We start from the raw sequence: 489,936 nt of genomic DNA on the forward strand, positions 1-489,936 counted from the left end.
ATACAAGTTACTATTAGGTCTTGAATTCCCATAATTTTCCTAGTCTCCATTGCTTTCTCCTTTCTTGGAGACCCCAGTAATCTTTCAGCAGGCTTTAGCCCGTGGACACATCTCAGTGTGGGACATTTCTTTGTCATTGTATTAGAGACCCTATTTTCTGTATTCTTTGTATTCTTATCTTTGGGACACCTTCCTTGTTTTCTTGGAATAATCTCACCAGTAACTTCTTGAGAAAAATTGATTAGAAGGTGAATTCAAATATATTTTTGCTTGTTTGGAAATGTTTATACCCTACCATCACACTTAAATGGTAGTTTGGCTACATATAGAATTTTAATTTGGAAATAACTTTCCCTCAGAATTTGGAAGGCACTGCTTCATAAATGCCTGGTTGCCAGTATTGCTCTAGAGAATGCATGCTGAGTTTTGAAGTGTTGCATCTGACCTATTTTTTCTCTAGTCAGCGTTCTAAACTTTTGGAATGGTGTGCCTTGGTGTGGGTCTCTTTCATTTACTGTGTTGAGAACTTGGGTGTGCTCATTCACTATTAGAAATTTTCTTGTATTATTTATTTGATAATTTCCTGTCCTTAATTTTCTGTTTTTCCCTTTTTCCTGGAACAATGTCCAAGGTTGTACTTCCTAGAATAATAATTTCCTTTTATTTTTTTCCTGATACCCATTTCCTCCTCCTCCACTATTTTCTGGGAGATCTCCTTGACTTCATCTTCCAAATATTCCATTGAATTTTTCATTTCTGCCATTATATTTTCAAGTTTTCAGAGTTCTTTTTGGTTCTCTGCCTGTTCCTTTTTTATTTTTTTGGTTACATCATCCTGTTCATGGATGTAATAATTTAACCTCTCTAATATACTTTAGGATATTAGTTATGGTTTTTTCCAAGGGTTTTTATAGATCCTGAATTGTTTATGTTTCTTCCAGGTTTTTAAAATCTGCTCGTGATCTTTTCTGTGTTTTGAGAACAACTTTTTGCAATCTTTTTTTCTTTGGTGGAACCCTTGAAATAATTTTCATGTCTCAGGGAACTTATGCATAAAATTAGTACATCTTTGGCTCAAGGTACATAACATGACCACTAAGTTTTAGATGTAAAAATTTAATAATAATTTCCAGTGCCTTTTTGAGTAGAGAATGATATTTTTCTGTAGGTCTGCTTATTTTGTGCAACACATTAGCTTACTCTCTGTGAGCAGTTCCCCTTTTCCAGAGAGGATATCAATGGTAATGTAGGTCAGTAATATAGTTTGTGGTAATTTCGATATTTTTCTTCCAACATTTCCTATTTGATTTTTATTCTTTTTTTATGTCCTATTTGATTTTTAAAACCTCATCCAAGTAGCCTGATGTTTTATAATGAATTTCTACTATATGAAATGTTAATGAGTTGATACGTGGTATAATGTGTGTACAAGAGTATTTCCCCCCTAAATGAAAAAAAGAGACTACTTATTCAACCTTTCTTTTTTTTAAATGTTTATTAATTTTTGAGACAGAGAGAGACAGAGCATGAACAGGGTAGGGTCAGAGAGAGGGGGAGACACAGAATCTGAAACAGGCTTCAGGCTCTGAGCTGTCAGCATAGAGCCCGACATGGGGCTCGAACTCATGGACCGCGAGACCATGACCTGAGCTGAAGTCAGATGTTTAACCAACTGAGCCACCTAGGCGCCCTTCCAACCCTTCTTAAAACAACCAGATAGTTAAGCTGAGCTTAGCCTTCCTGAAATCAATCTTATTGTATTTTTTATAAATTTTAAGCTCATAAAACAAACATAATAAATTTTTTTTTCGATGACTGATTTAAGCCAACCTGGGATTTGATTTTTCTAAATATGAGCTTGGTAGATTTAAGAAGAGGTTATAAATAGATTTTAATTAATGTTATTTATAACATGAAAATTTATTGACAATGTTGAATAGTAATGCTATTACAACCATAAGCAAAAGCAATATGAATAAAGTGGATTGTAAGATATAATTTTATACAAGACTTTGAAGAAATATTTTCTTACTACATTCATGCCCAAAATTAATTTTAACTTTAGCAGTTGCAAAGTATCATAAATATGTGTTGGCTTCTCTGTTGCTCTTATAGGAGTATATAGACATAAAGAGTATTATTTTTAAAAATAAAAACAAAAAATGATATATATGCCATTATTTTGAAACCTATGCTTCTTTTTTCCTGCACAGATCTGCAAGTCTAGGTCAAATTTGAGGTATGCACATGTGTATGTCATTTTCAATCAAGATGAGATGATTTCTCTTGATGATTGCTAAATAAGAAGAGTTTGCTCAGATGTGTTGAAGGTTGAACAGTGCGGTAAAATTCACTGTCCTTCTGTGAGTGATTGGACTTTTGATCATCTGTTGCACAAGTGCAGTGAATGACTCTTGAGGTTGTAATTCTTCATCCTTGACCTTATTGGAATTGTTCATTACCTTAGATTTGGAATTTTCCTTTTCTAACTCATACATTATCTTTAAAAATAACCGTTTTGGGCTATCAGACCTCTTTATAAAATATAATGCTAGCAAAATATAAAACAGAAAGACCTAATATATAACTACACAGAATATCACAAAAAAATGAAAATTTCATAATGCTATTTACTTCTAACTTCTATAGTTCACATTTGTGATGTTTAAAATAATATCAAAATGGCATGGAAGCAATTAAATTGCAGCACATAAAAATTCATTCTTTAGAATGAAAATTTCCCTGCAGTTTTTAAAATTACACCAGCAGAACTTATGTATTCACACAAGCAGCCCATAAATAGAGGTTGGATGAAGTAATTTGGGGTAGAGACTGATGTCATCAGCCTACCATAGCCTCCCTCCATGCCATGTAGCAGTCATCAATTATCAACAGCTTTCCTTATTTCATGTCAAGAACCGAGAATGGTCTTAGGCAATAAACATCATTCTACAGTGCACTGCCAAAAGATTTCTTACTAAATTGCTAGTGGGCCTGTTGGGTTACTGTCCATTTCATCACAAGGCATGTGAAATTCATGACTGATGTTTATTATTATTTTTTGAATCATGATCTTTCACAGAGCCCTTAGGGATACTCGTAAAACCATAAGATTCTTTAAGAAATAATGTGTATAGGTATTTATTGGCTCTTTGAAGTCAATTCTCCAGCAGATTTCTGTGCAGAATTGTTGCTTGGGACCTTTCTTTTGTTAGGGATCCTCATATATCAGTCTCTTGTGTTTTGACTTGGGACTGTTCAGGGCTGTACATATTTCTGCCTAGAGATTGAGGTTTATATGCTTGACTTCCAGTACTCTTGGATTTAAGCACTGCAAGGAAACTGGACAAGAACCTCACTATTAAGAATGTAGATTTTCACCTACTACCCATAGTTTTAGCCTGGCACCTCTTCTCCACCTTTCACTGTGTTTAGTGTCTTTGGGTTTGGAGAAACTCTGGTCTAATTTATTCACCGATTTAATTCCCGTTCTGACTGCTCCTATATGGACATTTAGCCAATGCTCATATTTTCAGTGCCACATTTTATATGCGACTTTCTATACCTGGTGCCACCAACTCCTAAGTTTTTATGGGGCTTATGGTATAAATTGGTTTACTTGTCTCCTCCTTATCACTCTCTATTGAAGGTTTTTGGTATTCAGCTTTCTCAGCTATGAGAAATCTCCCATTTATTTTCCATCTTCCAAAAGTTTGTTGACACCTCTCATCTGTGTTGTCTCTGTTCCTCTTATCTGTATTATTATGGTTTTCTGTACTGTTCTCTTAGTTCTGATGGAATTCTACTTCTTTATTTCTTCATTCTCATTGTTAGTGGAGTTTCAGGAAGGAATAGTAATAAGCATATGTGTTCAACATGCTGTGATTAACTAGATGTCCTTCACTGAAACTCTTAATCCCTTTCTTGTTGAGGAATAGTTCAACCTGGTGAGGGATGCTTATGAAATATTGGAACTCAAGTGAAAGATGTTCAGGTTTAGGCTCAGCCCAGAAGTAGAAAATTGGCAGTCTAGAGGTCCAAAACAGTCTTCAGATATGTTTTATTTGAATAAACAAAGTTTGTTTTTTAATTAATACTATTTTAAAAATAGGGGAGAGTTCACATTATAATCAAGATGTCCAATATCTTTAAACAAAACCCGAAGATCTGGTGGTGTTCTTGCATGGTAGCAATCGGCTGGGGCTGGATAGGGATGATTGGGTGTTTGCTCACTGGTTTTCCACAGTTATCTGCAGTTTGGCTCCATTCATAGCTCTGATTTGATTTTGCGCTGCTCCCACCTTAGAAGAGTGTTTCCTGGATTTAGGTAATTCATGACATGTTCTACATTTGTGGTGTTATCTTCTGTCTGCTGAAAAAAGTCATCCCTAACTCGTTTTAGTAAAGTATATCATTTTCTATCTCATTTATTTTATACGGATACATTTTCATTCTTTCCTTTACCTTCCCTTGAAATAATTGACTATTTTCTTGTACTAACACAGTGATAATACCATTTACAGAAGACAGAATATAAATAATAAACAAAGTCATAGAAAATGCTTAACCATGTTAATAATCAATGAAGTATCATTTTGTGCCTTATTAAATCAGACACTTCCTCCCCCTAAAAACCAAAAGAATAACAAAACAAAAAGTAAGTGTAATACTGGTAAGATTATAGTAAAACTAATACACTCACTTGTTGTCGAAGGAGATATAAAGTGATGCCTCCTTTTGAAAAAACAATTGGGTAATTTTTATTTTGTTTTATTTATTTTCTTTTCAAATTCTAATTTGAATTCTGGTTAGTTAACATACAGTGCAATATTGGTTTTAGAAGTAGAATTCAGTGATTTATTACTTACATACAGCATCCAGTGCTCATCATAACAAGTGCCCTCCTTAATACCCATCATCCATCTAGCCCATTTCCCACCAACCTCTGTCCATCAACCCTCAGTTTTTTCTCTAAGAGTCTCTTATGGTTTCTCTCTCTCTCTCTCTCTCTCTCTCTCTCTCTCTCTCTCTCTGTCTTTTCCCCCTCCCATATGTTCACCTGTTTTATTGCTTAAATTCCACATCTGAGTGAAATCAAATGGTATTTATCTTTCTCTGACTTACTGTGCTTAGTTTAATACACTGTACCTCCATCCACGTTGTTGCAAAAGGTGAGATTTCATTCTTCTTGATGGCTGAGTGATATTCCATTGTATATATATACACCACATCTTCTTTATCCATTTATCAGTCAATGGACATTTGGGCTCTTTCCATAATTTGGCTATTGTTGATAGTGCTGCTGTAAACATTGGGGGTGTGTGCCCCAGTATTTTTGTATCCTTTGGATAAATAGTAGTGCAATTGCTGGGTCATAGGGTAGTTCTATTTTTAACTTTTTGAAGAAACTCTATATTGTTTTTCAGGGTGGCTGGACCAGTTTGCATTCCCACCAACAGTGCAAGAGGGTTCCCTTCTCTCTGCATCCTTGTCAACACCTGTTGTTTCTTGTGTTATTAATTTTTGCCATTATTACAGGTGTGAGGTGGTATTTCATTGTGGTTTTGATTTGTATTTCCCTGATGATGAGTGATGTTGAGCATCTTTTCATGTGTCTGTTGACCATCTATATGTTTTCTTTGGAAGAGTGCCTATTCATATCTTCTGCCTGTTTCTTAACTGGATTATTTGTATTTTGTGTGTTGAGTTTGATAAGTTCTTTACAAATTTTGGATACTAATCGTTTATCAGATATGTTATTTGCAAATATCTTCTCCCATTCTGTAGGCTGACTTTTAGTTCTGTTGATTGTATCCTTCGCTATGCAGAAGCTTCTTATGTTGATGAAGTCCCAATAGTTCATTTTTGCTTTTGCAGTTGGGTGACATATATTTTGAAAAAACATATAAGTTTTGTGCATGAAGGTAGTTTTGAAAATTAACTATAACAGCAAGAGGGGAAAGAAAAGAAGGGGGAAAATTTAAATACCCCACGAAAGAGCATGATTAGCTAAATTGTGGTCCAGCAACACAATGAAATTACCTTGGGTTTATTAAAAATAAGAACAAAAAAGTCTGTTATATGTTAGAAAGATTATAATACAATGCTTAGTGAAAATGTCAGAATATTCAATTACATTTTTATATTTTTACAAATTAATCCAAAATTACAGACCAAAACCAGATAGTTACTATTTTTCTGATTTGAAATGTTATATAAAGTAAGAGTTACTGTTTTTTATTTTAAATGTTATATGTTTATTTATAAAAATAGTGAAATAAAATGAAGTACATAGAGTAAGATAAAAGCCAGGTTTAATTCTACCACCTCAAAATAAACCGCTTTCAACACTTTGATACATATGTGTATTATATTCTTTTGTTACAGCTTTATTGAGATATAATTAAATAAACTGTACATATTTAATTGTGTACAGTTTCATAACTTTTGATATGTATCTCCACAAATGCTATACATATCAACACAATCAAGATGATGAACATATTCTGTCCTTCCCAAAACTGTCATCTCTCCTTCTATAATTGCTTTCTCTTATCTCATCTTTTAGAGGCAATCATTGATTATTGTCACTGTAGATTGGTTTAAATTTTCTAGAATTTTATATAGATGAAATAATATATGAACCCTTATTTTGTCTGGCTTATTTCAATCAGTATAATTATTTTGGAATTCATCCTTTTTATTGCTGAATAGTATTCCATTGTGTAAATTTACCACAATTCATTTATTCATTTATCTGCTGATGGACATTTGGATTACTTACAGTCTGGATATTACAAAAAAAAAAGTTGAAAGTTTCAATTATTGGGAGATGCTGATAAGTATCCCAACTTATCAACTTACATGGCATTTTTTGGGAGGACTTTAGAATCTTCCACCAGCAGAATACCAATTCCAGGAATCTCAACCAGAAGTGTATCCTATTCCCACCCCTGTGCTACTGCTGGAGAGAGATCTATGTTCAGGGTAATTGAACAGAGTAATTCTCCCCCCAAATTTTTCAAAATGACAAAAGGTATATATGTCAGAAAAGTCATATAAGTCATGGAATAGAAGTTCAAAAATTTCAAGAGAAATTCCACTTAAACTTTGAAAATATAATAGAAGAGGAAAGAAAGAATGGAGGAGAGGAAATTTTTAAGGAAAAAAGGTAGAAAATAATTTCAAAGCTGAAGAAAGAAATGATTTTTCAGTTTTTGAGATATACTTTGTATCAAGCATAATGTGTGCAATAATTTAACTTTATGGGTGAAAATTTTAAGACATTGAGGATAATGAGAAAATTCAAAGTTTCCAGAAAGATAAAAATAGTTTTTTTTACAAATAAATAAAAGTCAATTGACATCACACTTCTTGTCATAAACAACGTATTACAAAAACTTTGGAACAAAATGTTTGCTATTCTGAAGGAAAATTATTTTGAACTTAAAATTCCATACCCAGTGACAGTGACATTCAATTTTAAAGGCCTACCAAAGACATTTTAGAATTTAAAAATGTCTCAAAAAATGTACTCTGAAAGAATGGTTAGGAAAAAGACCTCCATGAATAAATAAATACACACACACACACACACACACACACATATACACACACATACAGCAAACCCATGAGATATGCAAAGCAAACAAATAGACAAGCAAACGTTCAATCCAAAGAAACGCGTAAAACTTTTAGTTAATTTTAAATAATTATTTATGCAGAATTTTAAAAAAATAGCTATTTTTTTTTAATATCCCAAGTTTCAGATGATCTCAACACATAATGCAGTTGGGGGACTAGAAGGGTGTGATAGAGACAGAAATTTCCAAGAAGGTGGGGGAAAAAACAGAGTGGAAAATGTGAATGAAAAGATAAGACATATAAAGACCTATCCTAGAGGCCAAATGTACAAATAATAGAAATCTCAGGATAAGAGAAATGAGAAGATTTAAGGGAAAATTATTAAAGAGATAATAGAAGAGAATTTTCCAGCATCAAAGAGAGAAAAAGATCTACACCTATCCTAGAAATGTTCCATAAAAAAAATTTGCTCTCAACTTTTGTGTTAAGTCTTTGTGTGGGCATATGCTTTCATTTTCTTGGGCAAATATTTGGAAATGAAAGAGTGGATCGTATAGTCGGTGTGTGTCTAACTTTTTAAGAAATTGCCAAAATATTTTCCAAAGTGGTTCTACTATTTCACATTCCCATGAGCAGTGTATCAGAGTTCTAACTCCACCCCATCTCTATGAAAACGTCGAATGTTCAGTCTTTTAAATTGTAGTCATCCAAATAGGCATGTAGTGCTTATCTCATTAAGGAGTTTTTTTTTACAGTTAAAAAAATTTTTTTATTAAGGTGTAATAGACATTGTGGTTTTAATTTGCATTTCCCAAGTGACTACTGGTGTGCAAATCTTTTCCTGTGTTTATTTGCCATCTGTCTTTTTTGAGGATGTGTCTATTCAAATCTTTTATAAACATTATTTCTTATTGAGTTCTGAGAGTTCTTTATACATTCTGGAAACAAATCCTTTATTGGATATGTGATATGCAGATATCGTCTCTGTGGTTTGTCTTTTCATTCTCTTATCAGTATCTTTAGAAGAGCCAAAGCCTTAACTTTGATGAAGTTCAGTTTATCAGTTTATTCTTGTATGGATCATGCTTTTGATTTTATTTTCATTTAACCCAGAGAAATTCCTGTACAATTTTTTCAATGTTTGTTTATTTATTTTGAGAGAGAGAGAGAGAGAGAGAGAGAGAGAGAGAGAGAGAGAGAGAAAGCAGGGAAGGGGCAGAAAGAGGGGAGACAGAGAATCCCAAGCAGACTCTGCTAGCACGGAGCCCGATGCGGTTCTCTATCTCCTAAACCGTGAGATATGACCTGAGCCGGAATCAAGAGTTGGACGCTCAGCTGACTGAACCACCCAGGTCCCCCTTTTATACAAATTTTATAGTGTTAGGTTTTATATTTACATTTGTTCTGAGTTAATGTTTCCATGTGATGTGAGTTATGGATTGAAGCTTACCTTTTTTTTTATGGATATTGTTCTAGTGCCATTTGCTAAGTCTGTATATTTCTTTTCTGGATTGCCTTTGCATCTTTGTCAAAGGTCAACTGACCATGTATGTGTGCATTTATTATTGGGCTTTCTATTCTGTTTCATCTGCTTGTGTAATTTGCACCCATATCACACTGTTTTGATTACTATTACTTGATCGTAAGTCCTGAAGTCAGGTAATGTTAAGTCCTCTAACTTGGTTATTTTCAAAAACTTGTTCTGGCTTTTATAGGCCATTTGTATTTCCATATGAATTGTATGATTGGCTTGTCAAGTTCTACTAACAAGCCTCCTGGAATTTTGGATTGTATTGTATTGGAATTTTGGATTTGGATTGTATTACATCTATAGATCAATTTGAAGAGAATTAACATCTTAACAATATTGAGTTGTTTGGTCTATGCCTATTTACTTATGTATTTTTTAGCTTTTAGCAGTGGTTTGTAGTTTTCAGTGTTCAAGTCTTGTACATCTTCCATCCCTAAGTATTTTATATATATACACATGCAGTTGGTTTTTGTATACTGATCTTGATAAATTCACTTAGCAGTAGCTCTCACTCTCTTTTTTGTTTCTTTCTTCTTTTGTAGATACATTAGGATTTCCTACATAGGCAATCATATTGTCTTTGGATAATGACACTTCTTTGCTTAGAACCTCTAGTACAATGTTAATAGATGGGGGTAAAAACAGACATCATCATTTAATCCCTGATTTTGGAGGGAAAGTAATGATGTTTTCCTTGTCTTGAAATTTATAAAAATTGGTTATTCTTAGAGGTCAGTAATTCCTAGGGGTCACATTTTTTTTAAAATATTTTTTCTTCAACGTTTATTTATTTTGGGGACAGAGAGAGACAGAGAATGAACGGGAGAGGGGCAGAGAGAGAGGCAGACACAGAATCGGAAACAGGCTCCAGGCTCTGAGCCATCAGCCCAGAGCCTGACGCGGGGCTCGAACTCATGGACCGCGCGATCGTGACCTGGCTGAAGTCGGACGCTTAACCGACTGCGCCACCCAGGCGCCCCCCTAGGGGTCACATTTTAAGCAATAAATACATTTTGTTTAATGAAAAATTAGTTTTCAAACCAATTTACTATGATTTATATGAGTGAATGTTAGAGTTCTCTTTTAGGATGAACAGAATACATGTAAATATTTAAGATTAGAAAAGTGTCATAGTAATGACTTTCCAATAATAAACATGTCTTTCCTGTTTAAATGTAAATAATATGTGAAAGGGCTACTAGCAATATACTAATAAAGTGGTGTTTGTAGTAGCTGAGGAGCACCTAGAGTTGGGCAGGAGTACTGGTTTTTGGGAGATAAGCAGAAATATTTGCTTTTTAACGTTCTGATTCTCCTGGACAAAAGTTAGTAAGATTTTCCAAATCTATAAAGCTGCACTTTTCTAGGCTACATACTTTAAATGCTGACCATGGTAGCAGACCCTCACTTGAGCCTTGAAAAACTTAGTCAGTCATGAGCCCTGATGGGAAAAGCCTACATCATAAAATTCATCTTTGTCCTCGGGGCTTTGCTGTCAGACCCAGCAGAGTTCAAACATTTACTGAAGACCAAAACAGTATTTTCTTCATATGCCTTTCTCATCCTTGGTAACCATGCGGGTTGTCATCTAACAACTAGGATTGCTCAAGCAGTCCTTGAAAGGGGTTTTAGCCCCAGAGGATAAAGAAACTCTTAAAAACACTGTGCTCAGAATTCATCCTATCCACTCGGAACTTCTGTTAGTTCCAAAAGGATTATTTAGAGTGCTGTCAGACATCACCAAGGAGCTATAAAACACGGCATGTAACATGGTGTCTGTACCAGCTAAAACTGTTCCAGCTCCTAGAAGCTTGCCTAGTGGGTCTGAGAATGTTAATTGAATGTGTGGCTGTCTTTTATGCCAGAAATAAGTAAAATGAGATGTGCTCTTTCCTCTCTCCACCCCCACCTTATACTTTGCCTTTCAGCTTTTATTCATACTTTAGGGCACCTCCCCAATAGGGTTGGATGACCCTATGTTTTGTTACATCATCACCTTGTGCTTCCCCTAGCACACATTTACTGATGATATTGTCATTGCCTCTCAATTTGTTTGAATCTCCCACTAGACTATAAGCACTGTGAGGCCCTTACTGTATCTAATTTACTCATTTTACAGCACCAGCAACTAGTCTATAGTTGGCACTGAAGAGACGTTTGTTTGTGGGATAAATGTATGAAAGAATAAATGCACAGAGCAGACCTCAGGTGGTAGCAGGTTTTTAATTCCCAAGTAAAAGTAGTAAGACAAAGTTTTTCTTGTTCATGGATTGATGAGGGGCTGGGGTTTGAAAAGTAAGTGAAGAAATAAACCCAGAGGTTTAGGGTGAGAGGAAGACAACCATTACTATATAGGTAAGAGGAGCCCACTGGTAGTGAGGTTACCGATTTGTGACTTGGGGTCTGGAATATGATTTAGGAGTGGCTTCTGTAACCTCGAATTTAAATATAGTTGTGCTCTTATCAGTGGGTTGGTGCATGGATAGGAGACACCATGGTAAAAACTCAATTTGTTATGAAACTTTAGAATATTTTGACAAAAAGGGAAAGGAATACTGCTGGTTTCCATTTGTATGTAAGTACTTTTATTAATTCTTAAAATATTTCTCATCTTAAAAAAAAATTCTCATCTTTTCTCAACAATCCCATTGTAGTTTGGAAAGTTATAGAATAGAGAACTGGTGCTCTTTGTATCTTTACATTTCCTGAAATCTTCATGTGTCTAGTTTTACCCTCATTTTCTTTGGGTTTCTCAACATGAGTGGATTTTAATTGGGGAGAAAATGGATATAACTGACATATACAAAATTTCTCATTTTAAATATATATTTGTTATTTACATAGCCACATTAATGAACTCTCCTATTAGTTTCAGTATTTATTTCATTTGATTGTCTTAGATATTTTTCATATAGATATTATATGCAAGCAAAGATAAAATTTCCTCTCTTTCCTAATATTTATACTTCTTTTTACTTCTGTTGGTCTTACTTAATTGCCTAGAACTACCAGAAAGATATTAAAATATTAGTTTTGATAATGGTCATTTTTGTCTCACTCCTTCAGTTAGTAAAAATCTCCATAATGTTTTATATTTAAATATTATGTTGCCAATTAATTGGATCATAGATATTCCATATCAATTAATAAATAATCTTTAATTTCTTCTATTTATATTTCTAGGTCATAGATTTAAAATTTTATCAATTGCTTTTTAAAAAATATCTATTGAGGCAATCAGATAGCTTTTCTCCTTTGACCTAGTAATATGATGAATTATAGATTTCCTAATATTGGCCCATAATTGCATTCATTCCTGGAATAAATCCTACTTTGTCATGATGTATTAGTCTTTAAATATCTTGACAGACTTGATTTTTCTAATGTTTTATTAATGATATATGTATTTATAGTTATAATTGAGATTGCCTAGGAGACTGTGAATTTGACTCATAGCTACTACTCCATAGCCAACTCTTGCTTCAAACCCTGTAGCTCTGAGCTGGGGTGGGGAGGCTGTTTGTGACTTCTTCCTTGGGTTCTGGTCACTTTCTTCCCAGACAGAATATACTCTTATTCTTTCTTCATTTTGTCTTCATCTATCGTCTATGTAGCAGACTTTTCTTCAATCTTCTTTCTTGATTTCTCTTAATTCAGATTACTCCCCTTCCCCCGTCTTTTCTATTCCCTTTGTTTTTTAAAGTAAGCTTTATGCTCAGCTTGGGGCTTGAACTCATGATCCTGAGATCAAAAGTTTTACACTCTAATGATTGACCCAGCTAGATTCCCCGGTTTCCTTTTGGTTTTTATTCATCAGAAACTGAGAATGAGTGGGGTAGGCAAAACTTATTGTTTTAATTTAAAAGCTTCTGATCTTGTGCTGATTCAAATCTAGGAGCAACAAGCAAAGCAAAGTTACATAGTATTTTCATTGAATTCACATTTGAGACTATAGCATTTAAATCATAACATAAATCATATAGCATTAAAAATCAGGTATTAGCTCTCAAAACTTTCATGATGGTAAAGTCTCTGCCTTAGGGAGGAGGTAACTGAACCTCTTTTCTAGGAGTGCAGATATCTCAGTGTTTGGCCCAAGATTGCAAATGAGGAAGCTGGCATTCCAAGTGTCAAGTGCTAAGCCTTGGCCTTGAGAGTATTTTAAATTATGAAGACCTCTTTTTATGTTGGTACAATAGAACCTTTTATTAAATCTGGTAATTAGAATGACTCACACTTTTGTTTAAGACCTATAGTGTTCTACCTGTTTTTATGCTGTGAAGTATTGTGCTGTAGGAGACACATTCTGAGTCTTGCATATGCTTGTTACTAAGCCCTGAAATAGCTGGAAGAATGCGCACGTATAATCCTCATACAAACTATAGCCATACCAGTAGCCAATTGCAGACACTAAGGATGTGCAGAGCTTGTGCTAAAAAACACTTTACCATCTGTACAGTTCACTTTGGGGATGGCCCATACAGTGGATGTTCCACTTGTGGGTCCTTTCTCTGCTGGGTCTCCCTCCTTTTCCTCTTTTTTCTTTTCGCCATCCCTCGGGTCCTGCTCTCTTCAGTTGATGCACCTTGTAGTCAAGGCAAGAAATTCTAATTCTAGGTTCCATTCTGGGAGAGGATCAGGGATCCTCCTGGCTCCAGAGTTTGAGGCTCTTTGGAGTAGACTATCAATTTGACAAACCTTTCTCTGGTTAAGACTGATCCTTTTTCAATAATGCACATGTGCTGTTGAACAAAAGAGAAAGATCCCCTCTCCACCAGGAGTGAATATCTGGAAGTATGAAGGAAATAGAGGGCCTTCCTGTCACATGTTTCTCGTGGTATGGGTCATTTTGACAGGGATTTTACAAAGCATAGCATGGCTGACTAAATGGATATTTCACCCATGGGTCTCTGAGCCCAGGGCTGGTGGTTAAGCCATCTGGATAAGAGTCCCAGGGCTACCATCTCTCCAAGCCTCTGTGTCCCTCTGTGACCTTGGGCAAATGCACCAGCTTCTCCCTCTGTAAAAGGAAAGTGATTGTGTTGTCTCCTCCATTCCAGAGCTGTTGGGAAGACAAATGTGAATGTGTCTTTAAAGAGCTCTGAGCTTCCCTGAGGAGGGCGTTGTGTAATTACGAGGTGTTACTATCACCACTCCTGTTAGGAACATTGAGAATGTGATGACTGGAACTAAATCAGCTGCACCTGCCTGTCTTTTATCTTCAGCTTTAATGCTTCTTTTTGTCTCCCCCGTAGCCTAGAAGCAAATAAATATTATTTTCCAAGTCAGGCTGCCTTCTGGTGAGTCAGGGCTGACACTTGCCTAATACCCTGAGCCTAGCCTGCTTGGTTGGGTGTGTGGTGAAATAGATTCTTTTTATGCCAGATAGCCCCAGCCTCATCGGCATCCAGCAGGGTGACCTTGGACCTGTTGCTTAACCTCTCTAAGGCTCTGTCTTCACCAGTGAAATTAGGTTACTTGTAAGTATTGTATGGATTAAATGAAGTTAATTTGCAAAAACTTCTGGCAAACAACAGGTGCTTAATAAACAATAGTGTTTTGAAATTTTGTTTTCTTTTATTCTCTCACTTTTTGACCTTTGCATTAATGTGATATGTGCATTTCTATCTCAGCATCTTGTTTTGGGTAGCAATTGATATTTTGGGTGCTTTGAGATATGGCATCATTATTCTGGAATATCTCTTTTTGAAGCATGTGTCTTCATTCTCAGTGCCCTCAAAACAATTTAAACAAACAAATGCATAAAAGCATTTACTTTGTGACACTTATTTTCAATAGTCTCTGAGCCCTCACATGCTCTTAATAGAAAGAGAAAGCTACAAAACTTGCCCGGCTGTTTGGAGGTGCTATTTAAAGCCTCAGTGGGCCCAAAAATGACAATTTTGAAATTGACTGTGGAGCGTGATGATGCCAAGTACTAGCAGACGCCCAGGAAACCTGTCACATTTGCCATGTGTTACCCAAAATCTCAAGAGTCTGCAGAGGTTTTAGAAGAGTTTTTCTCTTAGGAAGCTTTTGCCGTTTCTTACTCTCTAGATTTCCCTTTTGCTGTGGATGGAACGTGCCACAAGCAAAGGAACCTCAGACTGCATGCTGGGGCTCTGTGCATGGGGAGGGCTCCTCCAAGCAGAGATATCTGTGAGGCTCCCAGCTGAGCTTAACTACATGATAGCTTTATGCCTGGGAATCAGTGCTCGCACTGAAAAGTGGTGGCTTCTCCTGTGCATGGTTGTTTTATAGTGGTTTAAAAGTCTGCTCTGCCTCTGACTAGCTAGATGACCTTGTAGAGTTACTTAACCAATAAGTCTCATTTTCACTGTTTGTCAGATGGGGATAGTGATACCCACCTTGACATATTTTTACAAATATTTGTTGGAATGGGTATAAAGTTCCTACATCAGATATTTAACATATAGAAGGTACATTGATGCATTTTGGCTATTATTTTTTGAATAAACTAATGACAATCATGGTGGTAGGTGGAATAATGGCCCTCCAGAGATATCCACATCCTAATCCATGAAACCTGGGACTGTGTTAACCTTTCATGGGAAAAGTGGCTTTGCAAATATGATTAAGGATCTTGAGATGGGGAGGTTACCTGGATCATCTGAGTGAGTATAATCTAATCATGTCTGGCTTTATTGGGGCACCTGGGTGGCTCAGTTGGCTAAGTGTCCAACTCTTGATTTCGGCTCAGGTCATGATGCCAGGGTCATGAGATTGAGCCCCATGTCAATCAACCCCATGAGTCGGGGTCTGCACTGAGCTTGGAGCCTGCTTGAGCTTCTTTCCCTCTCTCTCTATCCCTCTCTCCCACTTGTGCTCTCTGTCTCTAAAAAATAAACAAAAATAAATAAAAGGACCCTTATCCTGCTGTGGTCAGAGAAAAAGATGGGAAAACAGAAGCAGGGTCAGAGACATGCTACATCACTGGATTTGAAGACAAAGAGAGGAGCCACCAGCCAAGGAATGCAGGCAGCTTCTAGAAGCTAGAGAAGGGAAGGAAACAGATTCTCTCCTGGAGGCTCTAGAAGGAACCAGCCTTCCCAACACCTTACTTTAGCTCAGTGAGATCCATGTTAGACTTATGACCTATAGGATCGTGAAACAATAAATTTGTGTTGTTTTAAACCACTACGTTTGTGATAATTTCTTATATAGTAACAATGGAAAACCAATACATGATCAAAGACATTGTAAGGGCTGGGGCACCCGGGTAGCTCAGTCAGTTAAGCGTCTGACTCTTGATTTCAGCTCAGGTCATGATCTCACAGTTTGTGGGATCAAGCCCCTCATCGGGCTCTGCTCTGACTGCTTGGAGCCTGGTTGGGATTCTGTCTTTCCTTCTCTCTCTCTGCCCCTCCCCTGCTTGCATTCTCTCTTTCTCTTTCTCTCTCTCTCAAAATAAACAAACATTAAAAAAGACAATGTAATGGTTATGTACAATTATACAAGAGTGAGGCTCATGATGCTTTATATTTGGATAAGCTACTATGGTATGTGCTAAATTCTAGACCCCTTGAGCTTGGTAAGAATGTTTGAAATCCTACCAGTTTCTCTTTTGGGTAGGAGATGTGCTTTGCTTCATAAGAACTGAAAGAATGCCTTGTTATGCCCTAAAGGATTTGAATCTAGTCTGAAAAAGTCACATTGCTTATATTTTAAATTTTGGAATTCCCACAATTGCTCAAATCCTTGTTTCCTCTCTGAATAGATAGCAACAGGGTTTTTCTATGCCTTATCATTCTATGGATTAAAGAACTTAAAAATTAGAGTCAGAAGATTTGGGTTTGAGTCCTGTAATCCTGGGAGAGTAAATCATGTAATTTTCAAAATGTATCTCCAGAATGGAGATGATACCACCTGGTTTATCTATCCATTGGGTGGGCCAAGGAGATGATGTGAATAAAGACGCATTGATAACTGGACCATTACACAAATTTTCTGGTTTAATTATTATATTTGTTATTGTAATGTTTATGTTGTGATAGAACTGTAGAAAATTAGATCAAGAATGGACACTGAAATCATTTAATCCAGTAGCCTTGAAACTCAGGCCAAGAGAGGTCTAATAACTTAAAAATGTTCTCCTGGCTCCCTTGTGTCCAGTCTCCGATGTGGCCTGGGTAATCACTGGAAGATGAACCAGGCTGGAAACTTGATCTCACTTGAAGGGTATAGGCTGGGGGTCGGGAGCAATACAAGAAATGTAAGACATGAAGGCACAGGGATCCATTTATAAGAACTGGTGATGAACTGGGATGCATTGGCAATGGGAGAGGTTTCCCTGGGAATTTGGGGAAGTAACCAGGCAGAGTGGAAGGAAGTGGCACTGTGCTGAGCTGGTGGGTAAAGATGGCCTTACTAGTTAGTGTAAGTAGGAATTTAATTTTGAGCATCTGACTAGAGTCTTGTGTTCTTCCCACTATACTATTTTGTTTGTTTGTTTGTTTGTTTGTTTGTTTTGTGGGAGGAAGAGAGGAAACTGCCTTGTAAATGGGTCTTTTAGTGATTCCTCCCCTAACTTTTGGAAGGAACTCAAGATGGATTTATTTTGAATTCTGCTTAAAGATTAAGGTATTGCAGTCAGATTCCAATGAATGATCTCCAACAGGATGTGACAGGCTCCCATGCCCAGAATTTGAATCTGTAATCTTTGGTCCTGAAAGTTTCTTCTTTAATATCTAGACTTGCTATGGATAGTCAGGCACAACAAAGCAAAAGAAAACAAAGTAAATCTCTTTATAAGGAAATAGCAATTCTAAATTCACCTCTGGCTCCCTAGGCCTCTTCAGTGTGCACATTTGCAAACACATACCTCACACACACCATACATATGCACATATACACTCATAACCCACTCACACTCACAACTCCCATCACACATACATGCCACACATGAAAACATACTGTTAAAGACCATTATGACACCATTGGTTTCAGGACCTTTTGTTTATTTTGTTTCAAAGTAATATACTGAATTTTATGCATTTTATCCCAACATGCGTTATATAGAAATGTGACTTATATACCGTCACATTTCCCCAGATTATATGAAGTGGTCATTGCAAAAGAAGAATGGATCAGAAGGTAGAAGAATGAAGTGACTACCTGTAGATTCTAATCTAACAGTAAGAGTCCTTTATAATTTTATAAGGATGCAGAATTCAGAGGGCTTCCATATTCACCAATGTATTGTGCACCCCAACAAGCCTGTGATAGAGTCAGGGAGAGATCTTTATTTTTGTACCACAGCTGACATTCAGCAAGGTGACACGAACTGACCAAAGTCAGACTTGGGTGTAAAGAAAGGATAGTTGGGGCACCTGGGTGGTGCAGTCGGTTAAGCGTCCGACTTCAGCCAGGTCACGATCTCGCGGTCCGTGAGTTCGAGCCCCGCGTCAGGCTCTGGGCTGATGGCTCGGAGCCTGGAGCCTGTTTCCGATTCTGTGTCTCCCTCTCTCTCTGCCCCTACTCCGTTCATGCTCTGTCTCTCTCTGTCCCAAAAATAAAATAAAAACGTTAAAAAAATTTAAAAAAAAAAGAAAGGATAGTTGACTTTTCTATAACCATGAAGCTGTTTCTCTTGTATAGTTGCTGAAGAATTAACAGCCATAAACACATTTTAAATGAAGTTTAAAATTGACATTTAAATATAGATTGTGTAAAAAAATTTTACATTCTAAGTGTTAAACATATTTGCTATGTAAAATTTTAAAAACTTGGAAAAATAGGAGAAAATTATCCTTAGAGATGACTATTATTAACAGTTTTGCTGTATTTCTTTAAAATATTTTCTACGCATAGAAGTTCTTTGTTATTTTATTTGTTTCCTTAGTAGGTTAATATTAAATTATAATTTTCTTATTTCTATCAAAAACATCTTGTCATACATTTTCTTATGTTATATTATCATTAACATCATATTTAAGAGTTGCAAAATATTCTTGGGACTGTGCCATAATTTATTTAGCAGTCTCTGTTTTAGGATCTGGGTTGGTTCTAAGTTTTTGCATTTTCACATTTTTAAAAAAAATTTTATTTAAATTCCAGGTAGTTAACATACAGTGTAATACCAGTTTCAGGTATACAATATAATGATTCAACACTTACATACATCACCCAGTTCTCATCACATCAAGTACACTCCTTAATGCCCATCACCTATTTAAGCCATCCCCCTGCCTACCTCCCCTCTGGTAACCATCAGTTTTTTCTCTATAGTTAGAGAGTCTGTTTCTTGGTTTGCTTCTGTTTTTTTGCGCCCTCCCACCTTTGCTTGTTTGTTTTGTTTCTTAAATTCCACATATGAGTGAAATAATATGGTATTTGTCTTTCTCTGACTTATTTCACTTAGCATAATACTCTCTAGATCCATCCATGTCATTGCCAATGGCAAGATTTCATTCTTTTTTATGGCTGAGTAATACTCCATTATATATCTGTACCACATCTTTTTTCATTCAGCATTTTTACATTTTGATTTAATTTTTCAAGATGTATGCCAGGAATTGGGATTATAAGGCTAAAGCACATTGGATATATATTGCTAAATTGCTTTCTAAAAGTGTTATACCAATCTATCTTTTGTATTGTAGAAATGAAATCATCTTAAAATGGAATCTTGTTCTTTTTTTGTGATTTTTAAAAAATATATGAAATTTATTGTCAAATTGGTTTCCATACAACACCCAGTGTTCATCCCAAAAGATGCCCTCTTCAATACCCATCACCCACCCTCCTCTCCCTCCCACCCTCCAGCAGCCCTCAGTTTGTTCTCAGTTTTTAAGAGTCTCTTATGCTTTGGATCTCTCCCACTCTAACCTCTCTCTCTCTCTCTCTCTCTCTCTCTCTCTCTCTCTCTCTCTCTCTCTTTTTTTGTTCTTAATAGAACTTTAAGCACAGGGAATTCCTAACTGGCCACCTTTTCCTACAGGCTCCAGCATCTGGATGTGTTGTTCAGCAACTCCTCTTCCTTTTCCAGTCCCATTTCCAGCTTTTCTCTGCTTACCCCACTTCAATGTTCCCTTAATTTCTAAGGCACAACAGTTTGGTTTTGCTCTCTGCTTACCTTATAACCCTTCATCTTTCTTACCCCATATGGGTTATCAGAGTATTTTTCTAAACAAACTTAGTTCCCTTCCTAAGAAAAGCTCTGGAGCTAGCTGTAAAAAATAACATTTTCAACATGCTATAGGACTCACCAATGTCTGGAAAATATCTATTTACTTATGTGTTTGTTTATTTAGGCTAATGGATTTCAGGATTTTAATAAGGGTGAACTCTCTAGTTATATTAGTTGTCCTAAGGAGAGAGTAACAGTTCTCTGCTATTGGACATGTCTAAGCAGAGGCAGAAGGTCACTTTTCAGGACAATTGTAAATGGAATCCAAGCAACAGCCGACCATTGAGCTAGAATAGATGACGTTGATGATCTCTATAATCGTGAGAATCCCTGAATCCATGATTTCCACTTTCTCTAAATATTAGAATACTTATTTACTGATGATTTATTTTTAAGACCTCGCTTTTTAATAGCATGCAGGCATGAAGTGTTGGGCCAGTGGGCTGGACACCCATGTCATGCTGCTTCCTCACCTGTGATTCAATGTGATTAGCTCCCTCTGGCAAGGTTCCTTACAATGGAACCTCTTCAGGTAATTTTTTGCCTCTGAGACATTTCAGCCCTTTCACTATTTTAGGAACATACTTCTAAATTATACAAGGTCTTGCTGACACAAGGGCCATAACACTTTGTCAAGAGAAATTCTCCATGAATGGAGTAAATTAAGAGAGAAAGCCTGTGAAATGTGTGTCAGTGCAGCTGCTCTGACTTTCCCCAACGCAACAGTTTGAGGCTGAGGATTCCTGACACCCGGGGCTTGATGATGTTTTTCGTATCTGGAGTTAGTTGTACCGGAAGAGTGCTGATAGCTCAAATAGCCTGGGCTTGGAGATGCTGGTATGGTAGTCAGCACATGTCACCTTCATTGGACGCTCATGTCACCCAAAACTTGCATTTCAACATTATTTTGCTGTTCAGAGTGGCTAAGGAGCACACTACCCTAACTTCATTATTCCTCTGCTCAGTAACAGTCTCTGAGGCCCCTTTCATAATAAGCCAAATGTAAATTATAAGAAACTGTGGGTGATATAAATCCTGGGACCTAAAATATATCAAAAGGCTTAAAAGTGAATATGCCTTTTATCCCAGCAACTTTACTTCTGAGGAAATCATGAAAGAGATGTGCAAGCATGCCCACTCGTAACACTTTCTAATGACTAAAATCTGAAACTCTCCTAAAAATGTCTCCCAATAGGAAACTATATTAAAATAAGGTGCATCCATACTATTAAGAATCATGTTGTAGAAAATAATTTAGATGTATGGAGATGTTTATGATACATAACTCAGTAGAAGAATTAGGCTACTATATTATACACCTGAAACTAATATAACACTGTATGTTAACCAACTAGAATTAATGTAAAAAAATAAAATAGAAAACCACTTTGAAAAAAATTGACTACTTAAAAGAATGTGATATAGATATAATAATGAATTAATGTTTATTGAGTGCATATTATGTGTCAGGCCTGTTCAGTTTGCTTTGCATGTATTTTTTTTAAGTTTTTATTTAAATTCCAATTAGTTAATATACAGTATAATATTAGTTTCAGGTATACAGTATGGTGATTCAACACTTCTATGCAACACCCAGTGCTCATCAAATAAGTGTTCTTCTTAATCCCCATCACCTATTTAACCTATCCCCCCCCCCGCTGGTACCCATCAGTTTGTTCTCTTAACTATAGTTAAGAGTCTGTTTCTTGGGGCACCTGGGTGGTTCAGTCAGTTGAATGTTTGACTCTTGATACCAGCTCAGGTCATGATCTCACAGTTAGTGAATTTCAGCCCCACATCGGGCTCTACACTGACAGCGTGGAACCTGCTTGGGATTTACTCTGTGCTCTCTCTCTCTCTCTCTCTCTCTCTCTCTCTCTCTCTCCCCCATGCCCTCTCTCTCAAAATAAATGAATAAATACTTTTAAAAAGTAGTCTGTTTCTTGGTTTGTCCCTCTCTCTTTTTTCCTCCTTTGCTCATTTGTTTCTTAGATTCCACATATGAGTGAAATCATATGGTATTTGTCTTTATTATTTCACCTACTGTAATACTCTAGCTCCATCCATGTTGTTGCAAATGGCAAGATTTCATTTTTTTTAGTTTTTATTTTATTTTTTATTTTTTGAGAAAGAGTGCAAGCAGGGGAGGGACAGAGAGAGAGAGGGAGAGAGAGAATCCCAAGTAGGCTCCATGCTGTCAGTGCAGAGCCCAACGCTGGCCTCAATCTTACAAACTGTGACCTGAGCCAAAATCAAAAGTGAGATGCTTAACCGACTGAGCCATCCAGGTGCCCTAGGATTTCATTCTTTTTTATGACTGAGTAATATTCTATTGTATATGTATACCACTTCTTTTTTATCCAGTTATCAGTTGAACGCTGATAATTTGGCTATGGTAGATAATGCTGCTATAACCATTGGAGTGCATGTATCCATTTGAATTAGTATTTTTGTATTCTTTGGGTAAATACCTAGCTGTGCAATTGCTGGATCATAGGGTAGTTCTATTTTTAACTTCTTAAAAAAGTTTATTTATTTTGAGTGAGAGAGAGCAAACAGGGGAAGGGCAGAGACAGAGGGAAAGAGAATCCCAGAAGGTTCTGTACCACTAGCACATAGCCTAATGAGGGGCTCAAACTCCTGAACCACAAAATCATGACCTGAGTTGAAGTCAAAAGTCAAATGCTTAACCGAATGAACCACCTAGGTGCCCCCATTTTTAACTTTTGAGGAACCTTCAGACTGTTTTCCAGAATGACTGCACCAGTTTGCATTCCCACCAACAGTCCAAGAGTGTCCTCCTTTCTCTGCATCCTTGATAACACCAGTTGTTTCTTGTGTTTTTTATTTTAGCCATCCTGACAGGTGTGAGGTATATCTCATTGTAGTTTTGAGTTGCATTTCCCTGATGATGAGTGATGTTGAGCATCTTTTCATGTGCCTGTTGGCCATCTGGCTGTCTTCTTTGGAACAATGGCTGTTGATGTGTTCTGCCCATTTTTTAATTGGGCTATTCATTTTTGGGTGTTGAGTTTTATAAGTTCTTTATGTATTTTGGATACTAACTCTTTATTAGATATGTCATTTGTAAATATCTTCTCCGATTCCATAGGCTGACTTTCAGTTTTGTTGATGTTTCCTTTGCTGTGAAGTTGTTATTTTGATGTAGTCCCAATAGTTTATTTTTGCATTTGTTTCCCTTGCCTCAGGAGACAAATCTAGAAAGAAGTTATTATGGCCGATGTCAAAGAGGTTACTGCTTGTGTACTCCTCTAGGATTTTTTATGATTTCAGGTTTCATATTTAGGTCTTTAATCCATTTTGAATTTATTTTTGTGTATGATGTAAGAAAATGGTCCAGTCTGATTCTTTTGCATGTTGCTGTCCAGTTTTCCCAATACCGTTTTATGAAGGGACTGCTTTTTTCCCATTGAATATTCTTTACTACTTTCTCAAAGATTAATTGATCATATAGTTGTGGGTTCATTTCTGGGTTTTCTTTTCTGTTCTATTGATCTGTGTGTCTGTTTTCGTGCCAGTATCATACTGTTTTGATCACTACAGCTTTGTAGTATAACTTTAAGTGTGGAATTGTGATGCCTCCAGCTTTGCTTTTCTTTTTCAGGGTTGCTTTGACTATTTGGGATCTTTTGCAATTTTTGCAAATCAATCAATGTGTACAAACACATTAGTAAAAGAAAGTTTAAAAACTACATGATCATTTCAATAGATGCAAAAAAAAGCATTTGGCAAAGTACAACATTCACTCATGATAAAAACCCTCAACAAAGTAGGTTTAGAAGGAACATACCTCAACATAATAAAGTCTGTATATGAAAAACCTGCAGTTAACATCATCCTCAATGGGGAAAAACTGATAGCTTTTCCTCTATGGTCAAAAATAAGATAGGATGTCCACTCTCACTACTGTTATTTAACATAGTGCTGGAAATCCTAGCCATGGCAATCAGGCAAAAGAAGTAAAAGGCACCCAAATCAGTAAGGAAGAAGTAAAACTTTCACTATTTGCAGATGACATGATACTCTATATTGAAAACCTGAAAGACTGGGGCCCCTGGGTGGCTCAGTCCGTTAAGCGTCTGACTCTGGATTTCAGATCAGCTCATGATCTCATGGTTTGTGAGATTGAGCCCCATGTTGGGCTCTGTGCTGACAGTGCAGAGCCTGCTTGGGATTCTCTATCTCCCTCTCTCTATCTGCCCCTCCCCTGCTCTCTCTCTTTCTCTCTCTCAAATAAATAAGTAAATATTACAAAAAAAAAAAAAAAAAAGAAAACCTGAAATACCCCACCAAAAGCTGCTAGAAGTGATACACAAGTTCAGTAAAGTTGCAGGATATAAAATCAATGTACAGAAATCTGTTGCATTTTTACATACCAATAATGAGGTAGCAGAGAAATTAAGGAATCTGTCCCATTTACAATTGCACCAAAACCAGTAAGGTAACTAGGAATAAACCTAACCAAAGAGGTGAAAGACTTGTACTCTGAAAACTGTAAAACACATGAGAGACTTTTGAAAATGACACAAAGAAATGGAAAGACAGTCTGTGCTCATGGATTGGAAGAACAAGTATGGTTGAAATGTCTATACTGCCCAAAGCAATCTACAGTGCAATCCCTATTAAAAATGCCAACATCACTTTTCACAGAGCTAGAACAAACAATATTAAAATTTGTATGTTTTACATGTATTAATTTATTTGATCCTTACAAAATTCTGTGAGGTACTATTATTGTCCCCATTTTACAGATGAGGAAACCGAGGCACAGAAAGCATAGATAACTTGCTTAAGGTCACTGGGCAGAACAGGGATTGAGTTGGGGAAAAACTTTGCTCCAAAGTCAGAGCTTTTAACTATAACTAACATTGCTTCTGAAAGAGTGAAAAGAAAATGTCTGAAAACTAAATGTGATTACATATGGTTGTTAAGATTATGGTTTATATTTTCCTTTTGAGCATTTATGAAGGGAATAATACTTGTAAAATAGCATTGTAAAAATAATTCTGAACCATAAGTAGCAGCTCTCTGATTAATTTGTGTGCTCAACCAACATTACTTTGGCTAGAAAAAGAAATAAAACATAGTTTTGCTGTGTGAATTCATAACCAGTTGGGATTCAGTATTTAGCTTTGGGCCATAGATTTTTTTTTATTTTTTTAAAATGTTTTTCAATATATGAAATTTATTGTCAAATTGGTTTCCATACCACACCCAGTGCTCATCCCAAAAGGTGCCCTCCTCAATACCCATCACCCACCCTCCCCTCCCTCCCACCCCCCATCAACCCTCAGTTTGTTCTCAGTTTTTAAGAGTCTCTTATGCTTTGGCTCTCTCCCACTCTAACCTCTTTTTTTTTTTCCTTCCCCTCCTTCATGGGTTTCTGTTAAGTTTCTCAGGATCCACATAAGAGTGAACACATATGGTATCTGTCTTTCTCTGTATGGCTTATTTCACTTAGCATCACACTCTCCAGTTCCATCCACGTTGCTACAAAGGGCCATATTTCGTTCTTTCTCAATGCCATGTAGTACTCCATTGTGTATATAAACCACAATTTCTTTATCCATTCATCAGTTGATGGACATTTAGGCTCTTTCCATAATTTGGCTATCGTTGAGAGTGCTGCTATAAACATTGGGGTACAAGTGCCCCTATGCATCAGTACTCCTGTATCCCTTGGGTAAATTCTTAGCAGTGTTATTGCTGGGTCATAGGTTAGGTCTATTTTTAATTTTTTGAGGAACCTCCACACTGTTTTCCAGAGTGGCTGCACCAGTTTGCATTCCCACCAACAGTGCAAGAGGGTTCCCGTTTCTCCACATCCTCTCCAGCATCTATAGTCTCCTGATTGGGCCATAGATTTTGTAAGTGAAAGTTTGTACCTTTTGACCCCCTTCACACATTTCACCCCACCGCCACCCGCCCACATCTGGCAACCACCAATCTGTTTCTGCATAAATGGACTTGTTTGTTTTTTTTAATTCCACATACAAGTGAGATCATATGGTATTTGTCTTTTTCTGTCTATTTTACATTATTTTGCCTAGCATAATGCTCTCAAGATTCATCCATTGCAAATGGCAAGATTGCATTCTTTTTTATGTTTGGATAATATTCCATTAAATATTTATGCCACATTTTCTTTTCTTATTCATCTGTTTGTGTACCCTTAGGTTGTTTCCATATCTTGGCTATTGTAAATAATGCTGCAGTGAACATGGGAATACAGATATCTTTTTCAGTTAGTACTTTTCTTTTCTTTGGATATATACATAGAAGTGAAACTACCAGATCATATGGTAGTTCTATTATTTATTTCTTAAGCAATCTCCATACTGTTTTTCATAGTGGCTGCACCAATTTACATTTCAACAACAGTGTACAAGTGTTCCTTTTTCTTCACATCCTTGCCAACGCTCCTTATTTCTTGTCTTTTTTGGTAACTGCCATTCTAACAATAACAAGTGTGAGGTGATTTTGTGGTTTTGATGTGCATTTTCCTAATGATTAGTGATGTTGAGTATCCTTTTATGTACCTGCTGCCAATCTGTATGTCTTCTTTGGGAAAAATGTCTATTCAGATCTTCTGTACATTTTTAAATTAGATTGATTTTTTGCTTTGAGTTGTATGAGTTCTTTATGTATTTGGGATTTTTAACATCTTATGAGATGTATGATTTGCAAATATTTTCTTCCATTCTTCAGGCTGTTTTTCATTTTGTTGATGATTTCCTTTGCTGTGCAGAAGCTTTTTAGTTTGATATAGTACCACTTGTTCATTTGTGCTTTAGTTACCTTTGCTTTTGGTGTCAGATCCAAAAAATCATTGTCAAGACCAATGTCAAGGATCTGTGTCTTCTAAGAGTTTTATGGTTTTAGGTATTACATTCAAGTCTTTTTCATTTTGAGTTAATTTTTGTGTATAGTATAAGATAGTAGTCCTATTTTATTCTTTGCATGTGGATATCCAGTTTTCTCAGTACCAGTTATTGAAGAGACTGTCCTTTCCCCACTGTATATTCTTGGCTACTTTATCATAGGTTAATTGACCAGATGTGCATACCTGAGGATCAATTATCAGATTCATTTCTGTAGTTAAGGGGAGTAGGGCTTAAAAGCCTAAACTGAGGTTATTGAAATGGAAATGGAAATAAAAGGATGGAGTTGAGAGAAGTCTAAGAAATAAAAGCAATGGGCATTTATGAGTGAATAGAGACAGTGATGAAGGAATGATTTTTGATTTTGTGTCATTAATTTATCAAACAATATATCTACGTAAGTATTAGTCTATTTAGTGTTCACGTGGTTAAATTTTCATTCACTTAACAAGCATTTATTTAATAGCTAACTTAAAAAAACCCAATGTTTTAAGCATAGTGAGACTATGTGTATTATACATATACTATATACCTATTTGGTCTTGACCTTTAAAGAGCTTATAGTTTAGTAGAACTTATTTAAAGATCCTGGAAATATTATTTTATTCTTAACTCTTGTGTACAAACTTGGACAATTGGATGCTATCTCCTGAGTTGAAGCTTGAGCAAGTGGCACAGAACCAACAGGTGGTGGTCCCTTGTCATCTGTGCCCTAGAGTCTCTTCTATCCACAGATTGGCCAAAGTTTCTACATCTTTACCTTCTGGAACTCCCTTGGTTCCTTTCTATTTTCAAACCTGGTTTTCCAGCTTCTTCTTGATTTTGTGTACCCTTAGAGGTCCTTTGAAATCATACCCTTTTCCTTATATAAAACTTGGTTTCATTGGCCTTTCCCATGTGCTTGTATTCTCAGTTTTCATATCTTTTTTTTTTCTCCTTTCTATAATTATGCAACTTTTCAAGTTTGTTTTCAGCGTTGGTTCAGTTTTCCTGCCCTTAATTGCCTCCAAACTTGATTTTAATTTCTCAGTTGCACTGTGCTTCTTTTATATTTTTTTCCGTTGAAATCTTATTCCTATTGTTTTACTTTTAGATTGTTCTCTTCATATTGATGTCTTTTTCTCTTTCACAGGGAATTTGCCTTCTGCCATGCAATTAAGATTGCCAAAACATTTATTTCCATCAAATACCAAATATCAAAAATTTTCTGACCACAGAAATAATACCTTCTTTCTTTGAATGTAGAAAAATTATTATTTAAATCCTTAAATAAGTTACATTATTAGGGAGAAAGCCCAGGGCCCAGAAATGCTGCTTTGGCGATTGTATCACCTTGAAACTTGTACGTTCCTTCCCATTTTCCATATCAAAATGTTGTGGCTTCAGATACAAAAAAGAAAAACACATAGATACCGCTCCATCTATGGCTGTCAATTTGTGTGTTTAATCCTCCCCCCCGCCCCCATTGTATTGTGGAGTCTACTTCCCTAGGATTCACAAAGACCATTCCTTTTTTTTTCTTTTTTTTGGAATGGAAACATGAATTTATTTATTTATGCATTTATCTGTCTATCTATCTATCTATCTATCTATCTATCTAATTTACATCCAACTTAGCATATAGTGTAACAATGATTTCAGGAGTAGATTCCTTAATGCTCCTTACCCATTTAGCCCATCCCCCCCTCCCACAACCCCTTCATCAACCCTCTGTTTGTTCTCCATATTTAAGAGTCTCTTATGTTTTGTCCCCCTTCCTGTTTTTGTATTATTTTTGCTTCTCTTCCCTTATGTTCATCTGTTTTGTATCTTAACATCCTCATATGAATGAAGTCATATAATATTTCACAAAGACCATTTCTTAACAAGCAAGGCTCATCACAGCACATTTTTACCCAAGCCTGAGCGTGTTCAGACCTCATGTACATCATAATATTTTAATGGGATAGATAGACCTTTTAATATTGTTACTAGCTGAAAGACTTCTCTTTCCTGAATCATCAATTTACTAATGTGTTACTGTTTTTTTTTTTTTTTGTTTTTTTTGTTTTTTTTGTTTTTTTTTTTTTTTTGCCTTTCAAGTTGTATTCCATTCTCTGGAAATGTATGGCACATACCCAATTCCCACTTTCCTTAGCATTTCTATCCTTTTCTACAGACTAGGAAAGACTTTCCTTTGCTTCCTAAAGAATATCTTGCCCTGGTTTTTTTTTTTTTCATTCTTCTGACTATGATTTCAGAGGCTGAGAATATGCTGATATTGTATAGACTTGCTCTTTTGGATTTGTTTGAAGGAAAGTGAGAAATGGAGGCAGACAAAGCTTGTATGTAGTATTGTATTACTCCTTTCTCATGTGTTTTGTATGTCCAACTCCTGTGGCATTTCTACTTGGATAGCTCACAGGATCCTTAGCCTTAAAGTGTGCAAAACTATGCTTGCCTCCCCCACCCCCAACACCCCTCTGAACCCAGCCTGAAATTTGCTCCCTCTGCAATGGTCCTGAATTGTTTACCACTGTTTATCACCCAGAAACCTAGCAGTCATCCTTGATACCTTTCTCTTTCAAACTTCTTTTTTTTAAGTTTATTTATTTATTTTTGAGAGAGAGAGAGAGAGAGAGAGAGAGAGAGAGAGAGAGAGAGAGAGAGTAGGGGAGGGGCAGAGAGAGTGGGAGAGAGAGAATCCCATGCCAGCTCCATGCTGTTAGTACAGAGCCCGAGCTGGGCTCGATCTCACAAACCGTGATATTATGACAAGCTGAAATCAAGAGTTGGACATTTAGCCTACTGAGCCACCCAGGTGCCCCTCTCTCTCAAACGTCTTACCAGTTCTGTTAAGTATATCTCTTATATAAATCTCAAGTTTATCACGTTTATCCATGTTTACTGTTACAACTCTAGCCCTTGCTAATGGTATCTCTACCCTGGAGTACAGCTTCCTAAGAGATATCTCCATAAGGTATTTCTCTTTTTGGTACAAATAATAAAGAACATCTTAAGCAATAAAAGACATTTATTGGTTTACAGAATTGAAAAGGCCAAAGTTAGGGTCAGTTTCAGGCAAGACTTGATTGAGAATGTCACCAATGTTGCCAAAATTTTGGTTTTTTTCAGTTTCTCCTCTTTACTTTCTATGGTGTTGTCTTCCTGCTAAAACTAGATCATCTTGTCAGATAAGGGGGCTGCTGGAGCTTCTAGGTCCTCATGCTTCCTTGTTCATGATCTTCAGGAAGAGAAAACATTTCTTCCAGAAGTTCTCATAGAATGGTGACAAAGCTTATTTCCCAGTAGTCTTTTGTTTGTTTGTTTGTTTGTTTGTTTTCATTTACCCAATTTGGGCCAGTTGTCCTTTCCTGAACTAGGCACTGTAGTCAGAGGGATGAATTTTGCTGATTGGAGACTCACCCTTAAAATTGAGGGGAGATAGATCCCACTCACAATACATGACTAAGAATGTCACAGGGAAAATAACTTGAAGGCATTCTGGGGACTTGTTAACTGGGAAGGAAAGTACAAGACAGTACACGTTGAGTTATTATCCACTACACCATATTCACTTTTGCCTCTCTCCAATCTTGTCTCCAAGGCGTAGCAATAGAGTTTTTTACAAAGAGAAATTGTGTTGTGCTACTCCTTTATTTAACATCACTCTTTGGCTTCATTTTGCTCCTTGGATAAAGATAAAAGTAATCCTTAGCACTCCTCACAAGTTCCTTCTGCCCCTGCCTACCTTCCAACCTCATCTGTTGCTATAACCTGCTTTTGGTCCCTGTCCACTCACCCTGGCTGGCTCTTGTTCATTTTCTTGGATTATCAGGGCTTTTTCTTGTCTCAATGAGCCTTAAGATATGCTTTGCCATCTACCTGGAGTAGTCTTAGCTACTTTCTTCCCCTGGACACCTCCTATTCACCTATGCTTCTCTGTTATAGTCTTTTCCCCCTATTTAAAATAGGTTCTAATGAGATTGTTCACCTAATCCTTGTTTTTGTCCAACTAGACTGTAAGTACTATGAAGCTAAACACAGGACTTGTACTTTTTAAAAACCAGTGTGTCCCTGGTGCCCAGCATAGTGCTTGGGCCTTGCTTAATAAAGATACTCACCATTTTCATTCCAACCTCAAATAAAACCTCTCATCTGGTGTCTGTAGCAGTCCTGCCACCTGCCTCTATTTGTTCATTTGTTAGATGGCACTACATTTCCCACCTTGTTCTTTCCTATGAGCAAGTCCTTTCACTTTAAAAAGCCCAAGTGTCCTCATATCTAACCAGAAAAAAAGATATTTATCTCTTAGCATGTTATGAAATTAAATTAATTCAAGTATGTGTAAGTACCTAGAGCACTTGGTATACTCTGACAAATATTTGTTAACTTAAAATTGGAATCTGTATTTGGAGAACTTTCTGCTAGGTGTCTGTTCTCGCATTAGCCATGGACAATAGCTGAATGACCCTTGGAAAGTTACTTTAGCATTTATCTTCATAAATATTTGTTGAACACTCAGGATGTGTGGCATTTCCCAGGCTATTGAGGGACAAGTGAGAAAGGGAATCTAGGAGACAGAAGAGATAATACTATACAGCTGCTGGTCTTATTTGCACTTCATCCCAGCTTGACATTAATATACACATTTTGCATTGAAATCGTTTTCTATTATTAAAAACTGAATCTCATTGTATACCAACCTACAAGGTCTTTGTGAAGGATTTTAGGCCTTTGCTCTTGTTTTCATTTTCCAGGTTGTACTTATGCTTGGCTGGATTTATTCTTCAGATGTGCTTTGTTAAAGGCCCTATATCATAAGAAATAATCATTTTGACATAAATTATAATTTCAAGAAAGGCTTTCTTAACATTCCCAAATATTCACTAAGGTGAATCATAGGAAAAGAGCAACTAATATAGTTGGGCACTATAGCATTCATTATGTCATTTCATCACTTTACATCTTATCTTTTTATTATAAAAACAATGCATAGTCACTATAGGAAATTTGGAAAATATAGATAAGGAAAAAGCAAGCATCCTGTCATCTAAAGAGATGACTAATATTGACATTTTAATATTCTCATCCTTACATATATACCCACATGCGTGTGCGTGCGCACACGCACACACACACACACATGCACAGACATCATTTCACATAATTAAAGTCAAAATATTCATCCTGTTTTTAAAATGTATTCCACTCAGCAATAATTTGTGATTTTAATTAATTATTATCAGTTCCTATAGTTTTACCATTGATGATTTTCTTGCATTTGTAGACCTATAGATCTATTACATGAAATATTTTGACTTCATTTTTGAAAATATTTATACTGCTGGTCTTGTTTTCCTACCTAATTGCATTGACTTTCCAGAACAATGAAAACTGTGATAAAATATGCTTATCATGTTCTTGACTTTAGTGGGATTGTATGTAATTATGTGTATGAGTGTGTATGCGTGCGTGTGGTTTATGTGTGTCAGCATTTATGGTATTACATGAAAAGAGTCCTGAGAGCCTGTGATTGGTTAGTAGGGTGGGATAAGTAACCATCAATAAAGATTAGGGGAGGGAATAAATTCAGAACAGATGAGTTGTCCCAGTTTTGAGGAGGGAAGAGAGGATTAAAGGTGAGGGAAAACTAACGACTGACTCACCAGTACTTTTTCTTTTTTTTTTTTTTAATTTTTTTTTTTAACGTTTATTTTTGAGACAGAGAGAGACAGAGCATGAACGGGGGAGGGGCAGAGAGAGAGGGAGACACAGAATCGGAAACAGGCTCCAGGCTCTGAGCCGTCAGCCCAGAGCCCGACGCGGGGCTCGAACCCACGGACCGCGAGATCGTGACCTGAGCTGAAGTCGGACGCTTAACCGACTGCGCCACCCAGGCGCCCCTCACCAGTACTTTTTCTAAGACAGTAGCAGCTGGTAGAAATTCATTTATATGCCATTTATTGGAGAGAAAAGGTTGAGCCCAGATCTAGAAAGGAAACAAACTTCTCACTGTACTGGGGCAACAACACTTGAGAGCAGCCCCAGGATCTGTGTAGTAGCTAAACCAAGCAAAGCCTGGTAGCACAGCAGGGCTTTTACACCCTCCAGGAGGGAGGCCAGTGAGGGCCAAACCATGTGACTGGTGCAGAGGCTAGGCCAAGAATAAAGTTCTCAAGAAGAGAAAGCTGGCTTCTATCACAGCTGTGTAATCAAACACAAGGAAGAAATGATGCATGAAGTTTCCTTGCTATGGGTGTAATTGGTTCACTGAACTGTGATGTAAAGGTCTGTAAAACCGCATTCATGTTTAAGATTGAAAAAATTCTGACAGCAACCAGATGTGCAATGAGGGAAAACCTAGGCCTTAGTAGACCTCTTGCAATTCCAGTGTGGAGCAGATAAAGGAAAACCAATATGGAATTCTTCAAAAAATAGGATGGCAAAACAAAGACATGAAAAATTAAAGAGTACAAACTTTTCTTTTTTATAAATTTTTTAAAAAGTTTATTTATTTTGAGAGAGACAGCACAAGCAGGGAGTGACAGAGAGAGAGAGAGAGAGAGAGAGAGAGAGAGAGAGAAAGAGAGAGAGAGAATCCCAAGTAGGCTCCATGCTGGCCAGCTGCAGAGCCCAGTGTGGGGTTTGAACCTATGAACCGTGAGATAATGACCTGAGCCAAAACCAAGAGTCCCACGCTCAACCAAATGAGCCACCCAGGTTCCCCAGGAGTACAAACTTCTAAAGATTTGTTTTAGGATAAGATTTGGTATAGGATTAATAAAGAATTTTGATAACATCTGCTTATGGGATTAACTAAATTTGTAGCATTTTGTCAACTTTTTGATGAAAGGTCAAAATAATATAATGAGAAAGTCCACTGAGATGAACAAAAAAGCCTTTTGAAAGGCATGCAGAAATAAAGATGTGGATTAAAGTTTAATTAAATTAGAAACATAGCTTCAGACTTAAAATCAGAATTAGGAGTGCAGAAAGCAAAAGAGATTTTAGGAAATTATGTAAGATATGCAGAACACAATTTTGAAGTTCTTTCTTGGAATATAGAGAAAAAGGGCATGAAAATGTAAAGATGATAGAAAAATGATAGAAAAGAAAAAGAAGATATTAAAAATATGAATAAATACTATTTAAAGAGATCAGGAAAAATGGAAAGTAAGTTACTTACATTTTTTTTTACTCACTGGAAAACCACCTGAATTTGTAGGTAAAAGGACCACTGCGCCTAAGGTGCAAATCCTGGTAAGATGAATAAATTTCATGGATAAAGGAAGAATCAATAGAGAGGGCCATGCCACTTAGAGCTTCTTTTTATCACTATAAATCAATAATATTTGGAAGTGGTTCTGATGACGCTCAAAGAGTAATATGGTTATACAAATAGGAAGTCAGAAGGTTATCAGGCTTTTGCTTGACAAGACTTCTCACTAATAAGATGGGGTCACCACCCAGATGATGGGTAGTAATGTCAGGAAGGAGTCCTTCAGTCATACTGATTTCAAGGAGCAGAGAATCAAATACAGAAAAATGGCTATGGCTTCTCAACAAAGAATGGTTATCAAAAGACAACTGCTGAGATTTCCCACAGTTCCAGACCCTTTCTTCATGTTGCTAGATTATGAAACTTTCCTTCATTTCATGATTTCAGAGGAATTTTGTGGGAGCACCTGGGTGACTCAGTCAGTTGGGCGGCCGACTTCGGCTCAGGTCATGATCTCTCAATCTATGGGTTTGAACCCTGTGTCAGGCTCTGTGCTAACAGCTCGGAGCCTGGAGCCTGCTTCAGATTCTGTGTCTCCCTCTGTCTCTGCCCCTCCCCTGATTGCTCTCTGTGTCTCTCTCTCTCTCTCCCCAAAATAATAAACATTAAAAAAAATTTAAGAGGAATTTTGTATAGCAAAGGAAACCATCAACAAAATAAAAGGCAACCTACTGAATGGAAGAAGATATTTGTAAATGATATATCTGATAGTTAATGTTCAAAAAATATAAAGACTTACACAACTCAACACCAAAGACCTCAAAATAATCTGATTAAAAAATGAGCAGAGGACCTGGATAGACATTTTTCCGAAGAAGGCATAAAGATGGCCAACAGACACATGAAAAGATGCTTAACATCACTAGTTATCAGAGAAATGGAAGTCAAAACCACAATGAGACATGACCTTACACCTGTCAGAATGGCTAAAGTAAAAACAAAAACAAAAACAAAAAAAGCCCCTCCAAAGAAACAAGAAATAAGCGTGGTCAAGGATGTGCAGAAAAAGGAACTCTCATGCACTGTTAATGGGAATGCAAATTGGTATAGCCACTGTGGAAAACAATATGGAGTTTCCTCAAAAAGTTAAAAATGGATTTACCATATGATCCAATAATTCCACTACTGGTTATTTATGCAAAGAAAAGGGAAACACTAATTCGAAAAGGTATACCTACTCCTATGTTTAAAGCAGCAGTATTTACAGTAGTCAAGATATGAGAGCAGCCTAAATGTTAACTGATAAATGAATGGATAAAGAAGATGTGGTATGTGAGTGCATGTGTGCACATGCGCGAGTACACACACACACACACACACACACACACAGGAATACTATACAATGAAGGATGAGATCTTGCCATTTGCAACACTGTGGATGGACCTAGAGAGTACTATCCTAAGTGAAATAAGTCAGAGAAAGGCAAATACCATATGATCCCACTTATAAAACAAATGAATAAATAAAAAGGAGAATCAGACCTATAAAATCAGAGAACAGACTGGTGGTTCTCAGAGGGAAGGGTAGTAGGGGATGGGCAAAATAGGTGAAGTGGGAGATACAGGCTTCCAGTTATGGAATGAATCAGGCTTCCAGGCACAGGAATGAAAGGTACAGTATAGGGAATATAGTCAATGATATTGTAATAGTGTTGTAAATTGACAGCTCATAGCTACATTTGTTGGGAGCACTGCATAACATATAGAGTTGTTGTACATCTGAAACTAATATAACATGCTAATATAACATTGTGTGTCAACTATATGCAAATAAAAAAATTACTAAAAAAGGTAATTAAAATCATTGGGTCTGAATCCAAGTGATTTTTGCCTACATAATCTTGGCAGGGGGTGATTTCTTTGAATTATTTTGTTTTTATTCAAAATGTAAAAGCATAAACTAAATAATCTGCTTTAGAATTGAATAGCAAATGGGGAACGTGGGTGGCTCAGTTGGTTGAGTGCCCCACTCTTGATTTCAGCACAGGTCATGATCCCAGGGTTGTGGAATTGAGCCCTGCATTGGGCTCCACACTGAGCATGGAGCCTGCTTGGGATTCTCTCTCTCCCTCTCTCTCTCTCTCTCTTTCTCCCCCCTGCTCTGTCCCCCTCCCCCACTCTCTCTCTAAATAATAATAATAGAAAAGAATTGAGAAGCAAATTATTGATGGGCTGTTAGGTGACTGAATCATACAAAAATGTAGTTATCTTTCTACAATTAAATGACAGAAACTTGGATTTAAACTTGGGTTTAAATGTCTAAAGGGATTGTGAGGTCATGCTAAATGGCTTTTTAACAATTTTTTGCTTATTAAATATTTAGTGAGATGCTGGTAAGCAGGGCTATGGTATCATAAGAGCGGCTTACAGACTTTTCTCCATAGAGTTGAAGAGTTCAGGATGATCCTATATGAAAATGATCCCCCAGAGTCAAGATGGTAAATATATGTAATATGGAGGACTTGTCACTGAAGGACCATAGAAGGCATGCAGGAAATGTATGGCAGTGCCATAGTTTTGTGCATTACTAATATCATTATTTACAGGTGAATTAGTTTTTAATTTCATTATAAAATCTCATTATTAAGTATCAGCAAGTTCTAAAAGCTATTTAAGCTACTTATTCATTTGCCTAGTCTGTTTTTATACAGTATCTAATCTCTGACTTTTCTTAATGACTGTTGACATTGCTGTAAACTGGATCACTTAATCAGTGGGTAGCATAAAATGGAAAGTCATTCTTCATGCTGCATTTCATTTTGCAATTACATAACTCTACAGGCTCTTTTAGGGCAAATAAGAAAGCCAAAGGAGGAGGATTATCATGCATCTGTTATGAATATGAAAGAACTCCTTCAATTTTTTTCAACATATAGTGCCCTTCGGATTACTCTAGATAGGCTGAACTGAGCTTTCTGCTTATACCTCCAGCAACAATCTATTTTACTGTATCATCTTTGGTTTTCGTGTTATTTTGAATCCTCTTTTGTTACAGAATAGTAGTTATAGAATATACTGTTATCATGAATTATATAAATTATTTACATATACACATATAGAGACATACATTTGTAAATATCACCATCACTGCTTCATCTATCATATCTGAGCACAACTGTCTCTTATACTGTAGCATTAAGGAAAAATATGAAGTCAAAAGAACTGTGTTTTTATCCTGAATCTGCCACTTGCCAGTGATGACAGGGTACATCAACCTGCCCGTCATTTTAGATCCTGAAAGGGGATTTGATCATCACACAAATGTATCCTGAACAAAGTCAAAGAGAACCATAAAAAGCTGTCTGTTGACAAACATGATGTCTGATCAGCCTGCTCCTCATTTGATGATGAAAACAACAGCACCAACCACCTCAGCAACATCTGTCACGCAACATGAAACCAACAGAAAAATTGTGGCAGAGCCAGGGAAAGGAAGAAAAGAAATAGTCTGATTCAGAGGCAGAGGCTAAAAATTATGTGCATATGTGAGTTATGGGGCTAAAAATTATGTCTGTATATTATGTGTGTATATACATATAATATATATATATAAATACACAAATATATATATATATATAACATGAAAACCAATGAAATATATAAAATATATATATTTCAGAAAACTATTAGAGTTATAGCTCTTTTGAAAAAGAATAGCATAAGGATAGACAGAGAAACAGAAACAGAAACAATAATAGAGACATAAAAGCAGAAATGTTTCCTGAAGGGAATCTATAAAAATGAAAAAAGAGAATAAAAATATTTAAAAAAAATCACACTTGGATATATACTGGCAAAATATACTCAGATGAAGAGAAACATCTCAATGCATATAATGTTTTCCTGCAAAGGAGTAAAAATCTGTTTGGCTTAGAATTCTTAGGAATGATAAGTGCTGGAGAACAATGGGGCATTAATTTCAAATTTCTATGAGGTAACTTTTCAGACATACCTATTTAATTTAATACCTATTTAAGTTAGATTTCATATGTAAAAGCAAGAGAAACACATTCTCATATATGCAAAGTATAGAGAAACACTTAAAACTATTGGATGCTTTACTTCACTGACCCAAGAATGAGCAAAACATGGTTTAAAAGATATTTGAAACCAGTAAAATATAGGATTAATCCATATATTTATGTAGAATGAGTTTTTAAATACAAATTTCAAAACTTTTTCTTGAAAGAGAAAATATGTGGTCTTAACAATTTTATTAACAATAATTTTGAGCAAAGGTGTCATGCAAGGTGGGAGTATAGGTGACTAAAAGTGTCCCATAAGTTTTTACACACACACACACACACACACACACACACACACACACATGCACACGCACACACCACTGTTCTTATGTATTTATTCAGTTGCTGAATGGAGAGATGGTAGGTGGCCAGCATATGTGCACCAGGGGCCTCATGCCTTTATACCATTTGTTTATAGCTGGTATCTCTCCTGATTGGCCAGAGTGTACATTCTGATTGGTTGTACCATACCCATTGTTAAATATTTTGAATATCTTCTAGGTTGAATGAATGGATGAACAAATGAATTATTAGAATTGATTTCTTCTCTTGTCCTTACCCTTATATTCTTCTGGGTATTTTTACCCTCACATTTAAGAATCTCTGAGCAAGTGTAGGTCTTATTTACACTAAACAAAATTCTGCCTCTTCTTTGTTTATATAAACCACAATATTCCATTTCTGTGCAGCTGCCTACCAAGTCTGAGGACAACCATAATGTTGCCTTTGTCTTTTTAAAAAGAATATCAAGATTTCTTTGTTCTCTACCCACACTCTACATGTTGGTGTATAATCATATGGGAACTATGACTATTATTTGTGAATCTGTTGTTAATATTATCTCCTGGACACCACTGGGTACCTTGGGCATTATTGTAATTTCTTCCATGTCATGCCTGCTAGGTCTCCTTAGTTGGTGGATCCATATGTCACTTTTTAATTTTTCTCTCTCTTTTATAGATATGTTGAATATTAAGATTAGAAGGGCTTGTGGACATTGTGTTATCATTTAAAAAGTAACGTGGATGAAAGTGGCTCAATGATTTGGTTTAATGATACTTAATTGAAGCAAAGTTTCAGCCAGTGTCTAGATCTTCTCCATTTTCAGGACCTTTTACTCAGATTAGTAGTTCATTTTTGTACAAACATATGCTTCCCTGTACTATTAACATGTGCTGCATTTCTAGCCCAGAGCGTATCATTTTGGTGTTTTAGATTGCAGTCCAGAAATCTAAATTTCTTTCTTTAACACCATCTGCATAGCCAGCCTTTAACCTCCCATAGCCTCCTTTCTCTTTGAAACTCCCAACTGTTCGTTGGAAGAAGCAATGACAACACCACCTGTGCCCCCTCAGAGTCCTAATCCAGACTTTCCAGCCCCAAAAGATGTTTCCTGGAGAATACTTTTTTATCTTATTAATTAATTAATATTTATTGAACAACTATTGTGTGCCAGAAACTGCACTAGTTGGTTCCTTCCCAATTGAATAGTAACTGAACTAATAATGAACTTAAGAGGTATTTCTATTGCATTTTGCAAACAAGTAAGTTGCCTTTTTCCCCACTAAAGATATTTATGTCCTGCTTTTCCTCTAAAATTCTAGAGATACACTTAACATAACTTGGAATAAAATTTCCATTTCATTTCCTTAAAGCTTTTATTTTTTCTGTTTTAGGTAAGCTGTATATGTGTTTATTCAGACATGTTAGGAAATTCAAGTAAGCAAAAAAGAGAACAATGTTTATATGTGCATGTATTAAAAAGATCTGGATGGATCTGAATCCAGTACTCTGAATGGAACTTCTCCGTGACATGGGACTTGAGGGTGGGGAGGAGAGGAGGATGGAAAAGATACCTGGTTTGTGCACCTCTAAATGGCTTTTTATAATCATATATTATTGTTATAATTAAAGATCTAAATACACAGCATGAAAAAAGATCAAGGTCATTTAGAATTGGCAGGCACTCTTTTCATTTGAGTGACATATGGGAAGAAAACTTAAGGACTAAGCTCTACTTATTTTTAATTGTTAGAATTTTATTAGATTCAGAATGTGGCTTGTGATGTATTCTTGACATTTTGCCTTGAGGACATTAGTGAAAAACAATTCTAAAGGATGCTGGTGTGAATTGTGTCCCTCCCCAAAGATAGGTTTGAGTTCTAACTGCTGGTACCTCAGAACGTAACCTTACTTGGAAATAGGGTCTTTAGAGGGTTAATCAAGCTAAGATGAGGTAGTTAAGGTGGGCCATAATCCAATATGACTGGTGTTCTTAAAATAAGGGGAAATTTGCTCACAGAGACACACACTAGGAAAAGCACCACGTGAAGACAAGGCAGAGATTGGGGTAATAACTCACAAGCCAAGTAACAACAAAGGTTGCCAGCAAACCAGCAGAAATTAGGAGAGAGGCCAAGAGAAGATCTTTTCCTAGTGCCTTCACACTCCCATCAGAGGGAGCATGGCCCTGCCGACACCTTGATCTCAGACTTCTGTGAGACAATAAATTTCTTCTGTGTAAGTCACTCATTTTGTGGTACTTTGTTCTGACAGCCCTAGCAAACTACCACAGATGCTAAATTGTAAGGCATACTTTGAATGTTCAGTAAATTGGCCTTTAGTAGTGATATGACCTTTAAAGTTTAGTAGATTCAATTACCTGATCAGATGTTCAAAATACATAATTCTCAAAAAGGCCATTTTAGTACTTGCACATACATATTAATAAATAGAATTTCCTGCATATTGTGAAAATTTTATGGCCATAATACTCATGAAATACAACATCTCTTGTTGAGGTTTGTTTTTCCTATGGTTCAAAGGATCTGTTGGGCTCCCAATCAATTAACTTAAAGGTTAGATTTTCTGGGGTTTCAGGTCTCCAGTTCAGTAATCTGGGTGGGGGGAGTGTCTTCTGTGTTTGAAGGCTATCAATCAAATAATCATGATTTGGGGATTTAGAAAACAAGAAAGGCAAAAGAAAATGGAATGGGATGGTGCATTACTCAGAATTTAGTTTAGAAAACAGAATCCACTCCACGTATTTCAAGCAAGATAGGGATTTAATATAAGTGATTAGGTGCTTTTACAATCATTAGAGAAACTGCAAGTATAGAAGGTCAAGGAAGGCCATTGTTAGATCTCAGGTTCACCACCAGCTTTCAGGAAATCAGTAAGTTGCAGCCACTTCACAAACCTGCAGCACCAAGTTAGGAGATGCATGAGGAAATGTATAGAGGTGCTTGCAAAATCCTGCATTTGCAGGGTCCCATGTCTGCTGTAGCTGGGGAACAATGAATTGGCTTTCCTCTTTCCTACCGTCGAATCATGCATGATGCCTCTCATTGGCATTCTCTAACCCAGAACTCTGTTGTAGAGATTAGGGAAAATCTGGTTCTCAGGCTGTCATCCCCTAAAATGCAGGTGAGAGCATAAGGAGATTTGGGGGCCAAATTGCAAACAGACAGGAGTGCCTGGGTGGTTATTAAGTTAAGCGTCTGGCTCTTGGTTTCAGCTCAGGTCATGATCTTGAGGTTCGTGGGATTGAGCCCTGTGTTGGGCTCCTTGTTGACCACGTGGAGTCTGCTTGGCATTCTCTCTCCCTCTCTCTCTGCCCCACCTCCACTCACACTCTTTGTCTCTCTCAAATAAATAAATATTTAAATTGCAAACGGACAATTTGCACAGAAGCCTTAAGCAAGATTAGCTGTGAAATCTCTTTTTCTATCTTAATTTCAACTTTGAACTTTCCCAGAGTGCAGTGTCCATAGTTATTCGAAGATAATATAGTTAAATATTTTATTGTAAATCCAAAATGTAAGATCTAAATTTGCCATTGAAGCAATAAAGTTTTTCAAATAAGAAAAAAGCTTATTATTTTTAAATAAAAGCAAGGGCCTTGGTGCATTTATTAGTATGATCAGGTATTGAAACATCAGTCAAGATGGTGTGCTTCTGCCAAGTTTAGAGAAATACTCAATTTGAAACAATTTGCTCTCTATTAGAAGTGAGTTTTTATGACTCACTAGCATCCTGCTTATTGTTGTATGCTATCAGCTGTCCCTAGAATTAAATATTCAAGGCTAAACATATGTCATAGCTTCACTTTTCTGATAGCATCTGCAAAGATGTCATTGCCATAGCAGAACAGTCAGAAGAGACTAGGGGCCCCATAGTAGAGAAACAAAAGGAGGAAGACAAATAAAAAGAAGGTATGCTATGAATTTTACCCATTTATTGCTTATTTTCTTTCTCTTCCGTACATGTAAACTACAGACTATCAGAGGTATTTTGTTTGTCTTGTTTATTTCTGTATTCTCAGGCTTAGAACAGACTTGTCATGTAAAGTTATGTAATAAATGTTTGTTGAAAAACATGAGGACGGTAAATTAGCATTTTATTTTATTTTTAAATGTTTTTATTTAAATTCTAGTTAACATACAGTAATATTAGTTTCAGGTGTACAATATAGTGATTCAACGATTCCATACATCTCCTGGTGCTCATCACAGCAGGTGCACTCCTTAAACTGCATCACCTATTTAACCCATTACCCATCCCCCTGTGAGTTAGGGTTGACACTTGGGTGGCTCGGTTAGTTGGGCGGCTGACTTCAGCTCAAGTCATGATCTCATAGTCTGTGAGTTCAAGCCCCACGTCGGGCTCTGTGCTGACAACTCAGAGCCTGGAGCCTGCTTCAGATTCTGTGTCTCTCTCTCTCTGCCCCTCCCCTGCTCATGCTCTGCCTCTCTCAATCTCAAAAATGAATAAATGTTAAAAAAATTTTTTTTTAATTACTTAGGTGATTGTGATACAGGTGGTCCTATGAATCCCAAATACTGGTTAAAATTGTAGAATACTTCAAGGAAATTAAATTATATAATTTTTAAAGACAAATAGTTAAAAGATCAAAGGCATGATTTATTATCTCTTTTGCTTCAGAGGTGAGTATAATTTCTTAAAACATAAAAAGCATTAATCATGAAAGAAAAGACCAATAGGGGCGCCTGGGTGGCTCGGTCGGTTAAGCGTCTGACTTTAGCTCAGGTCATGATCTCACGGTCCGTGAGTTTGAGCCCCGTGTCGGGCTCTGTGCTGACAGCTCAGAGCCTGGAGCCTGTTTCAGATTCTGTGTCTCCCTCTCTCTCTGCCCCTCCCCCATTCATGCTCTGTCTCTCTCTGTCTCAAAAATAAATAAGCGTTAAAAAAAAATTAAAAAAAAGACCAATAAATTCAATTACATTAAGAGGAAGAACTTTGGTTCAACAAAAGTCACCATAAAGAGGATGAAAAGACAAATCACAAATCAGGAGATGTAATTTGCAACATATGTAACTGACACAGAATTACTACCTGCAAATCAGTAAGATTTTATCAATAAATAATACCTACAAATCAATAAGAAAAAGACAAACTGATGCAAAATGAACAAAAAGGCTTGGATAGACATTTACAAAGGAAATCCAAATGGCCAGGAAACATATAATAATGTACTCAATTTTATTGATGATCAAGGAAATGTGAGTTAAATTCACAAAGGTATGACATTACATATTCACTAAATTGGCAAAATTTAAAAGGCAGATGTGCCAATATCAACTGTTGGAGTGGATATGGATCAATGGGAAATTATACCTTGCTGAGGAAGGTATAAATTGGCACAGCCATTTTCGAAATGATCTTTAGCATTATATTGTAAACTTGAATGTACTCCAGCACTTTCCTAGGTATATTTTAGATAAACTCTTGAATATAAATACCATACACATGCAAGGATATTCATAGCAGTGTCAACACTGTTACTCGTAATAGAAAATTATTGGAAACAGCCGAATGTCCATCACCATGAGAATAGATTAATAAATGGAATATTGTATGGTAGTGAAGATGAACAGATCATAACTACACAGCTGTAGGATAGACGAATCTTAAAAACAGTGAACAAAAAAGAGCAGGTTACAAAAGAGTCCATACAACTTAATACAACTTGATTTTTAAAATGTTTATAAAGTAGCAAAACTTAAGTTAATGTTTAAGAATACACATATATGGAGCAGTGCTATAAGGAAAGCAAAAGAATAATAGCTACAAATTTCAGGATAGTTGTTAGTACTGGTGGGGGTGTGGTAGAGCCAGATGAGGGGATAAGAAAGGTACATGTAGGTTAATACACAGATATCAGGATGATCTAGTTCTGAGGCTAAGTCATAAAGTCATAATGTATTTATTGTTCTGTTGCACAACTTATGTATAGTGACTTTCTTACATACAAAAGTCTTAGATACTTTAAAAATCCAACCATAAGAATGATTTCTACCTAGGGAAATTCGTAGTTTGTAGTTACCAGATTGTAAATTCCTTGAGGGTAGATGTTTGGCACAAACAAAATAACAATGATTTGATGAATGAAGAACTTTGTGACATGTGTATGCAGATAGTTCTAGAATTCTTGAGAAAAATGTAGTTTAGAAGAGATTGAAGATTGATGTCATATAAAGCCCACTTCGTACTTTGTCTTCATTTGTTTAGGACAGTAATTTTTCACAGAATACAGCTAAACCTACTTCATGAGAAATATCAAATTAATGGAATCTGAATGAATATGCTTTTAGTAATCTATATAAAATTGATGACTGTATTGTGTAGAAACTCATCGTTTGGTCTATGCATATGTAATTCATGTCTTGGAAAGGGATGATGAAAGGAATTAGAAGATTTTTTAATGTTTTTATTTATTTTTGAGGGAGAGAGAGTGGGGGAGGGACAGAGAGAGATGGGGACAGAGGATCTGAAGCAGGATCCATGCTGACAGCAGAGAGCCTAATGCAGGGCTTAAACTCACGAACCGTGAGGTCGTGACCTGAGCTGAAGTTGGATGTTTAATCAACTGAGCCACCCAAGCACCCCCCAGAAGATTTAATTTATGTGAAAATATTCTTTTTAAGCCCCACTCACCTGTTCTAAATAGGAAGTTAGAATTTTACCTGGGTATACACACATGATAGACACTTTGAAAGGGGGAAAAAAGAAGAAAGTGATACAAAGAAGGATACCTCTTTAGAGAATAATCTTTCTCATTTTTTTATCCCAAAGAAATTTATTTGTACCCCCAAACAACAGAACTGAGATAAATAGCATTAATCTGCATGCTTAAGGACCTGAATATTGCCCAACAGACTTAGTTGATGCTGATAGGGAAATGCATTCATATTAATGCTACATGTGTTTCTTTGGCCAGAAATATTTAATAGTTAGCTTGCTGACTGACACTACTTGTCCTGAGACTAGACTTGTTGGTGGATTTGACACTGAAAAACGAGAGGGATCTAGGACAAATGAAGTCTTAGGTTTTGTGACCAGTGGGCAAGGATGGGCCTCTTATGGGACCTGGAGTTTGGTTAGTGAGGTCTTTTCCTGGGATGATTTTGCCAAAGGTGAGGCCACTGAGGGCCTTAGAGAGTCATGAGGTCTTTTTGGTGCTACAGTTGAGGAGAAAGCAGGTAACACATTGGAAAGAGGAGCCTTTTGGGGAGGAACGAGGAAGACCGAACTCAAGGTAGGATAGCACAGCATGCAAATGTGCAGAGGCCAGCAAAATCCACAGCCAGGGCCACTGAAGTGTCAGGATAGCAAACTTGTAGGACACAAAAAGTCTTATAGAGTGTTGTTATCCTTGGGGCAGAGTGTAAGGGGAGGGAGTCATAAAGAGTTAAAGATGTTTAGTATTGGAATGAAAATAAGAAGATAAAATATACTACTCCTCAGCAAATGCATCCTTTTGTTTTTGTGTTTGGGGTTTTTCCTTCACAAAGCAATAGAAAACAATTGATCTAATACAAAGAAAACCCTTGGCTCAGGTAGCTCTGTCTCAGAAGGGAATATGATATTTAGAAAAGGGACCCTACTCATGTTTTCTGGGTTGATGCTGAGACTTAACACCTCTGCCTCGGACAGCTCTTGATGTTGGGAACCTAATGGTAGTCAAGCTTGGTTCAAAAATGCTCATCAATATTGGATGCACCATAGCTACATCCATTCCCAGGGAGGATGCTTAGACCTAAAGAGTGTACTGCTGAGGGATTAGTGGTGATGGGTCCTTGAAGGCATTGTTCCTTTTTTTCTTTTTTTTTTTTGACTAGCGTCTTCCCATATATAGGCCGATTCTTCAAGATCTTGGATATTTTAGGTATTCAGTTCACTCATGTATGTTAATTTAAGAGGCTTGGTAAAAAAATGCTCCCTATTCTCTCTAGGTAACTCAGTAACTAGTAGAATTAGACATCGGGAGGGAACAGTCTGAAGGCCTCTGAGGCAGTTACTGACATCCCCAAATTAGTTTGGGAGTAGAAGACAAAACTAACCGAATCTATAAGGAAATTTAAGACCCTAGTTGTAAGAAATTAATCTTATTTGAACTGTTTCTTAAAACAGAAAGTTAGTGATTGAAGACTGATTCCAGATACACTATAAGATTTTATCTCCAATCTGAGGTTTGTGATTGCTAGAATGTAAGTTGTCATGTCAGGAACTTTTGATATTCCGGTCTTGTGGAAAATGATTGTCTTTTTTTCAGGGTTAATCTTTTCTAGTTGAAGATTGCAATTATGGGCACAGTTCCCAATCCTGAGGATACAATAATGGTTTCATAATCTCATCCCACTTGGTTACAGTGCCTCTGAAGTGGACCCAACAAAGCACCGAATAGACTTAAATAAAGTTCTGCTGACTGCACAGTAGAGAAATGATTAATAGCAAAACAGCCAGGTCCGCCCAAAGTGATTGCACCATAGCTCATCTTCTCAGTTTCCACATTTTTTATTAAAACAGTAGATTGATTTTTCTGCTTTCACAGCTTCTTCAGCATAAGGTGATGCATTTCTTCTTTGGCATTATCAGTAGTGTGCAGTTGTAAAGTCGATCTCCCGTCACTCTCTGTGTGTGCATGCATATGTGTATGTGTGTGTGTGTATGTGTATATACATGTGCACACTAATGCATGTGCTGCAGTGCCTAAGTTCTGGACCGAGTGCTGGAAAACCCAGGTTATATTTTGCTTCCTGCACTCATAATCCAGGCGATTTAGTGAAAATCACAGCATCTTTGAACTGTTAAATTTTGTTGCAGCAGCATTTTCTTTGTGTTCCTCAGAAGTCTGTGAGAGCATTTTGTCAGTTTGCTGAGTGAGTCTGTGAGGCATTGTGGTGTAATGGTGCTGATCCCTGGTGCTGAACCCAAACAGATCCTGTTTTGAATCCTGATCTTGCCATTTACTCTCTGTATAACTGTTGAGAAATTGCTTTGCCTCTCAGAGAATGTTTCCTCATTTGCTTGAATATGGCTGTTGTGAGCTTCAAATGAGAACATGTCTGTACCGGAAAAGCAACATCTTCCAAAGCAACAACAACTCGTTTTTTGATAATTATAAATCTTGATGCTCTTTCAACATAAGATAATACTTGGTAATGCATCTGACATTAATCTTTAAATCACTACCTTTCTGGCTCAAGAGAGAATTCAGAAGAGATCTGTTAAACATCTTTAAGGTAGGGTTTAAAGTCTATGCATGTGGTTCTGGTCCTCTTTTTTTTTTTTTATTTACAGTTTGTCTGCCCTCTCTGCCCCAAATTCTTGGGGTCCACAGTGAGTCTCAGTGACCGACATTGGAGGCTTTCAGATGGACCCTGCATTTGTTGAGCAAATAAACTCATTGCTATTGCCACCATATTAGTCAGCAATAAAGCCTTAATGACCAGTCTAATCTCTAAGCCATATTCTAAATGTTCATTTATTCAGTCTTTGTTTCAAACCAGCTGTGGAAATTTCATTTAAAAATATTCTCTGCCATTGTAACCAGTCTCAGTTTTATGGGACTCCTCTAAAAAAAAAAAGCCTCTGCATCATTGCTTTGAGGAGTTATTTATGTTCTTTCCAGTTTGCCACAAACATAAGAAAAATGTGTATCATAGCAGTCTATTGTTTTTTTCTAAAATGTACCATTTTTTTTGCACTTTGGACAAAAAGGCACTGCTAAGCTTCTTGTTCCTTGTAATCATGGAAAGCAGTAAAAACATGACAGAGAGGAAGTGTGATTTGTTTTTTCAACAGTGGCTGTTACTCAGAGTTAAGGACACTTCATCATTATCACTGCATTTGTAATATGGTGCTTGACAGTGTTCAGTTAACCAAAGAAAGTACCAGGTGTGAATAAAGTCGGAAAAAAGAAGTTCACTATGAGGAAGCTAATTACCTAATAAAAATGTGTCTCAAGTCTAGTAGGATTTCTCAGAGATCTCAATGCAAGGACCGTCTTGGAGTTTATACCAAGAAAAGAAACGACATTATGAGAGACAAAATAAGCAAATGCCATATCTGGTCATACTTTGATGTTTAGGTTATTTATATTCTGCCAGATTATTAAAATGATTTAAGGTATCTCACAAAGATTTATATATGGTAGCAAGATAAAATAAATTGAAAGTAGGAATGAAAAATGAAGCAAAGGAAAAATAAAGATAGGAAAGTACAGTGGAGCCTGGAATTAGTGCAAAAAGACAAGCTGTGAAATACTATGCACTTGCCAGGGAAAGGCTAAAGTTGGCCCAAAGCTTCCTGTTGGCCAGTGTTAAAGGGAAACATGATCCACTTTGCAATTGAGAATATTAGTAATATAGTCAGACATTTCTCCCATGGATATTTATAGGGAGGGCGTCTTGAAATCTGGTAAAGACATCCTCAACAACAAAATAAGCAAATGTAATTAAAAAATTTGTGATAAAATACACAACCATAAAATTTACCACTTTAACCATTTTGAAGTGTACAGTTCAGTGGCGTTAACCACATTCACACTGTTGTGCGACCATCACCACTATCTAATTCCAGAATTTTTCATAAAACAGAAACCTCCTATCCACTGAGTAGTCACTTCCCTGGTAACCACCATTCTCCTTTCTGTCTTAATATTCTTAAAGTAAACATGGTAAATGCTTTCATAACCCTATGCATTATAGTGCCATGGATAGAAGCAGGTGGTAGCATATAATTTTCATATTTGTGTTCAAATCTTCTGTAAATGTTGACTGTCTAGAAATACTGACTGGCATAAGGGAGGATGGATGGCCTCCCTTATCTCTGAAACCATGAGGAAGAATACCTGGGAGAATTGTTCTACCTAAGTGATTGGGTTGGAAGAATTTCTACAGAGGAACATTCACTAGGATACCATGGAGGCTATTTTGGAGAATAAGAAAGGCTTGGATCAAGTTTGTTGAGGAGTGACTTACAGCCATCTGAGTAATTATCACAGCCCTAAGGGTCACCTTAATTCCTCCTCTTGGTGAGACTAATCCAACATGAGGGAGAGAGGGAAGCCACACTGGTTTCCCTGAAGGAAAAAGAAGCAGAAGTCAAGATTTGGGAAGCTGGAGGTGAAACAAGTGTAATTCAGCCCATTGAGAGTAAATTCCAGATAAGCAATGTTTTCAGACAGGGATATGGGATAGATGAGATCAGGACTCAATTTGTAGATTTGGCTCCTAAATTTTTGCTTCTCATGTGCTACGAGAAAAGCCTGCTGGACTTTGCCTTGCTCCAATATTTAATTTGAGTTTTGAATAATAAGTAAACGTGATTGTTTAAGTATGAAGAAGCAGCATGAGTCAATAGGGAGGAATTACACTTTGAGTTACACTCAGAATCATCTTGAATTTTCTCTCCTTATTTTTTCAGCCACATATCCAGTCATTTGATGAGTTTTGCTTGCTTAATATCTTCAGTGTTTTCCTTACCTATTGACTTTCTCTTCCATTCTGAGTGTCATGGCCCTAATTCAAGCCCTTTGGTATCTTGTGTCTGAATGATGACTGCAGCTTTCCGATTGATTTTCCACCTTTCAGGCTCTTGACCAGTTAATTCTTTCTTCAAATTGTTGCCAGAATAAATGTCGTAAAAGACTGTTTAGGTCACTCCACTCATATCACTCTTCTTATCATTAGTCTTCAGAATAAGAAATAAGGATATGATAATGGTGCCATCAAAATTAGCAGGGGAAAAAATATTTTTCAAAAAGTTATACTCAGACATGAGTTATTTACTTAGGGAAAAACACCACTTAAATCTCCATCATAGGTCATAATAAACTGGATGTATTAGTGAAACAATAGAAGCGCTTGAAGAAGATACAGGTGATTATCTTTCTAATTGAAGGTTAAGGTAAAGGACTTTCTAATGGAAGAAACAACAAAGAGAAAAACTGATGGATTTGACAACATAAAAATTTAAATTCTCTGGGTGAAAAATATCACGAATGAAAAAGTGTGCATGAAGCTGGTCAAAATGCATAATGTATGTGAGAGATCCCTGTTTGTGCCTTTTTTATATTCTGGTCTTAGCCACACTTAGCCACACTTACCTGTGGCAGTTACTAGAAACAGTAAGACTCTTCCTTTGCATGTTCTGTTCCCTCTGTGTGGAATGTCCTTCCTGTACACCCTCCCATGACTGGTGTTTCCTAGTTCTTTAGGTCTCAGATCAAATATACTCTTAGAGATGTCTTCCCTGTGAACCTTCTCTGAAGTAGCCAGCCCTCACTGTCTCACCCCTTATGAACTTTACTACATCACATTACTTGTTCTATGTTCTTCATAGCTGTCATCACTAATGGAAATCATCTTATTCGTTAGTGTTCTCATGTGTTGCCTAGAAAGTAAAGTACCTGAATGTATGGACCTCATCTGTCTTGGTCAGCAGCATTTAGACTTCTTTTTGAAAATAATAACTGTTCAATAAATGTCAAATGAGTGAGTTAATGAATGACTATGTATATGTGTATATAAAAACCTTGGAAGGATACATAATAAGCAAGAAAATGTTATTTATAGTTGGAATTTTATTGATAATTAAATTTTTCTTTTTTAAAAATCTTTTCCAAATTTTCTAAAATGAGTGTCTATTACTTTGTCAGAATTATAACTAAATAGTATTTAGTAGAAGCCATGTTTTATTAAACAATAACATCTAAATGTTAGATTATTAATCTCAATTAGCTTTGACAAAAGATGATAAACTATGCAGACTATAAAGAACAAATTTCCTAGAAACAAGAGTGTCAGCTTGCATCCTCTCAAAATATTCACACATTTAACACATCCAGTTAGCTTAACTGAATAATGAAGAAATCAGGCCAAAAAACACAATCCAAATTGGATCTTCTTTTAAGATTCTAAAATAAAAGTGTTCAAATAAGGAGAAAAATAATTTTAAAAAATCAAGTAAAACTGCCTAGTTTCAAGAAATGGTTGCCAGCGGGTTAGTCTTCCTGAATCTACCAGACATTAAAAAGGGCAGTTGAGGAAAAGGACTGGCTATAAAACAGTTTGAAAAATATCACAGTAAAACTATCTGCATTGCCATTTGCAGTAGAGACATTATGGCTCTGGAAAGATCTGTTATAGTCTTGCCTATTTTGAGCCATGCTCTATCATATATTAGCCTTGTTTAAACTGATCAGTTCAACATGGGAAAAAAAAGTGTCAGTTTTTTCCTCCTGAGTGCAAATTTGTTTTTGGCTATCCTAACATTTGGTCATGTCAAAGTGATGATACTTTAAATGACCTCAGGTAGTCAAATTGTTAGGAGCCAAAGTGAAATGAGATGTAGTAGCCCTGTGTTTCATTTATTTACTACTTGTGAAATATATTTTTTTAATTTTTTTAACATTTATTCATTTTTGAGAGACAGAGAGAGAGCATGAGTGGGGAAGGGGAAGAGAGAGAAGGAGACATAGACTCTGAAGCAGGCTCCAGGCTCTGAGCTGTCAGCACAGAGCCTAATGCGGGGCTCGAACTCATGAACTGCGAGATCATGACCTGAGCCAAAGTTGGACGCTCAACTGACTGAGCCACCCAGGTGCCCCCTACTTGTGAAATCTTTATTCAGCACCTAATATGAATCAGGCACTGTTGGGTACTGGAGATGCAATGGTGAATAGGACCCATGATGCTTATCCACAAGGAGCTTACTGTCTAGTGGAGGGAACACAAAAGTGCTGGAGAGAAAATATTTCCATAAATACTAACAGGGTAAGGAGCAACAGACAAAGTGATAAGGGAAGACTTCTTCAAGGACATGACACTTAGACTGAGACCTAAAAGAGAAGAATCCAGGAGAGGAGCCAGGATTAAAGGTATCCATTCCCAGGTCAGTGATGTCTAGGAAATGTCAAATCCTGTGTGATCAAGCAATGAGCAGTGGAAATGTGAGATGAAGCAGGAAAGATACACAGAGACCAGATCACATTGTAGTATTTAATTTTAAATGGCACAGGAAGCATCTGAAATATTTTAATCAGGGGATGACAGGATCTAAAATATCAAAGCCAATAAAGTATTTTTAATAGTAAAATAGCAGAATCCAATTTTAAATGATCATTCTTGCTATTTTGAGATTGAATCTCAAGGGGAACCGAGGTAAAAGTAGGAATACTAGTCAGAAGGCAATTTTAGTCATCCAGATGAAAGACTAGGCTTGGAGCATGGTGTTAGCAGTAGAGATGGACAGAAGTGGAGAGACCCCGGATATATTTTGGAAGCATAGCCCACAGGAATGCTGTGGGACTGGATATAGGAATTTAGAAAAAAAAAATCAATTTGAGTCCCAATCGCTGGCTTGACCATCTGGGGATGAAGTATAGGATGGGTAGATTGGCAGACGAACAGAGCTTTTTGTGAGTGTGGTGGGGAATTAAGTGTTCTAATTTTGGTACTTTAAAATTGAGATGGATTTAAAAATATTTAAGTAAAGTTACCAGTTAAGCAGTTGAATGTATGAGGCTTAAGCTTGGAAGAGAGTTCTGGGATGGAGATGTAAAATGAGGAGACGGCAGTGTTAGGGTATTTAAAGTTGTGGGAATAGATGAGATGAAGGAGGAGAATGTGGACAAGAGAAAGCCCTGGAAGTCAACTCCGACATTTTAGATTGAGGAAGAAGTAGGAGGAGCCCTCAAAAGAGACTGAGCGGGAGAAACTTGGGAGAGTGTGATGTTTCAATGAGGAGAACATGGCTCAGCTAAGAGTGAGTGTGAGGTGAGGACAAAATATCTTCATTAGATGTGGTAACAAGTGACATCATTGCTGGTCTTCTTAAGATGGAATTTATTAGCCTGGTGGATATGAAATCCCATGGAACCATTTAATTCAATTCCTTGTTCAAAGGGTCAAACAAAATTTTGTAATTTTATGTAATATTTGGTCACAGATACTATTTGCCTGTGGCCACATTCTCTTGGATTCTTTACCTTCTCCAAGCACACTGGCTCCAGGTGTGCTCTTATTCCCAACAGTCTCATTCTTTACATGATGGCAACATCTCTGTCAAATTTGTCTTCCTACACTTCTCTACTGGATCCACCCCCATTTTAAACCCATACTTTTTTTTAAAGTTTATTTATTTATTTTGAGAGAGAGAGAGAGAGGGAGAGGGAGAGAGAGAGAGAGAGAGGGAGAGAGAGAGAGAGAGAGGTGGAAAGAGGGAGAGAGAGAATCCCAAGTGCTGACAGCCCAGAGCCTGACATGGGGCTCTGTCTCACAAACCATGAGATAATGACCTGAGCCAAAGTCAAGAGTGGATACTCAACTGACTGAGCCACCCAGGCACCCCTAAACCCACACTTCTTAACCAGACTTTCGTAGTAGCTTTATGACTGATTATATCTTTCATTCAGTCATTCCTCCTTCCCATCTCACCTATTCCTGAGGTGGGAGGGAGCTGAATAATTCTTCCTGAAGCGTAACTCTGTATCACTTCCCAGGTCAAAGACCTTCACAAACTCCACACTAACAGCAGAGTGAACTCAGTTCCCACAGCAGTCTAAGCCCTGGTTCAACTTATGTATTGGCTGAGAAGTTGGCCCAGATGCCCTCTAAGTTTCCTTCTGGGTTAGTTTCCATCCTTGCTGTAGCAAATTACCACAATTATCGTGGCTTAAAGCAACACAAATTTATTTTCTTATAGTTCTGAAGATGAGAATCCTGAAATTGGTCTCACTGAACTAAAATCAAGGTATTGGCAGGGCTGTGTTCTTCGGGAAGCTCCAGGAGATAATTCATTTTCTTGACTTGTCCAGCTTTTTAAGGACCACCTGTATTCCTTGGATTGTGGCCCTCTTCCTTTGTCCAAAGCCTGAAATGTCACACTGACTCCTTCTATCACCATCTTTCTATTTTTCCCTCTTCTGCCTCCCCTAGACTGATTCATATGACAACATCAAATAATCTCTCTTGGGGGCGCCTGGGTGGTGCAGTCGGTTAAGCGTCCAACTTCGGCCAGGTCACGATCTCGCGGTCTGTGAGTTCGAGCCCTGCGTCAGGCTCTGGGCTGATGGCTCAGAGCCTGGAGCCTGTTTCCGATTCTGTGTCTCCCTCTCTCTCTGCCCCTCCCCCGTTCATGCTCTGTCTCTCTCTGTCCCAAAAATGGATAAACGTTGAAAAAAAAATTTAAAAAATAATCTCTCTTGCCCTTTCCTCTTGGTTAGGTCAATGGGAGGCACCAACAGGAATTGGGAAGGCATGATGAGCATGAGCTTTGGGTCTCTATTTTTCTGGCTTCCTTCCTGCTGGGTGTCTATCAGTTGGTTGTTGCTCCCCTTCCAAATACCACAGCTCTTGTAGTCTCCCAACACCTTTCCTTTCTGGGTTCTGGTGACTACTCCTTTCTCATGCCCTAACATCCTGGTTGTGCTTGAGTCTGAGTAACTCATCCTGGGTTTGCTTGGGACTTCTGGGTTTTAACACTGGAAGTCCTGAATCCCAGGAAACCCCTAAGTCCTGGCCAAAAAGAGGCAGTTTGTAACCCCACTGTTACTCTAAATTCTGCCCACTGCTTTGAAATTAATTTTCCTTCCTTATATTCTCAATTTCCCAGTTTGAGTATGTCATGAGTTTCCTGTTGGGACCCTCACAAAGCTGTTTGTCATGTAAAGTATTTGGAGTTTATTCTTATCACTACACGTTAGAAAGACCTGGCTGTAATATGGAGAACCAAGTGAAGGGAGCCAGAGTGAATGTAGGGAGACAAAAAGTTGTCAGAGTGATCTGTAAGCCATGGTTGTGCCCAAACTAAGGCAGTAGAAATGAAGATGGAAAGAGAGGGGGAGAACTGAGAACGGTAAGTAAGGCAAGTATCACAGGATATGGTAATTAATTAGATGTAGGTGAATAGAGGTAGGGCAGAGGCAAGGATGACATGTAAGCTATTGCTGGGACACTTGGGTAGATTGTGGTGCCACTCACTGAGACAAATTCTAGAGACTTTTTATCATGAATGGAGGTTGTACTTTGTCAAATGCTTTTTCTGCATCTATTGAAATGATTATATAGTTTTTATCCTTTCTCTTATTGTTGTGATGTATCACGTTGCTTAATTTGCAAATATTGAAACACCCTTGCCTCCCAGGAATAAATCACACTTGTTCGAGGTGAACAACTTTTGAAATGTATTGTTGGATTTGGTTTGCAAATATTTTGTTGAGAAGTTTTGCATCTATGTTCATCAGAGATATTGGCCTAAAGTTCTCTTTTTTTGTAGTGTCTTTATCTGGTTTTGGTATAAGGGTAATGGTGCCCTCATAGAGTGAATTTGGAAGATTTCCTTCCTCTTTTATTTTTTGGAACAGTTTGAGAAGAATCGGTATTAACTCTTCTTTATTTTAATTTTTTTAAACGTTTGTTTATTTTTGCGAGAGAGCAAGAGACCAGGGAAGGAGCAGAGAGAGAGGGAGACAGAGGATCTGAAGCAGGCTCTGTGCTGACAGCAGAGAGCCCAACGTGGGGCTCAATCTCACGAACTGCAAGATCATGACCTGAGCCAAAGTTGGATCCTAACCGACTGAGCCACTTAGGTGCCCCAAGTATTAACTCTTCTTTAAATGTTTGGTAGAATTCACCCGAGAAGCCATCTGGTCCTGGAATTTTGTTTTTTGGGAGTTTTTTGATGACCAGTTCAACTTCATTGCTGGTAATTGGTCTGTTCAAATGTCCTATTTCCTCCTAATACAGTTTTGGGAAATTACATGTTTCTAGGAAAGATTAGGTTTAGTTGGGAAGAATGTGAGTGTAAAGAGTTTCACCCCCAGCAGCTTTTATTTTCAAATTGTTTAACAGGACTCTATATGGATTATGATCAATAAAAAGCTTGTGAGTTTGTTAATGTTCTAAGTTTGTATGTGATAGAAAGTGACCATAGTTATCATTATTAATGCTATGAAGGTCAGTAAAAACTTCTTTTGGGGGAAGCTTTCATCACCTTGTGAGTTTCTGGAGATCTGAAAAGCAGGTTAGCATGAACTCTGTGAGAGTAAAAGTGAAAAACCAAGGTGGGACTAGGCCCTCCCTTTGAGATCAGAAGGCCTTAGAATCCTTGAAGAGGGAACATTCCATGAGGGAAGTACTCTGACTGCTCTGCTGAAAGCTTCCCTTTAGCATTCTGACTAAGCAGGCAGAATAGAAACTTTTGAATTGGTGTGTGACCTATGAGCATGTGTAACAAATGACTGTGTATATCTTGGGAACATTTGCAATGCTTGAGTGTCTGTGTGTGACATTTAAATGTGAGGAACACTTGAGTAAGTCCCAGAGTTTGCTGGAGTCAATAAATGCTTTAATCAATATACCGTGGTATTTATAATTTGTATCACAGCTCCTCCTAAATCTCTAGATGATTACGACCCCCAACACACCATTTCCATGCTTTTGTTCACATGGTCTCAGCTGCTGCAAATTTTCTCATCTGGAAGAAATTTCCTTCTACACTGCATTTCCATAGTATTCAACTTGGATATTCCTTGTGGTGTACGTCGTGCCTTGCCTTTTGTGATGGGGGTGATTTCTATGCATGTCATCTCCCCTAGGAGATGTTACAACTGTCAGACACTGAGCCCACACCCGGACGAATCACTGGGAGTCTATCTCTGGGTGGCTCATAAATTCCCACTGGCTATTATTAAAGTCTTGTAGCTGCTGGCATCTGATCTCCATTGCACTATGTGGCGGTCTTGATATTCTCCTTCTTTTGCTCTAATATTAACCTAGCCAATCTTAGTAAGCCTATTTATTCTGGGGAGGGCCATTTGACTCTCTCAGCTTTTGATAGCTGCCTTTGGATGTCTGGAATGTATGGCTTGTTTTCTTGAGCCAGCACTGAGAGGTATTCCATTGGCACCATATAGTATCTTACCTCTAGTAGTTTTTGATGTGGGAAACAAAGGTAAGCTGAAGGCAAAGCCTGAACTAACAACTCCCCCTCCCCCCTCCCGTGGGAGATGTGTGACATTCCTCAGGCACTCTTGGCTGGCCAAGAACAAAGGAAAGGGAAAAATAAATGGTTAACTTAGAGAGATCACAGTCATGCAAGACATAAGTCTCCATCAGTTTGCAACTGTCTTAATGATTTACAAGTAAAAAAAGGCAATTTTAACAATAGCCAAACTTCCAGAAACCTACAGATTCAATTTCTTGGGAACCTGATGCCACTTTCTCCTCCATATATAATCAGTCACTCCTCACAATCCAAGTGCAACTCTTTCTGTCCATGGGTCCTGTCCCTATGCTTTAATGAAAACGTTTTGCACCTAAGACCTCTCAAGAATTCTTTCTTGGCCATTGGCTCTGAACCCCAACACTTCAAACCACATCAGCTCTCTCCCAAGTGTAGTGTCCTGTGTCTCACAAGTGACTTCCAGATCCTTACAATTCCGTTTTTCTCCCCATTTTTTTAATGTGGCAAAATACATATATAATATAAAATTGACCATTTTAACCAGTTTTGAACGTATGGTTCAATGATGTTAAATACATTCACATTGTTGTACACCCATCACCACTGTCCACTTCCAGAGTTCTTTTCGTCTTGTGAAACTGAAACTCTGCATCACTCAAACAATAATTTCCTATGCCCCCACCCCTCACCCTATCTCCTGGCAACCAGCATTCTACTTTCTGTCTCTATGTATTCAACTACTCTAAGTACCTCATATAAATGGAATCATACAATATTGTTTTCTCATGGCTGGCTTATTTCACTTAGTATAATGTCCTTAAGGTTCATCCATGTTGTAGCATAAATTGGAATTTCCTTCCTTCTTAAGGCTGAGTAATATTCCATTGTGTGTGTAGACCACATTTCATTTATCTATTCATCCATTGGTAGACTGTTGGGTTACTTCATGTTTCAGCTACTGTGAATAATTCTGCCATGAACATGCTGTATCTTTACACCATGTATTCTCTTTTGCTTTAGGTTTGCTTCTTTTTTATCCATAGCAGTTCCTAAGAGACTAGATTTACCGTATTTTGATCTCTGTCAGTAAGACTTGAAAAAGAGGATTTGTGTGTAAGTGACTGATTAAGGAAGTGCTCCCAGGAGAAACTAGTAGGGCATTGGCAGAAGTGGTACTGGGAATAGGACAAAGCCATCCATGTGTATAGTTTCAGGAAGTCCCACAAAAGGTATGGTCACCTTGATACTGTAGGAGAACTTTAAAATGAAGAACCCAAAGTTCTCCAAAAACTGTCTGAGAATTGCAAGCATGTATTTTCAGTTATGAGTCTCCAACCTCTAGCAGGAAGCTTTGTAAATGACAGTACACCCTGAATTCAAGTAAATTTCTGCTTTTCTGGACATAGGATCAATTATATTGAATGACACATGAAGGAAGTCCCCCAGAAAAGCATAATTAGGAAAAAAAAACTAGCCATGCATGCTTATTGGACAGAATATCAGTTTTATCAGTTGTATTTCTTGCTCTGAAACCAGACATTAAAGGAAACAACTTTCTTGAGGGCTCTAGACACATTTTGCTTCACATGTACGAGGTCTCCTTGAGCAGATGATCTGGTTGTATTTGGGACTTCTCTTGATATTCAAAACTGTGAAACCTCATGCCTGATTTTTTAAAACACTCCTTAGATGTCCATTACTATCTTTGTAAGCCTCCCTGCTACCACTGAAGTTAGTTTCGAAGGTTGTTCACAAAGTTATAAGAATGATTTTCCACAAACTGTGGAAGGAAAAGACTTTGGGAAATATAGTAGACAAGGGACATTATTAGTGTTATTTTATAAACTCATAAATATAACCTTGATTATATGAGTACACATTGATACCAGTGCTTGGGTCCTAGGGACTTTCTGTTGCTGGCAATGTTGCATGGAGGAGAAGATGTTATTAAAATCCACAAATCCATTTCTCCCACTGTGAACATAACTTTTAATTTGACAGTCGTAAAAGTCATCAACTATAACTATAACCACCATTTTAAAGATAGAAGAAGTGAAGCAGAGAAAGTTAATGGTATTTCATGGAAGTTATATTAATACAGCAATAGATCCCACCATTAACTACAACTTGTTCATTTTCAGTCAAAAATAAATTTCTTTCATGGGAAATGATTACCATCGATTAGCAATATGATTTAACTTTCTTAAAAATTTTTTCTAGCCTCCATTCTTCCTTTTTGCTTTAAATTTTAGTTAATTTAAAAGAGTTTTGAAGCTTAAGGGGTAAGATTATGCCTTATGCTATTGTAGCATAAGAATCTTTGGCATTTATAGTTAATGACATTGAGATACAACTGCACTGAGTGACGTTTAGATAAGATTCAGAGTGCATCATTAAGTGACTTCTGTGTATCTTGATCTCTGGGAGGTGGTTTCTCAAGTATTACTCAGTTTAATCTGTACAGTACTCTTTGGAGAAAAGATTATTAATCCCAATGTTACAAATGATCATGAGGATAGATAGAATATGTTATCGTTTTATCACACCAACATTATTCCCCTAAGTCCTTATGACCATCTGGAACTTCTCAGTGGAGAACCATGTAACTGGCATTCATTGATACTTTGTCAAAATGAGTAAAAGAGATTAAGAAAACTGATGACCTGATATTAACAGCAGTCCATAAATATTATGGCTATTACAAACAGTATCTATAGGGTTGGGGAATTCTCATACATTGGAGAACAAGGGAAGGTAGGAAGTAGAGATTATGGGAAAAGATAACAGACTGTGTAGGGCATCCTAGTTAGTTGTTGCCATTTGGCTGAAATTACCAATGGAATGTAAAAACAATGTAACTATGATACTGAGCAAGCACAGTGTATGGCCTATAAAAATAAATCAACTTTATTTTAGAGTCTTAGTGTATCTTTAAGTTTAATATACGAAGATAGTTTTTTTTCCCACTCATGGCCTGAAGACCCTAGCAGGGCCCATCACTTTTCTATTTACTCTTCAGTAATAATCTAATCCTAAATTCAGTTTAAGCCATAAAACACAGTTCACTAATTAAAATGTCTAGTCTCCTGTCATAGTCAAAACTTCCATTTTGATTTAAAGTTGTGACTTTTCTCCTCCCCCAACTGGGCCTATTTAGAGCAGCAGAACTGCAGTTGGGGAACAGAGAGATATTCTGTTTCTCTCTTTCTCCACCAGCACATCTACTCCTCTTTTATTTTGATGACCTTAGTTTCAGAGCATTGAAGATTGGACCACAAAGAGGGACATTAGGTAAGGGGAACGATGAAGGTTTTATTAACTGGCACTGTCGTGATGATCTATTATCAGAACTCTGTAGATGTAGTAGGTGTCTAAAGTTGCCTCTTACTCTCATGGGCACTTTCATGGGTTATTTGATGACTCATCTTCCCACTTTTAAGGAATTTCTTCCCTATGATCCCCATGAGGAAGGCAGATGCATCCCTGCTATGGCTGATAGCTTACTGTTTTGGTACTTAGGAATCTGGTGATACCTAGATCTTATATATCAGCCAGGTTTTGATGAAGGCAACCACATTAAGTATTTTGAACAGAAAGGGGTTTAATTTTAGGAATTATTGCTTTAAAAATTGTTGCAAGGGCCAAGGGAGCAGGTTCCAGGCTTGACTTTCAAGAATGACTCAGAAAAATATAGAACTATAGAATTACCATATGATCAGTAATTCCACTACCCAGTATTTACTCAAAGATCATAAAAACACAAAATCAGAAATATATATGCACCTCTATGTTTATTGCAGTATTATTTACAATAGCCAATCTATGAAAGCAGCCTAAGTGTCCATCGATAGACGAATGGATATAGAAGATGTGATATATACATATACACATACACACACATGTACGTATATATAAAGTATAATATATGAATAATGGAGGGATGCCTGGGTGGCTCAGTTGGTTAAGTGTCCAACTTCAGCTCAGGTCATGATCTTGTGGTCGAGTTCGAGCCCTGTGTTGGGCTCTGTGCTGACAGCTCAGAGCTGGAGCCTGATTTGGATTCTGTCTCCCTCTCTCTTTGTCCCTTCCCCACTCATGCTCTGTCCCTCAAAAATAAATCAGTGTAAAAAAATATAATGGAATATTACTCAGCCATGAAAAAGAATGGAATCTTGCCATTTGTAACAATGTGGATGGATCTAGAGGATATAATGCTAAGTGAAATAAGTCATTCAGAAAAAAGACAAATACCATCTGATCTCACTCACATGTGGAATTTAAGAAACAAAGCAAATCAACAAAGAAATAGACAACCCCAAAACAGACTCTTAACTAGAGAACAAACTGGTAGTTACCAGAGGGGAGGTAGGTGAGAGGATGAGTCAAATAGGTGAAGGGGATTAAGGGTACACTTATCATGACAAGCACTGAGTAATGTATAGAATTGTCAAATCACTATATTGTACACTAATGTAACATTGTATGTTAACTCTACTGGAATTAAAATGGAATTTTTTTTATGTTTATTTATTTTTGAGAGAAAGAGACAGAGGGTGAGCAGGGGAGGGACAGAGAGAGAGGGAGACCCAGAATCGAAGCAGGGTCCAAGCTCTGAGCTGTCACAGAACCCTATGTGAGGCTTGAACCCATGAACTGTGACATCATGACCTGAACTAAAGTCGGACACTTAACCGACTGAGCTACTCAGGAGCCCCTAGAATTTTTTTTTTTTTTAATGAGGAAAATACAGAACTGATCCACCAGGAGGGCTACTTCCTCTGAGACTACTACTGGAGTTAGGGCAGAATTAAGCAACCACTGCTGCCATTGATCACTGCAACTGTCTTTGGAAGCCTGGGGAGCTAGAACATGGACATCATAGCTTTGATTTGTTGATTAGTGAACCAAAGTATGACAACAGCTGCTGCCCCTTCAACTACCCTCACAACCACTCAGCAACCAGGGAAGGGAGAATAGACACTGCTGCAGGGAAAAGTCATATTCTGATGACTGCTAGCCAGCTGAATCAGCCAAATAAGGTATAGGAAAATAGATTCCGCCTTCCAAACCTCAACAAGCGTTTCTAATTGTCAGAACTGAATTTACATACAGAAATGTAGCTGTAAGCGAGTCTGGGAGGTGAGTTTTAGCTTCTTAATTTCTAACCTAACAGGCGAATTGATAAGAACAAGCTCACTGGCAGCCTAATCATGACCACAAGGGAGGATCAATTGTAGGTAAAGATGACATTGGAGCAAACAGTGGAGTAAGGAAAGGTATTTGGGTTTTTGAGCACATCATTGAGCCAATGACAAAACTTGCTTGGAGCCTGTTCTGTTTCTGAACTTGAAGTTTTATATAAAAAAAAATAGTGAATACCTCATTGTTTAAGCATATTATCTGAAACTCTATTATATCATTTGAAATCATTTGTTTACTTTTTACTGTCTCTCCCCCATCCTGCGCATGTAAGTTCCAGATGGGCAGAGGTTTTTCTGGTCTTATTCATACTACTCCCTTCTTATTACCTAGACCAATGCCTAAAATAGAAAAGATCTCAAAAATATTTGCTGAAATATTGAAGTGATAAACCAAAGATAGGGAATTAAACATGATAATTGTGGCTTAAAAGGAGTGATAACCACATGTTTCATATACCAGGAATGCAAAGTGGGTTTAACATTCAGAATCAATGCGATATACCATATCAACAGATTTAAAAAAAAAAAGAAAAAGAAAAATTATATGACCATCATAATAGATGCAGAAAATTATTTGATAAAATTAAACATCCATTCTTGATAAAAACTCTCACCAAATGGGACCTTGAAAGGAAATTCCTCATCCTGGTAAAGGGCATCAGTGGAAGATCTCCAAGGAAATATACTTTGGTTTTTTAAAGTTATGTTTTCACCCAGCTTTACTCAAGTATGATTGACAAATAAAAGTTGCATATATTTAAGATGTACAACATGATGTTTTGATATCCATATACATTGTGAAATGATTATCACAGTCAAGCTAGTTAACATTTATCACCTCACATAGTTATGTTTTACTTATTTATTTACTTTTGGTCTGATGAGAATACTTGAAATCTACTCTTTTGGCAAATTTCAAGTATATAGTACATTATCGTCAACCATAGTCACCATGTTATACAATAGATCTACAAAATTTATTTTATAACTGAATGTTATACTTTCATAAATATTCTCCCTCTCCCCCATTTTCTAGTAACCACCATTTTCTACTCACTGAAAACTATAAAACATTAATGAAGTAAATTTAAGATGACAAATAGATATACCATATTTATGGATTGGAAGAATTGATACTGTTAAAATGTTCATTTTACCCAAAGTGATCTATAGATTCACTACAATCCCTATCAAAATTCCAATGGCATTTTTCACAGAAATAGAAAAAACAGTCCTAGAATTTATATAGCACCCCAAAAAACTCCTAATATAAAGAAATCTTGAGAAAGAAGAACAAATCTGGGGTCATCACATTTCCTGATTTCAAATTGTATTGCAAAACTATAGTAATCAAAAGAGTATGGTACTGGCATAAATACAGCAAATACATTTAATGATGAAAGACTCTGTGCATTCCTCCAGAGAATGGAAACAAAGAAATGTTCATTCCTGCCACTACTAGTCAATAGTGTACTCTAGGTTCCAGTCTGTTTAATAAAGAAAAACAAAGAAATAAAAGTCATGCAGATTGGAAAGAAGAAAGTAAAAATGTCTTTATTTGACAGCGTGGATTGCCAGCATAAACAATCCCTCAAAAAAAATGCTACTAACCGCATGCATTTTAGCAAGGTTGCAAAGAGCTTATAAGAGCAATGTGTACAAAAATCAGTTGAATTTCTATAAGAAGGTAACAGTGAAAAGTTATATTCAAGTAAAAAAGTGTCATTTATAATAGCACCACAATGTATAAAATACTTAGAAATAAATCTAACTAAAAATGTGGAACATTTGAATATTAAAAACCTAGAAACAGTGATGAGAAATTAAAGACCTACACAAATGGAGGGAGATACTCTTCATGGATTGGAAGTCTCAGCATTGTAAAAATGTTAGTTCTCCTCAAATTCATCTATAAATTTAATACAATATCCACCAATGTCCCAACAGACTTTTTTGTTAAAATTGACAAGCTGATTCTAAAATATTATGGAAATATGAAGGACCTAGAGTTTTGTAATTAAAGAATAAAATTGGAGGACTACTCAAAACTTACTATAAAAATATAGTAATCAAGATAATATTGGTGAAAGGATAGTTATATAGATCAATAGACCTGAATAGAGAGACTAGAAATAGATCTACACAAATATGATCAATTACTTTTCAACAAAGGTGCCAAGGTAATTCAGTAGGATAGTCTTTTCAATAGGTAGTGCTGTAATAAGTGCATTCATATGCAAAAAATTGAAATGATCCATATCTCGTATCATACTTAAAAATGAATGCAACATGGATCACAGGCTTAAATGTACAATCTGAAGCTATAAAACTTCTAGAAGAAAACTCAGGACAACATTTTTGTGACCTTGGGTAGGCCAAGATTTCTTAACTAGGACATACAAACTGCAAAACACAAAAGACACACCCATAAAAGAGAAAATTGATACATTGGAGTTCATCAAAATAAAAACTTCTGCTCTTTGAGAGATACTTTTTTTTAAGTTTACTTATTTTTTTTAGACAGAGAGAGTTGCATGTGAGCGGGGGGAGGGGCAGAGAGAGAGAGGGAGAGAATTCTCCCTCACAGTAGGCTCCACAGTAGGCTCTGTGCTGTCAGTGTGGAGCCCAACATGGGGCTCGAACTCATGAACCCAGTGAGATCATGACCTGAGCTGAAATCAAGAGCTGGACACTTAACTGACTGGGCCACCCAGGTGCCCCGAGAGATACTATTAAAAAAAAAGAAAGCCAAGCCATACACTGAAAGAAAATACTTGCAAAACACATGTCAGGATTTGTATTCAGAATATGTAAAGAATTTTGAAACTCAATAGTAAAATAAAAGCCAATTTAAAATATTAGCAAAAAATTTAAACAGATACTTCATCACGGAAGAGATACTGATGACTGACTGTAAATAAACACATGAAAATATATATTACATTATTATGGTAATTTATGGAAATATAAATTAAAGCTATGAGATACTACTACACATTTATTAGAACAACAAAAAAGGAAAGAGAGAGAAAAAAATAACCCTGCTCCTTCACTCTTTTCTTATCCCAGCCCTAATGTGACACCTCCAAGTGTTCGTGAGTGTATGAGAATATGGAACATCTGGAGCTTTTATACACTGCTAATGGAGATGCAAAATAATACAGCCACTCTGGAAAACAGTTAGGCAGTTTCTTATAAAAATAAACATATACTTATCATAGGGCTAGCAGTCCCATTCTTGGGTATTCATCCAAGAGAAACAAAAACATATGTCCAAATAGTGACTTGTATGCAAATATTTATAGCAACCCAAATGTCCATCAGCTGGTGAATGGATAAGCAAATTTTGGCACACCTATATAACGGAAAAATACTTACTGATAAAAAGGAACAAACTACTGATACATGCAGCAACACGCCATCATGGAAAGAGTACAATTATAGAAATTATATAAATATATAAATTATATATCAATGGTTGTTGGGTGTTGGGAGTAGGAGGAGGGAATTGATTCCAAAGGGGCAAGAGGGAACATTTTGATGGAAATAATCTGTATTTTGATTGTGAAGATAGTTACAAAACTGTATATATTTGTCACAATGCACCAAAGATGCATATGTAAAAAAGATGAGTTTTACTGTATGTAAATTTTAAAAAAAGGAGTGAGGAATAAAGAAATAAACATAAAATCAAGTCTAAATGCTAGTTGCAGATTTGGTTCCAATATCATACTGAGAGTAATAAATAATTCATATAAAAAGGATAAATATCTAGATAGGTAATATTAATCATTTGAAATAAGAAGCTGGGTTCAAAATCAGAGTTTACATGTTGTATTTTTAATATCACTAAATCAGAAAAAATAAAAATAAATGTATCTAAGATTTCAGTTCAAGCAGTTGTAAAGAGAATAATAAAATAAATCAAAGGAGACCAGGAAGAAGAAATTAATAAAGATAAAAGAAGATTTTAGTGGGTTAGAAAACAGGAATGAGAAGATTTAATTAATAATTCACAAAAATAATTATTGAAAAAACTATGAAATAATTACTGCCCTGCTCCTGAAGAAATCAAGTGACACTAGGAATTAAAATAGGATATAACCACAGATAAAGAGAAGACACAAAATATAGGAGAAAAAGATGTAAATTTAATGCCATGTTAACTTTTCCATAAATGTATTTAAAACAGCATTTATTTCCCCTGATTAAGTAACAATTTGCATTGCAGAAATATGTGGAAGAGAATACTTAAAATGAAAATCACTCATGATCCTGTTAGTAATAACTATCATTAATGTGGTGTATGTTTTTGTAAGTATAATTTACTACTTATCTCCTTATTTATCTATCTGTACATAGTAGTTTTTATAAAAATAGGATAATTTTCTATGCACTGTAAGTTTTTAGAAGCAGAATGTCTGGATAAAATATGTAAAAATTGTTTAAGAATTTTGATTTTATTTTCAAATTGTCCTGCAGAAATATCATAGTCCTTTAGTCCTCGTGAGCGGAGTGAGTGCCTACTTCTCTACCCATTTGCCAATGCTGGATGTTAGATTTTTTTTTTCAATCTTTGTAATTTAGTAAATGGAAAATTGTATTTTGTTTTTGAAATAAATTTGATTATTTTTAATACCCAAACTGTTACATGTGTGTTGAAGAAAACTTAGAAAAACAGAGATGAAACAAAGAAGAAAATAAAAACCTACCCGTAATCCCATACCTAGAGAAAATTTATGGTATATATCCATATTCTAAGCTCTATTAAAAGATGATGTCTGGTCATATTTAAAATTATCTTCAGGTCTCAATGGCTCTGAGTCCTGCTCCTTATCAGCTTATATATGAAGTGGTTTCTCTCCCTAAGTGTTTCTAAGAACCCCAAGATTATTGATACTTGTAGAACAACTGTCTGCTGGGCGCTCTCATTGGTGTCACTTTCCCTCCGGGATTCCTTGACAGAAGGGAAAATATTTTCTTACAGGTAATCAGAGCTTCTGATGGGAGCTGTCTGCTTTCTTTTCACTACAGCTTCTGTAGGTGTTGTTTGTCCCTTTGCTGTACCCAGACCCTTGCTCCACTGCTCTGGGATCATTTTCCTCACTGCTTGCCTCTCACCAGGCCTCTGACCACTGACTTCCTTGCCAGCTTGGGTTGTTAGCACTGCTGCCACTTCCTCCAGACTAAGTGAATCTGGGCTTCTGGAGATTGTTGTCTTCACCCTTGGTCTTCTCTAGCCACCACCGGTCTCTACAGCTCCACCAAACCTGTTGTCCCCTGATTTCCACTGCTCACTTCTCTCACCAGCCAGGAGGGTGATGATGCCTTTATTTTCTTTCTTGTGTTCAACACTTTTCAGAGTGCCATCCCTGTAGCAGAGTTGTTTAGGTCCCCGATGATATATATCTTTTACTTCTACCACGGCCCTCGGCGTTCTAGAGGGTTTTGGGCAAGACTGGGGGAAATGAATGGGAGTGAGGCCAGGAGCAGCTAAGCTCACCCTCCTACCCTTCCTTCTTCCATTACGTCTTCTAATCCCTAGGACCTGCTGCTATTTCTGCTGTAACATGCCATATTTCTTCCATTGTGTTGATTTACTCCTGAGTCTCCACCTTCTTCCTTATGTTGAGTCTGGTCTGACTCTTCTCAGGGCTCCCCTGTTCATAGATGCTCTCTCATTTATGCTTACATGTCTGATGCCCAATTGTGGACAGGGTGGCAATTGTTTCTATGGGCCCAAACAAGAGCAGGGGACCTGCTGAGGGTATCTGAACTTTCTGTGAAGGTTAAGCAGTTCCCCAGTATCCTTCTAAAATTTTAATTCCAATATAGTTAACATACAGTATTATATTCATTTTAGCTATATAATAGAGTGATTCAGTAATTCTACACATTACTCAGTGCTCATCATGATAGGTGTACTTTTTTTTTTTTTTTTTTTAAATCCTCATCACCCATTTCACCCATCCCTTCACCCATCTCCATTCTGGTAACCATCAGTCTGTTCTCTACAGTTAAGAGTCTGTTTTTTGGTTTGTCTCTTTTTTTTCCCCTTTATTCATTTGTTTTCTTTCTTAAATTTGTATATAAATGAAGTCATATGGTATTTGTCTTTCTCTGATTAGCTTATTTTGCTTAGCATTATACTCTCTAGATCCATCCATGTTGTTGTAAATGGCAAGAGTTCATTCTTTTTATGGCTGAGTAATGTTCCATTGTATACCATGTCTTTATCCATTTGTCTATCAGTGGACACGTGGGCTGCTTCCAAAATTTGCTGATTGTAAATAATGCGGCAATAAACATAGGGGTGCATATATCTTAGCGTTTTTTATTCTTTGGGTAAATACCCAGTAGTGTGGTTACTGGATTGTAGGGTAGTTCTATTTTTAATTTTTCGAGGAAACCCCATACAGTTTTCCACAGTGGCTACTAGTTTGTATTCTTCACCAACAGTGCAAGAAGGTTCCTGTTTTTCCACATCCTCACCAACACTTGTTATTTCTTGTGTTTTTTACTTTAGCCCTCTGGCAAGTATGAGGTGGTATCTCATTGTGGTTTTGATTTAAATTTCCCTGATGATGAGTGATGTTGAATATCTTCTCATGTATCTGTTGGCCATCTAGATGTCTTCTTTTGAAAAATGTCTGTTCCTGTCTTCTGCCATTTTTAAAATTAGATTATTTGTGGTTTCGGTGTTGAGTTATATGTATAAGTTCTTTATATATTTTGGATACTAACCCTTTATTGGATATGTCATTTGCAAATATCTTCTCCCATTCAGTAGATTGCCTTTTAGTTTTGTTGATTGTTTCCTTCGCTGTACATGAACTTTTTATTTTGGGGTAGTCCCAGTTGTTTATTTTTGCTTTTATTTCCCTTGCCTCAGGAGACATACCTAGAAAGATATTGCTATGGCTGATGTCAGAGGAATTATTGCTTGTTCTCTTTTCTAGGATATTTATGGTGTCATGTTTCACATGTAGGTCTTTAGTCAGTTTGTGTTTATTTTTATGTATGTTGTAAGAAAGCATCCAGTTTTATTCTTTTGCATGTAGATGTCCAGTTTTCTCAACACCATTTGTTGAAGAGACTGTTTTTTTCCCATTGCGTATTTTTGCCTCCTTTGTTGAATATTAATTGAATATGTAATTGTGGGTTTATTTCTGGGCTTTCTATTCTGTTCTGTTGATCTATGTGTCTGTTTTTGTGCCAGCGTCATACTGTTTTGATTACTACAGCTTTGTAAATATAACTTGAAGTCTGGAATTGTGTTGTCTTCAGTTTTATTTTCCTTTTACAATATTGTTTTGGCTATTTGGGGTCTTCTGTGTTTCCATACAAATTTTACGATTCTTTGTTCTAGTTTCGTGAAAAATGTTGTTGGTATTTTGATAGGGATTGCATTAAATGTGTAATTGCTTTGGGTAGTATGAACATTTTAGCAATATTTGTTCTTTCACCCCCAATATTATTGGATAATCTTTCCCAACAAGCGGTTTGAGAAATTCTGAGAGCAAGAGAAAGTTTACCAAGGGGTTTGTGGTATCAAAAGCAATAATAGTGCCTGTTTAAATTTATATTAAAGGTCAACAAATAAAGCAATTGTTTTAAAAACTCCCTTTAAAGGAGAACATACAGTTCTTGAATATGTAACTATTGCACATTGTGGAAATTAAATGAATGTGCTTATAACTCAGTGACTTAGCCAGACACTTAATTGAACATCAATCACCGGCCATGATAGACTTTGGCCATTGTACAAATGTAAATTATTTTTATTTGTAGTCATAAGAATAAAATTATTTTTAGTGCTAGACAATTATTTAAGACCAAGACATGGGGAACACAGAAACTGATATACACCGAGTTAATGAGGATTATAAAATGTTAATAATTCTAAAATTTGCTTCATTATGAATTTCACCAAATCTGTAAGCTGCATCCATTTGATCAGAACTCTCATGTAGTACATCAGGAGATTTAAGAATTATTAAAAACCATTATTAAATGGAGGATGTCAGAATGATTTTTCATATGTGTGGCAATAAAGACTATTTTTAACCACATGGTTACTATGAGAGTGTACACCAGCAGGCAAATTAAACAAAATCTGAAAATACTATTTGTAGTATTGCCTGTAAAATATAAGAATTCCAAACATCCATAATTAAATAGTTTTTAAACTATTTTATGCTATAATTCATAATTAAATTTAAATTTTATTATACTCTTGGCTTCCAAGTATCAATATAGTATGCTTTTAAAATTATGCTTTATCAGGGGCGCCTGGGTGGCTCAGTCAGTTAAGTGTCCGACTTCGGCTCAGGTCATGATCTCGCGGTCCGTGAGTTTGAGCCCCGTGTCGGGCTCTGTGCTGACCGCTCAGAGCCTGGAGCCTGTTTCAGATTCTGTGTCTCCCTCTCTCTCTGACCCTCCCCCGTTCATGCTCTGTCTCTCTCTGTCTCAAAAATAAATAAACGTTAAAAAAAATAAAAAAAAAATAAAATTATGCTTTTTCTTGTATAATTAACTTACATTAAATAGCATATATCATTACTAACAGAAAAAAGTCAAAACTTGTTTTTGTTACATAATAAATATGTATTGTATGTAAATGTACAATTTGTTGAAGATTACATTTAAATGGAATTTACAATTTAAATTCATTTGAATTTAAAAACAGTTTCAGAAAGTTGACAGGGATTATTAGTCCCATTTTACAGTTGAGAAGGCTGAAATTCAGAGAAATGAAAGGGCTTTTATAGATGATAACAGCAATAATATTCATAGGTAATATTTATTGATCATTTGAGCAAGGCAACTTGCTCAAAAGATGGATTTGAACTCAGAAAGTTTATTATGCTTATATGTTGGCTTAGATTCATACTATGGCTTTTCCTCTGCCCTAGTTTGGGCTCATGAAATCTCAAACTAAACATGGGCCCACTTGGTAACTTGGTGGTCCCAATTCAACCATCTTGTAAGGAAAGAAAATTTAAGAGTTAACTAGCATGCGTGTCAAATAACCCAACAATATACATTATTTATTGTACATGGCCAACCTTGAAATGCTGTGCACTGATGGCATCTTGATGAGACAGATCAAAGCTGTTTATCAAAGGAACAAAAGACACGTACCTCTATAGAGTCAGCCTTGAATTTGTTTGCAGCTGAAAATAATTATGAGTTGAGCAAACTGGCAATATGCTGTCAGCCAGAGATTTAGAAATTGCACAATTAAGCCAGTCTTAACTTGGCATTAATAAGGAATAAAGCTCCAGCCAAAACCAGATGCCTGTGTAGTCATGAGTAAGGACCTTCAGGTGTTTGCATCATTTTCAGTCCAACATTTTGGAGGCTGGGTTATTCGTGTGACTCCAGCTCTGTGACAAATGTAAGTTTTCTGAGTCTCAGAGCTGGGGCAGAAATGATGCTACACAGATGGAGGGTTGGTGCACAATTTGAAGTATTGTCACGTTTGTGTCAATGGCTAAAAAAGTTTTTGCAAGCAGTCAGAACACGTTTTTGCACATCAGTCAGATAAAAAATTTCTGAGTTTCAGCAAAATTCTGCTGGCCGTGAAAGTGAAAACCATATTGTCAGAGATTTTTGTCATTATCTACAAGACAAATACTAGCTTCTGTTGCACTGTGTGTGTATGTGTGTGTGTGTGTGAGAGAGAGAGAGAGAGAGAGAGAGAGAGAGAGAGAGAGAGAGAGACATAATGGTATAAGAAAAAGAAATTTCACAAATAGAAAACAATGAAATGAGTCTTTGGGTATGTATGTATATATGTCAGTTGGAAAAGTCAGAAATTCAATTCAGGCCTGAGCCACAAATTGAAATCAACGGGCTGTTATAACAGATTTTCAAGGAGTCAAGCTATCTGTAGGCCTGGCTGGGTTGTGAAGTTAGATGGATGTCATTAAAAAGCTTTCATTTTCTCCATCTCCCAAATCTACATTTCTCTTTTGGATTCATTCTCAGGAAGGCTCTTTTCATATATCCACAAAGCTGTCCTTAACTACATCAGCTTAACTGATTCTTAGCCTCTATAATCTTAGAAGAAGCATTTCTTTCTTAATGGTTCCAGAAGTTGCATGGAGAGCTCTGATTAGTCTGACTTAGGCCATCTGACCATCTCTGAACCACTCACTGCGACTAGAAGGACGGACATTGAGCTGACCAGGCTCAGTCATGTGCTCACCTCTGGAAAGACAAGATAGAAACCACCTTGCTCAAATCATATAGTCTGAGAGTAGGGAAGGGGTGCTTCTGAAATGAGAAATGGGTTTCTGATAGCAGATAAATAAACCGATGTTCACTCTGTGTATGTGTGTGTGTGTGTTGTGTTAAGACCAAACAATAGCTAAAGTTCATCAATGACTGATGAGATCCTATTTAAATACCATTTATAATTTTGTCATAAATCTTATCTTTTGTTAGTTTAGAAAGTTTATGCTTAGCTACAGCTTATAACTTAAGAAGCTAGTGACTGGGGCACCTGGGTGGCTCAGTCTGTTGAGTGTCTGACTTTGGCTCAGGTCATGATATCACGGCTTATGAATTTGAGTCCTGTGTCAGGCTCTGTGCTGACAGCTCAGAGCCTGGAGCCTGCTTCAGATTCTGTGTCTCTCTCTCTCTCTCTCTCTGCCCCTACCCCTCTTGCGCTCTGTCTCTTTCTCTCAAAATAAATAAACATTAAATTAAAAAAAAATAAAAGAAGTTAGTGACTGACTGATCTTGGGTTGCTGTTGAGAAGTGCTAGATATGAAATTCAAATGTTTTTTATGAATTCACATACACTAGCAAATACTAAAGTAAATTACTCATTTTTGTGCACAAATTACTTAACTTTGATAATATTAGCATAAGGCCTGGATGTTCAATAGATTTCAATAAGTATTTGTTGACTATTGGATGAATATATAAGTAAAATCCTAATTAGTTTTTCTGTATCATTTCATGCTCTTAAAATAATTTGATTTATTTTGGTAAAATATTCCAGATGTTTGCTAATGAAATAAAACTAGGTCAGTGATCCTTAGCTAATAAATGTGACTTATTTTATTTGATTTCCATGGTCTTTCGGTGATTGAGCTCATGAGAACAAAGTTCGATTATTTTTCAAAATAAAAAAGTAATTCTTGATGGATGTAATTAGAATTCACTTTTAATTTTTTTTTTTAATGTTTATTATTTTTGACAGAGAGAGAGACAGAGACAGAGCAAGCAGGGAAGGGGCAGAGGGAGGGAGACACAGAATTGGAAGCAGGCTCCAGGCACAGAATCGGAAGCAGGCTCCAGGCTCTGAGTACTCAGCACAGAGCCCAGCGTGGGGCTTAAACTCAAAGACTGCGAGATCATGACCTGAGCCGAAGTCAGCTGCCCAACCGACTGAGCCACCCAGGCGCCCCTGGTTTCACTTTTAGTAATAAAATATTAGCGGGGAGTGTGGGTGGCTCAGTTGGTTAGGCATCTGACTTTGGCTCAGGTTGTGATCTTACAGTTCATGGGTTTGAGCCTTGTGACAGGCTCTGTGCTACAGCTCAGAGCCTGGAGCCTGCTTCAGATTCTGTGTCTCTCTCTCCCTGCCCCTCCCCCGCTTGTGCTCTATTTCTCTCTGTCTCTCAAAAATAAATAAACGTTACAAAAATTAAAAAAATAATAATAAAATATGAGCAAATAGCTGATGGTAATCTAAATGTCTAATTTACTTCGAGTCTCTGCAAAATAGGGAACTCTTTTACAGAATAAATAATTATTTTGTGGCATTCTTCAAACTAAATTCATAAAATGTCATGCTAATTGTGCTTGAAATGTGAATTTTGATATGATTGTAAGAGCTACTACAGCTTTATTCTGCATCATGCTTCTTTCAAATGGCAATCATAAAACCTTGAGAGATTTTCAATATAGGATCTTATTTCAGAAATCAACAGCATCCAGAACTAGGGCTCATTGGAAAAGGAATTCATATCATGCTATGATTTAGGTTATTGAATTAGAATGAAATAATGTTCACTCCTCTAAAATACACAATTTATTATTAAAGAAAATAGCTAGAGTTTCAGAGTGCACAGCCATAGAATTCTAGGTTTTTGAAAATTTCTTTATAACTATTCCTATGAAAAGATCATACCATTATGACCTTCTGCGTTCCTTTCTATTGCTTTTGAATGCTGCTCTCCACAAATTATCCTGGATTTACAGTGAGAGGAAGTTGCTAGTGTGCAAAATTTGGTATCCAAAATGGTAAGTGAGTTGATAAAGCAGGGGTGTCTTCCAGAAGGTGGGGTCGTAGTTTTCTTAGGCAGCATTCCATGGGATCGCCACATGACTATTAAGCACCTCCAAAGACTGACAACAGCATCCTTTCCACTTTGACCCTAAGCTATCATCACATATGTATATAAAAAACTTATAAAACAGTATAAAACAAAACCCCTCAGGGCCTCCATTTCCTTACATAAAGAATGTTCTGGAATGACTCCTTGGTTTCTACCTCTGCTCCTTTCCAGCTGCTCTGTTTATGAGCTAATCCAGCCACTAGCCTTTTGACCTGTGTTTCACTTTCCAACCATGGGTCTAATAGCACAACTGTCTCTCTGGTTCCATTCTTTTCATTCTTTTCAATGCCTTGTGGCATGCCACTAGCACTGTCCTTCTTGGTAGACAGCAGCCTTTGAAATTTATTAACAACCTTATGGTATTCGTTCTTTTCATCTAAAGGCTATTCTAAGGCTAATGAAAGGCAGAGAGATTAAGGGGCAAAATCTAAAGATACTAACCTCAAAATTTAGAGAAGAGGCATTGAGAACTGATAGGAAATGAAGGGACAGTGGAGGGAGAGAAAGTTTGTATCACAAACCAAGTTTTACAATCAGAGAAGTATTAGTTCAATGGATACTCTGTAGGGGCACAGGCAGAATCTGAAAGGACAGTTCAATTAGCAAGCTGTGTTGAAAGCCAAAGTCAGGGATTAGCAGAACAAATATGATAGAGGTCCTGTTGGAGATGTGCTGCAGGCCTTCAGAGCAGAGATGGACTTTCCCACAGAGCCAGCCAGGATGCTGCTGGAACTAGGACTTCATCTCAGCTGTTTTTAAAATATGCATTTCATCCACATGTGGTACAGTACAACCCCTTCTGCCCTCACTTCTCTAGAGGGTTTGTAGGTGTTCTTTGGCAGTGTGATAATTCAACCAGCAACAAATGCATCCAGTTAGCTGGAAACCATCCAAGATTTCTCTATTCTATTCTTAGGGATACTATGAGAAGCTTTATCAAATGTCCTGCCTACCTCCAGATAGACCATGGTTGACATTTTCCTCATCTACCCATTCTACTAACTGGTCAGGATTATTTTTTACCTCTAGAGAACTGGTGTTTGTCCCTAGTGATCACAATGATCAGTTTTGTATTGTGGTATTCTTAATTGAATACTTGGATTATATCTCTTCCATCTCCTGTGTCCTGGCATCCTTTTCACTTCTGTGACTCATCAAAGATTACTGAAATGAGCTGATTATGCAGTTCAGTATCCATGAATATAGTGTATCCATGCTAGGAGATGTAGGGTGATATAATGCACCTGCTGTTATCTTATGATTTATTCATTCATTTTGGTTTTATTCATGTTAATTGGGCCAAGTAGTTTTAATATTTTCAAAATGTCATTCAGCATCATTGTACTATTGGCCACAAGTAGTGAGGCTATTATTTCTTTCTTTGTACTGAAGGGGGAAAAATATGGACCAGAGAGCCAGACCTTTTGTTTAAATTATCTTCTTTTCAGGTGTCAGGTCATTGGTCTTCAGTATTCTAAGAACTAGTCTTAGGAACTGAGTTGCTGCCTTAAAGATGGGTTCCACTGCAAGGAGTGACTGAAAGAGTGAGAAAAGCCATAGAATCAAAGACATTTTGCTGAGCTATCACATGTAAGCTTTGTTTCTGGGAAAAAGAAGGTATAAGTAATTTATAAATCTAGTAAATTAAAAGCATACATGAATTAACATATCATTATTTTTTTTCTGTTTTAAACGATATATATTCCCAAGCCTCATCTCTTTCCATTATATGGTAACTGGAAAGTCAGAACCCTTGGCTGTATCACCAGCTACATTAAAATTTATTATTTTTTTGTAGAAGCACTGGGACCATGGTTGGAACTTCAAATATATTATTAATGATTTTTCATTTCTTAACCACAAATGATTACTAACCAAAAGTCAGTTAAGAGCAATTTTGTGAGCAAACCTCAAATAAGTTGGACATCTGTGTCTATAGGATGGGTTTAAAAATATTTTGGGAAAACAGATAGTTTTATATAAAGTAAGTGAGTGGGGGGTGGGAGTGTTAAAGGGTAATCTGAAGCAATTCTATACCGATTTAAAACAAATACTTGGCTGGTTTTCAAGTTCAGGGAGTCAGAGCACACTGAAAAATATGGTAAAAAAAAAACCTCATACTACTGGGGATATTAAAGTCTCTTTCTGTTTATAAGGTAAAATATTATGTAGAGAATACAATATTACATGGAAAAGAAGGTTTGTTTATTTCTTGTTTGCAGAGTACCAACTACCCACATCACCCCAGCACATGCTTCCCCAGCTACTGGAAATGTTGTGTGCTGATAGCTCACACCTGTCTCTCTACAGAAGCTCCTTTCAGTCAAAGGGAGATGTCTTTCCTAAGGTTATGCCCCTGCTGGGGCAGCCAGCATTCAGTAAAGGGTCAATATGGAGGCCTGACCCTTGTGTCAATTTCAGCCAGCTCTGAAGGGCCACCCTCTCTCCAGAGTTTCCTGTGGGATTAGCAGAAGCTTCTGCTGCAGCTGCATTTTGCATCACAGTTCAGCTTCTCCCTCTGCCCCATTGTCACAGATGGCATTCATGGAATCCCTATCTAATAAACCACCCACATGAAAATCTTCACTCTGGAGTGTGTTTCTGGGTAACCAAACCTGTGATGGTACAAAAAATGGTTTTAGGGAGCCAATTCTATAATGTAATTTTGGGGTTAGAGGACCTCATCATCTGTGGTGGGTAGAATACCTACAGCCTTGGGCATGCTGGAATTCTGTACTTGTTAAAATTTTCACTATTGGTGAAGTGAGACAGGGTAACATTGGAAGGGAATGTATTGGCTGGTACAGTATAATAGGCATTTGAGAGTTATGAGAGAAGTAGCTATTGTAAGAATTATGACACTGGATGTCTGTTGTTGAGTAATATTGATGCATTGGAGAGGATAATGAAAGGCTGAAGGTTAATTAAGGCAAAATAAGAAAATCAAAGGGCCTCCTTGGCAGTATATAAAGAGACTCTTCTCTTGCAGCTGAAAGGGCAGAAAAATCTGAAAATCAGAGGTAAGAATTATAAGAGAAGCAGAACTCTAGAGAAATTTGAATGGTCTACTCCAATAAGTTGGCTATGCTGACCGAAGTCAAGGACCTGATGGGAAAGATGTGGGACTCTGAGATTTGGAAGGAGGACATATGGGTCACTGCACTCTAGAAATTTAAAACCTCAGATCCCACTGCATCTTCTGGGCCTGCATAAGTGACCCACTCCTTTCTGTGAATGCCAGTGATTTTTTTTTTTTTTTTTTTTTTTTTTTTTTTTTTGCTTAAAGACAAGGTGGAGACCTCTTCCTGGCAGGTCAGTACATTTCCCTATAGGGACATACCCACCACTCCTCTCCTGGCCACCAGACTTGTAGTTAGGACCAGTTCTCGGCACACAACTAGGTAATGGCTGGGTCTGCTAAGGGAGAAAAAGGACCATATGCTAAATAAAGGGGATACAGACTTTAGACAAGATGTACCAGGGCATCTGTATAAACCTTATTAATTCTAAAATTCAGCTCTTCTACCTCTTTGCTTCTTTTTTTGCTTGCTTAATCTGTAGAAATCTTTTACTAGTGTCTTCTTGTATTTTTCTCAATACATTTCCAACAGTTCTCTTTAAAAATATTTTGATGGCACAAAAACAGACATATAGACCAATGGAATAGAATAGAAATCCCAGAACTAGACCCACAAACGTATGGCCAACTAATCTTTGACAAAGCAGGAAAGAACATCCAGTGGAAAAAAGACAGTCTCTTTAACAAATGGTGCTGGGAGAACTGGACAGCAACATGCAGAAGATTGAAACTAGACCACTTTCTCACACCATTCACAAAAATAAACTCAAAATGGATAAAGGACCTGAATGTGAGACAGGAAACCATCAAAACCCTAGAGGAGAAAGCAGGAAAAGACCTCTCTTGACCTCAGCCGTAGCAATTTCTTACTTGACACATCCCCAGAGGCAAGGGAATTAAGAGCAAAAATGAACTACTGGGACCTTATGAAGATAAAAAGCTTCTGCCCAGCAAAGGAAACAACCAACAAAACTAAAAGCCAACCAACGGAATGGGAAAAGATATTTGCAAATGACATATCAGACAAAGCGTTAGTATCCAAAATCTATAAAGAGCTCACCAAACTCCACACCCGAAAAACAAATAATCCAGTGAAGAAATGGGCAGAAAACATGAATAGACACCTCTCTAAAGAAGACATCCGGATGGCCAACAGGCACATGAAAAGATGCTCAACGTCGCTCCTCATCAGGGAAATACAAATCAAAACCACACTCAGATATCACCTCACTCTAGTCAGAGTGGCCAAAATGAACACATCAGGAGACTATAGATGCTGGAGAGGATGTGGAGAAACGGGAACCCTCTTGCACTGTTGGTGGGAATGCAAATTGGTGCAGCCACTCTGGAAAACAGTGTGGAGGTTCCTCAAAAAATTAAAAATAGACCTACCCTATGACCCAGCAATAGCACTGCTAGGAATTTACCCAAGGGATACGGGAGTACTGATGCATAGGGGCACTTGTACCCCAATGTTTATAGCAGCACTCTCAACAATAGCCAAATTATGGAAAGAGCCTAAATGTCCATCAACAGATGAATGGATAAAGAAATTGTGGTTTATATACACAATGGAGTACTACGTGGCAATGAGAAAGAATGAAATATGGCCCTTTGTAGCAATATGGATGGAACTGGAGAGTGTTATACTAAGTGAAATAAGCCATACAGAGAAAGACAGATACCATACGGTTTCACTCTTATGTGGATCCTGAGAAACTTAACAGAAACCCATGGGGGAGGGGAAGGAAAAAAAAAAAAGAGGTTAGAGTGGAAGAGAGCCAAAGCATAAGAGACTCTTAAAAACTGAGAACAAACTGAGGGTTGATGGGGGTGGGAGGGAGGGGAGGGTGGGTGATGGGTATTGAGGAGGGCACCTTTTGGGATGAGCACTGGGTGTTGTATGGAAACCAATTTGACAATAAACTTCAGATATTGAAAAAAAAATAAAAATATTTTGAGGCAGCGTTATTTGGCACATAAATTTTGATTATGGATATATAATTTTCTCCTTGTGTCAGCAGCTTGAAGAGGTTGTGCCTGACCAGCATAGCTCTTCCTTATTTAGGAAAGCGATAAAATCAGCTCTGTACTGTTTTCTTTCAGGTATTGCGATATGATCTCACCCTTTACCAATACTTATCTCACTGAGTTGTTGTGAAGGCTAAAGTGAAAGAAATAAACAATAAATATTTTTTCCACACTCTTGTTTTTTCCATGCTATGTTACTTAATGCATAAATGTTTATAGTTTATATCTTTTTATCAACCTAAAAAGGCCATAGTTTCCCCTTGAGGACTTTGAACTTTATTTTATCTTATGCTAGTCTTCCTTCTTTCCTTCCTTCCTTCCTTCATTTGTTCCTTCCTTCTCTTCTAAAATTGCTTGAAAAATGTTTTGAGTTTTGCCAATTTGCTTGCCTTTAACCCTTTATTTTTGTTGTTTTTGATTAGAAGAATTGTTGAGGCAGAGAGTCAATTTAATAATTAATAATTTGTTCTAATTTAATATTTTGTTACTACTAGAAAGAGCTTCTTACTGTGTTCATGTCTAATTTCAGATACTTCTAGGGAATTAATTCAATTCATATCATTATTAAAAATCTTCTAAACCTCCAGAGCCAGGGCCTTTTAGGTAAGCTAGTTAGCTAAGAGACAGGAATGGGGAGGTGAGGAGTTGGTAGTGGCTGCAGTAGAAGCAGGTGAGGGCTTGTGTAGACTCTGTAGTTATATGTCTGAATTATAATATTCTTCAGAACTGGGACCTTACAGATGAGGGCTATGTTTGGTTTAAGACCAAATGGGAGTATTTTTAGCCTGAAAGCCAAGTAGACCACTTATCCCATGGTTTTTGCTACTCTGTAAGTGGAGCTTTTTCAACTTTGAAAATAATCTACATATGAAACCAAACAGAGGTCTGAGAATTATTTGGTAAGTATACAGACTAAGAAATGAGTTGGATGTGCAAGTTAATGTCTGTCTAAGTCTATAATTATTGTCCAGTTGGATATGAACATTTCATTGAAGCTGGTATTGGCAATATACCTTCCAAGATTCTCTTTCAGTTTGAAGGTAATATTATATAGTATTAGTGGAGATAATAGTGTTTGAAAATAATCTCTTTTTTTCTGAGTGATGTCAGATGACTTCCTAGGGCCTTGTAAAAGCTCATATTTTTTTTTTCAGGCTGAGACAACATTCTTTATTTTATAATAAATATTTCATAGCCCTCTTTATGAAAAAAGAGAAGCCAGGTCAGGGTTTCTCACCCTGGCGTTGTTGACCTTTTGGGCCAGATAAGTCTTTGTTGTTGAGGTTGTGGCTCCAACACCTATATGTGATCTTAACCCTTTTTCTATAAAAAAGCATCTCCCCCAATACAGGAGAAAAGACACCATGTACCAATTATATCATACCCATGGAGTATCAGGGATGGCAGAAGACTTTGTGGTATTTTGAGTCCTTAGGAAAAGTACAAGGGTCAAAATATGGTTATCAGTCCTTGGTTTTAACTTCAGTTTTGTTGTGTGATCCTGGACAAGTGCTTAGGCTCTTGGTAGTGTCATATGATTTATCTCTAGTTACCTCTAGCAATATGAATCCTTCACTTTTATGGTCCCAGTACCTCCTATGCTGTGTGATGCATAGTAGGCACTTGATAAAATCCGTTGAATGAATGAATATCCTGAATGTTTTGTGAATCTAAAATCACATTTTCATAAATACTCAAAATTATAATATGTGCTTGTCGTATTTGTCACTATATCCCGAGAACCTACCATAACGGGAGGTACAATATGAATACTTAGTAAGTAATTATTTGATAAAAGCATGAACAGGGTGCCTAGTTGGCTCAGTTGGTTGAGCATCTGACATCAGCTCAGGTCATGATCACACGGTTCATGAGTTCAAACCCCACATTGGGCTCTGTGCTGACAGCTCAGAGCCTAGAGCTTGCTTTGGATTCTGTGTCTCCCACTCTCTCTCTGCCTCTCTCACACCCTGTCTCTCTCTCTCTCTCAAAAATAAATAAACATTAAAAAATTTTTTAAAAAGCATGAAAAATATTATGTAGGATTCTTAGATTATATGATTACTAACAACAACATGACTCCCAAAGCCTTACCATATTACTTTTATTCAAAACCTTTCTCAGTGAAGGGCATTTGCAAAAGACTTACATGTATTTCCACCCATCATTGTATTATTCCTCCATAAGTCATGGTATTATAATACATGTTTGTTAAAGAAGTGAGCAATTCTTGCATGGAATTAGAACTTGTTCAGGCAAATTGCACCCCCTACAGTGAGCCATGGTTGCTCAAAGATAGTTTCTTTGGTCTTGGAGAGAGCCTCTGTTAGAAGCTAGTCAAATTTTGGTCTCCTTTAAGTCAGTATCATACAGAAGGATATAAGAGGAAATTACCACGCTTTAACAATAGAAAGACTTAGGTTTTAGGTCCAATTCTGCTTACTAGAGATGTGTGGTTCAGAAAGTTTTGTATCCAGTGTGAGCCTCGGGTTTTTCATCTGTTAACTAGGGCTAAATAATACTTGCCCATTGACTTATCCAGGTAATGAAAGAAAACACTCAATAGTGTCAATATCCATTCCTTTTAAAAATATTCATACCATTCATTCATACCATACTTTATGGTGCATAATGGATATGTTCCAAAAATTTGTATGTGTGCACACAATCAATTTTTTGTGAATTGTACTTGTTATGAAACAGAGACTTTTTCCTTATTAAAGTAATCTTGATTTAATTCTTTTTGAAATGGGAGTAGGATGTCCCTAGTTTTGAGATTTCAGGTTTGGTTGGGTATACATGGTTTTGCAGTACAAATTCTTAGTTAATTTCCATTAGCAAACAATAATTTTAAATTAGTTTTCACTTTAAATTGAAATAAATATGGCTTCTGGTCTCCCAGTGGATTCTGTTCCCCAGACCTCTATGTTATACATATTAAAAGAAGTGAGTATATCATAATAGTTAAGATCACTGGAAGGAGGCTGCCTGTGCTCTTGGCCAGCTCTGTTCCTTACCAACTCAATGGCATTGGGAAATCCAACGTTATTGCACCTCAGTTTTCTAATGTGCAAAAATGAAGATAAAAATATTACCTACCTTGTACTTTTATTGTAAGGCTTAGAATGTCTATAGATGTCTTCCTATGATAGGTGGTAAAAACATTTAATTAATTAATTTAGTTAATTAGTTAATTAATTAATTCATGCATTTATTTATTTCCCAAAACCTATCTTGGAACTTATGGTTGTAAGTTGTAAAGGCAGAACTAGCAGAGGGCCTGCAAAAGCCTGGGTTTAGTTTTTCAACTTACTCAGAACACTGTTCATAAAGCAGTTGTTTAAAATGGGGCTCTCCATAGTGTTTTTGAGATTCTCTGGTGTATATTTAATTCCATTGCTCTTCTTAAGTGCTTCCAATACACTTAGATGGCTTCACAGTTGAAATTTTCTCTCATCTGTTGTGGAATTCACTAAAGATAGTATATAGCTATAAATAAGCCTATCCATGCAATTGTAGCCATGGCAACCACCAGCCTTCAAATGAAGAGATGGGGCTCACATGGCTGGTCTCAACTTCACAACCGCCCGACATGTCCCCTTTCAAACTAGACAGCTCAGAACTGTGCTTTGCAAACAACACAGTTATCTGTTGCTCTCCACAGAGTGTCTATCATTTACTTCAATCTAATACAATTCATTTCTGACTTTAAAACATTCTCTGAAAGCACTTTACTAAATTCTGTGGGAGATAAAAAAAAATGCATTAAGCTAAGTCCTTCAACCAACATACAGTGGGTTCTTCCTAACATTTATGTTTCTTAGGTCACTCCCTTGCTAAAAACTCCTCAGTGGCTCCCTGGTAGATATAGAATCTGGCTCTTGCCTACTTTTTAGCTGCATTTCTCATTCTCCTTCTCATGGCACCTTAAATTCTAGACTTTGAAAATTCTATGTTCTACAGTGTGTTCTGTCTTTGAAATTGTCTCCCACCTCTCTTACTTGTTTTTCAAATTTTACCTTTTTCCCCCCAGTCTCGGCTCAAGTGCTTCTTGTGAAATTTTTTCTTATGGTGTGGGTTTAACATTAATTTAATTTACACGGAATCCAGTTAGTTCTTCCTTGTTCATATGAGTGATTCGATGTAATTAAACACTTACCTTACTATGTGTTAGTCAATGACAAACAACAACAAAAATCCAGAAGTTCATTTATCAAAAAGGATGGACATGGTAAATGTTACTTAGCCTACTCTCAACATAGAAGATATTCATGATTTGAGTTTCTTCTTTGAATGAATATGGCTAGTGAGAGTTGTGAATGCAGGTATTTGGTAAAGGGTGTCAGATGGGCCTTCCTGTAATGACACACAAAAATCTATAGAATTTGAATGAATGTAAATGGAAGATAAAGAAAAAAAGTAAGGTAACTGTGAAGTCCAGGTGACTGTGATAATAATGGTGTCATTAGTTGAGATAGGAATCAGAGGAAGAATTCAGGGGTGGAGATATGCTTGACTTTTAACCCACTGCATTTGATGTATCATTAGAATATCCATGTCCAGTACAAGGTTGGAAGTTTCTGCTTAGACCACAGGAACAACTTAGAACTAGAAATGTAGATTAGAAAATCATCAAAATATAGGTGGAAATTTAAGGCATTGGCATGAATGAAACTGATCAGGGAGAGTGTAGATTGAGAGGAAACATTTAAGAAAGGAGACCTTAGAGGAGATTCAGAGGGAGTTACTAAGAGAGTGGTAATTAAAGGGTCAAGTGCCTTGGCCAGGTGTAGAGCCTGGCCTTGAGTAGCAGAAGGCATTCTCCCTTTTAGTTAGGTGTGATGGAGCAGGGTTGCTTGAAGTCAGTACAGACACTGTCCTCTCTCCTCTCTGAACAAAGTAGGAGTCAAGGCATCTGTGGAGAGTGAAGCGTTCAGGGGCAGAATTACCACCACCTCCAAGAATAGAATTCTTGGAAGTTCTACTGTGGGAGATATTTAGGGAAGGGGGAAATAATTAGGACTAGACTAAAGCAGCTGACATCGGGTAATTTATCTCGAACAGAAGTCCAACATTTATGTGACTTCTTTTATGGAATTTAATTGTTAGGAAGTGGAAATCAAAGTGAATAAGAATGAAGAGATGACATTCTCTCCTACTACATCACTTCTTGTTTGCTCCATTTCAGCCACCTTGACTTCCTCTCCTTGAACACATCTGGTATACCAGTTGTTCCTTCTGCAGGAGTGCTCTTCCTAGCTAGCCATTTGGCTTCCTTCTTTCCTGTCTTTCCTCATATCTGGCCTTCCCAATGATATCCATGCTGACCATTCTATCTAATGCAATAACTTCAGCCCTCTACATTTCTGATCTCTTATTCCCCTTACCCCTTCTTTTGGTCATAGTACTTACCTCCTAATATATTAAATAATTAACTCATTTATCATGTTTACTCTTTATTGTCTCCTTTCACTGGCTTTGAGCTCCATGAGGACATGGTTCTTTGTTCTGTTATGATGTATCCCTAAGTGACCAGAACACTGTGTGGTACATAGTAGTAATTCAATGAATATTTGTTGAATGAAATTAAAGTGCCTTAAGAAATGTGGATATCAGTGAAGGCATACCAAACCAGAAACATAAAACTGCACCTTTCATGGTTACTTTTTGGATATAATTTGTAACAAATTTCTTAGGTTGTAAAATTAAATTATCCCCTCCCTCTTCATGGAGTTCTGTCTCCCTGTCACCCACTTCTCTGTCTCCCTCTATATATAGTTATAGTTATCACCTACTCTGATAGATCACACGCTCATATGTAAGAGTAAAATCTTCTTAATATAATTATATCTCACACAGGCATTTTGCATTCTAAATGTCTTTCTCATTTATTTATTTAATTAAGGGAACTGGGTTAGTTCCAGATATCTAGAAGCCTTTGAAAGTTGGCTTAGGTGTTTTTGTGGTGTTGACGGGTGGCAAAGGACCATGCCTGTGGCATAGTGAAGAGCTGCCTGTTCTACCTCTGGTGAGATGGCCCCTGTTTCTACTGCATTTATCTGCTGATGCTTACTCTAGACAAAAGATTCTCAGTTTTTCCCAAAGAGTTTTAGGTAACAAAGTAAGTTGACTCAAGTGTAAGAATCAGTGAACTATTTTTATGTTTCATAGAGTTATCCTACATGTGTGCCTAGAAAGTAACCTTGAGACTGTTAGATGCTATCATTTCTTTTCCCTATATTTGAGGATCTGGTGAGAGTGATAAAAACTTCACATCAAACTTCTTACAACATAAAAAGAGCAGTGACCTTAAATCACATTGAAAGTTGGGGCTTCTGCTCGGATGAACACAGCAAGCTCCTTGCCTTCTCCCAGTGCATGTCTCTCCCTCATGTGGGGTCTGGGTCCTGAGCAAGGGAGGCTTGCTCTCATTCTTCTCTCCACTCTCACACTTACGCAGGCCTTGCACGTCTTTACCATGGAGGTAATCTCTTTCAGCTGTCTTCTCTTGCTACTGATCTTTTTCATAAATATTCAGTGGAGATCAGTGGAAAAGAGTTAGTGGATAGGCACAGACTTCTCTCGTGACTGGGCTCCTACGCATTCGCATCAGCTCACACTTGTCTCTTCACGTTTTATGTAAATTTCAGATGTTTTCTTTTTGTCCATTTCTGTGATGGCTACCTCCTCTCTATTGCTCTGCTAAAGACAGATCGTTGTGGGATCCGTTTCTCCTTGGGCAGCATTGCCGTCTTTTTGGATTTTAGTTCAGTAGGTTACCTTGTAACCTCAGCTCTCTGAGGGGCTCAAACATGATTTTTAAAGGCTATCTGGATTGTTCTTATTGTTAGGGTAGGAACTACTTTTTTCTTTTTTTTTTTTTTTTTTTTTTTTTTTTGCTTTCTACATCCTAGGTGGGAGATATTTTTAATATCTAGAAGGATTCTTTGGTTCTTTCCACATTCTCTTTGGCTATTTCTAAATCTGTCGGTATCCTGCTCACATTTTAAAGTTTTTATTTTATTTCTTTCAACATATTAGACATAGTTATTTTTTTATATTCTGTGTCTAGTAATAGCATTATCTAGAGTATTTGCATATCTGATCTGCTCTCTGTTGTTTTTGATGTCTCAGTGATTGTTCTTTACATTCTTGTGTATTTTGGGATTTTTGACTATGAGCTCATGTTATTTGAACTTTGTGGGAATTCTTTGAATCCAGGATTGAAGTTGAATTCCTTTAGAGAGGATATGTGTTTACTTCTGCATGGAGCATAGCCAACGATTTTATATTAAATTATCTGCCTGAGGTTTTTTAGATTACACTAGTAACATAAGTAGTCGTTTTAGGTATGAATTCTTAGGGAGGGTATCTTTTTTTCCTTTACCAAGCATTAAGGCCAAGGCAGTTTGATTTCTGCATCATTTTAGAAGGTGGATTTACTTTTATTCAGCACTGTACTTATGGTCTAGCTCTTAGAGATCCCAGCTGCCTCTCTTAGACAGCCTTATAACTTTTTCAGTCTCTTCTACAACTTGGGTAGCCATTAAAAGAGAAGATTAACTTCTTCACAGAAACTTAAGAAAAAGGCAGTTTTTGTGTTTGTTTTCCTCTTACTCCTTCACATGACCTGTGTGGATTTCTTTGTACCTGTTCTGCAAATGCATTTATAAAAAAAAATATTGTGTCAGCATTTAATTATGAGGGTCATTTGTATATCTAGTATGTCACACACCCATGAACAGAATTCTCCTTTTAAAATTTCTTCACTACCATGTTAGGTCTCAGAAGGGAGAAGAATTTGTGCTTTCAAGTCATATTGTTTAACTTCAGAAACTAAAAACTGCCTTTCAAAGAACACAATGTTATTTGAAGAACACAATGTTATTCAAATGGCTACTTAAAGGTTTATTTAAGACCAGATAATATTATTTAGACTGATTCACAAATTTCCTGCTTTTAGAACATCTTTCTCCATAGGCTGATATTTTGTTACCATGTATAAACATGGCTAATTAGCATATTTCCAGCTTTTCTCATCCAGGCTGTTTTCAGGAAACATAGGATAATAAATGAAGGAAAGTAGTCTTGATGTGTGCATGTCCCCAAATTCCAATCTCATTGTTTGTATGAATTTGGGATGGATTATCCTTAAGGTAAAAGGAGATTTGATATATTTCTCCTTCTTCTTTGAACAACCCATGATTCTTCCAGACCTCTGGTTTAACACTTGGGTTCTACCAGAAGATTTAGCCATTTAGAAAATGATTTGAGTGTCGATTTTCTCAGTTTTCCCAAGGACGGTAAATACTAGTACCATCCTAACACAGGAAATAAGTTAATTCATTATATACGATGGGTTAACTTAGGCTAACATTAAGGCTTAATTCTTTCTTGGAACCTCACAGGAGAAGGGCTGCTAAACATTTCTCTTCCACCTGTCATCCATCAGGGGAGCTGTCCGCTGACTCCAGTTCCAAAGGAAACAAGGAGCCTAGCATTTTTAGAGGGATTACAAAAAAAGGGAAGAAAAGAGAAGGCCATTTACTGTAATTCATTATGGTATTCCAGTGCCTTCTATATCCCATCTCTAAATGGTAGAGTGACCGAAAATATGCAACAGTTCAGAAGAAAGAACATGATTTTCTCAATAAGCCATGATTTAAAAAAAATTCATTTGTTTCCATGACTCAAGGACAGTTTTCTTGACTGAAGAAAAAAGAATTGAGTCTAATTTAAAAAAAAATGCGAGTTTTCACTGCTACCTTTTCCTGTCTTCACCCTTTGTGAGGCAAAATCTTGCTGACACTAAAGACTAGTGGGCCATTTCAGTTCTATTAATACCTAAATGATCATTACATTTATTTTAAATATCTCAAGGTTATGTACTTTGGGATAACAGCTGTGGTGTAAAAGTACCACAGGGAATTAACTTTGAATTAAATTATAAATACTGAACACTGTGATCTACTTTCTAGTAGAATGCCACAGAATAAACACTGACCAATGTGAATTTTCAGATTATTTTAATTAATCCTAAACCATTTACTAATGTTTATGCTATCTGTTCTCCCAGAGAGCTGTTACTCTAAAGTAGATCAGATTCTCATTCACTCCTATGTTTAAAAACATTTAAAAGCTCTCTATTGCATAATGAATAAAATAACATATTATTAGGGAATTCAAGGCCATTCAGATCTAGCTTTGGGTTTAGACACATTGAATATCCTTTATATTAACATCTCATACTTTGGCTCATGTTCCTCCTTCTTCCTGGAGTGCTTTCTGCTTTCCCACGTGACAAGTTTTAGTTAATCCCTCAACTGCCAACTCAACATCACCTTTTCTCTTCTTCAAGAATAGAAAAATGACATGGTTCTCAAAGTAGGTAACTTAGAAAGAAAGAAAGAAAAGAAAAGAAAAGAAAGAAAGAAAAGAAAGAAAGAAAGAAAGAAAGAAAGAAAGAGCAATTTCTGGGCCCCATACCCAGCGATTCTGATTTAGTTGGTCCAGAGTACAGCCTGGACATCAATATTTTTTTAAAACGTAGCCAGGTGAATGTAACATACAGTCTAGTAGACCCCCTGCTAGTATGATTCAGAGCCCAGAGGCTGTTTCAGACTGTATCAGACTTGAATCGTAACTATACCATTGTGTTACTTCTCAGTTTTTCTCACGTGTAAAATTGAGAAAATAATCATATTTAATTTTTAGGATTGTTGTGAATGGAAGGTTAGATAGATAATGCAGGCAAAGAGCTTAACCTAAAACCTGACACAAAAAATATTAGCCACTATCAATAGGCAACTTAGTTATTCCCTCTGGGTCTTGACACTTATTATTTTTTAATCTTAATTTTTTTAATGTTTATTTATTTCTGAGAGAGAGAGAGAGACAGACAGAGCACGAGTGGGGGAAGGGCAGAGAGAGAGGAAGACACAGAATCCGAAGCAGGCTCCATGCTCCAAGCTGTCAGCACAGAGCCTGTCGCGGGGCTCAAACCCATGAACTGTGAGATCGTGACCTGAGCCAAAGTAGGACACTTAACCGATTGAGCCATCAGGTGCCCCTGACATTTATTATTTATAATTATTTAAAAAAAATTATTAGTTTATTTGTTTTTTGAGAGAGAGAGAGAGAGAGAGAGTGTGAGAGGAGAGAGAGAGAGAGAGCGCGCAGAGGAGGGCCAGAGAGAGAAGGAGAGAAACAATCCCAGGTAGGCTCCATGCTGTCAGCACAGAGCCCAGTGTGGGGCTCAAGCTCATGAACTGTGAGATCCTGACCTGATCCAAAATCAAGAGTTGGTTACTCAACCAGCTGAGCCACCCAGGCACCCCAGTTATTTTTTAAATTAAAAATTAACTCAGTTTGTAAGGGTTGAATTGTAGTGTAGGGCTAACCTGTAGCCTTAAGAAATAACAGCTTTGTTTTAACACTGTAGATTAAGAGATAACAGCCTTGTCCTATCAATCAAGGGAACAAAAGTTTAAGGAAAATCAACTGGTTTAGTGTTTGACTGAATTGGGGCAAGGGCATGTCTGAACTGTTTCCACCCCCATCTGGGAACTATTTCTTTGTTCTGTCCCCAAGTGATGATAAGACGATGTGGTCGGCTATAAAAACTCTGTACCCCGGCTGTTCGAGACCGCACTCTGGTCAAGAGTGTCGGTCCCGATCGGTTGGCCTTTCCTCTCATTGCAATAAACTTTGTTGTGACTGTCGCTGGTGCCCGTAGCATTCTGTTTCAGGAGTCGTGTGGATGCAACAAGTTATAATCTTTATCACACTGTGCTGTCGTTCTGAAAGTTCTTTGTTTGGTTCTCCATCCATGGATTGCATTATCTTTGGGAGTAACCTGGTCCTAGCAGTCCTTGCCCCCAGCTCCATATCATCAAGTTAACTTCTCTTCACCTTATCTCTTGAACAAAACATAATTGAAGACCTCATTCTCTCTTTGGGAGAAAATTGCAGAAACCTTTTGACTAATCTCCCTTCATTGGGCCTTCCCTGTCAGCTCTCTGCAACAACAATTTCTCCCTTTTTACTCTGTGCTGCTTGGGACTTTGTAAAAATTGTTATGGAGCTCATAGCTATTTACAAGTTCAACTATACTTTAGACTATAAACTCTTTGAGGGCAAGGTCTGTGCCTTACTTCATTTGCACCTCTGGCTTCACAGAGGTATGTCTGGGAACACAATAGGTGCTCATTTTGTTGGAAGGAAAAAAGGAAGAAAGAAATGTGGAGAGAAGTAGATAGTATTTCTAAGCCCACTTTAAAAGTATGATTGAAAGCGGTCTCCAAAAATATCTCTGTTTCAAGAATTTAGATAGAACAGAGGCAGGTGTGAATATTGAGAAAATCTCAGACACCATAAATTCATAAATCATGGTGTAGTGTCATAGATTGAACTGGAGGAATTTTTGGAGACTGAATATTAATACATTAATAATTTCTTAAGCTCTTCAATACAATTTTGTTATTCTCTGCCCATTCCATCTCTTTCCCTACTCCTTCCATGTTTGCTACTAAAGTAACTATTATGTCATGTCTTAAGATGGGAATGCCATAATTGGGTTAATTTCTTACACACAGACTATTGGATCACAATGTTCCTTGGAAAAGAGAAAGTTGAGCAAGTAAATAGCAATGTTAAATTCCCTTTGCCAGAACGCTGATGAATAATGCTTCAGGGAATATAATAATAATGCTGTAAAGAGATATGACTATATAAAGATGCTAAAAAGAAATCAGAATTTAATCTGTGTATTCTTTATGATTAAATGGAAAATTAAAATCAGCTTAATAGTCATGTTGTTCAAGTATTTTGTGGCATTTTAACAGCATATTTCAAATTTTAGTACCAAACTCATTGTATAATATTTCAAATATCTAAATTTTACCATAACCACAAGATCATTAAAATGTACATTGTCCTTCCCCTGTGGGAATTATGTACCACTTCTTATTTATTAGCCTTGGGGTATGTTTCAAAGTACTTAGTATTGCTATTTATGATCCAAAGTAGACAAAATAAAAATGAACTACAGTCTCCATTACTTGTAAAATTTAGACAGCATTATATTTTATATTTCTATTCTTTTGTTTTCTCTTAAAAGAAAGAACATTTATCTTGTTTTTATTACAGAAGTGATGAAGGGTAATTATTTAACATTTTGAAAACAAATAGGAACAAAACAAAATAAATAAAAATCTCTTATAATCTCACGACTCAACACTTTGTTATTTTATATATTATTTTATATTTTGTTTCAGCTCTTTTTTTCTATGTGAAAGGACATTAATTTAAAGGAAGTAACCTGAAGGTATTGTTACATAACAATATGAACCTGTAAGTTCAAATATTAAAAGTATTCCTGCAGCCTAAATTTTATGTTCATTGGTTGCTTCATAGAAGCTGGGGAAAAGGGATAAAACATGTATTATCCTAGCATTTTATTCAGAAACCTTCCACAACAGTTTTTGAAAAATGAGTTGAGAATGAGAAGGAACTAGAATTCAGTTGCCACATGAAAGCTGGGAATACTGGTGGGGAGTCGGGTTGGCTAATGTAAGAATCAGGAGAGTCAGAAGCAGGAAGGAAGGGGAGACACAAAGGTGTGAGCCCCATCGGCTGGAACAGGAAGGGCCAGAAAAGCAGATCCCGGACAGATAAGGGAGTCTAACGGATCTTACATCTTTTCTTTTATCCTATCCTCTTTGACATTAGCTGCAAAGGAGAACACAAGAGACAGACTGTCACTGTGCTCTTTCACTGTACAGATTAAAGTGCAAATACTGTGTGTAATCACTCCTCATCTCTACAGTGTCTTTAGTTCCGAAGACAAAGTTTCATTATTCTGAATGGTCAAGAAAAGTCAAACTTCTAGCCAGGATTAGGTGGAGGTGGTGTGTGCACCACTGGGATGATTGGTACTCAGTGCTCTTGAAGCTCTCAGGCAAAATTGCCTATTTCTTCTTTTATATTAATATTTCATCTAATAAACTAGAAATCCCATGAGGGAGCTACTCTGAGCCCCATTTTACTTCTAAAGAAGAGGAGGTTTAGAGAGGTTAAATCATGTGTTTGAGTTTAATGTAATGAAGTTTAATATAATAGTTCGAGTTTAATATAATGAAGATGCCCAGATTTGAATTCAGGTCTATTGACCCTGAAGGATGGTATAGGATTTTTAAAAATCTTTGAAATCATTCAGATGAATTCTGGAATATTAAATGGGAATTCTGTAGGTTTTAAGGTTGTGAACAAAATCCTATGATGTGAAGAACAACTTCACAGCAGATATGTGAAACTCATTTCCTCAAGATTTGGAGTCATCTAAGAAGAAAACTTGTTCAAGAAAAATTTTCAGAAATTTGCCATATGAAAATTGTGGATGTTTGGATACATTTTAACTTTCAAGGCTTTTTATTTTTTGGGGAAAAAAGTTTTTGTATTCTCACAAAACAACCCTGTGAGGAGGTAAGGTAGACCAGAAAGTGTGGGCCTTGGAGACAAAGGGATTGAGGTCCAAATTTCAACAGCATCATTAGCTATCTGTAGGGCACATTAATATTGCTGAGTCTTTGAATTTTGACATCTGTATAAGGGGTTAATCATTCCTTTCTCATAAACTTGCAGTACTAACTAAATGAGATTATGGATTATGAAAAGTCTGTCTAGAAATGTTGACTGTTGTTAAACAACTATTACTATACAGTGAAAAAATCATTCTTCCATAAAAATGCCAGATGTTATTCTTGGTTATGTTTCAAAGAGCACTAAATGTGGTTGCATCCTAAGGGTGATTGCTTTGTAAACCAGGTGTGAAAAGGAGGCACTTCACCAGAGAGTTTCAGCAGTCATACCAGCCAGCACATGAAATTCTAGACCAATTGAAGACACCATGTGGACCTGATATCCATCTGTTGTTTGGGAAAATCATAATTTAATTCCTATTTGCAGTGAAACAAAATAGACAGTAGCATCTACAATTGCTTATTCATTGATGATTTGTCTGCTCCCTGTATAATTGTAGCATCTCAGTTGATTATCTCTACATCCTAGCTTGAAATAGTCCCAAATCAATTTCTTTAACCTTGGCAAAATATTGAAAAAAGACAGTAGAAAAAACAGATCCACTTTTACCTGGATACTTAATTAACCTTGTACTATATCTGGCTGATCTTTGCCTTCCTAAAAAGTTCTGGACCCCCGAATAAAATCTGAGCTCTTTAAAGATCTTCACAAGTTAATCCCTGGTATTTCTGCCCTCCATGCTTTCTAATTTCTAGTCACAATGGCTTCCTAGAGTCCCTAACTTTTTCTTTCTTTCTTTCTTAGTTGTTGCATCACCTGCATTTGGTCAGACTTGGATGAACATCCCATTCTAGTGTGGGATCTAGATTCTTGACTACGTCTCAGAGAGCCAGCTGACTCACCATGGGGAGAGCCTTTGTGGTTGGGAAATTTTTTTTCCCTTTCTTTAGCTTGTGGACACTCCCAGGTGTGGCCTATCTCGAAAGGCACTGAGCAAACATATCTGCTGAGTGACTGTTCTGTGTCTTCACCTGTGAAGCGGTAGCTATTACAATGTGTTATATCACTATTGCAATGTGTTATATCACCTTGTAACACATCTTCCCTTGCCTCTTTTCTTTTTCGTCACCTTTAAGGCCTTGAGCTTGAACCTACCAAATGAAGTGTTATACCTCTTTAATTCTTCAGGTTCTACTTTCTAGAAGACCCATGCCAAAACATTGTCATTCCTGAATCCACCACACTCTTCCATACTTCCATGTTACTTCCATGTTTTGTGCATATTCTGCTTGGAATGTTTATCCATTCTCCATAATTCTTAAAGGTCCAGTTCAATTGCCAACATCTCTGGGCCCTCAGGGCAACTGGCACCTCCACTACTACTAAAGCACATGGCATGCTATTTTGTATACATGTAATGGTGGGCCAGTCTCCCTTAACACTGCAGTCTCCTTGAGGACAGGAAGGTTGTCTTATTTTTCTCTATTTCTGGCATGTAGAATGGTGCCTGTATGGAGCAGTGGTGCTCCATTTAGTTGTTTAAGGAATAAATTGGACTAATTCAGCTCTGTGCTTTTTTGGTTTCTCTTGAGCATAATGGTCTAATGCTAAGATATTTTAGAATTATCACTGGAAATGTGTTATATTATTATCTTTTTTATAACACGAGTCTGGAAGCCTCTTTGACTTGGAACCAAGAGGAAAATGTAATATAAATGATTACATGGGTACTTTCTGACAAAATCTCTTACTGATGTCTGTGTGATACGTTTTTACAAGTCCTATTTTAATCTAGTTTCTTTTGGAAAAATTGGTAAAAGTGATCTGTATGCATCTAGATGGTGTTACCCCAAAACCCTTTGTGTTGTGTGCAATCTTCTGAAATGTCTGACTAATTAGGATTCCACAGCTAATCTAAAGACAAAGCATGGCATTGTTAGAACAATGGCCCATTCAAATGGGTTTATGTGATGCCTCTGGAGGTTAGAAATTTAGGAAGACTTCAGTGGGGCTGGGGAAGTATTTGTGTTATTTAGATAAGTATTAGGGGTCTTGAGTTCTAGAAGCTCTGTGATTAGGTAAAATCTACCATCTTGAATTTCCTTATCTTGCATACAGTGTTCCCCAGTGATTCTACTTGTCTACCTTTCTGTGTGTTGATGGGTAGAATCTATGCAATCTGGATATTTTCCTGCTGACCCAAAGATGCTGGATGGGAGGGACCCACAACCAACATGCTCTAGTAAATATCTTTATGAACAGATGCTAAAGACCATGAAATTTCATGAAATAACAGAAAAATATGAATACAAACCTGCTGGCATCATCCCTTTCAGATGTGGTGTGGTGAGGATTCTCCAGGAAGAAAACAGTTTTGCACTTGAGATGATTTCTTACCTTTGCCTCCATCTGTTTCCACTTTTGTTGAAATATTCACTATATATTAGACTGTTTCAGGCACAAGACCACTTCCTGAAAAGGGAGCCATTTCTCATATAACTCCTGTGGGTGGCTAAGATCAGGAAGATTTAACAGTGGTAGTTGAGACTGGCAGTTCAACAGTTAATGCCTGGTGGCATAAAGCATCCCATGGAGGTGAACAACTGAGTGAGAATTTCAGCATATTGGACTTTGGCAGGCATAGAGTGCAGAAAATGAGCCTCCTGACATATGAAGGTTTCCCATTTGATTTGACATCAATTGAAAAGCCTAAAGAATGTTCTAAACCTTCCCAATCTCTTCTCCTGCAGAGATAATATCACGTCAATTCTGAGGGAAGCAAAAAGTTTATTTTGTGCACTTTTCAAATTTAAGAACTCGGACATAAGTTCTTATAATTTGAACAGTTCAACAGAATGTTCGTATAAAAGGTTGTGAAAGCTTTTCTCCCCCTGTTGTCTCCTTTCGTTATTACTGTTGAGAAGCCACTTTTTTTCCTCTTTTCAAGATAAAGGCTCAAGCGCCAAGAATCTGCCAAAATAAATTATTTCACATAACAATTTATTCAGAAAAGAAGCACATGTGAAAATTTCTTAATCTTCCACAAAGCTCTCCTATTCCCATATAAAAGGAAGTATTAAAGTGTAATAATAAGGAGCTGGAGCCCAACAAATTGTGACTATTGGGAGAAAAATATAAAAGCTGAGGTTTACTCTGGGTGGTTCCTTTTCAGAGCTTCCTTTTTAATGGCACTGTTTTTCATGTCTTATGCTCATGTATTCACGAGAAACATTTTCTGCTCATCTTTTGTCTGGACACCAAGCCTTGTTTTCTTTTTAAGTTTAACATGACTGAAATGGAATGCATCCACCTTCTCTGAAAGCCCACTCTCACTCTTGGATCTCCACCCATTTTTAAAGGAATGGCATCCTTACCCACCGCCAAGGAGCCATCCTGAGGTCCCCTTTTCTGTCAGATCGCCTCTTCAAATAGTCCCTCTCCTCAGTAGCCACTTTTCTTGCATGCGGTCTTGCCTTCTCATTCTCCCTGCCATTGTGCTCTTTCAGGCCATTTTGGTTTCACACATAAATCAGTGCCATGGTCCCTTAATTGATTTCCGTCATCTGACCCAATTTTCATTGTTTCCCATGGCTTACAGTAGGAGATACAAAAAATTTTCATTTACCAACCCCACTGCTTATGGAACTTCATAATTCCCCATTTCTGGCTACCTGGTTCTATTCATGGCTCTCCCAAAATGTGATGCTATTCCAGGCACGATTTAAAGCACTTTTAACACACCTTTTAATTCAGTCCTCACAATGGTATAGTGAATAAGAGTGCTTCCTAGTTTCATTGGGTATTGAACTTGGGCAAGTAATATAATTCATTGTATGAACTTGGGCAGGTACTGTGTTTGTTTCCATGTGTTTGTTTCCTCATCTGTAAAATGCAGATACTACTACTAGTATCCACCCCATTGAGTTATTGCAAGGATTTAATGCAGACACGTATTAACAACACCTGACCTGGAAGGCGTGCTCAGTGCATGTGGCTGTTAGTGTCATATCATATAGAAGGAGACGCTGAGGCACAGACAGGTTAAGCAATTGTCAAGTTGCTGTAACCGGTTAATGAAGTTGGAGTTTGAACCAAATCTGACGTCAGAATGCACCCAACTGTTCTGTAATGTGGCTTCTTTTTATACCATTTATACCTGAAACCTGCCGCGCCCCCTCCAACTCAATCTCTGTCCTTTAAGGAATAGCTTAGATCTCCAGAGGGCTGTTAGTAGCTGCCCTTCTTCTGCTCTGAGATGCCATGGAGAGGGAGAAGCTGACCCTAGTTTGTGCCTCTAGTCACTCCTTCCAGGAGTCTGTGATTATCCTCTGTTGACCCCTCCTCTAAACACTTGGGTTGAACACTCCTGGTTTGGGCGGAGAGTATAAATCTCTCAGGAATAGGATTTCTGGACTAAGGCCCTCACTGAGGGAAGCAGAGATGTGCATTTTTTTTTTTTCATATCACAAAAAAGGCTTCCAAAAAGGTGCAGAGCTAGCTAAGAGTCCCAGTGCCCATGTGGGGATCACCCTCTGGTGAAAGGAGTCCATTTTCAGTACATGGATCATATTCATGGCTAGAAGATTTCTATTATACTCCTGACTAGTCAGTTCTCAAACAGGAAAAAATCTTTGGCGTTTGTAATTACTAACACAGGACCAGGGAAAATGGTTTAGGCAGAAAAAGATCCCGAGAATGCGGGAGGAAAGAAAAGAAGTTTCTTCTCTGTGCCAGACACTGTTCCACACATTGTGTTATATTAATTAATTCAGTCAATAAAAATTTGATGAGCACTTATTATGTGCCAGGGGTTCTGGGGTTCATTTCATAGACATGTTCCTTGCCTTCATGGAGCTTAGGTTTAGCAGACGGAAGGTGTAGGGCAGATATTTTGTATATTCTTTTCCTCAGTGCCTGAGAACCAGGAATGTATTTCCATTTACCAATGTGGAACTTGGGGCCCAGAGAAAAGACATATCTTGCTTCATGTCGCAGGTCCATTAAGTTAAGAAGCAGAGTTTCAGGCCCAGTTATTTCTAGACATTAATTTTCATATCCTTCTATTTGTCACAGAATCTCTTCTGCCATTAACTTGATGGTTAGCTTTGTAGCTAGCATTACTTAAACAATAAATTTCAGAGGCAAGCTTGTGAGATTTTGTCTTATATTGGATTGTTCTTTAGGAAATCTGCCAAATCCTTTCATTCAGTCTACTAAAAATTCTAAACATCAGAGTTTTGAGTATTGACTCTCTTGCTTAAGCACCAGGCATATTAGGCACAATTTGTTCTGAATAACTCAATAACAATTAAAGTTTTTTTCTATCCAATCCCTTAAAAGGTATATATTGATTTAAATAAAATTGGTTCCAGATTAAAAAGTGTCTCAAATGCTGGTATTTAATGCTCCTCCTCTCAGCCCCAGCAAATAGACTCCCAGTGAAATGCCCTAAAGGGTATAAAAATTGAGAACATTTTATATTTACCCTGGAAATTAGGAAAGGATGTGTATCAGCATAGGCTTGAGAAGGTTTCTCTCAATCTTGTCTGCATGTCTGTCACAACAAAGATTTATTCCCCACTCCTCCCTTCCTTTAAGTCTTTGCTGAAATGAGATCTTATACTCTGTATTTTGTAGCCCTTTTCCTCTGATGCTACTTTATTTTCCTTCCTTACTTAATTTTTCTCCATGGGTTTAAAAACAATCATTGCCATACTATAAACTTAGCTTTATTATTTGTTTCTTGTCTGTCTTCCTGTTTTGCACCTCTAGAACATAACCTCTGTAAAGGAAGACTTTTTTTTTCTTTCATTTTCTATTGCTATATCTCTCTTGCCTAAAATAGGTCCTGGTACTAAGTAGGCATTCAACTGACATTCCTTAAATGAACAATTGCCTATTTTACTGATGAGGAAACCGAGGTTAGAGATTATTCTCTCATTCTATTTCGTGTTCATCATTGTTTCTGAGATCTATGTTGATATACACAGACCTAATGAATTCTTCACAGAGGGCACACTGTTATGTAATTTGAATATGGCAATTATATTTTTCTGTTTCCCCATAGATGGGCATTTAGGCTATTTCCAATGCTAATATAACAGCCTGGCACTAGCCGTTGAGTTAGGTGTTTCCAGTTGGTCCAGAAATGCACAGAAATCAGCCTGAACCTAAATCTAGGGACAAAAGGCACTAAATCCTCCATATTCTATGTGGACAGAACCATCAGCCACAGGTGCCACCTGCCCCTCTGCAGGGCTTGTCTCTCCCAACTGGATATAAGAAGAGGTGTAGGGGAGAGGAGGAAGTGGCCTCTTGGGGAATACCATGTTCACAAAGAGAAGCTCTCTTCTCACCTGTGTGTGAGTGTGTGTGTGTGTGTGTGTGTGTGTGTGTGTGTGTGTTGTGGGGGTGGGGAAAGGTGTCCTTTTACTGAATCTGAGAAAAAGGGTCCATAAGGAAATGATTTGCAAAGTTCTGGCATGCCTGAACTGTCCACCCTATACAACATTTTAACTCAATAACATCTCTTATGAAACTTGCCGATACCCTGGGATGTTGGAGAGAGGGGCAGGAGGGAGAGACCAGATTCAAGAGAAGGAGCATCAGGAAAGCAACTGGAATCTCCTGTACTCAGCAGGGCAAAACTATGCTTTTGTTTCCATCTTTTAGGTGGAGACATTTCTTTGTCAGTCATTTAAAAATTTGAGTTGAAATTTGGTATGTTCTCTGTGGGTCTTTCATCTTTCATCATCAACTTGAAAGTTGTTTCCTTTCTTCTTAGTTTAACCATATTCTCCTAAATGCCCAAAGTTTCAAACAAAAGGGCGGATGTCAATGATTTCATGTGTGGTTGTGTAACTCTTACTTGAGGATACAATGCATTTAAAATATAAAATGAGGAAAATCATGCTGTATGCAAGAGCTCTAATGGGACAGAAATAATTTTGATCATTTATAGCAAAATAGTTTTACTTGGGGGCTTGAATAAATAAATTAGAGTAGACAGTAATTTTTATTTATTTATTTTTTAAAAGTAATTTTTAGATATATTGAGAACAGTGCCCAAGTGGCCTTTAAAATGTACTGAGTAGAGCTTATTTTTATAATTACGAGTATTACACTCGAGGGGCACCTGGGTGCCTCAGTCGGTTAAGCATCTGATTTTGGCTCAGGTCATGATCTTGCCGTTCATGAGCTGGAGCCCTGTATCAGGCTCTGTGCTGACAGCTCAGAGCCTGGAGTGTGCTTCAGATTCTGTCTCGCTCTCTCTCTGCCCCTCCTCTGCTCACACGGTCTCTCTCTCAAAAAATAAAATAAAACATTAAAAAAAATTTAAGAATAAAAAAAGAATATCACACTTTAATATATATTTGAAGTGATTAAAAGCATCAGATCATAATGTAATACCAAGACATCATTTTTATACTAGTTAACCAGGGACTTCCCATTAGACATTATTACTTGCCTTGCAGACATTGATAGTGCCATTTCTGATTTGATCATATCTTCTACCCAGACTTCTCCATCTAGAATGCATTATTATCATTCTGTTTTTCTCTAGAGCTGGGACAATGTTTGTGAATGTTTTTTTAAAAGACTGAGTTTTTGGGGCGCCTGGGTGGCGCAGTCGGTTAAGCGTCCGACTTCAGCCAGGTCACGATCTCACGGTCCGTGAGTTCGAGCCCCGCGTCGGGCTCTGGGCTGATGGCTCAGAGCCTGGAGCCTGTTTCCGATTCTGTGTCTCCCTCTCTCTCTGCCCCTCCCCCGTTCATGCTCTGTCTCTCTCTGTCCCAAAAATAAATAAACGTTGAAAAAAAAAAAATTAAAAAAAAAAAAAAAAAAAAGACTGAGTTTTTATTAAAGCTGTACTGAACTGAAATCATGCATTTAAAGGTTCTGACTCTTCACCCTATGATTTCTGTTTTCTAAATCTGCTTATTGCATAGTGTGTTTGAATTGGCTTTCATTGCCAAAGTTTTGATTAAGTAAATGCCATAGCTAGAAATTAAATTAGAAGCACTTATCAAATTGCAGCCAAGTGATATCGATCTTTAAATGTAACCTATATATTCAAGGCAGCGTGCAGGGTGTGGGCTTGCTATCTATGAAATGAGCTGTAGTAATAAATTGGGTATGCTACATTCCTCATCATGCTTTTATCATCCATTAACCAATTACCAAAAAAGTGAGAGGGGGTTGGGTGGAGAAAGAGAATGTGAATGCTGCAGAGTTTTGAATGTATAGTATTAGTGAAGAGGAAAGGGCATTCGTTGCATTTGTCATTTCTTTATAGTTCCTCCTTAGGAATTCTTTCCTAAAGGCATTTCTCTACTACCCATCATCAGAGTGTTGGATGTCTCTAACTTAACTGCATGCACCTCAAGTTGGATCTTCTCTGGAGAAATGCTACTGCAGGTAGAATTTCCTTTACATTACTTCTGAGTTTTTGTCCAGTCACAAGGCATTAGAGGAGCTGCAGCCGATACTTCCTCACCAGCCCCTTGCCTATTGCCTTCAATTAGGGGGAACAGGTGTCCCACCAGACAGCTGTAAATGCTGAGGAGGCATCTGCAGCTGCCAGGTTAGCGCCAAGCCTCGGCAAATGAATGGCCAGATTGCTGCCTGAGGGCGCCAGGGTTTAGAATTTCTCATGCAGGGGCAATTATCTCCAACTCAGAAGGTGAAAAAGAACTGTTGAGGCTTTCTCCCTTACTGGGAGGGACTGCCAGCACACTGTGAAGCCCTGAATTAATTGGATGTCAGCCCTGACTTTGCTGTCAGAAGGACTGTGATAACTGGGTCATTCTTATTTTAATCCCAGCTAAGGAAATTGGGGGATTAAAATAATTGCCTGGATATTTCTAGGGCAATCAAGAGTAGCAACTGAGGTTCATGGGTAAAGCTGATCTCTCAGCTAACTCTTGTCTTATTCTCACTTCATTCTCTTTCTTTCTCCTCCTCCCTCCCCTGCTCTGCTCCTTCACTCACCTGAAATATTGGATGGGAGTGAAAACAGCTTTGGCCTTAGAAAGATTTGGCTCATTCCCCCAATTTTCTGCTTATCAGCTGGTGTGACTGTGGGCAGATTGCTTTATTTGTTGATACTCCATTTTCTCATCTACCAAATGGGTTGTTGTGAGAAGGAAATAATGAGTTAAATGATATAGTTTTGCACCTGGTCCATTGTTGGCATATCATAAGCACTAATTCCTTTATCCTTCCCAGTATGATTTTTCCATTTTATTCACACTAGGACTTCAGAGCTCTAGCTTACAAGGCTTCAAAGCTTGTTTGGATGCTCTGAGAACACCCTGGGTTGTTAAAATAATCAACCGCATCAAGCACTGTTCAACTCCAGGCCAGATTAACTCTATAGCTATTATGTGATTTATTGACTAGTTGGTGGATTGATTCATTCATTGAAAAATTATCTCATAAACAGCACTATATTCTGGATGCTGGCTGTATCAGGAGATGGGGAAGAGGAAGTCTTTTCAAGGAGATAAAAGAGTTAAGTCTGGGAAGGTAGAAAATTTTCTTTAAAAGAGAAATGTGCTATACATGTATGGAAATTTATCTAAAACTAGCTTTCTGTATAACAGCAATAATAAAATCCTACCCCAGATGATTTGTTTGGTAGTTTTATATTACTATCTCTTTGTCTTTCTCAAGGTGCGTGTCTTCATGCTATAGACAGTAGGTTGTAGAAATTGTGAGCACAGACACATAGACTCTAGTCTAGAACTAGATTTACTGGTTTTATAATTCAGGCTTAGTTGCTTACTGGTTATGTGACCATGAGCAAGTAATTTAGCCTGTCTGTGCCTCAGTTTGCTCATGGGGTCTAGAACAGAAAATTGTGTGATAGGGTTGTTATGAGGATTAAATGGGCTAATATATGTAAAGCATTCAGAACAGTGCTGAGCAGACAGCCCTAGAGTATTAATATTTACTCCTAGAATATTAATAGCACTGTAAAGCAGTGTCTTTAACCCGTGATCACACAGCATCTTTTTGTATTCTCACTGGTTCAGAAGATTTTGTCCAGATTTACTTCCTTTAATTTGCATTATAAAACAAGAGTATATGGAATACTCCCTTCTAAATTATACACCTGATCTTGAGATTCCTATATACCATCCCTATTCCCCTCTCTAGCTCCTCGCTATTAAGAATTGCTGGAAAAAATAAGTGAATAGAAAATAATGTTGGATATTTGGTGGTCTGTGGAGGGTGGCTAGTGATATATCTAAAAGCTGGAATGATAGAATGAAATTGGCTGGATTATTCCTGTAAGAACTTTACCAACCCTAACGAAATGCAGTAGACCCATTTTCCTCTATAGAACACATCTGGTGCAATTTCCCCTTTGGCCATAAATTTCTGCAGCCACAGACAGCTGAGCAATAAATTCTGTGTTTAATTTTTCATAGTCCCCTGTTGGAAAGGGGCTTCCTTCACATGATTATACTTGATGTGGAAAAAAAAAGACAATGTTCCTATTAAGTTTTAATCAGTTTGTTTCTCTCAGTGATATATATAATGCTTAGGTTATTTTTATATACTTAAGCATAATGGGATAATTAAATAGAGTTTTAATGGTTTTAATTCTCCCTGTCTTTATGAAATTGTTTCTCTTAATTGTATTGAGTTTGAGAGAATGAAGGCATATATTTCATGTTGTTATGTAGCTATTTTTATGATTTATAATTATGACATAGGTAGATCTAACCCCTACAGACTCACACATACTCACTAATCGCATTTTCAGGGGCAGTATTGTTCAGGATCAGGGGAAGGATTTAACTGTTGTGTCTTAGGCTATCATGTGCTTTCCCTGGAAGATGGTCCACAGCCACAGGTTGGAGCCAATGGAATTAAATGTTAATCTTCCAGTTCTCTCTTGTTTTATGTGGAATTAAGACTGTAATCATTATTCATCAGTTTTATTTAGTTTTAATAATTTGAATCTACAAGGCCTTCATTTCCACAACTTCCAAGTTTGATTTAGAATCCCTTACAGTAAGCTGTATACAGTGGTGCACTAGTAAATGAATCTCTGGCAGGTCGGGGGGTGGGGCACGGAATGCCCTACATTGTAGCATATGCCTTCATGATATAAATGCTCTCATCAAGGGGCATGTCGGGGGCTCAGTCGGTTAAGCAACCGACTCTTGATTTGGCTCAGGTCATGATCTTGTCATTTGTGAGTTTGAGCCCTGCATCTGGCTCTATGCTAACAGCATAGAGCCTGCTTGGGATTCTCTCTCTCCTCCCCCTGTACCCACTGCTCATGCTCTCTCTCTCTCTCTCTCTCTTTCTCTCTCTTCCTCAAAAATAAATACACATTAAAAAAATGCTCCCATCATGACTGATTTCAAGATACAGATATAGTATCACTGAATGTGAAGTTGGGAAGTGAGGTGTACATTTGGTGCTGAAGAGCTAATGAGGCAGCTCCAGTACACCACTACCTCTATAATTAACAGCATATTTTACCCAAGAAGATGAATCACTATTCCTAAGTTATTCTACACTAGTTGAAAGACGTACTATATGTGTGTGTATAAATGTGTGTATATATGTGTGCATATATATATATGTATGTATCTACAGGATATATTTGATATCTATCTATGTAGATAGATAGATAGATCTGTATATCTATATCCCTTTCCTTTTGTAGCTAGAATTTTAGGCATTTTGATTTCCTTAGCAACCGAACATCATGTGATTGCAAGTGAAATCCAGTATAACAGCTTTATTCCTTTGGATAAAATCTAAATGAATGAAGAGATTAAGTATAAAAACTCTCCACAATTAGGTGCCTTCTTCTCAGGTTGCTTTTCTAAGCCAGGTGTTCTTAGATTAAAAAGAAGAAAACAGCATTGTTCCATTAACCTGGTTTTTAGTTTAACTGTATTTAAATGAATAAAAGGTCTAATCAAAGTGGCATCTCCCTTTACACTTCCTGAAAACAGACCCAGATTGCTGTAAATTGTGATTTTCTTTTCTTCTTCTGTTCCTTTTTTTTGGGGTGGGGGGCGTCATTCAAATACCACTCTCCAGGGAACTTCTCTTAGGCTGATTGGGGTTCGGCTGGACACTACAGTTTCATGGAGTGTCTTGACAATTCTGACTGTTTTTATTATTCTGAATGACAAAGAAGTTGTGCATGGTACCTAGTGGTATTCAGCTGGGTGCAGTTCTGTGTCCATGATATCCCAGTGCAATGATGTCTTTGGACTTCTCTGAAATTCAGTTTACCAGATATACAGCCATTGGTGTGATAGCAGGAGGAAATGAACTGGCTTTGCTCTGAAAAACTGGACCTAATGGAACACTGAGGCTCATTTTTATTATCAAGAGACATTACAATGTCAATAGGGCTAGCTACCTGGTTTCAGGACCCAGTGCAAAATGAAAATGTGAGGCCCCTTATTAAAAATTATTAGTAATTTCAAAGTGGTGACAGCAGAGCATTAAACCAAGTGTGGGGCCTTTCCAAGTACAGGGCTCTAAATGACTGCATGGGTTGCACGCCCATGAAATCAGTACTAGATGTCACCATGGGTCCCCTGCATCTTCTTGCCATTTCGTGGAGTTGCCATGATGATAGAGCTGGAGAGCTTCAGTAGGGACAGGATATACCTGGGTCATGGGAAGCTTCTGTCAACATGGGCAAGAAGGTTTCCAGTCCTTAAATGAAAAATGGGAGTTGGCATTTCCTTCCAGAAGATACCCTGGGCAGACAATTAAAATATACTGCAGTGGAATGATCAGTCAGAAGAAATACAATGAAAAAGAAATTGCCACAATATAAAGTCCAGAGGGTTGAACTTGGGGCTTCCCTGGCCCAAATGAGCAAGAAACCTTAAATCAAGAAGGTTCAGTCAGAACAATCTATGTAGTCCACTTGGTAAACAAGAACGACTAAGCAAACAACAACAACAAACTCACTTTCTGCCAGGTTTCCTACAAAGGCAGCACTAAAATAAAAGACTATAAAATCTGTGAAACTGGCTGCTGACTTGGTGAAAAATGCTTAATTAGCAACATCTAGATGATAAAACACAGTTTAGACTGTCTTTAAAAAACATGTCAACATCCTCTTATGACCAATGTGTTACACAGATCTATTGGGAATGATGGTTCCTACTGTGAAAGGATTCTCCGGAGCAGAATTGTGTCAAAAGTCCCACTGTTACTAAAAATGTAGAGTTGACAGTTCTTATTTTTCTACATAGATGTGAATGACAATTGAGGACAGTGCTAGAAAATGTAGAGACAGGAAGTGGTAACTGTCTGAGTGAGAGTTTGGATACCTGGGAGGATGAAAGCGGGAGGGGCTGTCATGTGGTGAAGCTTGTCTAGAGTTGAACAGGGTGTTAAGAAATAACCAGGGCTGGGGTACCTGGGTGGCTCAGTCGGTTAAGCTTCTGACTCTTGATTTTGGGTCAGGTCATGATCTCACCGTTCCTGAGTTGAGCTCTATGCTGAGTGTGGAGCCTGCTTGGGATTCTCTCTCTCCTTCTCTCTCTGCCCCTCCCCTGCTCACACTCTCTATCTCAAAATAAATAAATAAACATTTAAAAAAAAAAAGAGAACTAACAAGGTCCATCACAGATCTTGGTCCTTAGACTTGTTAAAAAATAAGCTGAGACATGTTAAAAATTTTAGGAGTTTATTTGAACAAAAATTGATTCAAATCTGGCAGCGCCAAACTGGAAGTGGTTAGGAGTATTCTATGGACAGGATGGTGTGGAGGGAAGACATAGAAAGTGTGGAAGCAAAGAAAGGAAATTATTTGATTGGCTGTAGCTTAAAGCCTGGTTGTGATCAGTTGTCCTTAGTGTTTAGATTTAATAACCTTGAGGCACTTACAGGCTTAGATGTTGGTTTCCTTGGTAGGCTGCAAAGGCGTTAGAGTCATATCAGCCTAATGGCCTCCTTGTTTACTTTAACAGACTAGATTTCTCACACTACACACCAAGATGGCACAGTTGTCTTCCACGGCTTCAGCCAGGCCCTTGAGGTGAGGAGTTGCAGGCTCTGGCTCCAGCACAGAGCTCTTTCCTGAGCGGCAGACTCAGACCCTCTCTCTCATCACACCCCCAGTCACCCTGAACTGTTTGTGGGACTTGGAACATACCCTGCTTTTCCACTTGCTCTTCTCTCTGCCTGGAATTCCATGTTGGGCACTAACCACCAACACTGCCTTCCTAACTTGCTAACTCCTTCAGATCTGTCTAGATTCCGTTCAAACGTAGTTCTTCCTAAAAGTCGCCCTCACGTCTCTTTCTGATTTTTATGCCCTTTCTCTAGCATCCCCCGCCACTTCTTCTTTCCTACAGCACAGATTGTTTGATTAATTGATTAATTAATTTGTCTCCTCGAAAGGTCAGGACCAATCAGGTCATGTTCTTATTATATTTTCAGTCCCTTAGCCCAGTGCCTGAAGCATAGTGTGTGTTCAATAATCACATGTTGGATGAATGAATATATAAATAATTAAATGGACACTAAAAATTTCATAGGGGCAAGTGAAGAAGTGGTTTCCACATGCCAGGCTGTTCCTCTAAGAAAAATAGTTTGGGAGTGGTCAGTGGGGAGGTAAGAATTTGAGCATTATTTATATGCAGCTTAACTAGTTAGCTGCTGTGGAGAACACCCTCAGGTGGAATGAACCTGAAGCTTGTTTCATCGCTGTATCTGTACGTGTGGGGTGCTGGGAGAATTGTTTCACATTCTTATGCCTGCTTACATCAATAGGCCTTTAATCATGACTGTTCTGGCTAAGAGTTCAGGGTACTCCTATCTGGAGCCTTCTCGTTCACTCACTCCCATGTTCCTTCACTGTTCTTTTTGTACCACTTTTGACTGCTTTCAGAAAATTGCTAAGATAGCTGAAGTGGCAAGAGTGGGTTCCTGGTGTGTGCTCTCACTGCCCCCAGGGCCATGACTGGGGCTCTGGGAAGTGTTGTAGTTGCTGACTGATTGGCTGCTGCCTGTTCTCTTCTCTCCTTCTCTGCTTGACACACACTTTGGCCTCTCAGGTTTCTCTGGGACAGCCAATCCCTGAGTCCTGAGTTTACTCCCTGCTAAAATCAGCCCCAGAAAATGCAGTCACCTGCCTCAACTGAGCATTTGCCCTGTTAGGGTAGATCAAGATGCCAAGTGGTAGGTAAATGAGAAAGTGATGATGTGAGTTAATTTAAATGACCCGTGAGACCCATGATGTCAGGGTCACCTCCTGCTTCTTGATTCCAGTACCCACACAGGAATCTGGGCAGTGGACATGCAGGTGATTGGACAGCCAAACATTTCTGATTTTCTTGTGTTTTTTCCACAGTGTATTAGAAAGAAATACACTTAAGAGGAAATAAGATTTGTAATCCCACAAATTCAAAAAGAGGCAGGTTATGAAAGTCCTACATTGTAGACTCACTGATAGCACCAAGGGCTGTTAGCATGAGAAGGAAATTTGAAGAAAACCCAACCCCTTGATTTCTTAGATAATCATAATAATTAGCATTGCTCAAGAATTTACCATATACCAGCATATGTATTATCTTTTTTCTCATCTCATTTAATCCTCAAAATAACTCAGAGAGGTAGGTCTTAGTATTCTCATTTTAAGGATGAGCAAATTGACGTTCAGAGAAGTGAAATAAATTACTTGATATGATAGAACTAGTGGCTGGTGGAGCCAGAGTTAAGACTGATAGGACCCTTAATTTTTACATCTCTCATATTAATTGCTATTTATTATAGAGTGTACCAGACACTGGGATTAACCCTTCACATGCATGAAATCATCAAACCTTCATGACTGAGAGATACTGTTATCTCCACTAGGCAGATTAGGAAACTGAGATTCAGAAAAGGTAAGGGGCTTATTCAAAGTCAAGCAATAAAATTGGACTAAAAAGTGTTCCTTTAACTCTTTCAGGTTATGTCAATGTCTTAAAGTCTTGGAATGTATTTTTGGCAATATTACTTCAGGTCCTAGAAGAGAAGGTAGGAGAAAGGTAATGTGCCCGATTGTCAATGGTATTTAGTACTTTTCCTGCCCACTTATGTTCTCTCCCAGGTATCACAAGTGTTGGAGCCTGGAACTACATTTCCCAGAATCCTTTGACAGAAGGGTTCAACTTCAGATTCCACAGATAAAAGGAATTTGCAGAAAATTTGAGAAAGGAGGAGACAGCAGAAGTCATTCTTCTCCATCCCATTCCCTACTACTGCCCCTTTAATTCACTCCATTCTAGCCCTATTGACCTCTTTGCTGTTTCTCAAACATTCCAAGAATACTACACTGTTAGGGATTTTGCACTTGATTATTTTTTTTATCTAGACTGTTCTTTCCTTAGATATCCCCATGGTTTTCTCCATCACCTGAATCCATCACCACTTTTAGGTCTTTGTTCAGATGTCTCCTGCTCACTGAAGTCTGCTTTGAACATTTTATTTAAAATTGCAAAATTGATCCTGTTGCAGTCCTCCCCATTCCTGGCTTCAGTTTTTTTTCACAGCACTCATCACCATCTGATATATATTTTATTTTTTAATTTCTATCAATCTACTTCCACTAGAATATAAGCTCCTCAAAGGCAATTATTTCTTTCTCTTAATTACTGGTTCTCTAGTCCAGGAACATATCTGGCACTCAATAAATATTTCTTGAATGGATGAGAATAAATATTGCCCCTGACAGGTGACCATGGGTGGTGACTATGCGTGGGGCACCAGTGTGCTCCTGAAAGTCAACCATGAGAATCTCATTTGTTTTGACCCAGAGCCTGTCATTACTTGCCTTTACTTCTGTTCTTTCTTGCCCCTCTGATCTGCGAGGGCATCTGTTTTGGGTAAGAGATCCAATTCTCCATAAAAAAAAATGCAGATGGAGTTATCAGGAAGCTTCTGCACAGCAGGGAGCTTCACTCTGCCAAGCATTTGTATGATCTTTGTTGGGGCAGTCAGTGATGCACCAAACGGGAGGCAGCAGGGGCTCTCTGCTCTGGTGGGGAGGAGTATTTAATCACTGACATTATTTAGAATTGCCAGTGCATAGTTATAATACAAAGTAGACTCACTTGTAGTTTTTTTTATTTGTAGTCTTTTATAGAAAATGCAGCCGCTTATTTTCTTCACGGGAAGTGGACCACTCCCACTGCTCTACCTTGGTATGCTACGATAGAAGCACAAAGGTGGCTGAGGATCTGTGGCTGACCTCTAGCTGGTGTGACCACAGTGATTGAGAGTTCACAGTGGTAGTACCCCCACCACTGCAAGGAAGGTTAGTGCAGGCATTGACACAGATCTTGAATTTGTTCAATTTGTGTACTGTTTCCTGATGACTCATCCTTATTTCCAAATCCTGAATTTCTAACACGGAAATTCAGGGTGGGGAGGGGAGACGTTTCTGGGTGTATTATAGGGTGTATCTCTTGCTTTGGAACAGGTAAGTCCAAAAGGTAATGGTTTTAAGGCCACATTTATTATCTCAGTTTCTGAATGCTGGGAATCCAGGCAGGTTAATGGGATCCTCTGCTTCAGGGCCTCTCAGTCTTCAGTCAAGGTGTAGGCAGGAGCTGTGGTCTTATCTCAAGGTTCAACTGGAAAAACACCCACTTCCAGGGTCACTCATCGTTGTGGGCTAGCCTCCCTTCCTCAAGAGTTGTTGGACTGAAGGCTTCAGTTTCTCACTGGCTGTTAGCCACAAGCTGCTCTCAGTTCCTTGCCATGTGGGCCTCTTTCTAGAACATCTCACGACATGATAGAGTGAGCAAGTTAGAGGACAAGAAAGAACACCAGCAAGAGAGAGAGGACTAGCAAGACAGAAGTGTCAGTTTTTGTACCTAATCTCAGAAGTGATATCCCACCAATTTACTGTATTCTGTTAGTGAGAAACAAATCACTAGGTCCAGCACATGTACACATGGGGAGGGGTTTACATAAGGGTGTGAATACCAAAAGGCAGGGATTATTGGGAGTCATTTCAGATGCTGCCTAAAACATTGGATTTCTTCTTCAGTATTTACTCAACATATTTTAAATATTCATGCGTTGGACCTTGGGAGTGGTACTTTCCTAAGCCAGATCCTATTTTTGTTATATCTTATAGAGATTCCTTGAAACTTCTTGCTGATTAATGGATTTATTTTCTGGGTTATACTGAGGATGAAATTTTTTTCTGCTTTGAAATTTCAAAGGGAATTTTGGAGGAAAGGGATTTGAATATGTAGAATCAAATATTATTTTTATATGAAATGGACTGATTTTCTCTGAAATATAGATGCATGGGCAGTACAGACTTGAGGTCTTGCATATAAAAGATGTATTATTATTGGTGTTTATCCATAAAAGAGATGTATGGATATGAAATATACATATTCATTTTTCCTCAAAACTTTGCTGACATTAATTCACTACCTCTATCATCTTTGTTACTGTTGTAGAGGGGACGTCTGAGGCTAATTAGGCTTTTGGTCATTGTTAGCAGATATTTTCAGTGCTCTCCTCATATTGCCTAAGAATTCACCATTTTAGTATGTGCTAATAGTGTCCTATTACAATCATTTGTGACTTTCTGTCTGAGGACTTCTCCCAGCATATGGGCTGAGGATGGATGGCAATTCAGGATAAATATCCCAGCTTCTTGACTCTTTGGTGGATAATACTGAGGTGTGCTCTATTTCCTAGATTTCTCCGTTAGGATTGAGTCTTGGATGTCCATACCTGCAACCAGCTCAATAAAGAGCCCTTTGATCAGTCCTTTTTCTTCCTTGTCTCATTTTCCCAAGACCCTGTAGGTGCTTCCTGGAAGCATCAAACCATTGTCTCAGTATATGCTTTTGGGGGAACCCATTGGAAGACATTTTTTATAGGTGTGTTTGTTCAGGTATAAGTAACTTTGTTCAGATGTTTAAAAGATTTTTAAAACTTTTTTTCTTTTCTTTCTTTCTTTCTTTCTTTCTTTCTTTCTTTCTTTCTTTCTTTCTTTCTTTCTTTCTTTTTGTTAGTTATAGTTAGATGTTTATTTGAAAATCTGATCCACCAAGTTAGCATTTTCCACTAACCTGGGATGCAGAAACCTTCATAGGCTTTACAATCTTTTGTATGGGTGAGCCTTAGCAACCATTACACAAAAATAAATGGATTTAATCAAAAAATGGACTAAAGACCTAAATGTGAGTCATGAAACCATAAACATCTTAGAGGAGAACACAGGAAGTAACCTCTTTGACCTTGGCCATAACAACTTCTTTCTAGAGATGTCTCCTGAGGCAAGGAAACAAAAGCAAAAATAAACTATTGGGAAAACATCAAAATAAAAACCTCCTGCAGAGCAAAGGAAACAATAAACAAAACTAAAAGGCAACCTATGGAATTGGAGAAGATATTTGCAAATGACATATCTGATAAAGGGTTAGTATACAAAATATATAAAGACCTATTAAACTCAATGTTCCCAAAATGAATAATTGAATTCAAAAATGGGCAGAAGACATGAATAGACATTTTTTCAAAGAAGATGTACAGATGGCCTACAGACACATAAAAAGATGCTCAACATCACTTATCATCAGAGAACTGCAAATCAAAACCACAATGAAATATCACCTCACACCTGTCGGAATGGCTAAAATTAACAACCCAAGAAACAAGAAGTTGTGTTTCTTTAACTCATTTTTCCTGGACTTAGAAACCCTTTAAAAAATATATGCTCAGCTTTCCTCAGCTCAATGATTTGATCAAAATATAGTTCAGTTATTTCTTCATTTTCAATTTACTCTGATTTCTTTTTCATGAAGTTTAATTTGTTCTGGTCTCTCTCTCTCTTTAATGTTTGTTGATTTTTGAGAGAGAGAGTGAGAGCAGGGGAGGGGCAGACAGATGGCAAGGCAGAGGATCCAAAGTGGGCTCTGTGCTGACAGCAGTACGCCTGATGTGAGGCTTGAACTCACAAACAGTGAGATTGTAACCTGAGCCTAAGTCAGATGCTCAACTGACTGAGCCACCCAGGTGCCCTTCTGGTCTCTCTTTTAAAATCACAAAACATCACTAAATGTCTGAATATTCTTTCTCTGTTCTCTTCTTCTGTATCAGTACCTCTCTCATTACTTACATGTATTTATCCTTATTCCCTGCATTCTAAAAAGGCTTTTCAAGTTTGTTACCCAGATTACTCCTTCAGTTTTCTGCAGCATCAGTTCTGCTCTCTACTTCGGTGTGGTCTTAAATTCTGCTATTGTGTTTTCCCACTTTGTTCTTATCTTACCCATTTTCCCCTTTCTTCTCATCTCAGCTTTTAAGATGACTTGTTTTGTTTTATGTATGACATATCTTTTATACTTTCCTGAAATTTTCTGAAGTTTTCTTCTTTTTAAGTATGTATTTATTTTTGAGAGAGAGAGAAAGGGAGGGAGGGAGAATGAGAGCAGGGCAGGGGCAGAGAGGGGGGGCGGGACAGAGGATCTGAAGTGGGTTCTGTGCTGACAGCAGAGAGGCCAATGTGGGGCTTGAACTCACGAACTCTGAGATCATGACCTGAGCCGAAGTCAGATGCTTAACTGACTGAGCCACCCAAGTGCCCCTGAAATTTTCTTGTAGATCCTATACTTAAAGATATTATAGAGCTATGCCCCTCTCTTGGTCTTCTGGATGCTACTTTTCCCTCTTGTTCTGTAGTTTTATATTTATTTTGTTTCATATTGACATTTCCTCTCTACTTGTCCTTGCTAAAGATAACATCTATGTAGACTTAGTGTTTATCAACAAATAGGGCGATTACTTTGGCCTATGTTGTTGTCTCTATTTGGGCAGAGATCAAATCTCTTCCTCAGTTCCCTTGTTGGAAGAGGGAAGATTCGTGTACCCAGGTCTTAGATAAATTTCCATTTTCTAGCAGGCATGAACCCAGTGAAAGCTTCTCTTTCATTGCCTAATATTCAGGGACATTGAAAACATCATTAAATTTCTTAGGATGCTTTATGCCATTTCTAATTGTGCCTACTCTTAATCCCCCCATCTATATTCTGCCTAGTTATTCACTAGGATTTATAGACTCTGCCTGGATATAGCACAATACCAGTGGAGGCAGAAAGTAGTTTCAGAAGTTCAGAGATTGCCACTTTCCAAGGTACTATATAGAGGGATGATTTCTCGGAGCAGGCCCTACATGTTTGTCTAAGAAACACATTATGTGGCAAGGGTTATAGTAGATTTTCCTACTTATTTCATGTGGTCCTTTTCTTATAGAGCAAAGCTGATTAATGCCACGAGCTGATGCTTGGGTCAATATGCTAAATCCATGTGCATATTTCTTATAACTTTACTAGTTTATCTCAGATTGTGGCATTAGGTTACATGACAGACAGTTTTTAGTGGCCTTGTGAATTGTCTTCTTTATCTGTTATCGTTAATATTTCTGTGAAAGATGAGGAGATACTGGGTAAGTAAATCCCAGTATCTCTTTCCAATGAGAAATCTCCTCTTCATGTATACTACAGTAAATGCATAATAGATTTTGTCTAATGAGTTGAATTCAATGTATACAATAAGGCTTTGTGGTTTCTTGTGTTTTAAACTTTACTTATAAGTGACATTATTTTCTATTACAGGATTAAAATATAGTCTATGACAAATAACTTTATACACCTGCTTTATATATGCTATAAATGTCGACTTTAAAATTATTTTTGAGGCAACTACCTCAACTTCAATCTATCTGCTGATCCTGAGGAATATTACTGTCAAAAGTTATGATGAAGTACCCCAAAATGTAGATATTCATGGCCATTGCTTCATGTCTATCCTCAGAATTCATGATTACATCCAATATAGTGACAGGAACTCAGGGGAAGAGATTCAAGAAAGCAAAACATAAGCCATGCAAAGTACTTCCCCATCTTTAACAGGTATTAAAAACATCAGCTTGGGAGTGATTGATATGCAGGAGGATATCATAAAAGTGCAGGCTTTTGAAGGCCTTTTCGGATATGCTGAAACTAAAATGGGAAGCTAGACTTCAAAATTCATGTTCTTGGTCTTCTGAAGTTTAAACTTTACCCCTGGCCACCTTTGATTAACAGTAGAGCCACCAGACTTTTCCTGGTATAAATAAATACATCTGTAGACCAGAGATCAAATATTGCTTATCATCGATGAGTAGAGAAACCACACATTTAGTTATTTTGAGGAGTGTACCAGAGCATCTTTTATGGGTTTCTGAGAACCAATTAATTGTGTGAGTCTCTTCCTGAATTCTGTGTTCCGTGACATCACAATGGTAGCTTAAAACCACCGTGTTGGGAACGTTTATGTCGTAGAAATTGGCAAATGATACATTTAGGGCTTTTCCTTACAGACATCCAGTCGTTAAACATTTATCAAGACATCACTATTTTTAGGGCTCTTTTTATACTTTTTTTCTTGATGATTTATATGGTTGTTGTTTATTTATATTAAACTCCCCAGCCTTCATCATAGTGGCTGAGTCAGCAAGTGATATTGGATTTGAATTTTTATAAATTTGCTTTTACACAAGAGGTGAATCCCATATTCAAGTAGTGGTTTGCGCCTTTCTCATAGGGAATTGTTAGTGCTAACAACTGCAAAAAGACAACAACTGTAAGCTGGATCTTTGACTTCTTTTTTGTCATTAATCTTTCCAAACTAAAAGAGGCACTTCTAGGTTTTTTAAAGCTTTAACATCAATTAGAGGCTGGATGCCTCCAGTTATAATAATAAAGGACTTAATTTCATTTGCCCTAGAGAGTGTCTTGTAAATGAGCATACCTGGCTTAGAGTCCTGCATCCAGCTCTGCTCCATCATCCTGAAGCATGGGGGCAGGTTGTCTGAGAGGAACACCCTGAGAAGAAAGGAAGCAGGGGTTCCAGGAAACTTGCTGGCTTTGACTCTGCTGCTCCCTCCATTTCTCTCAACCTCCTTGGTATTTCTTTCTTCCTCAGTCTTTCCAGTTCTCCTTTCATCATGATGTAGTTGATTGTTTATTGTATTTATTAGGTTGTATTTATATCTCAGGCTTTAATTTTAAAAATGAAACAGTTGAGGGGCATCTGGGTGGCTCAGTCAGTTAAGTGTTGGACTCAGCCCAGGTCATGATCTTGTGAGATCTGACAGCACAGAGCCTGCTTGGGATTCTCTCTCTCCCTCCCCCTCAGCCCTCCCCTACTCACATGCATGCACTCCCTCAAAATAAATAAACTTAAAAAAAAAAAGAAACAATTGATGGGAAAGCCAACTATATGGTCATGTAGGTTACCTAGGTAAGAAAGCAATTTGTCATCTCTTTAAATTGATATTTTAAAAGTGCATCTTCAATATTTATTTGAATAAGAGGGAATGTCAGCACCTGTTAAGAATCCTTTGTTGTTTCAACATGAAAGTACTATTCCTGTCTATTTTGCAGGACCAATTTACATGTGATTAGCTGTGAAAAGAACTGAGGACACAGGGCACCATATTTTCAAGTTAATTCAGAAATATTTTATTTTTTCTCAACTTTTTTTTTTTTTTTTTACTTTTGGGACAGAGAGAGACAGAGCATGAACGGGGGAGGGGCAGAGAGAGAGGGAGACACAGAATTGGAAACAGGCTCCAGGCTCGAGCCATCAGCCCAGAGCCTGACGCGGGGCTCGAACTCCCGGACCGCGAGATCGTGACCTGGCTGAAGTCGGACGCTTAACCGACTGCGCCACCCAGGCGCCCCAGAAATATTTTAATGTTCCATAAAGAAGTACTTCTCAACAAATCATATGCATATCTATCACCTGGCAATCTTGTTGAAAGCAGATTCAGAAAATTCTACTTCAGTTAGTCTGAGGCAGGGCCTGAAGTTCTGCATTCCTAACAAGTTTCCCTGTGCTGCTGGGGTGTTTCCGGTTCATGGTGCTCACTCTGGGGACGTGTCACATGCCCTTTCTTCTGGCTTGAATGGAAGTGTCAGTATTTCTGAATGAAAAGTAGGGGAACAGTAGGCTAGTTTTCTCTTTTTAAACTAATCTGTCTACCTCCCTTACTTTCCTTCCTTCTTTTTTTCCTTCTGTCCTTCCTTCTTTCTTTCTTTTAACTTATGAAGATTTAAAATACCTTTCTGGAGGTAAGTGGTTTACTGGCCACTGACATTAAAGAAATTCCCCGCTTATTTTAGATATCTTGCCAAAGATGGAAGTTTATACTCTTAGGAGAGAATTATATGATTATGTGATTTTAGAATTTCCATTTCAAAGTTGCTGCTTTGAACATGAGGTATGAAAGCCCCAATAGGCCTATATTTGTGGCTGTTTTAAACTGATAGGATTTTGGAAAAGTGTCTATTCATGTCTTCTGCCCATTTCTTCACTGGATTGTTTGTTTTTCAAGTGTTGAGTTTGGCAAATTCTTTATAGATTTTGGATACTGACTCTTTATCTGATATGTCACTTGCAAATACCTTATCCCATTCTAGTGGTTGCCTTTTGGTTTTGTTGATTGTTTCCTTTGCAGTGCAGAAGCTTTTTATCTTGAAGATTTTGATCTACTCAGTAGGAATCTTTGTAGAAAATATTCATTATAATAATAAAGGACATTGAAAGTGAAAAAAACATAAAACATAAAACTCACCCATGATGATTTAAAGTGAACAATTAGACAAGGGTATTCGTGTAAGAATTGTCATGATAATCATGTAATTTTTCATCTTCATGTGCTAGGGCATTCTGGTATATGAATATGGGGATATGAAGTTGCCATGCATTAGGTGGATCCCTCACCCCACATGAAGTTTTCAACTATACAGGTCTGAGCAAACCACAAGCTCCCTATGATGAGTCCTTGCTAGACACATATTAGATGCTCAATCCAAAGGAAATTCATATACGTAACTTGCATGCCAGTCTGCACAATTTAAACAATGCCTGTCACAAATACCTGCTTTGAGAATGATCCCTACCATACGAACCTCTTCAGACCTGGAAGATAAGCAGTGCTCTTTTGTTGGGCTCTATGATCTGATGTGCATCTCCTTTTGTAAAGCTCGCTCAAACATTTCAGTGAAAATTGAGCTCCTTTCTTATAAACACTCAACAGTGCTTATCCTACTCCATGTTTCTGCCATTTGTCTTTTGAAAAAATTGCATCTCCAAAAACACTGAAACTCTTAAAATCAGAAACAATGTCATATTATTCTCCTGGGTTCCACCGCAACTTAGCACAGAGCAGGTATGCAATAAAAAAACTTTTTAAAAATGAATTTCCTGTTTCAAGAAGTGATTGTTGATGAGTATTTATTAAATATCTCTGTCAGGTATTTTAGACGAGTCCCAGTCTTTCCAGATTCAACTAAACAAAATATGTCATTGCTTTAAGGAATTCTCTTATGACTCAGAGTTTGAAGCACCCACAAAATAAGATACCTCTCCATAAAAAAAGGCTTAGGTATGTTTCTCCAAGGCTCAGCTAGGCGTGGTTGTCAATGTATTTTCCCAAGGTACAATTGAGGATAACTTTATTAGGCTGCCTTCAGGTACTATTGGTTGATGTTTTCTCTATGTTTTCTTGAGGGTCAGTGGAGCATGATTTTGGTGTGATTACTTCAACCAATCAATACTCTGAAAAGAGCAAACCAAACTAAAAATCGAGGCAGCAACAAAGTATTTTATAATGCATATAATAGCTAACATTCCTGGAAATTTACTCTAGATCATATACTATTCTAGGTGCTTCACTTTATGAAGTTTATTTTATCTTTGGAATATCAGTATGAGGTAATATACAAACAAGTGGGTGTTGCTCTCCCAAGAGCATGATTGTTAAGTTCAGAAATTATTTTTTGGCAACAATAAAGGTGGTAATTAAAAAATAAATGCAACTTTTAATAACATTAATCCATTAATTGTTATTAATGTATACCATGCCAGTACTGCTGATATAAAACAGAAAGGTTGTGACAATATGGATGGACCATAGAAGGTATTATGCTGGGTGAAATAACTCAGACAGAGGAAGACAAATGTCATATGATTTCACTTTGTGGATCCTAAACAATAAAGCAAATGAACAAACAAAGCAGAAACAGATCCGTAAATACAGAGAGTAAACTCATGGTTGCCAGATGGGAAGGGGGTGGGAGGATGGGCAAAATGGGTGAAGGGGAGTGGGAAAAAACCCCAAAGCACAAAGGGCTAATTTTTAGAAAATTGATACAGTGTTATGAACATAAGCTGGAAAAACAAAAAGAGGTTGTGTAGCAGCCTTCTTTAGACTGGTTGAGACTGCTGAAAGCTATTACTTAATCTACTACATAAGTAACACTCTTGTCAGCAATGTGTTGAAGACCAAAGGATTTGTAAAATGATTAAACATTGAAGAATGTTCTCTGAGAGTATGGTAAATGTGTCATCAAATTCAATGCCAAACACAAATATGCCAAGTAGGGGCAACTTCCTATCTCCTAGGTGATTGGGAAACTCAGATCAACTCCAAGATGCCACACTGAGGGTTTTTGAGTTGTTTCATCAACCCAAATGTGAGGCCACAACTAAAGTGCAGTCAATTTTGGTGAAGTTTATCAGGGCTTCAGGGACAGAACAAATGCAACAAGGTCATATGTGGAGAATAGATTGCATGAGATAATAAACCAGCTTCTAGATGAGCTCAAATAGGGCTAACCCAAGAGCAAAGACAAGATATAAACTTATAGTATCATTCTAAATTATAACCTCAAACCAGGTCACTTTGGATAAATATGGGAGAATTCAGAAGGCTGAGAGAAGGCTCTGAAAACTGCATTGTTTTTACAAAACAAACACGGTCTTTTTTTTTTTTTTTTTTTTTTTTTTTTTTTTTTTTTTTTTGAGAGAGAGTGAGCAAGGGAGGGGCAGAGTAAGAAAGAGAGAGAGAGGGTGGGGAGAGAGAACTCCAAGCAGACTCCACACTGTCAGCGTGGAGTCTGACATGGGACTCAAACCCATGAACTGTGAGATCATGACCTGACCCAAAACCAAGAGCGACTGAGTCACCCAGGTGCCCCCAAAACAAACACAGTCTTAAAAAGTGGTAATGAATCATGGGTGACAGCCACACCCACAGTGCCATCCCTCAAAGGAAAGTGAAATGAGCTGAAGATGTAAAATGTTTCATTCCTGCCTTAAGCATGTGCAACTCCTAATAGGGCTGATGAGGATTATACCTTCAGAAAATTAGTCTTTAAACAAGTCTTTTGAGGGGCGCCTGGGTGGCTCAGTCGGTTAAGCAACCGACTGCGGCTCAGGTCATGATCTTTCAGTTTGTGAGTTCGAGCCCTGCGTCGGGCTCCGTGCTGACAGCTCAGAACCTGGAGCCTGCTTCGGATTCTGTGTCTCTCCCTCTCTCTACCCCTCCCCTGCTCACGCTCTGTGTCTCTCCATCTCCCAATAATAAATAAATATTAAAAAATAAATAAACATGTCTTTTGAGCTATAAGAAACCTAAATATCTTGGGGCACCTGGGTGGCTCAGTCGGTTGAGGGTCCGACTTTGGCTCAGGTCATAATCTCACAGCTCGTGAGTTCGAGCCCTGCGTCAGGCTCTGTGCTGACAGCTCAGAGCCTGGAGCCTGCTTCAGATTCTGTACCTCCCTCTCTCTCTACCTCACCCCTGCTCACACTCTGTCTCTGTTTCTCTCAAAAGTAAACATTAAAAAGTTTAAAAAAAAAAAAAGAAACCTAAATATCTTGTAGGTTGGTTGGTTTGGTGTTGATTTAATAAGAATCTGAAGAAGCTTAAAACAAGAATATAAATAAATAGTGGGAAAATTTAAATAAAGAATATAGGAAGGAAGGAAAAGGATGAATATAAGCATGCTTGGAAAGACAAGAGTGAGATTTTATGTAGGTTGGTCTGTTTGCCCCTGTCGTGTTCATATAGTGCAGGCCCACCCTCAGTAAAGCTTGTTTGAGAGTGACAAAGGGTGGCTGAAATGAGTAGGTCATGTGGATTGTAACATTTGGAAGATGGTCTTTTCAACAAATGGTGCTGGACTAAACATCCACATGCAAAAAAAAAAAAAAATAGACATGAAACTTCATCAACATTAATTCAAAATGGATCACAGAACTAAATGTAAAATGCAAACTATAAAACTCCTAAAAGATAATAGAGGAGAAAACCTAGATGGCCTTGGGTATGCTGATGACTTTTTAGATACAACACCAAAGGCTTGATGCATGAAAGAAACAATTGATAGGCTAGACCTGACTAAAAACAAAAAAATAATCTTCTGCTTTGTGGAAAACAATGTCAAGAGAATGAGAAGACAAGCCACAGACTAGGAGAAAATAGGAGTTGGGAGATTATGATGCGTCAATGTTGGTTCATCAATTGTAACAAATGTCTTATTCTGGTGCGGATGTTGACAATGGGAGAGGATATGTGTGTGAGAGGACAGGGGTCCTGTCCTTTTCTCTTAATTTTGCTGTGAACCTAAAACTGCTCCTAAAAAATAAAGTATTAAAATCAGATAAGTTGCTCTTTTACTGCCTAAATCCTGAATCAAAGTATCTTTTTTTTCCTTCAAAGAGAAATTAAAAGTCCCACAGGCAATAATCTCTTCAATCCAGGGAATCAATGATTTTTCAAATGGAGCCTGTTGAATTCAAGCTATATTTGAATAAATGAAGAAGAGGTGGAAAAATTCTTTTCTTTCTTTCTTTCTTTCTTTCTTTCTTTCTTTCTTTCTTTCTTTCTTTCTTTCTTTCTAATGCATTTATTCTACAGTTAGTACTATTCTGAAAGGAAACATAAGGAAAGGCTTCGAAAGTTAGTCTACTTATCCTTGGAATCTCATAAGGCAATCATGCCCCCGATTTCCCATCAGCAGATAAATTGGCTGATAATGTTTTCACAAGGCTACAACCTAGCCAAGTAATGATTATTATCAAGGAAGAGGGATTTTAGGGGACATAAATGAGATGAGTTGAAAATGAAATTGAAAACTGTTTATACAAAAATAAACAGTCCATTTGAGTTTTGTGAATAATTCAGCTCACGATTTGGTTTACTTTGAGGGATCTATTTACTTAGTTTTTAAGAAATGAAGGTTTCTTTATTTCCAAATTATAACTTAGAATTCAAGGGTTATTTACATTACTCAGCCTCTTAGAAAGGGGTGAATGGTTATCACCTATGATGTTTTTAAACTGGAAAAGAAAACAAAAATTAAATTCTTTCCCCTCTCCCTCATTCTGTCTTTTCCTCCCTTCTTTTCTTCCTTCCTGTTTCTTGTTCTTCCTTTGTTCCTGTTATTAAGTCTTGTTTTGGTGAATTTATAACTACTGAACCCTATTAGAAAAGCTGATTTGTGAAATATACAGTTGGTTTAATGCATTCCTTGGGAAAATGGTTTATTTTGTTGGACCACTTAATATTTTACTCATATTCTCAACTGTTGGTCTACAGTTTTATCATGTCTCTGGTGGCTGTATGGCTAGGGTACAGGTCTTAGGGGAGAGGCCAGAGTGCAGACCCTTAGACTTGGAAGATGAATGCAGCCTGGTAGGCTAAGGAGGATTGGGCTTGTCTTTCTATTCCAGGGGTTTACAGCAGTAGATTGATGGATGAGGTTGGAGTAACTCTTTGGTCTGCTCACGACTTGTTTTCTCCTATTTGTAATTTGCATTTGACTGTCCCAGGTTGGAAAATCTAATGAAAAACATGAGACATTCATGTTGCATTCTCCCCCCCCCCCCATGACTCCCATTTTTACACTTAACTTTTAACTATTCTAAATTGATAAATAGATTGGGACTGGTTTTGGCAGCATGTTTGTACTTAATCTCTTCTGGGTTAATATGTTATGGGTGAAAAGATGGATTCTTTTAGCATGTGACTTAGTGGACATCTGTTTTCATTTTAGGATCTTTGCATATCTGTCTGAAAATCTGTAATGTTGAAGGCCATTGCTTGGGCTGAAGGTGATTGGAAGGTGAGAACAGAGCAAAATTCACTTATTTATTCACTCAACACATATATATTAAGTATCCATTTTGTGCCAACCACTGCTATAGGCAAACTCTTAAAGAAAAAAGCTTGGTTAAAAGGGTTCTGTGTACAGAAGATGAATCTAATGTCAGGAATTGTTACCTTTGTGGGTTGTCCACATATTCACTTATATGCCTGGACCCGACTTCCCATCTAAGATTTGGCAACTTCTAGGGATGGTTCATCATCTTCAAGGATGCTTGAGGACTATAATTAGAGCTACCAGATTAGTAATTTTTCAAAGTTTTATATATTTTCCTTTGGTTTATCATTTATTAAACTTCTTGAATATGGTGATTTTGAATAAGGGACCCTACCTTTAAATTGCAGCCAAAACCAACATTAACACATAGATAATACAGCTTGAGCAGCATAGAACAGTGTCTAAAATGATCTGGCAAACACAGTTCTCCTATTTGCAGCACTGAAAAGCCCCATGTATCCAATTGCAGTTAGGGCCTCCACTACAAATTCTTACCACCACCCACTGGGGCTGTATTGAGAAATAGATTTGAAGGCCCAGACCAGGAGTTTAGGAAGAATATACAGCTTTCTTCATACTAATACTCAAACATAACATACTAATAACATACTCATAACATACTAATACTCAAAAGGATGGTACCATGTCTTGAGTATATGCTAAGTGCCGTACATAAATTATGATGTTGCCAGTCTTTCAAATTTGGGGAAGAAAAAGAAAAATGAGCCATTTTAGATGCTGGGAAGTTTTGCTTATTTGTCTTTCTGTGTGTAGATGTGTTTGATGGTTACACATAGATCTGCTGAAGCAGTGTTGTGTTTGGACAAACAATAGCCAAAATATCTCAAGATAAGCAACTAAATATAGTTCTGGTTCCACTGACCAGGAATTGAAAAATATGTCCTTTTTAATCTCTCAGTCATTTGCTGTTGTTACTGGTTTTCTTTTTTAACTACAAGAACAAAGGGAGAATCCCAAACAAAGGTTGTTGGGTTCAGCTATCAAATCCCAAACAGTTTATAAAAACTATAATATCTAGATTCAGCCATACTAGCTAATAGGAATCTGAACCAAGAGTTAGTGGGGCTCCCACAAGGACTCCTTGAGGAGTGTATCAAGATTTTGTGCATGCTCAAGTCCTTGTACCTGTTGGCTGGGGATTAGAAATGTCCTTTTTTATTTGTTCAACAGTATCAGCAAAGTGGTACTTAAGAGTTTATTGCTAATACTGAGACTGCTGTAAGAAAAATCACATAAAGATGAAAATGCTGATCATTACTGAAATAAGTATTATGTGTGTAGTGTATCTTGTCTCCACGGACAAATGTGTTTGACTTAAATAATTGCAAGACTTTCTAACTCCTTGACTTTAGGAAAGGAAAAATTAAATCAGGTGATCATTGTCACCAAGGAGGGATATGCTGGGGTAAGATCTAGAAACAAAGAGAATTTTCTGGCTTTGGTTCCCAAGACCTAAATTTTTGGAAATCTGTAAAGAACTCTAGACACAGATAAAATATTTGAGAGTTTGAAGAGAGAGGGGTCCCTTTCTTCATTTCCCAAACCCAGGCAAGAAAAGGTTTCCTTAGAAGGAATGTTGTGGAGGAGAAATGGAAGGGAAATGAAAGAGTAGAGATACTGAAGGTTTGCAGAGTGGTCTTGTATCCTACTCCTGGGCAGAGTCCTAAAGCTGAGCCAATCACTGGACTTTATCTCCTTGGCCAGACAAATCAGAGTGAATCTCAAGACTCCTGCTAGTAATTCTGGAACAAATGCTCAATCTCTCCCTTTGAAAAGGTGATGAACTATTTTTGTCAGCATAAGGGAAAACACAAAGCTGACTAGAAGAAGGAACCCAAAGCAAGTTTAGTGAACAGTTGGTCTTCTGATCAACATCAAGAACTGCTGTATTATACGTGGAATTTAAGAAATAAAACAAGTGAGGGACACCTGGGTGGCTCAGTCAGTTGAACATCTCACTCTTCATTTTGGCTCAGATCCTGATCCCAGGGTTGTGGTATCGAGCCCTGAGGTCCTCCATGCTGAGCTCAGAGCCTGCTTAAGACTCTCTCTCTCTCTCTCTCTCTCTCTCTCTCTCTCTCTCTCCCATTTTCTCTCTCTGTTCCCCCCTCCCCCTCTCTCCCTCTCCCTGTCTTCCCCACTCATAATCTCTCTCTCTGTCTAAAAAACACAAGAAAGACATTTTAAAGAAACAAAACAAAGAATAAAAAAAGAGGTAAACAAAAAAACAAGATTCCTAAATGTAGAGAACAAACTGGTGGTTGCCAGAGAGGAGGTGGGTGGAGGGTGGGTAAAATAGGTGAAGGAGATTAAGAGTACATTTGTCATGATGAGCACTGAGTAATGTATAGAATTATTGAATCACTATATTGTACACCTGAAACTAATATAACACTGGATGTTAACCATACTGGAATTTAAAAAATAAAATAAAATAACTGCTGTATTAAATTGCATGTGAAGTTCACTCTATCTTTGAACTTTCCATCTGCATAATATATCTCCTTTATTATTAATTAAGCCAGTTGGAATTAGGTATTCTGTTACTTGGAATGAGTGTTATCTTATGTGGTAAGACAACTACTATATTTTGTGTACCTTCTGTGGATGTCTAAGCCTTTCCACATAAACCCACTCAGTCTCCATATCACCCTGGAAAGTGAATATCATCATCTCCACTTCCCAAATCAGAAAGCCAGAGCTCAGAATTGTTGCTCAAGATGGCAGAGCAGGGATTCATATCTGGGTCTGTTAAGAGCCGAAGCCTGGATTCTTTCCTCCTTTACCCTATTATATCCCAATTGTGGAGTCCCAGGTTTCATTAAAGTTCTTTGTTCAATGTGTCGTGTGATTTTTGCTGACTTTTCTCTGTAACTGCTTCCAACCACCCATGTTTTTGAGGTATGGGCTGCACAGTGTACAAAGCACATTTTTTGCTACTGGATCTCTGATAGGATTCAGGAAATACAATTCAAAGTTATAATAAAGGATTAGAATCTATTTTGAAATAGACCCAAGTATTTAAGGAGCAGAATTGAATGCACCATATTTAAGGCCTGCCTTACATGGCGACACAGAGTAGCAGAGAGTGTGGCTGTTTGGAGTTAGACATGGCTAAAATTTCCAACTGTAGGACGTTTGGGTTTATAGAGTGGCAGATTAGATGTGCCTAATAGATATGCCACCAAAACTCCATTGAAAATCCTAAAGAATATGAAACAGTAACAAAATTGATGGCAATGACAAAGAGACTAGTTCAAAATCTGGTCTGACTTTTCATTGCATCATTGAAGACAAAGAACTGAGGAGCACTTTCTGGACAATGTACCATGTGCTGCACCTGAAATAGTCCCTCTGGAAGGTATTGAAAACTGTAATTGATCTCCTTCTTATATACCTACTTTGGGATAATGAAAAGTCAGAAAAACAGAAAAATTTGGAGGCATTATATAGTTATTCATGAAATAACCTCTAAGCTAGATGGAGCTGGAATCATCTCTTCCCCAACTGTGAAACAGTTTCCCAGTCTGTCAACCCTCAAATGGCAAATCTTTCTCTAATCCACGTGATGAACACAATTCCAAAGGCACAGCACAGCATTGCAGGAGGGAGAGAAGCCTGGAAAAACAGTGCATTATATGCTGTGCTGTGAGAGAAGTCACTTGTATGGATGTTTTGTCAGCCAAAGAACTGAAAACAGAGGTGGAGACAGGTGGAACCCTGAGTAATGAATACAGAGGGTGAGAGAAGCAACCAGATTAAAGGGAAGATCCAGGCCAGTGTACCATCACTAGATGAATATCTGTAGGAATCATAAATGAAGCTGTGCACAAACTTCCAAACACTATATTTAGATATATGAAGGGAAGTGGCAGCATCTGAATGGATTGTAAGGAGGCACAGTGATAATTCAAAAAGGCTATTTTATTAAAAACATTACACTTGGATTGAAAGATAAGTAAACATAAAAAACAATAACAAAAATGCACTAACCAAAGGAGGCAATTAAAAAAAAAATACTGACAAGGGAAGGACACTCATAAATGGTGAATGTGGTGAGATAACCTTTTGAGATGCTAACCAGTTTTTTTCTTCCTGATGCTTCCTTTTTTCCTGTACCTCTTACCATTTCCCCATTCAAGGAGCTGGGAAGTTCTTTGCTCCTGGCACAGGCAGGAATGGGACAGGATAGAAGGAATATTACTGACATTATCTTCCAAAGCCTAAATTCTAAGGTGACTGGAGAAGACTTTAGCATGGGAGAAATGTTTTAGGGTTGATGAAAAAAGAGCTTTCCCTTTATACCCCAACTGGAGAAAAGGGGATGGATTGTTTCAGGGAGATGGACCCTGTATCCTGCTTTCTGGAGGAGGCCTGGGGTTCAGATAAGAAATGGATGTGGTAAGTTTAGAAAGAATGGGTCTTGGCTAGTGCGGCAGAGATTCTGGTGTCCCAGCATGACATGGAAAGATGAGAATATATTTTGTGCCCATAAAATGATAGAAAATTAGGAGAAAGAACCATTAGACCAGAAGGGGGTAGGTAGAGAAAAGCTAGTGGTATTTTTTTTTCCACTGGTGACCTGTGCAGATAAATGACAGAGAACCAGAAGAGGAAATAGTCACCTCAGAAGAAATCTGCACGGACATGTGATATTGAAGACCTGATGAGAGTCCCAGTCCTTGCCTCAAATGCCATGGCACTGCATAAGTCACTCAGAACTTAGACTCATCTCTAAGGCAAGGGGAGGGGATCCCAAAGTACCTGAGATTAAGTTTCTGCCATTTTAGTAGAATAAGAAATAGACATTAGGTCGAGTTATTAATAATTAATATAAAGTTGTATTTATTTGTACATCTTAGATGTAAACAGGTAAATAATAATTACATTGACTATAATGATAACTTTCATATTATTACTTTCCCTTGGGTCCATTGTTTTAAAGGGTGATCTTTTAACATAAATAAAAATAAATTCTATTGATAATTTTATGCCACTTTCTGATAGAACTGGAGATTCCAACATAGATTATAATCTAAAATAAAGCCTTTGAACTTAATCTAGAGACTTAATTCAGGTGGTTCAACAGTTTGGTGACAAGGACCCAAGAATCAGTAAAAATATTTGTGCAAATATGACTTCATCCATTTCTCACTCTTATGAGTCAAGTATACTGAAGGGTGGAAAATCAGAATTCCTTTTAATGAAACACCCTTGCAGGCTAGTTCCCTGACCTTGGGCTAAATGAGACCAGTAGAAAGATCGTTTGTATGACTGAAAACCATCTTTAAAAGCAGACAGCTTTTAAGCTGCCTTTGCATCAAAGTGGGTTATTTGGAGAGAAGCTGTGTTTACAGGTCCATAGAACACTTTGATGCCGGTTGTTTTCTCCTTGAGTTCGGAGAGAGCTGACAAGCCACCGAAAGCCTACCCCAGTGTCTCTACTGTTGAACTTACAGCTAAGCTTTTCAACTAACCTTGTGAGACAAATAATTCAAATGACGACGTGTGACATTTTCTTACCGTCTTCCAAAAATAAAAGAGGAGTTTATTTGCTGTCACAATTTCCACATGAGAGAACAAAAGAAAAAAATATGTTTCTAATTTTTATTTCATTGTGCTAAAAGCTTCAGAAGAATATGTGCTGATTTTTTAAGGTGCCTATAAAAAATATCACCTTGTGAATTCTGGATAGCTGTTTCCATCCTGCTTTTTCTTTACAAACCCTCACAAACATTCACTTGGAAATATTTTATTCAGTCGCTCCTTTTTTTTTTTTAACTCTGTAATTCTAAGTGCTTCCTATATGCTCAGCACTGTGCCTTATCTTGACTTTGTAGATGACTAAGATACAGATTTTCATCAAAGAGCCCAGAAGCCCTTGGGGAAGACAAACGGGTGGGTATACAGATCGTTGCAATTCCATGATAGAAGTATTTTGACAAAGACTTGGAGTTGACACACATTGTATACTGAATGGCTAAATGGGAAAAATCTCAAACCATCACCAATGGTGAGGATGTGTAGTGGCAGGTAAGCCATGGGAAGAGCCATGCTCAGCTCGGCTTGTATCAGGGTTACCCTTCTTGCCAAAGCGTGCTGATCTTCTCACTTTCCTCATTCCCACTCGGCTGGTAAACGTGTGCAGTATTTCCATGGGCAGAATTCAGGACTCAGGGGCCTTAGTTTGGGAGAAGACAGGCAGAGTCCAAGACAGTGCCAGGCAGGAAGAGTGAGACAAGTCATTACCAGAATCAGGGAAGTTACTGAGAATGTAACATAGCAGATGGGCCTTCTAGGAGATTACCTTGTGCTTTGTTTTTTCACTGCTGTGGCCTCATCAGCAAGAATTGAAAGGCATGTAGAGTTGCCCCGTAGGAGGTTAATGAAGGCATAACATACCTAACGCCCTGACTCTCCTCACTTCTAGAAAAGGCAAAAAAAAAAAAAAAAAATTAGGTGGCTCCAGATCCTGACAGCAACACCAAGATATTTGTGGTGATAATCAGGGGCTGTTGTGGGAAGACTAGAGGTAAGGGCCAACCCCTTGTGTTTCAGACCAGTGGTACTACGTGGCCACCTGAGCAAATCAAGTAACCACAGACAGAGGCAGAGCCTGCCATCCTGACTGGAACTTCTGTGGATCTCTTTTCAGGCTTACTGTAAACCCCCAAAAGGAGGGGAAGGAGGGGGGAGAGTTCCTGGGTGACTGATACTGGACTTCCCATGGATCTTGACAGATGGTTCTCTGAGTTGGTTATCAATCAGTTTCTCAGCCTTGGCACTATTGACATTTTGGGTCAGATAATTGTTTTTTCACAGGCACTGTTCTGTGCATTGTCGAGTGTTTAGCAGTGTCTTGGACCTCTACCTGCTAGATGCCAGTACCAACTCATCCTGCCAGTATGACAATCAAAACTGCCTCCAGACGCTGCCAAATGTCTCTTGGGATTCCCCAGTTGAGAACCACCATTCTAAATAAATATGAAAAAATGGGAAAAAAGAAAGAAGACATTATTGGAACCTGATTCTTGTAGAACAGGTCTTGTAATAGCCTTGTAATTATTAACCCTTACATAACAAGTTATGTGCTGCAGGCATTTTACAGATTGATTGGCACAGGCAAACTTCTTCAGCAGTGATCGAGGATAGCATTAAGGGACCCCAGACAGAGACATCCAGTGCAGGCAAGGTTGAATTTGGGGGACACAGGCAGAAGCCTTTGGTCACATCTGCTGAAGTTTTTTACCAGGTCTCTAATGGGGAACAGCTGGACATTTATATCAACTCCCAAATGAATATTCTTTTTTAATTTTTATGTGTAAGTCACCCATAAACCATGTGTGAGTAGTTTTCATTCCAGAACACTTGCATTATCAAGCAGCCTCTTGTTTTCCTTATAGAGTCCTTGATTAAAGAATACTTTATCCAGTTTTAAATCATGGGTGAGCCCTAATTGAATATTGGAGTCTGGTGTCTGATGCATAGGATTCCCGGAGCAAAACCAGGTGAGCTGTGAACAGCCTTCTCGAGAGTGTTGCTTCTACCTTGCTTTTCTTTTTCTGGATCAAGAAGGAAGGACAAGGGGTCAGTATATTCAGATCCTTTCTCCAGACCCTGAGGCCTCCCTTTTGTGACTTATTTCTGCTTTCCAAACTGCCTGTGATATTTCTTGGAGAATTTAAATTGGGCCCAAAGGGGATGGGGATCCACAGGGCTGCTGGGGCCTCACTGTAAGGCCCTTCCTAGGCCCTGTTCTGAGCTGTGGAACCCAATTTTCTCATGATGTGCTTCCTGAGGCTCCTTCTTCTGAGTCCACATTTTTCCTGTCCAGGACATGTAGTTCTCTTCCTCTACTGTCATTTCTTCCCTCTGAATTATCATCACAGAATGTGAGGGTGGGATTAAATCTCAAAGTTTATCTAGTCCAGTATCTTTTTTCCCTCCATGAATGTGTAAACAGGATGACAGAGGAGAGGTGACCTGCCCAAGGAATCCCAGCATAAGGAGAGGATACAGGAAAGAAGACTGGGGATGAAACAGCAGGAACAGGAACAGGAACATTTAAAAGACATGAAACCAAGATAAGCTGAGAAGGAAAGTCAGGCATTTTTGAGGAAACACTTTGAGAAGTGATGGGGAAGCCGCAGAAGTGGGGAGTGTCAGAAACAAGGGAGTGGCTGAGAGTCCAATGCTGTGAGAGGGGAAAAGATGCTTTGGACAGACCTTGGGATGCTAATGTCCGGTGGGGGAAAACCGGGCTGAAGGAGTTGAAGAGAGGTTGGAAGGAAACTCCAGAGTTTGGTGAGGAGGCAGCTTTGTCTTGGAAAGGAGGGAGGATTTCATTCCCTACTTACGTGTCAATGTTCCTGAATACCTGGAGCATTTGGTGGGATTCCCAGTGATGTAAACAACAGGAAAGCTGACTGGTGAGACTGTGAACAGTCATCCTTATTGAAGAGCCTCCTTGGGAACTGTAGGATTTCAATGTGGTAGAGGAATGGACCATGGAGAGCAGAGGACAAGGTAGAGAGGCGACTTCAGTAATTCAGGGCCATTTCTAGTGGTGAAACACAACAAACTGTCAGCTCTGTTAAGGAAACATGTGGTTTTGCAACGTAATTTGAAATAGTTTTTTTTTTTTTCAAATTTCTGTAGCTCTTGAGGAGCTGATGAAAAAGACTTTCTGCTAGTTACCTGTTGCAGAGTTATTTTTCTGCCTGGGGGTGATTTTATTCGCGGGGGAAATAGGTGCTATTTCTGTGAATCTCAAGCATTACATGCATCAGAGAACTCAAGGAAAAAGCTTTTATTCTCTTGAGAAAAACACAAATAGCTCCAGTTTCTTCTACCTCTTGTTTAAAGCCACCTCATAAAGTATTATCACAAACAAGTTACAAGGATGAATTGTTTAGTGCTATAAAGTTTTCTGTGTGCACATACGTACACATACTGCATTTATATTTTAGACCACACTCTCTAAGAGCACTTTAGAAGACTCAAAATGGTTTTTATGATCTTTTTAAGTGAAAAATTATAAATAAAAATAAACCCACATGTTAAAAGGTAAATAAATGATGGATATAAAAATTTCAAGTCTTTCTACTAAAAGACTGAAATCTAGCCATTTGGTAATGGAATTCTGATTTCCTACTCATGTTGTTTTCTCTCTTTAAAAACCAGATGGTAGCTCTCAAAATTCAGAGTATAAAAGGCAAAGCACAACTTGCACTTTTTTTCCCATTTTTGTGTTAAATGGTGAACTTTACATTGGCAGAGTGGTACCTCTGATGGCCAGCTTATGGTAGAGACTTCTCAACCATTAGACATGACCGTGTGCACCACATTCCCTTGCATGAGGGAATTAGGTCACCTAACTCCATTTCCATTTCAAATATCTCTTTAAAAAAACCTTCCTTCCAAACGAGTCTCATTTTTTCCCTTTATATTTTCTACGCAGGATTCCTTTTGCAAGTCCTTCAGCTGGGAGTTAGGGTTCCATAAATATCCCCAAATTGGGCTGGAGTAGGAGTGAACTTGGGAGAGTTTGATAGGCCTACGTGACCCAAACTACTGGGCAACTTCAAAACTAAGGTGCTCTCCATTTTTGCACCTTCAGAACCGAACCTCATATGGCTACATAAAATATACTTTTAAGTCTGGGCATTGTCTTATTTTCCCTGCTGTATCTCTAGCCCCTAGCAGAAATATCTCACAGATAGAGACTTTCACCAAATACTTCTTGAATAAATAGATGGAGAATAATGCTGTTGCTTCAAATAAACATTTTCAAAGAAGCAAGCATATTCAGTGTAGTCTAGGTGATTTTGTCCATTTTGTTCACATTTCAAGACAAAGCGTTGCATTATTTGGCCAGATAAAAATGGGAGCAACACCTGAGGATTCAAAGCTAATAGCCATAATTTAGATGTGTGGATGATAGGGCAGCAATATGTGTCACTGTGTTGATGAGCAGGGCAGATATAGCTGATGTCTAGAATTCAGGGTGCCAAAGTGAGTCAACTTATTCTTCCTGAGGGTTACAAGGGTCTTATGTTGTCACAAGTTTAGTTACACGTGGTTAAATTATACCTGGGCAACATAGAATACGTAACCATGGAGAAAGATCGCTACACAAATGGGTAAATGACCTGGGTTTCGATCCTTTTTCAGTTCTTAAATTCCTGCTACACTCTCCTCTGCCATAGGAGAGAACGAAGGGAGAGTCTCATGTTTCACAGTCATAAAGCATCTTAAAGGGTACAGATTCTCCATGTTTGAAGAAGGCATCTTTTGCAAAAACAAAATCATAATCGCCTGAATTGTAGCACACGTGAGGACAAAGAATTTACATATGAGGACATATGTAGAATTTACAGCCTGGAGTACCTATCATTGGGATGGTCACTGAAATAGATAAAACCCCCAAATCAAGTCTTACATGAGCCAATGATTTAACATTATTTCAGTCACTCCCAATGCAATGAGGTAAATAATATGAAGACCTGCTTTTGTGGACTTGTTCAGTGTTCCTTATTTCAGGAGGAAAATAATCCAACAACAACAAAAGTATATAACAAAGCATTGTCCACCTGAGTTCTCAGATAAATACCGCAATTACCTACTTCATTTGACAGTGGATATTTGAAAAAGCCTTATAGATCATTGGCAGAATTCCATGCTATGAAAAAACTACCGTCCAGCATAAAATTTATGGATTAAATTTTGTTGCAACAACTACTTCAAATGCCTGGTTTAAAGTAGCCATTGTGCATTCAGGCGCACCAAGACAGATCCTATAATACTGTACTTGTTGTCGAGCTAATGTGGGTATACAACTATCTGGGGACTCCCTCTGCTTGTCATGCCCAGCTCAGGAGCTGCTCTAAGTTTGTTTGGAGATACTCAGTCTCTTGTAAACTGTAACCGAAGTAAGGTCAGTGGTGGAACTGAGGCAATAAAGCGGATTGCATTGCATCAGGGTCCCTTGGGGTATGAGGAAACTTTGTGATTTGACAAGTTTCACATGGTAATGAATGTGGATATTGAATAGGCTGTCTAGCTTATTCACCATTTTATCCTTGAATCTAACACACTGCCTAGCTTATGGCTGTTGCATATATTTGTAACATACATTTATTGAGGAAATGAATTCAGAGCTAAGTAAATTGGTGGTAAAGAATGAGCTGAAAAGAAGAAAAAGATTATCCTCTACCCAAGTAAGTTTGTTTGTTAAATATTAAACGAAGTTAGCAAGTTTCATTTTCACTCTAGAGCATCTCAAATCTTTAGTATGTTTTGTGAATCCTCAGGAGAAGGATTTAGCAGAGCTGTTTCCCAAGCTTTTTTTGAGTATAAAACCCTTTGTTCTCAGAGTACTGATTAGCATCTCTCTGCAGTACTTGGATTAATGCATTTAAAAACCAGTGTGATATAAAAAGCAAAAAAAAAAATATGCTCGACCTGATTTATTTTGCTACTTTTAGTGGTATTCTGGGGGGTGTGAATATGAGCCCATGCGTGCATGCAGGTGCTGGGCCTCGATAATTGAGTACATAAATATTTGAATGTATACATAACATCTATAAGCTATTCTGATAATAAGAATATTAAATTATTCTGTCAGTTCTAAAGTAACATAAGTCTCAATCCTTAATCTGTCCAACAGTTGCAAAACCAAATTATAGTTAAGATCATATAAACACATGGGGTGGAGTGGTTGCTCTGGTGTGCATCCCCATTCAGAACACTGGTGGAGCTTGTTAATTGTTAAATAAAGATGACCAAGCCTCTTCTCCTCTCCAGAGTTTCTGGAGACAGACATAGGGAGGCCTAGGTATCTGCATTTAAAGCTTCCCCAAATGATTGCAAAGCAAATAGGTCAATGGATGACAGTCTGAGTGATACTCCCATAAACAACATCAAAATATATCATTATAATGGTCAAATGTATATGGCTTTTCTAGTGAGAGTTTCTCTCTCTTGCCAGTTCATACCTTTTAGGCACTATATGTTTTATATCTCCTCCAGCTTGGAAACAAATTATAGCACTCCTAAATTATGATATAGAGATTTATGTCTTTACAAGGATATTGGCAACCTCTGCATAGAAAGGAGTAAGGAAAAGTCTAACTCAGACTTTGCCTGAGGACTCATTTTTACTAGTTACATTTACGGGTAAGATCTTCTTATGTCATCAAGGACTGATCTTGTATATTGAGTTGGAAGCTGCAGGAATGGTGAGGAGGGTAGGGATGCCACTGAAGCAGGGTGATTGGTTGAGTCTCTTTTGAGGTTGGATTCCCTCACATCTGTCAAGCGGACAAATGGGCAGATTGGCTGGTAGGATGAGGAAACATGATGACTAGGCTAGGCTCCCGATTTAAGGTATTTTGGCCCTACTACTTAATAGCTTTGGGACTCAGCAAGTTACTCAACTTCTCTGAGTCTTGGCTTTTTCTTTTCATTTGTAAAATGAGCATAATAGTAGTGTGTATACTATAGGGTTATTTTTGAGGTTTAAATGAGATGGTTTTGTAAAGAATATAGCCTCATACCTGGCATATAGTAAGCATTTGATATTAGCTTTGATTTATCTAGAATAGTTATTATCTTGAATGGCAGTGGCCTTGAGCACCTCTGTTATAGTATTTTCCATCTTAATTAAATCTAGCGATACTGGTGATACTGTCCTTAAAAATAAAACAACAACAAAAAAAACTATGTGATCTTACATGGAGTAGGCTTTGGAGCTCAATGAATTTGGGATTGGATGTTAGCTCCATCTCTCACATTTACAAGCTGTGTGAATTTGGGCAAGTTATTTAATCCATGCTAACTCATTTCCTTACCTGTAAATAGGGATAGAGTACCTAAGGATAAATGATGGTTGTCATCATTGCTATTAACTTTGAATTGCTCAAGTACTTGGCAATTTAATGTCCTTGTGGGATCAATTTAAGTGTTTCTGCATTTTTCTAATTTCTCACTTCATTACATTGAGTTCATTGAGAAGATTCCCTGACTCCAACAGGAATGAGAGAAAATGCCCAGAGCTCGGGCCCAGTTGGAGTTCCAAGATCCGTAACAATCAGGGAATGAGTGAGAATAGGAGGCACCCATGAGGTGTGGTGTGAAGAGAAACCAAGTTCTGAATCCTAGGCAAGGATGAGCTCAGGTAGGAAGAGAAGCTCCAAAGAGTCAAGACCAATGTGGGAATGAAGAGACAAAGCAGTGCATGAAGCAAAGTTTTGGAAACAGGGCATAGGCAACGCAGATTGAATGTGTCCTAGAGGCAATAACAAAGTATTATCCACCTGAGTTCTCAGATAAATACCACAATTACTTGAAAAACATTTCCAGACAACTCTCCAGAATGAGAGGAGCCTTTCAGGAAAGTGCTAGATGAAGCTCTTGGTTTGTAAAGAAACTGTTAAGGAAACCATGGTATTTTGGACAGTGCCAAGTAGTATAAGAGTTATCATTATTCTTACTTTACATATTATGCTGTGAGCTCCTTGAGACCAGGGCCTGTGTCTAACTCTGTTCTGAATTTCTGAATCTCTAGAAGTCAGATAGTAAATGTTTATCATGAGTTGGTTCAGAGAGATCAAGGGATCAGCCTTCTGTATTTCCTCACTGTCCATTTCTAGGTCACTTAAGGACTTCTAGGGGTCCTTAAGCTTGATTATAGTTCTTCTGAGAAAGTTTTTTATATTTTCATCAGGCCAATATTTTTTTATAGTAAGAGGAGTTCAAATTTATTTTATTTATCTAGAATAGTTATTGGACAGGATATATTTCCTACTTAGCAATAGTGTGTATATTGTACAGTAAGGAAATCTAGGAGCATTTTGGAAGCTTCAATATTTTCCATACCTTTTTTTTGTTTGTTTTACAAAAGATTATAAAAATCTATGAAAATAAAAATGCAAAAAGTAATTTTTACTTTTCCAGATAAATGCTGTACTATTAGTTTGACATGAACTTGAAAAAGCGAAAACTTAGCCCAAATGAGGAAGTACAACTTTGGATTGCAATGACCATGTATGAGGATTTCTTAGAAGTCAACTGGTGTACCACATAGAGACACGTATTTGTGACATCACTGATGGAAAATGAGAAAATTTGTGTTACTTAAAAGCAAAGGAAATTAGGAGACATTTCTTATAATCCTCATCATTGTCTTTCAATTTTCAAAGAAAGTAATAACAGGGTAATTTAGGGATATTTACATAAAATTTTAAAGAACTGTATTATATTACCATATCCTTTTCAAACATCAACATACTTCAACACCTATAGTTTTCTTAATCAGGGAAGATTTCTTTTTCATTCTCTTAGTTAGGGGCAGCATGTGGATGCAAAGGTTAACTCTTGATAAGCAGGACACCTGAAGACAGAGCCTATGCGCTGGGGCCTCTAGGTTGCAACTGTGGACTGAAAGTATATGTGGCTTTTTGGTGTGTCTTTAGAATGGACAGAACTCTTACCATGATAATTGCCACAGTAGAGATGGTCAAAGTCACTTAATATTAAATTCCAACTTAGAAAGGATCTCATGTTTCTTTTACTCCCTTTGTTTTATATTTTGTAGTTCTTCTCTATTTTATTCTTTTTTTAATTTTTTTTCAACGTTTATTTATTTTTTTGGGACAGAGAGAGACAGAGCATGAACGGGGGAGGGGCAGAGAGAGAGGGAGACACAGAATCGGAAACAGGCTCCAGGCTCTGAGCCATCAGTCCAGAGCCCGACGCGGGGCTCGAACTCACGGGACCGCGAGATCGTGACCTGGTTGAAGTCGGACGCTTAACCGACTGCGCCACCCAGGCGCCCCAGTTCTTCTCTATTTTAGAGTGACATCATCATCATCATCTGTAAACCTACTAAAAATAGAACTACTTGTTTGCTGGATTTCTACAGTAGTTTGTCCTTGACTTTAGTTCTGCTTTTCTCTGCTATTGGCTATAATAATAAATTTAAAAATAATGGCAGTTATCACTTACTGAATATTTACTCTGTTCCAGACATGGCGTTAACTAGTACATACTGTTTTTCACTGTTACGATCACCTCACCTCTGTCAGGATCATTCTATATGTAAGTGAATACTAACTACATTGCAATTACAGAGACTTAGTTCTTGATTCTGATTTGGGAGTTTTATGTTTTTCTAATGTCTTTTTTCCCCTTGTGATTACTGCATTTTAGTGATGATTGCTGAAGACTCCTAAAAATGCAACAGTTGGTTCTAAAAGCCTTTGGTGGTATTTGTCACCTTAAGTTTTCCTTCTGCTGGTTTTCTCAAGGAGCACTCTCTTTCTGGGGATTGTTCAACTTTAGCTTCTACTGGTTTTTCATCCCTGTAATATTATTGGTATAATTTGTTTCTCATTTAAAGTTACAGTTGGTGGGGAGCCTGGGGGGCTCTGTTGGTTGAGCATCCGACTCTTGATTTTAGCTCGAGTCTTGATCCCAGGGTTGTGAGATTGAGCCCCGCATTGGACTCTACACTGAGTGTGGAACCTGCTTAAGATTCTCTCTCTTCCTCTCCTTCTGCCCTTCTATCCCACTTGCGCCCTCTCTCTCTCTCTCTAAAAGAAAAATTAAAAAAAAAAGTTACAGTTGAAGGAAAAAAATCGTCACCATTTTCAAGATACTCAAACTTCTTTATTCCTGTAAATTAATTATTTTGTCTTTACATAAATGCCAGCTTTCATCTGTAGTTATTAGATAAGAATATTAATAGTTCTAGGTAAATAGAAAACTATTTGAACTTCAATGAACATGATTGGATTTACAGTTTGACTTGAATTTTGTGCACAGGGAATTCATCTTTGTGCCAGGGTTGCCACTGCTGTCAGAAGCATGGCTGAATACAGGGCTCTTGACGTTCCACTCCTTTTCTTCTACCACTCCACAAGTCTTAGCATTGAATACTTAGAAAGTGCTTTAAAGTCACAAAATCCCGTATAATAACCAAGACTTTATTAGGAGACTTGCTTTATGAGTGAAGGAGAAAGAGCTGCCTCTTTGGAGTAAGGGGCAGTGGACGTGGCACCAGGCACAGCAGTGTGTCCAGTTCACACACGGGCAGAGGGAGCAGGTGACCAGTGACCTCTGTCAGGTTGTCTTCAAACACTGAAATACAGAAGTCACAACTCCGCCTCCAGATCTCAGCTGCCTTTGGAATGCACTGTGACTCTTGACACAGCCGAGCCTGTTTCTCTTCATTGGGGCAGCACTTGTACAGCTGAGCTGCAGAAGCCTAGGAGGTGACTGGCCTTCTAATAGACTTCAATGATCGTTATTCCAATTTTAGACAGGCTCTACTGATTCCCCCCTCTCCCAAGATGGATGGAACCTTTGGTTCAATTTCAGCAGGCAGTGCTCAAAGTCCTGGAAAAGGAATCTATGTGTTATTATATATATAGGGATATATATATATATATATATATATATATATATATATATATATACACACACACACACACACATATCCTTAAATATGTAGCATATATGTAAACACATTGAAAGAGATCTGGAATTATAGCCAATAGTATCTTAAAAGTGGCAGCCTGTGTATGTATGAAACCACACTCGTATTATCTTTGAGTAATTAAACCATAAAATGCACTCTCCTTGGAATGCTCTTCAAGGGAGTTTCTGTATGGTTAACTAGCACTCCGGGAAGAATGTAAATCCTAAAAATCCTACAAATCTGTGTGGCCTCACACAGCCCCAAATGCCTGGCTCTACAGCCTTCCAACATTCTTCCATGGAAAAGGTGAAGTAAGGGTGATAGGACTTTGAGCCAAGAACAGCAGGCTTAAGGTATCCTTCTTTAAGAAATAGCCTTTGGGATTAAAAAAAAAAATCTGCGTCGGGTCACCTGGGTGGCTCAGTCGGTTAAGAGTCTGACTTCGGCTCTGGTCCATGGCTGGTGAGTTCAAGCCCCGCATTGGTCTCTGTGCTGACAGCCTGGAGCTCAGAGCCTGGAGCCTGCTTCAGATTCTGTCTCTGTCTCTCTCTACCCCTCCTCCACTGGTGTGCTCGTTTGCACGCGTGCTCTCTCTCTCTCTCTCTCAAATATAAATAAATACTAAAAAAAATTTTTTTAAAAATCTGAGTAAATGATTCATCCAGTTTGGAACTTTTCTGGCTCATTTTCTGCCCAGGCATAGGGACGGTGTAATGGTAGTGGAGTTGCTGGGGAGGTGTGTAAATGTAATGCAGGGTTGTTGGGAAAAGCCTGAGCCATGACCCCGTTACAGATTGGGCGCTATGGGCACAGCACTTAGATCTAGGGAGTATGGCATTCCAAAAGCCTGTAAATGTAGAATCACAACTACACAAAAATACCAAAGTACAAGTAATGAGATAGAAACTCTAATTATTAATGCCAAAAAAGAAAATTTTACAGATCATTTAAAGATACACAATAAATCAGTTATGTCCTCGTAATGGATCCAAATAGCTTAGGGAGAAAAGTATGGGGACTTTTCATGCAAACACTTACAGATCTTTTGAATTTTGAGTTCTGTGAATATATTATCTACTTTAAATTAGGATAAAAATAAACATTTTAAAAACTTTCCAAAATATTTTCTGGCAATTATTTTATACTCCCCTGCCAAAAAGTTAATGTGTGATGTGATATGTGGTGGGACCTTCAAAACTGAGTGGCAGTAGCAGAGCAAAAGTTTTAAAAACAGTTATGTCATTATTTCTACTGAATTTTTGAGGGAAGCCCCATACTAATTAGATTCAAGAAATATAAAAGATTAAATAACCCAATAAAAAGCAGGAAAATTGTGAAAGATGGTCTAAGAATTCTCTCCTAAAATAGCACAGGGTTTTAGCCAACCTTTTAAATGAGTTATTTCTATGCTAAACTCTTCCTGTTCATGGAAAAAGTTGCTCTTTGATCCATTTTAAAGAATAACTGACATCAAAACCTGATAAAGGCAGCATAAAAAAAGAAAAATACCTCCTAATTTCCCCTTTTCTTTGAACAGCAGCAGTTTTTCATAGTTTCATTGTCCTAATCCACACTTGCCCACTATTGGGAATGAAATTCAGAAGGGTCTGTCAGAGGTATGCTGTGTGTTCTTGTCTAAAGATTTTATAGATGAAACTTTAAATGTAGGTAGGAAGGAAGGACAAAGAGGGGAGGGAATATATTATCAGCTCAAACCGAAGATCAGACTTGCTATTAATTTACTTCTGTTACCAACTAGATCCCCATAGAAGTCTTCCCTGTAATACAGACATGCATGAACACATGTATATACGCACACAACACACACACACACGCACATCACACTACACACAACCCACTTCTCCATTGTTTTATCCATTTCTACCTGTATACATCTCTGTAGTGATCTTTGGTTGTGCCCATTGCTGCCAGCCCACAAACTATTTCAGGTGGTACATTTCCCTCAACTCCTCAACCTGCTCTTGTCCTCCAACTCTTACCTTCCAAGCTAGGAGCTTCTGTGATTTGCTTTCCAGGGAAACTGTTCTTTCTCAGTAACACATCTCATGTCAGTTTTCAATGGGTTCCATTTCATCCGGTCCAGTTAGTACTATTCTTTCAGGCACCCATTCCCAAGTTCTTAATTTTTTTTTTAAATCTTTATGTTAGAGAGAGAGAGAGAGAGAGAGAGAGACAGTGCATGAGCAGGGGAGGGGCAGAGAGAGTGAGGGAGACAGAATCTGAAGCAGGCTCCAGCCTCCAAGCCATCAGCACAGAGCCCGATGTGGGGCTCAAACCCACAAGCCATGAGATCATGACCAAAGTCAGACGCTTAACCAACTGAGTCACCCAGGTGCCCCACTCATTCCCAATTTCTTATGTGTGGGTCCCGTTTGTACATTTTGTTGGTCATTTTCTTGGGAATTTGGGAAAGGGCAGCCTTTACCATCATCTTGCCTGGAAGTATCTTTCCAGTTCTTAATTAAATAATATACCTGTACATTTTACTAAAACTGATTCTTAGATTCTTGGAAGAGTCCCTCTTACCAGGAAATGAGAAAATAAGGGCACACTTATTTGTTTTCATAGTATGTTTTCGTGTGAAAGCAATTTGTTGGATTTATTTTGAGCATAATTTCCTTCTTACAAAATTAGAAATAAGGAAAAAATATATTTCCTCTATTACTTCTTCACATGCCTCAAGTGATGCTGTTATTACTTGTATTTGTCTTCCTCTTACACTGTAGGCAGAACAATTAACTGTACAATTGTCTGTATGATTATTCTTGCTCTTGTATGAAGAATCAGCAATAGTTCCCATGCATTTTTGGAATTCCGTATCTTATCTTTTATACCACATTACTCTCTCATAACCAGTTCTAGCTGCAAATCTATTATGAATTATTTTATGGGCAATTTATTCTTCTCTTTCCAAAGTCTAAGTATGGTTTTTTTTTTTTCCTGTTACCACTACGTGACAAGTGTTTCAATTTGTAATTTTCTAGGAATTCCTTTAATGTCCGAAGCATCTGATAGAATACACATGGGATCACAAGCTTCCATTTGCTTCAGTACATTTTCAATTATAGATAGTGGAGTGCCTAGACCTCCTGAGCTCCCAGAACATATATAATCTCCCTTAACTGCCGCAGATCTCCAGATGCTTCTATCATCGCTCAAACTGGGGGTCTCAGGTGGGTCAGTGTGTGTGATAGTCCACATGGGATTTTAAACTGTGTTTGTTTAGAATTACAGATTGATGCTTGCCACCACCGCCTCTCGAAAACGTTCAAAAGGAATCATTAAAGCTCTAGCAGCCTGGTTTATTTTCCCTCCCACCCCAACATAACTATTGGAGAGGAAACATAATGGTGAAGTGGAAATATTACAAACTCTGAGTCAACGGATCTGGATGGAATACGGTTTTCCTTCTTATTACATGAATGACTTTGGACGAGGCACTTAACTTTTCTGAGTCTCAGGAAAATGGGGTTTATATTAGAAACTACCTCAGAGCCAGGACTATGGTGAACTTTGATGTGAAGGAGCCAGTAAACGAGAGTTTTTGAAATAGAGTGAAGTGTTACAATGCTTGAACACGTGTCAAAGTTTACAAGATCCATAGGCCCAGATCTTAAAGGCTGGTGGTGAGGGCTGGCCTTGCCCTCCCTTCCCCAGTCATCACTCCCATGAGTGGCTGTCACTTTCCTCCACCAGCAATTCCCTGGCTCAGTCTTGAGGACAGGTTTCTTCTGAAACAGAAAACACATCGGAGTGCCTCAGCTGAGGCCAGTGGTGGGCTTGCCCTCGGCACTGCCCTGCCTGGGGCAGGTTGATTTTCAAGTGGGAGAGTCCAGTGGGCAGTTCGATTTAGAAACAAGGAGCTCAAGTAAGCTTAAAAATCAACAGTGAGGACTTGAACCAAAGAAATAATCTCAAATAGAGAATAAACCTTTTGCATTTTTAGGCCTATTATGGCATTCTTCACAAAAAAAAAAAAAAAAAAGAAAGAAAAAGAAAAAAAATAGGCCACCCAGACATTCAGTAATAAAGGATTAGTTAAATGCACTGAAAAAAATCACTTGGTGGGATGCTATGCAATTTCAGTGGTTATCATTATTGATACTTTATAGGTAATTCAGAAAATATCTAAATTGTAATGCTTAATAAGAAAGCAAAATGAAAAAACTCAATATACAATTTGATCTCAGTTATGTAAAATAATTTTGTAAAAAAAAAAAACAGTTCAGAGGAAATACACCAACATGTTAGCGATGATTGTCTCTGGGTTCTGAGTTTGAGATGATTTCAGTTTTCTGACTAATTTTCTGTACTTTCAGATCTCCAATCTTGGCCGTATTTTGTAGGCAGAAAGGGTGGCTTTTGCCTGAAGACTGGGGTTTTATGAGGGGTTTTAAAACCTTGCATTATCTTGGAGAGTTTGCCATGGCCCAGGGTCAGCCCTCAGGCAGTCACCTTCCAGTGTTATCAGAAGGTCACTTGCCTAGCCTGTAATCAGAGCAAATGAAGGTGGTTAGTCTGGAGAGATATTTTATCAAGGCTAAGGCGAAACATAATAAATCATCCCTACCCACAGCAGAAATCACCTCTCCAATGATGGGAAAGCTTGTGCTCCTCCGTCTGAACAGTGCTGAATGAAACACAGTCAGACTATGGCTCTGCCTTTCCCTTTTCCATGCATTATGCTAACCCTCCTCTTTGCATGTAACTAATTAGGTTTCTGCTTACCAAATAGTATCACAATCCAGTCTGCTTCCCTGGTTTAATCCTAAATCACATCTGTTTCTTTCACAGACATTTCTGGTTCACTTCCATCATTGATCAGTAATATCCATTGTGTGTAAATTTTATTTCTAAATTCTTTTATTTTTTATATTTTTAATGTTTATTTTTGAGACAGAGACCATGTGAGGGGGGGGAGGGGCAGAGAGAGAGAGGGACACACAGGATCCGAAGCAGGCTCCAGGTCTGAGCTCTCAGCACAGAGACCAACGCAGGGCTTGAACTCACGAACCACAATACTGTGACCTGAGTTGAAGTCAGACACGTAACTAACTGAGCCACCCAGGCAACCCTATTTCTAAATTCTTAAGAAAACACTTTAATATCATCCTAATATACTGATAATGGCATGTGTTCATTTTCACAATGGGAACATAACTTTTGAAAAGGTGCAGAGACCAGTTTGTTTGTTTTATAAACATACCCATGAATGCACCTAGCTTTGTATGTTGTTTTTTTTTTTTTAAAGTAATCATGCTGGAGGGCAATCCTCTGGCCATTGCCAAAAACATTCTTGAGTTTGTCTTATTAGCTTGATCACCTGCCTTATTGTTCAAATTCAAAATGACTTTTGGTTGTTTCTAAATTATTGGTCGACCCTCAGAGGGCATAGAAGCTACCCTTAAAAATCTCCAACAGGCTCTTGAGTCAAGATCCATAGAGGAGATGCAGAGATTACTTATGCTGGGTCATGACAGGTTTCCTGGAACGAGTTTTCCACTGGAAGAGTAAGACAACCAGTACCCACAAACTCCAGAATGTCAACTAAAATATCAGTTGGCAACTTAGAAGCACATCTCATCGAATCCCTCAGACCTTAACATAACCACAGCTTTAGGGGACACTTCGAGTCACTGACTGCTGGCTTGACTTCTAGTATACAGCAAATAAAACTGTTTTATGGCCTGTGAGAAGGTCTTCATCACCTTTACCCCCATAGTTCCAAGAAACAAATAGGAAAAAGAAGTCTATGAATTGTTGGGTACCATTTGGTGGGTACCTACCATATTCCAGGTAAGACATAATAGATATAGATTTATCAAATACGTAATATTTATTTAATTTTCATAGCAAAAATATATTAATATCCTTACTTTACAGAAAATGAGCCTAAGGTCATAGAGATAAATAGCATTTATTTATTTTTGAGAGACAGAGCATGAGTGGGAGAGGGGCAGAGGGAGACACAGAATCCAAAGCAGGCTCCAGGCTCTGAGCTGTCAGCACAGAGCCTGACACGGGGCTCGAACTCATGAACCATGAGATCATGACCTGAGCCGAAGTCAGACACGCAACTGACTGAGCCACCCAGGTGTCCCCGATCATAGAGATAAATAATAGGTTGCCAAATATTATTTTTAGCAAATGATGCTGGAATTTGAATCCAGTTTTCCACAGCTGGAGCTTGCTGTCAGACTCCATGCAGTGTAATTCTCACAAGATTCATTCTTGACTTTTGGGAAAGGGCTTTTTGTTTTCCATTTTGGGAGTCTTAGAATTGGTGCATCACACAAAGGAAATTTTGTCAGAATAAAATACTTCCACCTGATTCTGTGTGTGTGTGTGGTGTGGGGAGGTGTTACAGACTTGTAGCACCCGGAGATAGTCCAGCGTTAAGAAGGTGAGGGTGACCTTTATGAGATGCTTGGGAAAGCATCATATTTTTCTCAAACATAGATTTCTTTAAAAAAATTTTTTTTAATGTTTATTTTTGAGAGAAAGACACAGAGCATGAGTGGGGGAGGGGCAGAGAGAGAAGGAGACACAGAGTCCGAAGCAGACTCCAGGCTCTGACATGGGGCTTGAACTCAGAAGCCGTGAGATCATTACCTGAGCTGAAGTTGGGTGCTTAACTTACTGAGCCACCCAGGAACACCCAAATGTAGATTTCTACTTGACACTTAAGAAGGGTGCAAACTGGAGCACTGAGATGGCTCAGTTAAGCATCTGTCTTTAGCTCAGGTCGTGATCCCAGGGTTCATGAGTTTGAGTCCCTCATCAGGCTCTGTGCTGACAGCTTGGAGCCTGGAGCCTGCTTCAGATTCTGTGTCTCCCTCTCTCTCTCTCTGCCCCTTCCCACCTCACACGTGCACTTGCTCTCTCTCTCTCAAAAAATAAATAAACATTAAAAAAATTTTAAAGAAGGGTGCAAGCAATAATAATAATAGCTTACATTATTGAGGCTTTCTCTGCACCAGGCCCTGTGCTTAGAACTGGCATGCAGTAGTGGCTAAATGTGGGTTTTCCTCAGCCAAAAATATGCCTTCCTAAGGGACGAATCATTAAATGTCTCTCTTGAGGGGTAGACTAAGAGGGGTATTTAATTATGGAAAATAGCACTATAGAGTAAATATTATATATATATATATATTTTTTTTACATAAATATATATATAATGGGAGACTAGGGGCATATGCATCTCTCAAGACAGCATTAACGAATCAGCAACAGCTTCTCCAGAAACGTTTGACTGTCTTTCTTAGCTATTGTGTTCAGAGAAGTGGATGAGAGCTATTGCAAAGAGTGTCAGTTATATAGATTCAGTCCACTTGTAGCAATAAACATAATGGATTTGGCAATAATATGTGCAAATTGCATGAAAATGTAAATTGTTATGATTAGAAATGGATGCAGAATTTGGCTATGAGTGTGAAAATTTCTTTTTGTTTTTGTGGGCTCTTTTCCTTTGTTTCCCCAGAGCATCCTGGCTCACATGCATTCCTCTTTTGTGTTTGCAGCATGTAGCATTGATATATACATACATGTATACGTGGACTATATAAACTAGAGGTGGCTCTCAGATAAATAATAATGGTTTTTCACATTTTTGTCATTCTCAATTTAGCAGTGAAGGATCTCCTCTAATTTTAACAAGTGAGTTCACTCCCATCTAGGCTTCCTCGTGTTTTCTGGGGTGTAATTCTTCTACATAGTCAATGACATTTTCTGTTCTCTGTGGACCTGATGCTGCATTCTTGCCTCAGGCAAGCATCTTATTGATCGTCCTCCTGGTTTGGCCAAATTAGACCTGGGGAGTATGAAATTGGTGAATTCACAGTTCTTGTGTCTCACTGTGAGTCTATTAGGTCACCTCTTTAGAGTCTGAATTTAAGTAAATCTATGATTCTGGGTAAACCATGCTACTGACAAAAACGTTCTATGCACATTATCAAGAAACAGGGCCATGTGGGTCCTTTTTTTTTATTTAAAAATTTTTAAGTTTATTTATTTATTTTGAAAGGAGAGAGAGAGAGAGGCAGAGAAAGAGAGAGAAAGAGAGAATCCCAAGCAGGCTCCGAGCTGTCAGTGCAGAGCCCAGAGTGGGGCCCGAACACACAAACCTTGAGATAATGACCTGAGATGAAATCAAGAGTCAGATGCTTAACCAACTGAGACACCCAGGAACCAACCACCCCCCCCCCCCGCCATGTTGGTTCTAATAAACATAAAGTACAATGATTTTCCAAGCTAGTTTTATAACTTCAATGACATATTTTTATATTTCCATCAATTGTACAAAATACTTAGTGTATACATTGTATCATTTAACTATATGAGTTAGATATCACTGTGCTCATTTTGCTAGTGAGAAAATTTAAACTCAGGAATTTTATAATTTATTTGTGATCACAGAACCATTAAGAGGCAGAGCCATAAGTAGACCTGGATCATATGTTCCCAAATCCTGTTCTCTTTCCTGAAGATCACATCAGTCTTTCTGCAAAAAGACTATAAATTCAAGTAGACCAGATGATTTTGTATGGGACATTTTGAATTAGGTAATAAAATAATAAATTAATAATTGCAATTATGTATTGAAAGAAAAAAGTTAGTTTGACCAATATTCTGTAAGTTTAGCCATTGTTACTTATAGGTCCCTAAAAGAACATCTACCATCAAGCTTTGGGAACAGAAAATAACTAGCCTAGGGCTTCAAGAAAACATGCAAAGGTTTAACCTCATAGACTGTTTATTAGAAACTTCTGGTTGGCTTCTTTGAATGCAGCTGATTGGGTGGCTATAGAGCCAACAAACAGGTTATTCTGAGTCCCACCCCACCCCATGTTTGTATTTATCAAAAGCCTGTGTGCCAGGTTCTATGCTGGCTGCTGGGAACATAGCCATAGAGAGGAAGGACTGTGGACTGTGTCCTCACCTGGTGGAGAGAGGAAGCTCTGAGGTCTCTTCATCTTCTTGTAAAGCCATTAATCTCATCATGGGGGTTCTATGTGCATGATCTCATCTAAACCCAATTACCTCCCAAAGGCCCCACCTCCTAATACCATCACACTGAGGGGCAGAAGTCCAACATATGAATTTTGGGGGACACAAATATTTGGTTCCTAACACAAACCATATGTGTCGTCATATTGTAATTGGCTTTATAATATCTCAGTGGATAGATCTTATTTTATTTTATTTTTTGCAGTTCAGATTTCACATACTACATCATAGATGTAGAAACAGTTCATACCACAACAGTAATTCCTTAATTTTTGTTATAATATAAACTGGTATGTACCTGAATCACATGCTTTAGATCTCTTCAGTTTTACAGTATGCAAAATTTATGTTACCTCGTACATAATCTAGATGATTGTATATCAGTACATTTAACAAAAGTTAATAGTATAGTGTGGTTTTTTTCTTTCTTTTTTAAAAAATTTTTTTATTGATTTATTTAAAAAAACTTTTTTTTTTTCAACGTTTATTTATTTTTGGGACAGAGAGAGACAGAGCATGAACGGGGGAGGGGCAGAGAGAGGGAGACACAGAATTGGAAACAGGCTCCAGGCTCTGAGCCATCAGCCCAGAGCCTGACGCGGGGCTCGAACTCACGGACCGCCAGATCGTGACCTGGCTGAAGTCGGACACTTAACCGACTGCGCCACCAAGGCGCCCCTATTGATTTATTTTTTTAATTTACATCCAAATTAGTTAGCATATAGTGCAACAATGATTTCAGGAGTAGATCCCTTAATGCCCCTTACCCATTTAGCCCATCCCCCCTTCCGCAGCCCTTTCAGTAACCCCCTGTTTGTTCTCCATATTTAAGAGTCTCTTATGTTTTGTCCCCCTCCCTGTTTTTATATTATTTTTGCTTCCCTTCCCTTATGTTCATCTGTTCTGTGTCTTAAAGTCCTCATATGAGTGAAGTCCTATGATATTTGTCTTTCTCTGACTGACTCATTTCGCTTAGCGTAATACCTTCTAGTTCCATCCATAGTATAGTATGGTTTCTAAAGGAAGCATTCCCCAAACGTGGAGGATTTCAGCTGACATCCATGTTCTTTGATAATGTGTAAGATCTTCAGCATTCAATTCAGAGTGTTAGCTGGAAATAATTTTTAAACACGATATTTTCTATCACACTCATTTTTATATTTGTATTTCCATTATCTACATGCTGTTTTCCTTGATCAAAATCCTACCCTAATGTTGACTAATGGTACCGAGGAGGCAGAAAATAGAGACATTGAAAGAGCATGTATATATTTTTAGCTATAAAATTCTCACCGAAAGAGCTGAATGCTTGAAATAGAGCACAAATATAATTGGATGCTTAAAACTGAATACAAACATAATTAGTGCTACAGTGGGTTTGGTTCCCAATAAAAATGTAAATGATTTAGTTTAAAATGTTTGGGATAAAAATATTAATTCTAGGTTGTGAATTTAAGAATGCATTTGATAACAAGGATTGAACAGATAAAAGTATAGTTCAAATAAGATGTAAGTATTCTATATGTGAATTTAAAAGTAAGTAGTTTTGGTAATGTTTAATATTTGTGTGCTAATTCAAATTAATCAAGAAATGTATTATATTCTTTTATAAAATACATTAAATCAGTGTGGTTTTAAAACTGACTAGAGGGGCACCTGGGTAGCTCAGTCAGCTAAGTGTCCAACTCTTGGTTTAGGCTCAGGTCATGGTCTCATGGTTTTGTGGGTTCGAGCCTCACATTGGGTTCTGCACGGACAGTGTGGAGCTTGCTTGTCTCTCTGTGCCCCTCCCCAACTTGCGCTGTCTCTGCCGCTCTCAAAATAAATAAATCAACTTAAAAAAAATTAAAATTAACCAGAGTTTAATGGCAAAATACCGTAACAATTGTAACTGTGACTAGGACTTAGAATATGAAAAAGAATATATTTACTAGACTTGAACCTACATAATTTTGAGAATCACCTGGCCCTTGAGCATCTTGCAGAGGTGGAGGTTCTGGTAGCTTTCAATAAGGACTTGATAAATGAATAAATCAACATGTAAATATATATTCTTTTTAGATTTTTCTTTTTTTATTTCAGCACACCTGAAATGATCTTCCTTTCAAAAGAAGTACAAACAAACCTAATTAAGGGATGTTCTTTTTTTGCATTTATATATATATTTTTTTCTGAATCACTGTTGAATTCTGTATATTACAGTAAAGAAGATTATCTGGAAAATTTTTATTTTAGAAATTAAAAACACACATGCTTCTGGCCACCAGAATGAGGAAAGTGTTTGATAAAAGGGGTAGAGTTTTGTGAACAAAATATATTCATTAAGCACAACTGGGATAGGTTGTTTTGTGCAAGAATACCCTTAGTTGTTGGAACTATACTAATATTTTTCCATGTAACCAGCAGTCTGCATTCTAATGTAATAACTTGAAAAAAGTCACTGATCAGCCTTAAACATGCATGAAACTTAAAATTTAACAAATTTCAATCATTATATTTTAAAATTACTTTATATCTTATAGTCAGGTGAAAAATATAGTTGTTCTAGGTAAATAGATCAATGAAACAGAATAGAGAGCCCAGAAATAGACACACATAAATAGAGCTGACTGATCTTTGACAAAGGAGCAAAGGAAATACAATGGAGCAGACAGTCTTTTCAACAAATGGTGCTGGAACATCCACACACGCAAAACTGAATCTAGACACAGACTTTATGCCCTTCACAGAAATTAACTCAAAATGGATCACAGAACTAAATGTAAAATGCAAAACTATAAAACCCCTAGAAGATAAAATAGCAGAAACCTAGATGACCCAAGGTTTGGTGATGACTTTTTAGATAAAACACCAAAAGCTTGATCCATGAAAGAATGAATTGATAAATAGGCTGGATTTCATTAAAATTAAAAACTTCTGTGAAAGAGTGTCAAAAGATGGAGAAGATAAGCCATACTCTGGGAGAAAATATTTGCAAAAGGTATATTTGATAAAGAACTGTTACCCAAAATATAAAAAGAACTCTTGAAACTCTGCAATAAGAGGGGCACCTGGGTGGCCTAGTCAGTTAAGCATCTGATCCTTGATTTGGGCTTAGGTCATGATCTCAACATTCGTGAGATTCAGCCCCACATTGGGCTCTGTGCTGACAGTGTGGAGCCTGCTTGTGATTCTCATTCTCTCTCTGCCCCTCCCCCCTACATGCTCTCTCAAAATAAATAAGTAATCTTTTTTTAGAGTTCTATAAATATGTAATAAAACCCTAAAGAAGTGTATTAAGAATGAAAAATCTAAATTTTTGTGAATAATTACCCCTGGATAAGGAGGTGGATAATCCAACCAGAAAAGTACTTCAAATAGGTTACAAATGTATACTTAATATTTTAGTATTTAATAGGATATATAAGAAATTTCTATCATTTTATAATTTATCTCTAAAATATTTTATAAAAACAGTGTTTCCATGGGCTTTAATTCTGATTTTTAAAATGATTCATATTAATTTACAAATTGTGGGAAAAGTAGTTAAGTCCAGAAAGAAATATATAATTAAGATGCAATCCTAACATTCATTTTTTAATTTTATTTTTTAATGTTTATTCATTGTGTTTTTGAGAGAGAGAGAGAGAGACAGAGTGCAAGTAGGGGAGGGACAGAGAGAGGGAGACACAGAATCCAAAGCAGGCTCCAGGCTTTGAGCTTCAGATTCTGTGTGTGTGTCTCTCTCTCTGCCCCTCCCCAGCAGGCACTAATCTTTTTTTTTTTTTTTTTTAGCACTCATCTATTTTTGAGAGAGAGAGACAGAGAGAGACAGAGAGAGAGACAGAGTGAGAGTGGGGAGGGGCAGAGATAGGGAGACACAGAATCCGAAGTAGGCTCCAGGTTCTGAGCTGTCAGCACAGAGCTCGGTGCAGGGCTCAAACCCATGAACCATGAGATCGTGACCTGAGCCAAAGTCAAATGCTTAACTGACTGAGCCACCCATGCACCCCAATAAATAATCTTAAAAAAAAATCCCAAAACTCCACAATAAGAAAACAACCTCCAAAATGGGCCAAAGACCTTAACAGACACCTTACCAAAGAAGATATACAGGTGGCAAATATGAAAAGATGCTCCACTTTATATGTCATCAAGGTAATGAGATTAAAACAAGATAGCACTACACACCCATTAGAATGGCCGAAATCTGGAACACTGACAACGCCAAGTGACAGAAACTCTCATTCACTGCTGGTGAGAATGAAAAATGGTACAGACACTTTGGAAGATAGTTTGGTGGTTTCTTACAAAACTAAACATATTCTTACCATACATAAAATCCAGCAATCATGTTCCTTGGTATCTATCCAAAGGAGTTGAAAATTTATGTCCATACAAAAACCTGCACATGGATGTTTGTAGCAGCTTTATTCATAATTACCAATACCTGGAAGCAGTCAAAGTTCAGTAGCAGATGAATAAATAAACTGTTACATCCAGACAATGGAATACAATTGGGTACCAAAGACAAATGAAGTATCATGCCATGAAAAGACGTGGAGGAATCTTAAATACATATTACTAAATGAAAGAAGCCAACCTAAAAGGCTATGCATTGTATTATTCCAGCGACATCACATGCTGGAAAAGGCAAAACTATGGAGACAGTAAAAAGATCCCTGGTTGTCAGTGATTGGGAGTTGGGGAGGGATGAACAGGCGGAACACAGAGGACTTTAGATTAGTGAAAACACTCCATATGATACTGTAAGGATGGATATTTGTCATTATACATTTGTCCAAACCCAAAGAATGTACAACATCAAGAGTGAACCCCAAGGTTAACTATGGACTTTGGGTGATCATGATGTGTCAGTATTGGTTCATGAGTTAATAACAAGTGTAACATTCTAGTTGGGGATATTGAGAATGGGGAAGGTGGATATAGGAAATCTCTATATATTCCTCTTAATTTTGCTGTGAACTTAAAACTGCTCTAAAAAAGTCTTTAAAAAAACACATTATAATTTTATTCCCATTCTCACCCCCATGTTCTGGTTTTATGCTCCCTATTACCTCAGTCAATATTTTTACTATGACAATAAAAGTATTGCTTTTTCTTAAAAAGAGTAATTGTTCTATGTTACTCTATATTATAGCACATCTAAAAATATATTCTTCAAGTGTCTTATGACTAGTACATATGATTTTCTTACATCAAATTTGTGGTATAAAAAGGTGAGAATGTCCTGAAATTTTTGCTTGTGATTAGATGTTTATCCCTATGAATTCTTCTAAAGTCAGAGAAGAATGCAGCACAGTCATTCTCCAATCTGATCTGATATCTCACACAAATATACTGTTTCATGTGACATACTGTGTGTTTGATCAATACTGTGTTTACCATGTGATCTATGTAAGTGGCTTACATATGCTAATACATTTAGTTCTCAGAATGACCTTATTGGGAAGACACTATTACAATTCTCTTCCTCTCTATTTTAAAGATGAAAAAAGGGAGCACAGAAAAGTTAAGTAAATGTCCCAGGATCGGAAACTACCAAGAGCAGTGCTCAGAATGTTAAACTGAGGTAGTCTAGAACCTGAGTGGGGGCCTAATCTATATAGTGACCTTCACCCTAGGACTCAGTGACAATCACTGGAGGTGGGTGGACTTCTGTATTGTTAACCAGCTCTGTAGTTGATTCTGATGTGTGTTTCTGAGTCAAATAAACTAGTGTTTGAATTCTGACTTTCTTACTGGCTGTATGTAGTTAGGGAAGTTATTTAATCTTTTTGTCTCAATTTCCTTACAAATGAAATGGGGAGATATTTACTTCGGAGTTCTGGGTGAATTAAATGAGTTATCATATGTGAAGCACTGGTACAGAGTACATTTTTAATAAGAAGAGGTATTATTATTCTGGAGAGTTTACCAGATCTGTTTATGCTCAAGTAACACTCTTTGAGAAACATTCTTTGGCGGGTATAGGGTGGTTTTTGTGGTATATAGCTTTTTGTTTGGAGCCTACTTTCAAATTATGCTTTCTCATTAATTCAAGAAGAAATACATGTATATGTTACATATATTTGTTATGACTTCCAAGGAGCACTTTGACATGTTTCAGAAAAGCTCTTAAAGCTGTATCTCACAGAAATATATTGCTTAATGTGACACATTGGGTAATAGGGGAAATGGCTCCATGCCAAAGAGTGTCCTGGCTCTCTCTGGGTCTCTTTATGAATGGGAAGTAGCTTCTTAGTCTGTGGGCAAGTCCTTGGGCATAAGAGATGAAAATCCGAACAGGATCACCTTGTTTGGGCCTGCCGCCTGTCCGGAAAGACTCCGAAGAGCACTAACTGATGTAAGGAGATAATATACCACCTTTCCCCAGTTCAGCTAAAGACACTCATTACTTTAAGAATGATTGGATTATTATAAAAGAGAAACTATTTAATTTTTGTCTTCTAAATTTAGCTCTTGTGGCCCAATTCAGAGAAACGCTTGTGAAAGGCCAGTCTTCTGATGTGCAAGATCCAGGCTGTTTGAGAAGAAAAAAAGCATTTCAGAAATCCAGACGTTAAGTCCTGAGGGAACAGTGCACAAAGTTAATCAATACACAGTAGAAATTAAGAGGAAAGTTGACCAGTCAGAAGTCCCCAACCTGGGAATGGGGAAACCCAGAGAGTAAAGAGAGAAAGGAGCCTGGGGAGGAGGCCAGTGGGCTCCATGCTTGGAGAGTCTTCACTGTAGGAGAAGGTCTGATGGAATACCCAGTCTCTGCTGAATTGAGCACCTTCTAAGGCCAGAACCATGAGTTGCGGGACATCAACTTAACCAGCAGACTGTCCATCACAAGTTGAGTGATGGCTACTGCTGAGGTTCTGTTTTAGCTCACCCATATGTCTATGAAGGCTCCCTACAGACATGGCCTTCGACCCTCCAGCAGGAGTAATGCTGTGTGTGCCTTGACACTTCACTTGGCCCATCTGAAGTAACTTGTGTGGCTGATCTTCCACTTTGACAGCACAGGACACTCATAGCCCCTTATGATGAAAAGAGTAGGGTCTTGGATTTATCACCTTGAGTGTTATGCAAAATGAAAGGCCTTCCCAACATCTAGACCTAAGCAGCTGAACAGAAAGAGCTTATTTTTCCCCATTTTGGAAAATAGCCAAACATACTGCAAGTTTTTGAATGTACAAATTATAACCATCATGCCCTGTGAAGAGCAAACATGATGTACTTTGTAAGAATAATTTATATCCTGTTTTTCACAGTCAAGTTAGTCACCTTGTTCGTTTATGAGTAAATAGTAGGAAAACCGTTGAATGGCAGAGACTATGTTTAATAAAAGGCAGCTAACTCTTAAGTGAGAGGAAAAGCAAAGGTAATAAAGAGTGCATTATTTGATTTTCCATTGCAGAAGTCAGTCTGTGCAAAATTCTGCTTGCAAAGAGATCATCCTTCCTACTTAACTTGTAGGAGATCATTTAGAAGGTTTGCTGGACTTGGCCGCATGGATCCTTCAGCTCCCAAGTACTTTCAGAGGTATTGTTCCATTTATTCCTTTTTATACCCTCATGAGGAAGAAAGCAGATATTTATAAATCCTACTTTACAAAGGCCGAAGTAGTGTTTGTATGGTGGGGAAACTGAGGAACAAAGGAACTAAATGACCTTGGCAGAAACTATTGCCACGGATCCCTTTTGACACCAGAAGGGTGGTATTTATAATCATTTGATAAATGCATGTGTGAAGAATGTAGATTGTTCTGAAATGAATGGTTTCAAAGTATCTGGGAATGTTGCCGAATCTGAATTTCTCCAGGAAATTGAATATACTATTCTCATGCAATTTAGGAACTTTGGAAGGAGAACAGCAGCTTTGATTTGATTTGATTTGATTTTTTTTAAGTTTGTTTGTTTGTTTGTTTGTTTGTTTATTGAGAGAGAATGAGAGTGTGGGCAGGGAAGGGATGCAGAGAGAGAGGTAGGGAGAGAGAAAATCCCAACTAGGTTACATGCTGCCAGTGCAGAGCCCAATGTGGGGCTCAATCCCATGAACCATGAAATCATGAGCTGAGCTGAAATCAAGAGTGGGACACTTAAGTGACTAAGCCACCTAGGTGCCCTAGCAGCTTTGATTTTATAATAAAACTATTAGTTACTCATTTTTCTTGAAGGGGACTTCAATTGGAATTTAAAGGACTTTTTTGCCCAAGTCAGAGGTATTATGGTAAATAATTCTTACCTATCACTTCCAAGCAATAGTTACTGCTTCAGTCCTTTATGTCTTTAGAACTTTTTATCATCACCTTCCTTGGCATAGACATGTAGGATTTAAGTAACTTTATAGTTTATATTTATGCTGGATAGTTGAAAGAGTCTTGGCACCAAAAAGCAATGAAAGCCAGAATCCATCTGCAGACCATTACATACTCAGTCATGTGATGAATGAAGAAGGTAGGACATTGATCAGGACAAACATCTCTGATTTGGGAAGGAACATTGCATTAGCAGATATATTCCTTCAATAATAGCCCTGAAGTTTGATGGTTGTGAGTAACTATGGTGATGTGTGTGGAGGTGAATGGCAGACTAAAAAATGTTGTAATGGCTGATGTGGCTTTCATGACACATATAAACCTAAGTAAAAAAGGTATCCTTTGAGTCTCACACAACTGTGTGAAGTAAGTAGGGAAGTTATTATCTCTATTTTATGGATGAAGAAATTGTGGGTCAGTATGACTTGCCCAATGTCATACAGCCGACTATCCATATTTCTCCCTGTTGAAGAAAGTATAACATTGGACTCAGTGTGAGGATTCTCCAAGAGAAAGTTGAAGGTTTTGGTAGTACTTTTCTGTAACTCAGTTCGTTGCATGGTTATGGGGGAGGCAATACCATTTTATTAAAGGGTTTCTTTAATTGATGAGGCAATGGGAATCTCCAGTGATATTTTGGATTATGAGTTAAGTGGGAAGGAACCTCAAACTCAAGGTTAAAGCCCAGTGGTAATCTAACATTAATAGTAAGTGGCCTGGGTAGGAGACATCAGCTGGTGTATTTTTTTTTCAATATATGAAATTTATTGTCAAATTGGTTTCCATACAACACCCAGTGCTCATCCCAAAAGGTGCCCTCCTCAATACCCATCACCCACCCTCCCCTCCCTCCCACCCCCCATCAACCCTCAGTTTGTTCTCAGTTTTTAAGAGTCTCTTATGCTTTGGCTCTCTCCCAATCTAACCTCTTTTTTTTTTCTTCCCCTCCCCCATGGGTTTCTGTTAAGTTTCTCAGGATCCACATAAGAGTGAAACCATATGGTATCTGTCTTTCTCTGTATGGCTTATTTCACTTAGCATCACACTCTCCAGTTCCATCCACGTTGCTACAAAGGGCCATATTGCGTTCTTTCTCATTGCCATGTAGTACTCCATTGTGTATATAAACCACAATTTCTTTATCCATTCATCAGTTGATGGACATTTAGGCTCTTTCCATAATTTGGCTATTGTTGAGAGTTCAGCTGGTGTATTTTAACATTGATGTAAACGCCTGGAACAGACATACTGAATCAGCTGAGGTCCAAGAGAAATGGGGCACACTGACCTCTACAATCTCTGAGAATTGGGAGAATAATGGACTCAGCAGGATTTCAGGTAAAATTAAGAAGAGGAAGTTCTCAGGTCTCAGGGCTATTTTCACATCCCTCACCTTGCCAGGCTGCCAAAATACTTCCTTTGCAAACTCCTGAAATTATTTCAGCAGCATTTGTCATTATAGTGACTCCCCTTGCTTTAAAAAATTTTTTTAATGTTTATTTATTTTTATTTAAAAAAAATTTTTTTCAACGTTTATTTATTTTTGGGACAGAGAGAGACAGAGCATGAAGGGGGGAGGGGCAGAGAGAGAGGGAGACACAGAATCGGAAACAGGCTCCAGGCTCTGAGCCATCAGCCCAGAGCCTGACGCGGGGCTCGAACTCCCGGACCGTGAGATCGTGACCCGGCTGAAGTCGGACGCTTAACCGACTGCACCACCCAGGCGCCCCTAATGTGTATTTATTTTTGAGAGAGAGACAGAACATGAGTGGGGGAGGGGCAGAGAGAGAGAGGGAGACACAGAATCCGAAGCAGGCTGTGCTGACAGCTCAGAGCCCTAGGAACTCAGGAGCCCTGAGATCATGACCTGAGTTGAAGTCTGATGCTTAACTGACTGAGCCACCCAGGCTCCCTCCCCTTGAATTTAGGAGAGGCTCTAGACCTGGAGTTGACAAACATCATGCCTGTGGGCCAAGCCCACTGCCTATTATTGTAAATGCAGTTTTATTGGAACACATCCACTCCCCTTTGTTTATATACTGTCTATGGTTGCTTTCATACTAGGAAGGCAACATTGAGTATCTGCAGTAGAGACCATATGGCAGAAAAATAAAAAAATACTTTCTGGCTCTATACAGAAAAATTTGCTGATCTTTGTCCTGTACTGTTAATGGCAAAATGCTTTAATCTCAGTGCTTGCTCTGATTACTTAGGAGTGGTTGCCTGAACTACTTTTTTGAAACTCTGAAACTGTGTCTCTGGCCAGTGAGAACGAGCGCTCCATCAGTTAGTAGTATCTGCTGTAGACACAGAAGCTAGGATTGATGGCGGTTATGCTAAGTGTTTACCATTCCTTACTGTAGGCTTTCATTTCCTCATGCTGCCGTGAGACCGCCCTAAACCAAGACATTCCCTGATGATTTGAGGGCTGTCTTTAATAAAAGGTGGAGCAGGTGACTTCTAATGTAAGGCAAATCCCACACCTTTCCAAATAAATTAACTAAGATAACTAGTCACGTCTATGATTTGAACACCACAAACTTGGCTCTGTGATTTACAAATGCTACCTTATTTGTTTCTACAAATCTGAAAGGGAGACATTTGTCTTATTTCATGGCTGAGGAAATTAACTTACAGGCAAATTCAGGTTCTTACTGCATTGAATGCAAATATGGTTCCAAAACCAGTAATTTCTTGTCTGTTGGGTTAAGTTAAATTTGAGAGGAATCACAATGTCATTATCAGTCCTTCCCACTACATAAAATTCAACAATTAGAAATTAAAACTGTATATCTAAGAGAAATATCTCTGGGGGGGCTTAACCTATTGGGCATTCATACTTCAATGTGTAATACCTTAATATGACCACTATTATCTCATAAAAAAGGAACTCTAGTTTTGAACATTGTATACATATAATAGAAAGTTGTTTAGTGGTGTTTTTTGCTTGCTTGTTTGTTTTAGCAAAGAAAGTTAGAAAAGTAATGTTAGAGCATGAGGTCTTTTTAGCGGAAACCAGGATATTCAGAGATCTAATGTTAGCAAAGGAGAATATTTGAATCATACCTGTGGTCCAATAGGTAGATATGAGATTAATTATTTCTGGCTAGTGTTTTACTCAATGTTGTTTTGATTGCAACTGGCAGAAACTTCAGAGATAATTTATGTTGAGGGATATTTTGTTCAAAAAAAAATGTATGTTTTTCTCATATAATTTAAGGGCAGAAAAGTATAGCTGTCTTCAAAAGGAACCTGACCTAACTGGAAATTGTTTTTTTTTCTTTCTCTCTGTTACACACCCCACAACTGTCTGCTTCATTCTGTTTCTCTATTTCTCTGTGTTTGTATTGGAAAAATTAAATACCCAGCTAAGCAGCATTACCTTCTAGACTTTATCACAGATCTAGCATGGGAAATTAGATGCTAGGTCAGGACCTTATTCTCAAAACATGATAAAAAATGAGGAAGGACAAAACTTATTTAAAGCAAAGTTTTAAATAGTCCTATATTCCTCTAAAGAGATTTTTGATGTTTTCCCTGACTATAGATACTCTCATGCCAAGATCTAATAAGTCCTGATGCTAATGACATTTACTGAGAATCCAATAATGTCTGCAGAGAGCTTTGAACAAGCTTTTTTTTTTTTATGTTTATTTATTTATTTTGAGAGAGAGCAAGAGAGAGAGAGAGAGAGAGGAGGAGAGCGAGCATGAGTGGGGGAGGGACAGAGAGAGCGAGAGAGAGAGCCTGATGGACTCCATCCACCATATGATCCAGCAATTCTACTTTTGGGTATTTATCCAAGAAAAGGATACTTTCCAAAGAAAAGGATAAATACCCAGAAGTAGAATTGCTGGATCATATGGTGGCTCTATTTTTAATGTTTTGAGGAAATTCCATCATACTGTTTTCCACAGTGACTGCACCAGTTTGCATTCCCACCGACAGAGCATGAGGGTTCCTTTTTCTCTATAGCCTTGCCAACACTTGCTGTTTCTTGTGCTTTTGATTTTAGCCATTCTGACAGATGTGAGGTGCATTGTAGTTTTGATTTGCATTTCCCTGATGATGAGTGATGTTGAGCATCTTTTCCTGTGTCTGTTGGCCATCTGTATGTCTTCTTTGGAGAAATGTCTGTTCATGTCTTCTGCCCATTTTTAATAGGATTATTATTAGTAGTGTTATGGTGTCGAATTATAGAAGTTCTTTATATTTTGGATACTAACTCTTTATGAGATATATCATTTGCAAATATCTTCTCCCATTCTGTAGGTTGCCTTTTAATTTTGTTTTTTATTTGTTTTGATGTTTTCCCAGTAGTTTATTTTTGCTTTTGTTTCCCTTACCTCAGAAAATGTATCTAGAAAAATATTGCTGCAGCTGTGTCAGAGAAATTACTGAGTGTACTCTCTTCTAGGATTTTTATGGTTTCAGGTCTCACATTTAGGTCCTTAATCTATTTTGAGTTTATTTTTGTGTATGATTTAAGGAAGTGGTCCAATTTTATTTTTTTGCATGTAGCTGTCCAGTTTTCCCAGCATCATTTGTTATAGAGACTGTCTTTTTCCCATTGCATATTCTTGCCTCCTTTGTCAAAGATTAATTGACCATATAATTGTGGGTTTATTTCTGGGCTCTCTGTTCTGTTCCATCAACCTGTGTTTCTGTTTTTGTGCCAGTACCATACTGTTTTGATTACTATAGTTTTATAGTGTATCTTGAAATCTGGGATTGTGATACCTCCAGGCTTTTTCTTTCTTTCTTTTTTCTTTTTTTCTTTTTCAAGATTGCTTTGGCTATTCAGTGTCCTTTATGTTTCCATACAAATTTTAGGATTGTTTGTTCTAGCTCTGTGAAAAATGCTGTTGGTATTTTGATAAGGATTGCATTAAATATGTAGATTGCTTTTGTTAGTATGGACATTTTAACAATATTGTTTCCCCCAATCCATGAACATGGAATATCTTCCCATCTGTTTGTGTCATATTCAGTTTTTTTCCGTCAGTGTTTTATAGTTTTAGAGTATAGGTCTTTCCTTTTTTTGGTTTAGTTTATTCCAAGGTATTTTATTATTTTTGGCACAATTGTAAATGGGAATCTTTTCTTAATTTCTCTGCTGATGTTTCATTATTAGTGTATAGAAATGCAACAGATTTCTGCATGTTGATTTTGTATCCTGCAACTTTACTGAATTCATTTATCAATTCTGGTAGTTTTTTCATGGAGTCTTTAGGGTTTTCTATATATAGTACATGTCATCTACAAATAGTGAAAGTGTTACTTTTTTCTTATCAATTTGGATGGCTTTTGTTTCTTTTTGTTGCATGATTGCTGTGGACTTCTAGTACTATGTTGAATAAAAGTGGTGAGAGTGGGCATCTTTGTCTTGTTCCTGATCTTAGGGATAAGATCTCAGTTTTTTCACCATTGAGTATGATGTCAACTGTGTGTTTTTCACATATGGACTTTATTATATTGGGGTATGTTCCTTTTAAAACTACTTTGTGGAGGGTTTTTATCATGGATGGATGTTGTACTTTGTCAAATATCTTTTAAGCATTTTTTTTTGCATAGCCTCCTGGCATCTACTAATTCAACCAGTGATCAACCATATCACTGTCATGTTCTCTCCTTTTTCCTTCTCATTCTTTCTATCCTTGAACATTTACATTTCTTTTTTTTAAATTTTTTTTTTTACATTTATTTATTTTTGAGAGACAGAGCACAAGTGGGGGAGGGGAAGAGAGAGAGAAGGAGACACAGAATCTGAAGCAGGCTCCAGGCTCCAAGCTGTCAGCACAGAGCCTGACATAGGGCTTGAACTCACAAACCGTGAGATCATGACCTGAGCTGAAGTTGGACGCTTAACCAACTGAGCCACCCAGCCACCTCATGAACATTTACATTCCAACAATTACATAAAATATTGAATTCTAGCGAGAATAAATACAAACTATATTTATAGATATTTTAGGTCTGAGGAGGATAAATCACAAGTGGACATAGAAGTTATTTTTAATAACTTTTATTAATGACAATATTTTATTCACAAACACATATACTCTGGTACAAACACATTGTAGTTACTAAAATACTCTATAATATCCAAACAGAGGCAGGAAAAAGCTGGAGGTGTTTCAGTGTTAGTGATGATGTAGTTGGAAGGGCCCAAGATATCCTGTTCTCAGTGACCTATCATATAAAGTACAAGAAGCTTGTTCAGTAGCTCCTGGGTGGCTCAGTTGGTTGGGCATCTGACTCTTGATTTTGGCTCAGATCATGGGTTCATGGTTTGTGAGATCGAGCCCTGCCTTAGGCCCTGTTCTGGCAGCATGGAGCCTGCTTGGGATCCTTCTCTCCCTCTCTCTCTGCCCCTTCGTACATCATGCTCTCCCTCTCAAAATAAATAAACATTAAAAAAAAAAAAAGCTTGTTCAAAGTCCTCTGCAGACATTATTGGGTTCTCAGTAAATGTCATAAGAATCAGGACTTATTAGATCTTGATATGAGAGTATCTATAGTCAGGGGAAACATCAAAAATCAACACTTCATTTAAAACATGTGATATAGAGTAAAAGGACCCTGGGCTTGTCTTGTCCTCAAACATAGCTAGATCAACATCAAACCATTTTGAACACATAGGGAATTGATCTGAGGATTAACAGAACATTCTGTATAATTTGAGGGAGGTAATGTGGCAGGTATGTGGTATGGAGATGTGAATTGGGAGAGAGAAGAGCTGTAGTGCTGCAGAGGGGAGGGAGCCCTTTTCACACAGAAGATAAAGGGGGAGAGAGAGAAGTGCATTGGGTTTGTACAAGAAAACACTCCCCCTGAAAGTAGCTAGAGATAAAGAGTGAAAACACATACAAGGGACTGTACAACAAAACTGTTCCCCAAAACTATTGATGGGGTAAAAAGGAGAGGGTTTCAATACACCAGTTTTTTATAAACAGCAGAGCAGAGTCTGAAGTTTCAGAGGTCAACCCCTGGTGCTCCAGTGAGGAAGCGGGGTGGAGCCTCAGGAGTGGGCAGTGTGGTCTGAGGATTCCTTGGGTCATACAGGAAGAAGAGGTTTCCCTGCTTGGAGTGCATTTGGTACAGGTGATATGACCTCTCCATGGGCAAAAGACCTGGCAGCTTCCATCAAGCGGCCATGTTCACCCATATAGGAACAGAGACACCAGTTGAGGGCAGCAAACCCTGGCGCTGGCTATGCATTGGGACTTATCATAAACTCTGAGCCACTGCACAGTGGAGTGACCATTTCCTGGGACAAGCTGGCCCTGGCTATAGCACAGTGAGTTCCTCTCCCAGAAGATCACTGTAAGTCCAAACCTTGGGGGTCTTCAAAGTGTAGGGTTTTGAAACATAGCTGCACCTGAGATAAAACACTGGAGAGAGGTGCCACCTGGTAGGCAGACAGCTCAGACACAGACAGGGGGAAGGTGGGGAGCTGATGGAAGTGGGGGACACAGGAGAGATGACTGATCTCGCATCTGTGATGGCCCGAACTTCCCACTCTACAGAGTATTGAGCAGGTGAAGCCATTTTCAACGTTAGCCCACCAGCACTGATTGGCCCTAGTGAGCTAAACAGCGCCACCAAGTGGAGAATGGAGCCGTTACACCAAGCCCCGCCCCTCTGTGCTTTTGAGGCTCTTTTCCACTAGGGCAAGTCAGCCTGGGAATCAGAGCAGCAGGCCCCTCCCTCCCTCGGAAGATCAGCGCAAACCCCTTCCAGGAGCTTAGTCTACTGACCATAGACTGCTGCAAGGTCTCACCTCTAGGGGGAAACTGGATCTAGCTTCATTTGGGTTTTTTGGTTTGTTTATTTGCATTTTCGTTTTTTTTTTTTTTTTTTTGTTATTGCTTCTGTTGTTGTTTTTCTTTTCTTTTGTTTTCTTTTGTTTCTTGGATACAGAAGGAGAAAAATGTTTATTTTTAAATTCTGTTTCATTAATTTTTAATTTTTCTTTTTCTCTCTTTTTTCTCTTTTCTCCTTTTTCTATCAAGCTTCTCTTGAAAAACAGAGAAACACAACTGTGATCTAGCTTCCTTTATTTGATTTAAAAATTAAAAAAAAATTTTTAATGTTTACTTATTTTTGAGAGAGGGAGAGAAAGACAGTGTGAGTGGGGAAGGGTCAGAGAGAAAGAGAGACACAGATTCTGAAGCAGGCCCCAGGCTCTGAGCTGTCAGCACAGAACCCAACGCAGGGCTCAAACCCACAAACTGTGAGATCATGACCTGAGCTGAAGCTGGACACTTAACCAACTGAGCCACCCAAGCACCCCAATATTTTTAAATTTTTGAGCTTTTATTCCATTCGATTATTATTATTGTTGTGTTTTTTCCTCCAAAATGACAAGTTGGAGGAATTCACCTCAAAAGAATAGGAAGAAATGACAGCCAGGGATTTAGTTAATGCAGATATAAGATATCTGAACTAGAATTTTAAACAACAATTGTAAGGATATTAGCTGGGCTTGAAAAAAGCATAGAAGACACCAGAGAATCTCTTTATGCAGAGATAAAAGAACTAAAATTTAGTCAAGCTGAAATAAAAAATTCTATAACTGAGATGCAAACTCAAATACAGACTATAAAAAATGAGGATGGACAAGGCAGAGGAGTGAATTAGCAGTATAGAAGATAAAATTATGGAAAATAATGAAGCTGAAAAGAAGAGGGAAACAAAGATCAAGGATAACAATGGAAGAATTAAGGAACTCAGTGATTTATTAAAACATCACATTAGTACAAAGGAATTCCAGAAGATGAAGAGAGAGAAAAAGGGGAAGTAGGTTTATGTGAGCAAATTATAGCTGAAAACTTCCCTAATCTGGGGAAGGACACAGATATCAAAATCCAAGAAGCATAAAGAAATACCATTAAATCCAACAGACGCTGGCCATTGTCAAGACATATCATAGTCAGGTTCACAAATAAACAGACAAGGATAGAATCCTGGAAGCAGCAAGGGAAAGAAGACTTTAACCTACAAGGGAAGACAAATCAGGTCCACAGCAGATCTGTCCACAGAAACTTGGCAGGCCAGAAAAGAGTGGCAAGATATATTCAACATGCTGAATGGAATATATATGCAGCCATATATGGAATGGAAAACATATGCAGCCAAGAATATTCTATCCAACAAGGCTGTCATTCAAAATGGAAGGACAGCTGAAGAGTTTCCCAGACAAACAAAAACTAAAGGAGTTTATGACTACTAAATCAGCCCTACTAGAAATTTTAAGGGGGACTCTTTAACTGGAGGAAAAAAAAAAGACCAAAAGCAACAAAGACTAGAAAGGACCAGAGAGCATCAACCAGCAACACCAACTGTGCAGGTAAAGGTAACACAATGGTACTAAATTCATACCTTTCAATAATCACTCTGAATGTAAATGGACGAAATGCTCCAATCAAAAGACATAGGGTATCATAATGTATAAAAAAACCCAAGATCTATCTATATGCTGCCTATAAGAGACTCATTTTAGACCTAAAGATACCTGCAGATTGAAAGTGAGGGGATGGAGAACCATCTACCATGCTAATAGATGTCAAAAGAAAGCTGGAATAGCCATAGTTATGTCAGACAAACTAGATTTTAAAACAAAGACCGTAACAAGAGATGAAGAAGGAATTACATCATAATTAAGGGGTCTATGCATCAAGAAAACCTAACAATTGTAATTATTTATGGCCCCAACTTGGACCATCCAAATATATAAATCAATTAATCATAAACATAAACTCATTGATAATAATACAATAATAGTAGGGGATTTCAACACCACACTTACACCAATGGACAAATCACCTAAGCAGGAAATCTACAAGGAAACAGTGGCTTTGAATGAGACACTGGACCAGATGGACTTAGCAGATATATCCAGAACATTTCATTCTAAAGCAGCAGAATTCACATCCTTCTCAAGTGCACACGGAACACTCTCCAGAACAGATCACATACTGGCTCACAAATGAGCCCTCAACAAGTACAAAAAGATTGAGATCATACCATGAATATTTTCAGATCACAACGCTATGAAACTCATCAACCACACACACAAAAAAAATTTGTCAAGTCCTCAAATATATGGAGGTTAAAGAACATGCTACTAAAGAATGAATGGGTTAACCAGGAAATGTAAAAAGACATAAAAAAAAAATACATGGAAGCCAATGAAAATGAAAACACAACAGTCCAAAACCTTTGGGAATCACAAAGGTAGTCCTAAGAGGGAAGTATATTGCAATTCAGGCCTATCTCAAGAAACAAGAAAGGTCCCAAATGCACAACCTAATCTTACACTAAAGGAGCTAGAAAAGGAACAGCAAATAAAGCCTAAATCCAGCAGAAGAAGGGAAATATTAAAGATTGGAGCAGAAATAAATTATATAGAATCTAAAAAACCAGTAGAACAGATCAACGAAATAAGAATTGGTCTTTGAAAGAGTTAACAAAATTGATAGCCCCCTAGCCAGACTTATCAAAAAGAAAAGAGAAAGGACCCAAATAGATAAAATCATGAATAAAAAAGGAGAAATCACAACCAACACTACAGAAATAGAAACAATTATAAGAGAATACTATGAAAAATTATGTGCCAACAAACTGGGCAATCTGGAAGAAATGCACAAATTCCTAGAAACTCACGCACTACCAAAACTGAAATAGGAAGAAATAAAAAATTTGGACAGACCCATAACCAGCAAAGAAATTGATTCAGTAATCAAAAACTCCCAACAAACAAGAGTTTTGGCCCAGATGGCATCCCAGTGGAATTCTACCAGACATTTAAAGAAGAATTAATACCTTTTCTTCTCAAACTGTTCCAAAAAACTAGATATAGAAGGAAAATTACCAAACTTATTCTACGAAGCCAGCATTACCTTGATTCTAAAACCAGACAAAGACCCCACTAAAAAGGAGAATTACAGGCCAATAGCCCTGATGAACATGGATGCAAAAATTCTCAACAAGATATTAGCAAATCAAATTTGACAGTACATTAAAAGAATTATTTACTATGATCAAGTGGGATTTATTCCTGGGCTTCAGGGCTGGTTCAGTATTTGCAAATTAATCAATGTGATACACTACATTAATAAAGGAAAGGATAAGAACCATATGATCCTGGGGTGCCTGGGTGGCTCAGTCTGTTAAGCATCTGACTCTTGGTTTAGGTTCAGGTTAGATTTCACAATTCATGAGATTGAGCCCCACATTAGACTCTGCACTGTCAGCAGAAAGCATGTATGGGATTCTCTCTCTCCCTCTTTCTCTGCCCCTCCACCACTTGTTTTTTCTCTCTCAAAATAAATAAACTTAAAAAAAATGAATCTCTCTCTAAAAAAAAAGAAGAACCATATGATCCTGTCAATAGATGCAGAAAAAGCATTTGACAAAATACAGCATCTATTCTTTTTTTTTTTAATGTTTATTTATTTTTGAGAGAGAGAGAGAGAGAGAGAGAGAGAGAGAGAGAGCGCACAAGCAGGGGAGGGGCAGAGAGAGAGAGGGAGACACAGAATCTGAAGCAGGCTCCAGACTCTGAGCTGTCAGCACAGAGCCCAACGCGGGGCTTGAACTCATGAGCTGTGAGATGATGACTAGAGCTGAAGTCGGACGCCTAACCAACTGAGCCACCCAGGCGCCCCCAGCATCTATTCTTGATAAAAACCCTCAACAAAGTAGGAAGAGGTATAACATACCTCAACATCATGAAGGCCATATATGAAAGGCCCACAGCTAATATCATCCTCAAGGGGGAAAAACTGAGAGCCTTTCCCCAGTCAGGAACAAGACAAGGATGTCCATTCTCACCATTACAATTAAACATAGTACTGGAAATCTTAGCCTCAGCAATCAGACAACAAAAATAAAGGCATCCAGATTGACAAGAAAGAAGTCAAACCTTCACTATTTGCAGATGACATGATACTTTATGTAGAAACCCAAAAGACTCATGAAAAAATTGCTAGAACTAGTACATGAATTCAGCAAAGTCGCAGGATATAAAATTAACATGCAGAGATCTGTTGTATTTCTATACACCAATAACGAAGCAGCAGGAAAAGAAATAAAAGAATTGATCCCATTTGCAACTGCACCAAAAACAGTAAGATACCTAGGAATAAACCTAACTAAAGAGGTAAAAGATCTGTACTCTGAAAACTATAGAACACTTATGAAAGAAATTGAAGAGGACACAAAGAAATGGAAAAGCATTCTATGCTCATGGATTGGAAGAACGAAAATTGTTAAAATGTGTATACTACCCAAAGCAATCTACACATTTAATGCAATCCCTATCAAAATACCACGAGCATTTTTTGCAGAGCTAGAACAAACAATCCCCAAATGTGTATGGAACCACAAGAGACCCCAAATAGCCAAAATAATCCTGAAAAAGAAAAATAAATCTGGAGGCATCATGATTCCGATGTTCAAGCTATATTACAAAGTCGTAGTCATCAAGATAGTATGGTACTGACCCAAAAACAGACACATAGATCACTGGAACAGAATAGAAAATCCAGAAATGAACCCACAACTATATGGTCAACTAATTTTCAACAAAGCAGGAAGAATATCCAATGGAAAAAAGATAGTCTCTTCAACAAATGTTGTTGGGAAAACAGGACAGTGACATGCAGAAGAATGAAACCAGATCACGTTCTTACACCATACACGAAAACAAATTCAAAATGTACGAAAGACCTAAATGTGAGACAGGAAACCATCAAAATTCTAGAGGAGAACACAGGCAGAAACCTCTTTGACCTGGCCAGACCCACTTCTTATTAGTCAAGTCGCCAAAGGCCAGGGAAGCAAAAGCAAACAGGAACCATTAGGACTTAATTGAGATAAAAAGCTTCTGCACAGCAAAGGAAACAATCAACAAAACTAAAAAAGCAGCCTATGGAATGGGAGAAAATAATTTGCAAATGGAACATCTGATTTTTTAGAATCCAAAATCTATAAAGAACTTACTAAGCTCAACACCCAAAACACAAATAACCCATTTAAGAAATGGGCAGAGGGTGTCTTGCTGGCTTAGTTGGTTAAGTATCCAACTCGATCTCAGCTCAGGTCATGATCTCATGGTTCGGAGTTCGAGCCCCACATATAAAGTTTCATGATAATTATTTCTAAAAGTAATTATAGACTGTTTAACTGATGAGTTCTCTAATATGTTGTTGTATAAATGGAAATTAGTACCTGTTTATCATAAATTAAATTTATTTCTGAAGAATACTTAACTATATTATTGATGTTTGCAAAATTTCAAGTAAAAAGGAGAGAATCGTTAAATAAAACCACATATACAATATGACCAAATTTTGCAAAACATACATATGGGTGGATGCATACATAAAAAAGTTAAAAATATTAATTAAACAACAATTATTTCTGGATATTAAGATTATGATTATTTTTTCTCTTGTCATAATCTTTTGTACTTTATAATTATTTAAATCTTTATCAAAATTCTTTGGTGTCCAGGAAAGTCATTCAGTAACAAGTAACAAAAAATAAAAATGGATAACAATAAGGATTTTGCAACAGTAATCACTTTATTTGTTGGCTCTAGGCTCTAGTGAGTATTCCTTGTGTACGTGGTGAAATTTAAGAGGAAATAGAGGAATCATAAGTTTTTATTGCTAATTTTCATAACTGTAACACTCCAGCTAAGCAAGTTTATAATCACAAATGCTAGTAAAAACTGAGTAAAGATTTACAAATCTCTTTCTAATTAAAGACAATTTCTCACATTTTTTTGACAGAATGGGGTTACACTACATTTTTAAAAGCATATTATAAATGAATTCATATTTTAAATAATCCATTTACTATCAATTTCACAATGTTCTGAGAAGAAATCAATGCAGTATCTTTCAGTTTTGACGCCATCAAACAGTACAACAGCAGCTGTTTCAGGATTACCCTCCCCACTTTATCAGAGTATGCAAATTATCGAAGTCTTGCTCCTGAGTCAGTGATATTTCTTTCTGAAACACATACAGAAAAATCTTTAATTCTAGTGAGCTAATCTTCCTCTGTAGTCTGTTCTTCTGCTGTTTTATGAGCAACTGTATTCTCAGAGTTGAGTCTTTTTCATTGGCACTAAGAATATATGTTTTCAATTATCCTCTAGAAAAAAGAAAAAAAAAAAAAAAAGGAAAGAAATTTCTGACATACCATGGTGCCTGGCCTGAAATTCCCTTGAATACAATTGAAAGTGAAAATCTGAAATTGATTTCTTATGGTATTGTTCTTGTTAGTTTTTTTTCTGTTTTTGTTTTTAAATTTATGTATGTATGTTTGTTTATTTATATATTGACAGAGAGAGAGACAGAGAGAGAGACAGAGCGAGAAAGAACATGATCAGGGGAGGGGCAGAGAGAGGAGAGACAGAATCCCAAGCAGGCTCCATGCTGTCAGCGCAGAGCCAGAAGCGGGGATCAATATCACAAACCTGAGCTGAAATCAAGAGTCAGTCAGATGCTCAACCAACTGAGCCACCAGGTGATCTGTGTTTTTGTTTTTAACCTTAATGCCTTGGTCTGAGCTTCCTCCAAGTTGCTTGAAAGTTCAGAGAATGGACCTAAAGTACTTGAAGCCGAGAGATGTGCTTGCTGTTATGTCAGACATGTCACAAGGGGAAGGGAGGAGGCATTTACCTTTAAAGCTTAAACTAGCTTTGGGGCGCCTGGGTGGCTCAGTCAGTTAAGCATCCAGCTTCTGCTTTGGTCAGGTCATGATCTCTGGGTTTGTGAGTTCTAGCCCCACATCGGGCTCTTTGCTGTCAGCAAGGAGCCTGCTTTGGATCCTCTGTCCCCTATTCCCCCTATCCCTCTGCCCCTCCCCTGATCTCTCTCTCCCTCTCAAAAAATAAGTAAACATAAAAACAAAACAAAACAACTTAAACTAGCTTTATCATTCCTAGGCTGTTCTGTTTACCCTGGAACACTTGTCATCATATAGAAAAGTAACATAGATTTTCTATGTCAATTTTGGAATGAAATGGCAAAGAGTAGCTCTCAGTTTTCATTCTGAAATGGTTTAAAAAATGAGAAGAAAACTTAAACAGGGCTTCAAAATGTACTAAGTTCTTCTACATCTTCTATCTGTTCATCTTCTTAATAAACAAGTGAAGTAGGTAAGGTTGTATCATTACCATCAGTCCCATTTTATGGAAGAGGAGAGGTTCAGAGATAGATGCATCGCTCAAGGTCACACATTTGAATCCTACAGGAAACAATTCAAATTCAGGTTTTCATTGTTTATTTGTTAGACACCAAAACATCCAAATGTAATTGCACAAAGTAGAAAATGTCCGGTGTGGCTTCTTTTGTAACTTGTTAGTAGCTCTTATAAAAGAAGAAGAAATCTTTGTACCAAATCCCTTAATACCAAATCACAAATCAGTAATTTTTAAGAAAAGCTTAATTTATGCCAAGTAATTATGTTGATATCAATTTGCATTTTTGTGACTCATTTTATAAGCCATTTCATCCCTTTGAATATGGAAAACCTAAGAAGAATATGAAAACATGTAACTGTGTGGAATCAAGGGAATTGCCCAATCCCTGAATAACTGTAGGATTCAGTTCTGCGGAACTACTACTGGGTAGACTCTGATCTTTAATTCACAGTTCCTAAATAGGATCCCTAAACAGGAATATAAATATAAAAAATAAGTTTCAAGGCAATACAAAAAACTAAGATTCATGGGGAATATAATGCAAGAATATAAGAGAAAGTTCCTCTAAGGCAGAGAGAGCAGATTGAGAAAGAATGTACTTAGGCTTCACCTCTTGAAACAGATCCAATCTGAGAAGTTCAGAAGGAACTTTGTACTTCTCCTTCCAGCTGTCTCCTAAACTAGAGGACCAGCAGTTATCAATCAATCACAAAAGTTACCAGTTGCTCTGATTATAGGTGCTTCTCCATGAGATGACTAAAATACTCTACCTCATTTTTGTATATTTATTCAGAAAAAGTAACTTGATAAATGTAGGAAGTGAAAGACATAAGAACTTTAATTGCAGTAAATGCTCTAAAAGGAATTTTTAAAGAATTCTTTCAGTTCAGAATAGGAAACAATGAAACAGTGAGGATAGGGTATTTCATATGAATAGAGCAAAGATACACTAGAAGATGGAAGAAACTGCTGGAAAATTTGACTTGGAGTGCAAATTATGCATCAATGTGCCATCTAGTTGAGGACAAATCTAATTAGCAGATTTGTTGTTTATCTGAGATGAAGGGTTAAGAGCAAGCAATTTACTATCAAGTCTGGATAGAATTTACCTAGTTGGAAGATAGACAAAGAGAGCAAAATAAAACTAAACAAATAAGGGCTGTAATTAATTAATACAAAACAAGGAGAAGAAATTTTATTCTGAAGGGTCAAGGATAAGTTTGTCTAAGAAAATAATTAACTATAGGATTAACAAGAATGTTTCATAAAACCTGACTTCTTTATCAGAAAGCAAGGAAGCATAATCCTTAAGAGACAGAGTACTATAAAGAAAGCTATAAAGAAATTTTAAACTATAAAGAAATCACAAGCTAACTACAAAAAGCAGAACAAAATTTAAAAGAGTATGGATAATACAACAAATATTTGGAGGCAACAAAAATTAAATAACAGTACTAAAAATACACTTCTAGTAATGGTGAACCAGATTGCTTACATCAGTCTTCTTGCTGAGAACAACTAGAAAAGCTAGACAAAAAACAAACAATATTTCTTTGAAGGCACAGGAGAGATACTAACATAGAAAGAATTTTCAGGAAACCAGTTGCAGGAAAAGAAGTAAACCTTATATTTGGCACTGCTTTTCTCTCAAAAAAGCTGCTGATCCAGTCAACCTTGAGGTTGAGAAATTGGTTAGAGTTTATGGCAGACTAACAGGGCCAGTGGTGTGAAAAATGAAGTTCAGAGTCCACCAAAGGGAGGAGGCTCTAGTCCACACACTTGGCTTTCAGTAGGGACCATGAAAGGCTATGATCTAGGAGTAAGAACAAAGCAGAGGGAGAAAGCAGCTCTCTATACTGCAGGTCAGCAAACTTCTTTTCACGGCCAGATGAAAAATATTTTAGAATTTTTCAGGCCTATTGTCTCTGTCGTAACTACTTAACTCTGCTGTTGTAGCATGAGAATAGACACAGACAATAAGTAAACTGAATGGGCATGACTGTGTGTTCCAGTAAAATGTTTTGCATTCACAAAAATAGGCCGAGACTCCTGTTCTTCATTAGCATCTCGGAATATGGAGTAGATACTGGTTATAATGCCAGGGTCAAACAGGCAGCCAGAGTGATAGTGGCTTCCTGAGTGGGAGGGGAAGACAAGGAGGGATTCAGGCAACCTCTGTTGTAGTTTTGAATTAGTCTTTGTGTGGAAGGCAGAATAATGCCTCACCCAAAGATGTCCCAGTTCTAATCCCAGGAACCTGTGAGTACGTTAGTTTACATAGCAAAGAGGAATTAAGGTTGTTAATGGAATTAAGGTTGCTAACCAGCTCACCTGAACGTAAGGAGAGTATCTTGAATGACTCAGGACTGTCCAGTGTAATCACAAGGATCTTTAAAAGAGGAAGCAGACAGGTGGGAGGGTCAGAGTCAGAAAAGGGGATGTGACTAGGGAAGCAGAAATCAGTATTATATGATGTTATATGATATAAGAAAGACTTGATGGGCCGTTTTGGCTTTGAACATGGAAGGAGGCCATGAGAGGAGGAACGCAGGCAGCCTCTAGAAGTTGGAAGATGCAACAAATTGGATTCTCCCTTAGAGCTTCCAGAAAGGAATATAACCTTGATTTTATGCATTGAGACCAATTTTGGACTTCTGACCTCCAGACTTATGAAAGATTAAATTTGTGTTGTTTTAAGCCACTAAACTTGTGGCAATTAGTAACAGCAACAATAGGAAACAAATACATTCCTCCTACCTGGGAGTGGGGCTGACAGAGCAGGTGGGGTGAAGGAACCCTGTGCACCAGGATACAGAGGTGTTCAGAGTTGAAGAATGAGGCTGAGGCCAGCCACTCCCTTCCTTTGCAGCTGAGCTTTGCAAACTAACTAGGTATCAGTTCTCTAAGCTCTATACTCTGGGAATTAAGATCAGGAACAATTACCCAGCTATTCATAATCCTTCATGATTTAATGTTTCTTTAAAATGAGCAAGTTCATAATTAACTCAGTTATTTATTTATCTAGCCCCGGTTATTTCCATCCCTGCTGTTTGTTTGATTAGAGCACAACTGATGAGATTGTGACTTACAAAATTCACAAATGAATCTCTCTGCATGACCTGAAGCTAAATAAGTCTCATTACCTATAAATTCATAAAAGGCAATAGTGGAAGGACTTTACCTTTGCAGGTATCAGATGGTGACGTGAAGGACAAGAGGCAGAAAGATGAAGGTTACCTTGTAAAATTCCTTTAATAATAATTAAAAAAAGGATATTAACATGGGATGCATTATCTTAGCTTTTGACCAAGGCATAAAGATGGAAGATAGAATGTTCTAAAGTGAGTGGTTTTATAGAGCTAAACAACTCACACATATTGTGACTAGACAAGGGTAAGGTTTTTGGAGACTAGAGAGGATTTTGTGAAAATACCTTTGTATAATAGAGCTAACTGTAATGCTTAACCCATTCAAGGAAGGTGGAGAACATGGGAGGAGTGTATCTCCTTCAGCTCAGGTCCAGTGAAGGAGAAGGTTCTCTCCTTCATTTGGCAGGCACTGTGGACTGATGCCTGACCATGCCTGAGAATACCAAAGAGGGAGATGCTGTCTGAAGCTGCTCATGGAAGCAGAGACAGGCTGCATCTGAAGAACAATGCATCTCCGTCCAACAGTAGGCCAAAGGTACCTCGATCCTGAGGAACAAGCATGGAATTCATGTCCATCATAAGAATGTTGGCCTGGGGTCATTTAAAACTATATTCTGCTCAAAAGGGTATCTGCCAGAGTGCAAGGGGAATTTCAGTGGAGAAATTGATGGTGAACCTTTGGGTACTGAAATTGAAGAATATTTGTGATGGCCTGCTGAAGGAGAATCCCTACCAGGTCAGAAGAATTGTGGCCAGGAAAATGCAACAGGAAGTCATCATAGAGCATAAAAGGACCCCAAGATCTGGAGTTATTTATTTATTTATTTATTTATTTATTATTTTTAATATGAAATGTATTGTCAAATTGGTTTCCATAGAATACCCAGTGCTCATCCCAACAGGTGCCCTCCTCAATGCCCATCACCCACTTTTCCTTCTCTCCCACCCTCCATCAACCCTCAGTTTATTCTCAGTTTTTAAGAGTCTCTTATGGTTTGCCTCACTCCCTCTAACTTTTTTCCCCCTTCCCCTCCCCCATGGTCTTCTGTTAAGTTTCTCAGTGTCTACATATGAGTGGAAACTTCAGCTCAGGTCATGATCTCACAGTTTGTGGATTCGAGCCCCGCATCGGGCTCTGTGCTGACAGCTCAGAGCCTGGAGCCTGCTTCGGATTCTGGGTCTCCCTCTCTCTCTGTTCCTACCCCGCTCATGCTCTGTCTCTCTCTCTCCTTCAAAAATAAATAAAAACATTAAAAAAAATTTTTTTTTTTTAAAGTGAGAGACTATGGCTACTGGCAGAAGAGGAGAGGTAGAGAGTAAAGGGCTGGGCTGGAATTGGAGTTACATATTTGAAGGTCATGGAACATAGCTGAATGCATGGCACTGTGCAAAATTCCCCAGGGAAACTTCTCCCTCTCCCCTCAATAGGAATAGGAATATGGAGAATGAATCTGTGGGAAAAACCACCAATTAAATAGTGGGAAGTAGAGTAGGAGTTTGTTTTAAATAGTAAAAATAGCTCTTCACCAAGCTCTTCTTTTGGTCAAAGGCCCCCATTTATGAGGTATCTTCCTAACATCAGGGCTTTAGTCTGTGATATAAGAGGTCATGAGTAAAAGGTCACCTAGGAATTAAACCCATAAGCTTGACGTTACCAGTCTGTAGAAGTAATGAAAGGAGCCATTTAGCCTGAGATGTAAAAGGGACTAGAACTACAATGGAATGAATTTAGGATTATTTATTAGTCCTTTGAATCACACTCTTATTTGCTCTTATAGTGAAGAGTAATACTGCCAGTGGTGTCTTCTAGAATGCAAGTAAATGATAATAACTTTAGTAGCAATAACTACAGTTTACTGGGCTACACTTTTCCAAGCCCTGACTTATATTGCACAATATTGTTAATCTTCCCTGGAACAAAGAAGGGAAAATGTATTGACCAAGGACGCGAATTAGGTCATGGCAGAGAATTCTTATTTCCCATGCATAGCATCAGTGAATGGTTTGTTCCAGCCTATTAATTATTTAAATAGTTATTATCTATGTTTGTCCTTCTTGCTTGAAATGAAAACTGCTGATATAAGCTTATCTGCATAAAATCTTGTAGCAATACAGAGAGTGTGTATAGCATTTTTTTTTTAGTAGAGAAAAACAAGAAGGATGAATTTTACTATGAGCCAGGCAGCATGCCAGTCATTTTTACATACATTATCTCATTTCATTATGACAAAAGACTTGTCAAATAGGTGTCTTACCTTCCCTTTAAAAATGAAAAGACCAAGGTCACTAAGTTAATAAGCAGCAGGGTTCAGGATATAATCCCTGCGTTTGATTCCAGGGCCTAGAATGTGGAATTAGGTCTATATTCTTTCCATAATACCATTCAGAAAGTGCTTTACACATCATATCTCACTTTATTTATTCAAATGCCCATGAAGTAGGAAAAAATTAAATGATACAATCCTGATTTTACAGACTGAGCATTTGTAGAACTGAGCATAAGAACCGGCCTAGGTAATCCAATGAGTCAATGTGTTTAATCTGGAAAGTGTGGTATTTTGAACTATGACTGCCCTGTTGTAGCAGGATGAAAAAAATGTCCTCCCCCTAAAAAAATAAATTCACTTTCTATTTCCCAGAACCTGTGAATATTACCTTACTGGGCGAAAGATTGAATATTACCTTAGGTGACAAAAGATATGGTTAAGTGAAGGATATCGAGAGGCAAGAGTTTATCCTGGATTACCTGGTCCTAAATGTAGTCACACACATTTTTACAAAAGAGAGGCAGAGGGAGATTTGAGACAGAATGTGGAAGTCACATACACACAGAGAGGATGATGTGAAGGTAGACCAGAGAGAAATGCTGCCACAAGCTAACGAAAGCCGATAGCCACCAGGCACCAGAAGACACAAGGAGTAGACTCTATCCTGAAGCCTCCAAATGGAGTGTGGCCCCCTGACACTTTGATTTTGGACTTCTGGTCTACAGAAATGTGAGAGAATGAATTTCTATTCTTTTAATCTACCAAATTTGTGGTATTTTTTTTTTTAAGGAAACCATACAAAGTCAGTATACCTGTTATTCACTCTTACCTGGGAGGTAATATATTCAATAGGTACTTTTCCTAAGTTCCTGGATGATGCTGGGAGGCAAAATAATATGGTGATTATATGTTTCTAAAATCATGAAAATATTGGTTTAAATTCAAACTTTATCACTTATGATCTTGGGTAATATATTTAATGCCTCTCAGTATCATTTTCCTTATTTATAAAATTGGGAGGCTGATAATAGCTACCAAGGAGAATTGTTTGAAGAATTAAATGAGATAATGCAATAATAAGGTAAAGTACTTAGCACAACACTTGGCACATGATAAATATCCAGTAAATGTTAACAATAAGAAAAAGAATATGAACCTAAGGGTCATTTTTAAAAATAGAAAAAGTAATAAAATTATCTTGATGTATTATACTTGTAAGATTTATAGGAAAAGGCGGAAAAAGAAAAATGAAAAGGAATGACTCTTTTGAAACCCTATTTAGGTAAGTTTGAATTTTCTAAATTAACATTTGCTATGAATATAGATGAAAACAATCATACAATACTAGCAAATTCAGTTTAGAAATATTTTTTAAAAGATAATACAGGGGCACCTGGGTGGCTCAGTTGGTTGAGCATCCGACTTCAGCTCAGGTCATGATCTCACGGTCCTGGGTTCTAGCCCTGCTTCGGACTCTGTGCTGACAGCTCGGAGCCTGGAACCTGCTTCTGATTCTGTCTCCCTCTCTCTGCCCCTCCCCTGCTCATGCTCTGTCTGTCTCTGTCTCTCAAAAATAAATAAATGTAAAAAAAAAAAGATAATATACCAGGAGATTGTGGTGCTTATTCTGGGAATGCAAAGTTGGTTTTATATTAAAAATTCAACCAATGTAATATACCTCATGGAAAGAATAAAAGATAAATTAAAAAAGATAAATAAAAAGGTACCTTAAAATTATCACAGTAGATATAGTAGAAAAACTATTTGACAAAATTTAACATTCTCCAGGCTAAAATTCTTAGCAAACTAGGAATAAAAGAATTCTCAAGCTGATAAAGAGTATCTTTTAACATTTTGCAGATAACACTGTACTTATTTGTGAAACATTAAGCCCTTCTTTTTTCTAAAACTGAAACAAGAAAAGGATGTTCACTCTACCCACATCTATTCAGCATTGTACAAGAGATACTAGCCAGTGCAACAAGGCAATTAAAAGAAATGAATGGCATAGATAAAAATAAATAAATAAAACTGTTGTTTGTAGAAAAAACAACTAACTAAAATTAATAAATTTAGCAAGACTAAAGAATACGATATCAATATGAAATAAGTATGTTTTTATATTTCAGGAGTGAAAAATTAGAGAACTTATATTTCTTGACTTTAAGACTTACCATTACCAGAAAGTAAGAATAATTAAAACAACATGATATTGGTATAAAGAGAGAGTCTAAAAATAACCTTACATGTGAATAGTTCATTGATTTTTTAAAATATTTGTTTATTTTTGAGAGAGCACAGGTGGGGAAGAGGCAGAGAGCAGGGGTGGGGTGGGGACAGAGGATCCAAAGTAGGCTCTATGCTGACAGGCTGACAGCAGCAAGCCTCATGTGGGGCTTGAACTCACAAACTGCAGATCATTACCTGAGCTGAAGTCGGACACTCAACCACTGAGCCACGCAGGTGCCTCAGTCATTGATGTTTGACCAAGGTGCCAAGTCAATTTAATGGAGATTATTTATTTATTTATTTATTTATTTATTTATTTATTTAAAAGTAAAACCCAAACTCCTAAATCTTCTAAAAGAAAGCACAAGAAAATATCTTTACAATTGCAAAGTAGGCAACATTTTTTGGTAAAAACACAAAAGCACTGATATAAAAAATTTTTGATGAATTTTATTTTGCCTAATCAAAAATTGCTGCTCATCAAAAGATACCATTAAGGAAATAAAGTACACCAACCACTAATTGGGAAAAAAAAACCCCACAGCATATATGTACAATGAAGGGCTTATATCATTCATATCCATTAAAATGCCTTAATAAGAAAGACTGACAACTTCAAATGTTGGTGACAATATGGAGCAACAAAAATATTTGCTAGTAAGAATCTAAAACAGTACAATTATTTTGGAGAATTGTTTGAAAGTTTATAGTAAAGTTAAACATATGTATGTCCTAGGATTCAGCAACTTCATTTGTAGGAATTTATTCAAAAGAAAGGAAAATAAATGCTCACAAAAGACTTGTACAAGATTATTCATAGAAATATATTTTTTAATAGTTCCAAACCAGACACAATCCAACTGCCCATCTAAGAGAATGGACAAACACATTACAGTATATTCATTCAATTGACTAGTATTTAGCAATTAAAAATAACAAACTATAAGACATACAACAATTTAGATAAATCCCCAAATCATCACATTAAGCAAAAGTCACATAGAAGTATATAATGAATGATTGCATTTATATGACATCCAAAAACTGGTGAAACTAATCTGTAGAAGTGTGGTGGGGGGTTGGGGTTGATTGCAGGAATGTCATGAGCATGATGGCAATATATCTGATTTGGGGTGATGGTTATGTGGGTGTATACATTTGTCATAATATATTGAACCAAACTTTTAATATCTGTGCATTTTTATTTCAATTACACCTAAATAAAAATATAAAAACCAAATATTTACTGGGTGTGGGCTTTTAAAATTTTCACAAAAATACAATGATTCCATGTTGTTATGCTTCCACAGAGAGAAGGGTGAAATATTTAAGAAATACATATTGAAACACACAGATTCTTTTTCCTTCTATAATAGAAACTTAGTGTTTAACATATTGCTATAATGTGAAGGAACCATTCAAAAACAATGTACAAAAATGAAAGCGAGTGTTTTATTTCCCTTAGATGTTGGAATTTTTATTTGCCAGTATTACATTTTCAGCTCTACTGTGAGAGTAGAACAGTTAGGATCACTAAAAGATAGGTTTTTGGAGGCACCTGGGTGGCTCAGTCGGTTAAGCGTCCAACTTCGGCTCAGGTCATGATCTCACAGTTCGTGGGTTTGAGCCCTGCATCCGGCTCTGTGCTGACAGCTCAGAGCCTGGAGCCTGCTTCGGATTCTGTACCTCCCTGTCTCTTTGCTCCTCCCCTGCTCACACACTGTCTCTCCCTCAAAAATAAATAAAGATTAAAAAAATTAAAAAAAAAAGGTTTTTGGGGACCTGCACCATGACACTGGACTAAGCTCAGTCATAGGCATGTATTCCCTACCCAAATCTATAGAATGATTGAAATGAAATATATGTATAAAAAAATAAATCCACAGAATGCTAACAAACAGGAAAATGTGTCTCTAGACTAGAGATAATTAAATAATAAGAAATATGGCCCTGAATAGATGGAGAAAACACACAAGAGAAGGAAGATTTGTGTGCCTCTGGGGGTACTTCAAACTTAGAAACAATGGGCAAAAGGAATTGGAGGAGTCCTAGGTGATCGGGGAACAGCGTTCAGAGCTACTTAGCAGGTTGGTTCTTGTTCCACTACCAATTTATGTTGAGCAAGGGAAGCAGATGTATTTGTGGGATCAATTAGGAAATGTGGTTAGCTGAGCTAGAGACACAGCATCACTCCTTTAGCTAGGGAAACCCAGAAGAAACACTATTGACACACTGTATCCTGTAGTATAGCCTTCCCCTTCAACATCTTTACAAGAAGCAGGCACTATATACCAAGAGTATCCGCAAATAAATGAATAAAGATGATAAATTATGTAGAAAGCACACAACCAAGAATCACCAAATGTTTGAGAAAAAACAGTACCATAAAAGATAAGCATTAAATTCAACTGAAAGAAGAATACCAAAGAAACAAGAACAATGGAGAAAATACTTTTATGTGTGTGTGTGTGTGTGTGTGTGTGTATTGTTTCTATATATATATAGAAACTATATATATATATATATATATATACACAGACACACACATATATATACACATATATATATTTTATAAATATATATATAAATATATCTCTATACATAATATTTTTATAGGTAGACTTATGAAGATAAGCAGTTATTAAAAGGACCCAATTAGAGATTTTAAAAATAAATGACATGGTCAAAATTTAAAAAGTAAAATCAATCAAAAGGTAGAATCACTGGACTAGGAGAATGGATTTAGCTAGAGTGAAGTATAGAACTAAAAGAATTAGCTGAGAAATTCTCCTAGAATTTATTATCAAAAGACAAAAAAAAAAAAATAGAAAGCATGAGAAAGTTAAGTTAAAAGGAATATTATATAGAATTTCTATATACCTAAATGAGACAATAGAATGGAGATCAATTATCAAAAGAAGGATAAGAGAGCATTCTATACAGCTGAACAAAAACAAAATTTTAAGTAGAAAAGTCTCTCAAAGAGACAAGTAATATTAGTATAAAAAAGAACCACACCAAGTTTCAGGACAATAATTAAAAGAAAAGTTTAATTTCATTTAATAGTAGGGAAATATATTTCCTACAGAGGAATAGCAATTGGATTTTTATCAGACTTTTCTAGATTCCAGAAGCCAGTGGAGTAAGCCTTAAAAATTCTTAGAAAATGTGATTTTGAGCTGTGAATTGAGATAGTATGGACACTTTTATGCCAATAAATTTAAAACTTCAGTGAAATGAAAATTCACTATAAAAATTCATCTTAGCTAAAATTGACACAATAAGAAGTAGAAAGTATAAATTGTCTTTTTATTGCTTTCTTTAGGGGTAATGTTTGTTTAGAAATGAATTGTCTGACATTATCTCCTTTATCTGGGCACATAGCAGCTCCAGGAGGCGAGCTATGTGTCCTGTGAAACCAAGTATGGTCCAATACAGTGGAAAATTGAAGGTCCTTTCCTTTACATTTCCTTTTAGAATACATTTAGGAAACTTCCCCATCATGCCTGTTACACATTGGACATTAACCATTCCCTGCCTGTCTCTCCTGTATCATACATGCTGATGTCAGTGTAGGTCCAGACAGAGTTATATAAGCCTTGACTGGAACAAGAGAGAGGAAACATTCATCCAAATACATACTCAAATGAAGTCTTATTCTTCCCATTTTCCACAGATTGGCGCTAAGGCAAAGTGATAATTTTTTAAACATTATCACAGAAGGAGATCATGGTGATAATTGTTTAAAAATTAATTTCTGATTTTATATGCTAACACTATGTATAAAATGTATTTTGCCTGGGGGGATGGGTAATGTAGGTGAAGGGGACTAAGAGTATACTTATTGTGATGAACACTGAGTAATGTATAGAATTGGTGAAACACTATATTGTACATCTAAAACTAAAATAACATTGTATGTTAGTTATGCTGGGATTAAAATTAAAAATAATAAAATAAAATATGTACTGTCAAAAGTAAATAAATAAAAATACATGTATTTTCCCCACATTTTAAAGGCAGTTGTATTTAAAGCATTTGTATTAATTTAATTACTAAATTAAATTAATATTGTTGAAAGTGAATAGGAACTAAGTAGGACATGGATTAATAAAAGTTTGCTGAGTGGGATACCTAGGTGGCTCAGTTGGTTAAATGTCTGGCTCTTTATCTCAGCTCAGGTCTTGATCTCATGGTTATGAGTTCAAGCCCTCCATTGGGCCCCAGGCTGGGCATGGAGCCTACTTAAAAATAAATAAATAAAAGAAATAAAAGTTTACTCAGAGTCAGTTGAGCAACCAACTCTTGGTTTTGGCTCATGATCCCACAGTTGTGAGACCAACCCTTGCGTTGAGCCTCTCCTCGAGCTCAGCTCTGGGTGTGGAGCCTGGTTAGGATGGTTAGGATTCTCTCTCTCCCTCTCCCCTCTCCCACTCTTGTGCATGCTCTCCCCCACCCACCAAAAAATTTAAATTAGAAGTTTACTGAGAAATAGCTAAGTGGGCAGAGGTCCTCAAGAGGTATATATAATCCACACTGGAATTTCTTTACTAATGAATGGCATGAGCTATGCTTCCCCTAGTAAGTAAAAACTACTGTTTGGCTTTATTTTAGAGCTCATCTAATCATTTTAGTAATACAAGTAATAGTAATAAATTACAAAATAATAAAATATCAACCAAAACTTTGTGTCTCTGAGAAACTGGTAAGTTTTCTCTCTTTTCTGTGGTATGATCCTTCCATCTTTTGCATTTTTCTCAGGCTATTAGAAAATAACTGAAAAAGTCTGAGACTCAGCTACAGAAATTTCATTAATTCTTGTAGGTAACATATGGCCTTTTCTCTATCTTCTATGATATTGGTACTCTCTTTCCATTTGTATTTTATTAACACCTTTAATAACTGTCTTTCAACATGAACATCACATATAAATGTATAACAAAATAATACAAATTATGGCATTATGGGAGAAACTTTATAGTACGACTCAAATAACTTCTTTTATCCAGATTCCCAATTATAGTCCATTGGCCAAAATCTAATTTATTGGTTTAGTGATGTGTTAGTTTGCTAAGGCTGTCATAACCAAGTACCATAAACTGAATGCCTTAGAACAACAGAAACTTATTGTTTCACAGTTCTAAATCTAGAAGTCTGAAAACAAGATGGCAGAAGGGCTATACTTCCTCTGAGAGCCACTAGGGAAGGACCTGTTTTAGACATCTCTCCTAGCTTTTGGTAGTTCCTAGGCTTGTAACAGCATAACCCCGATTTTCATATTGCATTCTTTCTGCGTGGACTTATCTGCATCTGTTTTCTCTTTGTATAAGGACATTAGTCATATTGGACTAGGGGTCCACCCTACTCTAGTATGACCTTATGGGAACTAATTACATTTGCAATGATCCTATTTCCAAATAAAGTCACATTCTGAGGGACTGGGGGCTAGAACTTCCACATAGGAACTTTTGGAGGACTCAATTCAATCTGTAACAATAGGTTTCTATCTATTTTCCAAAAGAAGCCTTCTATTAATATGTTAAATTGGAAGTTGTAGCCCCTAGAATGGAAAGCTAAATTTCAATATTTGTCAAAACATAGGTGGGAAGAAATCTATTGCTCCCCACTAAAATACCCTGTCTTCTCATTGATAACTCCTATAGTTCTTAACACAATCATCCAAATGTCTGAAGTGAGGCAGTAAGAAATGAGCACCTCATCAAACGTTGCCTGTGAGGCTAGTTTATTCCCCTTGATGAATATACATGGCTGGTGGCCAGTCTTTTGTTTTAATTTTTTACTTGCAGACATTTATATGTGTTGCCCATTTTATGATAGCTCATCTGTATACACCAGTCATTCAAATAGACCAGCCTTGAAGACTGACAGGAAGTCTGAGTAAATGCACATTGAAATTGACAGGTGGACAGGCTGACAAATTCAGAGCTGCTCCCAAGCAGCCTCCATCTACTCAACTGGAGCCAATCAGACCCCAGATATACATCAGACTCCTTTGGAGAATGTCATTAAGTGTTTGTTTCTCCATTTTTACAAAGATCTTGTTCAGGCAATGGTGAAGTGAAATATGTCAACTACAGTAAAAAATGGTGATAGCCTCATTTTTCTGCTGAATTTTTCACTATGGAAAGGACTTCATTATTGGCAAAGAGTTCTGCTACTGAGGAGGTGCCCTGCTGCTCCTCACCCCCATCCCAGTGGAGAATTATGAGAGAAGCTGCAGGAGGCAGAAGTACAACTGAATTTTCCAAACCAGTCCTCTCAGACTAATCCCAATAAACTTGTCTTTATTAGCAATGTGCAAAACCCACAGAACCAACCCACCATAGATGACATTTGTGAGGATACACTTTGGGTCTGTTAGGTGGTATGAAATGTGTATTGAAGGGAAAGTCTATGTCTTCATGGGGCTTAGCTTCAATAATAATAATAATAATAACAATAACAATAATAATAATAATAATAATAATCTGCTAGACACTATGCCAGATGCCAAACATATCTCATTGAATCCACTGAATTTCTTAGAAAGAGAGAGCATTGGGGCGCCTGGGTGGCGCAGTCGGTTAAGCGTCCGACTTCAGCCAGGTCACGATCTCGCGGTCCGTGAGTTCGAGCCCCGCGTCAGGCTCTGGGCTGATGGCTCAGAGCCTGGAGCCTGTTTCCCATTCTGTGTCTCCCTCTCTCTCTGCCCCTCCCCCGTTCATGCTCTGTCTCTCTCTGTCCTAAAAATAAATAAACGTTGAAAAAAAAAAATTTAAAAAAAAAAAAAAAAAAAAAGAAAGAGAGAGCATTATTTTCACCACCATTTTATAGACGAGAAAGCCAAGCTAGGTGAATTGCAGTTATTAAGGAGTCTGTTTCCTAGCGTGATGCTCTTTCCATTCATCTACAGTACTTCTCTATTGAATTCACTGCATATATTTTTACCTATGTAATGTCATCTAGGTCTAGTGTGTGTGTGTGTGTGTGTGTGTGTGTGTGTGTGTGTGTGTGTGTGTGTACATGCTTCTGAGAGTTTTGAGCTGCATAGGAAAGCCTTTACCCCCTCACTCACCTTACTGCCCCTGCTTCACAAGAAATCATACTCTATAATATCACTGCTCCTTTCTTTATGTCCTAATGCACCTCATATTTTCCTAGTGACTATAGCATAATCCAGTCATTACATGCTGTAGGATGTGCCCTTGTGTAGCCTGTGACCCGCATTAAAGTAAGAAATCTCTGAGGAGTAATAGAGAAGCTCTAGGTTAGAAGATGCACACTGGCTGGCCAGGGATTGAATCCTGCTCATAGATGTCATTTCTTGGTCAATGCAGGGTTTCTTTGTTTGCATTTCCAAAAAGGTTTTAACTTAAAAAAAAAAATCAAAGATTCCACATAAAACCTGATTTTCAGCTTCTCTTGAAAAACAGAGAACTGATAACACTTTACCCCTTTCCTAAATGACAGCCATCATCTGCTTCCTTTAAAAGGGCACACATTCTGGTCCACACTAGGCCCTTCCACTTTGGAGTCTATATCTGCATCTATACCCAAATTTCCCCAATTATTCTTACTGCTTACTTGACAGACTTTTTGAGTTTGCCAATTCCTGTTTTACTTGAATCATGACTACCATCATTTGAGGCACTGCTAGCAAGGCATCTGTTGAGGGCTAATTAGCCAAGACTGCCCTTTTCTGTTCATAGTGGGTCTTGAAGCTGTGTGTGGCTTTTATTTGGTAACTCTTGATGATGCTGAATGCTTCCATCACCCACAACTAGCAAAGCAATCAAGGGAGAAGCCAGCTAACCCCTTGCTGCAGCTTCTTCACCCCTCAACTTCCTCAGGGTGTATGAAGCAGAACTTTATGGGACCGTGGGAATTTCTAAGGATATCCAGGAAGTGTGATTAATGCTTCAGAAACTCGAGGGCACCTTTTTCACTGAAATGAAGACTCGGGTCCTGTATATTTTCCCACCCAGCTACAAACCATCTAGAAAATGTCACTCCTCTCCCTCAAACTGAGAATGACATGAAGTGGAGAAAGCAAGGATTTATCAATTTATCCTGGCAACATTTTAGTGCTGTGTTCAGAGCTAGAGATAGCTCTCTTGTACTTTGATTCAACAAATATTTATTGAGCACCTTCTACATATAAAGCACCATGTTGTGGAGAGCGGCTGCTGATCACACTCCACTTTTGCAGAGCGCTGATACAGATGATGCTATCTAATCCAGTAAGGGGGACTTTATCAGTTTTGTAGATGATATGACTCTCAGGCTGAGAAGGACTGTACCCAATGCCAGTGTGAGAAATAAAGAGCACAACTAAGATTTAAACTTAGGGTTTGGGACTCTATTTCAGTGCAGTCCATAGAGTTTGTAATGTTATTTTAGGCCATACCAATTTAGAGGAAATGGTCTCATTGAAAACAAACTGCATTCCTCTGGTATATCAAATGGGATCACAAGTATAGATGAAAAAATCTTCTCTACCATATAGAAACAACGATTTTCCTATTTTATTCTGGCTCCTGGCAAAGGAAAACCATTATACTGGAAGAGGGAGCCTCAGTATAGCAACTGCTGCTGATGTCCACCATTACTGGCACAGATGCTGATCTTTATGACAGAACCAATATATTCAGCCAGCATTGCAGGTGGTGCTGAAGTCCCACTGCCCTCAATACTGCTGACACTCGTTAATGCAGGCATGAGGTGGCACAGCAGACAGTGAATATGTGAGGGTATTGGCACCACTGATGTGCCAAAGCAGAGCTGTGTTCCCTGGTGCTCCGTACACATGCATGATAAACTGCTGTTTGGGGAGTGGGCACAGAGTTAAAAGTGGTTTAGTTCAGTAGAAGTGCTGATGGGGTGCTCCAGAGCCAAGAGATTTTTTTTTCTATTGGACCTAGTAACAGGTAGAGAAAAAGTAGAGAGAATCTTCCTGCTTTCTGTACATCTGGGCACACATAAGCCACATTCACTTTGAATCAGGTACTCTAATGGATGAGCAGGAGGTAGTAACATTCTTCCTGAGATGAAACACCCGTTAAGAATCAGGCATTTACCAGATTTTTGGTGGAGTCTTTTGGGTTTTCCATGTAGAGTATACTATCATCTGCAAAAAGTAAAAGTTTGACGACTTCTTCTTGGCCAATCTGGATGCCTTTTATTTCATCTTGTTGTCTGATTGCTGGGGCTAGGACTTCCAACACTACGTTAAACAACAGTGGTGAGAGTGGACATCCCTGTCGTGTTCCTGATCTCAGAGGGAAAGCTCTCAGTTTTTGCCCATTGAGGATGATATTAGCTATAGGCCTTTCATATATGGCTTTTATGATGTTAAGGTTCCTTCTAACATGACTTTCTTGAGGGTTTTTATTAAGAAAGTATGCTGTATTTTGTCAAATGTGTTTTCTGCATCTGTTGACAGTATCATATAGTTCTTATCCTTTCTTCTATTAATGTGCTATATCACATTGATTGATTTGTGAATATTGAACCAGCCCTGCAGCCCAGGAATGAATCCCACAAAAGGCCCCGCATAGCCAAAATAATGTTGGAAAAGAAAACCAAAGTGGGAGGCATCACAATCCCGGACTTCAGCCTCTACTACAAAGCTATAATCATCAAGACAGCATGGTAGTGGCACAAAAACAGACACATAGACCAATGGAATAGAATAGAGAACCCAGAATTGGACCCACAAGTGTATGGCCAACTAATCTTTGACAAAGCAGGAAAGAATATCCAACGGAAAAAAGACAGTCTCTTTAGCAATTGGTGCAGGGATAGCTGGCCAGTAACATGCAGAAGAATGAAACTGGACCACTCTCTTACACCATACACAAAAAAATAGACTCAAATGGATGAAGGACCTACATGTGAGACAGGAAATCATCAAAACCCTACAGGAGAAAACAGGCAACAGCCTCTTTGACCTCAGCCGCAGCAACTTCTTACTTGACCCATCTCCAAGTAAATAAAATAAATAAAATAAAAGCAAAATAAATAAAAGCAAAAATGAACTGTTGGGACCTCATCAAAATAAAAAGCTTCTGCACAGCAAAGGAAACAATTAACAAAACTAAAAGGCAACCAAGGGAATGGGAGAAGATATTTGCAAACGACACATCAGATAAAGGGTTAGTATCCAAAATCTATAAAGAACTTATCAAAGTCAACACCTGAAAAACAAATAATCCAGTGAAGAATGGGCAGAAGACATGAATAGACACTTTTCCAAAGAATACTTTCAGATGACCAACAGACACATGAAAAGATGCTCAACATCACTTATCATCAGGGAAATACAAATCAAAACCACACTGAGAAACCACTTCACACCGGTCAGAGTGGTTAAAATGAACAAATCAGGAAACTACAGATGCTGGCGAGGATATAGAGAAATGGGAATCCTCTTACACGGTTGGTGGGAATGCAAACTGGTGCAGCCTCTCTGGAAAAGAGTGTGGAGGTTCCTCAAAAAATTAAAAATAGAATTACCTATGACCAGCAATAGCAACACTAGGAATTTATCCAAAGGATACAGGAGTGCTGTATAGGTACATGGAGGAACATGTACCCCAATGTTTATAGCAGCACTTTCAACAATAGCCAAATTATGGAAGGAGCCCAACTTATGTCCATCAACCGATGAACAGATAAAGAAAATGTGGTTTATATATACACTGGAATACTACTCGGCAATGAGAAAGAATGAAATCTTGCCATTTGCAACGATGTGGATGGAACTGGAGGTATTATGCTAAATGAAATAAGTCAGTCAGAGAAAGATAGATATCATATGTTTTCACTCATATGTGGAATTTGAGAAACTTAACAGAGAACCATAGGGGAAGGGAGGAGGGAAATCATTTCAAACCGACAGGGAGGCAAACTGTAAGAGACTCTTAAATACAGAGAGTGAACTAAGGGTTGATGGGCAGGGGGTGGGGGGAATGGGTGATGGGCATTGAGGAGGGCATTTGTTGGGAAGAGCACTGGGTGTTGTATGTAAGCGATGAATCATGGGAATCTACTCCCAAAGCAAAGAGCACACTGTATATATTGTATGTTAGCTAACTTGACAATAAATTGTATTTAAAAAAAATAAACATTAAAAAAAAAGAATCAGGGATTTGCTACTATGTTTTATGCCCTAATTCTAGTAGAGAAGCACAGGTAGTCACATGCCATTTATTAATTCAACAAACACAAGCTAAGTACCTATTATTTACCAGGAAAAAGACATAACTCCCTCTATCTTCAGTTTGCTCCCAGGTTATAGAGGGAGTCACAAGTGTAATTACAATATAGTATGAGGAGTGCTAGTCTAGAGGTAAAGTGTGGGCACTATGAGAACACAGAGGAGGGTGCTTTACTTCCTCCCTCCCACCTTGGGGGATTCAAAGGCGGCTTTTTGGATGAGGGGGTGTCTGAGCTGACACTTGAAGGACAAATAAGAGTCAGGAAGACATGATGGGGAAAGTTAGAGTGCTATGTAAGAGGTACCAGGGCCAGAATACTTAACACTCTGGGAATGGATGGGAGTAGACAAGGTTTGGGTGGGTTGTGATAAGATGTGGGACTGATATATACGAAGTCTTTGTCAAGCTCATTGAAGGACCTTAAGTACCAGTCCACGGAAAGGCAATGAAGGCTTAAACCAGTGAGTGACATGGTCAGCTTACATTTTAGATCACTTCTAGATGCAGAGTAGAAGATGGACCTCGGGAGGGGGACAAACAAGAACATTCCATTTTCTCTGGGAAGGGGTTGCTTATGAACTGAACAACTTTGGGAGCTGTGAGGAAGGAGGGAACACCCACCAAGCCAGTCAGATCAGACTGGCAGTCAGAGGGATGACAGCTGTTCCAGGCACTTTTCCTGACTACCCTGTGGTGCAGGAGCCTCTAGGGTGGGAGGCAGCTTCATCCTGCCTTAGTGTCAGTGGACACCTATCTGACTACACAAGCTGTGACTGGCACATGTACCCACCAGACCTGGGCAGAGCAAGGAGCTTCCAACACCACTATCATCTTCAGGAACCTAGAGAAGCTGACAGTAAGGAGAACTCAGACCAGCCTTAGTTGGATATTGACAGCCGTGGTGGTTATAGAGTAGGGCTGGGCCTGAGGCCAAATGAGTTGGCAGGGTCTGCCTGGCCTCTGCCTTGCCCCCTTCAGCTCCATCTGTCTAACAGTGGATGTCAGCCTTGAAGGGTGCCAGCCTTTGAATCTGGCAATTCAGAAAAGGGGAAGAGGACATACAAGATGTATGCTCATGGGTGAAGACTGCCTAAAATGTTCAGGGCTAGAAATCAGTCATAGTGTGACCACATATATCCTTTAAACACTGTTCTATCCTTTGCTAGCTTTCCCTTTTGTCTGTCATTATTATCCTTAAAGAGATTCCAAAATTAATGTATCTATAAAGACATTTGCAATGGGGCCAGGGAATGAAAACCTAATTCAAAATGACTTAAGCAAAAATGAATTATTTGCTCAAGTAACTGAAAAGCCCTTGAAAAGTGATACTTCAAGGCATGGCTAGGTTCAGCAGTTCAAAATCATATAAAGTCCTCTCTCTTGGCATTCCTGGGATTAGAGCATTTTAAATGCTTACAATCCCAGTAAAAGGAGACATTTTCTTTCCTGTTAGAAAAAGTCCTGGATTTTAATCTAATTTTCCTTGTTTGGATCTTTTTCCATCTCTGAGACCCCACAAGTCTAGGGCAATGGGAGATTCTGATTAACAGGGTTGGATCTATGCCCGTGCTTGGAAGTGGGAGAGCTTTCATATCCCTAAAGTACAAGGATTAGTGGTTGAAGAATGGTGGTTTGTTAGAGGAAATAGGGATACCATTACTGGTAAAAGAGAGAATACTGCAAGCCAAAACAACAAGCTATGTAGACTAAAGGCAATGGATTCTGATGAAAATTATGTGCTGATGACAATGATGGTGATGTTAATTATCATTGGTATTTTATGAAAAGATAATATAGTACAGTCGTATAATTTGGTATATAGTTCAGTAATTTTTCTGAGTTTTCCTAGTCAGAAGAGTGGTTTAGGCACTTTGCTGGGTTAATGTATCATTTACCAGTTACAAGAGGGATGGGATGGATTCCAAGGCCTAAGAGACATACTCTTAAAAAGTTTCCTCAAACAACTTCATGTCATAACTCATATCAACATCAAAGTTAGATGGTTGAAATAAAATTTCCATGATTATACTGTACTATTCCATTAACACCTTAACATTGTTTCTAGCCAAGCCCTCAAGGCATTTCCTTTATACTTTTCATGGAATTATTATTTTATCAAATGCACTTAATAAATTAAAAATAACTTACATTGGGGCACCTGGGTGGCTCATTCACCCAGGTCAGTTGAGCATCCAACTCTTGATTTCGGCTCAGGTCATGACCCCAGGGTTGTGGGATTGAGCCCTGTGTCAGGCTCTGTGCTGAACATGGAGCCTGCTTGGGATTCTCTCTCTCTCTGTCTCTCTCTCCCAAATAATAAATTAAAAAAATTTTAAAATTAAAAAAAAAATAACATAAATACACAATCAGACTATAGGCATAAGTTCCTCAGAGTCCTATCTCGAATTCTGGACCTCAAATTCTCCAATTACATTGGCACCAAACACTTAACACGTATTGCTTAAATAAAATAAAGAATGAATATGTCTTACCTGATATGTTACCCATGTATATACCAAAAGTGGAATTGCTGGATAGTATGGTAATTTTATTTTTAATTTTTTGCCATACTGCTTTCTGTAGTGGCTGCACCATTTTATGTTCCCACCAGTAGTGCACAAGGGTTCTAATTTCTCCACATCCTTGTCTGTGGCCCCAGCAAACTAATACAGATAGGAATTACATTGAATTTGTAGATTTCTTTGAGGAAGTGAAATTTTTAGTTAGGCTGAATTTCATAACTTTGGGCTGAATGTGTAAAAATGCTCAGCCAGCAGCCAAATTTGTGAGTTCAACTCAGTAGAGGCATTGCTCCTATATTGGGACCTATGTAAGAATGTGTTCTTTTTTTATTGGGGTTGAGTTTATCTTTAGAGTGGCAGTTTTCTTAAGGTGCTAGTTATAATTAGAATATATTTACCTGCCCTATTTTAACAGGCAGGAATATTGTGCTCACACTATTTTTTTCTACCCATTTTCCTTTAAAATATTCCTCTCATTAAACTTCTAGGGCTACACAAGTCAGTGTTAGGCTAAAAATAGTATAGTTGCTATTGCCGCCACAGTTCCATGTGGAAAAAACGTAGCCAACTCTTTTTACAGAAAAGGAAAAAATAATTTTCTGAAAAATAATTTTCTTAATTCTTAAAATAGTGGGAAAGCCACACTGACAAGGAGTCCCTAAACTGACAATGATTAAGATTTCCTGCACCAATTTAATGGTTTTCATTATTTTCCTATGGGCAGAACAGAAGGCAGGATTCTTCAGGTTCTTTCTAACAAACACATTGGTGGTGACAGAGGTGAAGGGCAGAAAATGAAGAATTAGATTCGGGGCTGGCAAACTATAGCTAGTGGGCCAAATCCAGCACACCACCTGTTTTTGTAAAAGAGAGAAAGAAATTGGAACACAGCCATTCTCCTTTTATGCATTGTCTGTGGCTGCAGAGTTGAGTAGTTGTGACAGAGACTGCATGGCCCACAAAGCCTAAAATATATGCTCTCTGGTTCTTTATGGAATCAGCTTGTTGGTCCCAGGGCTAGACTATTAATAAGTGATGTTTGAGTAATCTAAAAGTAATTTTAAAGATTAATATTATTGAGAGTGAAGGGTTCCATGTTGGCAACATGGGACAGACTGAGGCAGAGAAATAGATGGGCTCTGGCAGACTGGCCCTTCCTGGATTGAGTAGAGTCAGCAGACAGAAGATCCCAGCAGTGGAATATTTACAACATGTGAAGTACGAGGCAGGTGGAGTCACGAGTCTAACAATTCCTGGTGATGTTTCTAAGAAGAGAACAAGTGTGGCACCAGGGGTGGAACCAAAGAGAAGGGGAATCAGTGATAGGTGTCTGGGTCTCACTTGTGGGGATGTGGAGAACTAGGCAGGATTTCCAGTCACAAATGTGCATAGATCCTTGGGGCTGGGCCATATGAGGTAGTAGCCTAGAATACATGTTACATGGGGGAACCCAGAAATCCCAGCAGATGAAGTAGCAACAAGCATTAGGTTCAGTGTGGGTAAGATGAGTCCACAATTAAGAAAAGATTCCTGAAATCTATATCAGGGTCTCAGCAAGAAATACAGGGTACCCTCAAATGAAGATCATCTGAGCAGAACACCTGGGCTGGTCTGTGTGATTGTTAGAATGTAGCACAAGTGATGGCACGGTCTTCTGAGACTAGGTTATAAAAGACTGCAGCTTCTGTCTTGGGATCTCTCCTTCTCACGGATATCATTCTCAAGAAACTCTTGTACTGGGTGCATGAATGAAACAGGAAACATAAACATGACACCAATCACCTGGCCCTTCCATTCTTCTACCTCTGGATCGGGGTAGTTGTGATTGGAACTGAGACCTTTTATAGTTTCATCTACCACCACCACCCCTGCTCCCTATCCCCAAATTCCCATCCATGAAAGCAGAGTCAACTTCTTACTGGCCCCTCTCACCCAAGACAGTAATAATAGAAGTGCTGGAGAGGGAGCCTGGGGGCAGTCCTTGTTTACTTTTTGGATGATGTCTTTTGAAGAGAAAAAGAACTCTAACCATTATTGTCTCAACTATTCATCTTACTTAGGTGAAAAGGTAAATAAATTAGAACATTATTCTGGCTAGATTAGGTTGGCCAGGACGACGCTATCCTCTGAATCAGACTGCACTTTGAGCCAAAATGCATCCTTTTTCTGAACCAGAAAAATCAGAATGGGCTTGATTTATATATTTCCAAGGAGATAAAAACTGTCTGTAGAAACCTGTTTTGCCTTTCTCATCCAACTTCCAGTTTTAGATAATCACATATACAAAACCTTAAAAAACAGTATCTATTGACTTCATCATTTATGAGAAATACCAAGTGTCATGGTACTTGGGAGTCTTTTTCAAAGTCAACCTGTCAGCAGCAGAAATTTATTTTTGGCTATGTATTTATTCACTCACTCTTTAAACATTTACTGAACATATACCACTTGCTTACTTTCATGAGTTACCAGGACCATAAAAAGAAATAAACCTCTGCCCTCGAATGGCTCACAACCAACCTAAGTGGGGGCAAGTCAGACATAAAAAGAGGACTTAACGTGTCAACAGTGACAATAAGATTATGGGGATGGTTTTATGATAGTTTTTTCTCAACCTTAAAAATAATACAATTTCTAAATTTAAATTATACCCCCAATAAAGTCAAATAAACATTGGCTTCTTCCCCCCCCCACTTTTTTTTTTTAGTATAGTTGACACACAAGGTATATTAGTTTCAGGTGTACCACATATACAGTGGAATATTACTCGGCCATGAAAAAGAATGAGATCTTGCCATTTGTGACAACCTCGATGGACCTAGAGAGCATTATGCTAAGTGAAATAAGTCAAACAGAGAAAGACAAATATCATATTATTTCACTTATATGTGGAATCTAAAAAACAAAACAAACAAAAAGCAGAAACAGGCCCATAAATATAGAGAACAAGTTGACGGTGGCCAGAGGGGTAGGGGTGGGCATATGGGCAAAATGAGTGATAAGGAGAGGGAGATACAAGGCTTCCAGTTATGGAATGAAGAAATCATGGGAATAAAAGGTACAGCATAGGCATGACATATTGTAATCGCCTTGTGTGGTGGTAAATGGTAGCTACACTTGTGAGTACAGCATAATGTATGGACTTGTTGAATCATTAAGTTTTGCCATAGTTTTTGATATTCATGCAAACATTTTGATCCTTATAATGATAAATCACTAGTTTAGCCCCTACCAAAAATGCTTGGCATTTTTACTGAACAAGAAAAGATTGCTATGTATATGAAATTTCTCCAAGAAGAAAAAATGATAAATCTATTTGTCTTATTAAGGTGGTATTTTAAAAAATTAAAATTATAGGTAGAACAATTCAAGTGGAAATGGTGTGTTTTGTAAGTATTAGAAAATATTAAGAGCAGAATTTATGCATATACTGCATCACCGCAGAGTTGTTACGTTATTTCAGCAATATATAACCTCATGGAATTAACTTTCATATAATTTTTTAAGAACTGAGACATCATAGGGGCACCTGGGTGACTCAGTTGGCTAAGTGTCTGACTTCAGCTCAGGTCATGATCTCACAGTTTGTGACTTGGAGCCCCACATCAGGCTCTGTGGTGACACATCAGAGCCTGGAACCTGCTTTGGATTCTGAGTCTCCCTCTCTCTCTGTCCCCTCCCGCACTCATACTCTGTCTCTCTCTCAAAAATAACTAAAACATTAAAGGAAGTTTTTTTTTTGTTTTTGTTTTTTTAAGAAAAAGAACCAAGACATCCCTATAGCATCTATAACTTTGGAGAGTTTTGTGCTCAAACATTGCATCTGTTACTGGTTTTTATTAATTCTAACATTTTTTGTATTGAAACCATGTTTTGAACAGCCAGTTCTATTTCATAGCTAGCTCTTTTTAAAAAATATAATTTTATACATAGTTGGGCAACAATACTGGGTTATTTTGCTGATATATGAGGTAAGGCCATTAGATGTGTTTGTTTGTTGGTGGATAGAGGTGCACAGTTTAGGGGTTGTCCACTAGGTAGGGGGATGAAAGCTACATCTAAAATCTGAATTTAAGGAACACTGAAAATACCTGTATACAGGAGCCACTGACAATCTTACCATTAATTTCTCTCAAAACCATCTGCAGATGTGTGCATATTAATTGGCTTCGGGCATTCTGTTACCTAGGAGGAGTAACACATTAGATTGCTAAAATTAGAAGGAAGGCAAAAAAAAAAAAAAGTGAAAAATGCAAAGCTTGATGAGCCAATGTAGGTGGGGTGTTGCAGCAGGAGCCCCTGACTGCTAAGTGGGAAGAGTCCTTCATCTCTGAGAGATGCGAGTGGCAAAAAGTGCTTGAGGCATATTACTGAAAAACAGTGCTGCCCCACACTTGCTGTCTAGATCTGAGTGTGGAGGGGTGAGGGTTGGGGTTAGTCACCATTCCCACTGCCACACAGTTTTACAGCACGCTTTCATTTCATGGATTTGAATACATAAGTGAGCAGGGTGATGTGTGAGGGGGTGATGGAGGAAGCCAGAAGGAAAATTGGAAGGCAGTTTGGCTTTCATCTGTTTTGTTTAAGCTTAGGGGAAAAATTTTCCTCAGCCTTAAAAAAAAAAACCATAATAATGAAAATGTTAAAACAAAAATAATAATAGCTGCAAGTTACGGAGAGCTCGCTAAGCACTAAACACTGTTAAGTGTTTTATGTACATCATGCATTCATTGTTCCCTGTGCTTCCCCTAACCTCTCCAAACAGTAAAAATCTCTTCTAGAACTGCTGGTTCACCCTCTTATATAGCAGCACCATGAATGGATTCCACTTTATTTGCAATTCCAACTTGTAAAGTCTCCTTCACTCTTGACTTTGTTGGAGCTTTGAGATTGTGACACAGTGTCCCTGAGCATCAAAGGGAGTAGTGTCCCTATCCTCCTCACCCAAGGCCAGCCTTAGATAAAGGAGAGTGTGCTTCTTGGCCAAGCAGCCCTGGACACTTTACCATTGTAGGAGGAAGTTTCTAGTACCATCTCTACTGAGAGAACGGCAAAGTTGAGACCTCCACCTGCTCCAGCCCAGCCTCTCTGTTCCAGGTCCCACCCACTTCTTGGATTCAGAGCCCTCACTCACCTGGTGCTTATATAGTGCCAGCGTAGGGAGAATAGCCTTCCTGCCTCAGGGCTTTACCAGTGCTAACACCCTGAAATTCCAGGGGACTGTGTTCAGTGCTCTGCTGGGAATGTGGTAACAAGACAGATCTGTCTTAAATGTCTTCCAAGAAGCCTGGTGCCAAGGGGGAAGGCCTGAGAAAAGCAGGCATAGAAGTAGGAGCCCCAAATATTGTGGGTGGTTCATTATAAAGACTGCTGCTTTTCAGGATAACTCGATCTCTTCCCCTACCTAGTGGATAGAGACTCAGACTCACTGGTCTTTTAGCAAAGAGATGCTGCAATTCTATTCCTTTGAAAGAGCTATTGAGAGAAGGAATCAGCCACTAACACTCAGGGCACTTTCACTTTTAAAGAACTTTCCCTTTCTCCCCTTCCTTCCTTCCTTCCTTCCTTCCTTCCTTCCTTCCTTCCTTCCTTCCTTCCTTCCTTCCTTCCTTCCTTCCTTCCTGTCTTCTCCTAAACTTTGCTTTTGTTGGTGGTATTTAGACATGCTGTTTTCTCTCCTCTGGGTGTGCTCTAGGGTTAGATCTAATTGTCCTGCTGTTCTCGTGTCACTTGGCATTATTTTTGGGAAGATGAATGAGACAGGGGTCAGAGTTCAGCAAGTAGGCATCTGCTCACTCAGGCTTCATAGAAATGCTCAGAGGTGATCTTTAATGAAAGCTTGGAAAAGACTTGCACAGAGTAGACTGTCTTCTGTCCCTCCAAAGCTGGGATGACCAAAATGTAGTCCTTTTCTGGAGAGACCAAAAATGAATAAACAGGAGGTAATAATATATTTATAAGGAGTTCCCTGCTTGGGATGTCTTTTCTTCTGTAGGAGAGAAAAGGGGGGGGGGATTAAACAGGAAGGAGGTTGAAAATGGAAGCTCTTGAATGGGTCCTAACCAACTGGCTTGTTTTGCTCTTAGAACAGTCTCACCCAAGAAGAGTTTCCACTCCACCCGAAAAGCCTCTCGCCCAGCCTCTCCCCTGGCCTCGGGTTACCATGCCATGGCCCTAGAGGGCTCAGGTTCTCTCACTGGACTCTCTTCGTGTTGACACTTCTTCCACTTTACCAAGTAGCCAGAATTCCCACTCAGGAAGAATGCTTTGGCACTGGAAGAAAGGGGGACAATGGATCTATTGTTCTTTTGGCCTTCTTGAATAGGGCAAATGTCTCCTCCTTCTAGCCTTATCACCAACGAAGGCTGAATATGGAGCCCTAGGAGACTCATCCTCCTCCTACCCGTGCTTTGTTCTTTGGAAGAGGGTTTTTGTGTACCTTCCCCACCCTGGCCCCATCAAACCTGTTTTGGGACTCGAATAGACAGTTGCCTTTTTCTGCTCTTCAGAGTGAAGTTGGGAGGGGAAGGAAGAAGCACAGACCTGGAAACTCATTTCAGTTCAGGGTGCGACCTGCTGCCTTTGGTTCCTTCTGGACCTCGGGGGAGACCACCACGGTCCCCCGCGGCACAGAGGCAGGAGACCGCTGCCAGGAACCCCGGCGCAAGCACTGCACACACTCGGAGACGAGAACCCGGCGTTAGCGGTTCCTGAAGCTGTCTCCGAGGATGGGTCGGGATCCCGCCACCGGCTTCCCTCACCGCAGGCGCAGGGAGTTCCCGCGCACGGCGCACCTTTGCGGTCGGGTTTCCCGGCTGCCTTCCGGGAACCCCGCCGAGCCCCTTGCTGCTCGGGTGGGCGCAGTCTTGCCCGCTTCAACCCGCAGCTCGCTCGCCTCCCTCTGCCTGCGCTCCGAGTGAGCGCTCGATGTCCCTCTCTGAGCATGCGCAGCCCGGTGCCCTCCCCCCCCCCCCACCACTACCCCCTCCCCGCCAGCCTTTTGCTCCTTCCTTTCATTAAACAAACAGGAGATCCTGAAACCTGGACCCTCTGCTAGCGGCAGCGCGAAGAGGAGGCGGAGGAGGAGGCAGAGCGCGGGATGTGCGCAGAGGAGGATCTGTGATCCCGCGCCCCCCCCCACGCGTGCGCGCACACACTCACACACCCGCACTCACACATACACACACACTCGCACAAACACACACTCGTACACGCCCGCGCCGCGCGCTCTCTCTCCCACGCAGGCGGAATGCAGCAGAGCCTGGGGAGCGTGTCTCCGGCCGCCAACTGAATGCACCTCGCCTCCAGCAGCGGGACTGCCCAGTAGGGCGCGCGGGAGGACGCTCCGCCACGAGAGGTGAGTGGGGCGCCCGAAGCCTCGGGCGGCTCCGGGACGCCGGGGCGGCGGGGCCAGGCTCCCGGCCGGACTCGGCGGAGCAGGTGGCCCAAACCCGGCTTGCGGGTTTCCAGGTGCAGAAGAAGGCGGCGCCCGGGACGTGCAGGGGGAGAGGGCGACCCCGGGAAGGGTCGCCTCCTGCGAGGTGTCAGATGGACCCAGCAGAAAGCTACACCCTCCCTGCTCGTAAACTTTCCTCCCCTGTCATTTGGGAAACGTGGAGACAAAGGGGGCGTGGAGGCTCCCTCCGTCCGGTTCCACCCTCCTGGCTGCCTTCGTGGCTGCGACGGGAGCCGGCGTGCGGGCGGGGGCGCCCTGCAGGTAGCTGGTGCCAAGTCCTCCAGCCCGGGCGGGGGTTGGGATTTCTCACCCCGGCTGTAAGCGTCGCCTTTGATTTCCCCTCAGGCGTGGGCACCTGTCATCCCGCCCCAACCACGCACCCTAGGCGCATCGTAGTGTATGTGTGGCGGGTGTACACCTGGAGAACTGCAGGGGTAGCCTTTGCCTTTCCCACTCAGCGCCAGTGCCAGAGGCGCCGGGGTGAGGCTCGGGTCAGTGCGGGATTGAATGATGAGTTACTGAAAGGCTCGCCATAATCACCTCCTGGAAACGCCGGGCGCCGGGATCTCTCCTCCCCCGGGAAGGTGCTGTCTTCACGCACACCAAGGCGGCGGCACTGGGAGCTGGGTTGGGGCTGCGGTGGCGGCTGCTGCAGCTGGAGGAGGCTGGGGCTTTATTTTTGCCCTGGGGTTTTATGACACACACACAGGTGGAATATGTGGAGGATTCTGGGTTATTTTTCTTTGTGGGGCTATCGTTTTCCCTTTTAACCTCTTTCGTGGGAGAGATTCTTTGCAGCCTGGTAATCTGCCTGGTGGAAAGACACCGTTCTGAGTATCTCTTAGGTCCCGGGGAAGAGGTCCTCAGAAAAAGGATTTCCTAAAAATGCCAGCCCGGTTGGGGCGGGGCCTCAGAGCGCAGAGCGCGGGCCGGCACCTGGGAATCGCCTCAAATCTAATGGCCCTTTGAAACAGCAGAGACTGAGTCAGCGTTTGAGGAGTCCAGGACTGGGACAAAGGGGACTGGAAGAGGGACAGACGATGGCTATTTAGGAGAGGAGTGACTAGAAGCTAATTAAGGCAGGAAGAGGTCCAGTGTGAGGCAAGGTACTCTGCCGGCTTCACTGAATTCATATACCCTTTCTACTTCTATGGATGGTGGCTTCCCCCCACCCCCCCCCCCCATGGATGGGACTCTAATATGGAGATTTCTGGAATGTCACATCTGGAGTAAAAAAGACTTGGTTATTCCTGCGCTGACCTTTAGCACAATCACAAAATTAGGTCTTTGAGTCTAGAGAGTGCCATGTGTGAAAGTTTCTCCATCTTGACCTTTTGTTTCTATCTGGGAGGTGGGATGTGTGGACAGGTATAGTTTTTATTCCTCTGTACTCCAAAAGCCTTGGAAGAGGAGAGTGTGGGGAACCTGGAAGCCAAGCTGATGCTGACAGAAGAAAACACTAGAAGCTCAGATCCAGAACTTGAGACTATGAGTTGTCAGAGAGTTCTGGTGGAGGCCATGTCTCCGCTGCTCTGGGGACCTTTTTAAATTTTTATTTTTAACATTTTGTAGCTTCTTTGAAGTGGAAGAGAGCATAATATACATGAAACTAATTGAGCAAATTCACAGATAAAAGAGATTTTGACTCACAAGTCAACATAGCCAAAGGTGAAGAAGTTTTTGAGAAAGCAAAAAAAAAAAAAAAAAAAAAAAAAAAAAAAAAAAAAAAAAGCGGGGATTGGGAAAGGGATGCATACATATTATTAAAACAGTTTTGCTTTGGGGCGCCTGGGTGGCTCAGTCGGTTGAGCGTCTGACTACGGCTCAGGTCACGATCTCGCGGTTTGTGGGTTCAACCCCGCGTCGGGCTCTGTGCTGACAGCTCAGAGCCTGGAGCCTGTTTCAGATTCTGTGTCTCCCTCTCTCTGACCCTCCCCCGTTCATGCTCTGTCTCTCTCTGTCTCAAAAATAAATAAACGTTAAAAAAAATTTAAAAAAAAGTTTTGCTTTTACGATTTTTTAAAAAAGTTTTTATTCACATTCCAGTCAGTTAACATACAGTGTAATATTAATTTAGGGTGTACAATATAGTGATTCAACACTTCCATACAGCTTTTATGATTTTTAAAAAGCATTTAGTGAGATAAAAATCTGAAAGCTTTTTTTTTATTTCCTAAAACAACTAGTGAAGAAAAGACCTCTCCAGAAATATTTTCAAGTTGGTATTGGCATGAAGGGGTTTAAATGTAATTATCAGCATATGTCCTTTTTATTTCACGGTGAACATTCTCATCATTTTCTTTGCAAAACTTGGCAAGGAAAGATTAAAAAAAATTTTTTTTTGCTTTTTTACTAGGGTTCTATTTTCTCTCTTTATGATATATTTCCTCTTCCTACATCTGCAATCTCAGTTCATTTTGATTATATGCAGATTCTATTTACAAGCATTTATTGACCACCTATCCCATATTTAGCATTGGAAGTCATATAAAAATATATAACATAGTTCTGGGCCTCAAAGGGTTTATGATCTAGTTGTTAAGATTAACACACATGAAATAATGAGGGAGTAGGATACCTCTATACTACTACACAGTGAGTTCTTAACATGTATGCTGTATACTCTATCCTCCCTCCTGGATTTTCTCAACATTTAGAAAATACACATCAGCATTTCTTATGTACTGGAGGCTGGGGGCAAAAAAGACTACAAGGAAGTAAAAAATAGTCCCAGCTTTCAAGGCAGGGGAAATAGGTAATTAGCTAACTATGGTGCAGTCTGTTTAACTGTTATAATTATAGGGTAAATAGAGTACCAGTAGTACAGTGTTTGTTTGTTTTTTCCCCTGGGTGACTTGAGATATTTTTGAAAATGAATGGTCTTCTACCAGGTAGGAAAGGATAGGAAGGACATTCCAGGCAGAGGAAATGTGTGAAAGTGCCTGATGAGTTAGGGTAACTGTAAACCATCCCATGTGGCTAGAGCACAGGGTGCTGGGGTATGAATGCAGAGATGAACAGCAGCTGGGTGACATTAATTGACAACTAATTCTGTGTTTGGATACAGATATGCCCAGGATGCTATGAAAGCACAAAAGGAGGGCATCCACCTAAGGAGGCTGAGAAGATCAAGAAGGTTTCTTTGGGAGGTTGAGGTGAGCCGAGTCTTGAAGGACAAGGAGAAAAGAAGGGCTTTCCAGGCCGAAAAAACTATGTGAGAACTGGAAGTAGTTCTGTGTGGCTGCAGCAAGAGAAGTGGGTTCTTGGCTCCATGGAGTGGCCAACCAGCAGGCCAGACATCAAGTGTGAATGGAAATATCCCAAGCCAAAGAGCTTCAGTTTTATCCAAAAGGCTAGGAGAGAGTTCGAAGGAAAGTTTGAGACATGATCAGATTTACATGCGAGAAAGATGCTTGTGACTACAATGTGGAGGATGGATTGGAGGCGGTGAGACTGGAGGCAGGGAGCGTATTGTGGAAATGATGAGGATGGTGGCAATGGGGGTGGAGAGGAGGAGATGCTGTCTGGGAAACAAGTGAAAAAAGTAAATCCTGCTCATCTGAGGAAGAGCCTCCGGCCGCGTGCACCCATGCTCCCCTTCACTTCCCCAGCACTCACTTGTGTGGCTCTCCTTCCTGTATTTTGAGGGAAAGGTATTCACAGCTGCATCTCCAGCATTCATCACAGTCTTGGTACAGAGTAGGGGTCATTAAATATTTGTTGAATGAAAGACTAAATCAGTGAATGAGAAAGCCGTTCATGAGGTGATTTTTTTTTTTTTTTTGCATTAGAATAGTAGAAGCTAAATCATGACTTCCATTTCCCCAAGGTGATCATCCTTTGGGAGGTCAGTGACAAAATGATCCAGGGAGACTACCTCTCTAAAGAACTTTCCTATGAAGTGCCAATAAAAAGCGGCATTGTGACATTACACTTTTTATGTTTAAGATAGTATAGCATCCGCCCATCTTGGAAGCAATGGCACTTAGCATAGTTCCTGATTCATAGTAGGCTGGCGGTGAATGTGAATTCCCCTTTCCTTCCCCCTTACTTGTCAGAATTTCCTGACATTGTGGTTTGCTCAAACTTTTCAGATAGTCTGGAGCTAGGGAGTTTGTAAGGCACAGGGTCTCATTTAAAGAGCTCATAGCATCTTGGCATCCTGGGAGGAGGGCCAGACAACCCATGTTCTAACCATGCAGCCCTAGGAAATGGGTCCCTTACTGAACCAAACCCAAGCATATTGAGCTCCAATCTTAAAATCCCAATAAGAGATATCAGAACAGATAAAAACGTGACAATTTGTTTTCAGTTGACTGTAGGAGGTGAAAGAGAAGGAGTATCAAAGATAGCATTTTTGTTTGACCTTTGGGTGGGTGGTGGCAGAAGAATGGGGAGAGAGGTTAGCTCAGAAAACTGAAAGGCGTAATGCCACGTTGTGGAAATTGATTTTGGGGTGGCACTGGAACATCCTGGAAAGCACATAGTACAGATCCCAGGGTGTAGTGATTTCACAGTAAATGCCAACTATTGTTTTTATTTGTTTTTTATTATTTTATTTTATTTTGTTGGAGAGAGAGAGAGCATGAGCGGGGGAGAGGGGCAGAGGGAGAGAGAGAGAATTTCAGGCATGCTCCATCCTCAGCGCAGAGCCCAATGCGAGGACCCATCCCACAACCCTGGGATCCTGGCCCGAGCCGAAATCAAGAGTCAGATGTGCAACCAACAGACTCACCCTGGCTTCCCAGCTATTATTTTTATTAAGGGAGGATGGAGAGAGCAGGAGATCATAGAGCCAGAGTAAGTCTCCGCATTTAGCAAAATTTAGGGATGCAAGAGAGCAACCAGTACCATAGACAGTTCTGTAGCTTGTCCAAAGTTACCAAGCTAGTAAGCGGCAGAATCAGGTCTAATTTTTTTCTTTTGAAAGAGAGAGAGGGCACAAGTGAGTGAGGGGGAGAGAGAGAGAGAGAGTGAGAGAGAGGGAGAAAGAGAGGGAAGTGGGGCTCATCTGAAGCAGGGCTCGTGTTTTACCCAAAACGGGGTTCACGTTCACCTGAAGCAGGGCTCGAGCTCACCCGATGTAGGACTCAAACTCACAAACTGTGAGATCATGACCTGAGCCAAAGTCAGATGCTTTACGACTGAGCCACCCAGGTGCCCTAAATTTTAATAATCCTACAGTGTCTCTCCTCATCAAGTATGTAAATTACCAGGATGATTTTAAGTGCAGAGACGTTGAAAAGATTGAAAGTAGGGAACTGAAAAAAGACCGTGAAAAGGGGTTCACTGTGACCATTAGGAAAGCAGTGTTCGTACAGCAGTGTGCTCAGAAGCCATATTTCTGGGCTTGAGTGGGGAACGGGAGGTAAGAAGATCCGGGCAAGGCGAACCTATCAGTCATTTATGAAGTCTGGTGGGGGAAGAATTATGGGGCCAAAGGGAGAAGGAGCAGTGAACCTCAAATGCAGTTTTTATCGAGGGGGAGCTGGCGAGGGGAGCTGGTGTCCAATGAGAACAAAAGGTGTGGGAATGAGAGCAAGAGAGGAGAGAAGGAAGGACGCCTCTTTCTAAGAACATAAGAGGATGGATTTGAGGAGGGATGTAGAGTGTGCTCTCCTTCCCCATAACTAAGTGACTGAGGTGCTTGCTACAGCCCAGAGAATCCAGATCCTTGAGTGTCGTCCTCTAAGGGTGTCACTTGGCCGCACAGGATGATGAACTTGTTTAGGTAGCAAGGTGGCTGAGAGTACAGACTCTGGAGTCAGACAGGCTGTTTTGAATTTTGGCTCAGCCCCTCAACTGTGTGACTTTGGGCACATAGTTTACTTCTTGGTGCTTCAAATTACGCTTGTCTGTAAGGTGTCTATAACCATCTTGACCCATCACATAGAATTGCGGGAATTCGTTAATCTTTGTAAAGCCAGGCATAGAGTAAGTGCTCAGCATATAGTAGGTATTGTGTGTGACTACAGTGAGGTTACAAACATAAAGCTTTGACGTTATTAGCGATGGTGTGCTTTAGCGCTCATTAAAAAAAAATTATTTGGGTTGGGTTATAAAGTAGTTGGCTCTAATCCTGTCTTCCTAAGTGCCAGAATTAAATCAGCAGACACAAATTTGGCAACAGCAGAGCAGCTCCACCTGTCATAAGCCTAGGTGGAGTAGCTGCGTGCTGGGGGTGTCTGCCCAGCACATTTGCCTACTTGCCTGGTTCTCGTGTCTGTCTGGGAAAGATGAAAGTTTGTTTGCCTCAGGCTGATCCCAGCCTTCTTCAGGCTCACAGGCATCACACAACAGCTACGTAGCTGTTTAGCAAATTGTTTGCAAGGAAGTGACTACGTATATTAATTATAGCACCTCTTTGGTACTGAGGGTGTAAACTCTAAATATCTCAGATGTGAGATTTCCAATAATCCTTGGGAATTAAAAGCCTCCCTTCTTTATGGAAAAGTTCCAGGTGTGTTCTAAAACAGCATCCCAGTGGAAATGGAAGCCCTGCCATCTAGCTAATTTGCAACAGAGCAGTGCCTGGAACCCGGGTCTGACCATAACCCAGCACTCTTTGCCTTACACCCTCCATTATATTCTTACACTCTCCTATACTGCCTTGTACTTTCATTACTGCTCTGTAATCAAAGACTGGTTTTTGTTTGTTTCATCCACCCCATTTATACTAAATACCACCCATACTACACTTATGGTTCTCCAGCCAAATTTTTCTTTGTTACCTTCAGGTCTTTGGCCATGTTGTTCTTCTTTTCTGCAACTCCATCCTTGCCTTCCCTGCCTAACTCCTTTAGTCCTTTAGGACAGAATCTCTTCCTAGGGAAGGTGGTCCTGGCCTTTTAGCACTAGGGTTGGCTTCCCTTTCCATGTGTTTCTGTAGCCCTTAACTTTGTATTTTCATCACCTAACATAGCACTTGTTACATAGTAATTGCTCAGTAAACATTTTGGATTGGATGGCTGGCGCAGTGAATGAATCTTGTCCTTGTGAGTCATTGCTGATGCTCCAATAATGAAGCTTCATGTTATAGAAAACCATAGAATTTGCAAGTTCACAGCGTTGCTGGAAGGTTTCTAATCAGACTTCCAAGTGAAACAAGATGAGGAAACTGAGAACCAGAGAGGTTCAGTGACTCATCTGAGGCCATGTAGCTAAGTAATGTGAGGACTGGGACCAGAACGCCAGTTACTGATTTCAGATACAGGGCCTACCCAGGGCCTGGATTAGGGTGAGCTGAGGGGGACAGGGTTATGCAAGTGCATGGTTTATTCCTATCTTTGTTTAAAATGTTGATGTTTTGTTCATCATGGATTTTTTTGCATATATTGCAATTAAAAACTTTTATTAGTGTTTATTTTTTAGAGAGAGACAGACTGCAAGTGTGGGGGAGGGAAGAGAGAGAGGGAGACACAGAATCCGAAGCAGGCTCCAGACTCTGAGATGTCAGCACAGATCCTGACATGGGGCTCAAACTCATGAACCATGAGATCATGACCTGAGCCAAAGTTGGACGCTCAACCGACTGAGCCACCCAGGCACCCCATATTTTTTTTTAAAAATTGCATTAAAATATTGTTTATCTTCGTTACTGAATTTTTTGGCTCCCCTCTCAATTTTGTCCTCAATGCAAGTGCCCTACTGGCCTCACCCTGGTTTCAGCTCTGCCCTTCCACAAAGTAAGAGAGAGAATATTTTATAGCCTTCCAACACTACTGTAAGAATGCAGTTACACTTTGTATGGCATGGGCCCTAATTGAAAATATCAAAGGAAACACCACTCAACATGGTGGTGGGAGCTGTTAATAAACATTTTATGACCTGGCTGATCTGCTAATTAGTAAGCATTACATTCACAGTATAAAGCTCGGCCAAAAGGAAAAAATGAAGTTTGAATAAAAGCTCTATCTACCTATCATCTGTCTATCTCAGGGCTAAGGACAATGTAAAGATTATCTTCATTTATAAGTTTATGTTGTTGTTAATATATGTCTATATTTTTGAATTTTTCAAAGACTGAAGTTGGAAAAAAGAAAATTATTCTACCCATTAGCTTGGCTGGTTTTGGCTTATGGTACTGCTGGCCTGTTTTGAAGATTTGAGGTCAGAAGGTTAAAAACAAAAAACAAAACAAAAAAAACCCTTGACCATTTCGGTCAAAAAATTAGGAAAGGAAGGAAAAGAACTATTAATAGAGATGAGAAAAAGAATTAAAGGGAGGAAATTTTGAGGAGATATCTACTAAGTACCATGCAAGGCACTACCATGGAGTATAGAAGAGGCTTTACATATATTATTTCATTAGTTTCTTCATGCAGGACTAGATACTAGTATCTCATTTGACAGCTGAGCAAAGGCCAGTTAGCTTTCCTAAGCTTTCAAAGCGATAGCTGGATCCAAACATAGGTCTGAGTTCAAGGCCTGTGCTCATTCACTTCATCCTTCTGATTCTCAAAGACTTGGGGTGAGAGATCACCCCACCCCCTTCCGCCATCATCAAGGCCTCGGGGCGCAGGCCTTCGGCAGCTTGTCTGGATTCACTGGATAGAAGTCAGCAATCAGCCCCTCCCTGCCGTTATTTCCTCCGTCTATGGTACATTTATCTTTTTCCATTCATCAATAGCAACAGAAAGCAGAGATGCATATGCACAGGAAATAAATTCCCCTCTTTGTGTGAATGTCATAAATTTTTACATGACGTGAAAACACATATTTCATATTGCCTCTATTATGTCAGAAGGGGCTTTTTCTTTGGGCATTATGGCATCAAGTGTTCTAGAAATGCTCACAGACACAGACTGAAGAAAAGGCGATCATAATTACTGGAGCAAATCCGTCACAATGAGGGGTAATGTATTTGCACAGCTGATGGTCAAGGGTTTCTGGGGTGCTCTTTTTATTGATGTTTCTGATGAATGGCATGGAGCAGTGACCCCCACTCCCAACGTTTTAAATTCAATGAAATCCATACTCAAGTGGAATCGGATATAATTAACAAGAAATGAAATCTGGTCGAGAGTAATGCTGTTCAGCTCAGAGCTCTACAAGCTGAGCATGCTTTATCGTTATTCCCATCTTCCAGCCTTTGCTGGCTATTGCTTCCAGGCAAACCCACACACTAAAATGCTCTAATAATCAGCCCACAGCCTTCTCTCCTGGGGGTCACAGGAACTGAAAGAAAAAAAAAGTAAGACCTTTTCATTCACACTTGTGTTAACTGGAAAAAAACATTCTGTGTGTGTGTGTGTGTGTGTGTGTGTGTGTGTGTGTGTGTGTGTGTGTTTTCCTGCAGTGTGAAAAGCAAGGCAGCATCTCTAGGTTTGAGAAAATCTTTTGGGTTTAGTTTTTAACATAGGCTGACATGTAAAATGTGACACAAGCAGTTCCTGGCCAGGTTAGTTTGGAACAATTAGAGTATTTTAGCAATCTAAAACGTAAACAATTATATACGTACTATAATGTTATACAAAATGCAGATGTAATGAAGTGCATGGCATGGAAAGTAAAAATCAGTCTTATTTCTACTCCAATCTCTTTTTCAGAAAAACACTGTCAATTGTTTAGTGTATGAGCCCCCAACATTTTTGGTCCATTAACATTTACATATGTTGTTCTTTTTTTCTCATTTTTTTAAAGGTGAGATTATACTCTACACACTATTTTGCCATTTAATTTTATTTATTTATTTATTTATTTATTTATTTATTTATTTTTAAAAATTTTTTTTTTCAACATTTATTTATTTTTGGGACAGAGAGAGACAGAGCATGAACGGGGGAGGGGCAGAGAGAGAGGAAGACACAGAATCGGAGACAGACTCCAGGCTCTGAGCCATCAGCCCAGAGCCCGACGTGGGGCTCGAACTCACGGACCGCGAGATCGTGACCTGGCTGAAGTCGGACGCTTAACCGACTGCGCCACCCAGGCGCCCCTGCCATTTAATTTTAGTTATGATTCTAAACAAAAGCAAATTTTAGGTTAGTAAGCATCTGGTAAATAGTACTGTTGTACGAGAAGGATGAGTGCCACTTTCCATCCTAAAATAGAGCTCCTCTGACATAGCCTAGGGTTCTTTGGCCATTTGTCTGAATGTATATTTTGTAGATACAGTCAGTGAGCAGATATTTTCTTAGCTCCTTCTAGGAGCCACCTACTCTACCATGAGCTTTCCTTCTAGCAAGAGATAAAATAATGAGGTGACTTAATTTGAACTTAATGAATGGCAACAGCTGTAAATTCTCCTTGATTCACACAATTGCTGGAAGGGATAGTCTACTCCAATTGTCTTATTTTTATTTTTAGATGAGAAAAGGGTCTGTTGAGGTTCACCGACTTCTCCAGGGTCCCACAGCGATTGGAGAGGCTGGCATGACAGGCTGGTTTCTAGCCTAGAAAGGCAGTGCTGCTTCCATTATACCTGACTGCAAAACAACCCTCACATCTGGAAGAGGGAACAAGGGAACTCACTTCATAAACACTAGCTTGAGCAATGAATCCCTAGCAAATTGTGCCTCATGCTTTATGTAAATATTCTCACCTACAAGCTGCTGCTGAGACTGTATCCCCATCCTCACTCCCCTCTGCCGATGTAACCACTGCTCAAACTCTACCTTCTCCTCCCTGGCCTGATATTCTCCCACTTTACTAACACTTTGAAGTTAGGCAACATCTGACTCTAACATTGAGGTGAGATGGTACCATGTTCCTAGGGAGGGTATTCTTCTATAAACATGTTAGCAGAGATTAATTTTTCAGTTTCATTTCTTGCCATCTTGAACCTTAACGAATGAGTTCCAAAATAAGTAAATTTTACCTGCCAACTTTAATCAAGGCAGGAACTCTTCCTTATAGTAAGTGATGATTTTTTCTTCATAATGGGAGCATCAGTAAAACTCTGATTCTTAAATACTCCAATTATTTTTCATTGCTATGGAGGCAGGCTCCTGTGGTGGGCCAATAGCTTGGGCTGTGCAGACAGAGGGAGCTGGGTTCCAGTCCCAGCTCTGCCATTCACTGGCATTGTGATGTCAGGCCCCTCCCTTTGTCCTTCAAAGACTCAGGTCTCTCCTCTGTGAGATGGAGGCAATAAAAGCACCTTGCCGCCCTGGAAGAGATTTTGTAAGGAATAAATAAATTACTTGCCACTAACATAGAGTTTAGAACATAATAAGGGCTAGGGACATTGTAGCTACTATTATTCATTATTTATTACACATACATGATTGAATAGTCCTCAGAACCACCTGGATATCAAGCTTTAAAATCCTGGGTTGTCCCATTTTCTTCCACAATACTTTAACCTCCGTTTGTTTGTTTGTTTGTTTGTTTGTTTGTTTGTTTGGAAATTAAGACTTAAACCAAGAAGCTGAAAATATACATCATTAGATAACCCCTAAACTTTGTTAGGTCTTCATCAGAATATCACCTTCAGTCACTCCTGACCCAAGAACCATGCAATTCAGAAGCATATCAAGGGGTGGGAAAATAGAAGGGTTTGATCAATACATCAAAGCTCTGCTTTAAAGGATAAATCTCAGCCCTCATTCTCTGCATCTTTCTACTTTGATAGAAATGCTTGGGAAGTGATGAAAATGTATGCCTTTCTCAAACATGAAGATAACATTATTAAACACTACTGGTTAAATACATACTATAAGTCTCATTTTCCTTCGTTTACTGCTAGGTTACCTAGATGTAGACATGTATATAGAATCCCGGTCACTCACTCGGTGCTGGGGTCTCCCCTTTCACACCACATGACAAGAAGCTACCTGGCCTTTCCCTTTCAACATTCCTTCTCCTTGAGAGTGACCATAATGGATGTACTCAAGATTAAGGCTGATTGGATCTGAGTCTGTGTTGGCCAGGATTCAGAGAGCTGGTGCAGAGAAGGTAACCTTGATGTGCATTAAAAAACTCAAACATACTTTTACCTCAGGATTTTGTACTTGCTGTTAGCTCAGTCTAGAGTGCCTGCTTTGCAAAAATCTACATCTCTCACCCTTACCACTTTATACATCATGTCTTCATCATATAGGACCTCCCTGGTCCATCTTTAAGTCTTTAGTCTGCTTTGTGATCTGCCTCCTTTTACTAAAATGTAAGCAAGATGATAGAATCTATACGTCTTTTCCCTTTTTACATCCCCAAGGCCTAGAAGAGTGCCTGTCACACTCTATAACTTTAATTGAAATTTATTGAATAAATGAGTTAATTAAAATGTAAAGAATAATTGGCATCTTGAGAGTGGATCTAGGAAACCTGTGGAAATCACTAAATCCAAAAGGCAGAAGATGAGACAAAAAAATCTAAAAATGTGAGATAGCTCCAGAGATCTGCTGGGCAGATCTGGGAATGCATGTTGGTAACAAGACCCGAGGTGGGGTGGTGGTGGTCACTGAGGATTGCTCTAAATGAGGCAGAGGTGTCTCAGTTAAGCGACTCTCAGACACATGGGGTGCTGGTGGGTAGGACACATACCAGCAAACTTACTTCTGCAGAAGAGTCCATTTTACAGTGGACAACTTGAAGCTTTAAAACATTCTTCCAGATTGAGCCACATTTGGCCTCTTCTCTAGCTATATGGGGCCAGATGGCCAGATTTAGGGGCGCAACTCATATGAAGAAGATAAAATTAAATAGTGAGCAAAGAAGCCAAATTTCATTTTATAAAGACTTATTTATATAGTGCTCCAATGAAATGAGCAAATTAGTCACAGATTCACAGATTAAGAACCCATAAGGAAAATACCTTTGGAAAACCTAAAACACTTCTTTTGTGTATCACCCACTATGGGAGAAATGTATATTTATATAGGAAATCTAGCTATCATGGGATCTTTAAATATGAGTTTACACCTGATTACTATATTTGGCTCAGGGTAAAATGTTGACAGGTGTTCTGTGTGGTTTGTTGTATTTGTGTGATCAGGGATACAGTGACCAAGGCAGCTCTGTGAAGGACTGGACTGCCCTGAAGTTGTCCCAGAGTTTCTCCTGGAGAAGCTGTTCAATGTGTGGCAGCATTGCCTGAACACATGAACCCAGGTCTTGATTCCTGTGAATTTCCTTGGAGATCCATGATTACATTTTTTTTTTTGTGGTCTTTTGCTTTAAGTGTAAGTTTTCACTCCCTTGAACACCAACTACATAGAAGCTTACCAAAACTAATCAAAGGGAAATGTAAAATTTTTGGAGTTGAGCTATGTTAAAAGAGAGTATGCTATTCTATAGCAAAAATAGTCCTTTTTATAAGAGATCAGTCTTTGTAAGAGTCATAAGGAAAAGCCAATTTGGAAGCAAAAGATGAAAAAACTAAGCTTTATCTTTATACATGGAGAAAATAGAATTTATAGGAAAAGAACTGAAAGAAGAGGAATCTAAACATTCTGAACGAGGTGAATTGATTGCCTGGTGTTACAAGATGGGTAAAGTCACTAGAGAATAAGTCAGAATTTATCAGGTCACTAGTGCCTTTTCTAGTAAGGCATCTGGCAGATAGAATGCCCCATAGTCTTTCACCAAAGGGTGACTCTTCATCAAAGAGGGACTCTTTCTCCTCTCCTCTTCCCAGCTCTCACTTTTGCTGTAAATTCTTGTTCTTCTACCTTTTCCTCAAATTCAAGATTCTTTGTTGCTAGTGGATTCAAGGGAACAATTCATGAAATTAGGGTTTCTTTTTTCTCTTGTTCCTCCAGAAAATCTGTAGGGGCCATCCCAAGGATACTTTACATCAAGATTTTTTTCTGGCTTTTTAGTAGCCAAGAGAAATCTCTACCCACCAAGACTTTCCCTCATTTTCCCCTTCCAGGTGCTAGATCCCCCCAACTTTTTCCTAAAACGAATGGTAAGTTACCTCTACGGCAGGTTCAGCTTCCAAGTAAACATGCTTTTGAACGTATAGAACCACAGAAAGAAACTTGACAACTTTTCTTTTTCTTCAAAAGTAATTTTGATTTATTTCTTGATTTGAGTTTAGGGAATGGCTATAACTTAAGTGATCGAAAGGAAATTCTATTGAATTATAATTGCCTGGGTGATATTTTATTATTTATTTATTTTTTCTGGGTGATATTTTATAAATGAACATGATTTAAATATTGTTAAAATGTGAATTAAAAAGAAAATGGTTCCATTATTATAGGAGATGAAGCACAGCATTCACCTTAACAATTGTTCCATATGGACTTCACCCAGCATAGTTTCTTGTCTGACATTTCCCAGTCTTCAGCCTCTTTTCTACAGAGCTACCTGTTCCTTGCATTTGTCTTCATCTATGCTCTTGCCCATTTTAGACAGCTCTTGCTGCTAATCTTTAATGCATGTCTCCCACCCTCTCCCCCAGACAACTTCACAGCCCATACCCATCCCAGTCCCTGAAAGAGAACATAAAGATTATTTGTAAATGGTGGAACATACTGGGAAGTATGAGTTTTCAATCAAAAGATCTGAGTTTGGGGTGCTTGGGTGGCTCAGTCAGTTGAGTATCTGACTCTTGATTTTGGCTCTTGACTTGTGTCATGATCACATGGTTGTGGGCTCTGAGCTGAGTGTGGAGCCTGCTTAAGACTCTCTCTCTCTCTCTCTCTCTCTCTCTCTCTCTCTCTCTCTCTCTCTCTCTCCCCCCTCCTTCTCCCTCTCCCTCTGCCCCTCCCTAAACATGTGCACTCATGCTCTCTCTCTCTAAAAAAAAAATCTGAGTTTGAGCCTTGATACATCTCTCACTCACTATGTGACCTGAGAGTTTTCTCAACCTCTCTAGATTTCATTGCTTCATTTATAAAATGAAGACAAGGGTAACTCATAAAGAATTGTTTGGGGATAATATATGAGAGGGTAAACTAAAATTCTGCAAAAGTGCTCATTTACTAATACACTGTTAACTAATTCAGCACCATCATTTTATAGAGAATGAAGGGAGAAAATGTAACTCTTCCAGGAATGCAGGACTCAATTTTTTACTGTTCATTTGGCATTTGAAAACCAAAGCATGTAGTGTGAATCAGATGGAAACATACATGCTGGATGAGGATATAAATCACCCTAGGCCAGATGTGTTTCTCCTTGATATGACTTGGAAGTGTTCTGTGGTAAACAGAGTATATGTTTGGCATTCATACAGGGGATCATTTATTACTTACCTAAAGCTATTAAGTTTTTTGCTTACTATGTTCCTGTTTTAATATGAAGTGTGTCTGAGATTACTTAAAAGGGGTGAGAAGATTTTCAGCCTTGTTTTTAAAACTATAAGTGACAGGTCACCTGGGTGGCTTGGTTGGTTAAGCAGCCAGCCAACTCTTGATTTCGACTCAAGTCATGATCTCACAGTTTGTGAGATGGAGCCCCGCATCAGCACAGAGCCTGCTTGGGACAGCGAGGAGCCTGCTTGGGACTCTCTCTCTCTCTCTCTCTCTCTCTCTCTCTCTCTCTCTCTGCCACTCCCCAACTCATGAACACACACACACTCTCTCTCCGTCAAATAAATAAACTTAAAAAAATAAAACTGTAGGTGAGTGGAGAAGGGGGCTGCTTGCAGAAGAGGAAAATGGAGAGGACAAAGGGAGGAGGGAAGGAAGGAGGAACCTGAGCTGATCCAGAAGGGGTCAGCTATTTCAGATGAACGTAAAATAGAAGGAGAAGTCTTCCCATATAGGGCTGTGAGGTCTGAAGGCATTAAACTCAATAACAAATAAGGGTCTCATGCCCTTTACCTCTGTAGAGTTGGAGAAACCAAAACTCTTTTGATGAAAATCACTGGGAAAATTCAACTGGATGAATAGGCAAGACCTGGACAGATGGATTGAGGTTTTAATGACAAGCTAAAGTTGAAACTGGACACATTCCTTTTCTTTGATTATTAGAATATTTGAGTATGCGGTAAATATTTGTTAAATGGATGAATAAATAGAAGAGTGGATAAGTAAGTGAACCCAAAGAGTCAAGGATGAATGGGATTACCCTGAACTTTTGATGTCTAATGGAACAACTTGGTTGGGCAATGGGTAGGGAGAGGGTGAGCTAAAAATGTTCTGGGTTAGAGATTCCAAATGATTGCTCTTAAGAAGCTTATTTTAGCAAGGGTCAGATAAGATGCTTGACCTAAAGCTGTGTACATGGTAAGCAATTATGCCACCTGAGGTTTGAAGAGTTTTATGATATCCTTGACCTGCCCCGGAGACAGTATAGAATAATGAGATAAGTGTGGGCTCTAGAGTCCAACAGATGATTTTCAGTTCTGCTTTACTGGCTTTGACATAGGCAATATATTTAACCTGTCCGGCCTTCAATTTCCTTATCTAAAAATGGACTAATAACACGTACCTCATATGATTATTGTAAGGAGTATTTAAGCTGTGTGTAAATTTCCCAGCGTGTTGCTCATTCCCAATAAATGTCAATTGATTTCTCCTTTCCTTACTCTTGTACAAAATATCAGCAACACCCTTCAGATATAGGCATGTTAAAAATAAAGAAATTTAGAAATTGATATCAACTAACCAACGCTGGTTTTCTCCTGCAGTGGAGAATATACATATACATTCTTAGGCATGTTTGTGTTTATAAGTGCCGTACAATGAGGGCCTGTTGAACACAAATTTCACTGTATCAGTTGCTCCATATGGACTTCCCCAAGATAGTTTTTGTTGTGACATTTTCCCAGGCTCCTGCCCCTTTTCTCTGAGCTACCTTTCCCTTGCATTTCTTTTTATTTTCTCTCTTGCCCATTTTAGACAGCTCTTGCTGCCAATTCCTAATGAATGACTCCCACCCCCTCCCTTAGACAGCTTTGAAATCCATACTCCCACCCAGGGCAACAGGAGAATTACCAAGTTTCACATTTTTCTTTTCCATCATCTGCCCTGATTCAACATGTCTCTTACTCTTACCAATGCCAATAAAATCCCCTTTTTCCTCTTTTAACTTTTCCTCAACCATTAGTTCCTTTAGTTTATTCTTTGTGTTACTGTTATTACAAATCTTGCAATTATCTTAATGTGTTTATCTTGGTTATGTGTCCATGTTAGCCAACAGTCTTTAAAGTGAAGCTTATTGAAATCCAGCCTTGTGTAGTCACACTGGTCTTTCTAGATAACTTACCTTTCCTTTCCCAGCAGAGTCATTGATCATTTTGTTGTTGTTGTTGTTGTTGTTGTTGTTGTTGTTGTTGTTGTTGTTTTTCAGCCATATTTTTACTCTTGAGACTCTCCTTCTCTCATATACATACATCTAATCCTTTTACCCATTTCTACAGCTTTAGATTGGGGGGTTTTGTTCCTTTATTCTCTGGAGTCCTTGAAATACTCCTGGCTGGCTATCATGAACTCTCATGTTCCTGTTTTAAGGATGTTTCCCTCATTCCACATAATTGTTGATGAAAATAGGTTACAGCATAGTAGTCTACCTAATGACCCCATCCACTCTGAGAAGTGAAATCACAAAAACAATATTAAGCGTGTATCTGAGCACTGGGTCAATCATGTTGTCTTTTAGCCAGTAGGTGAATATTTGTCTTTTATCCCTGCTCTTCCTCACCATTCCGTAGTTTGTATCAGGAACACACCATTCCTTTCCTTCATCAGCCCAAGAAATCTCCACTACATTGACTTTGGTTTCTCTTTCCTTTCATTTTTAACCCCCACTGTAGATTGTAACCAGCTTGAATTTATCTTCAGGTCTGAGCCATGTGATTTCCTCATCATTAGTATTTGTGCTTGAAAAATACATGTTTATAATGGTCATGCTGTAGGTAATTTCTTCCTCCAAGTACATCTGTGACTATGGTTTATTTTGAACAGTATCCCGTCTTTGAGCAGCCCTTCCATTTCTTTTACTTCTGGCCCATTTTGATTATTGTCATGTGTTTCTTTTGGGGGGGGGGCTGCTGATTTTGTCTAAGATATTACTAATATTTTAAGGAAGTGAATCTTTATTGCTGATAGAGGTGTTTTAGCCTAGGTAAGTCTTGTGATTTTCCTCAAATTGTACCATATTGGTAGGTGGGCACCCAGCCTGTTCCATAGAAGAGGCTCGATTAATTTTTGCCAGTTGACTGACTGAGTGAATCATCTGCTCCTTTATCCCATTTGCCATGCTCAAGAGCCATTTGGCCCCACTTCATTCCTTTTTTTTCTCTGTGTCTTGAGAACTATGTCAGGAGAAATGTGTCAGAGAAACAGGTCCATAAATAGATCATTACTTACAGGGAGAAATTCCAAATAGCCTTGTTCTGTGTCCAAGAAAACATCAGGGCTCCTGAAAAGCAAAGTGAAAAATCACAACTGAGCTTACCATTTCATTGGGAAGACAAAAGACACAGCCATAAGACGGCGTGATACTTGATCTAGTGAATGTTTGAGGTAAGATGCACTAGGCCTTCCCTGAGCTAATTGAAAACCACAGAGATCCTAGAGCCCTTAGTGTAAACTTCATACTGAGACTCATATATTCTTACAAAGTCTGAGAGAAGAACACAAGTCTTTGGGATGAAAAACTGTCCTGGAGAAATGGGGCTCACAATGAGTCAGTGAATGAACTAGACATCCCTTTTCAGAAAAAGGTTTATTTTTCTTAAGGTAAAGTATGAAGATTGATGTGATGCTGTCTCACTTGAGGGAGATTCTTAGAAGCATTGATTTTATAATAGGAAACATGCACATCTCCTAATGCATTTGCATTGAATGCTCATACTTCAATAGCCACAAATCCTCAGAGGCCAGGAAAGATTTTGGTTCAGAGCTATTGTCTAAAGAGTGGTTATTCACTAATATATGGATGATGAAGACTTGAAATATAGGAAAATACTAGCAGTATATGTGACATATAGTGGGTTAATAAAAATACTATCAAAGAACACTAAAAAATGATAAGAAATAGACAATAATAAAATGAGCAAAGAGTACAAATAAGAAACTCCTAAAAGGTAAAATGCAAATGGCCAGTAACTATATTAAGGGAAATTCAAATTCACTAATAGAGAAAAGCGAATAAAAGCTCAAAATACTATTTTGCAGCCATCGGATTGGTAAAAAAAATGTAAATATTGTTTTTATTTGGTGGCGGCAGGTGTGTGTATGTGTACATATATGTACGTATATCTGAAAATAGACACTTTGTACACTGCTGATGGCTATGTGAATTACTACAATGGTTTCATCACTTAATTGGCAAATATTTCCAAAACTGAAAATGGACATACCTTTTCATTCAGTGCTCTGCCTTTGGGTAAGATATCCTGAGGAAATAAGGGCATGAGTTTTTAAGGATATATATATATCCAATAATGCAGCATTTAGTAGTTCAAACATGGAAAAAATATCTGAATAGCTTATCGACAGGATACTGAATAAATTATGGAATACTAAATAAATTGTAATATTGTGCCACTTTGAAAAATTTGGCTTTATGTTTACTTACCTGGATGTCCATTCTTCTTTGGGAAGTAGAAAAGAAAATTAGTAATAGTAGTGAAAATATGTATATTGCTTACCATGTGTCAGGTATTATTCTAAGTTGCATATATTACTTCATTCAAATATCACAGTAGCAATTTACAATTGAGAAAATAAAGCAGAGAGAGGCCAAATGACTTCCAAGGCCACATAAATGCTTAGTGGTAGAACTAGGATTTAAACCTGTGGGTTGGCTCCAAAGTTGACATTCTTTTTTTTTTTTTTAAGTTTTTATTTAAGTAATCTCTAAACCCAATGTGGGGCTCCAACTCATGACCCCGAAATCAAGCATCATGTGCTCTTTCAACTGAGCCAGCCAGATGCTCTGATACTCTTTTTCTTTTTTTTCATGAATATGCCATTTTAATTTTATTGAGTGGAAATAGTTATTACATTTTAATGAAAAAAAACTCAGTAATAACATAGATTTGGACATTTTGTCTGCTAAATGCATTAATCAGTTTTGAATTCCCAAACAAATTATTTATTAGGTATTTATACAGACATAAAACCAAGAATACTAAACTCTTTAATCAATATTATAATAAAAATCGTTTTTAAAACTTCATAGTTAGAACTTAAGAAAATATACAATGAATTCAACTCATCTCGAATGTTTTTTGTTAGACGTAATTTACCTTTGTAAACTTACATTTGTTAGTAAAATGACTAAATGGTGTAGCAGAAACAAATAATCTAAATGCCAGAAATAAATAAGAAATTTGCATACATTTAAGATACTCTTTCTGAGGCATGTGTGTCCAGAATTGTAGAAGTGCCTCTTTATAGGTGAGATAAGAACTACAGTGCTACATAAATCCATCAATACTCTGACAAAGAAATGTGAAATGTGAAATCACAGCTGTAGGTTATAATGTAGAATGCAAATCATGAAAATAAATATGGTAGGTAGGGAAAGAGTCTTGAGTGTCACATTCCATTCTTTTTACACTTCCACTTTCTTTTTTTTTTTTTTTTCAACGTTTATTTATTTTTGGGACAGAGAGAGACAGAGCATGAACGGGGGAGGGGCAGAGAGAGAGGGAGACACAGAATCGGAAGCAGGCTCCAGGCTCTGAGCCATCAGCCCAGAGCCCGACGCGGGGCTCGAACTCACGGACCGCGAGATCGTGACCTGGCTGAAGTCGGACGCTTAACCGACTGCGCCACCCAGGCGCCCCTACACTTCCACTTTCTTAGGTCTTCTCCACTCCTCTTGGTGAGGTTTTTTTCTATTTGTTTTCTTCTAAAAACAAGTCAAAACCTAACTCATTTTTCTTTCCCTCCCACCTTCTTCCTTCCATCCTTCCCTCTCTCCCTCCCTCCTGTCTGTTGAGATGTTTCTCATTTACAATCAATCCGCTGAATAGACTGACATTTGTATCTCCACGAAAATTACAGTTTGGGGGTAAACATAATTTTATATAATAAGCAGAGTGCAATGTGTTAGTTAAATAATACATTGCCCAAACAATAGAGTGAATGTTAAATGAATGGAGTTTTTATATAATGCTAAATACTACTGTGTCATTTAATTAATGAATAGAAATAATTACTATATTTGTAGCTTTAAAATATAAATTATATGGCTCCCTATATGTTTAAATTTCCTGACCGCAGTATAGGCTTTCTTATTCTTCTTTTTCCTTTCACTCTTCATTTGTGCTCCTGACTTTATTAAAAATTCATTATTTGTGGTGATCCAGGCAAAAGTTGCCTTCCTTCACCTCACTTGTAATTTGTAGCCAATATTTGATGAAAGAACTCCCTTAGCTTGGTCTTCAATTTCTTTGGGTCTGTCTCTTCTCATTGTGGAGGCTGGAAATCCAAGATCAAGGTTCACCAACAGTTTTGGTGTATGGTGAGGACACTTCCTGGTCCATAGATGATCAGTTTCTCCCTGTGTCCTCACATTGTGGAAGGGCCAAAGTTGGCACTCTCATGACCACACTGTACTTTTTCTTAAGTGATGGGTATTATAAAATCCATTTTTGTATTAAAACCCAAAATAATTATATGTATATGTACATATGTACATATCTATGTGCATATACGATAAAAATGGATGCTTCTAATAAGAGACTTATTTAAAAAAATTTTTTTAATGTTTATATTTGAAGGAGAGAGAGAGACAGAGTGTGAGTGGGGGAGGGGCAGAGAGAGAGGGAGACACAGAATCGGAAGCAGGCTCTGGGCTCTGAGCTGTCAGCACAGAGCCCGATGCGGGACTCAAACCCACGAACTGTGAGATCATGACCTGAGCCGAAGTTGGACACTCAACCAACTGAGCCACCCAGGCGCCCCAAGAGACTTATTTTAAAAAACAAAATAGTGAGATTAGTTTTCCTTTAAGTTTATCATACCCAAACAACCAAAAACAAGAGCCTCCTTAAAAATTCCAGGAGATTCTACAATCTCTGATTCTGTGATCTCTAGATTGATTTGAATCCTCATCAATGTGTTTTTTTGGCAAAAGACCATGTACTGAGAGAATTTGCTGCCTACTCTGAGACGTGGAGGGGAGTCACAGAGCAGGTTGTGAATGTCATGAAGTTATGAATGTAAAAGACAGAAAAACAATGAAAACTAAGTGTATTTGAGCTCTCTGAGTAGGGCTTGGGTCTCATATTTTATATCCTGATATATATGAGGAAGATATCTCAAATGAATAGGTGCTTTGTTGTCTATGTTGTTACTGGAAGAACCAAGTGTGAAGGAATAGCATCTGAGATGGGGATACTGTAAGAATACTATTGTGGAGTAGGATAGAAGAAGGATCCCAGAAGAGGTAGGATCCCAGAGGATGATGAGAGAGTACTCAGTAGGTCTTGTCTCTCTATTGATAGTACCAAGTCAATAAAAAAACATAGTATTTATAAGTTACAATTAGCCCGAGTTGATGCCTATTAATGGCAGTTTTGGTTGATCTTAGACAAACTAGAACTATTCTGTTTTAGTATCTAAAGAGAAGCCATATTTAAATGGATTGGCTCCAAATGGTAGTTAAGGAATTGTGCTATGAGCATACTGCCTGTGTTCAAATCCTGCTTTACTACTTATTAGCTGGGTGAACTTGGGCACAATATTTAAACTTTTTTAACTTCAGTTTCCTAATCTGCAAAATATAGATATGAATAATACCTACTTCTGGGGTGCCTGGGTGACTTAGTTGGCTAAGCATCCAACTCTTGATTTAGGCTCAGGTCATGATCTCACAGTTTGTGAGATCAAGCCCCACGTCAGGCCCTGTGCTGGCAGTGCAGAGCCTACTTGGCATTGTCTCTCTCTGTCTCTCTGTCTCTCTCTCTCTCCCCCCCCCCAACCCCCGGCCTCTCTTTGTCTCAAACAAACAAACAAACAATTAATTAATTAATTAAACAAAATAATAGGGGCACCTGGGTGACTCAGTCAGTTGAGCATCTGACTTCAGCTCAGGGTATTATCTTATGGCTCATGGGTTTGAGCCCTGCATTGGGCTGTGTGCTGACAGCTCAGAATCTGGAGCCTGCTTTGGATTCTGGGTGTCCCTCTCTCTCTGCCCCTCCTTTGCTCATACTCTGTTCCTCTTGCTCTCTCAAAAATAAATACACATTTTAAAAAATTAAAGAAAATAAATCTATTTCTTAAGTTTACAGTGAGGATTAAATGACATAATCCATGTAAAATATGTACCATAGTGTATATGACATAATAAGCATATAATAAATAGTGCTTGCTATTATTATAAAAACTATACCTTGAATATGACAGTAAATATGGTCTTGACCAGTGCTTTTCAAATGGTGGTGATTTTGTCTTCCAGGAGACATTTGGCAAGGTCTGTAGACATTTTTGGCTAACTCAGTGTAGCAGAGAAGGGTGCTACTAGCTTCTAATGGGTAGAGGCTAAAGCTCCTGCTAAATATCTTGCAATGCAGAAGATAATCTTGCACAATGAAGAATGATCTCAGCCCAGATGTCAGTACTAGCAAGGTTGAAAAACCATGATCTAGGGTGTTCAAGGTCTCAGATGATTCAGCTGGGGTGAAGTGAGTGGGTGGCTGTGGCTTCTCTCTACATTGTCTTTCTTCCTGTAGTAAGCTACCCTGGGCCTGTTCGCATGGTGGTTACCAATGGTAAGAGAAGGCAAACTCCAATGTGTAAATAATTTCCAGTCCTTTTCAGTCATGTTTTCTAATGTCCCATTAACCAAAGCAAGTTCTATGGCCAAACGCAGATTCAAGGGGTATAAAACTGGACTCAACTTTTTGATGGGAGGAGCTACAAATCACTGTAGCTTTTTTTTTTAATCTACCATACAAAGAGGAAACATATTTAACTGATTCAGTCTGGTAAGGTGCCCTCCAGGAAGACCATACCAATTTACTCACCCAACAGTTGCCTGTGTTTCATTATCTCACAAACACTTCTAAGTCAGTGTTAAAAATACATTAGCACTTAGAGTCTTTGATCACTCAGGTGAAAATAAAAGGGCAAACAGAAATAGAACAAAATAGAAACTCTACATTAATTCTTTTTTTTATGTTTCCACTCAGAAGAGCCCAGATTCACGTGTTAAAGAGCCTAATAGCATCTCAACTTGGACGCCACATAGTACTTCAACCAGAAGACATAAAAGGATTTTTCTCCCACAAACCTGCTTTTCCTACACTTTCCATTTTAGTTAATGACACCACCATAATCTAACCACTTGATTCAGAAACCCGGGGTTCCTCTGGGAGCCTCCCTCTTCCTCACGTAATTTTTTAGTCAGTCACCTAGGCTTCCATTACTTTACCTCCTAAATGTCTCTCATAGTGACTCCATGTTTCCCCATTCACATCACCATACAATAATTAATACCTTTCTTGGATCATTACAATATCCTCTGTCCACTATCAATTCCCCCACCACCCCACACCTATCTAATATTTCCAGAATTATCTTTCCAAAATAAAAATCAGACCAAGTCAATTCCATGACAAAAAAAAAAAATCCTTTGAATCTTCATGTACTTTGTAGGATCTCCATGTCCTTGAGAGATTAAGTTCAAATGCCTTGGCAAAGCATTCACGTTCCTACTTTAGGAAAAATCATAACACTCTACCCATCTTATACAGTTGTTTAGATAAATAAATGAGATGCTCTGTGTATTTTGAATAGATGTGCATATGAATCAACAAATGAGTCAATGGATACAAAAGAAGTACAGAAGTGTGTGGTTTGGAGTAAAGGATTTGGAGTAAAGGATTTGTAGGGAGTAGATAGATATAGCTTGAAGGGTAGTCTGGCACCAGATTATAAATGGCTTTATGTATGAGGCTAAGAAGGAAGGGTTTTATTCTGTGAGAAGCCAGAAGCCTATGATAGCTTGTGCTACTTCAAATAATCTCTAGAAAGGGAAATACAAATGCTATAGGATATTTCAATGTCAACAAATTATTAGTTTGAATATTCTTGTCCATGTTGAATCACAATTTCCTGATGAAGCTCAATCCTCCTGATAGCCTAACTTCTATAACCTGACTTTCACCAAGTCATCCAATTCACAAGATAATTTCCAAGAAGCTTCTTTCATGCATTCATTTCTTTGGACACAACCTTTGACCTATATCAGAAAATAGTCCCAACAACATTTCTGAAGCGTGTTGATGACACAGTCGATTGAAACAGAATCCAAAATGGCTGTGAAGTACTGGAGTCAAGGTGTAATGTTTCCATTAGGCTTTCCCACTTGTCTTCAGCTGTGCTTTGCACAAACCTAGAAGTTCTCTTTTATTTTATTTTAAGTTATTAAATGCTTATTTATTTATTTAGAGAGAGACAGAGAGAGAGGAAGAGAGAGAATCACAAGCAGGCTCCAAACTCAGCACAGAGCCCAACACGGGTTTCAGTCTCACAACCACAAGATCATGACCCTAGCCAGCATCAAGAGTCAGACGCTCAACTGACTGAGCCACCCAGGCGCTCCTCCAGTAGCTCTCTTTTAGACAGGATTATTATCCAGTGCCTTGTGATCTCTGAGGTTATAGAAAATTGATTTCTTCTAGTGCCTTCTCCTGGTGCCAGTCACTGAAATCCTTGATCATCAATTGAGAGAACTGCAGACAAATAAACAAGCAAAAAATAAATTAATTAAAGGAGCCTTCTTTGTTTCCACTCTTTGACTTCTGCCACGCTGCAAACCTCTTCTGTGTGCATTTGCTGTGTCAGCCCAAAGTAAAGCAGACAGAATGGGAATTGAGGAAGGCCATTAGGAGCTGAACCAGCAGGAACCTGATAAGGAGGGCCCCTGGCCCTGCTGTGAGTGTGAGGGCAGGCATGGTCTGTGGCAGGAGCGGAACAGAGGCACTTTTTTCTGTGCTCCTTGGTAACAGCATGGCCATTTCATAAACAAAAGGCTCCATGTGGACTGCTTAACCTGAGCTCATCAGTTCGGTGTCTAGGACTGGGAGTCCCTTTTAGTTGGAACCAATGATTGGATAAAGAAGCTATCATTGAATGTTTTTTTTTTTTTTTCACACTTTGAATAAGATCAAGTTCTGTGTCCCTTGAAGGGTCTGTGTTCTGTACAGGATCCTCTCTAACATTAATTTGTTTTTGAATTCTTATGCTAACAATGAAAAACATCTAAATATATTAGTCCTTCCTCTCCTGTGCTAATCCAGGAAGCATCCTTTTGATACCCATCTAATAAAGACAATCTCTAAAACCGAATAATAGATTTGAAATGTGTTATAAGTTCTTATTTCATTCAATATAGGGCTTACCTTTAGTTCACCAGTGGAGACAGTTGTATTTGTCTTTCTGAAAGCAATTTGGTAAGTGTTTCAAGTAAATAAAAGATCAGCTAATTAATTCCTTATAGAATTGGGTTAGATGCTCTCATTTCAAATGGCAGCTTTATGCTTACTCATTGTCTTGAATAACCTTAAATATCGTTGCTATCTTCCTGCTCTATTATTTATGTAATCACTAGCTCTTGGTGTTCAGCTTCAGGTCATATAAAAACACTTACAGATATTTTCAACATGCACACAGAGGCCCTTTATGTCATAATCCAATTTGATGGGTTTTTTTTCCCCTGCATTACCTCATGTGGGAATTCTTGTTTAAACTTTATTGATCTGTCTGGTTTATTGTGCTGGACCATACAGTCCACATCACATGGGTATGATGGAGAGGTACAGTGAACAGACTTACACACAGTTTTGAGTCTTCTCTTGCCAGCAGACACAATTAATTTCATCTCCTTTGAGCTGTCAGTTTAAAGTCATTGTTTGCTTAGAATACATTTGCTTAGAAACATTTTTTGTTTACACGATATAAACTCCCAAAACTATCTCCTCTATCTGTAGTTCGTGCCAGTTATTAACACAAAAGCAATAATGACAACAGCTTTCATTTATTCAGTCTTTTTAAGTGTCAGATTCTATATAAGTGCTTTATATATATTATATCATGAATCCTTCAATATTCTAGAGAAGTTATTATCCATAGTCTTCAGGTGAGAAAAGAGAGGTCCAAAGAAGTTGAGTAACATGGTGAGTAGATGTTAAACATCAGGATTCAAATCCATAGTTTTCTGAGTCTCAAATCTATGCTCTTAATTATTTTATTATACAAGCTCCAAAGGTAACCTGTTCCATCTTTCAGTTGTTAAAACATTTTATATTGAATGTCTTTGAAATGTCTCTTCCTATAGCTTTTATTCATTGCCTTATTTTGACAATTTTGTCTGTAAAGTGGCTTTCACTTCTCCATATGTGTTGTTTTTTATAGGAGAAACATGGCTAATTCCTTCTGGAAGTGTGTATTGGGCACATGAACCATAGGATTATATATTCCCATGAAAGTGTCATTCATTCCTCAGAACCACGTATATAGAGACTGTTTCTTGATGTCTCTCCTTCATCCTGGTATTTCAATAACCCTGTCTTGGGTTCTTTTCTGTCCCCTGGTTCCTTTACCTGGTCACAAGTCTGTGTGATATTTGGACCAGGCTGCACCCACAAAATCCTCTCCTACTAAGACAAAGGTACCTTCAAGTTTCAGTCATTCCCAGGTCATCTGAAGATTCTGAGGTCATTTTATGGAGTCTGGACAACTCAGTGAAGGGGCACGGGATCCAGTTTTATTTGAGAAACCAGGTCCCCTCACTGCCAAGTGGAGCCAAGACATTATACCTACCTACCCATATGTGCATATATACCTGAACTGCCCAACCAAGATTAAATTAACATCAAGTCAGAATTTCAGTCCTTGGCCCTAAGGACTACTTAAGCGTAACCCATGATAAAAAAAAAAAAAAAAATCTACCTTTTGCATTCTGTGATAGATTCTTATATGTCTCTAGTCTCCTTTTGATTCTGAAGATTTCTAAGGCTGGTAAAATTTTATTTTGACAGATGCTTCAGGATCATTTAAGATCTCTTTTTTAAAAATTTTTTATGTTTTTAATTTTTGATTTTTTTTATGTTTTATTTCTTTTTGAGAGGGAGAGAGAGAAAGACAGAGTGTGAGCTGGGGAGAGGCAGAGCGAGAGGGAGACACAGAATCCGAAGCAGGCTCCATGCTCTGAGCTGTCAGCACAGAGCCTGATGCGGGGCTCAAACCCACAGACGTGAGATCATGATCTGAGCTGAAGTCAGACATTAATTGACTGAGCCACCCAGGCGCCCCTTTTATGTTTATTTTTAAGAGAGAGACAGAGAGACAGAGAGACAGAGAGAGAGAGAGAGAGACAGAGACAGAGCGTAAGCGGGGGAGGGGCAGAGAGAAAGGGAGACACAGAATCCGAAGCAGGATCCAGGCTCTGAACTGTCATCTCAGAGCCCGATACAGGGCTCAAACCCATGAGCCCTGAGATCATGGCCTAAGCCGAAGTCAGATGCTTAACTGACAGATCAACCCAGGCACCCCTAAGAAGCTGTTTCCTCTTATCTGACATAAAATCCTAGGGGTAACTGAGCCCAGAAAGTAACAGAGGTCATCACTGTCTGTGACTTCTACAGCTGGGTACTGAATCACACAACCAAGAGATGAATGATCACTCACGACTACATTAAGAGATCTTAAGTGATCCAGGGGTGCCTGGGTGGCTCAGTCAGTTAAGCATCTGACTTCGGCTCAGGTCATGATCTCAGGGCTTGTGGGTTTGAGCCCTGCATCGGGCTCTGTGCTGACAGCTCAGAGCCTGGAGCTTGCTTCGGATTCTGTGTCTCCCTCTCTCTCTGCCCCTACCGCGCTCACACTCTCTCTTGTGTGCCCTCTCTCAAAAATAAATACACATTAAAAATAAAAACGAGGAAAAAAAAGAACTATGAATATATTGTACATGATTAAATAAAGTATTAAATTAAAAAAAAACAAACGAGGAAACAGCTTCTGGTAAATGTTATTAGATCACAGGACTTTTTTGTGCTTAGTCTCTTGTGTCCAGGTTAATCCTGGACAGTTTCTTCCTTTTCCTTTCTGGTGACTTTTCAGAGTGTTTAGAAAGAAATCTGAAAGTCCCAGATCTCAGGTGCTCCTTCTTCTTTGGGCCACAACACACCCTTGCCCATTTAACTGAGGAAGTAAAGAAAGAGAAGAAACAGAATTTCCTCTCAGCTAGAATAAGAAAAAGAAGACGAAAGATTCCAGATACATTAAAAATGCTCTGTAGAGGGGCGCCTGGGTGGCTCAGTCAGTTGAGCAACTGACTCTTGATTTTGGCTCAGGGCACAATCTCACAGTTTATGAGATCAAGCGCCGCATTGGGCTCTGTGCTGAGTGAGAGTGCAGAGACTGCCTGGGATTCTCTCTCTGCCCCTCCCCTGCTCTTGTTCTCTCTCTCAAAATAAATAAACATGAAAACAATTTGTAAAAATGCTCAGTAGAGCAGTAATGAATTCCCCTATTACATTACAAAAGCCTTTACCTCTCCAAAGTTATAACCCTCTCATCCATCTAGCCAGAGTCCCCAGGCCCTGAAGGGACAGAAGGTAGAGGATACATCTTACTTTCTCAGCACCATTTTTGTTTTATATTTCACAAATGTCTTGTGATGGAGAGAGTTGGAGGGGAACCGGGAGTGCTTAACCAAGACCTTATCTTACTTCCCCAAGCAGAGACTGAGTGGAGGATGATGAAGAAAAGATAGGTTTAGAGATATAAGATCAAAGGGACTCACCTCTTGTCTTAGAACGTGGCAAAGAGCTTGATTTCAGTATTTCTCCATGGGCTCTCAAGAATTGGTTCAGGCTTTGGGTGAAACTTTTGGGAAGTTCCCCTCAGCAAGGGTGACTGTGTGTTGACATCCAGCATAAGGGTGGTCCTGGATACTTCTGGACCACTAACCCTTGCGATTTATATTGGTTTCCTCCACTCTCATCAGTTCCATCAGTCTGATTGTTACAGAAGAGCTGGGCAAGGAGAGGAAGAACCTAACCATCACCATATGATGACAAGAGCCCAAAGAGATGTTTGTGAGCACACTTGAGATACCTTGTGGGGACCCCCAGGCATACCCAAGTGAGATTCTGACAGCGTTGGAAGGTATTTAAAAAGCAATTTGCTTGCACGTCCTGCCTGATGGGGCGGGAACCAGTGAAATTTGATTTATTATACCTACGATGATCCCATCTGTTTGTGAAGCCCAGAGAAACTCAATCAGCTCAGACTGAAATGATCACATTCCTATTGCTAACAGAGGAGATGTAAGCACTTGAGAAGGTGCGTCCAATTTGAATTAGCTGGGGGGAATAAGGCATTTTATTGTTCTTTGTAATGGAGCCAGAGTAGTATTTTGTATTTCATGACATTTTCCAGCATTGCATAGCATTTAAATTATTTTCTGTCCCCTCATTTATTTCTCACTGATTAATTAGGTAACGTTCTCATTTTGTGGAAAGAAAAGTGATAACACAGAAAAAAGAGTTGTTGAACTTAATAATCCTATTAATAAGTACAACTAATTAAGTCCCAGGTACTAAGCTAAGAAAGTTACATGCACTCTTTTAGTTAATTCTTAAAATTACTTTCTGAAATGGGTATAGTTATTATTTCCATATTGTTGATGAATAAATTAAGGCTCAGAGAAGTCAAGTAACTTGCTCAAGGTCATACAACTAACAAATAGCCGAGTTAGGTTTAAATTCACATCCCACCAACCTCAAAGTCCATGCTCCCAGCCACTTGCTGTTCTGGGGGAGGCAGAACTAGAACTCAGATTTCGTGATTAACTATAAAATAACCTTTCTATCTGCTTTACCTGTAAGGGAGTTTTTCATTGCATGTAAGGTAAATACCCTCTCAAATAATTTGTGTGTGTGAGCTTTTCATTAATATGCATCAAATGGAAGCATATGATTTTCAGATGGATTCATTTCTCGTTTTGACTGCTTTTATTAATTTGAATATCAAAGCATTTGCTTGTTTATACACACTGAAGAATGAGCACTCTGAAAAGAGACAAAAGCAACTCTCTGAAAAGGTTTTGGCATGTTTTTATGAGTAAAAAATAGTTTGTATGAATCATTCAGGGTTTGTGTGTATTATGCACAATAAACCAAATGAGTGTAGCAAGTTAAATTTATGAATTAAAGATCTGGTAATTCATCAGCCACCTGTCTGCAAAAGACTTTTGAATTCAGTGTATATAAAATGCTTCCTATAATCACATGGAGGGAATACACAGTATGGCTACAAAGTAATGAGATTTAACATGTACAAGAATTTAGATAATCCTTATCACAATTTGTTTCTTTAAAACGCATTAAAAATAATATATTGAGTGTAAGCTCCCCACTCTATAGCAAGGTTGGAGGGACTTTATATATCTCAATGTATGTTTTCCTCTCTGAAGTAGTCATTTTAGAGTTTATATTTATTTCAGTAATACTGCCATTTCTTAAAACACTTCCAGAAATTCCCGGGGTGAATTTCCCCCAGAGCCAGTTTATAAGGTGCAGAAAAATAATTTTCATCAATTTATAACCACCTTCCCTTCTTTAACAAAAACTGGTGTTTCTCCATCATATAATCCATCTGATTTACCAAACCAAACTCCAAACTGCTTTTGACTATTTCCCAAAACCAAACCCAATGTCTCAGTGTCACCACTGAACAAATCCAAAAGATTGTGTAGGAAGTCCCCAAAATGCTGAGATTAATTTAGTTACTTCCCAAGGTGGATAATACCCTGACTAGGCCTGCATGCCTTTGAGTGGACAGATTCAGGTCTGCCCTTAAAAACAAAATAGCATTGCTTTGTATATACATTTGTACATTTTTACCTCTGTGATCTCATTTTGCCATTCTAAAAAATTTTTTTTTAATGTTTATTTACTTTTGAGGGAGAGACACACACACAGAGTGTGAGCAGGGGAGGAACAGAGAGGGAGATGCAGAATCCAAAGCAGGCTCCAGGCTCCGAGCTGTCAGCACAGAGCCTGATGCGGAGCTCAAACCCATGAGCTGTGAGATCATGACCTGAGCTGAAGTCGAACGCCCAACCGACTGAGTCACCCAGGTGCCCCTCATTTTGCCATTCTAATATCTTGATTCTTCAGTGAAACCAGAAGCTAATTTCCAGCCAACGTGAGACATTCTTTTGAGATCTTCCTATTCACTTTAATTTTGTGATATCATTTTTAAAATAACATGTTAATTGGTATGTAACTTGCAATGCACTTTACAATTTTTTCTGAGGGACGTTTTCAATAATTGAAGATTTTGGCTGCAGGATATACTTCTGACACCTGATTAAAAAACAGCTCAGCCAGACAGCTTGATTATGAAGCACAAGTCACTTTTTTTTTTTTGTCTCTGCTTTTGGTGCCTTATTTTTGTTTAGCGAGATAGAAATAAATACCATTGACTTTTTAAAAAAATATTTATAACTAAGCAATTACATATTTTTTTGTGTATTCCTTGTGCTGTGCCTTTTATTCCTGTGGCTTATTATTCCATAACTGGAAATCTGTATCTAAATACCATTGACTTTTAACAGTGTTCATAATTGGGGCACCTGGGTGGCTCAGTCGGTTAAGTGTCTGACTCTTGGTTTCGGCTTGAGTCATGATCTCATGGTTCGTGAGATCGAGCCACACACTGGGCTCTGCACTGATTCTCTGTCTTGGGATTCTCCCCCTCTCCCTCTCTTTGCCCCTCCACTGCTGGCTGGCACTGTCTCTGTCTCTCTCAAAAATAAATAAATAAACTTGAAAAAAGGTAAAAAATATAAAAGTATTCATAATCGTCAACATGATAAGCAACATGGAGACAAGGAGGAGGTGCTGTGTACTGTCAAGAGCGGCCATATGCCCTCATCTGAGACTCTTGGTGGAAGAGATCTCTCTGCCTGACTTAGATTTTAATATCTCATCTACCTTAGGTAAGATGGAAGTGAGTGTGAGGTTAAAAGTAATTTTAATTTGAGGTGAAACTTATGTAGAAGTAAGTCATATCATAAATATTGTTTTGAAAAATATTGAAAATTGTCCCGAACTCTTATTAAGGAAACTGATTGCAGATAATAATAGAAATAGTTTTTTCATGAAAAAGACAAATGTAGCTTATGTTCGTTATTGGTTATCTAATTTTGTTAGAATAAATCCTATCTCTATATTTCTCCTCTTAAAATCACTCTTTCAATAATTCACTCAACCTCATAAACTAATATATTTGCCATTTCTTTCTTTTTTAGAAGTATAGTTGCTTAGTTTTCTTTTTTATGGAAGTGTAATTAACCTACAATATTATATTGACATCAGGTGTACAACATATTGATTCAACGATTCTATATATTGCTGTGCTCGTGGCTAAGTATAGTCACCATCTTCACCATATAACATCATTACAATATTATTGACTATATTCCCTATGCTGTAACTTTCATCTCTTTGGCTTATTTATTTTATAACTGGAAGTTTGTACCTCTTAATCCCTTTTATCTATTTCAGCCAAGTCCTCACCTACCTCCCCTCTGGAAACCACCAGTTTGTCCTCTCTGTTTAAGAGTGTATTTATTTGTTTGTTTATTTGTTTTGTTTTTTAGATTCCACATAAAAGTGAAATTATATGATGTGTGTCTTTTTCTATCTTACTCTTTCACTTAGCATAGTATTCTCTGTGTCCATCCATGTTGTTGGCAAATGGCAAGAGGTCATCTTTTTTGTGGCTGAATAATATTCCACTTTGTGTATATATACCACATCTTCTTTATCCATTCATCTATCAATGGGTATTTCAGTTGCATCAATATCTTGGCTATTGTAAATAATGCTACAATAGATATAGGGGTATATATATCTTTTGGGATTAGTGTTTTTGTTTCCTTTGTTACCCAGTAGTGGAAATACTGGATTATATGGTAGTTTATTTTTAATTTTCTGAGAAACCTCCATACTGTTTTCCTTAGTGGCTGCACCAATTTACATTCCCAACAATAACACAACAAAGTTTCCTTTTTCTACACATCCTTGCTAAAATTTGTTATTTCTTGTGTTTTTTTATTTTAGCCATTCTGCCAGGTATGAGGTGATATCTCATTGTGGTTTTGATTTGCATTTCCCTAATGATTAGTAATGGTGAGCATTTTTTCATGTGTCTGCTGGATATGTGTATGTGTTCTTTGGAAAAATGTCTATTTTAGGTCCTCTACTCATCTTTTACTCAGATTGGTTTTTTTTTTCTTTTTTGGTGTTGAGTTGTGTGAATTCTTTTAATATTTTGGGTATTAACCCCTTATCAGAGTTGTCATTTGCAAATATCTTCTCCAATTAAGTAGGTTGTCTTTTCATTTTATTGATGGTTTCCTTCACTGTACAAAAGTTTTTTATTTTGGTTTAGTCCTAGTAGTTTATTTTTGCTTTTGTTTCCCTTGCCTGAAGAGACGTATCTAGAAAAATGTTGCTAAGTCCGATGTCAGAGCGCTTACTGACTATATTTACTAGTAGTATTTTTATGGTTTCAGGTCTCTCATTTAAGTCCATTTTGACTTTATTTTTTTATATGGTACAAGAAACTGGTCCAGTTTCATTCTTTTGCTGTCCAGTTTTCCCAGCACCATTTGTTGAAGAGACTGTCTTTTCCCCATAATATATTCTTGCCTCCTTTCTTGTAGATTAATTGACCATATACATGTACATTCATTTCTGGGCTCTCTATTCTGTTCCAGTGATCTATGTGTGCCAGTTTTCATTATGACTTTGTAGTACATATTGAAATCTGGGATTGTGTTATCTTCAGCTTTGTTTTTTTCTCAAGATTGCTTTGGCTATCTTGAAATAGCCAAAGTCACATTTTAAACAAGTCACATTTTAAGTAGTTGTGATACTTATTATTTTGGGTTTCTCTTTTGCAGTTGCAATAATTCACGCAGACTGGTTTAAAGTTTCTTTTTGCATTCTCTGAAGTTTACTTTTAAAAGGAAGGGGAGTGTATGTGTGTGTGTGTGTGTGTGTGTGTGTGTGTGTGTGTGTGTGTGTGTGTGTTTGTAGGAGACACAGTAAATTATGTAAGGGAACAGTTTGTGTTATAGATTTTAGAAAGAGGCATTACCTTTAATAAAAATAATGAAGTAGATAAATTTTATCTTTAATAATGAAGTAGGTAAATCTTATCTTACTCTTCAAACTTTCAGAAACTCTCTCCTACTTCCTGGAGGCCCAGTGTCTAATGCCCACAGGGCATTACTCTCATCTAATCTTCACAACCATATTAGAGATGATTGTCCCAGAAGCATTTGCAAATAGGTTGATAGATTTGTATTGGTGGTATTTCAGGGAACAGAGTGGCTTCCCAAGAAACCACAAATCCAAATACCTTGATTACTGTAAACCCTGGGGCCACCTAGAAAATGGAGGCTAAATTGACAACAAAACTGAATCATTAAAGGTGGGACCTTTACTTGGAAATGAAAACTACCCCACCCCCTCCTCCACTGATCTCCTTTGATCCCATTCCTCTGAATTCTCTGGAACCCCTTTTCAGTTACCAATAAATGCCATTTTCTAGCTTTTCCCCAATATACTTCTACCTTCTTGCCTGAGAAATCTTGACACTTTTTCCCAGGCTTACATTGAAATTGCTGTACTGGCCTCTCTTAGTTTGAGGCTCCCAGGCCCTCTGATTGCCTGTATCCTGGATTTTCCCCTGGGTTCCCACTGCTACTTCAGACTATTGTTCAATCATCTTATTCTACCAACTTATTTTTATTTGAAATCCACTATCTCTTCTGGACTCCAGCCCTCCTTTGATACTGATGTTCTACTAATGCCTAATGGCTGCATTCATAGCTCCTTCTTCATTCTTAGGCTATTTGACATTTCTGCATTATGTAACATCATTAGTCAGTTTCTACTTGAAATTCTATCTGTTCCAAATTCTCTTACCTCCTGGCCTTTCTCAGTCTTCCCAGTCCATCTTCTTTATCCAGTCTGTAATAACTGTTGCTACCCCATGCTTTACCCTTCCTGCCTCTATATTCTTCTCATGAATAATCAAATCAACACTTAATTCCCCAACCTCTCTTCAATATGACTCTCCTTTATTTCCACTATTGTTACCCCAGCTGGAACCTGCTCCAATGGAATAAACTCCTAAAAACATGTCTTCTGTCTTAGTTTCTCCCTAATTCCTATTCAGTTTCCATTATGTCTCCAGAGTCATCTTTCTGAAACATAGATTGAGTCTAAAGCATTACATTCTTCAGAACTTGTTAGTGAATCTTGTTACCTCCAAAAAAAAAAAAAAAAGCACAATCTGCTGCAGGATTGTGAGGGGAAAGGGAAGGAAGGAAACAATGCAGGATGATGTATTATACTCTGGCCACTGCTTCACAAAAAGCCAAGAGATAGTCAGTTGAATGGTATGTCTGTCTACTTGTCCACATGGGTCATCTTTGGAATAGCTTCTTCATAGATATTATACCTCAGAGCCAGCTTTGGAAGACAGGGAGTGGATGAAATTTATTCTCCTTTTCATCTGTTGGTTCTCCCTTGTTCAAAGCTAATCTGATGAATTTTGACTCCTCTATATGGTGACATTCACTCTGAAGAAGGATCCTGAACCTGTAGTATGACGTTTCGTCTCCCTTCAAGTGTGAGGAGAATCAGAATGGTGGTTGGCCTGACTACATGTTAATGGCCAAGATGGAGTCCTATATTCCTGAGAAAGTAACTACTTGGATCCAGGCAGTAGAATCACAGGTATGTGTGAGGCCCCTCAGTTGCTGCTACAACAGAAGCAAAGTAAGCAACTGAGAGCCTGGGAAGCAAATGTAAACCAAGAGATATAGGGAGACAGATAAGATGTGTCCAGTTATAATGCTCAACCTCACTACTCCTCAGGGGATAAATATGAGATTCCATTTTTCACCTATCAGATTAGTAGAAGCTAAAGTGATAATATCTAGCATTGAGAAGATTTGTGGGAAAACTGGTACTCTCACAGAGAGCAGCTGGACACCCACTTTGGAGAGTAGTTTACTCATATAGTGGAATGCAAAGGCTAGCACATGGCTTAGTACTTATATGTTAATACACTACGTTAAAAAATACCAGTAATGGGAAAAAACAACTTGCAGAAGAATATATATGATATCATTTGGATACAAATAAAACATAAGGAAATGGATAGAATGTAATAGCAATGGGTGACAGTTCTGGTCCCCACTGCTAAGTGTGAGCCCTATGGAGCAAGAGATTTGGGGCAGAGGCTTATAGCTGCCCAGATGACAAGAAAGCAAAATATGGTACTAATTATGAGACAGGAAGCCTACTCCACTCAATATTATACCAACAGTGAACTGTCCTTACCTATTTATTGGTGACAGAATATAAAGGCGACTGTGATGACTTACGGACATAGAGGCCTGGTGGGAAAATGGAAAGATTATTTGAGATGCTGCCTAGAGCCTCTTTGAAATATTAAAGGAAAGCTTTCCTTTCCTCAAGACTGAGGTCTTGAAGGGAATCTACTGAACAAGCAACACATATGAATTTATGTTAAGATGAACTCATTGACTACCGAGGCTGGGGGCATTTGGGTAGAGTTCATTGTCCCTTGTCTATGGTCCCCAAACGTATCACACGACATTAGAGATTATTCTGTTCTGTTCTCAAGGGTAAGGGTGATGTCATATTTATGTAGGGCCTTCAATGTAGTGTTATATCTGTCACCTAGTAAAGGCTTATTACTGTTTGTGGAATGCATGAATAGATGACTGGCCAGGGTCTTTAGAATCAGTTTGAACTACTTTAGAGTGATAACTCAAATCTGAACAAAATCTTCAGGTGAGAAAATCAAGAAATACTATCTGGCTGGCTTGAGTTTAGAATCTTCAGAAGAGACAAGAAGTATCATGCCATTTGGGAATCATTTTGAATCTTTGTGAATAGCTACATTTTTGTCTTTCAGGTCATGCAATTGCATGGGTCAAAACTAAAGAGTGGATAAAAGCTAAAAAATGTTAATGTATACAGTTTCCAGCTTTCAATCATTTTTTGCCTTCTGCAAGTATTTCTGGGGCATTCACAGTTATGACAGGTTTTGATGTGTGTTGTATGTGATTTCCTTCATAAAACCTGAGGATTTCATGCAGATGTCAAAGACCATACTAAAACAGCATTAACCATCACAATATAACAACAAAAACTTGAAACTGATAGATGTTCTCTGAAAGAAGATAATTAAATATATATATATATATATATATATATATATATATATATATATATATTTCTTTTTTTCCCACAGAATAAATGTGTAAATGGGGCTTGTGGACAGGTAGATGTTTTTCAGTTCAGCATTCCTGAGGCCACTTACAGGCTTATATTCTTTTTATATTGGTAGCCCTGAGTTTTGTAGAATAAGAAGCCTTTTGATAGACTTTATATAAACATAAAAAACAACAAACACCCATATAATACTAGATTATATATTTTACATTATATATATATTATATTTTACATATTATAAATATGCATTATATATTAATGCATATTAATATATATTAATTGCATTATATATTTTACATATTTTAGACCCTATTCTTTCAGATTCTGATTTAACCCATTACATTTTGGGGAACATATTTAGAACATCCTTTAACAAATTGTAACAGTGCATTGAAAATACTAACTTATGAAAGATAACTAAAATCACCTGAACTTTGTGTTTAGCTAAAGATTCTTCCTCAGTAAAAGACTCTCTAATGAAAGTTAAATTAGTAATAGCAATTGTAAAATAAAGCAAAGAAGCAATAGACCCTATATTATCACATGACATAATGCTTCTTTCCTCGGATAAACTTGTGCTCAAAAATTTCATCCTCTGACTCTTCCTATCCCACCCCTGGCCCCATTACACATCCTTCTGGCCCAGTGAAGTGTTCTGTCCCCTGTGTTCCCCCTGGGCTTGTGTTTGGAAGTATGGTTTACTTTGGAGTATTTATTCATCATTTGTGTCCACCAGATTATTTCAATCCTCATAGTGATGGTATCTTAATTTGCTAGGGTTTTAAGTCATGTTCAGAACTTGGTTTTTGAAGCAAGAAGATGGTGCTTGGCTTGATACAGATAATACTGTCTTTATAGGGTCTCAGTCCACTGTTCTATATATATCTCAAGTGGTGAGGAGCTTGACAGAAACCTTCCTTGACATAGCCAGGGTGAATTGATGTATAAATGGATTATGTTTTCCAAAATATATGAAGTGTTTATTAAGAGTTTCAGAAAATCTAAAAACTTAAGGATAATATACAAATCACTCTCTTGAACCAGGTGATTATTCCTTTTCATTTCAAAGAAATTCTGAATTCTATGAACTTTGCTCTTCTGGACCAATCTGAAAGTTCCCAGATGATGGAATGCGGGACTTCCATTTCTTTTTTTTTTTTTTTTTCAACGTTTATTTATTTTTGGGACAGAGAGAGACAGAGCATGAACGGGGGAGGGGCAGAGAGAGAGGGAGACACAGAGTCGGAAACAGGCTCCAGGCTCTGAGCCATCAGCCCAGAGCCTGACGCGGGGCTCGAACTCACAGACCGCGAGATCGTGACCTGGCTGAAGTCGGACGCTTAACCGACTGCGCCACCCAGGCGCCCCGGGACTTCCATTTCTTTACTTCATGTTGACCTTTTGTAATAATCCAACCCAATACTTCGCTCTTTTGACTTCCAATCCAGTCTCTACAGAGACTGGAGTGATTTTGAAATGTCAATCAGATCATCTTACTTCCCTGCACGCAATAGTGGGTTCTCCGTGCTCTTAGAGTAAAATCAAATTCCTCACCATTTGATCCAGTGCCTCATTACAAATTCTAGCTGAATATTGTATCACTCTCCCTTGTTTCAATTAAGGTGATACTAACTGACGTCACAGCAAAACCCTGAAATCCCAGGAACCCTTAACACCAGTAGAGGTTTATTTCTTAATTGTGTTGGTAGAAAGATGGAGAGAGAATGGGCCTTTGCTCCATGCAGTCATTCATGGGCTCAGGTTGTGCCAGTCTGGTGTGCCGCTTCCACAGACATTCTTTTGATGGGGATTCAGTCACATGACTGTGCTTGTATGCAAGGGGGTAGTTTGAGAAATAAAATCTTTTCTTGGAAAGGCATCCCCCCCCCAAACAACACTACAACACAGAAGAGACATCCTTTGATGGAACACTGTCTATTCCACACTACTCTGACGCATTAAGCTTCAGCCACACTGACTTTGCTCTGGCATATTTCTACCTCCAGGTTAGAGGAGGTACCATGTTATTACTCTTCTGGGAACATTTATGCTGCTCTTAACATGACTGGTTATTTCTTTACTTTTTGGTCCTGTCTTAAATGTCATCTCTTCAAGGAAGCCTGCCTTCCTTCCTTTCTTCCTTCCTTCCTTCCTTCCTTCCTTCCTTCCTTCCTTCCTTCCTTCCTTCCTTCCTTCCTTCCTTCTTTCCTTCCTCAAAATGTTTTCTATAATTTTTAAATTTATTTTAATTGACATTTAGCTGACAATGTTATATTAGTTTTAGGTATATAACATAGTAATTTGACAATTCTATACATTATGCTCACTATAGTAAGTATAGTTACTATCTGTCACCATACAACCTTTTTTTTCAATATATGAAATTTATTGTCAAATTGGTTTCCATACAACACCCAGTGCTCATCCCAAAAGATGCCCTCTTCAATACCCATCACCCACCCTCCCCTCCCTCCCACTGCCCATCAACCCTCAGTTTGTTCTCAGTTTTTAAGAGTCTCTTATGCTTTGGCTCTCTCCCATTCTAACCTCCTTTTTTTTTTTTCCTTCCCCTCCCCCATGGGTTTCTGTTAAGTTTCTCAGCATCCACATAAGAGTGAAAACATATGGTATCTGTCTTTCTCTGTATGGCTTATTTCACTTAGCATCACACTCTCCAATTCCATCCACGTTGCTACAAAGGGCCATATTTCATTATTTCTCATTGCCGCGTAGTACTCCATTGTACCATACAAGCTTTTTTAACCATCTGTCAAAAGTAGAATTTTCCTGGGGCACCTGCGTGGCTCAGTTGATTAAGCATCTGACTCTTGATTTCAGCTCAGGTAATGATCTCAGGGTCATAAGACTGAGCCCCACATGGGGCTCTGTGCTGAGTGTGGAGCCTGCTAAAGATTCTCTCTCTCCCTCTGCCCCTCTCCCCCACTCATGCTCTCTCTCAAAATAAATAAATAATTTTTTTAAAAGTAAGATTTTCCCAAGAAACTTGTTGGTTTCCTTTATGGCACTTATCATAATTAGTAATCATTTGAATTGTTTATTTGTTTTTGTCTGTTTCTCCCACTAGAGTGTAAGCTCCCCTGAACTGGATATATATTTGTCTTTTACACCATTGAATTCCTGATGCCTGTCTGAGTGCCTGCCTGACACATAGTAGATTATTAATAATGCCTGTTTTCTAAATTAAGGTAGAGGCTATGGGTAGAGAGTAAATAATTATGGTATAAAACTAAAGTACTATTACTTACCATGATATAAATTCCTCTGTGACCAAATTTAAAACAGTACAGCCAATGAATCATGATTACTCTGTACTGATACTTCATAATAACCCAATGCTTTTTTGAACCATTATAAACAGGCTATTCCAGTTAGCTATTGTTGCACAATACCTTGCCTCAAAGTTTAGTGAATTAAAACAGCAACAATATACACCTAAAACTGATGTAACATTGTGTGTCAACTATATGTCGATAAACAAAACAAAAACAAACTTAATAAAATCAATTTCTCATCAAAATAGATGACTAATGCAATAAATTGAATAAGAAAATAAATAAGAATTATTTTCTTTAAAAAGAAGAATTATTTTCTTTAAAACGAAAAGAAAAAGAATTATTTTTTTTTAAAAAAGAAAATAAATTGAATAATTGAAACAGAATTTGTACATACACACAGCAATGAATAGAGAGGAAACTGTTTTTAAAAACAACAACAATAATTTTATCATCTTTCATAGATTTTGTGGGCCAATAATTCAATAAGTATTTGACTAACTTATCCTGTCTCAGAGTTTTTCACATGGTATGGTCAAACAGTGGCTAGTGCTCGGCCAACAATGGGGCCAGAGCAGACGCAGACTCTGTAGGTTTCCAGAGCAAGTATTCCTGTGAGCAAAAGAGAAGCACATTGATTTTTATGACCTATCTTTGGAAGCATTGTGTCACTTCTGCTGTATGCTATTGTTTGAAACACACAGTTTCAAGCATAGATGACATAGATGTGGATAGGAAGAGTGTCAGAGAATTTGTGGACATATCTTTAAACTATCACATTGACCAGAAGGGAATGAATCCTTGAATTTTGCAGAGTATTTGAAGGAATTGTGATTACCAGGCTCTCTCTCCCCTACTTTTTACACAGGCCACCAAGGAATTCCATGACATTTAATTTTCTCCCTGCACAGACCTCTCTAAGTAGCCCAGATATGTATGTATTCAGGACTTCCTATTTGAAAGGTGCCTCCTTGACAGGGTATTGTAGATATCATATTATGAACTCACTGACATTGAATTGAGCACTCACTCCTTTTCATACCATTGGAATTAGGCTGCATTGATCCTTAACATTGCTTTGGCACATTTGTAGAAAAGAGCTTTTTGCAGAATAATTGGTTTTGGATTTTCAGCCTTAACATTCTGCATAACACTTTCTCTGTTTTCATTAAAGTAGGTGTTTTTTTTTTTTTTTTAACAATGGCTCAAATATTCTTTAGTCAGAATTTCAGAGGAAGAGATTACCACAAATTCTAGGATCCTGCTGTATCATTATTTTACTAAATTTATTTAATGGGGCATTTTAGAATGTGGATAGTTTGGATTAAAAAACTCTCACAAATGGCCATATTGTTCCAAGCTCCAAACGCACATTAATCAATGCAGTCCTCTATTTTTTTTTACTATGTGATGTTATAGTTGGAAATATACTATTCCATGTATGACCTTGAGTGAGGACTCATTGACTTTTAAAAAGGAAACTATTTAGAAGAATTTTATATTTACAGAAAAATTGTGAGAATATGGCAGAGTTCTTGTATAACTTGCACTCAATTTCTCATATTGTTAACATTACTATGGTACTGTTATTTGTCAAAATTGGTGAACCAATACTGATACCTGATTATTAACTAAACTCCATATTTTATTAGATTTCTTTAGTTTTAACCTACTGTCTGTTTTCTGTTCCAGGATACCATATTACATTTAGTTGTCATGTTTCCTTAGATCTTCTAGACTATTACAAACTTTACTTGTTTCAGATGACCTTAATAATTTTGAGTTGAAAACGGCAAAGATGGACAGGGAGGACCAAATATTCTGTTAGGAAGTTGAATGTCACGACTAAGATAACAACTTAAGGACAGAATAGCCGTGTATTTGAATCCTAGTGCTGGCACTTACTAGATGTATGACTTTGACTAAGTTCCTTAACCTACCTGAGCTTCAGTTTCTTTAGTGTTTAAGCGAGGAATAATAGTATGATCTTCATAGAGCTGTTGTGGATTAACTGAGGTAAGACATATACTGCCCTTAACATAATACTTAATGCTTAGGAGACACTTGTACTGATAACATTACTAAATCCAACCAGTCTTTATATTATTTATAGGGAAAATACTTCTCAAATTTTAGATGTAGAAGAAAGAGAACATTCCAGTGTGAGTAAATTCATGGGAGTAGAGTAAAAATATAATTCAGCATATTAATTGAAACTGAGGGAAATGAACACAGTCTGGGTGTAGGGTTTTTGGTTTTTTTAAGAGAGAGAGAGAGAGGAGAGAGAGAGATGCGTGCATGTACCAACGGGAGGGGCAGAAGGAGAGGGAGAGAGAATCTCAAGCAGGCTCCATGCCGGGCACAGGACTTGTTCCTGCGACCTTGAAGTCATGACCTGAGCTTAAATCCAGAGTCAGACGCTTAACTGAATGAGCCATCCAGGCGCCCCTGGGTGTGGGTTTTAAATAGAGGTATCTTAGAGCAGGATTTTCAACCATCACTGAATTCATGATAAAATTTTTGTATATCTTCTCTCTCAAGACTTGCTACCCAGACCTGGAGAGTGGCAGAGGCATGATTTGAGGACTGCTCTAATGCTCAAAATTTTGGTGTGGGTAAAAATTCATCAACAAAGAGTATGGAAAATTCTCTTGCTTCTCAGGGTGCCAGTGGCTGAGAGGAAATGGAAACTGGTCTCATTGGCTCCATGATCCCTTCCGCAAATACCAAGAGAAAAATGTGCTTGTGACTTACTAATTAGGTGGAACCACCCTAATGATTTTATTGCTGTTGCAGCTTCTACCAAGAGAGTGTTTGATTCATGTAAGGCAATCCAAAGGATAATCCAGTACTAGCAAATGAAGACAGACAAGAGTGTTAGTCCTAGTTGAGTACATCAACTTTGCTTACTATGTACAAGGGTGGTGGAGATAGGAAAAAGGGTCTGTTGGCCAAAAGACTACTTAGAATTACTGTCTGTTATCACAGGCAAATGTTTCATAAAGTAAAACAGTGGCTTCCTCCCAGGATAGCTTTGGGAGCTGAGGACAGAGGAGGAAATTAACTATTGGAAAGAGTTCCCCTGATGGTGCTTAAGCTGATCCAGGCTTCCCAAGTGGCTGTTGTTATTTTCCATGTGGATGCTCTTCAGGAGGAAAGCAAGAGAACAGACTAGTATCTTTGTTTAAAAAAAAAAAAACTGCAGTGCTGGAAAAATCTCATAATATCAACAGCAGCCTCAAACTACTGGTTATCTGCAAAGTGCTGGGCATAATTACCCTTATAAATTCTTAAATAGACCAAAATGTTAGATATAATGATTTTCGTTTTAGAGATGAAGAAATTGAGGCCGAGAGAGGTAAATCTGCCCAACACAGTAGGATGTGAACCCACATCTGTCATTTCTAGAGTCCATGATCAGAGCCCATGTGCTGCAGATCTGTGTTCTGAATGGCAGTGTCCATGTCATGCACAAGCAGTGTCACTGACGTCCTGTCTGGAAAGTCCTAGCCATCCCAGTGATAATTTTCTGAGTTAGAAGAGATTTTAGAGACACCACAGGTTCTCAACCTGTCTGCACATTGGAATCACCTGAAGACTTGAAAACGTACTCGAGGGGCACCTAGTCGGTGACCTTGTCGGTTAAGAGTCCAACTCTTGATTTTGGCTCAGGTCATGATCTCGCAGTTCGTGAGTTCCAGCCCTATGTTGAGCTCTGCACTGACAGTGTGGAGCCTGCTTGGGAGTCTCTTTCTCTCTCTCTCTGCCCCTTCCCTGCTTGTGTGCTTTCTCTCCCTCAAAATAAATAAATTTTACAAAAAAGAAAATATGCTTGATACCTGAACCCCACTCTCATAACCTCTGAGTTGATTGGTCTGATGTGTCATTGTTGTGGTGTGGGGAGGTATTTGTAAGTTCCCCAGGTGGTTCCAGTATGATCCAATGATGAGAACCACTGACTTAGACCAACTCTCCCTGATTGGCTACTCCTGTGGACCATGGACTGTCCAGTATCAGCATCACCTGGGAGTTTGTTAGAACGACAGACTGTTAGGTCCACCTCCTATGATTTGTATGCATGCTGCAGTTTGAAATAGCGGCAGTGTCCAGCTAACCCCTAAAGGATATGGAAGAGTTACCCTGCAAAAGAAGGAAGGGATGGGCATTCTAGATAGATGGGTTAATACACAAATGCTCAGAAGAGAAGGAATTATTCAGGAACTAGAAATAGGTCTTTGTGACTGAAGCAAAGTTTACTAAAGGATTATAAGATCCAACTTTTCGTACCAGCTAGACATGCTTCTGCCCCAGGACTTAGCACTGGCTACTTCCTCTATCTGCAAAGTTTATACTCTTTCATTTCAAATGATACCTTCTCAGTAAGGGCCTACCCTAATGACTTCCTTTAAAATGTAATCTTTCCTCCAAATCTGCACTTGCAGACTCCATTATTTGCTCTATTTTTTTCCCCACAAAGCTTGTTGCCTTCTAACATGCTATATGATGTACTTCCTTTTTGTCTTTTTTTTTTTTTTCTGCATGCCTCCACACTAGAGTGCAAGCTCAGGGCATTCCCAGATTTGGTTTGTAATCTATCCATGCATCTTCCAGCACTGAGAACAGTATCTGGCACTTAGAAAGGATGCTTCCTATGTATTTGTTGAGCTGTTGAATTAATCAAGTCATAACGAGCTGAGTAAGTCATGGTTGCTTTACTTAGAACTGTGAAGTCCATCAAGAGCCTTTTCAGGACTTTAAGATGAGATTTGCATTTATTTTAGAAAGACCATCTAGCTTCTGTTTAGCTAGTGGACTTTGGGTGTGGGCAGGTTAGGAGGTAGACAAAAAAAAAAAAAAAAAAAAGAGGTAAAAGACAGGAAAGCCAGTTGGGTGACAATGGCAGCCTGCACTAAGGGAATAGGGGCTGGAAAAGATGGGATGGATTAAAGGCCCACTTAGGAAGCAGCATCAGCAGGGATTAGTTGAGGGGGTGAGGAAGAGAAAAGAGTCATTCTGGTTTAGGCAACTAGAAGGATGGAAAGTCATCACTGAGATAAAGAGCACTGAGGAAGAACAGATATTTGGAAGGAAAGAGTGAAGCTGCTCTGATGTATTAAACTCTGAACTGAGGGACACCTGGGTGGCTCAGCCGGTTTAGTGGTGACTTCAGCTCAGGTCATGATCTCACAGTTTGCAAGTTCCAGACCTGCGTCAGGCTCTGTGCTGACAGCTGACCTGCTTCAGATTCTGTGTCTCCCTCTCTTTCTGCCCCTCCCCTGCTCACACTCTGTCTCTCTCTCTCAAAAATAAATAAATATTAAAAAAAAATTTAAAAAGCAACTCTGAACTGACATAACCTAGAGGGAATTTGAATTTCACATTCATTAAACAACGATATAGGGGTGCCTGGGTGGCCCAGTCAGTTAAGCATCTGACTTCAGCTCAGGTCATGATCTCCCAGTTCGTGGGTTCGAGCCCTACATCGGGTTCTGTGCTGACAGCTCAGAGCCTGGAGCCTGTTGCAGATTCTGTGTCTCCGTCTCTCTGCCCCTCCCCCACTCACACTATGTCTCTCAAAAATAATTAATGTAAAAAAACCCAGCGATATATATTTAAATGCTGGCACTATGCTAAGTCCCAATGCGTAATATTCATTCCAAAAAGTACCTACTGTGTGCCACGTATGTGCTAGAGATACAATGAACAGGCAGATATGGAAACATCTGTCAGATGGTTGCAGAATTTATAAAGAAACAAAACTCTGTGGGAATTAGAGGAAGAGTGAATGAGACACCAAAGAGATTTCTTTCAGCTGGGAATTCAAGGCACTGAAACTTTCTGGTAATGGTAGCATTTACACTACAGCTTAAAGGAAACATAAGGTTTAGAAACCTTGAGAGGACAAAGGAATCAAAGGAAGCAAAAAAAAAAAATCTAAATCCTATGTCAGGAATATCAAGTAATCTAGATTGTCGGGAATTTGGAGACATGGGGCAGGAGTGTGTAATAAGAGGCAAATGTAGAAATCCCTGCAGGTGAAAAAATTTTAACTATAAGATTCTGTAAGAAATTAGCCCAAAACGAGAGTGCCTGCATGGCTCAGTTGGTTAAGCGTCCAACTCTTGATTTCAGCTCAGGTCATGATTTCATGGCTCATGGGATTGAGCCCCATGTCAGGCTCTGCACTGCTTGGGATTCTCTCTCTCCCTCTCTCTCTACCCCTCCCCTGCCCACACTCTATGTCTCTCAAATACATAAGGAAACTTAAAAAAAAAAAAAGAAATTAGCCCAAAACATAATAGGTGCCCAGTATGTGTCCATTTAATACATCTGGGAGTATGTACTAAATTTTTTAATGTGGGTGATCGTTACAAAGTGCTGTTTGGGGAAGATAAACATGATTTCAGTAGAGATGATGGATTATTGAGGGGAGAATCTGGGAAACAAGGCTATTTTAGTTGCATATTAGTCAGAGAGGCTATCTCCTGTCAAATAATCCCTATTTTAGGGTCAGCACTGTAAAAGTATGCATCTAGCTTTTGCAATAGTCCACTGCAGGAGTTCTGGTTAGGTGGCTCATCTAGACGAATAGCTCTCCTCCAGATTGTAACTCAAGCCCCAGCCTCCTTCTATATCTGGCTTAGCCATCCTCAATGGAGTCTCTATTCAGCTCACACATTGCAGAAGAGAAAGAGAAGGTACTATCGAGAGGGTTCTATGGGCCATTCAGAAGGAGTGCTTTCCCACCCATTTCATTAGCCAGAATGCAATCACATGGCTTTAGCTAACTGTAAGGGAGGCTGGGAAATGTAGTCTAGCTGTGTGCCCAGAGAAAAAGGGAACTGGTGGTGTGTAACTAGTTAGGTTCTGCTACAGGAATGGAGGTGAGAGATAATAAAGATGAACTGAGGGAATAGAGAGTAAGATATGCATTTGATAAATATTGGGAATATAGAATGGACAGTAAATGGGCATGAGGTGGGAGTGTGGGCAAAGGATACATTTTCCAAATGTAATTGCCATCAAAAAAAGATGTTTACATCACAGGCCATTGAAATTATGTGTTAATGTTTCCCAGACACTTTCTATTTGAGAAAGAGACAGAGTATTGTAGCAACTCATGAGAAGATTCGCAGAGAAGTTCCGAAGCTCTTGCATCGATATAAAAGCCTTTTAATCTATGTTTTATTAAAGAAAATAACTTCACCATTCATGTATTCTCTTAGTTAAAAGTTTAAGAAAGCATGCATCTAAATCTGTGAGGCTTAGGAATACTTATTGGTTTTCTAAGGGATCAAGAATGCATGAACACAATGGGAAAACCTAGTCTTTGCTTATATGTATTTAGCTTCACAGATTGTTCTGAGGATTGTGCAGAAAATATAGCTAACGTACCCAGCACAATGTTTAGCTCCTAGAAAATAAAAAGTAGCTACTATTATTATGTGAATATAACGAAGACAATTATGGAGGAATGTGTCTAGGTCAGGTGAGCTAGGCACAAAGTAATAAATCATGGCATGTTTGTATAGCATGGTGATACTTTAAAAGTCTAATTTTGCTGGGTTATTTCTCAAAGGAATCTCCAATTCAATAGCAGCTCACCAATACAGGATTCTCAGCTAAATTTGTTTTGCAGCAGATCTATTGCACAAATTGAGGCAGCTGTGCACAGCATGTGTTTCATTTCAATGACTATATCTTGAAGGGTGTTATGCAAAAGGCCACTAATCAGGGAAAAGGCTCTCTTCAATTGGCAACTTCTCAGGGCCACATGCAAAGGAAAATTTGCATGTTTCATTAAGAATGAAGCAACCTATTGGTTTGTGTACAACCTAGATCATTTACATTTTCTTTCTTTCTTTCTTTCTTTCTTTCTTTCTTTCTTTCTTTCTTTCTTTCTTTCTTTCTTTCTTTCTTTAATGCTCAGATGGTTATTTCCAATTCCATGTCTTCCCTCAGTTCATTAGCCTGAATAAACTAAGTTCCCTTGGCGGAGAAATTGATTGTAGAGCCGTGGGTTTCTTGGGGCTGGTTGTTGCTGCGTACCCAGATAACCTTAATAAGATTAGCCTTGTCTTTTCCTATGGGCTTTGATGATGGCAATCTACCATATTCTCCAATTAAAATCCTTGTCACACTTGACTTTTGTTTTGCTTAATTTTTACAATGTGTTCAGCTTGAAGAATAAAAGTAGACTGATCTGTTTTACTGCCTCTCAGTTAAGTTGTTCCTTACACAGATTTCCATACCCAGCTCATGTTTGTGAATCTGCACTGAAACAGACGGTGCTAATCTATGTGAATCTATTTTATGGAGAAAGAAAATGAAACCATGAATATTAATATCCTATTATCGTGTGATGATATTCTAAACACATACACCGTAAAAATCTCAAAATTTGAAAGGAAAGGATCACAGGGTCACCTGTATAATTTCTGTCCCAAAGAAATGAAGCTAGAACAGAGCATGAAAGCAAAATATGATTCCAGGCCTTTCCATAGTGACATGTTCTGAGGCTTCAAGTCTTAGTTAAATTGTGAAGTCCTAAGTGGTATCAGAAAAGCAAACATGGCATCCTATGTGTTTTTAGGTCAGTAAAATGCAAGATATTAGCTTGATGGTTTGTGAATGCTCACTTATAATTTCTTTTAGGTGATTAGGTATTATAGAAACCATACTAAGTATGATCTTGGGATGTAGCATTTTTTTTCTTTTTCCTATAAAGAGTTATTTGAAATGGATCCAGTATTTGAGCATGGAATTTTGGATCCCATTAATCGTCTTAACTTCCTAATTTTCCCCCAAAAGCGAGGTCCAGAGAGATGAAGCAGCTTGCCTAAGTAGCACAGCCAGTTAATGACTGTTTTGCCATGTATCATATGATAGACCATTTGCAATAACAGGTCCATAAATGCTCCTTTCTTTGAATAAACATCAAGGCTCTGCCTATTTCTAAAGAAAATATTTTCTCAGAGGTCATGGGGCAGTACAGACCATGGTAAAAACAGGTTTCCTTTCTTTAAATATGACTTTTGTTCCTGATCTCTTTGTTTCCCATGCTGATCGTTCATTCACTGCTGAACATCACCATGAGGTGGGTTTTCTGAAAGGTTAACAGGACAGCAAGAAAAGGGTGAGAGAGGCCTACTGTGTGGGGACAAGCATCGAGCTACTGATCAAGTGATTTTTTACAGAAAACAGTCCTTATAATAGAAATGCATTCAGTACAATGACGATGGGGGTGGAGAATTACAGATACAAGTTTATGAAGTGCCATTAAATCCCCCCCCACCAGCAGTGATCTGATTCTGAAGTGCAGTGTTTACTTCCCTTCCCAACCCAAAGAAATTAAGGAGATCACTTACTGTGAGCCACAGAATATGAACCAAATGTTAAGCCTTTCCTGAAAATAAACTTTCATGGCCAACAATTGTGAGAAACCGCTCAAATGAATAGTATAAAAATTAAGATTTTTGTAAGAGCTAGAGAACAGACAGTTGTTAAATAACCCATTATCTAAGAGAAGTGATTTTTAAATGTTTATGTTTGGTTTCAAATCTGAGTTATTCAAAGGACTCTAACAACGTTCTTAAAAAATCTTGAAATTCAGCATTTTCTTTTACACATTTGCAATTTTGGTGGTTTGTCAAGGGCATATGCCTGAGATCATAGATGGGATCACAGCTTTTCATCCAAATAAATTTTAATTCTGCTTCATTTTAAAATATAATTTGCTTACAGCATCATTCCCCTTTTTGTAAAATAGCTTGATTTTCTTTGTTAGAATAAGGCTAATATTACTATATCCCTGCTTAGCAGAACTGACAGTCCACCAAGTTTGTGGTAAATTATACCTCCTGGTCTAATTTTTTAATTACAAATGACATGTGGAATAAATTTTCCAATTGCAGATGACATGGGGAACAAAAGGTTCTTGGATGAGAGTCATGGAAAGAGAACATTGATGTAGGGCTGTTAGGTGCCTGTCTGCCTAGTGATGTAAGTTCTCTCGTGACTAGAAAAACTCAAACCACAGACCTGGTCTCCTCCAAAGATTTGTTTGTTCATCCAAAAATTATTTACCCTTGGCCCCCAAGTACTACGAATGAACCAGAGAGGCAGAAGGCATCCCTGCCCACATGGAAGTTGCTCTCTGTAGGGGAGACAGATAATGAGCAAATCATTACAGCATACCTTCAGATCTCTAAGTGCCGGTGATAAGAAAATGAAATAGGACAATGGTATAGACTGGACGTGGTACAGAGTTCTTTCAGCTAGGTTGGTTAAGAAGGCCTTGGGGCGCCTGGGTGGCGCAGTCGGTTAAGCGTCCGACTTCAGCCAGGTCACCATCTCGCGGTCCGTGAGTTCGAGCCCCGCATCAGGCTCTGGGCTGATGGCTCGGAGCCTGGAGCCTGTTTCCGATTCTGTGTCTCCCTCTCCCTCTCTCTCTGCCCCTCCCCCATTCATGCTCTGTCTCTCTCTGTCCCAAAAATAAATAAAAAACGTTGAAAAAAAAATTAAAAAAAAAGAAGGCCCTTTTGAGAAGATGAAGATCAGGGGGAGAACAGATTTAGGCAGCGGGAACAATAAATGCAGACTTTGACCTGGAACAAAAGAAGGCAGTGTGGTGAAGTATACTAGGTAAGAAGGTATTAGGAGATGAAGCTAGAGATTTGACCGGGACCTGAGCACATACAGCAGTCATTCTCAAAGTGGGGTCCCCAGACCAGCAGCAGCAGCAGCACCATTAAGGAATCTGTGAGTGATGCAGATTCTCAGATCCCCATCCCAGACCTACTGAATCAGAGTCTCAGGGGTGCAGCCTGGCAGTCTGAGTTTCAACCAGCACTCCCAGTGATGTGTGCTTAAGTTTGAGACCCACTGAACTACAGTGGGTCCCACTTGCTCAGTGAGACCCACTGAGCAAACAGCCTTGTTTGCCATGATAGGAGTTTTGAGTTTTATTCTTCGCCAGAGAGTCTGAAGCAGAAAAGTGAAACAAGGTGATTTAGGCTTTGAGAAGCAAAGTTTGGCCTTGGTGAGGAGGCCAGACAGATTGGTACTTACTCTTTTATGTATGTATTCTGACTAAAAATTGTAGCTCAGTGGGAAGGAACAATTAGTAGATTCATGCTGAGCTCTGTTTACTTTTATTATGAGGGATAATTGTGTTCAATCTCATGCCTGAATTCCAGATGTCAGTACCTGAAAATACAAATAGTAATTCCCTACTGTGCTATGTCAGATAACTGAAATTCAAACACACTTGTGGAAATACAAACCCATTATCAATCGGTTTTGGGTACTAATGTCTTAAGTAGGGCAGATTTTTTAGTTGAAAGAAACAATTGGCTTTAGGAATGAAATATAATTAAGACATTTATAAATTAATGTTACTTGTCTGTTTTAGTCTGAATATCAGCCCAAATTTGGAAGGGAGTGTGTGTGTGTGTGTGTGTGTGTGTGTGTGTATAAAACATACTACCTAGAGGGAGAACTTAACTTATCTACCATAAAATCCCATCTGGATATTTATGGAGTCTACAAAGATGATCCAAGAGTGTTCTAGAACAGATCTTCTCAGCCACCCCTTATATCTGCCATTTTCCCTTTGCTACTTCTTTCTCTTCCTGTAATATGCCTAGTAAAGTTATATGAGAGTGTGTTATTTGTGCCCTAACTACCATAGGTATACCTATATCACCTCCCATTTCTAGAAGTATTGCCTTTTGTTATATGCCCTCTGGCTCTCTGCAACATCCCAGCAGGCTAGTGCTAAGGCTGCTCTGTTGAAGAGGCACAGTTGGTGCCACAGTCAGATAGACTAAGCCCAAGAAAGTGCTGCTTCTGCTTCTCCAGATCTTACAGATATTGTGAGACAGACCAACTCCATCCCTGCTTATGCACCTTCTCTTCTTGGGACTCCGAGTGCCTGCCACTTCTGCTTCCCCAAAGGCATCCCCTTAACATGCTTTGAAGTAAATTTCCTCTCCACACTTTCTTTTCCATTAGGAAAGCTTTACATCTTATGTTCTTGTAGAACTCTCTTCTAGAGTCTTCTCACCCATTGCAGTCTGGTCTGGCTGTATTCATTTTATCTTATCGGCACTCTTCACTGTCATCCTGAGGATTCTCTTCTCTCCTGTGTAAGATCTTCTGTTGCCTGAATTTTAGGAAACTTGAAGTTTGGCCACTTCTTGCTTTTTTGGGGTCCTAAATTTGGAAGGACAGCACTGATACAGTGCTTACAGTGCTTTTTTTGGCCAGGACTTTCTAATCCAATGTTTCTAGAGGCAGTGTTGCATGGGAATAAAGAGTATGAGTGAGACAGACCTGTGTGAGTGACTTTGATCAAGTTGTCCCTCTTTGTTGCTTTACTCCTTTGTTTTGCTGGAGCACATCCCTCACCTCCCAAGGAAGGGTGCATGAGAGGTAAGGTATTTTTGGTATTATTTTTTAGAATTTTTATGTCTGAAATTGTCTCTCTTTTATCCTCACATTAAATAATGAGAGTTGGAAAGGTAAAGCCTTCCAGATTAAAAATCACTTTTTCCTTAAGATTCTAAGGCATTGCTCCATTGTCATCTCATTTTCAATGCCATTCATTCTTTGTGTGAAAGCATTTTTTTCCGTCCGGAAGTCTCTAGCATCTTTCCTTTCTTCCTGGAATTCTGAGATTTCACTGTGAAATGCCTTGGTGTTGGTTTATTTTCACCCATTTTGCCAAACCATTATGCTGGGCAGAGCTTAAAATCTGAGGTTCACGTCTCATGTGTAGGGAATTTTATTGAACTCTTTTACTGATGATTCCTTCTCCTTCATTTTCTCTATTCTGTGTGGTTGTTCAAAAAACTTTTTTTAATGTGACACAACTTGGAATCTCTGGGTACTAGAGGTTTGTTGACTCTTTGCTGTAGGGTTATTGGATGGACTCATTTCTTGGGAAATTTGTGATATCAATATATTTAGACTTTTCTTTTGGGGCACCTGGGTGGCTCAGTTGGTTAAGTGCCTGACTTCAGCTCAGGTCATGATCTTGTAGTTTGTGGGTTTAAGCCCTGCGTCAGGCTCTGTGCTGACAGCTCAGAGCCTGGAGCCTGCTTCGTATTCTGTCTCTCTCTGGCCTTCTCCTGCTCACATTCTATCTGTCTCTCTCTCAAAAATAAACAAACATTAAAAAAAAAAGAATTTTCTTTTTTGTTTTTTGTTTTTTGGTTACAATCCCTGGATAAGACTCTTCTCATTCTCTCCCAACCTCTGCAAGCTGAGAGGATGTGAAAAAGGGCTGAGGTCTGAACATTCAGTATATAAATGCTCTTAATTGCATTGTTTGCAGTGTGGGGCCCAACTCTCAACTGTGCCTGGTGTCCTTCAGTTCAGAGATCTTCCTTTTCCTTTCCCCCAGAATAAAGCTCCAAGCTTCTGCCAAGATGGAGGAGGACCAAGGGGGAAAGACTTTAGGGGAGCCAACTGCTTCTTAAACATTCCTTTTACAGATCTTGCTGTTGTTAGCTTCATCTTCTCTACCCCTTCTAGAAGTATTTGGTGCCATTGATATCCGAGCCTGCTGAGAGTTCTGCAACCTAAGGCAGATTGCTTCTTGCCTTTCCCTGCTGCTGATTTAGAATTTTGCGTTTTCAAGTCTACTAAGTCGCTCACCACCCATCCATACACTTTCTAGCCCTCAACCTTTTGGTTTATTGTCTGCTCTCCCATTTTGCTCTGTAAGTTCACCCATTAAAAAATAATTCCTTACTTGAGATTTAGTGGGGTTTGAGAGAGAGCAGAACTAAATTCACCGTTTGAAATCAGAAGTGCTTTTGAACTTATTTCCTCCCCTCTGGTCTCTGAATTGGGTTGGAAGGAATGGAGAGTTTTATGAATTATGGCATCTCTATCCTTATACTTCCCCATTAGAAAGCAGAAATAGCTACAGTAAGTTCTGGTTTAATTTTTTCCCCTCTGTGTTACATATGGACATGGTCCAATTCTGTTTCTGTGTAAGATAAGATGAGCAGGGATGTTTTTAAATTTAAGAAAGAGGAATGGAGATTAGGTAATGGCAGAAATCTCCTGACTGCGTGGGATGTTGAAGTGCGTTATCAGGGGAATCCGCTGAAGCTTGTGAGTAGCTGAACTGACAAAGAGCTAGGAGCCTCAGCATGGGTTTTAACTTGGCTGGCATTGCCTTTGTAAGGCACAGCGATTAGTGCAGGAGCAGGGACACTCTCCTCTTTGTCTGGCTTAAGAAATATCTGCAGTTTTAAGCAAATGCAATGCTCCCATTGATGCTTGTTTGCATATTGCAGAATTGTCCCCAAGATCAAGTCACTTAGATCCAATTAGTGCCTGGGCATCATTTATGACGGTGGCGTGAGTGGCTGCTGCCAGACGGGCAGTGACTCCGTAAAGACTGTGGAGGGGAGGAGGGGGCTCCAGCAGCTGCTAGGAAAAACACTTAGCACGTAGCAACCTACCCATTAATAATGTATCTTCCAATTTCTTGTCGGAAAAGTGGTGGCTGATCACTCCTCTACTTTCACAGAGTCCTTAGGTTTACCTGCTCTACCTTCCATTTTTTCTTCTCTGTTACTTTTCATGTTTAGTTACAACATAATTTCATCTGGAGATTTTTTTTTTCTTTTTTATGTTGAGGGCTGGAGTGTTGGAATGAGTAGGAAAGCTTTTGTTTTTTCAAGGAGGAGACTACAATTTTTTTAGTGGGGTTTGCCCATGCGACTTCCCCTGTGTGTGTGTGTGTGTGTGTGTGTGTGTGTGTGTGTTACTGTGTGTTGTGAGGCCATGCTGCAGGGAGAAAGCTGTCCTTGCCATGCTGGGAAACGGGTGGATTCCTGTTCAACTGCAAAATCAAACTCAAGGAAATAAAATTGTCATTTACTCCTTTGCACTGGAAGCTTGGCCACTCCTGGCCTTCTCTGGGTTTTGATTTGGAAAGACAGTGCTTTTATTTCTTCTTCATCCTCATCAAGAACAAACATGCAGTGTCTTCCTCCTGTGTGCATGGCATTGTAAAGTGGGTGCTACACTCTACCTGTGGTACAAAGTTTATAAGCACAGTAAATCACTACAAACTTGGAGCCATTAAAAAGAGCCTAATAACCACTACCAGGAGGTCATTAAATCTGAAGTATCAATGGAACCTATGAAGAGATTTAGAAATAACACATAAATTCAAACATTAGTCAATGTTTTACTTGTAAGGGCAAAAGGGGAACTTTTTATGTGCTACTAAAGGGTTTTCTAAGTTGCTTCAAGTTTACTTTCTTTCTGCTATTATCTTTAAATATTGCAAGATATTGTGATAGATAGATCTCACATACATACAGATAAGATAAAATGCTTATTTATTTGGCCAGGGTGTTCTGACCCCGCTAGAGGCGGTGTTGCACAGGAGTACAGGATATGGGTTTTGGAGTGAGACAGACCCGGGGCCAAATGTGTGCGAGTGATTTTGATCCAACGGTTAACCTCTCTAAATCTCAGCCTCCTTATTTATAAAATGAGAATGATGCTAGCACTCCTTTAAGGACTGCTGTGAAGATAAATGAGCAAATATAAGAAAATGGTCCAGGACAGATCAATGAGGGGCAGCTACCGTCAACACCATGATTATTAGCACAGCTATTACTATTCAAAGAAAGAGCAGGATTGTCAGAATGGAGAAAAGGATGGAAGAGGCATTTTAGAAGTGGCTTGGGAGTGAGCAAAGATGAGTGAGCCCAGCCTGCTCACCCAGCAGAATCCACTGGAAGACCTGCATGAACTTGGTTTGACAGCACAGACTAGAAAACGAATCCTGCTTTATGGGATGTGCACTGGGTCTCTCTAGAATTTCTCTTATTACACACGAGACATCCCTGATAGGTGTAGGTGTTAGTTTCATTCACAAGAACACTTCTTCCTTACCTGTGTCCATCTCAGTCGTCAATGAACGTCAATACTATTGAGAGAATTCCAACAGAACAATAAAACACATGAAATATATCTTTTTATTTTCTCTTCAAGTTTTTAGTTAAATTCTAGTTAGTTGATGTGTAGTGTAACGTTGGTTTCAGGAGTAGAATTTAGTGATTCATCACTTACATGTAACACCCAGTGCTCATCCCAACAAATGTCCTTCTTAATCCCCATCACCTATCTAGCACATCCCCCACCCTTCCCTCCATCAACCCTCAGTTTGGTCTCTATAGTTACAAGTCTCTGATGGTTTTCTTCCCTCTCTTTTTTTTCCCCTTCCCCTATGTTCACCGGTTTTGTTTCTTAAATTCCTCATATGACTGAAATCATGTGGTATTTGTCTTTCTCTGATTGGCTTATAAAATATGTCATTTTTAACTAAAATATTTTAAAATGTCAAACTATTCACAAGAATAGTTGGACAAAGTAATAAACATAAGGAACATTATCAGAATTTTCAAACCTTCTACCTGATACATTTTTCAGGTCTAAAGTGAGTATTAAAAAAAATTGAGCTAGGAAAATAAACAGGATTTAAAGGACCTATGATTCACAACTGGGTTTCTGGCATTTAAAAAGAAAAAAAAAGGGTAATGCAAAATTGTGAAAAGAATGAACACTTAGTGAATGAAACCTTTTCTTTTTCCTGTGTATCAAATCAAATGCATTTCATAAAGGAGCAGGAACCTCTTCAAATAAATGTGATGAAGCCTCCTTTAAATGTGTACTCCAGGGACTAACAAAAATCAATTGCCTATTCAGGGTGGATCTTTAATAAAAGATTGAATCAAAATGGTATTGAAAACTGCGTCTGCACTATAAAGAAGTGGCCCCGTAAGACAGGCGATTGCCCACCACACAGCCTCTTCAGTACAGGTTCCGTTATCTATTTTAAAGGAGAAAGTTTGAAGAACGCCATGTTGAATACAAAGGTCTATTCCTTCATCTGTTTACTTATTAATGATCAGATACAGTATCTTAAATAACAAGGAAAGGACATTTCCAAGCCTTGTAATAAGAGTGAGAATATTTATGTGTATATCTCAAGAGAATTCCACTTGGCTGATAATGCCTAATTAATCTTTATAGTTTGTTCATAAGGAGGATGCAGTTTGAATGTCCCCCAATCTGTAGATCTAGTAACTGAGGAACATAGAAGATAAATTGTGTTTGCCTTAACTAGCTAGCTGGCTTTAAAGGGGTTTTCTACAGTCAAAATAATGGAGCCTATTCTACACTTTGTACACAAGGAGACTTTGATGCAGAGCCTCCTGTATGGAGTGCCCGGAGGCTGTTTAAACAGGGAAGATCTGTTAGAAATGTTCAGGTGGTCCCAGTCCCAGGAGCAGCACAGTCTGTGGTATGTCTTTGGGACCCACTAGGGTCTATTCTCTTTTCTAAATTCTAGGATCTAGATGGGTTGGAATGCTGTGCCGAGCAAGGTACATGGTGACAGTTCCTACCAATGGAAGAGAAGGACTAAAACTTTGTTGTACATCACTTGATACATGTGGATAGGGCATATAAGAGTGAAAGTGGAGTGGCAATGATGACAGTGACAATGATTATTTTATTGAACATCACTCTGTGCCAATCAATGCAAGACCCCATGAGGTTGGTATCATTACTGTACTCAGTTTACAGGGGAGAAAGTAAAGTATCTGACTTTTGTTAGTAAAGAAAAAAGTGGAGAATCAGAGCTTCAGAGAGTCATTTTTTTTTCTAATGCAGGATATGGTGATTCACTCTGCAATGCTCCATTGGCCTTAATACAATTCAATTCAATTTTTGATTCAAGGATTTCTTTAAAACACTGTGCAGGTATTGGACTAGGCACTGAGTATAGGGAAATGTAAATGGCCAAGTGCCTATCGTTAAGAAATTCAGTCTGGATTGGGCTACAAACTCAAACACCTTCAGGGACAGCCATGCAGCACAAAATCAGTGAGCAAGAGATGGCCTAGGATGGAATGGAGAATGCATACCCTATTTAGGGATGGTCTGATTGAACATCAGTAACAGCTAGAATCCTGCCATATACGCAGAACTCACAGGGCTAGATTAGGTCTGGCATTACTTTGCAATTCATGCAAATTAGATATTCTAATTTCTTGGTCAATAAGATGTTTCTGTGAGGTTTTTCACGTTAAAATTAAGATGTAGGATCTTTGTTTCTTTCTTTCAATAATGTTTTATTTATGGACAATAAAACTTGAATTTCATGTAATTTTCACATGTCAAGAGATATTATTATTCTTCGAGTTTTTCCCCCACCATTTATTTAAAAATGTAAAAACGCTTCTTGGGGTAGACTGGACAAAAACAGGAGGCGGCCAGATTCGGTCTGTGGACCATGATTGCCAACCTCTGCTCGGAGTCCTCCAGGTTACCCGTCATTGTTCTCAGCGTGGGGACTGTCCCACTGTCCCACGTGTAGAGATGGTGGAGGAAAGGAGCTGTGGGGTGTGTGGGGTGCAGCTCACCACCCAGGCTGTGTAGCACGCTGGCAATGCAGCCACACAGTTTCACGGACACCGGAACTCAGGTCACTATTGGAAACTCCCCACTCGACGGCATATAGTGACCTGGTAAATCTCACAGAAAGTCATGTTTTTCTACTCATCAACAGAGTTACTAGTTAGTCTCCTAGGGAGAAAAACTGAAAGGTTTGCAAATAGCGTTGCTATTTATTTATTTATTTATTTATTTATTTATTTATTTATTTATTATATGAAATTTATTGTCAAATTAGTTTCCATACAACACCCAGTGCTCATCCCAAAAGATGCCCTCTTCAATGCTCACCATCTACCCTCCCCTCCCTCCCACCCCCCATCAACCCTCAGTTTGTTCTCAGTTTTTAAGAGTCTCTTATGCTTTGGCTCTCTCTCCCACTCTAACCTCTTTTTTTTTTTCTTTCCTTCCCCTCCCCCATGGGTTTCTGTTAAGTTTCTCAGGATCCACATAAGAGTGAAAACATATGGTATCTGTCTTTCTCTGTATGGCTTATTTCACTTAGCATAACACTGTCCAGTTCCATCCACGTTGCTACAAAGGGCCATATTTCATTCTTTCTCATTGCCATGTAGTACTCCATTGTGTATACAAACCACAATTTCTTTATCCATTCATCAGTTGATGGACATTTAGGCTTTTTCCACAACTTGGCTATTGTTGAGAGTGCTGCTATAAACATTGGGGTACAAGTGCCCCTATGCAAGATGTAGGATCTTTACCTCTGTGATATGGAAGCCTTTGATACGGAGGCTTAGGAACTCCTGATGGCCATCATCACCTGCTTTGAAGAATGCCACTGTGAGAATAGAATAGGCTCATGGAAAGAAGCAGAGATAAGAGATGGGGTGAGTGAAAGTCCAGATGATATTCATATCCAATTGTCTTTAAGGCCCAACAGTACCTTTCCTGCAATTTGGTTGCTCAACTATTTCTTCAGTTATAGAAAATGATACTCTAGCATATCCTTCTAAGATATTTCTCTTTATCTTTTAGCCAGAACTAGTTTAAATTGTTTTTCTGCCACTTGCAGCTAAAAGTGACTTGATTAATTCACAGGGCTGCCTAGGAGGCCAGTAAAGGGGATGAAGGAGATAGAGGAGAGGATGGGATCCACCCACAAAGGACAGGGCCATATGGAGCCATCTATATCCATAAACCTAAATATAGACATGAGTACTAAAAACCAAATAGTTGGGGTCAATATTAGAAGACAAAAGGAGACTATGGAGATGGGGGGGGGGCGGGAATTGGGTAAAAAAATTCAGTTCCTGTTGGAAATAAAACCAAAGTCAAAATTAATGAACTTTTCCCAGAAAGCTACTAGAAACTGGATTCTGGTGGTCTGCAGTAGGTCAAAGACAGGACCCTTAAAGGAGGGGGTGCTGGGACTAGTTTCCAGAAGGAGGAGATGGTGCTAGAGACAATGAGGCAATCTACAAGGTGGACTCAGTTCTTCAGATTGCCCCCAGAACTTACTCTGGCTTCATAGGAGTCCTCTTCTGTCACTGGAGGTGGACCAGGACGGCTCTACTGATCCGTCTTTATCTGAATATGAACTCTAAAAGTATTACTACCTAGTGTCAGGGAACATATAATGTCCTGAACATATTTTGTGAACATTTTCTATGCTTTATTGTACCCGTGCTGTTAAAAAAAAAAAAAAAGCTATATTGAGATATAATTCACATGCCAAACAGTTCACTCATTTAAAGTAATATAATTCAATGACTTTTAGTGTATTCATTAACAGAGTTGTGCAGCTTTCGCCACAATGCATTGTAGAACATCATCACTAACCCCAAAAGAAACCCTGTCCCCATTAGCAGTTACTTCTCATTCCCACCCACCCTCCCCAACCAGATGTCCCACTCCTCAGCCCCAGAAACCACTAGTCTGATTCTCTCTCAATTTACCTATTCTGGTCATCTCACATAAATGACATCATATAATATGTGTCTTTTGTGACTTTTTTTCACCTAGGGTAATGTTTTCAAGGACCATTTATGTTGCAGATATATGAATACTTCATTTCTTTTTATTGCCAAATAATAGCCCATTAAATGGATATACCACATTTTATTTTTCCATTCATTGAGTGATGGACGTTTGGATTGTTTTTACTTTTGGGGCTATTATGAGTAATGGTGCTAAGCACATTCACGTATAAGTTTTTGTATAGATACATGTTTTCATTTCTTTTGCATATATACCTAGGAATAGGATTGCTGGGTCATATGGGAACTTCATATTTAACCTTTTGAGGAACTGCCAAAGTGTTTTCCAAAGAAGCCATCCCTCTTTACATTCCCAGTAACAAAGTAGGAAGGTTCCAATTTCTCCATATCCCCACCAATACTTATTTTATTAAATGGTTTGTGACTGTAGGCTTCCTAATGGTTATGAAGATGTATCTTATTTTGTTTTTGATTTGCATTTCCCTAATGACTAATAATGTTTTGTATCTTTTAATGTGCTTATTGGCTATTTATACATCTTCTTTGTGGTGATATCTATTCAGATCATTTGTCCATTTTTAAATTGCGTGGTATTTTTATTAAGTGTTCTTTATACATTCTAAATACAAGTCCCTAATCAGTTATAATGATTTGCAAATATTTTCTCCCATTCTGTGCATTGTCTTTGAATTTTCTCATTCTTTTTTTTTTAATGTTTATTTATTTTTGAAGGAGAGAGAGAGAGTGTGAGTGGGGGAGGGGCAGAGAGAGAGGGAGACACAGAATCCGAAGCAAGCTCCAGGCTCTGAGCTGTCAGCACAGAGACTGACATGGGGCTCAAACCCACGGATAGTGAGATCATGACCTGAGGCGAAGTCAGATGCTTAACTGACTAAGCCGCCCAGGCACCCCTAATTTTCTCATTCTTTAAAGCACAAACTTTAGATTTTGGTAATGCCCTATTTAATTTAAATAATTAATTATTTATTTTTGTTGTTGCTTGTGTTTTGGGTATTGTATCAAAGAAAACATTGCCAAGACCAAGGTGATAAAGATTTACTCCATATTTTCTTCTAAGAGTTTTATAAATTTAGCTCCTGCATTTAGATCTAAGTTTTTTGGTATTGTGTGAGGAAGCAGTCCAGTTTCAGTCTTTGTGTGTGGATATTGAGCTGTCCCAGCAGCATTTGTTGAAAATACTAGTCTTTTTTCATTAAATAGTCTTGGTATCCTTGGTCAAAATCAACTGACCATAAATGTAAGGGTTTATAACTGGACTCTTCATTTTATTCTATTGATCTATGTGTTCATCCTCATGCCAGTATCATGCTATCTTTGTAGTAAGTTTAAAAATCAGGAAGTGTGTGTGTCCTCCAACTTTTTTTGTTTTCAAGATTGTTTTGGATATTCCACGCCCCTTAAATTTCCATTTGAATTTAGGATCAGCTTGTACATTTCTGTGAAGAAGCCACCTAGGATTTTGGTAGTGATTGCATTGAGTTATTTTGCTTAGTGATTGAATTTTGATAGTATTTGATAGTGATTGCATTGAATCAGTTTGGGGACTATTGCCATCTTAACAATATTAAGTTGTCTGATGATAAATATGGGAATATCTTTCCATTCATTTAGATCTTCTTTAATTTCTTTCAACAGTGCCTTTTTTTTTTAATTTCTAGAGTGTAGGTTTCTCACTTATTTTGTTAAATTTATTACTAAATATATTTTTGATGCTATGGAAAATTGAATTATTTTCATAATTGTAATTTTGGATAGTTCATTTCTAGTATATAGAAACAATTTATTTTTGTATATTGATCTTGTATTCTGCAACCTTGCTGAATTTATTGATCAGTTATGGTATTTTTGTTGATCTCTTAGGATATTCTGTGTACAAGACTATGCCATCTGCAAATAGAGATGGTTTTACTTCTTTCTTTCTAATCTCAGTGCCATTTATTTAATTTTCTTTTCTAATTGTCCTGGCTAGAACCTCCAATACAATATTAAATAAAAGTAGTGGGACTGGACATCTTTGTTGTGTTCCTGATCTTAGGGAGAAAACTTTGTCACCATTGGGTATGATGTCACTCAATAATTGAGTTGAAGAAATTTGCTTCTATTTCCTTTTTGTTGAGTATCTTTGTTATGAAATGGTGTTAGATTTTTTGAAACTCTGATTATGTGGCTTTTGTATTTTAATCAATTGGTATATTATTTAATATATTTAAAATATTTAATATATGTTAAATAATATATATTTATAAATATATATTAGTTATGTATTAATAATTATATATTAATAATATATATTATTTATATTTATATATATATTATACATTAAGATAGATTTGGAGCCACCAATTTGTTCTCTGTAGTTATAATTCCATTTTTATGTTATGGTTTCTGATGGTTGCCAGAGAGGAGTGAGGGTAGGCCAATTGGTGAAATAGGTGAAGGAGATTATGAGGTACAAACTTCTAGTTATAAAATAAGTAAGTCATGGGGATGAAAAGTACAGCATAGGAAATATAGTCAATAATATTATAATAACTTCTTATGGTGATGGGTAGTAATTCTACTTATTATGAGCATTTCATAATGTATATAATTGTTGGATCACTATGTTACACACCTAGAACTAATGTAATATAGTATGTCAACTATACTTCAATTTAAAAAGATAGGATTTGGGGTACAAGACATTTATTAGGGATCAACACCTGTGAAAGAGTTGAGAGAAAGCAAGATTGAGCAGAGGAAGAAGTTGAACTGCCATAAATATTTGACACAGTCTTAGCCAATCCTAAGGAAGCTCTTGGACAGATATTTCCCATCAAGTTGTCCTGTGGTAGGTCAAAATGCCCAGGCCTTTTTGCCCCATCTTTCTCAGTATCCAGATGTTGGTTACTTCATGAAGGGTATGCCTCAGAGCCAAGGAACTCTCTATAGCTTAAGAAACAGAGCTGAAGATGCTTACCTCTGGAGATTGCCTGCAGGTCACTTGGGCAATAAATCCTACCCTGAAGGGTGATCTGGGCCATACATCAGCTTGTCAGCCATATCATCACTCATAGAAATCTTAGACTCTGACCTAAGTTTTGTCGCTGTTATCCAAAGATTGAGTTATAGAGTAGAACAGAAGTGTGTGGGTAGCGCTCACACACTTTGGTCAGAATCATGCACACTAGGCCAATAGCCACAAAGCTACAAGCAGAGTACCAAACTCTTTCTTGAATTACTTAGCAGCACACAAAAGTCTATACTCACAGTGTTCAGGAGCTTTGATGACTAATCTAAATATTATCTCATGAGCTTCCCCAAATCAAAAAACATTCAAGAATAGGTTCTTATTATTTATGATGCCAAATAATACTTATGAAATCTAGGAAGTGAGTTTTCCCTTCATTTGGGAAAAGGAAGTTATAATTGCAAAGGTACTTTGATATGCCTGTTTTATATTTATTCATTCTGCCAGTCTTTTCTCATCCGTGTCTTTACTTTCCTACTGAAAATATCCATACATGTGAGTCAGGTGGCCCAATAACCACAGAAACCCTGAGAAAAGGGTTAGAAAGAAAGAAAAAGAGATTAAAAAGTCACATCTATTTGTATCAAAAGAAGTGCTGCTTGTATCTAGGGTAAATATTTGTTTTAATCCAGGTTTCATTTTTTTATTGACTCTGGCTTTGTTACTTTTGTCTCACTTCAGTGGCCCTCTAAAGTCAACTTATACTGGGTTGAATATAGTTGTTTTTTGTTTTCAGAAAATGTGGTATAATGAACAGGAAACCACATTTACAGTAATGTGGAGTGTCAATAAATATTATGTAAATAATTATCTAAGGTCTTACATACTAGATTACATGGGAAATGGGAAGGGGAAAATTAATCCATTCAATGTTCCAAAACATTGACTGTAATCTTTTCTGAAAGAGTAACCATTTGGTACTATTTTCTTCAGAATTTTCTACTTATTGTTCTTTGAGGCAAATGGTTCTTCCATAAATTAAATAACTTGTCACTCTTTTAATCTGAAATTTGAGTCATCAGTAACAGGTGTCTGATTCATCTCTGCCTCTCTGAAATGCCGGCATGAAGCAGAGAGAACAGCACATGTCAGAGGTTCTGTCAACACTGAATGAATAAAATGCTTAGGCATTTTCAAGTAAAAATTAGAAGAGGGTCCTTCGTGGTAAAGTTTGGAATGTGAACAGAAGCATACAAGTTTCCTCTGCCTTCAATCCTACCGTCCCCACGGGAAAGTCCCTGTGGAAAGGACTAATAGAATTCAGAGATGGCAAGGAACTTCAAGAACTTTGTGCGAGAATACTGCAGGTGCAGCCAGTTAAAGCAGGTGACTTTGAGAACCAGTAAAGGTTTATTTGCTTGTGAAATTACTGTTCTGCTCCCTACTTGCAGGAATCAGATAGGCCATATGTTAGACAAATGAAATGACCAGAAAGATAGAGTAAAACTGAAAATAATCCAGATACCTACTTACTGTGTTTCATTGCCTCCCCTGCCACCCCCATTTTTATAAAACACAGCATTTCGGTCTAAAACATTGAACAACTGCTACTTTTCACAATGATTGTATCAGACCATCTTAAATAATCAGCAGAACAATTTACCATTGTTGAGCTCTATATGAGCAAAAAGACATTTTGCATTGCTCTCACCCTGTAAAATGCTTTGAGGAAATTACAGCAAGGGTTACAACGGGAAATTGTCGCAGTGATATTTCTGCTTTTATCTTGTGGTAACCAAACATTTTTAACCTCTTTAGCCTTTTATTCCTTCTCTAGAAATTTCTTTATACTTCAATTATAACCTTTATAGGAAAGTCATAGTATGAACATAAAAGAGCTGCTCTTTGCTGTGCTGGATCACTGATCCCTGAATGTTAGTACTCAGATAATTAAATAAATATTTTGACACCTTACAGTGATTCCAAATGGTGAACATGTAAAACCCACAGGGATCTGCTTTTCCTTGCAAGCTGGCATGGATCTCTAATTCTTAATACATTAATCCGAAGAGACAGGCATGTAACTTTTATTGACTACTTAGTATTTGCCAAGCATTGTGATAATATGCATGATATCCATTATCTCTTCAATCCTCACAACAACAAATGAGAAAGTTACTATTCCTCTTTTACAGATGGTTAAACTGAGTCTTAAAACATCAAGGGACTTATCCAAGAACACATAGTAAGTGGTGGAGCTGAAAGATAGATAGGTAGAATATTATTAATCATTACCCAAATTATTATTAACTAAATTAGCTTAATTATGTGTATTTTGAAAGATAGTAATAGTATTTTCATGATTATGTTTACTGTAGAATGATCCAAAAACAGAAAAGTATTAAAATGAAAATCACCAATGCTCCTGTAGGGGAGGAACAATAATTTTCCCTCTACCTTTCTAGGTTCTTCGCTGAAACTCCCTATGCCCTGCCCCTGATAAAAGACAGATTAACAGTAGAAAAAACAAACAGAAGTTGAATAACATGAATACCTCCTGTCTACATGGGAGATACTCAGAAAAACTGAGTAACTCCCTGAAAAATCCCAAGCCATCACCTTAAATATCATCTTCAGCTAATGGTGAAAGAAAACTGTTGGGGTGGAGGAAGGCCTGCCAATAGGAGGTTAACAGGAAAAGCACACTAGACAAGCGTAAGGTTACTATGCAGATCAAAGTCATTGTCTTCTCCATTGGGAAGAGTTTCCCGAGACTTAAGTCTTCCTTCTCTTCCTGGAAAAGAGAGGGATACACCCTTACAAATGGAGATTTTCCTTATAAATGTAAGAGTATCTTACAGAAGGGTAACTTCTCAGTTTTCTTAACTTTCTTAAAAATGTTTCTTAAAAATAATCAGTCTAAAATAGTCCTTATATGGAAGAGGCATATTTTGGGGTGAAAAGTCTTTTCCCCTTCACTGTTCTCTGATCCTCACCATTATCATTCAGACATATGAAATACCAAGTTGAAATAGGATTGGGCAGAATGCAACCTGCTTTTTCACATTAAAATGTAGTGCGGACATTATCTCCATGTCATTAGTTTACTTCTAAAAAAGCATTTTAGGGGCGCCTGGGTAGCTCAGTCGGTTAGGCATCCGACTTCAGCTCAGGTCATGATCTCATGGTCCGTGGGTTCGAGCCCCACATCAGGCTCTGTGCTGACAGCTCAGAGCCTGGAGCCTGTTTCAGATTCTGTGTCTCCCTCTCTCTCTGACCCTCCCCCCATTCATGCTGTCTCTCCCTGTCTCAAAAGTAAATAAACGTTAAAAAAAAATTAAAAAAAAAAAAGCATTTTAATAGTGCTTATTCCATGACACCCTATTCCAGGTTATGAACCTATGATTTAGTCAGCCAATTTCTTATTTTTTGATTTAATTTGTTACTAATTTTCCATTATTATGAGTTTATGGCAATGAACCTTCCTGCTTAAACAGTCTTTTGCTATTTTATTAGTAAAATTACTAGAAATTGAGTCAAAAATCAATATATTAAAAGTACTTGATACGTATTTCTAAAATGCCCTTGGAAAATGTTGTTACAAGATGTATTAGTTTGCTAGAGATCCTGTAACAAAGTGCCACAAACTGGTTGGTTTAGAACAGGAGAAATTTATGGTCTCATAGTTCTGAAGGCTAAATCAAGGTGTTGGCAGGGCCATGTTCCCTCTGAAACCTGTAGAAAGATCCCTTCCTTGACTCTTTTGGCTTCTGATAACCCCAGACATTCCTTGGTTTGTAGCTGCATAATTCCAATCTTTACATGGCATTGTCCCTGTTACCTAGTCTTCCTTCTGTATATGTCTGTGTGCAACTCTCTTCTTTTTATAAGGACACCAGTCATTGGATTAGAGCCCACCCTAATAACTTACTTCTTGCCGAAATCTGCAAAGACCCTCTTTCCAAGTAAGGTGACATTCTGAGGAACTAGGGGTTAGGACCTCAACTTATCTTTTTTGTGGAGGACACAATTCAACCCCTAACAGAGGGTTACAATCTTCCAAGCCACTTCCAAACTTCTTTCATCTTCCTCTAACACAAAGTACTCTCTCTTACCTCTGGGCCTACATACCTTCTCCTTAAAACTATAATACATTTTGTTTCAATCTTTGTTTTTCTAAAGTTTATTTCTCTTTCAGGTCTCACTTAAAGATCACTTTCTTTAGGAAGACTTTGCTGATCCCCATCTCTAGAATATGTTAGATGTCCTGATGTCCCTACGTTAGCGCTTACTACTTTTGCATGATGATGTGTTTAAGTGTTTTTCTAGTCATCTTGACCCTAAATTCCATGACACAAGGACTCCTATCTGTCTTGCTTACCATATACTGGCTGGTAATTGACACATGGTAAATTATTAGCATGAATTTGTGGAGTAAGAGAAAAGATCATTATAGTTGAAACCCTTTATCAAATAAAGTGGCCCAGCTTGGTGAAACCCTACTTACTCTTGAGCTTCACCCTAACTCTCTCTCACTTTTGTTCTCTGTACTCTATACACACTGGACTCTCAGTGCTGCCAAGAACCTCTGTTCCCTCATGCCCCAGGAGCATTGTTCATGCTTCACCCTCTCTCTGGAATGAATTCCCATGCTCATACCTATCCTCTAGATCCCAGCCCAGGGGTTCCCCTTTTCAGGGAAATTTTCCTTGGCTCTCCTCCTGTTATGGAATGGGAGTTTGTCTCCCCACCCACCCAGCTAAACTCCAGTGTGATGATACATGGAGATTGGGCCTTTGGGAGGTAATTACATTTGAATGAAGTAATGAGGATAGGGCCCCCCTGATGGGATTATGGTCCTTAGAGGAAGAGGAAGAGATAAGATCTCTCAGTCTCTCTCTCTCTCTCTCTCTCTCTCTCTCTCTCCTTCATGTGAAGACACGTCGACTCATTACTTTTTTCAGTAGTTCCATTTGTTTGAAAACTCAGCATTTACCAAAACAACAATCATCTTCTTAAATGCGTTCCATTTATTTTGGTTCCTTTAAACTAGCACCTCCTGGCCCTGTAGCAAATCAAGATAGAAGTATTTTCTCTTCTACATGACCTCCTTAAAGTATTTAAAGCCATTATTAGAGACATTTCTTCCTTGAGCAAGACTCTTTCCTCAGTTCCATTCATTTCAGTGTCACTATCCTGTTTGTTTTGTCTTTCTTTTCTTGATCTCCTACTTATCTCCTTCCCACTCACCCTCCTTCCTCCCGGCTCTCACTTTCTATCTTCTTTCCTTTCTTTCTTTCTCCTGCTTCCTGTTCCCTTGACCTTTTATTTCCCTCTGCCCTGCCCTTCCCTTATCCCCATCCCTTTCCCTGCTTAGTTTCCCAAAGAGTATAAAGCAAGCTCTTATTTTCTTCTAGCTCTTATTTCCTTCTTAAAGATCAGACCTTCCCTGATCATCACAGAAGGCAGGGAAGGAAGGAGTGAAGGATTTCACCAGCTTTGAGTCATTTTGATTTAAGAGTGACAGTTGCACTTTCATCCAAACCATAGACAAAAATGTTGAACAGAATTGAGCTATTTACAGAAACCTGGGAATGCTACTAAAACTTCCCTTCAGTTAATACTGATCCATTAATCAACACTCTCAGTTATTAATATGCCATCACCAAGCTCATGTGGGAAATGTGAACGATAATATAATCACCAGGGAATCATGAAAGCTAGATTTAATATTTCACAGAAATCCATTCACTCATTTATTCACTTCAATTGAGTGCCCACTTAATATGTAGCCCTGACATTTTTAACTGAATATTTTGGTTGAGGCAGCTGTACCAGAGCTCTGAAATTTCAGACTGTCAAACTTCTGTCCACTCAGAAGTCATATAATTAGTTTCCTGTCTGTTTTGATGCATCCAGCAAATATACCATAGTCACTGACCAATTTCACATTCAATCAGTCCTTCTGTTTTAACTTTAGAATCCCCATTCATTGGCTCAACTGACACGTAAGTGCATCAGTATGGCAGCTGCTTCTGTCTTCTTTACTAAATGAAATGGAGATTGTGACTATCTCTTTTCATGAGATCAGCTACACTGCTTTATCATTCCAGTCAAGGCCCCAGAATGCGTGACTGACCAGGTATCTGTGAATCACTGCCATTGTTCCAGGATCCTTCACAAAGGGGGTGGCCCTGTATGAGTGCCAGATAGCAGAGCAGATCATCATTCCCAATCACACTGGGATACTTGACTTAAAACTTGCAGTTTTTCTGAAGGTGGGCCAGAACATATTCCTCTCTCTTGTTCAGGTGATCACCAAATCCTGTTATTTCTACTTCTCAACTCTCTCTGGAATTTTTCCTCCCATCTTCATCCTTCCTGCTACTACTTCATCCAGACCATCATCATCTTCCAATTGAATTGCAGCCACAATGCAGTTCTAGCATGGCTCCGTTTTTTTCTGCCTTGCCTTTCTCCAGATACTGTCCACACTGTAGCCAGAGTGATGCTCCTACATGATTAATCAGCTCAAGTCATTCTCTTGCTTGGAAACCTTCAGTGACTCCCTATTGCCTATATATTTAGGCCTAATCTCCTGTGAAGACATTTAAGGCCATTTGTGTTTTTTTTCTAACCTTCCTCTGTAGACTGACCCTTCCCCATTCCCTGTGTAGTACCTTTGGTTCCCTCCATTTCCTTAAACATATAACCATATTGTGCCTTTGTCATTACTAGTGTTCTGTCTGAATACTGACCCCCCCTCCCCCCGCCCACCCTTCTCTGTCTTCTTGCCAAATACCCGAGTCCACTTAAACACATCAGAGAAGCTCTCTGGAACACCTTTGCCTCACCAAACCCAGGTAGAATTGGACATTCTTTCTCTTACATTTTTAGGATTGTTTAAATTAGATTTTACCAATAGACTATTGATCCCTTGAGATTAGGGATTATGGTTTTACTTTTCCTTATTCCTAACTACTAAAACACAGCAGGTGCACATTATATAGTTGCTGAATTAATTCATGAATATCATCACACTAGGAAACATTTGATCCTTATTCTATGTCAGGGGCACTATTCTAAGCACTCCATGTATGTTACCTATTTAAGGAGTAAATATACACAGCCAGGTGACACTTGTGGTCAGTCGGCACTGCCTTGTGACTTAAGTGTCACAGAAATGTGAAGCCCACTCTAACAGCCACTTTGTCACCAACCCATATGCCTATTTCCTTGCTTCTACCTTTTTCAGTTCACTGATGACCTCCCAGCAGGCTTCAGTCTATCTCAGTTCTACAAACAATATTTTCTTAAGGCAAGAAGTTTCAAGAAGCCCCTGCCCCTATGTAGTGAGTGGTAGTGTCAAACCTAAGTGCTGACCACGGGTTCCAGTTCCTATTGTTAGTGGCCTTGCAGCCTGGTGGACATGGAGTGTGGTATCTGAGCATTGACCCTGTAATCTGTGTTTAGCTAGCTCTCCATCCCTTTCTTAGACCTTGAATTGCCCATTCTTGAATTGTTTACTTGTGCCCTGTTTTCTAAAATCAGTATTCCTTCTTCCTCTCTCCTCATGTGCCTCAGTCAATAGGACTGGACTTCTGATATAACCCCATCCCAAGATTTTATTTCAGTAACACTTGAGATAACTGGGACTCTTGCATTTCTCACTGCTCCTATGGTCCATCTGAGGGCTGCCTAATATCTATGGATGGATTCATAGCTGATGGTTTGCTTGGATGCTGGACCTCCAACCATTGTCCTGACTTCTGCCCTGGGGGCCCTCAGTCTGGATGTTTCCTGAGATTGTGATGGGTTTGCCTATATAAGTGGAGCTTGCTTATCAATTCCAAACTTACTTCCATGTGTTATGGTAGCTCCAAGTGTGGGAAAAAAATAATTCTTGCCTTTATTTGGCTTGTGACACAACCTTTTAAAAATTTTTTTAAACATTTATCCATTTTTTGAGAGACAGAGAGAGACAATGTGAGTGGGGGAAGGACAGAGAGCGAGGGAGCTGTCAGCACAGAGCCCTACGTGGGGCCCGAACTCACGAACTGCAAGATCATGACCTGAGCCGAACTTGGCTGCTTAACTGACTGAACCACCCAGGAGCCCCATTAACACAGTATTTTCATTTGTTCATTTATGTATTTATTTTTTAAGCATTTTTTATTTATTTTTGAGAGAGAGAGACAGAGTGTGAGTGGGGGAGGGTCAGAGAGAGAGGGAGACACAGAATCTGAAGCAGGCTCCAGGCTCTGAGCTGTCAGCACACGAAGCTCGATGCAGGGCTCGTACCCATGAACCATGAGATCATGACCTGAGCTGAAGTTGGACGCTTAACCAACGGAGCCACCCAGGTGCCCCAACACAATCTTTTTAAAAGCTAGCTTACCTTGATCACATGCTGTGTGCCAGACATAAAACTTTCACATAAAGCTGCAGGATGAACATCATCATCTTCTTTATACAGATGAGGAAACAATGCCTGTGAAATATTAAATGATTTTTTCAAGGTCACATGACCAAGATTCAAATTAGTATCAGTCTGACTCCAAAAACCAAGCTCTTCCTCTGCAAATTAGGGGAGGAAACAAGGAAAACAATAGGGACAAGGAGAGAAGTATTTCTGACCACTGAAGGAGGTTGAGTTCATAATAAGTTCTCAATCAATACTTCTTGCCTTGGATGTTGACCCAGTATCACTGTACAGGCCTCTCTTATTGATTGTGGCCAAGGCAATTGTAAAATTATGAAGTAAAACCAATCAAAAGTGTCCCTGAAATGAATGAGTATGGAGTGCCTTGTAGGTATATAACTGTGGGTTTCTAGAGACAACAGAAGATGTGGTTAAAAGCATATTCAAACCCAGTGAAAGACTTATAGTTACTGGAACAACTTTCCCCAAATAGATGGGGGTATTTTAATTTGGCAAACTGATATAAATTCTGTGTAAACAATGGGATTCTTGGGCTACCCTGAAGATCACAAAAAGCATTGAGGCCGCTCATGGGCCAGCACATTCTGCAAAGGGAGTGACACACCCAACAGCATCAGGGGATCAGATAGAAGATCAGATAAAGAGGAATCTTTCCAAAGAAGAACACCATAATCAAGATGGGAAGGAGAACAGTGGATGCCCCTTCATCTGTAGCATGGGTTGGTTAGCAGTGCATACAGGGCATGGAAGGCTGAATCTGAATGAGTGAGTGTGCAGCTGACGAATCCCATAGACATCTAATTCAGCATGTGTGATCTGAGTAAGCACATGTAACATCAGAATGAGTTTATGAAACACCTTCGTGTGCTGTGAAACACAGATAAGCATGTGTAAGATCCCAGTGAGCATGTGTATTTTCTGAAAAAGGGCACGTCACATCTAAAGAAACATGGCTGTGGAAGATCAAAGTGCAGAGTTAACACATATAAGATATAAGTGAACATTTTTAATAAGACAGGGAGTATGTGTATCATCTCAGCACGCATGTGTATTGTCTGAGGGTTTGTACTGTCTCAAGTATGACTTTTGAATAAGCGCAAGCATATCTAAATATCAGTGTGTAATGTTTGAGCTGTTTGCTAAGTGAAGGTATTTTTTAAAAAAGGTAATAGGTGTCGCATTTTAGTGAACATGTGTATCACCTGCATTAGCTGGGATATGATCTGAGCTGAAACGTAGAACAGCTGAATGAGGATGTGTACATTTAAGTCAGTGGATCTCAAACTTGAGTGTGTATCAGAATCACCTGAGGGACTTGCTAAAACACAGATTGTTAGGAACTTATCCCCGGTGTTTCTGAATTAGAAGATCTGGGGTTGGGCTCAAGAATATGAATTCAGGTGATCCTGACGTTACTGGTCTAGGAGCCACATTTTGAGAACCACTGTTTTAAGTATGAGTAACACCCATGTGTAACATTTAAGTGCACTTGTTAACATCTACATGAATACATGTTTGATCTAAGTGAACATGAAACATTTAAGGAACATATATATCACCTGAACAAGTACTATGACATCTACACAAGTATATATAACATTTGAATGATGTGTGTAGAATGTAAGTGCACCTCAGATCCTCTTTGTGAAAACAACTGAACACGCACGTGTAAAATCTGAGGCTATGTGAAATAGCTGAATGAGTGTGAGCACCACCTGAATAGATACAACGTCTAGAAGGTGTGTACGTGTAGTTTATCTGAAGGCACTCATTGTCTTTAGGACTACACAGACATCTTTACAAGTAATTACCATACATCGTGGGAAGTGCGGAAATGGATGTCCAGGGAACAAAGGTGCACAAGAAACAACAGCTACATCGGGAGCAGATGCTCCCAGAGGAGGGTGTATGGGTGGAAGAGACGACATGTGAGGTCTGTTTTAAAAGCTGATGAGGAACTCTCTAAGATGACAGGAAGAGGTAGATGGAAGATGTGTTTCTGTAAGAGGGCCCAGCATAGGCAAAGGCATAAAACATAAAATAGCTTGGCATGTTTGGAGGAACACAAATAGTTTGGGATTTCTAGGATAAAATATGAAGTGGGAGCAGAGGGCTGAGACTGGAGTGTTCCCAGAGATCAAGATCATAGAGATCCTTTTGGGCCACGATACAGAATATGGTGGGGTTTTTTCCCCCTCCCAGTCAGAATAGAGAATCAATACATGGTTTAAAGCAGGAAAGTAATGTGATCAGTTCATTTTTAGAAATATCACTCTGGGGCCTGAGTGGAAGATAGATCGGAAATGGAGCAGGAAGTCTACTGCAACGGCGATTTATGACAGATAATGAGGTCTTCAACTCTAACCAATGCAGTAGAAAGTAAGGGACAAATTTAGGAGCTATTGTAGGGGATGAAAATCAACAGCACTTATGGGCCTGTGCACTGGTAGGTCATGAGCACCAGGCGGGATGACTGGGAGAGACAGAGAAGGAGGAAATAATGGATTAGAAGAGAAGAGGGGCGCCTGGGTGGCTCAGTCGGTTGGGCATCCCACTTCAGCTCAGGTCATGATCTCACAGTTCATGAGCACGAGCCCCATATCGGGCTCTGTGCTGACAGCTCAGAGCCTGGAGTCTGCTTCGGATTCTGGGTTTCCCTCTCTCTGTGTAACTCCCCCACTCACACTCTGTCTCTCTCTCTCTCTCTCTCTCTCAAAAATAAAGATTAAAAAAGTGTTTTTTTTTTAAAGCAGGGAAGAGGTACCTGGTATCAGACACCATCAATGCAGGCACTTCTGCAACATTCACAGGGGGATGTGGTATACTTGTGTCTGGAGCTCTAGGGACCGTTCAGGCCAAAGGTAGAAATTTGGAGATGGTTTGTCAATGATAACTAGACTCATGGTAATGGGGCAGACTTTGCTGAGAAGAGGAAAGGCAAAAAGGATGAGGATAAAGAACCCCAGGAATCAATATTTGAGGGATGGGCAGAAGAAGAGACTCAAACAAAGGGCAATTAGTTGGGACCATCAGTAGGGTAGGGGGGATACAGAAGAATGTGATCTCTCGAAACAGTGAGTCCCTTCTAAAAGAGAAGGAAATCCATTTAATTTACAATAAATTTCATATTAAAAAATCAATAAACTTTAAAAATAAAAAAAAAATAAATGACTTACAGATGGTCCTGTGGTTCGAGAGGGAGACCTGCACTCAATCTTGGCTGTGCCAGGTTCTTCTACAAGGGCAGAACCTGACATTGCTCAGTCATGGGTTAAAATCCCAAAGGCATAATTCACTAGTTCTTTGATCCTGGGCAAGTTACCTAATCTCTCCATGCCTCAGTTTCCTCTAAAATAAGCCTAACAGTAGTCTTGTGGGTTTTCTGTGAGTATTTAAAGAGACAAACCATATAAAATGATTAGCACAATGCCTGGAACAGAGCAGGTATTCAAACACACAAAAAAACCATCGACGGCAACAACAAAACCCTGTGAAATTTATGACGAGGTGGAAGTTCAATTAGATCATCTAAAGTCCCTTCTAGGCTAACACCCTTTACATTCATTTCTCTTCTTGTCTGTGACCCTGTGATGGGCTGCTCAGTAGACATTTCTGGCCTAAATATTGACTAGGAAGAAGGATTTGGTTTCTAATTTCTGACATATATTACACAGTCAAGAGAAAGTAATTCTGATGGGAGAAAATGAAACAGGATTAAATGCAAATACACTAAAAAATATGGCTCGCCAGAAAGCGACCCCCTCCTCTTCCTTGACGCAGTTGAGGAGTCTGGCTGCACAGAATACAGAGCATCTTCCACTAATGAACCATAGTAAATTATTTCCTTGACTCAGTGATGGGACTGGTGATTATTTGTTTCTCATTACATTGCAGTAAAATAAAAAGTTATGGATTTGGGGAAAATGTGGATGGTGATTCCTCTCCCTTCCTCTCCTCTGACCTCCCACACATGGTCAGAGGGTCTCATTACTTCCTCATTACATTGTAGGTATTTTTTCATATGTGCAATATCTAGAAACATTAGATTTATAAAAAGTGGTGTATTAAATTGGTCCCTAACTGCATTTAGGACCCAGCAATGCGGAGAGGTAAAGAAGTCTGACTTAAATCATGATGTACACGGAAAGTGAAAAGATGACATCCCACCTTCATGGTGACAGTGACAGTTTTGCAATGCAAAACCGTTCTCACCTCCATGCCACAGCAGGCTAATGAGACCAAGTAGATAAAAGGCTGGACCTGAGAAAGAAATAAGAATTAGGTTTTACCTTGTAGTCACTTATTTTTTTGTTGTTTGTGAAAAACACCTAGGATCGCATTTTCTAGGGATTATTGCGCTGCTCACCCCGTGTAAATCTTCCACCCTGAACTCTTCACACTTTACTCAGCTCGTCTGCTTGAAATACACACCATCACTCTCACCCACTGGAAATACAACCACTGTTATGGAAATGCATATTGGAGCACACATTTTTATGTGCTAGCATTAAGAAATTTTAAGGAATTGTACTCTGATAATATATAAGATAAATGCAAAGACAGCTTGTTAGAAATAATTTACTCTCTGTTCCGTGTGTGTGTGTGTGTGTGTGTGTGTGTGTGTGTGCAGTTGTGATGGTAGCTCACGTTTATTGAGCACTTTGAATAGCCAGGTGCTTTTCTAAGTTTTTTATCATTTAATTCTCACAGTTAGGACCACACCATTAGGACTGCAAGGGTTAGAGCCCACAGTGAAGACTATTACTGCCCCCATTCTATAGCTGAGAGAATTGTGATGAGTGATGCCGAGTGATTCACTCAGAGTCACATAGCTAAATACTGGTGGAGTAGGATCTCAGCACAGGTTTGCCTGATCCCCAAACCCATGTTTTGAGCCACTTGGCAATAGTTGTAAGTACAAAAAAAGTATATGTAAGTAAATGAAACCTTAAGAAATGCACTTAAATGAAACCTTAAGAAATCCATTGCCACTTTTGTTTCACTTAGCTTGTTGTTGGAACTTTGTTCATTCCTTCATTGTAATAGTTACTGATTTGTCTTATAGGGTTTTTTTTTATTCTTTACCAGTGGTTCATGACTTTTTAGTGTAGTGCAGGATGGTGGAGGCAGTCATGAACTCCTTTGAGGATTTATCAAAGTTAGGACCTCTCTCAAGAAAATTGTGCATGCATTTAAATTGGATTAATGCTCCAGTAATTACTTACATAATGTCATACATTTCCCCCAATCAAAATATAATTTGAGTGTCCTTAGATTTTCCAGACCTGTGAGATCACTCCTTTTTTTTAATGTTTTTATTTTTTGAGAGAGAGTGAGAGAGAGACAGAGTGTGAGTGGGGAGGGGCAGAGAGAGAGAGGGAGACACAGAATCCGAAGTAGGCTCCAGGCTCTGAGCTGTCAGCACAGAGCCTGATGCGGGGCTTGAGCTCACAAACCTGAGCTCAATCAACTGGCAGAGACAGCATGAGTGGGGGAGGGGCAGAGAGAGATGGAGAGAGACAATCTCAAGTAAGCTCTGTGCTGCCAGTGCAGGGCCCAACCTAAGGCTTGAACTCAAAAAACTGTGAGATCATAACCTGAGCTGAAACCAAGTGGACATTTAGCCGACTGAGCCACCCTGGTGCCCTAGATCACTCCTTTATGTAGTATCTTAATACTAAATACTTCCTAAAGGAAGCTCAGTCTCCTTCTGAAAATATCTGACTGCTATAAATGCTTCTGAGTCTTTGTTGCCATATGTGTCCTCTTAGTCCAGGTGCACATCCTAAACCAGTTCTGGGAAGTGATTGACACACTTAGGATCTAAGGATAACTTGAGGTAACTCAAGAGGGAAAAAAGAAAAAGCTAACAATTGGGCATCAGATGTAACTCTCCCTAAAATTTCATATCAGACACTTTACCCAGTATGTGGCTGTTTTGTTGAATAAATGGATGAATGAAAGAATAAATCTGTAGACCCTTTTAGATATCAGTGAACCAGGTAGCTTAAACCCTATATAAGACTGTAAACTCATTACAGGCAAAGACTTCTTTTTTGCATTCTTCACCATTCTATACCTAGAAGCTGATGCTCAAACACTATTTGTTTGAATGTATTTAAAGAATAAATCCATGGCTCCAAGAAAGCCCTCGGATATAGGTGCACTACAGAGAAGAGTAGCTCCTTTTTTTAAAAACTTCCCTTAAAAGACTAGAAGCCCTTTAAAAAGTATTTCCAAATGCAAGAGCAATATTCCCCTAAAAGAGAATTCTACCATCACCTCTTCCAGTCTGTTTATAGAGTATACCCTTTCCCACTTACCACATTTCTAGCTAATTTTATGTAATTGTCTATCTTTTCCATTAGTCTGTAAGCTTATAAACTCCATGATGACAGGAAACATTTTTAATCTGCATAGCATTGTATTCCCAGGTTTTAAGTGGAGATAATAAACTTTGTTAAAGGAGACCAATGCATCAATGAATGAATGATTAAATCAGTTGATCTGTCTATGGATTGTGGGTTATTTTAGATTATGAATATTTTACAAAGGCTTTTCCCCCTTGTAGTCTTGACCTACAACATAAATTCTGGCATGTAGTAGGTGTTCAGTAGATGTTTATTGAAGGAAATAAATACACACTTAAATGATTATCTTGGGTAAGTAGTGTGATTAGATAATCTATTGTCCAATTTGGGCCTCTTTGTGAAGTAGGCACCATTAGTAATTATGCCAGGATAGCAAGAATAGACCAGAACTTCCCAGGACACATTGGGAAATTTGATCACCCTTTGGATAAAGATGATCCCAAAAGTAGATTTTTGTTTAGGGAACATAAAAGTCAACTTCATTGTAATGTAGTTCCCCCTAACATTTTTTTTTTAATTCCACCATGCCATAAATTAACTCTAAACAATTAAGTTACACCTATTGTTTACTTTGGAAGTCCCAAGATCCTTCCTGTGTCTGAGAGGTCCTGAAGACTGGGAGGCAGGCTCAAAATATCCCAGAGGGCAATTGCCCATCTGTCTGGTGGCCTGAGAAATAAATTGTAATGATTTCCATTTCTGTTTCTCTGACATAGGGAGAGGAAATAAACATCCCCCTGGGAACACTGCCCCCATACTCTTGCTTACTTAAAATGTTCCCAGCCTGCTTTGGTCTAAAGATTCTTCTTAGAGCTTCTCTGGATCAGAGCATAGCCTTCATCTCTGTCCACCACAGGGCTAGATCCACTCACTTAGCTCAGATGAGAACTAGCTGGTCTCCAGAGCCAGTGGTGTTGGGAGAGAACAGAGACTCCCGTTGCATTCCAGTTTAAGGGCCTCATCTCCTATTTGTGGATTTTAAAATCCTTTGGTCAAACTAACATTCAGGCAGCATAGAGGAGTGGACTTCAGAGTTAGAAGAGAGACTCTATCACTCAGATGGCTGTGTGAACCTTAGATTCATGTAACCTTTCTGGTCTCCTGTTATCCTTCTGTAAAGAGGTAAGATGCCTAGTAACATGGGTCTTGTGAAGATCACTTAATGTGAAGGTACTTCATAAACTATAAGGGACAATACAGAAAATCTATAAAGGACTAAACAGACAAGCATCTTGTAGCTGCTCTGGACATCACTAATGATGGATAACATTAGGATGCTACCAGGGTTAAGCTACTGTTTGTCCTTCTCTTTGGAAAAGGGTTCAGGGGTACCAGGGTGGCTCAGTTGGTTGAGTGTCTGACTCTTGGTTTTGGCTCAGGTCATGATCTCATGGTGTGAGTTCAAGCCCCATGTTGGGCTCTGTGCTGACAGCATGGAGCCCACTTGGGATTCTCTCTCTCCCTTTCTCTCCGTCCCTCCCTTGCTCGCATGCACTCTTTCTCTTTCAAAATAAATAAATAAATAAACTTAAAAAAAAAAGAGTTCATAATGTCAGTGAAGTCCAATAACCGTAAGTTAATTTTGTTTGTTTTTGAACTTGATGTAAGTGGAATTATATTGTACATATTCTTAGATTTTATTTCTTCTGACTATAGTGTTCCTGCAATTTTAGTATGTTCCATATTGCTGTGTGTAGCCAAAAATTCACCCTTCTTCAGTGCTATTTAGTACTCCGTTGCTTTGTTTTCATTTCTTTGTTACTGCAAACAACATTTCTGTGAACACTTTTGTACATGTGTCCTTATGTAAAAGCACAAGAGTTTCAGGGAAGGTTTTGAGTTACAAATAATTCACAACCTCAGTTTTACTAATTTACGTCTATTTTCTTCAATGGGTACAATGAATTTATATATTCACTAGTAGCATATGAGTCCTTCCTGCCCATCCTGGCCAACATTTGATATTGTTAAAGTTTTTAATATTTGCCAATCTGGTGGTTGTATTGCATTATAGTTTAAATTTGTGTTTTCCTATATGTTACAAAAGAGGCTAATTATTATTTAATAAGTTTTCCCACTATTTGGAGTGCCTAGTCTGAAGTGCCTAGTCCTGTCTTTTGCCTATTTTCGACTTGTTTTTTTTTCTTATCGATTTGTTGATACTGTTTATAGTTTTTGGATACTAATGAATTATGTCATACGTGTGGCAGATATCCTCTCCCAAGGTACTATTTGAGTTTCCATTGTTTATTTGTTTATGTTGGAAGAAGTTTTTATTTTACTGTGCTCAAATGTAACGATTTCTTTTAATGGTTAACTCTTTTGTGTCTTGTTCAAGAAGTAGTTTGGGGTGCCTGGGTGGCTCAGTCTGTTAAGTGTCCAACTTCAGCTCAATCATGATCTCAAGGCTTGTGAGTTCAAGCCCCATGTCGGGCTATGTGCTGACAGCTCAGAGCCTGGAGGCTACTTCTAATTCTATGTCTCTCTCTCTCTCTCTCTCTCTCTCTCTCTCTCTCTCTCTCTCCCTCTCTCAAAAATAAATAAACATTTAAAAAAATCACAGAAAAGAAGGAGTTTACTACCCTGAGTTTACAAAATATTCTCCTATATTGTCTTCTAAAAGCTGTGGAATGTTGCCTTTTGTATTTTAGTCTTTCATCTACTTGAAATTAATTTTGATGTGTGATATGAGATGCGGCAAATTTTGTTTTATTTTATTTTTTCTATAAATGACCAGTTGTCCCAGTGCCACTTTGGGGGAAGGCCATCCTTTGCTGTTGATTTGTAGTGTCAGCTCAGTCATACATCAGGTTTCCCAGTATGTGTGGGTCTGTATTCCAAGCAACGTTTTAAAAAGAGAAGCAGCAGCATCCTTGCAGCTGTCATTTATAGAGGGCTTAATCTGGGCTAGGATCTAAGCTAAACAATTTGTATGCATTGTTTTGTTTAACCCTCAGATAATCCTGTTGAAATTGGTGGATATTATTCATTTTCTCTCCATTTTACTGGTGAGTAAGCTGAATCAAATGTATGAATTAGGTAAAGTAAGTATTCAATTTTTTTCTTAATGAGCGGTGGAGATGAGCAATGAACTCTGTGTTAAAGATATGCTTATTGGGGCGCCTGGGTGGCGCAGTCGGTTAAGCGTCCGACTTCAGCCAGGTCACGATCTCACGGTCCGTGAGTTCCAGCCCCGCGTCGGGCTCTGGGCTGATGGCTCGGAGCCTGGAGCCTGTTTCCGATTCTGTGTCTCCCTCTCTCTCTGCCCCTCCCCCGTTCATGCTCTGTCTCTCTCTGTCCCAAAAATAAATAAACGTTGAAAAAAATAAAAAAAAAAAAAGATATGCTTATTTTACAAGACATCATTTTGGCTTGAGAAATCAGAATGTATCCTTAAAACCATGAGCTTTTTAAATGCTTTTTAAAAGCTTTAAAGTTTATTTCGAATACATTTTCAGTTGGGAAAATGGATGTAAGCAAACTTCCTGCCCTCCCCCCCTCTTACCATGTCACATACAAAAGCGTTTTATAGAGTGTTTTGTCAGAATCTCCTTATTTAATAAGGATTAAAGAGTTCACCCCACTGTGTAAACAGAGACAGTTCTCTGATGTAAATTCATTTAAGGAATGAAGTAAAACTATTATTTAAAAAAAATTTTTATCATTTATTTATTTTTGAGACAGAGAGAGACAGAGCATGAACGGGGGAGGGTCAGAGAAGGGAGACACAGAATCTGAAACAGGCTCCAGGCTCTGAGCTGTCAGCACAGAGCCCGACGCGGGGCTCGAACTCACGGACCGCGAGATCATGACCTGAGCCCAAGTCGGCCGCCCAACCGACTGAGCCACCCAGGCGCCCCAAAACTATTGTTAATCACAGACACATTAGATGAATGTGTTTCTTAATGCCTGCGTTTGGGTCAGCTTTATAGGGCCTTCCTATTATTTTTAACCTAGGCAAAGATTAAAAAGTATTTAATGTATTCATTTCAGCCTATGGCTAATATATTCAATTTCGCCTACATCTAAAAACCCCACTGGATACCAGAATTCCTTTATTATAGAAATTCCAGCTATAGAGGAAGTGCCAGAACACTAAGATTATTTTCTAGTCTACAGAGAGATCTCACCTCTTTATGAAATGACTGTGCCTTATAATTAAAATCTGAATATTCATACTTCCATACACACACATACACACATGTGCACACACACAATTCCTGTCTCTGGTTCAATTATTAGGACTAATTAAAATTTTCTTGTACCTTTTATACACCCTAACCCACCCATAAAAATATGTAGAATAAAACTAAATCTTAAGTTGGAGATTTGCAACATATGCAAAAATAAAATAATATCTGGCTGATAAATTGAAAATAAGAATTCTCTGAGAAAATCTTCAGTTCTTAAAACTTCCAAAGTAATGTTTTCTATGCAATCTAATTACAAAAATTAACTTCTGCTAACAAATTCTTTTAAATTCTTTTTTTATGCTTATTTATTTTGAGAGAGAGAGAGTGGGGGTGGGACAGAAAGAGGGGGGAGAGAGAATCCCAAGCAAGCTCCATGCTGTCAGCACAGACCCCAATGCAGGGCTCCATCCCACCAACCATGAGATCATGACCTGAGCCAAAATCAAGAGTCAGACGCTTAACTGACTGAGCCATCCAGGTGCCCCAGAAATTCTTTTAAATTCTTAAAATTTTTGTTTAAATTTTCTTTTTTTCCTAGAAGGCCAGCCTGACCTTTGTGAGCAAGCAAATTCCAGCAGAACAAAGCTTAGAGAAACTTTTCCTTTTTTGCTACATTTTCCCTGTTAGACATTAGTTTGCTGTGTTCTTTTGTATTTTCCATTCTGGCATTTTCTTTTTTTTTTAATGGGGAGAATCAGACATTCATAACACGTCAGAACTGAATGAGACCTTAGACAGTTGAGAGATGCTCAAAGTGTAGTTCAGGGATCTGCAAGACTATTGCAAGAGGTCCACAAGGTCAAAATTATCTTCATAATAATAATCAGATGCTACCTTTCTCTTACTTTCTCACTAGTGTGCAGTGAGCTTCCCAGAGGCTACACGACATGTGTTATCACAACAGATGAACGTAGACATAGACAGGAGAATCCAGCTGTCTTCTATTTCCTAGACATGATAACGACATGCAAAATTTAAGAGTGCTACTCTTCTTCTAATTGCTGTTTTGGAAAATATTGTTATTTTTCATAAACACGTTTTTTATCTTAACCGGCAATGGGTTTATTAATGGTATCCATGAATTAATAAATATTTTTCAATTTTCACAGTTTTAATTACTAATACAGTGAAGATTGATTGATAAAACCCATATAAAGAAATACTCTTTTGGTCCTCAGTAACTCAGTGTAATGGGTTCCCAAGACAAAAAAGTTTGAGAGCTTCTCATCTACTTGAGTTTAACTGCATCATTCTGCAGTAAAGAAATTGAGACTTAGACTTCCCAAGGGGATAGTTGATGCATTAACTCACATTTCTCTTCTTTCTCTCTTTTGGCCTTGCCAATCATTTCTTTAAAAATTTTTTTAATGTTTTTATTTATTTTTGAGACGGAGAGAGACAGAGCATGATCAGGGGAGAGGCAGAGAGAGAAGGAGACACAGAATCTGAAACAGGCTCCAGGGTCTGAGCTGTCAGCAAAGAGCCTGATGCAGGGCTTGAACTCACAGACTGTGAGATCATGACCTGAGCTGAAGTCCGACGCTTAACCTACTGAGCCACCCAGGCTCTCCTGCCAATCATTTCTTGCGTACATCCAGTTCTGTGGGATCCTAGAGAGCTAGGACAGTGTGCTATACTTCTGTCCTGAGCACACTCATAGCTACCCAGAAAGTATTCAAATATACTCATTACGTGAATTGGTATTATTGTTATGAATTTTACAGAATCTTTCTAGTGTATTCTTCAAGGGGTGTAGATAGCAGGTTCCTGCACAAAGCACTTGATGTTGATTTTGTAGCATTCCCAAAGAAAGAACAAGAGTAATTTAGTAGGCTGCAAAAAAAATATAGTTTTGAGTATGTGAGTACTACTGTATTTTTTAATGAATTTTAATCATTGTTAACTAACCATATGTAATACCTGTCACTGTGTGCTTTATTCATGACTCAGCACTTTCAAAGTTACTTTGAATTCTTAGCACATACAGATGGCTCATTACGTGGCTCTGAGTGACTCTGGTTTAGGTGGAAAAGGTAGAAAGACTTTATGTTTAATAATGCTCCCAGAAAAGTATTCCAAAGATGTAATCAGTTTGGCCATTGTTAACAGTGCCAAAACAGAACAGCTCTTTTTACTGTTTTAAATTAGCATCTATAAAAGCAAGAGAGTATGAATGTGAAGTGAAGGCGATAAATCACAAGACAAATTTTTAGCCAATAAATAGTTAGTTGAAGAATCTTGCCTGACAGAGGCAAGATTCTCCCCAGTCTTCAGAATGCATGTGATGGTTCACTTGGAGGTCTGAATTAAAGTCCAAATTGAGTAGGTGATCAGTCTCACTGGTAATTGAAGAAATGCAAATTAAACAAACAAAAATAATACGATGTTTTAATTTCAGAGTGGCAACATTAAAATAATATTATTGTTAAGAAATGTAAATAAAGAGGCGCCTGGGTGGCTCAGCTGGTTGAGCCTCTGACTCTTTGATTTCAACTCAGGTCACGATCCCAGGATTGTAGGATCCAGCCGTGCTTTGGGCTCTGTACTGAGCCTAGTAGAACCTGCTTAAAATTTCCTCTCTCTCCCTCTGCCCTTCTTCCCCACTTGTGCTCTCTCTCTGTCTCTAAAAAAAATTTAAAAAATAAATGTAAGTAAATTTAACCATGTAGAACGCAATATGGTAATGCCTAACAATTAAAAAGTATATATCCATTTACTTAGCATAGACCCTTTATACTGATATGTTTATGCAAGTTTGAAAAATATATGTGGGGGCGCCTGGGTGGCTCAGTTGGTTGCGCGTCCGACTTCAGCTCAGGTCAGGATCTCACGGTCCGTGGGTTCGAGCCCCGCATCGGGCTCTGGGCTGATGGCTCAGAGCCTGGAGCCTGCTTCCGATTCTGTGTCTCCCTCTCTCTCTGCCCTTCCCCCGTTCATGTTCTGTCTCTGTCTCAAAAATAAATAAACGTTAAAAAAAAAAGAAAAATATATGTGGAAGAATATTATATCATTGTAATAGCAAAAATTGGGTGAAATCTACGATCGAGCAATAGACCATTTTTATATGCTCTGCTATATCCAGGCAACTAAATCTGATGAAATCATTAGAAAGATTGAGATATGGATGCACTGATGTTGAATATTCTCCAAGATATATTGCTAAGATATATTATGCTAAGACATAGCATGCCGGCATTTGTATAAATGTACAGGAGACATGTATAAATTGCATATATGTCTGTGTATTCATAGAAAATTTCCAGAAGAATAAATGAGATACTGTTAACAGGGGTTACATCTAAAGAGTGGACTGTAGGTTGGAAGAAGGAAAAAGAGTCTTCCTTTATTTTAAATTTTTTTTTAATGTTTATTTTTCAGAGAGAGAGAGAGACAGAGTATGAGTGGGGGAGGGGCAGAGAGCGAGGGAGACACAGAATCTGAAGCAGGCTCCAGGCTCAGAACTGTCAGTACAGGGCCTGATATAGGGCTCAAACCCACAAACTGTGAGATCATTCTGTGAGCCAGTTTGATGCTTAGCTGACTGAGTCACCCATGTGCCCCAAGAGACTTGCATTTTGATAGATTATGTTCATGAGTTACTTCTGTGATTTAAAATGTTTTAATAAAAAGCTTTAAAATCCAAATGCTTTTTTAAAAAAATGTTTATTTATTTTGAGAGAGAAAGAGCACACGTGCAATTGGGGAAGGGGCAAAGAGAGAGGGGGAGAGAGAGAGAGAGAGAGAGAGAGAGAGAGAGAGAGAGAGAATCCCAAGCAGTCTCTATGCTGTCAGTGCAGAGCACAATGCAGGTCTCGATCTCATGAGCCCTGAGATCATGACCTGAGCCAAAATCAAGAGCCAGACACTTAACTGACTGAGCCACCCAGGCGCCCCTCAAATGTTTTTTAATTCAGCAATAAAGCTGAATTAATTTTCTGGAAATAATTATGTATGTTTGCAAAGCCCTGGATCTAAGATGTTCCTTTAGCATTGTTAACAATTGTGAAGATTTAGATGCAACATAAGTGGTTGGCCACAGAAGATGGGTTAGACAAATTACAGTGGTTATTAAAAATCATGTGGCAGTTTCTTGGCTCAAGGTTTTTATACAAATCCCAGTAAAGAAACCATATTGTGTTTATAACTGTATATTATTTGTTTTGTAAAAGTATACATATTTTAGCATATCTACCCATAATTCTGTTCAAGTTAATTGTTTAATAAATTTCACGGTTTATATTTTTAAATCAAGTGATGAGAGAATATTCATGCTATATTGTCAGATAATGGCCCTTGAAAAGTGGATGTAGTGTAACTCAAATATCTGAAATGTGATATAACAAAACATGACTAGTGGTGGGATAATAGGTGAATTTTATTTTCTCCTTTTTAAAATCTGTATTTCCTAAGTGTTCTCTAAAGAACAGGTATTACTGTCATTTAGAATGAATGAATGAATGCATGCATGCATGCATGCATGCATGCATTCCAGATCATGTTAAGAAAATAAAAAGAAAACCTAAGACATTTAAATATTCCTGCTATATTATGTGGATCCTGAGAAACTTAACAGAAACCCATGGGGGAGGAAGGAAAAAAGAAAGAGGTTAGAGTGGGAGAGAGCCAAAGCATAAGAGACTCTTAAAAACTGAGAACAAACTGAGGGTTGATGGGGGGTGGGAGGGAGGGGAGGGTGGGTGATGGGTATTGAGGAGGGCACCTTTTGGGATGAGCACTGGGTGTTGTATGGAAACCAATTTGACAATAAACTTCATATATTGAAAAAATATATTCCTGCTATGGGTAAATCACTCTTCTCTTAGTATTATTACAACATCTGATTCCATATATTCATAACCCAATTCTATTTTCTTGGTTCAGTAATGCTACTATTTCTTGGCTTGCACATAATAAAATTCCTATATAATTGATGCATTTGTAAGACCCATATATTTAGCAGTCAGTTCCTTTAATAAAAATATTTTGGAACTTGTTTGAAAATTTGAGGGACAATATTTTTCTGTTTTACCTGTATTCGTACCTAAACAATGTTCAATGATCAATGCAATTTGATATAGTTTGTCTATATTCTGTCAGTGTTAGTTTGGCATTTTATAAATAGATTTTACTTATTTTGGTAAAACAGATAAACTATGAAGCAATGTCAGTTACTTTGTGAAAATTTCAGATACCAGGTGGTAAAGCCTTAATAACATCATTACAAAAACTGTGCATTGTGACTTTCTGAGTCTCACCACCAGAGTAGGGCTGATGCTTGAGCTCTGTGTGTGACTTGATTGAACCATATCATTTAAGGCATTCACCAACCCGACCCATCACTGACAAGGGGACATTTAGCAGGGCCCAAATATTAAAATTCTTTGGAATTTGTTCTCTCAGATACCAGTACTTTAAAATAAATACAGCTTTGCTTCAACCATAGCTTGTCCTTCCCCAGCTCCCAAATGTGGACATTATTTAAGCAAATTTGAGCTCAGGATCATTTAGCATTTCTCTTTCCTGTACATTCTGTCAGCAGGCATACATGTTGATGGACACTCATACCTAAAGACAATACCATTTTAGAGTCCTGTTTCAACACCCTTCCTGTTTGTTAGCTTAACACCTAGTTTATCTGTCATACCACAAAAGCATTCAGGGTGATAAAACTTTTCAGATGCTGTCATCTTTATAGTATATGTGAAGCATGTATGTGTATACACACGCACACACATATATGTCTTTATTCATATTTACACATACAGGCAACAGTTACTTCAGACATAGAATTCAAAAATGAGTGCAGACTGAAGTAAAAGCCCACCTTTTTGAATAACACAGTTTACTGAAATTGCCCGTGTATGCAGTTCTTACCCATTTCATCTTGGGTTCATGTTCACATGGATGCAATTTTGGATGTTAGGAGTTTGGCTACTGTTCCCATCTAAAAATATCCCAGATTAACAGCTTCAAATGCAAACAGTCTTGTTAGCAGTAATTTGCGTGCTTTTAGTACAGATACTCTCTTCCTGCATTTAATCATTGTCTGCCCCTGGCATGCAGAACCTGTGAATCGCTGCTTGGTTACCCCAAGCAGTGCAGAGCTGAGCTTGAGGGTTTCCGTATGGCGCTTCACACTGTGGGGGAAATGTAGGAGCCAGAAATGCTGACAGTGCGCTTTTATTCCTCCTCATCGAGGCAGGAAGTGGTGCCCGCAGCTGTCTGACTGCGGAACATCTGAGCGGGTGTGTTAAAACTTTATCCTCACACTGTCAGATGCCAGGTGCTGGTGCTTGCTTGCTTGTTTGTCGTTCGTGCTGAAATAAATTCAGCAGAAACAAGTCTGTGTCAGTTCACATGGAATGGTGCAGAAAACTGACCTCACCATTGAGATGTCTGCCTCAAATATTTGGGTATCTGCAATGAACACGGTTTGGGGCTTGAAAGATGGATCCTTTTTCTCCAGATTTGTACTTCTTCTTTTGGGAGCTGACAAATCCTGAGAGATAGAACTAAATATTTGTTAGGATAATTGTATATGCCCTGGGAACCTCAAACGTGACTGTCTTGTTCCTTTAGATAGGGACGTTCAGGTGTCCCTATCTAATGATGATCAGAATGGGAGAGGAGGTTGGGGCGCTTGGGTGGCTCAGTCGGTTGAGCGACCGACTTCGGCTCAGGTCATGATCTCATGGTTTGTGAGTTTGAGCCCCGCGTCGGGCTCTGTGCTGACAGCTCAGAGCATGGGGCCTGCTTCAGATTCTGTGTCTCCCTCTCTCTCTGCCCTTCCCCCTCTCATGCTCTGTCTCTCTCTGTCTCAGAAATAAATAAACATTAAAAAAATTAAAAAAAAAAGAAGTGGGAGAGGAGGTGGGACGCCTGGGTGGCTTAGTCAGTTAAGCGTCTGACTATTTCAGCTCAGCTCATGATCTCACGGTTTGTGGGATTGAGCAATGCATCCATGTGCATGGAGCCTGCTTGGGATTCTTCTCTCCCTCTCTCTTGCCCTCTCCCCCCACCAAAAAATAAATAAATAAACTTAAATGAAAAAATAAAGAAATGGGAGAGGAAGTGATAAGAAGAATTTTATTCTTTTGCCAAATCCTTCATCATTTTAATGCTTCTTAGCCTGGAGGATGTTTTAGTAGCCTCCAGTGAGAATCCTGAGTATTGGTTCTGATTTCTTCAAATCAAAACTATACTAAATCAAACCAAACCTAAGCAAAACATAAGGAAACCAGGTCAGTGTTTTTGTACATTTTTGCCTTCATATTCTGTAAGTGATGTTGGGTCTTTAGAGCAGCAACAAGAAAGTGATATGATTAAGGGATATATGACTATTATTTATGGTTTTTATTTTTCTTCAGGAAATGGATCACTGACTTTCCTATAAGATGAACTAGAAAATTTATCATCCCAAGATCTTTATAAATTAGGATTCAGATGTACCCCTGGAATCCCAATTTGCATTCCTAATGGGAATTTTTCATAACTTCTTAAGTATGTCAGTATTCAGTAGGCTTCTGGGGAGATTTGGTAGTATTAAGAGAGAACAGCAAAAAAATCAGCCTCCATTTTATGCTGACACTGAAGCTTTTTCACGTGCAAAAAAAAGCAAAAAACAAAAAACCAACAAAAAAAATGAAGAAAAACAACCAAACCCCCTGACTGTTGATAGACAAATGCACTTTTTTTCACAAGAAATGTAAAAAAAATTAATTTGCATATTTCTTTAGAAACTCAAGCCTCTGTGGCTCTTGTGGTTCCATGGCAGAATTGCAGAGAGGTCCCTGCCCAGTGCTGCAGAGGCTGTGGGGGAGAGGAAGGCCTGGAGCCTGGAGCAGATCTCTTAACAGAAGTGGGGAGGAGGCCCAGCTGGAGGAAGAGGGAGCGGCAGTGGCAGGGAGGATGGTGAAAGGACAGACAACAGGGGACAGTTTGGGTGGTCCCACAGGGGATCAGGTAAGGAGCGATGGAGATGTCCTGAAAAGTAGACAGGAGTCTGAAAATAGGAATTTTGACAAAATCAGTAAGACAAACAGCAGCATCAAGACCCAGGGTTCCGAGTCTGGCAATGGCTTCCTATGTACAGAGGATGCAATCCAAATCCTTACCAAGGCCTGCAAAGTCCTACAAGATCGGGCTCTGGCTTTCCCCTTTAGTCCCATCTCTCTCTATATACCCCATTGCTTGTCTATTCCAGCAAATTCACCTGTCTCTGGTTCTTCCAACATTTTGAGCTTTTTTTTCTGACTCAGAACCTTTCTACATGCTGTTTCCTCTGCCCGGAATCCTATCTTCCTGCTCTCCACCCCCTGTCACCTCCCATCCACTGGCCCCAGATCTTTCTTCTCCTTCAAGTCTCAGCTCTAATGTAACCTTCAGAGACATCTTTCTTGACCTTCTAATTTATCCAGGTATAACCCCTGCCCGGTTACACTCTGTCACAGTCTTCTTGAACCCTCTACCTGTCTCCCATGTGATCTAGGTCCTACCACCATCCCCAACATAAACAGCAGTCTGAGACCCAGAGAGGTCAAATAACTGGCCCAAATCACACACGAGTAAAAAAGTGTATCGGTCAGGATACATACACAGGGAACAACAGTATGCTCGGATTTGCCTGATTTAAGGAGACCTTAAACCTGAAGATCTAGGAAATAGGGCTGTGTGGAGAGGATCACCTGCAAAAGACTGAAACCTTTGGGTAAGGGATGTGGCTGGACCAAAGTGGCCCTGCAGAGAGGGAGGCCAGGTGAGGGAAATCAGGCCACACTCTTCTTTCTCCCTCAGAATCCAGCTAGTGCTCCCCATCGGGAAGCAGGAAGGTAAGGGAGCTGGTGATGTGATCCACTCAGGTCAGCCCTAAGGGCACAGAACAGGGTGAGACAGGTAGATCTGTGGGGCAAGCAGCAGTGGAACAGGGATTCGAACTTAATCTGGTTCCAGGACGGATGCTGTTAACAACGACACATGTCTGCCTCTCTGGTACAAAGTGCTTAGCTAGGGCTGCTTCCTATTTAATCATAGACCTGAGGGTCAGCGAGGGGTTACTGTTTTTCCTGTGCTCGCTACAAAGCATAGTAGGTGGGTGATGCTAAACATGCTTCTCTATAGAGGAGAGCTAAGGATGATTTATTAACTTCCTCAGTACTTTCTAGAGGTGGAGGAGAAGTCTCCTTTTTATTTTATTACCTCTTGTAGCTAATTAGGTTTTCCACAGTAGTCTGAGCCTTGCAGCTGCTGGAGATGACTCCCCAGGTAACTTTTGCATCACACTCCGGGGCCAGCCTGCCTTTGATTCGGCTGCCTTGTCACGTTCTATCCAATTTCCATAGTACAGGAAGCACCTTCATTTAGGACACCGCATTGCGTGCTCACAGCAGAGCCCCTGTGAAATGAAGTGCCTTGCTCACTTGGAGAGGGTGGCTTTCTTCTTTCCCAGTGCAGCTTCAGGAATGTAAACATTTACATATACCTAGGCTTCAAGGCTGATTCACACACATGCTTAACACCCCACATCAATTTAGCCTACGAGGGCGCTTGTGACAGTTGTGGGACTGGTGACTGACCTCAATTATGCAGTTGTTTATCAAATGCTTTCCCGTGGGCCGAACACTGGGGGCTACCATGATAAACAAAGTAGACATGGTCTCATCATATTTTCATATTATACTTTTAAAACAAATGGTCCATTGAGATTGAAGGATGTGTCTTTTCCTCCCTTAGGGAATAAAAGAGAGGGCAAGAAATCCAGCCTAAAAAAATCATAGACATGAGAGACATAAAAATCCATATTGCATCATAGCCGTTTTAACAGCCATTACTTAGCACCTGATGGTGAAATATGTGTTTATGCCATATGGTATGTGTACATTATGCTTTTCATCATATACCTTGAATATACACTTAGCTGCATCTCATCCTAATGAGAGGAATTTCTTGCTTTCTGTATCCTTGAAAAATTCCCTCAGATTTACCTAGGAGAGGTCCTAACGGCAACAATAACGTAAGCCACTCCGTTAAGGGTGTTCACTTTTTGCTGAGTTCCTCTTGCCACTTAACAGTCACTCTTGGACTTTATTCAAGTACTAGTTTTCCAGAGAACAAGAAGGAAGTTTCTGTAGACGTATAAAACTTTGAAGATGCTCGAGGAGTGACCACAAATCCCAATAGGGCTTTGTGGCTAAATGTCAATATCATCTAGACAATCCAGTAAATCCACTTTCTGTCTGTAAGGCAGGCAGGCAGGAAAACAATGTGCTTAAGAGTCAAGGTTCTGAAATCAGATGTGTGAAAACCTTAGGCAGGTTATTTAATCTCTAAAGTATCAGTTTCCTTGTCTTTAAATGGAGATGATATGAACACCTCCTTCACTAGGTAGTTTTGAGGACCAAAAGATGTCATGTACCTGCACGGAACCTGGCCCATCATGAGCACTCAATAAACATTACCTAACCTTACCAGGATCCTCATCCCCACATTAGTTATGTCTGATTCCCTCTTCTTAAGTAAGTGGGGCCCTGGAATATTGGGGTTTTTCTGTGCAAAGCCTATTTGTCCAATGTTGTTGAAACAGGTGTTTTGTCAGCACTGGTTTCCAGGGAAGAGCATAGAGGAGCAATCTAGATGGCCTCCAACAGGCAAAAGAAGATAAGATCAAATGTTAGAGTAGAAAGTAGAGGCTTATCCAGAGAAATTGCCCAAGTAATTTCACAGTGTAGCTGTAACAGTTTTGCTATGTTACTAGCATCCTGGGACATGGATGGGCAGGAAGCCAATAAGGACAAGCATGACCTGCCCTGGGCAATAACGTTTGAGAATCTTAAATGCCACTTCACAGATGGGACATAGATCCTACTGGTTGGGTTCAGGGGATCTGGGTTTAGTGAGGTGGATATGAGGCAACTAAAGAAAAAGCTCATAACTATCCCAGAGAGAGAATGTGCCTGAAGTCACACTTTAGAGGCCAAATTTGCTTTCTTGGAAACAGGGTTTAAAGAGAGGGTGGAATAAATGGAATGCAGTGAAGAATATCCAGAATTTGTCCTGTGAACTGGGAAGAGAGGCCTGGAATTCTCTCTCTCTCTCTCTCTCTCTCTCTTTCTCTCTCTGGCTTCTGACTATACATTCTTTGAGATAAAGGTGCACTTCAGCTAGACCAGCTGATGATAGAGGGCGATGAATGAGGCCATAAGGAAGGTAGGGGAAAGACCATGAAGCCCACTCCAGACCATGCAAAGGGCTTCAAGCCTGTAGACAATGGAAAGCCATAAAATTCTCATTTTCTTTTTCTTTTTAGATAAGTAGCATGAAGAGATTTGTCTTAGGAAGACCACCCTTAAATTCTTCTTATCCCTACAGTCTTAATTACTGCTTCCTCCTCATTCCCACACAGCTTGGCGCTCATCACATCATGATTTATATTATAGTTATTTTTTCCCATTACTGTCTTCACCTTCCAATTGTGAAATCCCTTGAAGGCAGACCCTGTGTCTTAGACTTTGTCTTAAAAAAAAGAGGGGGTGGTAAGGACATAAAGATAAAGTGAAGATTTGGATGACATCCCCTGAAAAGTTTGTTTCCAGAAACTCCTGAAGGGCTTGGGGCTCAGGTAGTGAGTTACTTGTCTTCTACATTAGACTTGTGCCCTTGGGAATGAGTCAGCTATAATTTGGCATGAGGCATGGAAGCTTTCTGAAAGTTCTTTTTCTCTGACCTTTTTCATCTCTGTCTTCCCAGGCTCGCCACATGTTTGCACATAGCACTCCGTATGTGTTTAGTAAAGAAAAGGCTGGTACCTCTTCTTTGAAGGATGACCTTAGCTGGGGCGTTTCAGAGTGGTGCATTCCTCCATGTTAGGGTACCCTTGGTGGTATCCTGCTATGGCAATGTGGAAGCCCACCTGGTCTCCAGGAAGATGTTTATAGTAAAACCATTTCATACTGCACAGCCCAGAGCTGAAGAGCAGACCCTGGCCAGCAGAGGGTAGCAGAGGGCTGCAGAGCAAGGTCAACTTCTCCAAAAGGAACTTCCTTCTGGAGGTCATTGAACTATCAGGAGATGTCCCTGGAAGGAGAACTTAGAGTGCAGAGTCAACAGGGAAATATTCAGAGACAGACAAGAAGAAGAGCCAGTATCTCCTTAGGGAAAGATTGGGTTGTAGGGAAATGGAGGAGTTGCCCCCCTGACAACCCTGAAATAGTTTGGGGACCACCAATGGGAAACTAGGAACTTTGGCTGAGCATGTGGAAAAAGGAGCAGCCCAGCACTATTGCAAAAACCCTTGCCTTCTGCAGACCTTTAGAGTCTTTGGTGAGCTGGATGAGACACGGTGTCTAGAGGACCTCAAAGGGAGTTAGTCTCTAGGCCTTTAACTTGCTTACACAATGCAGTGGCTCTGGCCTCTGGAAAAATCCCCTCTCCATCCTCATCCTCACATCCCTCTCCACCTCAACCACCCACTTCTGTCTCATCTATTTGTTCTACAGCCAGCGGTGGAGTAATAAACTCAGGTTCTCATTGGCAACTGAACGGCCTCACTAGTGGCCATCTACCCTCAGTTTACCGTCATGACTAACAGAATTTAGGAGTTGTCCCTCTCTGTGCTTTATTGAGTTTTCACTTACTGGCTGAGAGGGATCTCTGAATTCTTCTGGTGGCAAATTTAAGTTCCACACCTTCACACCTAAAGTCGTATTCCAGCCTCTTCTTACTATGGTTTCCCAGGACAAAAGACTATCTTTACGCATACCATAATAAAATTAATCATCTGCAATGTGCAAAAAAGAGATACGGAATGAGATGTACTCAATTTCTTACAATTTGTTTTAGTTGTGATTTCCTATTGTTGGCTTTGATACTTAGGATTACTGACAGAATTTGTGACTTTTTTAAAAGAGAGAATGTTTGAATGTTCTATTTATTTTTTCCCAAGTTTGTTGGTCAGTGTACCATATCAGTGTCTTTGTGTTTTTATCATCTAAGTGTACTGTTCCTCAAAGAAGTGTCATGAATATCCTTATTGGCCAGAGCCCCATTGCCTGGTAAGTTACCTTTCTAAATGACTTATCCTTGCCCCTCTTTCCGTAGTTGGTTAGCAGCAGGTGCTATTGAATGTATGGAGGGGTGCGTACCTATTGTATAATAAGCACCATTCCTTCTTTTATCCTAGGACCACTCCATTTCTCCAGCTGAACAAAAGAGTTACCATCATATTCTTCCCTCTTCCAGTAGTTAAGTGTGGGGTCATCACCAAAGGAAAGGTTTGAGGATCAGTTAGCTCAGCTACCAACCCACTTGGCTTCAGAATCTCTGTGTCCTGGGAGAGAATATGACCCAGTGAGTCCCTTTCTATTCTGTTATATCCAGGATTTAGTGGCTGTTTCATTTCATCATCCCAATCACATCCTTTGTGTTGGGCATACTGGAATTATTCTTAGTGGCTTATAGGACAGAATCACAATTCATTAGTTGGTGATTATTACAGGGAGACAATTTTGGAATCAGTTTAAAGAGGCATTTTCTAACAGTTGAACCTGCCCAAAGACAGATGAGGCAGTTCACGAGGGGGTGAACTCCAATCATTGGAGTTTAGGCAGAGGCTGGAAGGTCACTTATCACCACTGGTTCTCTCTGATGCTCAGATTGTTTTTAAAGTCCTTTATAGCATTCAGGACACATAATGATTGTGACCTTCTAGAATGGGTTTCTTACACATCCTGACTGATGCCTGAGCCTTAGCCGGAGGAATAGTGTAATACACGTTAGAAACAGTATCTAGCTTCTTTTTACCCGACAAAGAATAAATTTGCATTTGTTGAAGTCCTATATACCAGGTACCGGGCCAAGCATTTTATGTCTTTTAATCCTCACAACAACCCTGCTGGGCAAGGTGTATTCTTTTCATTCCATAGGTAAGGCAACTGAAACCCCAAGGGTTTAAGTCCACATCATAGCTGAGCCCAAATTTGGAGCCAGATCTGTCTGAAGGTCTGTCTTTTCAACACACCAGGCCACCTTTAATAAAGAATTGAAAGCTATGCTTGCCAAAGTTCTGGCCTTCTGAGTACACCATGCATTTCAGTCACAAGTAACAACATTTACAATAGTAATTTATGATCAAGGAACAGTTTGTAATTTTTTTAATACATGACTGCAGGGCACACACAGCTCATCTCATTTTACATTCACCTCTGAACATGTGTACAGCCCGCCAGTTCTCAGTCTGTGTCAGCAAGCGGAGTGGCTGTGGTGCTCAGGGAAGGTGAAAAATAATTGACTCCCTTAGATTTATAGGAGTCACAGATTTTTATAACTGGATGTGCTGGGAGAACTGAGTGTGGGCAAGTGAGAACAATGAATTCTTCCAGAAGGTAGCGACTCTTACCCTTGCTGATGTAAGCTAAGTCTATCTCTTCTTCCTTGGATATTGCCTTAGAAATGTATGAAGCAAGCTGCTTGAGGACTGATCGCAAATGTGACCACAACAGTGTGACTAACTAATTCCACTAATTTGGTCTTTAAAGAGCCAAGAGCCCAGAGTCATCCCAAGGAACATGGACATAGCATTTCCCAACGCTAGCTGGAAAGCTGGAGCACGCATCCGAACAGTCAGCCTTTTGATATTTATTACCTTTATATGAAAACAGACATTGAAACTTGTTTTGTGTTCATTTGTTTTCCAGGTTAGCTCTTGCAATTTGCTTTGAATGTGCAGAGAGGGATTTTTCAGAAGTAGCATCTGAGCCATAACAAGGAATCTTATCTGGCAGCCTTCCCTGATCTGTCACTGAAGGCTAATCTCACCACAGGAACACTGTCGTACATCATAAAGATGTACACCCTTTCCAGGCGTTTTAAAACCTGTTCGTCTTCCCTTTGTTGCACAAACACTGACATTGTCTACAACTGTTGGTTTTCATAATATTACTAACAATCGGTTAATTGCCCTCACTATGTGCACAGCACTGTTCTAAGAGTTTTTCATTTCAAAACAACTTTGTGATGATTCTCATTTCACAGAGGTAGAATCTATATCAAGCTTTTTTTTTCCTTAATAGGCTAGGAAAAAGAAATAAAAAGTTGAAATAAAAATCCCTGCAAGCTTTAAAGTGAATATTCAGTTTAAAACACAACACACACACACACACACACACACACACACACACACACAGTTTCAAAGAAATATATTCTAAGTTATTTGCAGAATCATATCTTCTGTTCACCATAGTTTCAATCTTTTTTTTAAAACAATTTCTGTACCTAATCAGAATCAATAGATCTCCTTAATTAAATATATTGTGAGACAGTTGGTATCCCTATGAAAAAATAACCTGTTTGAAAACTCACTCAGGGTCAATTCTCTGACCTTTTGTGCCTTTTTAGAGTTGTTAGAGTTGTTGCCTTTTTTTGCTGTTTCTATCTCCATGAACGCATAATTCACCTTCCTTCTAATACCTAGTTAGCACCTGGTTACTCTCAAAAACTGCTGGCTTCCAGGTCTGTCCACAGGTGCTAGATAAGTATTCTTCTGTATCTGTCTCCAGAATTGCAAACAGTGACATTTGATGTGATTGGCTTTGTTCTAAGTGCAGTGTTTTAGCGCCTCATAATAGCATTCTTTTGCTTAGGCCTGAATTTAGTTTCAAGCTGGTAGATTCACTTGGGCTTATGTCAAGGAATTGGTCTTCCTGAAGCCCCTGAAAGACTTTGTTAGGGACGGTTCCCCCTGTAAGCCCTATAAGCAAAATCAATGTATCTGTATATTTTCAAAACTCTGAATAGGGTTCCATGCTCTAAAGTTGCAACCAAACATTGTAAATCTGAAAGTTCTTCCAAACTAGGAATCTTTAAGTCTGTTCCAGGCTTTTTAAGACACTAAGAAGTACAACATCTTCATAGTGAGGCCTCCAAGCTTTGAGATCAGACAGCCTCAGACTGGTCCTGCCAGGAGGGTCCTGCTAAGAAGGATTACCATACATGTAATGTGCCCAGTGATGGCTGGGTGCTCACAGGATAGCAGGGAGTCCATGAGGAGTGGTGGGTATGAGCGGAGTGAGAGCAAGTTGGTAGTTGGAGGATCATCTCAAGGTCAGCAAGAAGTAGGGAGAGGGAGAAAGAAGAATGGAAACACATCAGACATGATGCAGGGGATGGGCTGGGGTTCAGATGGTGGTTAAGGTTGACAGAACATCTGGAAAGAGTAGCTCAGGGATTTTTATCGGGATCTAGAAAAGAATAAGTACTTTGGGATAGCGAGAAGTTTCTTTGAGAACCCGGGTGCTATGTCTGGAGATACATTTAAAGACAAACTGAGACCTCTAGTATTGAGGAACCAAAAGGTCTGTGGCTTTCATGGAACAACAATCAGTTGTAGGGAAATTCCAAAGAAGAGAAAGCTCACTGGAATCATGATTCTTCCCAGCCTATCCTTACAGCTTTTTTGTTTAAAGTCAGAGAAGTTCTTTTTTTTAAAAAAAGGGTGAATGTTTTTTTAAGCGAATAGAAATTTTTCCTTTGAGATGTAATGACGATCTACTCTTGCCAAATCTTTATATCATTTGAGTCAGTCTATGGCAGACAGTTTACCAAGTGCCAAACTCAGTTTCCAATCGCAGCTTTGAAAGCATGGTAAACCCACACTTCCTTGAAAGTGGCAATTGGATATTGCATCTGGCACTCAGCAGAGCACAAGGGTGGCATTTGTTCTGTTGATGTACCCAAGTTAATTGGTGCTATCTTTCAAAATATGTACATAATGATTCGTTTCTTTAAATCATGCCATTTGCAGTGTTTATATACTTCTCTGATGAGAACTTTGGAAAATGATTTCATAGTACTCTATCTTATACTTTGATGTGGCCATTTTACATTATAACCCCCTGTTATTAGGAACAGAGAGGTTAAATAACTGACCCAAGCTAACCTAATCAGTAGAGCATTCTGAAACACTTCTGACACTTCAAATCCTATTCTTTCAAGGTTGGTACAAAATTTATCTGTTCCCCGAAGCTGAATCTGACTATACTTAATAATGTTATACTTTTATATTCCTCCTTTAAACTATTTTTATCATAATTGGGTATCTAGGCCTATGTTATCAATACTTATCATGTTTTCATATCTAATACATATAGAGACACAGCCGTGCTAATGGGAAATACTGTACTAGCTGTAACTATTTCACTGTTCCCCCAGGGAGACTTGGATATCTCTAGGGTAGAGACCCTCGTCCTCCAACTCTTCAGTGTCCCATGTCCTCTTGCACAGAGCAGTGTGTGCTGTGGGAGCCCAAGAATCTTTGCTGGAAATTAAAAAGACTGACTATACTAAATGTTGGCCAAGATATAGAGCAGCTGAAACTCTCATTTGCTTCTGGTGAGAATGTAAAATAGTACAAGCCACTTTATAAAACAGTTTGGAAGTTTTTTTAGGTTTGTTTTAGGTTAAACATACATCTACCATTTGATCCGACCATTCCATTTCTAATTATTTATCCAAGAGAACTGAAAGCATATATTCACACAAAGACTTGAACAAAAGCATTCACAGCAGCTTTGTTTGTTATAGCCCAAAATATTTACAGGTGAATTGATAAGCAAATCATGGTATATCCATACACTTCCCATTAAAAAGAACAAACTATCGATACACACAGCATGGATAAATTTCAAAGTAACTATACTGAATGCAAAGCCAAACAGAAAAAGGTGTGCATACTGTATGGCTCCATTTATATAAAAGTCTAGGTAATGCAAACTAACGTATAGTGACAACATATCAGGTTGCCTGGGGACGGGAAGGCAAGGGGGATAGATTTTAAAAGTCATGAGGAAAGTGTTTGGGGTGATGGATATATGCTCATTATCTTGATTATGGTGATGGTTTCATGGATATATACATACGTCAAAAGTCATCAGATTTACATTTTAAGTATGTTTGGTTTATTGTCAATTATACCTCACAAAGCTGAAAAAAATCACAAAAAAATACCGAACCTATTCCACGTGCACCATTTTTCTGTCCGTATGCCACTGCCTCCATGCTTCTATGGCAAGAAGCTTCCTCTTTGAGACCAGTATGCAGGAGGACACTGAGCAGATTGGGGGCGCTTAAGTCAGACAGAGCTGGTGTGATCCAAGATTTGCTGCTTGCCAGCTACATAACCCTCGGGCGAGTTACTCTGTGTCTCTAGACCTCGGTTTCCTCCTCTAATAAATGGAACTAATAATATACCAAACTCACAGGAATGGCATAAAAATTAAGTTAGATAAAAGGCCAGCATAAATGGTAGCCATTACACGTTCCATATTGTTAAGGGCCTGTTTTTGTTTTAACGAGACAGGCGCACATTTATTGAAAACTTTCTCAGCTTGATTTAATTCTTGCTGATTTTCAACCAATTACTGAGAATAAAGCAATTAGCAAAGAGAGAGCAGACTATGCTTGAAAATATAAATAATACAAAATCACTTCTTGGCATCTATCCACTTAATTCTCCATCATTTGTGCTAAATCGAATTAGCAGCACATGTGTGTGTTCAGATGTTCTAAGCAGAGAATAGGTTAATACAGAGAATGTGTATCAGGGGCAAAGTGGGAATTGATAAACTGAGTGGCACTGAAAGGTACTTGAAAGAGTGTGAATTTTGGTTTAGACAGTCTGACTTTAAATGTGAGTTTAGCCTCTTAACTATGTATATGTGAAGCCCTGGACAGGTTAAACCTCTAAGGTCCTCTGTTTACATACTGCAAAATGCAGATAACACTTTACAAATCATAAATAATTATGACAACTATTTATATTAATTTTAGAAATAATTTCAAGGATTATATATGTGTAACGGTTCCTATTCTCTAATTCTGGGTAAGGCCAACTGTGTGTGTACTAAGATAAACACATTATTTAACCTGAGCTTCATGGTATTTATTTTTTAAAAACGATTAAAATGCCTTTGTAAACTCATTCTGGAATAATTGTGTGTGTGTGTGTGTGTGTGTGTGTGTGTGTATGTGTGTGAGTGTGTATGTGTGTGAGTGTGTAAATGAGACCCCCTGATCTCTTGAATCCTCCTATTGATATTTTAAGAAGAGTATTTTGTCACATTAAAAACTAAGTGCATTCTGTGTCTCCCTCCCTCTCTCTCTCTTTCTCTCTTTATTTTTTATTTTATTTTATTTTTTCAATATATGAAATTTATTGTCAAATTGGTTTCCATACAACACCCAGTGCTCATCCCAAAAGGTGCCATCCTCAATACCCATCACCCACCCTCCCCTCCCTCCCACCCCCCATCAACCCTCAGTTTGTTCTCAGTTTTTAAGAGTCTCTTATGCTTTGGCTCTCTCCCACTCTAACCTCTTTTATTTTTTTCTTCCCCTCCCCCATGGGTTTCTGTTAAGTTTCTCAGGATCCACATAAGAGTGAAAACATATGCTGTCTTTCTCTGTATGGCTTATTTCACTTAGCATCACACTCTCCAGTTCCATCCACGTTGCTACAAAGGGCCATATTTCGTTCTTTCTCATTGCCGTGTAGTACTCCATTGTGTATATAAACCACAATTTCTTTATCCATTCATCAGTTGATGAAAATTTAGGCTCTTTCCACAACTTGGCTATTGTTGAGAGTGCTGCTATAAACATTGGGGTACAAGTGCCCCTATGCATCAGTACTCCTGTATCCCTTGGGTAAATTCCTAGCAGTGCTATTGCTGGGTCATAGGGTAGGTCTATTTTTAATTTTCTGAGGAACCTCCACACTGTTTTCCAGAGTGGCTGCACCAGTTTGCATTCCCACCAACAGTGCAAGAGGGTTCCCGTTTCTCCACATCCTCTGCAGCATCTATAGTCTCCTGATTTGTTCATTTTGGCCACTCTGGCATGAGGTGATATCTGAGTGTGGTTTTGATTTGTATTTCCCTGATGAGGAGCGACGTTGAGCATCTTTTCATGTGCCTGTTGGCCATCCGGATGTCTTCTTTAGAGAAGTGTCTATTCATGTTTTCTGCCCATTTCTTCACTGGGTTATTTGTTTTTCGGGTGTGGAGTTTGGTGAGCTCTTTATAGATTTTGGATACTAGCCCTTTGTCCGAAATGTCATTTGCAAACAACCAATGGAATGGGAAAATATATCTCTTTCTCTCTTTAAAACAAAACAAAACAAAATAAAACAAAACAGAAAAACTAAGTGCAGCTGCTGGTGGGAAGAATGCAAACTGGTGCACTCTGGAAAACAGTATGGAGGTTCCTCAAAAAATTAAAAATAGTACTACCCTATGACCCAGCATTTGCACTACGAAGTATTTGTCCAAAGGATACAGGTGTGCTGTTTCAAAGGGGCATGTACACCCCAATGTTTATAGCAGCACTATTGACAACAGCCAAAGTATGGAAAGAGCCAAATGCCCACTGACTGACAAATGGATAAAGATGTGGTATATATATACGATGGAATATTACTCAGCAATCAAAAAGAGTGAAATCTTGCTCTTTGCAACAGCGTGGACAGAACTGGAGTGTATTATACTAAGTGAAATAAGAGAAAGACAAATATATGATTTCATTCATATGTGGAATTTAAGAAACAAAGCAGATGAACATAAGGGAAAGGAAGGAAAAAATAAGATTAAAACAGAGAAGGAGACAAACCGTAAGAGACTCAAATACAGAGAACAAACTGAGGGTTGCTAGAGAGGTGGTAGGCGGGGGGATGGGCTAGATGGGTGAGGGGCATCAAGGAAGACACTGGCTGGGGAGCACTGGGTGTTATATGTAAGTGATGAGTCACTAAATTCTATTCCTGAAATGATTATTACACTGTATGTTAACTAACTTGGATTTAAATTAAAAAAAAAAAAAAAAAAACCTAAGTGCAGGAAGGCAGCCAAAGCAGTATCTTTGCTCCAGAACAGTGAAGGCAGGTGTTGAAACCAAGCTTTCTAATTCCCAAGGCAAGCCCCGTTCCCTGGCCCAGGTGTATCTGTTTGGGGCCACCAAGTTTAAAGGGACCACCTGAGGGGTAGCTGGACTCAGACGCTCTGTTAGGGAGGTGAGGGTAGAGAGCAGGCTTGTGGGAATAAGGCTGTGAACTTTTCTCCAGACAAGAAGCCACTTGACTGGCACTATTGAATGTTCTTTCCCTTTCTCTCAGATGCTGGCATCAGCTCATGGGTATGAAAGCTTTGCCACTACTTGCCTTCTTTCTCTTAGCTCACTTTCATGGACTCTTGAAAGTTTGAGAAAGGTACACATTCTAACCTGATTTTGTAGATGGGGAGCTGAGTCCTAGAGAAGCAGGTAGTGAAAAACTTGATTGTGTAAGAAACTGTTAGCAAAAAGATTAAAACTGTTGATTCAGTACTCCTATTTCCTCGGCTCAACTTTTATCTGCCACTTCCTAGCTGTGTGATCTGGGTTAAATTACAAACCTCACTTTGTCTTAGTTTTCCCATCTGTAAAATAGTGATAATAACAGTACCTACCTCATAAGGTTGTTGTCAGAATGATAGGAATTAAAGCAAAGTGCCTAAAGAACAGTACTTTATAGGAAGTGCTATGTGCATGTGGTTATTGGTTCTGAACCTTTTCTTGGGAGGTTCCACAAGAAAAGATTTGAGGGGGGCACCTGGGTCATTAAGTCGGTTAAGTGTCTGACTTCGGCTCAGGTCATGATCTCCTGGCTTGTGAGTTTCAACCCTGTGTCAGGCTCGGTACAGACAGCTCCGAGCATGGAGCCTGCTTTGGATTCTGTCTCCCTCTCTCTGCCCTCCCTGGCTTGTGCTGTCTCTGTCTCTGTCTCTCTCTCAGAAACATTTAAAAAAATTTTTTAATGAAAAGATTTGGTGTATTAGGATTACTCTGGATCTACATAACTATATTCCTTCTAGACTATTTGTCTAGTAGTGTCTTATAACATTGTAGTGACTTTTAAAACCAATAAAGATTAATCAACTGCCACATTCCTAAAACTGAGCAGGATACAAGTTTCTAACGAATGCACTGGGGAATTGTAGTGCTTAGGTGGGTGTTTTGTGTTTTTTGGGGGGGGGTTGGTTTTGGGTTTTGTTTTTTTCTCCTAAGTCTCTGGAACTTTTTTCTGTCTTGAATGATTGCCCAAGGACTACAGTACATGTTATCTCCTGTCTCTAACTTTGGCCACCCAGTAGACACAGTCATGCTACAAAACTGTGCAACTGAACTAGTGTTTAGCTGTGATATAAATCCCTTGGGATCAGGCTTCAATTAGAAAAACTTACAGAAAGTTTTCTTTTCCTATACATTTTTCTTCTTTGATCCACTTCTGAACCCCCTTTACTGCCCATGGAAACTGTCCCCTTATATAACACCTGCTTTAAAGTCTCACCTATGCTTTAATACCATTTTCCTTTTAGTAAGTATAGTATTCAACTGCTGGGTACAACAGATTTAATTATTTCCCCCTGATTTTATGTTTATTATAAAAGAACATTTGCTATAATTAAAACATATAAGCACTATAATAGTATGAGAAAGCAGGATAGCATGCATGTTGAGTTTGGCCTCTAGTATCAGATGAAACTTAATTTGAATTCTAGCTTCACCATTTAAAAATTTTTGACTTGGGATAAATTATTTAACTTTAGATCCAATCGCTTTATCTGTTTTTTAAAAAAGGAATAACTTGTATCTATGATATTTACATGACTAGTTTTAGGTGATCATGAGGGTTAACTGATATAACCTATGCAAATGCTTAAAATAGTGCTGAGCATAGTGAGCACTAAATATCACTGTTATTTAATGTTTCGACCCCCAAAATATGGAAATTCCATACTAGGTGAAGGATGACTCTATTGTATGCCTGCTGTTCCTGAGTTCATCCCTGTAGGGAAGTGCAGGAAACTACAGCAAACTTAAGCCATAATCCTACTTAAGCCATATAGTAGGATTGTATGGTATTTATAGACCCAGGCTCCGAATTTAGACAACCTGGGTTCAAGTCCCAGCTCTCTCTTTTACTACTAGGTGAGCTTGGGTAAGTTGTTTAACTTGGCTGTGCCTCATTTTCTCCATCTACAAAATTAGGGCAATAATACCATCTACTGGGTAGCTATGAGAATTAAGAGAGCTGATACTTAAAAGGCACTTGGTACATAAAATGGCACACTGAAAGCATTCAAGTACTTGAATTGCTAACATGCAAGAATAGTCAAGGAAATCACAGATTGTAAACAATTAAAATCCAGTTTAGGTTTTGAGTTCTAGGAAATGTGCAGTTTTGTTCTGTATGAAAATAAGGTTGCATCCGTTAATAGTTTCTACTTGTCCTCAAGCCAAATAGACTACATTGCTATGTATTAAGCCTTTAGTGATTGTTTATGCACCATATAGAATATAGAAGTTTAAGACTTGAGTTTGCTTTTAAGTTAAAGAGACCAACCTAAGTCATAGAAAATAATTTGAGGACACCATTAGATCATGCAGTCAAGTTCTAAGTGATATGTTGTGGCCTGTAAAAAAAAAAAATTGCAAAGGGGCACCTGGGTGGCTCAGTCAGCTAATAAACTTCTGACTCTTGGTTTCTGCTCGGATCATAATCTCACGGTTCGTGGGTTCTAGCCCTGTATCCGGCTCTGTGCTAACAACGCAGAGCCTGTTTGGGATTCTCTGTCTCCCGTTTTCTCTGCCCCTCTGAGAGTGTTGTTCTCTCTTCTCTCTCTCTCTCTCTCAAAAAAAAAATGCAAAGAATGACCAGTGTCATGAGTAGGAGTATCTTATGGGCAGCATAGTACATGACTCAGAGTTTGGAAAGGAGTAGGGATGGATTTAAACTCTAGTTCAAGAGACCAGAAAAAGCAAAGGGGAGGTGGTAGGCATGGTGTTTGTGGAGAAGAGAAGCAGAGGATAAACCCCGGGATTAATCAAAGAGTATCTTGAGCAAATAGTAGGAATTAAAACTCTGAATGGCATACAAAGTAACAGAAGACCTCTGAAGAGCCAAGTTTAGGACTTAACTCACACTCTTCATTCTATACATGAGGTGACGCATATCAAAAGCTACTTTAAGTCACACTTAACTAATTAGAGTCATCTGGTTGGTGTAAGACTCCATCAGCCCTGACTCCTTGGCTAGTGAACTTTGTGGAGTTAGATTCGAACATCAGGACTAGAAAAATTCCTTTGCCTCCTGCATGGTCATGACTTGAATTTTGTAAGTTAATGCCCTTTTTGATCCATACTTCCTAAAGTGAAAGAAACAAATATTAATTCATAGGTTACTCAAACAAGGGCCTCATCAGCCCCCATTTGGGAGCACCCAGCTGTAAATATGAAGCTTGATTGTTGGGGCACAGACTTAGAACTCAGTTCTGATTCCCAGGGCAAAGTGCTTTCCACTATATCACACCACTCGTACTTATTCACTATGATTTCAAACTCTTCCCTGAAGGATCTTCTGTCCATCCCTGCCAGGCTAAATTACTCCGGTTTTTCCCCCCTACGGTGTCTGTTTCTTCTTCTCGCTCACTTTTACCAGCTCCCTCAAGATCAGTGAAAGGTCATCATCTACTTAAACGCGGCTTCTAGGATTGCTCTCGCTATTGCTCCCTAAGATCTGCTGATCCGCAGTTTTCATCTGATTCTGTTGGACTGTGTTCCTGAATCGTAGAAGTCATTAGATGAGAAAGGTGCATCCCTCCTCCTCTGAGTCCCCTCTGGCTCACGGGTCGCAGGCCCTGCCGCCAGAGACCTTTCTTGATAAAAGCTGGACCTTCGCGTGCATCCTTTGGAGATCCCTGTTTGCCATTCCTTCTGGCGCAGTTTTCACCTTCATTTTTCAGTTCTCCCCACCTGCTGCTCTGTACCGGCAGGTTCTCGATGAGGAGAGAGCAGCAGGGGAGTCTGGTAAATCCTGTACATTAACACACAGACGTGGCTGATTTTAGACAGCTGTGCGGGGGACAGGAGGCAGGCCAGAAACTGCAGATAAAATGCGAAAGCACACAGTATGTGCTGTGATTGAGGTTACAGGGATTTAGTGAAGTTTCTCTATTTTTTTCACCAGCTTTGATTCCTGTCCTTCACCTGTGAGTGGGTGTAAATTACTTCGGAGTTCTTTTCCCCACCCTCACCTCCTCCTCCTCCTCCTCCTCCTCCTCCTCCTCCTCCTCCTCCTCCTCCTCTTCCTCTCCCTTCCCTCCGTTTCCCTTCACAGCCCTGAGTGGCAGGTGAATCAGAATTAGGTGAGGGGGGGGGAGGGATAATTATCCCATCTTTTTATTTTTCACCATTTATCACCAGCCCACTTCCCTTTAGAACGCGAGATCCTGCTTGCATGTTGTGAAGTGCCCAGCGGGCCCTGAAGAAATATATCCTGCTCATGCTGTCAGCATTAGAGCCGAGAGAATTAGTGCAGGTCTGGTCATCAAATCAGAGACCCTTGCACTGGACGTGTTAAAGTCTGGTCACAAAACAGACTTCTGGGTTCTCCTTTGATCCTATTTGTTGCTGTTCAGCACATGGTTTGCAGGACCATGTTCTCTTTTCCTCTGACTTGAAGCTGTTTTTGTCACTCTAATGAAGCTTCAACTTCTCTTTTACTTGCCTTGTGACTTTTGAATCTTTCATAAATCTCATCCTCCCTATTCAGTTTCTGATCACCTAGGTGTATGTGTCTTTATGAACCACACTTACCCTGTTATGCTTGCTTTTAAACGCCTTATGTACTTATGTCAAAATATGTTGCATAGTTACGATAAATCATGACTGGATGGTGGGGACTTGATTGTGGTTACCTGGTTTCCTAGTGGCAGCATCTGGCTCCTCTGACTTACAGTCCAGATGCTCTCCTGACAGCACCTGTGCCTTTAGACCATAAGGGCAACCTAAGGGGTGCATTCTTTGGGCAGACGAGGTGGCAGATCTGGATGGATGTCGTGCACGTTGGGCTTGGGAAGTGCATATGGGCAAGAAGAGAAGCGACTGGCAGGGAGAGGCACCGTGTTAGTTTAAACAAGCTGTTGGAAGAGCTACCAGGTGAGAAATTCGGGGAGAAGCCAGAGGAGCAGGGGCCAGAAGGAACGGAAGTGGGAGAGATAAGAACTAAGAATTCATTGGACAGAAATACATGCAAGATTAAGGAAGCACACAAAGTATAAGCGGGGACATTGCCAGCCCATACTGCCTTTGGGCAAGTTAGAAAAACACGCCAGTTGCTCTGGGGGAGGTGGTCCTGTGTTTGGGTGCACAGCTTGATGAGCAGAAAGCAGAAAGTAGGCTGTATTTTAGCTACTTCCGCATCCTAGTTTGGTGCCCTAGTATAAGGCATAGGCTGTGTACTGTGCATGGTGGCTCCATGCGTACTGACCAAGAATACGCTCTGAAGAGTGGTGATGTCACTTTTCGCATGTCTTACCTCTGGGGGAAAAAAGTCTACCCCTGAAACGTTCATGTTATAACATTCCTTTCCATAATGTGGTAGGATTTACAAAGTTCCTAAATATCCAGACCTCGCATAATCCCCAAGAAGCCCATGAGTTTACTGTCTATCCCCACTGTGTAGATGAACAGAGCAGGTCAAGAGATCAAGTTGCTCACAGACGGTATAGGAGATCAGGTAAATGGCAGTCAGGATTATAAATCCAGATCCTCTGATTATAAATCCTGAGTTTTCTGCTCTATCAGTCTACTCACATTGACAGCACACGGAATAAATGAGGTGGTGCTTGTGAATTGCCATCACCCCTCCTCATGCATATGCATAATGAAGCTATGTATATGTGATAATTAAGACAACCGTGCCATCTTGTCTGTACCCGTATAACTGGTGGGTTTCTGCCACCAAGGCAATTCGGAGAAATGAATTTCTGTGCCTCAATTTCCTCATATGTCCACTGCAGCCAGTGATACCTTCCTCATAACTCACTGTTAATAATCATCATCTTTTTAAACTCCACGGGACAGGGCTTCTTTGTTTCCTCCACTACCATATCTCCAAAAACAAGAACAATATTTGGCACAAATAGTTGCTCATACATATTTGTGGAAAGAATTAATAGATTTGAATGTTTACTGCATGCTGGGTTCTGGGCTGAATACTTTACAAGCATTATTTTATTTATTCCTCACCAGATAGCTGCAGGCTGGGTATGAGAACTTCCATTTTATATATGAGGAAATCGGGACCCAGAGAGTGAAATGACTCATCAGAGGTCACACAGCTAGTAAGAGGCAGGGCTGGGATTCAAGCACAAGATTGACTGATCCTCCAGTTTATTCTCTTAGGTGCTAGGATTTTTACAAGGGTTACATAAAATTAGGTACTGGACCTCGCACAGCATGGAGCACAGAGATGCTTCATTAATGAGAATCACTTTTCCCATCTAAACCCAAAATTTATGATCACTTTCAAAATGCCAGAAGAATAAATAAATATATAAATGTTTTAGCTGGTAAATAACTGGAAGCCCAATTTCTAAAGCCTGACTAGCCAAACTCTCTCTCCCCACAAGGCTTTCTATGGTAATTTTTGGGGGTACCAATTGATGACTTTTTCTCCTTTAAACACATATTCCTCATTAGCCCTGGCAATGCATTTTCTCACGGGTCTCACAACACGGGAGACAATGGCACTGGCTTCTTTCCAGGGATGTAGAGGAGCAGCCAAAAGTGACTAACATCCCATATGGTGGTAAACACAGTTCTGTCTTTATAATGTATTCATCTCAAGAGGCCTCATGGTAAAGCAATTAATACTGCAATTGGTAAGGTTTTTTTCCCCATGTATTTGTTGTGAAATAAGCTATCTTTCTTCACCTTTTGGAAACAGGAAAAAATGACACTTAGAAAACATTAAGTAAATAGTTATAGTGAGTTCTAATAAAAACAGTTGCTGGAGCACACCTCCCCTCCCCCACCTTAATATTAAAGACAACTGTGGAACCAGCAACAGAACAGGCACACGGAAGTGACCTCTGTTCAGATAAAGAGAGAGATCCACTTGTCCGAAACTCCATCTACAGAGCTAGCATGGAAAACAAGAACTTTGAAATAAAAATAAATGCTTGGGTTTGGACCCGGTTCTGCCATTTCCTAGTTTTGCCCTCCTGGGCGAGGTCTTCTCCCTCTATGCCTTAGCCACCCTCTCTCTCATGAGGGTGATGATTCCTGCTCTACATTGGTGAGAACTAACTGATGGAGCAGACCTAGCAGAATGCCTGGCACAATGGGAGCTCCCTGCACCTGTTTCCTTCAGGACTGACGGTGTGGCAGGTTGAGAGATAAGATGCAGGAGGTGATTGCAAAGAGAATGCAGAGTCAGGGTGTTGGGCTCACGATAGGAGTGGTGTCATTTTTGCAGGCATGGTAATGTAAAACCACAGTTATATATAATCATATTTGACCAACAGATTGGCTGTTTTGAAGTAGAAGACACAAATGTGTGTGGGACCAGAGTCAAGGGCTGAGAATTGATCCTGATCTGAATCAGCTGGAGAGCTTTTCCCTACTCTGTGCCTCAATTGCTCCCCGAAAAAGCCTCTACCATACACTTGCCGCTTGATAGAATTAGACGAAACTTGTGAATCTGTAGTATCTTCAAATGAGAGAGATAATGTGAGTACAAAAGGAGCTACAAAGGTGCGCCTGCCCCCCTTCCCACTTTCCTCCTTTTACTACGTAGAGGGCTAAGGCTGGGTTAGTGTTCTCATAAAAATTACTCTTGATGAATGGGTTTGGCTTTTCCTGGAGACACAGAAAACAAGTTTAGTAAGTAGAAAAATACATTCCCTTTATGGACTGAAGAGAAGTTTAAGTCTCATTTATTCAAATGTTTGTTGAGGTCTACTATATACTATATACATATAAAACGATCTGTTTGGTATTGCCCAGGAGAGATACAGGTATTTGAAATGCCAGCATGAATTAAACCACATTAAAACTGTTAGGGTGGAAATCATTAGGTGTGTAAAATGCCCTTTGCATTTTACATGCATTGGCAAGTCGTTAAAAAGAGTGGTTGGCAAGAGAGTGTGCCCTACATATTTACCGAACAGCCTCTTTCTCCAGGGGCATCTCCCCCCATTTAAATAGCTCCCCATCATCTCATCTGTTGTAGGAGGAGGAACAGCCCCTTCTAGAGGGTACAATATGACGGCTGTTTAATGACACATAATAAGATGACTTAATAGAAGAAGCCAACAAGACTGTTGTACCCCTTAGACACAGCAAGGGAGGATGGGGCAAGAAGATAGCAGCCGGTTACCTGCAGCAGAATTTGGCCAGTGTGTGGTGGGGAGGATTGTTTTGGTGGACTGTGTCATACGACTTCTAGAGCCCCTACAATTTGATAGGTACTCTGCCTAGCTAACAGGAAGAATAACAACATTTAGGATGAAAGACTAAAACAGGCAGCAACAACAAGACACAAGGCAGAAGTGAGAAAGAGGTGGAGAGTGGGCTCCACAGATGAGTGACCTCCAGGTCTGTCAGTAGGTAACACTCTCTGCAAAGAGGTGTCATAATGATGATGACACCTGACAGGAATCTCTTGAGGAAAGGATTCAAATGTGGAAGTTTTAGTCTGAAAGAAAATAGCGTTCCTGTATCCCTGTGTAGGAGTGTCATAAGGAATTAAGAATTCTTTGAATAGAAAATAAGCATTAATTACCAACTACAAAGGACATGGCATTCTCTTAGATGTTGTGAGGAAAGATGGGTGTCCTAGAAAAACCTATGGGAATTTCCTCAGGCAACAGGGAAGACTCTAGTGTGAAAGTATTGGCTGTCCTGTCTCATGTTATTTAAATTATTAGCATCATAAACTCTTAGGCACTATGGGAGTTGATATAACCAATACAGCCATCATGTATGGAGCATTTGCTCTGTGCCAACCATTGGGGTAAACCTTTTGCATAAATTACATAATTTACTTCTCGTGGCTTATGAAATAGATATTATTGCCAGTTTTCAGATTAGAAAATTGAGGATTAGAGAGATTAAGTACTTGCCAAAAATGGCACTAAGTGGCAAATCTCCCTACTCTTTGTTAGATGGAGTTGAACTCGGGTTGAAGCCCAAGTTCTTAACAGTGATGGACTTTTCATAGCACAGAATGAGCAAGAGGACTGTAGGTTGTATGTGGATGAGCATGTTAAAACTTATTCTTTTCTAGTCCTCATTCAATAGATATAATTAAAGAATTTCCTAGCCACAGGATGGAAGTGGGAAAACCACAAATGAGTATGCAAATAACAAGTTGGGAAACTGCATGAGGACACATATCCCCATCTGATTCTTGAGCTTCTGTCGTCAGCACCCTCCATTCCTATGCTCTCTGGAATTTTAGTCCCTTTACCCGTTTGGTGATGCCCCATGTCAGATCAATCCCATTGTTGACTTTCTCTGTTGCTGTTCCTTGGATGCCTAACAGTACAGGGAGAAAAAAGCATAACCCTACTATTTGGCCACATCGCTGCATATTTATCATTCCCAGCCCCAATTTGATTCTATTGGTCAACAATTCTGTTCTCTACCCTGCAGTGGCTATACTAAATCTTTACCATGTTTCTCAATCCAATTCCATCTGAACATCCCTCTCACTAGATGATCCAAGCTTCCTCCTTTACCAATAAAATACCTCATTAGAGTTTCTTACATATAAGTAAACTGAGGCACAGAAAGGTTAAGTAACTTCCCCAGAGTTTCACTGCTAATAATGGTAGAGCTGGGATTCAAACCTTGTCAATCTGGCTATAGACTTTGCCCTATTAATCACTATGCCATATTGCCTCTCTGGTCATACATTTTGAATGAGTTAATAAATGAATGGATGGGTTAAAGACTAGAACTTGAAACTTGGGGTGCTCCTGACCCATGTCTGCTCTGCTTATACTTCTGAAGCTAGTGAGAAAGTTAACTCCTATATCAGGACCCACAAAATGAAGGCTGCCCCAGTGGCCTAGCGCAGGTCACAAAAGTAAACCTAGGTCAGCCTGCACTTATGGGAAACACCTGTCAAAGAAACCTAGCCTACACCAATCCCTATCTTCCAACTCCTCTTCAGCTAGTTTGCCTTACCCTAGAAAATAGGACCTGCTAGTCTTATAAGGAAATCATCTACCTCATAGCCCTTCTACCTCCAATGCTCTGTTTCTGCATTGCCTCTTCTAACATTTTATAAAACTCACTCTTGCACAAAATCCACTGGAAAGAGTGTTGCACTGCTTGTGAGGCACTGTACTCCCTAATCCACAGACTGTTTTCCCTTGCATAAAGGACGTCTAACTCCTTACTAAGTTGTTTTAACTTTGTCATTTGACAGTAGACAAATCCACATGCCTTAGGACTTGGTTTTACTTGGTCGATTCCTTTCCCAGGGACCACAGGAACTTCCTCCATGACTTAATTTCCCTTTGCCTCAGCATCCTATATGGCCAGGATAGTTGATCCACCAACCCTTCCCTAGTCCCAGCTAGCTCTTCTCCTATATTCCCTTTTGTACTGAAGAACAATTTCCCAGATAAGAATCCAGGAATAGTCTAGAATACATTCCATACTCCCCCAAAACTTTATCTCTTGAATCTCTTTCTCTAATTTTCTATTGTCACTTCCTTAATTCTTTCACATAGCACATTTTTGGGATTAAGAATTCAGTGAGAAACAAGACAGACAAGGATCCTATCCTCAAATTCCCATTGGAAGGGAGGATACAGACTCTTAACAGAGCTCCAGAATGTGATAAGTGAAGAGAATCAAGTATAAATGGGGAAAGCAAACCTGAGGTTGTGGGGACATAGTGGGATGACCTGATGGTATAGAAAGCTTTTGTGAAGTGGGTGCTCATGAATTTATTATGAAACCGGATGTCCTAATTGGGTGATTTTTTTTTATCCTATAACTTTTGTCTGCTTAGGACAAGTCAAGGAAAAGGTGGATGGGTGACTTTCTTCATTACCTCTTATACAGGTCACTGCAAAAGCTTGCTAAGTGGTTGGTCCCCTTACCTTCAGTACCCACCTGTGTACAACTCCATATTGATGCCAGAATAGTCTCTATAAAATGAAGGTGTGTTATATTGTTGCTCTGACTAGATTATCTCTAATACCCTTGTTGCCTACAGCAGTGGTTCTCAAACCTTAGTCTATCAAAATCACCTGGAGAACTTACCAGAGGCTTATTCCTTCCCTCATTCTCATCAACTAGCTACTCCCAGTTTCTGATGCAGTAGGTGGGGATGGGGCAGAGAATTTGCATTTCTAGCAAGTTTCCAGTTGATGCTGATGGTCTGGAGACCACACTTTGAAAACCATTGGCCTAAAGAACAATGTGCTTCAAACTCCTTCATAAACTAAACTATTTCCAATTTCACTTTTCTACCCTCTCATGAAGCACTTATATAAACAGTGCTCTAGCCAATCAAACTACCTGCAGCATTTTCAACATGCCAAGTACCTTCTTATCTGTTACGTCTGCTCATGCTCTTTTCTTTGCCTTGAATACTCTTCCTTTCTCTCCACAATGACATCCTGTTCCTTTGAGTCCCTGCCCAAACACAACTGCCTCTTACAATCCTTCCCTCATCCCACCATTTGGGAAAAATTAGTTACTGCTTCCTCTGAGCTCCCATAGCATTGTCTTTATACCTCTTGATTTCTCACAGCATAACATAAATCTTTGTCCCTTGCTTGGAGGAACTATGGTTTGTTCATCTCTACCCCAGTGACAAGCACAGGGTGTGGCACATAACAAATGCTTATTGACAAATGACTAGTTAGGTTCCTGGATGCTGAGGGTGGCCAGAGAAGGCCCCTCAGGGCAGAGTAGGAAGGAGTAGGAGTAGGAAGAATACCTGATAATGTGCCAGCATTAAGTCTTGCTGGACAGGAGCCCATGGGGCAGAAAGTGAAAATCCCTCACAAGAGCCCCCCAGCTACCCCATCCACCAACCTAGACCAATTTAAGAGGAGAGATCTGTTAATTCTGCAGAAAGGGACAGTGTTCCATATCCTGTCTTCTCTTGAATTGCCTGGTAGTTTTAGAAACCAGGGAAGCATTGCCAGTAAAAGTGTAGCTAAATAACCTGGTGAACGTTTCCAAGCGTAAGGCTCAGAAGGAATGAGTTCCCTTATACCCTAGAAGGGGCCTGGAGAGCCATTAACAAAATGATCTCACCCGAATCCTTCCCTCCCCCAAACCAGCATATTGTGAGCCCTGAGCCCCCAGTGATGACAGACCCAGGGTCAGCAGGAAAGGTCTCTGCCTCCAAGAAACTTAAAATGCTTCCAAAACATGACATTAGCATGTGAAGGAGACAGAGATGCTTTGTTTGTTGACATTGATATTTTGTGATTTTCAACTCTTGTTTCAGTTCCACAAGGCATTAGGATTTTTAAAACGACTTCTGTTTCTGATTTATGTTGCTTAAGAAAGGACTGGATGTTGTAAGATCAAGCTGTTGGGCTTCAGCATTTCTGACACAGGGTGGTCACAGCCCAGCCACCTGATACCTTTAGATCTAAATGGGAGCTGCCTGTGTGGCTGGGAGTGGCTTCCCTCCTCACCCCACAAAAGAGGCGCTGTGCTTGGGATTACCTACTGGTTGATTCAATGGCCTCATGTGAACTTCACTCAAAAGTTGTTCTCTGTGGCTCCAAGCAGGATCTTACCCAGTGCCTAGTGGTCTAGTATATTTCCAATGTCTGTATATTTATAATTTGTGAGGAATGGCTTGTATTCGCCCACAGTGAGGGCTTTCTGTGGGGATTACCACAGTTTTCTGTCTTTGGGTGGGCTTTAGAGAAATAGTCACTTTTGGCACCCATTGCCTCATAATACTAGGGTGAAATATCTACAAATCAAGAAGGAGAGGAGGTTTCGTACTAAGCGCCTTCTTGCCTCCTTCTGAGTCTTTTTAGTTCTAACTAGTGAGGGGGGTGGAGCAGAATAGAAAGAAGAAAAAAGAAAGCAACACTCTACAACTAAGACATGAACAAAAAGCAAAACTGAGGAGGAGGAGACAAGCCCTAATTCCCAGGAAACAGGACAAAAAGAGAGGAGATCCAGAGAAGGCAAGGGAGAAAGGAGGACATTGGGGAGCAGACCGAAGATGTAGCTTCAGAAATTGGAAGTGATTTTGCAGGAAGCCAGCAGCTGGTACAACAGGTACGCTGGGAGTGTGGGGTGAGGGGTACCAGGCGCCCATTTGCTGAGCGTTTGTGTCTCAGGCTCCTTGTTACCATTTTGCTCATTACCTCGTGAACTCCCCACCAGAACTCTGTAAGACATTAATGTCCAAGCCTGGCTCAGGGAAGTTAAATCCCTTGCTTAGTGTCACTCAGTAAGTAGCAGAAATGGAATTTAAGCCCAGATATGTTTTGACCCCAAAGCCCATTCTTAAGATGACCAAATCTGAAGCATCATCTTTTTACTGGCTCAGAACATTCAGCAGTCAGGTTTGGATGCCTGTTAACCTGACAGTGGGTGTTAAGAGAGGGTTCTAGACCTATTTTACTGCCTAAGGACTCTGCTCGAGATTAAAAGATACTCAGATGCTCCTGGTTATCTGGCTTTAAGCCCTACCCTGGGCTCACTTGCCTCATCAATGAAACTGCTTGCGTCTGCAATGCTAAAAAGCCCTTAAAGAATGAGGAACTTTCTAGCAGCAACCAAGTAACCACCTGAGGTTAGGATTCCACCCCTCCACCTCCACTTTGCCTCATTTTCATTTTTAGCCATTTGCCAAACTCAGTTCTCTGCTGCTGCTACTCCTGGAATGGATTCTTTCTAACTCCCCTTTTCTACTTCTATGTCAAGCCAAGCCCTCTCAGTCTTTTGCTAAACCCTCGATTAGCCTCGTAAACGTCCCCCTGCCTGTGGCCTCTCTATTACTCACAGATTTTCTGCCAGATTAATCTTCCCTAAACACAATGTTGGTTTTTCTATATGTTGACTAAATAGCACCTCACTGATCACAGAATGAAACCCCACTGCCTTTATCCAGCTGTCCATTGGGTCCCACAGAGACTCCTCCTACCTTACTTTTTAGACGCCATACCCAACATTCTGTATCCCGGGACATATCCATAACTTTCCCTACTCAGTGCCTACATCCCCACAATTCCCTGTGCTTGGCAGTCATTTTGTCTTCAGCCCAAATGTCCAAATCTATCTGTAACTCGAAGTCTGGCTCAAGTGCCAGTTACCACAAAAACCTTCTGCCTGAAGTGATTATCTCCCACAACTGAATTCCTATCACACTGTCTTGAAAATTCTTTTAAAGACCTTTACATTTTAAAATTTGTGTTAGAAATATTTAGGTAATAATAATACTTGTATCATATATTCTTCCAGGAATTTGTTTCACAGAATTATGACCAGTTGACATGTTGCTTTGCACATTTCCTCCCTACTTCTGAGATAACGGTAAAACATTAATTAGAGTTAATGGCTAAAAGAAGTACATATGTTCTGGGCACCAGGGTGGCTCAGTCGGTTGAGCGCCAGACTCTGGATTTCGGCTCAGGTCACGATCTCCCAGTTCGTGTGTTCAAGACCTGCGTTGGACTCTGTGCTGACAGTGTGGAGCCTGCTTGGAATTCTCTTTCCCTCTCTCTCTCTGTCCCTGCTCATTCTCTCTCTCTCTGTCTCTCTCTGTCTCTCTGTCTCTCTCTCTCAAAATAAATAATAAGTTTTAAAAAGTATATATATCCAAAAACAAGTGTGTAAAGCATAAACTCTGGAATATAACAGGGACTCCACAAATATTTCAATAAATGAATGAATAAATAAGCAAATTAAAATTTCTGGAGAGCTTAGCCTTAAAAACAAACAAACAAAAACCTTGAGTTACTCATAACCATTACCACTTCATACACTTCCTGGGCTCAGTTATGAGAATTTCGGAATTCTGTAAGGCCAAACAGTCTTCCGGTTGTCTGGAGATACCTTTTTGTGTATTCTATCTCAGACCCATGATGACTTTGCCTTCTCCACATTGAGTCCCCACCTGGCTTGCACTAAAGGCAACTAGGAAAACAAAAACAATTTGGGTGGTTATGAAATTCTTAGGTCATATTTTCTATTTAGAATTCATATTATTTCACTGTATTTTCTATATTTAAAGTTGCTAGAAATAAGCGAGAGGTCAACATAATTTTTTAAGTCTCTTTTTCATAACTGGATATCCATAGGACTTTTTATCTTTGGAGTTCAGCAGCTTCATCAATACTTTCTCAGGCTTTCTTAGGAAAGGGTAGGTCTTTTTTATCTGCGGCTTCAAATCGTTAATCCAGGATTGTTTTCTTCTGTTAGATCTTTGACTATTTTTGTTCCATTTTTTTTCTGCTTGCTTTTTCAGGAATACCAACTATAGGTGTGTCAGATGTCCTTTGCCTGACGTCTGTCATTTTCCTACAGTCATGTTAGGATCTTTGTTCTTTCTTATCTCGTCTTATTTCCAGCCTCTCTACTGTATCTCTGGCTCTGTTTTCAGCTGTGTTTATTTTCTATTTGTGCTTTTAATAAAGCTTTCATTTGCCATGCTTTTATTTTTCCTTTGCATTTCTTTCTGGAGTTCTGCCAACTCTTTTTACCTCCTATATTCCCAGTAATAATCGCCTATTTGAAATCCTGTGTCTCTTCTTTGAGTTCTTTCTACAGCTCTCTGTGAAATTTGCACATCTATGGAGATTGATTTGTCTGAACCCTCCCTTTTTTATTGGGTTGTTCTTTTCTGTTAAATGTTTTTTTTTTAATCTAGTTTTTTTGTTTTGTGGGGTTTTGGTTTTGTTTGATTTGCTTGCTTTGGTTTTGTAACTTTTATGCATAGACTGCCAGATGATGCCTTTTTGATTATTGGTTATCCTTGACTTAGACCACTAGTTTCAGAAGAATATTTCAGAATGGAGTGAAAGCTATGAAGTTGAAGCATTCCACAGGTGTTGGTTGAGCTTTGTTGTGTCCAACACATTTTCACAAAGTCTGTGTTGTGTTTATCTTGAACTCAAGCACTGGACTTCTATTTTTGTCGTTCAGAAAGCTGGTATGGTTCTCAGCAAAACCTTTACATCAGAGGTTGTCATAGTCATGATCTGAGGACTACTGCCTCCTGTCCATCTCACCCTGTCCTTCTGACCATCTCTATCAACTCAGCGGTTGATACCATAGCAAGAGCCACTCACCTTTGGTTCCTCTTCAGATCCCCATGCCTGCAGATCTGTAGGGACATAATATGCTTTTTTTAATGTCGTGCCTGTACCCCTAGATCTCATTTCAAACAAGATAACTTTTCAACAGATCTTAAGGGCAATGGCTCGTGTTCTTGGTAAAATCTGCCTCCCACTTCAGTTCTGAGGATTTCACACTATTGGCCAGCTATGTTTCATAGTTGGCACAGCATTGCCATTTCCAAATAAATGGATTTTTTTTCTTTAATAGTTTTTTTTTATGTGTAGTATTTGAGAGAATAAAGTGTAAATACTTTTATATCTTCAAGCAAAGATCTGGATAGTATGTTTTGAAAGGTCAAATCAGATGAAAAGAAAGCCATGTGTGGCTAATAGAAAATATTCTATGGATTAGATAACATCAGGGGTGCTTGAGTGGCTCATTCAGTTGAGCGTTCAACTCTTGATTTTGGCTCAGGTCATGATCCCAGTGTTGTGAGATCAAGCCCCACATCAGGCTCCAAGCTGAACATGGAAACTGCTTAAGATTCTCTCTCTCTCTCTCGCTCTCTCTCTCTCTCTCTCTCCCTCTGTCCCTCTTCCCAGTTCATGCTCTCTCTCTAAAATAAATTTTATGAAAAAAAAATTTTTAATCTTTATTTTTGAGAGAGAGAGAGACAGAGTACAAGTAGGGAAGGGGCAGAGAGAGAGAGAGAGAGAGACACAGAATTTGAAGCAGGCTCAAATTCTGTCAGCACAGAGCCTAACTGGGAGCCTAAACTCACGAAAATGCATTCATGACCTGAGCCGAAGTTGGATGCTTAACCAAGTAAACCACCAAGGCGACCCTCTAAAATAAATTTTAAAAGAAGATAATATCCAAGTAATAGGTATTTGTTACCATTATGAGTTGGCTGTGTAATTCTTTAGAACCCTTCTCAGATGGAATAATGGATGTGGAACAACTTTAAGAATATAAGACTGTACTTAAGTACAAGGCGGTAATATTCACTATAGAACAGAATTTATATGAATCTGAGACATCCTAAGAAATGTACTGGCTGGAATACCCAAAGTTCTTTTTCATTTATTTTGTTTCAAATATTTGTACTTACTTTAAAAGGAAAATATGTTAGCGTTCTTTAATCAAGGGAAGATCTTAACTATTGCAGAAATAAGAGTTAAGGACTTGTTGCTTTAAAATATTGTAGTCAGACTGCATAGCAGAGCAACATCCTTATAAGTAATCAGTTAATTGTCAGGTTCATGGTCACTATGGGTGAATGCTTGACCATGTACCAGTGAAGCCTTTTTGTGTGTCTATACTATTTGTCAGCTCCCTGCTTGGTTTACAGAGGGTGCTAACTATGTAGCACATATGCTTCTCTCCTTTCTTGCTGAGTCCATGATTGAATACTAATTCACCTTTGAACACATTACAGTGAGATCACACATGGCCTCAGGATCTTTCCCAAAATAAAACTTAAAGCATCTACTATAAATGTGTTTACAATGGCACAACAAAAGCAATATGCTTGCCAACCCCATTTAACTCACCACTGGACTTCTTGATTTGATGATATTTCCAAACTAATGATGGACAGGCAGAAATGTAAAACTATGCCAAGATAATGAGATTTCCTAACTGTCAGAAAACACTCTATTTGCTTATTTTCCATGCTGTTTAGGTACTATGACTGACATTCAGTTTAACGTTCATTGATGTCTTTTCTGGATACTGTTATGAACCCGGGTAAGGAGATGACTCAAGGGTGGGCACTGTTTTCAAGGAGTAAGCCAATTAGTCCATAAAATATTTGTTGAACACTTGCTCTGATAGACACAATGCTTGGTACTAGGGTTATAGCAGTGAGAAAAATGGACACTGACCTTGCCCTCATGTGACATATAGTCTAGAAGGGAAGATGAGAATTCAAAACGTAATGGTTAACTAATTACAAGTACATAAGGTGCTTAAAAATGATAGACAGGCCCTACTATTAGCATTTGATGGAAGCTCTGAGTTTGTTGTGGGTGGATGGGTTTGTCATCTAGTAATAGAAATAATCACAGAAGTAAACAAATAGAACTTGGTATGACACACATGACAGAAGAGTTATGTCAAGGAACAGAAGTCATGCCAAAGACTTAATGATTAATTCTGTCTTGTAGAGTTTGGGAAATAAACATAGGGGACACCTAATGGAGATTTTATTGAATGAATAGGCTCTCACTGGGCAGGTTAAGAGAGAGTAAGACTTTCCAGACAGAGCAAACAGCTGGATTTCAAAAAACGAAGGACCACAGCCTAGTATTTGCAGACAACTGTCAGTGATTCTGAATGGCAAGCAATAGCCTTTAAGATAATAAAGGTCCTTGGGGTACCTGGGTGGCTCAGTCAGTTCAGCATCTGACTTCAGCCCAGGTCATGATCTCATGGTTCATGGGTTCAAGTGCCGCATTGGGCTCTGTGCTGGCAGCTCAGAGCCTGGAGCCTGCTTCGGATTCTGGGTCTCCCTCTCTCTCTCCCCCTCCCCTCCTCGCTCACTCTCTCAAAAATAAATACACATTAAAAAAAAATTTTTTTAAAAGATAATAAAGTTCCTTTAAAGACACCTCAATAAGCTTAAGCTTTATTTTCTATGCACTGATGAGCCTAACGTTGACATGGTCCCACTTATTACAGAAAGATCATTTGGCGGCAGTCTTAAGGATGGATTGGTGAATGAAATAAAGCCTGGAGATAAGGAAATCAATGATAAAGTTGAAATGCCAAAAATCTAAATACCTAATCCAATTTACACTTTTGGTCTTCAGCTTACTTGATTTTCTTCCTGTGATAATGAAGAAGGAAAGGAGAGAATGCAGTTGAGAAATATTTAGGAGGCATAGTTCCCAGGACTTGTAATTGCTGGGTCATAATCCCTGAGAAAAAGGTTGGGGTGGCTGAGCATATGAAGCTTTCACTAAGATACAGATTATAGGAGATTTGGTTAAAATTCATGAGTTCCGTCTTGGATGTATGAAATTTAGAGGACTGTGAACATTCAGTAAATGTCCGATGGGGTGGAGGATATGTGTCTAAATTCAGAAGAGTGGTCAATTTGGAGATGTGGGTTGGAGCATTGTTAGCATATTATGATGGTTAAAACCATGAGGATAAATGAAATTACTCAGGAAGAGCATGTATGGTGGAAATAGAAGTCTGAGAAGAGAATCCTGGGAAGCATCAGCATTTAAGTAGAAGTTTTATAGAATAATAGAAATCAGGAAAGCAGGCTGCAAAGGGATAGTCAGAAATATAAGAGGAAAATCAAGAGACTCATGTCCCAAAAGTCAAGGTAAATGAAATTTAAAGAAGGTGATTTCTGCAATGTAGAGAAATAAAAGTAGGGACAGAAACTTGTTAGGTTTGGCATTTAGAAAGTCACTGTTGACATTTGGTGAAAAGAGCTTCAACAGAGATGAAATGGATGAAGAAGCCAGGTTACGATTGATAAAAATGAGAAAACTAAAACATACAGAGCACTCTTTCAATTGTATAGGGGAAGGGAGAGTTAGGAAAATAACTAGAAAGAGAGTTTCTTCATAGAATGAGAGAAGGTTGACTCCTAGGAACCAGTGGAGGAGACGGAAGTGGGAGACTATAGGACCAGAAGTCAAGTGAAGGAACTGGCCTTCATCTTAGTTTGGAGGTCTCTAGAAACATGTTGTGAGACAAGAAGGCAAGCACAACTAGTTTCTTTGGGAAGCACAGAAAATACTAGTAGGGGAGTGGGAAAGTGGGACAGGGGAGGATGACAGCCAATAAAAGGTAAACTCAAGCCAGCTACCACTAGGTGACTGGAGCTTAACCCTATAGGGAAAGTCTGGCAAACTGTAAAGTGTATGCCTCAGAGTTTTCTCATCCAAGGGGTGGGGAAGCTAGGCTATTTTACCCCTGCTACCATCAGACATTAATTGAGGGCTGCTTCTGAGACTCATTTTTTGTTTGTTTGTTTTGAAATGAATATATATTGCTTTATTATAATAAAACAATGTTATTTGAGAATGAAAGTAAAGGTCCTGTCTCTACTAAGTATTATGGAAACAAATGTATGAACTAAAGGTTAATGTCCAATTTTCCCCACATAACAATATGTGCTATCAGAGTACTTGGGTGGCTCAGTCTGTTAAGAGTCCAACTTCTGCTCAGGTCATGATCTCATGGTGTGTGAGTTCAAGTCCCACATCAGGCTCTCTGCTGTCAGCACAGAGCCTGCTTTGGATCCTTTGTCTCCCCCTTTCTCTGCTCCTTCCCAGTACATCCTCTCTCTCTCTCTCTCTCTCTCTCTCTGTCTCTCTCTCTCTCTCTCCCTCTCTCTCTCTCAAAAATAATAAATGAACATAAAAAACTACTCTTAACAATGTGTGCTATCATGACATGTGATAAAAATGTTTTAATAGCATTCATATTGTATTATGATTTATCTGTTTGTCTGCCTCCCCTTCAGCCAAAGCTCCTCCAGGACTGGGATGATCATTATTCATCTTTGTATCCTCAGCACACAGGTCAGGAATGTAGTAGGTGATGTGTAAACGTTGAATAACTGAGTAAACAGCACCCTCAAGAGTATTGAAAGGTTTTGATTTTAGTTTCAAGGCATTGATGTTGACAGTCACCACACCATTCATCTTGCTCTAACCTAGAAATACAGTCAATATATTTATATTAAATACCTTTGATTTTGGAAAAAGCAGTGGTTCTCAAACCTAGCCGATGATCAAAAATATCTGGGAGCTCTACTCCCAAAGGACAAAGTCAGAATCTAATATAAAGAATCTCTAGCTGTAAATGACACTGCAGCAAAATACCTAGTGCACCACAGGAAGTCTCTGAGGAGGAGTTAAGGTAAAAGGTCAGGGGCCAAGAATTTTGATTTCCCAGTACTTCCAGCCTGCATTGCAGGTAGCTGAGCTGTTATTCTCTGTTTCAACTAAAATGTCCCCAGGTAAATAGATGTTGTGGGTGCTACAGAGTTGGGAGTTAGCTAGGTCAGTTGAAGCAATAAAGCTCAAGGGACATGAGCTGGGCAGGAACAGCTTCTTTAGCTTGGAAGACTGACTCTCCTGTTGAGTGAATGGAAGCATGGGATTGAATGGACTCTCCATTGCCTTTCATGCGATAGGTGTGTGTGTGCTAAACTTGGTTCATATCTTTGTCATATAGCCTCAACTTAAGAGTTAAAAATGTATCTAAGTGGGAATCTATACGATAAAAATCTCATTTCCCCCATCTTACATATATAATTGAAAATCTTGATGATTTTCAATAGAAGTAGAAGGTCTTCTTTGTCTTTTCATAATTCATTTTGTTAAGAAAACCTGGAAATGGAATTTCACAATGAAAAATCAAGTGTATAGAGCTAAGTACATAGAGATTCAAAATCATTAATGGGATAGTCTAGGTAACTAAGGAATGAAATTAAATGCATTAACCAACCCCCCCCCACCCCTGGGAATTCATATCCTCAATATAAGTCATACAATATTTAGACTCTCTTATTATAAAAACTTAAATATAGGCATTGATTTCCTATTCCTCCCATTTTGAGTTGTCTTGGTGTGAAAGATCTGAGTGGTAGTTCAGGCTGTGCTAACATAAGTTTTTTCTGGATGGACTTCTCCAGGATTTTGACCAAACTGAAAATGACTTATTTCCCCCTCCATAATGACACTGATCAGTTTATTTTCCCTTTAATGTGTGAATCTGGTTACTAAAAGTGATTGCCTCTGATGAGTGGGGACATGATGGTGAGGAGAGGTGAGCTGGCAGCCTGCTATTGGGGTCATAAGCTCATAGTTGTATTTGACCTCAGCACATATGTTACTTTATACATTTTTGAAGTTTCTGTGAAGAAATAATGGTTTGTGGAATAGAAAAGAGAGGCTGAACGAGAGACAGATGGGTAAAGGTGGTGAGTCTGCAATGCAGTGTGCAAAAAAGCAAAGAGTTCAGGGGGGTGAGGATGATTAAGTGGCCACTTCCGTGAATAAGCTCATGGGGAATATTGCATGGAACTCATCTACGATGGGAAGGGGGCATTGTTAAGGACTGAGCTGACATGAACATGTGATGATCATGTTCTAAGCTGTGTGTTGTTAGTTGAGCCTTTCCATCTTCCTTTCCGGGGATGGAGAGCTAGACCCTCAAGACTAAGCAAATTCCATAGAGAATTATTTTGCATTTTGTGACATGAATATGATGGTACCATAACAAATGCAGGTTTTTCTGTGCCAAAAAAAAAAAAAATCTGGTGGTAGTGATAGCACCCTTGTTCCAACTTCTTATCCTTCAAGGTAATGCTAAGTGTAAGTGGAAAGGCCTCCAGGGTACCTATGAGGTTCCTAAAATTCCTATGTGGGGAGAGATTGAGCCTTCTAGAAATGGGCAGAACAAGGACAGAATGGTTTATTCCCCTCTGGGAATAAAGTGCTGTTGCATCTGAGGACCTGGCTGGGGAACTTTTGCTTAGTTGTTATGAGATACTGAACAGGTTACTTAGCCTCTGTACTCCTTGTACAGTACTCTTTCACAGTAAAATAGGATGGTTATCTCCACATCCAAGGGTGGTTGTAGGGACCATGTGAAGACATCTGTGGAAAAGATTGCCTGGCTGATGATACCAAGTGCTGATTTGTGTTTTTTGCTCTTTGTTTTGGGTACATTTGGTACTGTCTTACTCTTTGATCAGAATAAAAGCTTTCACATAAGAAATCCATTTTATCACAGGATTGGAGTCTTTAAACTTTTGTCCAAAATTAAGGATTATAGATTCTATGACTCAGTATGCATAACAAAAGTGAGAATTTAAAATGGAGCCTTTAAGGCTGTTAAAACAATTGCTTATTTAACATGGACTAAACCAAGATCAGCAAAGAGCTCAGGTTTCATGGAGAGCATAAAATTGGACAAATTCCTGGATAAAAAGCTTATAATCTAATTAGCCAACAGGATTCCATAAATATTTATGCAGAAATCATAGGACTGGAAAAAATTTTCAAGTTAAATGCAAATGTGATTTCTAAAAACAAAAAGTCCTTAACTTCCTTGTTCACCCTAACCTCTTACATGCTTTCAAAGTGTCATTGAAATATCTTTTAAAAAAAATTTTAACCACTTTACTGTGACAGGTTGTCTGTAGCTAAATGGTTGACTGGATATAAAACATTCCCCTTCAGCTATTAAAGCTGTCCTTGAAAAAGAATGTCTCTCAATTTCCTTCAAGATCACTTGTGTTCAGACAAATAGCATTGAACCACTTTGTTTTTGGTAATGTCACTTCATCAGCATGATTTTTTGCCCTTGACCTACAAGAGATACAAGTGGGAGGTTTCTAACAGAATTGCATCATCAGCTGCCTATAAGTATGATTTTCTGATCATCAGCATTGCCCACAAATGGAATAAGCTGTAAGAGTGTTTTCTTTCATACAGATGTTCAAATATAGGCTCAATACATGGTAGTTAGCATGTTACCTCAGTTGCCCCAAGATGTTCTGACTCTGGGAAATCAAAGAGAAGGATTTGGGCATGCCTTAGATTAAAGAAAATATTGATATTAGATAACTTTTCCACAAACTTGCAAATAAGCACAAATGTCCACTGATGTCAAACCAGAGAATAGTAGTAACTTCTTAGTTTTTTTTTAAATTCTATTTTACTATGTGTCTCCATGTACCTTGAAGATCACTGTGTTTATGCCCTTGCACTAAGGCTCACTTGTGTGATCTCTGACAAGTTATGTAGCCATTCTAAACCTCAATTTCCTTGGGTACCTGGGTGGCTCAGTTGTTCAGCATCTGACTTCGGCTCAGGTCATGATCTCACAGTTTGTGAGTTTGAGTCCCACATCGGGTGAGCATGAGCCCTACTTCAGGTGAGCCCCCCTTCTCTCCCTCTTTCTCTGCCCCTCACTCACTTGTGACCTTTTTCTCCCCCCCCCTTCTCTCTCTCTCTCTCTCTCAAAAACAAAAATTAAAAAAAACCCCTCAATTTCTTTATCTATAAAATGGGGATATTAATAGTGCCTGCCTTATATGATCATGGGGATTCTTAAGCAATGCTGGAGAACTTAGCATGGCCTAGCACGTGGGAAGCATCTGTAAAGGAGGAAAAATAACGTTCCCCTTAACTTTCTAGGTTCTTGGCTAGATATCCCTCCCCACCCGCCCCCCACCATAATAAAAGATTAACAGGAAAAACACAGAAGTTTAATAACCTATATACCTTCTATATACATGGGAGAGACTCAAGAAAACCGAGTAACTCCCTGAAATGTCCCAAGCCACCACCTTAATTTTGTCTTAATGTTTATTTATTTTTAAGAGAGAGAAAGAGCACGAGCAGGGGAGGGGCAGGGAGAAAGGGAGACACAGAATCTGAAGCAGACTCCAGGCTCTGAGCTGTCATCACAGAGCCTGATGCAGGGCTTGAACTCAGGAACTGTGAGCCAAAGTCAGGTGCTTAAGTGACTGAGCCACCTAGGCACCCCAAGCCACCACCTTAAATACCATCTCCAGTTAAAAACAAAAGAAAGACATAGCGGGTGGGGAAGGGAGCAGGTATGGGAGGTAACCAGGAACACCTCAGGAAACAAGGGTAAAGTTGTTAAGCACTTTTAAGTCATTGCCTTCTCCACTGATAAGAGTTTCTATAAATGTAGTCTTCCTTTTCTTCTTGCTAGAGAGAGAGAGAGAGAGACAGAGACAGAGACAGAGACAGAGAGACAGAGAGACCCTTACAAACATTTACATTACAAATGTAAATGTCCCTTACAAAAGGGTAACTTATACTTGGTCTTCAAATATTCTCCCATGTCTACTGTTTCTTGAGAATAACCAGCTCATGATAATCCTTATGCCAAAAAAGCATGTTTTGGGGTGGCAAATTCTCTCCTTCACATTCGAAAATATAAGTCACTTATTGAATGGAAGAGAACAGAGTATCTGATAAAGGGATTTTCCCAGATGACAAGACCGTCTGTCTCTCTGGGAAATGATTACCTTATTTCAAAACTGTATAGAAGTCCTTTTCTGAAACTTTAAGTATAGAATGGGTCCTTGGACTAGATAGCTCATGGAATAGCTTCCTAGCCTGAGACCCCATTATTATGAACATTTAATTCATACTAATCATTTAGGGTAGTTTATTACAGTAAATATTTACCCTCCTAAAATAGCAGCAGCCTGCCTCTCCTGGGTAATCATTGTGTAGGATGGGGAGTTAGCATGGTGGCATGGAGTTCGATGGACCTAGTTTCTGTCCTAGTGTTAGTACCTGTTAGGCTTGAACCATCCTGAGGCAAATTACGTAACCCCTTTCAGTCTAGGTATCCATGACTATAAAACAAGGTTAAAAGAATATCTTCCTTAAAGAACTGGAATGAGGATGTAACCAGTTAAGTCTGTGTTGAATCATAATGTACTGGGTATCCAGTAAACAATCTTTGTTTTGGTTGCAATTTTCATTTTTCAACCAGGTGTATCTGTATGAATAAACACAGACTGACAGAGTTTTCTCTGCTCCCAGCAGCAGGAATATCTTCTGCCTTGCCTTTGTGCTAACACGAAGTTGATGTAAGATTTTGGATTGCACCCAGAAGTGCTGATATAAAGGCCTTAAATAAAATGCTTTGGTTAGAAATTATTTGGGCTCATCTGCAGATCAGTGACAAAGGTGCCTGGCTTCCAGGAGGGCAAAGTAAATAATTTTGTGGCTGGCTTTACTTACTTCAGGAATGACTTGAGAGTTTTGTGCTAACAGCATAGGTACACATTTCTGCACCTCTTCCCCTCTTTTAGAGCTGTGGTGGCAAAGTCCTCTTAGCCTGATGTACTAAACTTGAAAGAATTGGATTCATTGGTTTATTTTATTTTTTTTAATTGAAAAATTTTTAAAGTTTACTTATTTTGAGGGGGGGGGGGGGTTGCAGAGCAGAGGGAAGGAAAGAGAATTTTCAGTAGGCTCTATACCCAGTGTGGAGCCTGACACGGGGCTTGATCTCAGGAACCCAACCTTGAGATCATGACCTGAGCTAAAATCAAAAGCCAGATGCCTAACCAAGTGAGCCACCCAGGCACCCTGGATTCATTTGTTTATTAAGTTTAGGGCATTCTAGCTTCAACCTCACCCTGGCTTTTGAATTTTGCTTTTGGGGGCTTCTAGAATCTTTGGGGCTTGACCTAACACTTTGGCAGCATTGACCCGTCACCGAGCTCTACAGGGTATTTCCTGGTTGCCCAAATGGCTTAGCTCTGTGTTGTGAAGAATGTGGTTAATTAAGGGTTTCCGGGAGAACCCACAAGTGCTTTTTAATTTTTCTTGCTGTTTGGTTCATCTCTTCCCTTATCTCATTATCCACATTTCTCCTCCAATCTTAAGAATAAATTTCCTCCTTCTAAAACCCTGACAGCCGAGATGTAGCCTGCTGCCTGCCTGACTGCCTTGTGGTTTCTCTGTGAGGGGGGGAAATGTGAAGTCAACTCCTATTTGAATCTAAGGCTTCTCTGAAAACTGATGTGAACAAATTAGATGTCCTGAGAAATAGCCACAGCTCAGTGATTCATAATCTTTTTCTCTATATGAGTAAGGAAGATGTTTAATAAGTATTGCTCATGTTCTCTACAAACGGTCCCTTCTTGTTAACCTGAGTCATATGGCTTCCCTCTAACCAGTGGTGTCTGGACACTGGAAGACAAAGATAGAAACTGGAACTGTAAGTGCTGAGTGGAAAACTTTCACTCAACAAATGTTTTCAGAACACCTGGCACATGCTGAACACTGTACACATCATGTAATTTATCCCTCACAGCAATTACCCCAATACACCCACAACAGTACAAAAGAATAAACACAGCAAGTCACAAGGACTTAATCTACTTACTTGGTTCCAGTAATGACCTGGGTCCAGATCCATACCTGTCAGACTCTAAAACTAGCACTCAAGTCCATGGAGATGGGGCTTCTTCATCTAGATATAAAGTTACATTTACTTATGGGATGAGGGTTGATACTGACCTCAGGAGGAAATCCTGACATTCTGGTGGCATTGTAGTGACCTCAGGCTGATGCGTGAGGTTGATAGTGAACCTGTTCAGACTCTGTGGGTTACAAGCTAGCAAAGCACAGAGAGAAAGGAGGATGTGTTAGAACATTGGAACAGGTGTTAACTTCATCTCAAAGTTTGTTCTTAGATATCAGCATGGGCGGTCAGCAAACATGTGCCTTTTGCAGGGCTATCTTAACCAATTCCAGATTGGACTACAAAATAACATCAAATCCCTGGAACGATTTTATAGTCTTATGAAGTGTGGAGTGTCAGTGGGATAGAGAAAAGAATAAGGTCCCCCAAATACAGTCACTGTATGTATATTGATTCGCGACTTGTGGAAGTTCTTTTAAAATCAGGAAAAACTGGGACACCTGGGTGTCTCAGCCAGCTGAGACATGAGACCATCCCATGACTTCAGCTCAGGTCATGATCTCATGGATTGTGGGTTCAAGCCCCGCGTCAGGCTCTGTGCTAACAGCTCAGAGCCTGGAGCCTGCTTCGGATTCTGTGTCTCCCTCTCTCTCTGCCCCTCCCCCACTAGTGCTCTGTCTCTCTCTCTCTCAAAAACAAATAAACATTAAAAAAAAATTAGAAATTAAATTAGGAAAAACTGAGGGCTCATATCAGGGAATCACAATCCCTGGGTGCTTATTGGACTTTAAAAAGCACCAGTGCATCAGTCAGTGAACTGACCATTAGCCAGAAGGCTGAGGACCAGGGATATGGATTAAGCCCTTTGCTTCCTTTTTCATTTTTCTGGAGAAGAAACTGATGTAGTGACTAAGTACACAGACTTTGGGGTCAGGCACCTAGGCTATAAATCTCAGCTTTGATACCACCTACGTGATCCTGGGCACTCTGTTTAAATTTTCTGTAACTGTTCTCTTATCAAAATATAGTTCATAATGAAATCTATTTCACAGGGTTGTTGTGAGTGCTAAATGGGTACATATCCTATGTAAATTTTTGCTTTTGCCCTCATCCCTTCTATCCTGGCCTTTTGATGCCTTTATAAATGGTTCCACTAAAAATAGAAAAAGGAAGGAAAACTCAAAGTACTTTGTGTTTGGGGTTATTTGTTTTGTTTTGTGGTGTTTTGTTTTTGTTTTTTTTAGTAATTTTAGCGCAAGAACAGGTGAAAACTTTTGATCCAAAATTGGGTTAATAGTTTGGGGGTGTCTGGATGGCTCAGTTAAGTGTCCGACTCTTGATTTCAGCTTAGGTCATCATCTCACAATTCATGAGTTTGAGCTACAAATCGGGCTCTGCACTGATAGTGTGGAGCCTGCTTGGGATTCTCTCTCTCCTCTCTCTGCCTGTCCCTGACTCACACGTGTGCACATGCACGTGCTCTCTCTCTCTCAAAAAAAAAAAAAAAATTGGGGCTAATACTTTGATTTCATTCATTTCCCTTCTAGTATTACTGTTAATGAATTGGCTGTGCTTTAATTAGAGGGTCTTTTAAAGATATGAGAAGTCTACCATGACCAGTTTTTGCTGTCTACTTGATTCCCCGGGGCATTGATGTAGAGAGTGGGGAAGTGAGGAGGGAGGTGGAGGGAGGGAAGCTCAGTCACCCCTACCTTCTCTTTGGAACAACTGTAACTGCAACTGTCACCATGTGTTGTCATTTGGCACTGTGCCAGATGCTATGGGAGCCACTAAGACTTACAAGTCAGATCACTCTTATAGTTGGTAATGTGGAATAAAGATAACCCATGTGCAACAGAAAGTTAACTGAGAACTTTAGAGTTTGAGAGACAAAATGAGAACACAAAAGGGGTCTAAGAGATTGCCTCGCTCCAGCCTATCATTGATGATGATTTAGCCTTGCCTGTGATTAAACCAAACAAATGCTCAGATAGTACACGTGCATAGCTTATCAGTGGATCAAAGCCTGAGTATCGTGAATGGCTGACCGACTAAACTAAGAAGACTTCCTGGAAGAGGCTGACATTGAATTGTGCCTTGAAGGATATGAAGGAGTTGGAAAGGCAGAAAAAATAAGGAAGGGCATTTGTTAATATTCAGGAATCCCAACTTATTTGGAGAATACATTTATGGCAAGGTATTGGTTTTGTTGTTCTTTAAGCATGGTATTTTACAAGGAGATCCTGTGAGGCAATTCTCCAGAACAGTCTGTCTATTTCTGGGCCACATGAAAGCTGAGAAGACACAACTGGGATTCATGAGGAAAGACTGAGGAGTAGGCTGCAGGTGATCTCATGGGAGGGTAAACAGAAAGTTGTTCGTCACTACTGCAGACAGCACCAGAAAGATGAGTATTTTAGTTTGAGGGATTTAAATAAATAGGAAAAAGCATTTTAACATTTCCATCACTCCTACTTTGACCAATGACTAAATCTTAGATGCTCAAATTCAAAGTGAATTTGAGTTCACTTACCTGTGTGTGTCTAGTGCCCTTGCCTTAACCCAGGCCACCTTCTCCTCTTGTCTAGATGATAGCACAGTCTTTTAGCTGGCCACCTCACTGTATCCATTCTTGTCCTGTTCTCCCAAACCATCATCTGTACCCCAAACAATCTTTAGTGAGCACAAATCAGGGTATGACAGCTTTTTCCCTTAAAGCCTTTCAGTTGCTGGGGTGCCTGGGGGCTCAGTAGATTAAGCATCCAACTCTTGACTTCAGCTCAGGTTCATGAGATCAAGCCCCATGTCAGGCTCTGTGCTTACAGCAAGGAGCCTGCTTAGGATCCTCTCTCTCTTTCTCTCTCTCTCTCTAAACATTAAAAAAAATTTTTTTTCAATAGTTTACTATTATTCTTAGAACTAATTCCAAAGTCTTTAATATGGCCTACCCTGTGTCATCTTGGGCCTTCTCTTCCCTCACCTCACTACTTGTCCCCTTGACCATGCTCTTTATGTTTTAGCCATATGGCCGTGCCTTCTCTCATCTTGGGAACTTCCCATACGCTATTGCCTTCAAAAGGAGGATGGTTCCCACCCACCCTCCTCACTCCTCTGCATCCAAAGATCCCTTCTTCAGGGGAGATTTTCCTGGCCATGGATTTTCTTTGGATTTTCCTCCAGAGAGACCATGTTTTTTCATCTTAGTTGTTATTATTTCATGTCATCTTTCCAAAAGACACTTGGAGTACAACTGGGGAACAAAATAGACAAGGAGTTGTGACACTTCCATTCTGGAAGTTGGAGGAAGATAATAAATAAACACAATAAATAAATGATAGCATATGTTAGGTGTCAGGTGGTATAGATAAAAGAGAAAGTAGACGCAGGGTAAGGAGCAGGAATACTAGATGAGGCAGGCAGGCTGCAATATTCAAGAACAGTCAGCGTATCTTCCATCTCATATGCAAATTACCCAAAAAGCATTGTAGTGTTAATTGTAAAAAGTAAAACTATAAAGGTATTAACTTGTATAAAGCCTGTCATGGAATAGTAAGTCCTCAATGGATGTTTATCAAGGAGACTAGCGGGCCATATTATCATTATTATTATACTCATTCAAAATCCTAAGTTTGGTTCAGTCACTGATTAAATGCAATCCTCCCCTGACTGTGGGCAAACCAAGGCTCACACCAGTGTTGTCTAACCCTCCTCTGTAACCTCCTGTGGTGAAAGGGATTTCCTCTTGATTCTATTTCCTGTCTCCTGTGAGAACCCAACAGGGTCCAACAGAGCTAATTAATTAACCTGTCATGAGGCCATTGGGACTTCTGGCAATGATTTCTGAGGGTGCCCAAGGATCGAGAATCTAATGACAAAAATAAAACCACTCTGTTCCAGAGAGTTGCCATCAGGATAGATTTGGTATCTTAACTCATGGATCCCTCCGTCTCTCTGTGCTTTCTGTCTGTCTCTCTCACACACACATGTTTATATTTTCTCTCTCTCTCTGTCTCTCTCTCTTCCTGTCTTCTCTTCTGAAAAACAAACAGCTTGGCTCCTGGGCAGCTTAGCTTTAAATTGGAAAATGCAGCCTTGCTTGGCAGAACAACAGTTTCGCAGACTCCCCACTGCTCAGAACAGCTTGTGACATACATCCCTGCAGGCAAGACCGTAAAGGGCTGTCTAATATCCTGGAAACACCACACCCCAAAAAGACTTTCCTGTGTAGCTTCTTTAAAATTATTGTCTATGGGGCATTTCCTCCCTTCTCCAGCTTGGACTTGATCTTTTGCTGTTTTTCTTTCCACTTAATTAGTGATCCCATCTCTTGGATCATTAGAAACCACTGTGGCCCTGGAGATGCAAACCAGAACAAAATTCAGAGGGGAATGTTGAGGAACCAATGACCAGGAAGTCCAAAAGGGTACTCTGGTCCCTCTGAACTTAATATTGAACAAATTCACTTCTAGGCTACTGAGAGAGGCCCATATGCAAACAGGGACTCCTATCTACTTCTACTCCCTGTTCATTTCGAAAATATAAAACCTGGATTGAATCCAGGTCTTGCATGGTTCTAATCCCATCTCAACTAGATGACCATGGTCTCTAATAGGTCTTCCTAACTCCACAGTTCACCTACCGCCATCTAACTTCCATCCTATGAGCCATAGGAAATGCAGAGACTCTAAAATCTTTAGCTTGGCATTCTACAACCCAGTCCCAATCCTCTGGCTATACCCAGGTCCATTTTCTTGGTGTCTCCTGTGTGCTGGCCAAACTTGTATAACCATAATTCCATATACCTTGGATATTGTCTGGGCTGCTCTGCTCCATACTTTGCTCATTCTAATGTCTGGAAATACCTCTCCTCGGCCTATTCATACATCTCCTCCTTACCTGTCCTCACAGACACACCTCAGATGTCTTCCATGGAAATAATTTCTTCTTCCTATGAATTCTCATCATCCACATTTTTAAAGGACTCTGAATTTGTCTGTATCTATGTTCCTACTAGGTTGAGAGCTGCCTGCTGTCAATGGCTGTTTGACTCATATTTACATCACTCAAGGCTTAAGGCCTTGTAGTTAGTAGGTACTTATAAAGGCTTTTGATGGGTGAATGGACAAAATGGTACCGTCTTCTCACAGTCTGTCTTCCAAATAGTTTGTAAAAGGCATTTTAATACTAGGAATACCAGATCTTTTCTAAAATATGGCCCATTTTTTAATAGACTTTAATCAAGTACAAGTTCATCTTAAACCTTACCACTGGGCATTTTTCCCTGGAAGGATGTGAGAGACCACAATAAAACAATTCTTTACCCCTAACAAGTCAGTCCTATAACATAGATCATGATGGTGGCATCATTGTAAATTTTGTTATTAATAACTGCGGTTGCTTTTGAAATTATATTTGAAATTTTATAACCAGAGCCAGATGTAAAAGAATACAAATACTTTAAGAATCACATTCACTGCTTTTCGGTTAAGAGCAATGGCAACATATTCTCTGCCTATTTTTTCCCCAGACTTTAAGCTGAACACAACTTCTGCTGAAACTCTCCTAATGTCCAAGCCTGTGTATGTGTGTGTGTGTGTATGTGTGTCTGTCTATCCATCCCTGTGTGGACATACTTCTTGTTCTTGCTCCACTGTTTCAAGATTTCAGTTTAACTGAGCATCAAACCTCATTTCCCTCACCCTTTGACTTTATTGAAGGAAACATTAACTCACTACTTTATAAATGAGGAAAGCCCTTTGTGCCCTGCTACCTTTTTCAGCTAGGTTTTGTGTGTGTGTGTGTGTGTGTGTGTGTGTGTGTGTGTTTTGTGTGTGTGGAAAATTAGGGGTAAACAATATCAACAATTTTTTAAAAGAAGTGAGAGCAACACCCTGCTTGTCTGGGCACTGTTTTCCTATTAAGCAGTTCTCCTGGTTGTGACCCATAAGGCAGTCTTGGGCAGCCCTTCCAATCAGCCATTTAGACGCTCAGACGCTTTCCTCCCAATTGCTTCAGGTCACCTGCTGAGCTTGGTGCTTGACCTCATCCTTGTTCTCCTTATTTTTAAAAGATTAATCTCTACAGAGATGGCTCACATTTAGGTGGACTTTGGCTCTCCTTTTTTTTAACTTTTAACTTTTTTTAAGGCATATACATTTTATCTATTTATTTATTTACTTAGAGAAAGGATACAAGTGAGCGAGGGGCAGAGAGAGAGAGAAAGAATCCCACAAGGGGCAGTAAGAAAGAGAGGGAGGGAGGGAGACAGAGAGAGAAAGGGAAGTAGGGGTCACCCAAAGTGGGGCTCGTACTTACCAACTGTGAGATCATGACCTGAGCCGATGTCAGAAGCTTAAGGACTGAGCACCTAAGCACCCAAGGCATATACCTTTTAAAGCAGCAATCTAAAGTGATTTTTTTAAATGACCAAAGACTCAGAAATAGAATTCAGTGGAATAATTCCCCCCACCTTTCAATTTTACATTTTGGAATGTTTTCGGTTTTACATTTTGATTTCTAGGACTTCAAAAACATTTTATTTCTCATTGTCCTTTGGGTCCAAAGTATAGTGGTCTTAGCTAGCTGGAATAGGCAAAAGGGATTGAGCCAAGACCTACATTAGTATCATATTGTTGAGTTCATGCAAAACCTAGAAATGATTGACTCAAGACGTAGTTAGGACTAGGAGCTAAGTAAGAAACTGAACCATGGCAGAAAGCTACAGCAAGCTTAGACATTAGCCAGGCAACCTCTGCTTTGGTTGTGAGAGGTCCAGCAGGAGGGACCCTAAATGCAAATGATACCCTGGTGACAAAGGGCAGTGGCTGTCTTGGAGCCCTAGGGAAACCTGGAATCATTCCTGGGTCTGAAAAGCCTCTCAAAAACAATGTGGGGGCCCAGGTATCCTCAAAAGGCCCCTGAGTTGTGGGTGTTTTGTAAAGGTTTGCCTCCATTCTAGATTCCCCTAGATTATGGGGTTTTTTGCTCTGTATATCTCCCTGCCTTACTTAGTCTGAACTAGTTCAAAGGCTGGACTGTGGATCTAATTGTGAGACTATGCAGGGAAGAAACTGGAGGGAAAAGGGAGTGCCAAAGCCATTCTCCTATTATATAGGGTCTTCACATCATCATTCTTCACAAGCTTTGAAAACAGAGTAAAGAATTTGTCTTGAGAGCCTAAGTAGTTCTTTCCTAAATCCCACACCATCTGATGATAAAATCTGTTTAGCGCTCACCTACAACCCATTCAGTTCATTCCTATCCCTTCATGTCTTTGTTGCTCTAAAAAAAAAAAAAAAGAAAAGAAAAGAAGAAGAAAAGAAAAAGAAATAAAGAAAAAAAGAAATAGGTTTTCAAGCTTTGGGAAATTAAATGCAAAGTGTGATCCTGGTTGGAGATAATGTACTGAATAGAAATGATCCAGAACAGTGAGGGGTATCTCAGCACCACCAAGGAAGTTAATGCCTATTTAACATGTGTGAAAGAGAAGCTGGATTGGGGGATTGTGGCTCACCCTGAGTACTAGTGAATAAAATGAAATTCTCACAACTCATTTTTCCTTACCTTTTAATTTCTCCTTTTCTACAATTTCCTTTACCTCCAGTTAAGATTTTGGTCATGGGTTGCCTGTGTGGCTCGGTTAGTTAAGCATCCAACTCTTGATTTCATGAGATCAGTCATGGTTCATAAAACAGTCTCTGCGTTGACAGTGAGGAGCCTGCTTGGGATTCTCTCCCTCTCTCTCTCCTCCATCCCCTTACACACACTCATTCTCTTTCAAATAAACATTAAAAAAGAAGATTTGGGGGCGCCTGGGCAGTTCAGTTGGTTAGGCGTCAGACTTTGACTTAAGTCATGATCTCACAGTTCACGAGTTGGAGCCCAGTGTTGGGCTCTGTGCTGACAGCACGGAGCCTAGAGCCTGCTTCAGATTCATTCTCCCTCTCTCTCTCTCTCTCTCTCTCTCTCTGTCTTCCCCATCTCAAAAATAAATAAATATTAAAAGATTTTTAAAAAGATTTGAGTCACATAGAATTAAGCCCTATTTTCCCCCTTTATAGACATAATCTCATCTTAAACTAATTGTAGGCCTAATCTCAGTTTAATCTTACATAAACCTAAGTTTTGTGGAATTTCTAGAAAGTTCCACCATGTTCAAGTGTTGTAAAACTCATGTCAGAGATGCTTTTGACATGACCTGGGTTATGGATTGTGCTGGTACATATTCTTGCTTCCATGGCTCCCCCCAACACCTGGGAAAAGCATACCACTCAGTGGCCCAGAATCTCAATAAATATTTAGTATTCTGCAACACACGAATGAAAGAAAGACAAAAACCCAGTGATAGTCTACAAGGAGTACTTCTCAGTGCCATTTGTGGTTCCTGGATGAGAAATGTTTTCATAGTGGTTATTAATTAACCAACACTGAAGTCCCTCTACCTGTTGTCTGGCAAACTGGGAGTCTGTTTTGGTGGTGGGAACAGAAAGTATTCTTGCCCATGTGTGAGCCCTGGTGATTATTTGCTTTAATCCCTCTGGGTGGTTTTTTTCAGGCCTTGGGTACTTTCCATTCATGCTCATCAGTACTGTGCTAAAAACACACAAGGGACCTTCTGCAGCACACCCAACTGTGTCTCTGCATTATTCTCTTCTCTGTACTCTGCCTTGGGAACTTCAGTTGTGTAGGCTTTCTCCACATTCTCATCTCTATCTACTCAGGGAGACCACTAGCCATTCTTCTGGGTTCTCCTTTCCCTACCATGTCCTGAAGACCCTCCAGCCAATAAGCTAGGGCAGTCCTGGGGCTCACCTTTGTGTGTTCTCATCTTTCAGGGATCACCACCCTTTGTTGCCTCATGTCCCATGCCTCAAATACCATTGTCTTTTTTATTTTTGTTTGTATGTTTGAGTTGTCAGGCATGAAATCCAGTCTCAGTTACTTTCTTTTAGCTGGAAGCAAAATCCCTTCAGAGCTATTTTAAGGTTGTTTAAGCTTGTTTTCAACACTCCCTTTTTGAGATCCCACGCCATATGGTAAAAAACAAACAAAAAATCCAAATTTCCCTCTCTTGGGTACTAGGCAGGAATAGGTTTGTCCCCTTGGGTAAAACTGTGGCCTTTATCCCAGGTGAAGCAAGTTCTTCATCAGCTTAAAAATTCTCATTTTCTAGGAGCTCTACTTTCAATCCTCCTAAATTAGTGGTTCTCCCCTAGAGTCCATCTCTACCCCCACCACCTCCCCTCTTGAAGGGGACATCTGGCAATGTCTGTAAACTTTTAGCTGTCAATGATTTGGGAAGGGGGTTGTTACTGTTGGCATCTCATGGCTAGAAGCCAGGGATATAACTAAACATCTAACAATGTTCAGGAAAGCCCCTCACAAGAAATAATTATCCAGCCCACTATATCAATAGTGATGGGGTTCAAAAACACTGTCCTAACTGTGGCCTCAGAGTGAAGAATTTTTGACTTCCTTGGAAGGGTACCATTTTTGGTGTCCTTGTTGTTGTTGTTGCCTATGTGGTTTTTAGATTTTTGTTTTAGTGAGGTCTATTAATTCATATCATCCTAACTTTGAAAGGAACCATGGCATTTTTTGGCAAAATCAGCTCAAAATTGTCTCTGTAAAAGGAGAAAACTCTAGCTTCCCTAACATAATAGACTCTAGGCTAGTGAGAATGACCACTACTGAGAATGACCATAGGCTATGACTTTGGCCACTAGCAATTTTAGATTCACATCAAAGTTGGGCAGAAAGGCCCACTGGATTATGGTGACTATTTTTCATAGACATTTTTCTTCTTTGCAGCTTCCTTGACTGACCAGCTGGAGCCAACTATGCAAAACTTAAAAATGAAGTCTAGCTGTTACCATGCTTCATCACCATCAATTTTCAGAATCACAAAAACAGATACTTTGTAATCAGTAATTATTTTTGTATCTATCATGGGTTGATTAGGATTTATAACAATTCTCATAAATAAGAGGAAATTATGTGGAAAAATCAATGGAAATATAGGAGATGGCAGTGATCGCTTCATTAGACAATTCTGATTTATAATATACTTAGCTGCTTAGAAATAAGAGCTCTGTCTGAGTTTATTACCAAGAAACAGCATTGTCTGTCCATATTCTCTTTTTTCCCAATGTTACTATCTGATATGGAAATAGACCACGAATATTTCTTATTCTTGAGATACTCTGATTGTGAGAGTTTGTGCACAAAGAGCTACATGTACCTAAATTTTGGTACTTCTGTTGCTCATCCTGGTTCTCATACATTTGACCTGCTCTTTGTTTTTAGTTTCTCACACATGTTAGGCTGATTCATATTCATGTCTTCGGAACGTTTGCTCCTGCTGCTCCCTTTAGCTGAAATGCCTCTCTCATCCTCCTCTGCTTTTATTTTGATCAACTTAAATAGCCGTCTCTTCTAAGAAACCTTTCCTCAACTTTCTCTTCAACTAGAGCTGCAATATTACTTTTGTGGACTCTAAGCAACTTTGCCTTTGGGGACCCCTTTCTCTAGTTAAAAAAACATTAAAATTTATATTTTACAATTGGCATAAAACTAAATTTAATAATATATATTAAAATTTTCTTCTGCCTCAAAGTCCATTTTCTGGTTTTAGAAGAAATTAAAATCTTTGCATAGGCCCCTAAAAGTATTATGGATCCCAGGCACTATGTCTACTGTGCCTAATGCATAAAAGATTAATGTACAATATAACTGATGGATAAAGAGATCCCTGACTGCAAGAATTAGAATTGATTATTTATTTGTGCTATCATTATCCTTCTTCCTTCTTCCTATCCTTCCTATCCTTCTTCCTGTTATATCCACAGGGTATTTGACCAGTTCATTGCTTCTGGTTTTGCCTAATGGGATATGTGGTATGACTTAGGGACTCATGAATGAATGAATGAATGAATGAATGATAAGATATGTTCTCTTATTTTGAAACCTTGGGCACTGAGAAACTCAAGTTCATGAGAACAAAGCTGGGCTGGGCTGTACTAGAATCTTGGTGACTGGACTATGTGGTACTTCTTCAAAAAGATTCTGATGACTTCTGTTTCTGGGAGCCTGGAGTAAGATGTACTTTTCCCTGTGCCTTCGACTAAAAACAACTAAAAATCTTAAATATTCTATAAACATAAGGAAACTGAGAGATAGAAGGAAAAGTAGACTATCTAAGGACCTTAGCACACAAGAAACAACACAATAGTGAGTTCCCATGATTTTCTTTTTGCTGCTTCTCTCAGACTAGATGGAGAATCTGGATACCCAGAGAAGAATAATAATCACAGACAAAATAGCCCCAAGAAAAGCTCAGCCAAAGGGTAGGGAAAAGGCAGCCGAGGAAAACAGAAAACTTTTAGAAAAGAACCTCTTGACTCCAGCCAAACACCACAGAAAAAACTATAGTCCCATCTCTTCTGCTGAACTAGTGAAGGCCAAGTGGAGACCCTGGACTTCTACCTTTGCTAGGCAATAAGGAGACTCCCTCAGATTCCTGCTGAGGTCATGTCAGAAAAAGTCAAGGGGGAGCCAGAACTTTATTTCATGCAGGGCAGTAATGAGTTGTCTCCCTACCTCCCAGTATCAGAGGGAAATATGTGGGGAGCCTGGCCTCTCACCCCTACCAGGAAGTACTGAGGAACCCCTACTTCCTTTTCACTGGGGTGGCATCAGAGGAGGGGCTAGTGGAAAGTCAGGAATTTTACCACTACTCAGCAATCATGAGGCCACCTTCCCACAGTGTCTGTGGAGGCCACATGGGGAGAAGTAAAAAATGAGGTACCTCTCCCCCTTCCAGCCAGGATGTCAGTAGAGACCTTGAATTCCACTTTTGCCTAGCAAAGGGCCCCTCCCCAACCAGGTGTTATAGAAGGCCAAGTGGATAACCTGTGGCACCTTCACATGGCTATAACACAAACCTACTGGAGGAGTATCAGAGGAGGTATGATAAAACACAAGAATTAAACAAAATCTTGAGCCTTATCATGTAATAACCCAAGGTTTCAATCAAAAATCATTCTTCATCCCAAGAACAGGGATGATCTCAAACTGAATTAAGACCAAGAAATACCAATACCCAGATGACATAGATGTCACAAGCATCTGACAAGAATTTTTAAGTGGTCTTCATAAATATGCTTCAATAAACAATTACAAACATGCTGAAGCAAATGAAAAAAGTAATCTCAGTAAAGAAAGAGAAAGTATAAAGAAAAAGCAAATGGAAATTCTAGAATTAAAAAAATACAACTGAAATTAAAAACTCAGTGGATGGATGTAACTCATCACCATAATAAAGATGGAAGAGGAAAGAATCAGTGAACTTGAAGACAGAATAATAGAAAATACCTAATCTGAACAACAGAGAAAATAGACTGAGGTGGAAAATTAGTCTCAGGGACATGATAGACTAAAGCAAAGGATCTAATATTCATGTCATTGGAGTCCCAGGAGATGAGAAATCATGTTGAAAAGTATTCTAGGAATAATGCTGAAAATTTTCCTAAATCTGGGCAAAAACCCACCATATACCCACAGATTCAAGTAGTGAGAAATCTCCAAGCAAAAAAAACCTGAAGGAATCTATGCCAAGATACATTAATAGTCAAAAGATAAAATACATATCTGATAAGAAACTTGCATTTGGAATGTAAAACAACACTTACACCTTGAAAGCAATAAGATAAACAACCCAGTCAAAAAAACGGAAAGATTTGAGTAGATATTTCACAAAAGAAGATATAACAGCTGATAAGCACATCAAAAGATGCTCAATATCATTTGTTATTAAAATCACAATGAGCTATCATCTCATAACCACTAGAATGACTATAATTTAAAAAAAGATAGGCAATAAAAATGTTAGATGTGGCAAATGGGAATTCGCTTATATTGCTGGTATCCATGTAAAATGACACAACCAATTTGGAAAACACGTCCACAGTTCTCTTAAATATAATGTAGCATATGACCCAGAAATTATACCCTTAGGTATCTAACAATGAGAAATGAAAACCTGTATCTACATAAGACTTATGCACAGATGTTCTTAGCATCATTACCCACAATACTAGATGCAACCTAAGATTGGATGCAGCAAAAATTAGAAACAACCTATGTTTCTACCAGTTGGTGAAGGTGCTATAGATATACAATGGAATACTATTCAGCAATAAAAAGGAAAAAATTACTGATATGTGCATTATGACATGAATAAACCTCAAAAACAGTGCTAAATAAAAGAATCCAGGTCAAGAAACCATATATTGTATAATTCTATTTACTTGAATACAGAAAGTCTCTATAGAGACAGAAAGTAGATTAGTGGGTGACTTGGCTGGAGAAGTGGTAGGGTGGTCAGGGAGGTGCTGGTGAGGAAGAGGATTCTTTTTGGAGTGAGCAAAAAGTGCTGAAATTGTTTTATAGTGACAGTTGCGCATCATGGTAAATTTACTAAAATATCATTGAATACTTGAAATGGGTGAATTATATATATGTAAAATATGCCTCAATGTAGTTAATGTGTGTGTGTGTGTGTGTGTGTGTGTGTGTGTGTGTGTGTGTGTGTAAAATCTCTGTACACGTAAAAAGCTAGGTTGTATTTTGAGCTAAAAGAATGAAGATAAGGGAGATTTTATATGATACTCCAAGTCTTGTCTTATATTCTCCTTTTCATTGCTATTTTTTTATTAACCATCTGGAGAAGCCATCTAAAATACTAGGTGTCTGATGCCTTTGCTTTTTCTGGTGCCCATGCTTGCTTTGGGGTGATTAAAAGTTAATTTTCTTTTCAAATATATGGCACTGTGAAAGAAGTACAGACTCCTCTAAATCATAGATACGTGTATTCTAAGATATTTGGATTAAGGGTAAAATGTAAAGAATATGTGGTTGCCAGATTAACTCAACCTGTACCCTACATATGGATTCTTTTGTAATTGTAAAAAAGTTAGTTCTTCCTAAGTCCCAAAAAAGAATGGTGAAATAGATTTATTATGGGCATTACTTTATAACAGATAATATCTGATTTTAATTGAAAACTTAAGTTGCCTAAAACCTAAGTCATTTAAGCGCTGTGATTGATGTGGACTTAATACCACATGTAAATGTTAAATTTGATCAGAGAAAGTTTTAATCGAGAAGCTGGTATCTCAAAAAGAATGAAATGTAAAATTTCTTTCTAGAAAAGGTAAGGAGGACTTTACAAAGATAGAATTAAGTTAAAAATATTAATTCATGACCTTTAAGGATAGTGCAGTCCTGTGTCACTCTTCATGCAATAAGCCATGACAACTATTAGGAAGGGTAACACAGAAACATAACAGGCAAAAAATAATAACTATCAAGAACAGGTACCTGAAACATATTATGTGTTGCTTTGGATAGAAAATAAAGGTGTAGTGGAAAATTCTTTTCATCTGGCTTTGGAAGTTTTATAAAAGTCTAAAACCTCAACTTGATTGTTTGGTTAATTTTTATTCTTCTTAAAAAAACAAATCTAATACAGGAATATTTTTGGTTCAAGGTCAGAGATATTCTATCAAATACTGAAAATAATCTACGGTTGCCTAGATACTCCATTTTTGTAAATTGAGAGATTTTATTATGGTGTTTTTGTGTTTGGTACACATACACACACACACACACACACACACACACACACACAGGGCTGAGAGAACTCAGTGAGAGGGATCAGTGATGTATTAATCCAAAATAATTAATAATCAAAGGAGCAAGGGCAAAGAGTGGTCAGGGTAAGAAGTCACGGGTTAGTACTAAATGTCAGCTCCAAAGGTATAGGCAAGGGTAGAAACAAACCTTGCAAACTGGGAGAATCAGGCCTAGAGAGAGGAGATCTGAGCAGTATGGAAAACAACAAATGTATTGTAGCAGAAACTGCCTTTCATGGCATGAGGGCAGTCTACTCAGGTAAAGCAAGGTGCAGGTCTAGGCAATTAGAATTCGATTCACTGTAGCTTTTTTTGCGGGGGTGGGGGGTTCACTACCTGTCATTTAAACTCTAGACTGCTCATGGCTAGTATATACATGTCTTTTCTCTGAAATGATGATTAGTCTGACTTGACTATGTTATAGATCACTGTTTGCATTGTTTGTACACAGCTTGTTTATCTAGAGGGTAGCTGATATTTTCATGTAAATCCCTAAGGGACTGCTAAACTTATTGTTCTTATACCATGCTACCTGTTTCTATTTCAGCCTGGCCAGTTTTAGACGGTGCAGCCTTGCTACATGGTGTAAGAAATGGCTGTAGGAAACAACACTCAACGAAGTTATTCCATCATCCCGTGTTTTATATTTGTTGAGGTATGTGTATTTTTTGCCTTTATGGACAAATCGGAATAATAGTAGTTTTTATGCCGAGAACTTCGATTATTTTACAAAATTAATCTTCTCATTGACAAATTTTGGTAGCACAAATATTGGTAAGGAATAAATTATTCAAAGCGTTCCTTGAATTTGAAGCCATACGACAAGAAGTTTCATCTATGGGATACAAAATAATTTATTCCTTTTATTTCCAGTAGTGACTTGAATGTATGAATTATGAATGCAGCATTTTAAGTAGATAGTTTTTAAAAAATAAATGTTGTATATAAGTGAAGAATCACTGATTCTGCTCTTGAAACCAATATTGCACTATATGTTAACTAAAATTTCAATTAAAAAATAAATATCATATTTCAGGAGTTAATAAACCAGATTGTGTACAGATGATGTTAGTTGACAGATTTTGCCTTACAGCCCAAATAAAGAAAAAAAATCTTAGAATTGACTGTTTCCACTGGGCATTTTTTTTTTAATTTTTTTTCAACGTTTTTTATTTATTTTTGGGATAGAGAGAGACAGGGCACGAACGGGGGAGGGGCAGAGAGAGAGGGAAACACAGAATCGGAAACAGGCTCCAGGCTCTGAGCCATCAGCCCAGAGCCCGACGCGGGGCTCGAACTCACGGACCGCGAGATCGTGACCTGGCTGAAGTCGGACGCTTAACCGACTGCGCCACCCAGGCGCCCCTGGGCATTTTTTTTTAAAGTAGAGTATTGAGAGCCTGTGTAATGTGCAATTTATTTTGGTCGTGAATGATTTTGTTGAGTTGCTCTAAGCCTGTACCAACAAACGCTTCTCCAGTATCTTCTTGGTTAAACTCCTTACACTCCCCCACTGTACCTCACTCTTTATAATGTTTTTATGGAGGAGGCAGAGACCTGGAAATTTTAAGAAATTTGTAATCATACGATGCAAAAAAGAAAAAGCTAGCTACTCCAGGTTATCTCAAAATAAGATGTCGATTTGCCAAAGATATTATTTCTGCCTTCTCAAACACATAGGTAGAGCATCTAATGGATTGTTTTTTATCCTAAAGATTGGCTTTAAAATATGACTATGTAAAGAGCTGAAGAGTAAGTGTCCTGAGATTCCTTTCTGGGTAACTGCCAGGATAGTCTTTACATCCCAAGGCCCAGCTGTAGCATATTCTTATATTATGGGATCTTTTTGGCTGAGTGTGGGAGGAACATGCATGTTGATCCATTTAACTATCCATGTGAAGACAGACAACACTTGAGTTAAACCACTACTTATATTCAAAACTGTACTTTCAATACATACGTTGCTTAAACATCTTCTGTGCATCAATGCAAGAAGTATTTTTACCTTCTACCTCTTGAAATAACTGGCTGTCTATATAGTCTGTTGAAGAGTTTTGAACATTCTGATTTGGGGCCAATAAACATGGGTTTGGCTGATCCTTGAGTTTCACTCGCAGACATCCCTTGGTAGTTTAGATGAACAAATAATATTTGATTTCTGGTGATGTTTGTGAATCTGTTTGTATTGCAGAATTAGGGGGAAATAGAACATTAACTTGGGACAGAGGTGTTCATATAAGTCAGGAGAACTACAGACTCACACTATGCTGAATCTCTGAAAGGGTAAACAAAGAACTTTTCTCTCAACATAAACACATCTTTTTTTTAATATAATTTATTTTTTTTCAATATATGAAATTTATTGTCAAATTGGTTTCCATACAACACCCAGTGCTCATCCAAAAAGGTGCCATCCTCAATACCCATCACCCACCCTCCCCTCCCTCCCACCCCCCATCAACCCTCAGTTTGTTCTCAGTTTTTAACAGTCTCTTATGCTTTGGCTCTCTCCCACTCTAACCTCTTTTTTTTTTCCTTCCCCTCCCCAATGGGTTTCTGTTAAGTTTCTCAGGATCCACATAAGAGTGAAACCATATGGTATCTGTCTTTCTCTGTATGGCTTATTTCAATTAGCATCACACTCTCTGGTTCCATCCACATTGCTACACAAGGCCATATTTCATTCTTTCTCATTGCCACGTAGTATTCCGTTGTGTATATAAACCACCATTTCTTTCTCCATTCATCAGTTGATGGCCATTTAGGCTCTTTCCATAATTTGGCTATTGTTGAGAGTGCTGCTATAAACATTGGGGTACAAGTGCCCCTATGCATCAGTACTCCTGTATCCCTTGGGTAAATTCCTAGCAGTGCTATTGCTGGGTCATAGGGTAGGTCTATTTTTAATTTTCTGAGGAACCTCCACACTGCTTTCCAGAGCGGCTGCACCAATTTGCATTCCCACCAACAGTGCAAGAGGGTTCCCATTTCTCCACATCCTCTGCAGCATCTATAGTCTCCTGATTTGTTCATTTTGGCCACTGACTGGCGTAAACACATCTTCTTAATACTCTTCCTTTAACTTACTGTAGAAGGCCTAGAATAACTCCATTCGGACAATAACTATACCTTATGTATATTGTGGGTTCTAGTTACCATTGTTCATATTGAAATTTTAACGAAGGAAAAAGAGTCCTTTCTCATGCTGCTCATGGGGAAAATGTAGAAGACTATAGCACTATGTCGGTCTTTCAATGTTAAAATTCTTTGTTGTAAGAGAAATAAATTTGTAAAGTAAGCTGGGGGAAATTGGACAATAAGTCATCTGATACTATCTTTATCTTCCTGGTAGCAATTTTACTTTAAATTTTCTTAAAAATCAAATAGGATCTAAACCTCAAAGTAAGAGGTTTAATTTATTGCCGGAAGGTATATCTCTGAAGATTTTTGGTCCTCTGATGTATGAACAATGAGCTGACGGGTGGAGCAAGCAACAAGAGATATAAATCAGTCTTTCTCTGCCTTAACCTTAACAAACATAAATATAAGTCTAAAAATCTGAGAAAGGAAAGACAGTTTATTCTTTTTCTTGTTGTATTGTCCTTATTTTGCATGGAAGTTTAAAGTACATCAGGTGTACAATTTAGTGATTCAACACATACACACAACACCTGCTGCTCATCACAAGTGCACTTGCTAATAGTACACTATGTTAACTAACTGGAATTTAAGTAAAAACTTTAAAAAATAGGGTAAATCAGTGACTTCTCTCAGAAATAAGCAGAAGAAAGAAAAAGAGGAAGTGAAGTGAAATAAAGTAGAAATTGAGAGGGGAAGAGGTATATCTCAAAGTGGCTGTCATGATACTCCTGTATTTTAGCTGTCAAATACCTATAATTGTATGGACCCCAATGTTCATTGCAGCATTATTTACAATAGCCATGATATGGTAACAACCTAAGTGTCCGTCCATGGATGAATAGGTAAAGAAATTGTGGAATGGACACATAATGGAATATTATTTGACTATAAAAAGGAATGAAATCTTGCAAAATACAACAATATGGATGAACCCTAAAGGCATTATGCTAAGTGAAATAAGTCAGTCAGAGAAGACAAATACTGTATGATCTCTCTTACATGTGGAATTAAATTTAAAAAGCACCAAGTTCATAGATACAGAAAACAGATTAGTGGTTGTTGGAGGGGAGAGGGGGAGAAATAGATGAATGGGGTCAAAAGTTAAAAAAATCTTTTGTTAATGAAGAAAAATTTTTTAAAAATATTTTCTCTTAATAGTGCTCTTCTGAGATTGAGCAAGCAAACTTTGAATAAGACACCGTTGGGGGTGGAATGGGGTATAAAATGAAAAAACACTTACCGTTTATGTACATTATGCCAGGGATATCAGAAAACTTGGTCAAAAATAACTTAGTTAAAATGTCGGTTTGATCAATGAATATCTTTTCACTATTACTTCTTAATTATGAAAGAATTCAAACAGAGGAAATATAACAGATACACCCAAACCAAATCTTTCCATATGTGCTTCAAATGTTTTCTCAAGGAAAAAAAATATTTTTTCAAGGAAAATAAAATATTACAAATATGGCTGAAGTCCTACTGTCCTGGACCTGGAAGTAACTATCCGTGAAGTTGGAGGCTTTATTCCCCTGTATGATTCTCATTCATATTTTCATATTTTTCCTATATATCTACATATTCGTAAACAATATCTTAGGGAGATTTTACATAAATGATACCATATTGAACTTTCCTTTTGCAACTTGCCTTTTCATTCAACATTATGTTTCTGACATTTATCCAGATTGGCAATCCATTCCTTTTAAATTGTGGCATTTTATCTCATTGCATGAATACGCCCACTGAGGGACAGTTTGGTTGATTCTTTTTTGTTTTCCTGACTCTTATTTTACTCTTACAGCTTTCTTTGGCAGAAAACGTTCTTATTTCTGTCTCCATGTCCATGTGTCCAAGAGCTTCCCTTGGATTCACTCCTAGCCGTGGAATTGCCAGGACATGATTACATTTCCCTGTGGTTTGCTTCAGTGTAAGACCAATATTGAAATTTTTATCCGTTTCCTTGAGGAAACTTTGTTAAACTCTAGACTGCGTCTGTATATTTCTTAGATTTTTTTTTCAGACAGTTATATCATCTGCAAGTAGTAGCAGATTTGTTTCTTTTCTAGTTTTTACAACTTTTTCTTTTACAACTTTGCTTTGCTTAAGACCTCCAGCTCAATGTTAGATAGAGGCAGCGGTAGAAGCCACCCATGCCTCATTGCTGACTTTAAAGAGAATATTTCAGGCGTTCTGGCATGAAGTTGTAAATATGGACTTTTGTTCGTTTTTCTTTTTCCTTTTTTTCTGTTTTCTGCCTTCTAGATTAGATTACTTCTTTCGTTTTAATCTCCCTTTCGGTTTTAAATTATAGATTCTATTTCTCTTCTTTTAAACCTTACTCTTCAATTAAAAATTTTTTTTAATGTTTTTATTTGTTTTTGAGACAGAGAGAGACAGAGCATGAGCAGGGAGGGGCAGCGAGAGAGGGAGACACAGAATCTGAAGTAGGCTCCAGGCTCTGAGCTGTCAGCACAGAGCCCGTCACGGGGCTTGAACCACGAACTGTGAGATCATGACCTGAGCCTAAGTCGGACACTTAACTGACTGAGCCATCCAGGCGCCCCATTACTCTTCAATTTTAAATATTTAAAGTTAACAAACAGTAAGCTTAACCAGTAGCTCTTCGCTTCTTGTAAACAGTGATGTTCTTAAGTCACTTTGAAATCTTGGGTGTCATTCTTGATTTTATATCTTCTTTAAAATTTTTCACTAATTTTTCAGTCCTGGCTTCTTTGAATTTACCTGCATATTCATTTTCTTTGCTCACCCTTCCTCCCTTTATTCCTCTCCTTCTGTCAGGGTTTAATTTCCTCATGAAACTGAGCCTTTAGTAGTTCTTTCAGCATGGACCTGATGAATTGTAAACAGTTGCAATATTTATCTGACTTTGTCTTTATAATACAATTAATCTAGAAGGGCAGTGTAGCTTAGTACTGAATTCTGGATTGAATAGTTTATTCTACCTTCTGAACTTCCAGAGTATTAAACCATTTCCCTCTCCTGCACCGTGCAACCTACCTTTATTTTTGCTGTGAAGACTCTCCTCTTATTACTGTTCTTTTTCAAAAAAAAATTTTTTTTTTGATGTTTATTTTTGAGAGATAGAGCATGAGTTGGGGAGGAGCAGAGAGAGACACACCCACACAGATTCGAAGCAGGCTCCAGGCTCTGAGCTGTCAGCACAGAGCCCCACGCAGGGCTCAAACCCATGAACCATGAGATCCTGAGCTGAGTTGAAGTCATACTCTTCTTGATAGGTAATCCACATTTCTCTCCAGTGGCTTTGCCATTTTTCTCTTTGCTTTGGTGGTCTGTAATTTCATATTATAATGTTTAGGTGTGAGTTTTATACTGGCTAGAATTTGTTTTATATCATGCGTGTGAAAAGTCACATTTGTACCAATTCTGTAAAAGTTTCAGGCACCACATCCTCAAATACTCTCTCTCCTCCATTCTATTTTCTTTCTCCATTTGATATGTTGGATCTTCTTCTCCGTCTTTCTGTATTCCATGTCTCTTAACCCATCTTGTTTTTTAATTTCTGGAAGTTCTATGTGCAAAAATCTTTTTGTTTGTATAGTGTCCCCATGCTTACAGTTTTTCTTTTATATTCTTTCAGATTATTCTGTTTTCTGAAATTACTGGTATGCTAATCCTCCTGTATGTTGTATCTGCCATCTCTAGCTCATGGTGGATTGTTTCCTTATTTATTTTTGTAATTTTTTAGCTCATTTTTTAGCAGGGCTTGCTTCTTCTGTAGGATTCATGCAGGCCTTAGATTTTAAGAGTCTTTGGGGGGATTTTGCATGTTTCTCTTGGGCTTAGGCTTCTATATTCAGAACCCAAATGTGACAATCCCAAAGTATACTTAGATCAAAGTTCACCTTCCTTGTAGTCTTCCTATGACAGTAGGTGGATTTATGTAGAACATTCTTTCTCTGAGTGAAAAAGCAAGGTTCAGGAATGCTGGCTTTTACACAGCAGTCTCCATTCACACTCAGGTCCTCACACCTGGTCCTCATGGACATTAAACCCCAAATCTTGTTATGGAGTTTGACCTGTACCCCTTTCTCTACTCCCAACTGGGTCCACTGTATCGTCAGTTTATTGGGTTACCACTCTTCTTTTCAGTACCCTTTTTGATTCAGCTCATCTATGAATGATAAAAAAGACAAGCCATTGTTTGTAGATGTTTGCAGTGGGATGTTTTCAGGCCATCTTTGTTCCATGAATGCATTAATTTATTAAACACTTATCTATTCAGTACCTATTTTCCCCCCAAAGTCATTATGCGTTTTGCCCTTTTTGCATACTTCAGTTGCTAACCAGGCTTCTGTAACTTGAATCTCATCAAATTTTTCATAGAGCCAGGATTATTGGGCCATGCTTGAAATGTGTGTGAAGGATGGAGGGTGGAAATGAGAGCCAAACAGTGCCCACAGTGGAGCACTGATGTGCATTTTCTTAGTGATATTTTAATTCTGCGAGCATAAAATTTTGACTGAGGGATGTTTTACTTGTGGCAGTTGGTGAGGTGAGTAGATACAAGCCAGCACCTAAAAATTCAAAAGTGAGGACAAAGTGGAAGCCTGCGTGGGACCCACCCAGAAGGCCGAACCAGTGGTGGAGAAGCTGTCTGGCAAAGGAGTACATAGCACAAAAGGTCTCACAGTGATAACAAGTCAGGAAAGCACAGTTCCGAGTAATCCTTGGATGCTACCAAAATGAGAAGATGTCACTGGAGAGAGAACAAAGTTTGTAGATAAAGAGAGTAGACACAGAAGGTAGTGGGCTGAAAGGGAGAGGATCAACAGAGAATGGATTGAGAAGTATGATCTGTAATGGGCAACCCAGGTGCTTCCAGAAATCATGCCCTTGAATGTTAGGTATTCAGAAAAACGTCTCCTTTGGACATTTCCCCATGTCAGCTAATCCTGAAAGTGTACTTGCCATGCTGGCTGGAGCCTCTTAAATGAAAAGCCTTTGATAAGTGAATAGTGATTTTTTTAATGTTTATTTTGAGAGAGACAGAGACAGAGACAGAGTGTGATTGGGGAAGGGGCAGAGAGGGAGGGAGACACAGAATCTGAAGCAGGCTCCAGGCTCTGAGCTTCAGCACAGTACACGACACAGGGCTTGAACTCACAAGCTGTGAGATCGTGACCTAAGCCGAAATTGGATACTCAACCAACTGCACCACCCAGGTACCCCAAACAAATAGTGATTTTTAAGGACTAGAATATAAACTTTTCTTTTGCTAATAAGAGTGAAATCCAGGGGCGCCTGGGTGGCGCAGTCGGTTAAGCGTCTGACTTCAGCCAGATCACGATCTTGCAGTCCGTGAGTTCGAACCCTGCGTCAGGCTCTGGGCTGATGGCTCAGAGCCTGGAGCCTGTTTCTGATTCTGTGTCTCCCTCTCTCTCTGCCCCTCCCCCGTTCATGCTCTGTCTCTCTCTGTCCCAAAAATAAAAATTAAAAAAAAAAAAAAAAAGAGTGAAATCCAGAATCACTAAAATTCCAAGATGGTCCATGACAACATTTCTTTCTTTTTTTTTTTTTAATTTACATCCAAATTAGCATATACTGCAACAATGATTTCAGGAGTAGATTCCTTAATGCCCCTTACCCATTTAGCCCATACCCCTTCCCACAACCCCTTCAGTAAACCTCTGTTTGTTCTCCATATTTAAGAGTCTCTTATGCTTTGTTCCCCTCCCTGTTTTTATATTATTTTTGCTTCCCTTCCCTTATGTTCATCTGTTTTGTATCTTAAAGTCTTCATATGAGTGAAGTCATATGATATTTGTCTTTCTGTGACTGGCTAATTTCGCTCAGCATAATACCCTCTAGTTCTATTCATGTAGTTGCAAATGGCAAGATTTCATTCTTTTTGATTGCTGAGTAATACTCCATTGTATAGATATACCACATCTTCTTTATTCATCCATTCATTGATGGACATTTGGGCTCTTTCCATACTTTGACTATTGTCAATAGTGCTGCTATAAACGTTGGGGTGCATGTGCCCCTTCAAAACAGCACACCTGTATCCCTTGGATAAACACCTAGTAGTGCAATTGTGGGGTCGTAGGGTAGTTCTATTTTTAATTTTTTGAGGAACCTCCATACTGTTTCCCAGAGTGGCTGCACCAGTTTGCGTTCCCACCAGCAGTGCAAAAGAGATCCTCTTTCTCCACATCCTCGCCAACATCTGTTGTTGCCTGAGTTGTTAATGTTAGCCATTCTGACAGGTGGGAGGTGGTATCTCATTGCGGTTTTGATTTGTATGTCCCTGATGATGAGTGATGTGGAGCATTTTTTCATGTGTAAGTTGGCCATCGGAATGTCTTCTTTGGAGAAGTGTCTATTCATGTCTTTTGCCCATTTCTTCACTGGATTATTTGTTTTTGGGGTGTTGAGTTTGATAAGTTCTTTATAGATTTTGGATACTAACCCTTTATCTGATATGTCATTTGCAAATGTCTTCTCCCACTCCATCCGTTGCCTTTTAGTTTTGTTGATTGTTTCCTTTGCTGTGCAGAAGCTTTTTATTTTGATAAGGTCCCAATAGTTCATTTTTGCTTTTGTTTCCCTTCCCTCTGGAGACATGTTGAGTAAGAAGTTGCTGTGGCCAGGATCAACGAGGTTTTTGCCCACTGTCTCCTCGAGGATTTTGATGGCTTCCTGTCTTACATTGAGGTCTGTCATCTATTTTGAGTTTACTTTTGTGTATGGTGTAAGAAAGTGGTCCAGGTTCATTCTTCTGCATGTTGTTGTCCAGTTTTCCCAGCACCACTTGCTGAAGAGACTGTCTTTATTCCACTGGATATTCTTTCCTGCTTTGTCAAAGATTAGTTGGCCATATGTTTGTGGGTCCATTTCTGGGTTCTCTATTCTGTTCCACTGATCTGAGTGTCTATTTTTGTGCCACACGACCTTTCTAACCAACGGCTTTCAGCCCTTCCTGGATCTGGTTCTACTCAAGCAATGAAAAATAGCAAATGCTGAACTAGACAAAAGCTGAAGAAAGAGGCAGCAGGAGGAGTAGAAAATTAACAACTTTTAAGTGAACGTGAGGACATCTACTTTCTTATCCTCGTTTTTGCTACTTGAAATCAATTATATTAGTTTTTGGTGAGGATAAAGGTTCTTACAATAAACTAGCTATAAAGTAAAAAGAGTGATCAAAATAATCAAATATCCTCTTTCTGTGTTTTCCATCCTCAGTCCTTTCTTCTCCTTCTCAGCTTCCTCCTTCCCTACCTCCTCCTTTCCCATGTACTACTCTCCCCTCTGTACTCCTGATCCCCTCTCCTGTCTTTCCACTTTCTTTCTCTTTCCTCTTCTCTGTCATTTCAGAAACACCTCTCACACTTGAGGATCAACAAAAGGAGGGTTTCCCTGAGGGAAAACACACCCAAATTAAAGTAGAATTTTTCCCCTAAAAATGAGAACATGCGCTAAGATCCCCCCTACCCGCCCCAAATCATTGCCAGTGTATTTTCTCAAAATAGAGAGATATTTTGGGACGGAGATACCCCTTTTGACAAATCTTCCCAGATACCAGTGGATTCTTTCAAGACAATGTCATTGCATTCTCTGTAAAATCATGAACAACTCAGTCAAGTCTCTTTCAAATATATTCATGCTAACAGCAAAACTCTAAATGGAGCTTAGCTTCCTTGGCAGATAATATTAAGTACCAGGAGTTTGGACATAATGAACACAATTGTTGCTTGATGTGTACAGATGTGACAGTTTTATCATCTTGACGGTTACTTGTACTTGCAATTTTTATTGCCTGTTTTTGACAACTCATTTTTCTCAGCTGGAACCTACCAGGTGATTGTTATAAATGCCAGCCTGAAGATAAATAATCTCATGAAGTTCTGCAAGAACTTGATGTTTCTGAGTGTCTTTCTTCTCTTGGGCCACAAGGCATTGCACATTATCGTTTGGGGACAATGACATTTCTAGGCCTCTGTCAGTTTGTGTGCCTTCAACGTAAAAAGAAGAGTGAGTCTTGGCCTTGCTGTCTGCTCTTTCCTTGCAGATGTTAAGGTTTAGCAGATCTGACCACCTTGTTCCTGAGACTTAGATTGCAGCTACCTTAGATCTTTGTATTTAAGTCACATCCAGAACTTTCCAAGGAGAAAGTATCAAAATCTCATCCTCATGTGTAGTGGGATACAAAGAGAAAATAAGGTGATGTGAAAAGCCTGGGGTTTGAATCTTGGCTCTGCCATCCACTGCTGCTATAAACTTGGATAACTACTTTGCACTTCAGTTGCTTCATCTGTGAAATGGAACAACAAAAAACAAAAAAACTTCCTCTTGGGCACTTCTGAGAAATAAATGAGGGTAAGGCACCTAAAAGTACTTGCCAAGTAGCAAGTGGTTGATGTTAACAAAAATAATTAAAGTAACAGCTTCTACCCAATAGAAAACAGATACAAAACCAACAAAGATGAAAAGTAAAACTAACTACACAGACATTTCAACATAGATACCAAAACCCTGACCCTTAGAGAGTTTAATGTAGCAGTTTAATCCCCAGATACATCACGTTGCTGGGCTTAAGGGGATAATGTTTTTAGAATATATATTAATATGTTGTTGGAAATGTTTAAAACAAAGCAATGAAAAATCTGTTGGTCCTGGGGCGCCTGGGTGGCTCAGTCGGTTGGGCATCCGACTTTGGCTCAGGTCATGATCTCGCAGTCCGTGAGTTCGAGCCCCGCGTCGGGCTCTGTGCTGACAGCTCAGAGCCTGGAGCCTGTTTCCGATTCTGTGTCTCCCTCTCTCTCTCTGACCCTCCCCTGTTCATGCTCTGTCTCTCTTTGTCTCAAAAATAAATAAACGTTTTAAAAAAATCTGTTGGTCTTTTAGATTGCAATGACACGTGCAAATTATAAAGTACTTTCCTATGCCTTTTCCTATTTAATCATCTCTTTGACTCATGTTTGCAGTATGGAGCCAAAGGACAATGCCAACATTTACGTAGCTATTATTGTTTATGTTTATTTATTGAGAGGGTGGGGAAAGAGCCGAAGCTGGGAAGGGCAGAAAGAGAGGGAGAGAGAGAATCCCAAGCAGGCTCCGTGCTGCCAGTGCAGAGCCCGTCACGGTGCTCAATCCCATAAACAATGAGAATGAGATCATGACCTGAACTGAAATCAAGAGTCAACTGAACCCCCAAGGCATCCCTAGGTATCTATTATTTTTCACAGTATCAAGATAGCAGTGTTGATTTTAAAAATGAGATATGGTTGCCATCACCCTCTATCCTTGTCCTCTTGTCCTCTTGTCCTCTTGTACTCTTCCAACTGAGTGAGGGTTCTTCTGTCCTTCAGCATTGAGTCTGTTCAAGTTGGATGTTCTGAGATCAAGGGCCCAGTTAAAATAAATTGCTATCCAGAGAAAATGAGTCAAAACTAAGAGACTCAGTCTGGCCCTCGAGGACAAAAGATCAAAAGAAAAGGAAATATGGTTCCAGGCGAAATCAGATGGTTGGGCTCCAAGGGAAGGACTGGAGTTGGGCCTGGGAAATCATTCCCACCTCACCCTCCTCCTGTTTTCCTTACTGGTTCTACTCTTTCACCCGCCTACCCTTTCAAAGATAATACAATGCCCAACCCAACTTTGAGGGAACATAGATATCTCTTATAAGTGTAAGAACAGATGTGCAATCTCACTGGTAATCTAAATCTAAAAATGGTAATGCTGGTAACTATAAAATACCATGGAAGGATTTTGAATAGGTCAGGGTACAGCCAGAATGAGAGAAACTTTGCTCTTGTCAGCATTCTGAAGAAATACATAGCTCTCTGCACATATCTCAGAATGTAAGTTATACAGATTTCACAGTTCTTTAAATCTGAAAATACTGATATTACACCATTAAATACACCACATTTGACATTTGTTTGGTGTTCTATTATAGAACTGGAGTACTTAAAAATATCAGTAGGATAACATTGACACTATGCAATAGGAATATGTCTTCACATTTTAAATTTCCAATGAAGAAACTGAGGTACAGAGAGGTTAACTGTTTTGCTCAAGACTGCACAGCCAATAGATGTTAAAGTTGGATTTTCAACAACATAAATTTAGACTTATGTTCCTTCACTGCATATATGTAGGAGGCATAATGATTGGTTTCATAGTATCATTGAAGAAGTGAACTTTCTGTAGTGGAGAACTGACTTAGGTTAGGGAAGTTCTTTCTGATAAGTTCAGAGACCAGAATTCAAATATGTAGAAATGTTGAAATGTGAATTTCCCTTTCTGTAATCTGCCATTCTTTAAGAGCTTAAAGTGTATTACAGATGGTCCCTGATTTACAGTGGTTTGACTTAGATCAAAATGCGAGATGATCCTATCTCATAGCATATGAAAATATAATTTAAATATTTTTTATTTTTGTAATGTTTGTTTATTTTTGAAAGACAGAGAGAGACAGAGGATGAGCAGGGGAGGGACACAGAGAGAGAAGGAGACACAGAATCTGAAGTAGGCTTCAGGCTCTGAGCTGTCAGCACAGAGCCCGATGTGGGGCTCAAACTCATGAACTGCGAGATCATGACCTGAGCCAAAGTCAGACGCTTAACTGACTGAGCCACCCAAGTGCCCCTAAAAATATAATTTATAGTCATCCTCACTTAGAGGAGGAGGAAGTATAAAATGGCAGTCTGTAGGGAGAGCAACTTGGTACCCTGTACCAGATCTTTAAGATTTTGTATTCCCCTTGGGACCCCAAAAGCACACTCTTAATCTATGCTCCAGAAATAATCATGGATGTGACAGATTTGGGTAAAAGATGATTTATCATTAAATTGTTAATGATGAAAAAGGAAAGCCCCTAATATTAAACTACAGGGCGGGGGGTAAAAATTCTTGTCCATTCAAAAAAGTACAATACTATGCATCCACAAAAAAGATATTGTAGAAAAATACTTAATACCATGAAGAAATACTCAAATTAGATAAGGAGATGGGTGAGAGGGAATGAGTTCAAAAGAGTATATAATCTGAGTCTACCCAGGCTTCACCAGACTGTGAGTATAGACGACAGTGACATTATCTGTAAGAACCAAAATCTCACTGTCTAGTGCTCACACCCATTCACAGCGGATTCTAGCAGCCCCAGTCTTCCCTGGTTAAGCCTGGAATTACCACCCATGCTCAGGCAGCAGTGTTTTGGGTTGCTACCCAGAGAACTGAGAATTTATGTCCACTCCAGCCAGTGCACATCTATTTCCTCAAGCAAAGAAGGCACATAAAGGTGCCTCACCCTGCCATTATTAACATTGTTCATAGTGGGGATACTAATATCTGAGCCACTGTTAGGTTCTCTCCACAGAGGGTGGGCAGAAGCTCTGCTCTCAAACTCAGCATCTCAATTCATCACCTGAGCATTAGTGGGGTGCTGCTGGGTCTTAGGGTTACATCTATAGCCCTTCTGTTCACAGGACTGACACATGAATCCATAGACTTGTGGAAGGACCAATACCTAAGGCAGACACACTTGTCTCCTCTACCCTAATTTTTCTTCTGTTTTATACATGCAGATTAATTCACAGAAAATGTTTTTGGAGGACCATCCAAATGTTTTTGGAGGAATTGGCGTCACCAATTTCTCACACTTACCAAGTTGTGTTAGGGTCATGTCAATAGACATTGCAGCTTCAAAGCCAGATAATCTCTCCATTCAAATTCTGCAGTGCAGAGGTAAAACGTAATACCTTTTTAGAAATATATGTATGTGCCTATACAACTAAATGCCCAGAAAAAAGAGGTATGCATAAAAATCAGTGTTTATCTCTGGGTGTTGGGATTAAATGTATATTTTTTGCATGGAGCCTACTTAGTTTTTTCATCAGAAAAAATTAGGGGCACCTGGGTTGCTCAATCAGTTAAGTGTCTGACTTCAGCTCAGGTCATAATCTCACAGATGCGGGGGTTCGAGCCCCACATCAGGCTCTCTGCTGTCAGTGCAAAGCCTGCCTTTGATCCTCTGTCCCCTCTCTGCCCCTCCCCATCTCATTCTCTCTCTCCCTCTCTCTCTCTCTCTCCGCCCCTTTCTCTCTCAAAAATAAACATTGAAAAAATTTTTAAAAAGCAGCTATTTATTTTTTTCTTTTTGAAATTGCACTAAGTTAATTGATGTGTGTAGTATAACGTACATAATTCTTTTTACAAAGGTAGAAACTGGTCACTACTTCTTCTGTAATTTGAAAACTCATTATATTTACAAAAAGTCCAATGTCTTACATCATTTCTTAGAGGGGAATTAATTGAAACAATAGTGAGAGTTGCTCTTTCTAACACTTGATTGTTTTTATAACATAACTTGATTGTTTTATAACATGGTTGTCACCAACACCAAGCCTTAGGGGGCATTTCTATAAATAATTATAATCATGCTTTAATTGTTGGTCTTGTTTAGGAAAATATATTTGAGTGCTCTGAATTTTCTTCTCTCTGGTAGGTTGATATATTAAATTGTTTATTATATAAAATAATGATTGTTCTTATTTTCAGTTTTTTTTAAGTTTATTTTGAGACAGAGAAAATGCGAGTGGGGGAAGGGCAGAGAGAGAGAGAAAATTGCAAGCAGGCTCCACAAGGTCAGCACAGAGCTTGATGGGGGGCTCAAACTCACCAACCATGAGATCATGACCTGAGCCGAAATCAGACACTTAACTGGCTGAGCCACTCAAGTGCCCCCTTTTTTTCAGTTTTAAAAGGGTCTTTTCTACACATACTTGTGGACCTGTCTTTTTCTACTTAACTGGAATCTTTGGCCAGAGTATCTACCCATGATACTCAGGATCTTTGGTGCATGTTCTATCAGTGGAGTAAACATATGGCCCCTTCCCACCCCCATGCACCACCACCTAAAACATTTCTCCCCACAGTTAATGATAAAGGCATCACCTCTTAGTGCTAAATGGGAATTTAGATCACTTATGCAAAATCTGTCTTGTCTCAGTTAAGATAACGGAGACTCAGAGAGGGTAAGCAACTTGTCTGAGGCCACACACCTGGCTATTAACTGAGTTGGCAACCAAACCTGTAACCCTGACCCTCTCATAATCAATAGCAAATTAAATTAGTTATTCACAGCCAAATGATTCCAAAGCAGAAGCTATAAACACTTGGAAATAATTTCTATACAAGAGAAATTATATAAAATATGGTCTATCTTAATATACTTAATATGATGTGAGGAGGAACCATCAAGTGTAGTAGAGCCCAAAGCCTACAAAGATTCTGTAATGGCTCCGGCTGGGAAGGGGTCAAGAAAACATCCCAGAAGAAGTCACATTTAGTCCAATACCTAAAGACTAGTGAGACGCTACTCAAGTGTAGGAGTAGGCTCCAGGGAGGAGTGCTGCAGGAGGAAGGGACGCCTTGGTGTGGGCCAAGAGCTGAGAAGGTCCCCCAAATTTGAAGAGCTGCAAGAGTTTTATTAAGGCTAGAGCTTAGAGGAGAAGACAGGGAGTAGTGATGGGACACTGGGGAGGCAGGCGGAGGCCAGATCGAGAGGTATCTTGCAGGCCCCAGGAAGCAGTTTATCTTAAGGGTTTGGTGGAAACCGGAGCACTCCGGTAAGGATATTTTAAATTTATGCCTTACCTGGTAATATGAAATGGCAGGGAAGTGTGATGAGATCCTGGTGCCAAGGAGAAGAGCCATGAGCTCAGGTTTCACCATTTACAATAGATACCTTCTTTCCCCAGACTATCCTTTTTTTCTTAAGTTTATTTATTTACTGAGAGAGAGAGAGAGAGAGAGAGAGAGAGAGCACGTGCGTGAGCAGGAGAGGGGCAGAGAGAGAAAGGGAAAGAAAGAGAATCCCAAGCAGACTACACACCAGCAGCACAGAGCCTGACTCAGGGCTCAAACTCATGAACCATGAGGTTATCATGACCTGAGCCAAAACTAAGAGTCAGACACTTAACCAACTGAGCCACCCAGGCATCCTTCTCCAGATGATCCTTCTTAGTAAAGAACAAGTGTCACGGTGATGGGGTCTTCTTCCGTGCCCACTCTCCCTACTACATAATAGCTATGAAAAATGTGAAAGGGGGGCGCCTGGGTGGCACAGTTGGTTAAGCGTCTGACTTCAGCCAGGTCACGATCTCGCGGTCCGTGAGTTCGAGCCCGGCGTCGGGCTCTGGGCTGATGGCTCAGAGCCTGGAGCCTGTTTCTGATTCTGTGTCTCCCTCTCTCTCTGCCCCTCCCCCGTTCATGCTCTGTCTCTCTCTGTCCCAAAAAATAAATTAAAAAAACGTTGAAAAAAAAATTTAAAAAAAAATGTGAAAGGGACCAGGGACTATGCTACTGAAAAATTTCTGAGCATAGAAAGTATCTTTTAGAACTGCTGTATCATCACCCTTTATCATAACCAAGGAAACTTTGAAAAAGACCATCTCAACAATTGGGTCTATCTTTCAAGTTTCCCCAAGCTGCACTAGGTTACGTGCTGGTTTCTTATAGTAGAGGTCTGAAGATAGTTTTCCCTAGGATTACTGACCAGGATATATAAACACAATGACTTCATTTTCTGTCCCTGTGTCCACTCTTCTGTCCTACTTTCCTCTTAAGTTCACTCCTGCTCATCACACCATGTGTTGGAAAAGTATGGTCACTCTAGCATAAGGGTATCTGATCATTTTGTTCCTGACCCATGATCAGTTGGTGGTATCCATATTTAAAGTGATTTTCCAGAATTTGACCTGCAAAATGCTAGCATTCATACCCTTGTTATAGTCTCTTTATGAACAACAGCTTATATTTGAAAAAAAAAAATGGGAAGTAGGAAAGTAAAGTCCATCTAAAGCCAAGTTAGAGATTTTTCTCTCTGAGACACCAGTTAGCCTACATGAGGATGGCTTCACTGGCACAGAGTTTTCACAGTGTAGCCTGAGGACCGCCTGCTTTGAAATGATTGGGGTGCCAGTTAAAATTCAGATCCCTGGAGCACCTGGGTGGCTCAGTCAGTTGAGCATCTGACTGTTGATTTCTGCTCAGGTCTTTGATTTTGGATCAGGATCATGGGATAGAGCCCTGTGTCAGGCTCTGCCCTGAGTGTGGAGCCTGCTTAAGACTCTCATTCTCTCTCTCTCTGTTTCCTCTCTCTCTCTGTCCCTCCCCCATGCATGCACTCTCTCTCTCAAAAAATAAATCAATAAAATAAATAAAAAAATTCAGATCCCTGAACCCAACCACTGATCTTAATCAGAATGGGGGAGGGAGGTGAGAGAGATGCATTTTTCTAAGTTTTTCAGGTCATTCTTATGTAAAGTTGGCTCATATACACCAACAGGCCCAATTTAGGCAGATGCTGGCAGTGCACTGCCCATTTTCTCTTGATCCATCCCAAGGGCATTTGCAAATAGTCCTGAACAAGCATGCAGTTTCCCTGTTGTCTGTCATCTGGCAGTAGACGCATGCTAGGCCTGACAAGTTGAGTAGACTGTGATTGTTGGGGAGTTACTCCCAGTTACTCTCGACCAAGTTACTCTTGAAGGAGGAGTAATGGTGGATAAACAATCCTCAGTGGGACCATTTGGAAGGGAGTTTGGTATAGTCTCTGAGAGGTCCCCAGCAAGGTATAATGCCAGTTGCCCTGGAAATAACCTAACCATCAATGTATCTTTATTGGCTTTCCTCCCTTCCCTAGCTCCCTTGCCCTGTGCCCTCCCTCCACCCTACCCTTCCCTTCCTCACCCCCTCACCTGCTTCCTGGGATCATTTCTCAAATAATCTGCTTGGACTCACATCATTGTCTCAAGGTCCACTTTGGGGGGAATGCAAATTAAGGCAGAGAAAATTTGTATGAAGTAGAAAAACTTTATTGCAACCGAATTAGAGGATAGGACTTGAAGAATGGAGGGCTAAAAAAAATTTTTTTAAGTTTATTTATTTTGAGAAGGGGGGAGGGAGGGAGGGAGGGAGGGAGAGAGAGAGAGAGAGAGAGAGAGAGAGAGAGAGAGAGAGAGAGAGAATGAGAGAGAATGAGAATGAATATCCCAAGCAGGCTCCTCACTGTCAGCACAGAGCCCAATGTGGGGCTTGAACTCACGAAATGTGAGATCATGACCTGAGCTGAAACCAAGAGTCACATGCTTAACCGACTAAGCCACCCTGGTGCCCCTAAAAATTTTTTAAAGAGATTTGATGTAGGAAATTTTATTAAATCTGTCCAATTAAAACTGAGCCAATTTAGGCAATTTTTTTTCTATTGTCTGCTGTCATTTCTGTGTGGGTGTTCATCCTTCTATAAAATCTAATGTGTTCAACATCCTTCTCGAAGTATGCTAATCACTTGATATTAAATCCTGCAGCTTTTCCTTGAGAAAAAAATTCAGGTTTTCAGGAGATGAATATTAATTTTATATATGCAACATGGAATTTGGATGACTTAGGAATTAATTTTCCTTTGATAATAGACAAAAGAATGGTTAGCCAAAAAGGGGGAGGGGGGAATTTTAAACACGTGTTTTCCCAGGGACTACATGTTATTTGACTAAGAATTTCAACTGTATATTACTAAAATCTAAGTTTCTCTCAGCTGACGGTTGTTCAAATGCATCTTTAGCATCTTCTAAGACAAAACACTTTGAAAATAAAATTTGGTGTCTTTCTTGTCAGCTCTAAAGGAAGACAGCATGATATTTTGGGGAAAAGTTTGGATTTAAGGGTTTGGCAAAACAGCTGTATCACCTTCAGCAAATTACTGAACATCTCCAGATTTCAATTTTCTCATTCATTAAAGGGTAATGATAATAATAATGCTTGCTTCACTAGGTTGTTTTGGGGATTAAATAGAGTTTTTTAAGGTGCCTGGCACATGGCAGGTGGATACTCCCTACCCATAGGCTCACACGACACCCCAGCTAGAAGCACACACTATGACAAAGCCAGCTTTTATCAGCTCAGGAATGCCCTTGAGGTTTCTTTTCATATACTCTTGTTTAACTTGCTCTGTTCTGTCATTTCTGTCCAGTAACTGTCTTGGGCTGAAGGAGCATTATTTATAGAATTCTGTGTAGCCGATGTCCCTGACCCGCGAACATTTGGCCGACTTTGGCATGGCCACTAGCTCCAGTGAAAACTCAAATGACTGGCTTGTCAACCTAATGACATACACAAAATTCAACTGTTTAACTTGTTTGCTTTCCACAGAAATTAGTCTGTTTTGACAGAACCGAATGAAAAAACAGATCGTTTTGACATTCTTTAAACACAAGATGCACGGCGCCTGGGTGGTTCAGTCAGTTGAGTGTCTGGCTTCAGCTCAGATCATGATCTCATGGTTCATGGGTTCAAGCCCCACATCGGGCTCTGAACTGACAGCTTGGAGCCTGGAGACTGCTTTGGATTCTGTGTCTCCTTCTCTCTCTCTCTCTCTGTCCCTCCCCTATTTGTGCGTGCACTCTCTCTCTCTCTCTCTCTCTCTCTCTCTCTCTCTCTCTCTCTCTCTCTCATAAATGTTAAAAAAACACACACACAAGATGGAAAATAGCCAATGAATCTTGTCCAACCAGTTTGGAGGTTTATGTGTCTACCCTTGCCACTAAAAAACAGGCTGGGTTGTATGGAATTTTTCCTTTTGGATTGGTCCTTCAAGCTTGCATGAATGAGCTGTGACGGGTTCTCCGACACAGATTTCCAAGTGAACTCAGGACCTCGGTACCTCAGGACCTTTATTTGATGTATGTAATGTTACTACTTAGGCTGTTGACTCCTTCCCACTACAGAGAATTTTATGTTGAGTTCTTAATGGCAGTTCCACTTTTCATTGTGCAAATGTTTTATTACTGAACATATTTTTATTGTATATATTTCTAGTCCCCTCCCAAAGTACTGTCTTCTCTTGTCTTCCCTATGGGGTTATATATGTAAAAGTCTTACTGCTGTCTGACCTAAACCTTTTGAGGGCTAGGATGATATCTTTTTTATCTTCATATTTCTTGGTACCTATTATGGCAAAATGATTTGTACAGAGTATATGCTGGTCCTCATTTTGATTCCTCCAGAAACAGACTCTAAAACAAAGATTTGAGCACAAGTAGTTTGAAAGTACCTGTAGAGAGCAAGTAAATAGAAAAAGAATGAAGCTCATACAGGGCGCACTGAAATGCAGGTGCCATTGTGGAGACCCAGGGCTCAGTGCAGTTGGAAACTTCTGGAAAGTTGCCTGGAATATGCCTCAGGGTTCCCCATAAGGAGTGAGAAAGTCGCAATATTCATCCTATGGTGAATATGTATTGTTGCTTATGGGAACGATGGTAGCAACGATAGCTGCATTGTTGTTTGACGTTTACTCCAAGGGGCATTGACTCCTGGGCACTTCGACCAGCTCTGCAAGCAGCCGGTGCATTCCCGCTCCTCAGAAAACCCTCAGTCAGAGAGTGACTTTATAAGAAAACCCAGGGGGCGCCTGGGTGGTTCAGTGGGTTAAGTGTCCGACTTCGGCTCAGGTCATGATCTCCCAGTTTGTGAGTTCGAGCCCTGCGTCGGGCTCTGTGCTGACAGCTCAGAGCCTGGAGCCTACTTCAGATTCTATGTATCCCCCTCTCTCTACCCCTCCCCTGCTCATGCCCTGTGTCTGTCTCTCAATAATAAATAAACGTTAAAAAAATTTTTTTAAGAAAACAGTGAGGGCTAAAGGACCATGAGCAGGACACTGACCACCTCTGCTATAATGCTCAACAAACCCTTATCGTACAGAATTGAAAGGAATTTCCCAAGAGTTCTAAGAAATGTCCTAAATGGCCCTAAAAACTGAAATCCTTGATTTTTTGTTCATCTCCTGCAGTTACAGATCTTCAACAGCATCAGCTTTGTCAGGACTGAATGATTTGGCGACAGTGTCATTTCTAAAACCAGTAGCAGGGAAATTTTTCTTCTAACTTAGTCACTCTACTGGTATGTCTTCCAGACACAAGCCATGTTACAGATGGAGCAAAAAAAGTACTTTTTATGCTTTTTAAACCAAGCAATATGGGATCACAGTAGAGACTTTGAGCAAAAAAGATTCCATGGTCCTTTGGAAACAGTACTGGGCCAGAAGTCAAGGAGTTTAGGTTTTCTTCTTTCCAATGTGCCTCTGTAGCTGTGTAGCCTTGCAGAAATCCCTCTAAACCTTCTAGGCCCCATTTTGCTGATCTGTAAAATGTACAGATTGAACACTAAGGTTTCTTCCCACTTTGAGCAGGATTCACCTCTGAAATAAAGCAATGGGACTTGTATTCGTTACAGGGATCAAGTAAGGGGTGACAAGAAAAAATACAGACTTACATGTAAGTGCAAATATACATATTTATTTCTGTAACATTTGTAGGTCTCTATTTATTCTATAGTTATTTTTACTCCAGAAATGAAAACACAAAATTTTATGGCATTCAGAATATATCCTTTACAAACGATTGTACTCCCCTGAAAGCACATGTTTTCTTCTCCCGCTTACAAATGAGAGTATATTTTCCGAGTAGGATCAGAACAGGGAAAGAAATTTGATAAAGAAAATTATATCTTGTTTTTCTTGTGACTGGCATGATTAAGTGGTCTATAGAGATGTATGTCAGCTGAAGATGTGTGAAAATAACCTAAGGTTGCTTCCCCATGTGACGCAAGTTTCTCTTAATTTCCCATTGGTCTTCATAAACTGAGCAGGATTGTGCTAGTATAAAAAGACTCCCTATCTCTTAATATTAAAAAAAAATCACACTTGCAGGTTTTTTTTCTGGTTTAGCCTGAATGTTGGTCTTATACCCTACTAAATGTAAGGTTTTATCATTTGTTCCCAAGAGTTAGGATGTTGTGTTAAGGGGTAGTAGCAACTAGCTCAAACCCATTGGGGATTTGTGGGCTTACCTGCCCCAACCCCTATCTTTAAGGACTTTACATCACACTACAAATAAGGAAAATCAGGTGCTTCAAGATAAGGATAAAAATCATATTGTGAAAGATATGTCAAAGAGAAGAAAGATTCACATTCTAGGGTAGCACTACCCCTATTCATCCTGGCTCTGATCTTCCCCCTTGGGTGGGAAATGCCTAGGCTTGGCTGATACACAGCTGACGATAAAGACTGTTATTAGCTCTGGTTTTGAGTTCCAGCCAAGTTTATGGGCACTCAGCAGCTGCTGCCCCCAAGTATTGAGAAAGCAAAGCCACAACCAGGCCCTTCTGCCAGTGCGTTGCCACTGTGTGTACCTGTTCATCTCCCTGGAGACCAACCCCACTCCGGACTGGGTCTTTAGGACCCTGGAAGCAGTGAGTGGGTTTCTGAGGCTCTCTGCCTTCTCTAAAGGGATCTACATGTTCTTATTGGGCTAATAGGAATGTCTGAGATCCCAGTAGACCTTTGAGTCAAATTCAACTTTGGAACTTTTTAACAACTGGGGACATCTAGGGAGAGGAGCCTGTGCTCACCCCCAGTTCAGTCCAGTCTAGAATGAATCATGAAGTAGGTAATGTTCAGTTTTATTAGGTCTCTGAAAGAAGTTTAAGTTCTGTCTTTTGGAGAGAAGGCCTGTGTGTCTGTGTGTGCGTGTGCGCGTGTACGCGTGCTGGGGTGGGGAAAAGTGTGGTGAACAGCTTTCTACAGTTTCTTATGGATTTTATTTTAATAATTACAGTGACAGATTTGTAACCTTTAAGGTACTTATATTGTCCATAGTTTTATTACCCAATAGTATGTGTGTGTATGTATATATGTGTATGTGTATATGTATACACATATATTCGTATTCCCATAGTTTTATTATTGTTTCATTTTTGGAAATTATTTTCCTTACCCTCAAGGTCTTTGTGCAAGGGCTCTAAAACTTCTCACTAGAAGGATTGGAAATGTAGATTCCTAGCTCCTCGAAGATTAGATGTGGAGAAAATAGTTAATTAGGAGTCTACACTTTAAACAGTTACCCCCTGTGATTCTAAATGCAGTTGGCAGGTGGATCTTATTTTGAGAAAAACTATTTTAGAGAAGCTCATCTGATAAATTTTTTTGAAAAACCTCTTCTAAAAAGAGGTCTTGTCGATGCCAGAAATTGAGTGTTTCTAAATAGAAGTAAATCATGGATAATTTTTTGTCATCTACAAGAAAATAGCCAATAGATATGTGATACACACTTGAAGGTCATTGTTATTTAGGGCATATATGCATTTAAGCATTTTGTTTTGTATTTTCACCTATTTTTTTATGTTTAAATTCGTGCTGACAGTTCCCTTTGGACATGATAAATATAGCTACTTAAAAAGTCTAAAATATCATGGACTAGCCTTTGACCTTAGAAATGTTAGATATTTTACTTAACTAGCATTTATTAAATACATATTTATTGACATTTGTCTTTGTACTGGGCCCTCTGCCTGCACTGAAGTGATACACATGTAAACTGTCCCATAAATGTTACCTGAGTGTCCTAAACGTCTGTGCTTGTGTGAAATACACAGGCTCAAACAAAAAGAAGTTTTGCTTAAACAAAGAGGTGTTGTTTGCTTAGTTTTACTCAGTTTAGGAATCACAAACTTTATTATCATTGTGAGCAAGACCTAGAGAAATGTTCAGAATCTCAACTGATGACTGGAAGTGGGTAAGATAGTCATGGGGGTAAGAGGAGTGTCCCCACAAATTATACCAACATGTTTCCCCAGGGATTCTGGAGAATGTGAGAATTAAGGTCACAGTGACTAAAGTTGTACAGGAGCTGGGCTATTTCTCAAACGTGATAAGGTGGAAAAAGGTTTAACAACTACTGATTTATGATTATCTGGAGGCCTTTTTAACTTAGTCTTTTGTAATACAACAAAGACTATCTATAAATGTCTGAACCCATACTCTGGAAAGGAAGGTAGTGGACCAGACTTGGTTGTACATCAAACACACACACACACACACACACACACACACATCCTGTGATTTCAAGGCCCACACCCTTGGCCTTCTGATTAACTTCCTACAAGTTCACTTTGAGTACAGTCCTTATCCAGTGATTCTTGAGGAAGGATATCTGAGGGTGTTTAGTCAAGTAGCTGCTGCTTTGACGTATTAACTTGAGATTCCATTTGCTCCCTTCTGCAGCCTGAGCTTTCTCCTGGAGTCTGAACTCTCTGATCAGGTACCATTTTTGCTTAGTACTTTTGTGATGCAAGCAGGTTGCCCATGGTTCTCTTGCTCTATGGCAAAGGGCTGAAAGTGGGGACAGGAAAAAGATAGGTGTAAACTTGGACTCTTTGCCAGCAGATTATCTTCTTGGAAGGGATTGAATATGGGGGTGCCTGGGAGGCTCAGTCAGTTAAGCATCTGACTCTTAATATCAGCTCATGTTGTGATCTTTACAACAGTTGTGAGATCGAGCCCTGCATTGGGCTCCATGCTGAGCATGGAGCCTGCTTGGTATTCTCTCTCTCCCTTTCTGTCTGCCCCACTCCCCCACAAATAAATAAAATAAAATAATAAAGCGATTGAATATGAACACTGATTCCACCTCCAGCTATGACACCCAGGTTTTCCTGCTAAACTGGTATATGTCTAACTGTATATGGGCTAATTATATTTCCCCTGTGACTACCACTAATACCTGGAGCTACCCTTTCCTCTAAGAACTCAGAGCTGCTCCAGGAACTCACTTGGGAAGAAGAGGGTCCTAGCATCACCAGGTCTATAGTAACTTAGGATTTGACATCCTCAGTAAAGGCATAAAGTGAACCACCATAGCAACCCCTCCATTGCCTACCCAGGACTTAGAGTGAACATAGCCCCTCCCCATTCGAATCCCTCCAAAAGGGACATCACCTCTACCTAGGTCAGAAGTATGGACAGGCAACAAATGCATGGGTGCTAAGAGATTTTTCCTCTGTGATTATTTGCTTTATCTCAATTATTTGCAAAGTTATGCTTTTTATAATCTATAATTATCTTAATTTTGTGTTTGCTTTTTTTTATTATGTCTCAATTGACTGTAACCTCCATGTATAACAAATACAAGGTAATAAATATTGGTTCAGTGAATGATTAAACTCTCAAGAAAAATCTAAATATCCGACCCCCTTCCCTTCCTCTCACTTGCTCCTCTTACAAGAAATGAAGAAGAATGGAACAGAGAAGGAACTAGAAGCATTGGACCACACTGACCTGCAGGATTATTACAAGGGCTTCCCTCTGTGCTTTATCGGTACCTGAATTGGGAATTGAAGAGAGCTGTCTTCATACCCTCTAATTCTTTGATTCAGGTTTTTTCCAGTGATGTGGTTTCTGCCAGCTGTGTTGTGACAGTCTTCATACTCTGAACAGTTGGGTAGAGTGCTTTTCTTGGAACCCGCACTGCATTTTCAAAGTGTTTTTCCAGGGCCTGAGATGGAATGATGGGAGGTGAGGGTAAATTTGGGGGGGGGGGTAGAACCTTATGCCAGCTTCAGCCTATGTGACATGAGGCCACTACCACTCACCACCAATGGCAATTCATCACAAATGGACTGTATTTTAGCATATGAAGTAATCAAAGAATTCCTGAAGAAACCATGATGAATCTGGCTTATCCTTCAGGAATTAGAAGAAAAATTCTGAGCCTGTGAGTTTGAAAACGGAAGGAATACTTCAAAGGCGGGGGGGGGGAGCCAAAATACATATCAAGAAGTAAGCAGTGAGAGAACGAGGAAAAGAGTGAGGACCAGGGAAGGACTTACTGAAGCCTAAGGAGAGGTCCCAGATTAGAAGGCTAATGGCCCTGTTCTACCTACAAACATATTTTGTTTGGGTCACACACTATTTTAACAGTCAAGAAACTTTACATGAAAATCCAAGTTCTGATACCTCTCAAAAAATTGGAAGATCTGTGTCGCAGACTATGAGTCTGGAGTTCTCTCTTGTCCAGCAAGAGAGAGGATACAGAATTGAACAGGAGAGAGGCTAATGTCCAGGAGGAGACAAGAGCCCAGAACAGGGGTTTCATCTCCGTATTTATTGAGGTGAATGTGAAGAAAACAAGATCTTACATATGTGAACATGGAGAAAACAATCAGACAGTAATCATTAACTCGTGTGTGTAAGAAGCAAAGTGTCTCGGGAGCAAGCGGAGTTTGTGATCAACGTACATTGGTGCCATATGGAAAGTAATTTCCTGCAGGTGATATAACAAGTTACTCGTGATTCCATTACGATATATGGCTAGCTAACCTCGGGCGTTTTCGCCCCGTGGTGGCGGTTTTCCACCCTAAGCTTTTTTCTAACCCATTTATGTAAGTAGAACCTATTTCCCCACAGATTTGGTGATACTGGGATCACATCCCATAATGCATCAATCTCCTGGAGCTGGGAGACAGCTTCCCCTTTAAATAGAGCGTGGAGTTTTTGGTTACCAAGCTCTGTTGACTACTTATTACCTTATGTTCTTCCAATTTCACTCACTTACATTGGTCCCTGCAAGCTGCAAGATTCCAGCTCTGGTCTGTGGAATCAATTTAGGATTTTTAAAGGGCCGACAGGATGGAAATGAACAGGCAGTCATTGTCTGCCTGACTCCACCAAAGAGGACCAGGGACTCAGAGAAGGTGTGGCCGGCACTCAGGCTTCCTTAAGAGACACATGTGTGGAGAATGCCCCTTGAGCCTGAGCATCTGGCAGTGGTTGAACATTTCTTGGTAGTGGTAGTACTGGGCTTTCTACCCCCTTTGTGATGGTTTTCTCTGTCAGCACGCCTTTCTGCTTTGCATTTTAGTCAATCTGTGCTGCTCTCTCTGTAAACATTAGTACCTCTTTTGGACATTACAGCTATTCTTTCATCTTTATACCTCAACTTCATTTGTTCCAAGTGGCTAAGTATCTCTCTACTGGAAAATTTGCTTAGTCTCAGTAAATGCGTGTCTGTTATTAGTTCAGATTAGTTTTGCCAAATCACTGGATATAAAATCCTCAGGGTAGAATAAATTAATACATTTGTAAAGGTAATTCCATTAAGTATTTTTCCACCACAGTCAGAAAAAGGATATAGAACATTTCTAATGACTCCTTTGGAGTGGTTTTCTAAAAGACCCCCACAAATTCTAATTAGTTGTAAACTGTAATTTGGCTTTCACATTTACAATGATGGATCTCTCTGACCACTACCACTCCCTTTAGCAGCTCCCGCTTTGGCGAAGTTAAAAATAAATAAATAAATAAAAAGGGAACATCCAAGTTGGGCATGCCATTATGCCATTTAGTCTCTTTTTGCCTTGTTTTTCTCATTTATTGAGCATACCTGTGAGAACCTTGGACCAGGGAAGAGGCTGCCCTTAGCTTAGAAAGTAATAACTAGGCTTATGGTTCTCAAAGGTAAGTCTCCAGCCTATAGTGTCAGCATCACGTTGGAACCTATTAGAAATGCAAATTTACAACTCCCACTCCAGATATAATGAGTCAGAAAATCTAGGGGGTGGGCCTTGTGATCCGTGTTTAGCAAGCCCTCAGGTGATTCTGGTACATAAAAGTTTGAGAGCCCATATTCTGCATTTCATTTACAACAACTATATTGTGAGTGTCTTTACAAAGCTTCCTCTGAAGCTAAACAAATAAGCTAAGGCATGAGGTTCAAAGAGTCAGACTTTTTTCCTCTGTGAGTTTTTCCTGTCTGGTAGATATGTGTGCTTTGTGGGTGTCTCAGCAGAATATGTGATAGACAAGACGAATTTTTAAGGTTATTGTGGAGTGGAAGAAATACCTGTTATTTATCTCTCTGTTTAGGCTTCTTTCTCAGATTTCTTGGGCATATTCTGTCCACCAGCAAGCACCTCCACAGCCCAATAATCTGCTGCTGCTTCCCTTTACACAATCTCCTTTCCATCGTCTGTTGATCGGAAAGATAAGATCAAACAATTGACAATGAAGGACATAGGTTTGGTCCAGATTATAAAGACACATAGGTAAAATCAGCAACATACTGTGAGCAGTTGACAGTGCAATTGTCTTGATTTCCACATCAAATGAATATAAAGGAATCTGACCGTTCCAGATTTGTCCATCTTTCAGCTACTGAGATAGTCCCTCTAAGGAATTTCTACAAATGTGATTGTTTTACCAGTGAGAAGTTTTAAAAATAGAACATCAATTCTATTCTGGATCATGGCCTTGCTGATCTAATCACTTGCTCTGTCTTCAAGATTAACACTGATTCCTGCAGACAGTTTGATTGTGCTGTGATTGTTAACCCAGGTATGAGGCCAGGAATAACGGAGCCTTAGATGTGAAGAATGAGTGGTACTTCCTGGAAGTATATGGATTCGTGCCATAACCTCTGGAGTTTCCTTTGGATGTAGAACGGTTTTTAGAATTAAACAACCAAATGTTATGTACATTTGCTATGTGCTGATAATTGTTCTGAGTTGTGATCATTAGCTATGCTTTACTAACACCATAAACAATGGTTAGTGCTGCAGTGAAGCATACAGCAGCATTCTGCACAGGCAGAAGTGCCACTTGCTTGGGGGGAGAAGCTACGAATTGTATGCACCTCACAGAAATTCATGGAACCTGCCCGCACTACTTCTTCAGAGCACTAAGGGGATCATCTGGGAAAAGATACAGACATGTGTAGATAATGACACCAGCTGCTCAGAGGCCTCTAGCTCCTTAATCCAGGGGGCACAGGAGATCCCTGGGCTCGGTGGGGTTTGTGTAGAAAATAACCAGTGGTTAGGAACAGTCTGTGAACTCCACCCCCCCCCCCCACCCTTCTCTCCGAAGCCCTTTGCAGGGGGCTGAACTTGCCTTCTTTTTCTCCTCCTGTTCTTTATAATGGGTTTTAAGTATACAAGGATTTATAATCTCTCATCAGTTTTTCCCCACATTAACCTTGTATCGTATTATTGTTATGAAATTTACCCATTGCTGTTGGTCATTGTTGTTTGTAAAGAACAGAAAGGCATTTAAAACCTAGAATTTGGAAGAAGAATGAAATTTTCTTCTTCATCTTCACAGTGGAAGTTAGGCATCCCTCCATTTTTAATCTTAATTAAATTTAATTTGATACTCATGCTATAATTATAATTATGACTTTATGAGCCCCTGGTTAATTTCAGAATTCTGATGTTGCTGCTGAGAATAATAATCGAAAAGATAGGACTGGAGATTTCACAAGGGGTCACCCACTCAGCCAGAAATGAGCTTCATTAAGACAGAAGGAGAAAGCACCCTGACTCCCAGGAGCTAGCACAGTACCGTCAGCTAGGCCTTGGTGTTCTCCTGTTGAACACACACAATTTCACAGGACATCAACATCAGGCAAGGCCATTCTGTGGCTATTTTGGATTGAGACAAAAACAAGACCACTCTGAAATCACATCTAAACACAGGTAAAACATGAACTTTGTCCAAGCCACAAAATCCCAAATATCCCCTCTTTCAGCTAAGAGGGATTGCTGTTTCTTTGCCAATTACAGCTTCAGTCTCTCTCTGCTCTGCCCTGCCCTTAGATGAGCTTCATTGAGGCCATCATAACCCTTCCTGTGCTTTCTGAAAGTACCCACTCCAGAGAGAAGCCTGCTTCCTCAGACACTCCTCAAATCACTCAATCAAAGCCCCAGTCCTACAAGCCCTTGCTCAAAGCCTTTTCCTGAGACACCCCACAGTTCCCCATTGCTGTGCATTCTCCCTCTCTGCGACAGGCAACAGACCCAGCATGTTCAACTACAGGTGTGTTTCTGGTGGCCTTTGGCTAGAGAATATTCTGTGAGTGGATTGCTTATTTGGCATACCCACTCCGGATAAAACATCGAAACTGTGCTAGTTATACCCTCCTCCTTAACCCTGGGCGTGGCTTGCTGATAGAGCACTTCTGTCCCTCTCTGACTTCAGCTCCTCACGGGTTCATATGCTGCAGGATTTTAGTCTTTTGGACAGAAAGAGTCACCTTAGAATCTAAACTGAAAAGGTGCCTTAGGGTTCCCTAGAAAAACAAAACCAATAGGGAGGGAGTGGGGGTGGATGGATAGGTGGGTAAATACATGAGGTAGATATTATTCTATTAAATATCAAATATTTATTGCATGCCAGGAACTGTGCTAAGTGCTTTACATAGTTAAATTGTTTTAATCCTTGTGACAAGCCTATGAGGTAGATATTATCACCCCCATTTTACAGATGAAGAAACCAAAACACAGAGAAGTGAATTAACTTACCCAAGATTACACAGCTAGAGTTCAAATTCAAGTCTAACTCTATATCCTTTGCCCTTAGCTCTTACATTCTACTGCCTTTGAGATACCTCCTGTATTTCCTATAATCTAAATGGTGATAATTCAGAATACCAACTATACTCAGAGTAATGTAGGTAAATCCAGGAAAGTGTAATAATAGTTATTAAAATATTTGTGTATTTTATTTTAGAATAAATGTAACTACCAACCCCATTCTTCTCAGTTTCAACAGTTAATGAGTACAGTGATCAAACTCTTAAGAGAGCCATATACTAGTATCAGAATATAATGACAGGTTTCAGATTGTATATGCAAATATTGTCAAAAGTATATTTCTTTGAGTTATCAGGGATCATTTGAAGTACAAACATAGGAAACTGTCTTCTTCGAATACGAATGACCTATCTGTAGCAGGATGAATGAGAGATGTGCGTGATAAGGACTGATTACAAGTGCATTATGGGCTTGTCCGGTGTAATGCATGTTTCACCGTAACTCTCTTCCTTCCTGATAACAACTTGTTAGGTATTTATACCTGAGAGTGCTATTAGATTTCTTAGGATGTTTCTCTTTTCTCCAATCATTATTCTCAGTCTTCTGTGTTCTCTGTCCATCTTTGTCACAGTGGGTATTTCCTTTCATGGTCTACTTGATCACTCCTGAAGGCTAACTTGCCATTTTTTCCTACAGTTTGTCAGAATTTCTATAATGGTTTAGCCACTTTTATACCTCTTCAAACCTGTAAATGTATTAATAATGCTAGTTAATAAATCAGGAGCTTATTGGAATACCAAAAATGCATAAAATTTTTTTGAGTTAGCACTCAGAGAAAGATATAATTCTTACAAATGCTTTTTAAAAATTTTTTTAATGTTTATTTTTGAGAGAGAGATACAGAGACAGAGACAGAGTATGAGCAGGGGGAGGGGCAGAGAGACAGGGAGACACAGAATGTGAAGGAGGCTCCGGGTTCTGAACTGTCATCACAGAGCCCCACGTGGAGCTCGAACTCACAAACTGTGAAGTCATGGACTGAGCTGAAGTCAGACGCTTAACTGCCTCCGAGGCACCCCTTACAAGTGCTTTTAATAAGCACTATAGGAAATTTAAAATAAGGCATGTGTTTGACATTCTGTATACATTGTAGAAAATTTTTTTCATTTCATTTCATTTTAATTCCAGTGTAGTTAACATACAGTGTTATATCAGTTTCAGGTGTACAATATACTGATTCAACAATTCTATACATTACTTAGTGCTTACTATGATAAGTGTACTCTTAATCCCTATCTCGTATTTCACCCATCCCCCCCCACCTCCCCTCTGTTATATATACGTTGTAGCAATTTTAAAGTTAATATTAAAATAGTAAATGCACAGGAACCTAAAATTTATAAACAGATACTATCTTCCTAACACTTATCAATGTCAACTTTATAAATTAAAAGTCATGGTTCAGACATGGTTACAGTGTGCTTTCCTGTTCATTATCTGAAGCAACCATGGGAAAATCTATATTCTCCTGAAGCTTGGGGAAATACTACTTAGCATTTTGTATATAGAATGTTCTTTATCAAAAAAAATGTTCTATATCCATTTTTACCTTAAGCTGTTTTGGTTGCAATTCATTTTCACAACCTTCCACTGCTCTTCTCCCAATCAGATTCTGAGTCTAATAATGCCTTGTCCCTAAAAAAGGAAACACACTGAAAAAGGAAGGAGAGTTAGTGTAGTTATGAGCTCCTCATACACAAATGTACCGCTGTTTTAATGGTATGCACAGGAGGTTAAATACTGGCAGAAAAAAAGTGTGTGATACTTTGACTAAATAATGTATTTCATCAGCATTGTACGTCTTTCTCCAAACTTCTGTGAGTCCATATATTCATGGAGAGAACCAGAAATGCGGGTCAGTTTGGAAAGAAATATTTGCCTGCAGTTTTGGTCTGAGAAGAGAACGTGCAGCTCAGTCACTCTTGACTGCCCCATGAGGCCTCCAGAAAAATCTGTGAAGAGATGGATGAGGTGACAACACAGATCCTGGTAAAGAGGGGTTTAGGGATTGCCATTGTTGAAGGAGTAAAGATTAGGTCAAAAATATTTTTGTTCAACTCCATTCAAGAATCAATCATGTTATTCTGTAGGGATGCTGGAGGAAATTACAGTTTGACCTGCTACAAAGGTACCTTTTTACCCTTGATGGCTTCTGAATAACTCCTTGTACTTCAAGGAGCTTAAGCACATCATTGCATTGCTAACACACCCTGACCTAGCTGGCACGTCAGCACTTCGCCGTGTCACATTCATTTTTTAGAGGTCTATTGTATGTATGTATATGTGCATAGGTATGTGTACTTGTGTATATGTGCATGCGTATGTGTACGTATGTACACATACGCATGCACATTTATACACACACTGTGTGATAAAAATAAAGAACAGTAGCAACAGCTTTGGGGCGCCTGGGTGGCTCAGTCATTTGAGTGTCTGACTTCAGCTCAGGTCATGATCTCACAGTTCATGAGATTGAGTGTCGCATCGGGCTCTGTGCTGACAGCTCAGAGTCTGGAGCCTGCTTCAGATTCTGTGTCTCCCTCTCTCTGCCCTTCCCCTACTCATGCTCTGTCTCTCAAAAAATAAATAAACTTTAAAAAAATTTAAAAAAGAAACAGTAATAACAACTTTAAAAAAAGGTCTGGGGGCGCCTGGGTATCTCTGTCAGTTGAACATCTGACTCTTGCTTTTGGCTCAGGTCATGATCTCACAGTCCAGTCTGTGAGTTCAAGCCCTATGTCAGGCTCTCCCACTGCTTGGGATTCTATCTTTCTCTTTCTTTCTGTCTCTCCCCTGCTCATCCACATGTGCTCGCTCTCTCTCTCTCTCTCTCTCTCTCAAAATAAATAAACTTAAAAAAAATCTGTAGCTTAAATTTTTCATATAGAGGATCATTTCAGGTTGTTTGTTTATTTATTTATTTATATCTATTTTGAGAGAGAGAACACAAACGGGAGGAACAGAGAGGGAGAGAGAGAATCCCAAGCAGGCTCCACACTGTCAGTGCAGAGCATGATGTGGGGCTCAAACTCACGAACTGTGACATCATGACCTGAGCTGAAATCAAGAGTCTGACACTTAACTGACTGAGCCACTCTGGCACCCCCTCAAGTTGTCATTTTTAACTTAAAATGATAAATATTCAAAGTCAAGAACTTTTTAACTGAGAAATATTTTACATTTTTTTTTTAATTTTTTTTTTCAACGTTTATTTATTTTTGGGACAGAGAGAGACAGAGCATGAACAGGGGAGGGGCAGAGAGAGAGGGAGACACAGAATCGGAAACAGGCTCCGGGCTCTGAGCCATCAGCCCGGAGCCCGACGCGGGGCTCGAACTCACGGACCGCGAGATCGTGACCTGGCTGAAGTCGGACGCTTAACCGACTGCGCCACCCAGGCGCCCCTGAAATATTTTACATTTTAATTCTATCAACATTACTTACTAAGATTAATTGGAAGTCCAAGCCTGTGTTGTTAAGACTGAAGAGAAATAAGATAAATATTGGGCGAAATGGGTGGTGGGGATTGTGAGTACACTTACCGTGATGAGCATGGAGTAATGGGTGAAGTTGTAAGGTCACTATGTTGTATCCAGAAAGCAATATAGCACTGTATGTTGATTGTACTTGAATTAAAAAAATAGATGAAAAATGTTTTAATAAAATAAACATCGGGAAGAATCTACAGATTATATTACCTTATGGCTTGACGAGCTAAAGAAACCAGCCAATCGCCACTCAAATCATCAGTTTTAGTAAAATTGTTTGAAATAAAAACTAGTATCCAGAAATAGTCATTTAATAATAAAGAGATCCTATTTTAGAGCAAGATACTTGTAGAATACTTGGGGATAAACCTGGGAGGTGTTTATGACAAGTAAGCAAAGTAGAAAATTTGGGAATTTTACTTAGTAGAGATCGACTTACAAACTGGAGCTGGAAATTTGAGAAGTTTGAAGCAGAAGGCTGACCAGGACTGGGAGTTCAGTTCCAGGACTAGTGAGGCTCCTGGGTGGTTCCGTTGCTTGAACGGCTGACTGTCGATTTCGGCTCAGGTCATGATCCCAGCCTTGTGGGATTGGCCCGTGTTGGGATCTGCACTGAGTGTGGAGCCTGCTTAAGATTCTCTCTCCCTCTACCCCCTCCTGCTCATTCGCTCTCTCTCTCTCTCTCTCTCTCTCTCTCTCCTTCCGTAATACAAAAATTAAATTTTTTTAAAATGTTGTAGCACTAGATCGATTCCTGTCAAAATCTGACAAGAATTTTTTTTTGACAGAAGTTATTCCAAAATTCATTCATAAAAATAAACTTTCAAGAAGACAAATTAATGTTTTGAAAAGAAGCAGAGGGGCTCCTGGGTGGCTCAGTTGGTAAAGTGTCTGACTTTGGCTCAGGTCATGATCTTGCAGTTTGGGAGTTCGAGCCCCACATTGGGCTATGTGCTGACAGCTCGGAGCCTGGAGCCTGCTTTGGATTCTGGGTCTCCCTGTCTCTCTCTGCCCCTTCCCCACTCCTGCTCTCTCTCTCTGTCTCTCTCAAAAATAAGTAAACATTAAAAAAAGTTTTAAATAGCAGAAATCCTATCATTGAAAGGAACTAGTTAAAAATAGATTTAACTATGTATCTGATCTTTGCATCAGTGATTGTTGAAGGAAACTAAAGATCCTATCACACATAAAAACAAATATCAGCATTTTGACATAAATGGCATTTTTTTTTTTAGAAAAAAGAATTACAGGCAAGGAAAAATATTTAAACCTATTTGGGCAGGTTTGGGATTAATATGTATACCAGGGGTAAGCAAAGGACTAGATAATAGCTGTTTTAGGCTGTGTGGGCCAGACTAGCATCATGGACATGTGAGTTTCACTTGGTTCCATGCTCTGGTGTTGCCATCTTGAAATGCTTAGTCATTGTTTAACAAGGTGCCCCACATTTTTTTTTTTACTGGACTCTGCAAATTATGTAGCCAGTTCTATTTGTGGGCCACACAATCTCCGTTGAATCTACTCATCTCTCCAGTTGTAGCATAAAAACAGCCATACACAGTACATAAATGAATGAATGAACGTGGTTGTGTTTGAATCAAACTATAAAAACAGGCAGTGGGCCACATTTGGCCCATGAGCCTTAGTTTGCCCTTGTCTGTACCATATAGAAAGTTTAGGGGCGCCTGGGTGGCGCAGTCGGTTAAGCGTCCGATTTCAGCCAGGTCACGATCTCGCAGTCCGTGAGTTCGAGCCCCGCGTCAGGCTCTGGGCTGATGGCTCAGAGCCTGGAGCCTGTTTCCGATTCTGTGTCTCCCTCTCTCTGACCCTTCCCCATTCATGCTGTGTCTCTCTCTGTCCCAAAAATAAACAAACGTTGAAAAAAAAATTAGAAAGTTTATAGAAACTGATAAAAAGAACTATATACAAATAAGTGCCCTACCTCAATAATCTTCAAAGAAAGCAAGCGTTGAATTAATACAAACTTAAAATAATGATGAACTTCCATACTGATGAAATCATGGTAAACCTGGTAGTTTCAACAAGCACTCACAGGGGCATAACTCAGAAAACTTTTTGAAGAATATGTTTGAAGAATTATAAAACAGCATCTCCCCTTTGAATCAATATCTTCTTTCCTAGAAATGTATCCCAAGAAATAGGTCAAAATTAGAAAATGCTACATGCATGAAGATGTTCACTAGAGATTTATTGTTAGATGAGAAACTGAAAATTATATAAACGTGCTACATTGGAAGTACGCTCAAGTCAGCTATGATCTATCCATTTTACGAAAGAATATACCATCAATAAAAGTCATCTCTTTTGTGGCTATGCTATAATAACTGCGGAAGTGTTTTTAGCATTCTGCTAAGTGAAAACAGCAGATAAGGTCTATCGGCGCTATGTTTGCAGAAATGTAAAAATTATGCATGCATAAGGGTAAATACTGGAAGGAACCAAAGAAGAAGCATTGGAACATGCTTTTTTGAGTTCCAGCTCCAGCGTCAGTCGAAGCCTGAGCTGGAGCCCTGGCCCTGGCCTGTTGGCATGACGGTGAGCAAGTGGCTTAACCTCTCTAAGACTCCCATTTCCTTCTACAAAGCAGATATAAGTAACATTATTCTGTTATCTCATAAGGGTGTTGTGAGATATAAATGAAAAAATACATGCACTGTAGCACAATGCTTTGCACATGATAAGCTTTTATTTTTTATTTTATTTTATGTTTTTTCAATAGATGAAGTTTATCGTCAAATTGGTTTCCATACAACACCCAGTGCTCATCCAAAAAGGTGCCCTCTTCAATGCTCACCACCTACCCTCCTCTCCCTCCCACCCCCCATCAACCCTCAGTTTCTTCTCAGTTTTTAACAGTCTCTTATGCTTTGGCTCTCTCCCACTCTAACCTCTTTTTTTTTTTTTCCTTCCCCTCCCCCATGGGTTTCTGTTAAGTTTCTCAGGATCCACCTAAGAGTGAAAACATATGGTATCTGTCTTTCTCTGTATGGCTTATTTCACTTAGCATCACACTCTCCAGTTCCATCCACGTTGCTACAAAGGGCCATATTTCATTCTTTCTCATTGCCATGTAGTACTCCATTGTGTATACAAACCACAATTTCTTTATCCATTCATCAGTTGATGGCCATTTAGGCTCTTTCCATAATTTGGCTATTGTTGAGAGTGCTGCTATAAACATTGGGGTACAAGTGCCCCTATGCAACACATGATAAGCTTTTAAATGTTACCTATTTATTAACAGTAGTATTATTAGTATTAGCAAAGGATGGGAAATTAAAACAGTTTATTTCATTTTTAGTTCAGTTGCTATGATGTTATTTGTGCAGTTAAAGAAACTTTCAACAGCTGTCTTTTAAAATGTAATGATTACCAATCTCAGCAGGTAGCAAACTAGAACTATTAAAGCCGGGATAGTAAAAAGACTATTTTAAAGATCTCACCAATAGAAAAGAGAAAAGAATTGCTGAAATGCCTTAACATAAGTTGCTAAGCAAAGCCAAAAAGACAATTAGAGTGAGCACAGAGAAGGGTAATGAGCGGCGATAATTAAAGCTGCCACCAGATACCCTCACACAAATTCACACACATCTCTGTGTCTTTTAGGGAGGTTGATGAAGTCAGCAGCATGACAGAGGAAAGGGTGGTTATTAAACTGGTCATGTAGTGAACACTCGCCCTCACCCAGCTTCCTCCCTGTGGTAAAAGGGGAGGAGAAGCCGCATCATCAGCATGATTGCCAGGAAGCTTTGCTGTTCGGGCCTGGTCCTTGTCCTTGTCTTTACCTCTCACTGTAGATGAACAGGGCTCCTGGACACCGTGTAGCTGGAGGGTAAGGATTCCCAGTTGGGTTAGTCTCAACAACTCTGCCCCAGCGCTGGCAGGTTGGGTGCACAGCGCTGAATTTATTTTAGCCCTTTGGTGCCAAGAAGGTTTGTGAGAAAAGAAACACTAAATGCAGAACCCCGGACATGTTCTGCAGCCTCCTGATGCTTCTCACTGCCACGGAAACCAGATTATGACTTGCAGGATCATCCCACCTCTTCTCTCTGTGTTACACTTGGGATTATCTGTTGGACTGAAAGAGGCAGTGTTCTGTTTCCTCACCATGCCAGGACTTGCAAAACGCCCTCAGCATCTGCACGCACAGAATGGAACAGAGCCGAGTAGGGAAGGATAGAATAGATAGGAGTAGAAGAGCAGTAAAAAAAACAAAAAAAACAAAAACACCCCCAAAAAAACCTGAAGGAGATCAGTAGTTGGTTAATGAAATTAACACGTCCTACTCCTCCTGCCTCCAAGTTCTCAACATTTTGATGGTGCTTCGCCTCCTAGTACTTACAGATGCAGAGAGTGCTCCGGGCCAGAGCTGTGTCACGCCCTGTACCCAGCAGGATACATTAGTTCAGTTCCTGCAGCTGGGCCCCTAGCTGGGCACTCAGATTTGCACTCTCCAGTGCTCCCTAATCTCAACGTTCCCTCAGCTGGGCTCTTCTCTCTCTCTTACTCTAAAATGCACGTGTCTCAGGATGAAGACCCCAAGCTTTGGTGGAGGGACAGAGGATCTCTCTGATTTTTCTCTTGGTGCCATCTTGTGTGCTCACTCATTTCTTATTTTGCCTTCTTCATTTTCCCTTAGTGTTTTTGCAGAAATCATCCAGTTTCAGCACTCCACTAACATGCCAATAGACCCTAGATCTGTGTTTCTTTTTTTTTTTTTTTTTAATTTAGATCCAAGTTAGTTAGCATATAGTGCAACAATGATTTCAGGAGTAGATCCCTTAATGCCCCTTACCCATCTAGCCCATCCCCCCTCCCAAAACCCCTTCAGTAACCCTCAGTTCTCCATATTAAAGAGTCTCTTATTTTTGTCCCCCTCCCTGTTTTTATATTATTTTTGCTTCCCTTCCCTTATGTTCATCTGTTTTGTCTCTTTAAGTTCCATGTGAGTGAAGTCATATGGTATTTGCCTTTCTCTGACTAATTTTGCTTAGCATAGTACCCTCTAGTTCCATCCATGTAGTTGCAAATGGCAAGATTTCGTTCTTTTTGATTGCTGAGTAATGCTCCATTGTGTATTATCCACACAATCTTCTTTATCCATTCATCTGTCGATGGACGTTTGGGCTCTTTCCATACTTTGACCATTGTTGATAGAACTGCTATCAACACTGGGGTGCATGTGCCCCTTTGAAACAGCACACCTGTATCCCTTGGATAATACCTAGTAGTGCAATTGCTGGGTCATAGGGTAGTTCTATTTCTAGTTTTTTGAGGAACCTCCATACTATTTTCCAGAGTTGCTGCACCAGCTTGCATTCCCACCAATAATGCAAAAGAGAGCCTTTTTCTCTGTATCCTCACCAATGTCTGTTGTTGCCTGAGTTGTTAATGTTAGCCATTCTGACAGGTGTGAGGTGGTATCTCATTATGGTTTTGATTTGTATTTCCATGATGATGAGTGATGTTGAGCATTTTTTCATGTGTCGGTTTGGCCATCTGGATGTCTTCTTTGGAGAAGTGTCTGTTCATGTCTTTTGCCCATTTCTTCACTGGATTATTTGGTTTTTTTGGGTGTTGATTTTGGTAGTTCTTTATAGATTTTGGATACTAACCCTTTATCTGATATGTCATTTGCAAATATCTTCTCCCATTCTGTTGGTTGCCTTTTAGTTTTGCTGATTGTTTCATTCACTGTACAGAAGCTTTTTATTTTGATGAGGTTCCAAAAGTTCATTTTTGCTTTTGTTTCCCTTCCCTCTGGAGATGTGTTGAGTAAGAAGTTGCTGTGGCCAAGATCAAAGAGGTTTTTGCCTGCTTTCTCCTCAAGAATTTTGATGGCTTCCTGTCTTACATTGAGGTCTTTCATCCATTTTGAGTTTATTTTTGTGTATGGTGTAAGAAAGTGGTCCAGTTTTCCCAGCATCATTTGCTGAAGAGACTCTCTTTATGCCATTGGATATTCTTTCCTGCTTTGTCAAAGATTAGTTTGCCATAGTTTGTGGGTCCATTTCTGAGTTCTTTATTCTGTTCCATTGATCGGAGTGTCTGTTTTTGTGCCAGTACCTTACTGTCTTGATGATTACAGCTTTGTAATACATCTTGAAGTCAGGGATTGTGATGCCTCCAGCTTCGATTTTCTTTTCAAGATTGCTTTGGCTCTTCAGAGTCTTTTCTGGTTCCATACAAATTTTAGGATTGTTTGTTCTAGCTCTGTGAAGAATGCTGGTGTTATTTTGATAGGGATTGCAGATCTGTGTTTCTTAAGCTCGGTACCAGTGACATTTTGGATGATTCTTTGTTGTGAGTGTCATGCTGTGAACATAAGATTTTGAGGATTATCCTTGGCCTCTACCCACTAAAGGCCAGCAGCACTTTCCCTCCAGTTGTGACAACCAGAAATGTTTCCAGCATTGTCAAATGTCCACTGGGGGGCAAAGTCACTCCCAGTTAAGAACTACTCTTCTAGATGGCACTTTGAAAGGACCTCCTAATTACTTTTATGTAAAAAAGCCCATTTAAATGCATACAATGATTTAAATATATTGCTTTTCATCACCTCAAATTTAAAAGGGAGCTATGATTAAACCCATCTTTCAGGTGAGAAAATTGAGGTTCTGTTGGCCAAATGTCACACAGCTAATAAGTGGTAATATCTAGATTTGAACCTAGATTTCTCTGACTACAACTCATCTTCATTTCTACTTTTTGATAAACTAGAGTATTATTTAACTATATATGTGTTCAGGCTGCTCTGATAAAAATACCATAGATTTGGTGTCTTACGCAACAAATATTTATTTCTCACAGTTCTGTGGTGTGGGAGGTTCAAGATCAAAGCACTAACAGATTCAGTGTCTGGTGGGGGACCACTTCTGGTTCATAGATGATGGCCTGTCTTCTCCCTGTGTCTTCACATGGCAGAAAGAGCAAGAGAGCTCTCTGGGATCTCTTTTCTTTTTTATTTTTTTTTAATTTTATTTTTTATTTTGAGAGAAAGAAAGAGAGGGAGGAGCAGAGAGAGAGAGAGAATTTCAAGCAGACTCTGTGCTGACAGCACAAATGCAGGGCTCAAACTCACTAACCACTAGATCATGACCTGAACTCACAAACTGTGAATTCATGACCTGAGCCAAAACCAAGAGCTTAACCAACTGAGCCATCCAGGTGCCCCCTGGGGTCTCTTTTCTAAAGGCACTAATCCCATTCATCAGGCCTCCACCCTCATGACCTAATTACCTCCTGAAGCCCTCACCTCCTAATATCATTATACTGGGGGTTGGGATTCCAACATATGAATTTGAAGAAGACAAAAAAAAAAAGCTTCAGTTCATAATAATATCCATATTGCACATGGAGCAACAAAGTAACAGTAAAATAGCAAAGAAAAACATCAAAGACCTACATCAGTTCAGCTGTCATTACATGATTAAAGTGCCAATATCTTGCAGAACACAAATCCTCCAACAATTTTGTCTTCTAGCGAAATGGAAAGTAATTTATCTTTGAAACTAATTAGATTCACGGGATTTTCTTTTCCCCAAGTATACTGGGTCTCTATTTGAAGCTTTACAAAACAGACTTCAAACTTATTGGTTCACATAACTGAAAAGGTCTGATATATGACTGGCTTCAGCACTAGCTTGATCCAGAAGTTCAAAGACTTTCACCAAGGACTTTTTCCCCTCCATCTTTCAACTGCCTGTATTAATACCAACTTTATCCCCAGATTTAGCACTATGAGCCATCACTCACACCATCAAAAAGAAAACAGGTGGGGTTTTTTTTGTGGTAGCTCCACAAAAGAGAGAACTAACTCCTTTCTCTCTTAAGCCCCAGAGAATATTCCATTTGACAATCACTGAGTCATATGCCCATCCATGAACCAATCATTGAAGCCAGAGGGTTGGATGTGTGATTCACTTTAGCTGATGAAGGCAAAACTCTGGACTATGAGTGGGGTAAGCCTTCCAATTATGAGCCAAAATTCAGGAGAATTGATTTCTCAAGGTAAGTTAGGAGTATGATCCCAGAAGATGGGGGGAATGGGTGCTAATGATGGCAAATAACATTTTTCTTTTTTTTTCTTTTTCTTTTTTAATTTTTTTTTTCAACGTTTATTTATTTTTGGGACAGAGAGAGAGGCAGAGCATGAACGGGGGAGGGGCAGAGAGAGAGGGAGACACAGAATCGGAAACAGGCTCCAGGCTCTGAGCCATCAGCCCAGAGCCCGACGCGGGGCTCGAACTCACGGACCGCGAGATCGTGACCTGGCTGAAGTTGGACGCTTAACCAACTGTGCCACCCAGGCGCCCCAACATTTTTCCACCCCAATCCTGTTAACTTGCTTCCTACAGTTGTTAGTTTTCATTATTTAACACCCCCCGCCTTGTTCTATCACAGAGTTTTTACCACAAACCTGTTTGCTTTAGCTGGTGTTGCTGGAAACTCCTTGACAAGTGCCCAGGTATAGTCAGTGGGTAAGTGTGATGAACCGACACCCACAGAGCAGATCTTAGCCTAAAACAGAGCCAGACTGAGGGGCAGACCACTGCTTCTTGGACAGGCAGGCCTCCCACGCAGCCCCTATCATTCCATCAGAACCTCCCTCAATCGTGGGAACTCTAGTGCCAGACTGCTGCCACTGCAAGTGGGATAGCAGTTAATTCTTCAAGTGCAAAGGGAAGGGACTTAGAGCTTCTGAGCACCTACTGGATACCACAGAAGTCACATACACTGTATCATGTCTTCCTACAACCTCCCTGTGAGGAAGCATTATTATCCAACTTGAAAGATGAGGAAATGGAACTCAGAGAGGTAGGGTAGCTTGCCCAGAGTCCTATCACCTATAAAAAGCAAAACATGGACTCAGACTGGCATGTCTTTAATTCCAGAGCCTGTGCTTTGTGTCACCAAAAGTGAGCCCCCTAGGAGAAGATCAATCAATGAATATATATATTTTATTGAGAATCCATTTATCAAGAAGTACACTCAATACTGTTTCTAGAAAGTGAATATAAAGCCTTTTCTCCCCATGAGTAAAATGACTGGAAGAGGGAAAGAAAGAAAAATGAAGATGAAATAAAGACGGAGCCCTTGTGTGATGTGCACATCCATAGCCACCACAGTAGTACAGACAGTGCCTAGAAATGCCGCATCGTCCTGTAACAACAAGAGCATCTCCAGCAATAGTGAAGCCGTTCCTTCAGCTGAAGTGCAGTGAGTGACAGTAAGCAGTGACACTAAGCCCCCAGAGAAATTAGCAGCAGCCGTGGCAGCCTGGGAGTGATGTGGGGATCGAAGCAGCATTGAGAAAGAGGGCAAGCAGGTGTGTGTATACAGTCCCATTATAGAAAGTATTTTGGCCCTGCCCCCAGGTTGGTGTGCCCTAAGGGAATTCCTGTTAGAGAAAGACGGTAGGCCAATACACATGGGCGTGGGCTGTGCTAAAATTCAAACTCTGCAGTTTGGAATAGAACAAACAGGAAGAGTGTTTGCCTTGAAAAGCCAACTTAGGCAAAAAATTTGTGCATGCTCTTCGCCTGATAGGGTAGTATGTGGATGTCTTTCAGCTCTGGCAGGAATATGGCTTTTGGCTATACCAAAATGCATCAAAACAACCCCCCCCCCTTACACAGTCTCTATGTACCTCGTACCTGCCACCCCAAGCCCATGGAAACCTTTGAAGGGTTGTAAACTTACTCCTTTGCTGTGATTCATACCCTACAGGTAGGAAGGCACACACATAAATAGCCATTTCCCCAGTCTATGTCTCTGAGAGTTTCGGCAGTCATACATGATTTGGCTTGTTCTGCAGATAGCCTAGAGCAGGAGCCCTTGAATTTGACTCTGTCAGAAGCCTCGCTCTCTGCAGAACCCTTCTCCCTCAGCCAACAAAGACCTATGACGGTAAGTTCTCAGTAAAGCCACAGGGCCTTAGGACTTGGGATGTCCATCCCAGCTAGTGGGGCCATGAAAGGCTGCAGACTATTTTCCACCTAACTTGCCAATTTGGAGTTTTAGAAAATGCACTGAGGACCGGATTGGGAAGACTATGCTGTGCTCTGAGGTAATTTAAAGTCCTGTGGGAAATGATGACACCACACTTCTGGTGTAAAATGAAATGCCCAGTTAGTTAAGGTCCAGTAAAAGAAAATGACACATGGGGGTGCCTCGGTGACTCAGTCAGTTAAGCATCTGACTTCAGCTCAGGTTATGATCTCATGGTTTGTGAGTTAGAGCCCTGTGTCAGGCTCTGTGCTGACAGCTCAGAGCCTGGAGCCTGCTTCAGATTCTGGGTCTTCCTCTCTCTCTGCCCCTCCCCCACCCACGTGCACACGGGCACGTGCCCCCCTCTCAAAAATAAACATTTAAAAAAAGACTTTAAAAAAGAAAAACAGGAAACGACATATGAATATGTATGTGAGACCTAGACATATAATATCTAAATGTAAATAAACCAAACCAGTATTTCATCTTTGTAGAAAACAGGTTGTCAGTTTTTAGATTGTATTTTTAAAACTTTTCAACAAGTTATGCTCAAGATGAAACCCCTATCCAAATTCCTCTCCTGTTTCCTACTCTTAATGTGCTGGAATCCATGGCTGGGCCTGAATTTCCCGCCCTGGATCTCCCCCACCGTAAGAAGATGGAACAGCAAAGCCTCTCACCTCCCTGGAAGAGCCAAGGAGGACCTGCCATTGTGCGGGTTAATTGCCTCTGACAATTAACAGTGCAAGCAGCTGAGTAAAATGGAAACATTCTGCACAAAGAATTTTCCTTACAAGTCAGGTGGTGAATGTCTTTGCTGTTGTTGATGGTCACACACTAACAATGGTGGGAAATGTTCCACTAGAAAAACCATGAGGGTTCCAGGACCGTATCCAAAAAAGATACCATCCACTGTTGAATTTGGAACATTCCTTTCAGTTTATGGTCGGGAATGTAATTACAAGTTTTCCTTTTGATGACTGAATTGTTTTTTCCTTGCTCACTGAACCCAAAGTTACTATTAGTGTTCATGCCTCCGTCATGGAGTCTTTGAGGAAGTGGGTTGTTTTCTTCCTTATAAAGAGGGCATACTGGGGCTGTCTGGGTGGCTCAGTTAGGTTAAGCATCCAACTTCAGCTCAGGTCACGATCTCACTGTTCATGAGTTCGAGCCCCTTATCAGACTGTCAACTCAGAGCCCACTTTAGATCCTCTGTCCCCTTCTCTCTCTGCCCCTCTCCTGCTCGTCCTGCCCCCCTCAAAAATAAATAAACATTAAATTTTTTTTTAAAAAAAGAGGGCATCCTGGTGGCAATTTTACCTGGGGGAGAAAATGCAGTGTAGGTTCTTTCTGAGTATCTGTAGATGGTCTAGGGTGGTCTTTGTAGACACCATGGAGAAGATTGGTGAATATAAAAAACTGTGTTAGCATGTCAGGCCTGAATGTGTCCCTATTCAGGAACCTGTCATTTGAGGAACAAATTTTACCAGCAATCCCTCCTTAAGTGAAAAGAGTCATTAAGTCAATTCCTTTAGAGCACATGACATCTTTAATGTTTCTTACAGGCCATTTGAGGAGAGATATATGGTCACTGCTCATAGCATAGCCTCCCGAAAATAGAAAGCACTGCAGATGCAGTTAAGGTCGGCCATGCCTCACCTCTCTGTGCAGGGCTGATTGGCTCATTCTGGTCCTACACAGATCAACCAAAGCAAGAGCCAGACCACTCCCACACGGGGATTCACCCACACTCCCCTGCATTCCCAGAACTGCTCATCCCAATTGCAAAATCTGTCTGTACAGCTGAACATGAAGGAGCATGCAGTGGAGATAGCTCAAATTGAGCCATATAGGAGGGCCCACAGCAGTCAGTGGGAGTGAGACGTTCAGGCACAGCTATCTGTCCCACCCCATCTTACATGCTGCATTCGGCTTGGGAGGGTTCATATATCCCCACTCAGCATGACTCTCCTGTTGTCCCTTGTACCCGTCTAGCTGAACAATGGGACTTAAAAATGTTAAATTTTTAGAGCCGATGGCTTGGTGATTATTAAGATGCTTTGGTAAAAATGAGAGGTCCACCCCTGTTATACCAAACCAGATACAAATATCGGTGCTTGGAGGACCCCTAGAATCAACCCATCGATACCACTTAATTTGGAACTGGAGAAACTGAGGCCCAAAGAGATAAAGCCACTTGTCCAGGGTCATTTGGTAAACTTAGTGAGAGAACTAGAACCTGAACCCTAGTTCAGTGTTTCTTCTCTAAGAGCTTAGAGCCCATGGCTGCTTTCCATCTTTTATGACCTCCTTTCCCCAGTTTACTCTCTGACCTGATGGTTCAACTGCTTGTACTCTGGGTTGGTGTCATAGTGGCTTCTTCTAAAGGTGAACTTCCTGGAACACTGTTGCTTATGTATCAGAACAGTATACTGAGATATGAATTTGTTCCTATGCGTGGGTGTTTATTCCTTCTTCCCACACAGCCCCATTCCATTTCAACACCAAACACGTGGTCAGGGGCTCAGTGTGCTTTTTAATCACAGGGATATATGTCAGGTAAAACAGCAAAAGTTACCTAAATTTATGGACTTTTCCTGTCCTTTATGACAGCTTATACTCCTAAAACGTGGTTATGCTAGGAGACCTGGGGACAGGGGGATCATGGGAGTGCCCCTGGGGACCAGGAGAGAGAGAGAAGGAGGCTATTCCCCAAAGACTAAAGAAGAGGAACAAAATGGGTGGGTCTTTCCATTAATGAGACATATGTCCTGCTGGGTAGCAGAACTTCTGTGATGTGGCAAGACCTCAGAGGTGACAACCACATAGAACACCAAAGAAGGTCCCTGGGGCTCTGAGCCCTAGTGAAGATGCCTGTGCGGTGACTGTGGCACAGAAGCAGCAGAGCCCCTGGAACCAGAGAAAGTCTGTGAGCTGGATACCAAGGGCTTCCGGACCACCCAGTAAAGACAACACCCGAAGGCCTCTTTGAGGCCCCGTTTGGATCCTGTAGGAGAGTCCCAATAATTACGACAGAATAAATTTCTTGTGGCCCAGTATGATGGTGGCTCAAACTCAGCTAGAAATTGACTTAAAAAAAAAATAAAAGGGAGGGTGCCTGAGTGGCTCAGACAGTTAAGCACCCAGCTCTTGATTTCAGCTCAGGTTCGTGATCTCATAGTTTGTGAGTTCGAGCCCCACATCCGGCTCTGTGCTGGTTGGGATTCCTTCTCTCTCTCTCCCTCTCTCTGCCCCTCCCCTGCTAGTGCGCTCTCTCTCTCTCTCTCTCTCTCTCTCTCTCTCAAAATAAATAAATAAACAGTTAATTTTTTTTAACTTTTAAAAAATAAAAAGGATTTTTTAACACCCTAATTTGTAGGCAAGATTTTTGCCTGCTACATTTGTCTTAAATTTTTTTTATCAAACTGTGGGTATTACATTTACCTTAACAACTGGCATCCTACCAACGTTTTTTTCAGTGTATAAAAAGGCCCAACTTCAAAATTAATGATTTGTCCCTGGAAAAGCTTATGGTATGGTGGAGGTTTTGTCTGCTCTGTGATCCTTTCCTGACCACATATCCTCCCCTGGGCTACCAGTGTATCTTGTAAATGCATCTATAATTGCACTTGACCGTCTGCATTATAATTATTTGTGTACAGGACTGTCTCCCCTGCTAGACTGCGGGCTCATTAAATGTAAGGTCTGCACCTTCCTCTCCAGTGCATCCCCCAGGAACCGGCCCAAATGCAGGCATGTGGGAGACTGTCAGTAAATCTGTGTAGTATGCTGTAGTCTGAGCTGTGGTTTTCCTGGGCATTTTCCCTCAAAAGAGCTTTAAAACAAATTGTGGTTCAGCAGCGCAGGCCTGCACATAATCTCATTTCAAGGTGAAAAGAAAAAAAAACCCACAAAATCTGTGCATTCTTCACTTGACCTAATGAAAACAGGAGAGCCCAAAGTTATTTAAAAGGTGGAGGTTTCTAGCTTTTCAATTTTGTCACTGCTTTGCTTTCAACGCTGGTCAGTTCAGCAAACTTGAGGAGAATGCCTAGTGTGTTCGCAGCACTTTGCACTGACCTGTGTGAGAGCGTGTACACACACACACACATGCTCAGTCAAGGAGTTCCCAGACTATTGGGGAACGTAAGCAAAACCATGACTGGCGGGAGTTAGTTGGCTGGGGAGACACAATAGGAAGTTAGTAACGTTTGCAAGGGAGGAATACAAAAGATGTGAGCCGGAAGAATCAAATGAAGAATGCCTGCTCCCCTCCCCTCACTGTCTCATTTACATAGAAATCGATGTAAAGAGTCTTGTGCTGCAGCCCCCAAGGAGATTCCGATGACCAAACTGGCCACTTCCATAACCTATCTTGTCAAAATCAGCAAGTTCTTAAATCAGAATGAAAAAAAATGATTAGGTCTGCCTCCAGAGGTTTGTCTTCTTGGTTATTGGATCAGAAGTTTGATCCTGGATCAAAACCACAATAATACAGTAGTTAAGCATAATTTTATATTGAAATGAAGATGAAGTGTATTTATAATTATTCAGTCAAAAACAGTGCAGGTGTAAGATTTAAATGTCATCTGTATTTATTATTTTCCAGGTACTATAAGTACCTGATAGTCAATTTGGGGGACACTGATTAGCTCTTCCCTGAGAATCAACAGACCTTTAGAAGTTAAAACTCATTTTTTCCATTTATAAAAGCAATGCCTATAAAATGCAGAAAAGAAGAAAAAATTATCTGTTGTTCAATCAAAGAAATCCACTGCTAATAGTTTGATGTATGTCCTTCCAATATTTCTATACATATTTTATTTCATAGCTGGGATCATATTCTTTCATACATGGCTTCTTCTACTTATCCTGATAATAAAAAGAGTATTTAAAAATACTTTTTAAAAATAAGAAGCCTAACTAAGCATTTGAAAGCTTTCATCGCTCAGTTTCTGCAATAAGATCTGAACAAAACCTTTAACAGGAATTAAAATTCATCAAAACTGGCCATAAATTTAGAGGACCCATTGGAGGATCACAGCCAGCAAAGTCAGCAGATTCTGAAACCTCTCCACTTTCTGTGCCTTGCCAACTGACTGAAGTAGAGAGGCAACTTGACTATTGCCTTCTGACTTTAATTAATGTTTAATACTCAGTGGCAAAAGCACACTTCCTCTTGTAAGTTCTCATTAAGTTCCTTTTGAATCAGTTAACACCCTGTTTATAAAGATGTGGATATTTTCTCTAATTACTGTAATTTTGGCTACTGTTGTAAAAATCAGTGCTCCCTGTCACACTGTCAGAGATCATTACAGATGCCTACGTACTTCTCCCCCTCCCTCGCCTGGAAAAGATCCAGCCTTCTCTGGAAATTAAATGCATTAAAAGGTTTAATAAAGGAAAGGAAACTCCAGACATATCATGTCTCATTTCAAGCCATTCCAGAACAAAACTGGGGTGTATTCATCAGGGTGATGACATGTGGTCTATTTAAACATTCAGGCTATGGATACAGAGTCCTGCTACTTATATAATACATTCCATTATTGTAAAATCCAATTCATTCTGCTGAACAAGAATGGATTGAGGTGACCTATGCTCTCAGAAGGACATTTCACACTCCTGGTATTTCCTTTCATGTGGAGAGATATTAGGGAAGGTACATACACGCTGGCATTTCTCCGCCCCTTCAGGTGCCCCTCCCCTGGGGTGCCAAGTTTTCACTGGCAAGTTTGGAAGACCTAGGTATGCATGGCTCAGCTTCTTCCTCCTTTCTTCCCCATGGAAGCCAGACTCCACAGGAAACATGTATTCTAATCTGTTCCTTCTATGTGGGGAAGGACTGTGGTTTTCTAGCACTGTATATGACTGAGTAGATAAGTCCACTTAATTCTGTGGTTCAGTACTAGGAGATCCATCTAAGCCACATCCTCTAGCCCAGTCTTTAGAAGGAATGAGGCCCTATCCTGATTTCCCTTACACCTTCTCACTCTCTTAATTGATTCAAAACACTTGGTGGGGTGCTGTTTACCAGCTCCATTAAAAGTCAACACCACCAAACACAAAGGCTGGTAATTCAAAAACAGCGTGAAACAAAACACCACTCTCTTGTAGGCGTGTTTTTTAGGAAGTTTTTTTTTTAATTAGTCACTCTCTGTTGTAAATATTCCATATAAACTCTGCTATACTCTCTGCCTTTTTAGTGTTTACCTAATTCTGGATCTACTTAATAAAAAGGAAGGCTGGGGAAGAGACCTAGCTGTCCACGGCCATAATTTTCCTTGGCAGGAGGCTGTTATTCTTCATACATTGATACTTTCTTCTGATGTGTTAGGAATTATTTTCCCCATTTTACTGAGACCAGGTGAGGCTGGGTGATTTGCCCACGTTCACAGAGTTGGCAGCAGAGCAGGGAATTGAACCATCCAGCTCCCAGGCCAGAGCTCACTCTTCAGGAAAGTTTTCACTACATGGCTCCCCACAGCCACTACCCTGACACCCTATCCTTTCAGTGTTCAGACTGTTAGGAGAACAGGAAGAGGGAATAAGGGAAAAGAAAATGGCGCTCCAACAAAGAACACTTGCCGAAAGGGGCAGTGGTTTGCTGGGGAGCAACCACTATAACCTAAAGTCTATAACCTAAAGTCTCCTGGCTGTCAACTGGGACTTATGTTTTAGTTTAGTTTTTTTTTTCTGCCCCCAAACAGGATTTCACATTGCTGTTTGCTTGTTTGTGTTGCCACTACCTTTGTAGTTATTTATTTCAACAGCAATAAGAAACTAATGCACTTGCCTAAGAAACTTTAATTCTTTTTTATTTTGGGGGGTATAGTTGACACAATGTTACATTAGTTTCAGGTTACAACATAATGATGTGTTGTACGCTCACAAGTAGCTACCATCTGCCCTGATACATCACTATTACAATATCACTATCTTCCCTCTGCTGTGCCTTTTATTCCCATGACTTATTCATTCCATAACTGGAAGGCTGTGCCTCCCACTGCCTTTCATCCATTTTTCCCAACACCCCCACCTGCCCACCCCCTTCCACATGGTTTTTTAAGATGTCTTATTTGGTTATGTTTTTTTCTGGTTTGGTCTAACCAAAATTCTTTGTGATTGCACAACAATTCTGATGACTTTTTCTTCCAAATTTGTTCAGTTGGTTTGAAAATGTCAGTATAAAAGTCAAGTTTTCTTGACTCAGGGAATTCTCACCTCCGAGAAGGTTAAGAGTCATATGTCACCACAGTAATTAAACTCATATTGTACAGATATGTCTAAGCATATTCTACTTTTATAAATGAACTTTGCTTACTGTTGATTTAAATGTTGTAAATAGGTAGTGCTATTTTCCTTCCTGTTACTGTAGGCGGCATCAGGGAGAAGGAGACTATCAGGGTTTATTAAGTTGAGAAAAATATAATGCAACTAGAAACTCATGTTCCAGGGGTGCCTGGATGGCTCAGTCAGTTAAGCGTCCACTCTTGATCTTGGCTCAGGTTATGATCTCAGTTCATGAGATCGAACCCCACATCAGGCTCTGAACTGACACAGAGGAGTCTGCTTGGGATTCTCTCTCTCCTTCTCTCTCTGTCCCTCCCCCCTGCTCACATGTGCACTCTCTCTCTCCCTCCCTCCCCGCCCCCCCGTCTCATGTGTGCATGCAAAATAAGTAAATAAACTTAAAAAAAAATTTTTTAAAGAAACTCCTGTTCCAAGAGTTAAGTATGGCCTCAGAGGTCAAGGCAGGTTTGATAGAGTGGTACCTAACCCATGCTTGACACTCACCTAAGAGGGATTTCATCAGTGTGTGTTAAGTGAATGAAGGTAAAATTCTGGATGAGCCTTAAGAAGAGGTGGGAATCAGGCAGTCTTCTTATGTATCAAATAAACTTGAATCAGATCAGAGAAGCCTATCAATATGTGTGTGTATGTGTGTGTTGATGTATCCTTCCTTTGTGTTGTTCCTTAAGGTCTCAAACTGTAAGTCCCAGAATTTTAACTTGTAAGATAGACCTCTAAAATCATTTTTGAGGATGGAGGGTAAAAAAGCTGGGATATCAAAATTTTCTATAAGATGTAATAATTCATAAGTAATTCTATCTGCCACCTAGCATTTATATCATGGTGGATGTGGAAATGTTGCATTAGTTTTTATTGGCGTTTAATAATCTCTCTCTCCGTGACTAATGGCGGGCTTATATGTGTTCCCAAGTGACAGAGTGCAGCTCTTTATCCCCTATACTGTGCATTCCAAATCTATGTATTTTCCCTTTCTTCCCCAATTCCTGTCATGATTGTGTGCCTTTGCTCGTACCAGCAGAAGGGAAGAGAGAAAAACAGACCAGTATTTGTTGTATTAGGGAAGCGTCTAACACAGAGAGAACTGTTTGGTTTCACTCTCATTACAGCGACACGGGAGCCGGCAGCATCAGTGGCACCGGTCCCCCGTGATGCACCCTCAGCTCCCCTCTCACTTCCTAGCGCTTGGAGAATGCTGAATCTGCAGCTGCTGTGATCTTTTTCTCCTCTCTCAAGAAAGATTTTATTTAAGGCCTCCAGCATCTTTCATTTGTCTCGGCAAAACCAAATATGTACATGCTGTACTTCTATTTCCTTAAGTTTCATTTAGAACAGATGACATTGCTATGTGGATTTTTCTAAGGAAAGTGCTTTCCTATCTGCTTTGATTTGTTGATCATTGTAAAGTGCTCGGAATCGCCAAGTGCGCCAAGTGCGCTTATTCTCTGAGTCAAGTTCTCTTGCTGACAGAACACCAATGCCCCCTACTGATAAGTTTGCCCAAACCTTTCTTTAGAAAAACAGGGACATCAGCACCTCTCTTAGCAACAAGCACAGGACCCACCAGCCTTGTCTGAAAAGGACATGTGCTTCTAGGATCATCTTAGTCTGCTTGATTAGCCTCTCATTAGGGTAACTTCCTCTATTAGTCTTGCTAAAGCAGCTAGAAGTTATTTCATGCTTGACTGGCTTTATTAGAAAAACAATTTCAAAGGTATCCGCAGAGCTTTATAGCTGACAAAATGAGAACCAGAACTAACATTCGATTGTGCTGTGTAATTCCTGTTATGTTATGTTATATTTGTATTTAGTGGGGAAAGTCCCTCAAAATGCCTTTATATTTGTCTTTCTGTTTCTTCAGTATTTATAGAATTTCTGGCATAAAGAGACTTTAAAACCTTAATGCTCCAGATTTACTTGAATCCCATCTCGTGTCGTGTCTGTCAAGTAATTGCTCGGTTTCCCCCAACACAGAGAACACGGCACCTATCAAAGCAACCCACGGCACCTTTGAGTGGTTCTGACAAAAAGTTCATGCAAGATATTTTCTGTTCCGCTTCCAAACATTAGGCCAGTTTCTACCATTTGGCTGCTATAACAACGTTTTGCTATAACAAATCTATTTCCTATTAATCCTTCAAATATTTGGACAGAAAGATCATACCCCTCTCCTGGCATTCTTCTCTTCCCCAGAAAGGGTAATATCAACTTTCAGAGAAGAGGCAAAGTTCTATAAATGTGAGGCCAAGGTACAAAGACTTAGGACAGAATGCCAGTAGGATATAAAATTCCTATTTTCAAATGATGTACTAATTGTTAATCTCTCTCTCTCTGTCTCTCCTCTTACACACACACACACACACACACACACACACACACACACACACACACACTTTTTGTGGTTACCACACATATACTTTAAAAATGGCCATCTTGGGGTGCCTGGGTGGGTCAATCAGTTAAGCATCTGACTCTTGACTTTGGGTCAGGTCATAATCTCATGGTTCATGAGATGGAGCCCCTCATGGGGCTTTGTGCTGATGGTACACAGCCTGTCTAGGATTCTCTCTCTCCCTCTCCCTCTGCCCCTCCCCTGCTCACACTCTGTCTCTCTTAAAAATAAATATTTAATAAAAATAAAATAAAATAAAATAAAATAAAATAAAATAAAATAAAATAAAATAAAATAAAATAAAACTGGCTATCTTTGAACTTCGTAAAGGAACAGAAGATAAATTCAGTTTCTGTCACACTATGATTTGACCATTGCAAGGAAGATCCAGTGTCAGGGCTTCTTCATAAATGCCTGAAAATCATTAGACCTTCCTATTCAGCTCACATATTCTTAGGCAAAGAGCATCAGGTAAGGATTTCTGACAGGGTTGAGAAATTAGTGAACCTGGACTGAGGTTTTTTAATCAGCAAATGTCTCACAAGACCAGTTGGGTCTTTTATGAGATGTTTATCATTCCATTGAGTTCTGCCGCTTGTCTTCAGACAGATACGAAATCAAGACTCCGGTGTTCGCTGTGTAACCCACTCCTCCCCTCCTTGTATTTGCAGTCTCAATCTTGCGGTCTAGGTAGCCAATAACCAAGGTCACTGCCATATTTTACTTAAACAATAGTAAGGCAATCGATGACCCAAAGCCAAAACCCAGCAGCCACATTTGTATCGCTGGGCTTGTTCGGCCACCAAGTCTTAAGAGTTGCTCTTTGCTATTATAATTCTGTTAAGATAATGCCGGTTGGTTTTATATGTTGTATTTTCAAGGAAGCAGACACTGAAACGGAATAGGAGTGCACAAGGCTCACTGGGGAGTTAACACCTGTGAAGAGACAGGGGCAGTATTGGGCAGGTGGGGGTATCAGTCCATGACACAGACCAGAGGAGATCTCTGCTGGTCCAGTGCAGAGCTCTGGAGCAGAGTTTGCTCCTTTAGAGTCCCCAGTTGGACAAAGATGGCTAGGCCTTAGTATCACTTGTTCAGCTGTCGACTGGGGACACTCCAAGAAAAACTTTGGCATGGGCGCGGCTAGCACTGCCTTGTTTAGTCGTTGGCTGGTGCCTGCCCTGTAAAGAGCAAGACCACAGCTCAGAACTCGAGGCACGAACAGCTGGAGGCCGCCAGCTAGCTGCGTTCCTAGCAGCTGGGCAGCAAGTCCTTTCTTGAAGGGGGAGATCTGAGTAAGACATCCGTTTTTTCCACAACAGTTTATTGTCACCAAGTCACTCTTCAATCAATCAACACGTGTAGTTGTTGCTTTAGGACTCCATTGCTGTGTAACCAACCGTGCCATTTTAATCGTTTAAAACTCCAAATTTAATGGTGAAAAGAAATTTTACTTGGGGCGCCTGGGTGGCAGTTAAGCGGTTAAGCGGCCTACTTCGGCTCAGGTCACGATCTCACAGTTCTTGAGTTCAAGCCCCGTGTTGGGCTCTGTGCTGACGGCTCAGAGCCTGGAGCCTGCTTTGGATTCTGTGTCTCCCTCTCACTCTGCCCTTCTCCTGCTGGCACTCTGTCTCTCTAGCTCTTTCAAAAATAAATAATCATTTAAAAAAAAGCCTGTTTCTAAGAAAGAAAGAAAGAAAGAAAGAAAGAAAGAAAGAAAGAAAGAAAGAAAGAAAGAAAGAAAGAAAGAAAGAAAGAAAGAGAGAGAGAGAGAGAGAGAGAGAGAAGGAAGGAAGGAAGGAAGGAAGGAAGGAAGGAAGGAAGGAAGGAAGGAAGGAAGGAAGAAGTTTTACTTTGTACTTAAATTTGTGGATCAGGAATTAGAAAAGGGTCTGGCTGTCTGGTCCTGGCTTGGGTTTTTTATGTGGGCTGCAGTTTGATGTTGGCAGAGGCTGCATTTATCCGAAGGTTCTGTGTTGGGCATTCACAACAGTTCACTAATTGATGGCAGGTGAAGCTGGCTGTCCGTCAGGAGTTGCACTAGCACTAATAGAGCACCTATGCCTTGTGTCTCTCGCAGCACGGCGACTGAATTTACAGCAGGAGCACCCCAAGATTAAACGTTCTCAAAGACCAAAGTGGAGCTTCAAGGGTTCCTCTGACCTAGTTTTAGAAGTTCTGCAGTGTCCCTTTCATTCCATGCCATTTGGTCACAGAAACCACCTTCAAAGGGAGGAGAATTCGACTCCACCTCTCAATGAGAGAAGCAGCAAATAATCTGTTTCTGTGCTTAATTCTGCCATAGTTGTGTTTTGTTAGAAAAGGTGTGGCTTGTTCTCCGGCCCTTACTATTACAATAGGGAGTTACTTTTCTTTTCAATTCATGACACCTTACACAAATATTTCCCATTTGTTCAATCATTTTTCCTTCCACATGGTGTTATATTCCTTATTGCTCTTCTTCAATGTTGTTTTTCAAGTTTATTTATGTATTTTGAGCAAGAGAGACCACAAGCAGGGGAGGAGTGAGAGAGAGGGAGAGAGAGAGAATCCCAAGCAGGCTCCCTACTGTAAATGTGGAGCCCAACGCGTGGCTTGAATTCATGAACCTCAAGATCATGACCTGAGCCGAAACCAAGAGTCAGTCACTTGACCGACAGAGCTACCCAGGCACCCCAATGTTTTTTAGTTTATATCTTCCTCAATTTAAGTGCAGCATCACATCAGAACAGACTATTCTCAATATGGACTGATCAACCCAGAGAAAAGCGGAACTATTGATCCAGGGGGAGAGCAAACTTTTATGTAAGTGACACTGCAGTATTCATGCACATTGAGTCAATTTATTGCATAAACATGAATTGAGTGTTCACTGTGTACCAGGAACTATGCTAAGTTCTGGGGCTACAAAACTTAATAGAACTTAGTCACTTCCTCGTGGAGCTCACAGTTTAGTGGTAAAGATTGTCATGCAAAACAAGTAATTACTGCTCTGTGTTAGGCACTACAATAGGAAAATGAATAGGGAAAAAAAATGTGAATACAAAAGAGAAAGTTTCAAATGCTGCATAGTAGAGAAAATAAGGAATTAAGCCTTAAGGAAATTCATCAGGCATAGAAATGGGAGAAAGAACAACTGAAGCAAAAGGGAAAATATAGGAATAGGCACAAGGAGATATATATAGCAAGCCAAATGTAGGTAACCTTACTTTTAGTAGAAATATATGATTAGTCCAGGGGCACCTGTGTGTCTCAGTCAGTTGAGAGCCCAACTTTGTCTCAGGTCATGATCTCACAGTTCGTGGGTTCGAGCCCCACTTCAGGCTCTGTGCTGACAGCTCAGAGCCTGGAGCCTGCTTCAGATTCTGTGTCTCCCTCTCTCTCTGCACCTCCCCTACTCACGCTCTGTCTCCCTCTCTCTCTCTCTCAAAAATAAATGAAACATTTAAAAAAAAAAGAAAGGAATGTACAATTAGCCCATTGGATACTTCTAGGGAAGAGCTATGAGATGAGACTGGAAAGCTAGGGAAGACTCAGCTCCAGGTCGTCAGGATCTTGGGCGGCATGCTAGGGTGTTGGGATTTTTATCCCCTTGAAAAAGGAAATCAATAGATTTGTATTTTAGGAAAAGTGCTTTAGTTGAGGTATGACTTGGAGTCTGCCTGAATGTGAAATAGAAAGTAGCAGGAAGAACCAGGAACAATCCTTCATTTTCTGGCTTAAATAACAGTGTGGTTGGTTGGGTCGTAATCTTCAGAAAAGGAAGGGTGGGTGATAATTAAGATCAAAAATCATGAGTATGAGATGCCTAAGAAACATCTAGAGGAAGGTGTTGCATATGGATTTAGAAATAAGGGTCTGGAGTTCAGTGGAGAGGTCTAGGCTACAATTATATACCTGTGAATAGTCAAAGTATAGGTGGTAATTGAAGCCATTGGAGAAGTTCAGTAAAAAGTAAAGTCTAGAGCCCAAGAAAAAGGTTCATGTAAGAAATAAAGATGTCAATGTACACGAGACAGTTGAAACCGTGGGAGGATGTGAGATCCCCCACCACAGATGGTGAGAAGAAAGCCTAGACTAATGGTAGAATGGATTGTGTATGTGAGGAGAGTTGAGACAAGATGGAATTCTGAGACTAGGAAAGTAACTGCAACAGAAAGGAAGCCAAGGGAAGAGAAAAAATCAAGAATAAAAAAGTGACCAGGAATATCAAATGCTGCAGAGACATCACAGAAGCTTAGGACTGAAAAATATTTAATACATTTTTCAATTAGGAGGTCACTGATGACTTAATGAGACCAATTTGAGGGGAGTGGAGGGAACCAATGTAGCTACCCCTGAGCATCTTTGCAGTGCAGAAGAGTAAAAAAGGGTGCGCTCAAGGCAGTAATAAAACCCGGGGTGGGAGGGTTAATTTGTGTTTTGTGGTTTTGTGCTTTATTTTATTTTGTTTATTTTAAATGTTTAAGATGTGCCCAGACATAGTGAAAATGGAGAGGTTCGAGATTCACAAAGAGGAAAAATAATGGAGAGCAGCATTTCCAAGAAAGACAAATTAGTTAACATCTGAGAGTGAACAGGCTTTTCCCCTAAATCCTCTTCCTTTACATTTATGTCCCTCGGGTCACTATCAGCCAATATTTGAGCAGTAGAATATTTTAGACCCAAGTGTTGGGGCTTCTGTTATCTCTATGAAATTTCTTTAAGTTGAATTCAGTCTTTCATTCCAGACTGTTGAGAATTTTCTGGATTCTGATTTTGTCTTTCAGTATATATGCTATCCCTTCAAAGTTCACATCATTCAGAGATTTGATAGAGCTGACTTCTAATTCATTGGCATGAGACTGAAAAATGCACACCTAGATTTCTCTATTAGTATTACTACTGATACATTAGTAAACTCACTTTGAGTTCATCCAATATTCAGTATACCTGTCATCCAGTCTACATTTCTATTTGTCCACCAGGTTCTCAAGGTCACCTTGTGCCAGATTCCTGGATGCAGTCTAAATAGACCACGAATAACCCATTTCCCTGCTATGCTAATCTCGTCCTCCATTAAAAAATGAAATAAGATCGGTTTGAGATGACTTGATTCATGCTTAGCGAACCCATCCTGGCTCAGAGATCAATGCTTCTTCTCCTAAGAGCAAGGAGGTTGCCCTATAACATCCATTCTACAATCAAGCCCAGAATAAACCTAAAATTCAGTTGTCATCATCAGTAATGCTTTTAATTCTGTATACTTCCCTTTTTGAAACTGGTAAATATATTTGTCCAATTCCAACCTTCCTCCTTCTCTTCTCAGTAGTTTCTTAAAACTCTCATTTGCAAGTTTTCGGTATCCTGGATGTGATTTCTCTTATAAAGCATATTTAAACTCACTTAAAGCAACTCTGTTCTTTCTTCAATCACTGCTTACATTTGGGACAAATGCCATTCAAACTTTATAAATCTAAGGATCTTTTCTCTAGACAGGGAAGATATACAGCAAATAAATGAAGAATTCTGCTTTCTCGGTATCTTCCATCAAAATCATATTATCATTCTATCTTGCTGCATCAAATTTAATTGCAGAATTTTTGTTAGCCAGTTTACTTTGGAGTTTAGACATGTGAACACACTATAAAAGAGATTCACTGTTTTATGGTGATCTCAGCTTTCTTCCCTTTCACCTTTATGTACCTGGTTGCCAAATTTGGTCCCATCAGAGAGCTCCCCATACAGCCCAAAGAGTTTCTTTCAAGGTGTTTTTCCTCCTCTCTCTTGTTAAAACTTCATTTTTGAGAAGCTCAACCACCCAGACAGATTTCTTTTTTAGTTTTTCATGCCTTAGACCCACGTCTGCTCAATCTTGGGATCTTTTAAATTCTGCTTTCATGAGTTCTAGAGTTCATGTCCAACCAAACTCAACCTTTCCTTTCTTAGATATACTTTAACAAGAGAGAGAAAAGCATGGGGAAGAAGCAACCCAAAGGCAACTCTAATATTTGATTTTCTTTCCTTTCAGGCATCTAGATAACCTAACTACCTACTTATATCAACTCCTCCTTCACCTGTAATGTCTCAGAAGAGGGGTTTTATAGCTATAAGGAAAGAAAGTGAAACTAAAGAGGTATTTATGAGGAAAGTGTTTTCAGTTTCTAATGGGGTTTAGATTTACTATGGGGTAATTTACAGAGTATCCCTTGTTGTATGGTTGTCTTGAGGCACTTGAGAGAACATGGGCTGGAGGTGCAGTGGTCTGTGCATTAGTGCCATTGAGCTGGTGTCTAGATCTTATAGTTCTACTCTTTCATCCATTCACTGAGCAAGCACGCATGAAGCACCAGCCACATACCAGGCTCTCAGTCTGGTGCACTGAGTTGTCACGGTCTCCCAGGTGGAACGATGTGTTTTCCGGACCCAGGGTGCTCTTTGGAATATCTTTAGGAATTACAGTGGCCTGATTATTGCTATCTGTCTCTCATACCTCTCAGTCTCTAAACATGTCGCGTCAATATAACCTTCTCTTCAATGTATTCAGTTAAAAATATTTTTCCTGATTCCCAGGGAATAGAGTTACTCCCCTCTTTCCTAGGAAACAAAGGAGCCTCTGCCGAGGAAGGAATAGGGCTCAGCCTGGGTGGCTCAAACAGCAATACTAACAGCTTTCAGTATCTACTTTTAGAGACTCTAAGAGAGTAATGATGTGAGGTAAAGTGTCAGTTGATGGGGCTTGGACCAGCACCCCGTCTGCACACTCTAGTTAGACAGTTGTGACATTAAAATGTCACGTAAATGTGAAGACACCATTGAAATGATCTTTCCCATAGTCGATTCCCTATCCTCTAGTGGCCATTGTGAGAGGTCGAAAGGCAGAAGCATCAGTAAAGAATGAAAAGGTACCCTGTGATGAACAATTATTAGCTATTTAGAATATAACTTACTTCCTAAATCTTTTCAGCTCAACATGCCTGGCTTAAATGCTCTAAATGTGTCTTCTAAAGTAATTTCACATTTCATTGAATAAATTTCCATTGACAAGACATGCTCAGTCATAAGAACCCTAGTATAATGGCAGAGTATTTAGAGGGCTAAATGATACAGATTATGCATTGTGCTGTGTTCAGAAAGTTTCAAAATGGAACAATTGTTTTCAAAGAAACAAAAATCAATCCAAAAGGATAAAAGTGAGAAAAGGAGGCTTAGATTACTTTGCAGAACCTCCAATCAAGCATGGATATCCAGCGAGTGACATTTTCTCATAAGACTCAGGAGATTATGGGCTCTGAGAGCCTTTCTGCTACCGTGTGTATTAGAATAATTGTTCCTCTAATTCAAATCTCTAAGCAGCTTAATGCCTGTTCTTATCTTAGTTCAATTTAGAGAGAACATAAGAACAAAAATGCTGTATCTGTTCAGTGTCTTCTCTAAATGAAACTGTTCAAATAACTCCAAGCTCTGAGGTTATGTGATTGACCACATAGCTGGACATTCCTTCCAAAGACAAGGTGAAGAAAGCTGCCCCCAGGCCAACACTCAAAATGAAAAGTGGTCTTAGGATTGTTGGGAGGAGGAATATAATAACATCTTCTTAATGAAATACATTTGGGACCAACTTAGCCTAAGACTGGGGGAAGACTTCATGTTTCCTAGAGATGACTGCTTTTCTTTCTCTCCATCCTTTTCCATGCCTAGAATAATATTAGATATTCAACACATATTTGTTGTAATTAGGGTGGAACCCATGCTGCCTAGGGATATGTAGTGCTAAATTGCCATGGCTTAGGAAACATTTCTCACCATAAGAACATTTTTTAAATGTCACATTCCTGCATTAGCACCAAAGTCTTTCTATTTTGCTAATTCACAACATAGAGGAGCTCTGGGTAGTCCTCCCTCCTCAGTACAGGTCCACTAACCTGCCTCCCAGAACATTGGTGCTACTTCTGTCATGCTCTTTGTCCTGTCTATAGTAACACCATTCAAAAACAAGGACTCTAGTCACCTCTCACCCTGTGGTCTCTCATGTCCACCCAGCTCCATACAACCCTAATTGATCCTATCTCCCACCTTCCTTGACCCCTAAACTGCTGCCCTATGAGCTCTAAAACTCACAAGTGTTTATCAGTAAAGTTCCTTATCTTCACAACCTTGTCTGAACAGTGCCTTCCTCTTTTTACTATAAACTTGGCTTTCTTAATTATATGACTTCTCTAGAGCCCTCCCAGTAGCCATGCTTTGTCTCCCATACCCCTTGTGCTACTGGAGTTGGAGACAGGGTAGGTGTTATCCTTGTTCCTCGGTGCCTCTTCTAGACTGTTGTCCTACTCACCATAAAAACCACTCAGCTTGGAAATTCATGCTGTCCATCAGTACCACTCACTCTGCTTCCTTGTTGCAGTTACACAGAGTCCTGGGCTACTTGTCCCCCATTCTTTGGAGATTCTAGTTCTTGGCTCTCTGTCACTTTCTTTCCAGCTCTATTCTTGTCACCACATTATGTGGTCTCTTTTGCACATTCCTCCTATCTCCTGACTCCTCTTTCTTTATATATGCTCACTCACTAGGAAATCACATACTCTGATAATGCCCAAAATGTATCTCCAAACTCATTCATCTGACTGCCTCCTTGACATTTCACTTAGATGGTTAATAAGCGTCTCACAATTTATATGTTCAAAATTAAACTTCTTATTTTCCTCAGCCCCCAAATCTACTCCTTTTATAGCCTCCCCCATGTGGACAGAACTTCATTTTGTGCACTGTTATTTCCTTAATGCCTGACATATAGCAGTTTATCAATAAAAGTTTAATGAAGGAATTACTTTATATCTTTACAATAGTGGTTGAAAACTACACTTACCATACACACAATATTTTACTTCTACTGTGTTGTAAGAGAGCCTAACAGGATTTTGTGAGCTTGCTGTAGAAATATGATAGAACAGCAGTATTGGTGGTGTTCTGTACCTGGTAACTGAAGTGTAAACAAACCTTTGTACCACTGAGGTCTCTGTCAAGGATCTGTGCTCCCATCTAAGACAGATCACTACCAAGGTGACTGTCTTCAATGACAGGTTTGATGGTGCCACTTGCCTGCTCAAAACCCTTCAGTCATTTCCTTTGTGAGTATATGGTAAAATGTTAACCTCCTCTGCCTGTCATGCAAACTCTCCTCATTTGAGTTTGCACCTGCTTCTTTTCTTCTCAGATAGGGCCCCAACATGCTAACCCAAAAGGTGAATTTGGACGCTGGACACACCTGTGTTAATCAGAACTCCTTGATTACAAATGACAAAAATGAGACTGGCTTAGCAAAGAAGGGAATATACTGGCTTGTGTAACTATAAAGAGCTCTGTATACCAACATAGAAAGGTGGCCAAAACATGTTAAGAAAAATACAAGCTGTGGGACAGCACATATAGTATGATTCTACTTCATACATTTTTTTAAATCTGCCTATGAGTGTGTATGTTTATATGCCTGGAGAGAAAGAAAAAGTCTAGAAGAATAAATACACATCATATGTTAACAATGATTAATCTCTAGAGCGCAAAACTGATGATATATTTTTCAACTTATATAATTATATATTAGAACGTTTTATAATTTTTTAGAAGGTTCAAATTTATGGTTAACGGTAACACCTTGCTAATGCAAAGCCATGATACACCATCCAATGTGTAGCCACTGGCCATGTGTAGGTATTTAAATTTAAATAAATTAAAATGATATAAAATTTTAAATTCCATTCTTCAGTTGCAGTAGGCCTATCTCAAGGGCTTGATAGCCACATATCACTACGTGGCTTAACATATTGAGAGTACAGATATAGAACATTTCCATCAATGCAGAACGTTTCTCCATGATGGGAAACATCTGGTAAGCTAGATGAACCTAGATGCTCACCTGATTGCTTTCACTAGGATAAGTGGCTTCATTTAGATGCAGCCAGAGTGAAGCAGGTGCGGGCCTGAGCACCTGTGATCTGACAACCAGCAGGAGTTTGAGTGAAGGTTCAAGTCTGTTCATTTATGCAGGATCTTCTAACGTCTTTGGAAGAGGCACTGTCTTAGAGGTAATTTATTCAGTAATTTTAAGGGAAACAAGGAAAATCCCTACCCAGTAGGATTTTAAAGGAAAATGAGAACATCTACATCTTTTGCAATGTTAAGATTTACCTGTTTTAATTAGGAAGAAAAACAAACTGGTTGATTTAAAAGAATGTTTTTCCTTTTCTTCTCATTTGCCTAATTCCCAAGTAATTTAGCAATGCATATGGGAGAAAGAAGAATCATGTTCCTTTCTGGTAGGGAAATTAACATGGTATCTAAGTACTTTGGTTTAAAATTATTTGAAAAGCAGGGGTGCCTGGGTGGCTCAGTCGGTTGAGCATCTGACTTCAGCTTGGGTCATGATCTCACAATTTGTGGGTTCAAGCCCCGCATCAGGCTCTGTGCTGACCACTTGCTCAGAGCCTGCAGCCTGCTTCAGATTCTGTGTCTCCCTCTCTCTCTCTGCCCCTCCCCTGCTCATGCTCTGTCTCTCTCTGTCTCTTCAAAATAAATAAATGTTAAGAAAAATTTTTTTTAATTATTTGAAAAAGCAAACATAGGAAGCTCTTCTTTCCTTAGGTTTTTTTTTTTTTTTTGGTTGGAACCTTTAATTTACCTTTATTTGTTCTACATGGTATACAGAAAATTCAGTATTAGTTTTATGTTTCCATTCTAATTTAGAGTCATAACATCACTTTCCAGTGCCTTTTTTTCCCAAGTAGATCCGTAATTTAATAAACAGGAACTCTCAATTTCTTTTATTTAAAAAGAAGCCATGTGATTTTATTTAAGAGGTTACAGATTACAGTATGATTTCAATATTTAAATAACAACTTATTGTATCTCTGCTATCCTCTTAAAATGATGGAAACAATAGGTCTATCAAAATATGTTATATTTTTTAGAGCAAAATAATTACAACTTTATATGACCACAGATCCCCCTCCTTCTCTCTCTTTCTAAAGCTCTTATTAACATCTTCCATACCAGAGATCGCTGTGCAGAGCATGCTGATTTATATCAAAAACTTTAGTTTTAACCAATATACTGATAAGCCATCCCAAACAATTTCAGGTGATATGTTCCTTGAATAGATGGCAAAGTTGCTATGAGTAAAACCAATTGTAGAATTTCGTCCATTCATTCAACTGATATCTTTTAAATACTTGTTATGTACCTGTACTAAGCTTGGTTACAAATTTGAAAAACCCTTTCCTTTAGGGCCTCATAGCTTGGTGGTGGAAGACACAGGAAAATTGAGGATGACCATGCAGTGTCGTAACTGTTAGGTCTACACAGGGAGCCATCACATCATGCTGCAAAGGTGGTCAAGGAGAACTTCTAGAGCAATTTCAGGAACTTTGGTGTGGAATGTCCATCCACTTCTAGGTTCTTCATAATGACATCTACACCTAGTATTCTATACCAAAGTAGACCTAATGATGAAAAACATATTACATGCCCCCACCCCCAAATAAAGAAGTACAGGATCAAGTGTACCATGAAACCCCATAGGATTTAATCCTACTCTAGAAGAATCCATAATGATGAGGCAAATTTCTTTTGTTGGGCTAAAACCCTGTTCTACCCTATTTTCCTTAGATTAAATGAATTGGATTATTGAAGTCCCTAAATAAGTTACCTTTATTTGGAACATGATACGGTCGGATTTTAACGTGGATGTTATTATGGTATGGTTGGGCCGAAGGAAGTAAGAACAAAGTTCTCTTTTTTCTTCAGACGAGGCACAAGACTCAAAGTGATTTGTTAGGACAAATTAGAAAGCCATTCTCTAGGCAGAAAGTCAACCCAGTCTCCCCCAGGCCAAGTCAGTGCCCAGTGAGAAAGCAAAGGCTGCAGAGATGGTGATTCAAATACTGGGTGCATGCGTACCCTTGTGAGACCCGGTCTTGCTCATACAGAGCCTCTGCCTGCTGATTAAGCCCATATCTCTTTTCCTGAAAACTTGTTTCGATTATTAATGAGAGAAATGTTAAAGATGGCAAGAAAATTACATTTCCTTTTGAAATTATAGTGTAAATGTAGTTTCTTCAATTGGCTCTTTAAAAATTGAGAAGGTCTCATCTTCACAGATTAATAAGATTTTCTTCCCCTACTTCCACTCAAACTCCTTTGGACATACTTATTCACTTAACAAGTCTGCTGTATACATCTCCACTGTCAGAAATGACATAAATCTTCATTCCTCTGAGTAGGGCTAACTCTTCTGGATGCTTGGACAGTCATATTTCCAAAGATTTTCTTCTGTGTTTTTGACTGAAATGGATGGCACATCAAAGGCTCTTCTCACATCTGTACCCTTTTCCCCTTCCCCCCAAGAGGAAAGTAACGCTTTTGGTTGCAGTGTCTAAAGACTGTCATTCAAATAGCCCACTTCTTATTCTTATAGCTTATGCAACGGTGCTCATTCCTACAATGAAGTCAGGAATTGAGATAGCTGAATCCAAAAGTATTTGTGGTTTAGAGCAGGGGCTCCATTCCTTTCAGAACAGGGTAGGTGGTTTTGGCCATGGCTGTTTGAATTCATATAACAGAAAACCAATTGCTCTATGTGAAGCCACAAAGGGGATTTTTTTTTCAATATATGAAGTTTATTGTCAAATTGGTTTCCATACAGCACCCAGTGCTCATCCCAAAAGTGCCCTCCTCAATACCCATCACCCACCCTCCCCTCCCTCCCACCCCCATCAACCCTCAGTTTGTTCTCAGTTTTTAAGAGTCTCTTATGCTTTGGCTCTCTCCCACTCTAACCTCTTTTTTTTTTCCTTCCCCTCCCTTATGGGATTCTGTTAAGTTTCTCAGGATCCACATAAGAGTGAAACCATATGGTATCTGTCTTTCTCTGTATGGCTTATTTCACTTAGCATAACACTCTCCAGTTCCATCCATGTTGCTACAAAGGGCCATATTTCATTCTTTCTCATTGCCACGTAGTACTCCATTGTGTATATAAACCACCATTTCTTTATCCATTCATCAGTTGATGGACATTTAGGTTCTTTCCATAATTTGGCTATTGTTGAGAGTGCTGCTATAAACATTGGGGTACAAGTGGCCCTATGCATCAGTACTCCTGTATCCTTGGGTAAATTCCTAGCAGTGCTATTGCTGGGTCATAGGGTAGGTCTATTTTTAATTTTTTGAGGAACCTCCACACTGTTTTCCAGAGTGGCTGCACCAATTTGCATTCCCACCAACAGTGCAAGAGGGTTCCCATTTCTCCATATCCTCTCCAGCATCTATAGTCTCCTGATTTGTTCATTTTGGCCACTCTGACTGGCGTGGGGTGATATCTGAGTGTGGTTTTGATTTGTATTTCCCTGATGAGGAGCAACGTTGAGCATCTTTTCATGTGCCTGTTGGCCATCCAGATGTCTTCTTTAGAGAAGTGTCTATTCATGTTTTCTGCCCATTTCTTCACTGGGTTATTTGTTTTTTGGGTGTGGAGTTTGGTGAGCTCTTTATAGATTTTGGATACTAACCCTTTGTCCGATATGTCATTTGCAAATATCTTTTCCCATTCCGTTGGTTGCCTTTTAGTTTTGTTGGTTGTTTCCTTTGCTGTGCAGAAACTTTTTATCTTCATAAGGTCCCAGTAGTTCATTTTTGCTTTTAATTCCAAAGGGGATTTTTTAAGAAGGATAAAAAGCTTCTGCGAAGCTCAGAAGGCATAGACTGGCCTCGGCATAAACTAAAACAAGAAACGGAAAAACCATCAAAACCAGAATTACTCCTTCTCTCCAGGTCTTATGGTCCCTTGGCTTTTCACTTCATTCTTCTCTGTATATATCTGTCCATTAGCTTTCACAGTTTTCCTTGGTTCAGATGGCCACATCTAGGACCTATTTGTCTATAGCTCCTAGAACTTTATGTCCTGAGTTCAAGTGGCCAATAAAGACACACAGAGTCTGTGACTCTTCAAATTCTTGGAAAGAAGCTCGTGGGCCTGTGTTTGGGCCAGGTGTCTCCCCTTAATCAAGTCATCTCCAGCCAGTGGATTAGTCTTGCAGTAGAAGCATGAGTGTGGGTGTAAATGTGTAATTCCCAAAGAGGGGCAATCATGGTCTGGGTGAACATCTCGAATGATGTCAACTCCTAGGGTCAGTGAGCTATTTTCTTTCTTTCAGAAAGCTTGAATAGAAGTAAAATATACATTTATCCTTGTTAAGCCTGAAAGGAATAACCAAAATACCTGTTTTCTTTGATCTGGGATAAAAATCACAAGTTAGTTTGGTTACTTTGTTAATCTCATGCCAGTCAGAATCTTCTGTATTTATATTTAATTCAAGAGCAATTATTTAATTAAAATTAGAAATCAAATTAACTGGGGCACCTTGGTGGCTCAGTCAGTTAAGCATCTGACTTTGGCTCAGGTCATGATCTCATGATTTGTGAGTTTGAGCCCTGTATTGGGCTCTCTGTTGTCAGCACAGAGCCTGCTTCAGATCCTCTGTTCCCTTCTCTGTTTTCCCTTCCCCAGCTCGCACATGCACATGTGTGCTTGCTGTTTTATTTCTCAAAAATAAATAAAAATTTCAAAAAAAAAAAAAGAAAGAACTTAACTACTCCAAAGTAAATACATATAATTTGTTAATTAAATGGGATGCTTCAATTTTAGGGACTATAGGGGGAAAATAATTAGAGGATCTTGATGTTGAGAAGCTCAGGAACTTCTGCCTTAGCAGAAGAAAGCCAACTCTAGGTTCTGGAGCTTATGAAAGAGAGTCAGCAAAAGCATAAAATATGCAGTTATGCTGCTCTGCTAGAGCAGCCCCTATGGGGCCAACCTGTTCACATTGATTTGTGGAGAACTTGTCCCCTTATTTCAGTTTTATATGCTACATAACAAACTGCCACAAACATAGCCACTTAAAACCACACAAACTTGTTATCTCACACTTTCTGTGGGTCAGGAGTCTGTGAGTTAGTTGGGTCTTCTGCTCAGTATTAGGTGGAAGTCAAGCTGTCAGCCAGGACTGTGATGTCATTTGAGTCCTAGGGTCTTCTGCCAAGCTCACAAGTTGTTGGCAGAATTCAGTTCCTGTAAGACTGAGAGCCTCAGCCCTAGAGTCAGCCCACCCATTCCTGGCCATGTGACCCTCTCCACAAATATGGCAATTTGCTTCTCCAAGGCCAACAGAGAGTGTCTCTACTGCTTCAGATCTCTTAACTTCGTTTAAAGGTATCAAGTGATTAATAGGTCAGGTCTGCCCAGCACAATATCCTTTTCCATTAACTTAAAGTTAACTCATTAAGGACCTTAATTACATCATTATAATTCCTACACCTTCACCACATAATATAACATAATCAAAGAAGAGGCATTCCATTATATTCATAGGTCTTGCTCACACCAAAGAGAAGGATCATACTGTGCATGAACACTCGGGGGCAGAAGTCTTGGGGACCAGCTCAGAATTCTGCCCACTGAAATAAAATGAAGAGGAAAAAGAGTGAGGATTGATCTTGGTTCTACCTCTCTCAGGCTTAAAGCCACCATCCTTTGGCATAAAGCACAATTGGGCTGTGGGCCTAAATATGTTCATAAATGAAAGGAAAGCTCAGTAAGACGAGCATTTATATCTCCTAAGCCTAGTTTTGGATGTTTATCTCTTATACTGGCCTGATTTATTTTTGTTAGTTTATTCGCTTATTATACATATTTATATAACGTGTATGATATTATAAGGTGATTTAAATATTGGATAGTCCTTTACCATCTGCAAAGAGTTTTTCCAAGTCTTCTCATTTAACCCCATTTCTCATGTTATCTCATTCCCATTAAGGGTATTTTTCCTAATGCAGGTCTGAGGATCAGAAAAGCTAGAATCATGCATCCCAGGATTACAGAGTCAATCAGTGACAGAACGAAGACCAAAAGTTGGGTCTTCATCTCCGAATTATGGCCCCCTTCCTTTTCAATCCTCCTTTGTATCATTAGAATATGATGGCTAAATGTGGAACATCTTGGGGTGCCCGGGTGGCTCAGTCGGTTGAGCATCTGACTCTTGATTTCAGCTCAGATAATGATCCCAGGGTTGTGGGATCGAGCCCAACATAGGGCTCTGTGCTGAGGGTGGAGCCTGCTTGAGATTCTCTCTCTCTCTTCCTCTGTCCTTCTCCCCTACTCTCACTCTGTCTTGAATGAATGAATGAATGAATGAATGAATGAATGAATGAATGAATAAATAAGGAACATCCTGACCAAGGACACACTTAACTGCCCTTAGAAATGGCTTCCAGTGCCACCTCCCATTGGCATTCAACTGAGCAGAGGTTGAGCACAGTTTCTGTCCCCTTTCTCCAATCCTCCGTGTCACCTTTGAGAACTAAGCAGACCAGGACTTTGTTTGCCTACCCTGCTTCTACAGGGCAATGGGCCCCCTGCATATCAATATCCTGGGTCACAGCCTAAATTCTGTTGAGCTTCTGATTGCTCAGTTGATTTCATGTAACTCTTTTTATATTAGGTTTTCCAGAAAGGTTCTGCTATTTATTACATTATGGGGAGGCTGAGGAAGGAAAGAACTCCTCTTTATCAGCAAGTACCATAAGCCATGAGCTAAAAACAGTACTTTTTACATAGATCACTTTTTACAATTAAATGTCTTATATATATTATCACATCCATTTAATGTATGAGGAAACAGAGATTCAAAGAGATTTTGTATATAACCTGAAGCCACACAGGTAGCAAATGGTGCATTTAGTACTGCATCTGGGTCTTTAAGCTGCAAAGGCCATAAACTTGTATTATGTCACGTAACCAGCTCAGATGTCACTGCTGACACAATCCTTCCCTCTCTTACCACCTGTGCCTCACGGTTAATATTCTCTTCTTGATATCATCATAGCATCCATCCACCCACCCTGCCATCCTTCCACACATTTACCCTTCTGTCCTTCCTTCCATCCATCCGTCATCCACTTATAACAACTAATCGGTGTTAAACACCTATCATTTGGCCAATTGCTCATATCCTGGAAAAATGAAGAGCCCCTTCCTCTCTACATTCCTACCAACTAGTGGAGGGGTTTTGGCATGTAGTTGGTATTCTGTAGCTGCCTGTTGACTTATAATGCTTCTGCTGAAAAACCTGAAATTAGCACCCAAATCAACTTAGTTGATTTTAACAAAGGAAGTAGAAGGACTGCAGAGTTTTAAACAATAGGGATCATTTATGCATTCTTTCCATCCACCTCTCTTACTACTTCTAATAAGTAGGTAATAACAAAATCCACATCAGAGTCATCCAGGACTGTCTTCTCAGAGGCTTCTCTTGACTCATCACTCATCACTGTCACTTTCCCACACATTTAACATCAGTGGAGCTTTGACCTTCCCCACCTCAGAGGCCTGAGGCAGTGCTGGGAAGAGCAGGGCCAATACAGGGCAAGCCTCATGAACTTCTCAGGCCAGAATCCTAGGCCTTCTGCTCTACTAGCCCCTGAAGTCACTGAATAGAAAGGCCTTGCTGGAGGCCTTTACATTTAACACTAAGGAATGTTCTCAATTGTCAAAATCATTTTGAATTTTTATCCTGGTTTCTCTGATATTAGCTGTGCTTGCCAGTTTTGTGTAGCTATAATATGCTTTATATGTATTCATCCACATCATTGAACTTTTAAAAATCCCTAATGGTAGGTGCCTGGGTCCCTCAGTCAGTTACGTGTCCGACTTCAGTTCAGGTCATGATCTCACAGTTCATGAGTTCAAGCCCCGTGTCGGGCTCTGGGCTAACAGCTTCAGAACTCAGAGCCTGGAGCCTGCTTCAGATTCTGTGTCTCCCTCTCTCTCTGCCCCTCCCCCATTCACACTCTGTCTCTCCTTCTCTCTCTCTCAAAAATAAAGAAACATTAAAAAAAATTTTTTTAATCCCTAATGGTAGAAGATCAAAGAGAAAATTCTGTGGCCCAATTTAGCTTAACTTAGATTCAATAATTATCCTTTCCTTAGTGTAGCTGTAAATCTACCTGAAATATTATCATACACTTTACATTTCTCCATATTATTCAACAATAAATAATCAACATGCTGCTGGAGGATAAAAATGGAAAAAAGAGGGGCGGGCACCTGGGTGGCTCAGTGGTTAAGCGTATGACTCTTGGTTTCAGCTCAGGTCATGATCTCACAGTTCATGGCTTTGAGCCCCACATCGGGCTACGTGCTGACAGTGTGGAGCCCACTTGGGATTCTCTCTCTCCCTCTCTTTCTCCCTCACTCGCTCTCCTTATCTCTCTCTCAAAATAAATAAATAAACTTAAAAAAAAAATGGAAAAGAAAGACAAGAATGTGGTATTTGCATTTGTTCTTTAAGAAGTAGCCCAGTAGGAAAGTGTAGCAGCCCAGACTCAGAGGTAGACCTGTATACTGTCTGCTAACTGAGGAGTGATACCTGATGAGGTTTACTGGCTTATTCTCTGTTCAGATGACAGGCTTCTTCTCTCCATTATCAAGACACAGGTAGGACAGAGCCCAATGTGTTCAGTAGAGAGAATATTGCTTAGTTTACCTGAAACAGCTGTCACTGAAGATTTGGGAGGAGTAAAAGACATAATCACACCTGTGTCTTAGGACCATCACTCTTTAGCAGCAGCGGGGGGGACGGCATGAAGGGGTTGAGATCTCAAAGGCAACAAGATTTCAAAAGTGTAGATGGTAGAATATGGGGGCCTATATAATAACATGGCGGCTGGCAGAACAAAAATGAGATAAATAGGAAGGGCACTCAGGTAAGACAGACCTGGCACCTGACCAAGTATGGCATGGGGCGGAGTGAGAAATCTGGAGGAAGAAGGATGTGTCTGAGATGACATTAAAGATTCGAACATGGGTGACTGAGAAGAGGTTGGTTGGATTCACCAGGACTGGGAACTCCAAGAAGAAGTGACAGGTTGAGGGGAGGAGAAATGCCAAATTGCATTTCAGGCTTGTGGTATTTGGACCATCAGTGGAGCACGAGGTTGGTGGTCAGTGGAGCGTGCATGGCCAAGAGTGGTGATAGAAGAGTCAATGGAATCTGTATAAGAGTAGAATCCATCGAGGGGAGTCTGGGTGGCTCAGTCAGTTAAGTGTCTGACTTCAGCTCAGGTCATGATCTCACGGTCCGTGAGTTCGAGCCCCGCATCGGGCTCTGTGCTGACAGCTCAGAGCCTGGAGCCTGCTTCGGATTGTGTGTCCCCCTCTCTCTCTTTTCCTCCCTGCTCATGCTATCTCTATCTCAAAAATAAATAAATAATTTTTTTAAAAAAAAAGAGTAGAATCCATAGAAAGAGATGAGATCTCCCAAGAAGAGAACATGGAAAGGAAATGAAAAGAGGGGCAAGGATAGATCCTAGGAGAGCACTGCCGTTTACAAACCAGGCACAAGAAAAGGGAAATTTAAAGGAGTCAGGGAAAGAATGGTCAGAGGCAAGAGAAAGTAGTGATTTTAAATACTAAGAAAGGAGGGTGTGGTTGTGTGGGGGGGCCCTCAGTCAATCCCTACTCTTACCCCAAAGCCATGCAAAAAAGCATTGAAAAAAACAAGCCTATTGTACAAAGTGAATCACTATACTATACACCTGAAACTAATATTACACTGTCTATTAACTAACTGAAATTTAAATAAAAACTTTCACAAAAGAAAAAACTTTCACAAAAGAAAAAAAGAAAGAAAAGAACAAGCAAATAGCATCCAAAGAACAAGAGAAAGAACTGAGCACTTACCACGTGCTAGGCATTATGCTGAGAATTTTACAAACCTTATTTCATTATGCTAACTGCAGGTTTGAAGTGTGAAAGAGTGGTTAAATGGCACCAGGGGTTCAAACCCTGGCTCTGCCATTCACTAGGCCTGTGAGCTTGGATAAAGTTTCTTTTCTTTAAATGAGAGCAACTCATTATCTCACAAGGAAGCATGAATATCATGTAAGGTAATGCATTTCAAGTTATATAGCTTGTCATGTGTTTACTCAAATGAGCCCTCATTATCATTTATTTGAGATTGCTTTTATGATATCTGTCTCCCCCACAGAAAACCTAACATGTTTAAAGATCATGTCTGCTTTGTTAACAGACTTGTTATTTGCTATTCAGTTTTGTTAGCAGGTGAATACCCTCAGTGTCTGCATGTTGTAGGCACTCGATAAATATTAATTGATTGACTAAACAGTCCCATTTCATCCACATGTCCTCGCCTGTGGATGTACCTGTTCTCCTTAAAGAAGAAGGGATCTGGGGCACCTGGGTGGCTCAGTTGGTTAAGCGTCTGACTTCAGCTCAGGTCATGATCTTGTGGTCCATGAGTTCGAGCCCCACGTCGGGCTCTGTGCAGACAGCTCAGAGCCTAGAGCCTATTTCAGATTCTGTGTCTCCCTCTCTCTCTGCCCCTCCCCTGCTCATGCTCTGTCTCTCTCTCTGTCTCAGAAGTAAATAAACATTAAAAAAAATTTTTTTTAAATGAAGGCCATGGATTCTCAGACACACTGGTCCATTGTGACTGCCCAGGTTTCACAAGAGGATGTCATTCTTAAGCACAGCTTAATTGCCTGTTAATTAAAAGACACAGATGTGAGGGGGAATAGAGAATTTCTAATCAAAAGGAATAAAGTTTCAGTTAAGTAAGATGAGTAAGCTCGAGATGTCTGCTGCACCTTGCACCTATGGTCACTAACACCACAGAGCACACTTAAATATTTGTTGGGGGGGGTGTAAATCTCATCTTTTATTCTTACCACAATAAAATAAATTTTTAAAAAATTCTTTCAGAAAATATAAAACTATAAAGGGCAAATAGGGATCAGATATACTGACAAAGGAGAATTGACAGTTTAATATTTTATTTTTATGTCTTCATATCTTGAGAGATAAGATTGTAAATAGTAAAATTAAGAACAGTTACATGATTCTTGAAAATTCACTATTGTGGAACTATGATGCTCATCAAGAAGCATCATTTTGTAGATGGAAAAACTAGCTGGCTATTCAGTCCTGGCTAATGGAATGACTATATTCTCTTACATACTTCAGTGCATGTGGTATTATTTGCTCACACAGAAAAAAAAATTATATTCTACTGATGTCTTAATAAAATAGCAGCTAATAGTTATTGAGTACCTAAGTGGTTTTGCTATACTAAATCATATAGTTCTTATACCATTCCAATGAGAACTCATTTCTCATGTGAGGAAACTAAGGCATAGACGGGTTATATAATTGGTTCAAAGTCCTACAGTAGTAATTAGTGGATTTGGGGTTTGAACCTATGTGTCTTAATCACTATAATGTAAGGAACTTGTATACTATCAGACAAGTATCTAATAAAATCATGTTTTATTGAAGGATTTTTTTACTACAATCCATAGTAAGAAACACATTTCACACTGTATTATACATACTTCCTCTGCCTATATGTTATACACTAGTTTCACATAAAAACATTTGCTCTTACTGTGTGTGAAACTCTGATATATTCAATTCTGTTCTTTTTCGCTAAAAGAATTCTAATTGAGCTCCAAAACTGTGTACATTTATTTCATAGTCCATTAATTAATGGCTTGAGACCTGTAGTCCGGAAAACCACCATAATAAAGGGACATATTAAGATTCAATAATACTAAATAAAGATAACAACTAGGAATACCACTTATTAAGCATCTACTATGTGCCAAAGTACTGTTGTTGATATTTATGTATAATATCCTCAGTTCTCATTATAGCCTTGAAAAGTAACTCAATATTTTTTCCGACAAAAACTGGGACGTGGAGAAGTTAAGGGATTTGTCCTACAGAGATGAGCCTGATTAAAGGCTTCTTCTGCTAATCTAATAATGACATTTAAATATTACTTAACAACTAAATTAAATTAGTAAACAATTTAAACAATTAAATCAGTAAAAAAAAAAACAAAAAGACACAGCTCTGTACTTCACTAGGAGGTTACTTACTAGAAAATAGTATCCAATTCACTGCTACCCAATAGTTTTTCAAAACCTAAGAGAGGGGCACCTGGGTGGCTCAGTTGGTGAAGCCTCCAACTCTTGATTTGGGCTCAAGTCATGATCTTTGGTTCATGAGTTTGAGCCCTGCATCAGGCTCTGCATTGACACTGTGGAGCCTGCTTGGGATTCTCTCTCTCTCCCTCTTTCTCTGCCCCTCCCTTGCTCACCCCATCTCTTTCTCTCTCTCTCAAAAAATAAACTAGAAAAAAAAATTTAAACCTGAGAGAAACAATACCTAGGAAGGAGTGCTTGAAGAATATAGTCTGTGCCTTCTGCCAAGTCAGACACTTCCCTGAATACTTACTGTATAGTTCTCATGCTAAAGTATTATTAGCCCCATTTTACAAATGGAGAAACTGAAGCACAGGGTTTCCAACCCAGGAAACCTGGCCCACGCTCTTAGCCTTTCATTGTGCTGTGTCTCTCAAGTTCTACCTAGACTGGGTCATAATACCCACCACCTCCCTTCTACCCCACAATATTGTTTTTGTGCATTTTGCTTCGATGCTACGTCATCAGCCTATGCTAAGACTTGATGTGGGGTCCCATATTAAAAACAAACAGCACTGGGGCGCCTGGGTGGCTCAGTCAATTAAGCGTTGGACTTTAGCTCAGGTCAGGATCTCACAGTTCGTGGGTTTGAGCCCCACGTTGGGCTCTATGCTGACCGCTCAGAGCCTGGAGCCTGCTTTGGTGTCTGTGTCTGCCTCTCTCTCTCTGCCCCTCCCCTGCTCCTCTCCCTCCCTCTCTCTCTCTTTCTCAAAAATAAACGTTAAAAAAAAAAACAGCACCATCATCCTCAGCATTGAATCACTGTTTATCACAACACACCCTTTATGAGAACCCAGGACGAATTCCAGCCCAGTTACTACATCAGAAAGATTCTATTTCCTTTAAACATTGGTTGGCTTTTATCTTACAGATACTGTGAAATGTATAACAGACCAGCATTTCCTTATTGTTCTGTTAGGCAACTTATACTCAAGGATGAAATTCCTGTCTCTGAAATTCCTGTCTACTTCCTTTCTTCTGTTCCACCTTCTCACTGATGCTTGCACACTTCATTTGATGGATGTTGATGAAACTCCTTTTTGGAACAAACTGAGAATACATAAACATGTCCCATTGCATATTTATGAGTTAGTTATTTACTTTCCTGCAGATGAGGAAACTGACACTAGGAAGCCTTTGAAGAAAGGACTCAAGTGTGCAGCACATAGTTTACCCCTTGATGTCATGCCACCTTAAACTCGTGACCTCATTTTCCCCTGGCCGCTTAAGGTTGTGTGGAAAGATGCATCATATTTACAGTCATCATCCTGGGTTCGCCCCTGTGAGTTGTGTGACCTTATACAATTCACGCTATCTCTCTGTGCCTCTGTTTCCTCACCTGCAAGATGGAAATAATAACATGCCTACCACACAGGGTGTCTGGGCAGAAGAAGAGTTAATTTATGTGACGTTCTTAGAGCCGTTCCTGGGACATATGCATCATATATATCATCACCCTTCCCATCACCATCTCCTCCCCTTCCTTCTTGGCTCTTGCCTCTGTTATTTGTGGGGAACTTCCATCCCCTCTCAAAGGATCACACCTACGTGTAGAGGTGCCCAGGAGGTCTCACAAGGGCTCAAGACCGGTTTTGTCACGTTTCCCCTCCAGCATACTACCTCAGTTCCCACTTCCATTCACGCCACCTGCGGGTTTCCCACCCCAGCCCTTGTGTGCCGCTAGTGACACCTGTGCCTGGCTTGCTCTCTCTTAATATGAAAAACATGTGAGTCCTTAAAGTGTACTCTTTCCTGGGGTCCTAAGACATTGCTTCTGCATCGCAACCCTGCCGAATCTTATCATCTAAGCTCTGATGCAGTGTTCCTTCTGCTGAGTTTCCTTTATCCCCTCTCTCTTTGGAATTGCACATATGTCCATGGGGCTTAGTCAAAACCAATCCCCTAAACAGACACCATGCTGCCCTGTCCATCCCCTTGTGCTCTTTTTTCCGGGCCTCAGCCCTTTACCTACTCCTCTGCCAACTCCCTCCCTACCAGCTCACCAGGCACAGGCAGCCATGTGCAAACCCCACCTTGGGATTAGCTGACCCCCTCCTACAGATCTATAGACCATTGTCTGTTTCCTGTGTTGGTGAGCGCTCCCCAGCTGGATCACAAACTACTTGACGTTAGAGAGCATGTCTGAGAATTCTGCACCTTCACAGCACTTAGTTCGGGACTGAACATAGGGGCGGCTCCCACAAACAGTTGTGGGTTGACTGATTAATTTGCAATAGTCTTGATAGGTCCTGGCAAAACCAGAATGAGAAACCTCTTTGGAGAGGGAAACATTTGTTGCCTCTGGTGGAGTGACCTAGCACCTCAATTAGTTTAGGACTATCTTGGTTTTAGCACTGAAAGGTCCCATGCACCCTGAGACCCCGCAATCCTGGGCAAACTGAGATGGTTGGTCACCTAGACTAGGCTTCCCCAGTTTCAGATATGTCCAAACACTCTAGACCAGATACCAGCCTTCTCATTGTCCAACCTCACATGTCTGCCTACATGCTCCTGCACAACAGACACACTCACATTCACTCACTCTCATGAGTCATACCATCATTACCTGATCCCCCACTGCTTTTTTTTTTAAGTTTACTTATTTATTTTGAGGTGGGGCAGAGCGAAAAGCAAAGAGAGACAATCCCAGACAGGCTCCACACTGTCAGCACAGAGCCCAGTGCAAGGCTTGAACCCGTGAACCGCGAGATCATGACCTGAGCCGAAGTCAGACACTGACTGAGCCACCCAGGCACCCCATGTTCCCCCACTCTTGCGGCCTGTATCAGGTCATGTAAACTAGTGGTCCACAATTGCCCCAGACTTGACAGACCAAAGGAAAATGTACTGTCATCTCAGCCTTTGCCCCCAGCTTTGTGACCTTCCCCATTACCATTCTTTCCGATAATCACTTTTCTCTCATCAGCAGAGGATAGAAACACAGGTCTCTCAACCCTGAGAGGCAGAATTTCAGATATTGCTGTCTTCTGCCTTCTGAATCCTTGCGGATGGGTCAGGATTTGATGCGTTTTCGAATATCGGATTGTCATTCTTGGGAACTGAAGCTGAGGAAAACCCCTGGTACATGAACTCCTTCCCCCCACAGCCATAATTGCGCCTTTCACACCGATATCAGCCCTCCACCAGCACTTGGGTCCAGCACAGCCTCACCATCTGCTCATGTGACACCAACATTATGGCCTCCCTCCATGCATCCCTAAATGGGGCTGGAGAAAGCAACAGAGATGGTGAGCGTGCCAGCTGGCACCAGTGACACAAACCTAGACAGCGATGAATCACGGCCCAGGACAGAGAGGAAGAAGGGAGGATGCTGATGGCTAATTGTGCACCGTCATCAGAGCTGCCAGGCGGACCTCTCTGTTCAGGGAAGCAGAACCAGCACAGCGTTTCTGTTCCTGCAGTAAATGCAAAGCTTCTTTTTGATATGTGGTCATGAGAGAATGTTCAATAGAAAGGAAACCTAGAAATCAAGATCCGAATTGTTCTGTTTTTGCTTCTGTGCATCTCTAACTGGCATAACTGGGGACTCTCCAGGGAGTCTGGGGATTACTTGAAAATGACAAGCAGGGGTTTCTGGCTGGTCAGGGAGTCGGATCAGAGTAAACAGACTTATGCTGATAGGTCCGTTCTGTCCAGGAGGCTCCAAAGTTCCCACCTACCTCTACTCCCCTGAGCCTCCCAGGTTCTCTGTTCTTTACTTTATGCCCTGCAATTAACTGATTTGTGCATTAATTCAGTTCTCTCTGAATGTTGCTTCCAGGATTCAGTTGGCCAGGCAGTTATTCAAGGTTTGTTCTATAGATTTCAAATTTGGGCATATTGACCTTAGCTTTTTTGTTGTTGTCATTATTGTTGATTTTGATGTATTTGAAGTTAGGACAGTCTATGTTCTAAAAGTTTCTATTCTACGTTTTTCTAATGAGTCGTTTTACCTACCTATGTTTTTGCTTTTGTTTACTTCACTTTCATCTTGACCTTTTTCAAATGGAGGTGGTAGCACAAAGGCACCCAGTAAAATAGGACACTTGTCCTCAATAGAGGGGGCTGGCTGCCATTTTTGGGTTTTGTTTTATCCAAAAGCTCCCATAGATCCTGCCTGTTCTCCAAGCAGTTATTCCCCCAGGACTGATGAAGCCAAGAGACAGAAATATGTTTCCAGCCACAAGGAGGATATACAAAGAAATCCCAGATCAGGCCTGTGCAGGAGGCACAGGTAGCCCTGGAGGTAAAGTCCCAACACTGTTGCAATCATAGTGTGTTCTCAGCTCCAGAACATTCAGGTCAGCTGGCTAGGTTCCTTCCCATCGGGTCATCTCAGTTGACCAGTGAAGCACAAAAGAGAAACTTCATGGCCTTGACTTCATAAACTAGCAGCCAACAGGAACACCTGTTAGCAAGGGCAGCTTTGGAGTACCTCTCTCTCACTCTTACGGAAAACAAACTAATCCAAATCTCTCTGTGGCTAAAGAGAAAAGAAACAAAGTGCTGAAACAGCAGAGATGGCTGGCCTGAGCACTGGTGATTTACATGTGGTGCCAAGAAATAACTTCAGGTGCAGAGAAACACACAGGAGTGTCCAGAGATTACTAGATGGTCAGAAGTTGTGACAGCAGGTCCTCTGGGGAAGAGGGACAGAAAATGCCAGATGGTAAAATATCATTCATATACAACCAGAGAGAAGTCGTGTATGAAGGACAACAAACGGAAAGTATGATCTACGACCTACCTGAAGGTAAAGGAAGGTGGCAATGGATGAGGCCAAAAGGTAAAAGACCTTTATAGCAGAATGGATAGGAGTTTCTGAATGCTTTCAGCTACAAGAAGGAGAAACTGCAGAAATAATTTCCCGGAAGTAGAGGCTGTGCCTGGTTTCAGAGAGGGGGCAGAGTATAAGGCTTCTCTGCTATGTTGTGGCTAAAGAAATGGATATGAAACAGGTAAGACTGCCGTTAGAGTCGAGCCTGTCCTCCGCCCCGTAACTCTCCAGGCTTTTGTGTAGAACGAAATTTTGATGCCATAATACAGGTATTTTTTTTTTCCTCTGAGGATCAGAAAATGTGGGTTTCTAGTCCCAGACTTACACAAACTAGCTATCATGACCTTAGGTTAGTCATTCCAGGGCTATTCCAGCTTTAGATTTTAAGATTCCAGCTTTAGATTTAGAACTTTAGATTTCCTAAACCTTTCCTTCTCCCTCATTGACCCATAGGTACTTCCAAGTAAAAACAATTTTAAGCCATAAACGATGTACAAACATGTCCTCCCAAGTTCTGATTGTATTCCATAATGATTATTTTGATACTTTTTTTAAAAAACAACACTTTAAGATATTTTTTCTCCATTTTAGTTTCCCTACTTTGCTGATTCTCAACCTAAGTACATGTTTAGCTTACTTGTTGGATAATTCAGCAGTGGTCAGTTCCCCATTCAGCCTTCTCATCTATGAAATATAAAGGTTTGAGACGGGAATATCTCGGCTTAATTTTCTGTAGTCTCATAACCTCAAAAATCTGTTTTCTATCTACCTTTATAACCATCTTATCCTGGTACTTTGGTGTTTCCAAATATGAATGAGACAACGAATGTCGACATTTCTGTATTCGCTCAACCTCTCATACCTACGAAAGGCTACATCTAAACCTCAGTGAGTGTCTGGGACATTCGTGAGTCAGAATTAAAGGATAATTATGTCCCTTTTTATGTCTAAACCTTAGGAATGATCTGTGTCTATAATAAGATGTTATCAGGAAAGTCCTGGATTTACTGGGGGAAAGCATTTTGGAATAAACGTAAAACCTTTTTGGAAAAGGTAACAGCCGTGACCGATACAGGCCGCCTGTACTGTGTTCCTCCCTGCCAATAATGAAGGGTGTGGTTCTGAAAACCTGCCTCAGTTTTTCCAGGTTTTAGCTTTCCTGTGCATTGGTTTATTCATTCATGATTTACCTGCCTCTAACATTTTATAATAAGGCAAGTTTATCTCTACTATTTCATGAGCTTTCTCACGAACAGCTCTCACATCTACATCTTGCCAATTCTTATGCCGCTGCCCTTTGACTTTCCCCTCTGTCCTGAATGGAAATATTACCTTGGCTCCCGTGCTTCCTCTGAGAGGGTGGCAGCAGAAGCTGGGTCTCTCTATAAGCCTTGCTGTGGTCTGCCTTTCAGATGGGAGCCGTTAATTATTTTCTGGGAGGTTTCTAGAACAGATGTTACAAGGCAGACAAGCAAGCACACCCTCCCTGAGCCCAGAGCACGCTGAGCCAGGCACGCACACACTCGCCAATACCAACAGAGGAAAGCTGCTGGGGTGATGGAGGGAGTGTGCTCTGAGGGGCAAACGCGGCTCCGAAGACCTGCTAATGTCTCTGTGTGGCCATGCTGTATTTTCAGCTTGTCATCATGGCTGGGACAGTGCTGCTTGCCTACTACTTCGAATGCACTGACACTTTTCAGGTGCATATCCAAGGATTCTTCTGTCAGGACGGAGACTTAATGAAGCCTTACCCGGGGACAGAGGAAGAAAGCTTCATCACCCCTCTGGTGCTCTATTGTGTGCTGGCTGCCACTCCGACTGCTATTGTAAGTACAGAATCGACTTCCTTTTTTACTGTCAGATACTAAATAACATTTCCTGTCTGCCTTTTCTACTCTTTCCTCCCTTCCTGGGCATTCACCAGCAGTCTAACGGGGGAGGAGGGGGGTGCGGGGAACGGGGGTGTCCTGTTTCAGCCAAAACAGTGAATGGAGTTCTGCATAAAAATCTCATGAACATGGGTCTCGTCTTTTATAGGTGGCTTTTGCTTTTTGGTATCTGAATTATACATATATATACGTATATGTATGTATATATACATATATACACACACACACACACACACACATTTTTAAAGTATGTGTGAATGGCATAAATTGACAGGCATGATTGGCTAACATGTTAAGAACAGCTACTGTGCTCTTGAAAAAATATGCAGCGAATTGGGTCTATTCAGGAGAGGTCTTGAATGTAGATGCCGGCACTGATGGAAAGAATCGGACCAGAGTGGAATGGAATCCCCTGGGCTTGTGTCTCCTGCTGTTCTGACTGAACTTCCAGAGAGAAATCACCTGACCTGAAGTTTGCTGTCATTCATTCTTGGTGGCTCTGGCCACGTTCACATTATATCACATTCAATTCAGTTGCAAATTTACCCTCCTTCTATTTCATTCTTCTCTCGCATGAGGGGGCAAAAAAAAAAATGGCCGGACTATGCTCAAGGGAAACCATTTCAAAAGTATAAAATTCACAGACCTGTATCATCTGGTAAATTGATTGAATCCTTAGACATTTTAATTTCAATTTTTAAAATGACTTTGTGTTTTAAATGACTTTGTGTAGCATGTCTGAACATGCTACACGGTCAGATTCTTTGGGATGTAATCTCGGTTATCATTCCGCCCCCCCTTTCTCTTCTAATAGCTGCCTCCCCCAATTCTCTCCCTTCCCCTTTCTTTTGGTAATATTGACTGGCATGCTGAGAAATATACTGACCACTCAGATGTTCAGTTCAAGTATTGTTTTCTATGCAAGTGATCTGCTTGCTTTAAGGTGAGAAATGGATGGGATTTTGAGAAGAAATAATATGGGTATAATGAGTCATAGAGTTTAAGTTCATTTTGATCATTGATCCTAGGCTCAGCAAACCCTCCCTTAAATGATAAGACCATGCTGTTGCAATTAAGGTCAGGAGTAATAAAACTGGTGTATCAGAGTGGTTAAAAACGCAAGCTCTGCAGTCTGACACAGCTGGATTCACATCCTGTCTATGTGACTTTGGGCGAGTCACTCTATTGGCCACCCCACCCCACCCCCCACCGTGAAACATAGGGAGGATATGACTCCCTATTTCATAGAGTTGTCATGAGACTTGAATGAGATGGTTCGTACCAATGACTCGGCACAGTGCCTGGCACGTACTAAGTATTTAGACGTAGGGGAGCAAAGAGCCTGGCTGGAAACTGTTCATCGTCTTCAGGATCACAGAGCAACTTCCTCTACATAAAGGGAATGAGATTCCACTTGGAAACCCTGGAACCGCAGCTTCATCTAGATTCACATCCTGGTTTCTTTCTGTCTCAGAAGCATATCATGTTCTTGTGTATTCAGACATGACGCTAAGTGATCCGTTGACCTAACTTATTTTCCTCTTTTCTCCCTAGTCCCAGGATATACCATTGCCTAGGCTCTCCTGTAATGACTTCTTGGAATTACAGTTTTTGTCATAAAAAAAAAAAAAAAACTAAGTAAAGCAAGGGAGACAGATTATTATTAAAAGTTATGGTCAAAAAAATTAGTGAATCGGAAAACAATAGAATAATAAATAAGATCAGGAGCTAATTCTTAGAAAAGTAGAATGTGCAACCCCCTAGATAGTCTAATATAAGAAAGGCAGGAGTAAAAAGAAAAAAAAAGTTAAAACACATACATATAAGGAAAAATACATAAACCTATAGAAGTCTATATGGTATTTTTATTTGAATTGTATTTACAATTCTGTGCCAGTAAGTGCTTGCACCTCAATAAAATTGGTAATATTTTATGAAAAGGTAATTTACTAACAATGCCCTAAAAAGATGTAGAAAATCTGAATAGTGAATAAAGACAGAATAAACTTTTTAAACATGTCTAAAATTTATCTCACAAAATATACTGAAGACACATAGCTGTAGTATAAATTCCTTCAAACTTTCAAGGAATGGAAAAGTCATAATTCTATAAAATGTTCCAGGCCCTAAAAATAAAAAGATTTTTAGTGCACATTACAAAGCAAGAAAATATGGATTTTAAACACTTAGAAAGTGTGCATGCACACCCACAAAAGCACCCCCAATAGCAAAAACAATCTCACTTTCAAATATTGATGCAAGCATATAGAAAAAGATTGATAGATTTGTCTACCTAGAAATGAGCATTTCTAACAAAAGAAAAAGTAAAGACTGCAAAAAGTTTACAGCATATAGGACTCAAATGTAAATATCCTTCATACTTAAGAAAATGAGCTTCCCAAAATAAAAATGGGAAAGGGCAAGAATAGACAATTAACAAAACAATGACTGTGCATGTAAACATTTCTAAACTCATCAATTATCCAAAGAAAAGTAGTTTTTACAAGTACAGCATTTTCCCCTATAAATTTTCCAAATGTTTTAAAGACAGAGAGCCATGTTGCTGAAGGTGTAGATACTTTCATACAGTTCTAGTTGAAGTGTAGACTGCTATTTTCTTTTTAAAGCGTAACTTGTCAAAGATGTATTAAGAGTTGATAAACTTCAGACTCAGCCAGTAATTCCATTCCCTGAATTTATGTTAAGGAAATGATCAGTTTTATATAAATACAAGGATTTGTGTTTTGGGGATGTTCATTTAGGCAATAGTTTCCGTGAAAAACTTGGAACTAGCTAAAATACACAGTACGAGGGGCTTGTATAAATACATTGTGAGGCAGTCGTGTTTTTGAAACACCTTTAGTAGCAATGAAACATGTTTTTGATTTAATGTTAAGATTTTTTTTAAGGGCTAAAAAAATTGTATATACTATTGCGTATAAAATCTTTCTCCCTTTCACAAGAGAATCTGACCATATCTTAATTTTCTGGGTCTAATTCCCTAGAAAAAGGAAAAAGGTGGTATGTATCAACTGTGTTGCTAGGCCAAATTAACCCCTGATTGGTGAATTGCATTTGGACTCAGAGGACTATAATTACCCGAGGAGGTGCCATGCTATGACTTCTAAGTGCAATGACTCTGGGACCTTGGAAGCTATGTCTGTGGAGTTGCTACACCATATGCTGACTCCTACAGGGCATGAGGCTTTTAAGCCACAGTGGCTCCTTCATCCTCTGATATGTCTATGATCTCTTGCACCTGAGCTATACTGCTCTGCTGGACCACTGTGAGGACACGTGCTGGAAAGGAGCACGTGATGTTTCCCTGCTGGCGAGCTATGGTTCCTTCCAAGTAGACCAATGCCAAATGTAGCATGTGGTTGTCTGTGGGTCTGAACATTTAATGACTCCAAGAAGATACCTTGTGTGTATGTTGCAAGTATAATCCCAAAGTTATATATAAAAAGACTAGTAAGAAATAAACTAAACTAAAAATGTACAGTTATTATCTATGAGTGCTAATGGTACAGTTAATTTTTTTCTTCTCTTTTATGCTTTTATATGTTGCTTTCCAAATTCTACATGAATGTATAGTATTTTCAAATCAAAAGATACATTTTTTAAAACATTATATACTCCCGTTCTTCTGGCAAAAATTATGAAAAGGCCAATTTTTAATAAGACTTAAAAATGGCAACTCTAATGAACAAAAACACACATGGCCAAAAACAAAAACGAAAAACAAAAATAGGAAAACAGAACTTTGTGGAGAACTTTCTCCACTCTCTGGGCAAAAATGATACCTCTTTGCTTTTAAGGTTTTTAGCAGAAACTGTTCCTTCTCCCCAAATGACAAAGTCAAGGGGTATGGTAAATAAACAGTGAGCTAAGGACTAAGAACCTAAACTACAGCTCTATTCTAGCTCTCAAGTATGGAACACTTTCCATTTCTTTGCTTCTCTGGGTGAAAAATGTGACCAGTAATGCTAGCAGGTCCCTAAGATACAAGCTGAGGAATATTCCATAAATGATGATTATAAGAATGACATCTTTTGGGGCGCCTGGGTGGCGCAGTCGGTTAAGCGTCCGACTTCAGCCAGGTCACCATCTCGCGGTCCGTGAGTTCGAGCCCCGCGTCGGGCTCTGGGCTGATGGCTCGGAGCCTGGAGCCTGTTTCCGATTCTGTGTCTCCCTCTCTCTCTCTGCCCCTCCCCCGTTCATGCTCTGTCTCTCTCTGTCCCAAAAATAAATAAAAAACGTTGAAAAAAAAATTAAAAAAAAAAGAATGACATCTTTTAATTTATTATATTCTATAGTCCTTACCTAATTATCCTCCCAGCATCCCAGTGAAATAGAAAAGAGACATCCCAAAGAACATAAAGGGTGTGGTTCAAATTCCCTTCATTTTTGAGTTGAGAACCTTGAGACTTAGCCAAATTAATTTGCTGAAGTTCCAGCTAGTTCTGTATGTTACTGGACAGATAGCCACCCATTTGGTTCCACTTTTATTTTCCTCCCAAATGAGGGTCACTGCTAGGAGCCAAAACTGATTACAGTTGACAGGTTAATGGCAGAGAGCCCTGTGGCCTCGGAACCCTGCTGACAGTGCTGGGTGTTCCCCTAAGACCTGAAAAAAGGTCCTCTAAGGTTTCTATCCTTAGAAAACAGAGCTCTTCTGATGTTCAGGAAATTTTTCTGGGAGGGAGGAACTGTGTTCATTTCTTCTGTCCCGTTCTAGGGAGGTATGGCTTGTCCGAGAGCAGCCTTTGTTGGGCCACTGGGATCAAGATCCCAAGTGTCAAACTCAGCACAGCCCCTGCTTCTGAGTGCACATCCTTCATTCCCTTCACACCGCAGAGTCCTCCTATCTCAGGTTTCATATGTCAGGAGAGGCAAGAATCCCAGTCATGGCTTTGCCTCCAATGATTGTGTGGCCTCTGGTACATCATGTTCCCTCTATGGGTTGGATTTCTCATCTGTAAATAAAAGGAGGGGTTAGGCTAGTGATCTCCGAGATCTTTCTAGATCTAATATTCCATGAAAGCTTAAAAAAAAAAAAAGCATTCTGATTGGAAAGCTCCACAAGTCAGATTCCCAATCCCCAAATCTCACCTTTCTTTCTGGAGTTTGGTTTTATACTCTGTGCCTGGTCAGGTGTTTCACAGAACTGCATAGAGTTTCTGTTGTTTATTCCTCCTTAAATCCATTTCCTGTTTTCACTGGAGTAGAAAAAAGGCAAGATCCCGCTGGGGTGACTTGTGTGACATTAACTAATGGCAATTTTCAAAAAAGTAGCTCAACCTGGACTTGTCCTTGGTTTTCTGTGCATTCTGAAGCACATTAGCCTTAGAAAAACCTAGCACCTTACACTTCTGTGTGTCTGGACATTAACAATCCCACTCACGACTACAGGGACACACAAGAAATGCACAAGGGAAAAGACTCTGCCAAGGGTTTGACCTGTCATTTCCTATTTCTCCTTTTGTGCTCTGCTGTCAGAAGAGATCAGCATCATGTTGAGGCGAGGCCACATGGGATAAACTGTACAGGGACAGGCCAGTGCTGTCTCAGATCTTCAGGAAAGGTTAGAGCTTGGGCAATTTATTATGTCCAGAACTGTTTAGCCAAAAGTGGTAGCCCACGCTTCCAAGAGATCTGCAGGGTGCATTCTAACCAGTGTGGAAACCCTGGATGACTACTGCCTCTGGCCTCCTAAATAAACTTGTATGCTCAGAGTTAAGGGCAGGGAGCCTGTTTGGATAAGAGGATTTAACTCACTGGAGAATCTGATTTACTTTTATTTTACCTCAGCCCCAGTACCACAAGGCATGAGGAAATGGCTATTAAACACTTTCCTTGGCCTCACAACAAAGTGACAGGGGAGTATTTAGTATTGAAGCTGCAGAACATCTGACGCCTAGCCCAAGAGAATGGAAACAGCTCGCAGTTTGCATGCAAGTGTGCACGCACACATACATAAGACTAGTCTAGAATTTCCTAGGAAAAGGAAGAGACAAACACAATTTGATAGAAGGGCACAATTTGGAGGAAATTGTGAATCTTCATTTGGGAGGTTTCCGGACCCTAAGCTCTTGGAGTGAATATAAAAGCCCGAAGCACAGTGTGGAACAGAGTGGGCTCTCACTAAATGCAAGTCTGTTGGCTGACTGGCGTGGGACGCAGCTGCTGAAGCAAAAGAGACATTGTGGGACTTTGCAGTGCCTCATAATCTGCCTCTTCCAGGCTCTGAACAATCTCGTCTGTTGAAGCCCCTTTTAACACTTTATAATTCACATCTTTTTCCCTTTGTATATTATAACGTGACTTTTTTGTTTGTTTTTTACCATGAGTCCTTCATTTTGTTATTGCTGAAGCTAGTGTAGTCTTCACAATTACACTTTTTTCTGGGAAAGGTTTATAGATATACCCATTAATTGTTGTGGATTTTTTTTAAATAAAAAATTCATTTCCCCATCTTCTGTCTATGCTGAATGTGAGTGTTCTCAATTCTTTAACAGATTATTTCTTCTCCTGACGTCATCCCAGCGAGCGATTTGCTTACTCTCTTTGAGATGTCCCTTCCAATGATTGGTGATGGTTGTGTTAAGGAGCTTTGATAATTTGCTTCTTGAAAAGACTGTTTGCCTAAACATATATGCTGGTCAATTCAGTTAGTTATCACAATGCATTTTACTTTTTATTGAGAGCAGTGTTTTACCTAACCCACTATAAATTCCAGTTTCTCTTATTTCCACTGTCCAGGAAAAAAGGCATAAGAGACTACTATGCTTTAGAAATATAGCATACCACCTTGTTATACTATAACACGTGTCATATAACATAACATGGTATTTTATAACAAGTGTCAACTGAAGCCTGCCTTCTCAATGGGTAGTTGGGTAGTTGCGTCCCCTGGATTAACACCAGTAGGGAGGCTCCAATCTATAAACACTTATTATCCCAGTTGCTGAACAATTTTCAAAATGCCATCATGCAAATGACCTTAATTCTATTGAAGCTTTGATATTTAAAAGGCATAGGAAGTGTCTAGGGCTGAATTTCTTACTTACACTTGGATGTAAGAAAGCAGAAAGCTAGAGCTCTTGAACCAACCAGGGCTCAGCATTTGAAAGGACCAGGATGCCTCCGCAGATCTGGGTTGTCGATAGATGGCCCTGGTTGGGGAGGATTAGAGCAGAATGTAAAGACATTGGCAGTCAGGGCCGGCAGCACAATCTGTGCATTTTAAATTTCCTGGGTCACTAAACAAAATCTACTGCAAAAGCATGTCTCCCTTTCTTGGAAATGCTCATGACTATGGAAGCCTCTCAGGAGAATGTTGGGAGCATCTTAAAAATCCCTGGGAGTGAAAGCCCTGAAGCTATTTAGACACTAATATTGGGAAGTATGCAAAGAACCCTCTCTTCTTCCTCAGAGTGTCCTACACAGAAATCCCAGAGAGGGGGCCACCAGTCTCTGTTATTCTTCAGGAACCCAAGTGACAGAGATATCAGGCAACATGATGACTCTGAAGTAGGTTGCCTCCATTTTGCTTAAGGGTAGATTACTTGGTGAGAACAGAGTCCCATAGGATTTTAAAAGTGGAGAGTTTAACCAAATGAATTGAAATTGAAGCCCAACTATATGATTTCAGTTTCTCTTAATCAGCCCTCTCTTGTTAGTTCCTGTCGTAAAGGCAAAGATGTTGGAGTTGGAAAAGCACGTTAGAGGTCTTCTTGTTCAACAGATGAGAAACTGAGGCCCAGAGAGGTCAAGCGACTGGTTCAAGATCAAATACCTGGTCAGGGACAGAGCAGAGATAGAATCACACCATGTTTGCTTACTCCAGGACTAGAGACAATGATTTATTTTTTTTTTTAATGTTTATTTATTTTTGAGAGATAGAGTGCAAGCCGGGATGAGCCAGAGAGAGAGGAAGACACAGAATCTCAGCAGGCTCCAGGCTCCGAGCTGCCAGCACAGAGCCCAACACGGGGCTCGAACTCACGAACCACAAGATCATGATCTGAGCCGAAGTCAGAGACAATGATTCTTTTTAAATCCATCTCAACATTCTGGCCTTAGATAGACCAGGAATTAAAAACAACAAACATTCCTTGAGTACCTATAGATGCTTTAACATACATTTTTTAATACTCTCAACTATTTGCTGATATAGCTATTACCCTCATATTCAAAATCATTAAAAAAAGAAAGAAAAACTGGGGCTCAGAAAGTTTCAATTATTACTTGCCCCCCAATTACACATCAAAAATGGAGAGAGCTGGGTTTTCAGCTCTACAGCCCACATTCAAGAAACAGCAATGGCTTTGATCTTGCCAAGTACCAGAGCTACAACTAGCATATGTGTGCACCCAAAACATATATTGCAGGAGTTCTAGATGCCCTTTTTAGTGACAACCACATATAATGTGCAGTGAAACCCCCTTACAATATGAGATTGTCATACATCTTCCAGTGACTTTTTTCTGCAAACTGTTTATATTTTGAAATCTGAAAACTGTCCCCTAAATACTGTGTGTTGATATCCTTTATTTATCACTTACCAGATCTTCTGTGAAACATTGTGAAGAAACGAGGTCTAAGAGATAACACACCCAACTGATACACCATATTCCAGGATTATTTGTTTATTTCTTTGCCATTTGGGTTTTCATATCTGAAATACAACTTTATCAAGCTAGAACAGTTATCCTCATTACTTAAAGTATACTTACTATTATCTAAATGTCTTATGTCATGTGGGGTTGTAGCTGGCAGAGCTAGGGGATAAGAAATGCACCAATGGAATTCACGTGCAGTTCATTCATTTCCAGATCTAGAGTTTGGCCTTGGTCATTTCTCACCAGAGGGTGTTCTCATTTGCTGTGAGTGATACGATGTTTGTTAGCCAACAATCAGAAAGACCGTAATAGGGCAGCCAGGGACAAGCACATGGTGAGTCCCACATGTCCCATTTACTCTCTGAACAGAGGGGTAGATAGAGGCAGAGTGTGTGTGGCAAAGACACAGATGGGGGAACCCAGCCATTGCCAAAACCAGAGTCCTAAATCTGCCACAATGTACAAAATGGCACTCAATGTGGGCTGGAGGCCTGGCAGGAAAGAAGAGAGACCCCTTCCCTTATCAAGCAGAATTCTCTCTCTCTTTCTCTCTCTCTCTCTCTCTCTCTCTCTCTCTCTCTCTCTCTCTCTCTCTCTCTCTCTCTCTCCCCCCCCCCCTCTCTCTCCCCCTCTCTCTCCAAGCATAATCAGGCCCTATATGAGATTATGGGACCCAATAAATGGACAAATAGCACCCTGTGTGTGGTCAGTAAAATGCAGAAAAATGCACTTCCTTCAGCCCATTCGTGGAGTCTGAGAACTGGATTGTTTCTTCAGCAACCTTTATGTCCATCACAGTCTTTACTGACAACCAGAAATATCTTCCTATTTCAGTTATAAAATGACCCCCTTCCTCCCTCACTTTCTTCCTCTCTTCCTTATGTGAATATTTATCATCACTTAATATATTCCAAGCATTGCCTGAACTGGGTATATAAGTTGGTAGATATCCTTGCTCTGACTTCTTTTTCTTTTATGCTTCATACCTCAATGGGAATTTGAATATTGCCAGCCAATAATAACAAACCTTGTACTAATTATTACCTTTGACATGAGAGTCTTAGGATTTACTTGTGGATTTATTTGGGCCCCATACCCTTTTGCATGACAAGTTCTGTTTGGTCTGACATGACTTGTAGTGATTTTGTTGAGATTTTTGTGTGGGTATATGGGTATGCACGTGTGTATTTTTAACAAGAATAGGTTGTGTAGATGTTTACACACATTTTTTGCCTCCTTTTCCCTCTTGTGTGAGTAGTGGAAAGTTTCACTAAATGGAGAATTTCTAGAATGTGCACATCTCTTTCCTGTAGAGTAAGAATGTTTTGGGCTTCTGAAATGGTTAAGGCAAGCAATGCTTATTTCTTTTCATATTTGTCCTTATGTGTTTATCACCCCCATCCCATTTCCCTCATTTACTTTGTAATCATATTTCATTTAATGACATTACATGATGTATTTATTCAGTTTTTTTGCCCTCCCTACACACACACACACACACACACACACACACACACACACACACACACACACGGCATCTGTTCACGGCTATGCCTCCAGTGCTAAAACAATTCCTGGCAGAGTGGGTTCTCCCTCTCCAAAACTGTTGAATGCAAAATGAGGATATGATGAATTTAGTTTAGAAGAGATAATTCACTTTGTATTACTTGGTCCACAGTTTTCATTTATTCTTAAGCAATACACCAAGAATTGTGTGTTTTCCGGTCCATATTGTCAATTCCCTGCAGTGTTCATCTTCAGAGAAATAAAGGTCAGAGGTTAGAGTCTATAAGGTCAGATTCTACCTAGAAGTAGGTCCTCTAAAGATTCAATCTTTTGTTTGTTCAGCAAGTATTAATTGAGCCTACCAGACCTTGTTCTAAGCACCATACAAGGAATGGCACAAGTCCTTCCCATAAGAATATTGTAGTCAAATGAAGAGGGACACACAAACAATAATTGCAGTTAAGTGGGTAGATGTCAGGAGAGAGATCTGTATAACATGTTGTGGGAGCAATGACAAGACAGGGTCTCTTTTCCCGAGGGGATCTGGTAAAGGCTTTGGGGAGGGTAGTGACATTTTCACTGGGTCCAGAAGGATAAATAATAGAAATTATTTTTTGTTCTTTATAGTCTACCTCATTACACCTGTGTTCCAAAAGACCTTCCTTAATCTGGTGTGCTTCATTCAACATTGAATAACTATGATGTACCTTACACTGGGCTAAGCCGGGGGATGCCGTAGGGAGGGGATAGTAACCAAGAATACCAGGACATCCCATAACAAAGAACAACAATAATAATATGTAACCATTTCTGATAAGAAATAGAAAAGAGAAACGCAAGGTAAGAAATTCACGTGTAACAAGAATGCCTGAGCTAGTCTGTGGAATCAGAGAAAACTCCCTCAAGGAAATACTGTTTCATGTATCCAAGCATGCATGAATCCATCCCCATCTGTTCACTAAGATAAAAAACCAACGATACGCTTCCATCACGTACAGTAAGGACAAACAAAACCCTTTGGCACCTTATTTTGGCAAAGATAGGTCTTACTGGAAAAGAAGGAGGGCTGAGTTCTTAAAGCTATTCAGATATTTGAGATGACAGAGCATCATCTCATTGTTAATTCCAAGGGACATTAGGCACAAAATATTTTTAACTCGGAACAACCATACTTCGACGCCACCTGCCAAAGTGATACATGCCATTGTGTGCCTGTCTGACCCCAAATACTGTCTACTCCTGCCAACTTCCCACCTCCTTCTGACTTGCCTGTAGTGCTATTTCCACAACACCATTCTGTCTTGTACTTTAATAGCATCTGAGTTTTTCAGTATTTAAAACATATTACGCTTAACTTGTTTTGTTTTCTATGTGCTCAATATTAAACACAGATGCAACAAATATTTTTATTGAGTCACTACTTAGTAAAAGTGTAAGCAGTTGAGATGAAGACCATGGAGCCAGGTCTTCTTGGCTTCAGAGCCAGGGTTTGTGACTTACTAGCTCTGACCTTAGACAAATTATTGAATCCCTCTGTGCCTCAGGTGTTACATTTGTACAATCAAGATAACACTTGTGCATGGAATTATGTGTAAAGGCCACATTCTAGTGCTGCCTCCAACACTGACTATGTGTGGCCAAGCACTGAGACCTTTGGCGTCCTAGATCATAAAAGGGAAAATATCTGTAAATGGTTCCAATTTTATAATTTTATAGTTTCATTTCCACACCCTGTGCCATTCATGATGTTGCCACCTTTATCCATCTATTCCATAATGACGGAAGGAATATAAGGAATGGGAATTCTTAACGTATTGATAAAGTTTATCTAACACCATAAGCATGTACATAGCAAAGAAGAACATCTATAGGATCACATTCTTCTGGGAAAATGTTGAAATTGGGATTAGGAAAATAAAAATGGCATGTGATGTGGTGGAAAGTGTGGACTTTAGAATTTAGTTGTCCTGGATACAAATCCCAGTGCCCCCACATGCCAATTGTATGCTTTGGGAGGTCCTGAATGTTCTATCTTCCCCAGCAAAGCGAGGGTAATAATACTTATACTAGGAATCTTATAAGCATGTAAAATACTATGATGAAGTGCCTGACACATAGTTTTCAATAGATGATGGTAATTAGTAACTTTTTATTCTTTGTTGGTGGTTCTCAGTCTTCACTTGTGGCAGAGTTGGTGACAACTTACCTCATGCTAGTTCCCCTTATTTTTTTTTGAGAGACAGACAGAGAGAGAGCAAGCCTGAGTGGGGGAGGGGGAGAGGGCGAGGGAGAGAGTCCCAAGCAGCCTCTACACTCAGCACAGAGCCTGATGGGGGACTCAATCTCACAACCATGAGATCATGAACTGAGCCAAAATCAAGACTCACTTAACCAACTGAGACACCCAGACACCCTCCCCCGTCAGTTCCTTATTTTAAATAAGAATATACTGTGCTGAGTACTACAAGAGTAATCAAGAAACATAGGTTGTGGTCCCTGTCCTCAGAGAGTTTACAGCCTACACAAAGACATTATAATGTATATAGTAATATATATGTATTAGTTCAAGATAACGAGAGAGAGGTACCAAGGTACCAGTTATAAAGAGACAGTCAACCAGTAAGAGAAATAAAGCTCAAGCCAATATATTCAAGTAAAGATTTATCAGGTGAATAATGTGTTGCCATGTAACAAGGTAATAATTTATTGTTATGTGTGCTTATAATGCCTTGTTAGGCACATGGGGCTGTCCCAGTCATTTCTCATCATTGCAACTCACACATTCAGTTAAAAAAATCAATCCCAGGGACACCTGGGTGGTTCAGTCGATTGAGCGTCGGGCGCTTGATTTCAGCTCAGGTCATGGTCTCGTAGTTTGAGAGACTGGGATTCTCTCTCTCTCCCTCACCCTCTGCCCCTCCCCCACTCATGCTTGCTCCCTCTCTCTCTCTCTCTCTCTCTGTCTCTCAAAATAAATAAATAAACATGAAAAAAATTCAGTCCCAGTGTGAGTGAGCCTTATCATAGTTCCTACTGCAATTCACTATTTCCATTTATGTTTTTATGACCTTAGAATTTAATAATATAGCCTGAAACCTAGCTGAAATTATCAGTTATTGCCACCTCTAATTCTTTTGAAGAATTAAGTACAAATTATGATTTAACTCTCCATCTCTGCAACATGACATCTTTTAAAAGCATTTGGAGCTTCAGAAGTTTTTGTTTTTTAAGGCAACTGGTCTCTTTTGTCAGATAGCTTTCCAACTTGACATTTCTTAAACATTCTTTCTCCAGATTTTTATTGGTGAGATATCCATGTATTTCATAAAGTCAACCAGAGAATCTCTAATTGCCCAGGAGAAAACAATCCTGACCGGAGAATGCTGTTACCTGAACCCCTTACTCCGAAGGATCATAAGATTCATAGGTGAGTATAAAAGCATGCTCAACTGAACCCTCGCCCGCAGGTAAAACCTACTACCCTTACCACAGATGGACACACTTGATAAAATAAACTAAGCTATGAAAGCATCAACTTTTAAAAGCAACGGTTTCTTTAGGGATTTTCCAGGAAGTACAGAAACCGAGCCTAATCGTAGTGCCATGTCAAATTTTTCATCCTTAAAGTGAAGCAGCACTTATTGTCTTACAAATGATTTCAACTTAGATTTTTTTCCCCCTACACAATATTTATCTGAGATTCCCTCTGGACATATATTTTCATAGTCACCAGCTATTGTCATATACCCTTTAACTGAATCAGGGGAGCATGTGGGGGCCCAGCAGGGGACACCAATAAAATGAATTTAGAAATAATCAAATTTCCTGACAAAAATTTCCCATCCAGTATAATTTTGTTATGTGGGGAACTCTACGAAGTATGGGCAATCTAATCCATCAGATTCTGGAAAACAAGGTTGGAAGGCAGAATCCATCTGATTCTGCCTTTCCAAGTTTGGAAAACAAATCGTTTTATTAGCATTCATGATAAGAAATAATTAAGGCATGTTCTATATCTGTCCTTCTAAGACTTTTATAAAAATGTCTGAGGTGGTGTGGATAATGACTATAGTTATGGGGATGAGTGTGTATATGGGTATAGGTAGGAATATACCTATATATATATTCCTACCTCTGATTAGATCTTCATGGGAGCCAGGATAAAACTCCCGAGTGTGATCATAGCCGGTATTGAAACAAGCTGTGATACTAGTGAGAACCTACAGAACTGACAACTGGGAAAGTGAAGTCCAGAATATGGCATGCTCTAAACTCTTGGTTTTCCTTAATCCTGTTTTTTCCCCGCTGTAGGAAAAAGGGTTGAATTTCCTCAAGTCATAGGCAAATGACCACATTAAAATCAAATATGCAATAACTTCTATGATCAGAGTAGAAATGAGGGACGTAGTACAGCGGGAAGTCTAAGAAAATCTAATTTCAAAGAAGCAACCCTTAACATTAAAATAGTCTTCAGCATCTACTGATGGTATTTGCAGAATGACCTGTGGCAGTCTGTAATCAGCTCACTGGGTAATCCCCTAATCAATACAATGTCATCTCTGTCTATGAGTTCACTCATTCCAAACAGTGGTGCCCTTCAAAGATGTTCGGAGTTCGGTCACTTCCCACCAGAGTGGCGAGGTAACAAATCATCGAGGAGAAAACAAAAGGAGAAAAGAGAATATTTATTATCAGTAGAGTGGAATAGATGCTTTATAAACATTTCATTTAATCCACCCAACACCCAATAAGGTAATTGATAATCCTAATTGTACAAGTGAAGATCTGATATAAAATGGGATGAAGTAACTTTTCCCAAGGAGTATGAGAGTGCCTGTGTATGTATATAGACACATTCACATAATTTGATTCGGAGAAGATTTCATGTTCACTGCCTGATCATATAATGAGAGCAAGTTATTCAAAGCAGAAGGTGATTAGACTATAATTAAGCAGAGATATCTTTATAAAAGTCACTGTTGTTTTTCCTTGGCAAAGATAATTTATACCTATTTGGGATCCACCCCAGCTGGGGCAGAGTCCAAAGAATAGAAATTGTAACTGATATCTGTCATTTATACAGACCTGCCTGTATGCATTGTCAGGGCAAGACTTTGTTCACGGAGGGATGCCAAAAGGCCCCCACCATCCAGGAACGAACCCTGCCGATTGCCAGCGGTGGTACTTGAAATCCCTACTGTAGTCAGTGCATCGAGCTGAGGTGTGGTTTCAGGAGGGCAATTAAATAGAAATGTCTCACCCTAGAGAAACATCAAACTCCCATTTCCATAATCAGCGACACTTTAGTCCATTGGGGTCTATCATAAGCTGACAGAGATACTTCTCACAGGGATGCTTGTGTGGGGAGACAGCCAGCAGGTAGCATGTAAACCTCGGAGAATTAGAGGAACAGCATCAAAAGAGAAGAGAGATTGCTGGCTAAGGAAGCACCTGCTCCATTCTTTTCATCTTTTGTTTTATGGCACCAGGATCTGCCCAGTTGCTTAAATCAAAAACCTAGAAGTCACATTAAACCAAAGGAGAACTTGTTAGAAATGTACATTCTTAGGCTCCATTCCATACCTACGGAATCAGAAAGTCTGGGGATGGAGCCTGATAATCTGTGTTTCATGATAGGTCATCCAGGTGATTCTGATGCACTCTGAAGTTTGGGAGCCACAGCTTTAAGCCATTGAAATTTCTTGCCCTGTAAGTGGTCTCCCTCCATCTTGTCTTGCAACGTGGCTCTGTGTACCCCAGCCCTGCAAAAATAACATCCACTGACCACTTGGCACGTGTTTCTGGAGCAAAAGTATGACCAGGTCATTTCCCTGCTTAAATTCTTTCAAAGAATCCCTAGCGTGCTTAACAGTGTGATGCTTTGCCCTGGTTCCTGTTCATGCGCTGCTCCTTCTGCCTATTGCCATCCTCTCGCCCTTACAGCTGACAATCCTGCTCGTTCTCCAACACGCAGCTTACATGTTACCTGTTTACCAACCCAGACAGCTCTCTACCTCCTCTCCCCAGCCCCCACTGAGCCTTACACCTGCATCTTTTATAGGCACTTAAAATTTCACTGTAATTATGTAGGGCTTTTACTCCTACTAACTTGTGATCCTTCGTAGAGCAGGAACTGTATCTTTTCACTTTTTAGCAACAGCATATTGCAAAATGCCTGGCACATAGTAGGTTTTCATTAATTTTTTTTTTTTTGGATAAGTAAAGAACAAAGATTACCTGTGTTAAGACACAGATTTGCCTAAAATTGCTTCCATAAATGCTGGTTCTTAAATATATTCATTTACCTGCTGTTTAATTAACTTTATTACCACTCTTCAGCTTAGTCCCAGGAAATTAAAGTAAATAAGTTAGGCAGTTTCTAAGAGAAGGTGAGAGAAGTCTGTCCTAACTTCATATAGGAGAGTTGAAGGTGTAGGGAAAGGCTATTTATCTTAAGAAGAGTAACATTTTTTTTAGTACCTGGATTAATGTTTTTTATAAGAGGAAAAAACATACTACTTAAAAACCCTTTAAATAGGGATGCTTCCTTTGAAAACAATCAAAGTAAACTAAGGCAGTAATCAAATATACTAGAAATGTTATTGTAAAGAGATTAACAGTCTGTTTTTCTGACCTAGTAGCCACCAAAAATGATCAGAAGATGGCAACTGTTTCAGCTAACTATTCTAATTAAGTTGAAATCCCATGACTTTCTCTTGCCATTTATGTAATTATTCTAGAGTCCATTACAAATAGTATTTCCCAACAAATACGATCAGCTTCGCATTGCAAAATGACCAGTGAATTAGCAAAATATTTTTAAGCAGAATCATGCTGTATGCTGTCAAAGGTGAGGGAAAAGTTGGAATTCGAATACATTTTTGGCAAGACTAAACTGATACACCCTTTCTGCATAGCAGTTTGATGGTATATTTCAATAATCTTAAAAACAGCTGTCCTTTTTAACCCAAAATTCTACTTCAAATAATTTATCCTACGGAAATGATCACTGCTATAGATTAATTTTTATGGACTAAAATTATTTTTTATAACCTAAATTAGAAATCTCTCAAGATACAATTTTTTCAAAATAATGCTCCCACCATAAGTTGCAACCTCAGAAAATATTATTTTTAAGAATTTTTAATGAAAAGGGAAATATTCACGATATAATTTTATGTGAAAAAGTCAAGACACTATGAATCTATATTTCAAAATAAGGATACAGTATCATAGGTGTGTATGTGTGTATTTATTTGTGTGTGGGTATCCCAGAGAAAAAAAGATTGAAGGGAAATACACTAAAAGTTACCTTTGTCACTTCTGAGTGTTAGAAGAATGGTTGAATAATTTTTATCTTTTGCTTTCTATGCTCTAATTTTTAATTTTTATCATCAATATGTATAATTTTAAAATCAGAAAAGAGAGCTAAACATTATTTTTTTAAGGGGCAGGGAGAAGGAGTGGCAAAATAGAGGCTATCCGGAAGGATGGCCATGTCCTTTAACGTGGTCCTCAGTGTAGGAAGCAGAACTGAACGTGGCACCTTGGCTCTCAGTCTCCCCTAGTCTGGGTGGTGTGGACTTGCACAGCATCCCCTCACTCTACCCCACAGATCCAAATTTAAATTTTCAGTAAGAAAATGGCAAGAATAGTGAAGTCAAAGGGAAAACCTTCAAATGAAGCCATCTCCACCAGTAGACAGATGCTAAGTGTGTTGGCCTTCACAGAGAAGATGGAATTCTTCTGATTCACAGATCCAACAGTAAATTGGTTTTCCCAAAGTTATCATTATAGGAAGGATTCCCAGCCTCCTGAATGTAGGGATGTGCCCTCATAAGTGTTCCACCCCTTTCTAAATTGTTGTTTAATTTCTCAAGTTTTGTTTACATGATGTGGGAGGGTGGAAAAGGATGGCTGAACTAACAAATTTCACCAGCATTTTATAAGAACAGATGTACCTAAATTAGTAACACGTACTTGGACTTTTCCCTTGCCTCATCATTTTCCTCTCCAGTCCTTTTCTTATACAATCTCTTTGGTATTGCATTAAATTCTACAGCAACACCCAGATTTAAGTTCTCGAAAGAGATAAACCACTGCGTTCTTTTTTCAGGAGCAAAGACAACATAAGGAAGTCACATTTTCCCAAAAATTCATGAAGATAAGTTTAGTTATATCCTTTTCATTTACAAATATACTTGAGTAAAAGTATTCTTCAACGTTTATTTATTTTTGGGACAGAGAGAGACAGAGCATGAACGGGGGAGGGGCAGAGAGGGAGGGAGACACAGAATCGGAAACAGGCTCCAGGCTCTGAGCCATCAGCCCAGAGCCCGACGCGGGGCTCGAACTCACGGACTGCGAGATCGTGACCTGGCTGAAGTCGGACACTTAACCGACTGCGCCACCCAGGCGCCCCAAATGAGTAAAAGTATTCTTGTAAATATCAACTATTAAACAGTAACTTTTTAATTTAATATTGGAAAGTAATGAATAAAAAGCATTAGAATTTGGTGAGGGTTTTGGGGTTGTTTGCCATGTGGAGGGAAAGCTAAACTATCTTCTTGAATAACTAATTTGTTTGAGGTTAAAGGAAAAAAACTCATCTAAATATGTCAAGATTAGACTGTCTATTAGCAACTAAAATAGCCTGTCACCCAGAAGCTATTTATTATGGGCTTTCCATTTGGGATCCTATAGTTGCTCCATTATTACTTCTAATAAAAATTTAATTAAATACTAAGCAAGTCTTATGCCATTTAGGTCAGGTCTGTGGATGAGGTAGCACTGGACAGAATAGAAAGTAGCATGGTAAACAGTTAATTCATGTAACACTAATTAATTGCCATAAATTAACTATGATCTAAATGGAGCATGAATATTTTAAATGCAGTTTCAAAGGTCACAGTGTTTTATGGCCATAAGAATTGATACCCTGAGACAAGCTTAATGTCAGCCTTTCTGAGAACTAGAAAATCCTTCTCCATTTGGAAAGTCATTTAAATGTACGTTATCTGAAAAGAGATGTCATTGGATTCAGTAAGTCCATTTCTATGTACCTTCAGTATTTATAATTAAATTATAAACTGGAGGACTGATCACATTCATTCAGCCTTCAACAAATAATTTGCTGGCATCTACCATATGGTAAGCACTGATTAAGGTGTTGAGGACATATTAGTGAACCAAATAGAGATTTATTTGCCCTCATTGAGTTTATATTCCAGTAGGGGAAACTAAGCGTTAAACAAAATAAATAAGTAAATTATAGTGTTCATTAGGAGATAAGTGCCATGGGGAAAAATAATGTAGAAAAAGGAAACAGGGAGTTCGTGGGGATAGATATGTGATTTTAAAGGCTGTCCTACAAAGAGAATTGTCTAGAGTTGGCAGTGACTTCACAGCAGGATAGCGACTGCCTCAGGAACCTAGGTGCCCCGTGAACTAGGCCAGCCCCACGTGCCAACTGAAGAAGCTGAAGTTCCATTCTTTTCTAAAAACTTAGGGTGCCCAGACACCCAACTTTAGTTCTGAGACAAGAAGCTGGAGAAAAAGGGCAAATGCAAGGCAGGGCATGGGCTTATAAGCAGATGGAGATATTTCTGGAGCTCAGCAATATAAACCAGAGTTGAAGCTCTAGGATATAGATCAGAAACCAGAGTAGAAGCTCTAGGATATAGATCAGGAGGAGAAAGCCAGGATGGGTCTTAGGGGAAAAAAATGGAACCTCAGTTTCTGGGCTCCGTGAGCAGCCAAGCCACCAGACTTCAAGACTGGCCTGTTTGGTGTTTCCTTCTAGGGAGCAGAGATGCAGGGAGGAGAGGGATACTGAGGCTGGGAGCTCTGAATGACCTAAAAGCAGAACCAGACCTCTGTTCAGGTCTCCAGAGGTTGTGATGAGGCTGCCTGTGGTTGCTTTGCTCAGTGGACGGAACAAATCTGCTCTCCTTTGAGTGCCATCCTCTGTGAACCAGCACATTACATACAGTCCAGAGCAAGACTCCTACTCCAGACTCTATAGGGTACTCTCATTATCAAGAGGAAAGTTAGTCATATGAGACTCTAGTGATCCTTCCCTGAGGGTCTTCCCAGCACCAGTGTTTAAAGACTGGACTCTGATGAAAGGAGCAAGTAGATGGCCACTTTCTTACACTTTGCAGATGAGCCAGTGCACATTCATGGCACGTCAGTGAACCTCTCTGCTATAAAGCCATTTCTCAACCTCAGCACTATTGACCTGTTGAACCAGATCATTCTTTTCTGCATAGGGTGTTCAGTAGCATCCCTGGCCTCTATACACCAGATGTCAGTAGCACCCCTGACCCACTAGTGTCAATCAAAAATGCCTCTGAACACTGCAAAATGACCCCTGGAAGCAGGACCATCCTCAGTTTTAAAGATTTAGGAAGACAAGTATACTTCAGATTTTTCCTTCAAATGTTACATGAATATTTTTGCTGTGAAGATACTACACACATCACAAAATTAGGCACAGTGAGATACAAAAATACTGTGTGAATATTGGAAATGACTTCCAACAATCGATAAAGGGTGGTTTCAAAGCTTTCTATGTGAAAAATAAAATTTGTACTATATGCAAATATCGAATCACTATACTGCACACTTGAAACTAATATTCGGGGAGCCTGGGTGGCTCAGGCAGCTAAGCGTCCAGCTTCAGCTTAGGTTATGAACTTGTGGTTCACGAGTTCAAGCCTCACATCGGGCTCTGTGCTGACAGCTCAGAGCCTGGAGCCTGCATCGGATTCTTTGTCTCCCTCTCTCTCTCTGCCCCTCCCCTGCTCGCTCTCTTCTCTCTCTCAAAAATAAAACCTTCTCAAAATTAAAAGAAAAGAAATTAATGTTCTATGTCAGTTATACCTCGATTAAAAAAGCGGTGCTTTGGAAACAATTTAAATGATTATATTCGAATGTGATAAGTGACTAGGAAATGCGTCAAGCACAGGGCAACAGCACCAGATCAGTAATCTGTCAGTTATCAACAGGACTTGATGCTTGTCAGTGGTGGGAATGGAGGGAATTCAAAGCACCAGCTTTGTTTTTGAAACACAAACATTATCAGAAAGGGCAGAACTCGGGATCTGCTATTTAGAAGCCCTTCAGAATTTAATATACCCATTGTTAGATTCTTTGGTAGGTTAGGAATCTAGAATCTTCCCTCTCCATATTTAGTTTGTATCTAGGGCATACTTCCTAGATTTACCTGCATGCAACTTCTCCATTTTATTGTAGAATTCCACTGCCTCTGGCCAACTTTTAGGATCTTTGTCTCTCTCAAGCAGCATTTGGATCCACACTGCCTAGGGGAACTGAGAGACAGATATTGAAAGGCCAGCAGGAGTCAGACATTTGAGAGAGAAAAACACTGAGGAACTGTCCCCAGAAAGGAGGACTAAAGAAGACACTCCAGTTGAGATGAAACTGTGTCATCAAGAAATGTAATTTTATGCTTTGGGGAAGGAGAGATGTGTTTGTTCTTTCATATATAAAAATATTTAGGAGGAATGGTTCCTGTTGATTACCCATCATCTTTATTAAGTAATTATCCTTAACCTTCATCCATCATGATGAGTAGATATACTGCCAAATATAAGGTACTTTTTAAAACCACCAGCTCATCATATTGTAAAAGGTACTTTATTAATACGGAGAATGAATAACACAAAGAGTCGAATATTTGATTGAGGTTGTTAGCATTATAGGGTCCTTGTCTCTCCTCTGTTTTAAAAATAACTTTATAACCAATTTTATAATCAAGCCTGGGTGGCTCAGTCAATTAAGCATCCGACTTTGTCTCAGGTCTTGATCTCACAGTTTGTGAGTTTGAGCCCCGTGCTGAGCTCTGTGCTGACAGCACAGAGCCCAATTCTGATCTTCTGAACCCTCTCTCCTGCCCCTCCCCCACTTGCGTGCATGCTCTGTCTCTCTCTGTCTCTCTCTCTCAAAAATAAATCATTAAAAATAAAATAAAATAAAATATACTGAGGACATTTATTTCCCTCAGTTATAAAAATAGTAGTAACTAGTATCTATATCAAGCTCACAACTACAAAATGTTTTTACAACTATTTCTGTGATTTGCATAATAACCCTGTGATATAAAGGAACTGAGGTCCAGACTAGTTGATTTAAATAAAATTATTCTTAGAATTAAAACCATGCCATTAAGACAAGTAGACTCCCATCAGCCTTTGGTGTTTTCATGAAATATGTAGGAAACAGAGACCACATGGATCTTGTTTTGTGAACACCTGAAATTAACTGTGCAAGGAACTGATGTATTCAATAGTGTCAGAAACTTCTTTCTGAAGCATAAGATATTTGATGTGTGTAGATCAATTTGCACTGATGGGTGTTGTAATATATTAGAAAAAAATTAGATTCATTGCCAAAGTGATAAAAAAAAAAAACTATCTCATTCAGTGATGACATATCCCAAGTATTTTATCATAATATTCTTGTTGGAAAATTGTTGCCTAAAATATTGAGGAATTCTTGTTCAGTTGTGACAAGTGCAATACATTTCATCGGGGGCATGTTCTAAATCCTTGCCTCTTCTCAGTGTGCATTTGCACGTGTGTGTGCATGTGTGTGTGTGTGTGTGTGTGTGGCCAAGCAAACAGGACTAAAAGAGTTGTTTTTCATGACCTGATGCCTACTCATATTTAAAAATTTTTTTTTTAATGTTTATTTATTTTTTTTGAGAGAGAGACAGAGACAGAATGCGAGTAGGTTAGGGGCAGAGAGAGAGGGAGACACAGAATCCGAAGCAGGCTCCAGGCTCCGAGCTGTCAGCACAGAGCCCAACACGGGGCTCGAACTCATGAGCTGTGGCCTACTCATATTTTTTTAGGTTTATGAAAATATAAGCTTAGAAGGTTATGATTAAGAGTATGGATTTAGGGGTACCTGGGTGGCTCAGTTGATTAAGTGTCTGACTCTTGGTTTTGACTCAGATCATGATCTCACAGTTCCTGAGTTTGAGCCCCACATCAGGCTCTGCACTGACAGTGTGGAACCTGCTTGGGATTCTCTCTCTCCCTTTCTCTCTGCCCCTCCCCCACTCACACTGTCTCTCTCTCTCTCTCTCTCTCTCTCTCAAAATAAATAAATCAGGGGCGCCTGGGTGGCGCAGTCGGTTAAGCGTCCGACTTCAGCCAGGTCACGATCTCGCGGTCCGTGAGTTCGAGCCCCGCGTCAGGCTCTGGGCTGATGGCTCGGAGCCTGGAGCCTGTTTCTGATTCTGTGTCTCCCTCTCTCTCTCTGCCCCTCCCCCGTTCATTCTCTGTCTCTCTTTGTCCCAAAAATAAATAAAAAACGTTGAAAAAAAAATTTTTTTTAAATAAATAAATCAACTTAAAAAAAAAAAGAGTGTGGATTTAGAGCCATACTATTTAGTTTCTAATCCCAGCTCTTTTTTGGTCAACTTAATTGACCTCTTTGTGAAATGTGGAGCTACTAACAGTGTCTACCTCATAGAGCTGTGGTGGCAACTGAGTGAACTATATTCTAAAGCATTTAGACCAATACCTAATGCACACTAAGCACACAGTATTAGCTATCCTTGTTACTGTCTTTATTGTTATTACCTAGTATCCATGGCACTCTTATTTAAACATCTCACCTGTGCAGTACATCCTTACAAGGAAATGGGATGAACATGGTAACACAGATAAGTCTCTTCGTTGGGTAACTTTCAGTTTGAATAAAGCATATTAAACAGAAGACGCTTCAGGGCACCTGGGTGGCTCAGTCAGTTAAACATCCTACTGTTGATGTTGGCTCAGGTTGTGAGATCGAGCCCTGGGTCAGGCAGGCTCCTCACTGGGCATGGAGCCTGCTTTAGATTCTCTTTGTCTCTCTCCGTCTCTCTCTCTCTCTCTCTCTCTCTCTCTCTCTCTCTCTCTCTCTCTCTGTCTCTCTCAAAAATGAAAAGACATTTCACCTTCTTTCTTTCCTTTTCCTAAAGAAATGGTTGTTTCCTGAGAGAATGGTCTTCACAGCTGAATTGAGAGCAACAGCTGACTGACTTTCTCCCCTGAGATTTTCCACTAAGGAACTTGATGTGGCAAAAGTAAAAGCAAAAAGGAACTCTGTTCATTTCTTTGTATCTTGTATTCTATTTACAACGGAGATTTGGTGGAATCAAGAGTTGGTGATTGAATCAGAATGTGCACTGAGGACATGGCCCATAAGAATTCCTTAGGTGTTCCCCTTCCACTGTCGAAAATGGACTGACGAACCCATGCCACTGGCTCTCCTTGTTCCTGTGGGATAAGCTTTTCATCCATTTCCCCACTAAACCAAAGGCTAGGAACTGATTCGAGGGCGGTTTGCTTGTTGCTCAGTGTCATAGTAGGAAAACTATCACAAAAGATTCACAAAGCTGGTTACATTTTGAACATGAGAAAATGTTCAAGCATTCTCAATGTCACATAGCACAATAGTTCTTCCATCCTCTCTTTCACTGCATTGTTTTGCTAAACATAGACACAGGATCAGCCCTCTTTTAGAAATGTTAGATGAGAGGCTGAGAAGGGATGTTGACGGAGGAATGGGAGTCCCTCCCCTTTTCAGAGAGTACTGTGACCAACCTAACCCAGATAACTCATTTTTATGTCTTTTTCAATATTTTCTTTTTTTTTTTTTTTTGAAGTTCTATATTTTAGTTTCTCTGCATGAGAATAGGTAGGAGTCATGACTTCATGTGCCCCTGTGTTAATATTTAAACTGACAACCATTGCAACTTCTCAGGATCAGAAATGGGGACATTTCTCTCAAATATGTCTAAGTCTAAAACTATACCCAAGCTGGTCATGATTTCGGGATTCACAGGCCTCCCCGGCAGGAAGTCTCTCCTATGTATATAGCAGGGATCTCCATCTTCCAATTTAAGGTTCTTTTTTCATTCTTGCTGCATCAAAAATGGAGAATCCTTTAATTTACAATGATGACTTATGAGTTTCCCGACTCATGAGAACTTACATAGTCCCAGTTTTCAATTATTCTCTTTACTTGCTAAGTGGGACTATGCAGGATTTTGTGAAGTTTATAAAAAAGAGACATGGTCCCTACAGCTTACATGCCAAATGGTTTATTGTCAACCCTGTGTTCTGTGTTCAGTAGAATCAAGGATGTGAGACGACAATGTGAGATAATTTGGACAAGTTCCTATGCTTTCTTATCCTCTTCTATTGTTGCTCTGAGGTTTCTTTAGCAGTTCATGAATCGATCCACAAATATGTATGAAATGTTTACTATGTGCCACATTTGATACTAGGTACTTAGTGTGCAGTGTTAAAGTAGAGGTGGTCAGTGCTCTGAGAGAGCTTGTATATTCTACAATTCTAATGAGAGAGGTAGACATTACTGAATAGTCACTAATGTAAAATTCCTACAAGTCTCGAATAGAAATATTTTTTCTAAGACCCCATGAGTATGTGATTGTTTCTTTCTCCCTATTTTTCCTTAATTTTTACTTATTTCTGAGAGAGAGAGAACATGCAAGCAAGCATGAGGCGGGGGGGGGGGGGGGGGTATGGGCAGAGAGACAAGGAGACAGAGGATCCTAAGAGGACCCTGTGCTGACAGCAGAGAGCCCAACACAGGGCCGAGAACATGACCTGAGCTGAAGTTGGACACTTAACCTACTGAGCCACACAGGCACCCCTCCCTGTTTGCTCATTTTTATTGTTTATTTATTTATTTTGAGAGAGAGAGAGAGAGGCAGAGAGAGAATCCCAAGCAAGCTCCACGCTGTCAGCACAGAGCCCAGCATGGGGCTCGATCTCACGAACTGTGAGATCGTGACAGAGCCAAGATCGAGAGTCACACACTTAACTGCTTGAGCCAGCCAGGCACCTCTCGGCCTATTCACTTTTAAGTGAGGCAAGCCCTATACACAGTATTCATCAACAGAATTGTGGCTTGCTCTTGGCCTGCTCTCCGGAACGACAGCTTGCCAGCCGGTTGGTGTGCACAGCTTCAGTCCAGTTCCCAGTCAGCAGGCTTTCTACTGGAGCTCCTCGGCTCCAGTGAACTGGCATCTCCTTGTACCCCCACTACTGTAAAGATGAGACGCACACAAAACCACAGGACCCAGCAGGCCCTGCTCTCTAGAGCCCGTCTGGGTGTGTTCCTCCTAGAAGACACTACTGCCCGTGCTCCTGCCACTTCCCACCAAGTTGCTGTCCATGACTATGTTTCTGAATACATTCAGGAGAGTGAAGAAGGAGAGGAGAGAGTTTCAGATAAATTCAAAGAGCAGACCTCATCCAGTGGAGTGACTGCAGCCCTATTTCTGAGCAATCTAAAGCCTGAATCTGAGTCAGCGGCCAGATGGTAGGACAGAAAGCAATTCTCGCCCTAGGTTTTCTCCCCTGATCTCTGTTTTCTAAGGAGAAGCTTGAGTTTTTCATGAAGTAAAATTGTGTGTGTGTGTGTGAGAGAGAGAGACAGAGACAGAGACAGAGACAGAGAGTAAACTCACTCCATGTCACTTATTGACAATGGAAATCCCTTGCTGATTCTCCCTTTGGGCAGACATTATGAGTTTCCATCTTTTTTCACAAGCCCCATGTATACTTTAGTAGACAATTGAGAGATGCTCCACCAGAGGCTGTCAGCTAGGTGCCATATTAAACTGTAAATTACACATTTATAATTGAATATAGAACAGTTGGCCTTCAATTTAGAAGCCCCACCTCTAAAGGCCACAGGATCTTTGTGGCTAAAAGGAATGTAGTCTTTCCCTCACCCACCAGCCCCTACTCACCCCGTTCCCAACCTACTATCTGGGGCTAGGTTTCCTAATGAAGGGCACCTGTGTGAAAAGCAATAGCATCCTCCTTCATACCACGGAGTCCGGTTATGTATTTTCCCAGTTCTTTGTTTGGAAGGCCTAATGGTATCCTGGTATGAGTCCTGTTTTTCCAGCATGCCAATTATCTGTGGCTTTGGTGGTTCTCCTCATGCACATTTCCTGGTTATGTCACTGTTTTTCTACGTTCATGGTTGAGCGAAAGGGTAGAATACTGTAATGATTCCATAGTAGGGACCAGGTCCCAGAATTTGACCTCCGTGTCCCAAATTACTAGTGATCAAAGACCCTAATTTGTCCATAGACAGACTGAGATCAGATGGACCCAGATAGAATCCTGAGGAAAAAAATAAGGACTTTTCGATACCTTCATTTTCCTCTTTCTTTATCCTTGGGCTTGCCTGATGGGTGTCATATTTACACCACAATGAAGAGGCCGGGGCACTTGGGTGGCTCAGTTGGTTAAGCATCCAACTCTTAGTTTCAGCTCAAGTCACGATCTCATGGTTCTGAGTTGGAGCCCCACGTTGGGCTCTGTGCTGACAGTGTGCAGCATGCTTGGAATACTCTCTCTTCCTCTCTCTCTGCCCCTCCCCTACTCGCGCTGTCTGTGTCTCTCTCAAAATAAATAAATAAACTTTAAAAAACAGACAACAAAGAAGAGGCATGCTTAGATTTCCTTAGCTGATCTATGGCATCCTGACAAGGACCACAGACATCATAATCAATCTCTTTGTCCTAATTTCAGGCCCTCCTAGCCTCTTGGTCCTGTTGGCATTCTGATGCCTGTCATCCCTTAGGGATGTGGGAATTTACAACTGCTTACCCCACACCACACCAGAACGTATGAGTCTTGTGAGGAGGCCCTTGGGCTCCACCAATTTGATCTTCTGCCATTGCTAATGCAGGTACCCTCGTCTGATACCGTGCTGGGTGTGAAGCTTCTCTAAAAGGCTTGCAGCTCCTGAGCTACACCCTGAGAGGGATAGGACACACTTCAAATGGATTTCCAGAAATCATTCTGGAGATTTCTGTTGCCCTGACCCTGGGTTTGTCAGCCAGCGTGAGGCAGGGAGCATGGGAGTGCCTCTTCACTCCTTCAGCCTCCTTGTGTGGCATCCTCAGCCACATCCCCCCCCACCCATCCCCAAGGGTGGCTCTCAGTCTTCCCATCCAAGCCTTTTTGGAATTCCAAACAAAGCAACAACAATAACAAGTGTCTCAAGCACACAGCTCTGGCAAATCAAAAGCACTTTACTTTTAGGCTATTGTGTCAGCTTATAAATTCATTCATAAATGCGATCAGCTCTTCTGAAGCAAGGAACACTACTGGGAGCAGATTCATAAGATAAATAGAACCCACTAGGGAGGGTTATAGGAATGAAAAATGTATCTGTTAAAATTTCAAAAATATGACCTCACTTAAAGAATTTTTTGACACCAAGGTAGGTTCTATAGACATTTTAAAAACATCCCCTTCAAATCATACGTTGCAATACAGAGACCATAAATGGTATTCCACCTGACCCTGAGGACAAAAGGAGCTATTGTTAGCTTCTGAGGCTTGTAAAATACACACAAGTAGCTCAGGGTTAAGGGCAATGGCTGGAGTGTCTTACAAAAGCCCCGTGTGATAGGACATTGTCTGTGAATCGCTGCTTCAGGTTCTGCCGCCCTTTGTTGGCATGGCCTGTGACATTCAGGTGGCCTGTGACAGTGCCCTTCTGAAGCTAGATCAAATGCACCGGAATGAAATGTTTGGAAAGCAGATGCTTGTTAAGCCATTAGGAGAAGCAGAGATGATGCCTAAGGAGGCAAAGAAGAGGGAAAGCAACTTTCTGCAAAATATCACAGGACAATAAATAGGAGAGCTGCCCATCACAGAATCACCATGGACCACAGAGCTGGCATTTCAGACACCCATCCTAGGAGCCTAGAAATCCTGTCTCAGAAAGAACAAACCCGCCCTAATTGGAAGCACTTCTGACAAATAAAATGCCAGAGGAAAGTGCTGGCACTTGTCCTTTTTCAAATCATAAATTACCCTGGTTTCCTGGAAAAGTATGCCCAGACAGACTTATTGCCCCCTTGAAAAAGCCAGAGACCTGGTCTTTAAGAATCTTGCTTAAAGGTGTATATAAAAAAAAAATCTCTAACCACTCAGACTTCCTGAACCTGGGGGGAAAATTGCCACGAATGATCAATGATTGCCTACTCTCAGAGGTCAGACCCTCTGAGAGTGAGCTGGCTGAAGCTATTAAAAGAGCCAGTTCTCATTGTGATAAAGCACATCCTGGCAAAGCCACAAAAAAGAAAATTATAGCAATCAATACAGATCAAAATGAAAACCGGATGAAGGTTTCAGCCAAACTTGTCTTCACTTCTGCTATAATGGATCAACTTTTCAGTGCTGATGTCAGCACAATTTGCAGATGGAGGACATTGAATATGGGAGTCGAAGCTGGGTAGAAACTTAACTGAAACTGTAGCAGATCCTTGACATTTACAGGGGTTAATGCTGACTCTCACACTTGCCAACTTCTCCCATAATTGAGCTGCATTTGGGAAGTCTTTATCCTTTCAAGTAACTTGTATGTACCTCGGCTCTGCACAGCCCCCTTTGATATTTTTAACAGACAATAGTGCACTGATAATCTATAGCTGTACTGTGTAGGCTTTGAAAGAGTTCACAGTGAAGCTTCCTATAAAGAATTCTGCCCTACCCTGTTCAATCTTATTGGGACTAATCCCGTGGAATTTGCCAGAGGACAGATAAAATCCAGGAAATACAGCCTACCCACAGGATTCTCAGCCAAACAGCAAAGTCAGTGTGGCAGAAAGAATAATGCCCTCCTCTCCCAAAATGTCCATATCCTGATCCCTGGAAACTGTGGATTTGTTACCTTATATGACAAACGGGAATTTACAGGTGTGATTAAACTCAGGCTTTTGAGTTGAGGAGATTATCCTGGGTTGGACAGGTGGACCCAATGTAATCAAAAGTCCTTATAAGAGGGAGGCAGGCAGGAGGGGTGCCTGGGTGGTTCAGTCCATTAAGCGTCCTGTTTTTGGTTTCAGCTCAGGTCGTGATCTCACAGTTCGTGGGTTTGAGCCTCACGCTGGGCTTTGTGCCTGCAGCACGGAGCCTGCTTGGAAATCTCTCTCTCTGTGTGTCCCTTCCCTGCGCGCGCGCTCTCTTTCTCTCTCTCTCTCTCTCTCTCTCTCACTCACTCAAAATCTCTCAAGATAAATAACTTTAAAAAAAAGGCGGGGGGGGGGAGGCAGGAAACTCTGAGTCAAAGAAAATGTGACAATGGAAGCAGAGGTCATAGTGACATAATTGCTAGAAGGGGGTCACAGATAAGGAATGTAAAACAGCTTAGAATCTGGAAAAGGCAAGAAATGAATTCTACCCTCAAGCTTCCAGAAGGAACACAATCCTGCTAACCTGTTGATTTCACCCAGGGAAACCTACCTCTAGAACTCTAAGAAGATACACTTGTGTTGTTTTAAGCTACTCTGTTTGTGGTAACTTTTTACAGCAGCTGTATGAAACCGATACAGTCACCAACATTTTTCTTTAACACTCTCCCTTTCTTCTCATTTTCTCTGCCCCTGTCAAATGAAACATCCAATTCAATCGAGGTTTCTGGAATGACCTTTTTTATCTTTAAGGAGAACTCCCTAACAACCTCATTCACTTCAGCCGCCATGATGTCATAAATATCCCCTCCTCAGAGTATTTGCATTTCCAAACATGAGCAGGCAGAATATATTTTCTACAGGAAAAAAAAAAAAAGGAACTGACGTTGAGTAGCTATTGACGCCAAAGGGAGTATTTTGTACCTATCCTACTTAATCTTGCCCCCCAAGAGGTATCACTCCCCCCGACCATTTTGTGACTGAGGGTACCAAGGTTCAGAGAAGGCAAATAACTTCTGTGAATGTCAGCAACGTTGGGGCTGGATGGAGCCCAAATCTGTATGATTCCCCAAGTCTAGTCCTTCCCATTAGAACATGCTGCTTCTGGTTTATACAAAATGATAAAATGCTAACCGCAGAATATCTGCATCAATTTGAATGGAATAATGATTTGGGAAGCAGGCACCACTCCCTGCAAAGATAAAGGTTGGGGAGACAATTTGGCGAGATCATTTTTGGTAGGTTCTGATGGTCTCTCACTGCTACGTTTTCCTCTCAGGGACAAAACCAACCGACGGTGCACCTCCCCATTGCTAATCGTTTCAAATCTCCTTGTAGGGGTATTTGCCTTCGGACTTTTTGCTACTGACATTTTTGTAAACGCCGGACAGGTGGTCACGGGGCACCTAACCCCGTACTTCCTGACAGTGTGCAAGCCGAACTACACCAGTACAGACTGCCGAGCACACCACCAGTTCATAAACAATGGCAACATTTGTACCGGGGACATGGAAGTGATAGAAAAGGCTCGGAGGTCCTTTCCCTCCAAACATGCCGCTCTGAGCATTTATTCCGCCTTATATGCCACGGTGAGTAGCCCAGTCTTGCCGGCACTCCCAAGATGAGTTGTCGGCTGGGATACATGTCTCTCTGCCCTCCTCCCCTTCACTGTTTTGTCACAGTCACTTAGAGTGATTTTTCAAGTCCTGTTACAACATGTTTCTCCTGCATAGCACCATACCGTTGCCTCCCCCCCCCCCCCGCCCCAACACCCCAGGGTAACATACCGAGCTGCCGGAGGATATTGATTTGGGAATGTGGATAATCTCTTAGTCAAATCTTCCCATTTTACAGATGCAGAAACTGAGCCCCAGAGAAATAGGTAAGAACCCACAGTTAGACCTGGGACCCAGGCTTCTGGCACTCTGTCGGGGATCCTCCCACTGCTCACAACAGCACTCTTTGCCAAAGTTCCACTGGTTCCAGGACAGCATACATTTCTCACACCTGCCTGCAAGTTTGCAGGTGTGGGCGTTAATGTGAACGGCTGCGTGGGTAGTGCAACAGACCCGGGATAAAAACACAGCTTTCCTCTGCTCCTCCCGACACTCTTCTTCACCGTTTACCCAGAACAGAAGGGGGATCCTACCAGATCCCCAACACCCGAAAGTTCACTTGTCCCTGCTCCCCAAATCCTACAGGCTTTGACTGCCCCCGCTAGTGTACAATGTTCTCTCTACATTGTTTGCTTTCGTCACAGAGAAAACCTAAAGTGGGTCCCACATCTTAAAATACAAGAAGAAACCATGCTGTCCCTTTTACTTTCCTACTCTTTAATTGCATCCATTTTGGAAGTGACTTCATCTCCCCTTTCTCTGGCCTATGCTTCCTTAGAAACAAGAGCACAGAAGTAGAGGGATCAGCTCAAAGGCAGATAGCCTATGCATTTCCCTGGGGAAGAACAACTATTGGTCAAAAACACATCTTTTCCTTACTTGAACTTTATGTTCCAGGTAGGACTGGTCTAGTGAGTCTCAATGGAAGGGAAGGAGAAGGCAGAGGAAAGACCCCTTTGAAATAATCCATTCTTCCCAGAGGTTCTGAGCAAGACTCGCCCCCACCCCCAGGAGAGCATGTTCCCACCCCCTCAAGTGAGGGTAACTGCACTCTCTGCTGAGAGTCTGCCTCCGGTTGAAGGGCGTCCCTGCCAGCACCTGGATGCCTACATTCAGGGTGGAAAGAGGGGGACCGACTACACGTCTGGTCTACTCAGTACAGCGTCAAGTAAACTGCTGAATATTCTCTTTAAAACGATGGCTCCTTGGCATCACATTCACAAGATCACATCTGTAGGATGAATTTGTCAACCACCAATTACCCAAAATTAGTCTTCCTAGTTATTCCTTTTAAATCTGCTCTTTAATGAATAGGAGAGAAAAAATGACTTCAGCTGCCCCATGTTAGGAAACATGCACATAGATAATATAGAAGCCTCAAACAGATCAATCGTAGCTTGGTGAGCCTTGCTTTATGATAGATAGATAGATAGATAGATAGATAGATAGATAGATAGATAGATAGATAGATAGGCAGGCCGACCATGTATTCTTTAAACAAAGAAAATCCTCTCAGGCATTTGGCATGTTCTCCAACTTTCAAAATATCCATTTGTTCTAAATTATCTACAGCCTAAGTTCTATGAAGCAATGTACTCCTGAGCCCTTTTCCTACCCATATTTATCGAACTCAAGCCACTGAGGTGTGAAATTTGTAGAACACCGTTATAAAAATAAATCTGTTACTCATAATAATCTATTGTCTCATCAAACGAGATACAAATTTGAGAAAAAAAGAAGTCTGCTCAGAATAGCAGATGTTTTCAAGGATTCAGATATAATCCAATTCAAATCATGCCCCACAGACTATAATCAGATAAACCCTGATACAAGACTCCAATTGTGTGAACATTTTTTGAGCCCCTGTTATGTGTGAAGTGCTTTCAGAAATTACTCAACAAATATCTCCTAAGGACTAGTTAATACCGTGAAGAATACTAACCCTAAGCCCCTGTTCTTATAGTTTGTAATCTTATAGGAAAGATTGATAAAGGGTACAATTAAAAAACAACATAAAAAGATAAAATACTAGAGTTAAATATATCTAGTGTAGATGTTAAGTAACATTTCCTATACAGCCCCAGAATGGTGTAATGTGCTCTAATTTTTGTAACTGATCAAACCATACTTTTGTAGGTCATCTATTACATGTGATAGAGAATTCCATCTTCTGTATTCATACCACTGTTGAAACATCATTCTACAAAAGTAAAAGTTTCCATTGTAACATTGTAAAATGCATCCACTGAACCTGTATGTGCTCAGGCCATACAAACACACTGTAGACTGTAAGTATTAGCATACTATTTCTCAGAGTTGCAAATTCATTTATCGGTTCTAAAGAAATGATGGGATGGATCAGTAATGCCCTCTAGTGGTTTCTTATAACCATTGCCCAGGTGATCGAACCGTGTTTACCTCTTTGAAAGAGGCTCTAGGCCACCAGACACAGATTTGATAACTGAGTCGATGAAACTTTAAGAGTGTTGCCAAGCCCCTCACAATAGATAAGAACAGCCCACATCTCAGGTGCCATAAATTACATCATCCTTTCCTCAGGTCAGGAACTCCTTTCCCAACCTTTTGGATATCGGGGAACCCATAGAAAAGTTCGATATTTTAAAACACAGAGTTCAATAATTTCAAACACGACTAGAGTAGGGGCACCTGGGCGGCTCAGTAGGTTAAGCCTCCAACTTCGGCTCAGGTCATGATCTTGCGGTTCATGAGTTCCAGCCTCACTCAGACTCACTCGTGCTGTCAGCGCAGTGCCCACTTCAGATCCTCTGTCCCTTTCTCTCTGCCCCTCCCGGCTTGCACTCTCTCTCTCAGAAAGAAATAAAACATTTTTTAAAAATTTAAACACCAGAGTAAATGAATGCAGAGAGCCGATCACAGCTGTTCCAAGGGAACGTGAGAATTTAGCACAACTGAAACCTGTTTGTGTGACACACCCATCTGGAAGTTCTAATGCAGCCAATCAACTAACCAGTCAATGCTTTTGTGTTTGTTGCTCACAAGTGTGAAGAATCAGCTAGAACTCTGGGAGACACCAAAAGTAAAACGTATTAGCCACTTGCCTACCTGGCCTTCTCTTTCATAAAATTCATCCTCACAGAAGGTTTCTTCGGTATCTGAGATTCTGTGTGGGTTTCCTTATACTCCAAGTGATTCTTTAATTTGTTGCATAAAACTTGCACACTCTGATGTTCATTATGCGGTCAGTCTCTGCATCGCTATTTCTGTTTACGGGCCCACTAGAACACAAAACATGATTAGGAGACGGCCATCCATTGTTCTTGCTGCACTGGTTTCCCACCCACATTCTTTCCTACCTGACTTAGTGGAATTGTTCAACTAGTCAGTGTGGCCACTTGGGCGCGGCCCCTGTTGCATGTGCTGGTGCATGTCTGTGCATGTATGTGTTTGCACCGCACAAGGAGGCTGCCTGTCACTTGCTGGTCTCTGTCCTGTTCCAGATGTACATCACAAGCACAATCAAGACAAAGAGCAGTCGGCTGGCTAAACCAGTGCTGTGCCTCGGGACCCTCTGCACAGCCTTCCTGACAGGCCTTAATCGGGTCTCTGAGTATCGGAACCACTGCTCCGACGTGATTGCGGGCTTCATCCTGGGCACTGCCGTAGCCCTGTTTCTGGTAGGTTAGCTTCCCTCTCTCTACCTTTTTCCCTCTCGTGCCCTCTGCAAGGCTGTCAGGTTAGCCAGACTTCACAGTGTAAGTCCGTGTTCCTCCTGCCCCAGCCTTGTGAGTTGCGACTTTCTTCCAAGTATTCTGCATCCTTTTGCTACAAAAATGACTTCTAAAGCACCCTTTCTTTCAGAAATCTGACTGCATGTTCCCCCAAGGGGTCAGAAAGACGAATGCCTGTGGAGGACGGCTTGCTCTGCTTCCTTCAACACTGGGCTGTGGACTGGGGTCCAGCAGACTAGTAATTTGGCGTACCTTCAAAGCAGTGTTCTTTATTTTTAAAGCAATGTTCTTCAAATATCTGTTCAGAATGTATCGAGAGCAGAAACTAAGGAGGGAAGAACAGAAAACAAAGAGCCTGGGTGGAAGCAGACAGCCCCTTCTCCCGCATCCTCAGAAACTCTGCTCTGGCCCAGACTTGCATATCCCACTCTGCAGTATGAAAACACTCCTCTAGCCACTCCCAGGCTTTTTAGAAGGCTTCTGCTGTCACCTACACGTGGCTCTCAGCTTATTTTCACTATAAGTGGCTTCTCAACCACATATAATCTTTCTGGAGAAGAGTTTTGGCTGATATAGTTTTCTCCGTATCTTTTACTTTTCTGATGATTTTAGTTCCTCAAATAGATGGGGGCCTCACCACCTGATCAACTAGGAAATTTCTTAATCTTAGTTGGACTGGAAGAGAAGAGGTTAATTTTTATTTTTGTCTTTTTACGGTTTTATTGAACTATAATAGGCAGATAATAGATGCCACATGAAGTGTACAATTTGATAAATTTTGACATACATATATCTTTCTCCCCCTCATCCATTCCCCTCATTCCCAAGAAACCACTGATCTCTCCAACACTCTATATTAGTTTGCCTTTTCTAGGATTTCATATGAATGGAACTATATAGTGTATATTCATTTTCTTGGCCATCTTTCACCTGACATGATTATTTTGAGATCCATCCATTGTAGCATGTCTCAACAATTCATTTATCTTTCTTGCTGTGTGGTATTTTATCACAAGGGCATACCACAGAGGTACAATTTGTAAATACTCTTCAGGGATTTAAAGTATACCTGGAAGGATTTACAGTAAATCACTGGGACTGAAGAGTCCTATGTTGTGCATGAAATGAATCCCCTAATAATATTCAGCAAGCTTCCCCTAAAAGACAATAGCCATCACAGTCCGGATGTCCCCCCTCCCATTCTGCCTATCCTGGTCCAAAGCACCCATAGAGACTGGCATTATACATAGATGACTCTTCCTTGTCCTGGCCTTCCTCCTTGCCCTTCCCAACACACTAAATACACCTATGCCTCTCCTAACTTCTAACTCAGAGTTTCCAACATTTTTACCTGCTGAGATACAGGAAATGCTCCCAGTTGCCCAAAACACTGATCTCCCCATGGAGATGGGGAAGCTCCATTTTAATTCCAAATTATTTTAAATGGATCCAGGCTTTCTTTCTAAAGTGAAAGATGAAGGACTTCCATGCAAATTGTCCGTGTGAAGCTGCAGGAACAGCGGTGCTGAATGATCCTGAGGTGTTGATCTCTCATAGGAGATCTTTCCCAATGATTGCTTTTAAAAGAGTTTGGAAAGGGCACGGGTGACTTCAAGAGAAGAGAGGGTTTTCAAAGACAGATCAGTAGTCCATCAGTGAAGGCTCAGGCTCAAAAGCCAAAAAATTTTGCTGTCCATCAGTCCCGGGACCAACATCCCCAGCTAGAGACGAAGAACGGTACAGACTGTCCCGAGGTATTTCATGAGGTCTTTATGGGATGAAATCTGTGACATTCTTTGCATTTTCTAAGGCCACATGTACAAATTCTGCCTTAGTATTAACCTTCCTTTCTCTCACTAACTTGCAGCCCTGTTTCCTACCGCTTAGTTATTATTTGCTCTGTTCTTGCCTTCCCAGTTGATGGCAAATGTCCAATTTTGTTTTCCACAAATGGTCTTTATGTAAGACCCAGAACTGTTGCTGAATTACCCTGGCAGAGACAGACCCCCACGCTCTTCCTGTTGTCTGCATGTGCACAGGTGCACCCTTCACATGCGCACACACACTGAGCTTGGAAATGGGAGGGGAAAGATGTCTTCGAAGAGACTGGAAGCCTCCCAAAGTGGAGACTTGGACAGGAAGACAGGAAGAGAAGACTCTGTGAGACCAGGAGCATACTTTAGAGCACATATGCATTATTGTGAAGATTAAAGCAGCCAGGGCAGGGGTTGGTGATTAGTTGAGCAATTACTATGTGCCCTAATCTGTATATACACCAAATCATGTGCTCCTAGGACAACCCTAACACTATTCTTATCCTCATTTTACAGACGAAGAAAATGGGGCTCAAAGATAAATAACTTACTCAATGGCCACGCAGCCAATAAGCTATAAATCTGACCTGGGTCTTTCCAACTTCAGAGTTCCTATGTTTCCCAGTTCTCCCATTTCCTGAATCGAGGGGGTTTAAGCAGAGCAGGAGAGTGAGGTGGAAGAAAGCCAAGTAGAGAATATTTATATAAATGTTCTGCAGGGTTTGAAGAGTGACAGGAAAGATTCAAAGACACTGGGTATAGAAACAAAGATGCAGAACAATGAAGACAGTGGAAAAAGACAGATAAACTCTACGAGGGCAAAAGAAGCAGAGAAGATGGTAAAAACAGACTCGGTTATGAAGGAGGGCCTCAGTAAGAAATAAAAGTGAGCAGTCGTTTAGAGGGAAAGTGTTTTCATGGAAGCAATAAAGGAAAAGTGCCACGATTTTGAGGTATTTAATCTCAAGCAAACAGTAGTCACATAATTTAGGGAGGGTCGTCTTAGGAGTGAAAGACTCGTCAGCATGGATCATTTGCTATATGTGTGGCGCTTGTTAAGAGGCAAAAGAGTAGAGTGGTATGATTAAGGGGCTGTGGAGTTGAAATCTCTGTGTGACCTTGGGCAAGTTATCTAACTTCTCTGTCCTCCTTACCCAAGTTGAATATGATAATAGTCCCTCCCTTGTAAGATTGCTGAGTGGGTTAAATGAAGGAAGGTGAAGTCCTCAGGACCATGCCAGACACAGAGTGGCCCTCAATAAATTATGCTGCTGTTATAAGATGATTTACATTCGTTGTGTCTTTTAATCATTTCAGATCTGTGAGATAGGTGTTGTTATTTCCATTCACAGGTGAGGAAACAGGCTTAGTGGGGTGGATTGATTACCACTGGCCATGTGGTTATCAGTCAGATGCTTCATCAGCCCCTAGACATGTTGAGTAGACACCCTAAACTATGCCCGAGGTCTTTGCATGGCCCCTATGACCCACTGGCTCAAAAGAAGACAGTCACTATGGCAGCGATGTTCTAGGGGGAAAGGCCTGCCTGCCATCCTCAGAGGTGCCCAGGCATATAGATGGCTCTAGTCTGACTCCAGTCTTTTTTCCCCTCATCCTGCAGGGAATGTGTGTGGTCCATAACTTTAAAGGAACACAAGGATCTCCTTCCAAATCCAAACCCGAGGATCCCCGTGGAGTGCCCCTAATGGCTTTCCCAAGGATAGAAAGCCCTCTGGAAACCTTAAGCGCACAGGTACAGTAAAGTGGTTTTAGCGAACCAAACCCACAGGCTCAAGGCCGGTTATCTTGGGAGGTCAGCTAATCCATTCCTCTACTGGAAGCAGGATACCACTGAATCCACTCAACACTAATCAAATCTGAGGTAAAGGCTTCAAGAACTTCAATCTTCTCTCAATAGTCCTGTATTTATTCTGGGGCGTGGCAATCATGAATCCTCAGGAAGTTCTTAGTAATGTCTAACTTTTAAACCCCAGCTGCTTTAAGACACCTTGACCTATGTAATACCACATTTATGAAATTTGGGCCAATCATGTGGGAGGCCAATCTTGTTTAGTGACTAGGACAATATTTAGAAAGAGAAAGGTTTTGTTACATTCAGCAATAGATGTAAGCTGGAAGCACATTAAAAAAAAAACGAACATTAAAAAGGTTACTAAGTGTCCTTTTGCATCTATTTTGATGACCACAATCAAAAAATTTTAATGCAACCATACTCACTTATGAACCAAGGCCCTGATGTAAATGTCAGAGATACAGAAAATGATTAGCTGCACAGTCCTTGTCCTCGAAGAACTCACAGATAATCAGGAAGGTGGATATAAGTGAGTAGTCATAATATGGCATACTGAATCAGAGGTTCCCAAGGTGCTTTGTGAATCCAAATGAAGAAAAAGAAGTGTATTCTGTCTGAGAAGACAGGAAATGCCATGCAGAAGACTCGCCAAGTGAAAGCAGCCTCGAGAGATAGTATCAAACACTTGTTTTTGCCTGGGACAGTTGCTAGGTGCTTTACAACTACATTCTTATTTGAACAAAAACCTATTGAATCGATAGGAAAGTCCCACTGCACAGATTAAAAAATAGGAACGTGGGGGTGCCTGGTGGGCTCAGTCAAGCGTCCAACTTCAGCTCAGGTCATGATCTCACGGTTCGTGGGTTCAAGCCCCACTTTGGGCTCTGTGCCGACAGCTCAGAGCTTGGAGCCTGCTTCGGATTCCGTGTCTCCCTCGCTCTCTCTCTGCCCCTTCCCCTGCTCGCACTCTCTCTCTCTCTCTCTCTCTCTCTCTGTCTCTCTCTCTCTCCTTCAAAAATAAATAAACGTTAAAAAAACTTAATAGGAATATGAAGATAGCGATGTTCACCGAATTTGCCTGAGGCCACGTAGCTAGCAAGCAGGAGAGCTGAGATGAGTGGTTCTCTAAGCAGAGAAGGAGAGAACCAATAACAAAACAGGGTTCTGCTGTCCGGCCAGGCTGAGTCCCACTAAAATGTTTTCCTGTAATAATCTATTCATCTTGAAATCGTGTTTATGTTTATATCCTTACAAAACCATTTGCATAGATAGTACAAGGGAAAAGCAAATCACTTCCTACTGGAATTATCAATATAGTATAAAATAATATTTTCCCTTATTAAAGATTATTAACTATCCGGTATCTGAGATGAACTCTCCTATTTCTTTTCACATTTAGTGAAGTCTTTCTAATTTTACTAACAAGAAAAACAAAACACTAAAGCTATTTCCATCTTGGGAAAACTAGGGCTCTCCATTAAACCCAGAGCCGAGTATTTTGTTTGTTTTTCCCCCAACCTGTATTAAGGTGAACGTTTTGACTTGATTTAATTAAGAAGTAACATACTAAGGGGCCCCTGAGTGGCTCAGTCAGTTGAGCGTCGACTTCGGCTCAGGTCATGATCTCACAGCTTGTGGGTTCGAGCCCCGCATCAGGCTCTGTGCTGACCGCTTGCTCAGAGCCTAGAGCCTGCTTCAGATTCTGTGTCTCCTTCTCTCTCTGCCCCTCCCCCGCTCACGCTTTATCTCACTCTGTTTCTCAAAAATAAATGTAAAAAAAAGAAGTAACATACTAAAAAATCTATTGCTGGTTTATTTACATACAGCCTATCGATGCAGGTTGAGTGATAAAGGAGCTAAATCATGATCCCTTGTAATGAAATGGTGAGATAGACTTTCTCTGGTCTTCCCTATCTAATTATGTTTCTGTACCTGATAAGATCAGAGTGGTTTCCTCTACTTTTGAGGTGAAGCAACTGAAGACAAAGGTGAGTTTTAAAAGCAAACAAATACCTACTGAGTTCCACGAACATGGGAGTCTCTGTGTTCTTTGAAATGCTCTCTACTTTGCCTTAAATGTCCCAATTTAAGGACATCAACTTTGGACCCCATCCTTCTGCCAAACACCACTCAAGCACTACCCTCTGTTGGAAGCCTTCTCCAGACTTCTCTCTCTCTTCTCCCTCAGGACCATTGATAGTGACCACAGAGGTCATAGAGACATCTAGGCCGTACTTGGGGGGATTCCACTTACATTGAAATATGAAGTGCCAAACAGAATTTCAAAATCTGCTCTTCCACAAGATAGAATGAAAGATTATCTTTAAAATATATATTATGATTCACTACGAGCAGCAGTTGAACTTCCTTCAATCTGCGCGTGTATCTTTGTTTCCATGTGTATCGTTCCATCTGGATACAACGAGGCCATTTCTGAATAACAGGCTTGTGCCTAAGGACCTCATGGACCCTTGTGTGATTGTCCTGCACAGTTAATGCCAATAATGCCCCTTCATGTCTGCCTCTGCCAAGAGCTTGGAGACCTTGAGGATCTGAACCCTATGAACCATATCTTATTTACTCTCCATATTTCCTGGCATTCGTGAGGCATGAAATGAATGTTTGACAGGGGCAGAGGCAAGCCAGAAACAAAACCTGAACTAGAGACTTTAGACAAAAGCAAGAACCAAAAATCAGACAATAGTCACTATCTGAACCCCCACAGAGGACAGAAATTAATAAGAAACAGTGAACAGGACTTCTGCAGGCTAGTCAAAGAGAAGCTACAGGACGCTGGTTAGAAAGTTGACTTCTCAAGTGATGCCTTCCACACCAATTAGAGAAGACTCAAGTAACAAAGCATCCACCTTTATTTAAAATGTTTTCATGTGGGCAGTTAGGATGATTATACCCTTTACTTGTTGGGTCAAGAAAAGAAAATTAGCATTTATTGCAAGCCATCACATTCAGTCCTCACAATAATCCTACAATTGTTATAAATTCCATTTTGGAGGTAAGTTAAGTAAAACACAAAGATTTTAAGAAACATGCCCAAGGTCACCCAGTTAAAATTAAAACAGACCCATCTAATTCCAAAGGCCCCGCCTGCTGTACTATACCATAGGGCCTGGCATTTCATTCAAGAGAAATTCCATTCTGAAGTCTGCAATTTAGCATTAAATGGAAACATGCAGTAAGGGATACTGTATTTGAACTGAGCTACAGTTCTTCCAAAAGAAATCTGCCCTGTGGTTTCTCCTGTGGGCAAGGACTCCCTAGTCAACTCCAACAGCTGTGGTTGCTATTAGAAGCTGACTCCTTTGTAATATCTGGGATAGAACCATCTTCCCAGGGAGATCTTTTGGAATCTGAGAGAAAATAGGAACTTCTCTTCAGAGCATGCATTCATACGTGCGAAATCTATCCCACTGTTCAAAAGACCTCAAGGAGTTGGGGCGCCTGGGTGTCTCAGTCGGCTGAGTGTCCGACTTCGACTCAGGTCAGGATCTCGCAGTTTGTGAGTTCGAGCCCCGCGTCGGGCTCTGTGCCGATGACTCAGAGCCTGGAGCCTGTTTCAGATTCTGTGTCTCCCTCTCTTTCTGCCCCTTCCCCACTCATGCTCTGTCTCTGTCTCTCAAAAATGAATAAATGTTAAAAAAAAAAAAAACCTCAAGGAGAAGACTGTCTGGCTGGAGAGGGGACCTGGTCACCCTCCTTTCCTTCCTCCTGAGACACCTTTCCCTTTTACCACGTGGAGTTACAGTGCTTTCTATTCCTTTCTGAAAATCAACTCAAATTTGAATATTTGTCTTCCGTGATTCCTTTAGCATAGTTGATTAAGACAGGGTTCATTTTCTAAAATCTTTCCCAAGTACTAAATAAAAACCAAAAAGTAATTATAGAATCCAAACAAAACAAAAATGGTCAGGTTTCCAAAGCATAATTTTGTGGTCCTGTAGAGTTCTTGTAATCTCATAGACACCCTGTTCTAGGATCCCACAGGGTTATTGTGACCCTAAGGAGACCAGCTTGGAGCTGTGCTCTGCTTCTGCACGCCCTTGGTGTTGAGCAACTGTGCACTTGTCAAACACAGTTTATATTAACAAAAGGAAGTTAGAAATGAAACAATTGTATGAACTCACTCTGGGTGTGGTGTAAAGTCTCTCAATGTCTCCAGATTTGGGAAGAAGGGGAGACCTTTGTTTCTTTAGCAGAAAAAGAATCTAATGGGTGCTGAGACCCAGGTGCCTAGAACCTTACCCCAGGAGGTTCTAATCCAACAATCATGAGGTAAAAGAATATTTATAGTTCAGAAAATATTCCCAGAGGAATTCTAAGGGCCCCCTTGACTTGAAACTAGTGGTATTGTAGACATCATATCATAAATAGAAGACAAGACTTGGAAAGTTAAAGAAGTCTGCCCAAAGTCACCCATTTAGTTATCCTAGCCTATTGAATTACTTTATCTTTACTGCTTACTCTGAAATGGAATCTTATAAACATGTAAATTAACAAAGCATTGACCCAACATTTTTTTTTCAAAAAGGAAGCATATATAAAAGTGAAGACATAAAGGAAAAGTCATTTTTCACATTATGGCAAGAAATGCATCAAGCTCTAGTTTTCACAAACAGGACAGATAAAAAGTACATTGAAAAACAAAATACTTAGTTTCTAAAATTTGTAGTCGAGCTCTCAAGAATATGTGAATCTCTAGTATTTTAAACATAAACAGGAATCAAGAAACCAATAATAATCAGATCTAAAGCCACAGTTTCCTAAGTCCTTTCCCAACCCCATGGACTGGGGGGTTTAAGTTCAAACAAAAGAGGAAACGTTGGGACCTGTATATAGAAGTTATGTAAACAACAGGTAGGGGTTATATAAACAAGCCATAAATACTCAAATTGATAGAATTACGAGGAAAAGGGGACAAAGCTGCAATCATAGTATGGATTGTAACACATTTCTCTCTAATAAGCAAATAAAATATAGTGAAAATATAGATGATTAGTAAGATCTAATGTGCATTACATACAATCCTCAAAACATACGAAACATTATGAAAATAAATCACATAAAAGTCAAGAAATTGTAAAGGATCAATATCACACAGGTTACATTCTTTAGGAAAAAAATAGATATCTATACCTAAAACAACCCTGTACATTTGAAAATATTAAACTCATTTCTTTATAGCTCATGACTCAAAGAATAAATCATACAGAAAATTTTCAAAAATCAGAACCATTTGATATTAAAACACCACATTAAAAATGTGGAATGCAGCTGAAGTTACTTTGAGATCCTTAAATGTTTCTATTAAAATATGATTAAGTATGATACAAGACAACTTTATAGAGACCAAGTTTAGGTGCAGAAATTATTTTATTTTTGGTTGAAAAATCAGGGAAGATTTAATAGAAACAGTGATAATTTGTGAGGCCCTGGAAAAGCATTTCAGGGAGAGGGAACAGCCTGTATGAAGTCAGGAGACAAGAGAGCAAGGGCACAGCCAGGGAAGAGTGAGTGTGCACGAGTCAATCAGCCCGACTCTGAGATTACACCTGCTTGTCTTTACAGAATCACTCTGCCTCCATGACCGAAGTCACCTGAGACAGCTGATGTGTCACAAGCTGTTTTTTTAATCACCCTCCAATTCGATACTTCAAGACACACAGTTACTTGATGTCAAACTGTGAAGACAAGTATTATGTTTATCTAGTTAGAAGCTAATGTTTTGTACATTTTTTTGTATGAGGAAGTGATGTAGCTTGCCCTGATTTTTTTTGTCAGCTTTAATATATTTATGCCAGAATTTTACACCAACAAAATTTTCTTCTTGTTCCAGTGCGCATTGAAGAACCACATTGATTCAATGATTGATGTTGTTTTGTGATATTTGTACACAGACCTTCTTTTCTCAGTTTTATAGGCACAGAAATAAAATTAATGTAACAATTCACCTTACCCCTTTATTACTGCACTTGCTGCCTCCTCCAGAGCTTTTAAATTTTAATGAAAATTAACTTTTGAGTTGCAGGGAGGGCAATGTTGGTTAATGGTAAATCTCAAAATCAATTGGGCAGAAAGAAACATTCCTTTCACAAAGAACTTTGTGTTCTTGTCTCTTAACCTGTTTTGTATTCTAAGTTAAAGTACTGTATTAGTGAAGTCACTTACTTACATAAAAAGTGGCAGAGACTCCTGGATTTGAGGGGTATTGGGGTTATATGGTTCTCTCCTAGATAAAGTCTTCTCCCATCTAAAAAAAACTCAAGCTCTTTCTGGAATCATGTCCTTGCACTGGGAGGTAACACTGCAGACCTCTTTCCAAAAAGCAACCAGTACCAGTCTCCCCTGTCAACTCAACAGTTTTGTATATCATATTGTATGGACTTTCTATGAAAATGAATATTTTACAGTTTGCACAGTATTATTTTACAGAAAGGGTATCGGAGCATCTACAACCTAGAGCCGCAGAGCAACAGCTTGGCTTTGTGGCTTTTAATTGTTCTAGAATTTTAACTGCATCTCATTTTTCTAGCATGGTAATAACTAACGTGTAACTCCTTTCAGAGAAGGAACTCCCTTGTCTGGACCTGTCAGAATGTTTTCTTGACACTTTCATGTTGGCTATTCTTAGCTTTTTTTTTTTGTACTTTTTTTTTTTTTTTTTTTCTAAAGAGAAGAAAAAAAAGTTATCACAAAATGTAGTCCGGCTCCTGTCGTTTGTTTTAAGCTTCATCCCCCGGGTATTTGAAGGGCCACAATGAAGTGAACCCAACACATGTTTACACTCTTTAGTTCCATGCCTGCGGAGATCAGTGCCAGCAGAGGCATGACTGGTAGGTCTTTTCGTGGGGGAGTATGGGAGCGAGTGTGAGTGGAGGTGGGTGGGACTGGAGATGTGGAGGCAAAATTTTAAAATTCTTGCAATTATTAGGACACTTGGAAACACAACCTGGATGTGAAAACCTTAGTTTTCAGCCTGCCCATGTTGAGTTGCCAATAAAAAGTTAGTCGTTCTTACCGAAAGTGACCTCTGCTAAAACCTGGCCTGATCTCTCATTTCATTCTGGCCTGAGGTTATTTTCATTTCCACGCTCATGCTCTCACACGCACCTGAGCTCTGTCTGGCTGAAGCTGGGTAGGCAGGCGAGGAGGGAAAGAACACTAGAAGCTTTGTTCATCCTGGATGCCATACCATGTGCTTTCACACACGTAATGTGGTTCTTCTCCAAACAGCCCAGCGAAGCCGTGACTCTTCCAAGGTAGTGTTGTGCATGTCAGCACCGGTGTGAGCACCCAGGTCCTCCTGACTCCCCTAAATCGAGATGCCTCTGAACCAAGTCCGCGTCTTTTCAAAGGTTTCTCAATGTGATGTACCTGCTTAGATGGTTCAGGGGTTGATGTAGGTAAGAAAAGCACATCGTACAGGAAGATGCATTCTGCTTCTCAGAAGGAATAATGTGCGAGCTCTGAGCTCTCCACTTTGTGTAAGCTACCCAAGCGTCACGTTGCCCGATTTCTGAGTGACTCATTTTCTTTTTTTTTTTTTCCATTGGATACTTTGCGTGCTTTTATTTATTTTTCAGTATATGAAATTTATTGTCAAATTGGTTTCCATACAACACCCAGTGCTCATCCCAAAAGGTGCCCTCCTCAATACCCATCACCCACCCTCCCCGCCCTCCCACCCACCATCAACCCTCAGTTTGTTCTCAGTTTTTAAGAGTCTCTTATGGGAGTGACTCATTTTCGAAACGTATTTGAGGATTTTGTTTTCATAACAGCAATGAGGGTTTGATTTTATTTCCTTGTTCGTGGTAAGACATTCTGAAAAGCGCTGGCAGGCTATATGGATTTTACATTACCCGTTTCTCGTCAAAATGAGAGGCCATTTAAATGTGTGACTACCAGACGGTATTTTCAAGAACAGAAGTCCAGTCGACAAAGTGAGTGTTATCCTTCTACTTTGCTTTCCGGTTTCCATCTGGAAGGATCTCTCAGAAGTATTACAAGCGCTCTGGCCACAGACACCAATTGCCTGGCCTTGGGCTTGGGGGGTGTCGGTACATGACTGAGCCAAACTCCAGAGGACACCACACTGCAACACTTGGAAATAAGGGACATCTCTGGGCTCGCATCTGTGGGACCGCTGAGCCAGTCTGATACCTTCCATGATGCCATGGCAACCTTAGGGTTGCCCCAATTAGCCCCAAGCACTTCACAGGCCTCACATTGATCTTTCAAGCCTGCCATTTGAGATTCATTTCTTAGGGCTAAGGACCTTTCCCCGTCGGCCTTCTACGAAAGACAAAGCCCTCTATCTAAGTATGATGAGTGGTCGCGATAGCCTCTGAACAAATTCCATAATGAGCTTTTCCTCTTTTCAAGGGAAGCCCACAGGAGCCTGAGAAGCCTGACTCCCTGTGAGAGGGAAGAGGGAAGGAACAAAAGAAAGGCTAAGGAAGTATGTTGACCTGAGCAACTTCACAGAGCGAATAACTAGATTTGCCAAATGGATGGATTCCAGACTTCCTCCCAGTTTGGCTAAGGAGACAATGACTTATTTGGAAATAAAGAGAATTTGAATGGAGCCTGAATGGTACCACCACTAGTTGAAAGATAAATATATTTAAATACAGGACTGATAAGGATAAGGGAGCTGCACTCAGCACGCATGAACGTCTGGGTGCCTCTCTTGGCAAATTCTGAAGATCTCTCTCTCAAACTGTGCTAGAAGGGCTGTATGTTGAGCTTCTGAGTCAGAGAATGCAAACAGGCATGATCCCAAACTCAGAAGAGGGAGTGGGTACCAGTGGGATGATTTAAAGAGCAGAAGAGCCAGGAGTAGTCTTTTTGTTTCAAAAAATTGGCTCGATTTCCCTACTTTATGCAACTACACTCTCAAGGGTGCTAAATATCTTGGAGGCAAACACGTGAAATACCAGATTGCCCCAGTTCGTCTTAAGGAATAGGGTTGCATTAAAGCTGTTGTACTATTCCCACCACGCTGAATTGAAGATGTGTGCTAGAACTAGTCTGTCATGTACTGTCATTCCTGGTACTACTACAGGAATTTTGTAGTGAGTACCAGGCGTCTTGTTTGCATCCTAGTTCTTGATCCAGATGTCCCAGGATGGGTTGATATGTTCATGGATAGTCCAAGATCAATTGACACATTGATACTCTACCCTCCAGCCCATTGACCCTTGTGGAGCCCAGTTAACTGCACACACATTTCTAAAATTAGAAATTACTCTGCCTGGGAAAGCAGCATTTATACCACGCAAGGCTGGTGCCTGTGTCCTCAGCCTGTCTTGTTCATTTTGGTATCCTATGTGTGTCAGCATCTATAAAAGGTTACAATCTATGGACTTCCCATGAAACCAAGTAAACCTATGAGCAGACTGAAGAATAGGGTGAGTATGAAGCTCTTTTCCTTAAAGATAGTGTCTAAAAAAAACCAAAAGTCCTTACTTTACCCTATTAACTTTATATGTATATATTTTAATTTCATTTAAATCCACGTTAGTTCACATATAGTACAATAATGGTTTCGGGAGTAGAACCCAGTGATTCATCACTTACATACAACACCCGTGCTCATCCCAACAAGTGCCCTCCTTGATGCGCATCATCCATCTAGCCCATCTCCCTACCCCCATCAACCCTTAGTGTGTTTTCTGTATTTAAGTGTCTCTTATGGTTTGTCTCCCTCTCTGTTTTTATCTTCTTTTTCCTTCCTTTCCCCTATGTTCACCTATTCTGCTTCTTAAATTGCACATATGAGTGAAATCATATGACATTATCTTTCTCTGACTGACTTATTTCACTTGGCATAACACTCCAGTTCTATCCACATCATTGCAAATGGCAAGATTTCATTCTTTTTGATTGTCAAGTAGTGTTCCAGTGTGTGCGTGTGTGTGTGTGTGTATTCTTTATCCATGCCTTATTAACTTTAAAGGAACTTCCATTTACCAATTTATCTCAAATATTTTGGAACAGAGAACAACTCTTCTCTTGGGATAACGATGTTTAATGTTGTTATATAAAGTCATTTCTGTCTTGAATCATCCTGTGAAGCACTTTTTCCTCCATTTCAAGGGATGTCCCATAGTATTTCAGAATTGAGTAAACCCAGGCTCACTCAAGTCACATAGACTCATCATGCATAACTTTGTACAAAACATTTACATCCCCTTCTTGTGCTCCCTCTTTGTAGCCAACAGAGTTTCTGCCTTTGTAGGGACCACACAGTTAACTACTCCCTCATTTGGCATTTCTTCTGTCTGTTCTTCGGCAGCCACAGGGGTAAGTGTAAAACACAGGCAGGTGGACCTCCACTCCAGCTGCCTATTGTCTGGGTAGACTCTGTCTAGTTCGGGGTCTAGGGCTAATTAACTGAATAGTCACCAGTGGTGAATTAACTCACCCTTAGAGGGATTTTCAGTTGTTTGACTGCCTTAAAAATAGATACTTACAGATTCGGTAAAAGTAATCATACCAAGATCCATTGTGTATGTATTAATCTACCACTGCCTGCTGAAATCACTGATTTTGGTGAACTTATACCAGCTTTATCACCATGACTTTCACCTCACTGGCATGAAGTTGGAGTCTAACTTTTCAAAAACATCCTTATTAAATGATAAAGCAAAATAGACCTGCTGTGTGTCTCTATAGGATTCTTAAGAATGTATCCCTTCATCAGACCTATTACTTCTTATTATTGTAGCATCTTTATTCTAAGAACTTCAAAAGAAAAAACATATTTTGAGATGCAGTTCAAATGCCATAGCTCTGTGATGCTTTCCCTAGATACTGAGGATAGAATTATTACCACCACCACTTGCATTTCCAAACTTTTGTAGTAACACAAGCACGACTTGTGGGGAAGGGAGTGTCAAGGCAAGGAGGATATGGTCTCTAGTTCTAGGCAGGAATCTCAGGATAGAAGTCACAACATCAGGTCTGGACCACAGCCCTGTTGGCCTGAAAACAGGCACTGAGTTCCTCAAAGATGGCCAATTCCTTTGAGACAGACTCTTACTGAGTGTAGCAGAATAAAAAATGTAACCCGTTTCTCGGCATGTTTTCTAAAAGCAATCTAAACTTCCTAATGAGCCTCTCTGTCCCACTGAGTAGAGGGGGAAAAAATCCTATCTTTCCAATTAAGTATAATTCCCTCTCTTCCAGTTAAACCAGACTTTTTAGGGTAAAATCTATTCCTTTGGGAGACATTAACTCTTTCCTTCTCTTCATGTTGTTGTTGTGACAATCCTAAATCTCCCCCAAGGCAAGTAGATAAAAGCTGGGGGGGAAAGGGAATAAGGAAATGCAGAGAAAAGCATGTAAATACATTTTAAAATATTATCTCTGTCATTCTGTTCATAAACTAAAAAACAACGCTGGTGTCCAGAATTTGACATCTCCTACCCATATCCCATCTTGTAATTAGGATGTCTAGGAAACCATTTTATTGCTTAAAATGTTGCTAGGTGAGCATGAAATCACAAGCCAAAAGTTGAATAGTGTATACAGATATTTCGATAAGACATGAGAAAAGCCTACTACATAGACCTAGTCCTATGCCAAGGTGATTTTTCTATAGTTGACTGAACTCGATTTTTTTCCAGCAGTGGGTTTTCTTCTTGGTCCCAGTTTTTCTCATTCAGGACAATGCGGGACAACATTCACTGAACCTTTCTCACTGAGGCCAGTATACACCTCTGCTTGGTCTGCTCTTTCTCACTAACTGTGTAGTAATATCAAAGTATTTTAGGCCCTGTGTCTCTGGACCAGAAGAAAGTCAGTTTTTTTACTATTATATGTTAGGCTAATCAAACTTAAAAAGTATAAGGACCCTACCCTGACCTCCATTAGAGTGGAAGCTATAATATAACAGGTAAGAAAGGATGGAATTATTTCATCCCTAGCTACAGCAACTTGGGTAGCTACTGTTGTCAGATGAGTGAAATAATAGTAACGTGAGTTTTGGAGGAAGACTGTAAATGCATCTCTATTGTAAATTCATCTATATTTGAGTGCGCTGAGGGAAGTTAACCTCTCCAAGGTTTAGTTTACTCATCTATAAAATGGAAATGATCTAGTGACTACCTATTCTGTGATAGTTAACTTTATGTGCCAACTTGACTGAACCACAGGGTGCCCAGACATTTGGTCAAACGTTATTCTGGATATATCTGTGAGGGAGTTTTTGGATGACATTAACATTTGAATCAGCAGACTAAAGAGATTGCCACCCATAGTGTGGGTGTCCCTCTTCAAATCAACTGAAAGCTGCAAAGAACAAAAAGGCTAACCTTCCCTCAAGTAAGAGGGAACCTCTCCTGCCTCTTTGAGCTCAGACGTTGGTCTTTTCTTGCCTTCAGACTCCTATTGAAACATCAGCTCTTCTTGGATCTCAAGCCTGTTAGCTTTCCGACTAGAACATACACTATTGTGGCTTTTGTGTTTCTCAGGCCTTTCAGACTCAGATTAGAATTACGCCATCAGCTCTCCTGGGTTTCCAGTTTGCTGCTTGCACATCTTGGCACTTCTCAGCCTCCATGGTTGCATGAGCCAATTCTTTGTAATAAATGTCTTTATATACATTATGTTTGTTCTGTTTCCCTGGAGAACCCTAATAGAGATTTTGGTCTTGAGAATGTTCTAAAGAAAGAGAACTTAAGGATGAGTTTTCTGCATTGGTTTGGGGGTTTCTGGGATTGGATGTGTATTCTGATTAAAGATTCTAATGACTCTATTTCAAGTACTAAAGAGAACACTGCTAGTCAATGGCATGATCTGGCAATAGGGATATGCAAATGTTACTATTGAATACTCCTAATCAACCACTAATAAGCAAGGGACTGAGTGGCATTATATATGATACTTTTGAACATTTTTGGCAAATTAATAAATATAATGATATTGGTTACTTGTTCCTCATGTCATTGAACAAAGTAAGGGCAGAATGTTGAATTCAGGGATTTAAAATCCCAGTTTATATGCCCCATAAGTGATCTGAAAGGTTCTATGTGCTCTCTGAAGAAAATCCTCATCTCCTATTGCCATAGGGCTGAGACTGCTAAAAATCAAACCCAGAATCTGATCTGGTAACTGGCTGAATCACAATGCAAGACAAACCCCCAGCCTCATGGGGTGTGTAGTGTTAAAATGAGGGCATTAATGGGGAAAGTGTGCCGTAAAGATGTGAGGATTAAATTAAATAACTCATGAAAAGCTTTTCGCAGAGTTTCTAGCATACAGTAAACATTCAACAAGTGGTTTTGTGTCTGTGTTTCTGCAAAGTAGGTGGCTTATTTTCAGCTCATCTCCAATCAGGAAGTGACTCTACTTCCTATAAGAGGTTTCTCTTCTTTCTACAACCCCATCAGCACAAACCAAATGTAATCCAATCACTTCTAGCAACAAAACAAGGTCCTCAGGTTATGCATATTATGTGAGTTTATGAAACACTAAGAGTCTAATAAATGTCTCCTGAAATTCCAGATGGTTACTAATTTTTAATCACTCTTGCTCACTTTTCTTTTAAAAAGTTAGGGGTGCCCAGGTGGCTCAGTTGGTTAAGCACCCAACTTTGGCTCAGGTCATGATCTCACCTGTTCCAAGTTCAAGCCCCGGATCGGGCTGTGTGCTGACAGCTCAGAGCCTGGAGCCTGCTTCAGATTCTGTGTCTCCCTCTCTCTCTGTCCCTCCCCTGCTCACACTCTGTCTCTCAAAAATGAACAAATGCTAAAAAAAAAAAAAAAAGTATTTTTTTAAAGTTAGGTTGTGCAGTTTGTCCTTCTACATTGCCTCGGGCCAGATCCAAAAGAGGGAGGGCTGCTGTGATGGGGGAAGTGTCCGTGATCATGAGAATCTTAAGTAGCAAAGATGAAAATCCCAATGTAAATGGCTTCAACAAGTAAGGAAATGTATTTAATCCAATAATAAGAAATCCAAAGGTTGAGCATCTATGAAAACAACATAATTAGAGCCTGAGTCCCATTTCTCTACAATTCATTTGGCTCAGACCTCATGTGTTGGTTTTGTCCTCAGACTAGCCTCAATATATCCTCAGCATTAAGATAAAACAATATCCAAAGGGAAGAGTTGCACTTCTTTGCTTTATAAGAAAGACCCCCCCCCTACCAATTCCCAAAATGTTTTTTGCAGACCATCTTCATTCCCTTCAGAATCTCTGACATCTCACTGGTGAGAACTATGCCACGTGTCCATGTCTACACTGATGCCTGGGTGAAGAAAAAAAGACCACCAGGATTGGTCTACACCAATTAGCACTCACCTGTGGGGCTGGAGTAAGTCTAGAATCACTGACGCACAAGGATGCATTTGGGTACTATTAGAAAGGAGGAAGTTTAGTCTACCAAAAGTATATGCCACAGAGTTTTGAAACCAATGAAACTTTTTGCCAGAAGCAACAGAAATCTGTGAAAAGCACATAAAAAGGATGAGAGAAAAAGGCCTGGTCACAGTGTAACAATGAAACAGTAGAATAGCATGCCTTAGGGAAAAAGAAATCCAGAGATTGAGACACTGCCAGGTCCTGTATTACAAATTATGTGTATTCAAAGACATACAAAACTTTGTTTTGAGGTATACTGTCTAACCACCCTAGAAAGGGAATACAATAGAGTGAAAGTACTGGGACTCCCAAACACATAAATAGGAAGATAAGAAGTGTCCTACTCATTTCTTTAAACAAGAGGGACATCTGCAGTCTGCCAAAGGGCACAAGGAAGGAGAGCACAGTTCAGAGACTCAAAATGCCTGGACAAGTCAATTCAAGAGTAATCTTTGTCCACAAGTTAAAGAAAATATTTGGAATGCATCAGAAACCAGAAAAGTACCTGCCCCCCCCCCCCCAATTTTCACTTGTTATAAAAAATAATAGAGGAAATAGGAAACACAAGTGGGGCAAACTGTGCTGATTGGCAAGTCGATAGCCCTTGCTAATAATGGATTTCACTTGTTTAGCCATCTGCCAAATGGACGTGTCCTTCGATGATGCTGGATGTGTAAGGTTAAGTCTTGATTGTCTAAGTTGTCGTGGTGGTCTCATTTCTTTTGCTTGTGATTGTGTGATTGCTTTAGTCATGAACATGTGACCCAGTTTGGCCACTGAGACATGGGGAAACCTAAGGGAGATCTTTTGAGATACGAGGGCCTGTGGTCAACATCTGAGAACAATAGGGGGGCTAGCCTTAGAGAGTAAGTTAGCCTGTTAAGGATGGCAGAGCAGAAAGACAGAAGGAATTTGCTTCTTACTGACCCTGCTGAACTGGTGAATAACCAAAACGATCCTTTCTTTGGATTTCTTTTTTGAGAGACAATAATTAGCCCAATATAGGCTAGTTTTAGTCTGATTTTTCTAAGCAAACAACAGGTGACAACTAAATGGTGGAGCTGGGAGCTGAGATCTCAATAAAGCCTTGAAAGAAGACCATGACGAAGATATGTTTCATTTTGCTGAAATCAAATCCCTAAAAAGCAATATCCAAGTAGTGCTGGGATCAGTGGGTTTCTTAATCCCAAAGGTTTATACTGCTTTTTAAATACAATGACATTATTCTGCACAGAATGTGGGTGTGTTCGTGAAGGCTACTGGTGAAAGCAGGAATAAGAAAGGATAACTACTGATCTATCTATAAAATGACAATGGGATAATGGTGACTATAGTTACTAATACTGTATTGTTTACCCGCAGTTTGCTAAGAGAACAGATTTTAATGCTTTAATGCTCACACACACATGAACTGATAACTATATGAGGTGATGGATGTGCTAACTAACCTAATTGTGGTAGTCATTTCACAACATATATGTACATCAAATCCTCGAATTGCATGCCTTAAAATTTACACAATATTATTTCTAGATTATATCTCAATAAAACTGAGAGAAAAATGAGAACAGGCTTTAAGGAAACAGATGCAATTATAGAGTGGGAAAATTTTAAATAATGATTGTCAAAATAATACCTGAGATTTGAGCTAAATACAACTTGGAAGCAACTGAAGCACAAATTAGTGAGTTGAACAATTAAACTGTGAAGCTCTCCAAGAATACAGGGAGCACGCATGGGAGGCAGGGACTACAAAAAAGAAGCATGAGAGAAATTTAATATTCATAGAGAATATATCCAGAAACTCCAATCAAGAGAATTTTTTTCTCTTAATTGGAGTTCCAGAAGGAGAGAGTAGAAAAGATGAAAAGGGTAAGTGATCAGAAAATCAATAGAAGAATCAAGGCACCTGGGTGGCTCAGTCAGTTAAGCATAGACTCTTGATCTTGGCTCAGGTCATGATTTCATGGTCCATGAAATAGAGCCCCACACCGGGCTCTGTGCTGATAGCATGGAACCTGCCTGGGATTCTCTCTCTCCCTCTCTGTCTGCCCCTCCCCCACTTGCTCACACGCACTCTCCTTCCCTCTCTCTCTCTCTTCTCTCTCTCTCAAAATAAATAAATAAACATTAAAAAACCATTTAAAAAAAGAAAATAGAAGCAAATATCTAAAGCTGAAGGCAGCTATGTCTTGAGTTTGGAATGGCCCATACAGTACCAAGCAAAATAAACATAGTAATGACAAACCCGCCCCTACTCATAACTTGAAGAAATTCCAGAACACTAAGAACAAAGAGAAAATTGTAAAAATCTTTCAGAGAAAAAAAATCCCACAAAGTAACAAGAATCAGACTTCTCATTGACAACAATGGATACAAAAATAAAAATACCAAAGTCTGTTACCATCAAATTCTATAGGTGTAAAAATTATCATTAAAAAGTAAGTAAAAATAGACACTTCTAAATTTGCTAAGATTCAGGTGAATAAGAGTATTTTAAAATAGTTACTTGAGTTTGCACTTTAAAAAATGGCCAAATAGAAGATAAAGCCAAGAACTGAAAAAACAGGTTATAAGAAACCACAAGGATGAAAAACACATTAAAGCATAGCTATTTATGTTAAATATGTATTTATTGTAAAACAAATCAATAATCTGAAATTAATGGGGGTATCACGGAGAAAAAGATATAGCATATGCTAAAGTTCTTGCCTTTGGAGGATGAAAGGTAAATACATTGATTGTGTCTTTTATATTTTGAGTTTTTTATTATGAAACATTGCAAACGCACATAAAATACTATAACAAACCTCACAATAGCCACAATCTAGATGTAATAATTATTTACATTTTGCCATATTCCTGTAGTATTTTAAAACAATTCCCAGATACCACAATCCTTCACCTTTAAATATGTCAGTATGCATCTATATGTAGAAGTGACTTTTTCCACAACCACAATAATATTAGGACACCTAACAACATAATAACAATTTCATAGTATCATTTAATACCCAGTACATATTCAAATTTTTCTAATTGTCCCCAAAAAGTCTTTTTTTGCAGTTACTTTGTTCAAACCAAGCCCACAAATAGCATTTGGTTGATTATGTTTCGTAAGTCTCTTTTAATGCTTGATAGCCCCACAGCTCCCTCCAATGCAAAAACAAAAAGGAAAAAAAAATCTCACAAATTTTTTCATGCAACTAACTTTTCTAAGTTATTTAGATCCGTTGCTAATTAACTTACGATGAGACCAGGTGGTAGAATGACCCACAACCTAGATTTGTTTGTCTCTTTGCAGTACCCTTTAACTGGTCTCTAGCCACTATACTAATAAGTTTGATCTAAAAGTTTGATTAGGTTTACTTTTTTTTTTTTTTTTTTTTTTTTTAGTGTTTATTCAATATTGAGAGACAGAGAGCACTAGCATGGCAGGGGCAGAGACAGGGGGAGTCACAGAATCCGAAGCATGCTCCAGGCTCCGAGCTGTCAGCACAGAGCCCGATGCAGGGCTCGAAATCACAAACCGTGGGATCATGACCTGAGCCGAAGTCACACCAACTGAGCCACCCAGGCACCCCTGGTTAAGTTCACGTTTAATAGTGTTGTTAGACATAGATCTAAGTAGTGCAGGGCACTCCACATTACATGTTGTCATGAAACACATCATGTAAAAATGACCTTTGTTAGGGGCGCCTGGGTGACTCATTAGGTTAAACATTTGATTCTTGATTTCTGCTCAAGTCATGATATCATGATGGTTCATGAGATTGAGCCCCAAGTTGGGCTCTGCATTAACAGTGTGGATCCTGTGTGGGATTCTCTCTCCCCCTATCTCACTCTGCCCCTCCCCTGCTCTCTCTCTCTCAAAATAAATAAACTTAAAGAAAATAAATTTTTAAAAAAGGGGTGGCTCAGTCACTATAGCCTCTGACTCCTGATTTCAGCTCAGGTCATGATCCCAGGGTCCTGGGATAGAGCCCAACATCAGGCGCCCCATTGGATATGGAGTCTGCTCAAGATTCTTTCTCCCTCTGTCCCTGTCCCCCGCTCAAGTGCGCTCTCTCTCTCTCAAAAATTTGTTTTAATTTAATTTTTAAAAATGACCATTTTAAAAGATGCTAAGTTTGAACAGTGGGTTCAAGTGGTAACAATGTGATCCCTTCACTGCAAAGTTCCTCACCCCTTCCCCTTATAATCAATAAATATCTATAGTATGCTACTTTGTACTTTGGTAAAATGACTCTTTGATTAAGTTGGGGTGGGGAGTGAATCAGAAACTCTTTAGAAATTAACGAAATGAGAACACTGGATGTCAAGAAGCCAGAAAAACAAACACAAAAATGGCAGAAGGAATGGTTTGATAAAAATAACAACAACAACAACAACAACATCAACAGAGGGGCTCCTGGGTGGCTCACTCCGTTGATTTAGGCTCAGGTCACGATCTCACAGTTGGTGGGTTGGAGCCCCTCATTGGTCTCGCTGCTGTCAGCACAAGGCCTGCTTCGCATCCTCTGTCTCTCTCTCTCTCTCTCTCTCTCACTCTCTCACTCTCTCTCTCTGCTCCTTCCCTGCTGATGAGCGCTCTCTCTCTCTCTCTCTCTCTCAAAAATAAATATTAAAAAAAACAAACAAACCCAGAAATCAAGGAACCAGGAAAAAAAGACTTGACCAATAAACAAACCAAAAACTGTTCTTGGAAAAGATCAATAAAATAAAAAAAAACCTATTTGGCAAGTCAGACCAAGAGGAAAAAAGAGAAAGCATGCCAATAGATAACGGGATATGTGCAACTTCTAAGTGACAAATGTGTTCTATAAAA

The 489,936-nt window shown here is 39.3% G+C and overlaps 1 protein-coding gene and 3 long non-coding RNA genes across 10 annotated transcripts; 1 reads left to right on the forward strand and 3 right to left on the reverse strand.

Annotated features, from left to right (window-relative positions):
* Nucleotides 1-102,285: 102,285 nt before the first annotated feature.
* On the forward strand, nucleotides 102,286-476,688 carry PLPPR1 (phospholipid phosphatase related 1). Of its 7 annotated transcripts, XM_045043456.1 has the most exons (11): nucleotides 102,286-102,348; nucleotides 109,886-109,964; nucleotides 111,052-111,232; nucleotides 123,834-123,902; nucleotides 156,878-157,002; nucleotides 349,070-349,177; nucleotides 431,626-431,814; nucleotides 445,302-445,434; nucleotides 463,111-463,361; nucleotides 466,868-467,044; nucleotides 467,229-470,527. In XM_045043456.1, the coding sequence occupies exons 6-11, from the start codon at nucleotides 349,115-349,117 to the stop codon at nucleotides 467,550-467,552; spliced, it is 1,137 nt and encodes a 378-aa protein (XP_044899391.1). In that variant the 5' UTR covers nucleotides 102,286-102,348; nucleotides 109,886-109,964; nucleotides 111,052-111,232; nucleotides 123,834-123,902; nucleotides 156,878-157,002; nucleotides 349,070-349,114; the 3' UTR covers nucleotides 467,553-470,527. The 7 variants fall into 7 exon arrangements, with proteins under 7 accessions (XP_044899391.1, XP_044899392.1, XP_044899390.1 ...); XM_045043457.1 differs by lacking the exons at nucleotides 102,286-102,348; nucleotides 109,886-109,964; nucleotides 111,052-111,232; nucleotides 123,834-123,902; nucleotides 156,878-157,002 and adding exons at nucleotides 201,383-201,743; nucleotides 204,910-204,997; XM_006939332.5 differs by lacking the exons at nucleotides 102,286-102,348; nucleotides 109,886-109,964; nucleotides 111,052-111,232; ... (1 more) ...; nucleotides 156,878-157,002; nucleotides 467,229-470,527 and adding exons at nucleotides 348,623-348,781; nucleotides 470,534-470,665; nucleotides 476,309-476,688.
* Nucleotides 212,120-212,963, reverse strand: LOC109493879. Its single transcript, XR_002148351.3, has 2 exons — nucleotides 212,662-212,963; nucleotides 212,120-212,289 (listed from the first exon to the last, which is right to left on the reverse strand). It is a non-coding gene; the product is annotated as an uncharacterized LOC109493879 (long non-coding RNA).
* On the reverse strand, nucleotides 370,987-386,189 carry LOC123381716. Its single transcript, XR_006589056.1, has 7 exons — nucleotides 385,345-386,189; nucleotides 383,457-383,540; nucleotides 381,464-381,566; nucleotides 380,396-380,599; nucleotides 377,388-377,513; nucleotides 374,869-375,041; nucleotides 370,987-373,879 (listed from the first exon to the last, which is right to left on the reverse strand). It is a non-coding gene; the product is annotated as an uncharacterized LOC123381716 (long non-coding RNA).
* On the reverse strand, nucleotides 436,117-464,833 carry LOC123381714. Its single transcript, XR_006589054.1, has 4 exons — nucleotides 463,560-464,833; nucleotides 438,948-439,052; nucleotides 436,990-437,096; nucleotides 436,117-436,853 (listed from the first exon to the last, which is right to left on the reverse strand). It is a non-coding gene; the product is annotated as an uncharacterized LOC123381714 (long non-coding RNA).
* Nucleotides 476,689-489,936: the final 13,248 nt, after the last annotated feature.

This window comes from Felis catus, chromosome D4 (assembly GCF_018350175.1).
Source record: "Felis catus isolate Fca126 chromosome D4, F.catus_Fca126_mat1.0, whole genome shotgun sequence".
Classification (NCBI taxonomy): Eukaryota; Metazoa; Chordata; class Mammalia; order Carnivora; family Felidae; genus Felis; species Felis catus.

Bases quoted from the DNA above. Each gene is read 5' to 3' on its own strand.
- PLPPR1 (XM_045043456.1), top strand. From the start codon at position 349,115: ATGGCTGTAGGAAACAACACTCAACGAAGTTATTCCATCATCCCGTGT. The intron at 431,815-445,301 runs GTAAGTACAGAA...TTCTTTCTCCAG, and splicing joins CTGCCACTCCGACTGCTATT to ATTTTTATTGGTGAGATATC. The intron at 445,435-463,110 runs GTGAGTATAAAA...ATCTCCTTGTAG, and splicing joins AAGGATCATAAGATTCATAG to GGGTATTTGCCTTCGGACTT.